At 40.5% G+C, this 500,364-nt stretch overlaps 10 protein-coding genes and 2 long non-coding RNA genes across 24 annotated transcripts; 5 read left to right on the forward strand and 7 right to left on the reverse strand.

Annotated features, from left to right (window-relative positions):
- Positions 1-10,808: 10,808 nt before the first annotated feature.
- Positions 10,809-23,113, reverse strand: LOC138061632 (uncharacterized). Of its 2 annotated transcripts, XR_011135534.1 has the most exons (4): positions 22,979-23,113; positions 16,803-16,892; positions 14,979-16,306; positions 10,811-13,994 (listed from the first exon to the last, which is right to left on the reverse strand). It is a non-coding gene; the product is annotated as an uncharacterized lncRNA (long non-coding RNA). The 2 variants fall into 2 exon arrangements; XR_011135533.1 differs by having other exon boundaries at positions 10,809-16,306.
- A 6,176-nt stretch (positions 23,114-29,289) lies between these two features.
- METRNL (meteorin like, glial cell differentiation regulator) lies at positions 29,290-53,864 on the reverse strand. Its single transcript, XM_068914152.1, has 4 exons — positions 53,535-53,864; positions 47,336-47,724; positions 30,983-31,042; positions 29,290-30,260 (listed from the first exon to the last, which is right to left on the reverse strand). The coding sequence occupies exons 1-4, from the start codon at positions 53,642-53,644 to the stop codon at positions 29,944-29,946; spliced, it is 876 nt and encodes a 291-aa protein (XP_068770253.1). The 5' UTR covers positions 53,645-53,864; the 3' UTR covers positions 29,290-29,943.
- Positions 53,865-69,090: 15,226 nt separating this feature from the next.
- On the forward strand, positions 69,091-206,607 carry B3GNTL1 (UDP-GlcNAc:betaGal beta-1,3-N-acetylglucosaminyltransferase like 1). 3 transcript variants are annotated; one of them, XM_068913435.1, is made up of 13 exons: positions 69,091-69,184; positions 74,386-74,502; positions 74,631-74,730; positions 80,148-80,212; positions 91,241-91,306; positions 107,678-107,773; positions 168,468-168,563; positions 177,925-178,049; positions 188,589-188,724; positions 198,128-198,196; positions 198,906-198,980; positions 204,845-204,933; positions 206,308-206,607. In XM_068913435.1, the coding sequence occupies exons 2-12, from the start codon at positions 74,470-74,472 to the stop codon at positions 204,923-204,925; spliced, it is 942 nt and encodes a 313-aa protein (XP_068769536.1). In that variant the 5' UTR covers positions 69,091-69,184; positions 74,386-74,469; the 3' UTR covers positions 204,926-204,933; positions 206,308-206,607. The 3 variants fall into 3 exon arrangements, with proteins under 3 accessions (XP_068769536.1, XP_068769535.1, XP_068769537.1); XM_068913434.1 differs by lacking the exon at positions 69,091-69,184 and adding an exon at positions 69,915-69,991; XM_068913436.1 differs by lacking the exons at positions 69,091-69,184; positions 107,678-107,773 and adding an exon at positions 69,915-69,991.
- TBCD (tubulin folding cofactor D) lies at positions 206,037-338,008 on the reverse strand. 6 transcript variants are annotated; one of them, XR_011135445.1, is made up of 41 exons: positions 337,445-337,546; positions 336,898-337,116; positions 335,440-335,556; positions 333,493-333,543; positions 333,190-333,287; positions 331,622-331,723; positions 329,663-329,809; positions 328,812-328,867; positions 325,509-325,641; positions 316,765-316,810; positions 314,073-314,205; positions 312,744-312,886; positions 311,847-311,907; positions 311,251-311,325; positions 307,906-308,000; positions 280,850-281,006; positions 272,219-272,276; positions 266,939-266,968; positions 263,443-263,528; positions 259,302-259,382; positions 258,215-258,288; positions 257,227-257,344; positions 255,549-255,609; positions 254,052-254,074; positions 247,687-247,718; positions 245,453-245,515; positions 244,931-245,007; positions 242,420-242,501; positions 239,517-239,635; positions 238,981-239,072; positions 237,945-238,085; positions 233,107-233,190; positions 231,721-231,879; positions 230,400-230,538; positions 223,090-223,211; positions 222,067-222,144; positions 216,044-216,133; positions 211,899-215,044; positions 211,642-211,751; positions 208,381-208,465; positions 206,037-206,433 (listed from the first exon to the last, which is right to left on the reverse strand). XR_011135445.1 is itself a non-coding variant. In XM_068913426.1 (41 exons), the coding sequence occupies exons 2-41, from the start codon at positions 337,088-337,090 to the stop codon at positions 206,422-206,424; spliced, it is 3,711 nt and encodes a 1,236-aa protein (XP_068769527.1). In that variant the 5' UTR covers positions 337,091-337,116; positions 337,445-337,546; the 3' UTR covers positions 206,037-206,421. The 6 variants fall into 6 exon arrangements, 5 of the variants coding, with proteins under 5 accessions (XP_068769527.1, XP_068769530.1, XP_068769526.1 ...); XM_068913426.1 differs by having other exon boundaries at positions 214,957-215,044; XM_068913429.1 differs by lacking the exon at positions 335,440-335,556 and having other exon boundaries at positions 214,957-215,044.
- ZNF750 (zinc finger protein 750) lies at positions 296,506-304,998 on the forward strand. Its single transcript, XM_009674133.2, has 3 exons — positions 296,506-296,618; positions 301,211-302,848; positions 303,266-304,998. The coding sequence occupies exons 2-3, from the start codon at positions 301,422-301,424 to the stop codon at positions 303,984-303,986; spliced, it is 2,148 nt and encodes a 715-aa protein (XP_009672428.2). The 5' UTR covers positions 296,506-296,618; positions 301,211-301,421; the 3' UTR covers positions 303,987-304,998.
- Positions 338,009-338,279: 271 nt separating the features above from the next.
- FN3K (fructosamine 3 kinase) lies at positions 338,280-346,126 on the reverse strand. The gene is made up of 6 exons (XM_009674099.2): positions 345,777-346,126; positions 344,534-344,685; positions 343,254-343,345; positions 341,949-342,031; positions 340,950-341,072; positions 338,280-340,282 (listed from the first exon to the last, which is right to left on the reverse strand). Exons 1-6 carry the CDS (start codon positions 345,915-345,917, stop codon positions 339,944-339,946), a joined length of 930 nt encoding a protein of 309 aa, XP_009672394.1. The 5' UTR covers positions 345,918-346,126; the 3' UTR covers positions 338,280-339,943.
- Positions 344,692-351,568, forward strand: LOC138061593 (uncharacterized). Its single transcript, XR_011135446.1, has 2 exons — positions 344,692-345,187; positions 348,317-351,568. It is a non-coding gene; the product is annotated as an uncharacterized lncRNA (long non-coding RNA).
- FN3KRP (fructosamine 3 kinase related protein) lies at positions 350,294-358,406 on the reverse strand. Its single transcript, XM_068913438.1, has 6 exons — positions 358,199-358,406; positions 355,966-356,117; positions 354,210-354,301; positions 353,631-353,713; positions 353,118-353,240; positions 350,294-352,256 (listed from the first exon to the last, which is right to left on the reverse strand). Exons 1-6 carry the CDS (start codon positions 358,337-358,339, stop codon positions 351,918-351,920), a joined length of 930 nt encoding a protein of 309 aa, XP_068769539.1. The 5' UTR covers positions 358,340-358,406; the 3' UTR covers positions 350,294-351,917.
- A 7,706-nt stretch (positions 358,407-366,112) lies between these two features.
- RAB40B (RAB40B, member RAS oncogene family) lies at positions 366,113-397,728 on the forward strand. Its single transcript, XM_068913439.1, has 6 exons — positions 366,113-366,347; positions 391,939-391,999; positions 393,820-393,880; positions 394,753-394,830; positions 395,330-395,552; positions 396,592-397,728. Exons 1-6 carry the CDS (start codon positions 366,206-366,208, stop codon positions 396,861-396,863), a joined length of 837 nt encoding a protein of 278 aa, XP_068769540.1. The 5' UTR covers positions 366,113-366,205; the 3' UTR covers positions 396,864-397,728.
- Positions 397,729-399,317: 1,589 nt separating this feature from the next.
- Positions 399,318-418,824, forward strand: WDR45B (WD repeat domain 45B). 4 transcript variants are annotated; one of them, XM_009674060.2, is made up of 10 exons: positions 399,318-399,673; positions 407,623-407,697; positions 411,329-411,430; positions 412,082-412,169; positions 412,749-412,843; positions 413,251-413,441; positions 414,968-415,053; positions 415,984-416,085; positions 416,673-416,794; positions 417,211-418,824. In XM_009674060.2, exons 1-10 carry the CDS (start codon positions 399,508-399,510, stop codon positions 417,315-417,317), a joined length of 1,134 nt encoding a protein of 377 aa, XP_009672355.2. In that variant the 5' UTR covers positions 399,318-399,507; the 3' UTR covers positions 417,318-418,824. The 4 variants fall into 4 exon arrangements, with proteins under 4 accessions (XP_009672355.2, XP_068769534.1, XP_009672363.1 ...); XM_068913433.1 differs by lacking the exon at positions 399,318-399,673 and adding an exon at positions 399,983-400,191; XM_009674068.2 differs by lacking the exon at positions 399,318-399,673 and adding an exon at positions 400,433-400,643.
- Positions 418,825-425,596: 6,772 nt separating this feature from the next.
- Positions 425,597-472,521, reverse strand: FOXK2 (forkhead box K2). Of its 2 annotated transcripts, none has more exons than XM_068913432.1 (9): positions 472,088-472,521; positions 438,871-439,065; positions 435,821-435,968; positions 435,201-435,347; positions 432,039-432,232; positions 431,051-431,226; positions 429,713-430,009; positions 429,235-429,444; positions 425,597-425,974 (listed from the first exon to the last, which is right to left on the reverse strand). In XM_068913432.1, the coding sequence occupies exons 1-9, from the start codon at positions 472,453-472,455 to the stop codon at positions 425,778-425,780; spliced, it is 1,932 nt and encodes a 643-aa protein (XP_068769533.1). In that variant the 5' UTR covers positions 472,456-472,521; the 3' UTR covers positions 425,597-425,777. The 2 variants fall into 2 exon arrangements, with proteins under 2 accessions (XP_068769533.1, XP_068769532.1); XM_068913431.1 differs by lacking the exon at positions 472,088-472,521 and adding an exon at positions 443,424-443,458.
- Positions 472,522-488,935: 16,414 nt separating this feature from the next.
- LOC138061592 (uncharacterized) lies at positions 488,936-494,766 on the reverse strand. Its single transcript, XM_068913440.1, has 6 exons — positions 494,704-494,766; positions 494,012-494,215; positions 493,793-493,918; positions 493,380-493,505; positions 492,311-492,509; positions 488,936-489,102 (listed from the first exon to the last, which is right to left on the reverse strand). The coding sequence occupies exons 2-6, from the start codon at positions 494,206-494,208 to the stop codon at positions 489,067-489,069; spliced, it is 684 nt and encodes a 227-aa protein (XP_068769541.1). The 5' UTR covers positions 494,209-494,215; positions 494,704-494,766; the 3' UTR covers positions 488,936-489,066.
- Between the last annotated feature and the right edge of the window lie 5,598 nt (positions 494,767-500,364).

Raw genomic sequence — 500,364 nt, forward strand, 5'->3', positions numbered from 1 at the left:
TACTCCTCCCGCCCGGGCAGCCAGGGCAGGGCTGTTCCCTAGTCAACCTATTGCAAGTGTGCGGGCTAAGTGCTAGACAGCCCGACTACAACCGATCCACTGTTTCCCCATTTTGACAGGAAACGTTGCCTTCAACTAAAATGCAATTTTGGGAGCAAAGAAAAAATTTGCCTTCCCCAGAACAGATCTGATCTTTTTTGTATGAAGAGCAAAACCCCCAGACTGACATCGTGTCCAATTTTGACCAAAAGCAGTTTTAATTTCAGTTAAAGCAAAATTTGTTGCAAAATTTGTCTTTTTGGGGTGCAAAAAGCCTATTCTTTTTCCAGCAAGCCCTGCAACTTTCCCGCATCCCTTGGCACTATTCTGCAGCCTAACAGATCCCACTGTCGGAGCCCTGGGCTGAGTATCTGATCCTATCTGTCGCTGTGTGAGTTGTAGAGCCTCCTCCTTCTTCCTTTCGTTGGCCTCCTGCAGAAGGAGTCACGCTGGAGCTGCACTTTGATAGGGCTCCCCAGGAAATGAGCTAAAGCAGAATTTGGCCCCGCATTGACTTTGCGGTGTCAGGTTCTACCCTTTTATTTGCTGGAGGAATTCAAGCATCACTCTGCTGCTGCAATCCTTCTATCTACCGCTGGCCAATAACACAGCCAAAAAGGTTATCTGCCTTCAAACAGAAATAGCGTATGTTTAGAGAAGAATTAAATTTTGTTCCCTTTAGAGTTGCGACCACATCCTCAAAGCTGTTAACCTGAATGTGAACTTCAGATAATAAAACCGTAACCTCCCTCCTTTAGCAGGGCGAGCCGGTGGCAGCTACCTCGGGTATTCTCCGGCTATCTGCCGCGCAGATTGCTTGATAGCGCGGCTTGTTTTCTTTTACCGGGGAAGACGGCTACTAAACCTAAGCTCCCTTCCCGCTCCTTAGCACTCTTGGGCTTCTCCACAGCTGCGACGCTTTTCCATCGGCCCTGCTCTCAGTTAAATAAACATTATGACACGTACTGATTGCTTCAACAAACTTTACTGCTCCGCGGCCTCGGCAAAGCACGGTTATCTTTTTACGGGGAACATTCTTTTCCTGTTGCTATGCCTCCTCCAGCGCCATCCAGCGCCGCAGCCAAAGCGGTTGGACCAACCAGCGATTTCCAATGACGCCGTGTTGCTCATCCTGAAATAGCTGGGACGGGGTGTGGGGCCAGACCGCCGGCAGATGTGAGCTGTCAGAGCTGCTCCGATTTCAGCCGAGGTCTAACAGCTTATCCCAGTTGAGGACCTGGCCCTGGCCCGTCGGAGGGTCAAGGCTGTCTTCTGAAAAGCCCCCGGCGCTCAAACCGGCTGCCTGGAGGGATGTGTGGGTGAAGGGAAAGACAAAAGGGGGTAGAACTGCCAGCAGAGCAAAGAAAGGTTATTTTTTAGCCTCTCTGCAGAGCTGGATTCAGCGTTCTGTAATTTGCAACGAAATTGCAGAATCCAGAAATATTTCTGGCAAACAGGGTATTTCACAACCATTCATCAGCGTCATACACAATTTCCTTCACATGACAACCTATGTTTTAAAACTTGCCTAGCGAGGGGAAACAGCCATTTGTTTTGGCCAAGCCAAAATAGCACTTGGCCCAGCTCTTCGGAGAGCTGTGGCTGCTCCTGTTGATAAGCACTTTTGAGGCCAGCTTGTGCCAGGCAGGCGCAGGCACCTTGTGTTTTATGGCAGACCAGCTAACTGTTTCAAGAAATGAGCGTCTTTCAGTTTCCCCTAACCAGCTTGTTTTTCACATCTAACAGAGCAGCCCCCGTCGTCGAGGTGCTTGCACTATTCTGCTAACTACCGCAGAGCAACCTGGAGGTTCTATTGACAAGCTTCATTGGAAGTCAGTGATTTCACTTTTTTCCTTGTTCTTTTCACCTCTCCTTGTGCAAACATTTCCCTCTCAATAAAGGACAGGCCGGATTCTCAGAGACTTAAATTACCAAAGCCCTATTGGGAGCACTGAAACCCTAATAACGTCTGTCTGGTGGAGATGCAGTTGCAATAGCTCCAAAATGTATTCAGCGTGCAGGACAACACACAAAGATGCTGATGAGGCTGAAGAAGATTTCTGGCAGTGAATCAGCTGCAAAAGATAGTTCTGCTAGGCTTCGGCCAGAGTCTTCACGTGCCCGCGGTGCTCATGTGTGTGCTGCCCTTGCAGCTCTCACTTCCAATACTCTGTACCTTCGTGCAGCTCAAACCCAAACTGCTTTCTCCTTGTTCAAAGGATATGAAATGATGTACAGGGTCTAATTAAGATTTCTTTATTTAATCTTTTGGTTTATGATCTTCATTAGCTAACTACAATACCTTGGGCTAGTTGTGCATGGTGAGGGGAAGCACAAGGGGGTGAACGGAGGAAAGGACTCAAGAGAAAGCCGATAAGTCACAGCCCGCATCCATCCGAGCTCTTTCCTGCAGGGCACACATTCCCAAAGATGCAGGAGCTCCGGGCCAGCTGCGAGATGGCCAGGGGCAGCCTCCGTTTTTAGGCCGTGCTGACCACCCACGGCTCTGCCCAGACTCGCACTCAAGAACGCCCGGGAGGAGGGATCCTTGGGTGGGATCCTGCGCTCTGATGGAAGGTCACCCCCTGGATAAGCCCACCACTATGCCCCTTTCCCATCTCCTGACTGGTGGTAGAACCTCGAGCGTGCAGTCATGTGCCGGGGGGGAAGAGACTTCTGCCTGTTCTCCTCCAAGACAGGCCTGTGAGCGAAGGCTCTGCAGAGATCTTCAACGTATCGCACTTCAGGAGGCCTGGCAACAGCAATGGGCTCCTGGTGGCTGAACCCAGCAGCACAGCAGCACCATGGGCTCCTTCTGCAGGCAGTGGAGGTGCTGCAGCCCGAGGAGGACTCCTGCAGCAGCTGTAACGCAGCCAAGGCCAGCACTGTGCAGCTCCACGTGCGAGAACTCAAGGCCTGCATGGCTCAGGAAGCATGGAAATCAGAGCACTCTACGGTCCCAAACCCAGACGGCGGAGCGAATGGAGGAAATGATTCAGAATCTGGAAATGTGAACAGCCCGGGCTGCATGTGCTCTGTCTTGAATTGGCCTCCCTGAATACGGAGTGAGTTTTTTTTTGAGACTCAGACAGGAATTCTTGGAATTATGTCAGGAGTGAACTGGATGCGTATGCCAGACCTGCATGGCTAAAACCTCTTGGTCTGGAACATCAGCTGATTATTTTCCCTTTTAGCTTTTTTATACAAGCTGAAGTTTGAACTGCTGCATTCCTTGTGGTCATTTGCTTTTAATAAAAGAATAGTGTATATGCACTTTACCAGCAAGTCATGCACCTAGGATCCGTGCTGTGGGTTATAACAGGATCCAACTGGCCTTGCATGGAAAAAGTGTATCCAAAGGCTTTTCTGGTCCAGCAGGGTAATTTTGTTAAAAATTTCACTACTCATTCCCACTGAACTGCAAACAGGTCCGTGCTAGTAGCACTGAGAAGGGATCTTTCCAGCCATACCCTATAACTCTGTGCTCTGAGCTGCCCCTGCCGTGGCCCAGCGCAGTCACCCACCCTGGCAGAGGTCCCTCTGATGGCCATTCACCAGGTTCTTGAGCAGGGCCCTCATCACTGCTCTGTATTTCAGCTCCCCCACAGCCGAACAAGGCTGCACTGCTTCTCCTTCTTTCAGCTCTTCTGGCCTGTTTCCTAGGCACAGGCTCTGTTTTTAACCTCTCCGTAGAAATGGGATTGCACAATCTAATTGTCCTGGCCTTGGGATAAGAACGAACCTTTGGGATACCCTAGTGACTTCCACACGGTGGTTGTCCCAGCTTTCCAGCTCAGCCATTCGGGGCCAGCAGACCCTCCATCCCTGCTCTGACTTGCTGCCCCCATTAGGCAATAGGGGCACCTAAGCCACCTCAGCTGCTTTTGAAAAGGGTTCCCCAGATTATTTCACAATTTCACTCCCCTGTCCCACCCTCAGCCATCTACTCAGTCCTCCTAACCTTTGGCCTCCCACTATCTTTACAAGCTGTTTATTTCCCTAAAATTATCTGCTGTTCTGCTTGTTCAACCTGCAGAGGTGGAACAAGTTCACCTTTTCCTACTTCCTTCTCTGCAGCCTTTGCCAATTTACATCTCAGCCAGCTAATAAAAGATCAAAGAAGTGACACTCCGCGTGTAGGTCCAGTACCTCTGAGGGAGTTGTGACAGTTGCAGGGGGGATGGAGAAGATCCAGGAAGGTCAGTTCAGATATCATCGTTTTGAATTTTATTTTATTAAACTGAAATGGAATTCGATTTCATCCTAGACAGTCATTGAGAAGCGCACTAGCACGGTGGCAGAGCCCAAGCACTCAGATGGTCCTGAGCGCTCAGAGGGAGGTGAAGCAGTCAGGACCAGGTGTGCCATAAATCAGTTCCCCTCAGAACAACCAGATGAAATTTCTGAATTCGTCTCTGGGCCCACTCTGAATTTGACAACCAGGAAAGGATAGATCTGCTTGCCTGGGAATTAATCTCTTCCAGATAGGCCTCAAACACAGGGAGTGCTGAAGGCAAACACTCCGCTGTGCCCCTGTGCTCTTTGGGTAAGTACTGGAAACATCACCCAGTGGGCAGGGAGTCTGTCTTCCTGTTCGGGCAAGAGCTGACTTCTCTGAAGATTTACCAGTGGTGGGGCCAGGTTTAGGAAGAATAAAATACTGGTGAGATGAGGGTGAGCATCACTGAAGGTCACTGAGTACTTTGGATTAAAATTTCTCCCTAGATTTGTATGAGGTTTGCTTTATTTCTCTCTCTGGGAGATTTTTTGCATACCTATGGCACAAGGAGCCAAATTCATCATTGCTATGAATCCATTTATTTCTTTCTTGAATTTAATTTTGCCCTAACATTTTAAAGAGCAAAGATAGCAGAACAACTACTAAGCTCTGTGAAACACAAAAGCATTGCTGCCTGCCCCAAACCTGCAGCAACGTCATAACCATTAACACAGTGACTGCTGAGGCAGGGCAGTGGGCGTTTTACCTTTGGCTTCCAGGAAGCCCACCTTATTTTGAGCTGGCTTGATACCTCTCTTCTTTTGTGGGAAATGAAAAAATCAAAGTCAGACCCACATTTCCAAACGCACAAATGCCCTATCATCCTTTTAGGAAAAACACAAGGTGAGTCTTTACATATCTCCCAACAACACATGCAGGAAACGAATGGTTTAATGAGGAAGTAGAGAAAAAATTAACAATCTTACACCAACACTGAGCAACACATGAGATCCTGCCTCTCAAGAAGTGACATAACGAATCTGGTGAGGAGAAAGAACAGATTGTTTGTTGGCTTTTCTATCTAGGAAGCAGTAGGCTGCCAGAAGTTGCATATAAATGAAAGTCCTGGAAGAGATTAGCATGATCTATCAGAGGAAAGGGATGGTGCTAACCAACACAATCAACAATTGTTGACAGATGAACCTTCCTTAGACTGCCGGTTCTGGAGAATTTCTGAGGAGCGAACAACTTCTGTCTATTACAGAGGCTCTTGCAAAATCCCTAAGAAATCCCACCTCAGCCTCAGCTATTCCAGAAACAATCATATCACTTCAGAATAGCAAGAAAATATCTAAATAATCCCTCTTGAACTTGGGCCCAGCAAGGGACTGGAGGGAGGAAGCTGAGAACCCAGGTGTGTGGAGGGTAGGTGGAGAACACACTATTTCTGTCCCCTCTGCAACCATTGCTCTCCTTGAACGATTCCCTTCCCCTTGCCCTTGGCCGAACCCTGCTTCAGTCTTCCCACCAGATTTGCCATGACCAACGGGGCCAAGTTCACCACTCCTGTCCTTTCTCCTGCAGCAGCCAGACTGCTCTGCCTGAATCAGGGAGCTAAACTCTTCTGCAGCCCAGAGATGGCTTCAGACCTAGGTGAAGAAAGCAGTTTCACTCCTTTCTAGCCTCATTCCCACTGCCTTAGCTCATGGCTTCTTGCATGCCAAAACCAGGAGCCACAGAGCAGAGTCATATATCCTTCTAGGCACTAGGTAACGGAGTTGCTACCTCCAGCCTGTTCCAGCTGCAGAAATTACTGCCCCCTCTAATCCATCATCTCTTCTTGTTTGTATCATCGCCCATTCCCCGTCATAGGAACCATGTTTCTACATTTCCTATTTCTAATGATTTTCGATTATTCACACCAGAATGGGCCAGGGAGCAATGGAACAAGTCACTCAGATGCGGGAAGGCAGTGACTCCCAGAAGAAGACCGTGCGAAGCAGATGGGACAGGCTGGGTAGTCATAATGTCTTTTGGCAGCACAGCTGCAGCCAAGCAAGGGCGTGTGGACATGGACTAATCTAGGAATTTGATAGTGAAGGAAAAGAAACTGCCCAACAGGATGACGGCGGCAGTGCGGTCTCTGTGTGGGATGACCTTGGCTGTAGCAGAAATCCCTGTGATTGATGGCATAGAAACATTCAGGCCTGTCCAGCACGAGCAGAGTGGGAGCCCAGCAGCACCTTGGCTCTCCCCACAGCATCTCACAGAGCAGAATGGGTGCTGTGACCCTGCGTAACCCTGACCAATGTCCCTTTGCTCTGTTGAGGCAGGTCAAATCCTTCAGCATTTCTGCTGAAGTCTGGCACCTCCATGCTCATATCTCAGGGCCATGCCCTAAAGCCACAGGCTGGATACAAATAACTGCATCTTAGGTCACATGAGGCAGAAATGTAGCCAGGTTTGGCTCAGATGCCTCACCATGAGGCACACGATCAAACAAGAAATGCCTTCATCTACCTGGGAATGACAAGAGTCTGTGGTTTTTTTCACATCAGACCAGTTTAATGCTGTTATAACCCCTGCATAGGTATATGCAGTAGCTGCTTGCTGTGGTCCATTCTGCAGCAACAGCACGCATGGAGGGCGGCTGAAGGATCATGCTGGGTTGTCTGCCCGTCTGAGGCATTCGTTTCCTTTTCCTCCTTTACTAGGCTGTGGCCACCTAAATGAGATTTTAATTACTTATGTCTTTCTGCAAGAAGCAGAGATTCCTACCTCGGGCAGGAGGCACAGAGCATGTAAATGCATGTATTTTTTCCAAAATCAGTATGGATTTTGCTGGGAGGCTGCCCTCACTGCGAGCTCTCGGTTTTAAAAGATGTCTTACACGAAAAGATGGCTTACGCTTACGTTGTGTTTTTAGAAGTAAACAACTGCTGTTCAGAAACCAGCTCAAGTCCATCTGTAAAAGCCTGAAAATGCCAAATTCATGATTCAAGGACACCAGTATGTGTCATGGCTCCTACCACCTGTTCCAGTAGCAGATCTGGATTCATTTTCCAGCATGCTAGGTTTAACTCCAGCTCGAGCTGTAGATTGCTTAAGCCCTGAAGCGGCAAGTTTAATATCCCTTTCAGAATATCATTAGCATTAACTATTTTTACTGCGTATCCTTGTTATTCATGTAAATGGATCCCCCTTTTGGATCTTGCTCCAGGCAATCCCTTGAGCGTTTGCTCAAGTGCACTCAGTACGCTTTGAATCTCTGCAAAGGGCTGACCCCAGATTTCCTACGCTTGCGATACTTAGCGTTTGCTTCACAACTGGACCGGTGGGTACCCCATGAGGAAAGTTTCTTCATGCTTCACGGGGCACTGGGGAGGCTGAGAGCCGAGCTGTGCGACGTTTTTGAGGCTCCTCAGCTAGAAGAGAACCAAACAGGCACCGGCATGGCAGAGAGGAGTCAAGCAGTGCCATGATTTCGCACACCCATCGTAGCCAGCAACCCAGCTGCATGAGCGGAGTACACCCAGGGCAGCCCCCTGTCCTGACACGCTGCAGGAGGCACCTTCCAGCCCTGTTCCACCCATGCACGCCGCTGTGGGAGAGAAACCTCTGCTGATTCTCGAAGGCGGCTTGCCAGCCTCTTCGTATCGCTTCAGAAGTGCAAATCAGCCTGATACTGGATCTCAGGGTCGCACCTAGCATGTGAACGCTATTTTGGAACTAAGCCAGATTCTTATTTTTGAAGGATGTTACCTGATGGCGCTGATGTAAGGATCAAGGCTAACACATCGTTTCCTCTAATTAGATTTTCCAATTTGTTTTGCATTAGGGGCAATCCTGCAACCTAGCCTGCTGGTACGAGGAAAAAAACCTTCTCCCAGGAAGTCTCTCACTCTGATACGGGTATTTTCCTCATCTGCTGTGAATGTCATTGCTGTGACATTCCCTTTTAGTACTCTGTGCTGTAGCTCTATATTAGGCCAACAAAAATAAGAAATGCTAAAGTGAAAACCTCCAGATGATCTTGGCAGAAACAGCACGTCCATCACAAATGGAAATCACATTCGATACTCCACAATGGCAGGAAACTCACCTGGTTTTATTTAGTCTCCCTACAGCTATGTGCTATTGGCATTTTTCCAGTGTATCTCTTTCGAGATACTTTTTTTCTTTTTTTTTTTTTTACTGTCTGTTAGTGGTTCTCCTTTCTTATCTAGAGAATCCTGCATGTTTGATTTTCACTGAGGCCCTCCTTTGGATTTTTTGTTTGCCTGCTGTAAAAAGTATAAGGGAACTCAGCAATTCATGCATTTACAGCTCTGTTCCCACAACAAGGTGCTTAAAATAAAGAAATTGGCTCAGGGTAATTGCTTGATATGAGAAAGATTATACAGGCAACGAACATCTGTATCACAGCTACAGTTGATGGCTCTGAATGCAGTATCATGTGCCAGCAGCTCTCTGCCAAAGAAAATACTTTAAAAAAAATTTTTTTCCAACCCAACATATGCTTATTTAAGACTTATCCAGTATGCAAAGAAGCTCATGAAAAAAAGAAAGAAGGGAAAAAAGACTAGAGTGTTGAAATAACACAGGAAATTATGCAACTGATACCTGAACCTGAGCATTGCAGATCCTAGCCGGAAACTTCTATCTCTCACAAAGCTTTGCTAAAATAAAACAAGTTTTTCTTCTTTTCAAAACTGAACTTGTTGATACAAAGTCAGACAGTTTTTGCACCGGCATGGTCACCGCAGGCCAGAGCAGCTGTAAACGGGCCATGTTTCCTGCTCACCCCCAGCCAACGGTGCCGGGTAAGGCCCCCATCTCCCTCCCTCCAGCTGTAGCCCTGCACATCACGGAAACCTTCAGAGCTTAGCACAGATCCAAGGGGTGCTCCCTTTGCCCAGGCTTGAATTTCCTCCGCTGTTTTTAGCATGCAAGCTGCATGGATGAAAGATAGTGGAGAAATTAGTTGGGAATAAAAACAGCCGGGAATTTGTGCCAGAAATTTAAGCTGACCCAAAGAAAACTTGTTTCTGGGATAAGTTCACATAACATTTCCCACCTTATTATTACCATGTTTGCATTTGCCTTACAGGAGGGCTGTGTTCCTCCCTCCCTGCTCCGGGGAATTCTGGTTTAAGAGCTCTGCAATCCCCACTCATCCTTTACATGGAAGTTAATCTAGGTCTCCCAGAAATTCGCTTGGGAACCCGAGGCAAAGCCACACAGTCACTAAACCCCCCGTCGGTTAACAGGTGAGAGTTACACGAGCTGCAGTTCCCTTCCTCGCGCGCAGCCGGGACTTGCCCGGACATAGCACAGGGCTCTCAACCTCCCAACTGATTCCGACTTGTAACGGGAGATCCCCTTCCCAACTAGCAAAAAAAAAAAAGTCCTTGGGCTCAGATAAGCTTATGTGTCCATTTGCTTGTGCTAGGAGGGCTGCTGAGCTGTGCTAGAGCTCTGGTTCAAAGCTCCGTTTTGGTAACAAGCTCTGGGAGCCTATCGGGTCGCAGACTAGCCACCTTTACTAACGGGTTAAGCCTGCACTAAGGATCCAGACACCAAATAGCAGCAGTAGCAGGGGAAGAGAGAAGGACTAGACAGATTAATCTTGTAAACTAGTCATACAATGAAGGGAAGGGAAGGGAGAGACAGGACCAGAAGGGTCTTCTCGCCCCAAGCAAAATGCTTGTCCCTGTCTCCTGAAAGAAGCCATCTGCCTGTGAAGCGCTTTGATGTAGGAGTCCCCCAGGATCACGGCATGAAGCAGCCAGTAAGAGCATTACGAGTTTGGCCTGGAAAGGTCTTCTTTGAAGCCCAGTGGAGCTAATGGGAACTTTCACACTGACTTCAACCAGCCAGAAGTTCACCCTTTTTCCTTGTTTAGCCTTTAGCAAGTGACATATTCAAGGACATGCATGACCCTGTCCTCACCCTGGTTTCTTCCCTCCCGCACTACCAACCTAACCATCAGGTCATCCTCTCCCACTGGTACAAAATCACAACCCGTTTTCCTTCTTGTAGCATGGGTCCCTCCCCACCCACTTGGCTAGGGGACACATCTGCAGAGCCCCAGAACTGCCTAAGATAACAAATTACCGACTTAGAGCTAGGGAGAAGAACACGTCCCCACTGCCACCTTCCCAGACCCAGACCCACAGCAACCTGAAAGCAGCCCCACTGCAGTATCTGGTATGCTCTCTGGCCTCATGGGACCTGTAGCCCTATGATCACGGAGTCCTTTGTACCTCTGAATGTACTGTGAGCCTGTGAAACAAAGCTCCAACAGAGTCCCAAACTCCTTGATGCCCGAGAAAATGAGTGAGTAGAGAGGCTGGGAGAGTTCCCGAGCACGTCTCAGTGGGCAGAAGTGGGACTATCTAATCAGATGTGGAGAGAGAACAAATGAAAAACAGCTGCTTTTCACCAGCTCTTCTCCCAACTGGAAAAAAAAAATGCATACATCCACAAGAACAAGAGAAGAGTCACTGATGAGCTGTTATCTGAATTTATTGCCAGCATCTGACCCGCAGTGGGGTCTTTTTTTTTTTTTTTTCCTTCCTTTAATTTATGACCCAGTTTCTCTTTGTGTCATGACATCATCCAGGCTGATGGATTTCATAAACATGCACACACATCGCACTAGAAACAGGATAAACCCCCAGGTTGTCCCAGCCTCTCTGCAGCTGGCACCCCAGCAGCGGTCCCCAGGCGCTCTCTCTTCCAAGAAATCGCTTGGCATGCCTGCGACAGAGCCATCCACCTCCCAAGTTTTACAGGGCCGAAGGCTCCTTGGAGGGGATTTTTGTACCACATCAGTTTAATAGCAACATTGCACCCTTGTGTTCTCGTGCCCCACCCTAACTGCACTTTCCCTCCAAGGAAGCCAGACAGCTCTGCACTCACAAAGATGATTTATGTTGTTTTCGTTTGGCAGAAAAATATATGAAATCCTTCAGAGACTGGGTGGAATTAGAATGGCCTTCTCCATCACTCTATCCAAGCTCAGATTGAAGCAGCCAGTGAGCAGCCTATGCGTGGCTGTCATGTCCCCGGTCCAGCCGTCAGCCCCAGTCCTGCCCGAGACCGGCGGTGCTCAGTGTGGCCTGCAGATCTGGCTCAGGAAAGAGTTCTTGAATTTCCAACACCTAATGCAGGCAAATGGATTATGGATCTCTTGTTTCAAGACGTTTTAATATTTGTGTGTCTACCTGCAGGTTTTTCTGACTGGGTTTCCTTTGGGAAGCAATCAGAGGCTACCTATCTGCACCATGGAAATCTCAGTTGAAAGGCCAGTGCCAGAAGGACAGGGGGCCCTCAACAACCCAATTAGGTAGCAATCCAAGACTGTGTCCAAGAACGGCACGGTTAAGCACATAAGGCTGTCAACAAGAGGGCAATGTGCTTCAAACCTGCTTTTAAAACCGATTCAGCCAAATTGGTGTGAGAAAGGATTGAAACTAACCTTCAGGCCAGCAGCAGTATTTACACCAGCAGCAAAATACTAGGCAGGTATTTTGTTGATTCAGTGTCAATGATTCAAGCTGCCCAGACTTGAACCGAAACAGCTATGGCTCCAGCAACTCCACCAGCTGCCCTAGGTTGATTACTTGTAAAAGCAGTTAAAATTCACAGGAACGGGAGGTGAAAGGAAAGTGAACCTCCCTAGTATATGAAGGCAGGAAGGGAAATACAGAACCCCAGCCTTATTGTTGGAGGAGGAAAGGTTTGACCAAGGAAGAACATTTATTTTCTGCTTTCACAAAGAAATGTTCCATACATGTGGTGGAATAATAGCAACAAACACATCAGCCCTCAAATGCCCTTGGGCCATTAGGAAATCCAAAGAAGCAAATCAATATAGCAACTGTTCAAGGCTTGTTACCTTCTTCATCTTCACAAGGCTTCACTGCACCCCTGTATACAGGAAGAAACTGAGGCTAAGAGGCTGGCAGGCAGGGGGCTACAGTCCAGGTCCCCTAGGTGCTCCAGCTCCTCCCAGTCCCCAGGGACCTCAAGTGGAGACCTACAGCCACCTCATTTCAGGACAACTTGAGTCCTGCTAGGGCTCAAAAAGTGCTTTTATGACGCCAGGCTTTAAAAGGAACCTGATGTTAAATAATGAAAATTAATGTGATGTTAAATTATCTTTTCATAAGGTTTCAGGGAGGGCACAAGTCTCAAATATCAGGTCTGATGGCATTATCTGCTCTGAAAACTCAATACAGCCACAGCATACCTTCTCTATCACATAAAAGTCCTTAATAAAAACAGCTAGAACGCTTACCAGGCCACTGGGATTATGACTGTTTTCTAGAAAGTCTTTCTTAAGGCCTTTAGCCGCCATTTCAGAAGACACAAGCTTAGGACAGAAGTCATCTTAACAGACATCACAAATGACCTCATCATTAAAATATACTGCCATCACAGCTGGCACTTCCCCTATCTGTTATCACTGCGCATACATTCAAGTTTGAACCCACGACCTTCCGCTCCAAATCAAGATGCCTAGCAAGCCATTTTAGTTAAGGGATGCTATGTAATGAGCCAACTCATCTTTCCTGCAACACCAGCGCAGCCAGTGGAGCTATGCTAGAAGTTATTCTGCCTCAATGATTTTAGCAGTCTGTCAGAAATGCTTGTTATATGTAACCCTTATATAAATACATGTAAGACAGGTCGAAGAATATCATGATTAAAGAGTTTCTCCTCAAGGGACACAATGCAGAAGGTGAAAAAATTCTGTTTATGGATCAGCACACAACCTGCAGAATTTCCCTCTCGGCAGATGATATACAACTCATGTCTCCGCAGAGAACAGGCACAGAAAACTAGAAGTTAGGGAGAGAAGACTTCCAAGAGTCTTCTTCCCATAGACCAAGAAGAAACAAATTCAACCTCTTCCGTACCCAAACCTTTTCTGTAACAGGACCATCTCATGTCTTCCTCCCCTCCTCCCCCACCGTCAGATCAGTATCTAACTACAAAAGTGACCCTATCTCTCCGTATGCTGAAGAGAAGGAAGATAAAGTGGTACCTTGCACCTAAAATTCATAGAACCCAGACTGAAAAACCCAGACATAGACCCAGTGCCAGTATCAGGAGAGCAGTCTTGTTCAGATCGCCAACTTGTCCACGTGGACACCCCACCACGCTTGCTGGCGGTCCACATTTCCTTCTGAACAGGATGTGGCTGAGCAGGACTCATCCCGGGGTTGGTCACAAGCAGGGGCAGGTGACACCTTAAGAGTGCTCAGGAATACAAGTCTTTACATGCAGTTGCTTGTTCCTTTTTTTGGGCACCAAACCTAAAAATCCACCAACCAACCACTTGGCCCGGACTGACATTCTCAGAAACACCCAGACTCTCAGCAGTGGCTTTAACGCAGGAGCTCTGGGATAACCTCCTAGCTGAGAGGGAGCAGCCTCCTCCAGCCTGTTTGCTGGTTCGGATAATTCCTTCTTTGACTGATGATCAAGAAGCTATTATGTACTGAAAGGGGAGTGATTTGTTCTGTAATGCTTGTGGCATTGCTTCAGTGCTTGGCAATTCGGTCTTGTTATCATTGGTGGAGAATTTTACAGGCCACTGACAGACTGTCAAATGCAGCCATTGCTGTGTGGAAAATCCAATTTGCTTTGGAAGTCTTCTGACACAAGGCCTTGTCTTCATGGTCCCTTGGCAAACCATTTTCAGCACATGCACTAGTTCATGACCCTGTGATTTAACAGACATCATTAAATTTTAGCAGAAGAATCCATCACTTTGAAGGAACCCCTAACAAGTGTGTGACCCAGAAGTGAGACCTAATATACTGGCATCTTTGCACAAAGACCTCCTTTTCTCTTAACATTTGGCTTATCTCCATGCCACTCCCAGGTCAAGCTCAGTAGTAAGGCCTTGTAGTCAATGCATGCATTGAGCTGCTCCAGGAAAAGCTAACAGCATCAATGCAAGAAATGTAAGTGCACATTTATTTGCGGCATCTCCTGCTGCCAAACAGATAAGAAGTTTATGTAGGCTCAGAAAGAAATCCTATTTGAATAATTATTGTTTGCTTATAAATTAGCCCCAAAGAACCATGCCACATGCCGTAAAACAATCTTACATTACATGGGCTTAAACGGTAGGACTGGTATAATAAACTGTGTTGAGTCACCAAATTCCTCACATTCTTTGATTTCCCATTTTGTCTCAGATGTCAGATATCTTGCTGGGGTAACACAAGCAGTAGCAAGAGCTGGGGGCTTGCGTGGGGTTTAATTGTAAAAGCAACATTCTCACAAAGAATGACAAGGTTCACAACCCTGCTCCACAGCTCTCTTGGACAGACCGGGGGAACTTCAAAAGCTTCTTGTCCAATTTTGGGCTTAAGGCCCCATGGGTCTGGCTGAGGGTCTTGAAGCCGTACAGCACCCACAGCCCTGGGTCACTGATCCTAGCAGCGCCTCTGCATGCTGCTGCTATTTCATTAAAAATATGTATGAGACTGGGTCAGAACATGCAGGCCAGCTTGGGAGGGCTCAGGCATTTGGGCTGCAGTCCACCAAATCACTACAACAGCCTCACAGCTACTTTACATTCCCACTGAACCAGTCCACAGCAAAGGCAGACTGAGCAAGTATCACTTAAAGATTCAGTGACATCTAGGCTTTCTTCATAGCTTTAGTATTTACAGATTTTAAGATACTGCAGACTTGCCTCTTGTTTCATATTTCTGGCAGGGTGGAGTCCAGACCTGTTTCCATTACACAGTAAATTACATCAGTTATGTACATCAGAGTTCATTTTGCACTTTGTAACTCTTCTAGTCGCTCACTGGTTTTCACCTGAGCATCAGTGAAGGTGATGCAGCTTCTCCAGATAGCCAAGAAAAACCTGTATGTAACACAAGCTTGATGTAAGTAAGCTGCTTCCCAAAAGTGGAAGGGATGTTCAGGCCTTGTGCTTCTGCACAGAAGCTCTGCAGAGACAGCTCACAGGAGCACAGGAAAAGCCTGGAAGCCCAGAAACGTTTCATGACCTTCCAAGAAGCTCAAGCAATTTGGAATCTGAAAGATGTTTCTGCTCTGAAACATGGAGAGGGCAGTCTTGGCTGGAAGCACGCTGCAGTGAGCTCTGCCACACGGCACACAAAACACGAGACAACTCCCCGGAGAGCCTGATCTCGTTCACTTAACACATCTGGGTAAAGTTGCTGTAGATGTAAGAGTGCCATGTCATGCACATGCAAACATGGGCATCGCAACACTTTGCACAGGTGAGCATGTATTTGTCCATGTTTGTGTGCCTCGGGTAGGAGAGAAATTAGCCAGAATAGCAAGAGCTGGATTTCTGTTCCTTCAAAGTCTGAAGTACAGGTTTGGACTGTGTTTAACACAACATGCTGATCCAGCAGTTCAGGAGGAAAGTCAGAGCCCAAGACCTCAGCAAAAGACGTGCAGATTTGACACTAGCAGACAAAGTGAAAGCACACACAGTCCTGGCACAGCAGCCTCAGCGCTGCTCCCTTCCAGGTCTCTGCTCTCAGCTCCAGAGGAAGCCCAGCGATGTCGACCCTCTTTGTGGCCTCGTGGAAGATAGTTTGCACCTGTGAGTATTTCCATCTAAATGACATGGCCCTGTGCCTGCAGTTTTCCAGTGCTGACAGAAATAGGTTGAGGGTGAAAGCAAGCTGGGTGGTTACAACCGGATCCATTTAATTACTCCAGTAACCTCTCTGGCATAAGCCCACTGCGCTCTTCCAGAAGGTCTGCATTTTAGCTGATCTGGCAAGAACTTGGGGTGAGGAGGAAAGGGACCTGGCATCCTTCAGTCACAGAAAGTTCAGAACATGATGTGGAGGCCTGGCCACTCAGATTTCCTTTCTTTCCTTCTTCTCCAAGCAAGGGAGATAGCGGAGGGTTGTGCTCCCCACAGCCTCTGGCACGAGGGCTCCACCGCTGCCTTTGTGGTCCACCCTGTGCGCCCCCATTGCAGAAGCATCCGGAGCTGAGCAAATTCTGTGCCCCAAGCTTATTTCAACGAGCCTAGAAAAACCACAAATGAAGCATATGGATTTAGCATCTAAGGTCTCTTCCCAACTATGACCAACAGAAAACATCTGCAGGGGAAAGGAACTGCTCATTTACTATCTGAAATGTCAGTGAAACCCAAGAGGAAAGGAACGAAATGCAGCAATTACCCAGACCTCATATAGCCCCACTGCAATAACTGAATATAGCTAATTTGCACTGACTCACTGCAGCCTTTTTGTACTAACTCAAGGCCCAGAACAGAAAGATCACGAAAGAACAACCACCCCCATCCCCACGGGTGCTTTCCTTTAAAATTGGGGGCTGAGGGTAACTAACCCTTTTGAGGAAAAATCCAGCCAGAAGGGCAGGAGTTTTAAAACTTAATCCTTTCAGGCAAATGCAAAATGCTTGTTTCAGCTGGAGAATGAATCAGAGCTGATTCCCATACATCCCTGATTTAGTAACAGCCAGAGCGAGATGGATTTGATGCAGCCTCCCCTCCCTTTACCTGGTGAATCAGTTTTCTGGGGTGCTTAGGGTAGTGTGACCCCAGTTCTCAGCAGCCTGCTCCCATCATCGATGCAGGCCACAGGGGCAGCTGGAAAGCAGAGAAAAATCTGTTTAGTCATCGCTAAAAGCAAAGCAAACCAGGACAACGTCACTTACTTGCGCGGACTTCCGTGCTGAAGTTCACTGCCAAGGCACCTGGTCCTGCTGCCTCAATAAAGCGATCAGAGACACCTCAGTGACATAAGGGAGGCCCCCTCCCCCCCCGCCACTCCCTGCTTTATTAAACAAAATCCCAGATTTCCTTTTAGGCAACCCAGCAAAGCTGATGTACGGGGCCTTGAGAGCCTGGGCTCAGCCCTGTGATGTGCCAAGCACAGAGCTCAGCCCCGTCCCCATCAGGGGTTTCAGGGCCCGTGGTGCTGACCCGCAGCGAGATGCATCCCCTACCCACATCAGGGCACTTGCAGTGGAGGCATGGCCACTGCCTCCTCCACCAGCCACCTCTTTGGCCCTTCAAGGCCTGCGTGCTCTCCCAGGCCAGCACCTGCCCTGGCCAGGCAGCCCACCCCTCTGCTGGGTAGCCCGCCCGTGCGATAACTGTGCCACACAGCATCTGGGCGCAGAGGGAGGACGTGGCCCCAAGTGAGGGCATGCGCGACGGGAGCTCCCGCAGAGCTTTGGACGACCTCCAAGAGGCCGAGGCTGTCTGGAAACCTCACACTCTGAAAAGGCCACGTCCCACCCTCCCCAAGGACCCACTGCCCCCAGACGGCGAAGCCACTGGACTCCAGCAGCCCCCGCGGTCTCTGAGATGACCCGGCCTCCTGGCAAGAGAGCACGTTCCTCCCCTTGGCTGGCTGGAGGAGGCAGGGTGGGAAAGGATGAAATACCAGTGCGGGGATGAGGGAGGCCAGGCTGGTGCCAGTGCTCAGATGCCTCGGGGCACCCACCAGAAATAGCACGATGCTCGGCTCTGTAAACCAAATAACTCACGACTCTTTTGCAACTGCTGGCTGGCGAGGGGAAAGCTACTGGCACCAGGGAGCTGCCCTGCCTCCCTCCCAGCCCGCTGCTGGGGGTTTCGCTCAGCAAGGAGGCAACAAAAAGCTGCTCCAGAGCTAAGCTGTCCTCTGCTAGAGCCAAACCAAGGGGCAGGAGTAGGATCATGGGCCTCACCGGGATCCACCAGCCCCTGTGAACAGAGCGTGCAGCACCACCTCCAGGGACGAGGGTCTGGGACTGCCCCCAGGCGAACACAGTGCTTGCCACGCTCCGAGGGCTGCAGAGCCTTTACCACCTCACCAAGTCGGCAGGCTGGGGCAACAGTACACGGGACAAGTTGGGGATCAGCAGAGACTGGGGCCAACCAGGGCACGTGGCAGGCACAGACAGCTGAGCTCCCCAGGCTTCCTCAGCCACCAGGGGCCAAGAGAGACTCCTCCAGCAGGTCCCCTACCACTCCTATATGCCCCAAGAGGGAAAAAAAAAAAAAACCTGTTTGCCACACTAGAAAAGCCCGTTCCAGCTCCAGGACAAGGGAAGTCTGGAAACTCACGCATCAGAAGCTAGGAACGATTGCAGGTCTCCTCCTCCAGACCTGTTCTGCTTCTCTAGCTGGGAATGTTATTCAATGGCTCGCATCACCTTCTCTCCCAACCTCTTCCCCTCTACAGCTTCAGTCCGCCCCAGTACTGAAGTATTTCAGCAGCAAGTCCAGTTTTGGTTGGTGGTCTAATAAGAAATGCAAGCAGGGAGGCAACCCTTCTCCAGGGACCAAACTAGGCGGCCTTGTCTTTAGTTCCTGAGGAATTCAAGGGGAAAAAAGAAAATAAAAGGAAGAAAATAAATTTCTATGTCCAAAGCTCATTTTTTTCAGCAACTGCAATTGTTTCTGTTTCCTAATAAATCATGTAGGCCAGGGATGACCAATCTGCATAGTATTATTGTCTCAATACGTTTGTTGAAAGAAAAATAACACTGAGGCTTTGCTGGAACAGACAGGATCTGCTTTTCCAAAAGGTTTGTTGATATTAGCCCACAATCTTGTCGGGCTCCATGTATACTCTGGACTCAAAGAGCTTTGCTGCATTCCCATCTCTAAGATACGGAGAGTCACCAAACCCAAATATTACTCTCAGCAGCTGAGACCTCAAAAGGTCTGTCTTTATTTTCCTCCACTCTGTTTCCCATTAACTCTTCAGCAGCATTTGTATGCATTAAATTTACAGAGCTGAGTGGCTGAACTCAGCTCCATGCTGAACTATCTCACATCCATCTAAACAACAGCAACAGTTTGCAATGCGCATGATTTACTCCAAGAGATTTTCTACGGGTACATGAGCAGGGCAGGTCTCTGGCTCAGGGGCCATCCAGGGGCTGCTCAAGCTCTATTTTGTGAAAAAGCATTGGACTGTTACAGGCTGACCCAAGTATCTACAAGCTATTGCCTTCCTATTCTCACAGGCGGCAACCTTCAGCCTGCCCTAGCTCTGCTCCCCATCAGCCCAGTCCTTCCCATCTCCCCATAACTGTATGTGGCATCAGCAGACCATGGGGGAAATGTGTCAGTGACAGGTATAGAGCCCCAGGGCTTGAACAGACCCATGTTGTATGTCAGAGCAGGCCATGGGCACCCTTGCACCGGTCCTTGGAGTCCCCTAGAGAAGCAGTCTGTTGAGTGGGATCTGAAGATTGGCATCTCAGGGAGATGTGTGTGATGGACCTGAGCACACTATCTCTGTGCGAAACTTGCATCATCATTCACCCGAGGAAAGGCCAGCCTCTCCACAACTCATTCCAAGACTTTTTCCCCCATCTCTGCTGGGTTCCCTGAGCTTTCCCTGACATGTCCAGAAGGGAAGCTCAAGGCAGTCACCACTCATGTGGGGACAAGGAGAAGGTACTCGCTACCTCCGCAGCACAAAGACCGAACAACACCGTGACACCCTCTCAGCTGATGTCATGGTGCCTTCAAATCAGGTTACATCACCTGGGGCAGAGGAGGGGGCCCCATGTGCAAAAGCAGAATTACCGAGTTCTGATTGTCCCCGCTGTGCCCTCCCAGGCCTGCCTCATCTGTCAAGAAGGGCCAAGTTCTCCTGCAGATCACAGGCAAAGAGAGCCCTAAAAGGCCATGGGAACGTGGCATGGCCTGGCAGCACACAATTAGCCCAGGGAGGGCACGTCAGCTTGGGTGCCCTGTTCACATCCACGACAGGCTGTAGGTGTGGAACGAAGGCAAACACTGAGGCCCCGCTCCTCAGCGCGGCCACCAGTGAGCACGAGCTGCCAGCGCCCGTGGGCTCCTGCTGCAGCGGTGGGCAGTGACCTGTGAGCTATGGTTGTCACAGACAGTCTCTAAAGCCAGTAAATAATGTCATGACAGTTAGAAATAGTCCCCTGATATCTCTGCTTTTCTCAGATATCCATAGCTGTGAGGGAAACAATAGTTTAATTTTGGATGCTAATCTAAGGGTGCGGTGGTTTTGGCAGTTCAATAAAAAGCATGAAGGGGTTTTTCCATCTAGCTTCACTTCTCCTGCCTCTACAGTAGTTCCCCAAAAACCGGCTGCTTATGCAGCGGTTGCTTAACACCATGACCCACTCCCTGTTCATACATGTGCCCGTGTCACGAAGGGGGAAGCAAAGGGTGTGTGGTAGCACCAAGACGAGGCAGTGAGAGCCAAAACAATGCTGCAAAGGTGGGGAGAGCTCAGCGGGCCCGAGGCAAAGGCTGCATTCTTCCCTTTGGAGGTTTTAAAAGAGGGAGTGAAAAAAACAAGGGAGACAAAGGCCAAATTTTCCCTTCAGATGTAACCATTTCAAAGGCTCTCTGGCACAATCAGTACCCACACTAGACCCTCTCGCCCCCAGGAGCTGCTCCTGCATCCCTTGTACCAGTGCCATAAGGGAGCATTTGCCTCCGGGAGTCAGCAGAGGGCCCTTGGCTCCTCTTGGCTGAAGAAAAGGGGGTTCAGCCAAGCCCAGCCAGGGACACATCCATGTCCACCAACACTGCGGGGTTCCTGTCCCAGGTCTTCCTTGCCCAAAACACACCACTCATACCCAGCTCCCCAGGATCTTTCCCCATTCCAGGGAAATATGTCCTTTTTCCTCTCCTCACAAGCACCAACAAGGACTCAGGATTTTCTTAGTGGCAAGAGGCAGCCACAGAGTAAAACATCCCCTGACGGATTAAGAGGTAAAGCTGCTTCAGAGCAGGAGCATTTGGGGTGGATTTTGAAAGTATTTCTTTTTTCCCTAGCTGGGCCCAGCAAATCTTCAATATAGAAAGCCTGTTTGCGTTTGAGACACGGTGCTGCGCAAGTAGGCTGCTCGTTTCAGGCCCTTATTCCGGAGAGGCACTAAGCACGACACAAGTGGTAACGCTCCGTAGGTAGGAGGAAAGAAAAAAACCCTAAAGCCCAGTCTGGCTTGGCTAAGCTGCCCCACGGCCTCGGTCGGTGGCATTTTGCCCATTCTGGGCGACCCCGTGGGTCCCCGTGCCGCGGCCCCAGGACTCGTCCGCGCCCAGCCATCACCTGCCCGCGAGCGAGCAGGACGCGCGAGGCGTGCTGCCGGCTCCGTGCTCTCCCCGCCCAGCGAGCGCCGCTTTGGAGCCGAGACGCCTCCGGGCAACTCCTCGATTCAGAGCGTAATGAAAGATGCGTGCGTTTGCGTCTCGCACGAGTCCTCGTTTGTCCTCTCTTTGAGACCACGCTATCATTCGGCTCCGGGGGCAGGCTCCGGCGCGGCACCGGGACGGGACGAGCGGCGCGCGGGTGAGGGGGCCGGGGCGGCCCGCAGGGCTGGCAGAGGCCTCGCGCCGCCGGCCGGCCCCACACGCCAGCCCCTTGCAGGCCAAAACCGCCACCGCTCCCTTTAAGCTCCAGGCTGAGGAGACTGACCCGACTTTTTTTTTTTTTTTTTTTTTAATTTTCCTTTCCAGGCAAATAAAGCCTCTACACAAACCAGTCCAACTCTGACTGGGTTCGGCACTTCCCTCACGAACCGGAGAAGCCGGCTGGTGACAGCGCAACGGCCGGCCGCCCGCGGAGGGGCTCCCCGCCGCCCGGCCCCGGCTGAGCCCAGCGGCCTCGGAGCCGACCGCCCCCTCGCCGGCTCGCTGCTCAGCTGCTCCCCCGCCCCTTCGCTCCGGGGACCGGCGGGGGGAGACCCTCGGGAGAGCTGCTTTTTGAGGAGCTGTTCCAGCAGGTCTCAATAAGGGGGTCAAGATGTGGCCCTTCCCCGACAGGAGCGCCCCTCGCCCCAGCGCCGGCTCCGGTTCCCGTTTCGCCGCTGCTACACGTCACCGGCCTCCGCTGCCTCTGTGCGGAGGCATAACGAGGCGGCCACAGGGGAAACAAATAAATAAGTACGGCTTCGCGAGCTGCGCCTGTGGAAACGGGAAACGTGCGGCAGGCCTGTTTTTGACCGAACTCGAAGGAGCAGCGCAGCCCCCGCCAGCTCGAGTCACGGCACCGAGCTCCGCGCGCGGGATGTTTGTGACGATTGTTGGCGCAGGTTTCGGTAGGCTTTGCCGAACCTTCCCTCACCCGTCAGCAACCTGCGTCCCCTCCGCTCTCCTCACCTCCTCCTGGAGGGGATAGTCCCCCCCCGCTGCTGACCCCATAGCAGGGAACTGGGATCCCCTGCTGACTTCCCAAAGGGCTTTCGTTGGAGCCCAACGGTATCCTAGGCTCCCGGCTAGGAAATGACTTCCTTCCTGAAGCGGGTCGTTTCAGGAGCCACTTTCTCCAGTGTGAGAGGCAGACCCTGAGCAGCTGCTGAGGAAGCACCCCACTTCCACCTCCCGGACGCGTACATCACTAGTCGCTTACACTGCGAGCCGGGGAGCCGCCGGGACGGAGAGCGGCTCGCCGGTGCCCGACGCACGCTCTGCTGCCCATTAGCGACGCGTTGCCGCGGGTCCCAGAGGCGAGACCTGACGTAATGGAGGCGTACAGAGCGGGGAGCCTCACCCAAAACCCCACGCACAGCTATTACAGGGAGATCAGTCAAGTAGATTAGATTCACAAGCAGATCCTAATTATATGCACAGGATGTTTCTACAAATCCCAGCTCAGAGCTTAAATCTACATTGCTACAGGTTGTAAAGGGCAAACCCAAGATCTCAGACTTCCAAGTACTGGAAGCACAGGTGTACATCCCTACCTTGCCACACAGCTCCACCTCCATCCAAGAGGAGACAAGGCCTCCATGGTATGCTTTTTAATGTAGAAGCTTCATCACCTCACCCAGTCTCCTCCATAGCAGTTTTGCTTTGACATATGCATGAGTAATACCACCAAAAACACTCCAGTAAGACTCTGCAAGCCAGAGGAAGAACCTCAGTGCCCTGACTCACCCTTCCTGCCAGGGGGTTACATGGCAGCAAGAGCAGCCCTGCTGCAACGCTCATCTGCCCTGCTAATTGGTCCAGACTGGATGGCACACACTTTCTAGCAAGACTGCAAAACCTACACCAAAAAGTAACCTTGAAGGTTTTACAGCATTTCTTGGCTGTTCCCCAAAAGCATCAAGGACATGACTCTCCTCAAGAAGACTCTCCGCTCACTCCCATTGCAGTATTAGGCCCCCTGAGGCCCAGGAGATTCCTTGAGTTTTCAGAGAAGCCAGCAACAAGCAGAGCAGCTGAGTCAGCTCAAGCCACAGGGAGAGAAAGCCTTTTGTCAGCTCTCCTGTTAGCACAAGCTGACACTCCTCTCCTCCTCCCTCCACACTCCCAGCAGCCTCAGCCTTGCCCTGGGAGCACCATGTCAGCCTGCACACAAGAAAGTACATGGGTAAGCAGCACATAGGTGTCCCCACATCCTGGAGGTCTCAAACACAAGCAGAACCTGTCACTGTGCACCACTCATTACTAATACCAAGGGAAGCATGCAGGGACACAGAGCTAGTCTACAAACCTCCCAGAAAGGCTCACCACAACAAGCACTAACACCACTGCAGAGCAAGGCTGGGAGGGTAAGCATGAGCCATGTTATATAGTACCTGTTTCCCATAGCAGCCTCAGCTGCAACACACTTCAGCTGGGGAAAGGGAGCAAATGCCATGAAGAGGCTCCAGCTGACTCAAGCCTCTGCAGCTCCACTTCTGGGTCACAGCAGTCACCAGTGGTGCCCCATGCTCACGCTCTTGCTGGTCCCTCATCTCAGATATCATCCAAACTGAGAGCTCGTTACTTCATTTCACAGCCACAAACGGGCAGGGACTCAACCACACTAGGGACTGCCTCTCTGGCTTTTCATAACTTCTCCTGCTAGCTGGGCCCCTTCGAGGTTTTGCAAATCCCCATGCATGCAAAGACTCCTTGCCACAGTTTCCTCCAGATTATTATAGCTGGAAGTTCTGTATCTCCTCCCCTGCAGGGAGGGGGGAAAGGAATGAAATACAAAAGATATTTATTTAAATTTTAAACAGGTGAGATGACTATTTAAAACTACCGCTTCTCTTGTCTTCTCTTCCCACTCCTCTCACTTCGGTCTATCTGGGTACCTCTGCAAATGATCCTAATCCCAAGGGGCCAAAAGGAATGTCTTCACTACAGAATTGCTGCTCAGCCACAACACAGCTACACAAAGCCCTATCAGCCTCAAAACATAAGCGCACAAGCGAGGTGCCAACTGCAGTAAAGGTCACATAGTGGAGCCAGTCCACACTACTGGCTGACGTGCTCAGAGCCTGCCTTGGGCATCTCTATCACCCACGCTCTGCTCTGGCACGCAGCCTGGGAGAATAGCTGAGAGGGACACAAGGGAACCGTTCTTAGTAGCCTTGTTTGATAATTTCTGCCATACTTGCAAAGCCTCAGCCAAAGATTTCCAAATGCTGCTTGGGGCAAGATCAAGGCATTTGAGTCACTCTGAAATAGGTGGATGTGACACCCCGAAATGAACTTCACAGCTATTTTGTTTTCGCTGCCACTAAGTATGTCCCTGTTGGTAGATTTGGGGGGGGGGGGGGGGGATGCGGATTTCGCAGCTACTCTTAAGGTCTATCCCTCGATGACTTTCAGTCAGGCTCCAAGAAGAAGGCTGATGGTGAAAGAGAAAGGATGGTCCGAAGAAAGAGCCTTCCTGGCTCCAGCACTCAGACTATCACTACAGTTCTTGCTTACCCACAGCTAGACAGGTTAAGTCACCACTGACAGGAGAATCAAAGCTGGCCAAAGAAAGAGTGGGCCTGACCCTCCAGCAGAGAGGAGGATCTCTTCTGCTAGGCTTCACCTCAGCCATTCCACTTCTCTGGGCTTGAATCTTGCTGCTGTCAAGGCATTGCTGCGCACACATTTTGGCTCTGTATTGCTTCTAATCCCTCTCAGAGGCTTGCAAATGTCTCCCTCCTAATATTTTTCTGCTTTGCATGACAAACATTTTGGTTTTCCATTTGGTGTCTTCTGGAACGGCTGGTTCCAGCACAGCCATTCAATTGGCATCTCTGACAAACATCACTAAGGGACTTTTCCAGTTCCAGAAATAAGTATCTTCTAATTAAGCTCATGATGAGCAGAAGAAAAGCTCCTATCTCCTTCAGAGGGTATTGCATCATGTCAGCTGAGTCTATGCTCATAACAAGTCATGTTGTACTTCAAAGATGAGATACGCAGGAAACACCTGCTGCTTTGCAGCACATCTTTGGGAGCACGCCCTTCTCCCAGCAGGGCCAGCACTCCTGGATGCCCAGAAGAGCTTGATGCAAGAGAATGATCACTTCTCTTGGCTTCTGCTATGGTGACTCACTTCACATCCCAGTTTCTCCTCTCTTGTTTCAAGCGGCAGTGGACCAAGCAGGTCTCCCTCTACACTGAAGAAGAAACTGATGCTACTTTTCCAGGTGCCAGCAACTTGGCTACTGTAATACTGCTGCCAATATGTCTGATTGAAAGAGCCATGAGGGGAGCAGCAATCCCATGCAGGATAAAGAACCCAAGCCTCACACACACAAAGGTTGTAGCAATCTAGATGTACGGTATTTGCTTGAGCGTGGTCACAGTGTCGTCCCGCACACTCCCAACGTCTTCTCAATGTACAGAGAAGCTGTTGCTCAGAGCACCAGGCGAGTATGTGACCAAACATGGTGGGTAAATCAGTGCAGTCCACTCCACCTGCACAGCACAGGCCTGGGGAGGCACCGTCCCCCATCGGTGTGTGCAGCAGGGAGGTGTGCTGCCCAGCTAGCTGTGAGGTGCATCCATAGCACGGATGCAAGAGACAAAAGGTGTCAGCATAGCTGGAGAAAAATGGCCTGCTCTTCTCAAACAGGAAGCAAACAGGTGTTTTACTCAAGATCCTAACCCCAAGGGGCCAAAAGGAACGTCTTCACTATGGCTGCAGGCAAACCAATCTCACTCCCTCCACACTGGGCGCTGAGATCATGCTACTTAGAGAAAAAAATGATCCTGTCTCTCCACAGGATGAAAGAGGGCAAACTTTCCCGCAGGCAGGATCTGATACACCTCAGATAGACTCGCATAGACACCCACACGAGTTTCTCAACCTACTTATTTGTCACTTGCAGTAAGCTCAGCACGTCCCTGAACTAGGAGGTGAATGTGTTGTTTATTAGTGGGCTCATTACTGATGCTGTACGGAAAAACCAGAGTGGCAGAGAGTTACCATGGAAAGTATTTTCACTAATAACCCAAACCACACACTTGTCAGAGTTAAGATGCAAAAGTACAGCAGATCCCTTGTGCCCATTTATGGGTAGTATTGCCCCACCGAAGGGGATTCTACTGAACGTAATTCAAGTTCATTAGTTCCGCTTTCTGAGGAACAGATAAGTCAAACTCAGTTGCTTTTAAGAGGAATGCAATTATGTTAATTAGGTATCCAGAGGAAGCTCTTCATCTTCAGCGAATTGCAGGGGCAAGAAAAGCAATGCTTTGCAAGCACCTGTTCTGTCTGATGATCCTACTGTCCTGGGTCACCCTCAGCCGGGCTTTTCTATTAAGCTGGCAACAAGCAAGTCCTCACATAATGCTACATCAGTTTGTTGTTTGCTACTCATTATAGAGTCAGCCCATGTGAGCAAAGTTGGTAATTTTTAATCCATCCTTTCTACCTCTACTTCTCTGCTGCCATATAGGTAATCATGCTTCAAAGTCTTATGGGTGAGTATTTTGGAACTGGATTTTAAGATAGTGGGTGTGATTCTTCTGTTAACCTTCTCCTGTACAAAGTGCAGACACCTACCTATTGACAAGATGTGGCACCAAGCTTGAGGCTGGCAGTGAATCCCACAGTTACCGACGATTCGCTGGGGATGATGCACATCAGTCAACCTGCGATGCTGCAGTGAGCACAGCTCAAGCCAGGGACAAGGGTGGGGGAAAGAAAATGTTGCAGAGCGAGATCTTAACGCCACTTCGATTAAAGAAGTAGGCTCTAAAGTGAGTTATGGCTCATGCAGCCGCTCCCTCCAGAGCTCTGTAATTTCTTTTATGCAAGCACCATTAGCATGATGGACACGCAGCAACTACAGAGGGATCTAATACTACAGCTCAGCAGTTTGTTGCAGAGCTGAGGCAGAGCGAAAATAGGCAGTGCAATACTTCCTCCCTTGCCAAGAATTTGCAGTGAGCTCACAGGACGCAGGCAGCTTCTCAGGGGAGAGCGATTCAGCAGCAAGCGGGGCCAAGACCACTGTAGGTGGGGGAAGGCACAGCCCTGCTCCTCCTTCTTGGACAGGCCAACGAGACACTAGAGTAAAGCAAGCTATCAATTCAGTGCTTGGCTCTGAACTTGGTTCTGAAAAAAGAAGACGTCTACAAACAAGTTAAACTGCCATAAAAATTAAACTACAGCCAAAGCCTGAACTGCAGCAGCAGAGCTGCCCTGGCTCTTTGTATTTGTATCACAAATACTGGCTGAACATTTAATTCAGCCTCTTCCCCTCTCTCCCGCAGTGTCACATAGGAAGAGGAGAGTGGGCAGGTTGGAGACAATTCCAGGAACATGTTGTTCTCCCCTCCGCATCCTGCCAACAGCCACTCTGTGCTGGAAAAAGCTTATGAAACAGAACAGCAGAGAGGTTGGATTATGGGGCTTCTGGAACACCCCCTTAGATTTACTCAGGAGTTACCTCAAAGCTAAATCACCGGATCATTTTTAGTAGCCTACAGCAAGGCTGGGCTAAGATCCCAGAGCTGGTCGAAGGAATCCAGCCACTGGTAGAAGGATCCCAGTCACATAGGGATCCTGCACAGTGGAAGCAACCCAGCAGGAGAAGAAGTGGAGCAGATTGAAGACACAGCCCTAATGAATCCCCCCATCTGCCAGTGCTGACCCACTTCTCTTAAAAGTCAAAGTAGGGCAGGGAAAATCTTGAAAGGTACAGAATAAGACATTATTTTTGGTGTATTTCTTACAGGAGGTTGCAAGGCAGCCAGGGTCAAAGTGCTGACGGTGTACTTTCCAGGCAGCAGACAGACCAGTGCTAAATATTAACAGGTTTAGAGGCCTTTGCACAAGTAGTCACAGTCCTCTGAAGTCTCTTAGGATCTCCTTAGCATGGGCCAAAAGAAACTCCACTTCTCCTGTAGGCCCATAGAAAAAGCCTTGCTGGCAGAAGTCTACGTAAATAGCTTCAGGAGGATTTCTGTCCCACACCAGATCAACGTTTTGATAGGACCCTGTTTATTTAACCCCTAATAAGTCTTGCAGTAGATCTCTGTCTCACCCCTTTTAGAGCTTCCTGCACCCACACAAGATCAGTCTCCAAGTCACTCCAGATCAGCCTCACTGAGAAACAGAGAACTGACCCCCTCCCCCCGAGCTTCAGAAACAAAGATTACATAAGGGAGAATTGGGGGATGAGGCTGAAAAAGTCTCTTTAAGTGGAAAAGTTTTTCCTTAAAGAAGCTGATGGCCTACATAAAAGTCCGTGGCAGAGGGATGCGTCAAAGAAGAAACATGAGCAAAGGTTCAGAAATCCTGGTAGCGTTGGGAAGGTATAATTAAAGTAATATATTGCACGTTATAAGGAACGATGGGACTGAACGAGGTGGGACAGCTCCTATACCTCCCACAGGATGCTGCCTGCAAAAGCCTCCCCTCATTTTTCACACGTGGTGGGCTAGGACTGAGCCCGGCCTGCCCCGGGACTCACCAGCAGGAATGAGCATCCGCCTCCCACTGAGCTGCCAGCCAGCACAATTAAAAGCTTCAAACTAAATATGAAGGGGCAGCCGGTTCTTTGGAGCCGTTCCCAAAATAACCCCATAGGCATCTGAGAGAAGAACACTTAGAGCCTTGCCCGGACACGTGTCTAAAAAGCTCCAAAAATAGATCCCGCTTCCCCTTTGAAAAATATTGCTGTTCCCAATGCCTCACAGGAACTCAGTTCCTGCTCAGAGAAGCCACAAAATAAGTGAGCAGTCCAGAATTGATCTATGGGCACATCTGGACTAGCAGAGATAGGCCTTACAGGGAAGGCAAAATAAAGATTTTAAACAGCATATGTCAAATCCAGGGACCTTTATTTCTCTGGAATGGAAAGAATTTGCCAGCCTGGACAAAAAATTGCAGGCAGCGATTGTACATTCTTTCATATAAAAAAAGAACACACGCACACAAGAGTTGGCTCCATAAATTTCTGTCATAAGAAACAACTTTGAATTGTACACCAAGCTTTTTACAAAGCATCAATGTTAAGATGGTTTACCGTGTTCTATCACATTCTCGGCCATTTATACAGAATACACCATACCAAACGCTACATCAGCTTAAGACATTTTTAAAAATTAGTATTAAAAAGATACAAAGGCATGTTGGCTTTCATTGGGTTTTTTTTTTTTTTTAATTAAGACATAGGAGTTTTCTTTGCTTGTTTTCCTAAGGAAGATGCTAAAAAAATATAATAACTTAATTCATAAGGACAAGATTGGTTAAAAATCCAGCTTTGCTTGCTTGGCAGCCTTCTGAGCTCGTACCTCTGTTGCTTCCATTAGTATAACAGCACCGCAGGCTCCAGATGTGTCCTGCAGGGTCTCAGTCTGCACTCCAGATCTGTCCATGCTTTCAGTCACTGTTTTTGTTCAGAGAATTCACCAGGGCCAGGAAAAGGAAATATTCTTGGCCAAACACTAAAAGCGATCTTCAGCCAAACAGGGGGTTTCAATCTGGGCCAATTTCGCATGGGTTTAGCCCTTTGTCTTTTGCCTCTTTGTACATCCTTTGGAAGTCTTTAAAACGAGGGGCACAGCCTAACCTGGCTTCCCCAAAGTGCATGCGTCCCGTGAAGAGGAATTCCCCGTCTCCTGGTCTCACCCCACACTCCAGCAGGGTCTTTATTTGTCCTCGCCAGTTCCCGCTTTCCCCTGTGAGCTGAAAGACTTTGCTCTTCTGCCTGTAAAGTTTGTTCACGCCAACATGTATTATGGATTCTTGCTCCTCTTCCTCGTTGGTCACATCTCGAATAGAGCCTCTGATAACTGGAAACAGAGAAAGGATGTAAGAAAGGGCTACCCGCAACCGTTCTGGAGGGGCTGGGTCCAAACTCAGCCCCATGTAACCAGGAAGCTCAAAGGGGAAGAGATTTCCCTACAACAGCCCCGGCTTTGGTGCCTTGTAATTTCTAGGTTCAAGCTTCTATTTGTAACCGCCAGTACGAGCCCAGCAAAGAGCGCTCACTTATTAAATTTAAATACAAAAATAACTGGGGTCAGAGAAATAGCCCAATAAAGAGCTTATAGCAGCAAGACGCATGCTTAGAGCCCTCTGACAACGTACTTTCTGTTCTGCAGCCGTTACCAATATCAGCTAGTATTAATTTCCCCTTCAAAAAGGGAAGCCCGGAGAACTATTTGAACTTTTGATCTTTTGTCAACAGCCCATTTTAGAGCAGCAAGTAAAGGCCTCTCCTAGATGCCCCCAAGAAGTCTTTGACCTCCCACTTCCACTGTGGTTGCTGGGTCATCCGTTGTCCACCCTGGGGAAGTGCTAACTGAGCGCACAGTGTTGAGGTCCTTCACGCCGCGTCCTATAAAACCGTTCTCCTCCCTGTTCCATGCGCATGTCCTCTTTAGGCAGCATTTACTGCTAGTGGAAGTTGCCAAGCATAAGTAGGCATCTAACACTGTTTATGGAGGTTTGGCAGCAAATGCCACAGTCAAGAGAGGCAACAGAAGGGGTGGGGGAAGGAGAAACAACTCACCAAAATCACTAGTGCAGACAGCCAAGAGGACTTCTGTGTCACTGCATGGTCGGCAGGGGGCTGGAGAAAAAGGATCAGAGTTAGCAGGGGACCAGAAGATTAAAATGACAAACAAATAGCTTATATTCAAATTAACCAAAAATTGGTGGGCCAAGGGGCCCAAAGGCCTGACAGACATCAATAGCACTACAAGCAGCTGAGGCTACCCCCAACCCCTGCGAGATTGTTGCAATTAAGTAGGAATATGGATCTCTTTAACCCTCCTGCTGGGATATATTATACAGCAAACACCCCCCACACTCACTGTGCGTAATGCAAAAGATGTTTCGATACGGGGCACATTTGTAGTGTGCTATGCTGTAAATTCAAAGCTCTCAAAAAGGCTTTGAAGCTCATGTGCCTTTTAAACTCTGATGGCAGAGCTTCTTTTCTTACAATTTCTATTAAGCGTTGTTGGGCTCTTTCACGAGCCATTTAGTCTATCACCACATCAAAGATCCAGGAGGTTACAGAGTGGGGGAGGCGGGGCGGGGGGCAACCAGCGCATGTGTTTGAGGGCGTCAAGGCAAAGCGGAAACTCAAGCCTGTATCTGCTAGAGCTCAAGCAGTACAAAGACCATTTCCTGTACTGCTGGAAACATTTGGATATCTGCACTAATCTAATCAATGCAAGAATGTGGCTCTCTTTGTACTCAGCCAGCTCCTTCGGAGGAGAAGGTACCCTAGTCGCAGTACAGATGTTTCTATAATACCCTATTGAGTTCAGGAATTTGCTTGCTATCAGGGTCTGCCCTGCCCAGCGATGCTAATTAAGTCTGGCCGCTCGAGGCTCAGCGCCCACTTCTTTCACTGGGAGCTGCACTTGCCCATCAGTCCGAAAAACGAGAACCTATCAAGCATGCTATTCTGCTCGGATGAATGCTGCCCCCAGCTCCTACAGCAAAGCCCAGCTCATGCTAGAGGCAAGGCTAAGCATTAGAGCTGCAGCTTATTTGATCAAACTGTCCGTGATAAACCCAAAAGTGAAGTTACTCCCACTCAAAAAAAATTTTTTTTGGAATCTTAACATCTGAAAATACTTAATCACCAGATTCCCAAATAACCACACCCTTCCTCTCACCCCCACCCGCTTCCCAGAGAAGTCTATCCATCGCACTAAGAAGCACATTTATACTAGTCTAAACAAAGCTTAGCTGGTTCCTGCGACTTTCGGCTATCAGCCTTCCCCTGTTAGACAGCACAAGCCATTCTTTAACATAAGACACAGCAAATCTCTTATGTTTTCCAAGGTGCCAGAAAGGCAGTGATCCAGAAAGAAGGATTATTGAACCAAATCCACCAGATTTGCTCCAGTCAGATGATTAATACGCAGTGTAACACGCTGTTTAATAGGATTAGAGAGAATGTAAAATGCACATTTCTGGGCAGAGGTATTTGAAGGAATAATTCAAAAAGTTTAAAAAGCTCTAGGAGAAGAGACTAGCAACAGACAAAATAGTTTTGCTAAGGCATCTGATCAACCGGGCATTTCCCTTTAGTCAAGCCCGAATGCCTCTATGGCCTTTAGAAACAAGTCAGCCTTTCCTGCCCTTCTTCCCCCCATACACCATTTCACCTCTCTTTTTTGGAAAAATCAGGAAACTGTATAATATCATGAGAAATACAGAGCCAGCCAAAGCCAGGACATAAATTGGAGCACTACAAGAAAGTCAGTCTAAAGATTTAATTTTTAGACGCAAGAAATTTTGATTAGTAACTAGAACAAATATCCAAGCTTCATCTAATGGAGAAAGTTGTTATTAGCTGCGCGATATCCTACCGGGGAGTCATTTCCTTCATGATACTTATCAAATTCATTTAGGGCATATTCCACTCTTCCACCACCTCCCTTTGCCCAAATGAGGGCCCCAGTTAGATCAACCAAAGGGTGAAAATGGAGGTAACCTGCAAACCTACATGAATTCCACTGAATTTTCATGTGGACAGTCCAAAAGTTAAGTACAACCGTTGGACGTCAATGAAATCCACAATCCTAGACTCTGAATGTCACATATTTTGTTCTGCAAAGATCTAATAATAAAAAGGCACCCCAGCCTTTTTAAGTCTGAGTGAAAACAGTTTTGGTTTAGACCAGACATCTCCGTAGTTCTTCCAACTCAATCAGAAAACCGAAAACACAGCATGACTAAGCCATTTCTGTTCTCAGAAGGAGCGCAATACAAGCACCAGCGTTCAAGATGAAAAACAAAACACTTCCAGCGGCTCCTTCCATTTAAATAAGCTAACACTATGATGCATCAAATGAACAAACGTCCATATATACATGGAATCAAATCATTTTAATTGCGGACTCTAGGCAAAATCCTACATCCTTTTTTAAATGCAAAAGGAAATTAAAAGCACTCAGTATTGCTCACACTGGATCATTGCTTAAAATCTACTTCAGATCCATGCTGACTCACAGCAGTTTGGTGGCATGCAAGCTTATTTAGCAAGCATTTACCAACGCCCACCACGGCAACACCAGCATACGAAGAACAGAAGACTTCTTCTGTGGAACAACTCCCACATCTGCATTCTCAGAGTATCAGATATATCTAGCAAGTGGCAAAAACAAGGTAAGCGAGCACAGATGGAGAGCAACTTGTGAAGGATTACTGCCGAGGTAAATGGACCATTAAAAAGCAAATGACGTTTACTCGCTACATCTGAAGCTTCATTCCTATACAGTCTCATAAAAGAAACAAAATCCAAAGGAGGAGTCAATGCCCACGCTTTGTTTTGAATTACTGCCATAAAAGAATCTGGCTGTTTACGCTGCAAGTTAGTAATTTCAGGTGCAGTTCAGCTCTAACACACTCTGGAGCTTGGGAGGCAGATGCTTTCTCCATCAGTACGCCAAAACGACACACGCTCCTTCAACTATAAAACAGAGAGCATCCTTACTTATATCAAAGTTGAAGGAAACCCATTTCACACACGTGGACAGTGAGGAAGCCCATTTTTGGGGGAAACGCGCAGTTGCTGAATGAGCCCGCTGCGTTGGCGGGAGGGCGCCGTGTGCCCCGCTCGCTGGCAACGTCTCGAGGGTTGCCCAGGCTCTCCCGTCCAAGAGCAAGGCGCGCAGTTCGCAACAACAACGTCAATGTCAGCTGCTCTAATTCCTTTAAACTCGATAAGCCAAAGAGCCTTAATTCATACAGCAGCAGGGGGAAAAAAAAAAAAAAGGGGGGGAAAAAAAAAAGAAAAGAGAAAGGCGACATTTCATTGAAGCCCTCTAAAGCCCAGATGCCTACAACTCAACCACAGCACTTGTGGCACAATGCCTGCATTGTGCACCTCGCCCGCCGACCCTCCTGGGAATGCCTTTGATGGATTTTGACAGAATCCTGACCTGAAGGAACCTGAGGCAGCCCCCTCCCGTCACCCCCCCCAATCCAGGGCCTCCAAAGGCCTCTCTCTTCACCTCCCTGCAGAGGGAGATGTAATTACATCATTCCTCACAAGCGAGCAGTCATGTCCCAGCTGCTTTGAGTGATTTGCCCTCTGAACCTGGTGTTACTGAGGAGGACACGGCGATACTAACAATAGACCGCGCTTGTTGGCCAACCGCTTTGGCCACCACGTTGCGGGTCCTCCCTGCAGGGAGGCAGAAAAGCGCAGGAGGAGAGAGGGATGTGCGCTGAGGAACTGTCATGAGGAAACGCAAGCTGCTGTGAGCTCCAGGAGGTTCCCAACTCAGTCAGCATGAAGGACTGCTACTCTTCTTCCAGTACTGGAGATGGATTTAAGTGCAACTTCAATGCTGCAATTTAGCACGAGGCTCCTCGCTACCTAGAGAGCTGTGGGTAGGCGTACACACAGCTCAGTGCACACACAAACACAGCTCTAGTGCTTTCTCCTTTGGTGCGTGGCGCTGTGTATGCAACCCTTCTATCCCCTGGAAAGGGCAGATGGGGGCTATTTGGAGGGCCAAAGTCATGGTTTAGGAGGACAATTCCCTGCAGGACACACCACGCTAGCTCTGACTATAGACATCGCAGAAACCAGACAAACGGGCCTGATCTTCCTCCGCTTTTCCCTGAAACAGTTGTGTTTCAGCAGATTTTACGCAGGTGCAAACAGCTATGCAAGGGTCCAACTTACCTTCTTACCTTACCCCAGAACCAGCTTTCAACACCTGAGTAAAAAGAATCCCCAGTCTGTCCTGCATTTAGTCTCATAGCTATGAAGACGACTAGACAAACTAGGCTGTGGGTCCTTACGCACCATCTCAAGGCTCCATCTTCTGAGCCAAAACAACCTTCTCCCTCTGCTCTACAGCTCTGGATAGGCTGTGCTGAATTCACAACATCATCGCTCTGAGAGCAGAGACAGGAAGAGAGACACCCTTGAAGCAGAAGTGAAAACGCTTAACACAAAGTAATTGCAGAAAACCACTTTACCGAGGAATACCCTTTGGTTTTATTAAGAAGCTTGCGTGCACGTGTGCAGTATGGTAGAGGTGCGGATAGTGGGGGAGTGCACCTTAGGGCTGGTTTATTTGTGCTTCTAGTTTCCTGTAGTGTATGTCACCCGCACATTATTATTTCTGAATAATCCTTTGAAGAGCAATCAGACCTCTTAAGTATTGAAAGCTATTGGCAAGGTCCTAGTGGAGTTGGAGCATTTTCTGTTAGTCATAGGTTTTAATCGGTTGATTAAAATGACTAGCCCTTTCTTGCCAGCAGCTCAGCAGAAGATGTTCAAATGGGTATCGGTCTTCTCCCACAGCAGGTTAATTTAACCTAAGCCAGTCTGTATTGCAACACCTCAAGCTGTACCTACATGGAGACACAACAGACCTCAGTCTCCAGGATAAAAGCTTCTGGCCTGACACCAGCCTTAGTTCATATGGAACAAAAACAAAAAAACAAAAAAAAACCCCACAGCCTTCAAATTCTTGCAAGCAGGTCTGTAATTGCAACCGTACTGGAAAGGGCATCACAGGATGAGTCTCCTTCCTGGAAAAGCAAAGCATTGACTTCCGAGAGCAGATTATAAAAATAGAGATGTGGTTTCTCCAATGATGGTGCATTTCTCAGTCTTTTTTTTTTTTTTGAGTTCTAAGTAGAAATGACTAAGGCTCAATTGATTACTGGATCTGTGTTTAGGTAGGGGACATGAGTTTATGGACAAACATCATATGAGCAAAGAAAAAAAAAAATCTTGCCCTTATCTTGCTTCCACTAATTAAGTAGCACAATAACCCTTCTAACTGTTTCATCTTAAGTTTGTCCAGACCTCCTTTTTGAAGGAGGTGACCCTTCTGCCATGAAACGAACCTCTCACAGCTCATACCCCGAACAAAAAGACCTGCTACTTTGCAGCGAAGGTGGGCAAGGACTTGATAACTATTCTGGTTTAGCAGGCTTTGGCTACTCATCCCCACTCTAGATACACTTTCAACTCTTCTCACTCCCTCAGAGCTCTTCCTGAGTGAGCCAAAAAATTTCAGCCTCAAAACATGCACAACCCCCACACTGAAACACCACCTAAAACTACATCAAGGCATCTGCATGCCAATGCATCTTAAGTTTAAAATGAACATACTAGCTGTGCGCTCATATCAACAGAGCTGCATCCAGAACACCTGCACTGAACATAATACCTGCAGCCATGCAAATGGAGAAAAACGTGGCCAGATGAAACAGAGCATCTCCACAGCTGGGGTGGAAGTTAATGACACCCAGTCACAACACACAGAGGAGCTCTCTCATCGTTCTTTTGTTTTACAAGGTTTTCCTGTCTTTGGACGGGATAGGATTACACGGCTTTCTGCAAACACTGCAGTTTTCCTAGCATGTCAGTAGGAAAACACCAAGCCAGGGAGCAAACCCAATGGTGGGGCTTGTGCTATTCCCAGCCCCTTGGCTCAATAACCCTCGGACACGGCTTCACAGGGAACATTCTTCTTAGTCCAATACGAGGTTAATGCTGTGAATAACATACTGAGATAGTTTAGTGCTCTTCTGAAGGCAGAAGAATTCATCCTCACCTTTGCTAGAAAGCTGATCTGAACCCCTGTGCTGACGGGAAGAAGGTAGCTGAGAACAATTCCATCACGAAGAAGGATACAAACCTCAGGCTCCCTCCTTCCATAGCCAAAAGACACCCAATATTTGGTACAGGACAAGATAGTGATTCAACAGCTATACCAAAATCCGGCTGCTACAGTGGAGACTCTCCCTGGGCCCCTCAGGGATACTGGCGACCTGACATCTTCAGAAAAGAAAGTGTCACCTCCAGTTGCCTTAACTCACTTCTAACATTCACTTCAACTTGCACAGACGCACACATTTTTCAGAAGTGATTTGAAACAAGACAAGAACAATTTAAACCTGCAAATAAGCTTAATGAAACACAGACTTTTCTACGCTGTGGCATGGATTGTGCCAAGAGAATAGAGTTAATACCACTTCCTTCCTGCAAAGGAAGGATTAAAAAAAGCATGCTCTAAACCTCACCATTAGAGACATGATGACCTCTGCATTCTGAGAAACGTTAAAGCAAGAGACCATAAACCAGAAATTTATCTTTTCACAGAAATGTCTTCCAAGATAGCATTAAAGTCCTAAGTACCAAAGACGACTATTTATGTAAGCAGCTTGAGGAAAAGATGCGGCACTAGGCAAGCTCCGTTTGCAACAGCTTTCAAAATGAAACTTGGCTGAGCCGCTACAGAGCACGCAAGGATCCTCCGGGGTTGCAGAGGCGATGCCTTCTGGCTGTTCCAAGACATTCTAACAAATGAGCTGAAAGGTCAGCTAGCAACACAAACAGCCATTTGTTGAAAAAGAAAAAGCAGAGCAGTTTTTATTTAAGCAGCAGTAGACAGCACTATAGCACACCTCCAGGCCCAGGCATAATTTGTGCCAAGCCAGGAGAAATCCTGAAAAGTGTCATATCTTTGAGCCACCTTTCTGTCAGCCCTGCTCTGGGACGCTTCTTGCTCCGTTGGGAAAAAGTAACGCCCTTTTCAACCACCTTCTCCCTTCCCTTCGCTGCCCCTGCGTGTCCAGCCGGTCTCCATCGCTACCCCGGCCGTCTCCCCCTCGCTCCCGGGCCGCGCTCAAAGGGCAGCGCTGGCCGTCGGGCTCCTCCGCTCCTGCGGCAAACCCCGGCCCAGGGCCTCGCTCAGGTGGGCAGCAACATAACAGTAACGAGAGCAGTGCCAACTCCCGCTTAGCTGTGAACACACCAGTCCTACGCAAATCCTCGCTTACAGTCAAGCCTGCAACGTATCGTGTCCGAAAGGTCTATCGAGCGCACCAAGCCTTCAGTTATGTTCCTTCTGCATGACTCACGCCAGAAAAGGGAGAGCTTAGCAAACAAAAAAAAGTGTCTCTGCAAGCACATTTTCCTGTACAGCAATATAAAGCTATTAAAAAAAAATCTATTTGTTTATCCCACAGAAGATGCCTCTCTCCTTCCTCAAACCTACTGCTGCCTCCGCAGAAGATTAAGGTGCTCGAGTGGATGCAAGACATTGGGCATTTCTCGCTTGCCTCATCCCCTCCTAAAATTCACTCGGAGAAGCTTGCTTTCTTGTTGCAAGGAAAACGTCATACCAGATCTAGGGGAAGATGAAGTAATAAGGAAAGCTGTGATGTCTTGTTTGGTTTTGTCCTTGAGAAGCAGCTAATTAAGAGCACTCAGCGGAGACGGCACGCAACGCTCGCAGAGCAGAGGGTGGAAAAGCAACTGCCTTCAACTCCTGCGCGCTGGGGAAGTTGCGCAGTCAGTCCGGCTCCGGCCCCAGAGCTCCTGACGCGGCGCTGGAGCCAGCACCTACCACCAGGCTGGAAACCCTCCAGGAGCGGAGACCCTTGCTGCCCTCCCCACCGCCTCCTCTTCGGCCCATGAACGCACCCGACGGAGCCAGCGGGATAGAATCAAGTAACAAGTGGCTGGTTAAAGTTAAACCCTGAGAGCGGAGTAATGACAGATCAAAGATTAAGTGAGTCTTAAAACAAAGCAAAGCAGCGCGTTTGCGCTCGCATCCACATGGGCCCTTGCCCTTCCTGCTTCTAGGCATCAGATACTTTTTGTGTGTGGGAGACCTCTGAAGGAACAAGGCCAGTCTTCATTTTTAAATCATTTTTATACGATCAGCCTGTTCTCGAAGAGGGCTGTGTAAGGGCTAAAGGTAACCCAGTGTAATGATATCACTGTTCAGGTAGCCCCACAAAGAGTTACCTAAGCTGTTCCCAGTTGTAACGGGCAAAGCTTTAAGATATATACTTTTTTTTTTTTTTTTTTTAAAAAAACTTACCAGTATACGTTTCTGTTAGAAGATCTTGTTTAGGTCATGCACCTGATCCACGCAGGCCTGGCCTCCCCCCTCCACCTTAAACTTCTTGCATTGGCATATACCCAGCTGAAACTGCTGCGAGCTACCAACAGTTCTGCGGGGGCAGAGGCTCATGCTGCACAAACAGAAGCAATGCTGGAGGTGCTAAGGCAACGGCAAGGCAGGCAAGGCTCCCCGTGCGTATCCTGGTATTAATAATCATTACGCCAAGCTTCTCCCGGTTGCACACCTTCAATCGAGAAAGGGCACAGACCACTGTATTTCTGCCCCTCACTGCAGAGTTGATACCAGTTGCAGGAGGAGTCAACGCCCAAATCCCATATAGGGGTCAGAGGGATGCAGGAAGATACCTGAGGAGGTCAAAAAGCTGGTCACAGAAGCCACACACAAAAAAAAAAATCCTTGAACATCTTTGAATTAGCAGCAGACGTTAATGCTGGATCAAAGCTGGGTATCCTATGACTGTAGCTTTTCTGGCCTAATATTAAGCATCCCAAGGTCAGATTTAACAAATCATTGAACCACAGCTGCGAGTCCAGCATGCCCTCCTGGTATCTGTGCAATATTGCAGCATATATTTTCTGTATATTTTCAGCGTATAATAGATTAAGACTAAAGAGGTTTGCTGCACATCGAGACCCTAACACAGGAAAACTCTCGCCCACGTTGCAGTAGGGTTCCGATTCCTCCGGGAAGGGAAGGGGGCAAGAAGAGGAATGTGATTCCCCCACCCTCCCAACCCCTTCCTTAACTCCAGCCTCAGGAATTAGCAAACTAAACAGTTTTGCAGAGCAAGCACGGAGCATTATTAAAGACTGCCAAGCAACTCGGCTGGATCGCAGATCTGCTTGTGAGACCATCTTCCACGCTACATAAAGGTCAGCGCAAAGCAGAGCCCCAGCTGCCCGGACAATACACCTGACTGCTTATTGGCTTTGACTGCCCACTGAGTTGAGAAATAAGCTAACGGCTTTTCGTGGCTAGTCTAGCAAAAATAAGCTATTTTCTTACACCCTCTCCCCTGCAGCTGTGTATTTATCATCACAGCTCCATTGTTACCTCGACCACTCTCTGCAAAAACGGACTACTGTCCCAGCAACATCAAAGGACCACCAGGGCTAGAGGGACTGCCGTCCAACTCATTTTCCAGGGGAAAAGAGAGCTTAATCTAGGGGCTCCCCTCCCCATTTCATTTTTTTTTTTAGCAGACAGCTTCTTGGTTCAACATTTTTGACCCTACTGAGCCTCATATTCCTGAAAACGTCATCCCTGCTCAATTTGAGAACATGCAAGAAGAGCATGAGTGTTACCAGTGCATGCAAAGCACACATTGAAATCATTTCACCCAGGCAAAAACCCAAAAAACTTTGCTTTCAAACTCCCCCAAGTCAATCATTCACAGCAAATCTGGTCTACTTCAGGCACATGAATAATTAGAAATCCTAGCGCCTCAAAATTAATCCCACTCCAGAGCCTTTTGTAATAGCAGCCAGCCTGATCAGTTTAGATATTGACCCATTACACCCTGTTCAATGAAATCCCCTCAAAAAACTAGCTTCTTAAAATATGCTTTCTAAAATACATATAAGGCTAGAGAATTCTGTTTACTCATTTGTATTTAGTTTTATAGAAAAAGATATGAAAGTTATACTAAGAAAAACCTTCCTGCAGAGAGGGTGAGCCTACAAACAACATTTAGAAAAATAAGGTATCCTAGTGTCAAAACGGTCCCTCATAAGGTCAATAATTGCAGGTGGTGTATTTTGAGCAACTGCGTTAAAGGCTGTTTTCTGGTAAGTTTGCTTAAAACTTGCTGTTGGCCTTTGGGGAAAAAAAAAAAAAGCATGAAAATCAACAGCAAACTTTTTAGCTGTACCGGAAAGCCTACCTTACACGTCTCCCAGACAGCATTAACTCACTCTTAAAGAATAGATCCCATGTGTTGCTTTGCGGCTCATTATGCGTATCACAATTGGATGGAGCAACGCTACATAAATTCTGCTGTTCTGTGCAAATCAAAACAGATTATGCTCCGATTTTTTCCCCCCCATAACACAACTTAATCCCAAGAGGTACAAGAGTTTTATCCGGTGCAGAAAATTGAAAAGAGATATCAGCAAAATCATTTTTCCTCGTACCACGGAGAGGATTAGAATACACACCCCTGACGGCCATTAAAACTGCGGTGTTTGCCCAAAAGATGCCAAGGTGCTCCCCCAGAGCTCTGTGACCACAAAGATCTCGAATGGTTGCCATGACTCAAGCAGAACTTGGGCTAAGCATAAAGGTCGTGGGGACTTTCAGTTTTAAGCGTTTCAAGAGCCTCTTTCCATCACCTCTTGTGCTTACCCTGGCGATAAGCACACAAGGGACCAACCACAATTTCCATATTGCAAATACCTGGGCAGATAGGAGGCATGCCAGCCACAATTTCCTCCTACCTACGAAAAGCAAAGCTGCTTCAGCAAGAAGTGAAAATACCCCACCACATCTTTGCTGCTTTGGACCACAAAGATTAGCAGCACGTTCAACCCTTGCGCAAAACAAAACCAAGTTGGACATTTGGAGCAACCAGAGGGAAGCACGACATTAGGTGCCAAGAGGCTGGGGTGACAACTGCCTTCTGGACGAGATACACAGAGATAAGGCAGATTGGTGCCCCACCTCCGCCAAACCCCAACCCTATGCAAGGAAGGAACCGCAGTTAAAAGAGGTGCTTCAGAAAGCCGTGTGCAAGTAGGAACACTGGCACAGCCCAAACACTTAGGAGCTTTCCTAATTTGCAATCCGAGTTTTCTCAGGCCAGTGAATTAACAGCATACAGGAAATAGCTGGATACCATTCTTAACTGGTTAACTGGAATTTTCCAGTTTTGCTTTGTTTTTCAGACACCCACTTGAGTGCTGTACCTCCTATCTATAAATATGCTCAGCCAGGTACCCGGTATTAATAAAGAAAACTTAGAAAACAGTTACTAGAACCTGCACTAAGTGGGTAGATGCCATCAAGATAAAGGGACATTTTTGTTAAAGTTTGACTTCTTTACCACACAAACACAGGTGGGCAATAAAAGTGCTTTGAATTTAGCTCCTAAGCTCTAACACCCAAATTATAGACCTCCACATGAGCATACAATGGGAAGAGGCAAACTATAGAGCTTATATAAAGCTAGATCCGTAGCTGGGACGTGACATTCCTCAAACACAGACTTTAGGTAGCAAAACAAAGTGGTTTTGGGGGGGCAAGATTTACCTTCCTCTCCAAAAAGTGAGGTCAGACCTGCAGACTCCTGGTTCAGACTAGTTTAGCAGAAGCTGAAGTTCTGAAAAAAAACAAACCACTCTCCACAGACCTCCATACTTTGAACAGAAATTTAACACAAGGAGCTTGCGAGAGCCTACCCACCCGTTCCCCGTGGGAGCAGCAGTCAGCCCCGCTGCCAGGACTGGAAGAGGCCCATGGCTCCACTATAGCAGCAGGTTCCCCAGCTCACATGGGTCATCACATGCAGAAAAGTTTTAGGAGCTATATGGCCAAACAATGCTTTTGCCAAAACCTCCATTTATTTGCCAGTATAAGAGAGATTCAAAGTATTTTATTCCAGCACAAGCAGAAAAGATTAAAATCAACAGTATTCACCAACCTAGATGGGTTCTGCTGCTTCTCAAATGGCTTCTGGCCAAAATGTCACAGTGCCTCAATTCTTCAGTTGGGCAAACACCAAGGCTTCAGAGCCTTACTGAAAACATGAACTGAAGTTAATGGGCCATCAGTGTAAATGGGAATTATATAAGGGTCAAATCCAAAACCTAATCTGAAATCAAAGGTGTTTTCAGTCACCCACCGCTTTGGGCCTCAAGAGGAGAACGAATCCATCAAGATGCCCACATTTCCAAGGCGACCCTTATTGCAGTCAACTGCTGTAGTACCCTCATCTTTGCTGCTGTTCCCAGTTTAAGACACTGCAACCCGCAGCAGCGTGCATTGAGCCAGCCTCAGCTGGAGCATCGGGGAACCCACAGCTGCCACCAGCTGCACCCAAACCGGGGGGTCCTGATGCACGGCGCTGGGCAGCACCGGCCTCGTTTCACTCACCGCGACGCCGTGCAAGGTGGTGGCCCACCATGGAAGACCTCTCTAGCAGGAGAGCACATATCCCTGCAAAACTAGATAGATTTAGGGTTACCTCAGGAGACAAACTCTGATTAGACACTGTTTTCCCATTAGTCAGAAGTACAATTTTCCCCCTAAAATGGTGGGAGGACAGTACCCAGCGAAACAACGTATTTCGCGCTAAAAACCACTCGGCACCAAACATTAATCTGGATTAAAACATTAGCGTACAACACATACTTCCTATGGCTACAGAAACCTTAAAGCCCATGGTGAGTAATGTCGACTCAGAACCAAGAAATGGTTTCCCAAATGTGGGGGTTTAACCCTAGGTGCATGCTGTGTCAGTCTGCCTTCCCGAGAAAAGGGAAAGGCCTATTCTGAACCTATGCATGTTTTCTCCTGAATTATTTGCTAGGCTCTGATTAAGTGGGAAAGAATGACTGTAAACTAATAAAACTTGAGGTTTTCTAATTAAACCACAGGCACCCCGCCAAGCATTGCTGATTTGTTGATGCACCCTGCCATGTCAGGGCTCTGAGGACACAACGGGTCATTAAAGTATTAAACAGATGACTTATACTCTTTAATCAGAGCTGGGATGCCAGGTTAGGGTGAGCAAGCAAACGCAAGGGCAGGGTACAATAATTATCACCAGGAAACAAACACACTGTTTAGGGAAACTCAAGCGAAATTGGTAGTGATTGCTCAAGTAGTTATTGCACAGGGAAAGGAGCACACCAAGCCCCACACCTGCATCTTTCATGATTGACTTCAAAACTTCACTACGGGCTTTTAAAAAAAAAAAAAAAAAAGCGCAATATTTGTGACTTTTAGCCCTTTGCTATGAGACACACTGCAGCATGAACCGAGACCAGGAAGCACATTGGCTTCCTCTGCCCAGCTCTGCCAGTGCATCTCTGCCCCGATCTGCAGCAGCATCTCACGGCTTTCTCAGCTCTTCACACATACTTCCAGCTACACTGAGCTCTGTCAAACTGCAACTAAGAGATGATCAGGCTCGCTTTTCCAGTTTGCAACAGCCAAAAGACCATAAGCCAAATTTGCAAGCAAGGGACAGAATTATTCCTGGACCTTATAGAGCCTTAAATCCAGTTTTCACCTCCTTTAAGGTAAGCATTTGCCTCTGGTTCGAGCCTCTTCTACGATGAAGAGGCCACCAGCGATTTCAGTCAATTGATTGTGAACTTCCTCTCCAAACGAACAGTTCAATAAAGGGCATTTATTTGGAGGTTTCACAGAAAAACTAGAAGCAGCTACAGAAGAACGGAGGTCCAGGAACTACAAAGAGCCCCAAATATATTGCTCTCAAGAAGTCTCACAAGGCAGCTATTTGGCAGTTTCCCCAGACATATAGATATTTATAGGAGAATAAAAGGGCTCATCTGACTGAGGAGTGGAAAGAGCCATGCATGGCATTTTCATCACGTTTTCATCACCCCGCTCTACCCTCCTAGCATCTGGGGTTCCAAAAACCGGCAAGACAGTTAATTTAAAATACAAGAGAGAACCTTAAGTTTGCTCTGAAGGGTCTGCTGGAGAGCTATCAAAAAGCTTCTTCTGTCCAAACAAGACACTTGGAGCATGAAGGAGATAACCTACCACACTGTTTTATAAGACAGCACTGAAATTCCACCAGGGTCTGTTACAGCTGAAAATACAGCAGTCATAGGAAAAGTGATTTAATATGCCTATCAAAGAAGAAGGCTAGAACTGGATTCAGTCCTCAGTTTAACTTCTGAAAAAGTCTCTGAAGAAAATTCCCATCAGCTTTTAAAAATCTCCAAGATTTCTATGTGGAACGAAGAGGACTTAGTTCTGAAAACACAGCCGTTTGTGCTGGGTTGGGATCTTAAGCATGCCAGCAGTGAGCCCTACCGATTTTAACAGAGCTCGAGAGAAACCACATCGATTTGCAAATTAAAAACAGCACTGATGGGCATTATTTCTCACATATTATTTTTACCTGTATGTAAAAACACATTCAACTTAAAAAAAAAAAAAAACAACCCCACTACCAGACCTTTCTTGGCAAGTTTAAGTGACTCACTTATCACCAGCCTACCAATGTCTCACATCTTCACAGCCTACCAAAGAAAGAAGCACCGAATCTGGGAACGTTCTCCAAATAACTGATTAAACAACGTATTTAATGGCTTCTGCAGTGGAATTTCACCACACAGCTGATATGCTGCGCAGCATCTTTGTGGAAACGATCTTGCTGGGAAAAGGCTCTGCAGTAGGTACTCAGCTTCTTTTGCAGTTCTTGCACTGTTTAGAATTAGAGAAATCCACTTAAAATGTAGAACCCTAGATGTCAAACGGCAAGTTGCATACATGGCATGGGCAAAGAAGGCAACTTAAATATTTGCATTTATAGTTTTTTCGTTTAAATGGCAAACACGCCACCTATCAGTTATTGGGGTTACTGCATCAGCCCTCAGCCACCTCCTGCCTCGCTAAGCTAAGAGGCAAACTTAACATCCGAATAAAAAAATGCCACGATTGGATCGGTGTGCCAACATCCGCACACTAGGGGAGCGGACCAACACACAAACGCATAAATCCAGGGTCCTGCTGCGGAAGGGAGCTAGGGGAGGGGAGAGAGGGGGCCGTAAGTTCTGCAATGACTTATGCCAAACTAAAGATTAGAGATGCAATGCCTAGAAAACACAGAGGCAGCTTAATAAGCCACGCCACTGCTCATAAAGTAGTATCTCATTCATAGCATCAGTGCCGCTGGATCTAGACGGCCTGCATACTGCCTCTCTGGCTCAGCACAGCCTTGGTTTTACCCGGGGCAAAGTCATTTCTAATGTGCTCTGAAGACTCTTTCCCCCTTGCTGTGACACTGCCTTCACTCGATACCGTTTCAAAAGAGAAGTCTGGTTGCCACCATGGCCTTCCAACTTAAGTTACCTAAACCTTAAAACCTCACTAGTCATTTGGGACATGCTATCCTGCTGTTCCTCAGGCCATAGTGAAGATCTCCGCTGCTAAGTTTCGGGGATAAAAGCTACCAGCAATCCTGTATAGACAAGCAGCATTAGTCAGGTACAGCCTATCTAAAAATTTTCCATTCCTTCCTGTCAGCCACCATAAAGGCTAGTTATTCTTCTCCCCAAACTGTCTAATTGATTAGCATAATTAGATTACACCCAGAGCAACTGTGCCCAAAAGGTATTTAGCTTGCTATTTAGCATCAGACTTCCCAGGCTTGTAAGCTCTCTTTCAGCTTGGCTGTTCCCCCTTCCTACAAAGTTTTAGCTGCTCTAAAACTCCTCCCCACAAAACTTGCTTCTCATAACGGTTGAGAGAGGAGACAACACCAGCACGACAAAAGCGCTGTCGTGGTGCTGAGGAGCTCGGCCGCGGCACAGTAACGTGCAGCCGGCAGAGCTGAGGAAGGAACACACCGTTTTCCTTGTTAAAAAAAACAAACAATAATTAGGTCAGCAAGTAGCTGTACTTGCAGAGGAGGAAAAAAAAAACAGAGAAAAGGAGTTCCTCCTTGTTTAAATGTTTACTATTCAAAACATGCAGCGGGGTCTTAAAAACTGGTTTAAGAAGTAGTTAGAAAACTGTTAGAGCAGGGCTTGGGAGCCCAGCACACGCTGGAGTTCACTGTAGGGTAAAGGCAGTTCCTGCAGTTCACCCCATGCCTGTCAGGGGAGAATCGCTCACAATGCTGCCCTTAGATCATCTGGAATTCAGCCTATGTTACCAGCTTCCCCCCCCCCAAAAAAAAAAAAAAAAAATCAATCACATGAAATTCAGACCCAACCACTTTCCCACTCACTCACTCTGCCATCTGTTATGGGTCCAGTACAGTACGTGAAAAATATGACCAATATCCCTGAACTCACCAGAAACTGTGTGCAAATCAGACGCCAACCCCTTGTTCATCAATTCGTACTGGAAGCCTGTAATCTTCCTACTAATGTCCTGCTGAGGAGTAGCCTCAACAAACAGGCCCCCCTGATCATAGCTGAAGCAATAGACTTTACTGGGGCTGCGATCTCCGTCTCGGACCAAGAGTTTCAGTTCTCCAGTTTTTTCCAAATAAATATTTGCTCCTGCAGAGTCCTTGAAGGGCTTTATGCAAACAGTCAAATGTTTGTAAGAGGCAGGTGAAGTATTGGGTCGCAGATTGACGATGAGCGCTCCCGTGGGATACATCCACTCGATGGACCCTTCTGAACAGCGGAGGTAGACCTGTTCAACGTCCTTCTTGTGCGACTCGTGAGTTAAGCCACTGGGGGAAAAAAGAAAAGGGAAGTTAGAGAAATGACAGAACTAGTTAAGTGACTGCCATAACCTCAAACCTTCAAAGGGCCACATCAGCAAACGCAGAAAATTTATGACACTATTGAGCATTAGTCCAGCGAGCTCGGCAGTGGTCAGAAGCGCTTGTTCTCTTGCAAGACTGCACCCTTAATATTACGGGACAATTTTAAATTGTCTCCAGAAGAAAAAGCTAAACCACCAGTAACTGACTTCAAAATTAAATAGGATATAAGTACATGATCAAAAGCAATTAAATTACTACAGCCTCAGTTACTGCCCATCAGCAGAGCTGTGGCGAATGACTTGGAGCGCACGAAGAGACGTACGGTTGAACTCCCTTCCCGGTGGCTTAAACCAGCACATTCTCCGGCTTCGCAGATCGGACTCCACCTTTTCCCGAGTACTTTGTTCCTCTTCCAAGTCTATACTCCCAGTGGTTCTGAAACTGGGAAAGATGCCAAGCTCACCCCGTGGACTGGTGCAAAGGGATGCTCTGGATGCTGCTCCCAGCCCCACACGCTCCTGCTAGGCAGGGTAGCAAGCCTGCTGCCCCAACTGGGCAGCTCCGATCTCCAGACTGGGGGGAGCAAGAGGAGAGAAGACACTGCCCTCCCCAGCCAGAGCTGAGGAAGCATTGAATTCTGCTGCTCTCTTTGGCGGACGTCCCACGTTCTCCCATCTCTCCCCAATATGAGGTTTAAATTGAGCTAATAATTTCACTCCTCAGCTTTGATGGGCTAAGAGCAGGCACAGAGCAAAAAGCAAACTCGTAGCCAGTTACTATGGCACCACTGCGACCACACAAGCCACACCACTCCACAGGGTCACCTTCAGTCCCGTGTCCTCACCTGCACAGGGCTGGCACCGTTGCAAAACATTAACACCCTGACAGCCATTTCAAGGACGGGTGATCACAGAGATGGGACAACACTGAGAAGCCAGGGTCAACCGCTAGCCAAAGGGGAACAAACCGCCATGCCTAAGCCGTACAACCGGTAAAATCCCGTGACCACTTTGACCATGGCCTACACTGAGGACAGCTCTAAACAACACTTGCTACACCTCGCTGATACCGGACCCAGCCCCACAGGCTCTTTTACCTAGAGCAACTTAAAGTATGACACCGCATGCTGAACACACTTAAGTTAAAAGAAAGAGTTGTGGGAAGCCTGGTTTATCGGTTAGGGTTTTTAGACCCTTCGTCAAAACCTTTTGGTTCGAGTCCCTGTCCCGTCACAAACCTCTTAGGTGAGTATGAGCAAATCACTTCACCACCAAGCTTGTTTCTCCTCCTCCCACACACTTGGAGTACTTCGTTTCAAAACATAAGCATCTTTTAGTCTGTCCCTACAGAGCACCACCCAGCCTGAGACCCTTTAACTCAGCTCACCAGTCTGCTCTGCAGCACTCCGGACAAGCTTCAAAACATTCCCGTTTACAGAGAGATGAACCAAAACAGGGGGAAAAAAAAATCTAAAATAGATTAAGTGACTTGTCTAAGGTTACACAGGAAATCTGTGGCAAAGACAGAACACATTTCAGTACAGTGCAAGTAATGACATCAAGCTCTGGTTTCTCAGCAGAAACCTCCAAACACCCAATTCCCCACCCCAAAGATATATTCAGGTGCTGAACAGGTTTTAAATCCAAGTCAACATTTAGAAAGTAACAAGAAGTCATGTGTAAAAGAAGAAAAAAAAAAAACCCAAACCAACATATGGTTTGCATTTACTGTTGACGTGACTCATTATTGTGAGTGTCAGTGTGACCCACTTGATAGAGGTTACACGAGGAAGCTCAGGGAAAAAAAAAAAAGGTCATATTTAACAATAATAGTGCCTGCAAACATGTGCTTTTGAATAATCTTGAAAGCCACATCAAGAACCCAGATGAAGAGAAAAGCGGGACAAGTTTTTGACCTCTAGTCTCTTGCCCTCAAATTCAGTAGTACTTGACACGCTCAGGAAACTTAACTTTCAGCGGGATATTTCAAGTTGACTGTAAATCTACATCTGGTCCACAAAATCAGTTTTCACCACAACGTGCGCATGATGCCACTCACGAGAAAACAGAGCCGAAGTCTGTTTGCTTGCAAGCAGCAAATAAGCAATATCAAGGAGCGTGACGAGCTGCATAGGCTTCTCGGGCTTTCTGCTGGCCACTTCCACCCTGCAGCCCCAATGTTTAAACAGAAAGAAGACACCAGGGGCAAAACTCTGAACTCACGCTGCAAAACTGCTGTTGCAAGGGATCCTAACAACACTGAGGCAGTGAACTTCTGCCAGAGGAAAAGCCTTAGCATTCGCTTTGTTCAAACGTTCATGCTGTTAAAACAAAAAACAACAAAAAAAAAAAACAGGGTGGACTCCAAAATTGCCTTCTGAAAGCCAATTAAATCCCACAGGCAAAGAGTGATGCCATTAGACAGACACATCAAGCACAAGTACCTGTGCACGTTAAGCCTTATAATAAAGGATGACTCAAAAGTTGAGCAGATTTCAAAACACATGCTAACATTGCTTAAGAGCAACCACCATCATCTAGTAGAACCTGTCACTTTGCTTTCTGTCAAAATGATATGTCACCACAATGAAAGTTTGCTTAATGTCATGTTTTCATGTTTAATTCTCAGTAGCTAGTCATAAGACACACCATCTCCATACAATAAAGGAGGTTAAAGAGCTTTTTTTTTTTTTTTTAAATAATATATGGCAAGGAGACAGAGCAGCCGTTTTATGGTTACAGTGATGGATAAGCCATCTTTCCTCCCCTTCAACTCTGTGCTGTTTATTGGGACTTACGTCTCAAACAAGTACTACTTCCTCATACCGATCCCTGAGAATATCCTGAATCACTGCACCGGGCTCTCACTGTTCTCCCTTTCCGGTTTCACAAGCAATCCATCTGCGTCCGCCTTGGAAGCGCTAGTGCTGGGACTGTGAAGTAAGCTGCTAGGCTGGAACACGCAACAGGTGCTATGCAAAGAGGAAAAAGATGGCACCGTGCATGCAGGGAGGAATATTCCTTTTCATCTACTTTAGGTATTATTCCAGATGCTCTGAAGAGCCCTAGAAGCACCTCTCTCCCCCCAGGGTCCCCTCAGTGAACATAGGGAACTTCAGCTCCTAATTTGGGGGATCTCATTAAGGATGACTATCTAGAGAGCAACAACAACTTCCCGGCCTATCCACTGCCGCGGAGGGCGAGCGCGACGGATGTGATCAGCCACATCGGAGCGGAATTGCCCCCTGCTACTCTCACAGCAACTTCTTGGGAGAGAGGAAGAAAACAGAGAGGCAAAGGAGCACTTTCCCCAAATTATAGCTGTGCAAGCAGATGGACAGCATGATCCATGCAGCATCACAGTCAACCCATAGCAGACCCAGAGGAAAAGCCATGGTTTCTCGCTCTTACAGCCTGTGTCAAAAGGGCAAGACTACCATTGCCAGCATCTCGTAGAGGACCTGCTGCCCAAAGCATCGAGCGGTCACTGCAACACAAAAAAACTGAAGTTACAGCAAGAGTAATAACCAGATGTATACCACCGTGAAGTTTCTGCTTTCCTCTGGACACGCTTTTCTGGAAGTTCTCTATCAAGCTTTTTACTGAGGTGCTGCTCTAGCCTAGTGAGTGTGCTCCAGCTGCAGGTGTCAAGCTGGGCATTGCATCAGCTTTCCCTGCAAGGGTGAGTGATACTTATAGGAATCCTAGTGAAATTCTTCATCCTAGCGAGGGATGGGAGTCGGGCGCTTCTCCACAAGCTAATGGGGAAAAAAAGTTTATAACCAGCACGTTTTACTTTAAAGATCATTGTTTTTAATAAAGACATGCATATAAAGATGAGAAAGTATCTTCGGGCTTACTACAGGAGGATCACTAGACTCTCAAATCTGCCTGCACATGGCAACCTAGAACTTTTCTGTAGGGGAGAAAAAGATTTAAGTTTTGGCATCCAAGTTCACAGGTTTTTCAGACACTACAGATAAAAAAAACACCACATGACTTCAAAACATTACACATAAAAATACCTTTTGACCCATATAGCCACTAATATCCACACTGAAACACGTAATTAGATGGTATTTATTGGTACATAAAAGTATCTTTTTTTCCTTCTTAAAGAAACTGCTAGTCTTTTAGCACAAAGCAGACGATATTTAATAGCCTGTCAGCATTTCTGACGGCACCTGCTTGCTACTACTAAAGCCAAAGTCAGCCTGGTTTGCTTTATCCTCTCCCAAGATTCACGTCCACCCGAGCTCCGGAACGAACCACGTCACCCAAGTGAAACCAGCCAGACTGAGCTGCACGCAGAAGTCAGCTCTTCCTCTCCCGTGCCTCCACCAGCATCACCCCAGAGCTGCCACTGACAGCCCAGAGCAACAACAGGCGGGTGAGTCCAAGCCTGCGTCACCAGCTCGCCCCAAACCCAGTTACAGGAAGTGATTATTTCACTTTTTTTTTAACCCCTTTCTTCTTCTTTTTTGTCAAGCATTGCCCCCTTAGTCAATACTCAAGGCATCGCTTGTTCCAGCCTTGCTCAGGTGACAAGAAGGTCACTGCTTGCTCTAAGAAAACAGGACACAAACCAAGAACCCAACAAGACAGTATTACAGGGTTTTGTCATCTTTATTAAAAAAAAAAAAACCCACAGTGCAATACCGTGTGGTAAGGCTCGAGTAGATGCTGCTACAACGCTTGGGGATGACATGGCAGGTACCAACGCAGGCTACAGCTTTCGGGGGGGGGGGGGGTTGGTAAAGCAAAACAACACAGTTGGGAGTCTGCCCCCGAACTGACCGGCTCGGTCCGTACGAAATGGACTCACCTCCAAGTGGATTCACTGGGATTAACCACACATGAGTTGTCAAGAGTCCAAAAAAGTTCAGGAAAAAAAGTAAATACCAAGCATCTGTGTTTCAGGCTGTCACAGACAGAAAATTATTATGCTGAAAGTCAGCCCAGCTGTTTCCCCGCTCTGAATTTTCCCTACTCCAAAATATCCTGCTGATCCAAGTTAGTCTAACTTCGATGTTAAAGAAATTCATATTTGACCGCAGTAAGAGCCAAAAACGTCGACTCCGTAAGTAATTACTTTTAAGCTAGCAGAAAGCCTGACCCAGCACCGCTTGCTTGTTCGCAGAGCAGCTTTTTCAAACGACGAGCGGTGGAAGAAGTCACAGACCCAACCGCACACGTTCAACTTATTGCGAGCAATTAAAAAGGAAAGATAATTTGGGGCGATAAGCACCCGAGGAGTGGGGCGGTTTCACAACCGGCGCAGCGGGAGCGAAGCGGCCGCGCCGGCCCCTGCGCCCAGGCATCGGCTTCCCGGCACCGGGAGCGCGAGGGCGGCGGCGCCGGGGGCTCCGGCGCAGCGGGGCGGGCAGCGCCGCCGCCACGGCCGCGCTGCGAGGGGGCAGCCCCGGCGCGGTCCCGCAGGTGCGGCCCGGCGCGCCGGGGACCCCAGCCCGGCCCCGCCGCGGGGAAGGAAGATGGTCGCGGGGAGAAACTTCGCAGCGTGCCGGCGGACATGGCACCGCCCTCCTCCTCCTCCTCCTCCTTCTCTTCCCCAGCCCACCGAGCCCGGCGGCGGCGGAGCCCGCAGCAGACGGCAGGGCAGAGCGGAGCCGCCGCCGCGCAGCCCCGGCCGGGCATCGCCGCGCCCTGCCCCGCTCCGCCTCTCCCTTTTGTTTTCGGTGCCGGCTTCTGCCGGCCGGGGGCCGGGGCAGCTCCGGCGTCCCCGCGGGCTGCGGCTCCCGCCGGCTCTCGCCTTACCTCCCCTTCCAGTTGCACAGGTCGCTGGAGTACTGCGCCGCGGCGCCGCCGCACAGCAGCAGCAGCAGCAGCAGCCCCGGCAGGAGCCCGGCGGCCGGGGCGCCCCGCATGGTGCCGCCGGCGCCGCGGATGCGCTGCGGAGCGATGCGCGGGGGGCTTCGCCTACATGGTGCGCAGCGGGGCGGAGCGGCTACCCCATGCCCGGCTCCGCGCCGCTCCGCCTCGCCTCTGAAGTTTGCACCAGCTCGCTGCGGGCTCCCAGCTGAGGGGCGGGCAGCGGCCCTGCCTCCCCGCGCCGCCTCCTCCTTCCCCTCTTCCCTCCCTCCCGCGCCGAGCGGGGCCGGCACTTGCTGCGCGAGCAAAAGGCGGCGCCGCATCGGCAGCCGCCGCCGCCCCGCGGGCCCGGCCCGGCCCGGCCCAAGCCGCCCCCCCGCGCCCGCTGGCCGGCGCCGTGCTGCGGTGGGTCACCGGCCGCCGGCAGGATGCTCACCCACCCACCCACCCACCCGGGCTGGTTTCCTGGGTGGACGGAGGCGGATAATTCTGCTGGAATCTTCTCGCGTCCCCACTTAGCGCTCCATCGTCTTCCTAAAACTCCCCAGCGCTTAGCGAGCGCTCTGCGTAACTCCTTGGCTTGCTTAACGTCCCTGTTGAGTCCCCAGCTGACTGCGGGTGGTTAACCCTTTGCGGCAGAGACCCTGCTGCAAGACACCAGAGGCAAAGAAATACCTCCCGGGAGCTGAGAAAGCTGCAAGAGGTGAACGAGCCCAAAGCCCGAACTATCTGGGCCAAGATAAAGCCCGGAAAGCCCTAGGGGGGTGGGTGGGTGTGTGGGGAGGGGGTTAAATCCAGCTGCGCCCAGACTGCTCTCTGCTACACCAGGCAGCACACACTCCTCTCGAAGCCACAAGGAGCTGGCTCCTCGTGCAGGTCAATACTGCACATCCACAGATAGGAGAGGGGTTACAATATCTCCAGATCACCGAGTTGCTTCGCCTGCTGCTGGTCTCTCAAGCGGCTGCCGCGCAGCTCTGGTAGGGGCAACGCGCGGCTCTTTTGTAGGTGATGGGGTTCACGGGTGACGGGCATCAAACAGCGACACCCTGCTCGCAGCTTGGCGCCTTGCCCTGGCCGACACCTCGTGAGGTGCCGCGGGGCTGTCCGGGAGGGCTCGGCCGATCAGCCAGGACGTTCGAGCTCTACGCGCTTCCCGCCTGCCTCCGCACGGACCATTAGCTCCTTAGCCCCGCATCCCCTTCCATTTGTGGGTTTAGCTTTTCATTTAGTTTTTGTTTTGTAAATTACAGGTACTGTTCTGTTGCTTATGAAGTATTAACATAATTGCAGTAATTAGGTCAAATGATGCAACGCAAGTAAACATGTAATTAGCATGCGGCCACGACGCTGGGCAAAGCGATGACAGCACGCAATAGTGCAAAATGCCACCTTCTCCTGGTCATGCGTGGCGACAGGGCTTTAAAGCTCAATGCCTCGATTCTCTCTTTAGAAGGCCGTTGTTTTAGACTGCTTTGCTTCCTTCCAAGCTGCTCAGAAGAAAAGCATACAAACCCCCCACCGTATTGCCTTGTTCCTCAGCGTGTTTATACGTGCAACCCTCTGTACGCCCCCCAACACGCTGTATCTGATTTCCTCTGCCCTATTCTAACGCACTGCGTTTGATAAAACAAACAAATGCCCAGGCAGCCGGTCACGTTACACTTGGGGACTTTTGAAACGGCCTGAAAATTGGGAACTTTTAAGAAATTGGAATAGAGCGTGCTGTTTTGCAATGGCTACCACCTCTGGCTGTCCTCCTTTTAATTCAGAAAAGGCAGCGGCACTTAGTTCTGGGGACCCAGGGAAGGAACAGCAGCTTTGAAAGGCCCTCCTGTCCTCCATGCCTTCGTGACGCTGGCGTAGTTCTTCATCAGCCCAAAGCTGACGAGTCTTATAAACGAGCAAAGCCGGCGTTTTCCGGCTGCAAGGCCGGCGTTTCTGGCTGCAGAGCCGGGGTCCGTGGCTGCGGAGCGGGGCTCGGCTAAGCCTCCCCCGGTTCAGAAGTGAGGGGCAGAAGGAGATAGGGAACCTCTGCGGCGCAGGGGGCTGCTTCTTTGCTCATTTGCATCTCAATCCCCACAATGCTCTTCCGGCTACTCACAGCTATTCCATAGTAGTGCTCTTGGCTGAGATCTGGGAACACGCTCAAAGGGTGAGGCAGCTTTTGGATGCACTGAGCTGTTTTCTGTTTGCGCTGTGAAAAGCAAACATCTTTTCAAGGGAGAACACTCGGAACAGCAATTTTTTTGCATTTGCCATTCAGAAACGGTGAAACTTCACTGAAATCTGCGAGGAAAATATTGTATCATGTCAAAAGGAAACACAGATCCTCTGCAAGGAAGGCTTCGCGCTACCCTGACAACAGAAGTTACTGAGTTACTACACTGGCCTAACGTTGCAGGACTGGAGATACAGGTTCTGGAAACAGCTTCACGCACTCAAACACTTGAACCCCAATAAAGCTCCATCGCCTTCCTCAAGGAGCAACTCGAAGGACGAGGATCTACACAAACACTTGCTTCTAAATTCGCTTGGAGTATTTGTTTCTCACGGCTACATAGCCGGGCATAAAAGGTGGCGATTTTAAAGACCGAGCGAGCAGGAGGCTGCGCAAGCCTCTCAAGGAGAGATGAGTAATTTGCTTCAGTACTCAAACGGGCAGATTAGCGATGGGCTCAAGCTCAGGTCCGGATTTGAGTTTTCCTCAAAACATGACTGTGTTTAGATCCTAAGTATTAGGGACAAAACTCTCCTGCCAAACTGGGATCCAAGCCGGAAGCCATAGCACGGGCCCTTTCAAATGCAGCGTTTTGGGTTGAGCACATCCCAGATGAGCACGCGGAGCTGGTTTAAAGAGTGCGGCAGAGCTAATCCACTGAAGGTCTCACTCAGCCTCGCTGTCCTGAAGGGAATACGTCTGGCAGAAAACTTCCTTGCCAGCCTGGCTGGTCGTTGCCCAGCCCGTGTGTTGGTTTCGACACGCGTCGGCCCCCCCCACCGCCCCGTGTTTTGCACCAGCTCCCTCTCAGCTGATTGCTTCTCACGCTGCTCAGCTCGGCGGTGGCGCGCGGGCCGGCGGTAACGGAGCAGCCCCTGCCGAGCACCAGCGCACCGAGCGCAGCCCCTCGCTGGCCCACGGGAAGGGAAATCTGAAACTTTAAAGGAGGAGGGGGAAGGAGGGGAAGGGGGATGTTTTCTGGAAAGGCAAAGCGGCAGCAGAACAGCGTGCACGGCAAAGCAGGAGGGAGAGGGGAGTGGTGCACAGGGATGCGAACCAGCCACAGAGATGCCCAGGGAAAACTAACACCAAAGAGCAGTATTAAATAAATAGAATTTACAAGGAATAGCCAGTGGGCAGACAGCAGTAAGCAGAATAAAAAACAACAACAACAGGGAGAGGTTCAGTAGCTGAAAGGACAGCAGGAAACCTTGGCAGGGGGAACACTGCATTTTTTAATCCCATGAAATTAAAATTAGTAATGACAATACACTCATCCATGATTGCACCCTTCTGCTTACTTCTATTAGTACTAATACCTCTGAGCATAGTTCCTATTACTCCTAAATCACTGCTACTATTCACACCTTGCTTTTCCTGTTTTTTTTTTTCTTTTTAGAAGAAAAACTTTTGGCCTTCAAAATAAAACAGAAAACAAGAGGCGTTTAAAGGAAAAAGAAAGCAAGCAGCTCTTTCCTTGAAGGAGCTAGCGCCTACTGCATGCCTGAAATCAAGCAGCGGGACAGTATGATTTTGGATGGAAAACTGCCTGTTTGGCTATTGCATTTTGCAGCGCAAGGCTGCCTTAGAGAAGCGTTGCAAGCGGGGGCGAGGGAGCGTGCCGAGCGGAGCTGCCCCTCTCCCCCGGACGCACGGGCAGCTTTCGGAGGCAGGCAGCTCCCCACCGAACCGGCAGCTCTCGCTGCAAGCGCAGTCGAGCTTCCGCCTCTGGATGTTTGGTTAGCAGCTCCCACCCAAACCCATGGATTTGGCTGTAGGCACAGAAGTGAGACTAAGGTGTTTCCAGAGTCTAGTTGCCCGATAAACAGAAAATCTCGGGGTGGGGGGGGGGGGAACTGTCATTTGGACACGTTGATTACAAGAGGGAGCACACCAAAATAAATAAATAAGCGGCGATGCCCAGGCTCGTGCTGTGGCCAAACCAGTAGGCGTACCTAAAGTTACACCTACCGGCTCTCAACCGTAGGAGGGAATGTGAAAACAGTCAATCGCATTTGCCCTGAATACCTAAAGACAACTAAGGTGAATCAGTAGTGTGGCCAGCGTGCGTGTATTTTATTTTAAAAATTTCTGCACTCCCAGATGCTGGCCCTTTCTCCTCATATTTCCCTCTCGGATAAGGAGCAAGGTAAGGACTAACTCAGGCCCTTTGGGCAAAAAGGCTGGAGCGTTGCCCTCGCACTGAGGTCACTCAGCCCACCTGCGTCCCCAGATCCCCTTCTGCAAGGGCCTCAGGGAGGAGACACTCGTGGCCACAGCGCTCTTAATTTAAGCACCTCAGCTAGCTAAGAGAAATACCGATCAGAGAAGCTGAGTGCTGCGTGCCCTTGGCCAAGGAGCCTGAGATAAAGTAAGGATTTGAACCTACGCTCTAGTAGTGCTAAAACCGTAGTTTTAGGACCCCAGGACCATCTTTCAAGACCACGCAGTTTGGTTTTTGTCAGGCCATAGGCCACAAAATCATGGAAGAAACGGTTCCTGCGCTTCTCTCTCACCGTCCCCCCCCGCCAAAACCCTTAAACTGTTACGCCCATGCAGACAGGAATTTGAGTTCTGCTCTTTGCACATCCAGCTGAAAAGCAGTGGAGAGAATGGTGGCTGGACCCAAGCAGTCTATTGAGAGGATCAAAAAGGTAACACAAAGCACAAAAGATGCCTAAGAAACATAGATCATTCGCCGTCCCACGCAGCAACACTGCCTCAGGACCTGGGGACCCAGGCGGAAGATTTAGTGCCTAAGCCTAGAGGCTCCTCTGGGCTGCAGGAATTAACTCACGCTTGCATGCCTGAGACTGGATACAGTTGAAGTCAAACAGAAAAACCTCTAAATAGGCCTCAGTGTATTGCTGTTTTGGGGACAGTCCTGTGCATTTCATCCGCAAGAATTAGTGTTTTCTTTTCATTTCACAATAACCTAGGTATTTAAAACGTCTGCCAAAAAGTAGCCAGACACCCAGCATTTAATCTGAGGACTTTTGAAGAGGACTAGTTGTTTATTTCTACCATCTAATGAACATTAATTTCCTGTTTGAGAAAACGTAATTTATGCCACTGGTGAAGCTGATATTTATCTCGATGCATATCCTCTTGGCTGGCTCAGGTTTTTCATTTTCTCCAGCTCCTCCAGCCTGCCTGCACTCTGCAACCTGTGGGCTCAGCCTGTGCAATCAGCAGTACTTGAAAAGTATTCAGAAGTTTCAGATACACGGGGGGAGAATTTGATAGCAGAGGACATCGGTCCAAATCCATCTGTAGTCACTTCTCATAACAAAAACAAAGCTAGAAAGAGTATTCGTAACAGTGATCTGAAAACAAGAATATATTTTCCCTTCTGCTTCAGAACTTAGACAAAACTAACGCAACCCTACACTCAACAAATCCAGCCCCTGCCAGGATAAACAAACATTTGCAGCGTTGTTTGCTACATGCCTGTCGTGAAATAAAGACACTGACACGCATCTTAACGCAACTCTCCTACAAATTGTGAAAAAAATAATTGTGCGCTGTGTATTCGTTGCTAGGTTACTAGAAAGGAAGAGAATATTTTTTGCAGCCTTGATGAACTAACAAGGTAAATAAGTCAACTTAATCATTTGCAACCTTCACACTTAATTTGGAACAGCTAGTCTTGTCAGAGCCCGGATCAGCCTCAGATCTGATGACGGAGATTTTTTTAGAGCAAGGTTGACCAGCTCCCGTGAGCTAGATGTGGCCCACGGAGTAGTTTTGTCTCTTCCCCTCCTTCTCTCCTCACCCTAGGCCAGGAACACTTGGCGCTGACTCATACGCCATGCACATGCTAAGCAACTCGGTGAGGAAGGTCATGGGAGGGGAGGCAGCTAAACAAATCGAGCACGCTGCTGGAAGAATAGTAAGCTACGAGGTTGTGAAGGTGTAAGATGGATTGCAGGTGGGGTATATAGTGAACAGGAAGGCAGAAGGTATCGGGGTGAAGGTGAGGAAGAGAAGGATGAAGAGGTATCTGGGGTGGGACATTTGCAATGGAAATTATTGTACTGTTATCCTGCTGTCCTTGACTGGACCACAAACAGCACGCAGCTTGAAAAACGCCATCCAAGCATGAAATTGGCTGTTCCTGAACTCGAGCAACTCAACCAAGGCAAAAGCAGTAACTCTGGGTCTACATCAGTATTACTCAGGTAGAACGAAAATTTCACTCTTCAAAGCAGCTGGAGGGCTTACCAATGCAGAGAGCTGAGGAAATATCATGTTAAATGGAACAGATATTGCATTATTGTAATTACTAAAATGAGTAATTACCCCTTTACCAAACAAGCCTTGTTTGTCCAGCAAGTGACTCAAATGTTTATATACACACTTTCTTGAGTTTTGTATGACAAACTTCCCCCCTCCGAATACACTGGAAGTTTAGCTATAAAAAGGGCAGCAAGGTTTGCCCAATTGTTAACTGCACATGAATTTTCGTTTCTTCTTAAACTCACTCATTTATTAAATGAGTGACCTCTTAGCAGACATTGCAGCATTAACAGACAAAAGTAAAATATCCATCCGTATATATCCAATCTGTCTGTACAGAACTCCGATCAGTGACATCCTGGAATACCCCTAGCTGATTAAAGCAGCTCTAGAAGCAGAATGACCAAGGACTGCCTAACTAAAGCAATAATCTCAGAATTCACGGATATTTGCTTAAGAGAAAACAATGGATCAGATCATGAAATAAGATCCACAGTGCTCCATAAAGTAGGGTCCTTTGTGCTGCTTTGTGGCAGTGTTCGCAGGGCAGATGTATCTGAAGGAAGGGCTGAACCATGCATCCCTTAGTCCCTTTTAGCACCAGCCAGCTCAGCAGCAAAAATCTCTCCAAAGCGTCTTCAGGCTGAGAAGAGAATATTTATTTTGCAAAATTTCCAGATGATGGGCAATACATCTGCTTGAAGAGATTGTGATTGCTTTTGCTTTGGTTCAGAGCTTGTTTTGTCTATGGTTGCTTTATTAGGTCAGATTACATTCTCATTTAGGTGCCTACAAATCTAACCACAGAAATAGTCCACTGATTAAGTAGGGGACTGAGAACAAGGCAAGCTAGGTTCTCTGTCAACGTCTCCACTCAGTTCCTTGCCTGACCTTCTGAAAGTCATTATCTATATGATGATGCTGAGTTTAGTCGATGAGGGATTTTGAAAATCAATTGACACAAATTTATGATGCTCTGCCAATTTACTGTTGCGAGAGCAGTGGCAAAGACAAAACAACAAGAAATCTTGAAGGTACGGTAACAGGCCCTGTTGAGGCTAAAGGATCTTCATCTGAAATGTCCCAAGGACAATGACAAAGTCATGAACTTCAAGGAAAACTGACAAGGAACAACTAGCAAATTAGAAAGCATCTTTATTCAGGAACACCAGGAAGCCAGAATTAATTTTAATATTGTAGAAGATGCTCTTGTCACCCGCGCTCCCTTTCTTTTAATGCTTTTGGGATAAATCTTCAGAGCAGTACTTTGATATCAAGTCTGAAGTTTCCTATCTTAGTAATTTCAGACAGGAACACTCAAAGCACACAAAAAACAGCAGGAAGAAACAAATATGTCTATGCATCTTCTGCTTTCTCAGATAGGATTCTGGCTGAAAATTCCATCAAACTCATTTAAGGGCACAAAGACTAGGGTAAGATTTGGGAGGAAAGGGAATCCTCCCTATTGTTGATTTTACTAGATACTTGTGCTCCCACAAAGCACTGGAGGAACTCTCATATTATATAATCAAACTGTCTCGCTCTTCTCAGTCCCATGCCGACTAGACCGGATTGGGCCTTATGAGGACCCAAATCCTTACATGGACCCCAAGAAATCTGACAGTTATGTCTTTCTATGTACAATGATTGATCTCATGCTAGCTAACAAGTCTTCTAAGCAGAACTCTAGAGATCTCACTGCTCACTTGGATCAGGCGCTTAAAAAAAAAAAAAATCCTTCTTTTAGATTGTGAGAACGAGATTACCTTCTTCTGTATTGGAAGATTTCTGTCACTAATTTACAGTCTTTTTTTGTTTGTTTGTTTGTTTGTTTTTACCCCAAAATGACAGACTATTCCAAAGAAGCAAAAAGCAGAACTAAATGGTTGATTATTTTTATCTCTCTGTTCTATTTCATTTCACACCTCCCTCACTTCACAGCACTACAACCTTTTTGAATTGCCCTCTGTGATATCCACTCCTTCACTGTTGACCATTACTCACTTATTCATTGCTTGTTGGATCAGCTGGGCGCTCACACAATCAAGCCTTTGTTATGCTTTCAGACAGGCTGCAAGTCACAATATTGAAGCAGCACAAGGACTGTTTCCTCTGCTGGTATTCTCCTTCCATCATATTTAGGAAGACTAAAAGCATGAAAATACATGAAGTAATTGTGACAATAATTCATACAACAGCTCTCATTTAACTGGCTAGGCACTGCTCTTTTTCCTTTAATTACTGTAAAAGAGTGGAATACCCAGAACTTGGAAGAGTTTTTGCAAGTTAGTCAACAGGAATTTGCTTCTTTGCACAGTGCACCAAAGCTCAGGTTTATTTAATGAATCATTAGATGATGGCTGGTGATACATAGCTAGCAGGGATCCTAGAACTCTCCCTCCTTGCACTTAATTGGCCCCAAAAAATAAAATGTAGTTTCCTAACTAATAAGCACAGACAATAATGTAGAGCAACCGTGGGGATGGTGGGAAGACAAAGGAATGCACATACCAAGGTTCTGCAACAGCCTGAAATGTCAAAGTTCAAGTTTACATGCATAATAATCACAACTGGCACATGAGTTGTTGGCCGAGAACCCAAGATGAGAATGCTAGCAAACACAACTGTATACAGTTGGAGGCTTTAAAACAAAATAAAATTTCTCATATGCCTGTTCAGATACCCCAGTAATTTAAATATCTCCAGGATCAGTTTCAGTTTAGATTAACAAGTCTGTTAATCAAAATCACTGAGCGTTCTGGACCAGATCCGCAGTTAAGGCCATGGCATCAATGGAGTTGAGCACCTCCATATCACTGAACTCTATCTCAATAGGCAGAGTGCTGAACATACCACAAGAAGCAACTTAAGCAAAATGTTATTTTTAGTTTATTTCACTGGAAGTCAAAATGAGGATCTTGGCTTTCCAGCTGGTGAAATTAAATCTCTCTCTCTCTCTCTTGCTGTAGAAAAAAAAAAAAAAAGTACCTTATTTGGGAAGGGAAAGTTTAGATGAAGTTGAGTAGCTGGATTGATTATGGAAAGAATAAGAGTATTCAGCAGAAGTAGATGAGCAAGGAGTTTGTCACAGGGAGGGAGAAGCAAAGTCTTTTGTGTATGGTGGTTTATTGCAGGCTCTAACGGCATCAGGATGATGTTACCAGGGAGCCTCTACACAATGAAATAATTTACTGTCATCTCTTACATCCTGCTAACACAGTGCTGTAGTCTCCACAGACTCCTAAAACCATTTTGATAGCCAAATTTCATTCTGTAGTGGTGTGCCATAAAAAATGTCATAATGCTACCAAAAAAAAAAGTAATGAAATAATTGCCGGTTATTCACATAAAATTATTGTGAATTGATAATGTCTTTCCTTTTCTCTCCCACACGTCTCAATGCTGGCAGCTCCCACAGTCCTTAATGCTGCACTGGGCCATGGCTTCTTCCCAGCTCCTCTGAAGCCAGGGAAAAGCTGCAGGGCTGTACAGTGCCAAAAGCCTGGGTGCCATCACCCGCTGACTCCCCGCAGCGGCGTGCGCTCCCAGTGGGCTCGTTGGCCAACACGAGATATGTCCCGATCACAAATCTGGACCTGAGGGACGATCCCACGGTGGGGCTGGACCTTCATCCCTCCCGCAACCTGGGAGCCTCACGCAGCGTGGGATAAGGTAGTAACAAGCCATCGTGGATACCATTTGCCCAGCCTGCTGGCAAATTACATTCAGAAAAGAAAGTACATAAAAAGGGAATAACAGCTTTTCACTGACAGAGAACAGTTTCCTGTCTTTGTTCTACTCACATCTGGTCACTTTTCTGACAAGAAATACATCTTTACAGCTCTTTTACAAGACAGAGCCAATACAGCTGTAAGGGAGTAAGCTGCTCACTATACCAGCCTTTGTATTATCAGCAGAATTACTAACTTAAGTGAAGCTGTAAAATCCGTTTTACTGAAGATGCACAAACCTGAAAGAACTTTGACTTTCACAGCTCAGGATGAGTCCAAACAACTGCCATTTACATTTACTCTTTGCTTGAAAATTGAACAAGATGGAAATGGAATCAGGCACAATAAACCATATTTTAAGCCTCACTTTTCAAAGTGGATTGGCACTTTAAGAATTATTAAAAAGATACATCTTTCATAGGGTAGCATAAAGATTTAAAGAACCTATTGAAATCTTTTTTCAATGAAGATGCATTAAGTAAATGTTGCCTTGTTCTCTAGGGCCAGACAATTCTTGCAGTCTTCTCTTCAGAGGCCTTTGGCTAATCCGTCATTCAAAATGTTATTCACTTCCCTTCCTGTCTGTACGCCATGTAAAGATGTGCATCCAATACATTGTCTTGTGGATCTCTGTATATTATACACGTCTCAGTTCCTGTTGTGTATACATTCCTTTGTAGGGATATGATTTATTTCTTTAAGCACTTTCTCATCTTAAAGTGTCACATGCTTCCTGTACTTGTATACAAAGACGTTTAACCTCCCTAAGGTACTGAAGTTCAACAAAATTCTCACTGTAGACAGTACAAAATTACCAATGAATCTTTGGGAGATACTCAATTCCCTCTACTTTTCTCATCTCTCTGTCATAATTTTATTTTAGGAGTGCTTCGCACATCAGTCATCAAAAGATTAAACAGAGGTATGGTTTTGAAAAACAGAGAACCTAAACTGAACTTTCTAAAGGTTTACTCTTCCTCAAGTAGAAGCTTTGATTCTCAAGGGTTATCACTTCTGGCGCACAGGAACTCGTCAAGATTAGGAAAACAGGATTTCAAGGCTAACTTTTATCTATTTCCACTATCTGAACCTTGCTATCTTTTGTAAATAACATTTTTTCTCCAAATAACTCACTTATAAAACTTTTGGGGTAAGCAGGGAAAATGCCATTATTACTTTACCGAGTTTCAGATTGGTTACTTAATAACAAAACCAAACTGTATTAACTCAGGTCGTTATACCATAATCAGTTGCCTATCACTAAACTCTCTAGAATGGCAGTTTTCACCAGCTAAAAATAAAGAGCTTTCTTTTATCATACTTGAAAATAATAATGAAAAAACACATTCCTTTCAGAAGGGATTGCCAAACCACTAAAAAAGTCTAAATTTGCATAAGACTGATCAATCATTGGAGCTATGGGCAAAGAAAAAGCTGTGCTGGTCTTGTTCAATTCTGTCAAAGACCTGTGCTCCTGCCTTGCCCCTGGGCCTTACCTCCTGCCTCCAAGGAGTTAAAGCAACTCCTCTCTTACTGCCATAAAAACAAACTAAACAGAAAAATATACTCAGCCATCTAGACTACAGCAGCTAAGAGAAGAGCTCAAGCAGAACAGGGGAAACCTGCACAAAATTACAGCGCAACCCAGCAGATCAACACGAGGGCAAGAAATGAAAGCACGCAAGGACTGGGATGACTGGGGCTGGGTCAAGAAGAGTGTGCGCGTAGAGGTGCGGACTGGTACTGAAATGAATGGTATCTTTCTAGTTCCCCCACAAAAGCGTTTAAGTCCAGTAGTCCTGTTAACAGAATACTTGTGACATTTGCCAACTCATATAAACAGCCACAATCATCTTCAGACTGACTCATTTGAAAAGAAGAAACACGCAACAGCGATATCCTTTATAACGACAGCTAATGCTTCAAAGAGAAAAACATACCAAAGAACAGCCCTTCTCTGAAGAGCGATAGCATTCATTCAAATTCACTACGCCTAAATTGTAAGATGCTTTCTTTAGAGCCATCAGCCCAACAATTTCAGCCTAGCATTTGAAGTCTCAAGTACACAGGGAAATTAACCCAAATAACTCTTACCTGCTAGTCCCCACTAGTAATAAAGGCTCTGAAGGCCAAAATAAGGCATTAGCAACACTTGTGCAACTCTCTTAATGCGGTGTCCACATGTAACTAATTGGAAACCAGTAAACAATTCTGGTATTGAAGCACAAAGCAGATAATCTCACTCACACTACCTCAGTCATTTTCTTCTCATGCAGCTGACTGGAATAAAACTGCTAAAATACTGTTTCCCTCATGCAGAAAAAGATCTAGGGGATATAACAGATCACAAGCTGATTAGGAGTCAACAGTGTCAAGCCATTGTGAAACAGGCAAACACTGCACTAAGCTGTGCAAACAGGAGTATGGCTTGCAAGACATGTGCAGTAATCCTCCTGCTCTGCTCAGCGCTGGGGCAGCCCCAGCAGGACCACTGGGTCCAGCTTTGGCCGTCATTCTCCACAGGAGATGCGAAGCAACCGGAGAGAGTCCAGAGGAGAGCGAAGAGAATAAACCACGATCTCAAACATGACCAGTGAGGAAAGACTGAATGAATCAGAGGCTCTTAGCCTAAACGAGAGAGTGTGGGGAAACATAACAATTTTCAAATACAGAAACTGTGCCTGTGAAGAAGAAGGGAGCAGCTTGCCTGCTTTTGTGCATGGCAGATAAGAAGCAACAGATTTGGGATGGAGTTTGCAAGCCCAGTCAGGCAAAGAAAGGGTTAACACAGGCATTAGGAGAAAGCAGCTGAGAAGGCACACAGCTGCAGAGGATAAAAACACTCAGGAGAGGGCTAGCAGAGCCTCTTAGGGGAGAGGTAGAGACTTAAAGGATGTTGGGCTGTGGTCCTTTAGTGGTGGAGTTGGTTTAAGAGAGCTGTGACTCCTCTTCTGCAGGTTGTCTCCTTGTTTGTACTCATCTGCTGTGTTTGGGTATGAAATGGCTATTCTTTTTAGACCTTTAGAAAAAGCAGGGTAGGATACTAAGGTTTTACTTTTTTAAAAAAAAAAAAAAAAGCCAGCAGAACATTTCACATGTCTGGTCTTAAGTGTGGTCTAAGAGCTGAATTGAATAAGGGAGAGGGGAAAGGAGGATAATCTCTGGCTAAGGAAAACTCTTTAAACTGTTACTGCTGACAAAGGACTTATGCTGTGGAACTGCACCTTGGGAGCCACAGAGCTCGGCCTGTCAAGGCAGAGATGTAGCAAGAAACCCCTGTATAAAAGGGAAAAACTAGTCAACAGGCTCAGGCTCAATAGCTCTAAAACTGGCAGGGAGTATGTGTTTGCTACTGGAGAAAAATCTTAGCTCATCAAAGCTGAGGGCGCTGAAATCACAGCGAGGAAAACCTAGGTTAGGAAACTAGGAAATCACTTCCAAGAATAAGATAGCAAGGTATGGGAGTAAGTTGTCTGAGGATGTTATGAAGCCTCCATTATTAGAGGAAGCTAGCAAGCATCTGCCAGGAACGTCAACATAAAGTTGAACCTGCCTCAGGACTACTAGGTGAATTTCAAAATCGCATTTTGCCCTCCAGTACTATAGTCAGGAATATTGCATTTGTCTTCTTGCCACTCAGTTGTGATGCTCTATGAAAATAACTGTGAACATATTTGGAACAGAAGTGGTTTAAAAATAGCTGTAAGCTGAATATTCTATCTACTTTATTGGATGGTCCTTTCGACATGTTGTGCTCTGGAAACATCACTAGTGAAGGCTGTAAATTCAGAGATAAATGCGTTAAAAGAAAACTCTACACTTGCTCGTTCTGTCTTTCCAATAAACTTAAGCTTCTTGCAAATATCCACAACACCCCAAAATATATTTGTTTGTAAGGATGTTCTCAGTTACAGTCTGACCCTTTCAGACAGATTAAGCCCTAAACTACTTGGTCTAAGTGATCCTAATTCCTACCCTAAATGAGCAGCCTGTTTTTACCTTTCTAAACTTCCAGTGAAATCAAATGAGATCTACCTTCACAACTCAGTAGGTCTAAGTCGTCTATACTATAACCAGATTGTATCATTTTTTTGAAATGATAGAGTTGAGTATAAAGAAAGCAAAGTAACTTTCTAGATAATATGATTTTCCACTAAGATGAAGAAGTCTTCTATTTGGCAGCTAAAGCATCCAGAAATTGCAAGTTTTAGGTGCACGGTAAAGATCCTGCAAAGATTGTTTTATCAGAAATAAAAGCTGAAAACCAGTATGATGAGACATATCCTGGGAAATATGCTCTAGAGGACCCTGCTTGAGCAGGGGGGTTGGACTAGATGATCTCCAGAGGTCCCTTCCAACCTCAACTGTTCTGTGATGCTGAGACATGTCTTGGATGCTGTCGTGCTTTTAGCTCAAACAGCTGCTTTGTATGCTCTGTTTCCTACCACTGCTAAAAAATCTTCAAATAAAGCAATTAAAAGTACAATGAGAACAACATTTTTGCTTGTTTCTAAATGAATTTGTCATCACAGAATTATGAGACCTTTTTCCATTCTGACCCACATAAAAGAGGAGTAAGCACAGAAACAAAGGACTATATTTAAAAAAATGCTTAGTTGCCCAAGAACGCAGAGATGCCTACTAGATTGTCAAAGCCGGTATTTATAAACTCTCACAGTGGAAGTTGGATGCATTGGTTGCACTGAAAATCCCACTACATACTTTGTGCGTGTTTGTGACTTTTAAAAGTCTGTCGAAAACTCCCCCAAATGAAATCATATTTTATTAAATGTTTGTATTTAATTACCCTCTGTGGCCTGCTATGGAATAACTCAGAAAACATTTCTGGTGGTTTTGATTGGTTCTCTATTTGCCTTGGGGAAGGAAGCACGGTTTTGCTCTGCAGCACTGGTCCCTGAGTGGAACTTTTGTTTGGTACATGAGTAAAGCAATACTCTTCTAGGCTCTCCTAGATAAAGCAAGGCATGCAGGCAAAGTAGAAGCGTTAGCGGTCTTCGTTGCCAGGAAAAGAAATGATCACATTTACGAGTGCTGTTCACAGAGAGATTAAACTAAAGCTGGATGGAGAGAGGCCGCGCAGATAATTTGGAAGAGATTCCTAGGGTGAATTACTGCTTGGCTCTCTTCCTCACCTCCTAAATTCTCAGATTTGTGTGCCAGCAAACATTTTAAGATAACTCTGCTCTGTTTGCTCCTTGAATTGTCTAGCTGTTTAACAAGCTCTTCAGATAAACAAGGGATAATCTCAGGATTTCGCCCGACAAAGGTCGCTTTGTGCGAAATTTAGAACACTCTGGCGGGGTTGTTGCGGAGGCCCCAGTCCGGCCATCGCCTTTAGCTGTGAACGCTTCCAGCGAGTAAGCGGCTGCCTCGTGAGGGGCTTTGTAAGTAAGCGACCGATAACGATTGCTAGCAGCAAACGCTTTCACCTTTCTAAAGGCCGTTTGGTCATTTCCAAGGCACGGACGGACACCGGCGGCCCGGAACAAACCAGGCCCCACCGAGGGCAGCGGTGACTGGCCAGACGCAGGCCACAAACGCAACCGCGCCACAAGCGGGAAGCCGCGGGCGCGACGCACTGAAGGGCCCGGCGCCTCAGGGCAGGGCCTCGCCACCGCCGGCCGAGCGCCCCCCGGGGCCCGCCAGCAGCGGCCACCGCTGACGAGCCACGGCAGCCCGCTGCGCGCCCGCGGCCACCCGCGGAAACGGGTGGCAGCGCCGCCCCGGCCCCGGCCCCGGCCCCGCCGCCTCCCCTCAGCGCTCCCCCACCCAGCGGCCGCCCCGGCCTCGCTGCCCGCCCCAGCCCTAGACTGTCGCGCGACGCTAGAGCAGCGCTTCCGGCCGTTCTACACTCGCGTTATCTATCGTTGCTCCCCCGGCCGGGGCGGGCCGTTGGGGGTTCCCTCGCGCGGGGCGGGGCGGGACCCGGATGCTGCGGCCCCGGCGAGGGCGGCGGCGCGCGACGCCGGTTCCTGAGGAGAAGCGGGGCCCGGCAGCGCCCCGCGCGGGGAGGCGGCGGCCCCTCGCTGTCCCCCCGCCGCCCGCCGCGCTCGGGGCGGCCCGGAGCCCTCCCCGGGGGCGGGAGCGGGGTGGCCGTGGCGGAGGCGGGGAGAGCCCGCGGCCGCCCGGCGGGGCGGGCCCGGCGGCAGCGCGGAGCGGGGCGGGCGGCGCCGGGCCGCGCCGTCCAGGTGGTACGTGTCAGGCCGGCGCTGGCACCCGCCGTTTCCCCCCAGCCCCGAGGAGCGGGGGGGCCCTGCTGCCGGGCCGAGGGGCCGCGGGTTTGGGCAAAGGATAAAGTTTCGCCGAGCGGCCGGGGCGGACCGCCGCTCCCCGCCGCTCCCCGCCGCATGTTGCCGCAGGTCTTCTGCGGGTGTTGCGTTTGCTCGGAGGAAGGCAGCAGGGCTCCTTCCCGGGAAGGGATTCGGCCTTGCTTTTTTGCTAGTTGGCCTTACAGGCTGACCCGCTGGGCATATTTGGTTTTACGGAGTTTGGAAAGAGAGTTTTAAAACTTTCTTACAGGTGTTGACACTTCTGTTATTCCCTGTACCAATTCTTTTTTTTTTTTTTTTTGGTTAGATTTCCTTTTTGCAAAGCAGTGTACAGATACAGCTGACTTAGTTTGGCAAGAGTTTACATTTAGTGAGGCAAACATACCGGTCCTTCTGAACAGCAACAAAATCCAGGTCCTTGAACAAGTGAAGAGCGTGGTGGCCATGCAGTCTCAGATCCTAAAGGCGGGTCAAAGTTTGTGACCTGAAGATCTTTCTAGATTCACTTAAATCATCTTATAGATGAGATTTGACAAAACTAGTATGCTTTGGCCAACATAAAGGAGCTTTTAAATGGCTTGGCATAATGGCTTTTATAAGAAAGCTTCCTCTAAAACCAAAAATAACAGTTTCTGACTTGCATAAAATATTCAGCAATATTAAAATGATTTTGGAATTTATTTTTCGCATTCAGATGTGATGGAGGCGGGTAGGAGCCAGCCTGAACTGAATTTTACTGAAACTGAAAATAGCGTTTCATTTTGGATTTCTTTGCTATATATTTTTGACCTCCTCAAAAGAAGAGAGAAGAGATTTCTTGGATGCAAAATGCAGAACATTGAGTTGCACAGTTTATATCACTTTTTTTTTTAACCCCTATTTCTCTTCTTCAGTCTTGTGATTGATGTACTGTTTTTCAGTAGCTTAGCAGAGGGAGGAAGAGCGTTTTTTGGTTGAGTGATAACGTTTGTAGAAGACAGGAGAGTGACTACCTGTTAACCATTTAGCATTCTGTTGTTTTTTTTTTATACATCAAATAAATCATTATCTTCAGTTTAATGATGGCAAAAAAAAAAAAAAGCCTAAATGCCTAAAATCACTTCAGGTCTCATTCTAGAATTGTTAAGCTCGGGGAAAATCATAGTGTCACAGTGCTTGGATCTGCAGAGCAGTGAGGAAAGCTGGAAAAAAATCCATATCCCCTAATGCCTCGTTTTGTACCTTAAATGTTGTACCCTACTTACAGGCCATGAAAATACTCTTCCGTTAGCTTTTGCTAAAAATCAATAACAAGTAATGAGAAGATAAAATTTACTCCGTGTTGCTCAGGTGATTCTGTAAGGACAGAAACAGGTAGCTGTTTGCAATTTTATGTCCATGTGTTGACTTGTTGACTCAAAATTACTTTGAAAGAGCGCTATGTGTATTTCTGTAGTACTCTGTTATGGTAAGAGTCATCAAATATGTGAAAAGCTGCTGCAAAGAGAACTAGACCAATAAACTGTGCGGGGAATGGGAGGTAGTCTTTGAGATAAACTGCAGCGAAAGGATGTTAGAATTAGGAAAGCTATGTTTCCGTTCTCCCTTATGCCTGCTTTTAGAGATTGCCTTAACAAAGGTTGGTGTTTCTGTCGTTGGAGATTATGATTTGTCAGGAATGATCTAGCTGTGGTTGATCTTGTCTTAGGCCGAAAGAAACGGACAGGATCTATTAACTGAGTTTTTCTCTGATTTTGCACCTGTAAGTGAAGTTTGGTACCCTGGTATTTAGTCCTCTTTAAATGAACTAAGGCGATTGAGGTATTCTGATCGGCACAGAATGGTACAGGCCAATGTACAGCCCTATGCAAAATACCCACTTCAGGATAAGTGCCAACTTCAGATTTTAGGGCAGGCTACAGATGTAGAAATGAACTAGGGAAAAATGAAAGTTTAGTTCTGTGATGTTTTCAACTTTTCTCTGGACTTGCGGGGGGGGGAGGGGGAGCAGATGCACAAAAACAGCAAACTGAATAAGAACGATAGAACCTAAATAGCAGTAGTACACTGAAACAATTGTTTTTAATCATATTCCTGTGTGCAGTTCCGTGTATGAATTTGTTACTTTTTCAGGTTTTACACGGAAATATTATCGGCAATTGAACTCTGTACCTTATTTTGGCAGCCATGTAGCTCACCATAGTTGTGGTAGTTCTGTGAAGGTAGAACCTGCATGCAGTAATATGTTTAAAAAGCATGTGAATGTATTATGGGTTATTATTTAGAGTTCAGAGCACTTTAGCAACATCAGATGGATTGTTTTATCTGTGCTGCTGTTGAAGTATTGTCTTTGCCATTTTCAGTTCAAACGAAGGAGAAAAGTCCTAACGTGAGCTTGATATTTTCTGGTTTTGGTCTCACAGTGAAAAAAAAGTAAAGAAAGAGTTCTACTTATACAGTACTCAAGCTACTATCGAGCTAGTTAGTGATGGCATAGTCCAATTTTTCTTGAGGGTAGTTACTTAGAAAGAAAACACTTTTTTTTTTTTTCCCCTGGGTGTGTAAAATTACAGCTAGTTAATATTGCCATTGGAAGAATTGGAGCACCCTTTTCTTTCTGAATAAACGCGTTCGATTGATCAACATCTAAGACATCTATAATCTTATGCTGTTTAGACATAAGGGATGTTAGAACCATGAGTAAATAAAATTTATAGATTTCTGCTTATTTTTTGAAATCTCACAGTACTATGAGTAATATGAGACAAAGCTCTGGAATATAATTTTTGTATATGTTGTTACTGTGACTTTTGTATTTAGTGTGATATTTTTACTTTTTATTTCTCCAAAACAGAGGTCGAGGTCTTTGCTTTGCTTAAAATTTTGAAAAGCTTTCCTTCTGTTTTTAAATATCACTTTTGCCTGTTACAGCATCCTGCCAAAATGAGGAGGTACATTCATTTTAGACTAGTATAGTTTTTTATTTTCCTGTGAAATGCTATTAAGTTTCTTATTTGTTAATTGTTATACCATGCATCATACTGTGTAACACCTAAAGAATAGGCACTCCATAACGTGCACAGAATACATCTGCTCCATGATATATGCATTTTCCTGTGAAATGCTATTAAGTTTCTTAATTGTTATACCATGCATTGTACTCTGTAACACCCAAAGAATAGGCATTCCTTAATGTGCACAGAATACATCTGCTCAGTGGTGTATGCGTTTGCATGTACATGCATGGTGTGTATATGCCTATATATGTACTAAGTTGTGAATAATTCCATTTCAATGCTCTTCTAGTATCTTGTTTTCCAATTCTAGCATAGTCACAACAGGAACTGATCCTCTGTTTCTTTAAAGTAGGCACTTCTGGTTACGTGGTAAGATAAGGAGTTTGGGTTGTTCCTAAGAACTTCTTAAAATGTTTCATGAGACTTTGTACAAGTTGTTTACCTCTTGGCCCTAAGTCCCCCATCAATAAGCTATGCTAGTAGGTGCTGGTTTGAGCCCTCCCAGACATAGCCAGTGTATTAACTGTGGTAATTTCTTAGGACTTGCATACTGTGAATGGAATGTATTCTTTTGTTTGAGGTACAGAAAGTGTGTTTTGGGGTTGTTGCCTTTTGGGGGTTAAAATAATGAGAACACTGACGAGAAATTAAACAGAGAAATCCATCATCTGGGTTTTTTAAACAATTTTAAAATATTTCAGATAAGTTTTCATATTTTGCGTGTGTGTTACTGGAACAATCGAGAGAGGCTAGGATAGGAAAGCCTGTATGAATTAGTTCTTTCGTCTACCATGTCATGTGCCATCTTTTAATGTGCTTAATAGCAGTTTTAGATAGAAGCAATTTTTTAAAACTGGCTGGAGTGCAAGGCTGCAGGCTGCCTATTTAAGTATCTTCAATTTGTTAGTAGGCTTAACAAAAATTGATGAAAAAGATATATTGATGGAAGCCAAAAGTAAAGTGAGGCTTAAGGGATGTTGGAATACCTGAAATGGGTTAGCAGTGTTTTAAATAGGTAAGTAGTGGTATAGATAGTTTTTTAGCATATTTGGGTCAGTGGTCACTTGACTGCATGAAGATTTACCAAGTGCCATCTTATAGAACTCAAAAATCATAAAAGTTTGATAAAGAAGAAATCAAAGCATATATTTATAATGAAAATAGAGGTAATTTGCCTACCTTTATATTCTTAAGATCCATTTTCTGTGAAAGTTGGTTTCAGAAGGATTCTGGCACTTCCCTTTTTTCGTGATTATTCTTAAACTGTAAGTAAACACAAGTGGTGCCTACTGACATTTTTGTTTGTTTGCTTTCTTGTAGTCTATCATTCTGCCTGTTCATAATAGTGAATGCTGGTTAGATGAATGCTTGGAGTCAGTTTTGGAGCAAGATTTTAAAGGAACCATGGAGCTGTCAGTTTTTAATGATGCCAGTGAGGTACGTTTCAGACTTTGTTTAAAATATCATCCAAGGAAATACTGTCTCTGATAAGAACTTGTATTTTGGACTGTGTTTGGCTTAACATACAGGTTAAAATAGCAGCATCTATGTCATTATTTTTCCAGGACGGTTCAGCTGAAATCATTGAAAAATGGAAGGTCAAGTTGGAAGACGCTGGTATACCAGTAATCATAGGTAGCAATGATTCATCTCAACCTGGAGGAGGTATGTAGCTCAGTACTGATGTTTTTGAGAGTTACAGTGTTTTAGCAGGCATCTTTTGTTTTTAGTTTGAAAAGTATCTTTGTAGCCACTTGCTTTGCAGTGGAAAAAAATGGCATAGTTTTTCAGAGCTCCATGTTCAAAAACCCATTGCAGTTTAGAATTTGGCCCTGTTGTTTTTGGCTCTGTGATGTTTGTTTATACATCCAGGGAGGAAGAACTTGGCTTAATACTTGTGCTCTACTCAGCAAAAGAATTTTGTTTAATTATAATATACACAATGTTGTTAATGCTTACAATCTTACTGTGATTTTCTGATATCTGGTTTATCTTCAGGAGGTGGGATTTAAAGAAAAAAAGAAACCCAAGATTTCTTATGTAATCATATAAAAAGCAAATGCCTCTCCTTGCTGTGGTAGAAAAAATGAGTGACCCCCAAAGCAAAAATGATGTTAGAAGACTTTCTTCTTCCTAAATCCCAATCTTGATGTTTAATCAGATGAACAGTTCTTCCCCTTCCCAAATTATGCTCCTGGGAATAAAGCCCATCATCATAAACAGTGCAGTTGAATTAAAAGTCAGAGATTTTTGTTTTATTAATGGCTGTGGGAAAGGAAAATTTCAGCCATGTTGCAGAAAGTGAAGATTTTAGGTTTTTTATTGTTGCTATTGCAAAACTCTACTGCTTTTAAACAGGGTTAAATCTGTGGTCCAAGCCTAATAAGAAGAAATGATTCTGGAGTTTTGTAATTGGCCAGTAGATAACAGAATCAAGTTGAATAACAAAGTATGCTGCTGTAGAATGAAGATACCGATGATGGGATAGGAACTTTAAAACTTCTGTATTTCTAATTTTAAACCTTGCTTTCTTTTTGCAAGGTGTGGAAGAAAAACCAGTGCTTGATTTCATTCAAGGGGCAGAGGCCTGACATGAAACAGAACAAAACACAGTTTCAGTCTCTCTTTTAAAACCTCTGTTTTGATCTGATCATTAAGAAGTTTTGATGTGTGAGCTAAGACAATAAAGTACTGATGTACTTTGCTAAACATACTGTTTTAGCGCCTCATGTAAATACTGATAGGTCTGCAGTGTGATTTTTCCCCCAGTGATTTGCATGCTAATGCAAATTACATTTACCCATTGAAGGAGATAATGAACAATCTCATTGGCAATTTTTCTTTTGATCGTTTTGCTTGTTTTATGTTTAGCATTTTTAGCATGCTAAAATGTAAAATACAAGTAAAAGCATGTTGCTCTTAGAAGAAGCTGATGTCAAATAGTATTAAATACAGTCAGAAGGTCCTGTCTGTGTTCTGAAGGAGAACCGCCACAGGACCAGTCAAGCAGAGCAGTGTGCTCCTATTTTGTATGTGAGCTATATAAATAGTGTTCCTGTCATTCTGGGTTTTGTGACAATGAATAGACAGGTAAGAATTGGTATAAAGCTGATTCCAAGTTTGTGTTCTTCAAGATACCATTCATTTCTTAGGAGAAAAGTTAAAGAATAATACCAAGACATTGTCTGGTAATATTTTTGTCAATATCAACTTCTTACCTATTTGCCATTTTTCATAAAACACTTTTCTATGTATTAAGCCTTGTTCCTAATATAGTGTTTTGATTTGTATTGATAATGTGTGCAAATCAGTTTTTAGTTTGCAAGAGCACACAGGTGCAATGGCTTGACAGTAATTGATGGTAATACTCTGAAGTCATTTCACCTTTGCACTCTAGGAAACTGAAACTAAGTTCAAGAATTGTGTACTACAATGACTATCTTGTGCCATTAAAGAGATGTGTTAGATTAATTATCATTTTAACATGTGTTCGTCCATTTTAGTACAGCTGAAATCTGAGACGGTCATTTAAAAAATTGGCTGATGGAGGGTTGTTTTAAAGTATGCATTTTATGCTATTATTTAAAAAGGTTATTCATGTGGAAGTCACTCCCAGGTCACCATTAAAATGAGGACATCTTTTCTTCATGGTTGTTACCTTTTAGGAGCTGATTACTTGAAATCCATAGTATGTGTTTGCTTTCAGTGATTTACTTTTATTATGTTAAGGACTAGTTACAACTGTAAGGAGTCTTTCCTTTAAAAGAAGATGCTTTAATACAGAAACAATGTAGTAGTCAAGCTTCACATCTTCAGCTGTTTACACAAGATTAGGATTTATTTCTGATTCTTTTCTAATGTGTAAAAGAAAGGGGGGGGGGACCTAAAAAAAAGAAAGGGTCACTTGCTTGAAAAAAGAAAAAGGAAACCTTTTTCTTTCCAAGAGTGAGGAATGTTAATATCTCAGTGAGGCTTAAGTTTTTACGGTTGTAACCATGGTTACAGGCTCTTTTCACCAAGTAAGCAGGCCTTACAAAACTCAGAGACTTGGCACAAACATTTGATTTTCTTCAGTACTGTAATATTTGAGAAAATTTTTTATTCATACCAAGCAAGATTCATTGTGGGGAAACAGCTCTTTAATATCTGGTTTCTACAGGGAGTTATACCTCTCTCTAAAAATGTTTAGAATATGTGTATTTTCCTCTCTCCATTTAAAACCTTGCTGGTATAAGAAAAGCTTCAGGAGGTTTTCTGTCTTAATCTTAAGAAGAATTAAGAAGAAATATTTTCCAGCTTTTTGTCATAATAAATATAATATTTCACACTTGTCTTTAAAATATTTTATTTGAAAATAAGATGCGAAATATTTCAGAAAGTTCTTACGGTAATTTAATGCTCATCTTGTAGTTGCCTTTGAGTCTCCTTCACTTTTCTTCTTCGTTATTGATTTCCTTGGACTTCATTATTTTATATTAAAGATTGTTGCAATATTGGGGTATAATAATGAGAGCAACGAAATGTAAATACAGCCTGGTTTATAGCTGATACTGATAGATTTGGAGATTGATTTGATTGACGTTGGGCAAAGTTACTTCTATCCTATTCTTTTTCATCTTGCTTTGGTAGGGAACTCTTTTGATACTAGGGTTTTGCTTGTTTGGCATGTCCAGACCTGCTAACTAGCATTAGTCGTTTCCCTCTAAAACTACTCGTGCCAGGATGCAGTTCTACTTTTGTGCTAGCCGCTGACTTTGCCAGCTGCTTTTTGCTGCCAGTAGGAAGGAGAATGGGACTAACTTTGTAAGTTAGTACATTAAGATTAGATATTCATACACTTAAAAATAACGTGTAAGTATATTGTAAGATAGTAGAACAAAGTCCAAGGAATGTATGATGAAGAAAAGAAGTTAAGGTGACTCAAAGACACTCACAAGGTGAGGATTAAAATATTCAAAATATATAAGGAGGAGCCTTGATTATTACTATTCTGTTGGTAATTGACATAATGTTCCTTTGGGCCAGTAGGAAATGCGGTCATAAGCCTTTTACTTTACTTGGAACAGTCAGCAAAATGACAAGGAGCGTGAACATTGAAGTAAGTGAACCTTTGAGCCCAGTTAAATTTTTTCCTGGGCAAAGTTAAACCTGTATCACATAAAGAGGAGAGAATTCCAAAAGGCTACTTTTTCAAGTGCAACTTTAGGGATAATGCTATTTAAAATTATCCTACTGTACTTCATTGTGAGGGTTTTTGCTTTTGCCTTTCCAGTTCTGCCATTAAAGATTAAAAAAAATACAGTATTGCATATTTTCACATCGTGTGGTTTGCATATCAGAGCAATCTTTTGCTGAATTCCCTGATTTGGGTCTGTAAAGACTTTGGGCAAGACTTAAATGGCACAAATACCACCAAGTGGAATTCATATAAGGTTTTTCAGATTAACACTGGACAATGTAGTCTTCCCTGATAATGCTGCCTGTGAGAAGAGTACGAAGTCCAGATTCTTCTAGGGAAGACCAGGTCTATATACAAAAATTATCCCAGATTAACTGGTTTAAGGCTTGTACCTTGCAGATGTTTGCAATGGTAAGCTAAGCTCATCTCATTGCTGGTTGCCGCAGTCCCATCTGTACCACTGCCTATGTATTCCTGCTCCCTCTCTTTTTTTCTGGCGCTGCTGTTTGTTTGACCCTTCAGTACTGTCATCTAGTGGGAAACTAGGCTGATTTTAAAAAAAAAAAGTTTTCTTTTGATTCAGCTTCCTGAAATGACTTGCTGAAAGATCGAACAAGTCTCAGGGGACAGAAACTGAAGGAACATAGATACCAGCATTGTCCTTTGGCTGAATTTAAGTTTCAGTGTGGTCTTCCATAGATGGTATAAACTGGTATGGTATAAATTCATCAGGTTTGTGCTCCTCGTGCATATATTTTTCTGTGGCTCCCCTCTGCGTTACATGAGCCACTACATATTGATTATTCTCTAACTTCCTGGTGACACAGTGTTTCAAAATTATGTTAAATGATGCATGAAGTTTTTATATTTGCATACTTTGTATTTAACAAGTAAAATGGAACAGACCTTTTTTTATGTCCTTCTGAGAACCCGACCCATGGAACACATTGTCTGATGATCTCTTGTCCTTCTGTTGTTTCTTTATGATTTGTTACAGTAGTGTCTAAGGCTTCAGTTAGGCTTTAAGCCCCTACTATGCAAAGTCCTGTGCAAATATAAGCAATAGTAAAAGTTGTTCTAATAATTTACGTTATGGATCAGTGCTTGTGAAACAAATAGGAATGACTGAGGAAGGAAACACTGTATATATATGTGCGTATATGCTTATATATGTATGCATGTGTATATTTCAATCTATAAAAAAAATTAATGTTTAGTATAAACTATGCATATGAAGTATATTTATTGTAGTTTACTCATTATCTGTTTGTGATCAGTTAGTAAAACTTGGTAGGAATAGCTCTTGTGACGTGTTCGTCCTTTTGTGAGGAACTTTACTGAACTCACTAATGTTTTTCATGTAGGTTGTCATAAAATAGTGGTGGTATGCCTATCTTGTCACACTTGAAACTGAAGGATGTGGGGAAGGTGAAGGAATTCTTTCTGCTGAGCTTTTGTTAGCTTTTAGCATTATTCTTGCAGTAGTCTAACGAGAGAGCAAAACTTCTACTGTCGTGTAGTCAGAGACACAGATATGTATATATGGCCAAGGGCATTCTGAGCCCTGAGCAGCATCTGAGGTACTGGGTCTGCGACCTAGATAGTTGGACTCTTCAAGATAAGCATTAGATAGCATGTCATTAGCAGGGAGCTAGCAAGAGTAGTCCAGTTCTGCTGAGTGGTAGAATTTCAACACGTGCAACTGATGCCCGCTCAAAGAACAAGATTGAAACGGCCGTGTAATTTAAATATTTAGAAGTTTCCTATTTTCAGATATGGAAAATAATGTATTTCATCTAATACAGATTTTTGTATTTCCTTTCATCTGTTCTTGACTGCAATAAGTTTTAAAAAATGCAAAGGTGAAAAGCACCACATCATTTTGTCTTTATTTTCTTAACAGTTGGATTTGCTAAGAATCAAGCAGTAGCACAGAGCTCAGGAACCTATCTCTGTTTTCTGGATTCTGTAAGTTAATATGTTTTGTTTAATTCAGTTTTGTCAATAAAATTCTTCTATTTTTAATGCAGTGATTGGTTTGCCTTCAAATCAAGCAGTTTATACATGTTTGGGTGTTAAGCACGTGCTGGTTGCTATTTTTAGCCCTATAGTTGTCATCCAACTTGTAAAAAACCTAATGCTTTATTTTGTTGATCCTGTTGGCTTTCACAGGCTCTTGTGAGCAGGGTTGGACAAAGTTGGTATTCAGTTGTTTTTAGGATTTTTGCATTCTCACGTGCTTTAGAAAGTTATAACTGATGAAGTTGCATGAGAGACTAAGAGAGAATCTACTGGCTCTTTGATGCTAAACAGGAGAGGTCTTACCTCCCATCTTGCATTTATTCTGTCCTTTGTTGGACCCTTCTATGAACCCATTTGGCGCGCTTACCCAGCAGATAATTATATGACTTTCTGCGGCTTAATATGCAGTGAAGGTTTTCACAAATGTGCATTGCTGATCTACAGAATGGTGCCATGTGGCTAGGAGCAGGCAAGCAGAGAGCCAGACCTTTAAGGCTCACTGATCTCATGTAATTTCAGCTGAAAATTCATTCTTTCCTCTGAGTTGGAACTAAACTATAGTTTAGTGTAGTTTTTAGGAGGACTCTGGCTGCTGGAAGCATAGGTTTTCAGGTAAGGAGTGCAACTTCACATTATCACTGCTTGTGCTCATTAGAAAGTATCATGACATTTTTCACGAGTGCAGGAATGTAAATGCTACAGCCCTATAACCCCACAGGTTTTAAGTTGGATAATTTTTCCATCCCTAAACTCCATTTGTTGTACCAAGTGGATAGAAGGATGTTTTTGTTTGTATGTTAAATTTTTGTGACTTACTCAGTGTACTGTTGCAAAACATGGTTAAGTATTGGTATATTTCTTTTCACCAAAGGCAATTTGACAGACGTTTCTTCTTTGCCTTTCTATTTAAGAAATTGAATTTTGCAGATGGCTTTCCCGGCCTTTGTTTTTGGTAATAGTAGTTATTACTGTATTTAGCAACACAGCCTTTTTAAATGAGTTTATATAAATTAGTTCTACTTTCCCATTAACAGTTTTTTATAGCATGTATTTGACATAAATCTTTATATATAAATTTTATGGAGGATGAAGCTTTGAAATGCAGTATTTAATACATATGTGTATGTAGATGGATATTCCAAAAACAAAATTTTGAACACCCGTTGAACACGTGGAACTCACAGTCACAAAAACAAATTAATGGGTGTTTGGACAGGTTGCTTTCTCGCACATCAAAGAAATACTTATTTCATGTTAATTTATAATTCACTGAGTCTCAGCATCTGTTTCATAAACAGATTTTTTTTAAGGAAGTATGAGTACAAAATCCACCGTTCTATTTTTGATCACCAGATTAAATGGTTTTATTTTAAAACTGTGGCTATTGTAAATCATGCCATAAGGTAATTGAAATTGATGGCAGTTTTGTTGATATGAATGAACTCAGGATCCAGTTCTTTTTGCATTACTATAGGTACTTAAATACACACCCAAGTGCCAGTTCAATTCATGTGACCAGTTCCATGAATTTGAGTCTTTTATGAGTTAGTGATGCTGTTTACCTATGCAAAACGAGAAAAAATAGGTACAGTCTAACTTAGGATTTGCAAAATTCAAAGGCCTGGACAGATACCACATTGGATGAGGTGTTCTAGGTAATATCTAGGATGAATTACATACGTATGTTTACTGACTGAAGTTAGCTGGATTTCATATATGCATGAGTGAAAAGTGAACATACTGTTCTCTTGCCCCTTGGAGCTTCATCTCTTTAACCTGTATAGAATGATTTACTGAGGTAAATTCTGTATTATTCTTTCTTTTCGCTCCAGACAGATGTAGTTGTTTGTAAATCATTAGCAACAAACTAGAGAATTAAATGAAACGAATTGCTCTTTATATGGATCTTTTCAAAATTCTTAATTGGTTATTTAACTTATGATGCTTATATATGATGCATCTTCATGCTGCCATGTTTTTTCTATTTGCTCACTGGCTGTGCATGGTATAAAAAAAAATGTCAGATTATCTCAGAGTGGTAAAATGTTGCCCCGATGGGTGAGGATTTTGAACTTCTTCCAGATTATCGTTAACATGAGTTTATATTTCTTGATATAATTAAGACCTATTCAAAGTGATTTGGATGAGAATTTTATGACTTACAGCACAGTTAAGTTTGGAAGAAGCTACCAAGAATTCTTGTTCTGCCCATTCCTATTCCTACCGTTGAGCTAGATGCTTCAAAATAGAAGTCATTCTGAACTATCAGAAGCCTAATCTTGATATAAAAGAAATGTTATAAGATTAGTATTACTAATTACACTTTCTACCATCTCTCCTGGTAGCTACCGTTGTTAGCCGAAAACAGATCGGAGGAAATAAAATAAATGTGGAAGTGTCTACAAGTCTGAAAATTGCTCAGTATTTTAGCAGTAGTTAGTAACTGCTGTATGGTAACAGCTCAAATACAGATGTTGCCAGCTGTATAACTCTGCTTCTCCATGCCACCTACCTTCTTAGTTTCAGTCACCAATCCAGTATCAAGCTCTCTAGGCAGGAATGTTGATATCAGCCCTGTGGAATGTGCTGCACAGTTGCCAAGGAATTGACCTTCAGAAGTGCAGCCTTAATTGCAGGTTTGCTATAGGTGGATGTGGAGAGAAATGGAGCTGGCTCAGTAGCTTGTATACATTTTGTGTATAGGTGGAGAAATATACTGTTGCTCCTTCTACATTCATTTCACTTAGGCATCTCTGGAAATACTAGCTCCAGAGAGAACTGTTTTGCTTGACGTTCCAGCTGGAGTCAAGCTGCTTGCATTATGTCTCTCAACACAGATAGATTTGTGAGGACAACAAATTGGGAATAAACGTGGAAAAAAAAGGTTACAGAGCTCAGAACTGTCAGAATTTGATCGGCCTATTCTTGTATGAAGTGGCAGCTGTTTGACTAATAGCTGTTACGGATCTTTTTTGCTGTAGCTGTTGTTAACAGACTCCTCCCCTAAGCTACTGAGGCATTTTTCCCACCAGCAAAGCAAGCAGAAAATTCAAAGATACGTAATGAATTGTTCATATTTAACACTTGTACTCTCGGAAAGTCTTTGTCAGAACGACAATAGAATTCACTGATCTGTGCAAATACGCTTCACTGTTACCTTTCCTCTACTTCAAATTGTTTGCAGATATGACTTTATTTACCAGTTATGTTTAGTTTGTCATTTCCCTGGGGTAGTTACTGTCTTTGTTACAAACGCTTGCCCAGTTTTAGCACAACAGGACCGTGATACTAAAAATTCCCTTTTCTGCTTTGAACTGCTGTTTTCATTGACGTTCACTCATTTACCTATACTTATATCAAAACTATATTTCTTTTAAAAAGGGGCCTGCTTTCATTTCATCCTAATAATCTGTGCAGTTTCCCATTATTTAAGATTTAACAATGTAGCTGTTTGAGGATTCCTGACTGTTAAGTAAGAGAAATAAAAAAAAGTGTCCTGTGGTGAGCTGCAGTTAAGTATCTCTAGCCCAATCACACGTACTTGCACAGAGTACTTGATGGACTTGTTTTAGTCCCTTGAAAAGCTCAGTTGGCAATGTATTGTACTATTTTTAAGATTCTTAGTCCGTTCAAAGATGTGGCACTGAACTCTGTTGCCACAGCGTCACTGCTTGCTAATAGTTGAAAATGACACAGGGAAACAGTTAAGTTTTATTGACCAAATGTGAGGGCAGATCACAGGAATCAGCATTTCCACGTTCAAATTGGCAGCTGCAGGCCTGTACTTTTCTGTTTGAGATTTACTTGTGTGATTTAAGTTGGAGAATGTAAATTCTCAGTTACTGTGAAATCGCATAAAATTTTTTCTTGAGTTTCGAGATCAAAAACACTTCAGTGAGGGAGTGATCTTTTAAAGGTCTTTAAAGGTCTTTGGAAGAGATTGTTAGACCTTAGCTAGCCACATTTGATAGATGGTTTGGGGTCTCCAGCCTTCAAGGTTGTTTTCAATTATGAACGCAGCTACTTGTTTTTACAGTTTCCGTAACTTGCTGTTCTTGGGAAGGTGAATTTCTAGTTAGTTGCCATTGGAAGTGACCCAGTTTCTTTAATAAATGAATGCTATGGGCATTAATAAACTTTTGAAATATCTTTCCTTTCTTTCACATTAACAGCTGCATAGCTTAGGAGAACAAGTAATGATCAGATTTCATAAGCACACCATAAGCACCCAGCTACACACAGCTTCATCGGTTTATTGGTAAAGCGGGTATTTAGAATTGACAGTGAGGATTTTACTCTGGTCTGTTTCCTGACTTTGCTATTTAACACTGTGCAAATTACTTGCTTCCATAGTCTACAAACACTCATGCACTCATTTAACTTTTTTTCTGTGATCCAACTGTGAGAAAGACCTGAGATGATCTCCAGTGACTGTGAAACTGTTAGGTATGGAATGACGTTTTCCTGCGTTTGGAAAACAGATGCGCCAAGGTGGGAACTGGCTTGACAGTAAAAAAAATTCCTGACCAGTTGAAAGCAATGCTGATTTAAAAGATTGCATACAAAGATTGTCATTAATTTTAAACTGATGAGATGTACTAGTCATTTGGGGCGTAAGATCACAAAGTAGTTTCACATATGGGCCTTCATCTTGCGGTACTCAAGAAAAGCTAAAGGTGCTCAATAAAGTGGGCTTCTTAAAGTATTTTATTTATTGTCTCCTTTCCTAACTTAATTTAGAATTAATTCAGAAGTAGAAACCGAAAAGTGGTATTTTTTTCCTATGATCTTACAAGATTATTAGGGTATGTTCTGCTCAGGTGACTTGTCAGTGGCCATTAACATGCACAATTCTAATGTATCTGATAGTGTGGGCCTTCTTAAGAAGCTACCTGCTGTCAGATTGCTTATGATCTGTGCATTTGCTTTGGTAGTGCTGTTGCCAGGCCAGTTGAGTGATTTTGGGGAGATTCTAGGCCTCTTAATTCTCTGGTTCAAGGAGGTGCACTGAACAATAGCAAAGCCTTTAACTATGGTCTGAGCAGGTGCAGGATAAATGAACGTGCATTTGATAGATTGAAAGACTTCGGAGATGCCATATTGTGTCTCAGCGAGTCAAACATTCCTCCTGCTCTTGCTACAGGTTGTATTTTATGTCTGATAGTTGCAATGTAAAGAACGGGCTGTTAGTGTCAGGACGGAGTGTGTCAGCTGTTTTTATGAGCAGCCAAGCACAAAGGAATTTAGACACAGCATCATATGTTTTGGTATAGCTTGAGCTTGAGAAAGCACTTTAACACTGAGCCATAATTAGTGTGCTGCTTTCTGTTAACTCGTGCTTGGTGTTAAAAAGGAAGTGTCTATTGTACACTGAGTTATATGTCTCTTGTTTATCTTTCTTGTTTTACTTTTTGAAGTGGAAAAAAAATTAAACCTTTAAGGCAAAAATCTTCAAATTATCACTCTAGATTGCAGTGAGGTCCAGACAGGTTGGTTGACGAGGCTGGTGAACGCTTGTCATTTGAATTTACCCAGACTGATTTAAGAAATCCCTACTGAAACGATGAGAGCTTTGAATAGCATCCTTAGGTGCAGACTATTGATTTAGTTTTCCTTTTCTGCCACTAAACATATGAGTTAAGTAAAAAAGAACAATTAGCTCAGTATAAATTGTGCGTGTGTTTGTAAAGAACATTGTTTGGAAGGAAGACAGCCCAGCTGACAGCTATATAACCAGCTTTTCTGACTTGGCAGCATGTGTAAGTGGTGGGGAACTTGACAGGAGCAAGCCAGCTTTTTGCGGAAGGGCTATGTTTGATATGAAGACAAGCAGGCACAATGCCTGTCTGACTGAAAGGTGATGGAGATCACAGGCCCCCCACTGGCAGAAACACATCTGGGCTTGTTTAGAAATCCCCACTGGCTTTTCATGTGTAATAAAGTCCTTTTCATTCTCCCATCTTTCAGCAAATTGTTTCCCTCCTCAGAATGGATACTGGAGAACAGGAAGCATGTTTGTAATCAACAAAATTCCTGTAAATTCTGGGTTATTTTGAGTGCCTAAAGTAGCATTCCATTTATGTTGCTTTATTTTTTGTTGTTTAACTGTTTTTTGGCATTGTTTGCATGTGCAAATTAAATATTTGCACATATTTAACTACAGTAAACCCAGCCATTACCTGAGATTTTTTCTTAATTTCTCTGTTAAGTTTAGTTAATGGGATCACATGAAAATAGATTTACTTACAGATTATTTTTAATTTATCTATCCTTTTGAAAATACCTACTAAGTGAAGGCATACACTTATCTAACATTTATGTTAAATCTGTTCTTCTGTCAGTTTTTTAGTGCTGGATAATCTCTCTTCATCCTGTCTGCCTTATATCTGCCAAGGGACAGCCTTTAGAGGCTTCCATGTTAACAGGGCAGATAGAATTTCAGTGGAAACTTGCATTAAAACTTGATGGATAATAGACTTTTTCAGTGTACTGCTTTACTTTTTCTGCAACAATTTCTTTAATGTTGATTTAAAAATAATAGAATGAATTGTAATACTTGTGAATGCTTTTTTTTTTTTAATTCAATGTTATTTAGAGCTAGACTCTGTCTTCCCAGCTCCCACCTGGGAGACAGAAACAGACTAAGTATACTTTCCTTTTTGGTATAGCAGCTAAATTCAAATATGTGGGGTTTTTTCTGGGAAAAGTTTGTCTAATTGTTGAGAACGTAATTTTAAAGAAACAAATAAGAAACTATTGATTGTAGCAACCAAAGTTTAGCATCACATTTATTGAATTTCTTATCATAAATAAAACATTTTTGATAGAAAATTTGTGATTACACAAAGTACATTTGAAACAAAGTAATTGCATAAAATATGTGAACATCTTAGTTGTCTAATACCGTAGTTGCTGGAACTCCATTAAGTCTTTTATCTAGGCAGTGTGTGTTTGGGTGTCTTACTCCTATTACCTATGAAATTGAGAAATTTTTAAAGTGCTCTTATTCTGTGGCACAATCTTTATGCTTTTACTCATTAGAACTTAATTTGTTTTTTAAACACTCGCTGTTATACAGTGCAATAATATTGTTTAAGAATCTTTCTATATTAATATATTTTGTTTTCATTTTGCTGTTACCTGCACAGTTGTCATTAGTAAAGATCTTCAAAATGTTGAAATTGAGCATTGCAATTAGCTTTCTTTTATAGTTTCCTAGATTAAGTCTAAAAAGCTAAATGGCTGGAGTCACTCAAATGGGAATTCTGTTTTGTCCTGTTCTTCCTCATTACCTACTCGCTTTATTTTCCTTGGAATTCTGTCTTAAACTACCGTTTTCTATTTTCTTTTTTTTTTTTTTTCTTCACGAGCCCAGAAAGTATCAAAGAACTGAACAGCAACTCCCTTTTTTTTTTTTTTTTTTTTTTGGTTAAAGATTCAGGAAAAGAGTTCATATTTTTACCTTTTGTAGAAAGTGTCAGCTTTTTCAGCATTAAACACCAAAATATATTGGAAAAAAATGTATTTTGAAGTTCTTGCATTGATAACGCCCCCTTTTAAGTTAGATAATACAGAATACTGACGGTCTTGATGATAGCCTAAGACTCCAATCTGTAGCCTTGTTCGTTTTGCCAATAGCATGAAAGTGACATATTATTTTGTTAGGGGGAACTTGACGTTTTGTTGTCAATCTGTCTCGCTATGAAAATATAACATTGACTTATTTGGAAAATAGGATATTTGAATTAGGTCTGAAAGTTTTATACCCTAATTTAACCTTTTTAAATCATGTGTATTTTTAATCTTTGTGAATGTATCAGTTTTGTTAAATTTATCTCCATTTTGCAGGATTGGAAACACTGGAATCTTTTAGTGCAAGAATGTGTGTTGTATGCTGTAGAAGATTATAGCAACATTGTTATAAGCGCTGAAATTCCTTGCTTTTGATGGATGTCTCTTTTTTTGCTCTTGTTTTTTGGGGGGGATTTAGCAAGAGGACATCTACTAAGAATCCTGTGTAATTCTTAAAGGAAGTAAACAAGGCACAGTTAGAACATAACTCCAATAGTTCATATGAAAATCAGATTTAAAGAAATCAATTGTGTGCTTGGCACACAAATAAAAATGGTTGTAGCTCTTCAGGAGATAAAATTAACAGTCTAACTGAACAATGGCTTCTGTTTTATTTTTCAGATAGCTTTTTGATTTACCAAACAGTCTTTCCAGTTGCACCTATATTTAATAATTAAATATATTAAATATATTTAATATCCTGTTCTTCCTCCAAGGTGTTCTTTGTGTTTGGGGGAAGGGTGTGTGTGTGTGTGTGTGTGTGTGTGTGTTTGTTTTAATCAGGGTGATAGGATACGTGTTCTACTGGAACATTTGCTTGATACAGTACCTGAATTCATGCCTTTATTGATAAGCTGGATTAGATAGTAAACAATATTGTCATACTTTTGAAATAACTTTGGTGTGTAGAGCTTTATTCTCCCCCTATTATAAAGGATGATATATCAGAAGCTTTTTTTACTCCATTGGCTTTGAAAATCAGTAACATTTCTTATCTTTATTACAAAATATACCCTAAATACTAAATGCAGAAGAGTGCTTTTGACAATATATCCCTTACATTTTTGTAAATTCACATGTGATAAGGACCAGCTTTATTATTTCATTGTTTTATCTTTAACCTTGAACGGTATTAAGTATTTGGACCTACTTGCAAAACTTTTTTCTTTCTCATTCTGTTTTTGATAAAAGTATAATGTCGTCCTCAAGGACATTCAACTCGCTAAGCGCTAGATGCTTAAGCAGTAATGTATTTCTGTTGCCATTGATTTAACTGAAAGTTTTAATGTGAAAGTTGTTGGAAATTCAATATTTATTATTTGGCTTTAGGAGGGATCTCTTTAGAATGATTTCAGTGTGAGGAGCTGTTAAAAGAGTGGATACAGAGTAGGAGTTCTGGGCTCCTTTGAATTATGCTTGGCTGATAAGCTGGAACCATTTGTAAATACTCTGAGAGGAAATAGGTTGTATTAGTTTTACCGACATATAAGAAAGACTGAATTGCTGCCATAAAAGATGAGATGTGTGGGACTGAAATGGAAAAGAATATAGAAAGAAACATTGGGAGGCTACAATCAGGGAGAAAATTTGAGCTGAAGTTGGGTATTTGACTGTACACTGAATGTTTGTTCTTACAGTGTCTGTGCTTCGATTTTTATCACTTCTTTTCTCGAATATCGGGTTTTGTGCTCATAAAACACGTTGTATTGATGGAGCTTGAGACAGAAGGCTTTACCTTATCCATGAAACAAGGTACAGCGAGGCAGCAAAGAGCGCTTCTCCATGTTTCCAGAATGCACAAATCCCATACTCAAAGCCATGAGAAGTTAGGTCCTTGTCTGCACATATGGCCAATACTACTATTAGAATTTGTGGTTAAAGAGTTGGTGGTTATCTTCAGAAATGTAAAATATATAGATGTCCATAAGAAATATGTTGAGATCGCAGCACAGTTGTCAGGCTGTAATTTTGGCCACTTTCAATTTGGACAGGATTGAGTTTAATCCACTAGAAGTGTAAAGTCGCAAGTGTCATTATTGGTTTCTTGTTGGACTGTCTATCTTTACCATGCTTTGAGTACTGCAGGATTAAAGCTTTGTGACCTCTTTGGTTTTTGTACTTAATTCTAATTAGATTGCTGCAGAGTTCCGGAATAGCCTCTATTTGATTTTATTGTAGGAGGTCTGTATTTCTATCACTGGTGTGCAGGATGCATTGGACTTGTAATTCCTATTGATAAATACGTGTTTCCTGTAGTACTAGCTCATAAATCATTGAGAAACTGGACCTTTATGTCTCCAATAATAAGAAAACTGAGTCTTGTGCTTTTTCTTATTGCCAGTGATTCTTAGCTGACTTGTGATCGACTTGCACTGTGAAAAAACAGTAGAACTAGATTTTGTGGTGGGCTCTGTAGTCATGTCTACAAATATTACCTGCAAAAAACCAGGCAACTTTGAAGTATGGGTTTTTAATGAAGTCTTTGATGTTAAATAAAGTTCAAGAACGTAAAAGACCTTTAGGCAGCTATAATGCCTGCTAACGATTCTGATGATTAAAGTAACGTACAATAATAATACAACCTTTCATCTCTCGTTGTCTCTACTCTGGGGTGACGAAGAACAGCGAGGTCATTTAATCAGCTTTAGCTTTAGTCTAAATTTGTGGGCTTTTATCAAGCATGATTGATAATCTGCTGTACTCTAGCAAGTACTGTAGGCTGCTTTACCCTTGTCTCCTTATTCTGTACTTTTATTTATCCGTCTATATACACAAATGTTCACAGTGCATCTGCTTGGTAAGTAAGGCTGTGCCCTTTGAATGGGAATATACCAGAAAGTATATATCCCAGATTGCTCATAAAAAGAAGGCTTTTGAATGAAGAACTTCTTGAGAGAATTTTATGACCTCTGTCTGTTTTATTGGTATGCATGCTTTAGTTTTACTTGCATGCATATATACGCTTACTTTTTGTTTTTTACAGAAGGCACCTAAAGCTTCCTTAAAGAAGGAAGCTTCCTTAATTGTAATTAAGATTAAATATAAACTGAAAACTGAAGCTTTAGGGGGGAATAGTTTTCAGTGTATTTTAATCTTAATCTTTTGAGAGTGGAGCAGAGTAGCAGATTAAAATACAAGTGTTTTTTAAAAAAGCTGAGTCTCATTTTTAGCTGCCCTCACTCACAGGCTCTCGTGAAGTTATATATTTTTTTAAAATGTGTTTACTTCCATGCATTTGGAAGAAACCAAGCAATGATCACAGTGGCTTTAATATTTGTTCCATTTGTATTTTTGACTGCAAGCCAGGAAAATGATGTTAATTTAACAGCATATTCTAATGTGTGTCCAAGTACTGTACTGTGACCCTTTTTATGTTCGGTAACAGTGTGCTTTTTATTCCAGGATGATGTGATGATGCCACAGCGGGTTAGACTGCAGCACGAAGCTGCCATTCAGCATCCGAAGAGTGTGAGTACTTCTTTCTTGTGTGTATTTGTGTGTTTTTCTTTTACAGAGTGCTGGATACATCTTTAAAAGGATATGAAAATTTCACAGTAGGGCGGGTGGAGGCCAAGCAAATCCGGTATAATCTTTTCCTTTATTTGAAAACTTCACACTGAGTAGTAGCTTTGATTAAACTTCTTTTCTTCTGCTTATTTTCTGTTTAGTAAACTAGATCTCATTTTGACAGTGATGCTCTTTTTTTTTTTTTTTTCAAATAAGTATACAGGTTTCTCTAGCATATGTAACTTAAAGTAGAATGTCTTTTTTTAAAGAGCCTAGAGCCTCTGGTAACGGCAAAAGCTACTTAAGGATTGGTTGCAGCTACGATTTGACTGTGGTTTATATTTAAGAAACTGTAAACAATAAGGAATGCATGGATGGTCTTCATTCATACACTGACCTACAGTTAAGTTGGTGTTTCTCCTTATGACTGACTGCAAAAGAAAATGTTGTCAGGTAGAATGATGATGTCTATTCTCGTGAAATAACTTATCAAAAATGTTTTGTGAGGTAATTGTTTTATGAACCATATGATTTTGATGTTAAATGAATTTCTATGGTTAGGGCCACCATCCTTTGAAGAGAGTTTAGTTGTGTATCTGTTCTTCTAACCTGAAGATAAACAAGAGTAATTTCTTAAAAAAATTATGTTATTTGTCCGTGGTATTGGCTCAAACATTCCTTTAAAAACTTGAAAACTAAGTTCATATACCTATCAACAATATTCTACAAAAATGGTCTTAAGGAAATAAACTTCCCAAGAGAAAACGTCAGTGATATGAAGGCAATATGCAAGAGGTTTCTGGCAATGAAAGGTCAATTGACTTTATCTGTTAAAAGGTATTTCCTGCAGGAGATCGGGGACAGTTTTAAGATTATCGCTCTCTGGGAGTTGAACACCTTTTGAACTTTTTCTCCCAAACACACGTACTCCAAAATAGAGATTATTGCAGTTGTTTCAGCTGAGGAATGTCTGCCAAACAACCTGCTGTTTAGTGGTGGGATCTGCTCATCGCTACACCTGTATTAGTTCTCACATGAAATACGATATTCCTTACAGTATAATTTATGAGATTATGGTTTTAGTAGTAGCTGAGTAGCAGTTAACAAAGTTCATGCTAGGAATGCAATAAAGTGGTATATGGAAAGTTGTTTTTGATCTGAAATGAATCAGTTAATGTAATTTCATAATACAATGCCAAAAAACCAGAGAGGCAAGTTTATCCAGTAAACTTATTTGATGGAAACTAGTGTTAAGAGCTATCAAGTTTCTTGCTTTTTTGACTTCTATATCTGTATATTAAGTTTGTTTTTAGTTAGACTAATTGCAGCTAAACAGTTTCTAGTCTATTTAGAAAGCACTTCACCTCTGTTTTGTTTATATTCTGTTCTACTATAGTGCCTAACAACATTCAATATGAACTATTAAATGGCAATCAAATAAGTCAGAATTAGTATCTGCATAGACCAAAGGGAGTCTTCATGATGTCGTCCAAGCAACACAAACTTGTTCTTCCCGTGCTCTAAACTATTCTGCTTTAGTGTGGTACTACTTCTCTTTTTGCAAAGTATAACTTGGGCTTGGTGCTTCACTAAATAAAACTAGCTAAAGTCAGTCTGATTTAGCATAGGAAATAAGAGTTTCCACCTTTCAGCTCTCTGCCATACATGTACCTGAAATCTTCAATTTACGGAAGAGTCACAATTCCCAGAAATGAATGGTGAGAAAGGTATCACGGTTCTCCCTTGATTGTTTTGATGCACCCTCTCACTGAAAGTGTGGTTCTATCCAGAGCCTGGAGCCCTGAGATTTTAAACCTTAATAAAAATGGTAGAGGTCTGTGTTTACTTCTTACATGGCACAGATATAGTACATGTGGGAAGAGCCTGTCTCATGCTGTCACTTTCTCTCAACTTTCGACTGAATCAGAGGGTTTTCTTGCAGCTTTTTGGTCAATGACCTTCGTTCTCAATTTTTCTTTAAACTTTTATTGATTTTAATTTTCTGTTAATTCTTTCATTTTGTTGTAGTTATTTTTGCGTGAAGTAGTCTATTCATATTTGGAAGATTTTTTTTTTTTTTGTTCTTGGCTTAAAATACAAGGATTGTCCTTCTGCATGTTCTTGAGAACCTAAGAGATTAAGAAAACGTTTGCGATGCTTGTTTGTGCCTTCTGGGAAAATATGGTATTTTCCGGAACTTTAATTTGAAGGCTTGAAAGGAGAAATGGGAACAATTCCAGCTATTCCTTATGAACAACTACATCAGCTCTGTTCCAGTTCAGAGAGCCTCAATAGTTCTGACACAACTTCAGTTACTTTGAGAAAAGAAAAGATGACCACCTGGCCACAAATCTAGTGACCAATGTTAGGGTGAACTGATGTTCTTAAGAGAATGATTTCTCTCCTGTCTTCGGAATGATCGTGCCCTTCAACTTTCTGGTCTCAGAAGACAGCTGTAAAGGTTTGAGTAAGTTTTAGTTAGGTAATCGAAGTCCTGATGCTGACTTTGGGCAGTATGATCAGCCAGAGTAGGTGAAGAAAAAGCAGAAGCTGGAGAAATGCCTGTGAAGCAGTCAGCTTTCTTTGTTCTTGTTCCTGAAATTCTAATTTGCGGACTTAAACTTTCCACTGTTTTGCAACTCCTCCTGACCTGGATTTGAAGTTTGATTTTGACTTACGGTAGCCTCAGTGTACTTAAAGAATCTCTGTTCCTAGTCCTAGCGATGCCAATTGCTACTGAGAGCACAATTTGGAGACTAGTATTCCCATTGAACTCTAATATTGGAGGTTTCAGTCTGCTATCATTACTATTACAGATCTCAGGTTAGAAACATCTCCAACTTTCTCCACTAAGAGAAGTCTCCCGGAGCCTAAGTTGTCCCTGTTCCTCTTTGATGTTGTTCTTAAACGCAGGCTCCCTTACCCTGACTTGAAGCCCAACTACTAAACAGTAGCATCAAAGGTATCGAGTACCTTTGGAATGATACAGCTTTTGGTGCCAGTTGTTCTTCAAAGAAAGTAGTGTGTCTATTTTTGAAAAGGCGATAGGCTTCCTCTCGCGTTCAGGTAGTGGAATTTGATTGGGGTAATTTACTGCTGCAGCCTTTAGCTTTATTGGTCCCTTTTCCTCTATCATGGGCTACTTCGTCGTGCTTTTCAAGAGCAAGAACAAATTCTTCTCTACTCTCTTAAGCTATTCTTATCTTAAAGAATTTTTAAGAAAATCTTGAAGGATGGGTCTGTCCTGTTGTCTGTAACGTTTATAGTGGAGGATTTGGGATCTGAAAAGACAAATTACTCAATACAACAATGACAGTGTGACAATACACGACAGTTTTACTGAGTACAGCCCTAGAGCCACTGTCATGCTGTCCCCTGGTGAACATATTGCATTATGCCCAAGTCCTGTTGACAAGGATCCTAAAAATAGGACAGTCTCAGAGGACCCAAGTTTTTGAGACTTCATATTTTCATACTACAAATTGTTAAGCTCTGCTGGTTCAGTAGAAATGTTTACTTTTAGCAATTTGAAGCCTTAGGGATATTCTATCTGTTGATAATATAGCTACCAACCCCTTGACACTAATTGATTAGGGGTATGCAGTTGCACGGCGTACAAGGTACAAGTTTGCCTTCAGCTTGCTTCTTGTTCTGTTGTTTTTTTTTTTTTTTTATACCTAGAAGCAACATATATCCAATTCATCTGCCTATCGAGGATCTGCCAGGATGCTGATTATTTACCTACTGCAAGTCATGGCAGCTCATGAGTTGGAATAGCCAAGATCACATTTCCCTTAATTCTGAAAAATTCAGGCCTTAATATCTTATCTTACTCATACTTGGGTTCTCCTGGACAATGTCCAACATTTTATATGTACTAGTGTCCTATTGAAAAAGACTTCTGAGTTTTGGGTAGCCCAGAAAATCTTCCCTTCCAGTATCTTTTTCCAAAGCCACACGTATATATAAATAAATTTATATAAATAATATAAATGTATATGTCTATATGTGTATATGCGTATGTAGGGATGATGCAGCCTTTCACACCTACATGCCACGTTTATTTAGCCACACGTATATAAAAATAAATTTATATAAATAATATAAATGTATATGTCTATATGTGTATATGCGTATGTAGGGATGATGCAGCCTTTCACACCTACATGCCACGTTTATTCTGTTATCGGGGCAGAGTACCGCTCTTTAGGAACTCCTAGGGCTTTTTGTTTCAAGGACAGATAAGGTTGTTAGCTGTATCTGTTTCCAGGTTGTTTCGTTGAGGAGTACTTGCAACAGGACCTGCTGTGGACGTGCTCAGGTGAAATCATTGGATGTGGTTTGGGTACACTCCTTGAGAGCTCAAGCAGCACTAGAAAGCTTCTCTGAGAAGTGCTTCATCCCTGAAATGCTTAAGTACCAGGTCACACTTTGCTGAGCCACTGGGCTGTTATGAAGGCCTCCAAGAATGGTGTGGCACTCAGCAGAGTACTTTTCCACTTTTTTTCTAAGGATTTCAGGATCTTTTTCAAGTAATTGATGAAGATGGGAAAAGGACATACTACTTGGAGTCCACCACAGTATGAATGTTAATATAGATAGATACTGGAAGGAGAAAAGAAGGGTGCTTAAATGAGATGAGACAGTGGGTGGATTGTGAAAGTGAACAGCACATGTGCCTTAAAGCCATACTGAATGATTCTTGGACTTTGGATAAAGAAGATGATCCGGAATGTATTCCACCCACTTGCACCATTTTGTTTGCTGGCCACGAAGAGTGAGGTGTTACCGTACTCTTCCCACCACCACAGTTAAAAACGCTTGAGTTTTTAATTTGCGTGTTTGTGTGACCCCACAATGGGACTATGCACATAAACAGCATGTCACTTCCAATTTTTAGCTCTCATTCTTTCTTTCTGCAGAGTTGCTTAAAGAATAACCAAGCTCTTTCTTGCTGTCTTCCACATCTTCCCCACGACTGGAGTCAAAACTTGGGCAAAAGAAGTAAAAAGAACGTTATTTCCTTTTATTTTCACTGAGTGAATAAGAGATGTGAATCTTTAGCAATGTAAGAGAGAACACCTTTCTTTTTGTTGTAAAATTACTAGCCTCTTTCTCAAATGTGCTAGGATACTGAGACATGCGGTAGAACATGGTATATTACCGTTTTCATTTCTTCAGTGAGAATTTCTAACTGTTTTGCATCTTTAAAGCAAATTGTTGGCTTACGCTATAGCTTGGACTGAGGTCAAGAGTTGTGATACCTAAGGCCATTTTAACCCATTATTATTTCATTATCTGAGTGTGTTAACCGACTGAATAAATTGTACTTATACATATTTTTGACAGGTCATGTGACCTTAAAGTAGTATTGAGTGAACTGGAACAATGCGTGACACACTACTAGTTCACAGACCTGTTCATCTACTTCTGGGAAAGCTATAAACAAATACTGTGCAATCAACAAATGAATCGCACAAATGAATGAGATAGCTGAGCTTAATTCTTTCTTTAAGGCATGACTTTAGGCCATAGCCTTGTCTTCCCTGCCCTGTACCACCACAACCACCACCCCATCCATGGGGAAGCTCACAAATAACTTTAGGAATGAAGCTATATATATATATATTTTTTTTTTTTTAATTTAGTCTGAGCCCACTCTAACATATAGATTTTGTGATATTGAAAGTTATATTGTAAAAGGTAAGCTTTCCTATTATTGCTTTACCCTGTGACATTCTGCTTGCCTGGACCTGTTGCACATTTCTATTACATGCTAGAAAGATATAGAAAAAGTTTTTCTTCTCCCTCATGTTCCTTACCTTTTGTTTTTTTTTTTTTTAGCATTGTACATCTAGTTACAGGTGTCTTGCTTGAATTTTTTTTGCTGCAGGAGCAACCATTTCACTTTCTCTTTTGTGACTAAAATGATGCGATTCCATTGCTTATGTCAGTTCTTTTAGCTTCCACCTTTCTCATTTGAAGCAGTATTTGAAACTGCAAGTAAAGGTTTTTAAGTAGCAATAGAAAGAATATAGAATAAATTGAGTAGGTCCTCTCTTGCAGGTGTAATTAATATCAAAAGTTTTAATGGTATATGAAGTAGATATTAGCATGACACAGAACTTTTATGATCAGCATTCTGATTATTTATATGGCTGTCATGATAGTAAGATCTGATTCCTTTCCAAAATACCAAAAGGATGATGATGTTTCAACTATTTTTATATCAGCAAGAGACAGCCTATTTAATATGAGTTAGTCCATGAGAACAGTATTGTGGGAAAGGCTTAAAAAATACTGAGCTTTGTTTTGTTCTGAATGCAAAAAGATTAATAGACATTCTTATATCATCTGTCAGGGAGTTCCATATTTTAGATCTAGCTCTTGCCATTGGAGGAAGGGAGGTACTTTTAGGTAGTCTGGACCAGTTTCCATTTGCCGTCTTGTATATTAGAGTGGTTCTTTAAATTGGAGTCTGCACTGATTCTTTTGTATACAAAGAGCACTGTATGTAAATAATATGTTCTAAGTGACCTGTTTTGCTGACTAATTAAGCTGCTGTGTTCTGAACGAGTGGCAAAAGCTGCCAGAGAAGTGTATTTCCCTCTCCTTTCAGGTGTGCGTTCACACGTTTAGAAACTATTGCGATAAACTTCAAATGCAGCATCCCTCGCTGGAACACTGGCTTGTACAGCAGAAATTTCTCAGTGTGGCCTTTTACTGAGCAGCTGTGACATATCAAATTAATGGAGTTTTTTGTTCCTGTTTATTATCACAAGTTTGGAATAAAAGCAGGAGATTATTTTATCTGCCTTGTGCCAGGCCAAGCTGCTTCGTGATGAAAGGGAGTATGGAAAGAGAACAAAAATGGGAAGAAAAATGAAGAGGGAGGGAGGCCACCTATGCATTGGCAGTCGACAGTAGCAGTTTTGGAATATTGGCAGTCCTCAATGCGTAGTGATTGCGTTCCACATACCAAGCAAGTTTGGTCACCCCTGAAAGATCTTAAAGCCTTTTGTTTGCTGTATCTTCTTATTAGTCTAATGTTAGAGTAGTCCTGTAAATACAGATTACCTTTCAGACTGCATCCTGTGCCTCGTCTGTGTACTTTATCTGGGGAGTCAAAATGGTTATTATGTAGTCTGGTAATTACATTGCACTTAGACGTGGATTTACTCTAACTATCCTCTTAACAAGGTAGCCTTGTTTGTGTGGCCAGAGCTGACAAAATTAAGATAATGTGCGTTTCCTATACCTGTGACTTGTTCTTAAAATAGTCTTTTGTTACCCAGTGCTAACTGGAATCAAAAAGCTTTAAAACTATGAATTTTCATATAATCACACCTGCTGCTTTTTTTTTTTCTAACCGGAAACATGTAAAGGAACAGTTTATTGGCTGCTCCACCGTTTTAGTGGAGTTACGAGTCTTAAGTAAGCTTATTAAGAAGCATCAGTGCCCTGAAGTCTAAATGTGTTGATAAACTATTCACTATATTTGGACCACAGTATGACATGATACAGTGAAAAAATATATGCTATATTAGGTGTATATCTTTGGCTAGGGGGGAGGTTGGGTGTTGCAGACAGGAGCTTCAGCTCCAGCTGAGAACTGTATAGCTATGCTTAGAGCAGTGCTGAACCCCGAGTACTATTTCCAGCCTTACAGCAGTAGGTATGAACTAGGGCTTGTATCTGCTGTCACAGCAGCTGACCAGGAGCTGTGAAGCTTGGAACATGGGCAGAGTGTGATCTTATGTCTGCCTATAAAAGACCATAGAGGCTTACTCTCAAGAGCTTTAGGCCAGGTCTTGTTTAACTGAAGTAGTGTGATGCAGTGGACAAGGATTTCAGTTAGGAACCAGAAGATGCAGATTTGTATCTGCAGAGGCTTTGCCCTTCCTCATCTGCACTGATTTAAAGAGGTGTCCAACAAGAGTGCTGTCTAGGCTGGGCCTTTATTCCTGAGAGATTACTGCTTTTTCTCTTCTTAAAGTTAGACAGTGGTTTAGTCTAGACAACAAAAATAGGTAAGCAGTATTTTGTATGCAATTCTACAGGTGTTAAAAGATGTGAAGCTTTGCTCAACTGTCATTGAACATGATTACGTAACATTGAAATGCTACCTGGCAGTTGAGTGTGATAGAAAAGTCCTGCCATTTAAATTCCAGTTGTTGATAATCTCTTACTCAGTATGTTTTCCGTGGAAGTCCAGGTATTACCAGTCTCCCTTGTATTGTTTCACCTTCTAGTTGTTGCATATAGGTTAGCACATTTCTATTTGATAAATGTTTTTTGTTTTGGACGTGAGCTTGATTAAAATCTTCATAATGTAGATCTTAGGTAATCTTTGTTTCTCCTTAGTTAATTTGCATTAGATGTCCTTCTTTCTGCTGTACTCAGCACATTTGAGACAGATCAGTGTGTGTTGCCCAGACATGTCCTGGCGAGCCGTGCTTATAGAGTTAAACCTTAATGTACGTATTAATTCATATAATAGCTATTGAAGAGAAACGGATTGGATACAGGCATGACTTGGAGGATAGGCGAATAGAGGAGGTCAAATTTGTTTGCTTAATCCTATTAGTAAGAATTTGCTCCGGTAAGTGGGTTGCATAGATCGGAGGAGGCACTGGTCCATCTTTGGAGAGGACAGAGGGGAGGATGTTAGAGATTATATGCTCGAAGTGATTACCCACAGTTGTCAATGGTCCAAAACCTATTTATTTGTGATCTAGAAGAAAAAAAAAAGTCTCCTGATAAACGTTTTCAGGCAAGTACTGTCATCGTTAGAACTTTAATACTACATACTCAGTTCCAGTACACTGCACACCATGAACAATTGGTGTATCTCTAGCTATTTTCACCAGCCTATGGAAAATGTGGCCCTAAATTAAGGGCCATCCACTAGAAATACTTCTAAATATATATGTGTGTATGACTTCAGCAAATTGTTGCTAGAGGTTTTGTAAGATTATCTGTAATATATCAGTAGTCTGCGTTTGGTGTGGAGGGTAGCTGTGTAAAGGTTTTGCTCTGAAGTGATGATAGAGTGGAGTATGATTCCTTTTCTTTTTATATACTGAAGAATATGATAATTCCTTCATTGACAAAGAGAATATCATCCTTCTAATGGTTTTTGTCAATTAGGCCTTTTCATGTAAATCACCTAGATATGCTGGAACTCAGCTATATCTTTGCTTTTTGCTAGGCAGCTTCCTTTAAGATTCTTTTTAATTTGGTGTTTCTGAAAAACCGCAGGGGATTTTCGAAGTCACAATGTCAGTTTAAGTCTATTCCATGTTTAATCAAATATCCCAAATGAGAAACATCCCAACTTGCACCACTTTGTAATTAAATTTGTGTTTAATATGACTTCCACATGCCAGTAATCCCATCAAATGATTGCTCTGCTAATGCAGTTTTGAAAATCTATGTAACAACCAGACACTCATGAATATCAATGTATTTTGTTTTTAAAAGTGTGCAAATATTTGAAAATGAAGTTCCGTCCTCCTCATGTGCTAGTTGTTTTGGCATGATGATAGCTATTATTAGCCCAAACATATTTTGCGAAGCTACAGGCACAAGAGAAATCAGTTTCCAGTTTTAGAACTGAAACTGTGCTGACATATTGCTCTTTCTGAATGTTCTTAAGCTTCATGCAAAGGAGTGGTTGTGCAAGCATCTTGCCAAGAGACAATGAGTTTACTTAATTTGCATCAACTTGAGATGGCATGTGCACTAATTTTTAATACAGAGGTTGTACCCTTAGACTGTTTATCCTAGGATGGCAGATTCTGAATGAGGGCTTCTCAGGCCTGTTACTTATTTCATACCTAAGCTGGTTATCAAAATAATAGGGCTTACTCATTTTTGTTTTAGCTTCAGAAAGTACTTCTGAAACTCATTTAATTTGCATTCTGTGATAATTTAATGTGATTTAAAGTCTCATGCTTCCCTATTTAGACTTGCAGTAGTATCTCTTTGGTGATGCTTACTCAGTTTTTCCAGCAATGTTGTGTTCCTACTTCATGATTTCTTATGCATGACGACGTTCTTTTAAAATATAATTGTGGTTTGATGCTTTACTGTGCACATTCTGATTACAACTCCTTGACTGTTTGTTTTTTATATGAATTCACAAAAACAAATCCACACTTCCTTGGTTGTTTTTTGGTTTTGGTTTTTGTTTTGTTTTTTAATGTAGTGAAAGTAAACATGGGCAATTAAAAAGTAGTATGTTACAAACTCTGCTTCTTGAAAAGAAATCCTAGGCGTTCTCTATCAATTAATTTTTCTTTTTGCAGTAAACTTCTACTTGGCAATTTCAATAAAACGTACTTGGGATGTTGCTGATCCATAGTCATAACAGCCAGTGTTTGGTTTTTCATCTGCCCTTTGGAAGTACAGCACCAACATGTAAAACTTTGCTGATCTTTTAGACAAATATACATACACAAGAACAAACCAAAAACTTTCTATAAAAGTTTTTACAACCAAATAATATTTAAAATATTATATAAATGAAAACCAAATAAATCATATGAAGCTTCAGGGTTATGAGAGGAGAGAGAGATTCAGGTGCCTAAACATAGGCATACAATGCCATTTTGACACCTTAAGGTATCTGACACCATCTGGACAGGACTGGCAGATATGACTAGAGGACTGGTCCTTCTACAGTTGTAGCTGGAGGCCAGGCAGGACCGTGCATGCTAGATGCTTATATTTAGCCACTCCCTAAAACTCAGCTCATTTGAAGCTGTTTGCATGTCAAAAATTTTCGGGTGTGGCTTTTCAGAGTATGCATTTGTTGATAGTTAAGATAAAATAGTAATCTTGTTCTGTGGTATTAGTGTTTCTTACCTATCATTGTCTCCTGCTACCATCTATTATTTTTTATTTCTTCAGTCGTCATTATAATTAAGTAGCTAAATAATTAAGTTGTAAGTTGCATTTAAGTACACAATTTACAAAGTGGTTGTCTGTTTAGAAAATGAATTACCTCATTTGGTGCAGTAGCAGAAAGGATTCTCATGGTTTTCTCTTCTGATTAGAGGGCCTTTGTCCCATGAACAGCCATAGTCCTTTGCTACCAGCCAGGAAAAGTTCATAGTTCAGTTGCTGCTTTATATACAAGTAGTATTAATACTGTACTACAGCAGGTTTCTGCTGGGAATCTGGAATGTATTGCATTTGTTGTATATATTTGTTTTGCAGTTTAATCTTGGTGTATGCCAGTATATAGCTAGCACTTGTAATAATAAAAGCAAACTTGCCTAATCAGATCAAAAAGTTGAAACTTGGATGAACTCAATTTTGGCATGGAAACAGGTATGAAAAAAATTGAAAGAATGTTTGTAATATGGAGAGTTTCTTTTACTTTCTGGAAGTCGGAATGGATGTGAAACAGGCCAGAAGGAATTTCATCAAAGGTATTTTAAAACTTAAGAAAGAAGCCACAAATAAGGAAATGCTCCGTGAGGTGAATATAAAAGAGCTCTGTGAGACATGGAGGAAATGGGAAGCCCCACCTTACACTGAGGAACTAAAGGAAACTGTGCTGTAATTCTGATTTTGACTGGGTGAAAGAATCTGGTTAAATGAGCAATGCTTTACAGGAGTTGTATCAAAGGCTCAGGCAGAGTTATGCTGTGTTGGTGGTGTTTATCTTGCACCGCGTGTCAAGAATCCCAGTCATGGGCTAGACTTCCAGTGAGAGAGGAATGGTACAGCCAAAGGGCAGACAGGCTTGGGATTTTTTTTTGGCTGAGGATTCAGGTATAAATTTGATTGCGTGGTAACAACTTTAAGATCCATGCCTGTAAAACAGATATTGAGATGTTGCTAAAAGCAGTCTTGAGTGATATTGGTTCTGAAAATGAGAAGAAAGCAGCAAGTCTGTGTGCTGTGCAAATCATTTCACTGTTATGTTAGGGTAGAGGGAAGTGTGAACATCTCGCTTCTTACAAAATGCTAATATTGTTATGCATTTGTAATTATTTTCCTGCTGTGTTGCAAGATCAAAAAGCAGCTGTTCTCAATAGCGTGCATTTATATCGTTAAGTATATTTTGTTGTGGTATTGCAATTGAAGAACGTGATTAAATGATGTCTTACAATACTGTCTTCTGCAGGAGAGAGATGCTTGTTTTTGTGTCCTTCCCAAAGGTTTAGTATATCCTTGGAAGTCTTATGAAAGACTGCTAAGAGCACAGGCTACAGCTTTTTTATTTTTAAGGAAAGGAATTATGCTTTATTCCTTTTAATTAAAAAAAAAAAAAGAGAGACAACAATTCAGTATGCTTGTGGAAGGATAGATTTTAGAAATAATCAGAATGCCTGCTGGAAAGAAAAAAATATTTATTGTATGTATAGATAGCACGTTTAGGTAATTTTAAGAAAAAGCAAACTTAAAGCCACTCTTTTGGAGGACATTTCCTGAAGTTCTAAAGTGTATTCGTCTCTCTCCCTCTCTCGCGTTCTGTCTTCCTCTGATTCCCTATATGAGAAAATACAGGTTCGCTAAATATATATTATGATGTTTTATTATCTAGATAACAATCCTATTCAGTGTGTCAGGAAGAAGAAATTAAGGTGAAATCTTAATCTCATATTTATATTAGCTTCATTGAAGCATTTATCGATAATGTTCCCTTCTGTAGGTCACACTAAAAAAAGAATAAGAATAGCCAAAGATGAAGGAGAGAGTCTATCACATATTGAAGGAGAGAAATGAGAAGGTTTGTAAGTGTGTGGAGTCTTGTAGTGGGAGAGTATTTTTTTTCTTAGTTACATTTTGAATCGTCTTCCAATTTTTCCATCAACCAGCTTATCTGTTCTCACATTAATTCTCAGCTTTGCATTTACAGTTCATCCTTTTTAGTGTTTGGTTATATTAGATTAAATAATTATAACATGCTTCTAGCTTTATTAATGGTCATAGGCTGGAGGTTTTCAGACTCTTGTTTTTAAAATTCAAGGACCAAGAAATATCAACCTTGTCCTGTTTAGGCATGGAAGTGAAATCCATTGCTCTGGACATAGCTTGTTGTTCTAATGCTTTGCCATCAATTCTGGTAAAACCATATTTACACTGAATTCCATGAACCTTTAGGTGTTTCGAGTGCTGCTAAAGCTGTAGAGATTTTGTGTCACAACACAGAAGGGTTCCTCTAATGATTCATTTGAGTTTGCATTGGGGTAGGTAAAAAATGTCATTTTGTTGTTGAAACGTTGAGTTACCATAACATCTGATTCTTGAAGGTCAGAGGCAAACCCTATTACTTTCTCTGCTATATATTTTTTTTACTTTTATATGTTTTTTTCTAGATTTATGTCTTGTAATGTTTTACAGTTGTTCTAAGTGTTAGGTTGAGCTTTGCTATAGAAAACAAAAATACTAACTAGAGAAATTTATTTTTAGTTGAGTGAAATCTCGTGTTTTATCTAAATAGTTTGTTTGTATGTAAGGCTCTAGATTGTTATCCTCTCGCTCTCTCTTGCTATTACGCATGTCAGTAGGTGAAGGACTTTGGAAAGTTACGCTTCCTGGTGATTCTCTCCCAAGTTGTACTGAAATTGAATGTAGCCTGTTAGTTTTTCTGTTGTAGACTAAGGCCGTTGCGCTAACAGTAATTCCTAAAGTACGTGTTCATTTGATGAGTATAACGGAATTTTTCCTTGCTGTGGTGCTTTTAGTTCCAAACGGCTCAAAGTGTTTTAAGACCTACATTCAGTAAGTACAGAATCACCATTACAAGCCAACGCTCAGATAAAGAGAGTGGAGTGAGCTATGGAATTTTCTACATGGGTGTATAGAAAGAAGGGGAAATTTTGGCTGAGGAGCTAAGTCAAAGTCTAGAAATTACGAAAAGTAATGTATAATGTAGAAAAGAGCTCTCAGGGTCCAAGGTAATAACCGTTATTCTGTCTGCCTTCACCTCTCCTTGAATGCATGTACAGATAATTGATCAAATCCATTTCACTTTCCTTGGAAGAATAAGGACTTGAGATTTGAGCCAGTTGTTCTTGGAGCTTAGGGAGTTACTGTCGTTTTGCTGAGCACCTGAATTCAACAGTTTTTTGAATTGCTAAAACTCCTCTACAGCATTTAAGAAAATGGCTGGATTGGGTAGAAATGAACGTAATAAAAATATGAAACTGTCCTCTGCCTCTCATTTAAGTTTCAGGGTTGCATAGGGAGAGATGACTGCATTTACTTACTTGGCTTTAATTGGAAACCCAGTTTTCAGAAAACACATCTGAGATTCTCCTGCTTATCTCTTACTTTGTGAATGCTGTTTGGGATTTTGTGTTTGTCAAGCTTACTCTGGGACTATTTGGCTAGAGAAACTAAGCTTCCATATCGTATAGTTTTGGAATGCCTTTCAAAAAAAAAATGCATGTACTTTGTAATTTTTCCATTCTCTTGACTTTCACACATAGTTCTTATACAGTGTCTAAGGCTTACTTTTAAAATCCCAGGATATGCAAGAGGATGTGTCTTGGTTAATGAATAGTAGTAAGAGTTCTGTAAATAGTTCTCCTCCTCTTAAGTAAAAATCCTCCTTATAGAAAACAGCATATGTCCCTTAGATCAACTACTGTGAAGTTTTTATATCTGTGGATTGCCAGTCCTAAAAATACATTTGTTAACACTTCTAATTGATACTGGATTTAAAAGAATTTTGGATTAATATTATGACAGTGTCTCAGAATTATTTCTTTAATTGTGATTCAGGAGAAATCTAAGACAAGGTTTGAAGTTGTCCATAGTAATTCATAGTTGTCATTGAGTTTTTTTTTTTTTTTAAAAAAATAAAATAAAAAGAAGTCACAGTTCGGAGAAATTGTATTTTATTCCTGTCGGATAAGCCAATCATGATTTCTTGAGGGTTTTTTCATGATTGTTGTTTTGAATGTATTTAATCCGTACTCTAAACTGTATTAAGTCTTTCTGTAAGGTTTTGGGGAGGTTTTTGGTTTGGTTGGTTGTTTTTTGTTTGTTTGTTTGTTTCTGTTGATTGGCTAGATAAGTCTCTTGGTGGTATTTTTGTTGCCTAATCACAAGTATTCATAACTGGACGTGCAGAACTCTAGCCTGACAGCTTACATCTGTGAAGGGTTTAAAGCTCTGTAAATAGAGGTACTTGGAAGATCTAAACTTGGTAGTGCTCAGTGTATACACTGACATTCCTTGTGGATGCTTGGGCCAGAAAAAAACAAGCAAGTTTTCTACACCGTCCTTAAACAGAACTTTATCATCTCAAATTAGTATTTAGAAATACTAATACCTACGCTTTGGTGTTAATTCTCAGTGGATGAACGCATCCTCAACAGCAACTACCCGTCCAAATCTGGACGCAAAATGGCTGATAGTTACAGCATGTCAGTAGTGCAGTAGTTGGTATAAACCTTATCAGGCTACTTTGCATATATAATTCATTCATATAGTGCCCTGAACGTTTCGGGTGCAAGCAGTAGAGATCTGTATAGTCAAACTGCTCCTAGGGGTCCATATAACTTCCAGATTCTCTTGGTTTCTTCTTTGTCAGACCACAAATTTGTAGAGTGGACAGTTTAATGTTCATGTGAAATGGCATGAATATGCATCTATGTATTTACAAATAATAAATGTCTCTACTATTCGATGTGTCTGTGTATTGGAAGCTGTTTATTATGATTATAGATGTTCAGAATATTAAAATCCGTATTTAACTATAGAACTATGGAACAGTAATAGCGAAGAAAATGTTACTTTAATGAGACTATAGTATTTTATATAGTGTAATGGTTATTATCAAAATGGACTTTCTAGATAATTCTACCATATGTATTTAAGATGACAAGTTAGAATACTTTTTCATTGTTATTTTATATGAATCATAAGTAGCATGATGATAGACAGGCAAGCAGCACTGTTGGTAAGATTATCTAGTGTTATCGAAGTTCTGCTTTTCTTTTGCTAAACTCATGCTATACTGATTGAAATTTTGCGTTCTAGATGTCTGCCTCTGGATGACTTTTTCTGTAAAACTTCAACCAATATGGTTCAAACATTCTGAAGACTGATGCAATGGAAAAGACTCTTGTCTCTGTTAAGTTTTCTAGGGACCTTTGAATGTCTGTAACGCTCCTATGTTTGAGCAGAGTGACTGTGACGTATCATGTTATGAACACAGAAGGGGCTTAATAAAGAATGTATGGATAATTTTTAGTTCTTGAGCTTCCTATGCTTTGGATGCTTACTAATGGTGTTCCTATTTTGCTGCTGTGTGGTTGATTATACAGCACTTTGCAGTCTGTGATTTATCTTATTTTGCTTTAGATTATTGGTTGCCAAGTCAGAAGAGAGCCATTGGAGTCTACTGAACGGTATACTCGTTGGATCAATAATCTGACTGAAGAACAACTTCTTACACAGGTATTCTTGTTTCAGCTGTGACTGAAATTGTGGCACAAAGTTACACTTTTCATTAACGATACTTGATTATTTACCAAAGTTATCAGATACATATTTTGTAAAGTTAGTCTTTTCAGTATGAGAGAAGTTTGCAATGCACGTGATGGTAATGTAAGGATGACCTCACACTGGGAGAGGTTGAAGCTTTTGAGTTTAGCTTCACAGTGAGCCTTATTTTTTTTCCTCTGCTGTCTGTGGTTAAATGCATATACTTTCATGTTCTAATAATTAGATGAGGATTTTCTTTTAAAAGATGTATTTAAATACACAAGGAAAATAGGCTTTCTTGAGAAGGAATTTTCTTTCCAGAAGGTTAGGCACCGACTGCTCCTGTATCTGGTTAAGTCTTGCTACAAATCATTTTAAAATAGCAGTTCTTCAAGGATTAAACAGGGCTCGTTATTCATGATTTTGAGTAAGATGCATCTTGTGCAACTGAAGATGACAGTTTTGGCATAACGAAAGGTTGTTTCATTAGGCAGGCAGCCAATGCTGAACTAAAAGAGACTTTGGCAAAAACAAGTTAAACTGTGGAAGAGATCAGTCCAGCTTGTGGAAGAATGTGTATGCTAACTTAGTATTATAAGAAATCTAATGCGTGGTTAACAGAAGACAACCCAGCACGCATTAAGATGCAAGTACTTGGGGTTAGTGTTTGTGGGTGCTATGGCAGGAAGACATTTGCTTTTGATTTTCCTGGATTTAAGTGGTTGAGAAGATTAATATACCCTTGTTTTTAGACTTCATTATAAAAACTACATTGTGTTCTCCATTACCCTAACCCCCCAAAGACTTACTTTCAGGCTCTGATATGGTAATTGTAACCCAAAAAGCACAGACCTTCTTTTAAAATCAGCAGTGGCACTATGGTTTCCTATAATTTACCAAGTGAAAGTAGTTACAGAAAAACAGTTACCCATGGAATATTTGGGTTGGCCTTTCAGTTTGGCATTAGCAAAGTTTTGTAGGTTGAAGACCTGTCAATTTGTGTCTCAACATCTGGATACACAGTAATACCGCATCGCTATGTTGTTGAAGAAAAGAGAAAGAAAAACCTGGGGCTGTAAAACTTTGTCCTCCAACTTCTGAAGTGCTTCGTTTATCTTCACGTGGCCACTGGATGGAGCCTTTAATGAATTAAGGTGAAAATTAAAAGAAATGTCATAACTTTGAGATTATTTAAGGTCTGGTCGGTAAGGGGGTGGATGCAAAAAGATAACTAATTTTAAGATGGGGCTTTCAGTTTTCTTCAAGAGACTATAAGATATAGTGCTTCTGATAGTAGGATGTAGATACCATGACCTGGGAATTTCTTTGCATTTCTATGTGCCTGTGAATACCTCTGAAAAACGTTAATCAAGCAGCATGTGCAGTCCATTATTTTAATGTATGATTTACTTTCACACATTTTACAACTAGATGAGAAATGTTGGAAAATATATTGGGATAGGAACTACGAGGCTGCATGGTGGAACTGGTGCTACTTTTAGTTTGGTTTCTTAACGAGATGAGATTTATACAATCACGCTATTTATGTGTTCCTAATTAGCTTTTGAACTTGCTACAAATTCTTCACCAAAGTTAACACAGGCATAGAAATTCCTCAAAGACACAAGTTTCCTGAAACTTTTGTGGAAGTGTGAAGCTAGGTAGAAAAGAGAGACTCTACTCTACCAGCTGCAGCTCGTATGTTATTAGGCACGATAGAATCTACTTGGACAGAGATCCTAGGTGACCAGTCATAAGAAAAGCTTCAGTTGGACCCCATGATCAGCTGTGATGCCCAAGGCTGTAGAAAGCTCAGCTTTTATAATTCCGGCGCAAAAAAAACCTGTTTGATTTTTGGTGCTGTACATGTTAGGATGTGTCCTCTCTCCTGCTTCAATATCCATATTTCTCATCATAAATTCAGGTGGGGAGGTAAATTATTTTGCTTTTCCTTGACTTAACAGGTAGGAGGAGGAGGAAGTGGAAGGAGAAACTAATCCAGCTTTTACGTAACAATCGGGATAGGAGCCTGTAATGTACGGTTAGGCTTGCTTTCTCCCTCAGTACATGCTGTATTTTGTTTTGGATGCGCATTTGCTAATTCTTTTCAGTAAATGAGCCCCAAGAAAACTACAATTCCAGTGATGAGCCCTTGGTAATGGATTTGTAGAATCTCTGGGAGGAGCAATCCTTCAGGGAATTCAGGAAATTTGGCTTTAATTTACAGCATATTGTCTCCAGCAGTTTCCTGTAGCGAAAGAATGATCAGCTTTTTTCAGCTGTCTCTGTAGTCAGTGCCCAGTTTTTTTTCCATTTACTTCTGTTGCATTTCTGTATCATGCATGTACAAATTATTTGTTCCATAATTTGGGAAACTAAGGCAACAGTTAAAAAGAAAGAGTCAATTGTTGAGAACATGTAATCTCCTGTGATAATATTTATGTTTCAAAACAAATAATTTCTTAAAGTATGTTTGCTTTACTAGGCAGTGACCAAATCCAGTTTGAAAGAGATAGGTGGCTGCAGATGTTTTGTTAAGTGGTTGGATGGCTTCATATGCTTCAGCGTGGGCTGCCGGTTTTATATCGCTTGAGTCAACACCAGATTTCTGGATTGAGTGTCCATCCTCTATCCTCGTGCTGCGAGGATCATGCAAAATGCTTCTAGCATTTTAACTTTTGCTTTCCCTTAGCGATGGCCTCCTGATGCTTACTCATCCATTAAATGTTTCTGTAAACAATTATACTGTAACATTCCAAAGATGCTTTTTGGCACGTGTGAAATTGCAGGATATAAACTTCAGAGAGTCTGGGGGGAGTAAGAGAATACAATGAGAGCATAGTAATGTAAAAACTACCTTTTAAAAGATGAATATTTGCTTGTTTAAGGTTATCTTCAATATAAGTTCGGAGTGCTTAAAACATGCTTTTACAAGTATACTAATGTAAGCCTTAAGATACATATATATGAGGGGCTTGCTATCTTTTTGTCCAATAGTTTAAAAAAGAAAAAAAAAAAAAAAGGTCATTTTAACTGTTCAGTAAGTGCAGAGTACAGTAACAGGTACAGGAGGAAAATGTGCAAACAAATTAACAATTAAAAGAACTGATTCTTTTGATGTTGGAGTAAGTGGGGAAAAAAATAGATTAAACCTAATCTTACTGTAGGATATCCGAGTCTGAATTGTGCTTGAAATCTGGTTAAAGATTGATCATGCAGCATTTTGTGTACACTGGAAACTTTACTGTAGTGTTAAACTAAAAACATCTGAAGGTTTGTAAGGTTTATCTAAGCAGTTTTTAAGGATTGTCGCTGACTATAAGTAACATAGTTGATCTCATGTCTGTGTCTGTTGAATCGCTAGTTAGGTTAGTTTAGTCTCACGGACAGCTTGTGAGGTACTATATTCAGCCTGAAGCATAATTCCATCTGACCGGCTGTTTTTTTTCCCCTAGCCAAAGACAAGAAACTGCTCTGCTTTCATATAGCTGTTCACTTAGAAAGCAGACTGTGAGCCTGGACTGATATGCGAGGACAGCCTTGCAAATAGGACTGGCCTCTGTGGTTGATGAGGTTAGACTGTCCTGGTTTAGAAAAATCTGACTGAACAAAACATTATGATTTCCTAAGTCTGTTGCACACTGTAATGTGTCTGTATTGCTTCTGATACGTAGTCCACTTGGCGGATTATCTCCGGGCTCTTTGTGTTGGATAGACCTTGAAGTTTTCACAGGTGATTTGTAGTTCTCTTATCAGTATTCTCTTTGGATCATCGGCTAGAACAGCAGCGTTTGACATATTAGAAATCCATACCATTCACTTTTCTATGCTTGCAGGTGCCTGTTAAATTTAGTTAATAGGTTTAAAAGCTGTGGTTCTCTACTTACAAAGTCTGTCTATCTTCTATAAATTGTATGAGACTTTTAATTAAAATATTAGATAAAAGTTCATGTAACAAATCAGCGTTTACTGTAGATATTCAGTTTGGAAACTGATCCAGCCTTTCGGTTGAGTGGATCATGTAGCTTGTTTTAAAGGCAAGAAGGACCATATATCACGAGCTTTTCCTGATGTTGTGACTGGGCCTTTTCCATACATTCAGTACACTCAGTGTTGCATTGTCTTAGTGCATCTAAATAGGCAGCTCCCTACTACCTGGGAGGAGAGAAGGCAGCCAGGGTGGGTTGAGGTTGGCTGAAAAAGTCATACAGCTTGCCGTTCCCTCTCTGCCCCGGGAAAGGGAGTGAGTGGGAACAAGCTGTGCGGGTTAGCGTGCTTGCCGTCTTCTCTGGTGCGTGTATAGGTGCCGCCTGATACATGTGCAGTAAGCCCAGTGTAGTAGGGAAGGAGCTGTACTGTCCTCGGGAAACACTGCAGCTGAATGCAAGCTGGCACGACCAAAGCAATGCGCTTGGTCTGCAGCGTGGTGCCAGAGAGCTCACAGAAAGCTGGCAGGGGAGCGGGTTGCGGGCAGGATGAATTTTCCAGGTAAGCCGCAGACCGAGCATCCCTGGCCTAGAGCGTCTCTTTTCACTAGCTGCAGACGAAAATATTCTGACTGTATAAATACCAGAGGTTGATTGTCAGTATTTTTCTAACCAGAACTGAAATAATTGAGGTGGCAATTTGAAAGTGGATGTATAAGTACTTGCAATGTGTGCTGTCCTGTTACATTTATAAAGGCTGAAGCTGGGTGAAGAGTAAGACTTTCTTACTTGAGAATGAATATAACATGAAAAGGCTGATTGATTTCCCCCTCCCCCCAACTTCTTTGATCTTTGCCACTAATAATAGCTCACTTGTGTTTGTTGTCTTTTGATCAGAAGCTATCTCAATGCTTTCTGGCGCTTTTTTTGTCACCGTTTCCTCTTCCTTCACCACAATATCTAAAAACTTGGTAGTTAATGGTGAAGTCCTGTTGTTTTTCTACTAAGTTGGTACAAGCAAAGTTACAAACTGGTTAAAAGGATTGGATTCTACTAAGCTGTATGGGAATAGCCATAAAAGGGGGAAGGAAAAAAAAAAAAAAAGGCCTCTTCGTTTTGTTTGGGGGGATTCCCCCCCCTTCCAGAGCAGAATGCAACAAAATTGCACAAGGCCATTGATGTTTGTATTTACTTTTGAAAATGCATGTCAAAGGGGTTTGCAAATTCTAGAAAGCTTAATAGAAAGTGGCTTACCCACATCTGTGAATCAAAGCATAATTAGAACTACCTAATGAGGCTCTCTGTAAAGGCATCTCAGGGTCAAATATTCCTGAACTTTTAGAAACAGGTTTCCAGTAGCTGAAAAGGCGTACAGGGTTTGCTTTGTGTGTTAGCAATTTTGCATGAACTTAGAGGTTCATAGAGGAAAGAGTATTAAGTAGCTTGGATTTTTTTTTTTCATATTTTGTTTGATGATTTGTATGCTTAAACAGGGCTTGAATGTGGCTCATAGTATGTGGTAGTATTTAAGTGTAATAGAAATATTGTAATATAGAATAAAAGCAATGTGGAATAGAGTAAGTTTGGTTTCATTCCAAGAATGAAATAGTCCTGATGAATTCCTGAAGAGTACAATCTTACAGCATGATGGATACTTATATGGCATAAAAAATATGATGTGAATCTGTTGGAAATTGAAATTAAGCAGGTGTAAATTGGTTTATCTCCACTCAAATGTGATTTGTTCCAGCTGATCTTTCCTTATCTTTTAAGCATTTAATCATACCACTATGAAATGCAAGGTGTATGCATCTAAAAACCATTTTTCTTAAGATGTTTGCTGTAAGAGATAGACACGTAATGCTGAATGTAAAGGCAAATGGTCAAGGATTCCGTTTTCAGAAATGCATAATTTTTTTTTTCCAAACTGTTATTGGCATCTATGTCTCCCCAGTTCTTGTGAAAATTACTTGGAAAAACAATGCAACAGGTTAAATAGTATCAGGACTCAGTCATCAAATTAGTTCTGGACTTAGGGACATGAACAGAACCAAGTAATAGCTCCCAGTTTCTGAAATACTAAAATCTTTTTCCTAAATGCTCCATTTAGTCTTGTTTGATCTCTCGTGGTTACCCTATGTTACCCTAAAAATAAACAGCCTTTAAATGTCACTTTGGGCTCCTATCTCATTGCCTTTCGTAGCTTAAGGAAACTTTACTTTGGTCTAACAAATGAGGAACAAAAATTAGTTTTGCTCTTAAAATGAAAGATGAAATATTAAATTGGCTGTAACTCCCCCTCCTTCCCCCTCCCCAAACAAAAAAGTTAATCTAAGTACAAAAGTTTCCAGCTAGTTTAGTGATGTGTACTTTTCAGTCAGTTCTCCCTATGTGAGAGCACAGGGCAGATACACCCATAACTTCCTGTAATTTTTTTTCTTTGTGCATTTGAAAATCAAAATGCTGATTCCACAAAAATAGAAATATTTTCACTGTGGCTTTTAGTGTAATAAAAATTATTGATTTTTAAACAGATTTTCACACTAATGCAGCTCTCTAATATAGGCTTATATAGAGGGAAAAATAGTGTTGTTCTCTGTTGCAGCCAGGCACTGAACACTTTTTCACCTTTTAAGACTTGTATACGACGAGCATGTGAGTTAAGTGCCCCGTATTTATTAGTGAAAAATAACTTGCTTGTTTGGTTTCAGCTTTTAATGATGAAAGTACTGGACTAGATTTTCAGAAGAGCTCACTGATTTCTGGAGCAGTTGGAGAGCTTGGTGTGCGAGTGTGACAGCATCATGTGGGAATGTGGGGCAGTAGATCTAAAGGCCAGTTTGCTCTACTGCAGCTGATATATTGTTTCTTATTATTCTTTACACTGGCCTCACTCTACCAGGTTTAACGTTCATCTCTACAGTAGTTCTTGCTTTTTGATTTCTTGGCTAGTTAAGGAAGCTAAATTGAAAAATATTTACATACACCTTTTCCTTTCTGAAGTATTAAGGCTATATGTTTTACTGTTGCGTTGACGGGGGGGGTGGGGGGGGTTCTTTCTCTGTTGTAAAGAAAACAGGTTCTGGTCCAATCTAACAACTTTTGAGCATAAGGATCCAGATTTAATGATTTTCTCAGTCCTTAGATTATTTTGTTAGTGCAAGTGTGGCAAGTATGGACCCAAACTGGGACGTGGGATTTTTAGTCTGTGCTTGTACAGCCTTGGCCAAAAGGGCTGTGATTAGAAGTTCTTGAGCTGAAGTTATGCAAATATAAAAACTAATAGCTAGTTTTCCAGAGGGTTATCAATGGGCATTTGTAGTTGTGAAGAGTGTGCTCTTCTTGTTATGGACTAGATCTTCGTGTATTTATTTATTCCAACTACATTCTCTTGAGAGTGACTAGCATATATCTAGTTCCTCTACAAGTAGCACTTGTGTATACAGCTCAAATATGAGAACTGGAATGATCACATGCAAAGGAGGTGGAGTAGGCATGTGCTTTGTGGTTAGCAGAAGGATAGTCAAGCCCTGGCCCGAACGGAAATCTGAGCGATTGCGAGGCATGGGGTGTATGACAAGGAAGGAAATGGTCTTGCATCTGGCTTCTAGTGCAACTGTTGGTCCTTTGCCACCTCTCTGGATGAGTTGGTTTCTGTGATGTGGGTGGATTTAACCTTTTGCATCGCTTGCAATGACTGCTTCCACAGCACAGAAAAAGGGAGCAGAGGAGAAATGTAAGCCTGGCAGTCTTATACCCCTTATTGTAAAACCATAATGCCATATTGAAATTGTAAATTCCGATGCTGGTGAACAAAGTACCACATCTTAGAGGTTGCTGCAAATTATAATTATTTTCAGAGGCACCAAACTAGAAGAAGCAAAATGTTAGCAGATATTTTTATGAGACAGATCTGAAGTATTTGGCATGAATTCCCATTCCTTTATGCTCTCGAACCTTACTGGAGAAGATATTAGGTATACCTGTCAACATAAAGGATAAGGGATCAGAAAGTTTGCACAATGCAAGGAATTGTTATTTCCAGGGCTATAATTTCTCAACGTGCCAGGAGTACTGTGTTTAATTTGCATAATTCTTTGCATACCTGTAATAATGTCATATTGAAATATATATAGTAATGAACATATTAAGGTTGAGATTATGATTATTTTATAAGTTGCTACAGTCAAACTAAGACAAGCCCTTGCTGTTCAAGTAATGATTAAAATTTTACTTAAAATGTTTTTTTAATTTGTGTCACTTTGGAGGTTTTATTCTGCCATTGAAGGCAGAATAAGCGTGCTGTCTATAATCTGTTTTACTTGTAAGCTTGCACAAATTGTATTGGTATGTCTGTCCAGCTGGGGATTTGATATTGGAATAATTATGCTAATAAAAGCCCTTATATGGGTTCACTTTTATACAAGCGATGTGTATCAACAGTTCACAGTTACACCTTGTATACTTACGACCTGAGTGAAATAGTATCTTTTTTTTTACAGATATAGGCACGTCTTCACTGGAGAGTTGCGCTGTGGTGATTATACTACAATGTGGATAACAAGGTGTCTGTAGCGTAGGCATTTGTTACGTGGAAAACTTTATGCCTTCTATGGCCTGTTGGGTTGATACTACAGTGGAAGAGCCTAGAAGTGACATTGTAAGGTTTTGTTTGTTTGTTGTCGTCTTTGTACTCTCCAAATCTGAACTATGTCTTACTTAATGAGAAGATACCAAGACAAAATAACATGACTGGGAATTCAAATTCTAAACAGAGCATGGCGACCATTAAAATGCACTTCTTTTTTTTTCATCTGACTGTAGACTGTTACACAAAACTTCTTTCCACAGGCATTTAGTGGAGTCTTCTGTGGGTTTGCATGGTGCACTTCTGTCTGATTTTTGCTTGATCTCATGTTCTTGTTCTTTATTCCCTTCTCCTTCTTTCATGTCCTTTCCCTTTTAAGCACATTTGGAACAAAACGATAAATTCTCTGGTGCAAAAGCCATCTCTTTGTTCTATGTGTTAATAATAGCTAGTAAAATGGGGTCCAAGTTTGTGCTTAATACTGCATAATACTGATACCCGTTGCTTTCACACCTTTATTTACTAGATGAACAGTGGGAAATACCTTTTTCACTCCCTAATTGAAATTTACTTTGAACATACATGCCAGACTGTCATTTGTTACACACTCATCTGTGTGACTCTGTAATTTTGGGGGAATTTTGGGACTGTTTGGCCGAGTTTCATACTCTGTGTTTTCTGACCCTTTTCGCTCTTTTCCACTACGGACTTTTGGAATTGGTTGTTATGGCTGTGACAGCATTCAAGAGCTTTCACTTTCCTCATTCGTTCTCAGTTTCATCTCTTCCCTGAAAGGATTGTTTCTTTCCCTGGTGCTTCATAAAAGGGCCACAAGTTCACCGCATACTTAATTGCCCATTCATTTTGCAAGGAGCAAATTGCTTAGTAGCTTCTCATAAAGAACTCTTAAATGTAACCATCCATGAGTGAAGTTGCAGATTTAATAATCATCTCCATATTCGGGAGAAAACAGTACTGTATCCATGAATTTCTGTATGCATTGAGTTTTCTTAGGTATGTCAGTCTCTGGGAAACAAAGTAAATTGATTATCGGGTTGGCAATTACATTTAAACAGGACGTAGCACTTTAGAGAGAAACCAGACTGCAATGCAGAATTGCATTGTGATTGCAGTTTCTCCATGCAGGAGATGGATCTCTTCTGAACTAAAACTCATACACTTTGACACACTTTATTTAGAACACTACCAGGCCAAAAAAGCGGTACTGAGCCCAGGCTACTGAGAAGCAGTCTTACTGTAGCAACATTTACCTCTGGGAAATCACAGAAGGAAATTTTTTAACTTTTTATAATAGAAACAAGAAAAGCTGGTAAAAGGTCATTACAATCGACCTGAGTACAGTGCACACTTCAGCAAAACACTAAAAGGGCCATATTTGCTTTTAAGCCTTCCGTTGCTCTTCTGAATATCCAGGAAACTCGCAGACTAAAGGAGAAGTGATTTTTTTTTTTTTTTTTTTTAAACCTGTGCTATGCACAGGACTCAGTCAAAAAAGCCATGTCACATTATGTTCCAGGTCTGGAAACCTGTATCAGAGAATTACACTGGCAAGTGCTCATTCCCCTTGTGATTTATTCTTTAATTATTTCTGTTTCTGCTCTTTTGCTTCTACTAATCATGAAGAGCAGCACTACCAATGAGTATTCTAGACAGGCAAATGGCAGTACATCTGTGCGTCTCAGTTTTTCTACACTTCTCTTCCTTTTTATCTAGGCATGGTGAGAAACTAAAATTGTCGTGTGGCTGAGTCCCCGTAGCTTTATCTGCCTCTTTCCTAATGGTACTCTTTAGTTTTTAAAAAAAAAAAAAAAATCTGTAAACATGAAATGAAAATAAAATAGAAACCATGAGGTTCAAACATTTGACGTTCTTAGAGTACGTGATGACTTGCTCGGAAACGGAAGGAAAGGTTGAGTTTTCAAGTGGCAGTCCTGGTGAGCTGTCTTCAAATGTACTTTTTCTTTAATTGAAACTTGAGTAATGTTGAATGTTGGTATTTCCACGTCCTTCAGGAGTAAGATGTTTGAGCTGAACTTTGTTGTAGCTGGCATGAATCAATTAGGCAATCAGAGGAACCACAGCTACGTCTCACCTACTGTGGAGCCCACCACAGTGGACTATTTCCTCCTTTGTACTTACAATGGCTGAAAATGATGTATGTTCTCAGCTGCCAACATTTTTTCCAGCCACCTGATTTTAAAAGCTAACAGCCAGCAGCCCAGCTTTTCCTACCCTAAATTCCATTTTAATGGCATCTTTCAGAAGAATGTAAATCTTAACCTGCGAACAAAACAGGCTCTCTCTTAATGTCAGTGTCAGATTACGCATATGTTTTTTTTAAAAAAAAGCTTTGGAGTCAGTAGGGGAGAGATTTTTTTTTTTTTTTTCTTGTGTCATAAAATTATTCATAGATCTGCAGAGCAGATGTTGACAATTACAAGAGAACAGAGGCCGGTCTGTGGTCAGCCAGCGAACTCCGTTTCACGTGGGTAGATCAAGGCTCAAGGCAACAACTATTTCCTGTCAGCACGCTGGGCGTCAGCGATAGCAGTTTTTGTGGGTTATAGCTCAGTTAAATTATACAAAGTCACTTTTGTGAAGCCTTGGTTCTGGTTCTTGGCTGAAAGAGTAATGGCACTGCAAGGTTCAGTATTCCATTTTATAAGGTCTGTGTCTATTGATACAAAATTGGGAGTTAAAAACTTACATTTTATGCATTTTTGTATTTCTTTGCGTGACATTTGCCTTGTTCTTTTAGAAAGTATAGAAGAGCTGACCTGTTCATTTACTGGGTTATTTGCCAGGATGTCATTTCAGATTTTAATTTGAACCCTATTTAAAGCACAATCCCCCCCCCACCCCCCCCACGTTTTAATATATTTTTATGCAACAACTTAAATGATAGCTATTAGCTGCAAATTAAAAATGATAATTTGATATCATTCTGCAGTCAGAGCAGTTTTCTTTAAAAGTTCTCATGGCTGCAGGTAATGTCAATCCTTTGTTTGGAGCACTCCTTGGCATGCTAGTATAAATGAGCAGTAATTAAAAGAATTTTTAACCATCTCATTTTTTGTCAAACAGAATGGGGTTATCGAAGGAGTGGTGATGATACTATGTCTAACGACTTCCCACTTGAGCCTCTTTTGGTAGAGCTGTATAAGTAAGGATGCGTCTGTGGGAAGAGTTAACAAAACTTCTTTTGTTGCAAATAATTCAGTTTGATTGTCAAGTTTAACAAGTATAGGTAGTGATGGAGGAAGCATCCCTTCCCTTGGGGAGACCATGGAAAGAGAATGAACACGAATATAGTTTAGTGGATGGAAAGCAAAGGGCACTTGTGGACCCGGTGGGTATTCAGGCTTGGAAAGATGGTTTCTGCAGTTGGAAACCAAAACAATTTGCTGGTGTCCTACTATATTTAGAATTGATTTTTTTTTTCCCTTGGCTTTTTATTAGAAAGTCCTTGCCATGTAATGTGAGAACAAGACTGTCAGTTTCTAATAACTGGATCTGCCACCTGGCAGGTTTGTACAATAGAGGATGCTACTGAGCACAAATTAGAGCACTGATAAAAATGACAAATGCAAAATATAGAACTATTTCTTAGATAGCTGAAACAATATTTGTAATAAATATGGTTCTTTTCATTGTTCAGAATCAAAAGAAATAATGTTTTGTGTCCCCCTGAAGCGCGTTATGGTGTTTAGTGAGAAGACAGTGCCTGTGATAAAGATCTACCATAATCTGTGTGACACACAGACCTTAGGTTGCTTGGGCTTTTTTTTTTTTTTTTTTTTTTTTTTTTTTTGTCAGCTAGGTGATGTGAATTATTTTAGAATAAAGAGGAAGGAAGAAATTACATGCTTCAGTAGCAAGCATGTTTTCCCTTGTACTTTAGTTTCAAGTTCCCTATTAAAGATAGATGACGTCCAAAGTCTCCTTTTACAGTCGGATTCCAAATGCAAGCACCTAGACATAGAACGCAACTCAATTTTCTTTCGAGTGAAAGTGATAGCATGGATTGAGTCTTAATGGCAAACTACTGTTGTTGTAACAGCGCTAATTGGTTAGGAATAAAACATAAGCAATGTTACCCTCTATACATTTTTCCTGAAAAAGGGGCCAATACAACTGCTATGTGAATGGAAGGGTGGTGCAGCCATGTAACTGCAGCTGGGTCACATACCAAAGAGCAAGAACCTCACTGATCTATACTAAGATAATAATATTCTTATCCTTTTAAAGGTAGGACAGTTACATATGAGTCATGACAGTTTTCTTTAACTCCACAATATAGATACAAACATGTCTGTGCCAGACCACGTGGTTAGAATGTGTTATGTGGAAATATTTACCTGTAAATTAATGGAAAACTATCTGTTATTCCATATGGATAATGTGTAAATAGCTAAATGTTAGGCCAGGTTGTATAATGTAATATCTGAAAGAAGGGTAAGTGCTGCGATGAATAAGAAAATGAAGGCAATACTTAGCCATAGTATTTACCTACAAAGTCCATGTTTGTTGAAAATGAGAGCTTTTACTTTTTAATATATAGCCTGCTCTAAGACTACAATATCATCTAGTAGGAAGTCTGTACAGGGGAAGTAGGGGGTTTTGTTTTTTATTTTTCTACTAAGACAAGAAAGCAAAGCAATAGAGAGTTAAAAATAGGGCCTAAGGTTTTCCTTTTCGTTTCTTCCCCGCCCCTTTATCCAGGCTACTGAATTTTTTTAATTGTTAGTAATTTTTTAACTTCTATTTAACACATAATTTTGAGCGTCCCCATTTAGCTGGGGTGAGCTTTCTTTGAATTACGTTATTGTGATTTGGATTCTCAGGTTAGTAAATTAAGTATCGTATTTTTTTCCTGCACCTCAGAATCTTTTATAATTAGTAAACTAAGTTACAATATTGATGCCTATATTTCAGAATACCGATGATGTATTTCCATGTATTAAAAATCTTGAATGAAGACAAAATGTTTTATACTTACTTAGCATTATTTGTGTCAGCTCAGAAGTCTTAACATAAAGATTCCAAAAACAAATGTTTGTGTACGATGGTGGTGGTTGTCACACTTTCTAGAAATTAAACAGTAGCACTGTTAAGATGCTGGGGCAGTTGGTTATTGGTTTAAATGATTAGGTTTAAAGTTTGTAGGAGGAGGAAGAGAATTTGTTTTTCTGTGTGTGGTGCCTTTTTTTTTTTTTTTTTAATTGAGTCAAAGATGCAAATTTACTGGTCAAGTTAGAACCTTTCCAAAGTTAAAAGCGTATTTACAAGCTAAATTGTCATTTTCTTTTGCAGGAGGCAGACTGATGCTCAGTCTTTGGCACTGGAACTTTGTATTGTTGTTCATAGAATTTTTGACGAGTAGCCTGAAGTGCAATATTTTCTCAGTTTTTACCCTTTACCACGGAATTCTAAAAACCCATGTGATACTTTTTATGGGGAAATAATCTCTCTAAAACCGTCATGTATTTCTGCTAGTCTTTCACATATTCTAAAGGTTGTTATTCTAAAATTTCTGTTTGGTATTTGTTTGCGGTGTTTAATTTTTTTACTAGAGACTTGGGTGACTGTAAAAATTTTACCTGTTCCCAACATCAGCAAACCAAATGTTTCTTAGTAACATTTTACTATCTGTTTATAGTGATAGTAAGAAGAATAGTTTTTGGCTTCTGCATACCCTTTTATAACTTCTGCTAAACCTTTTTTCAAGGCAAAAAGATGTTTGTACGTTGCGTATGTGAAAATTCAGACTTTCACTGACTATTCGTTATTGTGTGTGAGTGACTGTGTGAGAAAAATAACTTATTTACTTGCTGCAGGAATAGACTCTTCTTCAGGAGCAGTTTCCATATTTGTCTTTTAAAACTTATTTTCACTCTGCCTGTCTGAATTTGAGATACATTCATCAAGGAATTATGCCACTAGTCCTTCAATAAACTATAGCTATTATCATCTGGAAAAATCAGAATATTGACAAGACTGTGTTACAGATGAGAACTAAGGTCTTTGAATGATGGAACAATATAATTTTATCAGAATCTTGAGTTTTAAAAAAAGTTGTACAGAAAAGTCTGAAAGCATAACCAAAAATATTTCCTCTTCCTGTAGCTCTGAAAGGCCTGAACTACCTCATTAATCTTAGTGTAGAAGGTTTTGGTGGGGGGAAATGGTTACACTATTCAGAAATACTCTTCCACTGCTGCTAAAAGCAAGGACCCGGGGCCTTTAACCATAACCGTGAGTATGCCTGGGAATTGTCTTAACCAACTATATTGGACAAATGTGCATGTCTACTATATGACATTAAATATATACTTTTATTGCAGGGCTTCTAATCATCAGGAATTTAGAAACGCTGAGAGCTCTGGGTTATATATGTTTGTCCAGATATATCCTGCGTGTGCGGATCTTGTACCGTCTTACTGTAATCTGCTTACTTAAGTGTAACGTGAACTGTTTTATACTTGTTTCCTTTGACCAGAAGTTTACTTTCCCTGTTCTTCATTCATTTTAAAATATTGGGGTTATCAACAGTGTTTGCTCTTAGTAATGGTTTTGGGCACTGTTACAGGGCTAGTACATATTAATTTCAAATACCCTCTAGATTGGTGTGCTCATGTTATCTTAAAAATTGAACCTACTTTTTTTCGACTCAAAAGAGAAGATAAGTAAATGCCACTTCTATGCCTTATTTTTGTAATTTATCTCAAAGAACTGCTACCTGCACTGTCCTCCTTCCCCTTCCTGCTTTAACAGGTTTGAATTCTTAATTCAATATTTTAAATGGGCATGTGTAGATTTTTATGGAAATTCGTATGTTCACAGCTGCTAGAAAGTGAGAGAGTGTGCCTGTGAAGGATAAAGGATTGTCAAATAAGCCTTCCAAACTGAGATGTGGAAAAATAGGAATTTCCAAGCAGACTAGAGGTTTATCAAAGAGGGGAAAAAAGCAAGTTAGCTTGAGTACTTTGCACAGCTGTTTCAAGTGAGATATTTTATCTGTGCAATACTGTATAATAATTTGATGCCAATAGTAATACCTAAACTTTTTTTTTTTTTAATTTTGAGTTAGTGACGTACATAAAATTGGTTTCATATGGTCAAAAGCTTCTGCAGTTCAAAACAAAATAGTGAAGAGCTTGGCTCATTGTGCATTTGCAAAATACTGCAGCTAAGTAACAAATACATTTTCTGAATCGTGCAGTAAACATGAAACTTCTCAGATCAGAAATACTGGCACTTTGCAGCCTTTCTAATTCCGTGTAATTTTTTTTAGTAACTAAAGATGTAGGTAATAAAAATCTTAACTTTGAAAATTGAAAGGCGATGATCTTAGATTTTTCTTTTTACAAATTAACTAGTGGTACTAAACAAAAATGTTTTTTCTTGGGCGTTGGTAAGCAGATTTTGCTTTTGTTTTACTGTGCCTGTAGGTCTCTAGTTCTGGTCTTCCACGGACAGAAACGCGTGAAGAACACTCTAACATGTAGGATGCTGGTACTGTAATGAACTGGATGCTCGTAGTCCAGTTAATGTGTTTGGGGAAATCTAGTGACAAAAAGAACGAGTTCACTAGGTAGAAGTGCAACAGATGCCAAACAGCTGTGAATCATCTGTATTCTGTTATGGAAGAAGTTAGGACTTTTAAGCCTGAACTGAAGGAAGATTGGGAGGTGTAGCACAATTTTTTTTTTTTTTTTAACCCTTTCCCACCACTCCTAATTGCAGTTGTGTAGCTGGTTATCCCTATGTTAAGAAGTAATTCCTTTGGCTGTCAGTCCTTTATTGAGCCCCTCAGATGATGTCTTATTAGAAGCCAGTAAAAACAAAGGGGTCAATTTTAAATTACACTCTTGGTGTGGCCTTGTTAATGTCACTTGACATTAAATGCAGGTAAGTAGCTGACCTTCACAGCTAACAATATAAGCAGCTTAGGCAATATGCGTTGCTCTTGCAGATATAATGACACTGTTGTGTTTAGACCTTTGATACCCCAGAGGTATCTTGTTATTATTTGGTTCCTTTCATTTTCTTGATATTCTTCAAGATTTGCCATCTGTGCTGTCTGTTGTTTTTCTTCCTATAGCAGCTGATTTCTTAGTATCTCTTTGGTTGATCCAGTTCTCCTCTGCATCAGCCGTCCTCCCTGCCTTCTGTGCTCCATCAATAAAGGCATAATTTGGAATATAGTTACACAATAAAATGCCTCTTTCTCCTTAGCCTTTCATTATTTTCAATCAGAGCAGAATGCTTTATACCTAAATACTTCTACCTCTCTCATCCAGCTTGAATGGCTTTCCCTCTCTCGCCCCAGCAGCTTTTTTGTGCGGTTGCAAGGTCTAGCAGTTGTTTTGCTGAACTCAGCATGTTGTTTCAAACCTAACACACAAGTGCTCTCCACAGACACACAGGGCTTGCTTAGATGCTTGCTGTGAAACCCTCAGAGCATATCACTATTTAATAGAATGGTTTACTATGTCCAGTGGATGGCAAGACTACTAGATGCTTCAGATGGAATAAGAAATGCTGCGCATGGTTTTTTTTTTTTTTTTTTTTTTTTTTTAGAGAATCAGTAGAAAGGAAAAGCTTGGAAAGCTTATTGAGCACTGTAAACATCAATGTTGTCTTGAGAGATATGGGAGGAAAGAGTCTTCTCAGGTGAGAAAAAGGAGTTCAAGAAAGGTAACTTGTTTGCAAAAGACTGAGAGGAGCAGGCAATATTAATAATATGGGTTTGTCTGCCTTGAAAACTGAAATTGCCAAATCTCTTCCAACATTCTCGGGGTTGGTTTGCCATGGATTACTAGAATATGGTGAAATAGCACAGGAGTTATAGTAATACTTCAAAATTTTACGTAATAAACGGCAGTTCACTAGTCAAAAGCATCAATTGTTATTGGAACAAAATAGCAAACTGTGGGGCCGTTTCTAGATTATCCTCCAACTCTTGCTTAGCAAGTCTGACATTAAAAGTGCTGTTCTGTCTTTTGTGAATTGAAGCATGAAGATTCAGTGTGTGTATTTGGGCATGAGCTTCTTGTGTGTTTAGATCAAAGGGGTTCCTGTATGAAAGGCTCGCTGACTTACTCATCCAGCTTGTGGATGAAGGCAGCTTTGGAATTTTGTATATGCATCACTGTGATTAACTTAATGAGTTTGCACAAAGGATTTTTTGGAGGGGGAGTGTAATTTATTTATTTATAAAATCTGAGCCAATGTTTTGTGAGGTTTTGTGTATGCAAACGTTTGTAAATATTGATGGTTAGTTTGTGTTTTGCCTACTTTTTAGGATTTTCTTCCTTAAAGTCACAAATTGGTGTTGTCCCTCTCTCCGCTCACTGAAGAATGAACCTTTATGATTCATGCTGTCATGGAAGAACTGATCTCTTATTTTTTTCTTTTAAAGCATAAATTTTAATTAGGCAGTGTATTTACACAAGACGCTTAAAGATTTTATTATGTGGCTTAATTAAAAGCCAGCAGTTAGGTTTTATTTGACACTTTCCTTGCTGACATGGCAGTTTTAGCAATAGGATTGTATTTTAGGGAATGTTGTGTTATTGCTTGCTAATTTCTTTTTTTGTTATAAACAGTGATAACATCTTTAACGTAAACATTTAAAAAGAAGCATACTTTCTTGAATGTTTTAAATCCATTACAGGACTGCATGTAAAGCATTTCTTTTTGTTTTTTGTATATCAAAATTGGAGAAAATGCGTAATGCTGCACTGATATAACAATTCTATCTGTTACTTGACAGAATTTTAGAGAAGAAACCCCCCAATTTAGGATAGCCGTGGTATGACAGCAGCTAAAAGTGCCTGCTTCGTGATGATATGCTATAAAATAAACAAAGCATCACTTTTTGGCTTATGTAATGTGATGGTGTCTTTAAAAACCTGCAAGTCTACTATCGTTCTTGTCCAAGTAGATGGAGAAAAACACCTCAAAGAAGCCTTGAGGTTGTGGCACCAAAAAAGTGCATACTGCATAAATAAGTAAAGTAATGAGAGAGTCCAACAAATTCAACCTACAGTAGAAAACAGAAGTATTTCTAAAATATTACTATTCCTAGAAAAGCCCAAGTAGTCCCATGACCTTCTTTTGCTACCGAATTTCAGTGTACTATTCCTTTTCACCTGCTAATGCTGTGTTTTAAGGAAAAAGACATATTCAGCCACACTCAGTTGGAGTCCGTACTTTACAGCTGGGTTAAAATGTTTTTCACTAAGATCCTTCTGAACTGTGTTTGAACCAATACTTTTTTCTCTTGAGGTGGAGTTCTGGTTTCGTGGAAATCAATGTCCCTATTTCCACAGACTCTGGGGCACCATGATTTTACTTCTGGCCTTCTCATCACAGACATCATCATCACGTGCTATGAGAGGTTACAATCATGCTTTTGGGGATGGGGTGGGGGGAAGATGATTGTGCCTTGTGTAGAGCCAAGATGCATTCTGCTGCTGGCTTGTGGTCTTTAGAGAGTCACACACAGCTCAGGGTATGTCTGGGTCAATGGTTTCTCTATTTTGACGGTGGAGGTGTATAGACGTATGCTCCTTTGCTTTTATATCGTGTTTCCTTCTGTCTCTTAAAAGCCTTTGAGAGGCAAAAAGGGTGTTTGGGTAGAAAGCTGGAACTTTTACGTAGAGTTAACATAGTTAGGGGGGAGTATAATAATGGCAGTTCGCTAAAATGGAGATGAAAATGATGTTTATAAAATAACACAGTGTATTTCCAGAAGAATTAAGTGAGAGCGAGAGGCCATATGCAAGAGGATGAGGTAACTATGGGCAAATTTGTTTCTCCTTTTTTGTCAGTGGGCTTTTCAGTCACATTTGTTTAATGGCAAAATTAGAACAGGTTTCTGTATTTCTGCCTCTTCCCAGTGGGGAAACGTTATGGGTGAATTTCAGTTTGTACTGTCTGTTTTGTCTTTGAAGTTTGGTTTAAAATCTGTCATTTCTACACATTTTATATAGGCAGGTTTTTTTGTTGAGTCACTGTGTCGGGAGAGGCCTGTACACTTGAATCTCTCCTTTGTGACACCCTGCACGTTGTTTCCTCTGTTTCTGGCTTTTGAGTTTTGATTTCTGCCCCCCCCCCCCCCCCCCCCCAGCCCCAGACATTAAGAAGAGGGAGAAATATCCGATTCGTTTGTCAGCAATTTTGATCCTGCTCAGCTGTCTGTTTTTTAGAGGGTGCACAGAATGTCTAATTTAAACAAACTTTTTAATGTTGGAAAGAGACCTAACGTTGAGGGAAAATATGACCAGAAAACGTGAACTTCAGTGTGTTTTAAAAAAGAAAAAATCAAATTTGGCAGAGATAATTAAATTAGAACGCAATATCTGGTGAGAAAATAGCTACTATGAACGAAGATTGCCAGTCACTGGGAGAGAGTCTTTTGTAGAAGAACAAGAACCTAGGAGGATATAAAGAAGAAGCAGAACTGAAAGTGCAGACACAGTAAAAGAAAAACTAAATTTCCAGTGAGTTGATGAATGCCAATTAACAGAAAATTTTGACGGATGTTGTAAACAGCTTTTTTACCAAGAGAAAGATAGGCCTCATGACAAAAAATACAATTCAGTCACGCAATAGTGTCCAAAGGAAACTTCACTCTGCGCTGTGAAGGGTGGCACAGCTAATTTATAATGCTCTCAAATAATTTGATATGGCCCTCAGGTGAAAAATGATGAATGGGTCCTGATTTATTATTTACAGAAGAAGTGGTACTGCAGAAGGTATAACAGGGCAGAGCGATGCGGACAGTAAAAACCAGGAGATGCTTATGGACATCTATAGGAAAAGACAGGCAGGTAGGGTCTGTGGAGGTAGGCTGAGCTTCTTAAGTTTAAACTGTTTAATGTTGGCATTGCCACTATATCCACTGTACCGGCACTGAGTTCATGTGACTGTGTTACTGAACTGGCAGACCATTAAAAACATCTATGGAGGCATGTGGCAGAAATGTTCTTCCTTCCTGTCCCTTGCTTGCTCACACTGTGTCTATATCTCCCGATGTTTATTTGTATTAAAAGCTCATTGCATTTACAAGAGCTAACACAGAAATCTCAGTAACCAATATTCAAGACACTATTTAGGAATACAGTACCTATTTAGATGCATTCAGGAGTGTTTACAGGAATGAAACCAACTCTGTTCTCTGTCCAGGCTTCTGTATTTCACTGCTAGTACACAAAAATTAGACACTCTTAAACTTCTTTTTTGTTTGCATAGGCTGCAGCCTCATCTTTCTGGATATAAAAGTCCTCTTAAAATCAGATACTCTCTTGTGCCCTCCTTTACATATCCTTTTTCTGAATTATAGCATTTCTTTCTTTCTGTTATTATCAGTTCACTTTTTTCTCAGCTGATCTTTATACGCAACATAATTTACTTATTATATAGTAATATAATAATTTGGAAACATAATCTTGTTTTTGAAGTGTTCAGTCTCTTGTTCAAGTATTTCGTATGTCTTCTCTTATCCTATACGTTGGATGCTGACACAGCCCTTTAAATAGTGCTGCTTTTGTAGTTGCAATCCTTCTACCTTGGGAATCTTTAAGAAATTTAAGTGCAAGTATAAAGAATCTGTTTGTGTTTTGTGGTGCCCTGAGCTGTAAAATAGTGATGCAAAACAATGTATAGATTTCACATATATCAAAGCAATTTTGACCCAAAAGATTGATAACGTCAGAACTCCGGTGGTGCTCATGCACAATTGCAGTGTTGTCACACCTTACTTGCCTTCCGAACTGTCTGTGTGTGTGTGTGTGTGTGTGTGTGTGTTCCTTTAGATCTCTGAAATCAATGTTTCCTTGAGTTGCATTAAACAGAAAAAAGACTCGCCAAACTTTTGGTATGTTAAGCTATGAAATTACATTTATTTGAACAGAAAGCAAGATACCGTCTACCTGTTTCAGTGAGTTTCTGAGTACTTGTATTTTGATTATTTCCTATGTTTAAATAGACAAATTCGCTTTAAAGAATAAAATAAATGTTGTGGCTAAATAGTCTAGTGAGTTGCTCATAGTATAATGGGATCCATGGATCAATATATAGAGGTCAGCGTAGACACCACAACGTGATGTCGGTGTTCTGTGTGCTTGCTAATGTTAATTTGCCCACCTCTGTCAATACAAATCATAGGTGAGCGCTCCATAGTTCTTCCATCATTGTAATCTGAGGCACTTTGTTTCTTCCTGTGTGTTGTAGTTGAATCTATTCCCCCTTTTGGGGGAGATGGAGAGGATTATGGGAAGATTTTGGAGGACTAGCAGTTCTATGAGTTACCTGCATTCTTTCTATGAATCAGGTGAATACATATACATATGTGTGTGTGTGTGTGTGTGTGCGTATGAATACACACGCTATCAGCTTGTAAGCTGATAGTGGCACCTGCACTTTAGAGGATACATGCAACTATGTCACCACTCCTAGGTGGAAAGTATCAACAAAATGGGATAAATTTTGGAGAGGGCTACTCACAACAGCGAGTCAAGAATTACAATTTCACTTTGGAGTCAATAATAGTCTGGAATTTCATAACAGTTAGAATTGCAAAAAATGCCTGTTTTCTCTTACAGATTGGACTAGGATAATATGCCTAGTAATTGGGGAAGATAAAAATATTGTGGTTCCCAGCATGTTTTAGCTTACATTATTGATTTTAATTTATGACCTTCAGCAGGTCACTTCATGTCTCCAGATATTCAGCTCTCATATGGATTATAATTCCTGCATTTGTGTGTGTGTGTGTATGTGTGTGTATTTATAGAAATACTAGTTCAACAGCTTAAGTGTGTCTAGTGCTTCTGCTTAAATAATATTACTACTTCTGTTACTATATTATGTTGTTTGTAATTTGATCTGATAGCAGTAATTGACTTTCCTTTTGGAAGGAAATGTGAGTTACTGTGGAATTGGTGAAATTCCCCCTTTCAATTCCCTTAAAGGTTTTCAGAAGCTTGTTTTCATCTTAAGACTTTTAGAACGTATTAGTGTAATTGTGAAGTTGTAAGACCACGGAGTCTGATATGCAGTTTCATCGAACCTTTTCCCTTTTCCCTTCCACATACAGAACCTTTCTTAGGCATACCTAGTTGGAAATAGCTATTGTTATAAGAGAAATGTTTTTCCATTTGGAACTGATAGGGACTGAATAGAAAAACAGAGGCCTTTGAACATACTCTATCTGTGGTTTTATCAAAGTTTTATTAAAGAAAACCTTTTTCTTAAATACTTTTTTTTTTCTTTTTTAAAAAAGAAAATGGACCTTACCCATATTCTTGTTTTGGAGTTGGGATTACTGACTAGTGACAAGTGAAATCTGGTGCTGGTAATTTGCTGTTAAGTCTTTCTTTGCAACCTGTATCCATGCTAGCAAACCAGAACATGGTAGAAGAAATGTCTGTCAAGGCTTCATGCCCAATGTTGTAGCAGCAAAAGGTACAAAACTGCGTTTAGGTACTTGTGTCAAAATCCTACTCTAGTTTCAGTCACCACTGAAACTTCCAGTAAGTTTATCGGTGCATGATAAGAGCTTTGTGTAACAATGGCATCTTCCATTGGATTATGATATATGTTGTCTCAGTTTTCCTCCTAGATAGACAGACAAATAGGGATTTAACTGCGTAGCAAAATCTACCAACAGGATCCTTTTTCCTGCTGTCCTTAGAAAAATCTAAGAAAGCAAGGCTTACTGCCACTTTGAGGATCCTTCTGCGCTCTATTCCTCTGTCTCATGATTCTGCAGATCCACACATACTCCATGTGTGTCTGTGTTTCTCCCCTTTTCCAGGTTTCCTTCATGTCAAGTGTACTCTCCCAGAGCTTTTGAATGACACTATTGGAAGACACAGACCCCCTCTTTGTTGTCAGGCTCAGACCAAGAATTTCTCAGTATGTATTAGCTATCTGCCCGATGCTTTGGCAGCTGCACTTGTTTCCTTAAATGTTTTCTGCTCTCTTTCATGTGTTTTTTGCTACTCTGAGATAACCAGAAGTGCATTTGGTTTGGCCTTTGATTGTAAGAAAATGAAATTAGAATGTTTCTTAAGATCATTCCATTCTTTATCAGACACAGTCTGGGCAGGGCATCTGCAAGTCTTGGGATGCTTGACATCACATGGCCAAAATTTGGAAGAGGTGGACCATGACCACTAGAATGCACTTTCAATTAAAAAGTGCCTGTAGGCAGTGGCCAAAAATTTCCACAAAAGCTTGGGATTTTCCATTACTCTTTCTTGCAAGTGGCCTAAGGGTGCACTTGCATCTTCCGTATTGTACTCTGGGATATTTACCTTCTCAATTGAATTTGAACAATCTCAATTAAACTCAACGTAAACCAGTCTTGTCGAGGTAATTAAAGAGTTTTAGAAGCTAGAAAGCTCACAAGCTTGCAAGTCTGGAACTATTAAAGTAAATGGCATCACTGTAGGCTTAATGCCCCTTCCTGTGCCGTTAAAAGGTGCTGAGCCTGTAGCTGCTCCAAGTTTTCAACTGGTTTGTGGTGGTCTTCTGCAGACTATACAGTCGCTGTTCAAACAGCCTGAAGAGCACTGTACTGCAGTTGTCCAAGGACAGGATTGCAGCAGTAGGCGTTGAGGACCTACAGTGCTGCTCCGTGCTCAATGGAAGACGCTACAACCGCGATAATCTGCGGTTGTTATGATAGCCAGGGCCCGTGTGATGTTGATAAAGAGTTTTGATTATGAAGAGCTCTCCCTTATATAATACAAATATAAATAATCTATGTGAATATAATCATAAGAATATTTTGATTCTCTCTGCCCTGAGATTGGAGATACCTACCTATGAGGTTGAAGTAAGCAGAAAAAGAGGCCTTGATTAATATCGATTAGAAGGGATTTGCAGAGACTTTTATTTGGATTTGGAAAAACTGTAAGTTCAGGAGTAAATAAAAGGGCAATGCAAAATGAACCAGGCAGTGTTGAGTATGAAATTTTGGTAAGTTTGTGTTGTTTTAGTGAGATGACATGGCAGAGGTAACTTTATCAGCATAATGTACTTGAAGCGGGAAACACTGGATACTGTTTCAGAACCTTAAAAACAAAAGAGTTAGTTTTGAATGGAATCTCATACCGTCCTGAATCATGGGCTACTTACTTGCAAGTGTTGCTGGAATACTAATAAATTCTCTCACAAATCATCAGCAGAGGAGGTGGAAGGAGGAAACGAAGAGGAAGGATTGGTTTTATATTGTCCGGACTTGATATGGCCATGATTTGTATGTGAAGTTAATTCTCAAGAATCTGTACAGCAAAGGTCCTTTGTAGAGCTTGGTGTATTTGTGTCTTTTTATCTCTATTTTGACAAGAAAAAATTTTAAACCTAAATGAAATTATATCCTTACCTACAAGGTGTTTTTTTTCCTGGTTTTGAAACAAAAATAAAAAGGAATAGCGAAGCTAGCCGTGTTGGGGGAAGGGGAGTATTTGAACACGGGATCAAAAGTATATGATCGAATTATTTGGCCTCTAGAAATAAATGCTTTTTATGCATATCATCAATTAAAATGTAACCTAAATTAATCATATGCTAAAGACGACTTTTTTTCTTTCTTCAATTTGGCTATTGTATAGTTGAGGGGAGCGTTGCTCTCAGGAGAGGGGATTCCGCTTTTTAGCAACACAAGAAAAGACTGGTGCTTACAATTTAATAGTTTATGTAAATATTCACCATGCATCATTTTATTTCTTTTCTTTGGCTTTCTCATGATGGATTCTGCATTTCAGTGTCGAAGAAATGTTAGCAAACATCAGCTATGTTCCATTGTATGGCTGATTTATATTTCACGTCATGGCCAAAGTAAAGAAGGAACTGAAACCAGAATCCAGTGCCATCTAGACTTGGGATGTGATTCTCAGACTGGAGATCTGTGTTGTGGAGGGGAAAAAAAAAAAAAAAAAAAAGGAATCTTGCAATAAATTAAAAACCACACTCTGTAATTCACTAGCTATTGTGTGATTATACAGAAGCTGGCTGGACACTTGTAGTGGGAAAAGCCAACAAGAATTTTTCCTTGTGAGATCTTTCCAAATGTTGCCTTTCAGCTGCTGCTGTGACAATAAATAAACACAAGACAATTAAAAACAAGGATAAAATGATTGAGCCTAAATCCCTTAATTAAAAGCTTTATATAACCAGGTAAGTCTGGTCAGAAGAGAAGGATCATTAAGAAGTGAGCGTCTTTACTAAAAGTGCTGTATGAATATATTCAGTTTTGGAAATAATGAAATGTAATCACTTACTGAGAAATGTATGTGATAAATCTTCAGAAAATAGTAAGCTACTGTACATAGGAAGAGTACAGTCTGTGCTTTCAGGGCATTTCCCAAGATAAATTTACCTCATGAATAAGGCCTTTAGTTGTTAACTGTTGAAAGGAATCTAAAATAGAAGAGACGTAGGTTTTTCCAAGCTGAAGACGACGTCAGGGAGTTTGTTATTAAGCAAGCATGTCAGATCAGCTGCTCTATGGTTTAGCACTTGTGTCAGCGTTTTTCATGTAGTAATGTTTGTTCTTAATTCTGCCAGCTGCATAAACTCAAAGCAAATCTAAAGTTGTGGTGTATTTTAAGACCACAGGGAAGTGGTTCTCTCTTAGGCTTTTTTTTTTTTTTGTGGTAAACTGGATGGTCGGCCTTATTCTTCCAGCTTGTCAGAAAAAGAATGAAATGCAGCAGCCTATATGGACTTGGTTATCAGCAGTAGATGTTGGCCACCTTTTGATTGCAGTAGTAATTACGGAACAGATTAAGAGTTTATTGCTGGTATTGACAGCATAGCTGTACAGTTATTGTACAATATAGTGAGTCAAGAAATATAGGCAAGAATTTCATTTGAAGATCTTCTGTTCTTTGCTTTCTGACGGAAAACAAATGCTATCAGTTGAAAAAGCAACTTTAAATAAGTTGAAGACTTACTTAAAGAAAAAAAGTTCATGACTGTAAGGCTTTCTTGACTTTGAACAGAAATGACTGAATTTGACCATGTTTTAGATTTCTTCCACTACAAAGTAGCTGCTATTTCACTGCTGCAGGCTCCAAGAGAAAAGGGAACAATGCATGTGATGTGTGAGTAAAATGCTTGTTTGTGTAATTGGGAAATAATGGGAGTTGTTTTCAGCTCTCTGTGAAAACCCCTGCCTGGCAGAAACTTTTTAAAAATATGCATTGTTTTTATTTGTAACCCCTTATTATTCTCGTCTTCCAGCCTTGAATTGTCATTTTTATTCTTTGGGTCACCAGCTGCTACTTATTTTTCTAGTTATTCTAATACGGACTGTATTCTTTAACTGACCTGTTCTCTAGCCACTAGTAAATTTAGGTTCTATATGGATTCATGAATTTAACCTTCTTTGTGAGCTTAGCTTAACTGGAATGATTTTACCAACAGAAATGGGAAACTACAGTCACAATTCTAATACAAAAATGTGTAGCTGAAATCCTTCACAGGATATATTTGTAATGATCTCGAAAAACTGTGGGAACTTGATTCAAGGAAGATGGATATTTGTGTTTAATAACTGACCACTTCTTAGGTTCTTGTTATGCCTTACACTGTTACCCACCCTTAAAGATCAGTATTGTCAAGTCTGGCTCACTGATTTCCAAGAACATTGGGACAAACAAGACTGTCGTGATACCATGTTGATTAAATGGTGTTCATGGAATGGAGAGCGAAGTAAGGTTTCTATGTGTCTTTCTCTGTTTAGACTGAAATGTTTGTAGTATTTGCCTGAATTTAGAGGCGCAGAACATGTATAGCGGTGTCTTACATAAGACAATATGAGCTACTCATTTTCAAGGTATAGGAATAGATACCCCAAGCCCTTGAATGATTAGAGAGTAAAAGTCACTTTTGTACCGTAATGTAAAGTAAAAGCATATAGCTTTAGAGAAGAAACCTCATAACTACTTTTTTCAATGTTTTATTTCATTAGATTTCTAGTACTAAGTATTGAGAATTTCTGAGGAAGCTCCCTTAATTGTTATCTGTTTTATAAAGTCGTACCTCTATCCTGTAAGCCTTGAAGCACAATGTAATGTAGTCTCCAAAATCAAAACTGCTTTCAGATATGCCTCTGAATACTCCATAACTGGAACCAGACCATGAAATGGTTGGTGTTTATTATTACAATATATATTATTAAACTAGAACCTAGCTCCTTTAAAGGACTATTTTTGTTTTGGCAACCTGACAGAAGGGTTCTCTGGGAGAGAATCTGGATGTGCACTCTAACACTCAGCATGTCAGTCACTTGTCTTAAAGGACTGGAAAGCGTTTCTTTTATATCTGTAGAGGCTGAGTGGTAGCTCCGTCGTTCATGTCATTTAATTGGGGCTTGTCCATTGCCGTTGAAGAATCTCACCCAACTCTGAGTCAGAACACTCTGCTGTTTGATTTTCTTGCTCTGAAGTGTTTTTCCTCATCTATTTTGACGCCTTTCCTGAAGGCTTTCCTTTTTTGGCCTTTAGCCTGGGCATTATATTCTATATTCTGATTTACAGTCTTGATGCTTGTAGTGTCTGGAAAACGGCCAAGAAAGCTGTGCTGCTGCTGTTTTGCCCGAGTTCTGAATGAGACACAGCTTCAAACCTCATCACTTGCTCAAGCAAGAAACTAGAGCCAACCCAGCCATGGGGCAAGCACTGGCTAAACTGGAGCATCTGGCTCCAGCCTTGTCAGCTTCAAAGATACCTACCGGGTTTACTCCAGGAAAGTCTGGTAAAAGAGTCTTTGCAGCTGAATATGCATACCGTTTGGTTGCCAGCCCAGAAACTCTGCTGAGTTTTAGGCTTTCCATGGAAATAAATGCAAGCTTCTGTGGAAGACCTCTACTTTGAGAGAAGGTCTCTATTTGGATTAGGGACCAATTACCTTTCATCCTTGTGAGAACTCCTAGACCACTCTATGTGCCCTGGAGATCTTCCTGGTGGTGTCCAAGAGGAAAGTGTTCTGTCCTTTTCCTTGCCTCCCCCAGTCTGCACAACGCACTACATTCTTGCAGTGCTTTTTGTGCCATCCTTCCAGTGGTTTTCACGGTGGCAGCGTTTCCACTGCAAGCCAGAATAGTCCTGCCTGCTTTGTTTTTTTGTGATGAGATTTATAGTGAAAGCAAAAATGAGATTAGAAGGAAGACTCTCCTTTTGTCCAGTTGGTGGGTGTTATCTGTGGGATTAAAAATGTAATATAATCAGCTTGAGCTGGGCTGGAGTATTATATAATTGTCAGACAAGCCCATCTGTTTACTTTAAATGATCAGTATCCAGCTGTACTTGGAAATATGAAGTCAGAAATATGTGATCAGTACGCTGTCTGCTGTTTACAGCTGGACCAAGTGCAGCTTTGGTGTACAGGTTTTTTTCATATTACTAAGTAGTATTGGGTTTTTAGAGAACTGCTGAGAACTGTCCTTACTGTGGAAGCTGTCGTCTTGGAAGTTGTGGCTCCCCGAAAGCATGTAGTAATTTAATGTCACCACAAAATAGGTGGCTATTCCCCATGTATATACTAGCCAGAAAATAGTATTGTCATGTCTCCGTGGTGTTTGTGTTGAAGATCCTTTATAACTGTGATGTAGATGCTCTTGCATTACCTATAAAAGCTGTGAAAGTAAGAATGGTAAATGTTTAAAGCATTTCCAGTTGATAATGATACTGGAAGTTATACACAGAAAATATCCCAAACTGTCTTTCGTTTTCGCACAATTGTAAAGCAAAGTTGTGGGGGTTCATTTCTGCCCTCTGTTACGCCGATCAAAGCAACGATGACATTTTTAAAGAACCATAATTCAACGTAAAAATGTCTTGCAGTGAATAACCATTTCAGATTGAATTCAATAAAACTTTGTCTCCTCCATTTAAATGCACTTCACTGTTGTTTTTAAGCTGTGGATCTTTGGCAGTTTTAGTTGACAAAAATCCTACCCTCTCTCTCCCCTCTGATCACGATCCCACCCCTTTCCTTGCTGGTAAAAGAGTTTAACTGACTTCTTAATGAGCTGGTTCACGTCTTTTACAAAGAAAGAAGAAAAATCCTGTTTAATACCGTGAACTACTTGGTCAAGGTGTGGAGGAGCCCCCGTGTTGGCACAGAGGAGGGAGAGGGCAGGAGCATGGTAGTTATTGACCAACTTAGTTTGGGATAAACCAGTGCAGAATGTCAGCCTAAGGGTACATTAAGCCAGTGTAAGAAGTCACTGGCACCCAAAAACCCTACCGCCAGGAGGGAAGTCTTCTGGCACCCTTTTGTGAGCCATCACTGCTGCTTGTCCAATCCTCAGTGAGCTGATTTAGCCTGCTAGTCAGGTAGGAAGTAGAGAGAAAAAAAATACACATATGTGTATGTACACATGCATATATATATATATATATATATTTATATATATATATATTTCTGTCTGGTTTGCAAGTTGAATTGACTTGCTGAGGCGATCAGACAAACAGCAGAGCTGAAGCAAGAGAAATAGCGGGGAACATGCGGGAGGCCAGGAGGGAAAGAGCAGCAGATCCTCTTCATAACCACAGTGGCGAGTGGTTAAGTCAGCTCAGCCCAGCAGGTTTTGCAGAGCTTCTATCCAGAGCGCAGCAAAGCGGGTCTCATGGCTCGCTGCCACCAAAAAGCTCAGCCGAGCTCCATCCTCTCTCTTCCCCTTGCTTCCTTTTTTCCTTCTTGTTTGATGGTATCCTTTTTTGCCAGGTTAGCAAGCTGAATCAGCTCGTCATACAGCTAAATGAATGCCAAAACCAATCCAAGGGAGGGGATGGATGTTTGAGGCCGGGAAGGAGCTGTGGGCATGGAGAAAATGAGGGAAAATCTTCCCCTTTTGGCAGCACTTCCAGTCCGAAGGGAGACTGCAACTAATCTGACCAAAGCTACTGATTTATCCCAATTTGACTCCCCTTTTTAATAATGACTAATCAAACTGTCTTAGCCCCTCTTCACTGCCTTAATACTTAATACTCTCATGTCATCAGTCCAGTCACTCTAATCCTCTTACAAGGTTTTCAGAAGAATTTACAGTTGCACTAAATGTATATCTGGGAATAGGATATATAAACCAAGTTTGTTCTTATAGTTCTACTTGATTCTTGCAGTTTATATTCAGTCTTGTTTATACACATTGCTTTTAAGCAAAAATGACTAAGCAAATTAAATATTTGATTCATAGACATGAGTATATGGAAAGTTCTGCTTTTCTAATGTGGTATTACTGATGTGAGGGTGGAGTAATTGAGTGAAGGATAATCTTGATGTTTGAAGTATATTTAGATGAAGAGTAAAAAATCATATTTACAGTAAGTTTAAACAAAGATGGCGTCTTGATTTTTTTTTTTCTTTTAAGCTATATGTATTTATACAGATGGTTGATTCAAATGTAAATGCTAGCTATATGAGATCATGTCCAGTCTTGCAAAAATTGGAATATCCTTAGGATTTTTTTTTTTTTCCATCCTGAGACTAATGTGACTGGCTATCAGAAGAAATGCTGTTGATGTAGTTGATGAAGTACAATATTTAGAAACTGAGGTTGTTGTTTTTTCAATTAAACGATTTTCGTGATTTGGAAGACACTGGATTTAGTCTATAATTAACATACAGTGCTAGAAATACAGCTTGTTGCTTTTTGGTTTGTGGCTGCATGGCACACTACGCTTCTGCCTCTCTTCGTAAGATATCATTACAGTAAAAACTACAGGACTCTCTTATCTTCCAGAAAACCTGAGTAGTGCCCTCTAAAAAGTACTTCCACTCTGAAGACTGACTTTGTAAAAGGATTGAAGTTTGGCTCCTGAACAGCCTTTTCTCAATGACTCTAGGAGATTTTGTTTTGGGTCCTTCCTCCCGCCCCCCCAAATACAGGTTCATAAATTTAATGCCAGATTTACATAGCTAACAAAAAATATGGCTGTGACTTATAGCTAGGCTAATTTTAAACTGCATAAGCATGCTGCCGAGTCTAATGTTTTCTCAAATGACTGTGTGGAAAAATGGTGGGGAAAAAGCTTGGTCATGCCTTTAAATCCTCTTACAGTTATGTCCTTTTGACATTTCAGAGTACTCAGATGGAAACCTATTACAATATGTGATTCTTAGAACATGGGACATTAGTGAGCTTTGAGGCAGCGTACTTAAAGAAATGATGTTTCAGCTGGATATTTCAGCAAGGGGCCTGTCGTGTTCTTAGTATTTTCTGTGTTGAAGTATCATACTAAAATTGAATTTTAAAAAGTTTATGATGTTTTGAGTCTGTTACAAGGTGTAAAGTACTGTTCTTAGTGCATTTTAATGATACTCCAATCATGTGGATGCTTAGTTCTGCAGAACTATACACAGAAATTAGCTGAAGTGGGCTTTATACAACTAAGTTGAAAAACTTCCTGCTTAAAAAGACCATCTGGCAAAGCCAAAAAAGGGATTGGGCTGGACAGTAGCAATGCTAGTGATGGTGACTATTAGGCTGTTTACATGATAAAGATACAAGAAAAATTATAAATCATAAAATTATATGTTTCGGAAGAACTTAAGAGAATAGGTCATATATAGCCAGTCTTATGTCGACATAGACAGTACCTGATAATATTTTTGAGTCCCCTCCCTCTTTTTTTTTTTAAACTAGCATAGATGTATGGATATAGGTGAACAAAGCCTGTTATGTTATAAGTATCTTAATTAAATCTTTGTTTAGGTAAGAGATTTTATAAAATGCCGATTGTGTTTCTCTAGCTTCATTTTCATAATCACATTTCTGTAAGTATATTCCAGGAAGATCTGGGCAATCTTTCATAACGTATTAGCTAAAGAAGCAATACATGCAGGGTATGCACACAGTCTTCATGACTGGGACAAATATCCACTTAAAGTTTTAGCAACAGGAAGGTTTGCTTTTCTGCCAATGAGACATTGTATTGGCTAACCTGGTCATTTAATACAGCTTTTTAACAATGGTGCATGTTGATTTTGGCCCTTTTCAGATGTAGCAGGTCCAAATTCAGTCGACAGTGCTTCTGAGTTTATAATCTTCTTGCACTAAGCCAACCTACCTGACACTTAACCTATTGCGAAAATTTAAAGAGAAAATCCAGACAAATGTTTTCTCTGTTTTTCCTTTTAGATTGTGCTGATCTTTTCTTGATTATAGCTGTAACTCACAGTTTTTTTTTTTTTCCCTTGAGTTTTACTGCTGATTCTGTTCCTCTTTTGATAAGTGATATGGAGATCATCTAGTCCACCCCCCCTGCTCAAGCATGGTCCTCTAGGGCATATTTCCCAAGATGGCATCCAGACGGGTTTTGAATATCTCCAGGGAAGGAGACTCCACTACTTCTCTGGGCAACCTGTTCCAGTGCTCTGTCACCCTCACAGTGAAGAAGTTTTTTCTCAGGTTCAGATGGAACTTCCTGTGGTTCAGTTTCTGCCCATTGCCTCTTGTCCTGTCACTGGGCACCACGGAGAAGAGACTGGCCTCATCCTCTCGACACCCCCCCCCCCTTTCAGATACTTGTACATATTGATGAGATCGCCTCTCAATCTTCTCTTCTCCAGGCTGAACAGGCCCAGCTCTTGCAGCCTTTCTTCAGAGGAGAGATGCTGCAGTCCCCTCATCCTCTTTGTAGCCCTCCACTGGACTCTCTCCAGGAGTGCCATGTCTCTCTTGTACTGGGGAGCCCAGAATTAGACACAGAACTCCAGATGTGGCCTCACCAGGGCTGAGGAGAGGGGCAGGATCACCTCCCTCCACCTGCTGGCAACACTCTGCCTAATTCAGCCCAGGATACCCTTGGCCTTCTTGGCCACAAGGGCACACTGGTTGCCTCATGGTCAGCTTGTCCACCAGGATCCTCAGGTCCTTCTCGGCAGAGCTACTTTCCAGCAAGTCAACCCCCAGCCTGTACTGGTGCCTCTATGGGGTTATTCCTCCCTAGATGCAGAACCCTGCACTAGTCTTTGTTGAACTTCAGGACCTCCAGCCTGTCGAGGCAGCACAGCCTTCTGGTGTGTTAGCCTCTCCCCCCAGTTTAGTCTCATCAGCAAACTTGCTGAGAGTGCACTCTGTCCCTTCATCCAGGTCACTGATGAATACGTTGAACAAGACTGGACCCAGGACTGACCCCTAGGGGGGACACCACTAGCTACAGACCTCCAACTAGACTCTGTGCTGCTGACCACAACCCTCTGAGCTGTGCCATCCAGCCAGTTCTCAATCCACCTCACTCTCCACTCATCCAGCCCGCCCTTCTTGAGCTTGCCTATGAGGATGGGATGGGAGACGGTGCCCAAAGCCTTGCTGAAGTCCAGGGAGACAACATCCACTGCTCTCCCCTCATCTACCCAGCTAGCCATTCCACCATAGAAGGCTACCAGATTGGTCAAGCATGATTTCCCTTTGGTGAATCCATGCTGACTACTCCTGATCACCTTCTTGTCCTCCACATGCTTAGAGATGACCTCCAGGAGGAGCTGTTCCATCACCTTTCCAGGGATGGAGGTGAGGCTGACAGGCCTGTAGTTTCCTGGCTCCTCCTTCTTGCCCTTTTTGAAGAGTGGGGTGACGTTGCCTTTCTTCCAGTCCTCAGGCACCTCTCCTGATCTCCAGGACCTTTCAAAGAGGAAGGAGAGTGGCCTAGCGATAACATCCACCAGCTCCCTCAGCACTCGTGGGTACATCCCATCAGGGCCCATGGATTTATGGATGTCAAGTTTGGACAAAAGTTCTCTAACCCGATCCTCCTCAACCAAGGGAGAGTCTTCCTTTCTCCAGACTTTCTCTCTGGTCTCCAGGGTCTGAGGTTCCTGAGGGCTGGCCTTAGCAGTGAAGACTGAAGCAAAGAAGGCATTCAGTAACTCTACCTTCTCTGTATCCTTCGTCACCACGGTGCCCACCCCATTCAGCAGCGGGCCCACATTTCCCCTAGTCTTCCTTTTGCTATTGATGTATTTGAAGAACCCCTTCTTGTTGTCCTTGACATCCCTTGCCAGATTTAACTCCAAATGGGCCTTAGCCTTCCTTGTCGCATCCCTGCACGCTCTGACAACGTCCCTGTATTCCTCCCAAGTGGCCTGTCCCCTTTTCCACATTCTGTGTACTTCCTTCTTCTGTTGGAGTTTTGTCAGGAGTTCCTTACTCATCCATGCAGGTCTCCTGCCCACTTTGCTGGACTCCTTACTCATAGAGATGCACTGTTCTTGACCCTGGAGGAGGTGATGCTTGAATATTAACCAGCTCTCCTGGACCCCGCTTCCTTCTAGGGCCATAACACATGGGGTTTTAGGTTTTTACTAGCGAACGTGAAGGAAACACCTCTAAAATACACATATTATTATTCATCAGTAGCAAAGATTGCTGCTGATACAGAGGAAGTATATATTTTCTTGCAGAACATAAATTTACAGTCTCCATGTTAAAAAGAAATTACTGCTAGATGTTGCCTGCAGTCGTTTTACTGGTTTATTCACAGGTCATGCAAATGCATTTTTTTAACATTAGTTTCAACCTACTCTCTTTTATTTTCTGCTGCTTTCTAACCCTCGTGTATATCTAGCATAGGAGAATTAAGCTACTCTTTGTTAGGAATCAGTAATAAGGTCTGGAAATTGTAGCCATTTCTGTAATTTTTCACTCAAAAAACAAATTACAATTCTGTTCAAAGTTTGTTAGAGAGGCTAGAACGGTATGTTCAACGTGCTATCCGTTAGTCTACTATCCCTTGATGAAACAGAAGTGCCTGCTTTTGAGAAGCTACTTAGGGAGCTTGTAGAGTTAATTTGGAGCAAGTATTTGGAAAACTGAAGAGAAAATATCTCATGCAATGTAAATGTAGTCTTATCTAACATAATGCATTATCAGAAAATGGAAGTTGGGGATCAAACGGTAATGGATGGAAACAATCCTTGCCATCCTAGTCTATGGAATTTTAATTTGCTTGCTAAGAAAGCCTAACAAGGGTTATAGAAGCATACATTTAAAAGCACTTTAAAATCACCAGGGCATCTAAGGAATTTGAGGCACCTGTATGCACTGAATAATACTAATTGATATCTGTGAAGACTTTATGAAGTCCACACAAAAGATAAAATCTTGAGTGGTTTAAATCTTTACTTACAGTTTAGTACTGACAAGTAGTTGTTGAAGGTTCACTTCAATCTTCCCCCTTTAAAAACTGAATTATTCACCTGGATGGAAGTAGATCAATCAATTAAATGTTGCTATAAATTTAAAAGGCACTAACAAAAGTTGCACATATGCACTTAAATTCAATTACAGAGGTGTATCTAACTTTCTTAGAGCTCTTCAAAAATTGAAAATGAATCAGTTCTTTGCTTGTATCCTGGGCAGTACCGAGTCGAGTGTTAAGATAAAATATAGAAACTGGCTGCAGGAGGTGTGATTTTGCACCTGCATATTTTGGGCACTTTGGGGATCTTTGTGCATGCTACGTGAATATGCAGCATTTGAATTACACAGCATAAGATATGAACTACCAATATAGTCATAAGTAGGACTAGGAAAACAAGCGTTTGTAATGTTCTCATTTGGATAGGATAGTGTAAAAGTTAGAAAAAATGTAACAATGTTATGCAGTATAAGCGGTGATATAATGGTATTAAAGCCCTGAGTCCAAATATTGACGAGAGATAATTTCAATTGACATCTTCTATTTTGAAAGCCGTAAACATTGACATTATGTGTTTCATCTTGAACACTGATGATTAGTAAATAGCTTTTCTTTTTGTAAAAGGGGGGGGGGGGGGTCACCTTGCTGGCACTTTGCCAAATAATGCCTTTTCTTCTGTGTGCCCGCTGTGCGTTTAAGACAGGACATAAAAATGAGTTTGCCGATACATGTTTCTTGTTTAGTGTCTTTCCAACAGCATTTAATCCTTCTTCTGGTTATTTTGTGCAGACAGCAGACTGTCAAAATGATCTGACATGTTTCTTCCACTACAGAAACTTTGGATAATTCCAGTAAATTTATTTTCTCCTTGATTTTTATGTATGCCAGCTCTTATTATTTCTGTGATCATTGCAGTGCAGGATCCAAAGGCAGGTCTTAAGAACCTGCCTTTTAGACATTCGAATGTGCTTCCTGTGCTTCATTCCCGTGGGAAGGAAGATAGCTCCTGGCTGCTGTCTGTAAATGGTTGCAGTTGTTGATCCGACATAGCTTGTCTGGGTTGTTAGCATGAACGCTAGAATGAATGGCTATGTTGCCTTTCATTGGGCAGTATAGGGAAGTTCTGTATGGGTTTCAAAATAGTAATTCATCTTGTAATACCTTTAAGTCTTCTTTGACAGTTCGTTGTTTAAATCCTTTAATCTGGGGAATTTATCCTTACATAAGTTTTCCAGCAAAGCTCTTTTCTTGCTGGATGTGTATGGTTATTTTAAAATCATCGCAGCTCATGCTTCATTCAGTAATCCTGTATTCAAAAGGTTAATAACTTCCTGAAAATGCATCAAATTTTTAACCTGAGTTGACCTCTTCAATTTAGTATTGGGTGAGACGGTGGAGCCAAATTTGTTTTTCTTCCACTAAATTGTGACAGATAAATGGAGCAGAATACTTTCTTCTTCAGGCTTCTCTTTTTTGGGAATATAGAGAAAATGAAGGGTGAATTAAGGCAAGATCCGTGGATCCAGACCCTGATAAGAGACATTTGAGGATTCACTGCATGTGAATCCCAGGTCAGAGGACTTCTCTATCAGGAAATGCGGTCAACTACCAGAGGGAGCCCAGGGAAGAAGACGACTTTGATGTGTCAGCGATGCTGGTAGATCGCTGTTATGTGCGACCTGAGATTGCTTTAGGCTGACTCTCCCAGGACCCGTGACCAGGGGCCGTGCTGCTTCCTACTGATTAAACTGGTGCAATAGCGCTGCTAACGTTTCTGTAGCAAGTTTGGAGAGTTCTCAAATGTAAACGTGTTGTGTTTTCAGCTGGTAACGTTGCGTGTAGTTGCTTAGATGCACCCCAGACGTCTGCTGCTTAGAAACACAGCCGAGCAGATGAGTGCGCTCTTCAATGTAATTGAACTGATCTGCGCTTTTTGTTTGCTCGAACATGCCTTGGGCACAGACAGAGAGTGGCCTCATGCAGGCACCCCATTATTATTTCAAATAGTTTATCCAAATTTTCAGGTGGGTGAAGCTGATTATTTGTTGTTGACAGCAGGACTGCATAGGGAGCTTGTCCTGACAAGCAGTAATTGTGTGATTAGGAGAGTTTAATGAAGTAAAGGAATTCTAACTCATTCCTAGTATTTGGTTTGTTGACAGTTAATGTCATCCTCATTGAATGAAATCTATCAGTAACGCTTATTTTTTCAAGCTATTTGGAAGTGCTGGTATTCCGAAGCTCTATCGTTTGCATCTAAGACCAAAATTAAAACCTGCAAAAGTCAGAAAATACTCTTTCAAAAAAGTGGAAAGCTAGTAGTATTAATCTTTGTTTCAACAGTTAATCAAGGATTTATTCACTTACTTATTTATTTTTGTATAATGTGCTCGCTGCATTAATCTCGAATAGTTTAAATTTGGAAGTGACAAAGACTTAGTTGTAATTTTTGCTTAGGAGCAGTGTTAAGATCGAATGCTGATTTCCTGGCCTAATGTTGAACTTTGTATTCACTGTGGAATTTCATCCAGAGTTATGAAGTGACTTACAAGTGTATGGGAGGGGAAATGTCTGTGTGGACATTTTTCTTGGGTGTTATTTTGAAACAAGAAGGATGGCAAACAACTTAATTGATATATAATTTTCCTGAAAGATGAAGAGGTTTTTCTAGTGTTCTATAGAGAGATCAAACAGGTGAAAAACGCCTCAAAGTACTGGCAACACCTGCTGATAGCATATTGGGTTCCCCTACCTTTGCTTTGCTTGTTTGGTGGAGTTTTCCTTGTCTTTTCTTTGGTAGTGAGTGGCACTTTTGAAAGCCATACAGGTATAAATATGTTCCTATGTGAAAGGACTCAATACTTACATTTCTTTTTCTTTCCTTTGAGTTTTTTGAATATGTATGGCTTCAACATAATTGTATTCAACATCTAGTAATACTAACATGCTGCTCTTCCTATATGCCTCAGTTCTTTTTTATTAGTTTGGAACATAACATTTAGCTTTGTGAAGAAAAGCTGTGGTAGTGGTTTTCTCTTTTGTGAGGGCTCTGCATGGGATAGTAAGTAAACAGTGAATGCCAGGCTGTGTTCCTCTTTCTCTTATTACGGATGGATGATGTTTGAAGCAGGGCTGTTCAACAGTATCTGTTTTGAGCAGAGATTGCAGCTCATTTTCTTCATGCATTACTTTCCTCTTCAGAGAGAACGCTGGCAGAGCCCCAGAAATCTTCTGCTGTATGGGAAAGGAGCAATATGTGTTTTTAGACAAAGGGAGACTGGCAATATGCAATGTTTTCTCTCCCAAATAAAAAAGTTTCTGCAAGAAAAATTGAGTTCACTTGAAGCTCAAAGCTGCTACAATAAGTAGTCCAGGTTTTGTAAGGGGAAAAAAAATTTAATAAAATATGGATGTAAGTAATACAGAAATAGTTAATATTCTGTTATGTTTACAGTTTATAGCTTTGTGAAACCATTCTTCCCACATTTACAAATAATTTTCTTCGAATCCAGATAGTAAAATTGTGAATTTATAATTGTCCTGTATGTCTCCATATGAGTATGCATTAGATAAAATTAACTAACTGAGGCTTTTTCATTGATAACTTTTTTTTTTTGGTCTGGCATATAAAATAACTGTGAGAATTGAGTGTTTTCATTTTGAGAAGAAATGATTTTTCTTATAGAGTGAAACTTAATTTACAGTATAAACACGTGATGAATCAGACATTGTAATACAGGTGACTCGATGTCCCTGTACACTTTCTGAAGTTTGGAATTGATTACTGGTTCATAAAAGTCCTTATTTAAAAAAGGGAGGAGGGGGACAAGGCTGGGGAAAAATTCCCACAGCTCAAAACATTTCTAAAGCCGCCTAACAAAGCGGCTTTAACTCTCCGTGTAAAGCTTCCTCTAAGCAACTTGGTGGGTCTGGCATAAGTCTCAACTTTGAACAAGATTTTCATTTCTAATCTCTTTTCCTGTCTCAATACCGAATTATGTTCAGAGCTTTCAGATCATGCTTGCACCAGTGTGACATAGGGAAGCTGCCAAAGTCTACAGCCTACAGTCGTAACTCCCTGGATTGATTACTGAGAGAAGGCATTCTTCTGACCTGCGTGGAGTTGTGTATGAACCATTCATGGCAGTGTTTTGTAGGAGAGGTAAAACATTTACCTCATTTCTTGAAGTGATACTGCGTTTTAAAGACAGAGTATGTGTTTCAAGCCGAGCTTAGGCCACGGTAAAAAGTAATTAAGTTGTGCTCTCAGTCTTAAAAAGTATTCTTAGTCTCTCTTTTGGCCTTATTCTTGTATCATGAACTTTTGTGATGGGATTGGAAAAACAGGGAGAAGAATACAAATACTGAAAAAGGAAATTATATTTTTGGAACCATGATGTGCATGCTTTTATTACGGAAATTTGATCTCATTTTTGTGTCATTAATCTGTTCATTGAGCGATTATTATAAAATCAACAAATAAGCACCTATCTGAAAGTCAGTGATACTGCTTATGAGTGTGAAAATATTTACTCATGGGCACCAGATCTTTAAAACTTAAAAAATGTTGTGGTGTCACCTCAGAATAGAATTGCAGCAGTTCTCTCTTGGTCATACAGGTATATTCATACACAAAGCCATGTATATCCTCATGTTTAGACTGAGGTTTCTAAAATTTGTCCATTCTAGCGCAGAACTCCTTGTCCCTGTCACACAAGCTGTGAGCCTTTTTATGTATGTTTGTTTTGGTAAGTCAGTCAGGTGTTCAGAGGACAAAATTGAATTCTCCGGTGCAGGAGTTTTTTGTTTGTTTGTTTTTAATTAAACATTAAACCCCATTACTGTAACATAATCACATAAAGAAAGTTTTTATGGGGAAACTCTTCAAATAGTGACAATTAATGTGTATCCAAAAATGAAAGGTTTGATTGTTTTGAGAGATGTTTTGGGGTAGCTTTGTGGAGACTAGGTCATATATAAGGCTGTTTTGACTGTCTGAATGGTAGAAGTGGTTATTTCTTCCACTTCATTCTGATTTTATAGCTGAGCGATAACCAGAGAAGTCATCATCTTGACATTCAGTAGACTCTCATGGCATGTCAAATAAAGGGCATGCTAATCACATCTCTGCGAATGTGATTCTCTAGGTACTGAAGCTCTGGACCCATATGCAAACTTTCCACATTTGAAGTGCAGTCTTCTGCTACCAGTCATCACTTTTTTGTCCTGATTAACTGGTGATCAGCTAACTAAAGCCATGAAATCTACAATCATTAGTAGACTTTCACAGGATGACCGCCCCAGATTTTAGTGTGTCTGTCCCCTGCTGAATGATTTTGGTAGTGAGCAACCTAGTTCACTCTAGGCTTAATACACAAATGACAAGAGCTCTACGTCTTAGCATGGTTGAGCATCTGTGCTGCTAGCACGGACTCCCTGCGTGTATGAAAGGCTGGAAGTGCAAGCTGTTCGCACAGGGCTGAGATATATAAATGACAGTACCTTTCATTACAGCTGTTTCCCAGAGCAGTAGCTGTCACAAAGAACAAAGTGCAAAATCGTTGGGGAACCCACCCAGCAAGCACATTTTGCGATAAGGTGACAATCCAGAGAATAGGCAAATACTGTGCCAGACATGAGGAATACTGGGGCAGCAGGCAGCCTGTACCAGGCTAGTGATCTTGCTGGCTTCTACAGGATACTGGAGGAGTTACAATGTTCGTAGCCCTTCGAACATCATTCTATTTCATTGTGCGTTAAACCTTTTTTTAAAACCAAGAAGTTGTAAAATATTCATCAATTGAGATAGTAACTTTTTACCTCAGCACCTGTAAAACCAGCTATGTATGTTCTGATTGCCTGCTTTTAATCACATCTTAGCAATTTGCATATGAAAATTCTCGGTGTCAAATACGAAGCCTGATAATACCAATGTAAATTGTTGACCTAATAGGGTGGATGAGATCTTAGCTAGCTCACTATTTTAATAGAAACAGTCTGGGATGAAATTTCTTTGGAGTCTGGACACAAGTCAAAACATTTTTCAAATCATTAGTCTAGATTCAAAAAAGTTAATTAAAAAAGAAAAATCTGTAGAGGAAGTTAAGAGAAAAAAGATCTACTTGACTTCTATATTTCATTTAATGACTCAATTTACTTTAAGTTTTTATTTTAAAGAAGAAATGGGTACACAAGTAAACAAAACTGGGGTTCTTGCTTTAGCAGTTACTGTCTGGAAGCTTTTTACAAAACATTAACTGATTGAACATGACTGGTTAAAATACCTACTTTCTTAGAAATGAAAGCCAAGAAGCAATAGGGGGCTTTTTCCCCATCAGGACTGACCATCTCTTCTGGATACCTCTGAAGTTACGTGCAAGTATCTCAACTCCTAAGAAGAGCTGCACAAAAGCATAAGTATTGGAAATGAATTATAAAACCTGTCTGCTTTTCCATGTGTCTTTTTTCAAAGTGTTAGATGCCGATAGCTGGAAAAGCCTGGTTACTCTGCTTACTGAGATCAAAAGGAAAAATAAGCTTCAATTTAGTGAACTTCAGTAAGTTCAATTTAGCGTTGGCTGAGATTTATGGAGTCTGCGCTGCTCATGTGACTCCTGTCTGTTTTTTAACCTATAATTCTAGAAATTGGCAGGCTACTTTCTCCACAGAGGTCTGATTGGTGTCTGGTGAAACATAATTTGTTGGTCAGCAATAAAAAAAAAAGTAGATGGAGAATGTACAAATGGTTTTTTTTTTAAGTGTCTTTCCTATACAAATTATTAAAAAGAAACTCACTGTAATAAAAGTGTTAGCTGAAAAATAGGAGACTTGAAGTCCACCTCAGACTCAGGAACTCCGAAGTGTAGTGTGTGTTGTCTTTGTGATACTAATCTGCATGTGGATTTTTTCTTCTGTGGAAAGACTATTTGGCTCAATTAACACATGAGTGTGTTTTGAGTTTGAGGCTCTTGTGACAGAAGATCTTCGTGTCATAGGGATCTGTGTATTGCAGCACAAAATGCTTCATGCACAGCTGGTCTATATGAAATAATTGACAGTTCTATAGGCCAATTGTTACATTATTGTTTCCTGGAAGAGACGGATTGTGTTCACTAGCTTAATCCTCAAACATGTGGTCTATATTCAAATATGAAATGAGGCGTAACTGTGAACAAGCTTTATGTTTGGTTGGATTTATTTTGTTTTATGCTGAATATATGTTCCATGGAAGAGCATCCCCTGGGTTCCCTTAATAAGTTGCTACTGTGAACCTCTCGGTCAGGCCAATATCATCAATCCCTCTTAATAGGGATATGTGATATACTGGACTGAACCTAAAGGTTTGAGAGGGCTCCAGTGAGAGGCAGCGTTTATGAAAAAACAAACGCTCCTTCACTCTTTCCATTACTCATGTATTGTATTCTACTTTCTGTGAATTTGATCCCAGTTCTGGAAATTAAATATCTTAAAAACCTCTATGTGATATGCTCTTCTGGAAGGCTGTCTCCAGGCGATCGTTTTTTTTCCTGTCTCTAATTTATTCGTCATTGCCTCTTGTCCTGTCACTGGGCACCACTGAGCAGAGTCTGGCCCCATTCCCTTTATACCTTCCCATCAGATATTTATAAACATTGATAAAATGACCCCCGAGCCCTCTCTTCTCCAGGCTGGGCGGTCCCACATGCCAGCCGGTCCTCATGTGAGAGAGACTCCAGTCCCTTAAATCATCTTTGTGGCCCTTTGCTGGACTTGCTCCAGTACATCCATGTCTGTCTTATACTGGGAAGCCCAGAATCGGACTTCATTCTAAAATTTGGCTTATTTGCTTAGCCCTTCTGTGCATGCAGCTGCTCCACCCTTCAATCCTTCTCAGATAAATCTGACCAAACTGGTTTGCTTAGACCTCAGCTAGAGGTAGCTAGACCTCAGAGCTCATGCAGGTGTGCTGAAATATGTTTATGATGCATTTGGGAAAGGCTCTCATAGTAAGTGGCTTTAACCTTGCCTGTTACTGCTTGAGCTAAGCAGAAGACTTGCAATGGCATAGTAAAATTGGTCAGATACTGATGTAATTACAGATATGCTCCTTCTCTGATATGACTTGCTGTTTGTGGAAATAATGATCATGTATTATTTAAGAAGTGAACATTAAGAAATCTACTGACAAATACGGGAGGTGAGAAGGAAGAAGAATACTATAAGAAAGTGGAAACATGAGAAAAACTTTGTATGCAGAGAAAAGATAGGGAATGATAGGAAAATAGTTGGGCAGATGGAAGGGAAGTATAGAATGAGGCAAAGAAAAGACAAATACCAGAAAATGTAGGAAAAAGAACTGTATGGAAATTCATTGGACTGGAGAAGAAAATGAAATTGGTAGATAAGAGTAGGAAGGGACAACGGCTAATCTGAAGGGACATGTAGTCGGAAGATAGCAATACACAAGCAAAGCATGTGTGAAAGGAAGAAGAATCATGAAGGAAGAAAGGATAGAGAAAAATGAGGGAGGAAAAGTAAGGATATAGTAAGATATTGCTAGAGGAGAGAGAACGAGTTCTGAATGAATCAGTTAGCTTCACCTCAACTGATGCCTCACACTAGAGGTGCAGATACTCATGTTTAAGGCCCGTTGTGCTCTCATCACAGGTATGCTAGATCATATCCCAGCACTGGGAAATTGCTCTCGTCCCTTCCATGAGCCCCTGCTGGCAGCTGCCTTTTGCTACTCATCCCATTTCCAAACAGGGGAAATGGGCTTTCTCCCACCTTGTTCCTTAACTTTGGGGAACTCGCTCCCTATAGATATCCACAACACTAGCTTGTGATCCCTTTTTACTGCTTTCTGAAGCTCTCTCTTTTGCCAGATTTAAACCATTGACTGTCACGAATAAGTATAATTTGTGGCATTAGTTCTTTGTGCTTTTAGTGTCGTTGTCAGTCAGTTGAGTATATGTACACATACACATATGTATCTACATATTACACACTATGATTAGTATGCAATGAAGCACTGGCAGGTAGTGATGATGGAAGACAGGAACTGTGTCGAAATACTTTTATTTAATACTTTTATAGTGATAAATAGCTAACCGTTGCTCAGAAGATAAATCCAGTTTTCAACATTTGTACAGCAAACAAAATTTTCTGAAGAAATGTTGTTACTAGCTATTAGAGCAATGCTGTAGATGTGAAAGTACAGGTTAGTGAACATAAACGTGATAATTTGAATCAGGCCCATCATGTTTCTTCTAGTGCTGACTTAGATATTCAGAACTGTTAGGGTCAAAACAGTATTTTTCAGTTTATAATGTTTTTTTGCTCTGCTTGCTAGCTCTTTAAAACTTTTACGTAGTCATAAATTTTCAGAAGAGAAAAGTAAATGTTAATGGCAAGGAATTAATTTTTGAGAAGTAGTTGAAATGATTCTCTCCCGGCTCCGTGTAGCAGATAGAATCTCTAAAAGGGATTTATGGAATATTCTAATAGCCTTTACAGATCAACAAAGGGTGAGAAAAACTTATTAAAATTAGTTTACGTTTATCTCTTTGGTGTAGGGCGATTTAGGATGGCTTTAGGAAGCTCATCAATAAAACTGTGTAGATTAAAATCAAATCCATATGTTTTGGTCTGTAAAGGCAGACATTTATAAAAATAATTTGGCATATCATGTTACTTTTGTTTTTCTTTAAGATGACTTCATGTGAATTTAAATCAAGTGCAGAGTAATGAGATGTGTTGGAACATGTTGAAAGGTATTAGCCTTATACACAGCATCACCTCTTTCGAGCTGAGTGGGCAGACAGTGTATGGGGCCTTGTGAGTTGTTTCTGTTAGGGGAGAAACCGATGAAAGAAGCAGATATTTCTTGTCGTAGTTGAGGATCTTTCTACAAGTGCTTGTAGTTGTGTCTGCAGCTTTTGGGTTCTGCCAAAGGTACTTCTGCAGGGTTGCTTTATTTCCACCACCCTCCCCTCTTCCTTTCTCTCCCTCCCTCCCTCCTGTTGCTTCAGTTACCTAGTCCATCCTGAAACTTTAAAATACAGTTCACGTTTTTTCTGGAATACGGATCAGCTATTTCAATTCGAGTCCTGAGAGAGATTTCCCCAGTCTGCGCCTGAACTGTATCTGGGCATTTTTAATATGGAACGTCTGCGTGGGAGGATGACACCTAGTAGCAGTGCTATGTTTTAATCTTCCTTTATTCTCAAATCTTTCTTTCATAATTTGGCTTATGATGATTTTTTTTTTCCGGAGGATATTGGTATTTTACCTTTTCAAAAAGGAAAAAAAGGTACATTCTGTGTCCTAGTGACACTCTTTGGTTAGGAGATTGTGTTAACGGTTTCTCTTTTATTTTTAAGACTAAGAAAGGAACGCCCAAGGGTGACATAAATCATCTGTAGCTCTTAAAAACTTTTTAAGTAAAGAATTTTTTTCCTTACAGGATTGAAACTTGTGATCTGTCATCAGATCTTTAGTTATTTGAGATTTAAGCACCACGTCCTGCCTTCCTCTGAATGTAGAGGAAGCTATTTTCTTCTTTTAACTGAAGGTTAAATGTGGCCACGCTTTTAATTTTTAGATACATGTTTAAAACCCTGATGTTTTTGCTCAGGTCTGTCCACTACTAACAAAGTACCTTTGAATATTTGCAAATATTTGGAAGCACAAGAGCTAAGGGGATTACTAGATTTTACTGACAAAATGGACCAGCCCTTTTTATATACCCATCAAAGCCTGGACCTTTGAACTGGTCTTTTTTTTCCCGAAAGGAAAGGAAAGGAATAAAATGCATGGAATATAGTTTAAAAACGACCTTTTGCATTAGTATTCATCACAGAAAAAGCCTCACTCAAGATTTAGAAAGTTGCCACCCTATGAAAATAACATCTGTTAGAACGCAGAAACCCAAGAGGAGCCTGATTCTGTGCATCTGTTCTCTCGCGATTTATGATATTTATGTTAGTACGTTAAGCAAAAGATTGTCTGAGATTCGTTTTTAGTAGATGGTTACTGAAGCTAGCCTAATTTGCAGTTTTTATAAAGCGTCATTATTAGGAAACATATGTGGTTTGCAGGGAGAAAGCATGATATCTTTTAACTTCAGTGAGTTGATCTGAATCACTGATAGCTCTCCTTGTGGTATTTTGTGTAGCTAGAAAGACAAAATGGCCCTTCAAGCTGCATGTCTTTTTATTTAAAATAAAAACTCGTTAACCGACTCCATGGCATTATAGTTTGTATTAGTGTGTTTCTGCCAAAAAAACTTAGATCATAAAAATGTTATTGTCCTTGAGCTACAACAAACATTTTGTTATCAAAAGAGGCAATTAGCTTTCTGAGATTTCGCACAAGAAAGGATAAGATTTGAATCATTTGTTGCAGCGTTGATCTTAAATGTGTTTTTGTTTATTTACTTATTTAAATTCATGTGATGAGATAACAGAAACCAGCAGATCTCATTGCTGCAGCAGAGATGAGATAATCCAGGTCTGATAGCGGTAGAACATACATATGATGTTATTTTGAACTGTTTGACTGTTAGATAAATAAAAAAAAATATATTTAAACAGAATGCAAGAAGCAGAGCAGCTGGGGTAGCATTAGAAGTTTCAAGTACTGTTCTTTTTTTTTCCTTAAAGAACTTGTTATTTTCCTAGACTTGTCCTTAAAACGATAGCTTGCTTATTTTGTGTTCCCTAAAGTAAAACTGAAAGACATTTCCTTCACTTAAATTGGCAAGCATGAAAAGGAATACTTTCTTGAATGGGACATGAAAAGCAGACTGCTGTCTGCTGCCATCGCCGCTGGCTTGCTGCGGGAGGAGGCATTTGAAAGGAGGTGGAGTAGGGACCGGTGGGGGCCGGTAGAGTTGACGGGGCAAATACTAAGGGCAGGAATATGCGGAAATTCTGTTGGCCTGGTAGTTTAGAGCTTGGAGATTTAGAACTTGGAAACAGAGGATACAAAAATACCAAAAGTAGTGTGATAAGACTGAGGAAAAAATTGTCCAAACATCTTTTGGTGGCGATTAAAAGAAAGTGACGTCACTTCTTTTGTTATGCCTGTGTGAAAATGGGAGTTTCTTAATTGCAGTTGAGTAATTGAGCTTTAAAATGTTTATATTTTCTTAAATTCTTTCAGGAATACTCTCGATGTCCAAATGACGCGTCATTTGGACAGGCCGTTTTAGAAGGCCTCGTGCATCAGAGGAAATGCCTTCGTTGCTGGTATGTTGACGCATCCTTTTGAACGCAGGTGGAAGCTAGTTTTATCCCAGGTCTAAACAGCCGTGAATTCACTTTGCTGACTCACGGATCTAGCTGGAAGCCGAGCGTCCGTGCCTGGCATGGTGCTTACCCTAAACTAGTATACCTCCTCTCTCGGAGGGAGCTTATGTCTGCCTGCAAAGGATCTTGTAGACATGCCAGAAATGTATTACAGATCAGAGGGTATAAACACTACATCCAATTATGCTCCTACTGCAGTAATTCTGCTGAAGTCCGTGAAGGTAGTCTATATTTTCACTGATAGAAGTGAAAACAGAACCATCTTCCATTTAACTTAAAACACTGTACAGCGGCTTAGTGTAATTTTTTAACTTTACATTTTGCAGATACTGTATATAAACCTGGTTTATGTCTTTTCTAAGTGGCAGATGGTATAAACATCGTATCATTGTATAGAATGAAACATGTGAGAAGTTCCCCTTGGAAATTAAGGGAAGAGGTTATTAGAAACAACCTAATTGAAAATTAAAGTGCCTCAAGTGTCACACTTGCTTCAACACTAAAAAGCTGGCACACCCGACGCAGGGAAGCAGCTGAAGTATGCACGTGGGTTAAAATAAGTGTACTTTACTGATTTCCTCTGGTACTTCTATTAAACGGAGGTTTTTCTCAGCCGAGTGGAGATTTTCTCTCCTTGTCCTACGTGGCAATCATACAGTACAAACAGCAGCGAGAACATACAGTACCATATTCTCTGCTTCTCCCTAGAATGAAGGTTTCTCACATTTCGGCGAAGTAGAAAAATAAATGGGAATTTTCACTGAACAGATTGTCTTTTCCGTGAGCTTTAAAGGCAGCTTCTTTACCTGGTGCTTCAGCAACCAGCTTTGGAGCTAGCACGGGCGGTGTTGCACAGGTCCAGTATTGCTGTCATTTTTCACAGGGTGTTGGTTGAAATATGCCAGAATAACAAGCCCTGAAGTTATTATACCTCATTAGTTTTATGGACTTTTTGGAAGTATTTAAATTTTTTTTTTTGAAGGGGAGGAACATGTTTATTATCGTGGAACTGGGTGCACGGCTAAAATGCTTCAGCTGTTTTTGGCAGGTCCCAATTTGCAGTTGCACCTTGGAATTGCAATTAGCAAAAGAGGACTTGTTGCTGGTAGAGAAGATGCAAGTTAGCATTGTAACATAGATGTAGCTTTTAAGGATGAATTGACTTACTTTTGAAAATCCTTTTCTCTTTCTGAATCAAGCTGCTTTTTTCTCCTTCCAGACTTTTGAATCAAACTCTCCGGTGGATTTTGCTGGGGCAGAGCAACACATGTGTATGTGTGAAAAATTGCAGCTCGTAGCTGTCCCAAGCTAGCTAAATATTTAAACATATGCAGCTTGCCTACGTATATGCTGCTAAAGCAATGGTTTCCTGAATCAGGATTTAACAGATTATTTCTGAGGTTGTGCTATTTTTGGAACTTAGACTTCATTATTGCAATACCCGAGTCCTTCTGTTCTGTAATATATTTTTAAATAGGATTCCCGTGTGAAGCGATGCTGTTTTGAAATGGCAGCAGTCCTCACTTCTAGGAGGAGGTTATAGTGCTCGTGTTCAGCACTGTTAAACCAAACATGGGAAGTCCAATACCCACAGTGTTAGAGTTGCTGAGTTCCCTGTGCAGTGCAGGAGAGGGCATAGGTGTTGCTGGAGTGGATTCAGAACAGTACATTGTTAATTTGAAGTTTAATTTTCCGTAGATTTCAGTGGATATCTATATTCAAAATAGTAGAAGTCGTACTGTCTTAGTGTGACGAATATTAAAAAGTAGAACATGGCTTATCAGAAGTATGAATAGGTACTATTGATATATTGATCGTGCTGAATATCCTTATGAGGTCAGATAAAACCCTAATGGGAGATCTGATTAACGATCTTATTCTCTTTAAGTTTTTGTTTTGCCAGCATTGTGCTTGACACAGCTGTCCGTCCCGGTGACTTGTTCATTGGAGCAAAACTCCTGTTTTAGTTAATAACCCCGCAAGCTGCATCCAGCTCGGTGGAGATTTGTTATTCCCCATAAGGATGTCCAAACTGGCATCTTCCGTTACTGTGGACAGGGTTGGACCAACCTTCATAATCACTTGCATCAGCCGCTATTAGAGGAAAAAAAAAGACAGAGAGCTTTGCTTAAAGCTCCTCTTGCATTGCAGTGTTTGATTTTTTTTAATCTTTTTTTTTTTTTTTTTTTTTTTTAAACAGATGGCATGTGCAGAGTTCTTCTTACCAGTTTCATGGTTTTGGAAAAATTCTATAAGATTTTTGTCTGAATTTAACAAAGTAATCACAAGGAAATCAAGGATTATTAAATAATTTAACACTGTACTTTTCTAAAGTAGATTGTTATTGTGTTTTTTTATTTTTTACAATAATTTTTTCAGAATTTATCATTTGGAAATTTGAAACCTCATTTAAATATAAATCATTTTTAGCAGGATCTGTGTGACAAACTGCGGCATTGCAGTCTGTGACACAAAGGTGTTTATGTTGAGCGGTCCATGAAACTTTCAAAGATGCAAATCCCAAGAGCTGCTTAGTAGATCTTTCTCAGCGGGTGCTACGACTGTATGTGATTTTTTCAGTATAGCTAAAACTGCTGCTCTGTTTTCAAAATTAAAATTACATGGTTAAGTACAATTCTAGCATATGCTTCCTCTGCTGATTTTAAGCTTTTTGGCAACTGAAAAGTCAATATTTTCTTCTCTGATTCAGTGAGTCTACTTTGGATAGGTTATTAATATTTTTTCTTTGTATTTTCTTTGAAATTTAAATTCTTACAACACTCTCTGTTTGTTCCCATGTTTGTACAATGCCATAAGATTTACCAATGGTACATGCTGAGTGCCGGTAGTAGGTATTTACTTTCCTTTTGTCAAGTGTCTCTATTTCTGCAGGACAGGGTAAGACAGCGGTCTTGAAGAATGAAAAAAATCTCTTTTTCGTATGTGTATCAGAATTGACTTCCTCTTAATTCTTTGAACCTTTTAACTGTACTTTACATATTATCCAGCATCACATAGCATATTGAAGCAGTCTGTTAGAGATGGCTTCTTATTCATTCATTTAATCAATTTGAGGATAATCACTAGTTCAGGTAATTAGATGGATACATGAGGCTTAGGCAGAGCTTTCACCTGCTTGAAGCTAGAGGCTTACCTAAACTGGTTAATTTAGGAGCCTCATTCTCCCATGGACTCCATCACATTCATTAGAGGTGGCAGCGGAGATCTTAGATGAGATGAGCTGCCACCCAGAGGTGGTTCCCTATGGCAAGGAGGACCCATAATGACTGGGCTACTTGCTTAGAAATCTCAGATGGGATGAATTTGGGCCCCAGGGCTTGCTCTTTGCTGTCGACTGTATTGTTCCAGTTGGAGCACGGGTACCCTACAGCTAATTCTCACCGGTCTCCAGTGGGGAAGATCTGAAGCTGTTCATTACCTTCCTTCTTGTCATTGCATTCTTGAGACTTTTAAAATATTTTAACATGCTGGATTGATTGCCTGACTGACTGAGTAGTTACTAATTCAAACCAGTGATAGGGAACGCCACGTTCAGACCGAACTTAAAGTAGGAATAAATGTGAGTAGTGTTGCATACTTGGAGCCCAGTTTCAGAGAGATGATACGATCTGCAAGCTGCCTCATGCTGTGAGAGTTTTGGTGATAGAGTAAGCAAATACTCTCTTTGGTTGAAGAGTCACAAATAAAAGGAAACGTTGATCAGATTGTTGGCCAGGAGGCAGCGAAAGAACCTGCAAAATCAAATCTCGCATATAAACCCATCAACATGTTATTAGGGAGGCTGAAACAGGAGAATGTGGATAGGAGGGAAAAGCTTTGTAGTGCTCTCAGCTCTGTTTTTTCTCAGACGTTTATGAATTAATGGGCACTTAATTTTTCTTCTGCGTATTCTCAGAATTGGTTGAGGCCTTTCAAGTTTTGTCTTCTGCACTGTTAAAAAACAAACTGTTGTAACAGATCACTGAGTTCTTGACATGTATTAGGTCCCTTTCATTATCAAAATGTGTATGTGGGTATAAAAACTTTTGCTGATACACTGATTTTTTTTCCCCCAGTGAGTATACATCCTTACAAAACTGTGTATTGTGGGTAAAAAATCTGAAACAATCTGCAGAACATTAATATTGGGCCATTTGTATAAAACAAAACTCTGTGAAGAGTTTCTTTTTCTTTTCATTCCCCTGATGAAATATGTTGCGTTACTGGGTTTTTTTGCACCAGCAGTGAAATTTATTTTTCTAAAATAATTACATAACTGAGTTTCGTTTTCAGTCTTTTCTTTTGTTCTCCCGTTCACAACTTTGAAGTGATACAGAATGTAAATCATGCGCTCGTGGGGCCCTGGAATGCACGCCGTGCTTTGATAGCCTCCAAAGATTGCGATATGATGGGAAGACGTTAGGGAAAGATTTGGGTAAAGTTTGCTTTGATTTCCTAAAGAAAACATTCTACTGCTGCGGTTGTTAATCAAATACTTTGAATCTGTACTCTAAAATCTTACCTAATTTTTTTTTTTTTTTTATCTAATCTAAATGTTAAGCCCTTTGGGAGGGGGGAGAAAACCAAAGGAAATACTATGTGTATTGCAATAAATACAGCTAGTTTGCATGAATATTTAATATTTCTTCTGTGGATCTTTTGCATGTACATTACCACACAGCTGGACTTTTCAAATTCAGAAGCGATTTCCTTAACTACATTTCTATACTTGTTTAGAAGATGCTTGTATTTCATTCATTTAACTGAGGTTTGTGTCTCCCCCCAACTCCCAAGGTGCACGCAACCTTTATAACACTAGAATTCATTTAAAAAGGAGAACTAATGAGCAGTAGTACCTGGGATATATCATGCCTTTGGATATACTTGACTATAATGTCTCAAAAATATTTAAACCTTACAATCTTTCTTTCTCAAAATGCCTATATTATAAAATTCACTGAAGTTGAAATTTGCCAGGGGATTTACTTGCACATCAGGTGATCATTAGTTTTGGATGGTGGTGTGTAGCCAAGTTTCATCTGTTGCTTTTTTATGGGTTTTTTTTGGTTTCTTTTCTTAACTTTATATTTAGTAAAAATGAAGTAAAATGCTCAGCAGCGTATACTTCCCCCTAGCAGCACTCCTCATTAGTGAAGCGGGAGATGTTGCTAGGAGGTAGCAGTGTGGGCCCAAAGAAAAGAAGCCTTTCCAGGCGAGCAGGATTATCTATGTGCTACGTGTATTTTATGTTAAGTAATATTTAATAAGTTGCAAATATAGCTGATTTTTCATGAGCAGTAAATTAGTTATTAGTTATAAACAGTAATATAGTTACTTTGAAATCATCTTCTGAGCACTGAAGAGCTCATAACTTTTTGTAAGGTTAGCATTGTCCTTGTTATCCCGAAAATCGGGATGTCTGTCATTCGAAATGGGACATTTGCATCCTCTTTTGTTTTTCATGAATCTTTGAGATGAAAATTTCTATATAAATATGAACTCTGTTGTAATAACTTAGAAATTCTGTTTCAGTTATATATTTCTTCATTTGGGGACTATCTCAAAATGTAGAAGACCCATTCAGTCTTCATTTTGCAAAAATACTTAATGGCGCGTTCAGCTCTTTAAAAAGTCAAGTGGAAAGAGCATTTTTTAAGATTTATTACGTGAGCATTCGTCATGGTAGTATTTGTACAGATTTCTGATTTGTTCTAATCACAATGTACTCTTAGCTAATATGATTTTAAGCAGATTATTTTCTTTCTTTCCTGGTAAGAACTCAGCATAAACAGCAAGCCTTTTAAAAGCCAAGTAGACAACCTCTTGGTACGGAACACTTCATGTTACTGGATGGAGTAATTCTTCCATTGTAAATACCTGACCCTTTAAATACTGGAAACTCTCCAAGAATTAGAGACTTGTTAAGGTATGCATGTTACAAGACCCCTTTCAGCAGCTTACAGACAAGAAGAAGGATGTAAGACATGCTAAAGTCACACAGGCTGTTCTCTGGGCATGCATCTATTCTTTTGATTTCAGCAGAAGCTTAATTCATCATCAGTAGTAGATAAAAGGTCTGAAAAAAGGCTAGAAGAATAGCATTTGCTATTGGGTTTTACAGGGAGCGTTCAACTAAGAAAGAGATATTCAGTGGTATAGTCAACTCTCAATTATCCAGCACAATGGAGTTGGCATGGACTAGCTCACAAAAAGTAAAGACAGCTAATTTGAAATGTATTTATTAGACTATAAAACCATAGTTAATATATTTACCTTTGGAAAACGTGTAAGCAGATTTCAGCCACAGATTAAAGGAAAAAAAAAGGTGGGTGGAACATAGCCTGGTATAAGAAGTCTTTACCCTGCGTGACAGTCTTTGTGGCACTCTGTTGTAGCCAGAGATGTTGGGAGGAAGTGAGGACATGTTGATACACATCTAGATCCACAAAAGAAATAAGATATTTTATTCCTCCAGCTGACTCATTGCAGAAGGTGATTTCACATCCCACACTGTAGAGACCTGATACCAAATTTTTATATTGTATAGGGAATTATATTTGTACAGAATTTTATGTTCTAGTATAATGATCAGCTAGCCATGAAAAGAACTGTCATATTTTTCTTGAAGTGAATGGCCTGGTGGAAAGCACTAAGAGTGTAATAAGCTGTGAGGGACAAGGCAGTTTGTTACCCCAATTCAAACCCCAATTTGAAATTACCCAAATTCAATACTTTCTTCCCGTGCTACTGTCCTCCCGGTTCCTCTGCTTTACATCATGAGAACTGGAAATGTAGGGGTGAAGGGAGAGTGGGGGACAGGGATTTGTACGAGTAATTCATGCAATGTGTTCCTCCAGATTTAGGTATGATTTTAAAAGTGTTAAAATATATCCTTAATATTTTAGTGATCATTATTTCTTATTAATCTGCACAGAAGGATAAAATGAAAAGCAAATATCAGCTCTCTTTCTGTCTTGGTTAACCTTACAGGCTTTGAAGAAAATAGTCCTTTTATAAAAACAAATTCATCTTTTGCTGTCAAGCGTTATTACTTAGCATATTATTTAGCATATCTACGGAGGATTCTAATCACTTGGACGGCAGAATCCTTTTTTTTTAAATATTCATGAATATTCCTGGCACTCCTAAGTCAGTAATGATGGTAATAGTTTGTTGCGTAGGTATTCTATGCTAAAGTGTTCAATGGCTGCATCTTCGAATAGGCTTAAGACTTTGTATTGAAAATTCAAAAAAAAAATGAGATGGCAATCATACAGCTTGTACCCAGCATTGTTCATTTGGATTGTCTTTATGTGGAAGGTCAACCAAAGAGATCACTTTACTTTATATAACTAATTTTTAGAAAATAGTATCTTCTAATTTGAAATAAAGTAAGTTTTAAAATGTTGGAAGGGACTATACTTAGAGGTTTAAGAAAAAATCTCTTCTGTGCAGGACTCTCGAGCTACATCCTGAAAAGAGAGCTACGTGTAAAATCTAGTTAGTTGTTACAGAAAACGACCAATATAGGTCCCTTCAAACAATCATTTTATTTGGTGGCAGAAATATTAGAGAGGGAAACAGATACAGCAAGTGAGAAGGCAACATCTTGCGGCTGCTCACGTTAGTTCTGTTCTTGCAAGGAGCGTGTGCGTTTCTTGCAAACCGTGAAACATTTCAGCTTTCATTAAGCCTTCAAATGCTTCAAATGAAGCCTTCAAATGAAGAAGTTATTGGGAGCTGTAGGTTGTGATTTTTCCAGCAGAAGAACTGCAATAGTTTCTCAGAGGTGCAGAACGCTCTTTGCTTTCGCTGGTTTTACCAATTCCCAGGATGCCTGATACATTTTTTTAATTAATTTTGTTGCAGAATATGGTTTGGGGTTGTGAAGAATAGGCAATGCTGATTTTAATCAAGCCCATATCAGAATTACTGTTTATACTTCAAGCTTTCGGTACGGAAGGCTCTGGCAGAAAAGTGTACTTTTTACTGTGCTATATCTTGGCTTCTTTAGGGTTTTTCAGCTAGTGTTAAAGAGCGCAATGATTAGGTGATAGCGGCAGTTATTTATATAGGCGTAGGAAAGGGTGAAACAGTTCAATATTATATAAACTAACTCAGTGTAATCCATACCAGATTGGGTGCTTAGGTTCCTTAAAGCCTAGTAAAGTTTGTTGTAATTCTTGTTTTGAAAAATCTTATTTATCTAATAATTTTTTTGAGGTAGGATAAGAAACTCTTTCTTCTTTCCTCTTCCTCCATGTCTCTTCTGTCACACACCTGCATACACACACCTGATTCTGGATGTAAAACCCGCTCTTCAGTAATGAAACCCTGGTACGTTCACTGCTAAATGAATGCGCTAGCATCCTAACGTGTCATTTGGTCTAGATCAGGAGTGTTGACCTTTGGTCATGGTCTGGATACAGCTGACGTGATGTTTGTTTATTTTTTTTCCTTTCTCGCCTTCTAACTGGATAACCCAATGTTGTGTGTTAATAGAGGATCTAGGGTATTAAAAAGCTGTATTCATCCTCACAAAACAGATCGTTTCTAATCATTGACCTGTGTGCATATAATTATCATAAATAAGTAGAATTAAACACGTGTAGTGTATTTTGGGGAATTAACTTGTTATGTTGGAGAGCAATCTGGGCCCTTGGTTAAATATGTTGCTCTTGCGAACTGTCTAGTTTCCTGTCTGTGTTTTGCATGACAAAATACGGTAAGGTTATCTCACCATCTGCATGTCTTCTTTTGGCACGTTACTATTAGATTTTGATTTGCTGGTTCAGGAAATAGAGCTTTCCTTGAGCAGTCACTGTAAACACATGAATGCCTTTCTTTGTACTGGAATTTCAGTTTCTTATTGGATGCTGACATGATCTGAAGTGAACATCAGTGAGGACCAGAATCACATGTACTTGTTGACAGCTTTGAAACAAAATAAATGAAAATTGCTTTTTCAACTCCTTATATTCCTTAGATTTCTTTCCCTGAGATTCTCTATAAAACTTGAGTGTAATTTGATAGCCAAACAGTTAGCAATAGCAACCGGAGTAAATCGGTTTCAATTACTTGCTACTTGATCCTTGGAACAAAACCAGATGACAAAAAAATTCTAAATAATTTAACAAATATGTTGCTGAAATAGCGGCCTGGGTGTCACCTGGAAGCTGATGGAAGATGGATCCCAATATAATTATGATGAAATGCATTGTTCTTTAGGAATTCTAAATCAGGATAGATTTATACCTTCCGCTACAAGCTCTTTTTTTTTTTCTTTTTGACAAGTTGATTTCATTTGACTAGACTATATTTAGATAATCCTTATAGCTTATAGTGTGCTGTAAGTAACAGCAGATTTAACTACAGTTGAGGATTAATCTTCCAAGAGAGCTATATGTGAAGAATTCCATATTGCTTTCCAGTATAATGAATTAACTCCCCCAATAGATCTCAGGCAGGTGTACCGGATTCACTAGTGATTAGCGAAAGAAGAGGACTGAAGAGCCGGTAAGGTTCTGAGGCAACACAAAACCTTTGGTGGACAGAGCTGGGGGATGTTTACAAGAACACTTAACACAGCAGTTACAGAGCTGCATGATAAACTGTCCTTTGGGTTGTTTTTCAGATTTTTAAGGCTAGCATGTCTTGTTTGTTTCTCTTGTTCCAATCCACGCAGTCTGAAACCTTTGTAGATAAAATCTCAAGTGGCAGTCTCGCAGAGCAAAAGCTTTTTATCAGAGTCTTCTAATCCTTTCCACCATTTGTTAATACTTTGGCAAGCGCGCATGACAAGAGTAGGCAAAAAGAGAAGTCCAGAGGAGCCCTTCCCATCTGACTAAGCCGAAATCTAGAATTTCCAAACTGCAGAAGATTGTGGTTGTTTTCCTTCTCCTGAAGCCAAAATAGCTTTCAAAAGTTTGGCAGATGCTGCAATGTTTCGATATAATTGTTAGGAGTTTAATGTTTTTCCTGAGCCAGCTCTCCTCCCATTGCTGTAAGTATTCACAGGCAGAGGGTGCAGTTTTATATTACGGCTGGACTGATTAACTGTGGGCCATGACCGAAACGGGAGGTCTTGTTTTCTTCTCCAGAACATTTTCCTTCCCCCTCCAGTATGTCAGCAGTATTGCTAGTTTGACCCCACAGTGAACCGTTCAGCGAACGAAGGCTATGGAAAACTAACTAAAAAAAAAAAATTGTTTTCCTGCTGGCTTCGCGCTCTGATCCAGCTGCCCATGGGGTCAGGTGAGTGCCGATGCCGCTGTAAGCGGCAGGGGTGTATAGCCAGAGGCAGGATGAGTGGGAGAGCTGTTAAATTAATCCAGGCATCCTGTGAAAATAGACTTGGAGCATATAGTTTCCCCTATCAGTTTAAAGATTCTTTGCAGATTATCTGTATTGCTGCTGAAGAGAATGGTCTCGCTCTCCTCTCTGCGCTTGCTGCCCTGTTTCCTCCCTTGCCTTTGCGTTAGTGTGCTCCCTGATCCGCCTAACGCGTAAACACTAGTGTCGCTGTGCTGGTTATGTGGTTAGCTGGATCGGGGAGCGGATCCAGCTGAAAGCTAAGCTAGCAAAAAAAAAATAATAATCTTGGCTGACTGCAAAGCTTCACAAACACTGTTTTCAGCATAGCCAGGGACAAGGTAGGATGAGTTTGCCCTTGTGGCAGCAGCACAGATTTAAATCTGCTCAGGCTTATTTTAACCTCACGCTGTAAATGTTCAGGCGTTTGTATAGAGAAAGCTTTTTTTTTTTTTTTTTTTAAAAAACCATTTCATTGATTCTCACCTGGTGTGCTATTCCACGTTCAAGGACTCTCTTGACGGATAAGACCTGGAAATCATACGTAGCAACCTATCCACCTCACCATGAAGGAGTTTGTCTGTGTGATGCCAAAAGTTCCAGTGTCTTTTCTGAAATGGGCAGAGCTGTAGAGCACTGTTTGATTTTTAGGGAAGACATCTGTATGTGCAGTGTGTCATGAGCAATTGCCCTTGCAATTAATTAGTGTGGAGCTAATAACCGTGTACTGACTAGTCAAGTCTACTCTGATTTTCTGGGAATGTTTTGAGTCTTTAAGCTCCCACTGATTTTGGGAGGGAGTTCTTAACATTTAGCACCTCAGAAGCCAGCGTATCCCTGTTAGGGAGAAGCCATTAATGTGTTAAATCATAGTTATCAAGTGATAGGATTAGCCTGACTAAATAGGGTTGCCTAAAATTTAAGCATCTCATCAAGTCACCCTAGGCTCCCTTTTCAACAGTGGAGATCTGTCGTTGTGTCCATGGAGTTCAGAATGCAGCACGTTTCACCCAAAAGCGGATGCCTGCATTTGGTCTTGATGGTTCATGCATAAAAAAACCTGGGAGTAGATCGTCTGTGTGCTTTGTTTAGACTTCTGCACAAATTTGCTTGGAGAGCTGGTCTGAGTGTCTATAGAGAACTGGGTGCATAAAATTTGGCTTCTAAATCTGTTTCTCTGTGGACATGGAAGTTTGAGGAACTCCATCTCAGGTTGAAATCGAGAGGAGTGATAGTTATTTAACACCTTTAGCAGGTAAGTGCCTAGATGCAAATGACAAAATAGACATTTATGCGCTGCTGTTTAAAAATGTCAACTGTATAGGAATATTAATATTGCCGACTATGGAATGATGTGCTCATAAGCTCAGCGTTTTCATTAGCGTTTGCAGACTAGCAGTGTGCTTTGTTTTGTTTTATTTTTTCTTCTCACTTTGTGAATCGGGCGGTACGTTTTATTTCCTGTAGAGTTCTTGGAACGCGGCACAGCGCGCTGCCTTCGCTTTGCACGTTCTGTTTGACAAGTTCAGTCTATTGTTTGGCTGGATACTTCATCTTATAGTAAAGGAAAGAATCAGTTTACCTTCCGTAATCCAGATTCTGGTTTATTTCATAGTTGTGTTTACAGCAGGTTTGTTTAAAGCCGCAAAGACTGATTTGTATAGTTCCTGGCTGTCACTATTCAAGAGGGTGAAATTAATAGCCACTCCCTTTTCATTCCCTAAAGCATTTTCCTTCCAACAACCTTTTAAGGTAGGTACCGCTGGGGTAGCAAATCCATAGTGCTCTGGTAATGTTTAAAATCAAATTGCATCTTACTTGTCCAAGCTTGATAATTTAAGTGTCTTTGGCAGATATAAAAGATCAATGGAAGTTCCTACTTAGTATATTTGTAAGGGATAAAAAATGGAAGAGCAACATGCAATTCTAGAGTTAAGTTCAAGAACTTTAATTTTTTAGGATTTTCTTCAGTCTTTTCCCTTCACTATCAACATTGGCATTTTTAATAGAACTGTCATTTCCAGTATATTTCTCCAAATTTGAAATATAGTTCCATTTACTCTGTGTTTGTAACTTAGAATAGAATAGAGGGTCACGGAATATGAAGCAGGAAATACGTAGATTCTTCTGTTTGGCTGTGACACCTCAGGGATGCTGGTATACACTACATTTAAGCACTAAGCACGTGTTAAATTTTAAGCAAATGAATATTTCAGTGGAGCTTTTCTGTGCTGAAGGTTAAATATATGTAAATGTTTGCAGGTTTTTAGGCAAATGTGTAAGATCTACTTTGTTTCCCAATAGATGCTATTTTTGACATTGTGTTAATTAGCCTTTTTTTTTTTCCCACCTTTTTCCTAGGTGTTTACCTCCCATGGCCCTACTGTAATCATGCCAACCTGGTTCTGTTCCCGAGAATGGTTTTATCATGTGGGCAAATTCAATGAGGGTGGAAAGGTGAGTGCTGTGGATGAACATGTAGACCAGGAACTATCTCATCTGACTTCTGGCAGATTTGTTGCATCTACTGTTTCCTGTTGACTAACTGCCTCTGAAAGCCTGAAAATTGTTTTAAGAGAAACTAGGCGAAGGGATATAGATCAAAATGAGGTCCAGTAAAACTGGGCTATAGCGAATACCTTATTCTTGATTCCACTTTCATGGAAAACGGTGCTTAATCAAATGCAGTTGGTTTGATGCAACTCTGATGATTTCAGGACATAACTGAAATGGGGTTTGCAAATAAATCTAGCATACTTTGTTAGATACATCAGCCTACCTGGAAAAATAAAACAAGACTTCTGAAATTCAAGCTCTTCTTCAGGCCTGAAATAGAAGCAGCAGATTTGAAAGCTAAATAAAAGTCAGGATAAATTGCTTGTGGCTTCGTTATGGATATTGAACCATCTCTGAAAGATAAAGTAGATTTGGGGGAAAGATGTGGAAAGGAAGAAAGGTGCAGGATGGGGAAAAGGGTGATAAGGTAGCTTTTTCTAAGGGGAAAGAAAGATTTATATCCATAACGTGAAGAGGAAAGGGAGGAGGGGACATTACAATGTGCCATAAAACTACTGTCACTATATTTGTGGTTCTCCTATATCCAGTTGTCAATTTTAGTTCTCAAGCTTGCATTTGGAAGATGTTAACTAGGTTTCCCTCAAGGATGAGGCCTGAGAGACTACAAATTAAATGACTGTTCTCTGAGAAACGTTCCTCCACTGATAGCAAAGTGTTTTCCTTTTTTGTAGATTGTGCGTATGAGTTCCTTTTGGTTGCCTTAGGGTCATCTGCATGTTTATCATGAGAATATTTGAATCAGTGAATGAATTATGTTGGAATATGGGTGGGCCTGTTTCAGGTGGTATTTATTATGGTAGTAGTAGAAATATGTTAGCAAATTTCATCATTCTAATTCAGACTCATTTGGGTCCATTCAGTGTGTTTTGGGCTTCAGGAGTTTTGCTTCTAATGGTGTCAGTGAAATTTTAGGGCTAGAATGGGTGATTCAGATTTTTTTTTTTTTTGAAAGCCTTCATTTAATAGTACTGTAAAATATTCTTCTAAGACTATTTCCTATTTTATTATGTAAGCCACAACATATTATTATTATTATTCTTTTATAGCTTCTGAAAGAGGCCCTCTTGTGCTATGCAGCATGTGTATGTATATATAAACACGTGTACATATTTGGGTGGGGATGTCAGTATATGAGGATATACAAATACATTCACTGGACTGCCAAAAAAAATTATAATTTAAGGAGACAATGGAGAGAAGTGAGTAAAAAGGTTTGGCTTTAATAGGTTTGCCTTTAATTACACAGTGGATGAATGGCAGACCTGGGAATGGAGTCTGGCTTCCATTGCAGTCTACATTTGTTGACCCACACTCTTTATTTCTTCTTTTAATTATTGTTCCTTATCCTGGTGTTTTCATTCTCTGAAGAATATATTTGATTTAACTTCTTGAACATTGTTGGTAAGTTTGAAAAAAAAAAAAAAAAAAAAAACCCACACAGTGGGAACAATAGAACAACAAATCTAATGATAAAGTGCAAGAAGTTAAACAGACTATTGCTCCGCTCTTTCTGCTTTTTCCTTCTCTCTCTCTCTCTCTCTCTCTCTCTCTCTCTCTCTCTCTCTCTCTCTCTCTCTCTCTCTCTCTCTCTCTCTCTCTCTCTCTCTCTCTCTCTCTCTCTCTCTTCTCTCTCTCTCTTTTTATAATTAGGTAGGAAATGTGCCACCTGATATTAAGATGTAATACACTAACAGTCCTAATGATTTTAAGCAGCAATGCATGATATGTCCTTCTAATCTTGTTAGATCTGTTGCTTTGGCTGATATGGAGGACCTTCAGCAAAAATACCATGCTAACAGGGTTGGCAAGAGATCTGAACAAAGCAGTGAATATAAGCAATGAGGTCAAGCCTTTATCCTGTGTGAGTTTAGAGAACACAGCATCAGGTCCTAAATCTTTTAGCGTTTGGCACTGAAAAGAATTAGTACTGATCTAATTCTTTTCCATTTGAAAAGAATTAATTTGAAGCAAAGATTTTCTATATGTATCAATAGAGCTCTTATGAATTAGTACTGAGCCCTCTCAAGGATCTTACCCCTGTGCGTGCGTGTGCTGACCTGACCTGTGATTTGACTATGTTAATTTAATCACGTCCCTCTCCGTTTTTTAGTTAGTATTTAACAGTGCAACCCATAAGTGTCATATCGCTGCCAGTAAACACAGAAACAGATCAAGAAATGTCCAGATTTCAGTCTTTTCCATTTGCTAAACGGTTTCCGTGCCAAAAAGCTGCATTTCTCATTTGGAATTAAACCCAAACACCTGTTCTTCATATTTCAGTGCTTAGAACAAATGGAAGATAATTCTTCCAGAGAGGGCTTGTGATTTGATGTTTTAAGTTAATAGTATGGGTGGACTGATAGAATATAAATATATAACCTCTGACATAATCATCTTTTTTTATTAGAGGTAGGTATGCATCTATCTGTCTGTCCATCCAGGCTTTATGAGAAACAGATTTTTAAAATAGTTCATGCAACGTTCCTACAAACAAAATTCCTTCTGTTCAAGATCTGCAATCACTGGAACTTTATTCCCTGTGTGTTACCACTGTGGCAATATCCAAACAAAATTCTAAATAGCTTCTTCAGAAATGGTATCTTAGAGGTATACTTTATTTGCTACCTAAATAAAATGATAAAGATGTTATTTATGCAACCTCTGATATATGATTAATTTTTGTACATACATGATCATAAAGAGAGCCCAAGTTTGACACGTTTTTGACATCAAGCATCAAGCTATCAAGCAAAGCTAAAGGGGTCACCGATGTTTAAAAAAAAAAATTAAGACAGAAGTACTTGAAAGCAGTTGATTTTAGCAAGTTCTGTCTTCATAGTGTGCTGAGACTGAAATAATCTAGTAGGAAACATCACATTTTTAATAGTAGCCACTGTTAGGAGGAGGGTCACATGAACCGTATTTCTGACTTAATTTTTCAGGAAACTCAAGGGAAATAATCTTCCTGAAAGTTATCCAAACCATACATGTTAGGAGTGCAGTACTTGATTACTGAAGGAAGCTGTGAGACTTCACTATACCCTTCAGACCTCGCGTTATCTCCGTGATTGGTTTTGCTCCTATACTTTTTAGCGTACTCTAATAGCTAGCAGTGTTGTTGAAAAGTCATAACTGTGTCCAGAAGCATCACATAAAGCTAGGCTGAGAAAAAACGTACAGGTCCTTATATAATATGAATAGCAGATTTCAAAGCTTTGTGAACCATTAAAGTAGGGAACGTATGAAACCATGCATGCTGATAGGCAACGCTATCCGTTAGTGGCTGTGCAAAGTTATTACATACACTTGAGAGTGCTCCTCAATTTGTTTCCAAATGAACGCTGTGAAATGGCAGTTAGCTGTCCTCGTGCGTTTCTACCAAAATGTGTTCTTCAGGTGGGACTCCAGACTTTCACCCGCTTGTTATGCGCAAACGAAGATCACTGGGAAGGCACGCTGTTTGTTTCTTTAGCCACCTCGTTCATTTGTTCTAATCGCTTGTGTGCAGTGGCACTAAACTAAAACAATCCAGCTTACCGTTTTAGGTAAATGCTTTAAGAAACCTAGAAGATGGTTAGAATTGTATAAATGAACGTTGCTAGCCTGCCAACCCCGCTCCGTGCAAATGCAGCAAATTGTATCATCATGACTTTATTCAAGCAGTATTATCCTTGACATCAAAACAATAACACGCCACTCTTGGGTGGCAAAAAACACTTGGGTTTTTTACCCAAAAAACACTCTCTTGTGTTTTTACCAAAACTTGGTCTCCTTTTTCCAAGGTAGACCAACATAGAAAACGTTGTTTTTTTTTTTTTTTTAAACCAAAGCCCCTCACCCCTGTCATTAACCTTCCTTTTTAAACGTATGCAGACTAAAAATGGCACGACTGACTTAAAAGTTCTAACCTAATCTAAAAGTGTAAACAGAGGGAAATTATTCATAATGAACCCCAGATGGAACAGCACATTATAAGCCACTGGCCTTTCTGAATACGCACTGCGGTTCAGAGCAAAGTGGCTGGAACTCCGTTTTGATCTATTTCTGTGATAAAAGGTCACAGAAAATGTGAATTGAGGTGGTGTCAAAGTGTGCTTTGGTGCTCGGGAGACGGCAGCACGTACTGCACAGCTCAAAGAGAACTTTGTAGTCTTTTAGAGACTTAACTAATGCATTTTTGCATTTTTCCATTTTTCTCTGCCAGAGCGCACAAATGTCATTCCCTCCAGAAAGGCAGGCAGTTACAATGAGGCCTGGAAGGTAAAAGGCTAAGCAGAAATTTGGCTTTTTGGAACATGAATTAAAATACTGTCAGTCTGTCAAATAACCTATCAAGGTGCTCTAGGGAAAAATCTGGATAAAACACAGGCACTGATATTTTTGGCTTGGTATAGTTAAAGCTGAACAGAGATCAGTATTTGATCTCCAAAGGAAAGTAAGTGGTGGAGCGAAAGATAAATTACTCTTTTTAAGCTATTTGAAAACTCATGTCTAGTGGCTTTTTTTGCTGGTGTTATTAAATACCTTTTAGAATTTACCACGTCCCCTCCATTTGGCTTCCCCGTTGTCTTTGTGTAGCTGAATTTCTGTATGCCAGTACATTTGGATGAAAGAAATTTTGCGGAGATTTTCTAAACAATGAAGTAAATTTAACATTGTTACAGGCTTCATGTTTTATAATCAAGCCAAAACGATTTGAAGACGTGATTTGGATATGGGCCATAAGATGGAGTCACGGATCTGCAGAGGAGAGAGAGTATCTTGGATAATCCTGAAGATAAGCTATGAATAGCTATTTCATAAGGAGTTAACTTGTGGTTTAGCTCAAGACTTTGAGGAAATGCTGTTGGATAGCTGTTGGCATAAGTATTTTGAAAAATAAGTACTTGATATTTACTCAACATCTCCGCTTTGTTGCGGAGATTATTAAACTCTTGAGTTTTAATATGTTTTTCGGTTTAATCTTAGCTGCCGTAATATGCACCTTTTGATCTGCTTTTCATGCAGCTCTAGTGTTGAAATGTTTTTTCTAATTAATGCCCTAAGATGTGCAGTATGAAATGAGTTAGTTAAAAAAAAAAAAAAAAAAAAAATTAGCAACGCAGCAAACTCTTTCCAAAGTACTGAAAGAAACAGGTTAGTATGGAATCAAAAGTTACTTCCTTTTTGATTCATTCTTTCTATTCAGCAATTTCAGTCTCCTCTGAGAAATGGAATAAATTTCGGCTTATTCTGACCAACATTTACTGTAGTTTTTTTATCTGGTTATCAAAAATGTTCCAATTTATAGCCTGATTTTCTTGATGTCTCTGATGAGGAGGAGTCTCTAAACATCCCCCAAATTAAGATTTTTTTTTGATGTGTAAATAGATTTACTTTTCATTGGCTAGTTTTTCATCACTTTCTGTTAAAAATGCATGTACTATTGAAATACAAAACTTTTAGGGTTAGATTTCCTGTTTTCACAAGCTAGACGGCTCGGCACGGTCTTATTGCTTCACTGCTTCTGCTCACAAGGATCTGCTGCCTCTACTAGAGTGCTTGTCAGCTCTGAGAAGACAGGGGAAGAGTGCAAGTCAAAGATGACTGAGAGAAGGCTTGGAGGAGGGAAAGGAGATGGATGGAGAAAGTGGGACAGAGGGGTCTTGATTCTGTGGCAGAATACATCTGTGTTACATCTAGTACTGCCAAGAGAGCTCTCGTATTGTGCTTATGCCTCTACAGCCCAATGATAAGTTCTACCCAAGTGACCTAAAAAAGGACTTTTGTCATCCTACGGTTCTGCCGTAGTTAGTGTTGGTCATCCCAGGTCTGCAACACGATCTCTCACCACACGTTACTTGTTACAGGAGCGGAGCAACAGCATTGTACAGAGGGCAACTCTTTCATTAAAAGCCTCCCAAAAATTGCTGACCAGTATCCTCACCCTCCATGTTCTCATTCTTCTTTTGGTAAGCATGTAGGGTGGGCATGAGGCGCTAATTACTGATGCTGGAGCTGCAAAAATCATAGCCAGAATTGCTTGTCGCGTGGTAGCTGGCTTGCAGCTTGCTAAATACGTGTGTTGAGCACTACAGTACATTTTAGTGTGGAGCGCCGTTTCGTGCACTGTGATCTGCTAGGAGCGGGAAACTGGAACGGCAATAAGGAGGTGGATATAAGGAGGTGGCAAGAAAGAGTTGTCAAATATTTAGAACTTAGTCCCTGAGCAAGGAATACGTTTAATTCAAGCGGGGTTCTGTTTGGCATCCCATGGTGGATACAAAATCATCCCCTCATCCATGCAGCCAAGCATCAGCACGGTCAAGTGATACAGGTCCAAAATACTGGGTAAACACAACTCCTTCACCTGTTTAGAAGCAATAAGCTGAAGTGAGCTACTGATTTTTATGGTGCAAGCTGCTTAGTCCAGAGCAGGTGCAAATTACATTTTTCCCTAGGAGTTGCAATCAGCAGCTGATCAGCACAACCCGTGCTCGAGTGAGGCAGGACGCTGAGTTTCCCCGGTAGTGTGTAGCCCTTAGTGCGGCAGAGCACAGAGGGCTGGGTTTTGCCTATAATGTGGAAAAGTCTTCATGTAGTCCAGTAACATGTCTACTGTACAACTTAATTATATTTATTCTTGCTGGAAATTATCTGTGTGGTAGCCTATCGCTGGATTGCTAAATGATAGCTTTAGCAGTAGCTATTAACTTTCCAAAAATACTTCAGAATACTCTGTCGTGGTTAAACCGCTTCTCCTCTGAAAGTTCGGTTGTTTGGCAAAGTTCAAAAGCGTTCAAAATCCCATCTGGATCCAATAATATGTCTCAACTGGGAAGAAACTCTTGTATTGCAACAACCTTACACGCTCAAGAGCCATAGGAAGTCCCATCCCTGCAGGATCTATAACCCAGTCAACATCTTTCCTCCCCTGAAAAACGTATGGCAGTGCTGCCGCTTTGTAATGCGAGAGGCCACTGCTGAGCAATACAAGGCACCTGCTCGTTCCGGGGGGGGAGCGTACTTTGTTTCACGAAAATGCCTGCCAGTTAAAGCAAAGCAAAAGAGCACGCCAAAATCAAACAGCAGTTGGAAAGATTCTCTTGTAGTAACTCTCTTTTATTTTACCATAGATTTTAATGACACTGATGTATAATGTAAACGCATGTCCAAAAGAAAATGAGTTGCAGATAAGTATGTGATGTAACGATACCTCTGAATCAAAATATGTCTACTGCAGTAAGCTGATACGTGCTATAAAATTTGCGTCCAGCCGAACGCAGACTAGTGTGTGACTGGAAAATAGACTAAGGCTTAAACTTTGCTGTTGACTCTCAGTCTTTCCATTAAAGTTGAGAATAAGGAAAGAAGAAAAATGGCTGTATGCTAAATGGAAAGAATTTGAGTTTGTGTGTTTTTCTTTTGTTTTCCTGCTGACTGTGGTTGCTGTCTTCTCTTCCAACCTCCCCCAGATTCCTTCATGACCATCAAAGTAGGTTCATATAAAGCATCAATTTTACAAAGTTGTGTAAAAGTTTTCTTCCGTATCTGAGCTCGTGAACTAGAAATCAGACAAATAACTACAAAGAAAAACATTAATTACAGATAAGCTGCCCTTACCAAGCAATCAGATCACACTGCGTTTTATTTCAGAATTTGGGAGCGTGGTCAAATTCAGCGTCTTAATCTATTATATGGTGAAGTTTGGAGCTGCAAAGTACAGAACTTGATTCGGTTCCGATTTCTTCCAAAATACATATGTCCAACTGTTTTGGATTTGTCTTCCAGGCTCAGTGCTTTTTTATCTCTTTTTTCTTCCCTATGTCTGCTCAGTCCAGACCGTGTCTGAGATGAACACCAAGTGTGGTGGGTATGAAAAACAGACACTGAACTGTATTGATCTTGTGACTAGAAGGCCAGAAAAAAACACAGAGTGATTTTGTGTCCCGCACTTCAGTTAGAGAATCTCCTTTTTTTTAATTATGGAAAAAACTCAGAAGCTTTGGTAATGGGGGAAAAAATTCAATCTTTTTTTAAATTTAGCTTGTGCTTTCATTATTTTTCTGTGTTAAAATAGAATACCTGCAGATGAGGTTGAGGTTTATGCCCATTATTCATGTATGTGATATTGCCTAATGAAATCAATAGTTACAAGTAGAAGAGAATAATAGTTAGAAATACATTTCCCTGACTAGTCCTTCCTTTACTTTTCCTTCTCGAGCGTACGTAGTTATAACTTTGTCATGTTACCTTTCAGCTTTTTATTGATGCTACACTTAAATATTTTAGCTGATGCACCTGAGTTCTTATATCAAAGACTTTTAGCCCAATAAAGTCATGTGACTTTAAACAGTGGCTTCGTGGGAAGAAGTATCAGTATTTAAACATTTGAAAATGGAATGTTCTAGCCACATTTTAATTTTTCAAGTATTTTGACCACTGCAAAATGTAAATAGATGCTGCTTTTTCACCTTCAGTATGGGGCAGTGTCTTTACAGATGGATTTATACCTTGATATGTATGGGGTAATTGAATACCGTGTGCCGTAAGATTGCCCTGCTGACACCACATCTCTCGCAGGACGATTGTATGACTGAGATGGGAAATGCTTGTATATGGTCATGAGATTTCTTATGTTTCTTAGAGCTTACCATTAGGGGGAATGTTGCATGGAAATAAATGGCAAGAAAAGAAAAAGTATTATTTGCAGACCTTGAGTCGTTTGGAGGCTTTTAATTAAGATTCATGTCTCTCATTTTGGGGCCTGATTCGTTCTTAAGTGGATGTCAGTGTAAGTATGTGTATGGCAACCAAACGAAGAACGCTAATTCTGTTGAAACAAAAAGCACCGTTGTTCTGAAGTCACCGATTCCTTTCCGGAAATTATTGGGTTACTTAGCATTTTAGACTTTGTGAACTGTTAAGCAGTTGGGTTTATCTGTTTTGGGACTAACCTGTGTCAAGCTTTACAACCTTGTCCAAATGAGTTGATGTTTATTTCTTCGCCTCTGTCCTTGTGGTCAGCTGTACTTCATTTTCCAACAGCACTGCCTGCTTTTTTATTAGTATTATCTTTTCTACAGATATATTTATGTAATGACCCGTTGGGTAAGTTCATGGCATGACATACAAAGAATTTGAATAAAATGATGTTAAACCTTATTCAGTTGGCAGCAAAGTGAAATGTTAACTCAGATGCAATCTGATGAACCGTGAATGTTGGTCACTTCTTGGTTTGAAATAGCTGCTTCTCTTCCAGGGTATTCCAGAAGATTTGCTGTTTTTTTATAAGCATATTGAAAAGGGCGGTGAAGTGTTTCGAGTTGACCATTGCCTCCTGCTGTACCGTTACCATCCCCAGGCTGCAACTCGTTCTGTTCTAGAGTAAGTTGCGTGTTTTTGTAGCGCATAAAAATTAGCTTCACCTTGCATGATTGACAACAAAGATGAGATGCTGAATCTCTTTTCCAGACATCAGGCAGTAGAATACCTAGTATGTTTTATTGTTTTTTTAAAAAAAGACCAAACAATGAGCATATCGTATGCTGGTAGTAGCCTGTTTTGATGGTTGGAGATTAGCTTTCTGTTCTTTTTCCCTGTAATCTGCTTTTGAAGAACATACTGTAATGCATGAATTTGTCTCGCCTCTATACTTGGCAGCCTTGCAGCATGCAATAAGCACAGAACTGATGTGCTCAAAGATATTTCCCTCCTCATCAAACCAAAGTTAAATCACATGCCAGGTCGCCATTTATAGTGCTCTACTTGCAGTGTGGATGCAAGGTCCTCCAGCCATTAGCTCTCTATCCATGCGTGGTGGGTTGCTCAGGGCTGGCGAATACCACGAATGTCTTTACTGGTAAGGCACAAAGTGGACGTATGATCGTAGAGCTGTAACGAATCGCAGCGAATCATACACCACTCATTCTCTTTGTCGTGTCCATTGGTAATATAGGCACATGCTGCGTGATCTGCATGAAGAGAATTATATCTGAGAAAAAATACTAAGAAGTTGTTTAGTCTTTACAACTGTTCTTGAAATAATTTCACAATAGATATAAGAGTAATCGAGCATTTGGAGGATTGCACTACAGCAGTACTATTTTCTCAGCTTCCAGTTACCATCCCCTCAACTGCAGCTCTGTAGCTGAGCACATGAAATCTCCCAGTCTGCCTGAATAACCTCTCTGGTTATTTAAAGCACCCGAGTTTTAGCCTCACCGTAGATTGAAAACTCTTCACGTGTCTATGTATCTTGTCTGCTGAACGTGGCAAAAGCAAGCAGTGAAGCAGTAACTTCTTCAGCGCTTTGAAGGCAACTGCTAGAGCGTGTCTGAAACATGCCCCAGTGGTGAAATTTTGTTGGAGTATTTATACTACGAGGTTTCTAATATATGAGGTTTTGCTTCACGTATTTTCTTGCCGTGTGGAACATAATCTAAGAAAATGTATATTTTAAAGTTTAATTTCAAAAAGAGCTATCTTAGTTTAAAAAATTAAACAGAACCTTTTGTATTAACAGCAAAAGCCTACTTGAGAAAAATTAATAAAAACTAAACTTCTCATCTGATAATTTGCAGCCCTCTACTCATATATTTTATTTTCCTGTTTTGAAAGGTTTAAAACATCTACATCAGATAATGAGGTTTGAAAAATACCTGTGGTTGTTTAGGAGTAATTATCTGAGGCACGTCTATGTACGTCTTGGCCTAGCGCTTTTACAGTGCTGTTTTACCCTGAAATAAAATATTGTTAAGTGACTGATAGGTGATTCCTCTGCATGCTCACCTTAGCCCTCAGAGATGCTTTTCCCGATCACAAGTCCTGCAAGCTGAGCCTAAGTCATAATAAAAAAACCCTGTTCTTTCTCTTCCTGTGTATTATTATTAATGAAGAGTTATGTAAGTCATACTGTTCACTTAGAAGTTCTGCACCGGAATCACAATGGTAGTTAAGTAAACCATTTTCCAATTAAGCAGTAAGATAAATACACTTTTCAGTCAGTCCTGCTTGTATGGCTCTGGAGAACTGACTAATAAAACTACTCTTTTCATGTGCATGTTTAGTTATAAATTACTATATTACTGTATTACTGTAAATACTGTAGTATACTAGCTAAGTATCATACCCGTGGTTAATACCACTATAGATCTGTGTGTGTATATATGTATATATGCATGTATAGTGTATAGGTGTGTGTATGTATGTATAGTATATATGTGTGTATTCATACATAAAGTCATTCAACTCGGAAACATTCGTTCAAAGCAAAGAGAAGATGCTCTTCAGATCTTGTAAACAAATATGAGATAAATTATTTTCCTTTTATTGATCTTTAAATATAAGTTGTTCTTCCTGTTTTTGTGCATGATCCTTTTGGCAGTTAGTTGCAAACTTTTCAGCCGTGCATCACGCTAGAAATCTTGGAAGATTGTTGCTTATATCTGTGGGAAAACATTTTATCCTTGGAAAGGAGTTTGTTCTGAATTTCCTGCAAGCTGTTGCTTATTCGGATCTACAAGGTTGTGTGGCACAAGCACCCTGAGTTGCAACACTGTGAGAACGTGGAAACGCTGTAAACTGTTTCAGATGTGCAGTTTGCATGTCCAAATTCGTGCCTTTCTTGTCTCGTTCTGAGAAGTCAGGCTAGCCGTTCTTCCTGTTGGCTTTCTGTTGCTAGTACTGTTTATAATGTTTTGTGTGAACTTTCAAGTATGCAGTTGTATAATAGCTCTTTTTATTGGCTTGTTCCCCTGTTTGTTGCCTAAGTTGTAAAGGACTGGCCATCGTTTGTTTCGAAGGACTTTAGGGTGCGTTGTTGTGGAAAGAGCAAAAGGGGGTTAATGGACTCATCACAAAGGTTTAAGTTTAAAGTTTAAATTGGGTCTTTGCCAGTTTGCCTCGTGGTCAGCCCAGCTTACTTGATGGGTGTTGTACCTTTTCTAGAAGTCTTTTTTTTTAGTGGTGTGTTTTCTTGGGGCGGGTTTCTGTGACGTTTTCCCTTTTGACATTGGCCTACGTTGTCTTTGAATGTTCTGAGTTAGCCTAAACCCGGCTCTGGGAGCAGTAAACCACCAGCCAGGTTAGCGTCTTGGCTGAGAGCAAGATGATGCTTATAAGAATTTTGGTTGGTTTGTTTGTTTGTTTTTAAGCAGTTTATGCCTAATTTCAGTCTTTAAAAAGGGAAATAAGTTTTCAGTAAGCCGCATAATAGGATTTGATGATTGATGCTTGACTTCACACTTTCAAACTTGCTGAAATAAATTTAAAACTGTTTGACAAGCAACATTCAGCTCTTTATTTGATGATATATAGTTGTAAACGTTAATGATTTTTTTTAAAAAATCCTTTGCTATGATTAGCATCCTTCTGGAACAAATACCTAGAGTTGAAAGCATCTGTGAAACAGGAAACAAAAACTTATTTGCCTCCTCCCTTACCCTGGAGGCACTGGACTATGTTATTAAATGTTTTGAGTGTGTGCCAGAGTTTGAATGAAGTACAGTCTATATTTAGATTTCATTAGGGGCATACAGATATATAAATGTTCTCAGTGTAATTTTATTTAAAGTCTGTGATGGGTGCATGCTAAATGTGAATGAGCAATACAGGTTTTGAGAAACTTCCCTTCAGTATGGGATTTACAACCCAAAATCCCACACGTTGTATCTCTTGCATCTAAATCATTTTCTCTCCCATTACAGCTTGTATCCTAGGGCTATGTGTACTTTGTGCTACAAAGCTACATTACACTGATCTAATACAATATCAGAGCTGACTTTATAGTGAGAAATATTGTAGTAAGAAAGCTCAGTGTATAATAAAAACATTGTAAAATTCATAGATTTTTATCTTGCCAAAGGGGAGAAAAGGGATCTGTATATAAAACAATGTACTGCTTTGTGAGATGAAAGTCAGCTTGGTACAAGATGAGCAATAAAAAGTTGTACTTGTCTTTATGTACTGTTGCTCATGAAGACAGGCAGCTGGTGTAGGTTGCCAGTCTTTGTAACAGTTTACAAACCTTCGGTCAAGAGAAATTTAATATATGCAGAAAATAGGAATTTTTTTAAAAAAACATTTCCTCTGAGATTCAGGCAGCTCTCTCTTAGGCAGAAAATGTGAAGCATACTTAAATAGTTTACAGTAATTTCATATACTAAGTATTCAGCATGACTATAATATTGTAAGAATTTGTTCTGCAGAAATAACCAAAATTACATAATCTATTAAAACCATCTGGTTTCAGGCACTAGAAGCTTCTAGTGTCGTCTCAGCAAAGGAGAACAGGCATTTACGGTGAAACACCCGCTGGGTTGTTTCAGAGGTACTCCGAGCCACGGGTCTCGTATCGCTGATGAGCATAGGAATGCCTGCTTCATTTCCTGCAAAAACAGATTCGTCCAAAAATAAACAGCAGAGAGAAACAGCGTAACGTATTGCCGCACAGCCAAAATGGAGATGAGGTCGACTGCGTTTTTATCCTCGGTGCCTGCATTTGGCACTTCAATTAAACATAGAAACTAATGACCTCATTAGATTCTTGAAAAGCAAATGGCATTAACATTGATAGTTTCTGTCTTTCTTAATAAGCCTTTCATGAAAAATAGGCCACAATGCAAACCGTGCCTCCGTTAATGACCCACGACCTGAAGATGAACTCGGACATTAATAGAACCTATTAACAGTGTAAATGTAATAACTCAGTGGGACGATATAGTCTAGCAATTAATAAGTTCACATGAAGTTCAACAGAACAACAACTACCCAAAAAAAAAAAAAAATCAGTTTATTCACCAGCATGGTCAAGGTTCAAATGAGATTCTTCATTTCTGAGTTTCCTGTGGATCCTAAGGACCCTGCATTCTGCCTGCAAAACTAACTAGATAAACTCCTGTTCCTTCAGCTCTCGCTCTGCGATTAAAAAGTTCTCTATTCTGCCGTCTCTGGATCCCCAGTCTGGTGGTATTCACCCATAACGTACAACTCGATTGTCCCGTCATGCCCCTGAAAGGGGCCGCGCACTTGGATAGCTCGGCTTCCTCTCTGCTGTCACCTGAGCGGCGTGCAGGACCAGTGCGCGTAGGAAAGGGCAGACATACAGATTTGTGATGTTGCTGTGGACAGTGATCAGCGGCTATAATTTCAGCCCTGCTTATGATATTGGGCTCGCGTTTCTGCGTTTCCCAAGTACTTGCTGTACGTCTCTCTCTGTTCTGCTGATTCACTAGCGCAGCCTCGCCGGGGGAAGGAGGGGAAAGGGAGTCAACAGCACGGAGAAGTTTAACAGAGCTCGGACATTAAATCATCGAGCTTTTATTGCCACATTATCTTTCATTTTCAAAAATAGGAGTGGAGCAGATGTTTCTTGACTCCTGTGTTCCTTCAGTAGGTCACCACGCATTTTAACAGAGCTCCATTGTTGTGTCGTTGGGGTGGGTGGTGTGGTAATGACTACTTGGGCCGGAGGAGCACGCTCCGGAGCCGTTCTCGCCCACTGCATGAATACCCGCGTTTCACTCCTGCAGCAGTTTGGCTCCTCTTCTTCCTTCCAGACTCCGCCGAACTGATGAGTACTGAGGGGCCATGGCAAAGGAGATCTGAGGAAAATTCTCAAAGATTTGAGAATGGTTTTCCAAAGAGAAAAATGTATGCTTCCAGTGTTTCTTTTGTAAAGTAAGAAGGTGACACAAAAAGAAGGAAGCAGAAAAGCAGCGTACTTCAAGTCTTTGGCTCAAGCAGGAGCGTTAGGAGGCAGGTGTCAACTTCCAGAGTCGGAATTTGCATCCCGGCTTCGGGCTGCGGAGAATCTCCTTAACTGAATACAGGCTACAAAGTGATACTAACGGCTAATGGGAAAGTGCAACTTTAATCCTGTCTGACATGGCTAGGGAAAAGCCGCCTGATTTGGGATAACGCAGGGTAATAATACCTTCTGGCTGTTGCTCATGGCTATGAATATGCAATAATGGGAAATCTGAAAATGACTGTGAGAATCTTTTGCGAGAAGCGGTTTGTTCAACTTCTAGATTGTTTCAGGCACTTTCTTTAATCATCCTTTGCACGTTGCTACAGTTCCCATCTGTTGCACCTGCACTGGCTCCTGAAGGATGGGAAAATGGCATTCCCTTATCCCTCAAGGCAGGAATCCCAGTTATCTATTCTGGAAAGATCCAAAAGTGTGGCAAATTAGGTGAAGCGGAAGCCTAAAGGGGATAACTGAAATTCTCTCTTTTGACACTCTGCAAGCTACCTTTTGCTGCAACACGTGAGATATATTTGTGCAGAGCAAGTTTTCCGAAAGAGCAAGCCTGAAATCGTCACTCTAATTAAAGCTCGGTCATGTGGACCTCCCCACAATTCTGTATCTACCTGATGATCTCAGCTGAAACTGTTAGAAGAATTTCGGGGTTCAGAGTGTTTGATATATCTTTAAAGACTTTATACAAATGGGCACACAGAATCTGGGGATGTAATTTTAAAATTCTTTTCTGTTAGCGTTTTCTGGTTAGGATTATAGCAGACATTTTTCAATAACGTATCTTCGTAAGAATTTTTCCTAATTAGCGATTTAAGCAATGAATCAAAAGTGCTGTGTTATGTTGGCTTCATTTACAGAACCTAAAATACGCATTTAAGACAGCCATTTACTGGGGATTAAATGAAGTTATCTAGCAATATTCTTGCATTCAGACAGTGATCGAATCACTTTCGAGTTTATTGGGTTACACATCCTTTAATTTCTGAGTGCAATTCTCCCGTTTCATACTTTCCTTCCACACTTGAGTACCGAATATAACATTTATAGGTAAAACTGCGTCAGGGAATGTACTTCGGTCTCAAATCTTTGCAGGTGATTATTGGCCTCCTTAAATTTGGGACTTCTGTGGAATGTAGGTACCCATCTTCTAGACAGCAAACGCGCGCTCCCTAGAAGCAACCCCTCCTGAACGTGCCTGGGCATCTCTGTAACCAGCTGAAACGTTTTCTGTGTGTCTGAGGGTAGGTGCCCGTGCATCTCGGGTTCCTTGGACTGATGAGGTTGACAAAGTATCTGTCACCTATCTTAAGTTTCTACGTGGTCCAGGGCTTAGAAGTCTTTCTACCTAATTTTGCATTTGTATTGCAGCAGCTTAATTAAAGTTGCGCAGGGGGCGTAACTTGGCATTGCTTAATTTTTAAGTACTCACTTTTGCAGCCTGAATATTCAGTTGACGGTTTTGTTTTGGTACGGTTTTTTTTTTTTTTTTTTTGTCCTGCAGTGTAGGTACATGCATTGTAATCCAAGGTATTCAGTTTTTAATACCTCACCTTCATAGGAGGTTTGTTTTGCTTTTTTATAGATGTTATGTTTCTGTACTCAAAATTAAGCTGCACAATACAGTTTTCTACTGTATTAAACTGACTAGATAAGTAATAACACAGGTTGCTTTATGATCATTATTTTTTAAAATGTTTTGCAGTTTTATGTATTGCTTTTGCTTCAAAGATAGAGAAATAATTGATGGGCGGGTATCACATCATAGCACAACTTATTTTTAGTCTGTGAAGACTTTTAGGCATAAAAATTAGTTTCCAATTTTGAGATGCGTGTGATTGGCTTATGTCTAAAGCTGTGGGTTCTTAACAAAGTCATCATTGCATCATAACAACTGCAGATTTTCTGAGCAGTCATCATAGTCTTGTAACTTTGATACAGTTTTTAAAAAAAAAAAAAAAAATCAGTATATTTTGGATTATAACTGTTCTTCCTTATTAACTTGAATATGATATGATGGTGAGGGCTAGTGCATAGGGACATCTGATTTTAGGCTTCTTCGCAACATCCTTGCCGTTGCTCTTGCTGCGGACTGCAGAGCCTTTGACAATTCAGTTAGCAGGCCTCTCTTGGACAGGAGCTATTTGTTAATTCAAATTTTGAAATATTTTAAGGTTTTTTTTTTTCTCCTAGCATGTAGCCACACAATGTTTAGAAAGATGAGAGTCATGCTGGGTTCTTTCTAATCATTGCTGTACTGCTAATGACCCTGTGAACGTGACTCACATCTCTGTATTAGCTCTATTTTCAGAAAGTTTCCCTACAACTGGCAGTTAGTTAACAATTCTTTTTGTGCCTTGTAAGCTTGCCTAATTCTTCCTTAGCTTTCTTGGCTTTGCAAACTCAAGAAGAAAAGTAACTTGACTGTGTCAGTCAAGTTAACAGAACAGATTCTGAAGTCTTAAGAAGTACCTGTGGAATATAATAGTGTTGTTCTGCTAAAGTCACGTTTCAAAGTAAAATCAGTTTTAAAAACTTTCCATTTGCATCTAAAGAACTAATCTTCCTTTTCAGAAGCTAGCAGAAACTCTAGAATTTCCAGGAACGTGATTCTGGAAAAATACTTGACCTTCCTATTTCTTTCCTTTACCTTTCCTTCTGGGAATATAGCGTGCTGTAATGAGCAGGGGAAAAAAAGGCAAGTGTCGAAGGATGCCAGCAGCAGCTAAAGCTTTGCAGCAGGAATTCAGCTTGTGGTTTCATTAGGAAAGATTTGCAATCAAATCCAAGATTTTTTTTCCGTTAGTTGAAGTGCTGGTGTACAGGCCTGTAGTCTTCAAAACACTGCTTAAACTTTATATAGAGTAGCTATTCTTCTTGGGCACATTTATTTGTATGTGAAGTTCTTTCCAAGTTATCACGCCACAGTCAGAGATGAAGTGCTAAGCAGCCGTATAAGAATCTGGCTGTGCTCAAAAATCTCATGCTCAAGTGAAGTGGGCTCTCTGGAGCTAACTAATAATTGCAGCAGGAATCCATATGTCTCAGTGCTATGATGGTTTGATATTTTTCAAACCATAACTCAGGGCTGTGAAGGAACAACACAAATAAAAACGTAAAATTCCTTTCATTAAGATTTACAGAAGTTTGTTAACAAAACAGTTCCTGTTCCTGACCATCTTCCCATCTGTTCTTCAAGGACAGTTGAGCTGTGTAATATCGAGGAAACTTGCATGCATTTTGATTTTTCTATAAAATGACAAGCTGTACTTGGAGAGGAGAAGGTCAGCCCCTGGTCAGGTGAGCCGCTGAGGTTAGAACCGCTGTGGCTGTCCCAAGGCAACCTGGCTGACTCGTGAACCCTTACTTGAAGCAGAAGAAATAACATTTGCTGTGAACACTTTGGTACGTAACGTGCGTACCCACTTCATATAGTCAGAAAACTGTGGGGCTTAAAGCTGAATTGTGAAGAAAGTATATCAGTAAGGAAAATACCTGCTTCCCAAGACATAGAAAACCATAGGCAGCTTTAGGATCTGACAGGAAAATAACTATTTTTTTTTCCATTAATAAGTTTGAACTAAATTCAGAGAATGACTAGACATTCATAAAAGCATAATCCAGTCATGATTGATTTTTTTTTCAAACAATGTACATCTTGGATCATGAGGTGTATTACAGTTTATAGATTAATTTGTAACATTTATCAAGTATACTGCATTCTGTCGTGCTGAAGCAAATGGAAAAACCTATTTGAAGAAGTGTTTTCAGATGTGGCAGCAAATTAAGTATCTTTCAGAATTTCCTAAAAAATTAAATTGGATTTTCAACTCAAGGTACCTTGTTCAAGAGATGTAGATCAGGGACATTAGTCAGTCAATCCATAAATTGAGGAAATCAATTTATTGTATCTAGAAAACTCCTTATTCTTAACTATGAGATGGAAGTTCCTAGTTAATGAATGTTAAATGAATCCTGAACATTAAACACGTGTTCTTAACAGCAGGCACTTTTCTTTAAAACTATTGTGAACGATGCAGTCGTAAGTATTGCATTATACAGTGGGAATAGCTATTTTAAAAATGTGTGTGATGGATAGTGATAGGAAATGCTCACCAAATTAAAAAAACGTTGAAGTTGTCAAAGAGAATTAATTCAGCCAGCTGGGATGAATGGGCCGTGAAGAAAATGCTTTTCCTGAAGTTGTCTTCTCTTTCTGAAAACACACTTTGTAACTCGTTGATGATCCAAAGTCTAAAGTGTTTGAAGATGTTGGGTGTTCCCTTGTTACTGGTTCCAAAGCCACATGGGTCATCATTTAGTGTTAGTCTAACAGTTGTTTACCTGCACCGCTTGGCTTAAACTATATTGTGAAACTTATTTCACATGTGAAAATATAAAGATATAATTGGACACAGACCAAAAAGAACCAACTTGCTCTCTTTTAAAGCACGTTTTAAGACCTTTTATCAAACGTACAGCTTTTGGAAGCATTGGAAGGTTGTCTTCCAATAAAAAGGCACAATCAGTTATTTATATCACTACTGAATACTACTTTGGAGACTTCCAAATTAAATCACTGCATTTAATTTTGTTTCTCGTGTGTGTGCACAGTCAACAAGTGTTGAATCGTCTGTGAGTGCTGCTTGTTCCGGAGTTGTGTGACTTTGGAGTTCAGTGTTTATTTGTTCCTATACAGTTGTCCATTGATTTTGAGCTTTGAAAAGTGACTTGTTGAAGACTTGGCCTGGACAGCCTGATGTAAAATGACTTTCATTCTAGCATGTAGACATGGGGGTAGACGTGGGGGTAGAATGGAGTTCTGAATTTGAGATTTCAAATTTTTATTGAGCAAGGGGAATGAATGCATGGGCAGATGGAAGAGTACATCTTGGGTTTGGGAGCTAGCTTGCCGGGATATACTGCAGGGTTACAGAGCAGTTCACATGTTGGTTACAGGTAGGTACAAACAGGGTGCTTGGTGGGCGGCTGGAATTGTCAGTGTTGCATTTGATTTCCGCCACCACAGTTTTTCATATTGATGTGATTTTTCTATTTCTTTTTCAAGTTTCTTGAAAATAACAGTTGTTCAACTACAATTTTGAACCTATCCTGATGATCTTTGTTCGAGGGGTTTAAACTCTACCGTTTTTCTAATTGTCCAGGGGAACTATCTGGAACCACCGAGTCAGGTTTCTTGAAGACAGAGTCCTCAGCTACTGGGCGTCGTTCACCATCTGGAACGCTGGCAAACAGGGCAAGAAGCTCTACAGAAGCTTGTCACCAGCTAGTCAGAAAAAGGTGCGCTATTAAGAGTGGGTAAAATTGGTATAAAAGCACTTTCTTCTCTCTCCTATGCCTCCTTGCTTCTTGTTACATAATATAGTGAGGTTCTTGTAAGGTGCTGTATGTCCAAAGAGGTACTAGATGAAGCTAAACATAAATTGGGAATATTCTGAATATTTTGCCTAATGAGTTCCTTTTTTAAAAACGTTGCATTACATATCTCCAGGGTATAGTGTGCATGTAGTGCAGCATATGCACTATTGCTCCTTCCTGCTGCTGTCTCAGACATGCCATGTCACTGTTTATGGCCTGCTGCTGTGTAACTGGACGTTGTAGCAGCTAGCTATGCCAGGTGAGTCAAGAGTAACTCTTTTTGGATGGTATGATACAAAGCTGCCTTGTCCGTGATGATTCATACATCTGTAGTATTTGCCCAGTTCCTAAGTGGATACTAGACGGGTCCTTATCAGAGGCTGAGCAACCTGGATTGTATTATGAGGAGTTGCGTTGTAGCTCCCTGTTGAAAGGCTTGATCCTTTCAAAAAGGGGGGCAAGGAGGGAAGAGGCAAGGAGAGACTATCGTATATGACTATCTAATTCAATTCACAATTAATTTATTTGAAAATGTGGAAGTTATGTTTGGCAATGACAGATTTTTCTCAGGAGAGGTTTGTCTGAGAGTTTAAATACCTTACTTTTATAGCATATTCTTGCATGTAATAACTTTTTGTTAGATAAAGGCTTTAGGGCTAATTTCAGATGGCTGTTTCTTATAAACAGTCACATAACATTCATTTTATTACTGAATGTGTTTTCTTTCCTTAAAAATATGAGTGGGAAGACAGAATGACAAATATATATATAAACCTAATTAATGTAGCGGCCTTCAGACCACACGCGCATACAAAGAAAAGAAAAGAAATGTTTAAACCCATAGTGGAAATTACTGAACAGAAGTGGTGGACACGCACAGGAAACGAGCAGCACCAGAATTCCTGCTCGATATTGCAGTGCCACCCTTCCTCCACTGTCCCCAAAGGGCAGTGGGTGATCTGTATGAAGGAAGATTAAGTGCTGTGTTCCTCCAATGAATTAGTTCCTTTGAAGAGGACAGAACTGTCCATTACACGCGTGGAGTCATCTCGGTGACGCAAGCGCAGCGTGCACGTGACTTTGGGGATTTTATGAAAATGTTCTTTATAAAAGTTAGCTTTTTGCGGAACATTTTGTGAATGCCCCTAAATTACTAGCATCCATTACACTTTCCTGTCCATACAATTATAAGGATTAGGAGATAAGTTTCCAGTGGAAGAGATGCAGACTGTCTGCTAATACTTTGTAGGGATTTTTGAAACGTAGAGTAGAAAACAGGTCTTTGTGGCAGTGTCACACCATCTTAGGTGTTTTTACTTTTTTATAATGTACCAAGCCAAAATGGAAATTGATAATAAGATAGAGCAACTTTCTAGCTTGGGGTTACGCTTGCTGCCTACTTCTATAGGTGACTCATTCAGAACTTCACATCCTGTACAGCAAACACAGTAATTTGAAGATGCCATTGTAGAGAGGATAAAAAGGGCAAGAGAAAAATAATACCGGTTTTTGGGCTGTTTTGCTGTTGAAGAACTGAAGTGTACCTCTCCTTCAGTAAGGAACAACCTTAATTCCCGACTTCATTGACAGTGTGGTTCTAATTAACTGGGATCTTGGCATTCTTTCCAGCTGACCTTTACATAACGTTTGCTTTGGCAGTGCTGCAGACCGTGATATTATTTTGCTTCTGTCAAGGTTATAATTATACATATTCCAGTATGCTTTAGTTTGATACTGAAATATTGCGTTGAACATTAACCCATTAAATACTGAATGCTATACCAGGTGCGTTTAGCAAGCTCATGTGCCAAATGCAGTTGCACTTGCCAAACGTCCACTCCGGTGTGATTCATTTGGCCAGTGTTGTGCAGAAAACGACTGCTAAAATGTAGTTGCATGGCTCTTAGTGTCTTACATAGAATAATCCAACTTTATCCGTTTAAAATTTTGGCATCTTACCTGAAGTATTCAGAGGCTTTCTCAATAACCAGCAAGCATAAATAGCTTCGGAAAGTGACTTATTTCATCCTGAGAGAGATGAAAGGCCTAACTTTCAGATAGCAGATGAAATTAGTCCTATTTGTAGGGATGAAAATGTTTTATCTAGTTGTTCAGGCAAATTAGGGCTGGCATCGTAACCTCCTGGCTTTTCTGAAAGTGAGATCCCAATTCTGCCTACCTCCGTCAGAACTGAAGCGTAAATGACTTCCTCGTGTTTCATAGCAAGGCAATGGCAAAAGGTTATTGAAATAATTAAAGCATCTCAGTCTTCCAAATGCTAATCAAAGGATTATGCTGCTTGAGTTTCAGGAAATAAATTCATAAAATTTGCAGTGGGTGATTCATAGCAGTTTTCCCCCCCTTTTTTTTTTCCCCCCTCTAAAATAATAACACTAAAATAGGCTAGTTAAACTCAGTGTTACGCTTTCCCTCCGAAATCCTTCAGGTATTCTGTGACTAATCTTCAGCTCTTGCCAAGGACTCTAAAATCCCATATGAGCAAAGGTTGTAAATAGTTGTTGCCTCATCTTTTCCAGCCCTGAAAAACAATAAAATACTTTTCCTTTCTCACCCTTAAAAGACTATCTTAAACAAATTTATACATTCAGGTATTCTGATAATTACTAGAATGCTAGAGACTCGGTATTGTTTTGAATCTACAAATAGCGATTAGTCTTGTACTGCAAATGGAGACCCTGGGATATGAATGCATCACTTCTGTAAAACAGCTTTAAAAAATAACTTGAATTAGCTTTAAAAAAAACTTTACGAGAGAATTCTACAAGCATCTTAAGACAAAATATGCTGTATTGTGCCAATACAGTTACCGTTTTGTTCTCTGAAGGTCCAGCAGTATAACACAGTGTGATATTAAAAGGTTTAATACACTTTGAAATGCAAGTAAAATTGTTAAAATAAGCTGTATAACTTAGCTGCCTACGTTTTGTTTCAGTTGGCTTTATATTTTAAGTTGGTTTAGACGCTTGAAAATTTCACCTTTGCTCTGGTTCACTGTTGCTGCATCCATTTACTGAGATTTGGAATCTCCTTAAAAGTCATGGGCCTGGTTTCTCTTGGAAAGTGGAGTCGCAGCAGGTTTTTTTCTTAAACTGGCACTTAATACCCACAGAGAGTATGGGACACATACTCCCAAAAGAAATAATAAAACTTTCAGAAAATGAATATGATACATACAGCTTGTATTATTTGGAATTAAACCTAAGCTCTACTTAGTTTTCTGCAAGGGAATTAATTAGTTGGAACTGTCAAGCTTAGAGAGCATAAGAGAACATCTTTTTCAAAAAAGCGTGTTTCTAGCATTTGTAGATACCTGATAAACGAAGTAATTATATTTCTTATACTGACTAGGCTGTTACGGGATGTTATGAAAAGTATAAAGATGTTACACGCCTAACAACATCGTTTCTTAGAAAACAGAATGTTGGCAGTTCCAGGAAGCGGCAGTCTTTCTTCCTACTAACAAATTATCATTTTAGTATGTTTGGAAAACAGTCCAAATTTGAATTATGACTATGTTAAGAGAGAAAAGGACACCTAAGTAATATGCTCTCTCTTCCTGCAGACATCTGCATGGTGGATAAAAAAAATAACACTTTGTCTCTAGAGAGTTCAGGCAAAAACCCAAGGCTCAGTATTTTTGCTAAACAGCAACACAGGGGGAAAAAAACTATTCAGCTACTAATTTTTTTTTATGAATTAATTACCAGGATCTCATTATTCTTAAGGAAATTCTCTTTCCTGGCTGTCCCCTTCTTGATTCACACAGTTGACAGTGGTTCAGTATTAGCGTTTCTGCAAGAGTGAAGTCAAACAGACCTTTTTTTGTTTAAAACACATCCGTCTTGTCTATAATTTGCAGCTGAGGATGGAAACCAAATGTTTTGGGGATGCTGCATATGCCTAGAGGGTTTCTGAGCTGTCTTGTCTGCTCTTTTGTTCTCCATCAAACTTTAGCTAAAAGAAGAACTTCCACATTAACGTTTTAGTGTCATTTCCGATAGCTGAAAATAGTGCTCAAGTAGCTTAACAGAAAAGGAGGGGAAAAGGACAAAATAAGCATCAGGCACATAATTAATTAGTGGCATGGAAACAGTACTGGTAGACATCCAGCCCATGAGGTTTCTATATGACAACCCTATCCATCAGAGGCAAATTTGAAAGCTGCAAGGGAGTATTTTGTACACCCTTTTTCCTAGCTCGTTAACCATTTAAAATCATCAGTATTGTCTCCTGTTCGTTTCTCCTCACCTTTTTCCGGTTTATCAAGAGCTGCATCACTAGAGCACGGACTTTGTCGATGATCTGTCAGCTAGCCCACAAGAGCAAGAAATGTTTTAATTTTTGTAGCATTTTTAAATACTCTCAAAATGTGTGAATGGCAATACAAGAGACAGAAGTGGGGGGATGTAAAAGCAGAGAAACATAAACAAAGAGAAGAATATTGTAGCCTTCTTCCAGGGGAGCAAAAGATAGGATGTCAACGTGGAAGCGGAGTAGAAGAGAGCTCAGAGAACAAAAAGAGGGAGATGAAAGTTAAAAGCTTCAGTTAAATGGCCAGCATAGAGCATCCTAAAGTAAAGCCTCTGTTTTGCCAGTTTTCATTTTGGACTGTAGAAAACACTTTAAATACAGCAGGGAAAGCTCTGCTGCTGCCATTCTGCAAGATGCACTTTTGGCATCTTCTGTTTTGTCCGCACTGATTGCAAGGCCTGCATACGTGAAAAATCATTGGTGTAACTGATTTAGTTATCTGTCCTAGAGAAATGAGACTGTCGCAAGTAGTTCCCGTACTGTTTTACATAAAGGTAGTTGAATGTTGTATTTTTTAAGCAAATTTTGTATGCGCAGTATTTAGAGGCTAATTTTGCACGCTGTCTGTATCTGGATATTGGATTCTGGTGTGAAGATTTTCTTGAGCAATGTTATGTATATGTGCAAAGAGGGAAGATAATGCTGTCTTTAGCAGAGTAGCGTCTTAAAACGGCTTCGTGAAACGCATGCTTGGAAGTTAAAGATACCCGCAGCTTCTGTGGTGGCTGTAATGCTGACTAGGTGGAATAAAAGCAGCACGCTGATACTGAAAATCACTCAGCTCATGACTGAGAATGCTGGATGTGCTTATTAGTTTCACCGTTTCACTTGCGGCATACTGGAAGGTGTTTATGCCTGCACTTGTTTGGCATTAACCATAGCTATTTAAACTTACATTATAATGCTTTTAATTACTTTCTTTCGACGTGAATGGCTAAAATTATTTAACTTTTGCGGAGATGTGTATTAACATGCTTCCCAGGCTTTAAACAAGTTTGAATGGAAGAATGACAAACAGGGCCATTAGAGGTTTGAAAGGCGGGAAGGACTGCGTAAGCGTAACCATAAACTCTCCGTGCATCGTTCTACGGTAGGTGACCTGGGGAGAACGTAATGGGGAAGGTCCGCTGGTGGAGGTTTTTGTGGAGTCGGTCAGCTCGGAGACTGTCTTCCTTGAAGATAAGTTTTATGAGACCAGTTGATATAATCAGGAGGGAGAGGAGACAACGTGCAAGCGATCTTGTATCGAAAGGGTTGTCCGTTTTTTCTAACGTGCTCTACTAAGGTGTTCTCTGTCCCTCCTGGGATTTGCCTCTCGTATCCTTCCCCCTGTGGCACAGCCTCCAAATTCACTGCAGTGATCATAAAAGCATGTGACAGGTGAAAATAAGATGAGGAAATAAATTAGTGTGACGATCATTCACCATAAATGGATGTCATTAGGCTGATGAAATCTGCCAGTTTTTGTGTTAGAAAAGCCGAGTGGAATGGGAAGCGTCAGCAGACGTTCCCTGCAGCGGCCAGCAAGGCGCTAAACGTGTCAAGTATGAAACAAACTATTAATTTCCTTATAATAGTAACACAGTTCAAACAACTACATAATTGCAGTTGCACTCCAAGCTGACTCCTAATGATTCCTTCGGTCGCTCCTCTGGCGTAGGACTAATCTCCTGCCCATTAATCTCCTTTTAGCACAGGGAGGTCTGATACTCCAGCTCTGTGTGTCCCTTCCTGCAGCTGCTGTGTCTGTTAGAAAGAACCAGCCGGACGGAGAAGTGCTTTTATCTTCCTCAAAAGTGTCTTCCCCAGCAGAGGTTTTTTTCTGAGTAAATATCTTATCTTTTGAGCTGTATAAACTTTCTCTTATGAGGGAGAAAAATATGTCTCCTTCCTCCCTCCCTTTTTTTTTTTCTTCCACCATTGTTTACATATGTTGCAATCCATATTTATAAAACAGTTACGTATGCTAACTATATAGCTTGTATATATAGCTGATATCTGGCGGTCTCTTCCAATTTTTAGCTGAGCGAAATAGCAATCTTTTTTCTTTAGGAATTGTACAGATTTTCATACAAGTGAGGTCCAAACCAAAAATATTTAATCATTTATTTCCTCAAAACTGAAGTGTGATCGGAGGACTCAAGCTACAAGGGTGTTATATTGTAATTGCAGTGGGAAGCAGCCGAAAGCAAAATAATATTTATAACGCATTTTGCATAGTATTTGACGTGTTTTCTGGGTAAAGAAAAAGCTTGAGAATGCCTTATAGATTTATAACGCATAGGTTCCTCCCTAGGAGACACGAGTTCACGCGTGGATAGATGGTCTTCAGAAAAGATGCAAGATAGGAGCCCATTAATGCAGGAAAATAAATAGGTAACGCTGGGTTAAGCCTAATATTTTAAAGTAAATAGCTCATATAAGCCTGATGCCTTGAATTCTCCTTACTGGATAAACAGTGGTGTGCAAGTCCTGTATTTAGTCTCCAAACACACATTTTCTTTAATTGGAAAATAAATAGTGTGTGGCAGAAAACCAGTTGACTTATGTTTTGGCCACCCACATGGTGTATAGTCTGGCGGCAGAATTGCCCATTCAGGTCTGACCTGTTTTATAATGCTGTGGATATCAGATTTAAGCTGACTGAATCTATTGACAATTATACAGGGAAATACCTTAGCGGTAACTCAAAGAGCGGTGAGGAGTCCGTTCCATCTTCCAAGGGAAATTTGTCACAGATTTACCTGTCACGTTTGAGGCTTTTTTGCACGCAGCTGCTGTTAGCAGGGGTTTCATGGGCTGGTTAATCTGGGGTTGGGTGGTTTGTACGCTGAAGACACTTATGAATAATTTTCTACATATAATGGCATGAGTTACGGCACAGGGTGAGAGGAGGTAATGCGATTATTGGGGTAACCCAGTGCCACTAGAATGATACTGGGGCCCCTAACACCATTCGCGTCAGGAAGAAATCCGTTCACCGTCAAGGTTTGACGTTAACGTCATTGCAACGTGCTGAAGCTGAAGGTGAAGAGAGTGTGATAGTTTCCAGCACGGACCTTACAGCTGAACTGCCAGTTACTGACGTTGAAGTGTAGATAGAATTTCACTTCACTTTATGTGAAAAGTTAGAAAGCAAAACAAAAAACTATTTGGAGTATGAGCAGCTGAGAAAATAGCTAGAATTACTGGAAGAAAAGTCAATATTTTGGACTTTATTTATTCCCCAAATATATTCTGTTGCCAGTGAAGACATATCCTTTTCGAGCTGCTAATTTTTGTCTTATAATTATCTCAGCTTCTAGGACAGTGAGACATTAGTGGCCGAACTGAAGTCTTGCAGAGTGCTGGAGAATTGTAAAGGTGGTTGACGCAGAATGAGAAGTATAACTAAAACAGCGAAGAAACCTGTCTTTCCACAGTGACTTTCAGTTGTCAGACTTTGTGTGTGTGTGTGCGTATTTATATATGGACATAAGTGTGCATATAGACCTGTAAATGAGTAGAGGAAAATTTGAAATGTAGTCTAATGTGCTCAGTTCTTGCTCCAGTGGAAATGGAAAATGCTCCATTGGCTAGTGGAAACATCTCCCAAGTGTTTTTGATCCAGAAACATCTTGTGCATGGCAAGGGAATGAAGCTCGATCTGGCCACTGCCTGAAACCACGGGGAACTCGGTTCCGCTCCTCTCCGGCTTTGCCCACTGGGCTGTGAAGACGGCACAGTGTGTTGAGGGTGAAATATCAAAAAAGAATGTAGAAGTCCTGCGTTCTGACACCGATCCTCTTGGGTCAGCGTCTTCCTCTGTTCAAACAGAATGAGGTCACTTTAGGTAAAAGAAAATCATCATCTCAGTCAAGGGAGGGAAACGCGAGAGCAATGTTTGTGGTTAAAGAAAGGAAGCCAGCCTTCTGCAGCCTTATGTAACTTCAGAAATTAATAAACAGCTGTCTGGCTTTTCAGATTTTCTCAATGTTAAGTGCTGTTAATCAATTTTTAATGCAACAATTAAAAAATAGGAAAACTGCTCTCCAGCCTTCCCCAGAAAAATTGATTTCTGCCAGACCTTAACTAGCGTTAAGTGTTCTGCTTCAGTGTAAGAGTTCTGGGTAGAGAACATGAATAGATCCAATGGAAATCCGGGGGGAAAAAAAAACCTAAATTAATTTTAAAAAGTCTTCTGAAATGTTGCTGGCAACCTAAAGGTTCAAAACTGAGGCCACCATGTATTTGGGATTGCAGGCATCTTTATGCGGAATGCAAGTAAACATCTGAAGTATTTGGCAGCTAGGGCTGTTAAGTAATGCTCGCATAACTGCAGTGAGAGTAAGCAAAATAGAGCAGCATAATTATATATGTGCTTAAATACCAAATCTGCTGAATTCTTCAGTTAACAAACTCCAAAGCTGTACATGTCATTAAGGATGTTTACAAGTAGGAAACACGCATTCACATTTATAGAATTCTGATCTTCCATAGGTAAAAATGGGCATTTCCAAAGCTGGTATGGCGTGATCTAGAATTGAGGCTGGTATTATTGGAGTATATTTAGCAATACTGCAGTATTGCTATCCCGAGGTATCTTCTGGGATATATATGCTTGGGGCAGGCAGAAGGAGGAAGGTTTGTATCACCTGATCCTAGGTATTTGATGGAAGTGTGGAAGCCCGGAGCCTAGTCTCAGCAGGCTGTTTTTAACGTACTCGTCATATCACAGAGGATGAAGTTAATGATCTCATAGACGTCTTCTCTTACACAATCAGTAACTTAGATCACCATAATGTTCTCACAGCCAACTACAAAACTCGCTTATCTCATTAAGATATACCCAGAAAGGATTTAATATATTTTTAAGCCCCACAGGAGGATCTGGGTGCATTGCCCTCTTCCTGTGTTCATTTATATATGCCTTTGAACGTTACAATACAATACAGGTGGAATACCTGCTGGTAGCAGAGAACTGTACAGAAGTGTTCTGCTTTTGTTTTGCCAGGTAACTGCATTTTGTGATGTTGATGAAAAGAAAATAAGAAAAGGATTTTACACTTATGAAGAATCTGAGGTTAGTTATAACTACTGTTACATTCGTTACTATGATCTGAAAAGGGATGCTCTAACCTCCTCAGAGAGCCAATGAAAGAATACATCACCAATTGTAAATATTGTATAGCAACTAATTGCAGTAAGGAGTCCATGTCAGGAGACTAGATAGCTGATACTGGAATGTGAATCGTGGAGCCAGAGTTTGTCTAAGTACCAGTCAAGGTGGTGAGACCGCCAACTCATCTGACGTGGGGATAGAAAAACTCATGTTGAATCCTGTTGCTTCAGGTGAGGTATAAGCCAGCATGAAGTGTGATTCTTCAGAAATAAAGATTCTTGTCTTATGCAGAGGTCTCTATAAACCTGGGATAAAGAACGAGTATGCTGGTTAGAGAAAGACTTACAGAACCAAAATTCTGACCCTAGTGAAGAAAAAAGGAGAAGGAAGAATGTGGAGTTTTGTGATGTGGCCTTTTCAAAGCCAATAAGTTATACTAATAAAAAGCATAACAACAGCAAACCTCTTTGAAAGAGAGCTCAATTCCAGGTCAAAGCAGAGAGGCAAGAGTACATCTCACTGCCTGAAGTCACTTTAGAAAGACCAAAAAATATATAATTTGAAAGGTTTCTGTTGATGGGGTAAAACTTAGCCTTCATTGGTGGTTTTCCTTTTAAGTGGAAGGAACCTTGTATGCCCCTTAACTAAATTTCACTCTTGTTTCCTGCAGGAGAGACCCAAACCAAAAATTCCTATATGTCACTTCAGAGAAGCAACTCCACCTTTCATTATCTGCGTGAAGTTGGTGAGTGCAGCTTTTAGCTTGAGCTAGATGTGCAAAATCAGTCTTTGCTTCTTACAAAGATGAATTTGCATTTACTGTAAATAGCTTTTTGCAGAAGCTTTTAATGTGGAATGGCCTTGTAATCAAATTGATTGTGCAGAGTAATTATGAGATTTAAAACAGTATTAAGAAAAATAAGTAGTAGTAAGAATAACAACAGCTGCAGCTTCTGTAAAGGAGTTTGGATACGTGTTACCTTCTTGTCCAACGACATTATATGTACGAATGAGGCTATACAGTCAGCCACTTTGCCATACATAGGGCTGCAATATTTTAGCAATATGAAAGGCTCTGTTTTTTAAACTAGACCTTTACAGCCATTGTGTGGTACTGCCCATTCTGAAGCCTCTTCTGTGCCTGACCCCGATAACCCTCATTTGACCAGGTTTAATTGACCTAAAGACATAATGTGAAGGTGATAACCAGCAGTTGTTATATTTAAAATAACAAAGCACAACGTAACAGGATGAAACAAAAGCTTTAAAGCCCAATAGCAAACATGTACTAATTGTAAACACTGTGTCTCTACAAGTAACTAAAATCTGTAGCTACATATAAACACAATTCTAAAGCTGTGTTAAATCTGTTCAAGGACTGATTAGCTGAATCTCATCTCATCTCATACAATCCCTTTTTAACTTAGCACTCCCAACTTTACGGTCAACTCTGAGATCATAACTTAGAGTTGTGAAGCCAGCCTGAAAGTACCTTAGGGCATTATCATGTCCTGTTGCTTGATAAACGGTTGGATAAGCTAGTAATATTACGACTAAATTAATTGTTCATAGTACATATAATGGTGGGTGGAAGTCCCTCGACAAAACATCTGTGCAACCTGTTATAAAAGCACATTTAACTTCTGAAGCCCTTACGACGAGACTGTTACACAACGTCTTGTCTGAAAACTCCAGTCCATGGTTTCAGTTGTGATTTCAGATTTTTCCACTCTTTGCCACTGAGCGTATTCCACTTGCTGCTCAAATAACATTGCAGACCATCCTATCTTTCAAGTAACAGGCATTAGGTTTGGGGTATACAATATGACCTACTTGAAATAGTTACAGACTTTGTGAAGTTGCTTCTAAAATTTGTCCTCGAAGCAGCTCGCTTTTTAGGAGAATTTAAGAATGCCAATAGCCATTTGTGTGGTGCCAAATCTCTAGCACCTGTAGACAGATTATGTCCTTCCCTCTCTCTCTTCGTGATTCAATTACACAGTTGGCTACCGTTAAAGGTGCTGCTATAAGAACTCATAGCAAAAATAGCCCAGTGCAATAAAGAAAGACCAATGCACGTGGACTCCAGCGGCATGATGGACTGGGAAAAGAACATAGTGGCCAAATGGCCAAGAACAATACTGAGAATAAACTTGCATAATACCACAGCTCAAGTCCATTGTGGAGCTTACCTTTCTACGGATTTTAAATGTATTTATATCCATTAATAACATGAACCTCGCAGTACACCTATGTGATTATATCAGTTATACCAATTTTAATATTATGAACACAGAGGATGAAGTTGTTGGAGGACAAAGAAATTTATAACAAAACAGATAACTGAAACCAAATTGTTAGTTGTGCCTGCAGACCCTCTTACCACCTTTTTAATCCCAGAAAAAATAAGGAGGAGATAGAAACATAGATATTACATCTGTACCAAAATGTAGGAAGAGTTTAAAACCCAGGAGGGAGAGAAAAGGGATCGGATGGTCTCATGGAGCAAGCCAGTTATCTTGTGAATCCCTCTCCAGAATTAGTCTGCTGGACCCTTTTTTTCTCTCTATCACTAAGTTTCGCAGCTGATCCGCAGGACGAGTTACTAGCAACCTCTTTCAGCCACTGTCACACTTGCTGTGTTTTATTACTGTTACGAGTCTTGGTGGAGGCTGTCAGAATCCGTGAAATCCAATTCTCACTACTTGCAAGGTTGTGGCTGGATGGAAATAGCCACGCTTTTCACTAGTAATTTTGTCATGGAAAGCAGTCTTCTACCGAAACAAAACTAACTCCTAAGCGTCTGCGGTTTAAAATGTTCAGGTGTGCTGTCTGCAGCCGCTTTCAAACTTCAGGCCTGACCACTAAACGAAATGGTTTCTAAACGGGCTGAAGAGAGCGGAAGGTTGAACTTTCATTCATCTGTGGTGATACTCTGCAGGCCAAGGGTAATGCCAAGGCTTAGTCTTTGCGGTACTTGGAGAGTGTTTGGGTTTGCTTGTTTTCTGTGCAGGCCACAGCTGAAAGAAGAGCTAAATAACAAAACTTCCCGGCTCTTATTTAATCACTTTTCCTGCATTTCCCCTTCCAACACACTTTTTGTAAGCGGGAGCACAGGAAAAGGCAGGATAAGGGGATAAATATCTAGATAATACGACTGAATTAAATAAAAAGTGTGTACTCCTTTGTGATAGCCATTTCTTCCTCTGCGATGCTATTCTCCCAGATTTATCAGATGAAACTGCAAAAAAAAAAATGTTGTTGCTGTTAGGAATCCACGTCCAAAACTGATGAGAGAGTTGAAAAACTGATGAAATTCCTGTGCAAAAAGGGACACTATCCTTGTGCACGCCATGTGGAGGAGGAGAAAAAAAAATCCTGTGTCTGAGAGTTTACAAGTGAGCTGCATTTTCAAACTATTAAGGGCAAGTCATTTTACCCAGCTCTGTGTTTCAGGTCATGCAGGCACAAGCAAAGAAAAAAGAAAACCCCAAGTGTAAGGACAGCATCTTGTGTAGCTAGACGCCAGTGCAGCCACCATGCCCTCGCTGGAGTCTCCCGTGGGAACTAGTTACATGTGGCATGGTACGGTCGTAAGGCAGAATTAGCTGCAGATCCTCTTAGCTAATTTCTTAAACAAAAGTCATTAGCAAGTTTCTAAATTCCCTGGACAGTCAATTTCAACTTCATTATACCAAGACAACTTCAATGACATCCTTCATCCTTCTGAAAAAGAAAGTGTTCTGGGGCCTTACAGTCTTTTATTATCCCCCTGGTAGGGGATTATTTTCAGTTCTGATGCACGTTTTAAGCTGCTTAAAAGCCTGCAGTTTTTAATCTGTATTTCTGAAGATTAGCTACATTTATTATATGGGTTGTTTGCAAGCAACAACTCTGATTTGGTCTTTGCTGGAGTTGCGAGAAACATCTAAAAGGGCTTCACAAAGGGCAGTAGCTGAACTGCTGAGGTAAAGTGTGGGTGGGGGGGGGGTGGGTCAAAGTTTTTTACTCAAAGACTAAAATCACGTCTTAAGCTCATCAAAAATTGTGTTGCAGCTTACAGGACCACTTCATCTAAGGGGTTGCATTGTGTACGAGCTCTCACTTTGCTGAGGTGAAAGCAAAATGCTTAGCAATCACTTCTTGCACCCGGTTTGGCATGGATTCCAGGTGCTTGAAATGAAAGGGGTTTTCTACTGTCTGGCACAGTAATTAAACTCGTTTGATTGTATAAAGTTCAGTAAATTTACTGTTAGACCACTTATTGCAAAACACTGCCTTGTTGTGTCACCTGAGTCTTACGCTCTGGGAAGGAGCGTTTTTAACTTGTTTTTAACTATCCAGCTTAATTTAGCAGCTGGGCTTGCTCTCTGGCTTGTTTTGTTTTTAACCCTTCTTTAGAGCAGGTTGGGTGGTGTTTTTTTTTTTTGGTGTGTGTGTGTGTGTGTTTTTTAAGCAAGCTAAAACAGGACTGGTCTGTACCCTGTGGCCTGACTTGGCCAATCTTGAATTTCTGAGCTCACTCATTAGTGGAGACTAAAGGTCATGATCGAGGCCTGTATTTTTGAGAATTCCCTATTGATGTGAGTGGTAAGTTTTGCACATGGACCAATGACAGTTTGTGATCTGAGCCGAGTTACAAAAGTAGGACCCGCTCCTTCAAAGTACTGAATACTGTCAAGTATCCTTGATGTCAAGGGGTAGAAAAGGCACTCCACAGCTTTCACAAGCAGGGGCCTTATCTATCTCGCCGATAAGAGCCTGGCTACCACAGCTAAGCGAAGCCCTTGCTTACAAGTTCTAGTGCCACCGGACCTTTTCTACCCTTTTCCAAATCATTCACTGCTTATTACTCTACCATTTTTAGGATTAGTAAATATCAGAGCTCAAATACTAAGTCTAGGACTGTTTGTAGTGTTTTTGTTGACATTCTGGAGCTGACTGTTGTCTTCATGGTTTTTGGCATTGCCAGTGAAAAAGGGAAGAACGTTCGGGTAGGTGAGAGCGGCGCAGGAGAAAGGGGAATTGGTCTGTGGGGTTTGGGTGAGAGGCTTGAAATGTATGCATGCAACGTTTCCTTTCGCATATATATTCAAACAGGAGAAAAAAGGAAGCGGTTTGGCGGCGACAGGTTGGTTTGTTTTGTAATTAGAATCACTGTTGTTCCTGAAAGACGCCACTTCAGGAGACGAGTAACAAAGCTGACTTTCCCCAGTGCAACAGCGGGCCGAGCGTAGGCCTGAGTCTGCTGCTACCTGGGTATTGTTTATGCAAACACACCAGAGTGTGGAGGTGGCCTTGCTCTCGCACTGCCAAGAAACACCCACACGCTACAAGCCTGTTTATAAGCGGTTCAGTTTATGGGATGAGCTGGGAAGTTGGATGTACACAGTCTTCCATGTGAGCCATAAACCTTAATTTCTGAACTCAGGTTTATTAAAGCGCCCACAGCAATTTCTTACTCCAGTTAGTTATTCTAGCCAAAGTCTAACTTTCCGCCGCCTTTAATGCCACCGCCTTGGTTGGACTCTGCTTTGGTCACTTCCTGCCCTGAACAGTCACAGTACTGGTGTGCTGTTAAAACGTCAACATAGCTGCTCAGGTCCCACCAAAAGAGCACTAGTAATTAATTGTTTTTCTTTTACTCATCTCTTATAGTATTGTGAGGTTTAAGTGAAGATCAGTAGAATTAGAGAGTCCAGGAAGAACAAAGCAGCAGTGCTCCGAAATGCTGCGCTTGGCATGTTTGCTAAGTGACATCACAGCTGTGTTCGGGGCTGTGTCGCTGCCTTGAAAGCTTGCTGGGGCAGCAAACCTACCGGGTTCCTGGTCAGACAATGTAAATAAGGCTTGAAAGGAAACACCTTTAACTATGCAAAATATGGCAGTTGCTTGATGAAGGGTTTTGTTTTGTCAGCCAAACTAGTCGTTGTTCAAAAATCTACAAAAAAAACCCTAGGATTTTTAGTAAAAACTTAGCTCTTTGTGCCATTCTCTGGGAAAAAAAAAAAAAAAAAAAACGCATGTATTTGACAACAAAACAACCCCCCCCCCCCCAATGGTTGCGTACAGTTGTTTGCAACGCTGCTTTCAGTACGGGCCTGCTGTTCTGCTTAGCAGCGTTACAGCGCGTTGTCCAACAGCCCGCCCCGGGCTTGCTTGGGAAACACTGGACCGGGCTGGCATTCAGGCCGTGAGGTTAGGCGCAGCCCAGCCCTCCCCTCAATAAAAAGCCTGCCAAGGAGGAGTTGAAGGGGGGCGGGGGGGGAAACCTCCTTCCAGACTGAGCGGACGGGTTAACAAGATGTCAGCCAGTCAGGCAATGCGAAAACAAGACTTCTGAGGTCAGGAAAATAAATTATGGCATCATTTTCAGCACTTTCTCATTTTGAAATGAGCTCGCTAAACATTTTAATTTGAACACTAATTTTCTCTACACTTAATTTTTGGATGAAAACATTTCTGAGCTCTGTTTTGTTTACCTTTAGCTCTGCAAAGAGAACTCGTTGTGGTCCAAAGATGCAAATTAGTGAAACCTGTTAATGACCTGAAATGAGTTGTCTGCTTGATCTAATTGCTCTTCTCCCCCCCCCCCCCCCCCCCCCCCAGGATTTGACAGGTGGAGCATTTGAAGAAAACTTAAACACGCTGAACTTGAAAGAAGGGCTGGATTATTATCACTTCAACTAAAAGCTGAGGTAGGGCAGTGATCTTGAAGCTACATGGTATCCTCCATGTAGCTGTATCAAAGTATTTGGCGGTTTGACATTTTTGTAGTCATTTGTGCTTCACTAAATTAATTTTTGCTCTGATTAACCCCTTCCTAAGGGACAGCTTAGTGCCACCACTGATAATGGTGTTTGTTCTCTTTACTATTGTACATGACTGACTGACTTATTTAGCAAACCCAGTTGGATTGTTAAGTTGCAGATCTGGTTTAAATAACTATCAATCAAACACAGCCCATTAGATGGCAAGAGGCCTGTTAGCACCAGGAAACAGTAAAAACACATCAAGCAAGGCCTGAAGCCAGCAGAAGTGTAGAGAGAGAGATTAACTTTAACCCAGGCCAGGTTGCAAGTATACTTCAAAAATGTTGACTAATATGTAAGTTGTCATTTACAGTTAGTCTCTTGAAAAAGAAAAGGAATCTCAACAGTAAGACAGGTCATAGTTTTGGAAACGAAGACGACTGCAGTCTGTAGCACTGAGCAACCCAGCTACCTCACAGAAAAACACGCTCGTTTTTAGTTCCTCCTCCTGAACTTTTCCTTTCTTTCAAATGTACATATATATGCATATACAACTGCTGTTCTATATGAAGGGCTGGGATAGTGGGATTTAATTAGAACCATCAAATAACAGGGTATAATTACAGTATCATCTCACCTGTGCATTTGTCCTACTAACCTGACTAGGTTAGTCTTAGTAAAGATAAATGTTACGAGCACTACTGCTATAGCCATTTTCTTTTATGGTCAGTAAGGAGTGGCCTAAATTCCTAGCAGTTGCTTGAAAAGCTGATTCATCGCCACTGTAGTCTTCAAGGGGAAAAAAATGACACTTGAGTCTCTAAAGCCTGTTTACCACACAAACATTTGCTCAAATGGGTTACATACATAAAGCGCTGTTAAAAGAGGCTTTGACTTTTGATTAAGTGAAGGTTGGATATTTTTGTTTGTCTATGACATAAGAATGACGGGCTTCTCCAGAGAGATACTTTGCCTTCAGGAAGATTTCATTACCGCTAAGTGTTGCCAGTCTTTCTTACCACTGAAAAATAATTCTTTTAAGAGAATAATGAAGCAAGTCGGGTTTAATACGTCACGTGTATACAGCAGTGGTGCTACATTTGGGCAAGCACAGGTTGAATGGCTCCATTCAAAGCTGTAGAAGTGTGAATCATTGAGAGCAAAAAAGCAGGTCAATTGTGACAGACGTATGAAGACAAACTGCCATCTTGTGGCTACAGATAATGAATTTAAAAACTGAAACATAATGAATCTTTATTGCCTTCCTAGGGCACATCTGCACAATGCTTTAAAACATATTCTCTGCCTCTTTTTTTGCAGCTTTGCTGACAATCCAGTTTGTCAAGATGCCACAGCACAAACTCTTTCAGTTCTTAACGACACCTGAACCAAGAGTTTCGGTTTACAAAGCAACAGCCAGTGCCAGCAACTTCATTACGCTGCGCTCTACAAAAGAGAAAGAAAAAAGAAGAGGTCACAAGGAGCAGAGAATCTCACAATCATGTAATAAGTGAGCTAATTGGAGATGAAAATGTGACAATAGGAAGTCACGTTTACAGTCTTTTTATAACACTTTAATTTTTTTTTTTAACTACCCATGAATAAATGCTAGTTGCGCAAGTTTTTTTTCAAGAATCGTAAGTGCTGATTTCGGCTGAAACAAACTTTATTTACCTTTTCATAACATTATGCTTGGCCTTCCCTTACACTGCTTGTTTCTCCTCTGTTCTCAGGATATGTGAGCTCTTGAAGAAAAGTAGAGTGCTGTGCACTCTGGTATGAGCACAGACTGGCTGCTACTAGGGGCGTTTGCCACTGGACTGGGCAGCTGTGAAAAGCCCTTCAAGTTCAGTGAGTATCACTCGCAAAGAGTGAACTCCAACAGTTCTCAGGGCAGGTGAAGGCCTACTCTCTTTGCTAAATATTTTAGTTACTATTTGCTAAAGCTGAAAGAGGAAGAAAAGACCAAGTACCAACCTCAGCCACAGAAGTGCCCAGATTTCCTGTATGTCTATTAGGGCATATTTTTTATATATATTGGGGGGGGGGGGTTGTATGTATATGTTTGTGTGTGTGTGTGTGTGTATATATATATATATATATATATATTTTTTTTTTTTTTTTAAATCAGAGACTGTTTTCTTTTCACTTGTCAGGCTTCTCTCGGCCTCCATTTCAACATTAATACGTTGAAATACGTTTTTGAGATCAGTGAGTTAATCTTGTATCTTCTTCATTTTGAACACTTCTATTAGCTGACTAGAAAAAGATTAATTTTAAAACTACTTTTTTTCATTTGAAATGGAAATGCTTAGGTCAATTGTTGCTCTAAATAAGAATGCTCCGTATAGGCAAGAGGTTAAGATTCTTATTTTCTAAAATGACAAAAGTGTTAGTCGCAGGTTTTGGGTTTTTGTTTTGTTTTGTTTTTTTAAACATTGAACTAAAACTAGAAAACTGCGGAAAGGACCCCATAAGAATTGGGAAGACAAGTAAAGAAACTGCTCTGGGGACAGCAAGTTGTCTTTGAAGGTTATTCATAGATTCCTTAAATACTGGTCTGTATTTTTTTTATAGCCATGACAACTCAAAACATAGGATTTACTTACATTAGGAAACATCTTCAGTGTAAAGGATTATCAGACTATTAAACAGGAAGAACCGGCTGACCTTAAAGACTCATGTAATATAATACCAAATAGAGCCAGTTCACAAGTATTAAGTGCTTAAGAGCTGAACGTGGCGAAATCTATTTGATTATTTTCTTCAGTATTATCTATCTTGCTTACTGAGCCTTCCCATCTTTGAACAGAGAGGAAAGGAACTTTTCACAGACTGAGGAATTCTTATAAAAGCAGAAAATTCTGTATTTCTAAAAAAAAATTGAGCTGATGGGCAATTCCCAAATATCTGCATTAAAAGGAAAAAGGATCAATTTATGGATATATTGCCTTTGTTCTCAGGAGCGTACTAGCTTTTAGAATATATTTTTGCCCTTAGGTAATGCTAAAATTCTGTGACTTGCGTAACAGCTCACCTTACCATTTTGCTGTGGAATTTGACTGGGAAGTTTTTACCCTCCTCTCCCTGCCCTGAAAGGGCAGGCAAATGGTTATTGAAACATGTGGGCTATATTATTTCATTCTTGCATTTTGTCCGAGTAGGATGTCACACCACCAGTCTGGAATGTTTTCAAGAAATGACTGGAAGGGCTTAAGAACACAGTCTTCAGCAATTCCATATATTCTGTAGTTAGTTTTGAGGACGCTTCTCTAGGTACACATTTATATATCCGTGACCCAGTGAAGAACAGCCGTATACAGCGTGTTTGGTGGAACGACTGATCATTACAATGTTTCTTTAAAAATTCAGGCACGCAATCCCATACTTTACCTTGGGTACTAGCTGTGGTCTGGGCACTTTTAGGAGATCACAGAGACAGTTGCGTTTCTCTCTTACTAGCGTTAATTCAGCTTCCCTGCATGAGGAAGTATTTTCCAGTTAATTCAGAAAGAAAAACTTGAGGTTGGCCACATATTATACAAAAGCTAGTGTCTATTCTTTCATGTACAGGTCAAACTATAAAAGGTTTTTGTTGTGTCAAGTTTTAAGAATAACGTAACTTTTCTGCAACATGTTAAGCCAGATAAACGATAAATACACAATAGGTCTCACTAATATAGTCTTACAAGTTTTATTTTTAGATCTTTGTATTCGAAAAGTTAACACATTTTCATACATACCCTTAGACTAGAAGCTTACTACTTTACTCTCTAAATTTACAGCTCCTTTATTGCTTTAGAAAACATCACATCACAAGTTTAAACGTCAATAGATTTGGAGAACACTCAACTATCTAGAGAAGCTTTATGCTGAAACAAGAAATTCAGACTTAAATCTTTTGAGTCTTTTGAAAAGCTTCTGAAATAGCATGATGTTCATGAGAGAACTTCTTCAACAACTGTCAACTACAAGAAAAAACAAAAAAGGCAAAAATCCATATGCAGAGCATTCTTTCACGTGTTGCAAATATCTACCACTAAGGGAAATGCTGTGATCTCGCCCACGTTACTGATGCAGTAGCTTTTTTTTTTTTTTTTTTTTTTTTAAAGTAACAACTGTAAATGGGTTCGTAACCATTTAATTCTTAGCACATAAACTGATTCCAAAACTACAGAGAAAAAGCATAAAGTGCAAGCTAATCCCAAATAACTTTAATTTTTTTAAACACATGGGCCAAATAGTCAGGTTTAATACTGGAAACTTTCCTTTAGTTAAACAAAATTTATTATTTATAATGTAATTTGTTTACGTTCTAAATTACACAATCATACGCTAAACGCTCTATAGTTCCAACATGGAGAAAGTTTCAAATATGTATATCCCAGTAATTGTCATCTGCTCCAAATATTTAAAGCTCATTTAGCTTCTTGATGTTAATGCTTATTTTAATTCGGAATTTACTATGATTGTTGTAGCATCGAGAGAGCTCGGGAATTATAAGCAGCTCGCTCTGAAACTCAGGAATGACTTCAAAAATCTTCTTTTGTAAACAGCTGAAGTCTCCCAAGATAAAACAATTAAGCTTTAAGTAAACTGGCCCTCATCTTTAATCTCAGAGCAATGGACGTAACGCAACTGTGAACTTAAGATAAAGCCCTGGACTAAGAAGGAATGAAACAGGCAGCCCTTCACACCTTAAAAATGACAAGGTGAAAACATAATGTTATATTATTCTTCTATAGTTTTTTTTAATATTGCTGTGTTTTGGTAACTCATTTATGAGTAGAACTGTACTACTACTATTTCTGTAGCATTTTGGGGTGTTCCACTTTTAATTTAGTGGATTGTAAGCATCCTTTTATTGGCGACTGCAGTAATCTAATACTACTCAGTTGTTTCTATTACCAGTCTGTAGTTCGGTTCGTTCCTGAAGGCCTGTGTATAACACAAGCAACCATCATCTTCAGGATTTATGACAAAAACTTCCATTTGTAAGGCAGCAGAGCAACTTGCAACTTCTCAGCAAGCTTGCTGGTAACTCTCATTTAATGAGCAAATACTGAATAATACTAAACACAATACTAAACATCAATTTGCAGTTGAGCAGGTAATTTTAACCACAATCAGAAGAGTTTTTGATAACCATTCTTCAAATTGGAGATGGTTATTCTCATTTTGTACTGAAAGATTAAGAAAAACAGGAGCAGCCACCCCTTACAATGACAAAACTCGTTTTCTTTTCCCAAGTGTAGTCATGTAAGTTTATGCCTAGAAGTAAGCTATAAATTAAACCTAAATAATGTGAGCGTGCAGTCCAAAAATACGTAAAGCACCATCATAAAGGTATATTTGCTCTCTGAACCAGTCTGAGTTAATTTCTATGAAATGTCAATGAAAAACAAAAAGCCATTTAAGATAATGATTAAACAGCACTAATATAGTTTTAGTTCTGTCTATTCTTGAACTCTTACTGAGGTGTTAACTCTGGCTAGTGCCTAAGGCAGGAGGTTGGGCTAGTGGAACCGTGACCCAGTACGTTCGTATGTAATAAGAAAGTTTAAAATGGCAGCCAAACTAATAAACTAATTATTATCTTGAACCTCTTATTGCTTCAAATATCTCAGGCATGCAGACGTTTATAAATGTTTCCAGGTAATTATAGTGCACAATGCTAAAATCTGTGGAAAACAACAAAAACCCTGCCAAAAATCTGGTGAGCAGTCCCTTCTCCTGTCACTTCACAGTCCTTCTCAATTACTTTCTTTGATGTGAAAAGTCTGCTCTAAAATAAATAAATAAATAAATTATTCCCATTCTGACTGCTAGTGAACTTCAGAGATGCTGCCAGCAAGAGCTCCGACTGCCCCAGCAGGCCCTTTGCTGCTTCGCTGAATTACATCCTGTTTTCTGTTGGACGCGAATCGACACCATAGCATTGCTTTTAAAGGTAAAGAAACAGTGCAGATCTGACACGCAGCTGAAGTACGTTCAAATAAATTTCCATAGTAATACTCATGAAGAATGGGAACCCTTTTCCTCCTGCCCTTAGAAGAAGCTAAAGCTAGAGATAACAAGAAGTAAAGAAACGTATAATTATTAAGATAAAAGGGGCTGTTTAATTGATATAGACATTTCCTGAGCCTACGACTGAACTGTTCCGATTCATATTTGTCTGCATACAAAGACTGTAGCATTTTTGAGCCATTACTTTTCATAGGAAATTTGAGCTGTTCTGCTAATTCTGTTGTTTTCCAGCTTGCAAGAGAGCCTTCCTTTTCCCAAAATCCTGCCAGTGCTCATAAATGCCAAGAAACTGTCTGTGCAGTTGAAGTTTGTCTGTTTGCACAGCCCAGTCCCTCTGTGTTTCATGGATAATTTCCAAGATCTCCTCCCTTTTTATGTTATTAGAAAATATGGGTATTTTACTTTATCCAGCAGTGTTTTTGTAAGTTCATACCGCTTTCAGTGGGACAGTAAAATACACAGTTCTTGAGAACAGAAGGGTTCTTTTCAGGAATGCCTGTTTGGCAATAAATAACTAAAAGTAAGGTATCCTACTGTTTTTCAAAGGTATGGACCTTTTTCTTGACTTCAGTGGTATAAAAATTATTTGAACTCTTATTACTACTATATGACAGCAAATTCACTTACCAGTTGGTGTCGCTGAGTATGGTCATAACCTCATCCATAACGGCAGGATCAACTATATCGCTGTAGGTTATCAACATTTCATAGACTTGAGTAGCTGTTGTTCTCCTTATCTACAAGAAAGAGGCAGATGAAGTCTTACTGAAGTATCCGGAGTCCTGTATGGAAGAGCCCAGTGCTATTACTGGTTCCTCATACTGATATAATCATTGTATGGAGGAGACTTTGTAACACTCAGCCCTCCCGTAAACTATTCTTACCGCTGCTAGCGATCTGCTGCCGGGCCTAGGCCAAGTGACTTCGTTCCAGTACCTCAGCGAAACTCATGCTGGTACAAGGGGTGTTCTTGCACTAAACTTGTGCAGTATTTCAGATGAAGAGGGCAACAGAAACATGGAAGCGCTTATTACTACTTTAGAGATAACTCTTGGTGATTACGACCGAAACTGTTTTCTACCATAATACTTGGAAAGTCTGACAGCGCACCGACCTTTCCATTTCAGCTGGAACAAGCTTTTCGCTGCAGTAACTCAGATATCCTTCAGTAGTTACCTCACTTTAGTCACACCAACTAAAATCATATTCCCTTCTAACATTCGCTCAGACCGAGTCACTAATTGCAGTGACAGTACCAAGAAGTTTACAGCGCTGGTAAAGAATAAAAGCATCGCTGTTTGACTCTTACTGCTCAACATGCACCAGCAGACTAGAAGAAATGCTACTAAGTTGCCTGCTTGCAAATTCAAACCATCTTTGATTGTGAACTAATATTTGTCAAAATATTTTTTTCTCATTAGATAGTAGTCACTGATGCACGTTACCTTGCAACTACCTTTCTGCCATTACCCCGAGGTTTGTACTTCTTACTCAGGAAGCAAAAAAACATTAAAATATTTAATTGAGTTATTGTCTACACAAATACATGACTGCGTATTCTTCATTTGGAGAAGTGGGCATGATTAATTTAGAACATTAATATTTTAATTTGGAGCTCAGTTGAAAAACACAAAAACCAGCACTGGAATCAAAGTGAATCTTAAATATGCTGGAAACAAAAACCGTAAGTTTATCAAAACAAGTAACTCTTAAAAGATGATAATTTTTATTACTGAGAATAATTAATATTACCTGTAGTATTATTTGTTGTTATTGACTGGAGTTGGAGACCAAAAATGATTTATGCATTCATGGTTAGCATGAAAAAAGGAACTCTAAAAAAGTTGCTGTGATCTCAGAGAGAACGTAAATCATGTTTATGCCTTCACGCAGAGTTAAGCAACTGAGCTGACGGTCTGCTGCGGGCTGAAGCACTGCTAATTCCCTTTCCAGCTCGTGTTAAGGCTAGCTAAACAACAAGCACTATTACAGTATTAGCAGTTTGCTTCTCCAACCCGCTCTGCATACAAAGAGAGCTGCTGACCTGGCTTTACAGACACTCTCTTAAAAATAGAGAGAGCACGGGTGGAATTTAACATATCACAGTTTATTACCAAAAAAAAAAAAAAAAAAAAAGAGTCAGTTATGGATTCAGATGTGTGAGCCTGTGCTACTTGTGGGCGCTTCTATTCACGTTTGTGCTGGCTCCAAACTGAGGAAGAGGAGGATGAGGGTCAGAAAAGCACCTTTTTCAAAACATTTGCTTTTCAGATCTGTCCCTCACAACGAATGAATTAAAATGTTTGAGAGGAGCCCAACAGGAGCATTCCTTTTCTTGAAATGATTCACTGTGGCAACGTCTGGCTCTAACGTTGGTTGCTGCAGGCCTACAAAAGAGAGAGGTACCCCACTCTGGAGAGTGAAAGTCAGCAACACACTTAAAATTAAGTGTTGGGAGAGAGACAACGATGTGAGTAAAATTAGTTTCTCGGACCCACTGTCCAGAAGCAGTTAATTTGCAAGTATTTTTCCCCAGGGCTCTGTTTAGTAGTGATGGTGGTGGGTGTACAGAGAAAGCTAATAGGCTGGTTTCGGAAGTATAACGCATCAGAAGATACTAAATGTAAGGCACACAATTAATTACAACAAAAACAAATTCTAACGTCAGTTTTTCCAAGAAAGCCTGATGATAACCAAAGGAAGATAAAGAAATTACAGGGTTATTTCTGGAGTAGTAGTGCCATTTTAAAAACAAAACATATTTATCATGTAAAGCGCCAATAAAGCATGAAATTGAAATAAACTCTCTGCAGTTCTTAAACTGTCCTATCTTTTGCACCTCCTGCAAAATACTCTTCATATAGTAAGTAAACACAACATGAAAATGTTTGGACTCAAATTGTAAGTGTCAAACCTGGCTGAGCGGCATAGGATTTTAACCTTAATTCAAAAGTAAGCGATGTTAGAGTAAACAACGTTGATCTGTATTGGCCTGACAACCAGGCTATTCCATGTGTTGTCAAAACACTTCAAGAGCTCATGGGTTTTTCATGTTCTTTTTACGCATCCATACTGTTCCTTCTGACTGCCTCTGCTTTCGCCTACACCACCTGACTACAGCTGCAGCTTCGTAGCTGCCCGCAGCCGAGCCGATGGCAGCGCCCACGTATTCAGCAGAAGGCCCGCGGCCCTTCCGAGGTGCGCCCCTTGTACGGAGCACGAAAAGTCACAGTCGTTCTCCATGTTCAGCCATCAAAGCAGCTGTCAAACTGGGCTCCCAGACCTTGGAAGGAAGCCAGTTTTTGTGGAGTCAACACAGCCCCTGTCTTGAAAAACCAACCTTACAGAGTCAACACAACTTTTAAAGGACTACAAAATTATTATTCCAAATAGGCGCTTCTCTCATACATTCATGGTCAGAAGTCATGACTCAGTTGTAGTGCCCTGTTTCAGTTACAGGAAAAAGGTGAACTTCTGATAAACTTCCCTGACAAGCAGGACAAATACATTTTTCATGAATATCTGTGCGGTGCTACTGTCAGAAATGCTGAAACAGTAATTTATCTGACAGGGGCTTTCAAGCCCTAAGTGGTGCACAGATCTTCACTGTGCTGGGTGTTATGTATAAAAGAAAACAAATTATTTACCTAAATAATTTCTAATTAAAAACAGTAGGGAAAGAAAGTGTAAAAACAATATGCAGAATAGCCAGGTATTCTGCCAGTATGCAGCAACCTCCTGTTTCAGGTGGCAGCCTGGCAAGTAGACAATTTCAAGTGGCTGACCCTTGAGGGAAAAAAACCCCCACTATTATATACATTAATATCCAATAAAAAGAATGCTGTTTCAATACACTTTAAATTATTTTTTAGTTTTAGAATATTGTAAATAATACATTTTGGTAATCCAGCAAGTCCATTAGGCCCTATATCCAATACTTACTAAAGGAAAGGGATGGCAAAGGAGGAGAAACAATTGAAATAAAACTTTCTCTCGCATGTCTCCTTGAAACTGAATCAGGCCACAAAACCTAGGAAGAAACAAGAAGATACAGATCTTCAGTTATTTTTTTGGTCGTAATTGCATAAGTACATTTTGAGGATCAGAATAAAGGCATATAATGGGGGGGGGGGGGGGGGTGCTCTGCTGCCCCCAGGAAATCTCAGCTGATAGAATCTAAGCGCTGTGGGAAAGCAAACACGGACGCAAGCACAGTGAAATCTTTAAGGGTTATTGAAGTATACTGAGATGCCACACATCTATGCCAAATACAAATATGGTTTTAAAACTACTGACAGGCAGCACCAAAGGCTACGAGCTAAAAATCACATGTGAAACGAGCTGTCACACAGACAAAGGCACAGTGTAGACTTTTATATCGTGCAGTTAAAAGCGAAGGACCCATCAGAAATGTGGGTTATTTTTCATTTTAGGCTTCCTGAAACTCTTAGAATATTGCCAATAAAGAAATGAAGTTTAAGTCATATACCAGTGTGCTTCTAATAGTTACACCTGAATAATTTTGCCACCTACATATAGAAGTTTCTGCCAATGAACCTCCATTCAGGTTTTTTGTCTCATATTCTCATCCAGCATTACATTTCCATACGTTTCTGCTTTGACTTCTCTCCTTTCTGAACTGAGAGTTTTCCCCTAAAGCCTCATAATAACTTTGCGAGCGCGTTCAGCTCTTTCTACTGCACATCTAAGAGCTAATCAATTATACATATTCTTTAGGGGCACACCACTTGAGTCAAGCTCTCCGGAAGCAAAAAGCGAATGACTCTGGGCAGCTCCCAGAATGCCAACAACCTTCTAGAAGTAGTTACAACTTCATGAGAGCCTTCACATGATTTCACCCCCACCACCTAGAAGTGCATAAAAGCTCACACAACCTTATATTACGTGTTTTTTTTCCATTTGAGTTTCATGTCAAAAGGACCTAGCTGTTATATCTGGTCTGTACCGACATTAAATTTTCTTTACTCCTTACATGCAGACAAGAGATTACTTTATTTCATCAACTCACACGCCGATGCTGGAGCGAAGTTTCCGTATGTCTTTGGATTTTTTGATCTCTTCTTTACAAAGCGTAAATAACTTCATTGAAAATGGATGGCTGAAAAAAGAAAACAAAAGAAAAGAAAAAGGATGAGAAATAGATTTAAGTAGACTGTCGTGCACATTTAAAGGTTGTAGAAGATGCCAGATTAGCATTGAAAAGAGGAACAACGCACCCCAGAGCAATATATACACACACATATATATGTCTACACGTATGTATGTATATCCTTCTTCCGCAACAGTGCGCACTGCTTCAGCTGGGCCTTTGGTAAAGATGCAGGCTGGCTTTGGCCACTATGTTACTGGGCCTTTTCACGGAGAAGGAAGTAAATTAGTACTAACTGTTGGTGCTGCCCCGGTGCTGAGGGGTGGACTACGTTTAGCCAAACTCATTCAGTGCGTACCCGCCAGTTAGCTAGGCATGTCTTGTTAGTACAACAAGAGTTGGTATCATCAGATACGCTAGACCTGGAATTAAAATATTCTGCCGTCAAATAAAAATTATTTAGTCTGTGCATCCTTGTGGTGCCCTGGTGGTTCCCTAAGGTTTTCAGCCAAGCTTTCTATCAACGGAGATGAACGTTGTTCTTAAATACACTACCATTTCACAGCCCCAATTCTTTTAGTGATTCCAGACACCATAATTAAACACAGGGCTTAGAGCGTACGAGTCATGAAGCCATCTTTAAATATATTTAGCAACTTCCTCCCCCGTCTCAGTCTGGGGAACGTGATTCTCACAGCTCTTTCCCAGACACTCATACAAACAAAAGTATTGTTAATGTATTCCAAGGATCTATTAAAGAGAACTAAAGAGGGAATATTACTTCTATTTCAGTACCAATTATTTAATCTTTTACTCAATACACACGAGGCAGGCAATCTGAAGTGCCATAGATGTAAAGGAAACTATTTCGTATTTGTTGAGTAAGCACAATCACTTCTAGGCTGCATACTCTGGAAACCTCGCTGCATTGTGTACCTAAAGCCAAACGCAAAAATCCTAACATTTATTTTCTGCTACCGTGTTTCAAAGCTGTGGATATAAACTATGCAAAAAAAGCTGTGCTGTGTAATCTGTTGAAAAACAAAGCATTTAAAACAAGAAATTAAGATGTTTATAGGTGTGATAAGATGTTTTGTTAAGTTAATGCACCCTTGTTACATAATTTTCCAGATAACAGTCAGGGCTTTTTTTTTTTTTTATTACCTTAAAAAACAAAACAAAAAAACCAAAAAAAAACAAAAAACAAAAACAAAAAAACCCACCCTCTTAGCAAAATACTGGCTTGGTTAAAACACTGAACAGCGAACCATGGATTCATCAAGCTAAAGAACGTTGTCTGCTGCAAACCATGCTAAGAGAGTAAAATCACCAAGTTTCCAAAGTCGATATCGAGGCTTTATAAGAAATTGTCCAGAGCAGACAAAGGCTTTCGGGACCAGAGAGTCTGAGAAGGGCTGATTTAAAATACCTCCACTGGATGCTGCAGGAGCAAATTCCTCACCTCCACTGCCTACAGTCGGATCAGCACTGTCCCCACGTTTGGAGGAGCAGGAGATGCGTGGAAAGCGTGCGCGTAGGAGACAGCTCTGAGAAGGACAGCCCCGTCTGCATGAACGCGTCCGGGTGTGCCTAAGGAGAGCGGTTTGTCTGGGTGGACGAAGGGAGAGAGTGTCTGCTCGTTTAACGTTAAAGGCGAGGTATGTTTTTCCTTCGCTTGGTGAAATCTCTCCTCCTCTCACCCCCGATTACACAAAGCTATTTGTAGACAGCTAATTACAATACCTGCAATACATCCCTGGCTTTCAGCACAGAACAGTGATATATGGTGAATTAGGTGAGATTTTAAATTGGTTCAACGGCATGGCCGTTGCTGCAAAGTACGGCCACAAAGGGGCCAACTGGAACAAGAGCATCTGGAATAAATTTCGTACATGTAACCTTATGTGCAGCCTTCTGCGTTTAAAACAGACCCACTTTTCCTTTCTGTCATTTGCCAATTGCACATTTGCAATAACTAAAGCTAACCTATGTGTGATCTCGAACGGCTCAAATGGCTTGGCCTCTCTAAAGGAAATTGAGAAAATTCCTTCTCCTGTGTGGGCACGATGCCAGCAGAAACAGAGTCGGCATCTGGGGAAAAGGGATCAGTCAAAAGGCTTTACATTATGTAAAATTGGGCACACGTGTTGCTGCAAAAAGGTTGGTCCCCCCTCCCGGCTCTTTAACCTGAACTGCGTTTCAGCAGGATCAACCCTGACATCACCTGGGGTGGTCCTGAAATCGGAGGACAGCCATCGCTGTGCTCTCTTAACATGATGGGGTGTTAAGGAATAGCGCTGTAGCTACTTAAAAGAATCAGCAGAAGCACGTAGTACGTAGAAATCATTAGTTTGAGCACACCAGCTTAGGACCCTTCATATGACCGTCAGAAAATTAGTCTACCTATACAATGCAGGAACGCTTCTGTTGGCTATATAACGTATATATACCCAAGAAGAGAAAGACCACTTGTGCTTACAACAAAGTGCGTTATATCCTGAGTTATCATGCACAGGCTATTCTGTTCACGTTTACACGGTACTGAATGCTAGGCCAATCTCAGTGCACTTGCTCAGGAACTAGCGAGGTATACCTAGCCTCTTGGCAGGCTGAACGTCTTTGGGGATCGTCCACTCGTGAGGGAAGGACCTACTGGCTTCAGCAGCGCGACTCCCGCCACCGCGGGAGACAAGCAGAAAATAACGCTTCGGTTCCAGTCCTGCAAGCGGCTTCGATTTACCCACCTTTGCTCTGTCCCACTGTCAGCAGGGAGCTGGCGCGTGCCAGCATCCTGTCAGAGCAGCCACGGAGGGCCTGCAAAACGCCCAGCGCGCCAAGCTTCGTTTCTCACAGCCGTTTTCCAGTACCCTGCCCTTGGCCTCCAGCAGCGTCTCCCGCATCCATCAGCGGGCCACACGTTATTACGAATATGGCTCCGCAAATTCGCTGAAACCCTGGGGTTCAGGGTAGTGCTACCACAAAGCCGCCATTACTGATCAACTGGAAACTACTACTACAGAGGAAAGCCGCCTCAGATAGCCTGTTGATTGCCTAGGGGATACAAAAGTCAATTCCTTTCAAACCCCAGTGCGAAGGTATCTATCTACCCTCCCACTCGCTTCCCTGCTGGCAGGTTCAGCGGAGCCCTGACGGAGAAACGAACCCAGCACGGCGACTGAATGTCGCTTTAAACACAAGCCAAGCGTTCACTGTACGGTACGGGAGGAGAAACATCCAACAGTCGCCTTGTCCTCCTGTACACAGACTATCACAAGACTAACAACACAGAGAGTTTCACAAGCACTGAAATTCATCTGCAGAACCGTGCAAGGAGTGGGAAGCTATTCTGACCTTGGCTTTAGGAGCTACAATGCAAAGAGGCAGGAAAATGCACCACAAGCTACACCTCCATGGGGCAGGAGTGACACCCTGTGGCAACCCGTATTAACAGTCAGACTAATTCAGTCAATAGCCATTAATCCTGCTTCAGTTATTCAGTTTAGGATATTACATTAATCCTGCTTAAATTAATCAGTTTAGGATGTTACCTGCTCTGGATAGCTAATATTTTATTAGAAAAAAGAAGTCCAGTATAGTGCACAATATCCATTTTAAACTTCAACATTCATTTGCAAATATTACTTTTTATAATATAGCAGTTACCTATTAAGCAGCGGGTGTAGGCACAATCCCGGTGTTGGACATGCTACAGTCCAAGTCCCCTTGCTAAAACTCCATGCAGCACAATAGGCAAAAAAGAAATGAGGGGGGAGCGAAGAAAAGGGAGCCAAACACCCCAAGGAACGCTAACGTTTCATTCCCAGCTTCTTGTCATAAAGCAAATGAAAAGCTTTTCCAAGAAGTGAACTGCAGAAATGAAGCAACAGGAAATTTGTTCACCAGCAGTAAGACTGTCTGTTTTCTAAAACACCCGTCCACCCATCCCGCTCATTACAGGCGGACTTTACAGAAACGTATCTGGAACTGCATGCACATATGGCCTTTTCACGCTCCCAAGCATAGCGCTTGAATTTTCTGGGCCATTCTGCATTATGTTTCTACGTTTTTAAGGCATAATTCTCTGAAAAGAGGGTAAGTGATCCCATTCAAGAAACCAGGCCCAAAAGTCACACTTGCCCACACTCTTCTAAGCAAAAAGAAGTAGATGTCATCCCGCAGCGCAGTCTGGCAGCACGCATAGCCAGCATCAGAATTTAACCACCTCTTAGCTATACCCAGAACAAGAAAATGCAAGCATTGCACTAGATACAATTTTGGGCTCACCCATGCAAACACTGCACCATGTTCAGCTGACCTGCCCAGAGGCGCTCAGAGCACAGCAAACCCGGTGTTCAGGTTCCCTCGGCTCTCAGTGAAGTACACGCGGCAACTTGCTCCCAGTTACAGCCTCCTGCTCTAAGATACCTGTGTTGCCAAATAACCGTTGCACGCAGGAACTCAATGCTGGAACGCTTTCTAGCTATCGCAAAGCTGCCGAGAGCAACGTCTGAAAGCAAACCTTCCAGCGCCTCTGTATGTTCATGAGTTCTGCCCTGCATGCCCTTCGTGCCCACGTTTCATTCCCTTGCCATGGGAACGATCCTCTAGGCTGTATAAATAAATGTTTCCTTTTCTTTTTTGGTTTCGTGATCAAACTGGAAACAAATCGATTTCGATCAACTTCAAAATCTTTACTACTCTGCCCACCTTTACAGACTAAAATAGCTTTTCTCCTCTTCCACAATTTTATTTTAGGCTTTTTTAATAAAGCACTACAATGGCACCACAGGACTAAGCTTCATTCTCACTTACAGAGCAAATGGGTTTGCAGTAATGCTACCGCATGCCTTCTGCTCAGTCACTCCTGAGCTGGGGACATAGACTCCACCTGGGATTTACACCCATCCTCTCTCAAATTCGCCAGCAGTAAAAACTGGATGTGTTCCAGATCACTGCCACAATTACCAAACCAAAAAAGTCATATTCGTTCTATCGATGAATATTTAATAACTAATTTTAAATTCCCATTCAAAAACAGACTGCCATGGTTGATCTAAGAGAGAGAATCTACATACACACTTGACAACAAGAATAGAATCGATTAAAACTTTTAGATTGATCAAAACTTTTCAAAGGCATCTGCTGCGAGTAATCCAAATCCACTATCGAGGCCGGTAGAACGTGTGTTGTACAGTTCCGCAAATATCTCCAGATGTGCCAAGATGCTGCTTGCGAGACTTTGTGGAACACATTTTCATATTACTGAAATTAAAATCATTCTCTTCTGAAACATCTACAAAAAACATGATTTCACACTGGAACATTTTATGCATGCTTATCCATTCCTAAACTAAATACTTCCCAGAACATGGAACCCAGAGAAGCTGAGACGTGTCTTTTTTTATTATTCTTATTAGAATCTTAATTAGTTTCTTTGGAGATACTCACATTATCAAAAGCAGTAGGATTTTGGAAGCGACAGCTCTTAGGCATGCTATTTTGCAGCATCACAACAAGGTACTGCCATTGAAAAAAGACTCACAGTACAATAAAGAACGTACTCAAAAAAGCATGTTAGGAATCTAGTAGTAGAGAACATCTAAATGGATCTGAACTTGGCCCAAGTCTACGAGGTAAAACATGCAAGTTGAAATTAATTAATTTACCAGTCATTAAGCAATGAACCAATAAGCAACTTTTACCCTGAGATGAGAGTCAACGATTTTGTCAAGGCAAACTGGTCCAGAATTTATCTTAGCTGTCCCACTGAATTGTTGCAACTTCAGGAAAATTAAAACAAAATTTTATATTTACATACACACACATTCATCACAGAGCCTTCTGCACCCACATCTACAGCAACATTCAGCAGCGCTCAGTGTAAGATTTAAGAAGCCTGTTGCATGTTGGAAAATAAACAAAAAAAACTTCCGGCAACTTACTTCCCCTGCGTGGTAAAGGGATCAAAACAGCCATTGGCCAGCATTTGGTCCAGCATTGTCAGGAGAGGTACAGACACTCTGATGAAGGAAAACAATTCAACAATGTAAATAAACTTCTTGGCATACACGTATACATTATTTTTAATTAGACACAAAGACAGAAGCTTCCTATCTACCTGCACGTATTTCAATTAGAACTCTAGTTGCTTGGTAACTTCTGTGGGTTGGCTAAATCACCCTAGCTGGCTGCGAGGGGGACAGACTGTTACAGCCAAAAGGGAAAAACCTAATTCACAGCATACCTGGTTTAAACTTGCAACGTCCTGAAAACACAGTTAAAGGTGGTACAAATATGAATTTATTTCCACTATCTGAGCAACACATTCCACTAAATGCATTAGAAGTGGCAAAACCTCGCTGCAGAGGACTACCCAAAGAACCACGACACAGCGTGGCAGCTGCAACGCTGCGGCTAAGGTCACGTTTTCTATTTCAACAGCTGCGTCAGAGGACAAAACTTAATAAAATAAAACTGAAATTCTGTGAAACTCCACTCCTCCCCTCCCCCCCCCCCCCCCCCGGGAGAAATATTTTCTATTTTACACATGTGCGGTAAGTGAAGCTGAGAGAAATAAATTTCATTACGCAAAATGAATGACCTTTCAAGAAGAGCGTTCACATGAGAATTAGACTTCAAGCCCCTATGAGGGAGCGTTACCTAAATGAAACGCAGGCTGGACTACACAGAGAAGCGTGCAGTAATACGCCACCCCCAGTACTGCATTATATAAAATGCTGATGCTCATCACCTTGTGCCCAACGTTAGGCTACAGTACACGCGAAATATTCTACCGTCATTCCTTTGCTGTTCGAATTTTACCAAAGGTACCCAACAAACCGGATTACAGCAAGCGCGCACGGCTCAGGCACGCTTCGCTTGGCCTGTCGGGAAAGACCCGCTCCATACACCTGACTTCAAGCAGTCCCTCTGTCAAAGGAACGAGGGCAAACCAAAAACATTACCGGTCATTGCGCAAGTTGTCCTCGAAGACCTTCAGTAACGTCTCACAAAAACTCTCCATAGCGCTGGAATCCTTCTGGATTTTCTTCATATAGTCAAAAAGGCTCTGGGCAGAGTACCTGAGCTGCAACAGGAGGAGGCAGATGCAGGCGCCGGCGCAGGCAAGCAGTCGCCAACGCCGCCACCACAGCACGCTCGTCCCTCGCTGCGCGCCTGCCCTACGCAAAGATCCTCTGCCCACAGCGGCTGAGGCTACAAATTCAGTATCTACGTTTGACAGGAAGATGGCTCTTTTACTTTCCTCTATTAAACCTAAGTTTTGCCGCTGTAGCAAAAAAGACCGCGTTGAGAGTCGTCATTTTCTTTCTTTCAAAATAAAACAACCCCAAGCCACTATTATCATTCTGCTTGCTTTAAGTAACAACATTGTTACGGCTGTGAAAGTTGAAGAGCGTAAAAGCAGTTCAAGAGGTAATATTTATTAAACAAGCCGACGTAATCGAACAGCGCAGGCGAGCTCTCGGGCGCGTGGTGGTTTCCACCAGGCCACACAAACCAGCAGTAAACTCAGGTTAAAAGTCAGGAACACCTCCGAAGTAACGACTCTTGGTTCCACCTTACTACGTTAAGCCAGCCGCTTTAAGACAGACGGCAGAAAGAGGCGTAGCGCGCACGTTCAAGGCCGCGCTGGAAGCAGCCCGCTCGGGGCAAGCTCGCCGCTACACCTGCCCGACCACAGCCTTCAGCACGCGGCGCCGCTGCCCCGACCCTCCAGGAGCTGCGGGAGGTACAGAGGGGGCAAACGAACGGGCGAGTATGAACCTCCGTCAGGTTTGCTTGCCAGCGCCCGGTAACGTTCTGTAAAGTCAGGAGGAGGCTGCAAGCACCAAGTAAGCCTATTCTGTGAGCGGAGGTTTTCTTTCTGACGTTCGCACGTGGCATTTTGACGGCTCGTTCACAGACACAATCGATTCCCTGAGAAGAACGAGCCTTTTACCATGAACACAATTTTAGATTGGTAAAACAAGCGTCACAAACACGTCTCCCTCAAAGGAAATACTGAGGGATCTCAGTTTTAACATTTTGCCTAATATAAACTTTGCATAAGCAGCATTTATGGGTGTGAAGAGCAATGAACACATTAGCCTTGAATCCAAATACAAAATTAGTTTTCAAAAGCTTTAGCCTATTTATAAAGAACAGTTCAGAGCAATTCACCGTCCCCGGTTAAGCAGCACAGTGCACTGCTTTAACAATTTGTTCTACACGGAAACATATGGAGCAGTGCAGCAGCAGAAACACTTCTTTAAAGAGTCAAACAGTTTAAATAAATTATTTGGTTATTCTGCATTTCAAAACAACGGTCAAGCCTCAGTAAAAATCATTTAAACATTTGTGAAAGCCAGCTGTACTAAAATGAAATACTGAACTGAACCAAGTGTGGTTCTTCCATGTGCCAGAAGTAATTTTGGTATGTATCTCTGTGCGCTGAACATAAGCTGTACCCTTACACTTAAAGGTCTTCATTGGACATACAGTTGAAAGGAAGAGAGGCTAAGTATTTAATGCTTAATTATTTTATACTACCTTTTAAAACAACATATGCATTTAAGGCTACTACGAATAACAAAAAAAATTTTGTCTCAGTACCAGCAGAGATCAATTATAAACAGAAGATTACCCCCAAGTCAAGTCTCAGGAAAAGACCTTAAAATGTTTGTGTTCAACCATACATCTTTCTGTCCCGTTTCTCCTGACTTTTACACTCCTCTGCAGTTCTCGCACCATTTTTCTGAAGAAGGCTTAACTCCTCAGTGTTTTTCCTGCAGATTCAAATGATCAAAAAGGCAAGAACAGGCATGAAAGGAACGGGCGAGCATACATCTCATTCTACACGCAGGATGCCCCAAAGGAGCTGTGCAAAACCAAGTCGAAGTAGCAAGATAATGGGAAAAACTGTATAACGAAGACAGCGTTTCTTCGCTAGCAAGTAATTAGACTATGTTAAAGGAGCCAATGATGTGAATCTTACTGGGCTGCATACCATACAAATCAAGAGCTTTACTGTAAAATTGGGCATGAAAAGAGAACGCTGGAAAATCTCTTACCACTGGGATACCGTCTCCCAACTCTTAGCTCATCTGCCACGAAAAATCATAAATTTCCAGTAATGCTGAAGGAACGTGGAGCAAAGGTGTTGATAAACAAATCAAATAACCTTTATGCCTGCAAGATAAAGAATCCTCTGTGTCCTTCAGCGCATACGGGATTCCACGTTGCTGCTTCTGCTTGGAGAAGCAGACAGTAGCCTTACTAACGTTCAAAAATAGGCTTATCCAATAAACCAGTCAAATCGGAAGGCTCTACCAGAGAACAGTGTCTTTTTTAGCGACAGACACACACAGTTGCTCAGCGGATTTAAATCCAGGACATTTTTCAAAAAGCCAGCACAGGCCCTAGGAGCTTCGCTGGAACAAACTCTAACACAACAAGATAAAATATAAGATAAACAGGTTAAATCCATACTACTTCTTCAAGTGAACACTCCCTTTTCTCCCAAACAACGTATGAGGATAGTATGTGAGCTATAACCTTCAATCACTCATGAGTATTTGCAGAGAAGAACGTTTCCAAATTTTTTCCCCGTCTACGCAACAACACAGAATTCACACTTTATCAAGCGTGTGACGTTTACCTTTCCCTGGGGTAGCACGAGGACTGGGAAAGGAAATTAGGAGGTTAATGGGTTGGAACTCAGACAATTTTGGATAAGAATTTGAGAGGAGGCCCGAGAATGACCCTGTTCCTATTAAACAGTAAAAACCGGGTTTGCCAAGGCTTGAATCATTTAAGCCAATAGTAGGTACGTCAGTGATGGGTAATACCTGCTATGGGGAAGAGCATTCAAAGGGGCCATCCATCTGACGATCATAAAATCCTAAGGACTGAACCTCCTGAACCAGGGGAATAATATGAATGAGATGCTTAAGAAGCGTAGCAAGGGGTGAATGCAATTATATCTCCAGACGGGTGCATGCTATATAAATAAGGTATCTAAACAAACCTTCACGAAATTATTTTCTAGTCAGCTTGTTGCAAAATTGAAATACAATACTTCCAGAATACATTCGGATACGAGTCTCAAGGCAAAAGCTTGTGCCCACAAGAAAATTAGCTTAGGCATCCAATTTGTAACAAGAGCATTCAAAACTTCAGCTACCTGTCAGCTATAAAGATGTTCAGTCCATACAGAGACTCCAATTCTTGCTTTGCAATAGTATCTTGGGCAGAGCTGCTAAAACAAAAAGTGAGGCAAGATGAAAAAGGAAGAGATTGTCCTGAAGATGGTCAGTAGATCGACATACCCTGATGGTCACTCTTGCATCTAACCACAGTCTTCCTCAGAGTCCTTGCTATCTTAAGGATCAACATAAAACACACATCGCCTCCAGAACACAAGGAAGGAAAAGAATATTTGCCAAGAAGCCAGAAGCAAGGAGAGGAAGAGGAGGAATAGCAGCTCTGCTGGCCTGTGGGAATAATCGTTTACTGACCTGGAAACTAGCATAACTCCTGTGAAATCTATACTCCAAATGGGAAAGAGTCTACAGGGCTGGTTTTCCACCATTACAAGGTCCAGAACAGCAAAGAGCTCTTAACTAAGTCAACCACTTTCTGAAGTGATCATACTGAAATCCAGGAAGTTTTGAGATATAACCTGCTCCTAGTACAGTGTTCGGAAAAGCCTGCAGACACTGCCAGCGTCCTTTCTCTCTGCCATAGATGGTACAAAGGGACTGACCCACTCCCCACATCGTGCCCCAAGCAACCACTGCTCAAAATGATTTCAGCCTTTGGCACCTACTGCACCACAAACGGAAGTCCAGTGAATAACTACTGGAAAAGTCCGAACAAAATGAGCATTTTTACATGAGGATAATTGCTAAAAGCTCCAGTTTCATAGAAGCATTTCAACTAACAGAGAAAGATCTACTCAAAGAACTGCAACATTCCTGTAACGTGCAGACAAAAAGCACATTAGGGTTACGTTACGCTCAATAAATAACACTGGTTTTGGATCATTTCAAATCCTGACAAATTTTAAGCACCGCAGTCGCAGTAGCCCGTTCTCCCAATAACTTTTTAAAAATTGCCTATAGTTTAAGTTTTAGCACAAGTGAAACCATGTCTCCTTTGTTCTACTCGCAACGCTCCTTTTAAGGACAACTCTTTGGAGGCCAATAACTCTAGGCTTCAAGTCAGTGCTATGTTACGTAAAGTAGGAATATAATAATTCACACCACTTCTTTTTTAAAGAAGGATGCCAGAAATCATTCTCTAACGTATTTTGCCTGAGAACTTGTCAACTGAGAATACAGGGTGATGAGCCTGTTCCTTCAGATCAAATATGCATTAATTTGCATACAATTAGTCACAGTAACCGGATGTTTTAGAACTTTATGTCCTTATTTTTCACATTATCTACGACTGTCCCAACATTTTGATTTATAAGAACTAACGCAACTCTTACAACAAACAGTACGGAAAGTCACAAATACATCTGGCAAACAGTAAGTTAGTTTTGAGGAAAGTAAAATATAATTTATGTGGCACACAGATAACACATGCCATAGATGGGCTTTAATTTTTGTCATGCGAGACAGATTTGGAATTGGCTACTATAAATTGCTCCAGTTCTTTGGCATATCACTGTGGAATGGTTTTATAGGGCTGGACAAGCCTTTAATTTTTTCAAAATAGGAGGTAGTTTTAAGATTATACTTAAAATTCCTATAACGTTTTCAATGTAATTTTCACTCTCTGTGGGGGGGGAAGGGGAATCGCAGGGCATTCTGTGATATAACACAATTTTAACTGTAATCTAGTTGAACAATCATGAAGCTATATCAAATAGTTTGCTTGAAACTACAGGGCTTGTGCACTGCAAAAAGAAGCATTTTATACTTCTGATCTTTGAATACTGAGAGTATTTTTCTTAGGCAGCCATAAGAAATATGCATCACTGCAGACCAGTTATATAATTAGAATATTCTTTTATACAAAGAAAGTACCCTTTGAACCAAAGGAATGTTGCAGAATGCCAAATCCTGAAGGGAATGACATCTTCTGTTTTTCCGGATTACTTGCAATGCTCAAGCTCGGATTTGTTCAGCAGCCAGTCTGCCACCAAAACGTTTCTGAGATACTCCACACAGCTCATGTCAGCAAATCTCTTTAAAAAGCAAAACAAAGGAATATTCTTGCTAAATATACTCCTTAAGAATTTGAACTATGGAAGACTAGCCGCTCACCACTGAATTACAATATAGCCTTTCTCCTACAGATGCCCCCAGATGATTTAAAGACAAACCGACATCTGCACTCGGATCCTCTTGCAGTATATGAGAATCTTCATCCTTTCAAACATCTACTTACATGTATATAAAAGTGGATATAATTTTTAAGGGACGGCGGGAAGAAAGGAGAGATCACAAAACATACAGGTTAGTGCAAGAACAAGCAAACGTGCAAATGTGCAAGAACACATCTGAACCATCTTTTTCCTTTATCCAAGTTCTTAAAAGTATGCTTCTTTCATATGGATTTAATACGAAGGGTTCTTAAAATTTTCAATTAATGTTTTAAATCAGTCCCTGGAGAATCAGCAAAGCACACTACAGGCTTTGTTAGAATAGTTTGAAACACAAGTCATTATAAGAGGCATCAATCCTAATTTAAATATCACATTTTAAACATTAAATGTAATTTGCCACATACTGTATAATCCCAAGTGTAAGTACCCCATACAACGAGCCTCCCTTGCACTTCTATCTGGCTCAAAAGAGAATTAGGTCACTTTCTTCTTAAAGCCAAATCCCTTGAGAATATTTTAACTGGAATAAGCTTTTAGCATTAAAGAAAAATGCAGGGTCACAGAAAGTTAACATTTCAAAATCATATTTTGAAAACAGTACAGAAGGTTCTCCTTAAATATGCTGACAGATGGCAACAAGGCAAGGGAGCTAGAAGCAACTGAACTGTTTACACTTTTCAAAACCAAGCACAACCAGAACTTTAAAAAACTGATATGAAAATGTTGAACAAGACTTTTCCTCTGACCTCAGTTAGCAGTCAGAATGTCTGCTCCTCTGCAACTTTCCTCCCCTTTTGTGCTTATAAGGATAACTTTGGTTTCGGGGGGAGCCTCCTATAATTAGCTGTTTGACTAAAACTTGAATTTCATCTGAATGTCTGCTACTAAAAAAAAATCTGCAGGAGTTGCATCATCTATGCAATATTTATTGTCACAAAGCAGTAAGTATATGTTTTCAAACACTTAAAATAGCCTTTGTTATATCACTGCTTGTCAGTTTAGAAACATTAAATTGGGGAAACAAGTCTCAGAATTGGTTTAAATACGTAAGACCGCATGGAAGCCAAATCCGCAGTGAGACAAAACCAAAAGGCACGTGGAGACGTTTCGGATCACAAGCGCAGAACCTATGGCACCAGACCCAAGACAGCATTTGGGCCTATTCCGAACAGCAGACTGTAAGACTGAAAATGGGAGACAAACTCTGAGTAACTTACCTCTTTCCTTCTGTGAGTTGTTATAGCTCAAAAAAAGCTGTATTTCCTACCATATTTCCACCAGTATTCTTAGTCTTAATTAGAGACAGAAATCCTAATTAGAAACACCCTTAAACACTCTTAGGATGCTGACTTATGTTTTAGGCCATCTTCTTCTGTTATAGGACCTTAGCAATTTGAAGACTTAACCAACAGTGCAGAATATTCTGTCGCTCATCTGATATTTCTCTGCAGTATCATATCAAACCACATCCTTACCTCAATATGTTGTTTTCATACATAATACATCGTTGGCCACATCAAATAACAAAAATGTTAGAAATCAAAGATCTTGAAACCAAAAATTCTGAAAACAACAAGACCTCAAAGATTCTGGCAGCGGGGCAGACTACCAAGAACAGTGATAAAGGCACTGTCCGCGTACAGAGGAATGAAGTAAAGATTGCAAAGCTCAAAGCATTCAGACAGACAACGGAATGGTAGTTCTTTGTAATGTAACTTTTGATATCTCTTAGCTACGTTTTAAAGACATCATATCGATAGCTGTCAAGTAGAACAGAAAACAGAAATTTCAAAGCATGCTGTTAACACATATTGGCAAATAAGAATTAACAACCTGGATCTATCGGGGAAAAAAAAAAGGCAAGCACTTTAGTCAACAATTTTATCGGGTAAATATTGCATTTGCTCAGCAAACAGGAAAGGCGCTCTGCTTTCTTACCGTTGTCTCTGTTAATCCACCAACAGACACTGTGAGACCCAGAAGTACATGGTACTGGTACGCTGGCAAACCCAAAAGCTGGGTGATTCGAGGGAAGGCTTCTGATGAGGCATTCCAGTTTAGAGTCTCTGATTCCGACCTAGACGAAAGAGGAGGGAAAAAAACAATTCCAAGTCTGTATGCTGGCCTACTTCTCCACAGAGTCCTAGAACACCTCCTCATCTGAAGCAGCATATCAGTGAAGTCTCTGAATTGCCTCAAAATCAAATTAATCATTGCTCTTTAAGCTTATGGGGAAAATGCAAATCAAATTTTAGACACTGCAGTAAAGTGAAGCAGTCTTCAAGTCCCTGCCCTGATTCAGGTACGGGATTTGAACCACGGTTTCCTTCTCATAGGCCAATCACCTCTAAGCAGAGACAGCAGGTTCTCCCTCCCGGACCCCAGTCCCACCTCTCTCCCACCCACAGCTAGACAATAGCTGATACAACGAAAGAGTTTTCCCAGGAAAGCCTGACAAGCACCCAACACAGATCAAGCAGCAGCCTAGCGGACAGAGCACTTTCTGAGCTACAGAAGCTAAGATTCTGCCACAAAAAAAACCAAATGGGGAAACGAAGTTGCATCTTCCTCATCCCGGTCAGGTATTACAGTCACCGTTCAGGAACGAGTTGCTCTCACTGTCTCTCTCTTGCTTTAACTAGAAACTCCATCTTAGGAAACTTTCAGTGACTAGAGCTTAAAAATTGCCATTCTGATCAATCAGCATTTTACAATAGGGAAAAAAATCTCAGAAAGGGGGACTCCCAATAAATTCAAGCTCCCACATTATGAGAAGAAAATGAGATTATAAACCAGACATTTCATTAACAGCAGGACTACTACAACCCAGCTCCCAGCAGATCTATCTCACATACGGTCTCCCAAGTATCTAGCGCTTACAGGATCTCTACCAAGTTAATATTTCACAAAACTTGTAGGGATTCAGTAACTTTGAAACTTCCATCCTGAACGAGCAGAGCTGAAACTGGCCAACGGGGCTGACCATGCTTTCAACAGGCACTTATACTGTAGGAAGTTCTTGTTTTGACTATTTTATACATTTATGTACGTTCATTAGACACTTCAGTGAAATTCAGACAGAGTCTGAGACAAAAACTCCCAAATATTCCTCAATAACATGTAAATACATATCATGCACATTTGAGCACAGCAGCTATATCAGGTTGCTTGTGTTATACGTATCTATGTAAATGCATCTTTTTGTTTCACCAGTTTACTAGGACACTTGTTCACTAGGACATCTTCTTTAACAGATTACCTTGGGAATATCTTCTCTAGCTCTTCTCGATGAGGTACGTGCGGTACTGGAGGATGGTCAAAGTGTAAAAGAGTAAGGAACACAGATCCTGCATGAGCTCGAAATTTATCAATTTTTTCAGCTGCTTGTTGGGCCAGCCAGCACATAATCTGTCTGCAGCTAGGAAGAAAAAAATAATGCATCGCATAATAAAATGAATTGCATTCATAGAATATGTATTTAAAATTTAAAGTGTTGGAACGATAACACTACCGAAAATATCCTGCTATGAAATTATTCTGTGGTTAAACTCTTTCTAATGAACGTGCACAATATAAGGCATCAATATGGTGACAGAATCTTTAGGGCTTTGTCTTCCACAGCTTCAACAAAAAAAGTCATGACATTAATATTGCATACTATGTGATATGCATGTACCACCTGTCATCTGAAAAGATATACCGGTTCTTTATAGATTGGATAAGCTGCTACACTTAAGATGGAAATAGAGTAGAAACCCTGGGAAAAGCATATTTTCAAATAGAAAACTTAATGCATACTAATGGCAAAGGAAATTTAGGTCTATCCCAAATCTCATATATCCCAAATGAGTCACTCCTTCATCTTTTGCCAGTTTTCAAACGACTCCTATTTCGTGCACTCTGTTATCTCAGTTCTCAACCGTAAAATACCTGCTCGACAAGGCCCTTTAAACTTTCTGACAGTACAACTAATAATAGTCGTAATTGTTAGAATTCCTTCAGTTAGAGCAAGATCCAGAATATTTAGCAAATGTGATCTTCTGTCTTTTGATCCAGCCAGCAGGAACCCTGTTCTAAGTCTCACTTGACTAGTCTAGCTCTGCAAGAGACCGCCAGGAACAAGCCCCTGGACAACAGGCACTGGGCGAGTAGCGCCTTCCTACTGACTCCAGCGTTTTCCTTCCAAGCGTCTCATTCAAGAACTGTCATTCATTCATTTGTATTTAGCAGGAAGGTTGTTTAAGAATTCTACAAGACAGACAGAAATGAATACAAACCCCTTTTCACATTTTATCACATTCCAAATTAGTGATGCAATGCTTTGAAGAAGTGAGCACGTTTGCTTTCTATTTAAGCAAACAATACCGGCAGTCTCCTAAAAGGAGGCAATTATTGGCCAAATCTCACAGAAGCACCGTATTAGAAAGGCAGGACTGCCACCCACTTTCTCTCAGTTAGTAAGGTTTAGTCTCTCTAAGAAACAGATATAACGCTCTCGGCATCTGTGTGGGGGTAAGCTTGGTGCATTTCTGTCAAAAATTCTGTCATACCCAATTGAGGAGTAAGTATACAGCATGTAAGAAATGCTTTCTTGTACGAACTGGCACGCAATTGTAAGAGATGAGGCACAAAAACAGTAACGTACATGTTGGCATTGATTAACTCTGCTTCATTCTGAACCAGCAAAAGCGTCACCTCCATTAAACTTGTCATAGCAGCTTCACGCACCCTGTCAAAACAGATGTACAACGTTAGAGTAGGGAATTGAGTAAATACAGCAGTATTTAAGTTAAACAGGCACTGGCAAAAAATTCAGACAAGCGCAGAACGCTGCAAGCACTGAACACCGAAAGCACCTAGGTGCTTTGTCTGCTTCAAACCATCTTCTGAAAAGGCTAGCCTACGTTTTGACATTAAGATACTTAAGCTTTGTTAAAAACGGCATATTCTTGTAAATTTTCAAGCTTAATACTTCCAACATTAAAAAATGTGTGACGCAAAATGCTTTAAATCCATTGCTCAATAACGCCTAAGTAAGAGCTTTACAGAAAAGACTTCGCTGAAGTAACACTACGTCTCGCTTGCAGTGCATCTTAACTCTACCACAAAGATTTTCTGCCTTCAAAATGTCTAAATATAATTTCAATATAAAAGAAACAAAGATGAAGAGGGTAATTTCAATTTGAAAAATAAAGTCAACACACTTGTTTTAAACCAAAAGCCTTGTCAATGCATGAACTGTCAAAAAACAGCTGCTTTTTAACACATGGGCAATACCACGGCAGATCCTCAGTTGGTTACACGACTCCAGAAGATCTGAACCGACATATCCATCACAGTAGTCACGTACTGAAATATCATTCTTTCCCAGTAGTCATTAAAAATCTTACTGAAATATTTAAAAAGGTACACCTGTCTACGGTGAAAAGACATACTCCTGTTTCTGTACAATTTCCAAAATAAACTGAAAATAGTTGTCTATGCAATCTAAAACTGGATGGGACGTTTCTTAAAATGGCAGAAAAGTCAAATTACATCATTTTTTCCTAAGTAGTTCCATATAAGTTTGGCAATCTTTCACAAAGGGTATTTTTCTACTTCTACATATCATATCTGCCTATTAGATATTCATGTCTAACACCTGTAAGACAGATTGGACAAGTCCCAGCAAATAATCTGTCATAAGAAATGTAAAGTTTGCATATGGAAAGTAAAGTCGGTTTAACTTTCCCACGATTCCATTAGAGAGAGACAAAAATTACACACCAAAGCAAAGGCCTCTCCAGAGAAACGGCAATTCTCCCCGTATCTTTCCATCTTAGTCAATGGTTTGAAAGACAGAGAATGAGAAAACATTCACATTTCAGAGGCCACAGAAGTATTTAGCAGCCAACAGTTTGCGATGAGAAAAGCTTTCCCTTCCTCCTTTAATTTACATGTTTTGTAACTGTTGATTTTGGCTGGCACTGTCAAAGAAGCCTTAAAAGAATGTGGTGCTCAAAGCACGTTTGGATTTTAATGGCTGTCGGGAATTTAATTTCCTCAGGATTTCTTAGAAAATTTTCACTTCTGTAGAGATTCATTTTGTTTCTAAATTAAGACATAGACAGAAGGATGAAAAACAGGTATGGGGAACGTAACTGAAAGCTCCTGCATGGGGACGTTAACGTGAATTCCTAGTCTATACTTAGCCAGGTTCTTCCTTGCCTACTTCAGTATCTAACCTACTTTTGGAGGCAGAAAGCTTAGTACCTTTCTGTTTTCTGACTCACCGTCCTACCTGGTGGCTCTTCTGTTTTCTTTAACTACATTTGTGCTGCACTTGTGACATAAGTGCCAGAGACCCATTCACTGCACTCCTGCTTCTTTCAAGGTGGAGGACAGAGGAGAGGGAAGGTCAGGTGTCACCTTCCCTTGCCCTCACTAGAACGAGCTGCTTTTGATCCTTTACTAGAGTTTGCACCCTTGTTTTTCCTTCCAAGCTTTGAGAAATCAAACACCTATTTTTCTCTAGTTTCTTGTCCTGTGTTATTTCCCTCCTCCCCAAGGTTTCTTTTGCATTTCCAGTTCCATTGCGTACTCCGTTTCCCACACACCCTTGCTGTTACATGACAAATTCGACAATGATTACTGCAGGCTGAGAAGCATGGTATCATTAAACAAAAACTAAGAAAAAATACAAAGACGCAAAAATTCACTTAGGCTGGAAAGAACAGCTTAGATTATTTTCCCTGTGTACTTTTCCAACACGTTCATAAATATTGCAGTGAAGCACCTAACGGAACAAGATCAGTCACCGAACAAAGCGATAAGTAAGCTAAAGTCAAGGGCCAGGAGGACAGAATTCTAAAACACAGAAATATCCAGAAACTTGAACCTAAACGAGAGGCTCCCAAACTCGCACACTGCATACTTGGCATCGCGCGTTATAACTGGATTTGCACAGAGATCAGCATGCTACGCAAGGCTGCTGAAGCTGAACGGAGCAATTGCTCCAGAACTGGACTGTGTGGCTTGCAGCAGGGAGGAGGAAGGGACTGAGACTGCTTTGGTCACCAAAAAAAAAAAGTGAGAAGAAGGAGGAGGAGGGCACACCTCTACCGGACGGCACAGCTAGTTTCTTGTCTATTGTAGCCTTCCCGAGTCAGCTATTACCATGCAACCGTTATCTGTAAGCTCTCCCAGCTTTGCTGTAGCTACAACGTACTCAGCTTGGAGCCTTGACTCCAGTACTGCTCTCTACCCCTCCTCGCCTGCTCAGTCCCAGCTGCAAGTTACAGTACAGTAGCTGCCACCCAGTACTATCAAAAAGAAATTATGTTTCCTGTTCAGAGTTGAAAACAGCCTTCACAGCAGAGGACAGCGACTGAAAAATTTTCCAAAAAAGATATTCCATACGCTCCGAAGGGATAAGGTTGAAACTAAACACCAAAGCTCTCTGCGTCACTCAGCACTGTTAGAAAAGAGCTTCTTCAATAAACTAGGAAAATAAGGAAATCTTTCCAATCAGTGAAATAATTTCGTAACAATAGCTTTCAGGTACTCCCTTTCCTGCTCAGAATGTAATAAAACCGTGACGAGATATTATTTCTAAACAAGCAAGAGGTGGTTAATTTACAGTCCTGAATACGCATCTCCCTACCCTCAGATGCTTCGTACAGTTGCCATACAGGCATGTATTTCTGCACTAGCTTTAATCTGGCTAACAGAGACAGCAATCAAAACGCGGCGGGTTGGATTTGAGTACGTAAGGAGCCCGAGTTCACAGCAAGGCAGCCTTACATCGCAGTCCCTGCCAGGGCATCTTCGTTGCTATCATTTACTGCCCGCACAAACTATACCGATGCCGTTTGAGCACTGCTTTCCTGTGCTGCAGTCATCTGACTCCAACAGACTTCAGGTCTGCAGATGTGCTAGAAGCCACTGCCCTCACGCTGAGCTTGCCTTTGGGAGGTTTAGCGTTGCCTCAGAAAAAAGAAAACGGAACATCAGAGAAACAGTGGCATACATGCCATACGTATTACCACGCCATTTCCATTCCATACAAACGGTACTAACCGTACTGCTAAAGAGGGCTGATACAATGCTTACACAGAACCATCTCTGCAAGCAACACATATTTACATATTTTCAAATTAAAATGAAAGATTAAGACAACAAAATTAAGAAGATGTTGTCAAAAAATGCATTTTACTCACAATCAGCTTCTAACAAGTAATAGATAAAGAAAAATTAAGTAACCTATCACATTCATTTACTTAGTTTATGGCTTCTCTATGAAAGTATCATCATTCTGATCCTTCCATATAGCAGCAAAAACCTTATATATTTGAAATCAGCAGATGCTGGATTTATTCCTGAATTCTGGTAATTCAGTGTTTATTATTAATGAGTATTACTTCAGGCCAGGCATACCTACGCTCATAAACACAGGCTTTTCAGAAAAATAACCTGACGGGAGCTTGTGTGTTTGGTATGCCCTTGTTCTCCACGATCCATAATTGACATGGTTTTCTCACCCAATAACTCCCTTCTGGATTTCTGCTGGATGAAGTAAATCACGTGAAACCTGCATGGCTGTTCTGCCTACCATGTTCAAAGACTGCAGGAATTTCCAATCAGTAAGCGATGTTACATCCCCAATTATAGCTTCTTTTGAAATTAAACACAAAGAAGGACAAAAGCCTTTATAGTGCCTTGGTTATCAATTCAGAGATTGTACTTTCAGGTCTGTTTTACTGAAAGAATACAGAACATTCAGATTAATGTAGTCTTACATACTGAACCATCTTTACGTTTTAAGGGAATTACAAAGACTGAAGCACATCACACAACTATGACTGCTACAGACTTGGAATAATCTTTTCTCTACTACTCTAGATGCAGTAGTAATGGAGTAGTATATGTTCCTAAATAATTAAAATTTACTTATTATTGTAACGTAAGAACTGAAATCATTGAACCTCCAAACTCAAAAAAGAGTCAATAAAGTTACTGTACAGTTTTTTAAAAACTGATCCTTAGTTAAAGAGCAGTCACTAACAAATTATGCAACTGCTCCCTCTCCTGGCAAAATAAAATGAACATAACGAGAGTTCAGTAAGTAGGAGTAAACGTATCATTTCAAGGAAACTAGAAGTAATGGGTTAAATCATTGGGTTAAATCATTGTACTTTTCGTGACTAGATTTATTCCCGATATTCACTAGAAGAAAAGAACGACATCCACAAGTCAGAATAAGGCTGAACTTTAGTCTAAAACACAATACACCACATCTTACTTCTAAGACAAGGGACAAACAAATTCTTGTCAGCGGAAATTTTCCTTTCCCTTTCCACTCCTCTTCCTCCCTGGCTATACTCAATTCTCCAAAAGCTTGGGGACATCTATTTATTTCTAACAGTATTTGAAAAAACATCAGTTTTTCATTAGACGTCAAAAAACAAGAGCTAAATTTCAGTCTCCAATTGCAAGGCATCTTACCATCCTCCAACATCTCCTCGGCTGTCCGTGGTATAGTCAGTCACACCACTAAGCAGTGTAGCATAAATCTGAGTAACGTTATCTTTGCAGACATATTCCTCCTGGGATCCATCTCCCTTCACACCTACTGTCTGGCAAACCCTTTAAAAAGAGAAATTGGGGGCGGGGGGAGAGGAGGAAGAGGGGGAAACAACGCTAAACAAGGAGGAACTTGCATCACAGCTTTTTTCTATTTAATTTTACTGGACATTCAGTATTCTGAACATCTACAATATCTGCCACAGCGTACAGCACGACCCAGAGACTACTGCATTACATGATCTGAGGATCTCTCATCCACGCTCCGTCTGTAAAGGAACACTGTAAAGGCTTGAAGCTCAACAGACAAGGAGATTGTTTTTCTCTCTCTCGTACTGCAAAATGGAGCATGCCTACTGTACCTGTCACTTTTTGAACATTTATTAAAATGAAGCAAACAAGAAGAGCAAAGGAATAACATCACGTGCACTGAAACTGTAAGACAATGTTAAAAGGGGAAGGAGTGACTTTTTGCATTATAACAGTTTAAGAGCATAGATACTATTATACTCTTAACAGTAACTAGATTGTGACACGGTCAATACTGAAAACATTCCTTTAGAGAAAAAGTACAATTTTTTAAACTAATTCAACCTTCTCATCGAATTAGGAAAATTAAAAAAAGGTATATTCATCCTCCCCTTCATAAACACTTAATCCTTAACTGAGCTCACTAAATTGCAGCCCATGAGAAAGCAGAACTTTCAAATACACTCTAGCTGTTCATTTAATTGATAAAAACATCAGAGTTGCACTCCATCCTCTGATGCCTGATAATGCTCAGAACCAAAGATATATTGAATAATGGAGATGCACATAGTCCCACACTAAAAATGTGCAGGCCATACTGCGACTGATTCTAAGAATGATACTCCCAGCTCATGATAGAAAGCAGCAAGAACACCAGAAAACTTCCAGGGAAAGAATTAAAAATATGACAAAAATAAAAATGACATACTTTGCAATTGCTATTAGGGCATCTCTTCTGGCTTCTGCAAAGCTTACGTCTCTGTTGGAAATTACAGTAACTTTTTTCAAAACTTCCAAAACCTGAAAAAATAGACAAATTGGGATATTTAAAACCAATATATCATTTATGATGTTAAACTCCTAAATTTAGATAGCTTAAAAATAAGATGAAACACATATGAAAACCAAGCAGCCCAACAGCGGTCGTTACCTCACCCCGACCTGTCAATGTGCCTCACTTTTTCCCTTAGACAAAGCTTCCACACCAAGGGCATCATCTACTCTCTGTTGTTATTCGATCTCTGGCTTTTCCATAAAGACTGCTAAAGCAAAACTCAGTCTTAATTATCTGCACCTACGACAAGCTAAACACATGATGATTTTCTGGAGTTACTGTATATCACAATCCAAAACCCTTCACAAAGACCTTTAATTACGATCATTATTACTTATTTGATTACGATCATAGGTTTCATTCAAAATACCTGGTGCCCTCTTCTCATTACAACGATTGTATTTTCTCACCTGTTGGAGCCTGCCCTTCAGCAGAAATCTTGGAAGCGACCCAAGAGCTAGTGAAAAGCCACAACGAATCATTTCCTCTGTGTTTTGAATTTCTGAAACGTACTGGGTCACCAGCTCATCTAGAAAAAAATACAACTGCAGATTGAAAAGCAGCCACCACATCGTTATTATTACTTATTTGGCTAACCAAAAAATAAAATAGGAAAAAACATTACACAAACAGAAAAGCTACAGAACTTTATGATTCATTAAACTAAAATGCACAACACCTTCAATTCCTACCTTAGAGAAAAGAATAGAAAAGGTAAAATACTCCTGCTAAATGAATGAATTCTCATTTTCTAAATGCAAGGTCAAATTTTTACATAGACTAACTCTAGTCTTTCAGAGAGAGAAAATACAAAATTCTCAGCTTTAAAAATGCTATCATTTCTTGAAGTTCAAACAATAAGTCCAAGCATGAATTTCAGTGCAAACACAGGCAAACAAATTGTCTTGTATTTGCAGGTCCTCAGTTTCTATAACGAGACAAGTTAGGAGAGAAATGTCTCTGGATTTGTCAGCTATTCAACCTGTTCTCACCCCCCAGATATCTTAATTAGACTGAGGATTTCTGTATACAGAAACACACACACACCCTGCACAGATCACACCTAAGCAATGAGATCAGTTCATGTTACTTTATTTATAGAGAGACAAAAATAAAGTTGTGCTTTTTACAGAAGACAGTTCAAAACGTCAACCTGCTACACTCAGGTTCTCTGAACTGTTACATGACAAAATAGGGACGACGGCTCTGCGAACGGTAGCGCAGGGGAAAGGAACCCGAATAAACTGAACTGTGCAAGAAAAAAAAAGGAGGATCAGTGAGAGGGTAAAGCAATATTAAGAACAAAATGAGGATGAATTTTAAAAAATTAAGAGTCAGGAATCTCTTTATCTCCATGTTTCTACTGCCTTTCCTTCAAACTGCTGTAGCAAACACTAAGAGGAAAGAAACTCCGTGTGTCAAAAGCATGTTCCTTACAGTAGACTTCAGCAAAGACTTAACAGACAATTCTTCATCTAGCAGATTTTTTCAGCTACTGTACTAAACTCTTCTCTTAAATGCAGAGAAAAACAGAATACTCCAGAAATACCTCTAAGAACAACTGAAATCACTGTAATAAACACGACTCTGGAGCAAAAAAGAAAAAGGTTATCTCAATAATTCACTTTACTGAATATGCACTTTTTAATCCTTAAAAGGAACAAAGGAATCAGACACTGAAGATTACATAATTGTGCCATTGCTTACTGTCATCTAAGATTTACATGCTTAAGCAATATTTGCTAGAGGAAGAAAGACCAGTTACCATAAGAAACTACACTTTAATCATAACTCATGACATTTTTTTTTGATCCCTATGCAATCAACAGGCCTCAACTAGTTCCTCAGACATCAGGGAACTAGTTCTCTGTCCAGAGGTTAGCAATACCTTCACGCAGGCACATCTATTATTTAAAATCTTCCAAACCACTGGAGCGTAAGATAGAGTCTTGAGGCCATAGGAAGATGCAATGCTTGCTCAGACAGTGCAATGTTCCTAGACAGTAAGATTGCTGCAGTGTTTCCATAACTGATGTAAATTTAAGATTGGAATTTCAGCAACATGACAGAAAATTAAGATGTGACAGCTAGCAAACAAGCAACTCTAATGATAACCGCTTACTAATCACGCTACCTGGGGTAATGCAAATGTGTCTATTTTCTTAAAAGTCCTGAGCTTCATAAAACAACGTAGCCTATGAAGTGTCTACAATATTAATCAACACATAGGGAAAGAACAGTAGACGAAAGCTATCAAAACCAAAAAAGAACAACAGAGGCAAATGGTTTTTTTTTTTGTTTGCCTTAATATCATTTCACCCGTTCCCGTGCCGCCCATGAGAAAATTAGGCACACAATAATAATCTGTATGAAGGGAAGGGCTTCCCCCCCCCTCTTTTTTTTTTGAACAAAAATAAAGATGTCCAGCAGTATGTAAAAGACTTAAAAATCAAGACAGGCTGCCTCTATGCATCAGCCATAATTTCTTGGGGGCAGGGACTGCATATTACTGGATATACGGTAGGTATCTAGTTCACTCTGGGAACTACCATAATGGAAATAAATTATAAAGTACGCCATTACATACATGATTTAGGAATGGCAAAATACAGGAAAATACATCATTATTTTGTAAAGGGCATGTAATTTCACTGTCTTAGTTAAATACAAGAACATAAATGTTATTCACCTTGAAATATCTAATCTGCATAATCCAGTAATCAGTCTCTGAGGGACACTATACAATTTGATACTTGAAAGAAAGGAAGGTACAAGAAAGCCAGTATAAAACAGATGTTAATTCATCTGCCCCTGACAGAAGCTTAAGTCTACTCCCATTACACTGATCTAAATCCCAAATGATGAATATTCATATCTACATTCACAAGAACTCTGTGTACCTTTGCTATCTTTCTTTTGTTATCCCTCACCTATTCTTCTTCTTGAAGTCAACCATGGTCTCTGGCATACGCATCTACAGTCTATTGAAATATCATGTGAAAGTCTCTCACTTCATTAAAATTTAGAATTTACCACCAAAACATTTGTTTTGTTTCTTTGTTTTACAGTAGGGAATAGAAAAGCACTGTTTTTTCTAACAGATTTATACCGTTACCTTGTATTCACCTCCAGTCTAAAATAAATAGATCCGAGACATTTCCTAGACTTTCAATTGGTTTTAACACTTTTTTCTGAAGCGTTTTAAAGTCCATTAAAGGTACAGCGATGTCTGCGTTTCTCCCCACCTCCGTTCTATCCCATTCCTCCAAAGTGCAAGTTAGGTCCAGCCCATGATTCAAACATGAATCATTACCTTGTAGAGCTGGATCAGCTTCTCCCTGTTCATTGACGTAATATTCATTGCACAGAGCAGCCAGTGCGGAGACTGCAGATTCCTGAAAGAAAGGCAAAACTGTGAACTTGATATATTTTCTAAGGTCATACTTTACGGCAACTGTGCTCAGAGTTGGGAACAACAAAAAGGTTAAGGAAAAAAAGAGTTTTTTTTTTTTTTTAAATCATTCCCTTCAGCAATTTTTTCCTAATACTGATTTAAGAAAGGTTGAGCAGGAAATCTACATAAGAACAAAACAGATTCTATGTTTATTCTTTAAAAAGTACAAACAAGCTAAATTAAGTTATTAGTAATGTTTTAAATATTATCAGCTGTATTTTCAGTACAGTTGAAAGATGTCCAGGATGACATAGTATTATGAAATACAGACGTCGTTATTTTGTCTTTAATATACTGATGCCAGATATCTGATAAGAAACAAACTCTGTTTTTCCGGAGAGCTATGTAAAGCAAACACAGAAGAAATACTTGGACTGAAGGTTATAAACAAAAAAACAAAATATCCAGCACCATAGTACTGTTGTCCGAATCAGTTTAGAAAGGGATCAAAGGCTGTGCAACATTCCAGAACCTCCTAATCTTTAGATTGGTTTCTGTCACCAATATAGAACATAAAACTAATAAAATCTGTTTCGGGAAGCATATAACAAGTTTTCTGATAAAATGCATAGTTGAATTATACTTTTCAGCTGATAATAAAATGTTGACCCAACCTATAATAAGCTTGAGAGCACACAAAAAGAAAACTTTACACTGTTCGCTGCACACTGGTAACAATGACACTTTTTAATACTCATGTTCTCAGGGTACAAGAAATCTTAGCTGAAAGCACAGGAGTCTAGGACAGTCTCCTAATTCTACCCTGAAGGGATCCTCAGGCTTGTTCTCTATGCAAAATCAGGGACTTGAAAGAAAACTAGTATTCGTTTAAATACCATTCTAAGTACCGCAGGCATTACAGCAGCAAAATGTATGGAATTATCACTGTAGATGCCTCGCTAAAGAGAATGGCTTTCACCTTAAACGCATGAAGTTACGTTCTAGGAAGAGAGTTACGTTACGTCGGGGAAAAAAAGGTGACTTTTCAATGCCTCAAGCGCCGCCTTTAAAATTATATCTCTCTAAAATAGATATGAATCAAGTGAGAATTGACACGTACTAAACATACCTTGCTTGATGTTAATTAACATTAACCGAACAGGTCAAAGTTCTCTAAAGTCTGTAATTAATTTTCTTAAGCTAGGTTTAGAAGTTCCAGTTATCAGACATACAAACTCTTTGGATAAATCTCTAATAACGATGGATAACTCCAAGAATTCAAATTTCCACTTTTAAATGCTCCTCAGTAATTTGGATACATTCTAGTCTTCTCTGACTCCAGAGAAAAGTTTTAAAAGACGAGCTACCAGACACTTACAATGGCTTTTTATTTTACGCTAAGAAACAAACAAAATGAATATAGCGTATTACATTCAAATTTTCTCTGTGATGGCTAGAAGCTGTAACAGGGCAGACAAAAATCGTCTTTCTAATTTGGGATAGCCTTGAAGAGTGCAGAGTCACACTTACATGATATTACTCAGGAAAATTAAGGCATATAACGGGAGGTGTAGAGACCATGCACATAAATAACGCGGAAACTATCCATAAATGGATTTAATGTTCCAAATTAGAGTAGCTTGAGATCACAGTAGAAGGATTAAGCATTTACCACATATGTCAATGGAAAGATATTTAAGCATACGGTCATCAGTAACGCTGGTTGATTCGCACCGATTTTCTCACTCTGGCATCATCCAGAGGTTTTTTTTTAATTCTTCTCACAAAAATGCTCTGAAACCACTCAAACATACCCAATCAACATATTACAGATACATATACAGTATTACACTAGACTTCCTTAATATTAAAAAGGGGAGACTAAAACAGGCACAATCCGTGGTCCTTTTTTTGAGAAAGGAAGGCAAAGAGTTAAAATCCTGCTAATTATATAAAAACTTACTTAAGAATAGTTACTTAACAATCATAACAATTGTAAGAATTGCAGTAATACATCAGGCAAGCCAAAAGTACAGACCAACACAGAAGAAAAACATCATATCAATGTAACCACTTGGCAGAGAGCGAGCGGCTTTCAGCTCGAAGCAACCATCGGCAGTTACCACTGCCAGTCCCTTGTCAAAGCCAGCGACCATCAGTTTACTGCGTCCTAATACAAACACGAGAATTACCTTGATGATATCAAATGTTTAAGTATTAAACAGAAAGGTCCTTTTGAATTTGGAGAATTAAAGGTGGGGAACGGGGAAAGGGACGGTGGAAAGGGAAAAACCCTTTTTACCAGTCTAAGAAACGAACATTCAAGAATTGATCAGACTCCATGGGAAAAAAAAAAACACCAATAGAAACCAAAAATATTTCTAATTCTGTATTTAATACGATTACATGTAGAAAGAAGAGCTACTGTACCTTTATATGCTGTCGCACATTGCTTGAAATGAGAGGGAGACTTCTTAGACTGTCATTTATTAGCCACTGCCAGCCACCTGAAATCGTAAAGAATACGCTTGGCTTTACTGTTCTTATACTTTCTAAGCTTCGACATTCTCTCTTTTATTTTACAATGACAAGCAATAACACATATATAACTATTTCCTTTTTTTCCCTCAAAATAAACAAACAAAGTCATGAATCTCAACCAGCGTAGCTATTATGCTTCTATTTACACAGTACCCTGCCTAAAACACTGATTCTGACAATGTTCAAAACTTCACAGGGAAAAAAAAAAATCCAGTAATTTAATAAACTGCTACAAAACAAATCTTCAAACAACATTACCATCTGCTGCAGTATTTGTGCATCTTTTTGACAGCGGTCAGGCTACCCAACCTTGTTCATCTTTACTGTTTCTTTGAAAAACATAATCTGTTAATATTTTATCTTAACGAACAACTATTAAGATAATGGAAGGTTATTTAAAATATCACATACCGATTACTGGATCCCCTCTAAATGGCATTTTTGATAGTGACAACTTTTCAATTAAAGCGCAGACTGTAAGAAAATAAATTTGGTAACTGGACAAATACAGAAAATGATAAGTTGCAGCCAATTTTGAAGACAGTCATCCCAAATTATATTAGCATTAATTTTACATTGAAAAAAAGTTGCAAATAGAAATCCAAATTATGTGAAAGAAGAAATTAACACACAACTACACTTGTAATTCTTATATCCAAAAAAGCTACCCAGCTGTTCTCTGGCATGAAGTAGTCCCATCATTCGATCATTCGTGCAAATCCATTGCGTCGTGGTATTTTTTCCTCCCAGACATTTAAGGTGCATGCATTGGTCATCCTTCTGTTCCCTATGCTAGTCTGTAAAGACTGTGGTTTACAGTCTATGATACTACAGCTGTCAATACTACAGTCACTAAAAACCTACTGTAATATTTGGAAGGTTTTCCTACTTCTTATCAGCATTTCTTGGACCTTCAAGGAGTGGCATCTGTTCACCGCACAGAGCTAGGAGCTATATAAGTGGATACAGCTTTACTTCATCTGATACTCAGAATATGTGAAAATGTCATTTTAATTATTAAGTCTTTATTATTTTAAACCTATACATTTATAAATTATTTCTAAGCTTATAGAAACATTTTCAGAACAACATTTTTTTTTAGCGTTTCAAGGCTGTTTTGGGGAATAGATATTAACATAATAAACACTGCAAACTTTCCCTATACAATAGATTGAATGCATTAATCAAATGAAAACTTAGCATGAAGCAAATACGCTTTCTTTCACCTACTGATGATCAGTTCAAACAAAACACAGATCAAAATACATCCATACTCATTATTTGACGGCTTTGCTGTTTGGGGAAGGAGGCTTGGTGGGGAGGAGGCAGAGGACAGAGTAAGTTACTCCACAATGCCACCTTTCTGTTTTCCTCTCCTCCCACAACCTAATCTCTGAATCTTACTCCAGGCTCTGTACACAGTTCCTTTTCTTCTTCATTTACAATCAACTTACTGGCCTCCAAATCTACTCTTGAATCCAGTCCTCACTAGGGTAATGTCACACAATTAGGCTCCCTGTGCTCCAACTCTCTGTGCAATATTGTATGCCAGACTCTTTGTTCTAATATTTCTTCGCAGACGGTTAAGTATAACGTGCCTAAAACCAAGTTTCTTAGGTCTCCTCCTTAGCTCTTTATCCTTCTTTTATGCTCTGTTGTGGTTGAGAACATCGTCTTCATTAGACATGCATGCAATCTGTGGAACATACTCAGTTCTTCTCTTACTCCACCTACACATCTATATCATGCCAAAGTACTGTCATTTTTACTCCTCCAATACTATGAAACATTCAGCTGCTTAACAGCTAAAACATATAGTAGCACGTAGTTGCAGTTGCCTATTATTGCAGCCTACATTCCTATTTCACATGTCTGTAAACTCATTCACAGATGGCAGATGCCCCCTTGCCTGCTCCCACCTGTCATCTGATCCCCTTTCCATCTTCGTACTGAAATTCCTTTACCCATTAAGTTTGGATGACTTGCTTCACATCTGCAAAGTCAGTATCTAGCATCTCTTCCATTCCCTGCCCAACACTTCCTTTACTCAGCCCGCGAGCAGGAAGCTAAAGTTGGCATCATTTCCTTATCTAGCCAGGCTACATACTTCTCCTTGTGATGCCCTTCCTTTTTATAGTGCTTCTGCATGCAACGATCTCCCAAATCCAGGTGAACAACCCATCACCCTTTTTTTCACGTAACCCCCTCCACAAACGCTTACTGCTATTTATACAGCCTTAGTTCTTCAACTTTGTGCACGTATGTATTATGACAAAATCATTAGTTACACGATGATGTTTGTCTTAGTGGACAGACTGAATCTCTTCTGGAGAGGAACCAGAGCAAATCTACAAAGAAGGTCAATTCAACCCAGAAGAAAGCTCATTCTGAGCACCAACTGAAGGAAAGAACGCATGACAAAAAGCAAGAACTATCTGCAAGCTCTAACACAAACTGGGTAGATTGCAACTGAGCTGGCAAACAAACATCCTAGTGTTTCTCGTTTTCAAATTTTGTATTCTTTTAATTACTGCACTCTATTGATGCATCCAATACAATGTATTCAAAACAAATTGAAAAAAAGTAAACAGAAGTAATTCATTACTGCAGATTTGTTGCTTTCACACCACAGTTGTGATACTCACCGGCTGGTCTCATTAGTTCTCCACCTAAACCCCTGAAAAGCAGAAACAGAGCTTTCAGAGAATTAGCTACCACATGCAACCCGAGTGGATTGCCTACCAGGAAAAAAGACTCCCAAACATTTTGAAATTAAAGCAGACCACAAAAGACAATCAATGCCTTCAGTTTTGTATTTGACCAACTCTAAAATACTTCTTCTTAAATCAACTGCTTCAGCATGATGGATACAAAAACCTTTCTGATTATTTAACTTTCCTTATCCAAAGAACGCAGACCCAATCTTTCTAATATTTATGTGGAAAAATAAAAGACCATCAAGTCCATTCTTCTTTTCATTTGCTCTAAAAGCATCCCAGATCTGTGGAGCTTGCCACAGGACTTTTCAGTCATACAACCTCTACGAGCTTCCGACCTTCACAACTGAAGAGCAATTACATGCAATGTTTTTTAAAACAAACAAAAAAAAAAACTTTGTGTTTGGGACATTACATAGAAACAAAACGAGCACTGGTTTACGTCTCTGGCAAAGTTCCTCAACCTTCTCCTTTTACTTTCTCCTCTCTTCTTAAAGCCACCCGACAGGTTATTTGGCACTCATGGGCACAACAAGGAAGGGGGTGAAAACAGCCAACACATCAGAAAGGGGACAGAAACAAACGGCCTAGGATGGTAAAGATCCTCCTGAGACGAATGTGTGTTACATAGGAATGATCTCAACAGCTCCAGCCCAGAATCCTCTCTGAACACTGATCTGGCCATGGACAGCTCTAGGAGGAAGAAGCTTGAGCTGGACAGGAAGCAGGGAGAGGCATCCTGGAAATTACAGGGCCTGTTTCCGTTCCTTCTCCTCTCATGTCTCTGGGCAGAGAGACATCTCCTTGCACCACCGAGCAATGCCCATGACGCCGTGGATATCCCCAGGGCGCACTGACCATTGCTTGGGGTGTTCTGCTCAGTGTCACCTTCTGTGGCGTAATTTTTCCATTTTTGAACCTTTGACCCTTTGGATATTTCCTCCCTCAGCTCCTTACTCCCATCTCCCTTCACTTCAGCTGGAATGTTTCCTCCCCGAGGTGCGCCAAACCCTTAATCACCTGTTTGTATGGCCAGGCTCTGGCAGAAACTCCCAGCAAGGGGGAGGAACAACAAAGGCGTTTTTGTTAATTTGCTTGGGGTTTTTTTAAACCTTTTCTTCCCTCCTTCCCCACAATCAAATTAGTAGCTGCGCTCACAAGGCGAAGTTAGCAGCCCTCACAACTCTTAGAACTTTGTTCTCCAATTTATCCTTTTATATGAGCTTCAAACACCGAAACATTTTAAACAAGTTTTTCCATTTCATACAAGAAGGTGCATCCTCTTACACACATTAAGTTTTTGGCTGCTCAACGTTTTCATTGGTTTTCCAGTTAATACAGAGGTGCCAACTCCACAATATTCTCATTAGCCATGGATCAGCAGCTCCTTTAATTGGGAAACTTCAGCTTTCGACAATCACTATATTAAGCTCTACGCAATAATCGACAGTCTCAGTTTATCATCATAGGAAGCAAGTGCAGATTCCACATCCCCGTGCTGATAAGCTCTTTGTATTATCTGCCCCACCTTCCTGCCAGGTTGTCTGCTCTCCAGCTTCTACAACATTTAAATGAGAAAACAAAGAAGTGATGCAAGGAGTCGAGACAGTGGCAAAAACAGACAAATGATGGGGCAAGGCTTGCTTCCTCTTCCAACTTTGCTTTCCCTTCATTTTGTCCTCACCCATTTCTTGCCTTTTGTCTGTTGTCTTACTGCAAAGGAGTATAAAATAATGATCCTGCGAATTTGTCTGGTGCGCAACAGACTCTGCTGATGCAAGGATTCAGATACGGACTTCTGTTCAAACTACAAAGCGAGAACTGAGTCATAAAGGCTTCTCTTCTCCACTGCTTCACACTGCCAATAAGGAAGTCAGGCCACTTATACTCTTAGGTTAATAACTTGACAGCTATCCCTTCCTTTGGCATTACATCAACTCAAATTAATTTCAGAGTTTAGAGCTGCTCTCAAGACTGTTGTCCCTGTGGAAGAATGAAGATTGGGGACAGTGATTTGCATAGTAAGGTTTCCACATAACGCAAAAAGTACAATCAAGCCTCTTTTTGAAGGCACTACAATACTGTGTGGTCTTACTCTACAAAACTTTTCAAGTTATTTCTTGCCTAGACATCACAGTATGTCTGTCGATATAGCTCAATTTTTTTTCCCTTTCCGCAGCGCGTACATATTTCAGTTGTAAGAACTGAGAATTGTATCACAGCTCTAGATCTTTCCTTGGTCAGTGTTGCGTTTGTCAAACACGATGCTCATTTCCTATCAACTTTATCTCCCTCTGCTGTATTTCTCTAAATTAAAAAGATACGGATCTACCTAATGCAGAGATTTTGAATTCTGCTGTACAGTCGGAATTCTCTTTTTTCTTCCAAAGACATATCCACAAGTTACATCACACTCTCAGATGTACCTATTTCGAGGCTTAATTACTAATCTGTAAGTTGACTGATGCAGTGCCCAGGTTCCAGTAGCTCCTAGCTTTCCTCCCCATGTGCACTTTCCCAGCAAAGCTTCTCTCTTAGTAACTTCTTAGGATGAGTTACATCTTATTTGTGGAAAATACAATCAGAATATGGCTGCAGACCTAAGAAAATCAGCATCCATTTTGAAATTATGTAGGCCTGAATTAGAACCAACTACAATACTGTTTTCAGTTCATATAAGAGTTCAAGGTACTTTCATACTACAAAGCATTATTTTGCCACAAAGCTGAGCAATGGCTCATCCACAAAACAGTAGTAAATGTTTCATAGTACTCTCTTTATAAATGGCCTTCCTTCTCCATTCCAAAAGATTTCATTACTCTGTTCAGACTTTTAAAGCTGCCCTGAGTATAAAATACAGCACCACAATCCAAATGTCAGTTGAAAGAAAGAAAGAAAGAAAGATAGATAGATAGATAGATAGATAGCTGCATGTCATTTAGAACAAACTCTTTAGAACATATTTCAGCATGGATCACCAGTGTTACTAGATGCAAATAATAATTTACACTTGGAAGAACTGTAAAGATGGACTTGGTTGCAAGGCTAGAATCACTCTCTGACCAAGTTTATATGCCTAAAAAAAATTCTTTTACACAGAGGACTACCGAGAAACACATTTGCCCTGAAACCATCAAGATTTGTTGCAACCTTAAAGGTCTTTGAAATGAGAGAACCTTATCCTTCGCCTAGTACCTGTTGATACCTACGGGCTGCCTTACTCTTTTGGAAAAGTTGAAACTTGGAAGATGACAGTCCAACTTAAATTAGCTACTCCACTACAAATCTAAAATTGCTCCTCACATAGCTGACCACGTAAAAACACGGGGCCAGTCTCTCCATACATTACGAGAATGAGATCAGAGCAAAACTCAGCATGCAGCACATTGCACCAACTGAATCATCAGGTGTGGGAGTTGCCAACAAACACTGTGCATCCTCTCACGTTAAGCTCTGATGCGAAGCCTGAAGGCCCAATAAACAGAGTATTTGCTGAAACACAGAAGTGCAATGCAACTACATGGAAAAAACCCAGCATTTCTATCTGCAGTGCCTTCATATCCAACCCTAAAGAACTTCATTAGCCTATTCCACATATTAAGACTTATATTATCAGATTCAGGACTACAAGAAAGGAGAAACAAAGTTTTGAATATCTATTCAGCTGAATATTCTCTTAAGAATCTTCTATCAAATGATGCATTTTAAAGAACGTTAACAGAACTACTATTAAGAACTGGGACAAAAGAAAGATATACTAACAGCACTGCTTCAGTGGAAGCACAATATAAATCAGGCTGACCTGATTTGTTTTAGAGCAAATACAAAATAGCTCAATTTTTATAATTCTGTAAAATTCTACACAAGGCACAATGGACAAATACTCTGCTTAAGTGGCATGGCTTTACTGACTTATTATAATTAGTGGCCATTTAATATAGAAACTGAGGCCCACATTACAATATGCAGCTACAAGTGCACATGCAAATGGTTCAACAAACCAGCTCCTCAAGACAAACTAGTCATCAAACGTGTCAGAAGCAGAACTAATGGAACTAATGGAAGGAAGTACATACTGGATGTGCCTGGACCTGCATTCTCCTTTTTCAGCACACTATGGTAAACCCGGAAAAACGCTTATACAGGAAGACAGAAAGCTACCAACATTTTTTAGAAGTGTTAATACAGTAGAGGACAGGAGTTTCTACGATTAGCATAGACAAATTTGACTGCTGGAAATACACTTAAAACCGAGAGACTGTAACTCAACACTTGGACTGCATACTGCCTGAAGGATACTTCACATCCATCACTCAAAATAAGGTGAAAGATAGATTTACAGAAGCTGCCACACAAAGCAAGATAGTTAAATGAAGGTCTCCATTAAAGCATTATGGCTTTTCTCTTTGGATTTTATGTACTTATGTATTTAAAGGAATCCTAAGAGTTTCGTAACTGAGACGTTCACAGACCATTTTACAGCTTAAAATTTATAAATTACAACTTCTAAAAGTCTCAGAATTTTTATACTTTACTTCCACTTCCCTTTCTAGAGGTGAAGCACTTTATGAAAAGAGCTTGATCAACATATTAAGATCCGTTTGGTCTAGAGAAAGATAGCTATTTTATTGTCACAAGTGAAAGCAAAACATCTAATAAACCTTTCAGATATGTGGCCAGAAGCCTTTTTATCTCAGTAGCTTAGACACACAAATAGAACATACAGGTTTTCAACACTTCTATAAGACGTTGCACTGAAAATTCCCGGTAGCAATTTCTCAAATGGAAATCTTTGGAATATTATGTGCAATAATTACTCATCACGAAACACGTTTGGCTTGTTTCACTAAGTGCTTGCCCAGCAATACTCAAATTGCAGGCTTGTTTTTATAACCTAGTTTATTTTTCTTGTCCAACTTTAAAATATTCTATGCATACCAATATTTTACGCATACCAATATTTTAAAATATGGATTATAGTAGACATCTCTGTCTCAGCCTAAGTATTAGAGTAAACACCAGTGAATCAGTTTTGCTTGGAGTTGAATTAGAAGTCTTATCTAGGATGAAAATATTCCTGTAGGCATCTTATAAATACCATTAAGTGCAAGAAGTGCACATTATGACAAAAATAAATTACACCCAAGCTCCACCCTGACATTAAAGAATTTATGGGAGCCAAGACAACCACCCACAAAGACACTAATATACAGTATCAGCATTAAAACTAAATACCAGTGGAAGCTAACTTTCAAATCACAGTTCCACATCTGTAGGTACAACCCTTAAAAAGTAAAGGTTACAATTTTTTCAGAAGGTTTCAGGACACAAGAACTCACATAAAAAATTCAAGTACAATGAATAACTACACAAAAAACTACTTAAGACTGTACTGCTTTCAGATACAGGATGTGCAAAGAAGTCAACTAGATAACTACTCAAAAGCTCTAGGAGTTTGTCAGCTAGAGTCAAAAATACTCGTACACTTACATAGTCATCTAGGAATACAAGTCACTGATTATGCTTTGATTTCCTTAAGTTTGGGAATAAACCCTGAAGTTACATACCAGTGTTAATTCGTATTTACTTAACAGTTACTTAAGGTAAGCTCCTTTTACTTCCTGGAAGCTTCAATAAATAGGAAATGAATAACAACTCAGGAAAAACTCATTTACATTTTCTTTGGCCGAAGAATTGAAAAACCATACTGAACTACTTGTAATACTTCTGGCCTAATCATTACAAAGGATGAAGAAAGCAAGTACATAACTTAGCTAGAAGCTCTTTTTCTTTCTTTCTTTTCATTTCCTTTTTTTTCTTTTCTCTCAATTTTTGGACACATTAACTTATTAGTTACAGGTCAATTCTATAGACCAACCTGAACCATACAACTACTACAGTACGAGTGAATAATGGGAAAGAAATCCATTGCACATTACTCAAGTTGTGGATTAGTGAGCATACTCTATTTCACATTCTCTCCTTTCTTTAACTGTCTCCTTCACAATCTTGGGACCTGTACTTACCACTTTCTTATTAATCTAACATGCCTCTAAGTCCCACTCTCTAAACACCACAACGGCTGCTGCTGAAGACAACATCAGTTTCTGCACTAGATGGACAAAGCCAAAGGAATGCACGTGCTTCCACTCTGATGAACTGTGAGAGACGACAGTCTAGGGTAGGTTTAACTAATTTGTACAGGCCAAAAAAAATCCCCAGATGCTACCGTTTTCGTTATTTCTACGTGATACTTTCATTATGCAAAGTAACTTTTGAGTCCATCTCCTTACCTGTACAACTGACGACTGCAAAGCTGTAAAAGCAAAACAAAACCAAAAAACCTAAAATTAATCAAGTTTTTTCAAAAAAGTATTTTCATTTTCCTCCTCACATGCAATGTTTATATACTGTGTGCTATGCAACAAATAGGATTATTTTAAAAATAGTAAAATTTCTCAAAGGAGAAAACTTAAAAAAAAAAAAAAAGTACACTGTTCTGTGAATCAATTACTGCCAATAAGATGTAAAAACTCTAAAGACCCATTTGAATTTTATGTTCAAAGTAAATCAGTAAAACACATTCAGAAGGCACTCATTTTTATTTCAAAGCCTAGCTGTTCCTGCATGTACACTAGAAGCTAGTTCTGCTTTTTAAAATACATTTGCTTTCCTTGTTGACCCTCTTTAAAAGATAATACACTGTATTAATTGAAAACTGAAAATAACATTGTTAGCTGCAGATTAAACAGAAAAAACTTCAAAAAAGTTCAAATGTGACTGAAAAATACTATCTCATTGTTAACGTTATTGTATACATCACAGATTATAGAACTTCACTGTAGTGAATACTGCAAAAAGATTTTTTTTAAAAAAAGAGTTTAACTCAAAACTTTGCAAATTAATTGTAAGAAGAGACAACAGCAAAAACTAGATGGGATCATAAGAAATTAGAGTCACTGTAACAGTATAGATATTGCTAATCAAACTTTTGGGATTGAGGGACCACAGGTACTACAGAAAATGAGTAGGAGCCTCAACACGGAAGTAATGCCTATTTGATATGGTGACGAAATAGGAGCCAGAAGAAAAAGAAAATAAATAGATAAATAAAGCGTAGGATGATTTGATCAGAGTGACAAGCCAGGCAAAATTATCTCTGTAGAAGCATTTAAAATCGCTAGGAGCAAGACAAGACTCCATTTGTCCTGCCTAGAGAAAACGACACGACATTAATTGAAACAGAGAGTATGAAATTAAAGCTCTGGGGACAGGTAAATTATGGATGCAATGACTCAGCAACAAGATTGCACTAAAAAAAAGTAAAAAAGAATAGAAAGGACAGAGGGTGAAAGGACTCAGTAGGAGCTCTCTCTTGAGCCTGGTCACCTTAAGATAATAGGCGCATATCTATCTCCAAGGCCAATACATGCTTACATAGGTGCAGAAAGGAAGGACAAGAAGGGAAAAACAACAACAAAAAAATCCACACAGGCCTTCAGGAGAAGCGTAACTGACAACATCAGAGAAAGGGCCTTAGCTAAGAAGTTGACAGAACAGAAAAGGAGCAAACACAAACCTAGAGTGGGGTAAGACCCATGGTCAAGGACATCTATCAGACAGACATTCTGCTGCAGCGTGTGACCAAATCCATATCTGCAAAATTGTCTACTTTTTGGGGCGGGGGAAAGGAGGAGGGTGGAAAGCAACAACTCTACTAATTTTAAACACTTGTTTAAAGAATAATACAGCATACCAGGTTACATGATATATTTATAGTCGATACAAACCTCTTGATGGATTTGCTTAAGTCCCTCCAGTGATTTGTCACTGAAATAATGTGTAATAGATCTGAAAAGGTATACAACATTTGTAAGAGCAATTTCCTAATGATTTTCTACAATTCTGACAAATAATTTTTCCTCCATGACTTTATTGTACTTTCAAACAGAAAAACAGCCATGTGAATCCAGATTATTATCAACAGAAATATGCAATATTTAATTTTAAAAATTCCAGGAAATACAATACCAACACAAGTTCTTTCCACAGCATCTAGCAAACTCGGTCTTAAAGGACTATAAAAAAAGATTATTGTCCATCTTTCCTTTCTAAATAAAATTACAAGCAATAATACACCAATAACCCTTCTCAGTTCATTTATATTTTTCAACTCCAATATTTCTGTGTTTTTCCCTCAATTTCAAGTAGCATTTCCTAGTACTGAAAAAGCATCCTCTTCCTCCAATTTTTCAACTTAGCTCATAAGCACAAAAGATATTACTTGCTTGAATAAAGAACTCTAATATTAAAACAAATTCTATTGATAGACACTGCTGGCAAATACACTTCCTATCTGTGATAATGAAAGACATAAAAATCAGTATGCACATTTGATATCTATTACTTGAATTCACCTCTGTATATTTAGCTTGCACAAGAAACGACAAAATTAAATTAGATGTGACCATTTCAGATTTTTTCGTACCACTGCATTAGAACATTCTCCAAAGTAAAACAAAAAAAAGGCTACTCAGGGAGTAGTCTTCCAAGCTTTAGAAGAAAAATGACCCAGCTAAGCCTGATTTTTAAAATATATTTGTTTAGTGTGTGTGTGTATACATATGTATGTAAATATATATATGAAATCTGCAGAACTATGTTTATTTTCAGTATTTATTGCACTCCAGGATCTTACTCTCCACTGCCTTGCCCCTACAGAGCTATTCATCCCTATGCATGTCAAACTAGTATGATAGTCTACTACTTATCTAACTACTTATCTCCAAAATCTAATTTTGTAATACAATTTTCAACCATTTTTCACAGATGTAAGGACCACTCACAAGGAGCAAGAGGTAAACAATTCATTTCTTTAATTGGAACATAATCAAAGATATCTCTAAATAATTTTGTCAATCACTCTGGATACATCACCTAAATGTACCTATATACATACATACCTATATATACACATACACATCCATATATTCACACACAGCCCTATACATACAAGCACACACCCATATATACATATTTATGCAAATATATACATATGCATGTATATACATGCGTGTATATATATGGACCAGAATTCAACAGCAGTAAGTACATCGGCCCAACTTCACTAGCCATACAAGGAACCGTCCCTCTTACACTGAGGAAGAAAGACTGTCCCCTTACCAGAAGGAGGGCATGCTATTTGGGGTTTAATCTTTACTTAAATGATATATTTGAATTCTTTTCTGGGTAAGGCAACAAATAACCTCACTTTCCTGATGACTCGAGTTTAGATCGGAAGTATGCAACATTACCAAGTAAAATTGGAAGGGCTGGCATTACCGATCAAAACGAAACAGAAATTCAATGGAAAAGAAGTTGAGAGATTTCCGTAATTATATTAACTAAGCTTTCAACAGGTCATACACGGAAAGAAAACGTACAGTTGAGATAATCTTGCATTTATACCTGTTATTCTCTTCTGCTAGTTTACACAACGCATGGGTGATCTCAGCACAGGCAAGAATTGCCCCATGGCGTGTGTGCAGATCTGTGCCCACTGATAAAGGTAGCAATCTTGGCAAAACTGAAAGACATTAATTTATTTTATTTTATTTTTATTTTTTAAATAAAGCACACTGACAGATCACAGTTCTACATGTAAACATGTCTGCCTAGAAACAACAAGGGAAAACCATTTCTAGAAAGTCAGCTTTCTCAATGTTACCTTAGAAGGATGTAAAGCAGTAATATATCCAGGCCATCATCTCAAAAACCCAGTTTTAAAAATACAAGTAAATCCTGTCAAACCATACTAAACCAAACCAAGATTTTTTTGTTCTCACAACTAGTACCCTGTTTGGAGTAAATTAAATTGCAAGCTTGCCAGGAGCTTGCTAATAGCTCTTGCTAGGCACTGGGTTGTCTGAGCAGCAGGGGAAATGAGGCTAGTAAGACACTTCCCTGGAAATTGCCACCCTCCTAGTCAAGTGGGCCAAGCAAGGGATTTGGAATTCATATTAGGAAGCATTTGATTACCCACAGAACAGTCAAAAAGGAATTCTTCTGCAGATGTCAGACTGGACAAGACAAAACAGATCCCCCACCACCACCACATCAACGTCACAACAACAAAACAAAGCCAGGAATTTGATGGCTAGCATCACTGAATTGTTGCAACAGAACTATACCCATTTATTCTTATCGCAACTGGTACGATCCAATGTAGCCAGATAACTACCAGTCCTTAGAGAAAACATACGTGGCACTATGCTTATCATATTGCATAAAATATGGAAACTGTCAGAGTTACTACACTGTATTGGGTTGTGGGGGAAATCTTAATTTTTAATCAAGTCATGGTGCATGTTTATGCCTTCTTTCTCAAATCATCTTCATAACACAAGTTAGAATCCTTGATACGGCATGCTATGCAGAGCCTGCATTTTTTACCTACCCACGTTCGCCATGTATTCAGGAGCCCGCGGAGTAAGGTTATGTAGCGCCTTGGTTGAAAGCTCTCGAATAACACTAAAGATGTAAAAAGGCATGTTAGGATTTTTTTTGGTTAGTAATTTTATATAATTATAGTAGAACTCATGTATTAAAAATATAACATTAGGAAGGGACTATTGTCCATAATGAGACTAAACACCCCAGCATTATGAAAAAATACAGTATTCTCTGTTAATCTTGCCCTTCTCCCTCCAAAAAAAAAAAAAAAAAAAAGCCAACAAAAGCAAAGAGCAGACCAGAGAGCCTACAGCTAGCTTTTGGCTACATGAATAGAACTTATTGCTGAAAGAGACAAAGGAAAACAGAAGTGTGGACGGCAGAACCTGAGGGCTCATTCTGTGCATTGGCAGGGACACTGCAGTAAACTATTATTATTTCTCATGATGTAAAGTATTATCAACATTGATATAATCTCATCTGTGTTATATGGGCACATTTTAATCTTCATGAACACTGAATATGAGTAAGCTCTATCTTCATGCATGAAATCTACTTTAATTAGGATAATTATATGGTGATGATGTTTACCCCTCACATACGTTATACACTACATAAATGTGTTTTATTAATCTCTTAACAGATTGAGGTCATCACAAACAGATGAAATTCACTGACACGTTTTAAGTGACAATAGGCTAGGAGAAACGGATGATGTCAGCTACTACTTGTCTAGTTTTCTTCAGGTAAATACTATTCCTTTTCTAATATATTACCAATTCATTTTAAAATGTTATCTTTTGTGGAAAGTAGTCACCACAAATTTAAAAAGAAGGAAGACAAATTCCTCCAAACACAGCCATAAGCTGATACCATTCTAAATTAACATACGATTTAGTGTCCAAGAACAACGTACCAAAGCAGTGTTTGTCTAGCTGCTATGCTGCCTCTAGTTGCTACAGGGACAGAAGTACAATATAGCAAATTGTTTTTTTTAAGTAAAACTTAGCAAAAAAAATAAATCCAGGAAAGCATTACACGCAAAACAGTCAGTTCCTAGATATTAATATCATTGGACTACATCACCTTACCTATCCCAGTGGTTAATCTTCATGTTAACTAAATGATCAATCATTGGTTGCGTATACTCAGGAAAACCAGCAATATACACACTGAAAAAGAAACATCCATGTGTGTGCATATACATTATACATGGAAAGAGAGAGAGAGACAGACAGAACGAAAGACAGAACAGGATCCACATCTCTGTGCATTCCAACACATGCCACTCTGAACATTTAAATCCTCTTGTTTTTAAAACAACCAAAAACATACCTTCTACTAAATGAGATGCAGCTGACTTATTGTCAGCTTATTGTCAAGAATTTAAATCACCTTTGTAAAACACTTTCAGATTCTCCCTAAAAATTACTACCTATACAAACACACTGACAATGAAAGCAAAAATACTTTAAATAATCAATTCCTATTATTACATTCTAGAAGAATGTGGAAGTATACTCACATACATAATTATTTTAGATTGAAGAAATGCGTTAATAGTGTAATTCACAGTACACAGAAAAACTAGGGTATAGACACGTGCCTCATCTTCCTCAATATGATATTCCAAAATTGAATATGGGTTTTCAATTTGTTCTTTCGAAAAAACAAGTATTTACGAAAAGTCCATTAGGACAAAAATATTAAAGCTGCAAAGTCAAGCCCTCAGAAGTGAGGGAACACCAGAATTATTTGGTTAGGTAACCTGCATAACTACGTGACTTCACAGCCACAAGACTGCTCTCCAATCTTCAGAAGCATCTACTTCTGTAAGATAAGGTCAACAGAAGTCAAATACTTCTTCAGTACATTTGATGTACATTAAATATTCTTAAATATTCTTGGAAAGCTAAACAACTGCTAGCACGTGTTTGCGTCAAAACGACATGCACAAAGGGAGGAAATTAAGCACATATGCATTACCTTAATTTCACCTTTTCATATCTATTCAGTGATTAAATTTGCAACCATAATAATGTTCCGATAACATACATGCATTTAACCAGAAACGACAAAAAGACAAAAAACAAATACTGCTGCATGCTAACGTATAGATATCTATGTAATTCATCAGAACAGTAGGAACCTCTAAATCCACAGCACAGACCTCAGTCACTAGAGCCAGAAGAATCCCTGCTAGAGAAGCATTATCTGCCCTGAGCCCTAGAGAGGGACTAGATACATTCTCTGCCAGGGGGTTTTACTGATTGTTGCTGCCAGCACAGTAATGCTAAAATTCATTAATCTTTGCTTCCAATCCCAGTTCTGGAGGAACATACATACATTAATGCACGCACTTTCCCATTCCTCTCATAACGTTCGAGTTCCCCTCTCCTTTCCCTAGTTGTTTTGTGGTCCTTCAGTATTCACCATTCTTCCAAATCATTTTAATCTCAATCTCCTTGCCAGGCAGTCTAAATTGATCTCTTGGTCCATGTCTCTAGCTCAATTCACTTTCAGTTTTGGTTTATAGCTATCTTTAGCTATAACCCTCTTCTTTCATCCCCTACTGGTATTTCATACAAGTCTAGCCCTCCTGATAGCCCTCCTGATAACCCTCCTGATGAGATTTTTGTCCCCCTCCCTTATTTAGATTAAGGAGCTTCTTCCTTAAGCTTACTTGTACCCAGTCCAGGAGTCCTGACAGTCTCTCTGTTCTCAGTTCATACAAAATAGGTTTCCTCTACCTTCATCCTCAGAAACAGGTTAAGATGTTTGAACCGAATCTCCCAAAGCACGTCCAGCAAAAAGTTTCAAAAGGACAGCCAGCATAAAAAGCTTCCACCAAAATATTTACATTTGGAAGGATATAAGCTACTGATAACAAGATATAATGGGAACAATGAGAAAACTATTCTAACGCAATTGAATAATATAATTTTGGATTATGGCAATATCCAGATCACTTATTGTGTGTGTGTGTGTGTGTGTGTGTGCACGCGCGTGTGTGTGTGTATACATGTATGTATATATATATTTCAATATATTTATCATACTCCCTCTTTAAAGGATCATGTCATCATTCCTTAACCAACAAAATATTCCAGTGTAGAAACTGACACACTTTCACTGAGCCTTTAATGCTCAAAGGAATCTACTAGTACAAACTTTCACATCTGCACGGCTTCCATTCATTTAGTGGCTTTATATTGGCACACAAAGCGTCCCAGAGTTGTTTTATTCGAATGGGGGGAGGACAAAGAGTGCTAAAGATTCCAGATCTGCACTATGAACCTCCTGGAGCTTTTCCCAGCTCTACAAACAATCACACTACCTTAGGGATACCTATCCGAATGGTCCATTCTTCCCACCACATCATAATGACGCAAGTTTTCTCTGCGGCCAAATATATATAAGCTTATGCCCTTCTGCTCTGATGTTACTCAGACAAAAATAAGGAAATAATTAAGTATTGACCCAAACAATTACATTGCGTTGAAGAGCGAAGTGGTGAAGATTTGAAAAGTAATGTAATGAATGGGATGACAAATACATTACGAAGAAGAGTTTCATTAATAACACTGAATACGGTTTCAAGGACTCACATTATTAACTGGATAAAATTCTTCATGAAGAATTCACCAATTGAAATTGACCTTTTTTCTTAGTTTGCGTTATTTTTCCTTAGAAAAGTAACACAAACCCTGGAAATTGCAACACAAGGAATAATAAATGAAAGCAAGAATTTGATTTAAAACTTTTAAAAAAAAGTTTTTAAGCTCTCAAAAAAAGGACAATATACTTAACCTCCAAATCAAAATTAAAAAACAGAAAATAAAAGCCACTTGTGTCAATTCTGAATATTTTCAATTTTCTACTAGTACCAACAGCCAGAATTTCAAAAATTCCCTCGAAGCTATACCAATCTAGAAGAGCAGTGAGCACCACGCCATTATGTTTGCCCGTTTCTGCTCAGTAGGCGGGAGCCCTGGAGAAGAGCGTGGGAGGAAGGTGTGGAGCACGGAAGGAAAGGCAGTAGGTAGAATGTGAAGATAAGAAGCACAGGCTGAAAGGACTATGCACAAAAGGGACAATATGGAGGTGGACTGATTTAAAAAAAAAAAAAAAAAGGATACAAGGCTGCAGTGAAAACTGTCTCAGAAAATTGTTCACAGGAAGTTATAGAGCAAGTAATGGAGCACAGACCATCACACACTGTTTGCTTTTTCTATTCCCCCAAGAGTCTAATCTCTTTGAACCTTTCCAACCTTTTGGCTTCCAAAAGCAACATACAACTCCACAGGGCAGTTTATCTTACCTATCTTAAAAAAGGGCTGAATCACCTTCTGTAGGTGCCTGTCTCCTCGCGCTGACTACAGAGAGAGGCTAGACAACTAGGCTAGACTGTCTGTCTAAAACACACTGCTGAAGTTTGAACCCAGCCCTCAGTCTTTTTCATCTTCTCATGAGGAAGCGCAATCCGGTGCTCATCTTAGTCATCCAATGCACCCAGCTTGCCTCTAAGCTCCCGGTACTTCAGGCTTTATCGTATTTTCAGATGATTGACCAGAACAGAACACGGTATTATTCCAAGAGATGTCACTGAGCTGTAATAGCACCACACCAGTTTCAGTATTTCCCATTAAATTGTTTGAACACTCCATGGTGCGGTGACTGGTTCTTGGTTTTGTTTTTTTTTCCCCCAAACATACTGCTCCATATTGTGGTCAGATTTTCATTGAGCTATCTATGAAAAATGTAAATGCTCATGTTAAGGGTCTATGCTCAGGCAACAAATTCAACAGCATACTCAACCTGTGCAAACTATTGCTTTATATGGGCATTAATTTACATTTTACCCTCACAAGAGTCGATCTGCCACCCAAACACCCTTGCCTTTTTGCTACGACACTTAAAAATCCCGTAATCTTCTCTAATCTTGACAAGCCCAGACAGTTTTGTGCCGCCCACAAATATTGCCTAGTTGTCGCTCCCTCCACTTTCACTATATACGTAAAGTATCAGACCACGCGCACAAGTTTGAAGAACATCGCTGTCACATTTCACCATGTCTTACACGTTATTAGCAGTCTGATGCAGAAATCAACCTTTCACTTATTCAAAACCAGTAACAATAAATGTAACATTCAGTAAAGGGAAACAATCAAATAAATTCTTCCAGTAAAAGAGGTCCTTCACACTTAAGAAAACTAGCGCTTGGAAACTTACCTTGTAGTAAGGTAACAGTTAACTCTGTTACCCACAGCAAAATAATCAGCTGCAGTTAGAATGTCTATGCCATGTGGAAAAGTGCCCTACAAACGTTGTAGGGAAGAGGGGGGGAAAAAAAAGGAAAGAAAACGTTATAAAAGATACATGAAATATTTTCTGAATAGGCAGCATTATTGAAAATAATCACCTACTACAAGACAAACTCAAAAAAAAATACATTTTAATTTCTAGTAAATTAAATTTATAGTTAATTATAGCAAAAACTTAAACTTAATAGAAGTATTAAATTATAGTAAAACCGCTTGTACTAAAAATACATAGGCTATATAAACAACAAAAAGTCTGACTTCACTCATGAGTCATTGATAAGGAGTCAAAGTAAAGAGCAGCATGTAGTAAACTGCACAATAGTTATTTTAATACACTCAAGTCATATTGAAATATACATTTGAAGAAAGTAAGATTATATACGTACACAGAAAATTATCTCATAAAGTTTAGATAAATGTAAATGTTTTTTCAAACTGTATGTAGGAACGAGCATCTGCTGCAAGTTTTATGAAGTATAAAACTAGAGATTAGGCACCAAGAAATGTAGCACATGTGAAGAAGAGGAGAGCTCAATTACTTCTGTTTCTCCTTACACATATATTTTATGATTTATTCATTAATGGACTAAATCATTATTTATTTTTTAAGAACACTGCTTCCCAGCAGAGCCTGACATTTTGAATCCTGCAGACATATCACACTTCTGACATTGCTGCTCAAAAGATTCTCTCTTTAGAAGATTAATCCTCATTTTAACTAAGTAATCACCAGCTAAAAAATTGCCAGTAATCCTTTCTTATTGCATATACAAAATGTCAGATTTTTGACTGCCTAATACCTGGTTTAAGGTACTATTATACAGGCTGGCTACGTTTTGTTTTGGATTGGAGGAGGCAGCATAGACTCCTAAGGCCAAAATCAAGCACAAATGGAAAACAGTGAACCACTGAAAGACACTATACCCACTTACAAAAGGGACAACCAGATGATATTTAAACAGAAAGGCTACGTGGAAGTACAGGTTCTGGACATGATACAGTTTGTTCGTTTACAGTTCACCCACCGACTTCACATTAGGATACAGCATTGCAAAAACAGTATATCTAGGCCTATATAATTAAAGAGAAGCATATATTGCAAGTAGTGGGAAGCTGTCAGCTACCATGGAGCTCTTATTTTGGGAAACATAATGCCAACAGTCCAAGAAAACAAGGCCTTTAATCTGACTGAACCAAGAAGAAAAGGCAGACTATATATGGCTTATGCAAGAGATTACTCACAAGCCCTAATAAGTCACACGTGGAACGAACACTCTCCAAAAGCCTAAGGAAACGCTGATTAGGCAGAAAGATGTGCATGTGAGAAACACCTAAGTATGATTTATAGCCAATCAGCAAGACATATAATGAAATACATAACAACGTACATCGTACATAAGGAAAATCACAGCTAAACAAACTTCGAATTCTAGCTACTAAATGGACCTTGCTATTTACAACTTGGCTGGAAGCGGGCCAGCTTGATGCTGTCTCACGGTAGGTCATACTGCCACAGTGCATGTCCTTGAGACAGCAAAGTTCCTGAAACCAAGCTCGTGAGTACAGAGTTCACGGCCAAAAGGAGATGCAAAACTTTATTCTGTCTACTCTGACAAAGCACTTAAAACTTACTCTGTAAAATGTTGTCTTATTAGAAGTACGTGCCTTTATCACGATTTATGCTAAAAAAAATCCTGTGAATTTTTCAGTAAGGTTTTCCTTTTCATGGCGTTTAAGCTAAAATAGCTTAGTCTTCTGTGGTCATAAAAGCAAGCTCTCACATTTAGGACAGAGTGAATCGCAAGCTGAAGCAGGCAGGCACCAGGAAGTAAGCGAGTTCCATGTTTTTCTCCACCTACTTAACATCAGGAGATGAGAATATATTTTAGCTCCTTCCAGTTCAGACAAAGGGTGTCTACTGCAACACATTACACCCAGGTAAAGAACTGCAGAGGGTGTATCTACTGATTAAGTAACCATTTCCCTTGGGAGTAAGGAATGGTTCAGCAAGTAACACTTTATATTTCTACAGGAATCAAGTCAAAGACTGATACTGTTCTTCGTGCCATGGTTACTTAGTATTTCACTGCAAACTCCTCCTTAACGTGACAAAGTACATGCTAAAATCATGTGTTCTATCAGCATTAACAAATTTGAATCATGCATCGAAGCAGAATCAATAAGGAAACTTCCCAGCTGTAAGCTAACCTAGAACTGAACTCCTCTGACTGATCTAAATAACTCTACTAAACTTCTGCTAAATGAAAGCATGTCTAAACCTACAGCACGAAGGAGCCCTATCTCACCTAAAAAAGAAGTGACAGTAAGGAGTTTACTTCATTCGGTACCTCAAAACGTGGAATCAGTGTGAGTTGCGTTGTGACGACTAACCTCTCCAGAGCAATAACTACAGACCCAGGGAAGAATCAAGCCAACAGCCCTAGTTAGGTCAGCTCACCATAAACACCTACCCTCTTCCTCCTAGTCTTCTTGCATCCTTTCTCAGCTGTTAACCTAATTCTATCTAGAAATACACAAGCCAGTTTAGGACACACTACCGCTGTATCTCTAAAGGAATAAAATCACAGCTTACAACTCAGAGAACTTCAGGAATTACATCAGGGAAAGCTAGACGAAGGCCCCTTAAAGAACAGCTTATTGAAGACATAAAATTTGTTCGTACCATTATGTTTTTAATTAGCTCAGATGAGAAAGCAGGAAAAGAAAACCCTTGAAATTAAAGTCTTTATCCTATCCGTTCCTCCTGCAAGGTTGCAAGTCAAAGTTGTATAGGAAATATAAGTCTTTTAACTACTTAAATGTTCCTAAGTTACATTGCAACCAAGCACACTACTTCCTGTTCAGACATCTTTGGCATCTCCAAAATTAACAGATTTCTCAAAAAGATTTAGCTGGTAGTATTACGATGCAGCAGCCCAAATATGGCGTTGACAGCTCTTGAGCCTAGTTCATTGTTACATGACAACAGGATTGTGCAGCATGCTTAAGCTATTCAACCTCTCTCTATTAAAAATGAGAAAGTCAATGGAAGCAAAAGAATAAGCAAAAATTGCATTTTTCTAGCTTGAACAGCATTGCAATTTACAACCATGGCTGCTATACATTCTGATTTTGCTTCTCGGGATGACTTAACCTTACCAGAAAGCTCATCTTCTTCCAAAACTAGAATGCTAAAGTAAAACTCACATCTCGGAAAACTATACTGCAAGAACCTGTTTCCAGATAATGAAAATAAGTATCTTGTGACAGAGGTCTTCCAAGACTCGTATATCCTTTTACTCCATTCCTCTGAAGCCAGAGTGTCTAATATTGATTGTAGGTATTACCCATTTACAGTAATCTACAAGCCACTAATGAATGAAGCTTCAGGAAAGTTACCCTACCTGTCTCCCAACATTCTCCTGGAAGGCAGCCTAGAGAACAGAGAACAAACATACCAAAATGAGTCAGGTTTGCTTTTTGATAAACACCAGATGATGAATTCAACACACATAACAATATAAATGACCCATGGCTTTTCTTTTTTAAATAAAGTAAGCTTTGTTAGTAGAACAAGCCCACAGGGCTTTTTTCGTTTCTGCTTCTCTACATTCTAGCGCTCTTAAAGCTGCATGTTGCGTGACAGCAGTTCAAGAACGCAAGTTTTTTAAGCTTGCCACACTCACAAGAGCGTGCTTTTGAGCAGTGAGACAGGGCTTCGCACTAGAAATTGAAAGTCAATGCCTGCAGACAACAGAAACTGGGACAGCTTACTTCATCTGGCTAGTTCAATATAATTTGCTTATGTTAGACAAAGTGTGAATCTTTGTGGATAAAGTCTTCAGACAAGTAATATCGAGAACCAAATACTTATTTGAAAGCTACACAGGTGCAAGTATGTAGAAATATTGAAGGCATAAAACCTGAGGATAAAATTACTGTATGTTTCTTATGTCCTAGATTAAGTAAATCTGCAAATGCAACTAACAAGGGCATAAGGTTAACCGCTCTACCTATACGGTACGCAGGTCAAAATCGACTCCGTAGTCCTTAAGTCCTTACTAGCTCCTGGAATTGCTCTCTCAGAAAAGGATTTTTTTCTCAAAGGGATATAAAACCATAAATAAATATTAATAAAAAGCTCTAGATTTTAATTGCTTTCAGAGAGAAGAGATCATAATTATCTGGTTACTTCTCTTATGTAATGTCACTCTATAATACAAAGACAGATCTCCAGGAATAGACAGCACTTGCCAACTGATATTTAAAATATCGAAGGGGGAAGTCCCAATCTTTACAGAGAAGGCCACAGGAACGTTGACAGACAGGGCTTCTGCGTTCCCCACAGAAACACAGTCCACTCGTGGGAACGCACCTGTAAAAACCGACGGGGAGGTCAGCGCACCAAGCTACCACGGTCCCCGTCTGGAGCAAGCGCTCCCAGGACACAGGTGAAGCACGGCCTGAGGAAGCCAGAGCATTAGAGCGCGTTTCTGAGGTTACGTCTGCTCAGGCTAACGACTGCCGTTCCTGGGGACTTACCCGGGCTAGCTGAGCTCCTGCTAGCAGCGCATCCCTTACGGGACACCCAGCAAAGGCTAACGCGCCTCCGTGGCGGCTCCGGGAGCCCGCCGCGACCTGTGTCCTGGGGCAGCCCCGCTGCAGCCGTGCCCCCAGGCTGCCTGGGTCCGGATCAGCTGCAGCAGAGCCGCACGGGCTCTCCTCGGCGCGGAGACAGCCCCGGGCAACGACGCGCAGCCTTCCAGGACAGCGACGCGAGCTGCGGCAGCTCCCTGCATTGCTGCTTTATCGCCTGCTGGGGCCCGGTTCCTGACGTGGGGGGGTTTCCCGCTCCTTGCCTCTCTGTCGACGCTTGGCAGGGCGTCCTTTCACGCCACCCTGCATCGCTTTAGTTCTTCCTGCATAAATCTTGCTTTAGGGCCCCTTTTATGCTATTTAGACCCTTCTGCTCAGCGTAAGAGGATTTCAGCAAGGATGAGGCTCTCAGTTACCACAGCCAAGGGATTTTTAAAAATTAATCACTGCATCACACTTTCTTTAAAACACGTTCTGCTCAGACAAGCGCCTTGCTGACACACAGCATATAAAGCCAGTTTTTGTTTAATCAGAAACTTTGATATCCAAACAATACAATTCTGGTTTCAAATCGGCCAAAGCTTTATTTCTACTTGTCGTCTACTTGTAGGCCCAGGACTGAAACATTCTGTGGCAATATCATTAATAAGTCTTTACTGGAAAGACATGTACGGGGGCCATAGACAACATGGAAGAAAAATAGCAGCTGTACAGAGTATGTTATTTTAATGTAGGAATTTCACATTTCTAATGTAAAGTTTAATGCAAGGTTTTTCTTTAATGTAGGTTTTTTTTTTTTTTTTTAAACTATAGCTTCAGGGAGGTTTGTACAAAGCACCGTGAACCTCTCTTCAGCTTTGGCATTGTTGGTGTGCGTTCACCAGAAGCTAAAAGGTGCCTATTTGTGCAAATTAGCTTTAACTGAATTATGAGAAATGTTACAATGACAAATAACTTTAAAAAAAAAATCTCTCAAAGGATGTAAAAACAGACGCCCAGCGTGTTTAGTGCAACACTGGGAAAGCTTCACCACTGATTTAGGAAGGCTTCGTAGCCATTGCACGTTCCACTGCCCTAACAATTAAAACGCACCACTGTTCTGGCAGAACAGCATCTTATCCCAATGTCAACAGCAAAACTGCCAAATAAAAAAACGCGATATTGTAAATTATTTCTCCTGGGTGTGAAGGAGCACCTTGTACAGAAAACGTTACAAGGGAAAAATCCCACAATATTATTCTGTATAAAGTTCCCTGAGAGAAAATAAGATATAAATATTAAAAGAAATATATTGTTCATCCAAGTGAAAAGCCAATTTTCCAGAGCTCCTTTAATGTTGACAGAATACCCTCCTTGTTCCTTTAGCACTTTTCATTGTTTCACAATTTTTTTATAATACTTAACAAAAAAAAAAAAAAAGATTTTTCATCACTGAAAATGTCTCTAATAATTTCAATTATGTTCTTAGAATTACAACTGGAACTGCAAATTTCTAAGAGATCCTAATATTTCAATTGTTTGGTAATTGTTTTCACTTGTTTTGTAACATTTTTCACATTTTTCGTATCATCCTCGCTCTAGAGATGGAAAAATCAAATGTAAGGATCTAAGTTAAAGACACAGTGATATCAGGGCCAAGGTGACCAACTAGCCTTCTGAACCAATATTATACTCTGCTCTGAATACTTTGCTTTTCCCATAACAAGCTAGAAAATACTAAACCTTTCTCCAAGTCATATTTTTGAAACTATCAACCAACCAAAAAGAATAAAACCTCCTTTCTTTAATCTGTCAGAACACAATGAAGCCCAATCCAAGGTCACTCATCCATGCGATTATCCCTTGTGATGATTATTCATGAAAGAGTTGCAAAAGTAGGCTCAGAATGCTTTTATGGTTTCTAAAGAACAGGGTTGGTTCATTCTCCCTAACCTCAGGGGTCAGAATATCTCTATGTGTACTTCTATTTTATTGGTTCTCCATATTATACATTGTAATATATGGAAAATCTCATGTTGTTTATTTAAACGTGTATTTAACTGTGGTAACGACTGGGAATAATTAGGACTTCCAGGTATTTTTCTTAAAATTGTAGTAATATCTGGTAAACACAAAATATTTCTTTGCCTGCCTTCCTCAAATAGGAAATAAAGGTTTTAGTATATTAATAATGATCCATTAACAAACAAACAAACCAGCTGTTTCAAATTTTTACCAGCTCTAAATAGAACGTACTCATGAAAACCTAATTTGTCCGGAGTTGATCAAACTGCAGAACACTTGATAGAATATTTAAAGTGAGAAGAAAACAATGCATTATATTTTGTACTAATTTGAAATATGGAAGCACTAAGCGTGTTGCATTAGTAAATATATCTGTTTTAGCATCGTATTTCATGGTCAAACTATCACTTTATGTTTAAACATCGAATCATAATAAAGATTACAAAGTACAAGTAGAACATGAAGGCACTAAAGGTAGCCAGTACCCTTGCAGTGGCAATCACGTTAAAAATAATATTTTTTCTTTGTCCACGTTATCCCCGATTCTTAGGATAATTTCTATACATACATATTCAAATAAATAATTCAGTTTTCACCAGCTACATCGCAAAGGTCCCTTTGTTTTCATCTAAGGACATTATTTTACTAAAGCGACTGAAATTAGCCAATAACAGTAAATTCTATAGTTTCCAAAATTTAGGTGTTTTAGTTTGGGGGAAAGTAGTCTTGCTGTTATTTATTAATTGTACATCATGCAAAGAACATGTTATATCAGTACTCCACGATCTCCAGCATCTTAGGTTAAAACCAAAGCATGGAAGCTATTTAGACAAAGCAATTTGCGATATGGTTACACAAGCAACTGACTCACTTCCCTAGCAATTATGCTGCAGCTTCTTTGAACAGCTTAAACTCGCAAGCAGAGGTGTGGCTAACAGAAATAAGGATGCTGTCCAGGTAACCCTGAGAAATCCTCCTTACCTTTAAAAGCATCAGCTTTCAAAATTTCAATCAAAACATAAGACCCAGAACTGTTATTTTACTTTGCATGCTGCAACAACTGCCTTTCTTTTTAGGCATTCAGAGCAAAGTCCGTTCTTAGCGACAGGGACACACGGCTCTTTTGACAAGTACTGTTCGGTCTTCGATTAATAATAAATAATTATTTATTATTAAATTTTGATTATTATGCGTTTGATTAATAATAAATAGCAATTAATATAGTTGGAGCGTTGTTTTTAATTTGCACAAGATAACTTGTTTCATCTGTTGAAGAAACACCTATCTTTTTTCTTTTTAAAGAAAGCAAGTGCAATCTATCAAAGCCACGCATGAATTACAACACACTGACTTATATCCTCAAAGATAACATGTCCAGCCTTTCTTTCTCTCGACTTCTATAACCTCTCCTCCATAAATTTCCTTCTCTTAACAACCACCATGGCTTCTTTTCAATTTTCAACAGCAGAGACATATTCTGCACAACGGCTGCACAGGACATACCTTGGTGCGTCAGTCCTGCTAGCTAGGCAGCAGTATCTGCGTAATCGGTGTATCACCTTCTTTAAAAAAAAAAAAAAAAAAAAAAAATCCCTGTCCTATGGAAAGAGTTTTGTAAAATAACTGAAGACATGTTTAAAAAGACAAGGATTGTTCTAGAATGCTTCAATTAACTTTCCATAATTCTAGCATAGGAGTTGATGAACAACTAGAAAAGTATTAATTTCAAACAACTTAACCATTCTGATGGCTTTACTAAGATCTAGTTTGTATATTAGCTATGACCATTTTGTGTTTTATATTGTCACTACAAATTGCTAAATAGCTCTTTCTTAGCTACTTTATCTTGTCCAATATGATGACAACACAGCATATCGTGGCCATAAATCAAGACGTGAATCTGGGAATTATATTATTTTAAATCTACACTCACATCATACTTTTAAGAATTTTTAAGAAGCATTTTTTTGTTCACAGCACAATATTTTGCTTACATACTGTAAATTGACATAGTTATCTGACAGGACAAATTATGAAATTAAAATAAAAATAACACACACACAAGTCAGAATGCGACAACTTACAGAAGCAGCTCTTCTGCAGTTAACGTCACGATCAAACACTGCCGCGATAACCAGCGCACTGGGAAGAGAAAATACTGAGTGTAAGTAAGGAAAACACGAGAAGAAACGTGCAATGCCATCGTTTCATTATGAGCAGAACGCTCAGCATCTCAGTATTCCCTCCAAGGGGCTTACTATTTATAAACACAAGCCTAAACCAAATTTGAGTTGAAATACCCACATACTTCCTCGTTTCTCTCGTTTGCTGCGGACTTTCCAGAGCAAACACAGACAACCGCTGTCCTTACTGTATCAAAACAACTTAAGGAGTACGGAAATAGATTTAACCACATAACAAGGTTTCGTGTTTTAAACACAGCAGAGTTTTAAACCACGGACAAAATCAGCTTCTCTGTACGTGAGATTCAAACAGCGTACTTTTCAATGAAAACCTGGAAATACAGTTTCTCAGTAGCCAAACTCTCAGCAAGTCTTATGTAAGACGAGCAAAAGTAAAAGTGAAGCAATGAGAGATTTCAGCTCTCGGTACAAGAACGATCCTATCCTGTAAGTAACAAAAATCAGAAAACAATATGTAAGTTCCACTAAAAAAGTGACACACTTCAAGGTAAACCACAAAGACGTTTCTTAAAAGGTGACATGGAGATCCCAAGGCATGATTATACAAAAATATTTCTTTGTGCACAAAGACTGGTAACCCTGCAAGTTCCACTTCTTTTCACCTCAACAGAACAGGTTTTTGAGATGTGCCGCACAACTGGAGAAGAACGCCACATCCCCGGACACAGTGTCTGCCACTCCAGAAATCTACCTCCAGCATTCAATTAACTTCAGCAACAAATAAACATCACTTCAGGAGAATCATTTAAGCAGAAAATTATTCCTTTCAAACCCTGAGACTCTTCATTACATTATTTATTGACTCCAGGCAAAACAGGAAATAAATACTGACTGAAAAGTAAATCCGAGATAGCTTTGCTTTAACATAAAGATATTAATTACACTGATAACATCAAACTTCCCTGGGCAGCGGCAATCAGCTTCCTACAGTGTGGGAGACTGTGCTGTTAAAATTCACTGAAACGCACAATCAATAGTATCGCTGTAATTTCAGTTTATTTCCATCTCAGGAAAAGAGAGGAAGAGAGACAGTGCAAGACTGAAATGGAAAAATAAAAACCCATCCATTTAATATTTTAGCAAACAGATGTAAAAATTGTTCTGAAGGCAGTTAATGATTTCCTAGTACTACTTGCATGAGCAATTCCCGTCCTTGCTACAAAGATATTATGCGATTATAAGACAAAGGAAGGTAATCCAAATGACAGTGATTGCAAGAGCAAATATTTATGAAAGTATAGGAAGCAGCTTACACAGCTGTTTCAAAAAGGCGCTGGGTCAAACACATCATCTTCGTGCAATGTCTGCTAATGGTCTCCTCTGGCATACAGAGAAACTTAAAAATTACTTTAAAAGAGCGTTTCAGAAGTATATGGTTTTAATGATAGGAAAAACTCCCACAAATCCTGTAATTATACAAGAGAACATATTCAAAATTAAGGAAGTGACTGGAAATCACGCTGGAGAGCACAAATAAGCAAATTTCTGCCTGAGGTTTCACATTACGCAGCCCATAAGGCAAAAAATTATTTTATCAGTTACGCAACTTTTCAATATTGTTCTCTTCTGGAAAAAACCAAACAAAATTACCAAGCCAGAAAGCTCCGAATCCAGAGTGCTGCCCTTATTGTGTCAAAGGGACGTGAAGGTGAGTATCGCGGAGCGCTTCAGAGGAGACCAAAACCCTCCCAAGTCTGCGCCCCGTCTCCGACGGCGGCCACAAGTGACACTGATGGATCAGAGTCGGGGACAGGAGGACAGGAAAACGTGTCGCGTGGCGTCCTCGGCGTACCCCTCCTCCGCCTTTTAATAAACTGTGGCTCAACGAAGCGTCGTGACATTTCTGCTCTGCCCTTAATTTCTCCCTTAACGGACGTATTTTTTACTGAAAGTAAGATCTGCGAAACAGTTTGACCAAAAAGAGTTCACATCATGCATCTTCAGCACAAATAACTCCTCTCACATTCCGATTTAAAAGGCTGTGTAGGTCTTTTCAAACAGCAAACGTTCAAGGGCTGTCACCAGAAAACAAAGCCTGCTCTTTCCACTTTGTATTCAGACTTAAAACCTGGTTAATTTAATGCAATGCAAAACAGTTTCAGGTTATCATACACAACAAGAGCTCCTGGTCAGCTTTTCATCAAATCATACTTTCCGATCTTTTCTTTGTCTTCTGTAAGACGGACCCGTGTAAGTAAAACCAGCAAAACAACATACTGTCTAGGTGATGCCACCCGAGCTGTTCAGTGCTTCAACTTAATGCTATGTTAAGAAAAAAGAAAAAGACGACAAAAGGAATTTTGTCGCCTGTCCTCCTCCCCTATCGTATTCATAAACCAAACTACGGCCGTAGCTTTATGCTAAGCCTTTTAATAAACGCGTTTGAAACTTATCAAGCTACATTAATGTTCTTTCCAAGTTAATTCAACATTTTAAAATGCAGGCACAGTCCGCCCGGCCCGGCAGATTAGCAAGGGGAGCAACGTGCCTAAGATGAAACATGTCTAAGGTGTCTTCACCTGTCTGCTTTTGTCGTGGGAGTTTATGTGATACTCCACCAGGATTTGCTAACATAAAGAAACTGTTTATGTCAAGCAAAGTGGGATCTTTTTTTAAGCTAGTTACAGAGACGGGCCCGGACCTGCCCGCAGCGCGCCACACCTGCGGCCGCGCCGAGCGGCCCTGCCTCTCGCCCTCTCCGCCACGCACCTTTCCCACTTCCTTGAGGGACCGCGCGCCCGTGAGCACGACAAAGCGGCCAAGCGTACGCTAAGCGCCCAAACGGATCCCGAAAGACAAGCTGCAACCCCCTCGGTCCACAGCTAGTTCCTGCTTCCCGCCCAACCCTTTGCCCCGTCTCCTCTCCTGAGTGGCTCCAGGGAAAGGTAAAAGGCCTCGAAGGGGGCGAGCCGCTCGCTTCCGCGGCCGACGCTCGTCTCGTCTCCCCCCCCGCGCCAAGGCTCGGAGGACGGAGGCTGTCCGACCGCAGAAACGTCAGGTCGCCCTCCCCTCACGAGCGCCAGAAAATAAACGCGAGCCTCGTTGCTCCCTCGGAGCCGACCCTTCCAGGCCGAACCGACGCCGGACGCAGGCAGCGAGCACCTTATCCTGTCGCTAACCTCTGCGAATTCACTCCCCTTAATTCAAGCATACCACCCTGAAGCTGTGGGAAGAAGAAAATAAACTCTCACACCTGCTGCCAATTTGGCACACAACCAGACTTTCCTTCCTGAGCCCAAAAAAGGGAACAGTCTGACTTTTAACATCGCGGAAAACTCTCCTCGCTGCCAGGCGCTAGGGGAGGGAAGGCCCAGCGAGCCCACCGTGGCCAAAGGGCTCCTTTACTCCGCCGCGTGCCACAGACAAAACCTGAAAAAGCAGAAAGAGGCACCACGGTTGCTCTCCCGTAACTTTAGCCGAGAGTTATACAGAAATAAAGGTGCCGGGATCTTTAGTGTGTTACTTCAGTCCCACGATTTGGGGCGAAATGACGAAAGTTAAAACTTTCACCTGTACAACTTTTGTTCAGCTTAAAAGTTGGTATGATATCACCATTCATATTTTAATGGGAAAAATGTTCAATTCCTGAAATACACCGATATTTCATATAAACGCTCTTGTAGAAAAGAGCAATACGGAAAGTGTTTGGAACTGGAGTTACAACCAAAAAGAAAAAAAGAAAACAAGAAAAAAGGCCACCATGACGCTGCTGGAGGAAATAACTTCACAGAAGCGCGAGACGCGGTAGGCACGCAACTCTCGTCTGAAGGCAACGTTCGGATACACGAAAGGGAGAGAGGAAAAAAAAAAAAAAAAGCGATTCTCAGGATTTCATCATGGTACAAGATGTAGCTCAAAGCAACGCTTTGGATTTCCCCAGTCGTGCGGGACAAGCTTGCCCCGGAGCGAGCTGCATCATTTACCCACGGCCACACCTTCCTTTTTTCCCTTCTTCAAAAACAACGCAGCCCCGCGGGGAAGACAAAGCTGCCTGCGCTCCGACCCCGCGCGCGCCGGTCGCGGCGCTACTCTGCCAAACAGCACAGCGTCTAGCTCTTCCTAAGCGACGACTCGCTCCCTGATCACCCGCACCATCGAAGGACAGATAAAACGCAACTCCCTTCTGACTGTGCAAGAGTTTCATATAATTAAGATAGCAAGTAACAATTTAATCGCTCTACTTGTATAATAGAGTAGAAGTATGTTTTCTTTTTTATTTTCTGTTTAGACTTTAAACAGAACAACTCTGCTTCTTATTGGGGACCCGCCACCCTCCAGATAATAATTTCTACACCCAAGGGAGCAGAAATCAAATTTCCCCTATTTCCAAGGTATTAAACTATATTTAACTTTCCCCACAGGTAAGCTTAAATGGAGTGCACACATGCGGAGACCGGGAGAGAAAAATCTCCGTCAAGCAGCGTTACAAAAACAGGCCTGAACAGCAACTGCAGTACATGCAAATAGTTCAAAACATAGCAAGGCTATTCGACAATAAAAGTGACATTTCTCCTACTTTGCCAAGAATTTTCTTCTTGTGGTCCTGTAGTTTGAACAGGAAAGGGAAGGTTTTTAGAAACCAGTTTAAAAAAACTGGACTTAAAAAAAAAAAAAAACAAATAAGCAAACATTACTAAGTGCATCTTGTTGAAATACAGATAGGGAAAAATATTGGTAGACTAAGTAAAAAAAAAAAAAAAGGAAAAATTGCGTGGCAGGTATTTGAATGCTCTCTACCTATAATTTTTTCTTTCTTAAGAAGAGCAGTTCAGGTCTGCGTAGGAAGGAGAAAGGCGGGTGTATGACCTACTGCAACCTCAGCTTGTCACAGCAATATCCTGACAGTTTCATTACTTAGCAACAGAACAGTCATAAGAAAGCAAAGAGCAAACAGCTAGCACTGAATAAGGAGATATTCCTTTCAAAACTCTGTTACAAGTTTTATTAACAGAATATGATTTTTATGCGCTTCAAGGTGATTTTTTTTTACAAGCAAAAAGTGACATATTTATGTTCCCTGCCTACGTAAAAAGTTCAGCACCGAACATGACAACATACTTCCACATGCTGACAACGTAGGAAGGGCTTACATAAAAAAACCTATTTCCCGTTTTTGACAGTTGGTAAGACAGTTCTCCCAACTACCTTACAAGTCCATATAGGCTTGCAGGTAAGATAAGGAGGAAAAAATAATAATAACCCACAACCAAAATATCCCACTTTTTAATGTGTAACCACTGTACCACAATCCGAACCGGATGTGGCCAAGACTCAAGTTTGTACCACACTTCTTCAGTATTTCGGTACTCTAGTGAGCTTCCTGGACGAGATACACTACATGAAGTAGATCATGTTTAACTATATACTCACTCAACAGCTTTCAGTTACCACCAGTTCTCCAGTGCGCTTACTCTACCATCGTGACCACCTTGCCCTTCGAGTCCGAGTGCTCTTGCTAAGCAACTGGCTACTTACGCTCCGAGTTCAGCATTATCGGAGCTCCTCCAGCCAGTTAAGCAGCAATGTTAAATGACTGAAAGGATAAAGCATTTCCAAGTTCTAATACCAGGGCAAAAAATACAGTTTAGCATCTCAATCACTCATTACATTTTTTTTTTTTTTTTTTAAAAGAGATAGGAGTTTTCCTTTCAGGCAAGCAATTTACAATTTCTCCTATAAGAATTCTAATAGTTTGTATTCTCATAGACACAGATGTTTCTGCCGTGTAATTCAGCCTACAATGAGCATGATGTGCTTTGTTTCAAGATGCTGAGTTCTGCATTTTTTTTTTAAGGCAGCAACAATTTGCTTGTGGCTAGAAGTATGACTCTTCTTTAAGTAAAACAGCGACACACCTAAGGCTAGATTAAAAAAAAAAAAAGTATGTAATTATTGGCTTGCTGACACAATAGGTGAAACTGTGTGTCATACTGCATTTGAATTTTTTTTTTTTACCCATTTCTCTCTAGGGTGGCAATTCTACCTTCAAGAGTTGATCATACTCACAAAAGCTACGGCCAACATAAGAATTCTTAGTAGAGCCTTACTGAAGCGTTAATACTAGCTAAAATATTGTGCAGCTTTGCTAGAAAATTAAGCATATACAAAGCAGAACACCTTACAGTTGAGTATAAGGAATTCTCAGCTTCCTTCTCACCTCGTGTTTCTCCCCTCTCCACCCACTTATTCCAGACAAGTGAAGTTGGCATAGCTGGCATAACCTCAGTGTGAATTGGTATTACTACCATAGGTAGTATGTAATGAAGATATCAGCTATTTGGATCTGATATTCTCCGAAAAAGAAAAGCAGAACTCGTTTCCAAATAACTGAAAGCTGAAAGTCAGGAGCTTTTTCAGAAACGCAGTCGCCTTTGCAATTATGCAGGAGTTCTCACAAACAGCTTCCTGACATTAAAACAGAACATCTCAAATCTGACAAAACCAAAACGGTGAGCTTGCCTCTAACATATGGAGAATGACATTATTTTGCACCACAGAAGGGAAAAATAATAGGTAAGAGAAATATATTGCAGGAAGCATCACAAACAGAAGAAAAATTCTGATAAAAAGATGGCTTTCAAACTCAGGCTTTGGGGTGTTTTTTAAGTTTCACTTACGGAACAAGCTTGTTAGATCTTAAAAGAAAGCTCAAAGCTGTTCAATTTAGTCAGAGGATGGAAACAGCCTCTCATGAGGCTGCTGACCAAATCTACAAAAAAATATCAGTTTTGAACCAGACCTTAGCATTCGTATGGATACACGTATCCCGAAGATGTGCTGGCAGCAGGAGTACAAATCTATTCCTGCCAGTTTAAACTCAGCGTAGCTGGTAACAGGCTGTCAGAAACGCTTGGTAACGTTTTGGTCACAGGTGTCACTGTCTTCGTTGCTACCATTACCCATGCTGGTTAGATTAAAAATAGCCCAGGAGTACAACCCAAGATGAAATCACACCTTTATTTTACTGTGCAAGCACACTTTTAGGTACCCTTATCTTAATAAGTTCATAGTATATATGATTTACGATGAACTCAGCTAGAAGACAACTTAAATGCAGCCCTTCAAATTAAAATATTTCCTTAAAAACTCACTATGGAAAATATCACCATTCATGGCATGCTTAACTTAAGCAGGTCCTTTCTGCAGTTTTTCTGGAAGCCGTCCAGGAGCACTGGATGGTCTCATCTTCTGACATAACTTGGTGTTATGAGATATCTCTCCTTTAGTCTCTAGTTTGTGCTGGATGAAACATGATCAAAACAACATGAAACTGCTTTACCAGAAACACAATGCTGTAGAAGATGTAATTTTTGTCTTCTCACTTTGAAGAAAAGACATGAAAGCAAAAAAAAAAAAAAAAAAAAAAAAAAAAAAGGTTGGTCTCAAGAACCAAACAGTGGATTAGGTCCCAAAAACCCTGCAGCAGGTTCCACACACATATGAGATACTGTCAAGTGACCCTGCATAGACGGACCAGCACTGCAAAGTGAGGCTACAAGGATAGAGCAGCAGAGATCGGAAAGAACAGAGTGTACTGGGCTCCAGGAATAAGAATGGGCGTGCAGGCCTTGAAGACCATCCCAAAGAACTTTGAAAACAGGTTTTAACGAAGAAAGAACAAGTCACATCTTCTGTATGCACCTGCCGGGCTACATAGTTAATCCTACATTTCCTTGCAAGAGTCAGCAATTTCCTCCTGGATCATTAGAAACCAGTGCGCATCTGAAAAGGTAAGAAGTAACTTGCTCCTTATGCATTCTCCTCTCCTGCTATTTCCAGCTCTGTACGACTCCATAAAGCAGCTCCCCAGGTTTAGAGCAGTTTGTTATTTCTTCCCGTACTGCACTAAGATGCCAAAACTTCCTGAATCTATTTCACAGAGCTGATCGTACGACCAAGCAGACCAAAGAGGATCCCTCCAACAAAAAACTCATGAATTTCTCTGAATCTTTTTACTGTGGTGTTCTTTAGATTTTTCTTTGGTTTTGTTGTGACAGATAAAGAGAAGGACATGAAGTCGTCATCACACACGATAAGGAAGTATTTAGATACATTTCAGTCCAAAAAGTTAAACCGCATCATACTGCAACAAGAAGATTTAGGCTTCAACAATTACATGGAAAGGCAATTGTATTATTTATGCTACTTCCCCACCTCCCCTCGCCAGCGTATTCAATTATTTCTGAATCTTAAGATATTCAGCACATCTGGTAATTTTTACTAATATCACATATACTTTGAATGATGTTATTTCAGAGAAACCAAAATTGCTGTTCCTTGGAGAACAATGTCCACAGCTCAGTAAATTTCATCCGCACTACATGGGACACACAAGCAACTTTTTAAGTGCACCCCTTAAATGGATGCATCACTCTTGGCTAGTATCTAATTTTCAATGTTTTAAAGATAGAACCTCAGAATACTAATTATTAGTGGTTAGCTCCTTTCTACTTTTGAACAGAGTGTAAAAATTAACCGAAAGTTACTCTGTTTCTTATCGCAGCAACTTACCTTGAAATCTGATTAATAAACGGTATCAGTTCTGAGGGATCATAAGCACGAGCAAAGGCCCAGCACACATAGCATGCTGCATCTCTCACATTGGAGCCCACACTGCATGCCCCTCTTTTCTCATCATATGTTAATGCTTTCAAAATGACAGGAACAACTGTGAAATAAAAAGGTGCACAAAAGCAACAATTAGAAGCATACAGTGAACAGAAAGGTATAAGGACATTCAGTGTTCATTAGAAAAAATAAACAGGGTGAGGTATGTGCATTTTCGGAAAGAAAAGAGGTCATGTGCATTTTCGGAAAGAAAAGAGGGCATGACTCAACACACATCAGCTGAGATTTTGAATTAGGAAGAAGGATTTTGATTTTTGCACATTTTGATTCTTTGCCAGTAACAGTTTATTTTTTTTTTTATTCCCTTCAGGTATAATTCAATGAGGATTAAAGCAAGGGGGCTACCTTAAGAACACCTTAATTTTGCAGAATATTATTCAGAAAAGCTAGGAATTCATAGTATATAGTAACTTCAGAAAGTTACTAGGGTGATAACATCTTGAAGTTCTTTAAGTCTTGATACACTGCTAAAGACAAAATGCAATAAAGGTGTGAGAAGGTTTAAGGGTTTGTTTCTTTTTCCTCCTCTCTACTGAATGGAGTATTGACTAGCAGACCCCAAGCTTGACAGAGAACTGTTTCTGCAATAGTCTTGTGCTTGGGAATTTCACTCAGAAGACTTAAACTACCTTCTGCCTATTTTTAACATAGGCTTAAAAAAACTTGCATAAAAAGTATGGAAACCGAGCCTTCTCCACTCATAGCTGCACCATAAGACAAATATTGTACCCATTTACCCCCATTTGCCTGTAGAAGGATTTGCCTAAGCAAAATTACTAAACATCTCACAATTTGACTTTGAAGCTCCTCTTACAAAACAGATCATTTTTTGGCCCACTAGATTTCAAACGTGCCTTAATTTATTTAAGAAAGACTGATATCATTTATTACCAATCGGTACGTGTTCAGAAGTCCAAGCAATATTAAAGTGCAATTTAAATAGTACTGGACCATAAATACTGCTGCTTACTGAAACGGCAGCATCTATCATCATACAAAAATATTTCTTAAGAAATACTGTCTTGTAACCACCATAAAATAAAGGCATCAGAATTCATCCCTGAGCATTTATCACAGCACAAGTCCTAACACAGCCAACGCTTCCTAACTACCAATAGCTGTGAATCAAGCAAGACACCAATCTTGAAAAGGGCTCGAGTGAGTACAATCTCGCAAACCCTTGAATCACAGTGACACGTTCAACATCATTCTTACGTTAAGAAAGTGAGCTGCTGTGTTTGTACCACTTGAAGCTGCTATTTTGAGCGCCTTCAATGCTGTGTTTTAAGTTTGCACTCATCGGCACTACCGAAATTGTACAGATCATAGAGACAGAACATGCGAGAAACTGCAACATAACCTAGAAATGCAAACAGGTGAGTTTACTCTCATTTCTACTTAGACACCCAAAACAACTGTGAAAACTACAGCAGCATAGGATGATTTAATGAAAGAGCAGAAGTCTTTGATACAGAAAAATAGTTCACCCTCCCCCCCCATAAAAAACTTTCGACATCTCTCACTTTCCTACCAGCCTATCAAAGTCACCAACAGAGTTTTTGTCAGACAGTGAAGAAATAAGATGGAGATAGTAGCATTTTAAACAGCAATATGGACTCATGTACTGCACTTCAGAGTATATCTATGATGCATTTAAACTGGCTGTAAACCCCAGATCTGCAAGTGCTGTCTCCCAGGGCCTGGAAGAGAGATCCAAGACAAAAGCAACGGCCATCCTGGGAAGCTGCCTCTCTTTCTCAGTCAGGCTTATTCTGGGGGGCAGGGGCAGGGAGAGGCACCAATACACAGAACAACATTTAACGGAAAGTAAACTTCAGCAGTGGGATTTCTGTTTATCCTTTTTAGTAGAAACAGGTCCAATGACAAGCTGGGTATGATTTCTTTCAGGATAAGAAAGTATTTTCTCTTTTTACTACACCAAATTATTAAAGTTGCACATCACGGCTCCAACTAGTTACAGGAACTGGAAAAAAAACAGGAGAAGAAATACCCTCGGTTTCTGAAGGGAAATAAGAGACTGGGTATTCTTGAAGATATTCTTAGCTTATTCCTCCTTATCGGCCTAGAAAATCATCCTCAACTGACAGCGTCAAGATGTCTCTAATAACATGTGCGCTCCAAAGCGCATAGCTTCATTCTGTGACAAGAGCAGCCTTAACTGTGCTCGTGAAGCAAGAAGCAAAATCACACCCCGAAAATCAGCTGATACTTGAATGGTCCACAGCCTCCTGGAAAGCTAGCAGATAGCCAGCCTATCTCAGGCAGCTCTTAAATGTGAAGGTATTAATCCGGTGTTTCCTGATTTAATAGAAAAAGTGGAGGATTTCAGATTAAATGTGTTTTATCCAGTAAGGGCCTAAAAGCCCCAGACCTCAGTAAAACCTGTCTCTGCCTCTGGAAAGCAACTGCGCAGAGCATAAGCAAAGCACTGAAATCAAGTGATGCCATGGAAGCATCACAGCAACGGGATCATACTGGGGAAAACAGAGCAAGCAGAGGAGTAAAACAGGAGTCAAGGCAAATGAAAATCCCAGAATCCTAGAATAAACAAACCCGCGTAAGCTGGAGAAGTCAAACAGTTTTTCCACGAGTAAGAGAACATCCCAAAACTTAAACAAGAATGTTCTTATATAGCTCTGGTAGTATAGTGCCACAGTTTAACAAATACCGGATGTAAAGCTCCCTGGAGGGCTTCCTTTTGGCATCCGCAAACCCAGAAATATAATTTGAATACATCTGTCTCTAGATGGCATCTCTTTAATAAATGAATAATGCCTGTAGAAACAACAGCCTCTAGAAAAAGAAACAAGTCTCTCTCAAATTTCTCTTTGTTGTATCAAATTTATCAAAAGCATCTTTTTTTCCTTGGAAAATTCTTGTCAAAAAGCCCACTGAAGAACTGTATTTCTTCAGCAAACTGTGACTGTATATACTTGGATGAAGGGATTAATCTCTAAATAATTAAAAAGCAATATACAGTTCATCACTTAAAGGAAAAAAAAAATGCATCACACATGGAGAAGGGAAGTGTTAAACTGCCATTTAAATTACTTTATACCTACCAAAGAAAAGAAAGCGGTAATCAGAGGAACGGGCAAAATACAGCTGTTAGGACCACAGGCACTACATGGAAAGAAAAATACAATTCCTGTTTGGGAACAACGATATAGCAAAGATGGATGGATATTTTGGCACCTTCCAGTTCTGAAAGAAACTGCAATAAAAATCTTCAAAAATGTCGACTAGCTTGTTTTGAAAAATGCTACATCAATTGATGAAAAAAAAAAAAAAAAAGGAATTAGCTGGTTCTACAGGAACACTAAAACAGCCGCCAAAGGCAATTTTGCAAAGCTGCTGCAAATTTCCTTCAGCACAAGGTGATTACTCCAGCTACTTTAGACAGCTGTGAGCGTGCCCTCATCCCTCCGTGCACTGAAAGCGGGGTGGGGGGAAACGCACGCAGATGTCGGTAGAAACGTCTGCAGAAATAGCGTGCACAAGCAGCCCATCACATTTGTATTGTCTGTATGAAAGAGAAAACAGGTGCGTTTTAATTTAGGGCAGTAATTTCCCAAACAGTAGCATCAATATCAATTAGTACAGGACTTATTAGGGTCGGTCTCCAAGAGAGGCGATGCTGCCAGGAATCTTTTAAGAGCAGAAATTAAGGAAGCGCAAGGAACAGCAGCAGTGTTATTGCGAGCAGCTCTGACTTTGCCCATTACCCCGCAGCAGTCCTTTGGGCTTGCATCCCTTGGACGTCCACTCCCCGTATCTGGGAGTCAAAGCGATGCGACTGCCAGTCTCGGGAGCAAAGCGGACAACGCAAAGGAAAGCCTCAAAAGTGGTAGTTTAGAAGGTGGGAGCAAAAAGGGAAAAGATGAGGGGGCATGCAGCAGCAAGGGCAGCCTGGAAAATAAAATGTTACAAGAACAAGGGAAACACTGATCTAGGGGTGACGTGTTAAAGCTTTCATGCTGTCACTCGTAGGATGCTTTTTGGTGAACCGTGGAATTTTGGTGAAGCCATATAGCATATGGGAAATGCTATATAAAGACTGCTCCTGATAAATGCTTCTGTGTTTGGGGGGAAAAAAAAAGGGGAGGGGGGAGCTTTACTACTCTTAAATACTAATACTCTTGGTATTTAAGAGTTATAACAACAAGAGAAACACTACCAAAAATTTCAGTCCTCACTTTATTCTTTACCTTAGACTTCTTCAAACACGACCCATGTTTCCTCTGATCTGGCTTCCTGCAGTGACAGGGGAACCTGCCTGAAGTCACGAGGGAGCAGCACAGGCAAACAGCCAGAGCGTCTAACGCCCTGCAACCGAAATATCTTACAAGAGACCTTCCTAACCCACAGTTCGGTAGAGGCTGTTCACACTACCGCATATCCACAACTTTTGGTCGTCAGTATAAACACAAAACACAGAGTCAAATTTTACTTAACCTCTTCCTCAGATTTAAACTGTTCAGGTTCATACTCTCCCAGACTTGTGTTTGATATACAAAGCAGCAATGACGTTCAATGCTTTGCAGTCAGCTGCTGCATTTCACATCTGTAGGGTAATTTCTATTCAACATAATAACCAACTCTCCAGTAGTCAGTGTGGTCACAGTGTTGTCCTGTGCTGGTCTACATTGTTTCTCAGATGTAAAACGATGTTTAATTCATGCCTAAAATCAATTCCTCCCCCCACAAGAAGTGGGGAAAAAAAATAGAAGAAAGCAAAAATCGTTTGGAAAGGCAGAGATGAGTCTTTTTTTGGTTTCTGGAATTAGGAATACGCCTTTCCTTTCTTTAAATGGGAGGGGGGGAGAGATAACAAGCTCTGTATTAAACATTTGCCATTAAAACAGAGGGTAAGTAGCGTCCACTCTCAACCCAATATCCACCTGTTTAGTTCTGCGAACATTCAAGAAACTACAGTCACCTTTACCTGTAGCCTAGAGGTATTAATAAGCACCTGCTGCGCTCCACCCTGCCTTACCTAACAACATAACTGCAGGTTGCAACACGGCGCTTCGCTCAAGCCTTGTGAAAAGGGAGAGACGACGTCAGGCTTCAAAGCTTCGCAAACAAGAGATTTTTCTCTCGTATCGGCGGCAGGTTGCACGGATATTTGGCTTTTTAGACACAGATTTCAATCAAACGCTTCCATCACCTTCCAGCTGCAGGTGATAAACACTACAGCTGATGAAACTAATGGAGCAGACCGCAGGCTGAAAGGTCAGCCTTGGCTGAAGGAGAAATGCCTCATACTAGTCTTCAAAAAAAAGTGGCTTTATAAGCATACCGTACACAAACCTAGCCAATAGCGCATGCATGAGGAGTCATGTGTTACTTCACATTGCTGTGTTTTTTATTTATTGCAATGTTTATCATACAAAATATACACATACAGCAATTAAACAAACAACAACAAAAACCTGTTCCTTAGCCTTAGGTCTTGTCTACATGAGAAAATGGCAAAGTTCCACGTCATCTCTATTTCATTTAAAATAGATTTATTCAGTGGATTCTCAAGTTAATTAAGAATTGCTCTAAACGTAGTTGAAAACTAAACTATGCCACTCTTAAAACAGAGCAAGCCACAGTTGCCTTTTACATAAGTCTTTAGCTTTTGCTATGAACTTTTGCTATGTCCAGAGAAGCTTTCTCAATTCCTAATTAATATACCAGAAGCCTTCTGTTTGACAACAATAAAATAGAAGCAAAAATAGTTCAATCAAAATAATGGATGGCTACTATCACTGAAGTATTGTGTACAATGCCACTAAAGGGGCATCTAACAACATTACAGTTATTAATGAATTATGGAGCTTAATCACAACTGTAAGCATAAATACCAAGAATGAGTTTTGAATAATAATCGCATTTTTCAAGTTGTTCTTCAACAAAACTAACTCATTGCAGAAGTGTCCTTTGCTGGGTTCATCCTGTTGGGTGAGCTGCAGGCATAAGAAAAAGCGTAAATAGCCGTATCTACAGTAAGTCAACTTCCTGTGTTTTTAAAGGCGTACCTATCACTATCATTCGTAATAGCATACCTATCACTATCATTCATATGCCCCCAGAAGAACCCTGACTTTTCACTGCAAAAAATTTCAGATTTGAGACCACATGTTCTTATAGGGTGCTCCAACCTCTTTTAGAAAAAGAGGTAGGCTCTAATTGTAACTTCGCTCTGCTATTATACTAATATTTAATATATCAACACAGATGCAAATACAGATAATTCTAGATTAGGCCTATTACCAGAAACAAATATTTGTTTAAAGCTCTGCCAAACATTTATGATTTGCTCTCATGTTTTCTACACAAGCTGTCTACTGCAGAAATGACTCTTAAAGGAATATTTCATCCAGAAGGACAATTTCTGCCATGAGGATAAGAAAAGGCGTGCCGTGCCTTGTCTGTCGGAAAACGCTCAAGAGCGCTTCTGTGAAATGCTCTAATATTGCAGCTGGCAGGGCAAGCGCCTGAACGCGGCTGACAGGTCGCCGCTCTCTCATTCCTGCACCCAAGTTTGACCTAGTTAGGAGCGTGCAAGGCAAGAAGGGAAGGGTATCGCAATTCATACACGCTCAGAAGCTGTGTTAGAATTTAACAGCTGAAGCCTCTTAAGCTGCCCTCGCTTCTCGCAATGCTTAACACTGACTGACCCACGTATATAAGGCTGCCTTGTATGCATACCCACAGACCAAACAAGCATTTTTGAAGCCATGACTAGGAAGGACTGTGTCTGTCTGGTTGCACTCTCAGTTCAGTCTCTCACTACGTAATGAATCAAGAGAGTCTTTAATTATATGATCACGTGATATTTTTTTCCATGGACCTATCTCAGCCAGCACACAAGAAAGACCTGCTCCAGCAATGAATCACAGCTGGGCAGCAAAGGAGATTGTCGTCTGCCTCGCTGCCGAGGGTGGAAAATACGTGATGCAAAGCCTGGCTGTCGGGCAGAGAGAGAAGGGGTTGCTGGTCAAACTGGACATTGCCCTAGAGAACTGCAATTCTAACTACACCTCTGCCACAGACTTATTGTTTGATACCAGTCATATTACTTCAATACACCATTTAAAGAGATGGACGCCAGCTCTCATTTCCCAGGTTATCTGCTTCAGTGAGCTAATGGCAGGCTTGCAGAAGTGCTGCAGCACTGAAATTAGTGTCAGCTTTGGAGTATGGCAAGGGGCCAACGAGGAAGCAGACTGAGATCTGGATTTTGGCCAGGTAATCTTAACATCATTATGTAATGCAGCTATAAAAACTCAAAATCTTTAAGCACCCCTACCTGACTGCATTGAAAAGGCTACAGCTGACCCAAGACAGGATTGATCTACCTTCTCCTCCATGCTGAAATACACAACGCTAAACAATTTTGGGGATTAACCTACCCACTCATGCCAAAAGCCATATGAGAGCTGAACAGAGACACCTTCATACAGGTTACAGCTAACAGAACCCTTCCTTTAACTCAAGCAGTAGTAAACTGCAGTTTAAGGACATGAAGAAATAGGCTTATGAAAGGAATCCTACTATATGCAAATACCTGACTTATTCTCAAGGATTACAAAAATTTTGTAAATTTGTAACATTAGGTGTCAGGGAAGAAAAATCATCAAAGAAACACCAACCTTTAGGCTAAGGTTGTGCAATAGCAGGATAAACCTCAGAGCGAAAAAACTAGAAGCAATTTATCGCCATTTATTCCCTGCTTAGTATTTATACTGCTTCCCAGGTAGGGGGAAGCTTCAGCTCATTTCTTCTTGCTTATCCCTGCTGGCTAGTAAAAAAAAAGTACTTGTGCGCTATTTCTAATGTTTCCTTGCTAATCTGAAAACTATTATGACAACATATGCATTCTAAATTTAAAAATAGTATTTTCAAGAGCGCTTATCATTTTGAAAGTTCACCTTGGAGTTAGAGAAAATAAATTCTTCTATAACCAGCCTTTCAGGTTTGGGTGTTCTCTATTTTCTAAGAGTCCACCTAAGACAGGTAGATCTTTTTTCATTTCTTCCTGTATCTATGATGAAAAGCACCTGGAGGCCTGCCAAAACCCTCACAATTAACTAGCACCATAAAATAGTCTAACACATTTCAGAAGCCTGACTTCTTGATGTGTCCTCCGAAAACCCAGGCAGCTGCAAATCAGTATCAAGCCAGTTACTCCGGAACATGAAAATACAAAAGTTAATCATGAAAAATAGAGTTTGCAAACTAATTCATATAATAGCTTTCTGTAAGACTATTTAAACCTCAGTTAGACTCTCAGCCCAACTCCCCCTCCCTTCTGCATTCTGTTCCAATTATCTCAGTCCAGCCGTATCAAATACGCACAATTAAAATATAGCAGAGTTAAAGGCAAAAGTGGGAACAGAATCACATAATAGGAACTGTCAAGCAAACATCAGTGGTACTATCAGATCTATCTCCAATTTATGCCCTAACGCGTAAACATGAAACAGCCCTGTACTTACAAAAGACCATCTATAAATTAACAATAGATGTTTAGAAAGATCAACTTCTTATGTATCAAAATTGGAGCGGCTTCTCAAACCACAAGGGTGTTCTTCCTAGAACACCCCTGAAACCAGAACTGGTTTTATTTCCATTTTTCTTTTTTCTTTTAGTAAGCGGTCCGATGAAATGGGACAGGAAAAAAATGCTCCTTTTTTCCTGGCATGCAGAGTTCTTCAACTTTGGGTTTTGTTTCTTTAAGTATAAAGCAACAAAAACCTCTTTGTTGATAAAGGCACATCCTTAAAATTCTTCAAAGTCTTTTAAAGTCGCACGTAATTAAATTGGCCTGTCATTGAGGATTTTTTTGTTGTTGCTTTGAGGGGGACGTGTGGGGAGGGCAGTTTAAACTTGTCTTCTACAGTTTTCAGAAGTAAGCCTGGGCATTACCAACATTTCTAGATGCTAAAAAAGATCACATTAATATTCAGATTCATTTTATAGTCAACTCAGAAGTTGACAAAGCAATTTGTCAGAAGTCTACTTTTATTCCTCAAATCTGAAATAAAATACCAACTTTCAAATGCAAAGGTACCCCCAGTACTTTAAATAATCATTTGAGAACCTGTCTAGAAACTGCAGTCAGTTTAGCTTTTCAGAAGGTTGTTGGCTCATGTAAATATCTCTGAACTCAAGTACAATGAGACACAAAGTATAAGACCATGGGACATATTTTTTTAAATGGAGAAGAAATGTCAACTGCAACAATCAGTCTGTTTCCTATTTAAACAAGGTGCTTACCATTCAGCAGAAACAATATGCAAAGTATTTCACTAAGCCAGGGTCTTTTTGGATACGTGTAGCAATGTGTCTAACCCCTTTGCCTGAAAAGGCAAAAAGCAAACACCCCACAGATTCAGCAAGACCTTCAGAACTACCTTCCCATCCAACTCAAGACAAAGCATGAACGAATAAGGTTTTAACGGACTCTTACAGACAAGCTCAGGAAATCAATGAAGTCTCAGAAAGCTCCTTCTCTCAGAAGCACTGCAACAACAGAAATAAAAGCTGACCCCCTCCAAATTGGAGAAAGACAGAGGAGCTGGAGAACGCATCCCAAAAGCAGAACTTTCACAATTCTCATGTGACTGATTTTCTTACTGAATCTCAAGGCATCATAACCTAACAAGCCCATCACCTGGTGTCTCAAATTTTACACAGCCCCCTCACTAACAGTACCCTTGGACACCAGCCTTCAAATGCTCCCTATCTTCTTTACACTCTTTTGGTTCTCCCTTTACTCTGAAGGTAATTTATAACCAAAAGAAAGAAAAGCTGGTTCTCTAAAAGTTGGGTTTTTTTTCCCCCCACTCTCTCTATTTATTACCTCTTAACGTTCCCAGATATTAGTTTTCTGAGAGCAGAAAATCAAATTCGGGATTTGGATCACTCACATTGACCCAGCAGTGCTAGGCTTCCGAGTCACCCACATATTGTTTGTCCGTCTCCTCAGCACTATTGCCTTCGGCTTAAAAGTTGCTTTCATTGTTGGCACAGTTATAAAAGGAGAGGGGGATCCTTTCAATCCATGCACTGCAAATGGGTAAGGGAATATAAGCATGTAGGCGGATCAAAAATAACGTCTTCCTAGCTGGAATCCTACCAAAGTAAGCACCAATCCATTGACAGTTTAACCATGCAGTTCTTCCAAACTTCTTTCCTTCCTCCTCTTACTCTCCAGAGGTGCAAATGCTACCAACCTTAAACACACGTTTTTACAGCAAAAACAGGACCAACCTCATAACGCACAACAACCAAAAAAAGAAAGTTGACCTGACCATGAAACACTATAGTTCTGCCACTGATTTCATTTAAGAAACTACCATTGACTTTAAGTAGAGAAAGTTGAGGCCCCTAAGTATTTAACAGCTATAGCTGTGACTACAGTCAGTGGTCAACAGGCTGTTGAGAGAGTTTAATACGAGAATACTATATTACTACTGACATGTTACGAACAGCTAGGAAGTTTCATGTTCCTGTTTATGACACACCTTATTAGCTAGAAAGTTTATACTGTGCTGTCATCAAGAGAAATTTTAATAACGTCCTTTCACAAGCAAACCAGAAATTCAAGTAAACTAGGATTCTCTTGTTTGTTTAGTATTTATCCCCACCCAATTAAATAAAAAAACCCTATAAATAATAGTCTGAAGCCTACAAAACCACAAATATGGCACAAGACAAAAGATGTGAAATCATACTGAAACCACACTAAAATAAAAGTTTTTGGCCCTGATACACGCTGTACACTAAGAAATGTTCCATTTACGAGTACTGCAATTCTAAATGTAGAAATTCACAGAAACACTTCAGCAGCAGTTCCTCTGATCATACGATTTTAAATGACTTCTAGACATTTTGCTTAACAGAATATGTTTTCCCTACATGCAATTTTAGCTGCATGATTCATATTAAAAACAATCAAAATTTTACAGCTAAGTGGTAACACGTAACTTCAAACTCAAAAACATAAAAGACAAACAGTTCAAGAACTTCAGCGTTAGCAGTCTTTTTTCAGGAACGGAATAAAATACCAGATTTCACTCACTGACTTATATTCCTCACTTTTAAAAGTTTATTTAAATAGCAGACAACATATATTAATCATATAAATCTTTACAAAATAAATTTGATCTGTTAAATTAAATAAATAAATAAATTTCAAAGAATAACTGAAAGCTAAAACCATATCGAGTGAAGGAATATTTATTACAACCCTGATCGCGCTCTTCTTCATGACACTGGCATCACAGCAGCACCTAGCCACTGATAACTCAAGGAAAAAATGTGAGGAACCGATTTTACATATATTAGAACTGAACATGGCATAATTCAGATCCATACTATTGGATTCTGTAAGAAAAACTTTGTATGACATAGGTGAGAGAACTGTCTCAATCTCTGGCTTAAATCTTGAAACCGAAGTGAAAAGGAACACAAGCTGCATGAAAATCGCTTTAAAAATAATAAAATAAATTTTAAAAGTGAATTATAACCTGAACATCAAGTAGAAATTCAATAAAGGCATATGTTACATCTGTTAGAATGACTGGTGATGAAAAGGATTATTAAAAACCCTTTCTTATAAGCAGTTTAAAGTTTTGCCTACAGTCTCAATTTCTGATGTTACCTACTTCCCCCACGATGTTTCACTGCCCAAGGGAGAGGATGGGAACCAGAAGGAAGATCATTCCTAATTCCAGGCCAAGCACTAACAACACAGGCCACAATAAATATCTAAAAATATGATCTGCAGTTGCTATTAACTGCTGAGCTTTTATTCTTTTCCCATACAAATAATTTGCTCTAGTAATCGTGAACAAGTGGCTCAAACATCAGCAAGGTAATCTGCCCAGACATATCTCCAAAGTCAGGGACTGGAATCATTATGAGAAACAAAGGCACTTTCAGAGGTGCTATTTGAAAAGCATTAAGACTAATAACTATTCATATGGGATAGAAGAAAATAGTTCCGAGAATACTGTACAAGAATCACTTAACCTTTTGGGGCACGGCATGAGTTATACCAACTGCATTTAAACCATGTGCCCCCTTCTGCAACTGGTATAGAATAACCTAGCCCAAACATGCTAGCGCAGAGTAAAATTTGTCAACAACGTCAGTTCAAGTTATCGGAGAAAAAAGAAAAAAGGACTTCCTGGAACTGTTAGCTTAAAGCCATGCCATCTAGATATGTAACCAAGGTGCCAAACATACAAGTGGATATTGCCAGCCATGCAGTTTTAAGACCCTTTTTTTCTAATACAGCAAGCTCTAAGCTTCACTAGCTGCATGTCTGCCAGCATCCAATTCTGCGAGTTTATTCACACTTATCTTTGATCACACCTCTTTACTGTAATAACCAGCTTGTGAATTTGTAAGACGTCCCTAGAAAGACATGGAAACGCTGCTGTTGACTGACGAGCAACGGACACCCTCTGAAAGCCTGTATCGGAGCCCTGACCGAGTTGAGGGAAAGCCAAAACAGCAGCACGTGTCAGGCGCCAGGGTCACACTTTGCTTTGGAGCAGGCAGTTAAGAATTATCTGATCAAGGGAGGGATGCATAACTGACCAGAGCAATGCTAGGCACGGCTTCAGACATCTTGGGAATTGAATTGTGAAGTGCAAGATGAAAATAAAAATCAAGTAAAGCAGTTTAGCGAGGACAGGTTAAGTTCCTCCTGTTCATATGGATATTCTGCTATTGACATTTTATTTTCTGTTTAAAATTGATGATGAGCCAAAAAAAAAAAAATCATATAAAAATGTGAAGAAGGAGTTTTATAACATTTAAAAAACAGCAGTTTTATGCTACGCTAATAAAATCTATGAAATTCAACTACATTTAAGTAGCACTTATTTGATACTATTGGGAGATTGAATTTTAAATAGAGTTTGGAAGAAAGCAGTATGTTCTATACCACACAAAGAAGCTATAAAAATACCACTACAGCCCTCCAGAGATATTAAAATAATCACAACACAAAAGGAACTTGGGGGAAAAATATCAATAACCGCAAGTGCTTTCATGTCCTGGTGCTCACCTCCATTAATCTGACTGTTGCATTCAAGTAAGCTAAAATGGGTGTTACCAACAGGTGACTGGGTTCAGTTTATCTAATACTCATACAAAATGCAAGCATAATGAGTTAACAAAAGTAAGTGATGAAACAACATCACTGCAATCAGGATTTATTACTTCTAGGAGCACACACAAACAGGAGCTATCGCGTTCCTTTTCCGGGGTCCACCGAGGAATCTTCTCTCCCACATTTGGCTTTTCAGTACCATTCAAGCACCCATAAACCCATCATTTACATTAGCAGTTCTCTTTTCGCAGTTTTATTTTGTTCAACAGCCAATTTCTGCTGACCTGCCTAACAGCAGCAATTTCCAGGGAGTGGCTAATTTTAAAGCAGGCTCCACATTTTACCTGGATCAAGGCAGCAACTGGACATCTCTTATCTCCTTCACACATCAAACGATGGGGGAGGGACCAAAAACTTTTAAATATTGACTGCTCCTTACGTCCATTCAGTCACCTACATTAACAAATTCCTTCAAGAGCTTCCCCTAGGAGTCGGACACTGGATTTCCTTTTCAAAGCCAAGTGTTTGGTCGGACCTTATTCAAGGAAACCTACCCCTGCTTCTCAAAAATTAACAGGCCCATCGCAGACAGAAAAAGAAACCTGATGGTACTTTCCCTGTGCTACAGAAAACATAACATGATCCACATTTGCAGAAGAAAAATTAGGACAGTTATGTAGACTGATATGGCCTACAAACAAACCTGCTAACATGAAAGAAAAGCTCTTTACTAGCAGGTGAGGACTACAGAATAACATCCTTGGCTGATAAAGCAAAGGACTTCTCCCCTCAGGTCTTTTCAGACAGACATTACAAGAACGTTCTCAGCAGCCCGAACCTTCCTAATACACTACGTGCTTTTCCTTCAAAACTTTGTATAACTAAATGGAAGAAAAAGAGACTGCAGATACCCTTGTTATTACATCTAAAGCCAAAGGGTTTACAAACAACTAGACAGTAACACGACATCTTTTTACACCGCTAAGCTGCAGTGCAGGAAAATAAAACAAGATCCATCCTTTTACCTTAAAATTAGCCATTGCTTGTATTAAGAGTAATTGTTTGTATTAAGAATGAGATGAGAAAGATAATTGTTTGTATTAAGAATAAGATGAGAAAGATACTTTGGCATAGCAAAGGGAAGGACAGCAATCTGCGAACCCAGATAGGAAAGTAGATGTCCGTAAGTCATCCCATCAAGAGAAAGGCCACATCTTTCAAATGACTTTTAAGATACTGCTTTAGAGACCAATTTTGAAACAACTTTTGCCCACTGCCTAAACAGGTTTTATAATGATGTCTTCCTTAGCAATCTTCACAAGAGATCGCACTTTTCAAAGGATAAAATTTTCATATACAGAAGTATGATGAGTTTCAGCAATCTCCAACTGGAACAGCTATAGAGGAGTGGGAGAGACAAGAGAAGGTGATCGTGTTCAACAGGCTGAATTTTAACAGTTTTGAACAGAGCGTTTAATGTCTCAATAATATCAGAAACAGTAGCCAACAAAAAAACCCCTTAATTTTAAATACAGTTTCAAGAACATATTTTAGAAACAACTATCAAAAGATTTTCCTTTTTTCCGGTAAGCAAGAGGTTATTTCACTTAACAGCTTTGCAACGTCACTAGATAACTGGTAAACACACTAATACATTTGTCATTTATAAACTCCAACTAAATAAAAACTAAAAGCAACTAAAAGCAAGCGCTAGTACTAATCAACAGATGACCATTCACCTTCCTCCTTTCACCATTCCGTTTTCCAACCCCCAAGCAAACGTATGGACTCGATAATCAATTCCTTACTGAGGTGACTCCTTCCCATTTACAGGATCTGTACATTTGACTGTTGATTACAGGCAAGCTTTGGCAGGTTCCTGTGGCAAGCAAGCTTGGAGTTAGCTCAGTCCCGCCTTCAGAGAGGAGACTCATGAAGGACAAGAAGATTTAAATAAAAATGGAGGGGAGGGGGAGAGTAAGGATATTAAAGGTACTAAGGCATTCAAGCAAAAAAACGGCTATTAAAAAAGTCAAATTGTTATTTTTAAGCTTTGCTACCCCTTGCATACGGTTGGTTCTGCTGCTCCCAAGCCATTTCTACTGCAGCTCAGTATATTAAGAACTCAGTCTATTGCCCGAGCCATTCTTGACCCCATTTTGCAGACGACTATTCAGAGGAACGGACGCCGCCGTCCAGAGCAAAACTTGGTTGTTGGAGGGCACAAAAGCGACGAGCGCTCCCTTCGATAGCTTAGATGCTGAGGTAATGCCGAACGAAAGCAGTGGACGCAAACAAATGAATCGTAGCTTCAGGCTGGAGTAATATCAGGTGCATCTCTACACCCCGAGGGCTCAACTCCTACACTTCTTAAGTCCCTCCCCCTGAAACAACCTCCTGCAGTTTCACTTAGCGATCAGGCAGAGAACAGGTACTTCTCTCCCAGCAGTGACAGCTACAGCTTAACACCACCGATCGCCTTGGAGCTTTCCGACATCTAGGTATCTGGTAAGTACCTTTTTTTTTTTTTTTTTTAAAAAAAAAAAAGGAAATGCTCAAATAAAGCGTGCTCGGGTTAATACGTGAAAAGCCAGGCAGAGGTGTTGGCTCTGCAGCTGCCTCCAAAGCCCAGGTTACTCCTAGCAGGTGCACTCGGGGCACAGCTTAAGACTTCAGCAGAAAGTTTCGACAGAGAAGGAGGCGTTTCAGTCTGTGAGAGAAAAGAGACTCTTACAACTTTTTACAATAATTAACTCTTGTTGGTGAAAAGTTGGTTTTTCATGCAGAAATGTAACGTATTATATAGAAGTAGGACAAGAACTGTAATACATTAGATGTAGCTTAAAATTGCTCTGTTTTGTCTGCCACCGAGTCTTTATATAATAGTATCAGGTTATCTGAAAGCTTGTATGAAAATAAGGTATTCAACTGCAGTTTTGATTCATTAGTTTTCCAGCTTCTGGGAAATTAGTAAGGCAAATGGGATTGCTTTGATTTTTCCTCTCTCTAGTCAGTCCAAATGCAATACGATTTGGAGTTATTAACCTAATATTTACAAAGATTTTCATTTCTTACTCGCTCTGCCTAACTAATTTATTTAATCAGCGTTGCTGTACTTCCTCTCACCCGCATACGCACTCTCCTCCTTGGTCTGCACCTTCCCTACACACACACACACACACACACACACACACACACACCTTCCTGCCCAGTCCTCGCCAACCCACCGCTCGCACCCCTGTTTCTTCCTAGTTAACACACAGTTGTGTTAAAATCTATCTTTCAGCTTAAAGGAACTGGAAGTTTAGAAGGGAGTGGGAGTTAATCACGGGAAAATCTCAACTAGAATAAAACTCACAAATCTTGTTCTTGCAACACACTAGGTAGGTGACAATGGCATGTCCTTGAGTTATGCAATAATGCCACATCACAATATTTTAATTATAGCATGTCCTTCAAAATGTTCCACCCCAGTGAGTACTCCTGGTCAGAGAGATCAACATCACCAAAAGGATCCTGCAATACTAATGAAGTGTGCATGACAAACTGTTACGTAGTCTGCTACAGCAATGTCCTAAAAAGAAACATAATTACCATTCCTGCTCTTAATAAGACATTCTGAAATTTCTCCTTTGATCAGCTGGACACCTTAAACAATTCAGACTACCTAAAAATGAAGAAACAGCATGTATATATATGTGTATGTGTATATATGTGTGTGTGTGTGTGTGTGCACACGCACGCATGCGTGTGTGTATATACACACGCCCAAACATATATATATATATATATATATATACACACACACACAAACAGAAATGTATGTATATATATATACACACACAGACACAACATGAGTCAATATTCTTATTTCCCGGACTTAACATGTTATAAAAGCAAGGAGCTAGCAACAACGTGTAATTTTAAAAACGGCATGAAGAAAACTTGGAGCTCTCTGACTCTGGAGCTGGAACGGGCTGGAGTCAAGAAAGCTCCAACGCTACCGACCAGGGACGCACACACGACGAAGAGCACCTCACCTTTAACCAGTACTATCTGAACAAGCTGCTTTCAGCAAAAATATAAACAAACAAACTAGTACATTTCAAAACTAGCAAGACAAATTTAGGATAATGTATAACTACCTGAACTGCTAAAATCAGGAACCCAGGAAATAATTTTCAACTTCAAAAAAAAAAAAAATTACCTGAAAATTATGGTCCTGCTACAGATTTTTTTTTCCCTTTTTAAAAGGGTATCACAGGTTATTGTATTCCAGTTTAAGGTAAAAGCAATACTCATTTTGACTTTTCCTTTGTAATATTAAATTTTAATTTCTTTAGCACGAAACACACATTGTACAACTACAGGTAACTGACTTTTCTATACAGACAGCTTTAAGAGGTGGCACTTATTTTAAACCATTAATGTTTATGCTGTACGTGCAGTCAAACAGTTTTTTTAATTATGAAATAACGTATCTCTGCCAGATACTTTACTTAGAGATGGGAAGGGAAATTATCCTTCTTGGCTGGGTTTAGAAATATTTTTCTGTCGGCATTTTTAAGCCATAAGAAAAAAGGGATTAGCTAATAAAAGAGAGAAACAGAACATGTGGCTGGCTGACCCTGGCCTGCGATTACTGCGGGGCAAACTCCCTCCGAAACAAGCTGCTCGGTCGCCTTCTCTCAAGCAGGAACGGCAGCTTTCGGGAGCACCACTGTCTCTAGGCTGAGCCCGCCACCAAAACAAATGAAAAACAAGGAAAAAAAAACCCACGCTCTTATAGGTCTCTCCTGTCATACACATAGCAAAGACGCTGCCAATGCTCTAGGTTTCTAACATTAAAATGGCAACAATGCATTTTACTTTACTGAGAAACAGGAATAACTTGAATCAAAGTGAAATCCCAAGTACAAAGTGGTGGGGGGGGGAAGCAGGACACACAGGAATTTGCATTATTAAGCAAAGGAAAGCTAGCAGAACAAGAAAATCTAATTAACATCTCCTTATTATAAAGTGCTGCCCCTGAATGCAAATTCAGACTGTTATCGTAAATGGCTAAACTAAGAACGCAGTGGAGTTTTGACAACAATGTCTTTTTTCAAGAATAATTAGTACAAGTACTTCCAAGGAGATACAAAGAACAACAGGTACAAACTGACTTGGTCAAGTCCATTACAAACTGTCCATGTTAGCTATACATCATTAGTCAAAAATAAATGCAGCAAACTTACTTAAGGCAAAAACAAGGACCAGCTACCTATCTGGAACTCCCCTCCTACGCCTCGAATAGTCTTCCTCTTTTTTTTTTTTTTTTTTTTTTAAATGTAAAACCATTATTCTTACTTTTTCACAGGAATTCTGGTAATCATTTTTTAATATTTTTTATTTACTGAACCATTCTTTTAACCAGACTCCAATGACAAGATTTTAACATGCTGCTGTATATTCTAAATAATTATTATATTTCACGGATACATTTTCAGTGTCCAACTCAAATAAAACAAACAAACAAACAAACAACTCTGCTAAAAGCTGAGAAATGCAAAACTACTCCTCTACACAATGCTTCTAGTTGTTTAGGCTGTCGTGTATTTAATCATTCATTAATTTTAAGAAAAAGCCTGATTGTTTTTTCTATTCATAGAGGAGCTTTGCACTTTTCAGGATGTTTTCACAACTATTTTAACAAAATTCATACTTCTATGACATCAGAAACAATACATAATATATTTTGCTAGAATTACTATACCTGATAAAACAAGCAGCAATTCTGTAGCTTTGCCTTCAGCTTTCATGTGTTGCGTGTTATTTTCTATTAAATAAAAATCTCTGATTTAAGAAATGCAAAACATCTCCTACTTTAAATTCTCCCAGCATGTAATTACCAGCAATTCTTCTCATAAACTTAATATTTTAATACTCCTAATTCAAACTTCTATGTAAAAAGCGTTTAAAGAAAAAAAAAAAATCAAGCTATACTAGTTACTCTTACAATTAGTATTCCAGTAGTTTCGGGTAACACAATAGATACAGTACGTGGTTTTGCAACAGTCATCATTTTGATAATGATGCTTATAGTTCATGATGAAATCATCAGTTTTTAGATCTCTGCCATAACACATCCTATAAAATCATGAGAACTTGACTCTGAGAGTTTCTCACGCCTTCAGAATCAGCGAACATAATGGAACAAGCTGATACAAGCCCTCCTGACTTATCTACTGAGCAAATCATTAGGCTGTATAAAGTATCCACAACCTCAGTTTTTCTGAAGAAAGGCAGATAGATCATTCCCCTATAAATCAATCGCTGTCAGACACTTTTTACCTGAATTAATACACTTGTGTGTATGTGCTAACTACATGCAGTATGCAAGGTGCTGCACAGCAGAAGAATGCTGAACATGTTTATCAAGCAGAAGATTGTATTAGTCAGATATTGCAGGACTCATTTCTCTTAATTGAATTAGGAAGAGGAAGAAAATTCGTGTGGTTTTATCCTTTGAGAGACTGGCCACTTTTGAGGTACCCATTGAGATTAGGTTGTTAGGAAATGCCATGCCAGGTAAAAAGAAGGGGTTGGTCAGTCTCTGAAAGAGCCAAGTCAGCTACGCTCGTGCAACCAATCCACTCCACCCTCATTTCACCAAGCAGGAAATTCCCTCCTCTCTTTCCCCAACCGGCTGGACAGGCTTGCCCCATATGCAGCTGCTGCCAGGACCTGCCTCCTCTCCTTTTACCCACCTCCACTTCTCTTCTCAACAGCTCCACCTAGATTCCTACTTTCTTCTTCTGAATGAACGTTCCCTCAGTTTTCAAAGAAAACTCCTTTAAGCCCATCGTATTTGCAGGTGATTGGCACTGCTGAGTATTAGGCCACTTCTCTGAATATATTTAGGTGCTGAAAGAGGAGGAAATTAAATGCACGTCTATCTCAAATGTTTCTTTTCTTAAAAAAAAAAAAAAAGAAAAGAAAAGAAAAAAGAAAAAAAATTTCACCATATATAACAAGAGGGAGAATACAGCTGAAAGACTGCACTGGTTTTTATTTAGTTCCAGTGTTCACTACAGCTAATTTTAACCTTTTCGTTACAGTTCCTGTGCTGCCAGTTGCAAAAGTGTTGTTTTCCGGCATCCCCTACTCCCCTGAGACACCACGGGAGTTGGCGTCCTCTTTTCACCTGGGAAAAAGGATTCTAGAAACCTGAAAAACTGGAAATTTCAAGAGGTTAAAACTGAGGAAAGCTAACCGCAAGAAAGTTTTTATAAAGAATCATTATATTTAATCATTTAAAGCAGGAAAAAAATGAGTCTCCTCAAAGAACGTAAGCCAAAGAAACCTCATTACATCCCAAGACCGCCAGGAAAGCCATTTAAATATAAGTGCTTTCAGTGTCCCTTTACTTGCAACGAGAAATCCCATCTTTTTAACCATATGAAGTATGGTCTCTGCAAAAACTCAATTACTTTAGTATCAGAGCAGGATCGCATTATCAAGTGTCCAAAGACCAACTCCTTGGAGCCCAAACAGATAAATCAGCTAGAATCTACAGTTAAACCGACGTCTTCTAAATCTATCACAAATGGACTATCAAATCTCGATTCAAAGCCTCAATACCCTTTTGCGAAGGAAGACGCCAAGGAAAATGTTGAATTACAAAACCAGGCAACAAACACGTCAATTCAAGGACAAAAACCTGCAATTCAGAAGGAATTAACTCCTGCCAGTTCTACAACAGAAAGTGCCATCAGCATGCAGCCCCTTTTGGACAGCATTGTAAGGCCCTCAGCTTTTATTCCTGTAGGAGAACACAGAGATAGTAAAGGCCCAGAAGCGAATGAAGTATCTGAAATTATATCCCTCTCTAACAAAAGTTCACCTTTTCACGCTAAATCTGCATTTCATGCACCAAATCACCCATGGAAAGCAGGTTCTCCTTTTCTCCCAGAGTTTCCACACAAAGTTGCTCCTACAAAAGGTTTCGGCTCTATTTCACCTTATATGCAACCAATGATTCCAGAGTACTCACCCCATTTTTATGAACACAGGCTGGCTATCTATGCACCTTACTTACTTCCAGGTAATTCAGAGTGTGAAAGCTCTGCTCTGTCTGTCTATGGCACACAAGAGCAAAGACACTTTATTCCCCACGCTGGGCCACTTCCAAAACCGATAAACCCATCAGCATATGAACACTATCGATTGTTCCAACAATATCACTCCACTCCTCCAATACCATACGGATTTTGTAGACCAACAGATCCTCCATTTTACAGATTTTCACACGTAGCTGGTATCAACAGAGATCAAAATTCTCATCTAATGGAAGAAACTACCTTGCTGTATCCGGCTTCTTTAAGTCCATCCCAACAATACCCTCTAAGCTCACATAAAAAACAAACAGATTACGAAAAGGAAATGACATTGTTGCATGCCAAAAGTCATTCCAAAGATGACCAAAATGAAAGAGAGAACGCTAAAATGAGCCCTCTTGCAGGAAGCGCGGCAACAGGCTCCCCTGGTAGACCTAGCCCAACCAACTTCACTCAGACAAGCCACACTTGCGAAGGTTTATTTGACCTCTCTAACAAGTCATCTGCCACATCGCTTGGCAAGTATGATCAACCAGAAGAAAACTTCACAGCTTTCAGACCTGTCAGAAAAAGCACCGATCAACCACCTCTACTTCAAAGCACGCAGACCCAGCAAGATGGAGGAGATTCACCTACCAGGTAAAATAATAATAAAATTACTCCATAAATTCTTGTCAGATTTGCTGAGATAATATAAAGCTAACATATATACATTTCGCATAACAGCTCTAAAATATTTAAATTTACAGCACTGAGGAAAGTTATTCTATAGGATATATCTGTGCAAAATACAGTACAACCCAATCACTATAGTGGACCACTCATTCTGCTTAAGTGTCAGGTATCTCCAACATCATTACTATGCAAGTATCCACACATTTCAGGAAAATACCTGTATTAGAGTGATATGCATGGTGAAAGGGACTTGGGGGAGAGAGGGAGAAACAACATTATCAGACTTCTAGCAGGAATTTTTATTTTCTTCTGTCTACTTCCTCAGCCCCGATTTATAAGAGTACTTGCTAGTAAATTCTCTCTTCTACCCATTCCTTTCAGCATTAATGTCACCGATGAAGATTCATATGTACCGAACGAATGCCATAACAATGAGGGTTCACTGTCCAACACCGAAGACGACACAGGGATAGCGCCCCTCAATCTTTCAAAGAAGCCCGACACAAACACAGGACCTGCTCATGAACATGCATACAAAAGCACTTCCAAAGCAGAAAGCCAAAATTTTCTAGAACTGCAAGACATGCCTCTGAATCTCTCAGTAAAAGACTCCTGTAACACAGGAAGCCTGAAAACTGCATTCCACAGTCCAGCTCATGAAAACGGTGCTGCTACTTCTCCAAAACCCAAAAATGAAAGTTCCATGGCAGACGCATGTAACCCCAAGAACCCTATTAACAGTGCCGGTGACAAATGTTCCTTCACAGCTCACCGTAATGAAGCCCAAGACTTGAGAATTATTGACAGTTGTGATGAACAGAAGCAAACAGCAGCGGTAGCTCTCTGCCAGCTGGCCGCATACAGCCCTAGCAAAGTCAGAATGGACAACGAAGGGCAGAGTCCTCAGGACTGTAATACTTCATGTACAGAAGCTACTCGTAATTCTTCCGAAGCTCAGGATACTCAAAGCAATCAAAAAGTAAAAGGACAAAAAAGGACAAATCAAAAAGAATCAACAAAATCACAGCAAGGCACTAAAAGAGTAAGGCCAAATGACTGTAGCAGAGTCTTCACTTTAAGGAAGAGAACAAGAGTGTCATAATAGTCCACTTTCCAATGAGTTTCCAGTTACAAAGTTAGTTACCAACTACATCAGAAAATTTCAACATTCCATCTCCTATCAGGTTTGGTCCAAGAGAAGATATATTCAACCGCTACGATGTAAATAGAAAATGTTCATAATTTTATATTAATATTTTTAAGTAATTGAACTTTCCCTTGTATAAGCTCAGATTTTGATGAGTGAATTTTTGCATTCATTACTAAAATCACAGTATATGAGATGAATCTTTAAGGTTTTTTTGCAACTGTATTATTGTAAAATAACTTTTACACGTTCTTTTCTTACAAGACGTTTAAGCTCTAGAAACAATGTTGTTCAATAACATATTGTCATAGTATTTTTCAGGCTTAATTTCATTTAATAGTTTTTTTTTTCCTTGAAAAACTATTTTTATTTCACTGTGCAGTAGTTTAAATAAGCTTAAAATTAAACTTAGCTCTTTAGAATTTACTCTAAAAACTGTTTTCCGTAGGAATGCACTTCACCACTATGCCATAACGCAAAACAGACCACATTTTGCTACTTAGAGGCAGACACCAGTCTAAACAAACCGAACCAAACCTCGTAAAAGCAAGTTTTTCTTATGTTGGCTAAGAACAAGATTCAATTTAAAACAAAGCAAGCCTCCCAAACTGAAGTGGAACTAGCTGTATCGATCTGCACAGATTTTAAAAAAAGCCAGTTCATGTTTACCTTTACCTGAACCACTATGAAAACAATATTGAAAATTTCAAGATCTAAATGATTTAGGTGCCTCATCTTCTGAAGTTAGACCCTGGGCAATCTTGAACCTCCAAGCCTAAAAGGATATTTATATCATAATTTATTTCAGCTGAGGAAAACTCTCCTGGTGAAGGTTTCATTTTACTAAGCATGTATCACTAATTATCGGTTTCAGTGTACTTCTATATATGTTCTAAAACTATTTTCTGCTTCTACAACTGTGTATATAAACTTGCAATTTTTCAAATAAATCTGTGACCTGTACTTAAAATATATGGAAAGTTATTAATGGACACAAATATATTCACTACCCTATTTGCCATGCATACTTTGAAGAAGAAAATAGCAAAGAAATTGTTAGCTAAATTTTCAGTTTACAAGTAGAATTTGGAACGATGTACCAATCAGCTCTAAAGCTTAAAAGTCAACTATTCAAGCCACTATTCATACCTACGATTAGCTCCATTTCTGTCATTCCTGACAGGCACCTAACTCGATGTCCACAAACAAATTATTCCAGAGCTTCACCTTCCTTAGAATAAGCAATTCTGTCATGTAACACTTTTCGAACTACTCTCTTGCGGCATCTTTTACCCACTACCCAGTCCTGTTCTGATAACAGGAAACAATTGTCATAAGGAGAAGTTTTCCTTTAAGGGAGGAGAACACACTGTCAGCTTTGTCTTCTTTCAACCACAAAACCTTAGTTCTTTCAGTCTGTTGTCTAAAACTGAGTACCATGAGTCATAATTTCAGTATCCTGTAAGATGGAAGGATTACCACACTCTGTTTATGACTTCTTTTTCATCATCATGTCCTACCGAGATAAACGAAATTGATTGATTGATGTGGGTGACCCACATGACCTCTTAAATCCTTGCCTATGTAACTGCTGCCTAGGCAGTCACTCCCCACATCTTGAATTGTTTAGTCACTTGTTCCTAGCTAGGAATAGTATTTAGCATTGTCCTAATTTCTTAGATCGTTTTGTAAGGACAATCTGAACATAAGCCTGCTCTGTACAACAGAGTCCATCTTAACATCACTGTGTTAGCTTCTCTTCCAAGTATCAGAACTCCTTCTTTTGTCTTTCTCCAAATTATTATAATCAACGTTCAATTTCTGCAACAACAGCGGATTGGCTAACTTACATAAAGCAAGACTGAATAACGCAGACTCGTAAATTAAGCCAGAATATACTGTATTTAGTATACTTATTTTTCCAAATGAATTTTAATGGAAAATAAAGTCCATTAAGCAAAAGGGGGGAAAAAAAGGAGAAGGCGCTATTTTAAGTGTGCTACGGTTATTCTGCAGATCAGATCTGCTGACCAGTAATGAAGATTTGACTGAGATGTAGGTCCAACATATTTTCTTATTATCAGTTATAATCTTCACGAGCTGCATCCCATTCAACGCCCAAGTCTTTCCAATTTTATCTCTATAAATATAGGCTATTCTCTTTTATTCATCCTTCATAATCTAATTAATTTCTACCTTCTGTACAATTCATTCTCAAGTCTCAAGTCACTGAAGGAGTGGCAGTTTAGGCAAGATAGTCTCTGATTAGGTTGCTTATCCATCCTCTTACATGAGGACAGTTTGAATCCTTCGCACTGTTTTATTAAGAAACTTCCAATTCCCCCAAACTCATTTTTCCTCACACCGTTATGCCTCTTTCTCTCCCAGAAACACTTTGCTGCCGTGACTGTTTCCTCCTTCCCTCCCCTATCTCATCTTTATATTCCTGTACCATAGTAATAGAAGGCTAATCCTTAAGCAATTTGACAAATTAAAAATGCACACATAAACCTATATATACACTAAAATCACTTTCACAGGCAGCAATACATTTTTGCAGTACCTCTGCAGAAAGAGGAGGTAAGGGACACAACTACAGACCCCATTCTACACATGCAAATACTAAGCCTAAGAAGTGAAGAGATATGGCTTCAAAGCACAGACCAAATCACCGGCAGAGCTAGGATTCAATCACATCTCTTTTTCCAGTCCTATAAAGTTCCAAACTTGCATGAGCCCTTTAGAATTTTGTCCTGTTGAATGTACTACATTAGGCTATCCTGTTTCCTTGATAGAGGTCTACTGTTTCAGTTCTGCTAAAACTAAAATGAAGGCTGACCTTTGAATGATTTCCTGCTCTTAAAGTTTTTCAACTCTCTCTTCTTCACAATAGAGAGGCAAAAGTAATTAGAAAAGGGAAATCAACAGAAAGCTATCTGCACAAAAACTCTCACATTCAAAACAGATACTATTTGGACCTTTTCCTGGAAACTGACTTATAAACTGTATCAGATATTGTATTTTACAGTTCTTCTGGAACAAGTCAACAGATCTTCAAAACAGTAAAGATTCAGCAATCTAACTTATTAATATAAATCACTACCTCTGAAAATGCGGGTTCAGTCTCTCAACTCATACCAGAACACAGGAATAGCAGATGATATCAAAAGAACCACATAGCCCAAGACTCGGCCTTGAAAGCACCCAGTAGTGGATGTGTACTATTACATTCTGCTTCTGTCATTTCAGTTCTGTAGTAAGTTGACCAAAATCACAAGAGAGAACTACTGCTTTCACATTAGTACCTCCATACCTCAACATAGGTTCATACATATCGAACACACAAAGAAATAAGCCCTTCTGCCCTACTATTAATTTCTTTCTATCCTGATACTTCCAAAACTTACAAAAAACTTACAGTTCGCTGCATGCATTACGTCAAACTAGCCTCTAAAATTTAATCAGAAACAAATAGCATAAACTACCAGGTTTAAAGTGAAAGTTAGTCATCAATTATTTAATATAGTCTATGTAAATAATGACACTGGCACAATATAGCAACATACAGAACTATTTTATACAGCTGCACAAAGAAACAGGGGAAGGCGGAGGAAAAAAGAAGACCCCAAGAAACTAATGTCATTTTGGAAAGCAAAATTTATTAAGTACAAAAAAAGGCACACCCAAGACAATGCTTTTGACAGAAGTACCTGAAATATCCCCATAGGCATATTTTTTACTTTAGAATTCAATACTACAGTCATTATTCAGCCCATTCACATCAGCAAATTCCAGTCTGTTGCCACATATTAAATCTCCAATATTATAAAATGTTAATTCATAAACTTACTAACATTCAGCAACAACAACTCACCATCTGAAATTCGGGAAGGGAGTAACAAGCCTCTTCTGCCTAATTCAGCCAGAGCCAGGCACCCGCCATGCCATGCGTTGTCTGTTTCCTGGAAACTAATTTTAGAACAAAGACAAATTTTGTTAAGACTAGCTTTTCCTTTTCGGATTTCACTTCTCATGGTGAATTCCTAACATTTTAAAAGGCATATAATCCAAACTAGCATGTGTTTATCATGTTATTTTTTCTGTCAGACTTTTAAAATATGGGAATGAGTGGTTGAACATGTTTTCTTCCCAATTTGTGCAACATTAATATTGCTATAAATAAGATCAAATAAGCAATCATCAAAAAAAAATATTTATTGATATAAATGTAACCTCATTACAGAAGAGTGCAATATAAGAAACTCATCCAGAAAAGGAAAACAACCTTCAAGTACACTGGCAAAAGATGCAGATTTACAGAATATTTCCAAAATAACTAATAAATTTAATGCCAAACACAGTCCTGAACTAGTAAGAGAGGTTCAAGTGATAGTTTACAGTAAGAAAATTGTATACGTTTGTGCATTTCAAATTAGTAGTGGTGTTCGTATGCCTTTAAAAAAACAGGAAACAAAAGAGTGACTTGCAGTGAGCACAGCAAAAAGTATCAGAAACAGTACACTTTTTCGGAAGAGTGGCAGATGAAAGAGTGAAAAGGGGAAAGCGTGTACATTACATGACTAAACACGCAAAAAGTTCATTTTGTATTAAATTAGCAAGAGGAATCTAAGAATAAAACATCAAACAGCCAAACTAGGTCACAGCAAAGATTCATCTTGCCCAGTATCCTGTCTCTGACATGGACCAAGAGCAGATGCTTAGCAAAGACAAAGTATAAAGGATCGTTCCCTTAATAGCCTCCTCCTAGCTTCGGCGACCAGCAGTTTAAGGACTTCCCAAGCCAGCGGTTACAGTCAGAATGCCATGTTTAATAACTTCTGATGGGACTCTCTTCCATTAAGTTGTATAATCCCTTTCTGAACTCCCTTTACACTCTGGGCTTCCATAACATCCTGTGGCAATGACTTCCACAGTTTAATTATAATTGTGTGAAAACATACTTCCTGATGCTTCCTACTTCTCGTAAGAGAATATAGATTCTCATTTTATAAGAGCATATTCTCATATTATAAGAGCAAATAGTAAACAATTTCCCTCGTTCATATTCATTATTTTATGTAGCCCCATTATATCACTCAATTTTTTTTTCCAATTGGGAGAATCCCCATCGGTTACATCATCTCTCTTGGGAAAGTTACTCAGTGCTTATCATCATCCTGTCACACTTTGTACTCTTCCCAGTTTTGGTGTATCTTTTCTGCAATAAAGTAGCTAGACCACTCGCAGCATTTATGTGAGAAGATCTGAGGATTACACATTAACACAATGAGCTTTTCAGCTTTGTTATGGATTCTTTCCCTAATAATATCTAATGGTCTATTTGCCTGCTTTTCTTCTGCCAGCTGCCGAGCGCTGCCATTGACATTTTCATAGAAGTATCAACAGCGACCTCAAGATCTCTTTCCTGAGTAGTAATAACTGCTTTATAGTTAGCTGTGTTTTTCTCCAAGTACTTTACATTGCACTCATTAGATGTTTTATTCCTTATGTCATTTGTTGCCTACTTAGACTTTTAGACTTAACTTACACTTAAATAACACATTCTCTTTTCAGTGACCCTTAGTTTTCACCGCATTAGCTAACTTAAGGCCAACTGATTTCATCACCCCACTGTTCCACCTTTTTTCCTGAATCATTTATGACCATCTTGAACAGCACAGCGCTCACACAGGTCTCTGTGGGACTTTGTTGATAACCTCTCTGCACTGCAAAAAATGATCACTTACTCATTCCCTATTTCCTTCTAGTCTGTCTATGTATTAAAAATCATGAGTGACTGACTTATTTTTATTTTGTTCACTAGATATTTAGTGCAAAAAAAATACAGAAGAGATTCCCTTTGTGCTTGTCTACATTTGCTCCCAGGTGTTTCTGAAGAAAGCAGGTCACTAAATTACTAGTTGGATTGCTCATTCCCATGACTTGAAAAACAAGGAAAGAAAACACAGCGAGCACAGACCTTTGAAGCTCCAGGGATAACTGAGATCAGCAGCACCTCTTAAATTAATCACAGTAGCACAGCGGAAGTATCATGGCTAAGTAGATACTTTTATGGCAAGTTTTTAGGACTTCATAGCTTCTTTTTTTGATATATTTGATTTGTGCTCTCAACTCTATGAGAACATTTTTGAAAACTGAAGTATTCAGTCATTCAAATTTGAGTAGCAAACTGAATATTGTCGATATTTTTTGCAAACTAAGACATTTTTTCGTGGTTATGAGCTTAATCAAAGACACTGGTTTAGATCTTAAAGCTCAAGTCCTTAATGAAGACTCGATGACCGACTCGATGTAAAATAAGCTCATTGTACTTGTTTAATACTTTACTCCTTTACATGCTCTACATGGATGCAGAAGGAAGACATTCAATAATAAAGCATGCCAAAAGAACATCCTAACAGCTATACCTGATCAGACCAAAGATTCAGCTAGCCCAAAAACCTCTCTCTGACAGTAGACGCCTATGGAATAGCGTAAGAACAAGGCAAATGCAGCAACGCTGTCCAAAACTGCAGCACTTTGTGGAAAAATTCACAGAAAATAAACCATTTTTGAACATGCATATACTCTTCGCATCCGTCACATCCGGTGACGAGGACGTTTTATAGTTTAACCACGTGCTGTGTGAATAACCACCTCCTTTTGCTCGCTCTGAATCTACCACCTCCTACTTTAGTTTGCTTTTTATAATACAAAATCCATACGGCAATGATCTCCATGCCATTCATGATTTCATAAACTTCTGTTACACCCTTTTGATTCATCACTCTGCCTAGTTGTTTTAGTGTCCCCTCACATAAGGGCTGTTTCTTATCTCTGATGATCCTCACCACCCTTCTGAATATCACTTCCAGTTCTACCATGCTTTTGAAGACGGAAGGTAGCAGAACTGCACACGACATTCAAGACACAAGCATACTAGGAATTTTTGAAGTCGCAAGTTCATGAGTACATTTTTTTGCAAGACTCAACTTCAGTCCTTCTGCATTATTTTAAAATGGGGCCAAGATGAAGGATTAGGAATAGTTTCTTCACTGAACACCCTTAGCATATCCATGTCTTAGAAGATTTTGAAATCTGGCAGAAGGCGGCCAAAAAAAATTTACAGAACTTTAGACTTGTCTTCCTAACTGTTACCCTATGATTCCAGAAGCAAACACGTTTCAGGTGCACGTAAAATGCGAAGTAAGATTTTTACCTAAAACAGTCCAACAGAGACCCGACCACATCATCTGCTAATTCTTTTGGAAGTCTTCCAGTTATTCTACCAATCCTACAAAAGTTAAAAAAAAAAAATCAATAAAAACACATAGTGATTTATTAGTACTGTATTTGAGGAATAAGTCAAATAAAAAAAATTTAGTTACTGGAAATGTATAATAAGATGACTGAATTCAAGATGACAATGCACTACCCTAACACCATTACTCTAAAATATCAATCCCAAGCTTGGAGCAAAAGCTACGTAGCAGCAAATTTAACATTGAAATAAAATTTTGAAAGAGGAAGAGAGAAAACGTTTCGAAGAAACGCTACTTGACACGCTTCAATTCAAGTCTTATCCAGAATGTTTTTTCCCAAATCTAGCTGAAAGTTTTCTGAAGACTAAACCACTTTCAAATACACCCAGAAATAGTAGCAATCATGGCTCCATACCATCCGCTGCGCTGAAGCCATTTGAAGTAACTGTGAATATTGAGAAGACATGTGATTTATCAAACGGATACATCAGACTGTTATTCTAATTTGTTTGCTTTAGTTTATTAGTTTTAGAGTAACCACAAAAAAACCTACCCTTTTGCTGCAGACCACCTGACAATAGTGTCTTTGTCTTTCAGTCCAACCAACAATTGCTCTGCAGATAATTTATTTAAACAAAATAGATTACTCTCATTTCTTTAACAATCGAAAAATTTCTTAAAACGTTCAAAATTCATTTCCCTCTTAACATAAATGCCTCCTAGTTTAAACACCACTCACATTCTGATTTCTTATATTTCTAACATAAGTATGTTCTGAAATCAAAGAAACAAGAGAGGCATCAAAATTGCTTTCTAAAAGAGGCATTGGTTTGAAATTGTAAATACTGTGGCAGATTCAACGTGGAGCTCATGGTGAGTTTTTCAGCGGATCATGAGATTACTCAGCTATAAAAGTTTTCCGATCTAAAAGTTTATAGAAGTTTAATTTATATCAGTTTTTTTACAGTGTACCCACCAGCAAGCTAGCAGAGGACCTGCTATATGACTACACACTAGTAGAAAACGCTGTTCCTTTGATACTACCACAGCTTAAAATTTTCAACTGTAAGACTTTAGCTTTCAGGTAACACAACTTATTTAATTTTTCATTATTCCTTCTAATTCACCTTTCCCCATATGCTGAAGGCTCAGTAGCTCTCTTTCCTATTAATGGATAAAATTGGTCACAATTATTTCAATAACTCCATCCTCCAACCCCCTAAAAAACGCAACGGAGCATTGCATTTTTTTTGACATGCAGAAACGCTAAACATTTTACCAAATACAGTAGCTAATATTTTAACCAGTTGCACATATTGCAGTTCTACAGTCTTTTGAATTGTTCACACTAGTGCAGATACTTATGATTTCCTGACCATTAAGCAGGTTATTTTCCAATGTACATTTACTTAGCAAGCACTACAGTAACTTCTGTCTAATGTTAACATACCTACAACGTTTTCAATCTCTCCTGGAATATCATATTCCTCTTCCTCATCAGCTTCAACAGCAGCAACAGTTATCTTTTGATTCTGCACAACTGAACCCTGAGCTTGCAGATTGACAGCCAGAGACCGACAGCCACGTTGGTATCTGCACAAGAAACAGACGTAGTTAATTTATTTTTCTGATTTAAGTTCCATCTGAAATAGGTGCACACTGTCAAAAAGCCTTCCTGACAACCTACTACACCTACGGCGTACACCCTTCCAGTTACTTAGTAGTTCCAGGAAGGGGAAAGTATCCCATTCTCCTTCCTCCTGATCCAGCTGTCTCTTTTCCAGGAGAGCTAGACTATTGAAGCGGTTCTTGTGCAAAACTGTTTCATACCTTTCATTATCTCTCTCCCTTTTCTGTTTCAATAGAACCTACTTTCCACTGCTGACTATAAAAGAGAGGCAAAATTCTCACCCCCTAAAATTCCCTCCAAAAACAGAAAAAAAAAAAACTTACTAAAAATTGTTTTAAAAACGTTAAAGCTAGCTCAGTTAGTCTCTACACAAGCTGTACTCAGATATTTAGCCTGTGGTGTAGATACATTCTTACAAAAGATATATTTTACATGCTAAACTGACTTTTGCCATTGGGCAAGGTACACCCCACACCGAAAAAGAATTTTCTATGCCTAAGGATGTTCTCAAAAGTTGGAAAAAGAAATATAATAAAAAATAGTCACCAATGGAGCCTGCAATTTAAAAATATCAGTGCGAGAAATCTGAAAAAGAGTTTGCCCTGTGGCAATAAGTAAAACCAGACACCAGAACCTGACTAATATGCAAAACTAAAGTGGGATTGCAAACCACTTTTCCCCTGTGAACTTTCTATCGAATCAGGGTAGAACAATGTAATGGGAAAGTTATGCTCACTCTTACAGAATTGAACTAAATCAACTTCAGTAACAAAGGTCACCATCTTCCCATCTTTACCAAGTTATACATTATATAGGAACAGGCTCCTGCTTGTGTAATATGCAACACGGAACGTCAAGAGACTTGGCTTGTCACATCATTGGCTTACCATACCAAAATTTAAAAGAAAATACAGGAAATTAAATACAGCAGAACTCCTCTCCTTTTTCCAAAGGATTCAAATGAAGGCTGTCTTTATTCTCAAATAACATGTTGGGGGGGAGGGGTCTTTCTTTGGGAGGGGCCGGGGGGCTGGCAGTCAAAGGCATGGAGCTAGGGTTTTTTAAGTTTTTGGAGTGCTTTGGATTTTCTGTTTGTATGTTTGGGTTTCTTTTCCCCTGTTTTTAAACCTGTTTCAGTTTTAAACTAACCTCCATTTTGCTACCTTCGGTTTCACAAATGTCAGTCCAAGTCGTTGAACAAGTTTCATCCCCAGTTTGCGAAGAACCATCTGATTACTTTCTGACAGCTTGCAGTTATCGAGACACTCAAGTACAGTAGCAGCTGTAAAAGAAAATAAATGTGCTATCACTGGTAACCTAGCAGAACAGGGAGGCAAGAAAATCTAATTTAGTCACTCTGCAGCCTGCCTCTGCATACTACTGAGCAAACGTCCGCTTTCCTCATTTATAGTTTTCAGGCAGCTCCAACCTAACTCCTGCACAGAAAGTTTCAGGAGGATGAATATCCATAAACATTTAGAGATGAGAAATGCTGTGCATGTGTAAGCAATCAGCAAGAAAACCTTTAATTTGAACACATCAAAGGTAACAATATTATTTTTCCAGCAAAGCAGAAAACATGGACTAATGGAGAGGCTTGCATTAATGAGTACAAAATTGCAGAATTCAAAACGTTCACAAGGAACACATTCCTGCTACGAATAAAATAGCCTGCTTATATCTGCAGCCTGAAGTAATTACTGACTGTTTCAAACCATGAGCCTAAGCCTGATCAGCAGTTAACACGGATCACCAGCTCACGCTCTGAAAGGGCCATCATTCTTACCATGAGCACTGCAAACATGGGATCATAATGGCAAAAAATTCTGCAACCTCTTACTCCAGTCTCATATCAGATCTTTCAAATATACTACGAGATGAAGGATTTAACAGTCATTTTGAAGTCTGAGAAATAATAGGGCATGTGACTTTAAAATTTTCCCAATTTAAAAAAAAAAAAAAACTTATGATTACACCTGACATATTGAGAGAGTAATAAAATAAACATAACAGACAATAAACAGGCAAAAAAGTAAAGCCAATAATGACTATTTCAGTATCTTCCAGTACTTGGGGTTTTTTTTTTTTGTAATTGTCAATGCCAGAGATTAATGTTTAAAGAGACTGCAGAAAAAGCAATATTCACAGACAGAAAAATTTTAAGACTATTTAAATATAAACCTCTTCCAAGTCCTGCCAGCTCCTGAATCACTAGAATATGTATAGCCCCATGCAAATGGTTTCAGGACTAGAGCTTATTTTTCCCTCTAGTTCTGTAACGCAAAAGGTGGCTTGTCAAACACTATCTTCTTCTAACATTCTTCTATTCTTCCCATTTGATCCTCAGATCTATTAGAAACCTGTAATAATTAACCATCTTCGATATGTGTTTGTCTCTCACATTTTCTCTTTCCCATAAGTTTCCATTTTGATATTTGCTTTTTAAGTGGTGAGGAATCTGCCTTTTCTGTAACAAATTCATTCACAATATGCCTGTGACTTTCCTCAAGTTACCCGACTTGTAACTTCTTAATAGCCTTTGTAGACCCCACAGACCAAGACATCTAAATTTACCAACAGGGTTAATGTCATTAGCCAAATTTCTGCTTTTTCTATCAATTAGGACTATTTGGTTATACAGTTCCATCCTTTTGAATTATATAATTTTGTGTTTCACTATATTTTATCTAGTCTGTTTATGATTCTGGTTACTTGCCGAACTGTTACTACTCTTTTAAGCTTCCACACTGCTGCCTGCTATGCCTATGCAATGACATTTCTCAGCCTATGCAATGACATTTCTCAATATCTTCTGCTTGTTTGTGGCTGTATAGCACATCTGCCATTCCTTTCTGTTTGTTTTCCCTATCTTATCTCCACCTTCACCCATATCTCAGGCGTTTTGTAAGACAGCATCGGCATGTCACACTCAGTAACAGGGAGAATTAAACTCTTTCCAACTCTAGTTCTTCAAAGTTTCTTCTCTTAAATCAAAAGAATTCCCTAACCTCCTCCTCCATGTGTTTTTTTCATAAGTCAATCCACAGTCATTCTAAAGTGAGTTTAGACCATTGCTTGGTTCCTGTAAATAACACAAACCACATTTCTGGTGTTTTCGTAAGTTCTACGAAACTGACACAGTCTTTTGTATTGTTCTCTAACTGGTCATCACCTTTCCCTCCCTCTCTTTACAGCTATTAAAGGCTATAAAAAAACAAACTGGTATTTTGCACTCTCAATCATATTCTAGGATTCACCATGAGATGAATGTAACTCCAACATGCCACCGCACTTTTCAGAAACCTTCATGTCCTCTTTTCCGGTACTAGTCTATCCCTAATTGTCTGTATCGTAATCTCTTTGCACTATAAGCTTTTTCTCACTCCAAGAGTAACACCATATCGTTCCAGCTGGGTCCTGTACACAGCAGGTTCTTTAAACTTGGGATTTCCTAACTCCTGTGCTTATGTTAGAACTTGAAGATTTTTTGCAAACATTTTCCAAATAGCACTAGTAGGTATAAACACCAGAATACTTTCTATTGAATTTCTTAAAACATTCATCACATCTTACAGTTTTTACGTTCCATGTTCAGCCTTTGTGTTATGGTAGTGCCATAATCTTTAATGGTTTGATGAGACGTTCCAATACAATACCCCTCGGCTGCACCTTCTGCTCCTTTAACTTTGTCATCTCTTCTTTTCTTCCCCTCATTTTGCATGCTTTATTACTTTCTTATTTATTTCACCCTTTATGCCACCTCTCTCTATTTATACATCTTTCTCCTCCTATTTTTATTGGAATGGCTTTAAAAACAAAAATCAGGATATCAGAGACTTACCATATGGTAAACAATCTTCTCTTTTGCCATGTTTAAATAACTGTGCCTACGAACAAAATAGGGAAAAGAAACATAAGACTATATAAATTCTAAGGCATGATATATATCAAACATATACTTCTAAGATAGTTTTTTTTGTTCTTGCAATAATATGTAGCATTCACTAATTTATACGGCATAAAAGGAAGACAGTGTCAAGGTGTAGTTCTACTTCTTTGTATGTTGATACAAGTCAAGACTACCGTACTCCAGCCCAGCCCTTCCTTTCCCTCCAGACTATCGTGCAGGCAGCCAACTCAGTGAGCTGAGTTAACCAAAAACCAAATAATCAAGGGGAAAAAAAAAAGCCATTAGTTTTCAGCCAGCTCAGCTCCCCGAACCATCCGGTTCAGTGGTTGGTCACACAAGCTCAGTGCAGGTGCAACCACAGCAGCTATTACCTCAAACAGTTCATGTTGCTTTGAAACTCTAAAAAACTGAAGCAGAATTTGTGGAACATGAATAAAGACAGATGCAGTAGGGGAACTCTATATCCTGTTTGGGATCCTTGCAACGCTGAATGGCTCTGGAAACTGAGTCGCCCTTCCTCGTAATTTAGACAGACGCATGCAGAACACACCAACACTCACTGCTGAGAGGCAAGACACGTGGACACACACGAGCAAGCTTAGTTGTTAGTAGTAACCAAACTTGCAAGACAGGACTCAGTAAAGGCTAAATGGCCAAGTGCTTTACCCTGTTTTTCTAACAGCTTCTGAAAATTCCATGTTCAACTGGACAAAACTAGCCTACTTGGGTGCCAAACAGTAGCAAAACAGTGTTAAATACAGCTACATATACCTGCAGTGACAGCAATGCCTGAAGCTTAGACATATTTCAAGTTAACGTTATTCAGCACAAGCTACAGAGTTCCCCAAGTACTGCAAGCCCACTACAAATATACCTCCAACAGGCATATTTTAATTCCTGTGCCAAGGGATTTAAAGAAGAGTTCAAGCATTTAATCCTGCAAAGGGTTTCCACAATCGTTGTTATAATTAGTTAGAAATCCCAGTAAGATGAAGCCTCAGTGCTACAGTAAGATGAATGGACTATTAACACCAGACAAAAACATATTACACAGTTAAAGTTTCCTCACTCTCTTAGCATGCATCAAAACTACTGTGTTTAGTCCCTTATTTTTCCTTTAATTTTGTCATTCACCAGAAGAAAATCTTCCTCAATAAGCATGCCCAGGATTTAAATGAGAACAGAAGCTTACCTTAAAAATATGTTCTTTCTCACAAATATCAACTAGACACACACCTCCTATACCGCAGGTGTGGTTAAAAGCAACAGAGGCAATAAAAAGACCTTCAGGCTATGTATCCATTCTATTTTATTTTGCTCCTAAATTGCATTTTAGGATGCTACATTAGCACTTCTGATTAGCTATACTACAAGTTGTCTAGTGGAATTTGGTAATATATATTGAATTACTTAAGATTTTTAACACCTTCCATCAGTAACTAGGCAATCATAAGGCAGCTTTAAAAAAAATACATTTACAAAGCAGAAATGCTACGGAACTACTTCAGGCCTAGAAAAACGGCTAATGCAAATAACTACCAGCACAAACAGTATAAAGATATCATAGCTTTTATTAAGATACCATATCAGTACCCCTCCAAACCCCCCCCCCCCCAGTATAAAGGAAAACTCTGCTTGTACTAAAATAAACCAACGAAAAGCAAAGAAAAGCCAGGCGAACAATCTGCAAACGTTTGGCATAACTGGCAAATCTAGAGTGCCTCTGAATTCTTCCAGCTTTTTCCTGAAACGTGCATAAGCTCATTTCTGTATCACTTTGTTCCTGTGTTCTGCTTGAAAAACCCATCAGATGGCTTCTTCACAGGGTTAGGAAGTTTGCACCGGCTGCCAAGAGATACTACAGCATTTCAGCAGCACCTTGTCTTCACCATCCCTCCTCCTTTCCGTAGGGCCATGCAGGTAAGCACCTATACTGGTTTTAAGGCATGCAGAGTCTGCCTCAGAATTATTAGGATTATGCTCAAGCACATTCAAAGCAAACACAGCATAATTCCTGAAGTGTTCATAAGGCAGCGAAGCAGCTTTTTAATACAGCTCTGGGAATGCCCCTCGAGGAACGCATCGGGGGGGGTCTACCCCCACATTTATCTTCTCAACAGACTGTCTGTGAGCTCCTGCAAAGAGGGAATACAATCCTCAAAATATCTAAGCATTCGCAGTTCCTCAGTTCTGGCACCTTTCTACAAGTTCCTCCATTTGCCTCTGGTTTTCACATCCTCGAGGCCAACTCTGAATTTAGTTGTGACTCCTCAGAGAAAACCTAACTAAGAGGTATCACCTCCTAAACAAGATGTGGGAAGACATTAACCAACACACAAGCAGGAAATGAAAAAAAAAAAAAAGTCTTTAAATGTTTTTAGAAGACACTTTAAAAACGCTTTTCTAAAGAGAAATAAGAAAGCAGACTCCCTCACCCACTGCTCAATTTAGAGCAGTGGAGTTGGCAGATTCCCTTCCACACATTCCTCTGCGCTGTATTTTCGAGCAAAAAAGCAGAACGTACCTTGTTTCCCTACAAGAGTTTCACTCCATAAACTATCTTCATATCTGATTTTCAATAGAGAACAACCACTCAAGCAAAATAGATGCAAGTATTTATAATATACTTTCAGATGTTAAAATCATCTCAGCAACTGTTGTAAAATGATTAAGATTAACATTTAAAAAAAATCTAGGTTGCCTGTTTTCTCAGAAAACAAATCAGGCCAGGAAAGATCACTCCAAACCATAAACCTATACCTACCGATATACTTCAGTCATTCAGTAACAAGAGATTAACCAATCCTAAAAACTCTGACAATTTTTTAGAAAACAACTTTGAAGGTCAGCATAAGACAATCTCTAGGAAGAGCATTACGTAACCTGAAAGTTCAAGGTAGATACAATACTAACATTTCATTAAGAACATATTTTCTGTATCTGACTATACAAACCTTTCTCCATATAAAAAACATAAAATGTATAAAGTTGCAAATACACAAAAGTTACAGCTATACAAATTACAGTATTAATTATTCAGTATTAACATTACTCCCTTATTTGACAAGTTCAGTACATGATTCAGATGCACTCCCTCACTCCTGAACGTGGATTAAGGGATTTTATTCCAACAATGCGAGCTTTTAAGGGAAGTACAAATCAAATGAAGAACACTGTAGCAAATGTGTTATAAATTAATAGCTAAACTTAAAAGATCGGGAGCTAATAGTTATATGCTTCTGTTCAATAAAATATCTGCTACCTACTGACTTTGGAATAAACACAGCTGAAAATGCCGAACATCTGAAAGGAAGAGTGGTTGCAAACAGAACTTTAAAGTAAATTGCAGGTCAAACATAATCTACCAGCTTATCAGTTCTCAGTAAGGGATACATTAGGTATTTCTTTGTATCAGATAAAAGTTTAATAGCCACCATTACCAAAAAACAATATTTATAGAAGTAAGTGGGCAATAACTCAACTGAAAACTACTCTTCAGATACTCAACAAAGCAAGAAATCCAGCTTTCATGAACTTCTGCTTTTGAGTGCAGAAATTTCAAGCTTTCATGACTTCACTGCAAGTCAAAGAAGCATGCAAAAACGTCCACCATCTCTAACTTCCCAAGCTTTTGAGCTTACTGGATATATTTTTCAGGGGCAACAGAAAGAGCACTTTAACTGATGTTGGCCTCTAAAAACAAGTCATGTGTTTTCTCCTGGCATGTGCCACTAACACTCATGTATGTAAGGTAAAGTTACTGTCTCAGAAAAATCCTGCAATCCTACAGCACACAGGGGTCATTCTAAAAAGCAAAGTGTATGTACACATCACTACAAATGAAGAGAAAACAAAAACTGAAAAGGAAAAAAAAGACAAATCAGCATTAGATTATTCAGTTTAAACTTCCTGCCTTGAAGGAAGAAAAACATCTGAGGTACATGATTTCAGAAAAATCTGATACCAAAAAAATAATTAATAAGCTTGGTGTGCCACCTGTATAGACATTTTAGTGTCAGAAACTAATAAGATTGAAAGTAAGGAGCCTGTCTGCTGGCGTATCCAAGCAATCAAGTTACGCCATGGTCTTTCCACTTTAATGAGGACATACAGCATACACCAACTTACCCAACCTGTTGAAAAGTATGTAACTCCCTCTCTTATAAATAATTAAGCCACCTACAAATTAGAGAAAATCAGTGGTGTGTAAGCAATGAGGGCTGTCAAGTCTGGTTTGGCTTTAGAAATAGCATGGTGCAAGGAAAACAAACCTAGTTTCTTAGTAATCATAGAAGAAACACACCACACCTTCCAATTGTCTACGTAACCCACTTTAGGCCCGACCTTTATGAGCTGTATCAACCAGGAGCATCTTTGGGACATATTCCCCAAGCTACACAAATCACCATTAAGGGCGGCCTGACTGTTTGGTAGCAAGTCTATCTTCCTGCCGAGCAGGAGATACAAGTCTGAATCTACCCTCTGGTTGTAACCAACCAAGTCAGGGATAGGGGAGGATCATTCCAGTCTCCGTGGGAAGAGAAGAAAACGGTATCTTCCATTACTCTGGAGCACCCCCTAGTAGTCACAAAAACATCCAGGCCCAGGGAAAGCCACCAACCATTCCCGCCTCCGGGCTAGATGTGGGGATGTAAACAAGGTGAAGGAGGACACGCAGTCGGAAAAAAAAACTCACCTGAAAGCAGCAAAGGGTATTTAATGCATTGTACGTGCAACTCATGGTAAAATAGAGTAGTTAAGGCCCCTTGTTCTTATTAAATACTTGAGACACATTGTACATCTTCTACAGATCATACATATTTGTCAAAGTATTGATAATGTGACTACCGACGTGGTAATTAAGCTGACAAACTTCAATATACTACACCGTTAAACGAGCGGCAGAAAAAACTAAGCTTTCATATGATCTTTATTATTTAATCAATTGAAATCCTGAAAAGTCTAGACTAACTCATGGAGAGCTTGCAGAATAGTTTCTGCCCATCTTAACAAGACCGCTCAACTATACTAGTGTGAAATGCTTCAAAGAAAAAAAAATTAGCAGCCCAAGACAGCGCCACATTCCAGCAAAAGAAAGAAACAGGCTAATGATTACTGAAGTTCTGAACCTTGAAATAACCACAGCACTTTTTGGTGAGAAGGAAAAAAACTTGCAAGTATGCCACAACGCAAAGTTGGATTACTCTTTAAGAAAAGAGAGAAGACACAGGGTTACCAGAAAGAAGTCAGCGCCCCAGCTATCTTCAGGGGTAAGAGACAAAAATTTCCTTCTTCTCCTTATAGCTGCACCGCTTTTTGTACAACCTTTATCACCAAACCACTAAGCGGCAGCATCTTTTTAAAAAATAACGCCAATGGACAATCGCAGCACCACCAGTTCTTTGAGAATGCCAAAAATACGACACTTGGGAAGCGTTCTATTTGGAAATATTCTATTTCTGTGCCTCTGGGTCTGAAAGAATGGAGCTGGAGAGTTCTTTCTTCCCTGCAGCAAAATTTACATAAGCACGCAGCTATTGCTAAATAATCTCTGCATTACAGACAGCTCAGGGAAATGCCCTGTTCTTAAGGCTCTCGAGTTTCATCAGATCACTGTGCAGGGCGTTTTATTTTTTTTAATTATTACTCACACTTGTATACTGAATCACTTATAAAACAAATAAGGTTTAATAAGTTTCAATGCCCCAGGCTACCTCAACGTGATGACATCTCTGTCACGCAAGAACTGGGAGTGCTACACCCTGCAGCAATAACTAAAAAGCTGCTTGATATAATGGTAGGTTTAAAAGCAAACCTCCAGACCAAGAGAATTTGAAATGCAGATTCTTGAAGCAGACTAGATCTTTCCTTCCAGTAAACAAATGTCATAAAAAAGTTGGCAATTTCTTAGTATTTCTTAGCATTTACAGTCTTTTAATTAGCTATCCATACAAACTACCCAAGTGCGTAAGTCAGCTTAATTCAACACCACAACTTCAGTTTCAAAAAGAGAAAAAGCAGTTTCAAAAAGAGAATTTGAAGTAGTGCAAGCAAAGATCCCTGCTAGCGCACACCTGCTGTGAAGCGATCTATTACCGACGACAGGTGTAAAGACAAAAAAAAGAAAAAAAGGCATCGGTGGAATTAAAGCGTGTAATGCAGGCTGCGTGTTTCAACAAGAACCATGAAACAGTAGTGCTTGTTCTACACATACTGCTGAGTTAGATTAAACAGTAGCATACCTAATCACCGAGACTTAAGGCCACGAAGAGGCAGATCAAAGTGCAGCAACGAAGAACTACTCACTGCGCACCTAACTTGCAGTTTCAGTTCATTGAAATGCAAGAGTTTCGTGCCATTTTAAAACAGTTTTGCCATTCCAATCTCACTAGAAGCTATTTCCTACATGCAGACTAGAAATACCATAATATCATAATCCTACTGAAACCCACTCTGTCAGGGCAAGCCCCAACCTGACCTGATGAGGAAAGATTTTTTTCCCTCCACCCTGGTCAGGAGAGTATTACATCCCCCCAAACCTGCCCTGCGGTACTGACCAGGAACTAAAAAATGGTTGCGTGCTGCCCCCAGCCTCGCTAGTCAGAGGGAAATGCCCAGGTAGGACTACAGCTTTGCTCTTAAAATGAAGAATTGCTGGAGGAATTAGAGAGCTAAGAACCGTAAAGCTTATCGACACAAGTTGTAGTCGTCCCTCACGAGGATGCATTGTGCTTTATACAGTTAACAACGATTTACTTTGTTTCTCTATGGACTATTAGTACCTTGTACGCTTAAGGGAAAAGGTTTCCTTATTTTAAATATTGCTTTTATTTTGGGGTAATATTTTTGGTTTGACAACATGCCTTTGGTAAAAGTATTTTATAAAATTCTTAATATTAAATTCTTGAAGTAAGTGTTTCCTACTCCACTCAAGCATGGCTATGCATACAAATACTTGCACACATATCTTTCCAATATGACTATTACTAACTAAAATAAAGATTCAAGGCTGGATGCAAGAGGCGGCTTTAAAAATTCAGCCTGCTTATACCCACCAACTGGATCAGGAGATACAAACACTGAAACTGGTTTGATAAGTAACTTCTCCTATCTGGCGGAGCAGGGGGAGACAAAAAAAAAAAAAAAAAACAAATGCAAGAAGGCAGGCTTCTGCTTCCAGGTATATTGTATCACATTCTAGTTTCGATTCTACTTGTTAAGTGTTCACCTGTTTCGCTTAGCATGCACTAATGAACAGGTGGATAGAGCCAAAGCCAAAGCCAAAGGAATTATGACAGAACACTAATGTATTATACATCCTACAGGTCTCATCATGCACCTAGAATGGCAAACAATCAGTCTCCTTTCCAGATCTGACAATAAAATGATGAAACATCATTCTGTCTTTTGAAACATACTGCAATGCATACAAATAATGCTTCCTCTTGCTTAAGCAGCAAGTCCTATGTTATTCTAAATATAGATCATTTCTCATATCTTCTGATTTAGAAGAGCTGCTGAAGAAAAATACTCTCTCACACACACACTCCTATTCCAGAACTTTGCTTTGATGTTTAGTAACATGCTGCATAGAAGTCTTCATAGCAATTACTTAAAGAGAGCTGCAAATTTATGCAAATTATAGAAACTCATACCAATGCCAGCAAATCCTTAGACCCGTAAGACTGTACAAGAGCATGCTATCTCACAGCACTTACACTACCTTAACTTTGGTCAACAACAAGAAACAACTCCCCTCCTCCCCCTGCCATACACCTCCATTACTCCACCTCCATATCTCGACAACAAAATCAGAACAGATGCCGGAACTGTTATTCAAGTATATCAGAACGCACACAGACCCTGTTAAGGGTGTCAAACCACAAACACAGGCTAAGCTTTTATTAAAAAATATATTTTTAGAATGTAGGAGTGTGATCATATTCCTATATGACCATGTAGTTCATGTATTAAAGATTTTTTCCTATGCATAGTATATTACTTTTAAAACACAAACTAAGGATTCAGCTCTTCTGAGTCATGAACTTTTATAATTACACACGGTAAACAGCATTAAACAAAGCACTTGTTCAGATTAGCAAGGAAAAATACAGGGAATAGTGAACTTTTTCGTCTTACTCAAAGACACTGTCTAGTATGGTCAGTATGTCAGATTAAAACTATTGAGAACAAATATTTCAGTTGGAAAAGAATGGCCAACACTTTTGTGAATCGCTCGCGTTTTGATTATCCACTCTAAAAAGTCTAGGAGGGACCACTACTGTATCAGAAGCCCAGCCTCTTCTATTCGCACAGTTTCAGTTAAGTTTTCAAAGGTTTTGTATAAAGTCAGAAAAAAGATGAATTATGAAATGACTAGTGTATATATATAATTAGATATTGAAAGCCTATTTTGAGGGTTATTTATCAGTATCTGTACTGACAACTTCACTCTTCTTTGTTGATGACGAGTGCTTAAAGACGAAATACATGCATGGAGGTTACATCTTCAGAAGCGTTGCAGAGGAAATTCAAGCTTTACATTACCTTATTCTTTTTTAATAATAAGGAACCTCTTAGTGCATTTGCTATTAAAGGTCTTCCATATCAATATCATATGGAAAAAGTTACCATAAATACAATCGTCTATTTTTTAAAGGAAAAACAGTATTTACCAGGGCCTGGAGCATGCCATTCACAATAACAGTCCCTTCCATGGTCTGAAAGGAGGATTTAGTTAACATTGAAAGTGTCCAGTCCAGGAAATCTGCCATCCTTTTTTGCCTGACGTCAGGACGGGCAATAAATCTGTCACCAAAAAAAAAAAAAAAAAAGAAAAGAAAAAAGAAAACCAAACACTGCAGTTACTAACTTTACGACTCTCAGTGAAAATCTAGTTTTTCCTGCTATCCAAACTGGTTACAGCTCCCAAAGGCAATTCTACAGTGGACATTTTTCTAAACCACTGAGGGTATGAACATCCCAAACATCAACTCTTTAGTCCTCTTGTTTGTCAGCAAGGCTCTGACCCAAAATTTGACTTATAAATATACCAATCTGTTAACTAGAATTCTAAAGATTTCTCATTGTATTTGTAAAGCAACAAACTTCACAAAGTTCCTACATAAAACTACTTTCATTAGAATTAGTGAAAAGCTGAAATGAATACAATAATTCTCAACAAGAACAGCTACTCTGCAGATCTGAAAGTCTGCTCAAATCTACAATGGGTCCATATTCTACATGTATCAGACAGATCTGTTTCCAAGGCTGTAAAGAGCAATCATCCGTGGCAGATTTGTTTTTTCAGATTTTTGATAAGGTCAAACATTGAGCATTTATCACACAGGATGGGTCAGGAGATGCATTTTTATCCATTTTACAGAGAACCAAAGAGGTTTATGATGGTTAAACTACTTCCCTAAACATACAAATTCAGTCATCACCAGTGCCAGCCAAGCCATAGTTAGGGCACCTAGTTCAGGCATCTAACTGATTCTTCGAAGCACCTAAAAATTACATTTGTGGACCAGCAGAGGGATTCAGACTAAATTTAAAAACTTTGTTCTCAATATAATCAAAGGAAGCAAGCAGGTATACAGAAAAGCCCACAAAATACAATTCATAATGCTTAAAGAAGGATACACAGAGACCCTACATCTGGTTAGTCTATACACCTACTGATTAAATAGGGAACTACACTAAGAGCTAATTAATAGGGAAGAGTAAATACAGACAAAGCAGTAAACACTGAATAGATATGTGATCACTTGATTTGTCTTCAAAGTCGATGACTACTTCTCTTCAGCAATGGAACAATGAGGAAGGAGGGATCAGTTAAGGGGTTTTTTTTATTATTTTGTTTTGTTTTTTTTCCTTTAAGAGAGCAGCAAATACAAAACCTTCTCTTGCACAATAGTCCAGTAGTAACAGAAGTAACCTGTAAATTAGATGAGCTGGTTCCTAGAGCCCTTCTCAGTCTGCAAGAATTTAAATCTTCATTTCCCAGAGGAGATGTCCTAACCTCCAGAATAGAAGCAAGATAGGGATAAGCCTAATCTCCTCCTACTGCAGTCAGGACACTGAGCAACCAGAAGAGAGAATTCACGGAACAAACCAAGCTCCTTTGCCTTATGAAACGGGAATGACTTTGGAAAGAGGAAAATCTTGGATCTTGGTGTTTCTGAATTTTACCCCCAAACTCATAGACTCCTCAGAGCAGGAACCAGAACCCAGACTTCCCCTTTGTCTTCCCTTTCTCTCTCTCCCTAAGGAGTTTCCTGCTCAATGGGCTACAGGGTTAGAATCCTGCATCTTATCTCTCTAGGGGGACTAGGACTTCGGTATTCCTGCCTATCTACCAGTCTAACTTTGAGAGGATGAATGAAGACAGATCTCATGTCTATACCAGCTATACACTCTGTTTATCAGAGAACTTTTCAGGGATGTGAGAGCAGCGAATTCAAGTGCACTCAGGACAAAGGCCTAGGATTTAATCAGTAGGCTACTTTGAAAATGGTGTTTTCATAATAACTAAATAACTATATCTAAAATAAACAGCTGTTCTGCTCCTTTACTCCAACACCTTAATCCAGCTAGTACCAGAAGATACTCTTAAAATTCCTTAATGCGTTCCATCGCCTTATTTGTTATGAGCGTCTATTTTTAATAAAAATTAATTCAGCCAATAAAGTGCAGAACAGAACACAAGACAACTGCTAATAACGTGTGTGCATTTTGATATAATTAAGCTTGTAAATTTTGTGCCTCTTTCCACCTAAAGAAAAATGTTAACATAGGTTCTATTTTTCACCCTAGCTACCTACATCCACTCTCAGCATTTAATCTCTTTCACCCTACAGAGCCTCTGCTCCTACTGCTCCTATAGCTACATTGGCAAAAACTATGTTGGCAGAGCCCCCTAGTGTAGCTATGGTATATGGTAGCATAGATATGGTATATGCTAGCATAAGGATTTTGGGGGTTTTGTTTGTTTGTTTGTTTTAAAAAAAAAGAAAGGAAATCACAAACCGAGCTGATTAAAGTTCTTTTCTGATCGATTACGCTGGAATTAGATTTGTATACTACCACACTTGAGGTCCTTTATCATTTACTTCCGTATGCATCACCAATGAAAAAAACATATCCCTTAGAAAAGTTATATATTGCACTAAGTCATAGTTCATGATCACTATGAGATGCAAGGCCTGGTCCTCTACTGCTTTACACCTCATTTTCTCATTTATGCAAAAGGCATAAGCTAAGAAATTGTCATGGCAATATTTTATATGTAATCTATTCCTATGAAAGTGATTAAAATAATCTCATATTTTCTAAAACACATTAATTCCAATCTCCACTAAAACATTAGGAGAGGACAGAAGAGATATAGAAGCCGACCGCTTCAAATTTATAACAACCCTAGCAACATTTTAAGCTGAAGTGATGCAAAAAAACTCAGAACAACTGCACGTCTGTTGCAGGCAATTTTGTTGTTGTCTGAACACACAACTGAATAACTCTAAGAGCGGTTGTGATGTCTCCATCCCTGGAAACATTCAAAAGCCCTCTGGACAGGGTCCCGGGCAACCTGCTCTAGGTGACCCTGCTTGAGCAGGGCGGTTGGACTAGATGATCTCCAGAGGTCCCTTTCAACCTCAACCACTCTCTGACTCTGTGATCTTTTCTAAGTTCCTAGAAACCAGAGAAAGCACTCTGAACAGTATTCTGTCAGCCCTAAAGAACTACCACTTTTGACAGATAACTGTTTCGTCGGTAAACGGAAGAACACACAACACTTCCAATAGTAAGAAGGCAATTTGGGTCTAATTCAAGCAAGTTTAACATTTCATATACCCTTGCCAAAGTTCGCGTCCTCCCAACACTACCATTAGTAACGCTGTCACGACTGAAAAATGGCAGGAGAGAAGGGAGTGAGGTTTTTTATTTTCTTGCCAAGAAGCACAAAAGGGACTTACTTTGAAACCAGCACAGCAGCTGCATCTCGAGCCTTATCACTGACAACCAAGTAACACTAAAAGTAAAAGAAAATTCACTGTGAAAGAGTTCATACATGTAGATTTAATAATGCAACTACATAACCACTTTGTACATGAAATGTTTACAAACATTATACTGAGCCTAAAACAGTAAAAAATTAAAACAAACCATATCCCAGACAACAGTCTCCCTTCTAGTGTCTTTCAAAACAAGTTTACATTTACTGAAACCTTAAATTACAGCTGTACTTGTACTACTACATGTCTACAAGTGATAAGTCACTTAAGAGCTGCTACTGTCAAAAGCAGAAGTTGTTCAGGTATGTGTATGTTAGGGGTTGTTTATTTTTATCTTAAAGGGCTTACAAGTTACCCACTTCTGTTTATGCTTACTGAAAGCTTAGTATCTTTGTGGAAAATTTCTCAGGCAGTTACAGCTTCTCAGGCATATGTTACTCTTCCTGATCAAATGGTAATTTCCTCTGTAAATCATCAGACTTGGCTTTCAGGAAAACTAGCTAGTATTTTCAAATTCTAGAAGCTTATAAAGTAAAAGCTTATATAGTAAAAAGTATGCATTCACATCACAGTCATAAAACAAAACAGTTCATTACTTTAGGAAAAAAAGGAACAGTCTCACTTCACATTAAAGAATCAAAGAACATATCAAAGATTCCAAAGCTACAGAGAAATTCTTTACAGATTAGATACAGAAAATATGGGCTTAAATAATATTTTGGAAAGATGAGAATTTACTATATATTGAAAGATTAAGCCAAAAAAAAAAAAAAAAAAAGGTTTGAATGTATTACAGGATGTATTATACTTACTTTTGCTATTTTCAGTATGCGATCCATGGTTGGCACTCGAGTATGCCCTTCTTCAGAAATAATATTTCCATCAAAACGGGCCAGATCAAAAGGAATCAAGCATATCATGGAGAGCCATAACAAAAGCATGTAACGAGTCTCCCAAGTCTGGAAAAGAGTGGTAAAATAAAATATGCACTCCATGTTCTAGAACATATTCCAACAAAATGCCTCGAGCACACATTAGCCACTAGGTCCCAGGAGCTCTCAAACTAAGAAGATAAAGAGAAAACTCTAAACCTGAATGTTCTGAAACACCAAAGGAGACAGAAGTACAAGAGATCCCAAACAGTGACAAAGTTAAAGGACCACCTCCTCCGAACCTGCAATCTAGAGATGTTTATTTCCTTCCCAAAGCAAAACTGCATGTTGCCATTTTCCTGTTTCCTCCTTCCCTCAGCATCAGCATCCCAACCAAAAACAACCTTAAATTATCAGTAAACTGACTCCCTGTGTGGAGATAGGGAAAGGAGAGGAAGAAAAAGAACATTTATACTCCCAGACAAAGCACGACAACAGAAAAAGATTTGGAGAGAAATATGTTGTTCTTTCTAATTTCTTACTTATTGTTTTCATGGGCTTATTGAAACAACTTTAGTTACAACTGTTTAGAGAGAGAGAGACAGACAAGAAGCAACTTTTACGGAGCTTCTAAAGTAAGGTTTCACCGTAAAAGTTAATACATCTTAAATCAATGCTTTGTGTGTATAAAAAGAATACTTAATCTGTGAACAGTCATAAGAAAAAAGATTCTGTTTAGTTTTGTGAAAATTGCTCTTTAAGAAATAAAAGCTGTACAACTACATCAGTAACAATGGCAAAGTGCTCAGAAGCAATAAAGCGTATTAAAAATTGATTAGAATTTAGAGTAGAGAATTTATTTTTGAGTTTTTTAAATAATTTGATGTTGTTCCTTATAATAGATTAGATCTCTCTTCAAATTCATCCATCTCAAAAAGCCTCTGGAAATTTTTATTTTTCCTAACATAACAGTATGAAATACTACGTATGAAATACGTATCTCAATTCACGCCTAAAAAGACTTTGCTTAAATATTTTTTGCAATCATAATTCTTGCTCAGAACATTCTCAGCCAAATAAAACTTAAATCAGCAGGGCAGCTAATGAAATGGTGTTACATTGTTCTTGAAATTACAAACAGGCAGCACAAAATCTGAAATTCTATGTTATTTCTCCATACCCAGGAATATGTTACCAAAAGGCAAAAATCCAAGGGATTTATGCCTCATGGCAGAATTATTCAATTTTCCCTAACCTTCAACTCTCTCCTTTCAAAACAAAGGGGAAAGGAAAAAAAAAAGCCCCCCATAGATCTGAAGATAGATATGGGGACAGAAGGGACAAATCATGAAATTGAACAAAGAAAATAAATCATCTTCATTTCCTACACACATTTACTCCTCAAAACAGGAGATCTCGTACCAAATTTGAAAACCTAATGGTTTTAAAAACTTGTCCTGCCGATATTAAGAAACAGAAATAAAGACCTGAAAACTAAACTACTCCATTTCCTGTGATTTTACTTTTACAGCTTCAAGCTAAACTAATGTGACCAATTAATGATATGTGTAGCAGGAAGATAATTTTTCAGTTACACCTTTTAGAAGTTCATTATCTTTCACTGTCTTTCCTATTACTGTTGTTTATACTAATTTCTTCCCTCCCAGGAGTAGTTAAAAATTTTACTCCTACCTCAACCTCTTTGTTTCTAAATCCATAGAACACATTCAATAAAAGAAAAATATAATAAGGCCTCTCCCTCAATAACACAATATTTATTTTCTGACAAGGTGACTTCAATATGATATGCAACTATTCAGGTAACATTTCTTTTGGCAGAATTTTGCAGAATTCTGTAGGAAACAAAAGAGTTAAACAGAAAGCATGGAGAGTTCTCACCTCACAGTCTTTTGGATTCTGGTCTACAAGCATATCCAAAACAGACTGTAGATCACCTACTTCATGAGGAAACAGTGGGAGGAAAAGTTTGTACCCTCTCACCTACAAAAGAAACAGTTTCATAATTTAGTAAGCCATCTGCCATCTTTAAGTGTTGAAGAAAAAGAAAAAAGCCTTTGAGGAGCTTCTTATATATGATCCCCATGTAGTAAGAACCATAAGAATATGAACTCATTTCTTAAATACTTCAGGTTTTTTGACTCTTTATAAGCTTACTAAGAATGAAAGGAAGGATAATTCTTTAAAATAAACACCTAAGAACTGGCTCAAAAGATGATCAGCTCCCGCTCAATGAGTATTTATATTTACTTTTGGCACAGACTGCTGAAAAGCCTCACTGAACCACTATGTAATTGTACAGTCCATCTAAATTTTCATCATACTTTCCTTTTTTTTTTTTTTTTTAATCATTGTATTATGACCATCATTTTATCACTCAGTATCCCAGAGTCTGCAATTTTTTGTTTTCAGACCTTGCTCTTTACTACTCTGGATTATTAAACACCATCAGCTAATTGTATTACCACTCTATCCTCCCCTTTTTACAGATCACTTAGGAATATAATCAAACAACCCAGGCCCCAGCAAGGACAGTTGTGGGAGTCCACTGACAGCTGTTTATTTTCCTACCTTTTAGCCAGTTTAAAACAAATTTCTTTAACATCACAGAAGCTTATTTTCTCTGAAAGCCCTGGACAGTAAGTCTTGTAGAATGCCTTTTCAAAATTCAATCTGCTGTAGAACCAATTTTAAAATACAACAATACCCTAGTCACTTTCCAGCCTACTTCCTTTTAACAGGAGTGCCCAACCTTGAAAGGGTGTCATTGGTACAGGAGGATATATCTGGGAAGAACATCATTATCTGGGAAGAAGAACCTGGATACCCTTCTACAAGATATACCTCCTGCTCAACAACACTGTTCAACAATGTCTCCGAGGGTCTCATCCACAAACTTCTCTACTTCTCTGAGCTCAGCTAGGTAACAGAAGGAGTAAAAGCAAAATTCTAACACAAACTGAAACACATCCAGGGAGTGGGTGAAAATAAAGTAGACAAAAGCAACAGCACGACTTTGTCATGGAAAGAGAATCGCAACGGAATCAGATAGGAAGAACTGATAAAAATGAAAAGCAAAAGAAATAGTGCATCCTTTTTCAAGAGACTAGGTATTTATCACATTTAGAGGACAATTCTCAATTCTTCCCAATGTAGACAACAGCTGCAACAGCCAAAAAAGATTTATGGAACTGCAAATGGGTGAAAGTCATTCTCACAACCCCAGAAAAGCGTTGACTCTCTGAATACACGGGTCAATACAATTAAAAAAAAAAAAAAACTCATATTTTAACTATATTTTAAATTTTTCATTGCAGCACTCAGACTATACCTTTCTTTTTACACTATTTTTAAAAATGCAAAATGTTGTTTAAATTATTTAAAGAACAAAGAAAATATAGGAAACTCACATACTTTCAATTACAGAATGTTAAACTTCATTTTTTTACCTTCGTAATGATGTAAAGAAATTTAAAAGCCAGGTGAACTAGCAGGGGAGGAGATCCACTGTCCCGTACTATATCCAATAATGAATTCATCATCCACTCTGATGAAAGGAGAGGAAAAAAAAGTGAAACTACATATAGTAGCTCTGAATTTCTCATACTTTTAATATAGAGGGAGATAATAGTCATATATGTAATGCCCACCACAGCAAATTTGCAATGCAAGTAAGGATTTTTTGGCTTAATACGTTTTCACGTATACATTAAAAAAAAAAACAAAAAAAAACGTAAAGACGACATTTCTACCTAAGTGTCGATCCAGCAAGTGAGGTTGCTCCTGGTACTTGTCCATTATAACTGAAAAGGAAAAGATATTTGTGAAAAGCTATTCAAATTAGAGGCCCTTAACAGTATTAAATGTGAGAAACATCCCTGATTCTAGACAGCTTTAGTGTAAGATTTCAATACCCTAGAGCTAAGCGCTGCCACCATCTGTAAATGAGGTCAAAAAGTAGGAAGAGTTCAGAGAAGTTACTGTAACCATATGGTCTGTCCACTTCTAGAGCACTAACATTTACCTATACCGAATCATTAACTCCCTTCCAGGAGTGTCTCACACTACTGCGGACAAATCTCACAGCTAGCTAAAACAAGCAGTCACTCAGCTTGTTGCTATCCTTCCCTGGAGAACTCTTCTCCCTGAACATCCCAAATTCCACTTACTTCTACACACTATTCTACTTATTACCATGTCAGGTAACTAACTCTTTTCAAAAATACACACACAACGACACATAAACACCCAGAAGCGCAGGAGCATGAAGACTTTTTCAGCCGTGGGGCTAAGAGAGCCATGGGAAAATTCTCCTTGGACACACAGGGCTCCATCACAAGGATATCTTCCTTCCCATGCTTGGAACATATTTAAGGATCTGGACTGAAACAGGATACAGGAGTTGCGAAATTTTTTTCTCTCTGTTTTAAGCTTCCTGGGCATAGGAAAAAATACACTATCCCTTTGCACTGGAAGGTGCTCATCACAATTCTCAGAGCTAGAATTGTTTTTGTTTTGAAATAGAACAAAGGAAATTATTCAGCAAAGAATAAAAATCCCTGATATGATTAAACAAATTTGTCATTAACCACCTGGACAAATACAAACTGTAGCTATTACTAACCCCTAAATCCTGTGCTCCTCAAAAATTTTCACACTACTTGCTTCATCTTGCTGTCATCAATACATTTTCTTTCTTTTGGGAACTGACTTTAGGAAAAACAGTCTATCATATGCCCTTTAATACTGGGAATACTAAGAACATGCCACAGTTTGTAGAAACAGAAGTATTTCCATTTAAACCTGAAATCAATGCAAAGCAGCTACAGAAATGAAAGTTAGTTTTCAGAAGAGATGACAAAACAATCCAATATCGCACCGATGATCACCTGGATCCTTTTAGATATTTAGTCAGAAAATGTCTTTTTAAATTAAAACTAAAATATCTTTTTAACCCTTCCTTTTCCTGCATTCTCCCACTAAATCTTATAACCAGATACTGAACAATATATACAGTGCCTACCAAAGTTAAGTATACTAACCTTTGCAGTTACTGGGCAACGACATGCTCTTCTGATCAGGATTATACAGCCATACCCTCCAATTTTAAAAGGACGTGCTCCCAAGAAGTGCAAAAGTTAGTGGTTCAGTGGGTAGCCAAGCAAGGTTTCTCATTAACGTGATAGAGGAGAGATGCACGCAGGTAGGCCAGAAATACAGACAACGTAAACACACAGAGGTAGTATATATAACATGAAGGACAGCAAGGCACAGGAGGATCATCAGTTCCAGAGGCAGATGATGGCTTTTCAGAGGCTGAGATTTTCCGGGACATGCTTTGCTATCCCATCAAATTCTGCCTTTTCACCTTTGATACCGAACAATCAACATAAATACGAGCGTTCTTCCTTCTGAGCAGTTACACGTTCGTTATTAACTTCCTCAGATAAATCACGGTCGTTAATTTAATCAAGGATGCAGGACAGATTAATAATAATTACAAGTCAGTGGAGCACACTATTGAATAATCAGCAACACAACTCTAAAACCATGGGCAGAAAAGTGACAGTGGAGAAGTCGGTGCAGCTGCCACAACATACCCATCAGATGCTTCTATTGCAACTATTTACAGTGCTAGCTGCTTCTTTTCCTCATACCTACAAATAATTCAGAACCTAACAGCGTGTGTGTATTTATACCTTTTGTGATTTTTTTTCTTAGAAAGGGCAGGAGGAATAGAAGTGCCTCAACACCGGATCGCAGGCAGCAGATGTAATAACTTCTTGTACAGGCTTCCTTATTCCAGGACAATCTGTCTATGAATTGTTTTATATATTTAGTCAATTGAACTCGGAGTCCATTTCCTGCTATAAATTATAATTCTCCTTGCAGAATAACTTCTGCAAGGCCAGATTTCCAATTTTGGGGCATTTTGGTTCATTGTTTGCCTACCTAGTTTCTTTTTGGTGAAAACAGACACTGTAGCAATGCTTGTTGTTAGCGAGTTTTTATAATTTCACAGTTTTTGCAAAAGTATTTGCAAAATGCTAATGCATTCAAAATAATTTGTTTTGTAAATACACAAAACTCTGAATTAGTCTTTGCTAATTATCTGCTCAGGGTATCATATCCGTTTCACAGACGAGCAGTCTAACAGGCTAATTACCTAGGACACTGTTACACGAACATAGTTACACCACCAGTTATTCAGCTGATGTCTAGCGCTTGCCTAGCTTTCATTATACAGCACAGGGCCAGGGCTACTAAGATGCGAGTTGCCTCCATTCAGAAACACCTAGGCAGTCTGAGTGGAGTCAGCTGTCTTTTTTGTTTGTGTTACTCTGCTCCTTATATTTTCTATGAGATGTAAAACTCAGAAGATGAAATGACCATCTTAAAATACAAAATGCATGCGTTTCTAGCAAATAGATACAAAAATGACTTTATTTTGATAAAGACATACAAACTTACGGTCAGTAATAACAAATACAATCTACCTTTTTTTCCCCTCTAGTCACACCATTTGAACACTTGCTAAAGCAAAAGATGCCCCTTTTTACTGTTTTTACTGAGCTCCATGTGTTTCAGATAGTTTGGTCCTCTCTCACCTTTGTGAACTTTCTCACAACTGCAACTTTTGCCAGCTGATACATTTCTCAGGTCAGTTCAAGTAACCATTAAAGGAAGCCTCTACCTCTGCGGGAGAGTATATGGATATCAGATCGCTGAACAAATAACTGCTTGGGTCTCAGAAACACTGTAGGTAGGGCTATATTTATAGTCAAAACCCATGTAAGCGGCAGATAATAAATTACTCTTTAAAATAGTGAGTCAGGCCTTCTACACATCAAACCATTTGCCTGCAACTTGCACACACTTCTGAAAACTTTTAACTAAATTACTGTCTGTATTTGCACAGGGCAGCTAAGCAAGGCTCAAAACTCAGATTTCTTAAATCCAAGACCCGAATTTTAATTACTAGGGCTGAACAGAATATATACCTGGAAAACAAAACGAGTTTAAAAAAAAGTTAGGCCAAACTATCTGTTAATAAAGCCCAAACGTTGTTTCTAGCCTGAAATTAGCGTTCAGCGCTTTTTTGCGTTAAAGTCATTTAAACAAGAATAGAACACAGTCCCTTTGGACGCTGGGCTTACCTATGAATTTTTCAATTGTCGTTTCTCGAGTCACCAGGTCCCCAAACGCTGCTCGGAGGTTACCGATGAGCCCCCTGACTTCCTGGCTCTCCGTGAAGCTCTCCAGAATATTTCCCCTGGCGATGACATCCGGCTCCAGGTTCTTGCTCTCCTCCGGCTCGGAGCCGTCTCCATCCATCTCGCTCAACGCCATCGCCGCGGCCGGCCGTCAGCGGCTCCCTGGCAGCGGCAGCAGGGCAGAAACGCGGCGCGACCGTCAGGCGAGCCCGCCGGGCCACCCCCCCCCGCCCCCGGTCCCGGCCGCGCCAACCTCAGGCGCCGCCGCCCCCCACACGGCCCGGCCCGGTCCGGCCCCGCCCACCCGCCGCCGCCATGCGGCTCGCCGCGCCCCTCTCCCGCAGCAGCGGGAGCCGCGGCCCGGCCCGGCCCTCCCCAGCCCTCCCTCACGGCCGGTGGCTCGCCGGGGCGCGGGGAAGGGGGTGAAGAGGCCGGTGCCCCGGGGGGGGGAAGGGGGGGGGACCGCGAGCCGGGCTCCCGCGCGCATTACCCTGGCAACGGCCGCTGCGCTGCGCTGCGCTGCCCCAGCCGGCCCCGCGCGCCGTCCCGGGCGGAACCGCCCTGCTACGGGGCGCCGCACGGGCCGAAAGGAGGCAGAGACGGCTGCGCGGCCGGGCGCGCGGCTCCGCCCCTGCCGCTCCGCGGGCGGGAGGCCCAGGGGAAGCCGCCGCCGCCGCCGCCGCCGCCTCCCCCGCCGGGGCCTCGCTTCAGTTCCCACCGCTTGTTTCGGCCCCTGCGACCGGCCCGCCGGGAGCGCGCGGTGGTTGTTTCTCCTCGGTGAGCGGCGAGGCGCCCCCCGCGGTCTCCGCGATGGCGCCGGCGGCCGTTAGCTGCCGCTCGCTCCCCCCCGCCCCGGGGCGGCAGAGGGCCCGGCGGGAGGCAGCAGGCGCACCCCTTCGGCGGGGACCGGGTACGGTTCCACCTCAGAGCTGGTACCTCCTCTCCCTCCCTTCTGCTTTTCCCCACACGCTTTAGCTACTCCTACGTGCTCTTACCAGACACCAGCCTTCATTCCCGACTTCTCCCCTCGTGTACTGCCCGTAAGAGGGAACTAAAACTGGAGCCTGAAATAGAAACCGAGTTAGGCGCCCCAGCTTTTTACACCCAAAGGATCAGTCCGACTGCCAAACTACAGCGGTGGTTTAGGGTGAGACAAGTCACCTCAGGAGCTGCTGGTTTCCCTCCATTGATTTTAAAGGAAGTTCAGGGAGACACTCAAGCCAGGACAGGGACTAGCCAGCAACTCCAAGTGTATCCGAATGTCCGTCTTCAGGCCCAAATTCTTTAACGCAAACCACGAACACAAGATGCAGGGACACCCTACATCTAGTTTTTGCAAGGCAAGTATTTTATTTGACACAGATCTTAAGTTCTTAAGTATTTTTGTTAACATTAATAAATATTAGTTCTCATGCACTTTGCTGTTTTCTCAGACCTGGCTCCTGTAGCTCTCAGCTACAATTTCAACTGGATTCCAACACAAGTTATTCCACTTTTCCACTATTATAATTGTATCAAGTGTTAGAAACACAATGTGACAGATTCACCTCATCGTAACCCACGTTCAAAGTAAGTAAAAATTGTAAACTGCTTGTATTATATTTACACAGAATTAATGTCCAATTGCTTAAAGTTATATTTTATATTTTATAACATTTAAACTTTATAAGAAACCTTTTACAGAGTAGCAAACATAAGAAAAGACATTGCTTCAGTGCCTGCTATATTCTCCTTAACTGGAATAATGTTATTTTCAAGACACTATTCATCACAGCAATACCACGTAAAGCTGGAAAAAAGTTCTAAACAGATTGGAACGTTTCGAATATAACTTTTTAGGTATCAGGCATTACAACCAGCATAAAGGCATAGGTTCACAGTCAGTCTAATTCAGATTTTCCAATTCACATAAGCCTTTCTAGGATTGCACTTACATTTACTTTCTTTACCCCTAACTTTCTTCCATTAAAAAACAGATTTGTTAATGTATTCTGGCTCACATTGCATGCCAGGATATTTGTTACATGTTCTCATTGCCTATTTTTTCTGTAAAAATAAAGCAAGTAGGAATATTTTAAAAATATTTTTAAACCCTCCATTTTTTTACACTGTTCCTTCAATAGACCAGCAGTGGTAGAACAGACTAGTTTTGCCTAGCATACGTTATTTTCTAGAACTAAAAAAAATCAAGTGCAAGTCAGCATTGCGGAAATAGTAGATGCTTTCTTGTCATCAAACAGCTAAGTCTCCCTCCTCTGATATATTTTTACAAAGTTATTTAAATATACATTATTATCATAGCATAACCTACTAAGGAATGTTACTATTAAGAAAATTCTCTTAAATTAAGTACAAAAAATATAAGAAATGCTATTATATATGCCTTGCAAAGTGCAGTCCAAAGGGGCCAATCTACTCTTTACATGAAAAAGAGGTTTCCATTTCCAGATTCATAGAATCTGAATTAAATTTTGGATCAGAACTCTTACAAGGGGGAGGACAGAAAACACAGAAACATACATGGGGAAAGGGATGGAACAGACACAGAAGAGAAGAGGAAAACTCAACAAAAAAGGGGAGAGGTAAGGAACCAGTGATTACTTCCAGTACCACAATCCCAGAACGGTAGCTCTCAATAATGAACTGCTGATAGAACAGCCGGAAAAGTGGCAAGATGCAAAAGAGCATGGAAATGCAGCGACTGACAAGTAGGACAGTCTACAGAGAGTAAGGTTAACCTATCATGCTACTTTTCCAGTCTAGTGAAGTTTTCACAAAGGATGCAGTCTTTTTTCAGCATGGTATGAATCTGTGGTAGTAAACTAGCATATACAGTAAAAATAACACAATCACTCCTAACATTTATTGAGGCTCAAAAGTGTACTAAGCCTTTTACATCTATCCTGTGTTTTATCATCAACATTAACTTCTAGGTTGTATTACTTCTGATAAGCAGGGACTATGTCAGAATTTCTCAAACCTTTTTTGTTCACTTTAAAAGCTTTCTCATTACGTTTAGGGTAGACCCCCTGTACCCTGTCCCAAAATGGTTCCAATGGTTTATATAATTAAAGAGCTGATACAATTTGTTTCGTTTTTCAAATCCCGGAGCTTTGGGTATTTTACTGTGATATGCAGAGAAAAAAGAGCTGCTAAACCCACCAAACATTCCAGCAATCGCCAGTTCAAATTCTGAATGGCCGTAAAAGGAAGCAGGGTCAAAGATAATTGGCCCAGAGTCGTCCTCGGCCACGTTTCCTGCCCACAGGTCCCCATGCAGGAGGGCAGGAACAATTTCTATGTCACAGAACATTTCAGGAATCTTTAGCTGAAAAAGCATGAACAAACAGGTAACAGTTCAGGAGTTTTGAACAAAATATTAAAATAAGCAGAATACCCTGGAGTATAAGAGACAAAACTGATCAAATACTGCCTGTTTTCAGTCCTCATGGAGCGCTTTAGAAGCGATGACTACAAGCATAAACCTAAACTACAAGTCAGTAATGAATGTTCTTACTTATTCTTGGCAGTGCTTAGCAAATCATTTACTTCATATCCTACCATCAACATCTAGTATTAACGTATTGTTTCATACATGGACAGTATGGGCTGTCACAAGAAATCCAAAATAAATTTCATTTAAAAGAAATGGTTTAAGTGACAAAGAAGATTACACTGCCCTCTGGTTCTCCCTGAGCTGCTATCATGGGGATATTCAGATTTAAGGAACTTAGTTCTTAGACATGACTTCCTATTTTATCATTCTTAGCTGTATTCTAAGAATGAAATTTCAGCGCTGACTTAGAGGTTTATTTTTAATATCCATTTAAAAAACTGAAAGCAGCATGAATCCTTTTCAACTGACTGACGTTAGACCAGCTGTGAAGTTCTTCTTGTTCACTAAAAGCCATGTAAATTTGCTGTAAAACATTTACAGTTCCACTGGCACATACTTTCTAACTTCACAAATAATAGATTTAAGACATGGTTCATACTTTTAGCTGTGACCAAAGTTCTCTGGCTTCTCTGTCTCCATAATCTTTTTCAATCAAATCCAATTGAGCTTGGAGTCGATGACGTACAAAGAAAGAAGGCCAATCGCTCTGCCATTCATTCACCTGGAAAATATGATACAAAAGTTTATGACAAACATTTTTAACATATGCCTAGTCAGTATTAATAAATACATAGATATCAAGTTAAAACGTTCACTGCTGACACAACAGTCTAAACAATGTATGACCTAGACAATGTTACTATACATTCGGTTGACTGTTCAGCTAAGAGCGGCACTTTCTTCCACGCTTAGGTGGGGCTGTCTTTAACAGCAGATATAAGTTGAGGTTGTGGCCATTTTCAGTCATTCAAAGTTCCTTAATCACGTATTTTAGAGGGAGACTCTCTAATGAGCCTGTTTCAGTTTTTCCATATTGTACTCCAAAATCTTTCTGAAAACTTAGGAGGACAGTTCAATTTTATTAGGTAATTAGGTTTATTAGGTAATTTGGTAAAAAGCTGTACTTAGCAAAGAGTTTCAGATATCGAAAGTTCATTCAGTTAAATAGTTGAATGAAATTCTACCTTATGCGGAGTCAGAACATGGCTGATTTATGTCTGAGAGCCTGTTCCAATGTTTTACGTGAGGTTTTATTGCCGAGGCCCTCTAAAAAGCAGTGGATTTTGCCATTTGCCATCTATGTAGTAGAGGTTTAGAAAAATCAAAAACTAAGATATGGCTTGTGAAAGGATACTTATTTTGTTAAGTATCACCAAGCCAAAGAACCACCACATAATCTTAACTTCTTGTCCAAACTACTGCACTTGCTTGCTGCATGCCACTGAATAGCCATCACTTTTACTTCACCATCAGATAAAAATGAAACACTGAAAGCAAAGCTGTGATCTTAAAGCTGAATGCAATAAAACAAGCTTTTGTGTACAGAGTTTGCAAAACGGTACGAGTACATACTAACTTTCACAGACATAGAACGTACCTGTGGTATATAGCCACAGCAAGTGGCTGTATGGAATCCAAACTTATCCACATACTGAAACTCAGAGTGACCTGCACCTTTACCTAATAAATAAAAAATACAAAAGTAAAAAAAAAAGAATTAAGATCATTACATAGAAAAGCATGCAAATACAGAACTAAATTTCAGACAATAGGCATAAGAAATCATTTTTAAGTATGAGCACTTATAAGTTACATTTACTTCACGGTCACAATCCTCTCTAAAGATGGAAAGAATTATCTTAACCTCGAATATATTAAATGGACACAGAGGCACAATTAGGGACTTTTATTTGGATAAATGAGTTACACACATTCAGGAACACAGTCTAGATCTCTGATCTGTAATCCCCTGTTCTGACACTTGAACATGTTGCCACTAAACATGGCTTATTTTTGAGTCATGAATTATTTGAGACTTGCCAGTATCTGGCTTTCTCACAAAAATAATGGAATGTAATATGTACACCAGTACAGATCAAACTCTGTCCATTCCTGAAGTAATGGGAAACATGCAGAAACAAAGCAGGGCACCAGATTTTAATACTAACCACTTTAAAAGAAAGAGAATTCCTTGTATGGTTTCCCATTTTGTTCATGTTTGCCTTAATCCACTTCCCAAAGAACGATGGAAGGTACTTTCACTGAGGTCAATGGAAAATGGATCATGACCTTACAGTGCTGAATTATAACCGCCTTCAAGAAGCAACAATTGTTATATATTAGACTAAATATTTGAGTTCAAAAATTCTCCATATATTTAAAGAGATATTTCATTGTGTGTTTACTAAATGGCATATATTTTGTAATAAGCTCATTGGTTGAATTGACGGGGAAAAAAATAAAAAGAAGAATGTCTGTAAGGTCAAGAGATTGATCGGCTGAAAGTCTTAACTAATACTGAAAGAGATCTCTAGCCCAAATCGTTAGTTTGGTTTAAGAAAAGTTGAAAGCTATAAATATCAACTATAAGCATTATTTCTTACTAAATTCCAGTATCAGCATATTTTTATGTAACAAAGCATGTACAAAATTAAGAATTAAAATATATACACTTAGTATTGTCCAGTTTAAAAGGATAAGATTTGTTTAATGTATATAATAGTGATTATAGTTACTCTGCATATAAGGTCCTTTTGAGGAGCGTAGCATATGGATAGGAGGTGTCGTATGAGATGGTGACACGGTGCAGACTTTAACCATCATTAAAATTACAGCGCACTACTGAGTCACAGCCAGATGAATTATTTCATTTTTGTTTAAGTACATGGTATCTATACTCTACCAATTGTGTGTGCCTCCTTTCTCAATTTCTCTCCAAGCTTCTGGTTATAAAGATGAAGATCTGCTATCTGCTCTCCAAGCTTTGAAGAATATCTGTAGGATCAAGGAAACATTACAGGAAAAAAATCTTAATTCAATATGAACAAGTAAAGGGTTCTACATTTGCCAGGAACATTCAGCTGCACAAATACATAATAGCGAGCAAATGGCTAGACAGCAACTCTGTAGAAAGGGTTTAATAACAGATAATAACCTGAACTTTAGTCAGTAATATGCTCTTGCAAAAATAGCAAACATAACACAAGGTTGTATACATAGGAGCACAGTGTGAAAGCCATTAAGTAATCCTACTGGTCAGCTCCACATTAATAAGCAGAGAACAGAACAGGATTATGTAGTTTTGGGCCCCACACTTCAAGATCAATTGGGCAGCAATAAGAATGATAAGTCTAAAAAGCCATGAGCAAAAAATTGAATTAATTGAGGTTGCTTAACCTAGAAAAAAGACGACAGAGAAACAGTTAGTTTCTGTGCATAGATACCTTGCAGCTGCAAGAAAGGGAACAATCTCTTCTCCGTGATTAGAATGAGTAGAAAAGAAGTCATGGGTTTAAAATTGCAACAAAGAAGATTGAGGTTAGACATTAGAAAACCTTTCCTAATATTAGGAACAGTAAACAACTCTCATGGACTGTTAAGCGAGGCTGTGGAATTACCATTATTCTCCCAGTAAGAATAAGCTGGCAGGCAACTGCCAGGAGGCACATAGTCATCACTACGTTCCCTTAGAGCAGCGGAATGAAGGTGATGACTCTTGAAAGCCTAATTCCATTTTCAGCTGGGTTTACTAAGGAAGTAGGTCTCAAAGACATAAGGAGCCAATAAGTTTAATGAAAACTGATAAGCTGGGAAAAGGAACTCAAATTAATACTCTCCTGGGGGAAAGATGGGCAAAACGGAGCCATTTTCCCATTCGTTTTAGTAACATCTGACTGATCAGCACATGTGGACTGGTCCGCCAGCCATCACACACAGCTCTAGACTAGCCACAGAGCGTGCCATTTCTATTGCAGGCGGAAGGTCAGAGAAGAGCAAATTATGGGGAAGGACTGAACATGTATATGCATACACATTTTAACATGGATCTTGACAGATTTAAGCTGCATCTGTAAGAGAACAGAGATGTTCTTTTCAGGAATCTCTCTGACTGAGCATAGATATAAGAGAATACTCTGGGAAAAAATGCAGTAGAAAGAAAAACAGAGAGAAGTGCAGACATACTTGTTGAGATGCTTCATCTTTAGGTACTCCATGACAAACATTGCTCCTCCTCCAGGAAGGTCAATTACTTTAATAGGCTGAGGCACTCTCACAGTATTGGTTTTCTGAATAGCTTCCAAACTTGCCATTTCCCCTTCAAACATCTTTCTAGCCTGTCAAGGAATAAGAACATCCTTGGGCTAAACTATGGATGTCTGCAACAAGTACTTTGAAAAATAGCCTTGTTTGCAAACATAACAGTTAATTCCTCCTGATAAGAGACTATAACTGCAGCAAGGTTTCAGTCCACATAGGCAGGCTTGTTTGATTACCTCAGCAGGATTTTAATCTCTTTCCCCAAATTCATCCCAGGGTAGTAGGAGAGAGAACACTTCACCTTGAATTCCCAGTTACTTACGGCAACATCAGACTACTGAGATGGAACAGCTTGGTTTATCCTCAGAGACAAGACGACCTCCTTCAAAACCACAGATGATCACTACTAAATGAAGTAAAAGATTGCATCCTTAAACTGGCGCTTTCTCTCCACGCAGGTCACTGGCCACCAGATGGGCTTGACAGCACGAACATTAAACCTGTTTAACGTACTGTGCTCTGTACTTCTAAGGTAAAGATGCTGTTCGTCACAGCAGTTTTGGGATGTTTTCGATATTGGTAAGCACATTTCTGATGCACTGGGTTGGAAAAGACAATTTAGCACTGTATTTATTTAGTAATAGAAAGTCAAGAGCTAAGCCTGAAAAATTGCAATAATCTTACTGCTAGAAACGCAGAAAACAATGGGGAAGCTTGAAAAATCTGTAGCTCTCAAGAAACGCATGAGTTTTAGCACTGGGACCCTTTGTTTTCTCCCTCCCTCTTTCCCTCCCACTGTTCTATCCTCCCAGCTGAAATATGAAGAGGAATGCAGCGAATGCAAATTCAGCTTTAGACTTGTCCAGACCCTAAGTATTACAAAAACAACTCTGCACTTGGCCTTTTTTCTCCTCCATACAGCAATGCCCGTTCCTGTTGTTGAGGGCTATCATACGGCATTACGCCACGTGCAACATTAACCAACCCCACTGCATTAATACTTGATGTAAAATATACTACAGCTTTCAAAAGAAAATTGAGAGAAAAGCTTGAACAATTCAAAGCTTGAAAATGCAAAATTGTCCATCATTAACAAGTAACTGCTAACTTAAAAAAAAAAATTGCTCTTTATATGCAATAATATTAGTAGTTAAATATTTGCATTAACCTGAGACTTGTGGTTGATCTTAACGAATACTCGTCCACTGTCCGTTTCATAGCCTTGGCCTTGGCTGATGTATCCTCCTCCCGAGCTTCCAAATGCCTTCAGAATGGAAGTTTTCAGTTCTGTTTTCAGTATCTTTTCCATGGTAATTTCCAGGCTGTTGCAGCTCTTCCCTGCTAAATCCACTGCAAAACAAGATTAAAGGTCTGGGTCCTTCTCTCACTGTCACTCTGCTATGAGGTAGAAAGGGCCACCCACCAAATCAAAACATAGCAGCTAAAACAAAAAGCAAATACAGAGATAACGTTTAGAAATGCTTTGGTTTTCTATGGGCTTTTACAGCTTTAGATGAAAAATAAAAATCTTTAGAAATATTTATTAGAATAAAATTGAGAGGTGTGTCCTGGGGTCCTTTCTCAACTGTGCTGAGCACTGCTGGTATTTGTAGTTTGGACGCGTTTTTCTATTTTAAGCTCTGTGTTCACATTGGTAGAAGAGGTAATTTTTAAACAAAGCCACTAGAGGGAGTCTAAAGGCAACAATACAAATTGTGCACATTTGTTGCATTATTGTCATTATTGAGATACGAAAAATACAATGTTGCAGTCCATAAGGACGCCGTTTAATCATGCTGCTGACCGTTAGTCAGCCAGCAGAAATAAGGGAAAAGTACTTTTTCCCCTGCTCATAACAGTTTTGTGTGGACTAGAATCCTACTGTCGTCACTGAGATCTTTAGAACTTGTTCTTTCTCAGGACATAATCCTGCCTCTTGTAAATCAGTAAAAAGGTTTTTATTGCCTGAAAGTGCCCTCCAGTCCGTGAGACGGTGAGGGGCTCGTGGCTGGGCATTATCCAGCAAAAATTCATGGTAAAAACAAAAAAAAAAATCAGGAAGGTGATAAAGAAATTTAGGATTCTATTCCTGTGTGCTTCTCCTGATTTAACATGCGATCCTTAGGGATTCATTTCACTTTCTCTCTCATACAGGAAAAGGATCCTTTGAGTAGGGCTGGATTTAATCACTTTGTACTTGCAAAGCGCCCTGACGCTCTCAGGTATAAAGTGCAACATATTATCATAACCCTGACCCTCCAAGTTTTATTTAAATACTGTCTGTGTAAAGATAACAATTTGGTTCCATGAGTAAGACTCGGTCCTAGCACATCACAACCTGTGCAGGCCTTGTTCCCACTTGGAGCAGCCACGCCATCCATCTCTCCAGCGACTTTCTGGATTCTGTGCCATTGCTTCTACTGTGCTTTCATGCATTTCTCTCTCTTTTCAATACCATTACTTTACAATGCCAAAACTAAGCAGCTTATGCGAATCAAAGGACAGAGTGATTACAAATGCTGGCTTCATTTAGGGAGGCTTCTCACTACGTTCCCAAATGGTTCTAGTCATCCAGTAAATCAATGAACATGCACTGAAAGCAATTTGATCACAAATGTGGACCTTGGACCGTTTGGGGCATTCAGATCACATGACTTTGATTTATAGTCAGTGAAAATGCCAAGCCATTTGAGTTTCAGGAGGTGCCCTGAATAGCAATCTGCCATTATAAGAATGGTCTCCAGCTGCCAAAAGGAGGGGACCATACAAACACAGGTCGCAACTGAGCACCTGGGGAAAGGAATGTAGTTACAGCAATAAAACCAACAGACAGGAAGTAGAGGCTCTTCATTCTGCCTCATGAATTCTATTCATTCATTCTTCTATTTACTTGCAAAGGACAAAGACACAAGGAGAGTGGACTTTCATCCACAGTGTTACTACTGAACTGGAAGTGTCCAGAGTTCCGTAAGCCATAGACTTCTCTCCTACGATTTCCAGTGAAGGTGCCAATAGTTACCAACTATAAGATTCCTTTGAGCATCCTGGCATTTTGTTTTTGGTTAAACCAGGAACAGGACTGCGTTAATCCAAGAGATAGCAAAAGACTTCGATTTGCCTCCATTCTGGATCAATACTGAACTAGCTAACTATAGGTGAAAGGCCTAATTTCCTAACAACACTGTGCATCTAGTCAAGCAGCTTCAAACATCTTGTTTTCAAACACTGGAAATACAATTCAAAAGCGTCCCAAATGGGCTTTAAGTAACAGAAGTGCTTTAAAAAGCTCACTAGTCCAGAAAAGAAATCTCACAACACAAACAATTCAGCACCATGGCCAGATCAAAAATAAAACTATTAATTGCTTAGTAATGAAATGTGAGAAGATAGCAAAGGATTATAAAAGACTATTTATGTGAGTATTGTTAGGCTCTTGGACCGAGACCCAGCTTCACAATTACGCTCGTAGAGGATCTTTTAGCAGTTTACTTTCCTGGCTCTTTTTCCTTGTTTTGCTCACAACTCCTTCTAGCATCTGTTAGAATATTATCTTGCAAAGAAAAGAAAAAAAAAAAGCTATTCTGATTCTGGTGTGTTTTAATTACCAGAAATATACTTTCTCCTTAAGTCTTTTGTCACAAGCAGCGTCCACAAGACAAGCTAATTAAATTACCACTTCCCGCTCTTTTTTTATTTCTTCTGTAATAGGCCAGGACCAGTTAAAATCACCCCATCTGTTTTGGAAAAAACAGTGAAGACGAAAACTAGGAAGAAAAACAACACTAGACTGCAACATTCATATCTTCAGGCAGCTTCTGTAGTTGCAAAGAGGGCAGCAGTCTACAAGAATTACAACAAAAATACTACACTGATACATAGGGTATATGAACTATAAGTACTTACTATTTTAGAAGTGTGGCTTCCACGCATATCTGAAGGAGTGACATTTCTATTTTTTTTGGCTGAAATTTTTCAAATGCGCATATCACTGACTTAACTATACTTCTGTTTTCAGAAGGCATAGCACAAAGCTAATGCTGCTTTAAAAATCCACCTTTAAACAAAAATGGTAAAATACCACTTAAAAATACTACAAAACTACCTATACCAATTTTTTTTTCCACTTCCCATAGATGTTTGGCCAAGTTGCTAAAAGACTTCACATTGCAGACATGTAAAGACTCTGACATGGTGTCTCAATCTGATATACAAAACCTTCAAGTGTATTTTTAACATACATATATATAAATAGATATTACAAAATTCCCCTCCTAGAGTCATGTTCTGCACATTGCATCATTTCACTTTTCATTTGCTTATTAAAACAGAGGAAAAGCCTTTCACTGGAGAAGCATATCATTCTGGAGGTCTAAAAAAAAGGGTGCTGGTCAGACTTGGCAAGTCTTGATAATACTTGCTCATTTTGATTAACTATGTTAAAACATGGATAATCAAGTATGCTGATAACAGCTGTGGTTTTGGGGGGTTTTTTTTTGCTGCACTAAACACGCATATGGAAAGTAGACAACAATTGGCATTAATGTAGTACAAAAAATGTATATATAGATTATATATATATATATAAAAATAAATGACAGGCATATGAGAGTTTTGTATCTCCTTCCTTAAGTTGTCTGTATCCACCTGTTGTCCCATCTTATTACTTGGAAAACATAAGGCACGTCCAGAGCACAGAATGCAACAAAGAGGTTAACAAGAAGAATCATGAGAGTGGTGCAGAATTAGATGTTATGGAAGAAAACATTACCTTATAGAACTGCTGCAATTTCTTTGTAAGGGTCAACCAGGAGCCTGCCTTCAGAAGAGAAGATCTCCTCCTCTTCTCCATTGTCTGATTCAATCATTGTTTATGAGAACTCAAAACCAAGGGATCCGTGGTACAGTAGAACTGGCTATTACATTCCATTTGTATTCTTCTTTACTGCCCTTCCGTTTTTAATGGTAGCACAACATGGCTCAAAAAAAATGAGCCTAATATCCCTGAAATTAAGACCCTAAATATAGCTGTTTCTATTTTTATAACCTGCATACAACACAATCACAAAAATATTTTGATTTTGGTCTGTTGAAAAAAAAGTGAACTCTGAAGACTTACCTTTTATCACTCAGTCTACAATCGACAGAAAATCCACCTTCATGTCACTTTTCACCTTCTGATAATAAAAAGTATTTCCGTATATTAAAGATCTTGATTTGTTGAAGTTTTGTAAACAAAATAACCTTATTAAATAACTTCTTTATTATAAGAATGCCCTTCTTTATAAGGGCATTTGGATACGAAGAGTTGAGGAATCTATCCAGATCGACTGCTGCTGACCACAGCATTTCTTCAATCAGCTACAAAAAGCAAGGGTAAGTTTGGGTGAATGTGGTAAGGATAAGGACAAGGACACAACATTTCATCTACAATATCCAAATAGCTAGTATCATACATAAAGTTTGAAGGAACAGATAGGACCTCAAACGATACCGTAACGGAACAACATGTTGTATATTTTCTTCAGTGACACACTGCTCCAGATTAAAAGCCATGACCAAGTTCCCACCAACACCTTTGCTAACCACGACCTTCCAACAAACTAGGCACCTTTAACAGGTTAAGGCAAGTAGCTTCCCATAAACCAAAGTGTAAAGTTTTAATTCAGAAAACACAGACAACAATAATCAACTGGGAAACTTTTTTTCTTTATTTAAGCAATAAGTAGAAGCCATTCTATGGAGCAAAGCTTTAGAACGTTTTGTAGCCAAAGTTAAACAGCCAGTGAAAAGACTAGTAGCATTAAGGGTAGAAAGTTACATCAAGTGATAATCTTCTCTAGAACTGCTGTCAGTTCTTCCAAATAACTGCAAAACCAGCAAGTAAAAAACAAAACAAAAAAACCAAAACACTCAGCAACATGACAATATCCTGTGAAAAAACATTTTTTAATTAGTCACTCCCAAACACTCAAAAGTCAGGTTAGGAATCATGCATCTCTCTCACCTACCTGGCACACTCGCACCGAAATATCATTACCAGTCTATGCCAAAAACAGCAGAATTACAGTTTTAGTATTATTGTCTTGCAAGTATAGGAAATAGCTAGTCTGCAACTTTGTGCTTTAAATCTTTAAAGTATGTTCTATGACAGTGGTGGAGAGTAGCTGTTCTGTGAGTTACATCTTAACCTCCTTTGGTTTCATCGCTCTTGGGATAAGAGACAGAAAGTACACTTTGTGGGGATCTAAGAAAAATAAGTCAGCTTATGGCATCTGTATTCTAAATTACAGAAAATTTACGTGAAGCCTATAGCATGATCTTGATGGCATTATCCCGTGGGCAATGAGGACAGTCAAAAAGTGCATTTTTTGTTCATATTAGTAAGTACGTCTTCACAGGACGTAGGCATGTGGAGTGTCTTACCTGAAAGTCTGCTTTAAGACTGCCCCCTATTGGACAAAAAAACATGATCCAGAAAAGACAATGAAGCTAGCTCTGGTGAAAACAAAATTGCTCTAGATGGCAGCCAGCTGGTCACAAACGCAGAACAGCCTACAAGAATGCCATGAAGCACCAAAACGCACATGCCTAGAACAATTTACAAGCATTCTCATGCTGCTTTGTAACAGAACTGGAAGCAGTCTTCATCCCATAGAGCCGCATTACCAAAATGAACAGCAAGTCCAAATCACTTTTTACGAATCCCCTCACACAATTTTCTTGCTAACTTTCAAAATGTTTTGTTGTTGTTTTCAGGCACGTAACTGGAAATGAGGAGACCTGAAATATTCAGAGTAATCTATCCAAAAGAGGGGGGAGAAAAAACAACAAAAAGCTATGAGCAACTTTTTTAGCCATCTGCTCAATAACCGAGAAAAACAATCTTCCATTTCACAAACGCTTCTCCGTTTTCCGTTACGGTATGAACGCAAATCTTTAGCTAGCATTTCTCTACTCTGAGGCGCAACTGGTCCTTAACAGAGAACTACTTCCAAATTATTTACACTTGACTTCGATTTGAATTAACTTACCTAATCTCAAGTGCACAACATCTTAACACGAAGGATGTTTTATGTAGCTGAATAAAACCCTTCCTTGGATATTTCCCTCTTAAAAATTATCCCCAGCTATCCTAAAAAGGGATGAATATGCCATGCTTGGTATTCAGTAGGACTCACTGATTCTAGATCTTTAGCTGTGCAACAAGGTCAAGGGTCTAGTAGCTATTTTAACATTACACTCCTGTAGCTGCGTTACCAAGCACAGGGTTTTCCAAGCAACATGGGACGTATTCTGCTTGAGCAGAAAGTCATTTTACCAGGTTTCTCATAATGTTTAGGGAAGATCCTCTATACCCTGTACCAAAATGGTTCCAATGATTCATGTAGTGAAAGAGCTGATAAAGCTTTAGGCGTTTTTCAAATCCCGGAGCTTTGGGAATTTTACTGTGATAAGCAGAGTAAAAGGAATTACTAAAGCCACCAAACATCCCCGCTATTGCAAGTTCATACTCTGAATGGCCGTAGAAAGAAGCCGGATCGAAGATAATTGGACCAGAATCATCCTCAGCCACGTTTCCTCCCCAGAGATCCCCATGCAGGAGAGCAGGAACAATTTCTATGTCACAGAACAAACTGGGTATCTTCAGCTGCAGGGGGAGAAAAACAAGACATACCAGTAATATAGTTTAAGGTGAGTGACTGTAGGGTTTTATCCACGTACATACAAAGGTTACAGAGCATTAATTCAAACTTCTTTAAAGCCAATTAACAAAAAAATGCAATTTGAAACAGCATAGGACCTGATCGATAGAGATGCCAAGAAGATCAACTGGATTTCTACTTTAACATAGATGCTGGCAGTTGAAGGCTAGTCATCCAGTCACACATCCCACTGCCAAGCCTAGCATGCGGAAATGATGCTATTAGAGATTCCATCCTGTACTAACCAACTACATTCCATATTTTTTCTCAACTGCAGGAAGTTCAGTTGCTCTTTGGCATTAAAAAAATTGAAAATATAAAAATGCATTCAGTGCTGCAGTATCAATCAGCTTCAATAATAATAATAATAATAATAATAATAGTGAATCTCTTTATCAACCCTGAAGGCATTCCTATAAAGCAGCAACCAAAAAGGTAACGTTGCCGTCACTTAAATGCAAATGTTACATGAATAGATGATGTGAAAGGGCACAATTCCTAATACGTATTTCTCATCATCCACATGTTCTAGGGAATGAGAAATGCGAACCTGATCCAGTACTTCCCACGTAGTAAAGCGACGTGCTATTTGGCACTCATTCATTTGGGAACATTAGTACAGGTGATGTGGCAAAAGCCAGTATACCTTAGATTAAAGAGCATTTTAATCCCTAAAAGCTGGAGTCTCTTACCAACAGAACCCGGAGCATCCCAACGAAAGACAGAAATTCTGTTTTAATAAAAGTAGCGCTAAGCAAGTGATACCTAGCTATCACTATAATGAGAAGTGAGTGAAATTCTCCTACCTGAAGCTTTGCCCAAAGTTCTCTTGCCTCCCTATCTCCCACATTCTTTTCAATCATGTCCATCTGGGGCTGGATTCTTTGTCTGGCAAAGAAAGTCACCCAGTCATTCTGCCAGTCGTTCACCTGAAGGAACAGGATTGCAGAGCAGATATTAGTCCTACACCACACAAAAGACAAGTTTTCTTCTTCAAATAAAACTTAGGAGGAGAATACAGCCTTTGTGTTGATAGTATCCAGGACAGTAAATGCTACTATTTTTTAATGGAAAGATACCTTACAAAATTAAGTTAAGGAAAAAATAGTTTTCTCAGTAATAAAGACAGGAAAGAAGAAATACAAGGATATCATACGCAGCTGTAACTGCTGTCCTTAGCAGGCTGAACAATGTCTTTTGTTGTTATAACTCCATAGAAATAAATGGATTTGCATTATGGATTATTTTGGCCTTTTGTGCTACTCAAAGCAAAAGAACATAATCCTAAAATTTTACCAGTCTGATGAAGTACAACCTACCTGTGGAAGATAGCCACAGCAGGTAACTGTATGAAAACCAAATTGATCCACAAACTGGACTTCCATTTGCCCTTGACCTTTACCTTTCAAATCAAAGACAAAAATCCAACACTAATGACAAGATTCTAAATATCTACAATGCAAAAGGACCTTAAAAAACTATAGAAGTGCACAATTTTTTTTTAACTGAGAATAAAAAAACTGCACCTCAATACTCTTTTTTATTACAATGCTTGTGGCTGTTGGTTTTTAATTTTAAAACTTGATGTAGAGTTACATTATAATTTTCACTACGTTTTGAGGTGGTATATCTCCTCTGTTACCAGGTCCTTGCAGAAACATTAGCTCAGGATCCCAAGGGTCCCAAATTAAACAAGTGTTTCACATAAAGGGATCCAAACTGAGCAAACAAAGGCAAACAAGAAGGCCCCCTGTCTAGGTCTTTCTTCAAAATCTATTTTCATGACAGCTCTACTGGAAGAAGACAAACTTATCCTGAAATAACAAAAGCTATTTGAACTGACTGTTTCGCAGGTTATTATTAACTAGATTAAATTTGCAAACAGCTGTGTACTGTACCAACTGTGCTCTCCTCTTTCTTCAGCTTTTCCCCAAGCTGCTGGTTATGAAGGTGGAGATCAGCCAATTGAGTTCCCAGCTTTGCTGAATGTCTAAGGAACAAAAATATTCTTAGCAACATTGATACGTGAATGAATCCAGTTCCTGACAAACAAGGAATTATTTGGACGCATTTATCAAGCATGTGAAAGAAGTTCCGCATCTATAGCGAGGTAAGTTTTCCAGCTAGTACGGTCAGAGATACCTCTTCTTCCTGCAAAGATTATGTATTAACAGAGAACAAAATCTGCTTACATGGTTATCTCTGAAAACACTAATTCAAAGTGAAAGCAAATAGCGATCCTAAATTTAATAGCAATGGGACACTAGTGATTCTTATTTCTGCACAACATTCGTTCTATACGAACTTTCAGCAAGATACCTTGCAGTAAGAAAAGCATGCAGAGTAGATAATGCACTTTTCTTGACAAACTGACTTTGTGAGACAGAGTGAAGCAGGATTCATCCTTTTCTTTGTCTCCCTCTCTCTCCCCACCTCCCAGGAAACTTGCATTAACCTTTCAGCAACCTCAATTTCTGGCTTTCTACAGCTTTCCCTCTCTAAATGTTAGGTGTCTAGAAGACAGAAGAGAAAATGCACTTACACTTACTCTCTAGCAGAACAAAGTAACAAAGTTCCTGTTACTTCTTCAGCAGCTTCTGATCTCCAAAGGCAGTTGGAAATTACCCCCTTGCATTTTATGAGATTCTTAAGAACTCACTTTATGTCGTTGACCTCACGTCCAGCTCTTCTCCTAGTCACTTGTTCAGATGGCCCTCATTTATTAATCTGTTTTTAATAAAAGCTTACCTTCTGTACAGTTCAGAAAAGCCTTGCAGTAATTGCAAGTAATTCTGGTAGCCAGCAGCTTCCCATGTTAACAAAAGCATGCTCCCACTCCTGCCTCTGACCTCTCACACCTTTCCCTGCCCTAAAGGCACTGTCATTTAAGGCAAAGTTATTTCTTCATTTTGTTTCTGTTAACACAGAGTGTAGCCACCTCCTGAAATTTGTACAGCAAGGGTTGCATTTGCACACTTTTCCTTTCAATCAGCACAAACACAACAGGATTTGTGCTCTTTCTCCTAGACTTCACTGAGGGCTCTTCATGAATCACAGACTCTGCAAGTGGGCAGGGTGAGGAATAAGTCTTTAAGCCAGCTGTGGAAGTCCTGAGATTGGCTTGAGAAATTGGACAAGTCCGCCTCCCTAACGGAATTGGACAGAAGTTTTCATCGTAATTAATTTCCCCAGGAATTTGCCATAGAGAAGGGATAAACGCGCAAAGGTTTTAAACTATCAAAATCAAGACGAGAATTATTAAAAATATTAAAACCAGGATGTATTCACTTTGGGATGTGCCTCTGCATGCTTATGACAAGAAATAGTAAACAACAGTTCTTGCCCCAAACAAAAGTACATACAACAGGTGACCAGGCAGGTCATTTTCCAGTCCCAATTCTCAAGACCCTTACTATGAAAACCACTAATTACTTTAAAAAAATAAAAACACTCTGATGCAAGACTGATTTGCTAGGTGACGTATTGGAATGTATTTTATACAGTTCTCTGCTGTGTAACTTCCCAAATCTATCTTGACTTGCTTAAAATAATACATTAAAATTGATTTCATTTCCACTTTGAAAATAAGTGATTTAATTGCCATAACAGTCCAAATGTATCGCTAAAGTAAGCAATGATAATACTGTGCTTTACCTGCTTAAGCCTCTCATTTCCAAATGCTCCATCACAAACAGAGTAGTGCCTCCAGAGAGGTCTATAACTTTAATGGGTTTGGGCACTTTTACTGTCTGCGTTTTCAGGATGGCTTCCAAACTTGCCATTTCTCCCTCAAACATTCTTCTAGCCTGCCAAAAATTAAAGGAAAGCATCAGTCTCCCTCACAGTTAAACAAATCTCTTACACAAAACCAATCAAGGCTGTAAACTTTAAACAAAAAACGAGGGACAAGTGAGTTAGAGCGTGCATAAGCTGTAGGTAGATCCACACCTCCAGACTTGACAGTCCTCTCTGAATTACAGGAGTCTCACTTCATAAACCTACTGCATAGAAATGACTTAGGTTCTAGCGTTCTTTGTAATCACAAAATCACTCAGAGAGTCCATTTATAATAGAAAGAGTGCAAACTGCATGTATATAAAAAGTAGGTAATATTTTATTAATGGATTATGCAGCAAATGACTGGGAAGATAAGTGCAACGATGTATAGCCAACCAAAAGAATGGTGCTGGTCTTCATATTCCTCATGTCTTTTCTCACACAGACTGCTCAGTAATATAGCAAAAATAACTGTTGCCAATTTTCAAGCTAGCCCAGTCTGTAGTCCATAAAACGATATTCCCTGGCCTACTTCCTTTGCCTCATGGGAAAAAAGAATATCAATAATAGCAGCCAAACGCCCCTCACTGCGCTTGCACAGAAACCTTTAGAACCCAAGCTACTACCAAAGGCATTCGCTTTGAGAACATGCTGAATTCAGGATCTGTTTCGGCAACTGTTATTTACATCGACTCAAATCTATTCTCTGAGTTGCTCCGTTAACCTCACTGGCACAAGTCAGGTGAAGAAACGCTACTCAAGAAGACTGAGACAGAGGTGGCAGAAGAGGGCACGTGGGAAATCCACAATATCTGATAAAACACAACGACCAACATAGAAGCAAAATACTACTACTTTAGTACTAACACAGTCAAAGGACTATTTGCAATAGGCATTGATTAACAATTCGAAGGCCTATAGGGGATCGAGAATAAATAACTGCTGAATTACTGATATGTGTGATACCTTCATTCAGAGGAAATCAGTAAATACTGTATCACTAGCTAAAGCATCATACTAGGTTAAAGTCAGCTGTTAACTTTAAAAGAGTAAAAACCACAGTGCTTTCTAAAGAAACTGCTGATATACCTCCACTGCTGCACACACAGCACAGTATTATAATACAGTTCGGCAAAGTTTGCTCTAATCAGCATTCAGAATACACAGACACAGGCAAAAGCAGAGAAAACAAAATGACTGCTGAATGGAAGATTTATCCAGATCTTTCTTCTAAGTCCTATCTTGTACCTAGCTGGACTGCATACCTAGATATACATTTTAAAAAGGCTTAAGTGAAACTTAGGTTGCTATCAAGTTAAACTATTTTCAGTCCAACGTAAAGCAGAAAAACCTTTCAGGATGTTCTTGTGTTATCACCGCAGTGCATTTGATTTCCATCCAGCTCCCTGATACGACCAGAAAGGGGAGACAAGTTTGGAATAAATATAGTTGCAGACATCCTTTCAAAAACATTCCTTTGCTAGTGAAGGTAAATAGCGGTTCTGCCTTTTGTTCTTCCAGTGATACCATTCCCTTGACAGGCACAAGTGTTAAGTGCCTTCAAAGTAAATTCCACAGGATCTCTCCTTTTGCCAGCAGGAATGCCATACAGGTATTTCGTGTCACCCTTATCTCTATCAAATGCAGTCATCTACTTTCTACAGTAGCTGATAGCCCATCCTGGAAGAACGAGGAAGAAAATCCTAACTGGCAATTACGGAGAACACCGTTTATTGAGGAAAAACTACTTAGGCAGGCACAAGAAGGGACCCGCTGTGCTACAGCGAGGAAAGACAACCGTCCCTCAGCAGACAAGTCGGCACCTCCCGGCTGGCAGCCGCCGCCACGCCAGCCCCGCTGCCCAGGGGCGCGCCCTGCGGAGCCAGACGCGCACCTGACCCGCCCACCCCCGCGCCCCGCCACCGCCCCGCCCGCCTCCCCGGGGCGGAGGCCGCCCAGCGGCGCCCACCTCCCACGCCGGCGGCAGGCCGCCTCCGTCGGCCGCCGCCGGGGCCCCGCCGCCGCCCGGCTCCTCAGCGCGGCGGCGCCCCCACAACGGCCTGCCCCTCCCCCCCCGCCCCGAGCTCGCCACACGGCCCCCACCCCCCACCTCCGGCTTGGAGTTGCTCTTCACGTACACCCGGCCGCCGTCCGTGTCGTAGCTCTGGCCCTGGCTGATGCAGCCGCCCCCCGAGTGCCCCGTCGGCCGGAGCACGGAGGTGCCCAGCTCCCGCTTCAGCGCCTCCTCCATGCCGCCCGCGGCCGTCAACGCGACGCTGCCGCCGGCACGGCGCCTGCGCGGGGCGGGGCGGCAGGGCGCCTGCGCGGGGCGGCACTGCGCCTGCGCGGCGGGCGGGGCCGGCGAAATGGCGGCTGAGGCGGAGAGGGCGAGGTTAGCTAGGGCCCGGGGCCCGCCGCGGGCAGAGCTGGCGGCAGAAGGCGGCCGAGGGCGAGAGCTGGGTTGCGGGGCCGGCGGGGAGCCGCTGGTCTCCCGCTGGGGGAGGAGGAAGCGGGAAGTTTCTCCTCGGGGACGCAGAGCGGGGCGCGGAGAGGCCGCGGCGCCGCCTCGGGGTGGCGGGCGCGGAGCGCGGCGGGCCCGGCCGGGGTGCGGGGCCTCCCCGTCCTGGTGGCCTCCCCAGCCGGGGCTGCCCCGGGGGATCCCCGCCGCCCTGGGGCTGGGCAGGGTGCGAAGTATTGCCAGCAGAAGCCGTGTTTCTGTTGGAGCGTGTTTTGTTCTGCAGGGAGACTCTCAACGCGCTGTTGTCTGAGGTCGTTTCCCTGAGGTGGGGGGGGGGAGGATTTTTTCCTACTACAAACGCAGAGGATGCACGAGTCAAGGAAAAGACGTTGCAGTAGGGCGATATATGTAACAGTGGGTAGTACTTTTAAAATGTTTCGGCTTAGTGGGCCGTAATGAAGGTACATGCTCAGATTCATTCTGTTCCTCAACAGTGATGAGAGCAGGTTGCTATTACTGAACAGTGGACAAGAGTTGCTATGAGGTAAATTAATACGCCCTCTTCCTGTTAGAATTCTTTTTTATTTAGCAACTAACTCGTTTGTTGTTATTTGTAATATTTAAAGTACAATTTCCAAGTGTAGAAGCTGGAAGAGTCCCTTCTGATCTTTTATTCATCTCTAGTATTTCCTTAAAATGTCTGTGGCGATCATTTTCTCACTAGTTACAATCACCGAGTTCATCTTGATTTCTGACAATGTTTACTGTCTTTGGAAAAGTATTTCATTATTCTTGATTATATTCCCATTCGCTACACTGATTTGTTTTGTCTGGAGTTTTTTAAAGAATTTTTCTTTCTAAGCAATTCAGACACCTATGAATAAGCATCTGTTGCCACATTGTAGTTTAGACAAAGAGCAATTAACACTAATTCTGAGTTATTGATTTGTATTTTCAAATTTTAAACTGGGTCTATTTTTGGAGATTTTATTCTTTCAGGTTTAGTGCAGGAGGATTAAAGCTCAGAGTCCTCTGAGAGTTCCTCTTCAGTAGCAAAATGACAAGTGGTGAAAGGATGGAAGCTTTTTATTCCCAAAAGTCTCTGAACTTTCCTTTTCAGAGGTTCCCATATGTGTTTCTTCTTTTTTTTTTTTTTAATGTAGAACCTTTGTCCAGGTAGAAATTAATCTTTTGCATTTGGCAGGAATTGTGGATATACAGTAGTCCAGACAGATTTATCATGAATATTTTGGCTAGCATTCTGTGTTTTTGGCTATTTCTGCAGTGCCTGGACAAATCATCCATGTGTTTTGTTTGCACCAAATCCAAAACTTAGACTTCTGAGATGTATTGCACCGTCATTGTGTTTGTATGCAATATATCTACTTTAGTAGAAAGCACTTGATGAGTGAACATACTGTCAGGAGTAATGAACTGCACATGTTGTGCACAGGAAATCTGACATCTCGGAAATGCCAGGTTTAGTGCACATACCCGAACTATTTGCATGGTAGGTATGTAACAGAACAAGTGCTTTTTAGAAGTGCACGTTGAATTTTCAGTCTAAAAAATCCTGGACTGACATATGATAGCTGCAGTTTGGGCTTTGAAGCCACTCCAGGTATGTCGTAAGCATGCGAAGTCTTGCTTGTGGAAGGTTGGTTGGATGGTACGTATTATTTTGCCTGACTTTGCGTAGCAGAGCAGGTTCACTTAAGTGAACCTTAAGTGTTGGCTGTAGAGCGAATTACCATTGTGGATGTGTGCATGATAGTTTAAAGCCCAAGAAGCGTGGCTTAATCAGAACCAAGGATAAATTAGTACTACAAGAGCATAGGAACAGAAATCAGAACACTTTTGTATGTTAAAACCTGTTTTCTGCCACGTATCGGCCTTCCTGCCTCTTCTTGTAAAATTAAACCAGTCTTTAGCAAAAGTTGACTTCAGCTGTCTGCAGTGGCTGATGAAGACTAATTATGATTATGCTGAGGGAGTCTTAATTCTCCTACAAGAGCCTAGGAATCAGCAGCAGGTGCTATGGAAAATGAGGCTGTGAGTTATCTTCTTTCTTATTCAGAAAGTAAAGGAGTAACATCCATTCTAAGATCAACAGGACTCCCTTTCTCATTCGGTAGCCATGAGATTAGAAAAGATTCAAACCCCAATTTTTATTACATGACACTTCTGCAACACTTTGAAAATTCCTGTTGTATTTGATTTTTTTTTCCTATTTCTGACAAAACAATTGGAAACCAATAAGTTAGAATAGACTTAGTGGAGTTAAAATAGAATGAAGTGCGTGGTTTGTCTTCAAATACAAAGCTATATTAGAATATACTGTCAGTAAAGAAGTTTGTCAGGCTGTACTAAAGAACAGCATAGTAAATGCTCTGGGAGTAGAGAGCAATTGCTCTTAATTCCCTAGAATTTAATTGGATTGTACTTCTTGCTGATTGCATCCGATCAGCTATGATATAACAGAAGTTTGGCCGAAATTGCAATGTCAAACTCATTAATTACATGGTGGATATAATCTGGGAGCTGGCAGCTTGCTCTCTAAATTAGAGGTTAATTGCTCTGGAGGAAGCTCAGCAGGACCCACAAGACATTGCCTTCCCAAAGATGCTACAGGGCATCTGTTTGCAGGAGGCACGGGCTCCCAAATCCTATGCATATTGGAATTCGGTGAGAACCAGGATTTGGGGGCTGCTGCCTCACAGATTTTCTTTTCAGTGTGCTGTGAGTCCCTGCTCCAAGCCCTTAGTACGCCTGCTGCTTGCCATCTTTGGCCTCTGTGCCATAAATTGCTGACCCCTGTTTGAAATAAACTATTGAGTCATGCCCCAAATGTACTTCCAGAAAGTACTTCCAGAAAAAAGCGTAGCCATATACTGAAGTTGTTAATGCAGTGCAGGTCTTGCCTGCTGAGATGAAGGCAGTGTATACCACAAAAGGCCGTGTGGCAGAGTGGGTTGACTTTGCAATAATCTTTTCTTCCCCACCTCTGTTCTTTTGCTCCATGTGTCATTTGTTTCCGTTTGAGTATTTTTAAAAGTGTTTGCAATATGTTTCTGGGACCATCCCCTTCCCTCTGTGCTGCTGGGCTTCACCAAACCCGTTGGCTTGCCTGCAGCATCCACAGTGGTTAACTTTCTGTTTAAAATAGTGTTTCTTTCTGTGGAGGAGAAGACAACTGGCATACTGGGCTACAAATTATTTGGTGAGTCATCCGTTGATACACACCTCCTGAATAAAAAAGCACTGCAGCTGCTAATTTCTGTTTACTGCTTGACAGTATGTACAAGAAAAGAAAAGGTAATTGGTATGTGCAGCCTTTTATGGGTTGGTATATATTTATAAATGGAAAATATGCATTAGGGCTTTTCAGGCTGCAAGCCTCTATTTGTGTGAACATATGACAAAAGGGCTATGGACTCTTCTCTGCCCCCCTGCCCCCCCCCCCCAAAAAAAAAAAAAAAAAATGGAAAGGCTGAGAGGGTGGTTCGGGAAGGATGTAGGAACTTCCATTACAGAAAGAGGTGATTTATAATTATGACAGTGATGGAGATTTGTTGTTACTGCTTGTTTTTCTCTTAAACATAAATCACCCTAAGGGATGGAAATGTGTTTTCAAAAATTCTTCAGATCAGCTGTATGAGCAGATAAATGTAAATGGAATTAAAAGCATCATCATCAAAATAACAAACTGAGATAGGCCTTAAGAGCAGAGTTTAGCCGTTTGTCTGATAATGCAACGACATTGGGAGCAGTGTCATTGATGTCTGTTTATTTGCAGAGTTGATGCTTTCATGGATTAATTTTTCACTGTAACCATAGTGATTCCAGGGGCATAATTTGGGGCAAAATCTGAATAAAAGTGAGACTGAAGCAGAGGACCTGATCTACCTAATTTGTTGCAGAGAGAAAAATCAGAGAAATTTTTTGTCCTCAGAGTTTAATGTTTGGAGTTTGTCTGTCTCTCTTTTAGATGCAAAGTATGCCGTATTACCACTGGGTTTCTTTGCTTTCCAAGTTTCTGCCTTTCAGCATGAAGTTCTGGGAGGATGTTCATTTTTGGGTCATTTTAATAGTGAGAAGAAAATATGCTCTTTGCAAGGATTTTTTTTTTTAAAGTGGGTTTTTTTCCAATAAATGTAGCTGCCACTTTGGATGCAAGAGTTTGAGAGTCTTTTTTTTTTTTCATCCTGATCAAGAAGTTGTTGTTATTGTTTATGTATTTGTTTATTTTACAGCTCTGACTTATGTTTAGCCTAGTTTTGTTTGGCATGGTAAAAGAGTAACATGCATATCATTATTTCTTAATCTTTAAAAAACGAGTACTTTCAGCCTGCCTCTCACAGGGATATCTTAAAGCTTGAAAGTGGGTTAGTAAATGCATTCTTTGTATTATTCAGACAGGTGATGGGTTAAAGATTTGTGGGTGTATTCTAGCTGACTAGTTCCTGTATAAAGTGTAACCGTGAACTTCCCTCAAAATAAACCTGGGCTTGGCACAGATTTGTGTTCTAAACATGTTTACATGTAATTGTCAGATAAGTGGAAATATTCGGGAAAGTGGAAACATGCCAGAGTTCCAGCACTTGTGACATCAAAACAGATATCTGAAAAAGCATTACTTCTACTTTTTTTTTTTTAAACAATTGACAAGCAAGTAACTCTTCAGATTAACAAAAACCAAATGCTTCTAATTGTCGAGTTTGTTATGAAAAGGTTTGGTTCTTTTTCCACTCTTCCCTGGTGAACTGCTGGAAAAATCAAATAAATAGAATTTCAGTAAAGCAAGATAGAAGGATTAGTTTGCACTTTAATGTTTTTCTTGTGACATCTCAAAGGACTCCACTGAAACTTGTGCTTTAAATCCCATGACGCTCTTTTGCTTATAGCAAATAGCTTTGATATGACTGGAAAGCTGAGGTATAAAGAATTTGAGGAAGTTGTCCAAATTCATAGAGGAGGGCTGCGTTAGACTTGGGGTTAGAGCGCTAGTTTCCTGATGCCCAGGGCTGTCCTCCAACTGTCAAGAGCGTTGCTTCCACTGCAAAAGTACGAATGACTACTGCAACTGCATAGTCCCTCTCAAAGTAAAAACTGAAAAATCAGCTCTGACAGATAAAGCATCTGGAAGAAAGGCACACTTCTCTCTCTCTCTGTATGTAACAGTTCAAGCAGTATTCTGTTGCATGCTAACTTCTACAGTAAAAGAAGCCCTTAAACTGTAGTTTATTGTTGCAAATTTATCTTCCCCACCTCCAAGAGGACTTTGGTTCCAATAAATGATGACTGGATTATAAAGAGGTGTAACTGTTGGATGCATGAGTATGCTAGAAAGAGACTTGCCTGTCTGAAGCTGGGAATGTGGTATTTTGGTGTCCATAGGGGAACAGAACAGGATATCTTGTACGTACTCTTCAGGTCGCACTGTGTTAAAAATACTAAGGAATGCTATAGCAGTATTCTTGAGCTTGCTGCTTTATTTGCAGTCCTGAAATAGGCGTGTTAAGAGTTTTGGGGGGGTTTTTTTGTTGTTTTTTAAGAATCAGTAGACCAGTATTGCATCATTCCCATGCAAATAGATTTTATTAGTCAAGGACTTGTTTTTCTTTTATTTTGAGTAGAAATGTAAGGCATAGTTGTAGATCCTTTTTCAATTTAGGGCTTACGTCTGGCTGCAGATAATCCGGAGTAAGCCCTGTGTATATGATTCTTCTGACTTAGATGTGCTTTGGCAAAGTGGGGTGGATTTTTTTTTTTCTTCAGTAAAACAAGGGCATTAAGACCCTACATGGAGCTGTAACTTTTACGTATACTGGAACTTGGTGCATACAGCTCTATTTTGGTTGGGGAGGGGAGGGGTTCTGTCTTTTTAAAAACTTACTTTGCACCAATTTGACACTATTTGGAAATCACTGAGGGTTAAAAAGATTTTTTCCAAGAAAATTTTTAAATTATATTTGCTGACAGATATGCTACAAGCAATTGACAAGAAGGTCGTAAAGGGCTTTGCACAGAGCTTAGGCAGTAAAGATGTGTGTTATGATAAAGTTTAAAAAATGAGATTTTTCTGTAAGCTTTTGTTCTCTTGCTTGTAGGTTTCTGGTGGTTTTTTTTTTTCCTACTGGTCTGACACCTGGGTTTGGATATGATGCACTGATGCAGCTCAGTCTAGAAACCTGCTGAATTTATTTTGCTGTTAATGGCATGTGAAGGGTGAGCACTTACTCCAAAGATGACCCCTCTCCCTCAGCTTCCTATGTAGTGCTTTTAATACATGCTTTGCAGTATTATCAAGGAAGGCAATAGGCTTTTGTTCTCATGTGCATATATCACCAGGCTGGATTGCAGGATCAGGAGGAAAGCTCAGGCTGGCTGACATCCCATTCCAGTCTCATTCTCATGGATTTCTGTGTGATTCTACAGTAATATTTGAATGAGGATCGGGAGAGGGCAAGACCAGCCAACACTGATGTGGATCTGAGGGCAAAAGTATGTGCCTCTTCAGGCTATAAATGTCGTAAAAGCAAGACTGAAGTCCACAGAATGAATGACTTTAAAAGCCTGTAGCTATGGCTTGGGTCCCCTTGCTGCAGGGCGACGTGTGGTACCTTGCTTGGGGCGGGTGCTGGTGCAAAGCCAGGAACGCTCGTCCTTGTCCATAAACTGCCACTACTTCACAAAGCCTTCCCACCACCATTGCCCCACCGCTGTACTTGAGTCCTAGGGGCGTTCATTTGCATGCATACTTGGTAGTTACCGCAAACGCGTGGGAGAGCGGCCGGCTTTACCGCGGGCGGTACCCCCGCAGTTACTGTCGGGCCCCGCTGGAGGGGCTGGGCTCGAACTCGCGGCTCCGTCACGGGCTCCCGCGCTGCTGCCTTGTAAACACGCCGCGACTCGGCAGCGGGGCAAACAGCTCCGTTCCAGCGGGGAGGCGAGACCGAGTGTGATTGATGAGCGAGCGAACCAACGGCGACCTTAGAGCCACCTAGCAACTGAGCCGCTGTGTCCCGCTGGAAACACGAGGAGGGGGGCGGTCGAGGTCTGCCTCCCTCCAATGGGAGCCGAGGAGGGCGGGGCTAGTGCCTTTTGGTACACCAATGAGCGAAAGCGGTGGGAGCGCAGCCCTCCCTTGAAGGGGAGGGGGCGGGGATAATGTCTCGGAGCACCAATGAATGCTGGAGAGGGCGGGAGCGCCAGCCAATCGGCCAATAGGAGGGCGAGGGGGCGGGGCTCGGAGCCTGTCACCGCGCCGTGGCCGGAGGCAGGCTCCGCGCCGCTCGGTCGGCTGAGGGGCAGCGCGCGCGGCGGCGGCGGCGACGGCGACGTGACGCGCTGAGTGAGCCCGGGGGGAGCGGAGCGGGGCGGCGGCGGCCGCACGGAGCGACGCCGAGCGCCTGCTGCTCGCCCCGGGGCGGGGAGGTCGGGCCCTCCGTCGGGGGAGCCGCTCGCTGCGTGGCGACATGACGCGCGCTGCCGCCGCTCGCCGCTGACACGGCGGGCTCCCGCCGCCCGCGCCCCGGCAGCGCCCGCGCCGCGGCCGCCGGGCATGCCGCTGCCCGCCGCCCGCCGCCGCGGTGAGCTCGGCCCGCCGGGCCCCGGCATGGGCGGCGGGAGCTGAGCCGAGCCCAGCCCGCGGGGAGGATGAGCCGCGCGGGAAGCCCGGTGAAAGCCTACGATTTCCTGCTGAAATTCCTGCTGGTGGGGGACAGCGACGTGGGCAAGGGCGAGATCCTGGCCAGCCTGCAGGACGGCGCCGCCGAGTCGCCCTACGGCTACCACATGGGTAAGCCGAGACCCCCCCCCCCCCCCGCGGCCCCTCGGGCTCGGGGCACCGGGGCCCGCAGCCGAGCGACGCGCGCGGAAACGGCCGCTGCTGCCGTTCCCCCCTCGCGCGCGGAGCTCCCGGGGGCCGGCGGAGCGAAGGGGCCGCGGGCAGCCAAACGCCGCGCGATGTTTCGCTGTCCGGTTTCACTGGAAGAGTAGAAAAGAAGAATTTTTTTTTTCCTTCCCTTTTTTCCTTTTTTTAACTCTCGTGTTTTTCATATCAGAAGAGGAGCCCTTTAAGATCAAGGTTCGCGTTTGCAGTTCGTCCTTTCACTTGGGCGTTTTAAAGCTCGAGCCTGGAGAGCCGCGTCCATGGCAGATACGTTCTGCCTGCGAGATACAGAGCGGTGGACGTCGCAGGCTGACTTGAAACTACGCTGGTGGCTTGGGGAAAAGGAGACTTCTCTTCTTCTGCCCCTTCCTCATCCTTTTTACTCCCCCATCTCCTTTTGCTAGAGCACAGCCCTAGTTTCACGTTTTTCCTCTTTGTGCGCATTTGTAATGCAGCATATTAAAAGGCAAGTTATCCTGTAAAATTACCCATTGCTTTAAATTACTGCCAGTAAAAGTGTCCAATTAATTCACTGAAAGGCTTTACGGTGGCTTAGGTTCTGTTATTATGTTGAGCTCTTGGTACGTATTCAAGGCAAAAAAGTGAGGCGGAGGGGGCAAGGAGCATTATTTGTATGGTTGCTTATGAGTCAGACGGTATCGTGAAGGTATTGATGTGCTTTTTAGGATGTTTGCTCAATAGCTTTGCTAAACTAGTCCTTGGGAGGTAGCAGTCTCTTTACTCTTCCTGCTGGGCCATCGTGAAGTGGTAGGAGGAAAGGGAAGGAAGGCTTGGGGAGAGCGTGCCCAGTCTGGCCCTGTTCTGCATGCACAACGTAGTTTATAAATTCTTATGCCAAAAGAACACTTTAGTCTCCGATGTGTCTTGATGTAACTGAGGGGGAATGTTTGAGCACCTCCCAAGCTCATCAGTCTTGCTTCAGACATTTGCATGTAAACCTTGTGATGCTTGTGTATTGGTCTTAAACTTTATTTAAATTGTGTGCCTAACACTATGTTTCTAAATAGATTTCTCGACAGCGAAGAAATAGAAATATTCTTTCGGAACTTACTTTGCAAGTATGTAATATACAGCTTGGAGATTCTTCATCTCTCTTAGTAACTTCTAAAATATATAGGATAGTAGTAAAAAACACAGAGTAGTAAGTAAACTGAGCAATGCAAAGGCCATTGTTTCAGAGTGTGAAGGGAGATGAGAAGCATGTTCGAAGAGAGGGATATGAAGAAATGAGTTAGAAGAGAAGGGGAGCTAAAACAGATGGTGTAGTAAAACAGGAAAGGAATATAATCTGACTTCACGTTTTGTGCAACTGGTGTTATTATTAAGAACTTCTGTACGTTTTGAGCTTCAGCTTTTACACGACTGTAACATACTGTCCAGTGTTACTTAGTAATTTCTAATTTTAGTTGTGAAAGCTCATATAAATTATTTTCTCTCTCTTAATTCATCTTTTCTTCATGAAAACTAAACTAAACATCCTGTTGGTGTTATGACTCACTTTGTAATTTAATTTGATTGAACAGCTTGATAGAGTTTGGTGTTGTGGGTGGATCTTTTCTTTTTTTCCCTCTTCAAGTCCTTAGTTAACTGGCTGACTTCTACCACTTTCATAATGCTGACTAGGTCTCTGAATTGGAAAGAGAAAGGATAGTGGTCTGATAGATCCAGTCAAAATGTGCCACGTGTATAGGCTTAGAAGTAACAAGAACTTTGTTATAGAGCTTGATGGATGGGAATGGCTTTGTGAACACAATGAAAAAGGAGATGTGATAGGGTAAGAGACAAGAGCATTTGAGAAGAGAGAGGCAGAGTTCTGAAGAGCCTCGAAAAGGAGAACAAACAAATTGACTTAATGTGGTGAAGCAAGGGAATTCAGACAGTTTTTTGTTTAAATTTGCACGTGCAAGAGAGACAGAATTTGACGCTTATACCAACAGGAAAGAGGCTCTTCTAGCTGTTGACATTGAGTAGATGGCAGGTGGCAATATGAATGGTGAGAAGGTTGGAAAGAATGCGTTGCCAAGGGTGGTCATGATGAAGGAAAGATGAGGCCTTGGAAAAGGACTGTAAATGTTCAGAGAGAAAAGATTATTGTTACCAATTCTGTAGACAGAATGGAAAGACTGCCTTAAAGTTACAGGGATGGGTTTCAGGAAGGGCAACAGCATCATTAGAGTTGAGGAAGAAAAGTTAGAATTCAGCTTTGGTAGCGATAGCGTTCTTTCCTGTGCTAAACAACAGGAGGTAGCAGGAAGATGCTCTGTCAGTGCTCTAAAAAGTAGAGGGACAGAGTATTTGTAGAGGAATTATAGGAAAGGTCGAGGTATTGAACGGTTTTTGACTCCTTGAAAAGGAGAATCTAAATGAACCCCCACAAATATGAAGAGAGGCAGAAGAAAGGCTAAGTGAGGAAAGATTCATCAGCAAATAACTATCAAGGGGTATTTTTATTTCTTTGTTTGCTGTCTTCAGCAGGGTCAAAGATAGTTGAGAAGACAAAGAGGATGAACATAAAGTAAAACCTGAAGCTGACTAGAACAGGTTTTTAAAAGGGGGAACAAAAAGCCATCTGAAGGCTTTGTGTGCAGCAGTATTACTGTCTCATCTGAAATGTTTTGGTTATAAATCACAAATTTATTTTTCACAGGCACTTTTTTAACTAATCAAAATCAATTTGCCATCTCTCTCATTCTTGGGAAACTACTGCAGCTGTGTGTCTGTGTTTTTTCTTTTTTTTTAAATCACAAAAAAGTGATATAGAATCAGGGGGCAGGAGGGAAGGCCAGCATCATGTGATCAGTGAAGTCCCTGCAAGCGACCACTGGTCCACAAGCCATGGTATGAAAGCGTTTGGTATAATTCAGCTCCTAAGAAGCAGTACAATCTCTTGGTCTCTGAATCTTCTTAATGACCAAAGGGCTCTGGGTTGGAAAGAAGAGAGGAAGAAGCTTTATTAAAGCTGTAAGGTAAGGACTGACATGGAAGGTGCCTAGGTGAGTACGATCCACAGATAATTTAGGAAGTGGTTATCCTGAAGATGGGTAACTAGGCAGATATGTTAGTTGCCTGGGTAACCTGCCTTTATAGGTTTTGCACATCTTCCCTAAAACTGGAACTGCAATAGGTGAGAAAAAGTTGGTCTCATCCAGTAAGAAGAACTGCACAAAGCCGATCTTAGAGAGAGCAAGAGGAACTTTGCTTTTAAGCTTTGTTAAATTATCTGTCTGAATAAATTCAGAGGAAATAATTGCTTCTAAACTAGAACATAAAACTTTAGATGTGCTGTCACTGGGTAGACAAATATTTTGATGTTTTGCATTAGTAGATTTTTTTCTTATTCACCTATATTTCACTATTGCTTTCATACTGAAACAGAGAAAATCGTGCTTGCAGTGTGACTGCCTAATGCAGGGACTCAAAAGAATGATTGCTCAAACCTATGTACTCCTACTCCTTTCCTTGCAGGAATATCAGGCTTTAAACTGCCAAACTGTCTTTCATCCTTTCTCACTTGTCTCTTCCCTGCTCCACCTTAAGATCATATCACAGTTGTTTGTCTTCCTATAACTTCTATCTGTCCTTAGGTTGAGAACTTTTTGGAGTACGGGCTGTCTTACCTGAATATTTGAATAGATCCTGGTGTGTAAGAGTTGTTGGCCTTAATAACCATTGACTTGATCACTAAGAAGTTAAAGCACAGACCTTGAGCCTGGATGGCCCAACCTCAAGCAAGCCTTAATATGGAGAGCCAGATTATTCCAGTGCATAGGGAGCATTGAAACTGGGGTGGTTGTCCACCGTTTGCATCTCAGCAGACAAACTGGGCTGAGGCTTATGGTTCATGTTGGCTCTTACCAATCACTTGCAAATCTGTAATGCATAGATGAGAGCTATTTTGTAGTGCAAAGCTGGTCTTAGAGGAAGGAAGGGGTTCCAGCTAAAATAAGAAACCAAAAAGCAATGTTATTAACATAAAAAATTAAGAGATTCAGATTTGTGAGCTGAGCCAGGGGTTCCTTCTCCCCCCCCCCCCATCCAAGACAATACCTAATACAGAGCTAAGGGAAATAAGTCTTCCCTCCCAAATTTGCTTTAAAGTTTCTCTGATCTGTCTTCACAACACTGTATTTTTTGAAAACTTTCCCTGACTAAAAGCAAGAGGAAATAAAATTTCATTTTCTACCGGTATAATAATGGGTATGAGGGCTTGCTTATCACTGACTGACTTTGAAGCCATTACATTTTTGTAAACGCAGCGTGATCTAAAGATTGAAATAGAAACTGATGGCAACGCCACTGCATTTCTATATTTCTTTGCACTTATCACCAACTTTTGGGGACAACCTTCAGACCGTTCTGTAGCAGAAGAGTCATTTAAAGTTGGCGAGCGTCGGTGCGAGTGGGTATATAAACATCTTTTGAGGTTAATTATACTTGCCTATAAAGTAGACTAGGCTTTATCTCGCAGCAGAAGGAAAGCAAAAATTGATCACTGTTAGCTGACATGGAGTAACTTTTCCTAAAATGGTGACTAGGCAGGGCGTTTTTTCCCTTTAAAGTTTATTAAAATCCAGTTGTGTGCCCATTGCCCTCAGTTTGAAAGGATTTAAACTCCCTTCTTGTATAAGGAAGGGCAGATAAGGTTTGATTTCGTATGCCAAGTTTAAGCCCCTAGAAGACATCTCGTGTCTAGTCTCGTCACTGTAGGCTTCTGTGGCATTGGTGGAGGGAAGCAGGCACCTCAAATAGAGTGCGTAACCTATTTTTGGATGAGACTATAAAGCAGTAATGGATCCTGCCCCAAGTATGTTAGTTATGATTACCCCGTCAGTGTGTTATTTCACTGGAGCTGTGCTTACTGCTGAAAGACTTTATTAATTTTAAATTGTATTACATAGTGTGAAGAAAGTTCAGTAAACAGAACTTAACCACCCACTCAGTATTTGCTCGTCCCCTTTCCTTGTTTTTAAGAGAGAGATGAGTGGAAAGAACCTCTCCATTTCGACCACCTGTAACTGCTTTTTTGTCTCTACCAGCTGATAGCCCTGGAGGACAGCAGTTCTGCTTAGCAAGCTGTCAACTGTGAGAGGAGCATGTTAACTGAGAAAGGGGACCTGCAGCTTTTGCAGCCCTAGTGGAATCCCAGTCTGAACTGATTCCCTTTCTCCTTGTCTTAATTATCACAGATACTTTTCAGTCTTAAAAATAAGCGTGCTTTTAGTCTAATTCAGAGTGGTTTCGTTCCTTAGTTTCATTCATGTGTCCCCATCCTTCCCTGCCCCCCCATCTCATTTTGAAGTTTGGAGGCTTGTGCTGACTCTTCTGTTAACTTGTCGTGCAAAGAAGTACCCACCTCATGAGACCATTGCATCATGTTTTCTTCCCTGATACACAGCAACGTACTTAAGATAATTTCCCCCCCCCCCCCCCCAGATTCTTCATAAACAATAAGGTAAAGGGCACTCTAGCATTATCGGTGATTCTCAGATCAATCGGTCAATGTTGTTGGTTTATTTGTACTTGTTAGCCACTCCTGCATATCTGTTAAATCCAGTAAGGTGAATATATTCGTTGTTCCAACCGAGCAATAGTTATCCTAGGCCTGCTTGGTTGGGTTTTTTGTGTGTTTCTTCCAACCTTTCATAAAATTAGTTTTTCTGTTGCTTTATTAACACACCTTCTCCTTCTGCTTAGCCAGCTTTCTTTGGCTTAATATTACTGAACAACTTGAGTGTTATGGCACTTGTTCTTTTATCCATAAGATGGGTGCTACTGTCTTATAACTTCATGATATTGTTCAGAAGGTAGGTCATTTTACAGTGAGGCTTGTAAACCTAATTAATCACTAGGCTTAAATTAGCCTTCTTCCTAGCTCTTTCCACACCCCACCATTTTGGGGGATTTTTTTAGTGGAAAACACTCTAAACCGAACATTCACATACACCTAGCCAGACCAGATAGTTGTCTAACTTGTTCCTTATCAATAGCTGGCCTTTGTGTTTCCTAGCAAGGCCTATTTAAAAAACAAATGACCAAACAAAAAAACCCTCTGATTATTGGTCAAGCATATTATTGCATTATAGAGTCATAGAAGAAAGAAGCCTTAAAATCCAACACCATGCAGATGTTTCTCATACTCTTGTCTAAAATCAACCTGCACGCACTTGCCTGAACTTGATATTTGCTAATGCTACAAGTAATACTCTACGTTATTGTGGCCGACGAGACTACAGCAAGAGTTTACTATTCATTCTTGTCTTTCTCGTGCACGTGCAATAGCTCTGTATACTACCTGTCTGGATTTCTCTTGGGCTACTCCTCCCCTCCCAGTCTTTCACAGAGGTGAATTTTCTCACGGATGTGAAGGAGTGGGGAAGTCACTATTAAAACAAAATTACCATGAGGTTCCCAGACGGGTGTGCAACATGAAAGAAAAAGCCCAGGTTATTTTGAAAAGTGGTCAGACTTCAAGAGAATTAAGTCCTTTTAAGCCGTTTTGACCTAACCAAAATTGTGTTTTCCTGTCCTGGGATTAAATTGTATCCAATATGTTGGTAAAATTACATTTATGTATTGCTGCAAATTCATTTTGCTCTGAGAGCTAACTGAGAATGGAAGATGAGATTAAGAATAGAAATTGGCTAATTAAACGGGACACAAATAATTTTTTTTTAATTCAGCTGCTCTGTTTTTTGCTTAATGTGAAACTGAAAACTATGAAAAACTAATGCAATATTTACACAAAATACTTAACGCGGGCTGGTGTGTGCCATGCCAGTTTTATTTAAGGATCATCACAAATGTAACACACCAAACGAGTTTGTTTTGAGCTTGCTGTGCTGTTTTTCATCAGTACCTAAATCTGTTGATACGGTGGAACATAGCTGTATAAATAACTTTTCCTCTAAGTCTTCATGTGTTGTAGTATGGAAGTATAAGCTGAGCAAGTTGAGTTAAGTCGTCAAATACTCCAGTTAGAGCTACAGTTTCATCAGGTTAATGAAGCTGTTGCCTGTTCGTTAGCGTTACTAGTCTTCTTTCAGATAATCCTCAGACGTGTTTGTCTGTTCTGTGTGTAGCGAGCGAGATCTAACACTCATTAACGTATAGCATATACTTAATGTCCAGCCTTCTTCAAAGGTAAAATAAAATAATCTGATGGTATTGGATATAACTTAGTATATTCAGGACAAAGCCAAGAAAAACACTGGTGTTCACAGCTGCTTAGGCATCTAAATTGTCACCCAAATCAATGGAAAAATTAGAAAGCTAATTACCGGGAAGTTAGAAGCTCATTTCTGGCCAGGAATGGAGGGAGTGTAAAAGGCCAGAAAGTAGCATTGCTCACATCTTTACAGTAGCTCGTGGCAGCTAAGAGAATATCCTATTTCAGCTGGGTAGGAGGAGAAGAAAAGAGAAAGTTTCATCAATAACAAGCTATGCCAGGTGACAAAGGGTTGAGCAACAGCTGCCTTAAGGCTTTAATACAGTGCTTACCTGCTCTTGGTATAATTACATTCTTGTTTGATGCGTTAAGTAGACTGTTAATCTTACTGCCTTTGGTGAAAGGAGTACACCTGCTGCCTTCAGCTGAGGCTTTCTGCATCTTATTGGTGATTCTTTACAGGAGGCGTGTTCTTCACACCCTAAAGGATGTTAATCTCTAGTGAAGTGAACACTTCCTGGCGCATGCAATGCTCATATAGGCGGAACCAAACCTCTGCAAGGTGCTCAAGGCAAGATGAGAATCCTGTACAGGACAAGAAAAGTAGCGCTCCTCCAGCTGAGGAAGGATAGGTAGGACCTAGCAGTGAAAACACCCCTGTCTGCATACAAAAACTTGTTTGCCAAGTGACAAATGTGTGACTGTTGTATAGGCATATAAACAGCTGTTTATAGAAGAGCTCTTATTCCAAAGTTATCTTGAACTTTAAAATGTTGTGTGGAATATTGGATTTCCAAGTAGAAACTGACAGAATAATATGCAGAGGAGGAGTAAGTGTGATGAGAATTTCTGGGATGGATAACTGCATGTGCTTTAAAAGGCAGTTTTTGTTTAAGTTAAGAACATAAACGTGCTCTCGAGCCCATTTAGCCTAGCATTCTGTTAACACCAGCAATGAGGATGCTATTTAGGAAAAACTTGGAAGCCTGACTGCTCTCTGAAGTCCATTCCCCTCATGTGCCTTCCTATTTTCCTAATCTAATATTTAAGGAAGGAAGAGAATTTTTTTTTCTTATGTTTATAGAGAACAGGGTGGGTGTTTTGTTTCTTGTTTTTTTTTTTTCTTAACAGAATTTAGAGTTCTTTGCTATTATTTCATTTATGAAAATGGATAATCTGGGTGTTTTTTTAGTTAAAAGTTATACTTATTTTAGTCAGGAAAAAGCCATAGAAAGTTATAAAGAAACCACCATTTTATCATATGTTAGAATAAGTGGGATTCTGTGACTTCCTTTGAAATGTTCAGTCATGATTAGCATAAGACCACCTCTGAACTGTCATGAACATAAATAATGTAGCTGTAAGATGAAGTGTTGAATCAAAATATCAAAAGTTTCTCCTCAGTAAACTATTTTTGTGTCTCAGCTCCATGTTCATATAACAAACTCCAGTGCCATAAATACCTGATTTAACGGAGTTTGTTAAAACAGTCCACATTCAAGTGTGCTTCAGTGGGCAAAACTGTGTGTAGAAAGAAATGTATTTTATAAACATATTCTTTACCTTGGGTCAGGAGAAGATAATATGTTTTAAAAGTCTCGTTTATTCTTAATGTGTGGCTAGTTAAACTGTCCCACGTGTTTGGAGATGTAAAGGGGGCTGAACACATGATGATGTCTAAGTGATCTGCAGTCCAGAGGTGATACACTTGCCTCCGATGAATTGCAGCTATCCTTCACACTTTCAAATGCGGTCTGATCACTTGTACCTAATTACCGTAACTTGTCTACCATGCGATATGTTCCAGGCTTATAATTCAGATTTTACCTCTTTATTTTCCTGTATATTCAGCACAGCTTGGTAGTTAGTAGCTCACTGTTATACTCCTGCTATGGCTCTCCTTTCTTCTCTGGGTTAAGACTGCATGCAAAGAGCACTACCTCCACCTTACCAAAAAATGTTTCCTAGTAATTCCACAGCAGCAGAACTCAAATAGCAAAGAATGTGTGTAGTACATTGAAGGGGCAGTCAAAAGTGTATTTAACGATTATAAGTTCAGATTTGTCCTGGTTTTTTATCGAAATTGAACTATTATAGATGTTTGGATGAAAAAGAAACTGTTAGAATAAACCCCCCAAAAGTGTATTTTAGTCAACAAATTTCAAATCAAAATGACTCGCATGCCTGACAATTTTTAGGAACAGTGTGTTAATGTAAGTCCTGTGCCCTTATACTTTGTTTGCAAGCTCATGTTATGCAGTGCCTTAAAATGGGATATTTAAGTACGTGAAATATGAAACTGCCAGCTGGAAAAGCCAGAAGAGACCCAGCAGGTCTGGCAGCCTTTTTAATACTTTCTTAAGACTGGACTGAGGAAAAGAGGCTCGTGTAGCTGATGCATTCAGTGGAATAATTGAGTATAAGGAGAGTCTTGTGAAGTAAGATCTTTACATAGATATCTGGATACATACCTTTTCTTTTCTAGCAGTTTTAGGAAGAAAGTGCTACCTCCTGTTCACAGCACGTGATCTTAGCCAGTCAGGACTCTGTTCTCCTAATCTTGTCGTATGTTTGCTTCAGTAGATAGGCTAGGCGAAGGTTGCAGATAGCACTACCTTGACTTTTCAAAGCACTTCTGAATTGGTAGTTTGTGGTTTAATTGAACACATATTTAAGGAGAAAAACACTTTTTTTTTTAATTCATAACCTATAAACTTTTAATTGATTTCTTCTTCAGTTCAGACCAGAAACACAGTCCCTTTTAGGAGGATGTTAGTCCTGGAGCAAGAAGATTCTAGAGCCCAAAACCACATGTGGTATAACAGTTTTTTCCTTATAAACTTTTTAGTCTTTTGTCTCCAAATAGGAGTTTAATTTAGTAGTGTTTGAGAAGAATAGTTTTATAGACAGACTCTCTTATTTCAATCTACGTTGCATTAGTCTTCAACATCTGCAGGACAGACTGGTTCAAGGCAGAAAACTACATGGGAAATAATTACATGGTTTGAGTGAAGCAAAGCCTGCGGTGCTAACAACTGAAATGAATTTTTGTTGCATGGTAACAAGTCACCTCTCTGGAGAAGAAAAGGCTTTGGGGGTACCTAATAGCAGCCTTCCAATACCTATGAGGAGCTCATCAAAGGACCGAGCCAGGCTATTCACGATGGTGTGTTGTGGGAGGATGAGAGGCAAGAGGCATAAGCTGAAGCAAGAAAAGTTTGGAATGGATATAAGGAAAAACTTGTTTTTAACCATGCTGTAGGGACTGCCATGGAGCAGATTGGCCAGAGAGGCTGTGTAGTCTCCGTCCATGCAGGTTTTCAGTACCGAACTGGATAAAGCCCTGAGTATCCTCGTCTGGCCTCATAACTGATCCTGCTTTGAGCAGGAGGTTGGACTAGATGACCTCCTGTGGTCCCTCCAGCCTGTATTTTCCGATGATCCTGTTCAACTGAAATAAATTGATTTTACTTGCGTGGAAAACTGAAAGCAACTAGATGATGAATGGGACAAGAACTTGCTATCACTGATGTATAGTCTTTCTCCTTTAAATCTAGATGAGAAGTAAGTGGGTTTTTTTCATTATTATTTTTTATCATGAAACGTTTTTGATCCTTTAAGGGCAGTGCAGATGACAGAAGAAACATTTGTGCTGTTTTTCTCAGTCTGGGCCCTCTTTGCTCTCTGGGGCTCTGATAGTAGATATTGCTATTTAGTTATTTCTTCTGTTCAAAAAGATAGTTTGATATAGTTTGAAAATACGGGAAAAGGCTGGCAACGCATGAAGGCCTGGAAAATAACTGAAGTAGATTTCCTTTCTCATTCTAGCGCTATCCAGTAATCTGCTAGTGTTGAATTCCTGCTCACAGAATCTGTTAACTCATGTCAGTAATGAGGAAACACTAGGTTTTCTGCTACTCCATTACATTTCCGTTCATACTTGCCAATGTGGGATCTGTCTCTATTTATACAGTAATTGTTCTTCACCAAAGTCCATGGTGTGGATGGATGTTTGAGGATGTCATGGATAATATTTAGGGTGTTAAAATAGACTGACTATCTCAAATTACTTTAGAAGTCAAAGGTAGTACAATGATAACCATATGCATTTTTTTCCTTCTAATTTCTGAAGGTTTTTAGGTGAAATGTAGCTTAGAGGCTCGTATGTAATTTCAGCATAACTTATTGTCATTATTTTCTGGTTTTAAATCCACAGCTTTTGCTATGCTGTTTATGACTTTTGCTGCTCCTACCTAGAGAGGGTAGGTTCTACTCCTTTGCTGCTTGCAAATCTCTTTTGCTTTTTGCTTATTAATGATCTCTGCTTGCCTTTCTCTAAAGGAATGAGCTCAAAGAACTGTAATCTGAGCTGTTTTGATGACATCAGTGTTCCTTTCCAAGTTAGAAAAGCAGTACCAGTACTGTCGACACGCTGTATGGAAAGGATATAGCTGTAGGGTTTAGAAAGTATGTATAGTGTGGTATGTAGGCAAATACAAGGTTTTGGGCTTTGTTTAAAATGTATTGCTTTACCATATATCCTGTTCAGACTGTGGACTATAACCTTGCAGGCAAATCACTGAGTGCACTAAATGTTCTCAGTCTCTGCTGACTTTCGACCCTTTAGGTTTTGATAGACTTGTTTATGTGTCATGAGGAAAACTGGAGGATTGTATTACTCCCACTAGTTCATGTCGCTGTTTGCATAGCCGTTCCCTACAGTGTAGTGCTTTCTATATGTGTCGTGTCTGCCCATGTCCTCTCTGAGGGAAGACTGACACCTTTTTGTGCTCTGCCATTATCCACCTGCGGCTTATTTTTTTAGGTTGACAAGTACAGCTGTCTGTTTGGCTGCTCACTGCTTTGAAAGGTTCTCCGACCGCTTGGCTTTCCTGATTTGATTCAAGTATGATCTTGCACAGAATGTGCTGTTGATTTCTTCTTCCTTGGGCAAATAGTTTAACCCCTTTAAGTTTATTCATTATCAGTCAAGTGCTTGTGACTTTTTGCATTTTAATTTGGGCTTAGGCTTGGTGGCTGCATTGCCTGCAGTACTCACTGCTGCGCTCTAGCAACTTCGTCTGCGTTTTCTGGAACATCAGTTTTGTGCTTCGTGTGCTTCAGCAAGTCTTGTAGTGGTAGTGCATTGGGAATGGTGGCTGCCTGTTTTCAGGATGGTAACTTCTAAGCCACAGACTAAGACCTGCAGACTGGGTCTTGATTTCACTGTGGATTCAGTGCAGATACCCAACTTTGGAATTGACATTTATAGAATATAAAATTGTCTGCCTTGTAACAAACCTGTTTTATTGGAAACAGGCTTATCACAGTAATTTTTCAACAAGGGTACGAGTTGTGCTGTCTGCTATCTTTAAAGCAAAATGATTGCTCTTGTTTGCTGGGAATTCTAACTTTGATCTTTAGTTTATCATAATGACAACATTTTGTTACTTATTTGACTTTAAGAATTATTTTTTCAAGTAATCTTTTTTTCCTCTTTGAACATGCTGTGCTTCTTTGTGGTGGCAGTAGTGGGGAATTACTTGCCCTTCTGTTACTATACCTATACTTTGGATCGTCTCTTTTTAAGTTGAAACTTACTGCTCAACTTACTATTTGGTGGCAAATACTGCTGTGACCTCTGGGAGTGTTGATGGCCTCCTGGGGTAGATTTGGAGGTCTGGGGGGGAGGTGGCTTTTGGGGAGCAGAAGGAGGAGCGTTGGTTATATCTTGTCGCGTATCTTAAGTATTATTTATAATTTCTTAACATACAGGAATGTACTTATTTTCGAAACAGAATCCTTTTCCTCTAATCATAATGATATATTGATCTGCTTAACATATAAAGTTTTTCCGGTCTTTAGAAGCATTTGTTTGAGACTTGATTCAAAGCCTAGTGAAGTTACTGGAGAGGTTTGCAGTGGTTCTCAGTGAGCTATTAGTTAGGCCAGTTGCTCAGAATAATGGTAGCTTGATGTTCATGTAATTCTTCTCATGCCAAGTATTTTTGAACTGGGTAACTGCTAATGAAGTGTCAAGACATAATCCAAAAGAGAACAATGACCTTTTATGTTGTAGATGTAAAATATTGCATCTGTTTTCAATATTTTAATGGTAGTTTTGATGCTGTTCTCTCTTCTAGATTCTGACCACATTTCAAACCTGGTGTTTAAGATGTAAAGGCAAGCTCTGTACGGCTGCTTCCCACTTCATTCTTGACGAGTAGTATTTGTAAAAAGATAGTATCCAGCCTTCTGATCTCTTCCTCACTCACCAGAACGATTGCCCCTAAGCATTAAACTTTACGATAAACAATTATTACACCAGGAAAAGATATTCATGAGTACTGGGAATTTTGGATACTCTATATTTAAAAAAAAAAAAAAAATCCACTTTTTTCTGGTGGTCTGTTATCTGAGCTTGGCCAAGCTTCCCTTCACTGTATTTTCTCTGAACATGCAAAGCACCTCATCGTATGCTGTTGCTTGAATTTCCACTTGTGTGGGAATGTAGGAGTATATCACAAAGGTGAAACAAAGTATAGTGTTTGAAGCTGTATTTAATTGCAGGGAGTGTAGAGGACATGGTAGAATTGTGAAAGACAGACTGCCCTTGAGAGCTGATGCTCTTTGAAAATAATGTAATTTGAGTTTTTAGGGAGATAGGCACACTGTTAACCAGTACCCTTAAAGTATGCCGGGGGACTCTTCTTTGCTGTTGCAAGCAACTCTTACAAGAGTTGATAAACAGTGGCAGTGACAAGATGGTATAGTGGAGTGTGTGTGTGTGTGTTCGTTTTGGGGGGGGGGGGGGGGAAGGGATTTGATAATACAAGTTAATTCTTAACCAAAGTGACTGGTGCTGGGTCATGATCATCTTTACTTTGATATTAAATGGACTAAATGTTGAGGGCGATTATATATATATTTACCACAAATCTTAATTAGAAAAGAGCTATTTTAAAATACTGTTGCTATTTTATAAGTAACAATGACTGTAATTGGGAACTTCCTGGTATTAATTTTTTTTGTGTTGAGTTACTACTGTTGCAAAGAGTTTGGAGAGAGGAGAGGGGAAATCGTAAAGCTAAAAGCGCTCATGCTCGTTGTCTTCTGAGTGTGTGTATTATCCCAGTATGAGGAAGTGAATGATCTATAAAGTATAAGACGAAAATTTTCAGCTTTACATGAAGAAAAACAAGAACTTTGGCTAATAATTGCTACCAGTAAATAGGGTTTCCTATCTCTGATCCATCTCCAGAACTGTCTAGCAGACCAATCCAGTTGCTTAGTAAAAGTTATGTTGAGCTGTGGTCCTCAGATCATGTTTTGGGGATTCTTGGGGCATGACGCTATGAAATGTTTGTATTCTGATTATGATGGTCTGACATGGGTGACAGGTAATGTAGAGACAGAGCCTGAAATCTCTTCCTGCTTTCAGTTTGGCTATTTTAACTTGGCCTGGAAAAAAAGTGTTTTATAGCAGAAGAGTGGCAAAATAGGATAAAGCATATTAGATGCATCTAATCCTTTCTGCTACATGGAATTCGTAGTGATGCTGTAATGCTTACCTTCGTCCAAATGAATTTGCAGCTGTGGCTTATTTAACTTTTTTCTCTAAAGATTTTTCTATATTCTGTTTCTGTTGGACAGTAATAAATTTAGTAGCCTGCATATTGACAAACGGTATATTTTTGGTTAGATGTTTCTTATTTGCAGGAAGGCGTAAGAGTGCTGTAGAATCTCATGTATTTAAAACCATTATCAATAGCTGCCAGTTGCGTTCCTTAGCTGGATGTCCTCAAATAGTCTGCTCCCACTTCGATTTTTCCCTTACCAAATATGTAATATTGTTCCAAGTGGCAGATGGGGCTTGGCTGGCTGGAGTGAAAGCCTCAGTGTGACGGACGGCTTTAGCGTGTGGGCCAGCACTAAATGTGTCAACCCAAATTTCATTGTTGCCCTGCCAGTATCTCCTTGGCTTGAAAGGAAGGTATGCCCTCTTTTCTTAAGCTTGACTCTTAACCGATTCCTCTTATCTCTTCACCTCCTACAAGCTGTGTCCTCGTCAAAGCCTCCGTTCCTTTCCTCGAACATTCGGGGTTCTCTTGTGGCCTCGTTCTGTGCCCTCTGTCTCTTCGTTATACCCCCATATTCCTTGTTCTGGTATTTCTGGTGGAGTCCCCGAGTTCCATCTCTCTCCTTTGGTGTCTTGTCCCTTTTTAGTTCCAACTCCGTACTTGCTGCTTTGTCAGGTCTCCGACTGCTCTGTCAGAGTAATTTCTTTGTCTAGCTAGTAACAGCTGTTCCCAGTCTAGTCTGCAGTTTTGGAGGCCTTGTCTTTTAAGGTGAGTTTTCTAGCCAGAAGTGAGTTGCAGTGTCTTCAGTAAGCAGTTGGACTCAGGTGCGAGAGAATATAGATCTTTAAGGCACTAGAGATGTTCTGTGATCCTGACCACCGCATGCTCCCTTTTTGTTTATTCCTTTGCATCTATGGAAAAAAGAAGGGTGGGCAGGGAAACTCAGTTATGAGATTTCTGGGATTCATGTATTATTCTCTTCCCGCTTCTTTCAAAGTTATGAATAAGATGTGCTTGCGGAAGAAAAGGAAGAACCTTTTTTCCTGATAATGCTAATAATAACATTCTCTCTTCCTGCAGTGCTACTATTTATAAACAATAACCTGTTTATATATAGTAGCTTTCATCTGAGGATGTTAGCCGCAATCTGTAGTAAACATTTTAGTTAGCAAGCTTACCGTATGCCTTCAATATCCTTTCCTTTTGGAGGAGGGGAAGAAAGGAAGTGAAGAACTGAAGCCTAGAGCTGCTGCTGCATTCTGAACTGGGGAATAGGGACTCTTCTCTTTCTTCCTGTAAAATAATCTTCTAAGGTCTTACAGATTTTTAAAAAGGCCATTTCATTATTGATTAGGAAGTATTAACACAGAAAAGAATGAATGTGACCTTAGGACCTTTACTTTCTTCCCCCTTAAAGTGAGTAGAAATGAATTGTTCATTTATTTTGGTTAAAAGTTGATATATTAGCTGATGTCAGAGTGTTTTATTCTTTCCAAACAGTTGTTTTTCTTCTGTGCTTAGTTTTTGTTTAGCCCTCTTAGCAGCAATACTGCAAACCAGGGCACAGCTTAAAAAAAAAGTTGTGTACTTCAAACGGGTTGTTTGCGTCGTCTTCTTTGCAAGGGTGTGGATTTACCACGCAGAATACTGGCTTGCTTAACTACTACTGCTGGTAGTAAGAGGACAGTGAATAAAAAACATACTCAGGTACTAGTTCTGTCAATTAACAGTCTAATTCAGTTTTTTTTGGCTTAAATAAGGTTCGTAGTGGGTCAGTTGTTAATTTTGTTTTCAAATTAATATTGGAAGCATGCCAAGGTTGCAATGAATTTCTTACTTCCCGTACCATTTGATCTGGTTCTGTAGACAACAACTGGGATTAAAGCCAGCTGGAAGTGCTGCGAAATCTTGAGATTCTAAGCTGACTCACTAAAAATTTGTAACTATGAAAAGCTTCTGTGTCCTTAAAGTACTTTAATTTTTTTTTAACAGCAGATCTCTTGTAAATTTAATTCCTTTAGGCAGTTAAAGGAAAACAGGCCGACTGGAGGATAGATTGTGATATTGGCATGTGCCTATGACCATAAACAAAGCTAAATAAAAAGTTGGGCTTTCTAATACAAACCTTTTTTTTTTTTTCCATAAATGGGAAAATTGTCACATCCTTGAAATGAGTGAATTATGTGTAAGACTTCTTAATTGTGGTTTATGACTTAGTTAATGAGTTGAAGCAAACAGTTTAGACCTAAAATTTTAGAATGTTTCTATTTCAATCTGAGTAGGCAATCTTTGCTTCTCAGACAGATGGCTTTTACTGCAGTCATTAAGTGTGATGGAAAAGACTGGAATTTGGAAGATGATTATTCTGAAATGGCAAGCGGAAGGCAAATATGACTGACATGTAACCTGACCTTTGTGCTGATATACCAAAAGTCATAGTCCAATTTTATTGCAAAGAGTTCACATCTGTGCAGAGTGATGCTCTGCAACATTAGGCTTAATTTTTAATTGGCTTTTGAACCAAAAACATGATGCAGGTCCATTTTCTTGGGATGATAAATTAATGGAGTTGGGAACTGTGTCGCTTGTCGAATATATTTGAAACAGTTGCAAAGTTATTCTTAAGAGAAATGTTAGACTGGAATTTTAATGTCTATATGAAAACCCAGATATCTGAGGAAGCTTGCAATGGGAAGTTATTATATGACCATTGACTTCTCACCGTGCCTATGAGAAAACACTTTTAAACACTTTCTGAAACATCTAGAACAGTATTTTTCAACTGCGGCCAACAGTCTTTGAACCTGAAGGATGTTTTCAGTGAACTTTCAAACGCAGGCCCAGAATCCCATTGAAAAAGAAATTGTAAATATTATTTACAGACATTTAATATCTAATTGTTGGCTAAGAAACACATAGTGGAAAGGAGATGTTAGTACCTGTCTGAGATGACTATTACTGAACGATTAACGTGGACAAACCAATGGGGTGAATTGCTGGAGGAGGTGCTTTACATGTTGAAATCTCTGAAAGTTGGTCATGCCATGGGGACAGGGATGTGCACCCTTGGGGATGTGTCATCGTCACCTTTTCAGGTAGTTTGATTCTGTTGTAATTAAATCTGAAATCTGCTAATCTGACACCCTCTCCTCTATAAGGAACAACATGCCTTAAACGTTAAAGGAAGGAAGAATCAAGACACAGAATAGGTAGAAACAATGAAACTGATTCTTATCGTATTTACAAATGAAAATGTAAGGGTTTACCTGGTTTGAGGATGAAAAGTCATGTGTTCTATACTTTCTCAGATACACAAAGGTTGTTTTTAGGATGGTTCTCGGACAAATATGCCACTAAGTGAAATCTTTCCCTGCTGATATAGAAGACCAGAGCTCTAAAGAATCTAATCTTAAAGTTGCAGTCTTTCGCCCCCCCCCCCCATTTCTCTTTCTCCACTCTTCTATAACTTGTCTAAAGTCAAACATGGATCCAAAAAAAAAATGCAGAACAAGCTCCAAACCATTAAAATATTAGGTTAACATCTAGTTTCTGTGGGAACGTTCTTAGGAATAAGTCTGGATTTTATTGCGTCTCTGTCATGTTATGAACACGTGACCAGTGGTCTGTCTTTAGCCTGTTGTATACAAACTCTATTCAAATGAGTTCAAAATGGTTTTGCACTCATGCCTTTGGAGCATAAAATGAGCAACTTAAATCACTGACGGATTCTACCCTAAAGAGACCCATCCTAGAAAGACAACTATGATGTGCTGCTGTAAGCTTCAAGAGAAAACAAATTCACAGGAAACCTTAAAATAATCAGTGTTGACATGGATGTGGTGTGATCAGTGAAGCATAAGTGATAGTGTGGTAATGGCTGCAAAGCATCCATGCAAAGGAGATGCCTTCCTCTTTACTGCAGTTGATAATCAGACAGCTGAATCCTTCTTCTGGAGTCTTACTACGTTCCTGGCTTCAGTTATATAGATAGATATCTATGTGTGTGTATATGTGTTTATACATATATGTATATAATAAGCTCTATCTGTTAATTTTGTGTTTGAAAAGAAAAATATTTATTTTAAAATCAATTAGATTTAAGAAGTCATACACTTCAGAAAGGGATGTGGCTTGCTGAAATTAAAAAATCTCCAATTTGTGGCTTTAGGTAGACAATTCCGGTTACAAACCGACCACGTGGAAGGGTTATGACGCACTGGGAAGTTTTGCTGGTTTACTTGCATGTTTCCATTCATACTGACTTGGATGGTTGAAGTAGGAAATCTTTCCTGTTTATAAGACAAAATGAATAGCGCTAAGATGAAATAATTATTCAAATCTCTATCATAACGGCGTTCAGACTCTGAGAACTAGTTGCCTGAATTTGTACAGGCTTACATGGTAGGCTTTGATCTGGCGTGAGGCCGTTGTTTGAGAACGGTGTTCTTTAAAGTACTGTGATGAAAAACTAAACGTTCTTCTTAGCTCTTGATTAATGAAACACGACTGTGCCTCACCCTTAATATTAAATGGCGTTCGAAAGACGGCGTTTTGTTGAGACAGCCACGTAATCACAATAACCACACCTCAGCGATTCGGTTGAGAGAATGTAGCAGGCTTGTAAAGAGGGAATTTGCTTAGGAATTGTGTCCTGATAAAAGCAGGCTATGCTCTGGTCTCGGGATAAATTTTTCCATTTCTTAGGGAAAAAAAACTTACCATCTAACGTAGGAGGAAGAGCAGTAAAAAGCAGGTCTGAAATGACCAGTTGTGGTTGGTTTGCTCTCCCCCCGCCCCCTTAAAAACAAAACAAAAGCTTAGCAATTCATAAACACAGGCTTGCTTGAAAATTATTCTTTAGGTAATGGAAAAATAGCTGTATGTAATAGTTGGTAACATCCAGAATCTGTTCAAGAATGTTCCACACAAAGATGAAAGATAAATTTTGTTTTTGAAAATTCATAGCAAAGAAACTAATCTAGATTCCAGTCGGAAAAGATCATGGGTTTAAATTAGGTCCCTCCATGAAACGTGCCTTCAAATTAACCCCTTCCTTTTCTAAAACCTTCTCGTATTTTATGCGCGAATCCTGAGGTTTCCCAATACAGGATAATAGTGTGTAATAAAAGTTGCAACATAATGTTAAAATATTTTCAGAAATTGACCCAGCACCATAACAAGTCTGCACGTTTGTGTTTTTAACCCTCCTCCTTCCCGCAGAGCAGGCAAATAAACAAAACCTCCAGAAGTGCGTGCTGCAACGGGGTGATGTTGCAATTTAAAAGACTTATTTTCCTGTGTCATGATAAATGTGACTGATTCTGTAGGAAGTGTTATCCAGAGTTCTTCTATTATTGTTGTGCAATAGGAAGCTGAAAGAACAAAATAATTGTCTTGATACCAGCTGAATTCTTTGCGTTAGCAGCCTCTTTCTTCTCTTTCCTCCGTAGAAATGCATTTCAGTTGTGTATCCAAACAAAGCTATTCTGTCTTCCTAAATGAGTGAATAATGTTCTGGAAGGACGGTTGATTTCTACAACAGCACAATTCACATCTGTTGGTCTCATTGTTATGGTTTCATGCTGTTCCTGATGATTCATGGCAAAAGCCTTTTTATTTTGATTCCTAATCAGTGGCAAATGCTAACTGCAGAGATGTTCAGGTTCTGTTATCAACTGCTTCTATCAGTGTAACAGCTGAAGAGCAAGCAAGTTTCTGAATCCATTTATTTTTCAAAAAACTTTTGAGAAACCCGTAAGAAGCTCTCCCAAGCAGCAGCTGACAATGGTAGATTTCCAGGCTTGCCTTATGCGCGTCATCTGAGGGAAAAGATGTAATATTTTGCATTGTGTGTGGCTAAACATGAGTCTTGTGGTAGTGTATGGGCCATGGGTGGCTAAACATGAGTCTTGCGGTAGTTTATGGTGCGAGGCGCAGAGCACTGCCTGATTTACTCAGCTGTGTATCCTCTAGCTATGCTGTGCTAATTTTCTACGCTTGGCATGTCTTTAAACAGAATGATGGATGTCAGTTCACCGTGTGGGATGTGTCAGTGTTTGCTAAACATGGTTGTGCCTCTTCATTAACTTTAGATGAACTAGTGGAGGTATTTCACCCTGCGGGAAATATCAATAGTAACACAAGGGTGCTGGCATGAGTTGTATGGTATTATGCAGTGTTTGTTCTGCGTGTTTTATGTCTTCGAGAATTTCTGAAATGATGGAACTTGTTCTTTCAGCACACCAACAATTTGGATGTCCTAGCCTGGTTGGTGTCCTGAGGCTTTGTTTAAAAGTGTGAGGGGTGTTTTTGGTTTTTTTTTTTTTTGTTTTTAATATACATGTTTCCCCCCCACACACACACTCGTGGTTCATAGATTTGACTATTTCCTAATACTGCTGGGGGACTGGTACACTTCTCTAGCCAAGGAATGAGAACAAGTCTTCCAAAAACAGTGGCAACTTTTAACTTTCCAAACGTACCAGTGATAAGGGCTTGAATTACAGGTGGGAAACATTTAGCTCACTGCAGAAGCGTGTGAATTGAAAAGCCTGAACTGCCCACGGATGCTGTAGCTGGCCCTTCAGCTCGGTGCTGCTGTGGGAACCGTGGAGCTGGTATGGCACTGAGCCCATCTCCGATTCGAGTTGGACGATGAAGAGAACTCGCCTCCCTCTCTCCGCTGCTGGACTAGAAGGAATTGTGTCATGAGACTTTTCTGAAACACCGCTACTTGACTGGAGGATGTATTCTTAGCTTGTAAAGCTGGGAGTAGTGAACCTGTAGGCTGATGGGAATCAAGTGAAGTATCCTGAGGGCAGGCAATAGAAACGAAGCGGCAGCTCTGAAGTGTGTTTCCTAATAGCGTGCGACCTGCTGCCTGTGTCAGTACCTCCATCTCCTGCTCATTCATCTCGTTTTCACGTGACAGCAGGACTGCTTCTCTGAGCTCACTTTCTGTCATTGCTTTGGTTATTGCTAACTTCTTCCTTACCAGGATCTTATTCCTCCTGGCTTCTCACCCCTAAAAAATGCCTGTCGCTCTTGAACTGCCTGCGTTTATTTCTTTAGAGCTTCTGCAAGATGACTGAAAACGCCTCTGACTTTGACTTTCGGATTGGGCAGATGTTTAGCAGTGGCTAATGCTGCTAGAAACGAATCCAACCAAATCAATTAATGGATAAAAATATATATTAATAATACCACTGCGCAGCTGTCCCTCCAAATTTGTTCTTTAAATCTCTTTGATCTTATAAAGCTAAAAAATACTTTTACTCTAATAATATGAGCCAACGCAGTATAGAAATAAATACAGAAATAGATACAGAAATATAGAAATAAAAATAGCTCGTTAATATTGCTATGAAAGTTTCTGACTACAAAATACCTATGAGCTACTTAATCCGTAAAATTTGAACTTTAACATACAAGAAGCCAGAAAGTTAGAGAAGTGAGTTTATTTATAGGGGAGATAAAGAAGTTGGTTCACTGTATACTTTAATGTCCATGGTAGAACAGGTATCCTACAAAAAGGAATTAATGCTATTGTTCTATACAGTAAATGGCATTCAGAGTCCTCAAAGTCGTCTGTTTTTTCTGTTCTGGGGGAGGAATGAGTTGCCTTGAGCCTAAAGCCTGGGGGTAGCTGTCTTGAGTAATGGTGCGCTGATCTCTGGGCAAGACGTTTCTCTGACGCGTACGTAGGGTAGCTCTTCCACGGGTAGGGCATCCCTGCTTCGTTTCAAAGAGCAGTGTCCTGTGATTAGTGAATTCAAGATTTTGGTTGTCTTTATAAAACAAACTCCAATCTTGTTTGCCCCAGATGATTTTTTTCAAGTACACTAGACAAACCGCATTTGGGCGGTACAGCGTGGTGCAAATTTTAGGAGAAACATATGCCAAAAGAAGCAACTTTTTTCTTTGCTTATCTCTACAGGGAGAGCTGACTTAGCTGATAACTGTTATCTTGCAGTAACTTCTGTTCAGTAATTAGATACCTATTTATTCCAGACCTGCTCTTACAAACTCCATTCCTTCTGGAAAAGGACAAGCACGAGGCTTCATTTTTGTGTGTCTGCATGTTATGCAAGAGGGTTTTAAACCTGTATTTTGTTGACAAAGATAGGGGTAACAGACACATGGTGACTGTTTGAGGGACCTCTTTGGGACATCTGATTGCAGTATTTAGCAGTACTATCCTTGAAGGAGCAACAGGAAGTCCATTTTGTGCGTGCATAGTTCATCTGCAGTTGTCAGTTGTGCAGGTTGGAAAATAAATTTATCAAATGCTGTGAAAATTTAAAAAAATACATAATGTGGAAGATTATAGAAATCATCTATTGTGAGGATTATGTTTTATATGATTTTAATATTTTAGTGGGTTTTATTTTAGGAATGAAAAGAAAACTCCGACTTAATATTAATTTGATGACAAAGCATACTTTCAGGTAAATGGCAAACTTCCTAGCGGTAGATGCTTCTCCAGAGCTGCGCTTGCGAACGAAAACCTTTCCTGACTGCAGTTCGTGTGCAGCACTGTGCTGTAACCTTTCTTTATGAGAGAGTGACCTAAGCTGTGACTACAATCTGTCTCCAGTTCACGTGGCTCTTTTAAACTTTCATACTTCTTTTTACCCCTCAAATTGTTGTCTTATGGGTGAGTTTTGACAAGTGCACTGATGTGAACATGGCGCTTAAATGTGGCGTGTAAACATGGCTGGTATTACAGAGAGGGTGTAGGCTAAACTACTCTGGGGCTGGCCTTGCTGCATAAGCTGGTCGCAGCTTCTCTCCCCTGGAAGGACGGGCACTTGATGGGAAGACTGTCCTACAAGACAACCACGAAGCATCTCCAGGCACTCAACAGGGTGGACACACCATAGCGGTAGGGCTTTGTTGTGGCAATGTTGGGAAACAGGCTGGGGAAACCTGTGGATGAACTGAGCTATGTGGCTCTCGCTCTTTGGATGTAGAAGCGGCAGGGCATTCGGAGCCAGGCAGGAGAGCTTGTGCCCTCCTAAAAGTTGGCAAAGCCTAGAGAGCAAGGTAGCCGGCTCATGACGTGGCAGGTAGGAGAGATGTTTTGTTTCTTTTCGAGTCCTGGTGTTCCCACTGCTTTGTCGGTTTGTTCCAGCCTTTCTGCCCACCCATACTTACGTGCCGTGTGTAGTCTCTCTACTCCCCCACAATGACTTATAGCTGTCTGCAGTTTAGGATCAAGCAATTAACGGGATCATCTTCACCACTGTCATTCCTCTTCCTTTGATAAGGATTTGCTGAAATCTTAAGTAGTAATTAAGGCACTCTTCGTCATGCATTTGTTTTTCTGTGTCAATGTATGTTTTTCACCCTTTTGTCTTGCTTATACTTGGAGAATAAAACACGTTTGTTTTTCGAGGTATGAGTATAGCTACGTTTCAGGACATTTTCAGAGGTAATTTCCATGCTTTTTAAACTGCGTTTGGAGGGCTGTATGAATAAATGTTCAATTCAGGAAATGACTCAGCTATGACAAAGCCAAGAAAACATGTGGAGAAACGCATTTACCAGTAAAACCGTGTTGCTTGGCTGCAAAGTAATGCACACTTTTCAATAACATTTAATAAAATAAAAGCCTCTCTTTTAACGTTTATAATTATGAACGTTATGGATACAGTCCTGAAGCCCAGTATTTCAAGCCACTGACCCTAGCATAGTGGTAAATGTTTTCAAGGGTCAACTGCAGCTACCTAACTGCTTCTAATTAGTTTTACCTAGGCTAACGCACCCACTTTGCCCAAGAAAACACTAAAGCTAGACTTGAGCTTATTTTTACATAGTTACATTTCTTCCTGAGGCATGTCAGGTCAGTAATTAAAAAAAAAAAAAAAAAAAAAAAAAGCTAATATCAGCACTGAAGATTATTTGCAAAGAGTATAAAATGTCATTAGTGACACATTTTGCTGAGCTCACATCTTTATTGTATGTTAGCATGTTATGTTGTTCACATTTTAACAGGCTAAATAATAAGTAAATATATATCTATGCATACGCACAAATACATGGCGTCCCTTAAATGATACAGTACTTTTTCAGCTCATCTATAAGGGGCTGTAGCTCATCCCCAAGTCTCGAGGTTGTTATGGGAAGGAGTAAGCGGAATCTTTGCCTGTGTTTTGTGGGTTGCTAACTGAAGAGGTCTTTTGGGCAGAGAAGACTGTTATCACTGGGAATGGGAAAGGCTAGAAAACGAAAAGCCAGCTACTACTTGTGCCGTCTGCTGCCCTTATATAAGAGGGGGATAAATGTATCTGAGGTAGGAGCTGCCTATGGGTCGGAGCTGCTAGGTTAGGGAGGAAATAATAGAGGCAGGGCAACAGAGGGAAAGAATGGCATTTAGTTTGCAGCCTGTGTAGGAGAGGAAAGGGGAAAACATAGTTCTACCTCCCCTTCTTGAAAAGAGATAAAACTCTTTAAGCATGTATGTTGGCATGTTCATGAATAAGAGATTATCTATTAAGCTGAAGGGAGCCTCAGAAATGTTACTGAATGGATCATGCTTAAGGAGTATGAAAGGGGTCTTTGTAATTTTATATGAACAAGCTATACTTACCTATACGCATCAGACAGGCTACTAATGAAAAAAAGAATTTTTTTTTTTTATGGTCAGCTTCTTTTGAAATCTGTAACTGTCTGTACATATGCTGCACACCTGGAAGCTGATCTAAGATTTATGTGACTGTCTTTCCCCCAGGTATTGATTATAAGACTACAACTATACTTCTGGATGGCCGACGAATCAAGCTACAGCTCTGGTAAGTGTGTGTTTCATCTTTCCTCATAATTTATAGTTCAGAGATGCAAAGAATGCAGCTCTTCAGGGCAGGAATCATCATCATATTTAGCCAAATGAAGAAGAAGAATGATCCAGGTAGCTAGCACTTAATGCAAGTCACTTGCTTTTTCTTTACCTCCATTTTGCATCCATTTAATGTAAAATGTGGGATCCTAGAGTTTCTTTAAATTAGACGTGTAATAAATACAGAATGAAGGTACAAAAGATTACACTTAGCTATACTGGTAACAAGGACCATGCAAATACCTTAGAAAACATACTGTGGTTGTATAGCAACGGCCTTCAATTTATTAGTAATGGTGGTCAGGGTGCCTAAAGAGCCACCGTGTTACAAAATTAAACTCAAAAAAAGTAGCATTATTGCTCATGATGATTTCAAATTGTATAGTTTCATTGATACGCAATCGGATTTGATTTGATCCTAGCAAAAACACGTGGAGAACAAGTAAGCATTTTGCAACAAAGTGATATAACTCGGAAGAGGCGGTAATGCTGTTGCCTCTTAAAGAGGTGGTTTTCCTTCTTCCCTAAACTCATGGCACAAAAGAGGGAGAAGTAAGGTCAGTGCAGGACAGGGAGGAGAGGGAATGTGATTTGAGGAAGCATAATCCAGATGAGTCAGAGGGGCAGGTCCTAGGAAAAAACAGTGTTCGGATCAGGTGGAGAACTGGAGGTGAACATGAATTGTTATTGGGATTATACCTCCCCCTTTCCCCCTCCCCCCCCCCCCCCAAAAAAAAAAAAGGTAGTGGATTGTCTGTTTCAGTCTTTGACTTTAACATTCATTCGCACTTTCATTTCTGATTCAAACATCTTTAAGGACGGGAGTTAAATGCCTGTGTGTTGCCAAAGCTAAGTTATTTTAAATTTATTCTTCATTGATTGTTTTTGCTTTTATGATGTTCAGAATATTGGTTCAAAAGTTAAAATGCAATGATGGATAATAGTACTTTGCCATATGGTATCTTGATTACTTGATATTTTGTTCAACTTTTTTTTCTTCTTCTGTCTCCTGCTTTATATAGCTTAGTAAAAATACTACATAAAGCTTATCTGAAAAGCAGCCAGGAAGGAGATGTTTTAATGCTTTTTGTGAAGGGAGAGGATGTTTCTTGAACTCCTGAGAATAACAGATTGCAAATGTTTCTACAGTTGACCATATACGGAAATATGTGCCTTGCATTTGAAGATCTGTCATCTGTGTCAAATAGTCTATGGAACTTTGCTTCTGATCGCACTCTTCAGTATAAATTTGCTTCCAAACATTGTATGCAGTGATTTTTGTGCACTGTTTTCTAAAAATCTGTGCTGTCTATGCCGCCGTAAGGATGGCTTCATCATACGAGACTCATGGTAAACTTTTATTGCTGTAGTCAAGGATTTATTGTTTTTCCGTTAGTTTCCTTGGTGACAGCTGTTGTTTTCTTCCACTTTTCTGCTGTGAAAAAAGTGTCTCTCTTGGAGCTGAACTAAATGCAAAGTATAGTGGCAAACATACCCTTGACTAACAGTTTTTATTTTCCAAGGGCAATCACAAGCGCGGAGTTGGAAGTTCTTGTCCTCCTGTGTTGAGAAATCTGCAAAATGTAGAGGGAAGAGCAGAAGGCCAATGGGGGGTGGGAACTGCTGCGAGCAAGAAGAGCTCTTATGCCTTAGTGGCAGCTACTGCGTGACTGAGAGAAGAAGTGATATAGATGAACAGAGATGGGTTGATCAAGCTGAACTAACACAGGCGGATGCCTACTTCTTTAAAAAATATATATAATTTATTTCATTTAGGGATACATCAGGGCAAGGGAGATTCTGCACCATATTTCGGTCTTACTCAAGAGGTGCTCAGGTAAGCAAAGTACAGCTTTCTCAGTGATGAGTAATTGATGAGTAATGGTTGCTGGATGAATGAAAACACAGTTAGCAAACTACCATGAGGGCTTCTAGAGCTTGCTCTCTTATGGTTTGCATGCCAATTCTATAACGTTCTGAAGATAAAAGATGCAAAATGGGAAGGATTCTGCTTTGGTGGGGGGAGGGAATTAATGAGATTGGAGTTGAACCATGGTGAAATACAATGACACGTATACTTATGCCTTCTTGTTGGCTACCTCGGTAGCTTAAGTTTGTTGTTTTGCTTTGGCCATGCAAATGCAGAATATGCTAATTCTGCTTTTTAAAATTTTGTCTGCCAAGTAAGCTGAACTGACAGCATAATGCTGTCAAGACTAATAGGAAAAACATAAACCTAGCCTAAAATGCAGTGAAGTATAATGACTTGTAATTAGGCGACTTTAAAAAAAAAAAAAAACAAAAAGACATACAAAAAGTCACAAATTAAAGTATTAATTAAATCATGACATGCGTTGCTTTTGATGAGTTGCTCTTGTTGTGTCCCAGGATTGTGCAGCGCTACCGAATGTGACCAAAAATATTTATTTGCTATGACTTGTGATGTGTGTACAATCAGCTAAGCCTGTCAACTGTAAAAAGAACTATTTATTAATGTATTAGGCCCCAAAATAAAATTGGGGCTTCTGCACCTTTCCTGTTCTGTAATCTATACTGGGAGACAGGGGTTGGTTTGGCAGGATATTGAGTTTCTGCTCCACTGAGAGGTTGCTCAGTATCTTACAGGATTGTTTCAGAATCGGAGAAAACTTAACAGATAGTATTCACTGTGTTATGCCTCTGTTAAACTGTTTTATTTTTTTAACACAGGGTGTAATACTAGTGTATGACATTACAAATCGTTGGTCATTTGATGGAATCGATAGATGGATAAAAGAAATAGATGAGGTAAGGTACAATCTCGGAGCATCACTAGTCTACACCAGATGACTAAGACTGACTGCTTATGGTATTTTCTACTGTTTCTCCTGGCATTTTCAGGCACTGCTTACTACAGAGTTATCCAAGATGCCAAGCTTACAATTTTGTTTCTATGTTTATACTTCTAGAAAGTTGGAAACATATCAACTGAAGTGTCTGGTTTTTAAAGGTGTTGACAGAAAGCATATGGAGGGCAAAAATTTGAAGTTGCAGTCCCACTCTTGGTATAGATCTGCTACATCGTCTGTGCAAGTCCCTTTACTGTGAGGAAGGGATGTTTTTTTTAAATCAGAGAATCATTGAATAATTTAAGCTGGAAGGGACCTCTAGACATCATCTGGTCCAACCTCCCACTCGCTCTTTAAATCTTGAAAAAGCTTTTGTTTGTTTTAATTGAGGGAAGGTGGAAGTGGGAGCCAGACTGTTAATTTTTTTTTTCTTGTTGTTGTTGCTTCTTTTTGCTCAGCATGCTCCTGGTGTACCAAAAATCCTGGTTGGAAATCGCCTTCACTTAGCCTTCAAGCGCCAAGTGTCTACTGAGCAAGCACAAGCCTATGCTGAGAGGCTGGGCATGACTTTTTTTGAAGTCAGCCCACTTTGTAATTTCAATATTACAGAGTCCTTTACTGAGCTTGCAAGAATAGTATTGATGAGACATGGAATGGACAGGCTCTGGAGGCCAAACAAGGGTAAGCAAAGTACAGTACACAATTACCTGTGCTACTATCTGCTAGTATTGTTAAGACTGATATACTAAGAATCTTGGAAAACAAAATTGAAGGATGGGAGATATTAAAATACAGATTTTCAAATGCTTAATTTTAAAATATAAGACACAGGTGTCTAATAACCTAATCAGCTTAGTCTTTGGTTAAATGGCGTGCTGTTTGTTTTTCAAGGTGAAAGGAACTTAAGATGACTAGGGTTTGCTTTAGCTTTTAGGAAACACGGCGAGAGTAGAGCCTACAAAATGGTGTAGGGAAGGTGACTGAAAACTGCTTTCTAGGAGTGTGAGACAAGGTGGATAGAAGTGCAGGTTCAATGAAACTGAAAGCAAATTCAAAACCCAAAGAAATTTTTTCCGCATAGGACAAAATATCTTGGGGATCTCATTGCCAGGTATGGCTGAGGCCAAGATTTTAGCAGTACTGAGAAAAGGTTAGATAGCTATATGCCTGTGCGGGCTGCTTTTCATTTATTTATTTATTTATTTATTTTTAAGTAAAATAAATTTTGCTTCACTTATTATGACCATGATGGTCTAAGGATATAACACAGCTACAGTACTGAAAATGTTTAAATTTTGTCCTAGCCAAGGCTCATGTTTCATGAATATACAATAATTTCCAGAACTTGTATTACTTGGTTGATTCTGATGCAAAAACATGAGGGGTGGGAGAGGAGGGAAGGAACTCTGACTCCTGTGCAGCTTGCTTTCTAAACAGAAAAAATATATTCAGGGATAAACCTGTTCCTGCTTTTGTAGAGAATTAAAAAAAAAAAAAAATCTTTCCTAAAGCTTAATTCTGACTCATCTAAGTATCCTGACACAAATAGGAAGCTGAAGTACAGATTTTGTTGGATAATATACACGTGGGAAAGGGTGCGGGAGGAGAAATAAGAATTCATCCTAGAAGAAGAAAGTGCGGGCAGAGTGCAGGGTATGCTACCACCATGCGGCTGACAAAAGCACGCTATTTTAATGCAAGCTTTCTGTCTGTTTTTAAGTACTGAGCCTGCAAGACCTTTGTTGCCGTGCCATAGTTTCCTGTACCCCTGTGCATCTTGTTGACAAGCTCCCTCTCCCTGTTGCCTTAAGAAGCCATCTCAAATCTTTCTCCATGGCCAATGGCCTTAATGCCAGGATGATGCATGGACGCTCGTATTCCCTCACATCCAACAACATCAGCAAAAGGAACAGCTTAAAGAAAGCTAAAATTATCCGTCCACCACAGAGCCCACCAAAAAACTGTACAAGAAACAGCTGTAAGATTTCCTAAACTCTCTGTGGGAAAAGGAATCTGGATGGAATCCCCTCATGTGGAGTGTTGGAACACAAGGACTCTTTGTTTAATAGTTGAGCATATTCTATGTGTGTATCACATTGCATAGACAAAAATAAGAAAGAAATCTTATTTTAGAGCTTGCTCACTAAAGTAATGCTGCTTTGGAATGAATGACATGTGAAGTGCAAAGTGCAACTGAAAGGATGTGGCATTTTGCTGTTGGATTTTCATACTGTATTTTAGTTGTTGATGTGCATGACGCCATTGTTTTTACTAGTAGATGTGTTTTTATATAGGGAATAATTATAATTATTCTGAGTTCTTAATTATATGAAATCTGGAAAGTGACTTACTGTGTATATAAAAACCTGTGTTATTTGCAAACTTTATTCAAAAACACAAAAGAGAGTAGTTGGTTTGCATATTCAGGCAGAGGTTTTTAAATGCATTGTATTGTATAGATTGTAAATTCCACAAATAGTGTGACAAATTCTAGTAACATTGCAATTGTGCATTTGGACTTTTGCATTTTGGACTTCCTTGATAGCCTCGAAGCACTAACTTACTAAGCTAAAAATGTGTATATAGTTGTTATGCACATATACAATAAGGTTTTTGTCCCATTAGTGTATGAAATAGATTTGATAAAGTTTTTGGTATGTTATTTAATACTTTGGGGGGATTAATTTGTGGTTTATATACTTATTTTTCTGTACAAATCTACATTTTTATACCACTCTACAGGAAAGTTCTAGGAAGAAAATGCCAAAGACACTGTGGTAAAGGGAATGTGACTTAAAAAGCTGCTTTATAAGAAAGAACACTATTTAAAAAAAAATAAATGTTTCTGGAAAAGAAATCCTATTATTCTTTCTTTAATTGGAAGGTTGTCTTTATCTTCCTTTAGAAGAAGTTTGAAGAACAGCATACCTGAAGTCGACACCAAGAACATGAAGCCCCCCTGCTTATAAATCACCTAATTCTTTGGTTACAGCGTCTGTCTTCAAGGCTGATAACTGAAATACGAAAGAATAATACATGTCAGTTCCTCCCTCTATTTATGTGAAAGAATGGTGAGACTTTTTCTCTTGAGAAACAAGTGACTGCATCACTTGATACCAGCTTTTTCTAAGTGTCTTTAATATTGTGAGATACCATCAAGTTATGTTTCTGTAGTATTCCTCCTGGATCAGCACAGATCTCTATAGCATCTGCATGCTAGTAGGGAAAATCCTAGGCCAGTAAAGTGCCAGAATGCTTTTCACCAAAAAGTGCAGTGCCAAAAGAAGAGCGAATCAGAACAAGTTGTCTCATTATTTAACGACGGAATGGCCCAAGTTCAATGGAAGGCGTTTTTTTTGATCGCTTTTCTTTTGAAATTATTCTTGTATGCACAGCTGTAAGAATTATAAAGCAGGAATATTGATGGATATGAACTTTTTATGTTTGCAAGGACAGAAAAATTGCTGTTAGACATCTCCAAGACAAATCAATAGAGTAATTAATGCTGGAATTCTTGTAATCAATAGGAATAACTTCAGACAGGTTGATTTGTCCTTTAAAAGAGGATTTGATATATCAAAGCAGCATTAAAAAGGGCTTGTTTGTGCTGCTGGCAGTTTGTTCTGCTATGCCCAGTCGGTTTTGACTATATCCTCTATTTGGATGAGTAATAGATCACTTAATTATCCTTTTCAGTAGCTTCCAATTATAGCACATAATTTGGACTTGCTCCATTTTAAACTGTGCATTTCATCTTGTTATGAAGGTAGTTTGGATATTTATAGTAGACTACTACTCTTGCTCTAAGAGACTTGTTACACAAAAATGCTAAAATGCATGTGGCTTTTTTTTTTTTAAGCTGATACTTTTGCGGTAAGAGGAGAGAAGGGGCTTTCAGTATCACTACTAACTGCATGGTCAAAGGCTTTTTGAACTTTGTAATGTTACAAGATGCTTAGCTATATAATCTTCATGCTGCATATGGAGGGGAAGCTAGATGAATTGAGACTTGGTAAGGGAAAATTATGATTAAATCAAAAATCAGTTTTCATTGCCTAATAATGCGTAAGAAATGTATGCATAGAGGATATATTTTTTTTTCATTCTGCTTTTGCTAAGGAAAAGATTTTCATCGTTTGCCATAAAAGCCACAACGCGTATTCAGAAACTCCAGTTTTGCAGGTGGTACGCTCACGTGTAACCTGTTTCTCTTCTGGGAGAGCAATAACTCTGCTGATCTGATACTTTGAAAATCGAGGCCTCCATACCTTAATAGTCTGACCACGCTATTCCTGGCTGGTAGTTATTAGAGGGGAGGATTTCTGTTGCTCGCACTGCTTGGTGACTAGCAGGCTCCACCTGCCGGTCTGAGGTACGTATACTGTAGAAATCACATCTCCGCAGAGATGGTCATAGCCAACGTCTACAAAAGGTTAAAGCCGAATTCGAGATGTCCGTACTGGGGAAGCGTCGTGGTTGTGTTTGACTACTGTCCGTGTGCGGGGCGCAGCCACGCGCACCAGCGCCCTGTCTCGATTTAGCCTCTTCTAAATTACAGTCCTGGCTTCTTCCCTCACCAGCCCCTTAGCTTGATTCCTTCTCGCGTGTGCCGTCTTCTCACTTGGTGGTATGCGGTATGCAGCAAGACGCTCGCGTGGGGCGGTTATTAATATGGATGTGGGACCTGTGTGCGCGCTCGGGGCCGATGGTGCGGTGGTCTTGCTGCCGGCCGCTACAGAGACAAGGAGAGGCTGGAACAGCGCTCCTCAGTTGGGACGACGACGGCAGCGCTCCCCAGCCGCGTAAGTGCAGCCTGGGGGAGACGGACAAAAATAAAAAGGGGCTGAGTGCCTGAGAGGACAAAGCCCTGTGGAGGGAGGGCTGGTGCGGTTTTACAGGAGGGCAGGGAGAATAACGAACCAGCTGGTTGCCGCAGAAGTATGTATCAGAGGGGAAAAGCGGGACGCCTCCGCGGCGCGACCCCCTCCGACCGCGGCCGCCATCCCGCCCTCCCCTCCCGCGCCGCGCCGCGCCGCGCCGCGCCGCTCGATCGCTCGGCACTCCTCGGCCTGGCGGGTGGATGGCGTCTGCGCTCGGCGGCGCGGCCTGGCTGGGCCGGAAGCAGCCGGCGGCCCGTGCGCCGCGGTTCGGCTCGGCGCGGCGCGGCTGGGGCGGGCTCCCGCGGCGGGGCTGAGGCGGGGGGGCGCCGCCATGGTTTAAAGGGCCGCGGGCAGACGCGAGCGGGCAGGAGCCATGAACCTGCTCCCGGCCAACCCGCACGGTAACGGGCTGCTCTACGCCGGCTTCAACCAGGACCACGGTGAGGTGGCGGGGCCGGGCCCGGCCGGGCCGCGCCGCTCGGCTGGGCGGGTGAGGGGCGGGGGGGGGGAGGGGAGCGCGCCGCGCCAACGGCCCCAACGGCCCCAACGGCCCGGGGCGGCGGCGGTGGCGGCTGCCCCTCGGCTGCCCGGTGCCGCGGCGGACGGGGCGCCGGGCTGAGCTGGCCGCGGCCGCAGGGGCTGGCTTTGCGGAGGCGCCGCCCCGCCGGCTGTGAGGCGCGGGGGGGTTGGGGGGGGAGGAATCGGTGTTTCAGCGGGCGCCTTGAAGGAGGTTGGCCGCCCGGGGGGTGCCGCAGTGCTTGCCGAAAGTTGGGCTTCCAATCGGCTAGCCTTGGGCGCTTGAATAAACAAGGCTTAAACGCTGCGCTTGACGGGCCGGTCTTTTGAAACTTTATGCCTGAAAACGTAGCTGGCAAAACGTCGCTTTCTCAGGGTAGGTACTCGGTATGTAAAGCTAGGGGTGTGACTTTTGTTCTGGCTGGTTTGCGTCCTTCAGTGATGGTTAAGACTGCTAAGCAATCACACTGGCAGAAAAGTACACCATGCTAGTCCCTGGACGAGTGAGAAACTTCAAAAATGTGGACTTGATATATTTTGTTTTTCTTTCTAAGAGAGGGGGAGGCAGTTCTGGGGGGGGGGGGGGGCGCACTTGCCTCATGTTGCTTTTGCAATATAAAAATAGCACCAGCCTTATGAATAAGTGTAATTTTGTGGAATAGGCGGGGAAGGTCGTCGTTTTGTAACACCCTTTTGTCTTACCAAATAATGCTCTTGCTTAAGACTTTCGTGCAGATCCTGTCTCTGTAGATCGTAGTTCATTCACCTGTTGCTGACAAACCAGGATAATTTTAAAGTTGTGTATAAACGTGAATTATTCTGTGATGCTGATCTAGCATCTCTAATGGAGTTTTGTCAGCAGTAAATCAAACTGTTAATGAAGTGGGCTTCTTGCTAGCTCTGCCCAAGCTATCCCGTTGACATGAAAATAATATAATTGACTGTTTCCTCCAGCAACTCTATTTGCACTTGTTCTCATTTTGCATTTGCAACAGAGGTGACAAACAGATTTGTGAGGATATGCTTCATTCCAAATCATCGAGTGTCTGTAATGAAGCTGTGATATTTGATACCAGCCCTGTGATACGGCTGGGTTATAAAGGGAACCATGTAAGAATGTAGGATTTTCTTCTGCACGCTGCCTTAAGAACCTCATTTGAGCTTGTAAAACTTGCTGTTTGTTGCAAAGGGTTCCTTAACTTCCATAGCAGAAAACACCAATTCAACACTTCTTCTATTGAAGTGTTGCGTAAATTTTGGACTGTAGTTAGTAGGTGACTTTAATATGAATTTGGACCTTTTTAAAGTGTTCAAGAAAAGGTGATTTAGCTGCTCAGAGAAGAGTAGACAGGAGGAAAAGCTCACGTCTTCCATGTTGCTACTACCAAAAATAGAACTATGAGTCACTTGAGTGCTGAAGCTTAGTAGTGTGGGTGTCTGCCTATATTGTCACAATAACCTAATTTCTCAGTAATCTAAGGCCAGCCAATCCCAGGATGATAGGGTGATGGGAGGAATGATCTAATAGGTCTTTTCCAGTCTTAACTTCCATGACTGACAAGCGATAAAGCTAGCATCTGCAGTTTTTCTGAAATGTACTTCCCTTATTTTGGTTTGAGCAACGTTTTATTTTTATGCTGGGTACCATTGCCACTTCTGTAAAAATAATAGTCCATATTGCAAAGTGTTCTCAATTGTTTTAAAATGGAATACTCTGATTTGAAGCTTTTTAACTTCAAATTGACGTACTCTTGATTTCAGGCACTCTTCTGATGCTTTCAGGGGGATCTGAAGGTCCTTTACAGAAATGAATAGACAAAACAACGTGATAAATTATCATGCCGGAACATATATGTGTAAATCATTAACTTTCTCTTCTGTCGTTGCTGTACTCTGTAGCTAGTTTGAGAACTGAGATGTAGCTGTGTATTTGGTGTTGAGGCACTTTGCTTATCCTCTCGATCTCATTCAGTGGACTGAAACGCTTAGATACAGGGTCCCGCAGATCAGGATGTTAGTAGGACTCTGTGTTCCTTCGTATGATTTTTAGACAAAATTTGCTGTTGCGAGATAGATAAACATGCTAGGAACTGCTCCAGCTATGGTAACTACCTTGGACATGAGTGTTGTCATTTCAGGATCTTAGGCCCTGAAGCCTGAAAATTTCACAGAATCACAGAATAGTTGAGGTTGGATGGGACCTCTAGAGATCATCTAGTCCAACTGCCCTGCTCAAGCAGGGTCACCTAGAGCACATTGCCCAGGGTTGCGTCCAGATGGGTTTTGAATATCTCCAAGGAAGGAGACTCCACAACCTCTCTGGGTAACCTGTGCCAGTGCTCTGTCACCCTCACAGTGAAGAAGTTTATCTTCATGTTCAGATGGAGCTTCCTGTGTTTCAGTTTCTGTCCGTTGCCACTTGTCCTGTCACTGGGCACCACGGAGAAGAGTCTGGCCCCATCCTCTTGACGTCCTCCCTTCAGATACTTATGCATATTGATCGGATCACCTCTCAGTCTTCTCTTCTCCAGACTGAAGAGGCCCAGCTCTCTTCAGCCTTTCCTCGTATGAGAGATGCTCCAGTCCCCTCATCCTCTTTGTAGCCCTCCGCTGGACTCTCTCCAGTAGCTCCATGTCTCTCTTGTACTGGGGAGCCCAGAATTGGACACAGAACTCCAGATGTGGCCTCACCAGGGCTGAGTAGAGGGGAAAGATCACCTCCCTCGACCTGCTGGCAACACTCTGCCTAATGCAGCCCAGGAGACCATTGGCCTTCTTGGCCACATTGCTGGCTCATGGTCAACTTGTTGTCCACCAGGATCCTCGGGTCCTTCTTGGCAGAGCTACTTTCCAGCAGGTCAACCCCCAGCCTGTACTGGTGCCTCTATGGGGTTATTCCTCCCTAGATGCAGGAGGTTCCTCTCCAGCCTGTCCAGGTCTCTCTGAATGGCAGCACAGCCTTCTGGTGTATCAGCTGCTCCTCCCAGTTTAGTATCATCAGCAAGCTTGCTTGAGAGTGCACTCTGTCCCTTCATCCAGGTCACTGATGAATACGTTGAACAAGACTGCCCCTTGGGGGACACCGCTAGCTACAGGCCTCCAACTAGACTCTGTGCTGCTGACCACAACCCTCTGAGCTCGGCCGTCCAGCCGGTTCTCAATCCACCCCACTGTCCGCTCATCTAACCCACGCTTCCTGAGCTTGCCTATGAGGATGGGATGGGAGGCAGTGTCCAAAGCCTTGCCGAAGTCCAGGGAGACAACATCCACTGCTGTCCCCTCATCTACCCAGCCAGTCATTCCTTCGTAGAAGGCTACCAGATTGGTCAAGCATGATTTCCCTAGGGAAAATATGTATGCATTGCAATGCAGAGTATGCATTGTCAGCATGCTCTGACAATGTTCCTAGATTCCTCCCAAGCGGCTTGTCCCTGCTTCCACCTTCTATACGCTTCCTTCTTCTGTTGGAGTTTTGTCAGGAGCTCCTTGTTCATCCATGCAGATCTCCTGCCCACTTTGCTGGACTCCTTGCTCATGGGGATGCACTGTTCATGAGCCTGGAGGAAGTGATGCTTGAATATTAACCAGCTCTCTTGGACCCCTCCTCCTTCTAGGGCCTAATCTCATGGGATTCTTCCAAGAAGGTCCCTGGAGAGGCCAGAGTTAGCTCTCCTGAAGTCAGTGTCACCTATGCTAGTCCGCCCTTTAATCCTTACTCGTAAACTCTCAACCTGTTCATCCTCCACCCCTAGGCAGAGCTCAATGCGTTCCCGTTGCCTTCTCACATAAAGGGCGTCTCCCCCACCTCACCTTCCTGGCCTGTCTTTCCTAAAAAGCCTGTAGCCATCCACGGCAGCATTCCAGTCATGCGAGCTTTCCCACTGTGTCTCTGTAACTGCAATGAGATCATGGCCCTGCGACCGCACACGGGTCTCTGATTCTTCCTGTTATTTCCCGTGCTGCGTGCGTTGGTGTACAGGCACTTCCGAGAGGTATTCGAACATGCTGATTTCCCAGGAGGGGTGCAAGAGGATTTCCTTCGTGTCAAGCATGGGCCCAAGCGTGGGCCCTTCAGCTTGTCGTATATTTTAGGATAGTCATTATTTTAGTGCCCCCCCTCCCCCCCCTTTTTTTTTCCTTTAGAAAAAACAAACAAACAAAACCACTGTGGCTTCACTGGGACTGTGTTGGCAAATAGTGATTTTTTTTTTTTTTTTAGTGTAGGAACAAGCAGAACTGCAGTTAGACAAGGTAATAATTATTTGGAAATTCAGTTGTATGTAGTGCTTGAATAGAAAAATTTAAAAGATACTTGAGTTCTCTCCTCAGTCAGTGGCTTTTTGACAACATATCTGTTGCTTCGTGAAATGAGATGTGAACTTTTAAGGTCTGAATTCTGCTGAAGGAAGCGTATCTATTATTACAGCAATTCCCGTACACTTTTCTGACAGCCTGTTTTCAGCTCTACTTTAGAGTTTACAAGTCCTGCTTCTACAGCTGAATTGGCAAGCTTGTGATCCCGCTGGTAAAGGCGGGGATCAGTCACTTGGAAGAGCGTACTCTTGAAAGCGGAGCAGCAATCTTTCTGCGTGTTTTTCCTCTGGTTCAGCTCAGGAGTTGCCACGACTAAGAACTTGGCATCTCTGTCAACAACGAGGGGCCGTAACGTGGAATATCACCGTGACTCTAATTTCCTCAGTTCTGGTGTATTGTCTCCAGTTAAAAATGTAGATTTTTCCCAAAGTAAAAGCAGCCTGCATCTTGGTCAGGAGGTTAGCCCTGTAGAAAAGCTTTAGTGGTGCTCCAGGAAACGTCATGTCTCCGTTTTAGTGCGTTAGGGATGCGCTCTGTTCAGGTTTGTCATAAGCTGCTGGTATGAACACAAATAAAATTTTACAGCACTCTTTCAGTATAGAACAGTTTCGATATCCCTTCCTCTCTCCTGGAAATATATTACCCTGTTGTAAAACTGTCACTTGGCAAATAATTTAAATGGATACGCACTGTGTTTACCAGAAACAGATCAGTTCTCATCTTGTACAGTATTGCTGTATGTAGTGAGAAGTGTTTCTTTTACAGTTTTCCCTCTTAGTTATCCCAATAAAGTATATTGGAAGAGCGGGCAGCTTATTAGTGCTGTAATTTCAATCCATGGACTACTAAGGCGCTCATGTATTCGGCTGACGGAGCGAGCGAGTGAAGGGTGGGCTGAGAAAGGAGGAAGTGAAATGAATTTAACTCGCTTAAAAGCATCTACTTCAACATGTTAACTAATCTTTTTTATGATTATTAGACTCTTAATTTTGATGATAACCACTCTCTCTGTGTGTTTATACATGCAAACAAGAACATTTTGCTCTTAATTTATTACAAAATATTGGAGGGGAGAAGTTGTGCCTGTGAATCCCCCCCTGCCCGCTCTATGCCCGCTGTTTGGCTTAACTTGGTACTGAAAGCAGGTGTGGACGTATCCGGTATATTGTCTGTGAGTGTGCTGTTAATGAGTGTGTGTAAAATAAGAGGCTTATTTTACTTCCTGTTAACATCGAAGGGTGCGAGCATAGGTCTTGTAGTAATTTTTCCTTTGTGCGTGTGAGTTCAGTGAACGGGAACCCTGACGATACTTCCAGACGTACACCCCCACGCTTGTAAGATCCTGTTCAGTAAAGCTGAACACGTATGTGGTGCAGTTAGTTGTTAAGTAGACCTGCTTGAAAATACGCTTTCTTGAAGTATTAGAAAAGAATCTCAAATTAGCTCTGTTGTTTTTAGCCTTCTCTTCTCCCCGCCCCCCCCTTGAAATTGTGGAGTTTTTAATAATGCACGTTAATACTGTTGTTGGTCTATGTCAACATCTAGCTTATTACCCGCTTTTGTATTGCTGTGTCAGAACACTGCTTCTGCGGTGCAAGTGGTTTTCCTATACGGCAGCTGCTGTTGAGGTTGCCGGTCTGTGGGGAGAAAGATGCCGCCAATTGTATTGTTTCTTCTGACATCTTAAATTGCAACAAGATAAGAGCAGTGGAAGATAAGCGCTTGAGTGTTTTTTGCTTCCTCTTCAGTGAGCGTATGCAATTTTTTTTTTTTAATTGCGCTTTTATTAAACTAGTAGGATGCACACCACACAGAAATGCTTAGCTGCCAGCGCTTTGAGACTCACTGACATCTTTCTTGCTGGTGTTCTTGGTGTTACAGATTTACAGGCTGAGCACAAATAGGTGTCAAACTCTGGCGGCTGGAGCTTTCTTGCCAGGTTCTGAGCCACGGCTCCACAGCAAACCAGTCTGATCGTATCTGTAGGAACAATCATGGGTCGCGTAGCCATGAGCAAATAATGGTTTGGACACCTTATGTCAAGAGTGAAGGCTTCCTTCACTCCCTCACCCCATGATTTCTGGCTATCAAGTTTGGGGAAAAGGTGCATTTAGACAACTCCTTGGGTTTTTATGTGGGATTTTTAAATGGTTGCAGTTATTGCAGTGCATAAGAATAAAACCAGACTCATTTCAATAACTTTGTGTTCCTGTATCTCAGAGAACTTGGACTGGATTCTTGATAGGCTGCACATAAATTGTGTAGCAACTAGTGTTCTGTCGGTAGGTCTCTAGCAGCAGTAGCTGCTTCTGACTTGTAATTTTCTCACTTCAAACTGGCTTTTCTTTATGTTAGTAACTACATTCAGTAACTAGTGAGTAAAACAGCAAAAGGACGGGATACTGTTAGTTTTATGGATTCCACTTGAAAGGCACGCGTGTCCGCAAATATAGCTAAAATTATACTTTTAAAGACACTTTTAATCACTCTCTGTTTTGGACTTAAACTATAGGCATCTAATTAGTGGCATCTGACACTAGTAGGCTCTCATTAGAGCTTCATTCTTAAAAGCTACCTTTAAGAAGCCCTGTTCTGTGGAAAAGTTAATAACGGTTCATGCTTCATAGTCATAATCAGAATGTGGATGCCGATACATCAAGAAAAGAGGGCTTTTGCTTCATAAAGACTGTTGGACCATGAAAGTTGAAATGCAGGTTTCCTTCTCGCTCATACTGAGTGACGTAGGTTACGGACGGGGTTGTGAATCATTCTCCTTTCCTCATTGTTTCCTCACCTGTCTGGAAAGAATACTAGGAGCTTTCGACTTGAAATAGAGGTGAGCACAGAGGACAACTTCTCCAAACCGTTTTCACTAGCAAACACTAACAAAGCCTGCAAGTGTTCTTCAGATTAGATTTAACAATGGAGCTGCTGAGTAATGTTCTCTTAACTCTCTGGCTTAGTTCTTGAATGTATCTTACAATTACTATATATATATATTTTTTACATATTTGTATATGTATGTATGTCTTTTACTGCAGGTTGCTTTGCATGTGGAATGGAAAATGGATTCCGAGTTTATAATGCAGATCCACTCAAAGAAAAAGAGAAACAAGGTAAAATGCTTATTTAATATTCCAGTTCTGTGTTGGAAGCTCACTCGTCTTATTTTTTTCTGTAAGATTCTTGCTTAGCTTTCCCTTTTCCTTTTGTTTGAACCTTTTTTCAAAGCCTTCCAGTAATGGAAGTCTATGCTGGACTCCTAAAAGGAGTATCATTTATGTTAATGCCCCTATCAGGTATTCAGATGCTGTTAATTTGCATAAAGGTGGCTTATTATGAAGATGTCAGACCTTTTTGTAGAGGCTGAATTGCATTAGCTGTTGCTACAGAAATGTTTATAGTCCTGAAAAAGAGAGAAAATTGGTTATTCGCAGATGGGGGAGGAGTTGCTTTGCCGCAGCAATACGAGCTGCCATCGAGAGAGATTGTACTGTTCTTGTGCAGTAATCCGGAGGATCTAGTACAAAACTTCTGCCTTCTTCCTGGAGACCTGAACATATGTTTCTTGTATTTATTCAGAGTATTGCTTGCGAGAGCCCTGTGAGTTCAGACCCCTTATAGTCTAAACTGCATAACCTTTGTGATAAAAGATCCCTCGGTAGGCTTACAGAATTTGAGAGGCTCTTAAGGTTGTAAACCTACTATTATTTCTTAAGAGAAATGACTGGGTGAGAGCTATGTTAATAGGTAACATAGTTTTTGCTTTATTTTTGTTTTTAATTGGAAAGCAAGCAGAACTGAGTCAAAAGGAAAAATGAAATTTAGTCATGTGGCTCTAATCCTAAATATAGGGGGAAGGCTGCCATGCTAAACAAGTTTCCCAGCACTTTCAGCCTGTCTTTAGCAATATAACCTGGGGTGATGAATTAGCAAGGAGACTTACAAGAGGCAAAAGCTATTTAAAAGAGCAGCTCGTATGAAACGAGGCCTGCTTTCACTTTCTAGTGCTGTAAGAGATTTCAGTCAGCATTCAGGTGGTCAGTCTGACAAATCATTTTCTGCTCTTAATACTAAATCTTTCTATGAGCAGCGAGTCTTGGAACTATAATCTGTGATAGTCTGCTAAAAGGATTCGAGTTGAGGCATGAAGTCCTGTTGAAGTCATTGTCAAACCTCTTCCTTACAGTGGCTCTGGGTGGATTTCCAGGGCTCTAGGATGCTGTAACAGTGAATAACGAAGAGTTTCTTGTGAGACAGAGTCCCTTTCCCCTTTGGGTTCTGAAAGGTCAGACTCTGCAGGATGTGCAAGTGCACAGAAAAGTTGTGTCTTTCATGTACGTTTAAAGCTACCTATCAGCTCAGCAGAGACAGTCACAGATGGATCTTGTCTATTTGTTTGACTTGTGTAATTTGGCTTTGAACCAAATCTTAATTGTTATACCCTGGCTTGTATCTCTTACACCCAAGAATCTCATGAAGTCTCCCATCCAACCATCTCCAGAGTCAGAACTGCTAAAATAACGAGTGAGTGTTTATTCTAACACAGATTCACAACATATTGTGTGTTCTTCAAGTGTGTCAGGTTATCCCTCTTACATATTTCAAGCCTTTTTATCTCAGTGATAATACCCCTTCATAACGAAATGTGTTGTTATGCTTTAAAAAAAGAAAAAAAACAAGTCAGACTTGAGAATGTGGGCAAGTTAGTTGCCTTGCCAAAAAAGGGAGAGAGGGTACTTGCACCTCTGGAGCACTTAAGAAGATTATAAAATCTAAATTAGAATTAAAAGCTGACAAAATTGTATAAGACGTAGTAGCCTCTGATTTAATGGCACATGAGTAACTATTGTCAAACCCTCTGGGCTAGAGTCCTGTTGTGCTAAAAACCGCCAACATGCGTGCTTTCTGTACTAGATTGATATCTATGATGATGCACTTACAGATGAGACACCATCGTAGATATCACTCTGTTTTAAGTATGTTTAGGTGTGTACCTTCCGTAAAGAATCCTTAGCTCCTAACTTTTCTTTTTTTTTTTTTTGAATGAGACAATTTCTTGTAAGTATTGGAAAAGAAATGGAGTTGAAGGGGGGGAACTGGTGGAAAAAGGGATAGTGGCCAAATACCGTTGTGTTGTTCAGGAACGGAACTCAGCAGGCAGAAGTAGTGTTGAAGAAACCACAAGGAGCTGTATGAAATCCAAGGCTCTACTCCTCCAACACGAATATCTTTCCAGTCATTTGTCTTTACCATTGTATGGTCAAGTCCAAACATGGATTCCTCATCCAGAAAGATTGTAGTGCTTCTTAACGTCTAACTAAATCTCCCTTCCTCTTATCCTTGATGCGTATGTCTAAATCTTTCCATTGTAGTACTTCTCCCCACCTCCTCAGACATTTTTGCTCTTCTTTCCTATCCCTGCTCCTGTTCCTTTTGTTGCCTTATGAAACGTCAACCTTCCCTCTAGCTTTGAAATAGTTGACTAGTTTCTTCTGTCTTTGTTTCTGGAACCTGCCAGTGCGTGGAGGTATTGAACAGTTTCTTGAAGGAGAGGATCGTCTTTTGCACAGATCATGTGCCCTGAAGGCCACGGTTGTGGCTTCTCATCCTCAGTTCCTTCTCCCGAGTGGAATGCCGAGCTTCCCCCCAAGTTCTGTAAACAAAACAAAACCCCCCAGCCAGATGCCATCAAATAGAAGAATTTTTTTTATTGTAAAAATCCCCTGGTTGATACTTTGTCCTTTCATTTGCACCACAGCATAGCATCTTATCTTATTCCCTCTGCAGTTGAAATTCCTCAGCTAAACAAAACAAAACAGAAGCGGCTCAACCCTTTACCTTGTACAGTAATTGAGAAACTTTCTGCAGCGGCTGGTCTGTTTGCTTTCACTGCGTTCCCTCCATCACGTAAAGCTTGAGTGGACGCTCTCTGGAGCTGGACCGTACCTCTCATTCTGGCGGCTATGGGTATTCTCCAGAGAACAGAACCTGAGATTCTGTTACACAAACGTGGCATTTTGCCTCCTTTTGTCAACTCCACTAAGTCTATAAGGACAAATCCCTGTGCGTTTTGCCTTCTTCTGTCAAATCCACTAAGTCCATAAGGACAAATCTCCTTGCCAAGGAAAAAAAGAAGTTCCTGACTAATGAAAAGTGTTGGTGTTTTTGCAGTTGCGTAGCATTAACATTATAGAGTGACACAGGACTTCAAAAACCTGTGCGTGAGGGGAATCATTGGGGAAAGCATTTGAATTAACCTGTCAGTCTTTCTAAATGTATTTACAAAACCACTGTTAAATAGAAATGAACAAGGCTACTCTGATGATATTGGCTGACTTCTTCTCATGCAACGTCTTTAAAATCTTGCAGTGTTTTTTCTACGTATTTTTCAGGTGTATATAAGTAAAGCCTGTCCCAACTGTGCAACACCAGCAGCAGCCATCTTCATTGCTATGAAGAACAAAGCAACTTTGTTGAGAATCCTGATCTTAAAAAAACAAAAATACCGTTTTAGTCAGGTGGTGTTGGTGCAACAAAGATTTTCCTGGTCTGTCCCCCAACTCTTAAGAGGATGCTCTGTTTTGAAGTCAGCCAGCGTAGAGAAGGGGCCTTTCTTCATTTTTTTGGGATACCTGGGATATGTCCTAGGCATACTCGAACTTTTTTTGTTAACACTCGATTAAAAAAATTGAAGGCCTCTTAACATTTTGTGACACTTTTATTTCCAATACCTTTGTCTTCCAGAATTTCTAGAAGGTGGTGTTGGCCATGTCGAAATGTTGTTTCGTTGCAACTACTTAGCGCTAGTAGGTGGAGGAAAAAAGCCGAAGTACCCACCCAACAAAGGTACAGTCTTGAGTCTCAAGGAATAAATCTTGTAAGTGCGTGTCTTACTACTTGTTGTCCGACTGCCAAAAGAACTCCCAAACCAAACGCCTTGAGCTGGGGCCTGATATTCTGAAGTTGGATGGAGGGTGAAGCAAGTTGCGTTGCTGCTGTCACAGTATTAACAGGCAGTTATCTGCAACGACCGGCCTCTTGAGACCAAAACCATCGCCAGAGAAATCTGTACTTTTCGCAGTCAGCTTTGCAAAGAGATTTTATGGCTCAGCAACTTGAGGGGGGTGGGGGGAAAGGTCCCTAGTGGGCAGGCTTTTTAGGAAAACTTGTTACTCTTTTTTGGCTGCTGCTTTATTTCTTCAGTAGCCAACTCTCAGAACGACAAGAAAGGTAATTGTCCTTATGAATATATATTTTCTGTTTTAAGAGTTTACCAGCTCCTGCCTGCAAGAGTAGTAGCAGGAAAGAATAGGTTGATAGAGAGTAGCTAAACACCTTCTGGTTAGTAGAATACCAATGTGCAATTGCTTAGCTGTCAGATGCACCTCTTTCTTTAATTAGTCTTCTCAGAAAGTAGAAATTGTTATAATGGCGATACTGCAGATCTGCCTTGTAGACATGCCTTGATGATGTAATGCAATCTCTGCGCTGTTCTAGTAATGATCTGGGATGACCTGAAAAAGAAGACCGTCATTGAGATAGAATTTTCTACAGAAGTCAAAGCAGTTAAACTGCGAAGAGATAGGTAGGTACGACAGACTTGTTCCAAATGCGTGACTTTGCTGTGTGCACTTCTTACACACTTCCAGCTATTTGCAGAAAGAAAAATACTCTGAACGCTTAGATTTAACTGCTGATGTTCCTTATCTAAAACAGGCTTTTGGGGCAAGTGTTAAGTGCTAACAGATCACAGCTTGAGTACAGTGGTATCTGAAGCCTTGATGAAAAGCCTATAAAGCTTTGTATGACTGCCTAATAAGGGGAAATGTTCCTCTGTGGCTATTGCTGACAGTGTTTTTCTAGGTATGGAGGACTATGGAGGGAACTCGAGTGGCTCTCTGGAGCAAGAACACGTGTCGGCATCTGAAGTCTGTGTGTGTGTGTGTGGTGGTGGTGGGGTTCTGCTGTTACAGCTTTGAATAAAAGTGCTTTGCAGGCTCATAGTTGTATGTTTTCTTGCAAAGCTGGAAGTCTGTAGAGCAAAAAAATGAATATAGCCAGAAAAACGGTTGAAAGCCTTTGTAGATCTGAGTTAATACATATGTCTCTATTTTAACCCACTCCTGACTGCGACGTCATAGGAACTTCTCTTTGTGTATTTCAGAATTGTGGTAGTTCTGGACTCGATGATTAAAGTTTTCACATTCACACACAATCCCCACCAGCTGCACGTCTTTGAAACCTGCTACAACCCTAAAGGTTAGTTGTAGGAGCGGGGGTAACGTAAATAAGTAAAGGAGTAAACGTAAATAAACGTTTTTATTATGCTCTCGTCATGCTATTTATCTTCAGATTCCTGAATCTGTTTCTAGTAAGCCATTCAAATGGTTTACTTACAGCAGTATAGCCGTGCTCTTTGGAGATGCTTCTGTGTTTTTGAAACGGTTATTAAAATGTATTCATGCTTGATACAGAAAAGTTTTTTTGCATGTACTCTATTACAGTATAGGTTTAATTCCTACCCCAAAGCACCATGCTTTGGGGTAGGAGTGTTGTGCATTTTATCTAATACTTGCCTAGAAGTTTATGCTTGAGAATTTTATTAGTTTATGGAAACTAACTACACAGCTGTTCTTATTCTCATCTTATTTATTGATTTATTTTAGGTCTCTGTGTCCTTTGTCCAAATAGTAATAATTCTCTCCTTGCGTTTCCTGGAACACATACTGGGCACGTGCAGATAGTGGATCTGGCTAATACAGAAAAGCCTCCTGTAGACATACCGGCTCATGAAGGTGTCTTGAGCTGTATAGCTTTAAACCTGCAGGGAACAAGAATTGCAACAGCATCAGAAAAAGTAAGCACAATATCTTACCTCTGGTTTACTACGTGTTCTAGTGTAATAGCTACTTCTAAAAGAGGGAGCCACATCCTTTTGTAGGGACAGCATAGAACTAATTAACTGGAAAACTTGTTGTTGAAATATGCATGCTGTCTGTCCTTATCTTTACTGCTGCTTTAGCTGACCCAAACAGCAGTCAGAATGCAGCGCCTGAGGAGGCAGGGCAGGGTGTTGGTTTCAGTGACGTGTGAATGACATCTGGCCTAAGGAGGTCATGTATTTCACAAGGCTGACTTGCTGCCTGACTGTTTGTGCCTATCTTGAATCAAGAACAGGGTTCATTCACTACAAGTAGTAATGCTTAATTGCTACTTCAATAAATACCACGTTCAATAAATGCCACATTGTAAATTAAGCAAATAAATAGCTATGCTCTCTTCTTTCACCTGTATTACAGTTTATGCTTCAACTAACTTTAAAACCACTGGTTAAAGAAATTCTTCCAGCTTGGCCTTCATACTAGAGGACATGAGTTTTGCTCTGCCTTAATTTGTTACAGACTAGGGAAGGCTGTGTGCATGTATACTGCCTCCGTTTTTCTCATACGTACATCACAGGTATCTGCATGGAGTGTAGGCAATAAAACAGTTCTTGGACTATTTACCAAACTTTGTGTGATCTTAAGTTACACAGGGCACTGTACAGACAAAAAAACAAAGCTGCTGCATAATACACATCACTTCAGACTGGGTTGATGCAGAGAGATGTAGAAAGGATGCAAAGCAGGTAGTAAGCCTGCCTTCTGCACATGAGCTTCAGCGAAGTCTGCTAGTGAGCTTCATCTTCCAGAGATGGCTCCAGTGTGTCCAGATTAATGTCAGGTAGATGGGTATGAGGTGATTTGAGTACTTTCTACCTTCTTTCACTCAACTGAAATGAGTTTTTTCAAAGACAAGCTAGATGAATCCAGCCACTGGTTCTTTAGAGCAGTTTCTGCTGTGCATCCAATATGTCAAAAATCTTTAAAAACGGTCATAGTCTCTCCTAACTAAGCTCAATTACTGTAGTTCTAAACAAAGCTCTTAAAACTGCAAATTCTTTTGCAAAACAGAGTAATAACCCACTGGATGGTGTTTTTATCACCTCCAGAATACATTCAAACACAATTTGCAAATTGAAATAAGAGTCATCTACTGTAATGCAAACTAATGCTAGGGCTGCGCTGGCGCTTTAGAATGTAACTTGGATAAAACTTCTTACCGTAGTTGAGTAGTTATGTGCCAAAGTTGTACACCGAGCGTTGCAACACTGGTGATGGGAGCAGGAGAAAAAAAAAAAAACAAAACCCACAACGATCTTCTTCCCTAAAATTAGTAAGAGGTGGTTCGCTCAAATCCTCTGAGATAAAAACTAACCCCAGTATGTTGTGTAGCAAGGGCTGTGCTGGTCAGGAAAGAGTTTTGGGATGGTGGTCACAGATGTAAACACAGCTGTGCAGACAGTCTTCTCTTTCCTAATATAACGCTTGATTCCTTCTCAAGGGGACCCTCATAAGAATATTTGATACTTCATCAGGGCATTTAATCCAGGAGCTACGAAGAGGATCACAGGCAGCCAATATATACTGGTATGTTTAATTGCTTCTGCTTTGTTGTCCTGTGGATTTAGTATTGTTGGGCAGCACCCCGAGTGTCCTCTTCAGAGAGCAAAGGCGGGTTAGGCTGCCACAGGTGGAAAGCAGACCTCTCTTGGCAGTCGCGGTTCCCGGGATCCTCCTCCTTCAGTGGTGGCGAAGGGAGGAAGCAGTAGCTGACAGCGATATGAAACGAGGCGCAGGTTATACAGGGGCTGGGACAAAATGCAAATGTTGATAGGTCTGTTTATTTCCTCTCTTTGTAGGATAAGCTTTAGATGGGTGGATGCCTGGACTTCAGGCTGATAGATGGGGAAGGCAATGATGCAATTCTCGCAGCACTGCCCAGAGACACTAGGCTAAGTGCCTGGGGCAAGAGAACGGTGAAAGCAGAGCTTTATTTTAACACAGCGCTACTCTCCGTGTTGGAGCCAAAGGCAGAAGTATGACTAATCCCCTGCTTGTAGCAATCTTCCAGGAGTGAGGAAACTTGCATTCTTCTACTTAGCACCATGCTTTGGGGTGGGAGCGTTGTGCATTTTATTTAATACCTGTCTCGACCTTGGAGCAGAGATCATACGTTTTCCTTCTGCAAAAATGGTGGGATGGACACACTGAAAGTCTCCATCCCGGGACAGCCTGTTGCTTGGCTCTTAGGGCCCTTCTGATAAATCAGGTCTTCTGTGTTCTGAAAGAACCCCCTCGCCTTGGGGGGGGGTGGGGGGGGAGGTTAATAATTCCTGTCAGCAGGGAAATACTGACTTGGAGGAGCTCTATCTCAACGGGGCAGGAGCTGAGCCGGTAACACCTTACCTGCCAAGGTGACAGCTGTTCTTGGTACTCGCAGAGGCAGACACGTAAGCTGCATGGGAAACTGTTGTTATGTTTCAGCGGAAATACTGCAACTGTCTGTATTCTCTACAGCATTAACTTCAATCAGGACGCTTCCCTAATCTGTGTATCCAGTGACCATGGCACAGTACATATTTTTGCTGCAGAGGACCCCAAAAGAAATAAACAGTCAAGGTAGGCTTTGGGCCATTCTGAAGCCTGTATGGGGACCATACTGCTGATTACCCATGTAACACATTTTAAAGCATTAACCTTGTCACTCACTGGCTCTTAGCAGCAACTAATCTGCCTGAACTGATAAAAGTAGTCTGCTATGCTGCTTGAATAAAACAGTGCAGGTTTAAGACTATTTAGCAACTGCCAAGTTTCTGTTGACCCTTTGGGAGTGAGTTAGGGGATTTTTAGGTTAGTTTTTGGGTTTGCTCCTCCCCGCTCCCCCCCAGTGACTGAGGTCTTTTTTTGTTAGCATGAACGTACTTGTGGCCAATGTCCATAAAGCAGTGTACTAAAAATCAGTCCTTTTTGTAGTTTCGCAGTCCCTTAAAAATACAGGAAGTTAGAATGGCAGCTGTATAGCCTCCCCCCCCCCCCCCCGCCCCCGACTTGTGGGTATTATTAATGCTTAGCTGAAGAAAATAAAAAGCTACTCAATAATAGCAGTTAGCCTGAGCCCAGTGATTTGTTCAAACTTGCCAGCAGTTCTGTGTGAACTCTAGTCAGTATCTGACTAAGCTGTTATACTTTTTTTTTTTCCCTTTCAGCTTGGCCTCTGCCAGCTTTCTCCCCAAATACTTCAGTTCCAAATGGAGTTTTTCCAAATTTCAGGTTCCCTCCGGCTCTCCGTGCATTTGTGCCTTTGGAACAGAGCCAAATGCTGTCATAGGTAAGTAGTGTTTTTTTTTTTTCCTGGGTTCTGCCTGGAAAAGCAGGTTTTGAACTACACTTGCTTTGAGCTGGAAGGAACGCGCAGATAAGACAAGGTCGCATACCTATGTCAGCCACAAACACGAGCTATCACTGCTGAACAGTGCAGGGAGCAAGATTAAGCCACACCGCGGCGGGAAGCCAGCCTGCCTGCCAGCCTGCATGCAGCGCTAGCCTACTTGATTGCTGCTGTCTGTGCTAACTAGCAGACAACGCAAGAAGAAAGACTGATTTTTATCGCAAATGCTCCCAATTTTTCCAGAATACCTCTGTGTATGTTTAACTGGCGTGAAGGTCAGTTTAAATAAGTTGTAGCTGAAGTGACAGAGTACCTCGTAACCAGCTGAACTTAAAGGGATTTTGTTTTTGTTTCAGCAATATGTGCAGATGGCAGCTACTACAAGTTCTTATTCAACCAAAAAGGGGAATGCTCAAGGGATGTCTATGCTCAGTTTCTAGAAATGACTGATGACAAGCTTTGACTGAGTTGAGGGAGTGCATGGGTCACAGTACTGCCTTGGCTATTCTGCATCTTTGGAAGGACAGTGTATGAATGTCCAATACCGATCAAGAAGTTTAGCAGACCTCACTGAGAAGCCTGGCCCAACATGATCAGAACAAGCTCTGAAATAGTGGACTACGTATGTTTATTCTCATTTCTGCAAGCATTCATCATTAAAAAATCTCTTTGGGTTACTGTCATCAACTCAAGTTTTCAAGACATGGCTTTCAACAAGCTTGTGCCTATTGGGTTTCTCTTAATCTAAACTGTGAAACAACTTTAGGTTAAACATGAGTGCCTGCCACACTAAGAGATCTGCCGGGGGGGGGGGGGAAGGGGAGGCTGTACAAATGTCAGGACTAGCCTTAGAAAAAGAGATATGAAAACACAAGATTTTAGGCGTTGCTTTACTTCCACTGAGCTGCTGAGAGAGTGGGGAATACACAAATCCGAGTGAGCTAAATCCAGCAGCCTGGCTAGGAGCGGGAGTACTGGTTTTCCCCCGACCATATCCTAGCGTTACAGAGGAGAAGAGATGACTAGCCTATAGCCATAGGAAACTGTAGCTTGAGCCATGCTCGTCCTCTGATCTGGTGCGTGGGGTTCGGTGGTGGTAGTCCTGGGGCCGCAGGCTGCTGCCTGTGTATACACACTGATGTTGGTTCAGTTGAATGATCAGCACTAATTGTCAAAGGTGCCAAACTGTATAGAGCAGAAGGCGGCGCGTTGAGGCACTCGTTGACCTAAGTAAACACTACTCAGTGTATGAAGTAAGCACACAGGATACTTGGGCAAGTGAGACTTCTGTATTTGACGAGAGGTGTGATTCCTTCTGTAATGAAACAGCCATTCCAGGTTGAGAAGCCACCCTCAGTGCTGGTGTGACAACTGCAGCGACTGCTTCAAAAACTGCTGTGCTTCAACTGGAAGACGTGACAGGCCACGTACCCATCCAGCACAACACATGAACCAGGTGGCATGAAGTATACTCCTCTGCAATGGCTTTAAACTCGCAAACTTTTTTCTTTGAAGTGTCACATACATACAAAGTATTGTTGGTCTAGGGGCAGTTAGGTTAGATTAAACCAACCGACTTGTAAACTTTTTTTCTCAGAATTGTTTTACGGCAATTAATAGTTACTGCTGAACTAAGGCACGCGATGCTAAACTAGAACCTGAAATGGACACAAGCGCTCCGTCAACAGCACTAAATAGCTGGGGGAGGGAAGTCTTGCTCTTCTGAAATTTAATTTCACAGATGCTTCAAATCTGACATCCCAGTTCACTCTACGATTGTTTAGCTGCAAACTCTCTAAAGTTGACAAGTTTCTTTTAGTGTCACATAACATACTAAGGACTAACTTCTACGCAGATTTTGACGTCAAGTTTGCATGTTGCTTTTATGTGTACTTAATCACAGAAATTGTTTTGCACACTTATTTGTAATATGTTATTTCTTTTAAATAAAAGTGACTAATTTTGCTGTATGCACTTAAGCAGTAGCTTAATTACAGGATCACAAACAAAATGTCTATTGCCAGAGGTTTTGGAGAAGAGCTATGTCACTGAGTAAAAACCGGTGGCCGCTGAAGGAAGGAAGTGGATTCCTGCTGACAGTGGCATGTTAACAGAGGGCGTGAAGTACACAAATTACTACTTGGGATACGTACGTACACTGATTTGTACCGAAAAGAGACTGTTTCAGCCAGTCAGACTGCCAGTGAGTGCATACTGCGTTTGTCCCAAGTATCCAGCTGTAGCTCAGCACTACTTACTGCACCGTTCGCAGGAGCAGCTGCTCTGTTTTCAGAACAGCTGCACCAGTAGGAAAACAACCGAGTGGAAACTGCAGTCGCGCAGTAGACGCATGTGTGCAGGAAGGTGTTAGAAACCAGTCTCTGAGAAGGATTTATAATCCTTTGTCTCTGCTGCAAGGGAATCTGGTGCAGAACTGCAAGCTGTTTATGATCCAGTCAGCCGCACTCACCTCAAGTAGCAAAGCAACTGCTTGAACTAAAACATCAAACCTTCTGCACGTTGCTTTGAAGGTTTGACATTTCTTCATCTGCCGCAGCACCATCCCCATCTGCTTCCATTAAAGCTACCGGATAGTTTATCAGAGAAAAGTCTGAATAAATTTCTTACTTGAGAAAAGCTATTCTGCACTTAAAGCTAGGGCGTTCTAGGGCGACGACGAGCTCGGCAGTAACACTAACTACAGGCCCACGCGCTACTTGCTCTGCTAATGAAGGAAGCGCCACATCCTTAACACACACCTAAATAGATTTAATCTCCAATTTCTTCTTGTTGTACTAGTTGCAAGTCATCATCTTTAAGTATATAAGCTATTTTACAGGAAACAGGTTGAAAATTAGTTGAAAGAATGAGTCTTCCCACCTGCTGTAGGCTCCAGCTCCTCTGCCAGTGCTTCCTCCTCGGGTCACTGTCTGCTGTACTGCAGCACGCAGGTAACGTTAACCAAAATTTGCATTAAGTAGGATATTGGATAAACATACCTCTACAACCAAATGTAACAGTACTTTAATTAGTCACTTTGGAGAAAAGTACACAGTACTGTAAGTAGCAGTAGTTAAACCATATGTATCCACAGTGTTGATTTACGCTTGAAGTTTCCAGTTACACTGTGAAGCTCAGAGCTAAGATGGGCGACAGTACACTCACTCGCTTGTGTGATGCACAACAGGAATAGTCACTCACCTTTTGGGCCTTACAGAAACACACGCTCTTCCTGAGCAGGAAGTTGAAGAATCGCTCTTCTCCACCGGGAGGGAATAATTACTTAAGAGAAGGCAAGTCTTACAATAAGCCAGAATCACCAACCAGCCGCCTTTCAAACCTACCATGCTCTGTAGGAGGCTGGAGAGTAAAACGGGGAAGGCAGACTATCAGAAGTCTACTTTATGTGACAGAAGAGGATTAAATAGATGTTAAAATGTGAAGTTGTTAGCTTAAGAGAAGTATTATAGTCCAGAGGTCCAATAACATTTAGTCCTTTAAGGACAGTTGTCTTACCTAGGCGCAGGTGGCTTTGGGAGAGAGCCCTTCTCAAGTAAAGAGCCCTCCTGACCAGAAGGGAAACACGTCAGGGGTGCGCACTGTGTTAGTCTTGCAGCCATGAGAAAGTTGCAGATTTTGCATAGTAAATAAATCTAAAATTATGACTGTTTATGAAAAACAATATACTTTTACCCTCACCAGCTATTTACTTGTTAGCCGATGGATTATTAAATTTATCTTTGTACTTCTAGTAAGCAAACGCTTCCTTTCCCCCTGTATTGCCATCTCCTTCCATAATACCTGTGCCACTGTTCAAAATCCTGAAAGTAAAATTAAAAGGTTAGCCAGTGCAATAAATTCAATTGTTAATTCCAGGTACTCGCCAGCAGGCAGCAAAAGTCACATAACAGAGTATTTCTTTCGAAACCTTTAGGCATTCACACCGAAGTAGAAAATATAAGATTAATTGGTAACGCTAGAGAATGCTGGACACAAGACTAGTTCTTATATAGGTAAGCTGAACGAACCTGGGGGGTCACAGCTGACCCGCACACAAAGGCTGCAGAATAAAGTGCGTTTTGGAAAGACAGTCTTGTTGCAGAATCACACGCTAGTGAATCGACCACTTTCTTTTCTTCTTCCCCAAAGGTGCTGTTTGTTTAAACAAGCCAATGATTCCGTTCGTTCTCGTTTCTAAGAGATCCTACAGAACTTCCCACAATAGTCCCTTCTTCCTTTTTCCAAAGAAATAGGTTATGCTCTTTCAGCTTCAAATATTCTAGCCCTTTACAATAGTTTTGTGGCCCTCCTTTGATTTCTCCCCAAACATTTCCAAAACTTTCTTAAAAGTATTGACATGAAAACCAGATACAGCATCCTCGGAAGTTTTTCTAGTGCTTTACACAAAAGCATTTCTCCAATTCTGATGAGAGGCAGGAACAATTCAAGTCATGTTTAAAGAGAAGATCAGAGACCAAGCCAACATTAACGGAAATCTGCTTTAGAAAGTACGCATCTGATTAAAGCGCTTCAAAAAATAATTATAATTATGGCAGTCTCTACTTAAAAAAAAAAAAAAAAAAGCCACAGATGTAGTGATTTAAGTCAAATCACTGAGCTAATGCAAATCCCTGGCTAAATACTGGTAAACAGCCTCAAATGCTAACACAACTTTTGGGAGAATGAAGCTCTTTGATACTTGTAAAAAGTACTTCTTAATTCAAAGCCTCGCTTGATGAGCAGCTGGGAAAGAAAACAAACAGGAGCAGGAGCAGGAGGAAAGCTTGTTTCCATCTGCCAGTCTACAAGGAGAGGTAAGATCAAGACGACCCAGGTGACCACAAGCACTTACTAACTCTAGACACTGCCTTTACCTATTTATTGTGTGTCAGAGTTCAAAACAAAACAAAAGACCTTTCTTCTGTAAGTACCAGCACATTTAAGGTATGCAGCTCAACAAATGTAGCAGAAGTTTTACTAAATGAAGGCCTCGTCATTAAGTACTATAACGTCTAAGAATCTAATTAAGAACGTTAAACTATATAGCTAAGGCAAGCGTAGAGAAAGGGGTCATTCAGGTTAGCAGAGAGAAAAACTCAGTTTAGTGTAAATGTCATATATATATAAAATCGCAGCTCAACACGTATGAATGACTAACCACCCGTGAAAAATTAACCTTTTGAGGAAATTAAGTAAAGCTATGAAACAAATCTGAATATAGACCGTTAATTTTAAGTTCTGCTTTTTGATTTAAAGCAGTTACCAAACCCAACAGTTTAAAAGCAATCTGCACTATTACCACCATGAAAATAAAGGCAGAATCTTCCCAGTTTTGTCTCCTGCACAGTAACGCGTACCGTCAAGCGGCTTACTCGGCCAAAGGGCTTTTGCAGATACCTCTGGGATTAGCATGGTATAGGTACTGTACCTAAATCAGCAAAATCAAAACCTGCATAATAAAGAGCTGCTACCATTAGGGCAAACACGATGCAGCAAGCTGGGGGGGGCTCAGAACCGAGCCAACTTCACCCATCAGTACGAACGAGTCTCTTGCTCCGCTCCATCTGCGGTTCCCTCACTGTCGTCGGGAGCCGGTGTCACTTTGCTGCGTCACGTGATACTTACAGAGCTGGCCTTGCCCAGGCACTGTGCTGCCTCCTTCGCAAACCCCGAATTTGTCCCAGCTGGGCCCTGGGGCGCTGCCACGCGGTGCTGCATCAGAAACACAGCTAGTGCAAGGACAGGGAGAGTCATCTCGGGCAAGGACAGAGCGCGCAGGAGCAGACAAACCCTTCTACTACTACTACAAGCGCGTGCATACTCACATCTTCCATTGCTAGAAGCCCTAGTCTTCTAAACGTATACAAAAGCAGCACACCACCAACGCCCCCGCCTTAGACCAACTTCCTGAGTCTCTCAAACATAAAGGAACCCCAACCTGAAGCAATGAAAATTAGACCAACCTTTCTTAAGAAAAGTAGCTGGGGTAGATTTTAGGATGGGGTCCTTAAAGCCCGATTAGAACAGGACATGTTGTTTGCTTACATCCACAGTCATTTTCAAAGACTGCACAAAAGCTGACTTGACCAGAAATAACATAAAGTCAGTCTGGGAGGAGCTCACAAGGAAACAATACCAAGCAGCACAAAGCACAAAAGGCAACCGGCCGGGTTGTATCAGTCCTAAAGAGAGGTCAAACCTCTACCTACACGAACCACTTGAGGAAATTTTCCATTTGCAAAAGACAGGCTGTGCTGGCTGTAGGTGTCCAAAAGGATCAGAGCTTACCACCACCCGTGCAAAGGTCACGGGCGTCACGCTGGAAGCAGCGGCGTGACAGAAGTCTCATTCAGCCTTTGACACTACCTAGTAATCACCCCTGCACTAACAGCGGGAAGCACATAAATATATAAGCAAACCAAAGAACAGCTGTGCTTGAGCAGCCCGGCAGCTCAGCGAGGCCTGGCACCTACGACAGGGAAGCCCTGTGCTGCCTTAGTCCAAAGGCCCAGAGAGGACTGCATTCAGCACCGCCCGCAAGCATGCGTAAGCGTATGTCACGTTTACGCAAGAACCTAAGTACTCTTTTCTCATATTTCACAGCTTTTTCAAAGCATTTATCCGTCTGAACGAAGGCCAAATCCCACATGCACCAAAAGGTGTAAGACAACGACACGCTACCGAATCAGGACCCGGCCCAAATTCGCTCTCCCTCTCCCCAGGAGGATGCGATTTACAGCTTGCCTGCCACCAACTGCTCGTCAGGACCCCCTGGGCTTTTTTGGTCCGATACCAGTTCCTTTGGCACCGCCAACATAAATTGAAGTAATCGCCCCAAAATAGACAGAAGTATTTCAAACACATTGGTTGAGTAATTTCAACTTTGTTATTTTGCTGAATAAAATTTAATTTTATTTAAAAAAATCTTATACACTATTATTCACCTAGCCCTAGTTGTGAACAGATTCTCACTTCTGAAAATAAACCACATTCTAGTCAACTCATTCAACACCAAATTAAATTACTAGTACTGGATTTTGTTTCTTAAAAAAAGTATGTTAAAACTTTACTTTTTTATTTTTAAAACCTCTAAAGAAAGTCTTGCAGTTTTACAGAAATGTTTCTTTTCAGGTTATACTTTTTTAAATGCCTGTTATAAATTCAGCTTGTGTAGAGTTTTTTCATAATTTTTTAATATGTATTATCTGCAGAGACATTGTAACAGCTCCATTGTGTGGATTAACACAAAACTTAATACAGGTTTCTTGTATTTGGTCTTCAGGTAAATAGTTCCCAAAAGCTGCCTAAATAAACCACTCCAAACTGTTCAGTCCATCATGAAAAATACAGTTTTTCCTTTTGTAGTGGAAAAGGAAATATAAATAATGCATCATTATTACAGAAAATGACAAAAATCAGAATTCAAAATTAAGCCAACTATCTAGCTTTCACTCACCTTACTGCATGAAGAAATAAGACGTTATGTGAATTAAAGACTGAACAGCAGCCTTATGTTCCAATTTAATTTTGAAATGTAAAGTGGAATCTATTACCACATTTAAAGTGAGAAATTACCAGTACATTGTAAAATGTTCAACTGCAGAACACACACTTAAAAAAAATTTTTTTATTATAATAATACGGTAGCCACTGTTAGAAAACCACAACAGCTACTCTTAATGGGGACCCCAAAAGGTCCGTGTATGACATCAAAAGTGTTACGGAGAAACTGGTCGGATTAACGTCTACTGATGGGTGCTTAAGCTTAAAAATATCGAATATACCTCTGACAAGATAATTTTACTCTCTTTTTAAAAGGACTTGTGATAAAGAATTTTATCTTTTCTAAATGAAGAACAGTCTGTTATCTTAAACATACACAATATTAAGCGAGACTCTTGTTTTACTTTAGACTGGAAAAATATGCCAGGGACAGTCAAAGTCAACACAAAGTAACAAACAGCAAAAGGTAGCAGAAAGAGAAACAGATAAGTGCAGCTCTGGTCAAATTCATAGCAGTTCTTTACGTCAGTTAACGGCTCATTTACATTGTAATTTCTAATCAGTTACATGCAAGCCCGAAGAAGCATTTGATCACTACACATGGTAATAAAATCTGATTAAATTTATCAGGCAACTGCTAAAATATGAAAATTTGCAGATGTAATAAAGTAGCTTTATCTGAACTTTAACAGGACAGACAAAAGTAAATCATTCCATCGGTTAAAAAAAACCCTACATTCAGTTTTTTTACCAAACAAAATTTCACATGAAAAGTATTGTGTGATTCCAAAGTTTCCGGAGTAGAAATGGAGTGATTTGAAATGTCAAAGACCCCATTAGTTTGCAAAGAAATGAAAATACACCTCAAAAATTTCTAATTCCACATGTGAACAACAAAATACTGCATATCTACCAACAACTGCATCGGGTAGGTCATTATGAAAGGCTAGCTGCCAAGATGTAGGAAATGGCTCCTTGCCTCTGTTCCCTTTAAGGAATATACAATCGTTTGAAACCAGTTCACACTAAGCGCTTATTCATGCTGCCGTTACACTGAGATACTCAGTCCTTAAAATAATCTGATAAAGATTTTTTTAAAGCTGCAGCCCTCCCCAACACTGTATTTCTCAGTGTACACAGTTCAGTAGGGGGCAGGGAGGAGCGGGGGTCACAGCCTCTGGAACAAGATGGTTTGCAGTTTGACTTTAAATTACCAAGTTTTAAGGCCACCTGTGTTGGGTTTTTGTTTTTGTTTTTGTTTTCAGTGCTGAAAGTTGAAGTCTGATCACAGGGCCCCTTTCCCCACTGCGTGAGAACATGTTCCAACATTTTAGGTGTTATATTTAAGTGTCTCCTTTTGGCACCACGGAGTTTATTTTTTTTTTTTTTTAAAAAGAAAAAAGAAAACTCCTCTAAGTTTCTAGTTCTGGCTGCCTTTATCACTCACTGCCACAGACGGGGTGTCCACGTTAACAGCTATGACTATGCTTTCTCCATCTTCTGTTTTGATACGTTTGAGTTCCTGCTGTTCTGACTGGTCTCCGTTCTGGCGCTTTGTTGGAAGAGATGCCGATGCAGACGCATGGGTTGCTAACATATGCAAAGGACTTGCAGCAGCTGCAAAAAGATGAACAAAATTTCAGCACCCTAATCCTCATCAAAACAGCAGGCAAACTTGCATTGTCATTAACGTGACGCTTTCCGTTATTTGTACCGCGGTGGGGGGTACTGGCAATCCCGGTTGCGATTCAGGTGCGATTGTTTCGTCGTCGTACAAACCTGAGAGACCTCGTCCCAAATCACTCAACCTTCATACGGATAAGGGCAGAGGTAGGGAAGGAGAGGTATCTCCACTTTGTCAAGGAGGAGCTGAGACAGAGAAAGATCAAATGACTGAAAGCCAAGCTACACAGTAACTGGTGACAGAACTGGGGAGTGAACTCAGAGTCCCCTTTGAGCAGGATCTGGCCGTGTGTATGGATTACTGTGAAACGCGTTATTTGGCCTGGCCGGAAAGCACCACCAAGTCACGCTGCTCATCTGTGGCGATACATTATTAAATAAAAGCTATGCAAATTCACACAGCCATGAGATGAAGACAACTCAAGTATCAATTTCTCTTACAGAGATGATGCATGTAGCACAGTGCAAGGAAAAGGCAGTGCTTTAAACAAGAACTATTAAGAAATGACCTATTTAATCCGTTTCAAATGCAAGGCTGAACTCTGTTAGATCAACAGAAGCATATATAGCCGTCACACATGCTACACAAGATTTTAATCTCTCTCATTACATCACCTGGAAGAGGTTAGGTATTACAGCAGTCAACTTGAATGGGAGAGCACGTTCCTTTAAGCCTTCTGAGACATCCAAAGGCTCTCTCCGTCTTCGGGGTAGTCTGTTTCTCAATACTGACTTTATTAAACAAACTCTCTAAATGTTTTTGCAAACAACGGGAAATACAATTATGTATTTGTCGCATTTCATGAAGTTTTATCTAAACATGAGACCACTTGCTCGTTCGCATCCAAGCTCCCTCTCTTCAGCATCACAGCTTTGCTGAGCTGACCGGAGCGATCCCCACTAGTGGAGCTTAAGCATGAAACGCCCAAGGAAGTCTCATTTGCTGAACCTGTTCTATTTGTTCTTAGTAAGCTACACAAGGGAATGCTTGGAAAAGCATCACTGCGTGTAACCAAACTGTGAAGTACCCAATGTTTACTAACAGGACAAACACATCAGGAAATACTTAGCCAATACAGAAAGCCTCACTGCAACTCTAAACTAATTTGCTCTTCTATTGCAACAGTCATTCATCTTCTATCAGAAAAGCTACTCCTTATACAATTTCTGGACAGATGTCTTCTGAATAAGATGTATTACTGAAGATTTATTGTTGCTTAAATAAGAACATCTTAAAAGAACAAGTAATACTGAGTTTAGGGTCCCACAAGTGACCTGTTCATCCACTACGCAACCACGTTCACCATCTACTTGTTGCTGCTTTATTTCTACCTTAGGTATCCTCACGCAAAACAGCATACTCTATGGAGAGGTTAACCCTTCCTCTTCAAACGTGCTTTACAAGCACTGCTGCGTTACACGCTGTGCGGTCTGTTTAGTAGAAAGAGACTTGCTGGCTGCAGCCACAACCGACACGTGGAAGCGCTAGAGCAAATACACAAAAGAACAACGACGTCTGAAGTCTACGCTGAAAGCCAGAATAAAGCATATCCGGGTACACAGCTGTATTCTGCAATAAGAGATTTGAATTTATTCTGGGCTTCGCTGCTTTCAGTTAAGACTGACAGGTAGTAAAACTGTGCCAGACGCTTGCGGAGGGTAAGATTTGAAAGAACCTTCTAACTACAAACAGAAAACGTTACAAGAGCAGTAGTTTGGATTTCTTAGCTTTCAGATTGCACAAAGCTGCTTTCCCCACACACAGATATACGCACATGTACAAAACATGCGTGAGTGTAAATACCGATGCGTGTGTGTGAAGACAGGTCTATGTGTACACACACACACACAAACAAATCAGTGTATTTCTGTAGGCCTAGTTCCCACTTTAAATGTTTTGCCTGAGAATTACCTGTTACTGCTGCTTTAGGAATTACTGTGACAGAGACCTGGAGTGGGAATGCACCCAAGATGTGAACATCTCGTGTGATGTTTAAGCCCTGGAATCTCATAGTGAAAACCCCCAAGACTGCAAGTGCCCCCAGCACACATGCCAAAAGAGTCAGAGGTACTAGAACGGCATTTCTACAGAGTCAGATTTTTTAAAAACGCCTAACAGCCATTAGGCTTTCCTACCAAGGAAAACATGTTGACATCCGTTCAGTTTTCAGAATCAACAGCAAAGACAGAAAGAATGTGGTTTTTACTTTTAAAACATAATTGTCATTGTATTTCACGTCTCAGCTCAATTCACCCACCACCTTCTGACAAAAAAAAAAAAAAAGCATATATGAAATCTGATGCTGACCGGTTTTGCTTTCCTGAAGCTGGAAACAAAGTGGAAGCAGAACACTGACCTTTCAGTACCAAGCTTCAGTAGGAAAACCAATGCTATAGATGGGAAAATAGTAAAAAGGAAGCAAATCATTTGCTCCACCAGTAAGACTTTAGAGCAGAAATGCATGTAATAAATTGACTTAGTAGCTTAAAACTATTCCCATAAGCCTCTTTTATGACAAAGTTACTGCAGTATTAGATAACATTACCTCCAAGTGAAACTGTTGAAGCAAATTATATTCACCTGCTAACCAAAACTAAACAGATCTGTGCAAGCTGTGAGGAAGTCCGGCCTGCTACCCACTCAGACTGCTGAGCCTGAGAAGGGAAAGACAGTATTCAGACAGATGAGAACGTTCTCCAAATCTTACAGAACGCTTGTCAATTGTAATATCTTGCTTTTCCACAGTTTCAATAAAAACAGTGGAAATAAAACAACAGTCCAAATAGCCAGCCCACAAGCCAAATTTTGTCTTGCCTTCCTTTTGGCTGGTTCTTGACCAAAACATCTGGGAGGCAGTTACCATTTTGATTACATTGTTTTACAGGAACCTCTTTTAAAATTTGTTTTTATTCTGAGTTTACTGAGAAGGGAGGAAGGGTTGTCATCACTAAGTGCATCCCTATAATGACCCCAAAGGGGATAAATAACTGCTCAGGTAATCATCAGTAGAAAGAAACACTAGTTCTTACCAAGAGGGAGGAAACAATCTCTCGTTGGGAGAGAGCGTAATCTAAATTTTTTGGTACAATTTAGACGGTTTTCAGTATAACTATAAAAGACACGAGATTAGAATTCAAATTCATTCAGCCCTGGCCACGTGGAGAAGTTTTAACAAGTCTGACACGATACGTACCAGCGTTGCCTTGTCCTTGTATCGCAGTGGTGATAGGTACTATGTGCGTTCCGTTCTGTGTTACAGTTTTTATTGGTAGCTGGTGTTGACCTAGAGGTGCCTGTTGCACTATAGTAACTGTCTGTAAGGGTGCGGTCTGAGATGTCTGAATGATACGACTAGCAGCTCCTATCGTAGCATGACTAATAGCAGGTATAGGCTCCACTTTAACTGGAAAGAAGATAAAGCACTGTTAAAACAAGAAAGCGTTAAAAGCCAACCTCATCTAATTTCATCAGATCAGACCGTCAATGAAAAAAGTATTCCGTTTTATTACTAGCCTCAACATATCTGAGAAATTAGGATGCAAAAACCTGAGAAATTATGCAAAATCGCCAGTTAGGTCCAGCCTTTCAACTGTTCATCTTGAAGTAAGTTTCAAACAATACTCCTTCGGTATAAAGAGCTACTGAAACAGCTAACCCCCACACGCTCTCACCTTTTACTTCCTTGTGGTCTCCATTCTCTTGAGGTTCCACCTTGGGCTGGGTTACCATCGCAGCTTGCGTGACTACCGCCTGCCCAGCTACAGTGTAAGTGTTTGCTGGTGCTAATCCAGTCACGTTTGTGACAGACACAGCTGGTATCTGGTGAACAACATGAACTGTCTGAACTACAGGCTGCTGGGATGTTGTTGTTGTCACAGGAGTTGCAACAGTGTAGGTGACGGGTTTAATAGTTTGTGGTAGCTGCCGTTGTACAGTAATTAAAACCGGTTGGCTAGATAGAGGTGATCCTATCAAGAAAACGATAAACATTAGACTGCCGATTTGAATGATTTCTGTTAAGACAGTCATCCTTTCAAACTTTACACTACAGCCTCGGAGGATTTACAAGCTCCTTGACTAATGATCCACAAGATAAAACCGGACAATAAAGATCATGACACGCGGCTACTCTCAGCCACGTTTTCACGAGAAACGCTGTATTAGCACAGTAAGACCTGCGCGCTGTTCAGGCGCAACTGCCCCCCTACTGCAGGTGCTGCTATCCTGGCAAAGCTATGTTTAAGGCTGGTTTAGTGAAACCACTTTCTGTAGAGGAAAACCAGCACGCGCTGCAGGTGTTCTGCGGGGCGCGTCTGCGGCAGCACCCCTCGCAGCTTCCTGGGCTGGGGAAGCCTGGCCACCGCTGCTCTGTTTACCTCTGCTTTCTGTTGCCACAGAAAACTCTGTAAATATTAAGGTGGCCACTGTAACTTTTGGGGGAACATCACCAAGAAAATGGATGGAAAAACATACATTAAAGTAATTAAACGGAGAACTCCTTTTTCCCATTATCCCCTCTCTCTCCCTCATTTTAGGAAAATTCTTACCATATAGATTTATTCTTGCCCCCTTTAGCCTTTCAATTCTTTTCATCCCCAGCTCTGAAAGGATGAAACGACCACAAACACATACTACCGTTACACAAGACGTTTGCTTACTACTGTAACCCATGCCCTAACGTTAAATTATTTTTTCTAAACCAGAAAGAGCATGTTTCCAAAGGAAGTGGCAACCGTTACAAGACGGCGCAGTCCTACGCAGGACAAAAGTACCATCTCTGCTTGGTCGCAAAGGGACCAAGGATTCTGGAGCAACACGTAGAGAGTAAAGTCTGTACGTCCACACGCACTGTTTACAGGGCACGTTTACATGTTTCTCAGTGCTTCGCTCTAAATGTTAATAGGTTAAATATTTACCGGTGTTTTGGTGTACGTGTGAAGTCTCGGTAAGTTTAACACATTAGCCCTCTCCCACCTCCAACCCCTGAACGTTTTTTCAGGGCTTCTCACCTGGGGCACTCTGTGCAAACCGTGCTTCTTGTATTACTGCTAGTTTTGGCTGGATAGCGCTAGGCTCAGGCTCCATCGGGACCGGAGATCCTTCCCTGGACAGGCTCTCGGGGGTCTGGACTCCGCTGGAGTGGGCGGACAACACTCCAGAGTGATTAGGAGAGGCTGGGGCACTTCTGTATTTAAAAACGAAAGCAGCAGCTGATGTGTTTTAACTCCTGCACCGTGAAAGGCGAGTGACCTTGCTCTAAAGCGCCCGTAACACGCGCTGCCCGCAGGGGGGCACCTCTGCCTTCTGGCAAGCGCAGTTGTGCTCATCGATACAATTTCTGTTACCCAAGAACCGAGTTTAAAAGCAAACTTCAGCTATAGTTAACGGCACAGAAGTGGCTGGATGCTTTCTCGGGGAGATTGTCTAAACAATCTGTGAGACGTTATGAACGTTTCTTCTGGCGGGGAAGAACGATGAGCAAATCTCAGCCTAAAGGGCAAGTCAAAAACAAATCTGCACCAGCAGGAAGGCTGTAACTTTACATGGCGAATAATTAAAACGCACGCTATTTCCCCATCGCAAATACTGCTTAAACATTATCAAACGAAATACACGCTTGTCATTTCTAAGTTTAATAAAAAGGGTATATTTGGAAATTTTCTTTGCAAACAGTTTTAAAAGGCAGTAGACGGCAGTTAGAAATTAAAATAATGAATTCTGGGGAAAAAAAAAAAAGGTACAGCAAGCCTTGCTTACATTAACAATCTGACAATTACTTATGCAAATTGAGTCAGTTCATTAACACAAAACACAAGCAATAAAAACAAAAGCCTGGTGCATGGGACAGCCTCCTAGTAAATCATACAGAATTCAAATACCGAGTCTGGATGAAATTAAATTAACTAAACTTGCGACTGCATCCAAAACTATCAAGTCTGTATCAGCCTGGAGAGTAAACAACAGCCATAGTCTGTGTGTGCATCTGTTTTTCCTTACCTAGAAGAGAGTGGTCCCAGAGGGGTTCTAAAGCAAGGTACTCCCCTAGGCCGCCTTTTCCTAAAAGCCTGCTCTATTAATTTGCTTTCAGAGGCAGGGTCTATCCTCCAGAATGAGCCTTTGCCTGGTTCTTCCTGGGAACGTGGTACTTTGATGAAATAACGATTCAGAGAGAGATTGTGACGTATTGAATTCTATGGAACATAAAAAAATATGTAGAATTCATATAACTTTTTCAAGTCAGAACGTGGCCTACTGCAGCAGTTTGTGCGACAGGAGACCCGGGGTTCAGCTCTTTTAATTCCTTAACGCAACAGGGCTTGAGCACGACAAAGGCAGTGCCACAAACCTGAAGAAAGGCCTCCTGCATTTTTCCAATCTTTCCCAATAATTAAACAACAGTATGCTAACGAGGTAATAACAGGAATCCCATTTAATTCTCTAATGAGAAACATGGTGATTGCAACAATCCGTTAGAACGCTACCAATATTTGAGTATAAAGCAGTGTAAAAAAATGAAGAATTAGCAGTCCTCACACACCACCCTTCCCCAGGCGTCAAAGAAATCGTCAGATCACTCAGAGAGGACGACTAACGCACAACATATACTGATTCTGATCTTATACGATTAACCTCTGCTGCTGCTCCATAATACATGAAGAAAAGGTTAAATTACAGAAGTTCCCAATGCAGCTGGACTGTTGGGAGTTCACCCACAGTCCAGTCTGTCTCAACAAAGCAGCCAAGGATTTAGCGTGTCTAGGAAAACAATATATGGCAGCAGGTCCTAATATTTCAGTGAGACCTTCCCACTCCACTCTAGCTCGCACATTACTTTTTCCTCACTTGGCTGTAACGCACAAAACTCTCTTGACAGAGATGTAGAAAGCCGCTAGCCCTCTGAAGTAAGGGGCTGTATCTATGCTTGGCTTTGTGCACATCCTTTTTTTCAAATGTACAAATCCAAAATCTTTCTGAGTATTATCACTGAACCTTGAGAAAGAAAGTATACATACAGAAATAGCTGAGGGCAGGGGAGGGGAAGAGAAGCACAGAAAAAGCTTTACATTAACAGAAAGTCTGCAAAATTTGCAAAAATCAAGCACAAATCCTTTTTTCAAGGCCAATTTCTTAAATGCCTGAGTTCAAGACCTTGATGGCAAGTGTGGAAAACTTAAAGCAATGATAACCATGTACGGTTTCTGAAATGCAAACTGATGAAACCAGAAATGATTTTTCCCTGCCAAAAACTGAAACAGACTAGAAAGATGCCAAGAACATGCTTATAAACTGCATTCATTTCTCCATGTGCTAGAATAAAAGAGTAAATCCAAAAGTACCTGCTAAAATAAGTCCACCGAGAGGAGTCAAGCCCTCAACAAAATCAGACTTTTGTATAATAAGGGATATAAATACCTCAATACTACTTACGGAGGTACAGGATTTGGGTATTACATACATATACGTACTATATATTTTGAATAATGTATATATAGAGTCTCGAATATTATTTAAAGCATCAATCATATAAGTTACCCTAACTGTAATCCAATACACGATGCCGAGAAGCTAGCGCAGCTATTCAGACACGAGGTACACCTGTTAGTGTTTGAGCAGTGCTTTACACGACTAGCGCCTGAACAGCATCTGATTTTCAGCTTTTCAATCGCTTTTATGAATGTGTGCTAATTATTCTGGAACGTAACGCCTGTCTGCGTCTACCACCTTGTGTTTGCTGGGTCTTATGCATCTAACTATATACACTGACCTAAGGACCAATTTTATTTGGTTCCATGATGCTGACATAAAGGAGCATTATACATATAGATATTCAAGATATTTCAGGATAGCAAACAAAAAGCACACAAACATTTTCAAAACTTGCTTCTACCAATAAAAGAGATCTGTGGGTATAGCTGCCTGGCTTCTGCATGTTGGATTCTGCATGGCTTGGGTACGGGGTGGGATTCAGACTACTAGGTACCTTCTAGACACAAGAGCCAAGTCCTACACTAGCTAAGCCATTAGCAACAAGTTAACAGACGTGACATTCCCAGCTAACCTTGGAATTCTTGTAAGAGCGATCCAACTTTTATATAGGGCCTGTGACAAATAAGTGTGTGACTAAAATTTAAGATCTACCCCTCTGCTGAGGAGGCCTGTACTCTTCAGTCTTCTACCGGCATAGTAAGCAGAGTGTTAACGCTTCCTCACTCTTCCCCTCCCCCAGTCTCGCCAAATTTTACTTCCCTGAAAATAACTCCAGAGCATGCCTCTGCTGCAGATCATGACCGTACCAAGCAGCAACCCAGTGAAACCGATACTTCGTGATCGACAGCGCGGTCTGAATGCTACACAGGCAAACTGGCCCGTCCTGCTAATTGTGCTCTCCTGTCCTTTGCTGAAACTAAAAACGGCAGCAAAGGCATCGAACCTTTAACGCATATCTGGAAAGAGTATGCCAAACCGATTCGTGCTCAGTTAGTCATCCTGGCAAATGCCGAAGCTGGTCTCTTTCAAAATAAAAAGAGAGTAGAAAATCAATTTTTACAAAATTTAAGGTCTGGTCCAACTCAGCAGGGAAATGAGCAAGTTCACAAACGGACGATGTTGCACAAATAAAAAAGGGCACGTTAACAGTGCAAGACAACAACAGGTAACAAATGCTCGCTCTTTCTCTGTACTGCATGGTCGAGACCACCATTTTCAAATTAATCTGAACATTTAATATCTTTATTCTTATCTTACGATAAGAATACATATATGCACCCAACTATGCGTTACAGAACACAACTACGTTCCCAGATAGCATACATGTATTCAAATCCACAGTACTAGTTGTGCTTGTCTTCCACAAAAGTCTGCCTGTATCTCTTCCATAGGTTTAGAGAATACCATTTTATGAATAAAGGCATGCTTCAGATATGGAGTCATTTAAATTCTTTACTCTGTTGGAGACCTTACAATCAGGAAAAAGAAACAATACACAACAATGTTAATGATCCACTCATATGACAAATTATATTTAAGAGGGGCTTGTTAGGCTCAAACACAAAATAAATTGGCCTGTTCTACATATTGTTAATGACCCTTATATAGCCACCGGCATTACTAACAACTTAAAAAAAAAAAAAAAAAAAACATGCTAGAGATCAAATTTACCTGCCAGCCCTTGTCTGCTGTCCTGTAGTACGGATAATTTTTAGTTATGTGCGTGTAAATTCCATTTAGTGTAAGCTGCTTATCAGGTGCCATCGTAATTGCTTGTACTATTAACTGTGCATAGGAGTAAGGTGGCTTAGAGTCATCCTGTACAAGGGGGGAAAAAAAAAAAGTCTGCATCAGTAAACTTTAAAGATAGACATAATCCTTTCTAAATTAAAAGTTACAAAACCCAATTAATTTGACTTAAGGCACTTCTGGACAACCAAAATCTTGAAAAAGAAAAAACAACTAACATAATTTAGCTCTTCTCATTAGCAGAATTTAAGATAACTGTAAAATCTGCAGAAACAAACAACATTAAAGAATGCTAATTTTCAAATGTCTATAAACAATTATATTATCAAAAATTAATACAGATCCTTCCCAAAAGGAGAGAAATAGCAAAACAAATGCTGCATCTAATCACAAAACCCTCTATATTATTATTATTTTTTTTTTTTTTTTTATGTCTTCAGTGCTAAATTATGGCTTCACGCACATAGTTTGGCAAACAAAAGTCCACGGTATTACATTCACTTTAGACTTCATTTATGATTTTGATTTCAAACACTGTTTACCTTTGGGCTATCTCCACCCGATGCTTCCTTGTCATTTTCTGACTGTGAATTGTCAGCCATTAAATGTAGGTCAGATGGTATTACACGACTCATTTTGTACCCTGAAGAGCCTGCACCACGGGGGCTAGATGGGCAGGAATTTGCAGCACTGTAGAGCATAAAAAGAAGATCCTACTATTTTGTTATACAGTATATCACCACATTGTGTCTAATCAAAAGCTCTTTTTGCAGAAAAGCCCACTACTAGAACTTCTGGACTGCAGTTAAGGGTCTGTCAGTATTTCCATTATAAATCCCATTTTCCAAGCGTTTCTAACTCATCCATAGGAATTAAAATCACTACAGGAAGAAACTTGTCCAATGGGACTCAGACATTCCTCCTCAAAGGAAAAAAGATTAACTGATTTATTAGGTTGCATTGTATTTGTGCAGGATTTGCCAACAAGAAAGTCTATTTTAACTACCTAAGCAACCACAAATTTTGAGACACTCATTTAAAACAAGAAACAGATCTTGCATGAAATTTCTGGCATATGCTTGTATTCACTCTGCTCAAAAAGATCATCTCTCCTTGTGTATTTTTTGCACTTTTGAGAAAATATAATGCTATAAGCTGTGAGTAAAAAAAAAAAGTTTTCTTATTTAAATATAAAACTACATGATTTTAAGTGTTTGCGTGTGTGTGTGTGTGTGTGTGTGTGTGTGTGTGTGTGTGTGTGTGTGTGCGTATACAGATACATACAATTATATGTATAAAAATTACAGACATACCCATAAATAGGATGCATTAGAACTGAATATTGAGTAAAATTAGATGAGTAAGTCAACAGAGCAGACACTGGGATACACTGTTACACAGTAAAAGTTACTACTACACAAGTTAAAGCTGCGGATTTTGATACCTGCTGTTTCGCCACCCATCACAGGAAAACAAACCTAAAATTAGACTATAACATTTTTTAGACTATAACATTGTTCTAATAGCTGCCGCCCTGCCTTCCCCAGTCCACACGATGTACAGCTGTACAAAGATGGCTTTCTTCTACAGTTTCCATTTTGTCAACAGGAAAGGGGCAGTCAGCGGGTGATGTGTGCCCCCTTCACCAAAAAGCTTTGGCAGCTCTCTGTAAGGACATGTATTTCTCGGCAATTTATGCTGTAGCGGATGTCAACTCTGTCTTCAGTAATTAAAAAAAAAAAAAAAAAAGGAAAAGTCTGCTGTACCCTCAGAACCAGCCTCATGTGCAGAGACAATCTTTCAATCACTTGCACCTATGGTTTAAAAGGTCTGTGAAAAAATAAAGCTAGGGAATGTTACTTAGCTTTATACAATAAAGCTTTAAGAAATTTAAATTTGCCAAATTTTGTTTGTCTGCCTGGCCAAAAGTCTGCCTGGTCTGGAAAGTTTCTTGCTATCTTCCCTCACAATGCCTGTCATGTTTCTGTACATAAAGATTGGGTCGTATATAAAAAGACATATATTATTATTGAGCTCAAGTTTCACATCACCAGAAATCCTGCACCAATGATTTGTTGTTACTAGTGATATGTCGCACAAGGAACATCAGATTTCTCAAGCGTTGCATGGAAGAATCCTTGATTAGAGCCAAAAATGTGTAACTTTTCTTTCTTTTTTTTTTTCTTTTTAAATATAGGTCACTGCTGTTCTATGTTTTCACATATCAACTGACAGCATCTTTCTACTGAGCTCACTTTAGCATATATTGACAAAGCGACACATATGGTACAATCAAAGCAAGTTTACAAGTCTTCTACAAAACAGGATGATTTGAAGAGAAACTGTCAAGCTTTGCTCTCAAAATAGACTCAAAACTGTCTTTTTTTTTTTTTTTTGGTAATAAACTATAGCTCAACAGGTGCATGAAAGCCCTGAAGAGAATTACAAAATTCATAGTGAGCAAAGACTGTGGTGATATATGTGATATTAGCTGAAATATTTATGAGCTGCTCTGTCATTTCTTGGGCAAGAAACGTTTCCCCTGAATTTCAATAAGAAAGGCAACCTGTTATACAGTCAAGTCGAGATCTCTTTTCTCTCTACTTCCACCATTTATATAGATCTCATTAAACATTACCGTATTGAGATCAAGATCTTGGCAAGCATGAAGGAAGTCAATTAGCCTTACATTCAAATTTCATTAACAACATCTACATTTTAAAACCATCAAGCATACGATCTTCACAGTGCTCCACTCAAGTGAAAATACAGGATGTGAGAGAGGGGAACAAAACTTTCAAAAGCCCGCAGGTAATTTTTGAAACATAACTTTCAGTGCCTTCGCATGAATTTTTTGCTCCTGAACTTTCTATGCCTTTTAAAAATTTCGTTTCCAGTAGTTTTATGAGTTTGTGAGGACAGCTAGCTTATGTTGAACTGAATGTGATCCCAAAACACAAAGGCAGATGACAGCCTCAATCACAACATTAACCAGGATAGCAAGTCGCAAACCTAAATTAACTTCCCCTGCAAAAGTTTTCCCGACCCTAAACTCCTCGTATTACATTTAGTAATTTTCAGTAAAGCTTACATTTACTTCCAGCAATGACTAATCAATAACAAATCCTCTTTGGTGCAAGGGATCAGTTTGTTTTCCAGTGTAATGATTAATAATTGCTAAAAATAATATTTTTTTCCTGTTGATGAACTTAAGGAGACAGTGGATATCAAAATACTTCTAAATTATATAATTTAGATCTCACTCAAAGTATTCTCATAAGCATTAAAAAGTAAAAAAAAATTTCTAAAGTATCTAGAATGCAAGAAAAAAAAAATTTACATTCATCTGCTGCTCGAGGAGCCAGACTCCTGAGTAAACTGTTACACTTTTAACAAATTAAAATTGAATATTAAAGCCTGATCATGTAACTGTCTTAATAGGTAGAAGACCAGTAATTTTCTCCAAGGGTGGTTACTCTTGAGCTTCAACTTAAATTTTACTATATAAGCAAAATACCTGAAATGACTAAGAAAGCTGCCTTAACTCGGTAGCCATACGTTGCCCTATGTGCAACGGGCAGGGCTGAAATACCTGATGGTTCCTGTGGGAGAAGGGAGAGGGCTGATCAGGTGAGCCATGTTGTCTGGAATGTTTATTGTCAGGGGAGAGATCTGGGGTTGCACAGGCTTCACTGGGGACTCCGGGGCCTCCTGTTTTTCTCTTTTTTCATTGGACAGAGCTGTGAATGTTATCTTGATGTTTGTGCTGGGAAACCTGAAAGTACAGCTGGAAAATAAAACACAAATATATAAGCGACTTGTTTACTGAAAGTAACAATTTTGGCATAACTCGCACGTATCACCTAACCCTCTTTAAAAATAAAACGGTATGGTAGCTTACATAATTAGTGGGAGCATCCGCGTTTTACAGATCGCACAGAAAAATCGGTATGACCAAAGATCTCCAAATCAAGTGTTTTTCAAGTTTGGAACAGAAATATAAACAAACGTGTACTTATTTGCAACAAGGGTAGTTTATGCACCGTCTCTAAATTTGCTGCTGTTCATCCTGATCCTGCAGCTACCCCTAAAAGCAGTACCTTTTTGAAGACACGCGGCCACTGCTTAATGGTAGGTAACAAAGAATGGCTTTTGCAAACCAACTAGTGTACCCGTAATATCAAAATTAATCAGGAACATAAATGTCTGCGGTTCTGAGGCCTACGCAGTTTCACATACTGCGTTTTCACATACTGGAAAAAAAATTCTTTTCTTTTTTCCTTCTTAAAATATTCATTTAGTTAAACATGTAGTAGTCCCAATTCTGACCATTCAGAGGGTATATTGCTGTTGTAGTACCACATTCAAATATAATCTATTTTTAGATCTGAATCAACGTTCAATAAATCGTCTATTTTTATAAACGACCAGCTTCTATACTTCCCCCTAAATTTAAAAGATTGATGATAACCTGAATAAAGTAAATCAATGTGCAATTTTTTTTTTTAATTTGCAAAATATAATATAACTAATGCACCTTTAAGCGTTTTCCTTTTTACCTGCCGGCATATAAGCATTTAGAAGTTAACCCAATTAAACAGAACAGGTTATTTATAACTTCTCAGTAAATAAACAGATTGAGCAAAGAAGCAGCTTCATTTTCTCTCAGCAAAAGCATCTACAAAAACACAGCTCAGGTAACTTTACTATCTCCTCTTTCTTAATTAAGCTGTTGCACTCCGCTCGGCACTAAACCCACAATTATGTTCACACTCCTCTTCCATATGATGGAGAGGACGATGCCAGCGGCACGCTACCTGGAAACTAACCTTAGACAACGTTTCTACTGGTGAACCAGGCAGACCTAGTTTTACAGAGCAAGGAGCCAACAGCACTCTAGAACAGGGACAAGAAGAAATTTTGTTTACACTGTGTATCTTGCGTTTAGAGCTGAAGCGATCGTTCATCCGAAAAAACGTTTTAGAAGCGATGTAAGAATTGGAAGGAACGTTCAACTGTAGAGTAGCCTTAAAAATCATGAAGACTCTCACAGGTTTCTTGTCTCCTTCTTAAAAAATCTAAGGGTGGTGTTGCTTTTTTGTTTTTTTTTTTTAAAGAACGGCAGCATGCGATTTGCACTACATTTCTTGCCACGCACGCGTACACGGCATGTGGCGGTGACTCCCCCCAACGCATGTCCTCAAGGAGGAGGAAGAAAGAAGCAGCAGCAGCGATGACCCTTCCTTTTCGCTCTCAGTCTTCCTTCTCAGCACGGACCACGTTCGGACTTAACGGACGACCCATTTCTGAAACACGCTCAAAGTACTAAATTAGGAACCGAATCCATGCCAAAAAACTGCACGTGCATTTCGGCAAGAAAGTTACACAGACCAATTTCTGGGTGTTTTTATTCTTCGGTAACAGCTCACTTCTTTACTTTTTCCTGTAGAAAGTGTTTTTCCTGTGTTGTTCCAGCACCAAATGAAAGCGGTCTCAGCTGTTTTGCGCTATGTATTGTATAAGGCTATTCCAAACCTGCAACTTCAACTTAATACCTTTTGGATAAAACTTATTTCAACTTAAGAGCAATGCAGAAACAGCTGGACATCACTTTAGACGCTCAGTCACTGGTTAGAGTACTGCTTGCCCAGCAGGCAGCGGCCCCCAGTGCCCGGGGCGGTAAGGATGGGGAGGAGGGCGTGCTGCACGGCTTCAACACAAGTACTAGAAAAATAAAACCACAGAAAACATATACTCCAAAACCACCCCAATATCCTTCCCTATAGGTACGCATACTTTAAATAAATAAATAAAGACCCCCTTTCTCACATTACTACACGTATCATCTCCCCTGGAAGCATCCTTTGCCAAAAGGTACGGTAAACTTCTTCACAGGTAGGACTGCAGCACAAGCACAGCCCAGAGGTGGCCTCAACTGCTGATCAAGTATGAAAAAAGCCAGGAGCTTTGACTAATCAACTTATACTCAGGGAATGTATTTAAAGCCTGACGGTGTTACTGTTTAGTTTACAACATTTCACACGCTGAGCCTGAAAGGATGGCGTTACTGGAGAAGGCACAACATCCTCACCAGTCGCTGTCTGGTTAGAACATGCGAACACCTGAATCTCTACATTATCAAAACACTGCATCTGTCAATGGATTTGTATTTGCAAACAGAACTTTTAGATAGAAGCAGTGTTGCGTTTTTGTAATAGTTGGAATATAGCCAAAAAAAAAAAAAAAAGTGTATATAACCAACAGATTTTCTGAACAAATTGCATCAGCGCACACATATTACATCATTTCCAGAACCAGCATAAGGAACACGTTCTAGTTTGATCAGAATCAAGTCGTATTGGTACTCTTTAACTACCTGTAGTCGTACCATGAGCTAAACAAGAACCGCAGCACACGGAGGGAGAGGCCTGCTCACACATTTAGTCTACAGCAAGTCGAAACTGATTTTATTCACTGCTTAAAGTGCTTACAAGAGTTTTAGGATGCATGACCACAGGACAGTTGCTATAGAAGAAAGGCATCCATACAACTCACCTAAAAAAAAAAAAAAAAAAACCTGCAAAATTTGTCACTCTGTATCTCATCTACTTAACGAACTACCATTTTTCCTTCATAGGAAGGAGATGCCATCCAGAATAAGAAATCAAATAGATCCCCTAAGTCTGATCAAATAGGTTTCTAAGAAAGGTTTGCAAAACATCTGTATTTAAGAGTCGTATGACAAAAAGCGTGTATGTTAGGTATCTAAGTGATGAAAACAAATAACTGATTTATTTAACTGATATACCAACATCATTTTATGCATCTCAGAAGCAAATAGTCACAGCATCCACATTTAAATAATTTTGCATGTTTGTTTATTGTGAAGAGTACTTATGTTGTACTTTCTACAGAGCAGCAAAAAGGAAGACAAACCGTACAATCTAAGAAGCTGCGGCAGAGGTGACAAAATTAAAATGCAACTCAAGATCCTACTTATTCTTTTACAAAAGTTCATTCTGGGTTCCATTTCTGGAAAGGATGAGAGGGGAGAAAACAGACAAGAAGCATCAAATCACCTCAAATTATTCCCAAGAAACAAGAACTATTACTATCTCTACAGCACGCAGTGCAATAGAGACCTGCTGGTCTAGGCATTACTACTATTTAAAGAGTTTAGCAACTTTGCAGGGTGCCACGTAACAGTCCTGTGGGAAAATGTGCACAGTCTAGTTGTATTTGTCACATCAATATTTTTAATATTTGCTTATTTTCCTTCAGCGGTTCCAGCTGTACTGCAGGGAACACCTAATTATACACCTGCAATTCTGCTAAATGAAAATATCAACCGACTGAAAATTAGTAATTCTGTCTTCTCTCAATCTTGGGCACAAAAATATGAAACCAGGAAATCAATTTCCTCCCCTGATTCAAGCCTCACCACGAAACCCAGTGCCTCAGGATCCCCTGAATTATCCCATCTTAATTGTCTTTCAAAAACTGAGACAGAAAACTGGACACAAGCTGCCCTCCTACATTTCTTGAATCAGCACCTCCAGATTTTAGGCTGAAATAGGTTATAAGGATTCAATACTGGTAACTCCCTAAGTCACGGTAGTCACAACTCTACGGTTCAGTCCTTTCAGAGCGACAAGCATACTGCAACACCAGTAACTTCAAGGATTCCCCCGTATTTTAAAGAGATCTAAAAGGATAACAAGACGACAGCTTTGAAACTCCTGACGGTTTCCTGAAAGCCAGGGAAAGCTGCAGCTTTTTACATTAAGAAAGCTAACACCCACAAAAAAAGAACCCAGCCAGGCTTTTGGAGATATTCGAAGTCAAAAGTTCACAAAAACAACCTTAAATGCAAGCGTGGGTAATTCATCTCAAATAGAAACTGAGGTAATTAACAACACCTGTACCGCGAGACAGGTTTTTTTCCCAACTTAGGTTTTCTTTGACAGTATAGCAGACAAAGACGATACTGTTCATACCTCCTTCTCCAGCCCTACTTTGGTCAGGGAACTCAGAAATCACTGTACTTAAAGATATGGCCTCCCTTCCACGGAAGGGTGAATTCTGTAGCTAACCCACAGTCATCTTTTTATTTTAAGGACAGCTTTCGTCCCTTTTCTAATTTACCTTGCTTTCTTAATTCTCATGGAGGACTTTGGTGTTCGCGGCAAATTGCTACAGAGACGTCTGTCCCCTGCCCCCGGTCACCGCTGAGTAACAGCACGGACGGCAGTTCTGCGAGGTTAGAAAGCCACCCGTGGGGAACCACTTCCGCCGGGTTCTTACAAGTCACTTTTTCCAATCAAATCTAAGATCAGCATGTCAAAACTGGGTGGCATCCAACCATCCATGGGAACATGGTATTTCAAAATTACAATTTGTAGGACTCTCAGCTAATTAGTGGATTTCCATACGCAGGAACATGGGGCACACCTGCATCTTTTCTCCATTTGTTGCTTCATGTCTTATCGATTTCATCACGACAGATTGTTAGGAAATCGGTTCTAAATTAAACTAGAGCTGAAGTATTATTTCACGTAGAACTTTAAATAAGCAAGGACTAAATGATGAGTCTTTATAAAAACAGTTATAAATACTCTGGAGAAAAAAAAGCTCAAGAAAAAGTACAGTTACCTGTAAATTCAGTCTTTGTATAGTCTCTATATTGTGCTGTTACAGGCTGAGGACAGGGGCGTCCGAGAAGAAAGACTTGGAGCTGGTTCCCCTCACAGACCAAAACGACACACACAAAACCAGTATGAAACCCGTGACCAGAGACGCAACCCCATCTCCTTGAGACACCTAAAAGCAGGAACTTTCATTACCTTGGAGAAGAGTGGCAATTCCCTCGCCAAGGAGAAAGCGGCTCCTTCACTCCCTTTTCCACAAGAAACAATTACATTTTCTAACTTTATCTAATCTTCTGAATTTTATACCCAAAGGTTTCTGAGTATTCAGCAATAAGAACACGTATACTACAGCATTCACTTCCGAAATGTATTTTCAAGACTTTGGCCTGTGTTTAATTGAACTGTAAGTCAATACTGTGGTACATTTCCAGGACAGAATCATCTTCTTTAGACCTAAACAGAATCAATGAAAAAGACATTTATTAAAAAGACGAATTAAATTGCTTTAAAGTAGAATCAAAATTTTAAGATACTCTTACAGTACCTCGCAGTTTAAAAAGCCGGAGCTTCATACTAACAGTGACGGTAGATTTATGACACCATCCAGAGAGCCACAATATCAAGTAGCCCCTGGTAAACTTGCAGCATGAAGCGATTACTGATAAAATATAGGTTATTTGAAAAAGATCCATGCAGATTTTTATAGCAAGCATTTCCTTGAGTTTTGAACAGAAATAACCGTTCAGAGACTGTTTTACAAAGTCTTTTCTTGGATCACAAAATAAAAGGTCATTCTGCAGAACTCAGCATTTTTCTTAGGATTGAATTGTGGGTAAGACTGTGGGAAATTTTACAGTGGATACTCCGAAAAAAGGCAATCCACTATATTAGAATAATAATCACATTAATTATTTTCTTCTTTTCCTAAACAAAGAACTTCCTTGATGGGCACTTTCTTAATATAGCTGCTTTTACATCTACGTGAGGTACACCTATGTGTGCCTACCAGAAGTTTTAGCTTTTCGAGTTGCTATACATTACCTTCATAAAAACTTTCTACATGGTTGGTAATGGGCGGCAGTAGTATGTATTTTCCGCACCGATTCTTAGGAAGAAAAAAAAAAAAGTTTTCCAGAAGAAAATTGCTTCCAGAATTTAAACTAGAGAAACATAAAGCTCAACTCCTCTACTACCTTTTAAAAAGGAAGTTTTTAAGGCCTTTCTGCTTACAGTTGACCCCACCCTGTGCAGCAATGTGAAAAACTACCCCGGCAGGAATGCAGTATCACTTCCTACCAGCACACATACACACGTGTTGTCTTAGGATGGAGTCTTTCTCCTCCCTGCCTCCACGGCTTTAAACCAAGTCCTGACTTGGCTAATTTGCCACAAATTTACAGTCAATTAAGTTTGGCTATTACTAGTCAGGACACTCCTGAAGCTACCCAAAAAGCAACTGCCCTTTAAAAAGTGGCAGCTATTTCCTCCGGGGAGGGACTCCTGACCTCACACACGTTTCCCCTAATTCACTGCATCCTTCGCAATTGATTTCTGTTGGTCAAAGATCAATGGCTGCAAAGCACGTCCCCCACAGACACCAGCCAGGAGGGCTCTGCAACCCTCTCTTCCTCCAACAGTGTAAGGAGGGAAAAATAAACAAACTAGCAGTTAGACTTTTACTTGTTTGTTTAATCTGTTGTGCACTGGGCACTTTTCTCAAGTATTTGCGTGTTTTCAGGTGTGCCGTGTTTATTCATACAATGCTATAAACCTCTATGAAAAACTACCCTAAAAGGATATACTCACACTATCTTAAGATTCAAACGCAAAGACCCGTGTGCGTCGTCACACCTGGTAAAACACGCAGCAGCCTCGTGCTCGTTCAAGCTGGTCAACTTCACAGGTTTACAGAATTCTAAGCAAAGGCTGGAAGCAGGATCCAGTTATACATGAACGGCTCCCCCACAAGAAACCTACGTTATGTATTTCCCCGCTCAAGTTTTAGCAAGCGCGTAAGAAGCGTGTAGACTCGCGGGCAGTCGTTACAGCAACGGCGCTAGCCCACTTGCAGAAGGCCCTGGAGCAAGCCTGTCGGTGCCAGAAGATGATCCGATGACGTGAGGCTACGGACGACGATGGGAATATTCCCAAACTGCTAGCATCAAATACAAACCAAGTAATAAACACGTGTTCTGGTTTGAAATGGATGTTTAATTCTCCTTTCCCACTTAAAGGAGTAACATCATCAGAAACAATGCACTTTTAACACCATGCTCCCCACAATTTCTCTAAGAGAGGACCAAGCCCAAAAAAGTCAAGACCAAAAGTCAAGACCCAAAGAGACACGTGCTGAAACTGTCCACCTACGACAAATTTCACTGCAAATGTAATTGACTCTATTAACAATTTAATGCTGATCTCGTCCCCTCCCCCACACTATTACGCTACACAACAAGCGCTAACAGAAGCGCGGTGCCAAATTTTCAGAGATTCTTGCTTCAGCTGTCAGACGTTTAATTTCCTTTAACTACCAACCCCAGAAATATTGGTATTGATCGGCAGCAAAAAAAACGTTCAAGTGTTGCTACAGTCCTGTAAATGCGCTATAGTTAATTAAAAATACACATATCAAAAGCACAAATTCCCACTGCATTCTCCTCTGTTCTTACAGGGTAAAATATTTAAACCAGCAAGACGAAAAAAAAAAAAAAAAGAAAGAAATTCAATACAGTAGCCCTGCACAGGCTGCAGGAACCGAGAAAGAAATTGGCCTGCAGGCAAGAATGTAGGCAGCAGTTACTGTAGAAACCAAGCTCTCCGTTGCTTTTCTCTAAGCAAAAGAAAGACACAAAAGAGCTGGAAAACAGCGATCGATGGGAAGCAGCTTATAAAGCTGCTTGTCACATCTGCTGCAGGAAAACCAGACACTAATTCATTAAAACTGCTCATGTAATGCCTCTGGAATTTGAGGCTCCCCAGCCTGTGAATACAAAAGAAACTCCGCCTATGGAAACACTGCATTTTCGGGTATTTAGCATCTCTGTACACAAAAGCCGTGCGCAGAGTCAGGTTGTGTGGTCTCTATCCTTAAATTTTGTTCTAAACTGTAAAAACAAATTAAAGTTTGTCCAAAAGATCATGGGCCTCTATCTTTTCCAAATTTCAAATGGCTGTTGCAAGTCCCAATAGAGCATACACAACTCTGTAAGACAACAGTTTCCCGTTTAAAAAACAAAACAAAACAAAGAAAAAGAAACAACACACTTGCAACAGGAAAGTTAAACAAAACAAAAAACACCCAACACACATACATTCCTTCTTCCTTCCAGATAACTGCATTTAACAGTGGTTTCCTACTATCAAATAGGCAAGTTCAAACTTTCACCAGAACAGTAAAGATCACTCAAAAACTCTCTTCATAAAGCATAAGATTTATAACCACAGCTAAACTGAAGTAAAAAACTAAAAACACTATACCCTTTGTCACCAGGTTAGCCAGGTACAGAAGGTGCCTGGCGTCCCACCCTCAGCTGTGGCGGATGCAGAAGGTCAGATGGAAACACTGAGGTTATAACAGCAATGTTATTCATTGCTAAATAAAAGCTCTCAGCAAACCAGACAAAACTGCTTAAAGCTAAATATTTAAATACAGACCCTACTTGGCATTTTACTATCCCTTACAATTAAAACAGAAAGGGGAAGAAGCACAGTGAACAAGTGCTGTCATGATGTGTTTTGACGCAAGCATAATCATAAAAAAGCACTCATGACTCCCACGTTAGTTACTTCAGTAACAAAAGACCGCATGTATTACCTCATCAGAGACCCGCACGCTACTGCAAAACTGTGCCAAAGCTCCCTAATCGTTACCAAAAGAACAGCTACCCCCAGAAGCAAGGCTGCACAGAAAAGACTTCGTTCCCGAATCAAGGGAGTAAAGTTTACTTTAGATGGGCTTTTCAAGCTAGGACGCTGCTTCCGAGAGCAAAATAGTCCTTTATTTCACCTAGAAAGCCATGACTAACTCAGGCCATTGAGAAATGACAAAAACTGCTTCCTACCAACTTTAATTTTGAGCAGACAGCACAGTTAAATTTCCTCTTTAAATCTGCCTGCGTGGTCAAGGAACAGAACAGACCTTTCTCAGACTCCTCTCAAAAAGCTGTGGGCAATAATTACATTTCACAATCACCTGCCTAAGGATGTTGGATGTCCTGGGCCTGTCCAAAGCTAGTTATTTTAAGATTTTAAGTTATATTTTGAGATCAGTCTTTTAACCAGCGGTACTCTGCAGAATGTTTGTTTAGATCAGTTTTGTTTCCTCTATTTGCAAATTCCTGAACCCGTCTTAGTGAGGGTGCAGAGACCCCACCAGAGATTTCACCCCCAACGACTGCTCTGCCGCATACAGACTCATCACTCGGACGCTCAAGAACCACTCAAGATTACAAAAGCGTCTGAAGACTACAAAGCAAAGATAAGCTAATTAGAGCAATCGACAACAAACACGTTGCCTTTAGAAAATACACCTCAAGAAGCACTCCTGAACTATCCTCCTAAGACCACGCCAGGTTCTCAAATCCTAGAATGTTTCGAGGGGCAGCAGGAAAGCATAGAAGGATAAAAACGAATAAAAATAACAGGCAATTTAATGAGTCAGACAGTCATCTGTCCAGGAATTAAAAATATATGTATATACTAAATACAAAACTCTTTGTAGAATGTGTGTTAACTATTGTTACTGTACAGATATGGGAACAACACCACAGAGGTGCAAAGGTTAATCAGAGCAAGCATGACGCATGGGATTAATTTCTCCAAGTATAAACCTGAATCTATGACAGTCATCTATCTTTACAGTGAAAGGAAAGCAACAGGCACTACAAGGGTACAAATCTCATTGAAGGGAGAGGTCTAAAACGGCTTGGAGAAATCATGTCAAGGGATCCCTATTCTTCATTGAATTTAAAGGGAGTCTAAGCGCAGCCTAAGTTGAGATTCCCGAAGCAAAACTACAATCTAGAAGCTCTTAGGAATAAAAGTTTGATCTCAGGGGATGGTTTCACGGGACGCAGCGAGGCAGCAGCTCACCGCTGCCAAACGGGGCAGCTCTTGCCCACCTCCTGCACCGCTGCCGCTCCCAGCCACATACTTACTCCACTTACCTGCGATCAGGTCCCACTGGTTATCTCCAGGGAAGAAATTAATTTACTAACCCAGCTGAAAACGACGCGAGCCAAAACATAGAAGTTTTCTGACATTTTAGAGAATTTTTGACAGCTCATAGTCTAACTCAACTCTCTTCAAAAAAGTAAAACTGTCATGATGGCTTCATTTAAAAGCTGCACTGTACTTATTACCTAAAAACACAACAGTCTATTATGCAACTGTTCTAACCACTCTCTTCCAAAAGCTGAAACTTGAACTACCTAATACCGAAAATAAGCCTCCAGAAGCTACTAGTCATAAAAGGAAGTAAAGAACTCAATTTGTAAGCAAGGGTGCGTGCTCACTGCCTTTCAAAAAAATTTAAGCTTGGCTAGCTTAGGACCTTTTAGCTTCACCAAGAAAGCGCGTACAGCAGATACTGTTAACAAAATGGATTACTATCACTTAAGTCAAGCACTCCCTGCAAAAACATTTCTACTGTTCTAAAATGCACACAGGCTACAAACTACACTAGGAATAAAACTTGTCGGCATAATGATAATTAAACCATCTTTCAGGCTATAACTAATGCATTTATATGTTCCCACGTATACTACTTCCAAGGCCTCGTCCACAACTGAATAAACACGCTGCTCTGCCTTTCTGTAACATCTTTCATTAGAAAATCCCAAAGTATTGGACAGAAATCAACACAAGACATCAGATCCAGTGTTCTTTGTAGCCCTACGGCACACCAAAGTTTAGAGCTAGTAGCATTCACGCAGGAACAACGTATGCGAGAAAGCCTTGCAATACTGGCAAAAAGAGATCCAGCAGCCCTTGAAAACAGAGAGAAGTGAGGCAGGGAAACAGGAAAGCAGAGAAAACCAGAGTGTTTTCACTGCAGCCATAAGTAAACAATTTCAAAACGCAAGGCATTAATTTTAAAAGGCAAGGCATCGGTCTTGATAAAAAGTGTAGGAAAGAACACTGTAATTTCATCATCCCCGCTGCCCCCGCCCATGAAGTATTATCCCCGTTTTTAAAAACAGATTAAACAGATTTGTGACTTGGCCAAGTCATTTTGGCAAGCGTGCAACAGAGCTGGGAACGGAACATATTTTTCCCCAACACTCAGTCTTTGTTTAAACCACTGGATCATCCCTTCTTTTAGGCTTCCTTCTCCTACAACCACTTTAAGAGGCAGAACCAGGTGAAACACTCACTTCCTCGTTAACACTGAGACCATTTCTTTAATAAGGTTAAAGTATATCAGAGTCTGCTGCACAGGAGTAGCTGCTTTAGGAACAACAACAACAACAACAACAGCAAAAAAGGTAGCTGAAAAGCCTATATGGCAAACAGCAAAATGTGCACACAAAAATTATCTTAAGCAATCTATTACATCCTCCCAAAGAAGACTAAAGGAACTTGCATTTCACGAGCACTTTACCATTACAGAATGAAAAACCGGCAGGAAAGCTGCACAGTAGATGCATACATTCTAATTAAAATCTACACAAATACGCATACTGAAGAACTTGAAGGTGTTAAGTTATGCAGGCCTCTCTTCCTATGTATCTATTAGGAGCAGGGGTTTTTTTTAATTATTTCCAAACAGAAAAATTCAAACAACATTTGTATTCATTTAGAAGCTAACAAAAACAAAGCTGAAAAAAAAAGCTGCATCGTAACCGTTGAGGGTTAGGGGGGGGGGGGGGGGAAAGGCTGAAAACGTATATCCTAGGCATCAGAAAACATCTAGGCAAGAGAAGAGGACTCATTTGCTTTCCTTTAAATGAGCCACAACAACAAACAAAAGAGTTTTTCTTAAGAGCATGAATAGCTGTCAAGCTATTAAAACTATTATTCATTTGTGCATAAACTTGTACCAGTGCAGGCGAACCTGCAAAAGTCCCAGCGACACGCAGCAGGAGATGCTGGAAAACAACTGAGGAAGTCCCACCTGCTTGCCGGACTGAAGGTCTTCATACAGATAAGCAAAATTAAACTATCTCAGCTATTTTTAACTAATCGTAACTCCTGCTTCACCCCATAGCAAAGGTAATTAAAATGCAAACACTTTCACTGACCAGAAAAAGCCACACTACTAATTCGTTTTAAGCTAATTGAACTATTTGGGAGAGGGAAGCATGTGGAAAGTGGCATCTTCGCTTTTTTTTTCCCCGCCCCCCTTGTCGTATTTAAATAGAGCGCGCTGCTGTACATGATTCAACTTCTGTTTTTCTTTAAACTGCATTCCTACAGACAGGCAGCAAGGTTCACAATCGGATCAAACCCATATATCAAAGCATACTCTGTGGGAAGGTAATGACAAAAATCATGTAGTTTGGTTATGCAAGCCAAACCCAATGTGAGGTTCCCCGATGCTAAAACAACCATGTCTTAAGAGTGGTTTCTTTTGGTTTAACTTCAAGCTCCAGACTTTTTTGTTGTCGTTAATTCTGTGACTCAGCTTTTCTAGATCATTAAATTTCCTAAAAACAGAAGATCAAAAAGGGGGAAGGGGGATGTCCTGGTACGTAACTCACTATTTCAGTGTACAAAGTGGGAGGGAGTGGGGAGTGAAGATTAGTGCCAACATGACCATGCAAAACGCTAACATGGCTGCTCAACTCGTTCTGCGCACTAGTGAAAAAAGCTAACACAAAGTTTTCCTCGGTTAAAGCTTCGTTTCTGCGCTCTCTCAGGGCATACCGGAAGAGGTAGCACCTATCTGTGCATTTCTTCGTCTAAAATACCAAAGACACCCACCATTTTCAATCTCTGCGCTTTAAACTCCGGTTCCTTTTTGAGGTATGTTAGAGCCAAACCAACTTGGTAGAGAGTAAAATCTTCCAGAATACAAACTAATGCCAAGTCCTCTTGTATAGCCAAATTGATACAGTTATTTAAGTCTATCTAATGTTCTGAAATGCAGAAAAAAAAGAAAGAGACAGCAATCAACTGTAAAGAGATCCTTGTACAGCTACCCAGAGGAACATTCTGCTGAACTGCTCAAACAATGTAACTTCCCTCGATGAGCAGAAATTTGCAAAGCTTTTCTAAATATATTAAGTAACGTGTCTTACTGTCGCCCCCTCAAAAGAAAAAGTGAAGTTTGCTCAGTCAAGCTTCCCCAGCTTATCAGCTGAGCATCACTCTTCCCTGAATGGGACTGTCAGAACTGTCATGGAAAAAAATCCTTCAAATTATCAGATTAAAAATTCATATTAAATGACTTCCCCCCCCCCCCCCAATCTGCTGGATATTTCCTATTTCAGGAGACCTTAACGTTTGCTGCTATTACGCAATTCCTGCCATACTGATTGCTATAAAAATATGTACTTTCTGAAAGTACAAGGAACTGAAAATTTGAAAATAGGATTGCATATTTGAGAACAATTTCATCTGTCATGTGATTTCCTTAAAATTCCACTGCAGAATCCTCTTCTACTTCAAAACAGAATAAAATGCAAACATTTAAGCAAGTTCCATGCATACACTACTGTTTAAAAAAAGAACTGCAAACACTACTTTTGACAGTACTTTAAATTACCATGTTTCCATTTAGACTTGAAAACTAACCAACATTTGAAAGACGTAGATTCTCAGAGAGATATACAATGTTGAAACGTTAACCCCCAGCTCCAGAAAAGTGTCTGGTTTCCAAATTTCCATGTATGTGTAAGATGTTATATTAAACCTCATTCAGTAATGACAACAAATAAACCTTCACCCAGAAAATACATATTTCTAAATCTATATATTATTATTGGAAATGACATCAAAAATGTATTTACCACAACACTTAAGGTCAGCCCTAAATTAAAATTATCTGAAATGCAGAAATAGCGACAAACACTAGTATACATTTGGATCCCGCTTCCGTCATTTTTAAACTCATACATCACAACTTATTTATACAAGATGATCTTAGAAACACCCATCTGGACAAGTAAAAGACTAAGTATTTCTATTTTTAAATTCTGTAAGGATCAAAGCAAAAATGGAGAAGAGAAGAAACATTGAAATACGAAGCTCTCAAAGATATTTTAACAACTGTAGAGAGGGCATGTGCACAGCCTTATCCTGTTCCATAACAACATGTACGCTTCTCCAGTTTATAGAGAAAGAAGTCAGGAAAGCTAAAAAGATATCAGACACCTTAGGTAATTAAAAGCAATCTACATAAAACTATTGTTTTTATGATCCCTCCTGAAAAATGAAAGAATCAGCATTTTTTCCCCGCCATGTACTGCAAGTTTGCTATCAAACCTTAACTTTAAGATACAAATTTACACATCATGGTTTTCAAAAAGAGCCAAGAAGTGTCATCGGATATTTTTAAACTATTATTCCCCTAATCATCATCAGGCATCACATCCTGAAGATCTCAGAGCATAATTAGCTCAGTTACAAAATTATATCTTACAACCAGTTTTGCTCTCCCCTGAGAGAGCAACAGTCGGCTTATATAAAAAGCGACACAAGAATTAGGGACTTCTCCCTTGGAACTGTAAAGGCAACGAGACAGGACACCCTCACCTGATGCAGAAAGCTTAAAACGCGATCTGAAACTCTTAAACTCTTTGTCACTCTTCAAAAAACAAAGCACAAAGCCTCACAGAAACCAGCAGAAACCCACGATCTTTGGGGGGAAGCTGCTGCAAAGAGACTGAAAGAGTTATTCCGCGTTGAAGTGCAAGATGAGGACCTTCTGTCGTAGCAACGTTTGGGAAACCATTAAAAATAGTACAAGCACAGTTTCATTACTTTTCCTCTTGGGATATGGGTCCAAAGTGGACACTTTTCTTCCTTCTTCTGCTAATGTACCTCGATGGCATCTTCAAAGAGGTCTTTCATTATGGACATCTGCTCCTTGCAGAAGCAGCGTCCAAAAACACTTTGTTCTTTTGCCTGCGGAGTAGGAGGGAGGAGGCCAGGGATTTTCTGGCTAAGCTGCGGGGCTTGCTAGGCCCCTCAGTGAGCTGGTTCAACTCGCTAATGCAGCGCCAACTAACGCAGCAAAATAAAATTTTAAAAAGGGAAGAGCGTTCTCTGGAGCTAGTGAGGAGATCTGTCTCATAAGGGCACCCACTGGGTGCTGGGGAAGGGGGAAGCTGCACCAATGGGGCCAGGACCAGGAATTAGAGAGAGAGTGAGCAAGACCTCCACCTTTCAACAGTGGCGAATCTTTAGATTGGCTCCAACGTTCATAAAACTGCAATGTAAGACTGTGTGAAAACACTTTATCAGCCTTATGAATTTCTTCCCATCTGGCAAACCAAAAAAGTGCACTTCTGCCTGGAGATCTGACAGAAGACTAATCCTGAGCCTCTTTCACTCCCTCTCCTTCAAGGGATTGATTTTCAGGCATACCAGGGAACTAATCTGACCGGAGCACACGATCTGAGCGCTAGAGCTAGTGCAAGGGACGGAACAGGATGGTTCTTTCAGCTGCAACTCTCAATTAATTGCTTTTAACTGACCTTGAGACCAAAGGGTTAGTTACAGCTTATCTTCTGATTGAATCGCATATACAGGCACACTTAAACCTCAGAGAAGGAACTATTCTTCACATTTTAATAAATCGGTACTATAATATAAATCTGGTGTGAAAATAAAAAATATTCTCTATTAAAAACAGAAACAACAAGAAAGATGCTTTGAATTACTGCAGATGTACTAAATTCTTGAGAAATAAATTTTGTCAATGTACTTAACATCAGAAGCAAAAGCCTTCCATAACAGCATACCCCGCAGCTCAATGCATTACCTCAGCAGAAAGCTGTATTTAAGAAAGTGATCTATATAAAGTAGTACACTATGATCAAACATGCTGGCTACAGCGCACAGAAGCAATCAGAGCTGATCCATTCTGAAAAGCTCACCAAGTCGCATTCATTGCGTGTGCCAGGCCTGATCCCGTTAGGGAGGTAATATTCCCTAAAACGTTATGAAACGGACAGCAAAGATGCATTATATTTGTGTGTACATTTAGGTTTTATTTATTTTCCGCTCCCCAGTACTCCGCAGCCTGCCAACCTGGGTCAGAGCTCGCTCAGACTTCTTGTGCCAGAATCCACAGCACAAAGTTTATGCGACTAACGGTTCACAGTAGTCTGTGAACTTGAGCTATCAGCAAAAACGGCTTCAAGGATCAGAAAAGGACTATATGCTTAACACCATTTGTCTAAACAAAGGTGACAAGGGAGGAAGAAAAAATTCCGCTTTCACAGATATTAAACACAACAGTTTAAAAAAAAAAAAAAGTTACGCAGAGAGGAGGTAGCACACCTAACTAATGAATATAGACCAAGTCCCAACAGATGAAGTATAAGGTCATTTTATCTCTTGATTTCACGCTGAAAATAATCAGACTGGTCTCCAGTTTCAGCTAGCGCAGGAGATACCAAGGACTGCATCCTGAAAGAACCAGCACAAAATAGGAGTGATGGTGGTAATAGCCACACTAGAAAATTTTTGAAATTCAGAATCAACAGCAACAGTAGAAAGTAAGAGAAAAGAAACACAAAAGGCTGAGTGCTTGACATTGCGAGGGGGGAAAAAAAAAACTCTCAAAAATAATCAGCTTTGAACACAAACTACATAATGCACAGGCTAGGCTGAAGAGGGGGCATGTGCTGGTCATATGTTCAGCGTATGCTATTGGCACCGTTCACCAGTACGTTCCACGTTGTAATAGCTCAAACATTTAAATTTGAAATACGCTGCCTTCAGGGACGACATGATCTGGGCAGCCCTGACGAAACACACACCGCTCAGAACGGATACATGCTAATTTTGGCTTGCAGGTTATTTCGCCATACTCCAAACAATGCTTTGCTTGGCACCAACCCATTTAAAGTACTTAACATTAAGTATAACTAGTGATAGTGTGAAGCAACTTTAAAACCAGTAGGCTCAGTTTATGTAAGATTATATAAAATGGCTATTGTTGTATCCGCGGTTCTCAAGAGGCAACTGTCTGCTTGGATCCGCTCTACCGATGAAATGTGCACGCACCTACACCTCAGAACAGCAGCATCCTTTGATGCTGTGCACAATTTCCTTATGCATTCACAGCCCCAAACATAGCAACACACAACATGATGCAGCCCGTTTCCCAGGTGACAATTAAATGCAATGGTGTAGTTTTACGATTCCAAAATACAGAAGAAAAGCACTCCGAGTTCAAACACACAACTTCAAGTAACTACTTTAACAGCCAGCTCTTTCTCTCCACTCTGCAGTCATTTCAATTTCTGTAAAGGCCACCAAGAAAGGTGCTCTCGGTGCTGACACCCAGACATGCTAGCACCATTAGAGAAAGGGTCACCACCTCACTACCGTACGGCAATTTTGGACCATGTCAACACTTTCTGCATTCAGATCAGTGGCTGTGATTAGATCTATATTCTTCCTTTTAAATACTCATCCTTTAGTATTTGAATTTTATGTGCCCTAGAGGGATTTCTCTTTCCTTTGTATTTTTATATTAAATCACTACCTGTACAAGTCAAATCCTGTCTCCATTTAGAACACCTTCAAGAGGGTGATTCTAATGACTTAAAAGATGGTGTGAACCATCACAATACAAGTACCTAAGGACCTTTCATATTTAAAAATAAAAGTCTCCCACACTCGGTGAAGAACCTTATCAGCCCAGCTTCTGGCTCTCACTGTTCAGACACTGTCAGTACGTCCTCCATCCAACAGTTTACTTTCCACAAAATGTCCCTATAAAAACACAGCACAGTCATATATGTTCTCTTCTTTAAATCTCTTGTGGAAAGTTTGAGCAAGCAGCTGCTACAGACTAAACAGTTATAAGGCGGACAAAAGTGCATCAGTGTAACACGTCCAGTAGCCAACCCTTCCTTAATTAGAGCCCAGGGATCTCCCAAGTTGAAATGCAATGTCACTGCAACAGGCACCCAACCCCCCCCCACCCCAGTAGTTACCTACATTTATCTGGAAGTCTTTAACCCTAAACTACTCAGACCTTCAAGATAAGAAATTTAACTGAAAGAACAAGAAGATCACCTAATCCTACTCGTATCAAATGTTCTTTAGAAGACAAAAATGTGCAGACACAATCAATGACCTTGGAAATAAGGCGGACGAACTGGTAAACATGTTTCTATACAGAAGACTAGGAAGCAGAGTAAATATTATGAAATATATATCTCCCCCCAAACCACCTACTTTCTCACCACCACCCCCCACCACAAAAAAAATACTTGGGCAACTCACTTCTACATTACCCTCTCCCATGTTCATTTCCACAACTCCATTTTTTTCCCAGATTTCAAAAACTTTAGAAAGTACTAAATACAGTCCTTGCACTTAGTTCTCATTAAATATCAAATCTGATTCCTCCGAAATGCTTTCCTCAAGCCTCCTCTCCCTGTCCACCATCCTATTTCTCAAAGAGTCAAAAATCACACTCTTAAATAGAATACAGGGTAGCAATAATGTAACTGTGTTTTTAAGATTAAGTTCAATTATTTTATGACACGACTCTCAGCTACAATACTGCTAACACAAAGAACGGGCAAATCATCTTGCCAATATAGACAAACGTGACTAATATCTTCTTTGGCTATTACTAAGCCAGAGGAACTTTAGAGCACTAACCTCAAACTTAAAATTTTTGTTAGAGCTCTATTTTATTTTATCCTTCTGATTGAGAGCTGAATTATTTGCACTCATTTGCCTTTTCTGTTGTTGGTTTTTTGCATGGTTTGCATCCACAGTACATAAAAGGATAATTTTGGCTGCCTCTTTCCATAAAAGGCTGAAAAACACCCATTTTGGTGACAACCCTAGAGAACAGTGAGTAACCTCACCTAAAAATCTTGGGTACTTACTAGCCCACAGCAGACCAAACTTACTTATAGCTCAGTAGCTAGCTGGGGTTAGTGATCTCTTCTAGGCTCAACAATCTTCCAATCTCAGAATAACCATACCATAAAACAAGCAGGGTTATTTCACTACTGACAGAAAAGTAAACATTTGTGTACTAGGGTGTGTTTGCAGATGACTGCTCTGGCTGCCTGTACTGCAACAGGCAGTACAAAGCTATTCACAACAGGCCAAAATTCATGACGGAAATTTAAAATTCTGAAAAGAATTCATGATCGAGATTTATCTTACATCTTTACCACATCAAGACAGGTGGGAGGCTCTGAATTCTTCTCCCAGCTGAGAATGAGTTTTCTCATTTCATCTTTGGGCGAGTTCCCTTTAACCCTAAATTACTGCCACATTTTTCCATTTCCCTATTAAGTCACAGTGAAAGAAAACTGACTAAGCCGCAGACTAAGCTTCAAACCAAAAAATGGCTACTAGAATGAATTAAAAAAAAAAAACAAAACAAAACCAAAAACCCTATTAGAAGTCTGGCAGAATCTGATTTATAATAAAGTTTTGTTACAGAAAGCCTGGACATTCGAAGAGTTGAATATTCAAGCAAAGAAAACAAGTACAAATTAAATACTTCCAGAAAGGCCCATGTTGTTGCCTCTTTGCGGGTTATTGTTTGCTCCATCTCACTCCGTTCCTCTGCTTAACCACTCTCAGAAATTTCTCAAGTCACTGTGTGTATTCACATGCACGCTCAAACCACAGCACTCCTCAGAGGCCGCAGTCCTTCAGGAGGAAGGGAAAAAAGAGGAGGGACGCAGCTAGTCAAAAACTAAGTGATGAAACAGGTGAGAAAGGGGACAGCTTTGTAACGCTAACTGTAGAAAGTTATTGTGTCTTGCCAGGGTTCACAAGGCATATAAGCACTGTTACACGGTTCTGGAATTTGCTGATAATACAGACGAGGCGCATTTCTCAGCTTTATGGACAGACCAATACCAGGAAGAGGTTTTAAAAACAAAGGCGTGAATTTCATTTCAAGAGGATAAACAACTGAAGTTCTACTGTGGTTTTTACCTATTGCATTTCTTTCCTGTGTTGCTAAACGTGCCTGTCATTTGATCATTTCAACTGACACACACACTGTGGTTTGCAGGTCCAAAATGTTTGTAGCTATTATCAATATCTAGAAAGCTGAATGAATAATATTACATCAACCACAAACTGTGAAGCCCACCCTAAACTCAGAATTCACTGCTGCATTCATTTCACAACACTCATAGCAAAGAGGGATCACTTTAGCATTTCTCTTTCAATTAAGCAACGTAGCTACAAACTTGCTGGCAGGTAAAAAGCACTATAGCTGTTGATGGTATCACTGCAAGTTGGACTGTATGAGGAGGGATTTCATCATTCTATGAGAATCCCATTGCCCAAGCTAGTCATTTTAATGAAGTTACTTAAGAATAGATTGCAAACTCTTCAAAGCAATGTTTTCCTATTTCTTATCATTCGAACAGCATAACAGGTCACTGTTTGGCTTGTAGCCCCTAAACGCTGCCAAACGCTACTGAAAAGTTAATACATTTAGTAAGATGAAAAGGCGGACTGGACCACCTGAGCCATCAAACCCCTCTAACCTGACAGAAGAGCAGCTTCGCTCAGATCCCCCCTCCCCTCCCAACACACATACACTTCAATTGGTGACTACCGCAACACAAAAGTAGATCAACTGATGATGGTGTAGGGCAGATCAGGCAGAATACCTACCAGGAAACTTATCTGAACCTAACCCAGCCACACCCAGATTATTCACACTGTGTAAGGAAATGAAATAACTTGCTTCCTTTACTGTGTCCTTCGCTAAATACGTGATTTAACACTTACATCTGTGGCGGTTCTAAACAGGCTTTTGATAGATGATAATTTATGTAATTCACTCCTACTAACTACTGTCAGCATCCAAGTCTACTGAATACTGTACTGCAAATGAAAGACACTTTTTGCTATGATCTGATTGATCTGATGCTCCTCTAAATGGTTTGTTTTTTTTTTTCAAATGTTTCACCTCATCCCGTCTGAAGGCAGTCTCGGAGTGACAGCGAGAAGCCAGTCAGATCAGAACAGGGAGCAAACGCACAGGCTACTTTCAAGCCTACTACGTAGGTAGTTTTGGAAAGCTGGATCAGCTAATCTTATTTCTTGGCCAGTAATAAATCCACCTGAAATGGTAGTCTGTTTTTACTGTCCTGCCTAAAGGAGTGAAGAAAAAAGCTCTCTCTCAAAGGATAACTTTTTTTTTTGTTTTAAATGGTTCTGCTCCTACCAAACAGACTTTAAACAGAACCTCAAAAGATAACACAGGAAGTCCAAATCACATACTATCTAGCTGCAGAGTCTCTTCAGCAGATTCGCACATTTCCTGACAACCTAACGGATATATGAGGCTTCAGCAACAAAGGACACATAGAAAACAGAGAGGTTACAGACTTTTCTTCAAATTCATTTTTTCTTTCAAACAGATTACAGTGTTTCCAAGGAAGAAAATGGGAATGCTGCACGGGCTCTAGTCAGTCACCTGCCTTACAGGTAGAAAGTCTGCTTTCCAAGATAAGAGAGCTTTCTGGAAAAACAAATTCGGCCATCTACCTCCACTATAGACTAAAGCTCAATTTTCCCTAGAGCTTGTCACTTCCATAGTCTACAATACACTTAAACCACCAACTGGACTAATGACCTATGGAGCAAAGTCTACCTTCAAGCAAGAGACACGATGATTTAGCACACGGAACACCATGTATTAGAGCTGCACTAGACGCCATGTATTAGAGCTGCGAGATGGCCCACAGGGAAAAAAACTCGGGCCCTTTTTTCTCTTGTGATTTTCTGTATGCATTCAAATTCATGCAGAGATTCACGGAAAAGGGCCAGCAAGTATACATTAACCAAAGGTAGGAAACAACGGCTAACAAACCTTAAGGAGAAGGAAAAGAAGAGCCACTACATTTCAAGTGAATCTTTGTGAAGCTAACATTCACTTTTTTTTTTTTTAAAAGACTTCAAATAAATAGAGCACCATAACCCAACATCAAAAAGCTTGCTCTCCCAATAACTTTTAGAATTTAAACATTTCATTTTTTATACTGCTTTGCAAGTGCTTTTTTTAGTACACCTAAATTAATCTTGGTTTTCTCTTTTATTCCTGTTTGGGGTCTTGGTTTCCTTTCCATTTTTACTTCACAGAGCATAATGGGTCTTGTAACTGCAATTACTTAATGTATGATTCCACAAGACGCAGCAAGCCAACTCGGCTGTTGCTGAAAGTCTGTGCAGGCCCACCACATACCTCATGCCAGCTCCAGTACTTGTCAGACCTCTCTGCAAGCCACTTGAATGTAACAGAAAAATCACCCAAAATACCAAAAAAAGCCGACACATCAGTGACTTTCAAGCGGCTCGTGGAACATCTGAAGAGCTTCAAAGCCGGCAGGACCTGCAGCTGGGAGCGCTGCAGGGAGCAAGGCCTTCCCCTTCCACGGTCCTTCTCAGTAACACTGACGTGCTAGATTGGCTCAGATGCTCACGAAAGAACAGCCTGTTTCTCTAAAGTGAGACCCCAGGCTCTTCTGAATCACCTTTCCCCAAATTAACTACCAAAGTCAGAGCCTCTCTGCTTTCTGTAGAGATGACAACTGCACCACCTTTCAGTCTTAGCTCTCAAACTTAAGGACTTCCAACTTTTTCCCAGTCTTTTTTCAAGCCTCCCAGAAAACCCACTTCTCCTTGTGTTAACAGCTCCAGACCCCATCAATTCCCTCTCCATTTCCTAAGCAAGAGCACATCCATGCCCTCATCCTTCTCATGTAGGAACTCAATTCTCCTCTCTCGTTTTTCTAATCTGTGCATAGCATGAGGCTAAATTAATCCTCTTTATCACCCTTCTTACACTATTTTTCAGCTTGCTTAAATTACCAGCTTGTTCTAGTTCAAATTTGAACTCATCCTCTCACACAGAATTTTGCATGGGTACACTCACCCTCCTCTCGTCTAAGCCTTACTCTTTTTAGTCTTATTTTATTCTTTTAAGTCTCTGTTTGCTCTCACTGCTATACAGGCCTTCCTCATCCATCTAGGAAAACTAGAATACAGGAATATCGCCTAAGGAAGGAAACTCTTTTCTTAAAGAGTCCGCTTCTATCATTCATACTTTCCAACTACTTCCTTGTGTGTATACTGTACTTACATAGACTGATTTGTTGATTACAATATAACTAATTTAAGGTATATAAGCTGTGTGTTTATGCCTTGTCTGCTCAAATTATATTCTAGTTAGAGTATTCCAAATACGTCCATAGAACAATAAAAAATGGTAAGTCAAATTTGGCACATATATATGCTTATAAGGTATTTATGCAAGTCACAGCTAGACATAAGTCTTTAATGTCCTTAACTCCATTCTCAGCCTTAATTATCTGTCGAGTTTTTTTTAAGTGCTTGTATCTCCATAAATAAATCAGACTCTTACCTTACACTTAGTACAACAACAGATCACACAATGAGGTCCACGGTGCTAGGATACTAATATTACAGGTGTTTTTTTTGAGGGAACTGATGTTTCAGTAGAAGTTAAACTAATTTTTCCCATCTGTGATAGTCTGAATACTTACTAACTTTTCTAAAAATCTCGGCACTTGATATCAATTACTCTGTTTCCAGATAGAAATAAGTTCATCTTTTAACATAAACAAAATTCTGAAAAGCAGATTAAAATATTTTGTGTAAGCTAAAGTTTAAAGCAGCCTACAGACATTCACTCCTACGTTTCTGATGAGCATACCCGTTACCCTCACTCTAAAGGCAAAGAAGGAAAAGGTTAGGCACATTATTTGCTCCCATATATTAAGGTGTCAGTAAGAATCAGATGTTAAGAGTGACATGCTAGTTCATCCATATCACCTCCAAACCAAAACCACACATTCATCTTAATTTCCTTAAGTGCTTTAGAAAATCTGAGTGTAATTTCAGTACAAGGGTAATCACGTTTTCTATTAGATGTTAACCCGACTTTTTATCAACATGAGAACTAGCAAGCTTTTACCCAAGGAGCTGTATCTCAGACTTATTTGAAGAACAAGAATTTTCAGAGAATCGCCAGGTATTACATTGATCGACATGAAAATTATCTTTGAAACTGTACTGTGTACTTCAATAAAAGACTAAGAAGATAATGAACAAGAATCAAATTATTTGAGTACAAGAATACGGAAAAGTAAGTGTAAATGCACAAACGCCTGACTAGATGTCAGACGCTTTAGCAGTAACATTAATTAAAAAACAAGTCAAGTACTAACTCCTTGCTATAACCCAATGGGACATGAGTAAACAAGGACTTGCAGCAGAAGTAAAGCCTGAACAGTTAAGAAGCTTCACCTACTATACGCTTCTAGCCCTAGGCCACTAAATTTCATCCTACTGTAAATATACTGAGCCCAATAATCAGCTCTGACTAAACACCACGGCACATTTTGCATCCAAAGCATCTTTTCCAGGAAGATGTCTTTTTGGAATTGTATCTTTATCTACAAGATCAAGAGATGGAGAAATGGAGAGTCTGTCGTTCCTATCAGCAGGCCATTTCAGCACTGCTAAAAATCTGTGCTTAGCTCAAACCACGGGACTTCTGTTTCCAGCCTTTGGGTTTTCGATGCCTGTTTTTGTTCCATTAGCAAGCCTTTTAGTACTCTGCAGTTCCTCCCCATAAAAGCATATATACAACCATCCAGCCGCCTTGCACTCCTTTTTGATAAGCCAAACATATTGAACTCCTCAAGTCTCTCACTGTATGGTATTTCCTCCAGCTTTTTTTTTTTTTTTAAACCTCCTAAAACCTTGCAGTTTTGTGAGATTCTTTATTATGAATTTTGAGTCCAGAGCCATATGGAATTCCAGCATCTATCTCATCAGTGCTCCCTGATACAGCTCCCCTATTTCCAAACACAAACATCATATTACTCTGCCTTGCCACACCATCTCAGTATAAGCATCTAATGATTTCTCTTTGCTCATGACTTCCAAATGCACTCAACCGCTACTCCTCAGAAGTTTCTACTCTGCAGATCTGGCCTGCACATCTTTCTTGAGATGCACTCTTTCTCTTCTTTTTTTCCTTTTATTTTCTTTTTTTTTTTTTTAAACGCACTGACATTAACAAGCAAGTCCATTTTTTGTTCTTGCTATCATTTGTGACTTACCAACATTAATATCACCTATAAATATTTATCAGCAATTGCCTTTACTTTGGATAACCAATGAAAGTATTAAGTAGTGATCAAGTAGTTTTTTCATGATTTAGCCATAACCTTTACAGTAGACTAACCACCTGGTATAGTCCCAAAGTTCTAGTATTGGAAATACAGATAATACTTTTTCAATACGAGGCACTAGTTACATGAAACATTTTAAATAGTTAACACTTGTCCGTCCTTGGAGATATTCAGAATTCAACTGGACAAGCCCCTAAGCAAAGCGATCCAAAGCTGAAGTCACCTCTACTTTGACCAGGCACTGGGACAGAGGTCCCTTCCATAATTCTTAATGTGAACTCTTAAATTAACATTGAATTAAAATTAATTCTGGTCAACTTCATACCAATTTCTTTATACTTCATAAAGCTTTGATATTGGCACGTCTCTGGCTTTTTTACTTTACAGCACTGACTCCAAAAATGTTCATTTGCATGTGCTGTCTTGCTGAAGTCAACATTAATGTTTACAGTTAAGCATGGGCATAACTTCATCAGTCTGCTCATGTTTTTCAATTTATTTGGTGCACATGGACAAACAAAAAGGTGATGTGTTCATATAGGCATTCATTAAAACATCTGTAGTGCTGCAATTTTTACTCTCACAAATACTCAACTCTAGAGCATACTTGAAGATGCTTCTTTTTAAAAGTTTATGATTCGCGTTATTGATGAGAAAGTACAGCACAGAAGCACATTCAGCAGCTGCAGTACAAGCATGCAAACAAATAAGGAGCGACTTACAGACTCCAATCACTTATAGACCTTCTTTACTACTCTGGAAAACGATGTATTACAAAATTACAGATCTGCACTAGCTCTTCAAGGAACCTACTGGAGCCTCACTCTCCAGTGATGCAGTAATAGTAGTGAAATCTTAACTGAAAAATGTAATGTTTATTTTCTATGCCATCCAGTGCGGAATAGCTGCAGAAAAAAAAATATATATATGGTTCCTCCCCTCCAACTGCTTTATCTAGGTCAAAAAACTCCTTAAAGGCAGGAAGTCGCAGAAAATAAATGTCACTACACATCAACTTTTTATCGGGAAAATAAGCAAGGCAGTAGATAAAACCATCTTCCCGATAATTCGGTATGAAGTTCCATGGAAGACATTAGCTTATTAGTAAACTCAAGTCTGTTGTGAAAACGCACTACAGGTTGCAGAAGAGATGACTTCACACTGCTACATGACAAACTTGTAAATTTTTTCAAAATTGCACTTCATTTTTTCAGTGGTTTACACAATTTTACCTAATGGAGTGAGGGTTAACAGTTCTTGAAGTCACTGCTATAGTTATTGAATAAAATACAATAAATCTCTTATTTTGAAGTTTAGGGATGACTACATGAAAAAATGAATTGCTTTGTGCATAACAATTACACATGCCCCAAAATAAACAAACAGTAGCAGAATTCCTCCACAGCAGGCTTATTCTCTGAAACACATCTCTCCTCACGAAGCACTAGTATTTACAAGAGAATGTAATTTCCTGATCACATACAAACAAATTAATCAGACGCATTTATTTTGAAAAGGGTGAAAGATGAATTGATATTCCTTATGCTTATCTGATAGCAAAAAGCAAGAGAATACAAAAGTTGATTTTTCCTACTAAAAAATTATGCATTCCAAAACCAAAGATCAGTACTGTACTTTGATGTCATTAACACACGGTAAAGATTTTGATTTAAGTTACATCATCTCTTACCTTATTAACATAACTGAAGGTGGCAATCGCAAAAGTCACTTTCAAATACAGATTCATAGAACAGTCAGTTCTAACAGTTACCTGGTACTTTTATACCAAAACGACATTAATCCTACGTCTATCACAGAACTGGAGCTTAACAGAATTACAAAGAAACCACCATTTCTTAAAATGATTTCCTGGTTTCTACTAATTCACGTAACTATATAGAGAATGTTACTCCTATAGTTAACTATAGATGTACGAAAACTTTTAAGATTACTAAAAACAGACACAAAACTTCCTTACCCCGCTCTATATGTCAAGAATAGAAAACTAAGCGGGGCCTCATAAAAACTGCAAACTAATTCAAATGTAAAACTGTTTGAGCTTTACCTCAACTACTTGATTGGTGTCTGATGATTTGCAACAGTATTTCAGGATATATATTTTAAAAAAATTTTGCTGATAACCTGCAGTTAATTTAGAGTGAAATATGAAAGAACGCACTGAGAGATACAACTGTTACACAAATTATGACTATAGAAACTTCATGCTCATCTCTATATTTTCATTTCAAACAGCACGTGCGCTACCTTTCTTCTTCTATGTTCCTTTTCAACCAGATCTGGTTGAATGAGATCTGCTCATAATGAGAACACTATGGCTACTGCGCTTATGTTTGAGAATCCTGCTTTAAAGTAGCCAAAAAGCACCTATAAACATAGCTCAATTAACATTGTTAGTCATTACACTATGGGACACAGTATCTGCTACAGAAAGTAAATAAAAGTTTCTGGAGTCTGATTCATAAGTCATAGCCAAGTCCAATGTTTCTTAGTTTTATTCTTAGCAGTACTTTGCAAGTAATTCATAGTTTTAATACCGTCAGTACGGAACTCCAGCATACTTCTCTAAACACATATCAATCAAAAGGCCTCAAAAACATTTCAGCCAGCTGTCTTCCCTACAAGCAACTGTATCTATCAAAAGCGTTGTCAAGAAAGGGAAAAAGCAGGTGTCAATCCAGCTTGGCTAAAAGGTATTTAATCTATCCTTACAACTAGATTTCTTGAAAAAGTGTTTTCTTTGATTTCTTAAAGTATCTAGCACTCAGATTCATAAAGAAAAATCTTTAAAACATGAACCAAGCTCAAGCCAACAGAAATCTGAATTAACCGATAATACTACCTAAGATGACGTTATGGCCTGTTTACCTCAGCTGCGAAGTCAGACCTGAGGTGTTCCTGGAGTATAATTTTCACTGAGTATGCATGTAACTATATCTCTAACTCGTACAGCAACTGCATCTCTAACTCGTACAGCAACTGCATCTCTAACTCGTACAGCAACTGCATCTCTAACTCGTACAGCAACTGCATCTCTAACTCGTACAGCAACTGCATCTCTGCATATAGTTTATGTAACTGCAATGAAACAACAGAAAAAAGTGCACCAATATATTAGAGGTTCTTTACAATCTCTTGCAATATTTCCTGCTCAGGTGATACTGAATACGATCAACTTATCCAAAGAGTTTACTTAGATCAATTTATCCAAAGAGTTTACTTAGATCAACTTGATCCTTGTTCAGAATCTACTGATTTTAATTGTCAGGAAAACTTCTACTGTACAAAGACAGTAATAACCCTGCTTTGTGGACCCAGACCACAAGACCAATTTGAAAAGATTAATTCATCCCTCTGTATACTAAGAAGAAAAACATTAGTACAAAAACAAAAATATTTTTTGTTTTCAGCCACTGGATTAGATAGAAGAAAGATGTTAAGCAAAACGTACTCAACATGGCCTACTGTAAGAGCTCCTACACTTGGTAAATGCAAGGACATCTATGAAACGACTGACAGAATGGGACAATTAATGTCTTTTACTATAAAAGAGTTCAATAGCATCAAATGAAATTACCAGGTGTCAAGCTCAAAGATCCTATCAAAAGGATGCATTTTTCCCAATGTGGGCTCCAATTAAGTTGTGGAACTCAATGTCCAAGGATGCTGTGGAGGCCAGAAGTTTACACAGGTTCAAAAAAGTGACAAATTCCTTTTAAAAGCGGGGAGGGGAGGGAGGGAGAAATGCAAGCAACATTAGGTTGTTTTGAGCACAAGAAGAGATCAGCTCTGACCCTGGGATCCAAAACAATAAACAAAGGAAGCACACCTATGTGCCCTGTCCACTCTTACGCTCTCCCCTACCCATCTGCCACCGACTACACTTTGAGACAGGTAACAGGCTGGATGCATCTCTGCTCTGACTTAGTAACGCTGTTCTTGTACTAATGGTACCTTGCTCATGATTCACAAGCCCACTTCTACAAAACTAAAGCCAAAAGTAATCTTTAATGCGCAAAATATACGGTTTTTGTCAAAACACACAGGATGTTGTCTTGGAACAATTAAAAGCAAAACGTCAGGATCTTCATGAATTCAAACGCTGAAGTGCAAAGTACCTCCAACCTATGGGCTGCAACATGAAAGAAAAGGAGGAAAAACATAAATTTATAAAAAGAACAACTTTGAGCTAAGTTCTTCCCAAAAGTCAGTGTGCTCTTCAGTTGCATCAGCTACAAGAGTCTGGAAAACCTGCCTCTCCAAGTACTGTATACAAGACCGCTGTCACCAACTGCTGCTATACCCAGCACAAAAGATACTTTTCAAACCAGGTACCTCAAAAGTTTTATATAAATTTTATTATTTACTATCCTAACAATGCTGTTACCGAAGTTGGTGGAAATTTGACAAGCTTCAAGGGAAAACAGTAAAAAAAGATGAACTTATAAACAGCAGCAGTGATAGTCTATAGATCTTAAAGGTAGTTGTAACAGGCTTTAACGGAGCTCCCTGCTGTTGTGTGTGTTTAACAGGAGGTTCTAAAAATTGTTTTAACCTCATGCTTCTGAGTTACGACATTGATAGGAAAGCTACTTACTGGACGTGAACAATAACAACAACAAAAATGCTGTCGTTCCCCCTCCCCAGCTCCATTTTGTTCATCTAACAAGACGACAGCTGGTTTGTATATATACAAGTATGTACATGAGTCTGTCAAGAATTAGAAAAACAAAAACATACTTCCCACTGATATTACCTCCTGCTTGATAACTTACGCATTTGAATTGTGAGTGAGGCTTCCAGGGAAGCATTAAAAATAGCGACCAAAACAGTTATCTAAATTAAGAGTAATTAAAGTATTTCACAAGCATTTATGTTTGCAGAAAGAAAGATGCCTTTATTACCTAGGAATAAGTATACCCTAACATTAACAATTCATTTTACCCAGATGTTAAAAATGTGTGTTTTGCAGGAGACTACAGAGTCGTATTTCTGTTGTTCCCTTTCAGCCACAGGAAGTTCAGTAACATCATTAATGCAATCATGTTTCAATACTGTGCTGAAATCAAAAAAGGCCAAGGACACTGGAATTACATACAGTTATCAGGGACAATCAAATAAGACATTTCAAGTCTATAACGATATTTTACTTGGAGTCCTCTATAATCCACTTTTCACTAGAAAAGCCAGACAGAGATCAACCCTCCATTCTTGATTTTCAAGATTACTCAGAAACAAACGCAAGGAACAGGCCACCTTGACTTTTTTTAAACCTCCCCTGCCATTAAACAAAATATTCCAAACGACCGTGTACTCATATGCAAAGCATATTACTGGCAACACAGCAGGATTAAACAACAACAAAAATAGATCTAGTGATTACTTAGGCTGGAGGTTAGCAAGCATCAGTCTTGAACTCGCACCAAAACTGCTTTCTTTCCAATCATGTTTCAACAGCTAATTAATGTTTACCTTACACTGCAGTAACTAAGTTTGATTCTCAAAATCCAGCAGATCATCTCCACAGTGACTACTTAGATCTACAATGAAACTCAAGAACATGGCTACAAACAATATTAGTCATCAGTAATTCACAGTAATGACTCGGTATAAGCAGATAATGTCTGCTCTGAATTTGCCTACACTACTGCGTTAAAAAAAACACACACATACAACAACAAAAAAACCAAACTTTGCAAATACTGAAACTACTATTTCCCTATACAACTGTAGTACAGTTTTTCTTTCATAAACAGAAAATTTCACCTTTTTTTATATATAGTTTTTAGATTAGCTATAAAACAGTATTTGAAAATAAACTGATCTTTATCACCAATCTAACTATGACCCTGCAGATTTTGCCTGCCCTTCAAGACAAAACTCATCCCTATGTCTGTTGACTAAAGAAATCCCGGTTCATTGAGTGTACACATTGCTCCATTGTTTCTAGCAAGGACTGCAGGTATGTCACCTTTTATTTACAAAGCCTGACAGAAGATCACACCTACATTTTGTAACTAGGAGATAACTACTTTAACCAGCTTACCGATCTTGAAACTAAGGGCTACTAGCATGTAGTCTAAGAAATGGTGTAATCATTGAACACAGTTAAGTTTCAAGCAAATACTAGTTTCTGTAAGCACCACCTACACTCATGAAGAAATTGCAGCCGCACAGAAGATCTGTAGCACTGTTCATTAAAAGTGACACACGACAGGTCCTTCAGAATTTTCTTTCCCCTTAAAAGGTGACAACGTTGATAGAACTAACATAAATTACAAGTCAACGATTACATGGAGAGCATGAAGAAACAGTACTTCTTTTTTTCCCTGAGGACGTAAGCATTTAACATATTGCTACTAAGTACTCAAATTAATTCTAGACTGCTTACAAATCAAGCCATATAACACAACGCACAGCAACTTGCTTACAATTCGGGTATTATATCAAACTCTATTTATAGAGAAAAAAGTATTTGATCCATATTTTATAAGTGTGTTAGATTAAAATATAAGTTAACCACGTGCCAAATGACTATCAATATTAAAAAGCAGAAAGCAAAAATAGAAATTACGGTTAAAGGTCAAACAAGTCATCCAACTGTATTCATGATTATACAACTCCACACATACTGGCACTGTTAAACCTTTTCAGAATGAGCTTTTCCTAGAAAGCAGAAAGGTAAGACAACTTGATTTTTACAGAGGAACTGATTCAAGAAACTACCACTAAAGATGCAAAAAGGGGAAAAAATTCACCATCAGTATCCTAAACAAAGTTTAAAACCTTACGAGGCATTAGGACTGTGCCACTCGTGGCATACGTTCTGTAAAGGTAAAACAATCATAACCTTTTTTCCTCCACCGCTCTTGTAGAAAGAAAAAGGAAGACTGTGCGTATCATTTTCAGCACCAGACCTGTAAAATAACTTGATTTTTTTCGTACTTCTTCGGGAAGATATCTAAAATGATTCCAAACCAAAACACTTTCACTTTTCCTGCATGGGACTTCTCAAAACACAGATTATGTATTTACAGTTCAACATATCCTTAAACATAATAGGCCTCGCATACTCCCACAGCAAAATATTTTGCAAAGAGCGTTAATATTTTCTCATGGTAAAGGAATGTACTACCATCAAAAAGTCTCTTTATACGTTTATCGTCACATAAGGAAAGCGCGTATTAAGACACCAACAGAAGCATTTCACGTGGATGATTCAGTTTGACCGTAAAGACAAACGCTACAATTACGCAGAGATGCAGAAACTACCACACACAAAATCAAAAGGCAATCACACACACAAAACCACCCCCCTGCGCTCTGCAAAAGCACCGAGGGTGTTTCAAGATTTACTTAACCCCGATCCGAAATTCAAAAATCCCAGATACGTGGATAACCACTCGACTGGCTTCCTTTGCAGCACGTAAACAATACTCAAGGGTGTATCCGATTCTGTCGGCTAATTGCAATACCTCCAAGCGCTGGTGCAGGCGGATTTGCTCCCAAACTCACAACAGAGACTGCTACGTGCAAGACACGCCGCGGCGGGTGGGTCCCCGGCGCGGCCGGCACTGCCCGCTGCCCACCTGTGCGGCGGGGCAGCCGCGGGAGCTGGGGGCGCCGGGCCGGGCCGGGCCAGCAGGCCTAGGGGGCGGCTCGCCGCCTGTCACGCACCATGTGCCAGCCCAACGGCAACGGGGGCAGCCGGCGCGGCCGGCACCACCCCCGCCGCGGCAGCGGCTCCCCCGGGGCAGCCCGGCGCGGGGAGGACGGCAGGCCCGGCCGCCGCTCTACTCACACTCGGGGCAGCTGCAGCGGCGGCGCCCCCCGCCGCTGGAACACGCCGTCCACGAAGACGCCGTTCTTGCCGAGGCAGCGCAGGTAGAAGTCCCCGCCGCCGCCGCCGCCGCCTCCGCCGCCGCTGGCAGCGGCGGGGTCGCCCTGAGGCGGAGGCGGCGGCCCGTCCGCGCCGGCCGGCGGCGGCGGCGGGGGGGCAGCGGTGAAGATCTCCAGGTGGCGCCGGGAGATGAAGCTGGAGTGGCCCATGCTCACGTCCACCGAGCCCTGCGACGAGTTGCGGCCGATGGTCACCGAGCGCTTCTTCATGAGGTATTCGAACTCCCGGCCCTCCAGCCGGGCCACGGCCGCCGCCGCCGCCGCCGCCATCTTAGCGAGCGAGGGAGCGGGCCGCCCTCCGCTGCGCCCCTCCGCCCGCACCGGCCCCGCAGCCGCAGCCGCCGCCAGACACTAAGCAGGGAAGGGGCCGCCGCTCAACCCAACCTGACGCAGGCCGCCGCGCGCTGATGGACGGCGGCGCCGGGCCAATGGGCGGCCCGCACGCCCATGGGGCTATGGCGGCGCAGCCAATGGCGGGCGGCGCCGAGGCCAGCGCCGCTCAGCACGTTCGAGTGTCGGGGCCCAAGAGCAGGGGAAAGGCCCGGAAAACACGGAGCAGATCGGCGCGCCGCGGGAGCGGAGCGGAGCGGCCCTTGTGCCCGCGGCCGGGGCAGCGGCGCCCGCAGCGGGCAGAGCCCGGCCCCGGCCGCGGAGCCGGCGGCCCGAGGGCGCGGCGGGGCAGCCCTGCCCGCCGGCCGCGGGCGGAGCGGAGCGGAGCGGAGGCAGGGCCGCGCGGAGCCGGCGTGCCTGCCATCTTCCGCGCAGCCCCGGCCTCCCGCGGCGGCGGCGGCCGGGCCCGGCACCTGCGCCCGCTCCGCTCCGCTCGGCCGCGCTGGGCCCCGAGCGAGGCCCCGGCGCCTCCCCCGGCCCGGCTCTGGGACACCACCTTCGTGGTTTGTCACCCGAGGGATCGTGCGCTGCACGTGCCCTCTGCTAGCAACGCTTTCAGAAACAGCGTCTCCCTCCCTTCAGCACGGGGAAAGTAAGGAAGAAAAAAAAAAACACAACACACACACACACACACACACACACACACACACAAGAATGAAATAAACACGAGTACCTAAGCCTTGCGAGCCGTTACAGCACCTGAAAACTACTTTGTCTATAACTCCTGGGTGGCAAGGCTCTCTCAAATTTGGCCTCAAAAAGACGCCAGAGAAGAGAGGTCTAACACACCACGCATATTTGACTGCCTTTCTTAAAAATTGCGATAAAACTAGAGGTAACTCCCCATCTTGGAAATTGGAATCAGATTGTAACATCCACATAATGTACAAGTTCAACATGAAGCACAAGTAAAGTGCTTTTAAGTTAAAAAGTTTCTCAGGTAAGTCGGTCTGTCTATTTGTGCGTACGCCTCCCTCAGCTTAGTCCTAGTTTTCGTATAGGAAGTAGGGCACCAAAAAAAAGCAAGTGAACAATCTGACAGCAGGAGAAATCAGAACAAGACATCCAATTGCTGTAACAGTATCTTAGATACCTCTCTGAGGGTCACAGTACATTGACAGTGTCACAAATCAAAGCATGAAAAACAAATCAGGAATCCACACCAGCACTTTCGACTTCAAAATGTTACAGGCTACCAAAAGCAGACATCAATTGTACTCAATTATTCAAATGTAACATCTGTATTGGGAATGATTTACCTGATCAAAACCCTCCAGAAATGTTTGCATGTTCCTTTCTAATGGTAACAAAGACCAGGCACGCTGTCAGAATAGAGAAGTAAACAATTATGAAACACTTCTGGCTATAAATGGTGAAGAAACTTGTTTATGTCTGTATACAAAGTGTAAACATGGCAAACACGTCGTTGTAACGGTGCAGATAAACAAAAACTGAAAATATTTTAAGGTTAACACTAAGAAGCCTTTACAGGGCTTGAAGTTAGTTATCACTTACAGATATTTAAATACTCTGTTCAGTGGTACATGTATGAAAGTAGTCTTTAAAAACTTATTTATGCTGCTGTCAAAAACAATCAGTTTGTAACAAACATCTAGTACTAAATCTGAGATTCAAAGTTGTCTTTTTGCACATTTCAGTCCACAGATCTTTAATTGTAGGAACGTATGCATGCTTTGGAGCAGAACACAGTGCATGCTACATGCAAAGTTACAGCAACCTTTGTGTTTTTACTCTTGAGATGATACCAGCACTTATGAGCCGCTACAATACAGTTCCATACTGATAGGTACATTTATCCCACCAGATGTACACATCAAACGCAGTAAAATGCAGCAACAGTTTATAGAGATTTGGTTTCTCCTAAAGAAAACGTTAGTTAAATCTTGCCCACACTTTGGCATTTAGAATCAAGCTCTCTTCTACACCAGCCATACGTTTGGCACAGAAACTGTGGAGCTTCAGAAAGCCAGTTATGACTCCCCAATTCTCAACCTTTTCCTGTCCCTCGGCTCTGGTGTGAACTATAGCAACGCAGTGCCTGCTTTACTGACAACTGGTTAGGGATACAGAGGAACGTCAGCCCAAAGTTACCAATGGATTTCCATCTACTCCAACACCCACAGAGAGAGAGAACACAGGCAGACTGGAATCACAGCTCCTATCAGGCCAGCAGCTCTTTGTACCACTCACGGCTGCTCAGTTCACTGAAGTTAAATGCACTAATGTTACTTTAACATTTTCCATTATGTGATTCCAAACTTTAATTTGTATTAAAGTATTGGTGGTATCCAATACTAAATTCACAAAGCTGGAGCTCCTTCTTGTCCTTTTCTTAGTGGAGCAGTACAGAGAACAGTTACTGAGGTAGAATGCCGATACTTACACTTAGTAATATACGCTGAAATTATTTTCAAAGCGTCCTATGATCAGTATGCTACCCTATAAAAAGGGACAGAACACTAGCAGAGGGTCCATTTACTTTTGTATTACCAACACTATAGAGCACAAACCAAATTCTATTGTCAGAAGTCACAATCACTTTAAGATCTTTCTGACAACGTTTGTCTAAGCTAGTGTAGATTTAGTCCCTTTCTTTGTGACCATACAAAATTACATAGTTTTAGGTCATTCCAGCCTGCCTATTTGCAGTTCTGTTTTCTGTTGCAAAAAGTAGGAAACAGAGCAGCAGGACACAGGGGAACCATTTGTCCTACATAAAATTCAACAGTGCTGCGCTGGGTCTCTGGGTGGCCCAGAAATCCACTGCTTGAACACAACCTGGTCCCTGGTGTTGGAGGTGCACACATCTTCTCCCCACCAGTTCGAGGGTAACCAAAAGAGATTATTTTTCTCCCTCTGCCTTGTGTCCATTTTAGCTATTCAGGACAGGGCTCCAAGGGCTTCAAGTTACTGACCAAAATTTAATCTGCTGAGGTGCTGAGTAGCTGCAGCTCTCACTGAGGCTAAACAGGGTTTCAAAGCACAGGACATTGCACTCCTCCACTTCTGGCCCCTTTGCTTCATTTTCATCATTCTTCCAACTAACCAGGAAACAATCTGACTGAAGTTTAATCCAACCTTGTAAGTTTTATATCAGGTCTAATCCATGAATACACTTTTAATTAACTAAACTTGCCTTAAACGACTTATTTCTCAGATTTTTTCCTTTTTTTTTCTTGAAGCCCACGTTATAGCAACGCAAGGGCATTCATTTAGTCTTGCCTGGGGCTGGTAAATAGCAAACTGTCATATAATTGAAAGAAATAATCTAAAAGCATGAAAGACAACATCAGCTTTCTCATGACCTGTGTGTGCCCTGTAGCAGGGGTTATAAAGTGGAGAAGCCCTCTTCTGAAGATGCCACGTTTTCACTGATCCAATAGCATAGACTATTACGAGAGGAACTTGATCAATAATCTGTAGATTAAGTGATCCTATTCGCTCACTTTGACACAACCAACATTAAACAGCTTCTAAGAGCCATTAGGGGCTATCCGTAATCTTTTTCTTCCAGCAAGTGTCACAAGCTTCCAGTGAGATCTGGTTTCTGTTAAGAAGCCTAAGAAGTTGATTTGCAAAACCACTTTTCAGTAACGTTCGCATGCAATTTAACAAGATCAAGTATCAAAACATCAAAAACCTACAGAACTGTGAAGAAAGCTTTCACATAATGAGATACCCCCCTTCCCTGCCACCTGGCAACACACGCCTTTATTCTGTTTATTAGGTAAGGCCACTGTAACATTTTTCTCCAGCACACAGCCTCAAAACTGCTGCCATATACAACATGTATTTTTTAAGGTAAACCTGATAATCATACTGCAACTCTTTACGTGCTTTAACTTAAATTAAGAACGTGGGTAAAACGTTGCACGAACCACACTGCAATCTAATGATTTTCTTACAAGCGGATTCTGATCGAAGGAAAGGCTTAAAAAGCAGCAAGCAATTACTGCAAAATATAGAAATACAGAAAAATACCGAGTACATAAAAAACAGAACGATCAGGATGGCGCGAAATTCCCTCCCTCGTGACACAGCCAACTCTTGAAGTGACTGAAAACAGGAGAAAGTACTTAGTTTCACCTCAAAATAGTTATTTCCCCCCCCCCCCTTCAGTCTTTCCGATCTCGTTATTGAGGTAGAAAAGCAGGAGCGGCGCCGCCCGCCCCTCAGCCGGCAACTGCCGGCCGCCGCCTGACAGGAAAGCCGGGCTGCGCGCGCCCGCTCCCGGCGTGCCCCGCGGCCCCCGGCGGCTGACGCGTGTTTGTAAACACGGCGGGGCCGGGGGCGGCGCCCGGAGCGCGGAACCTCCGGCCCCGCCCCCGCGTCCTGTGAGGAAAAGGGCGCGAGGCAGAGCCGGCGGGGGCCGGCGGCCGCGCGCTGCTTTCTCACAGGGTTATTTCCCGCCTCGCCCGGGCGACGGTTAACGGCTGGCGCTGAAGCAGGGTTTTTGGTGTTTTTTTTTTTTTTTGTTTGGTGGTGGGGGGGGTTAAAAGCGGTGTTGCGGTGCGGGACGCCCACCGAAACGGTGCTGGGAACCGAGCGGTCGCCTCGGCCGAAACGACGACGCAGTTAAACGAACGCGGTTTAGTAACCAAAAACGCAGCGCGCAGCCCTAATTCCTCGCTTTGTTTCAAGTAACAGCAGACGGCAAAAGTTCAGACGAACAAACATTTTAAATTGCAAACATCCCAGCCACCCTCAGGATAGCATCTGTGTTGACAAGGCAGCCCTAAGTCCCAACACCACAGAAGGATTTTTGAACGCCACAGGAGCAATGCCGCATTTTAACTGGAAATGCTAAACCCCCGTTACTTTGCGTTTCAACCTTGCCTAACGTATGATCTTTGCCAAGTAAATTGCTAATTAACCTCTGCTCTTCTACTTCATGGTTAACAGTTCAACACCTCAGGGAAAGCTGGAATGATAATTCAAAAGCTTTTTTTTTTTTTAAAACCCACTTCTAAACAACAAACGATACTAGTTCTATCATTCTAAATTAAAGCCTTCAAAAATAATCACAGAAACGGAACCTTTTCAGCTGCAACATTCACTGTATTTAACGCTGATCACTACAGCTACTGCTGTTATGGCAACGGAGCACAACTCTCCCCTGATTTCCCCAAAAGATCCTGTGCCATTTTCACCACTGGACGTTCTTCCTTTCTCTTTGCTTGATCAAGAGAGGTATAACAACTCTCTGGCGTAAACAAACAGTTAAAAGCACCTGCTTAAACATACCTGAAACTGAAATGACGACTTTTCCCTTTTTCGCCATCAGAACAGGTCAGTTCTGTGACATCACTGTGGTTTTTTTTTTTTTTTTTTGCAGTCTTTGAGGGTTAAGATGCTATATAGTATTTCGTATGCATCTGCAGCTGTAAAAGCTTGAATAAAACAACAGAACTGGCCGTAAGCGCAAGGAACGGCTGGCACCTCTCTTTTAGAGGAAAAGCAACACTAGAATACAGCAAGCCTGATCACCGTAACAGAATTTGTTACTCTCCCAGAGCTTTGAAATCAACTCTGTTCCAGTCTCCTTTCAGCACTCCCATGTCTCATACCTTTACGGCACAGCATCATACATAAACTAAACCTTCTAAAAACTGAAGCAGATGAAGCTGCTCAAATCCGGCTTATCTGGAAGAGGAGGCGATGCAGCAGCACCACTCTAAGACGAGACAGATGCGAGTTCTACCAAAACAGTAATGCAAGTTGCAGTTTGGATGGCAGAGGAAGGCAGAAGGGTGGGAGCGGAGAGCGTAAGATAGGGTAGCCAACACGGGTAAAAGATAAAATGATTTACATTAGTTAAAACCAGACAGGAATTACAGAAGTTTGAATAAACTACATAAAACAGATAGCCAAAGGCAAATTAAAGCCAATACAAAGTGTAAAGCAACGAGCACCAAGAAGAAAAACATAAAATATCATTTTCATGATACAGCATTCTAATTTAGCTCTCTCATTTCAGGAGGAGAGAAAACAAAGCTGTTATGAAAAGCAGAGGCTTTTTTAATCAATGCCATCCTCTAAACTAACAGCCACAGAGAGCAGGACAGTGAAAAATACAGAGATGCAGATTGTCTGTCTTTTCTGAAGTACTGCTCACTCAGTCACAAAGGATAACTGCAGAACGAAGTAAGGTTCAGAGAAGAGCAGCTGAGATGATTAGGTATGAAATAACTCTTACACCAAGGCTGAGAAACTGCGATTGTTTTCAGCAGAGAAGAGGCAAACACGATCGAAAAAATTTAACAACAAGTAGAAAGCACAGTGGGAACAATCTCATCCTCCATGATCAGGTATTATATTAAAAGACAGGAAATTGGCTTAAGACCTGAATTCAAAGCACATATTGATGCATGAAAGATTATATAAGGGATATTATGGTAACAGTAGTATTTTTCATATTCATATTAAACGTGTAGCTTTTCAAATTCTGTAGCTAAAGCGTGAAAAGCTTAAAATAGCAAATTTTCACCTGATTCCTATTAGAAACCCAAAGGACCACCTATTTTCTCTATTTATGCAACACCTAGCAAGAATGGGTCTTGCCAGAGATTGCATTTCCAAGGACTACAGACACAAGATGGAGCTGCTTGTGAGGCTCCTTTTTCTGAATACAGAGACAAGATGTTGAAGTACAAAAGTCTTGGGTCTGGTCCAATAGATTCTCTTATGTTCCTAATATTAGGTCTCAAAACATTCAAAATGGTTCTAGCATTTGATAGGTTTTCTATGAAACTGACTGAAGTGCATGCCTAATCTTCAAAACATAAATCAAAGGATGTAAAGATCTGATAGACGAGAGAGAGATCTGCGCTGTTAACTTCTTTCGGGGAGCGGAGCACGTAAAACAGTTTCTTCTTGGAAAACACTTTCTCTGTGGGCAACAAAGATAAACAAGTCAGATCTACAGAAATCTGGATGTGGCAGGAGTAACTGATTATTTTCTCCCAAATTGCATGATGAAAATAAAAACAGAAGACTGCATAAATGATCTGACTGACAACAAAAAGCACCTTAAAATCATTTAGAAAAATGCAAACAAATGCCAGGCTGGACTGATTATGTTTGAGTCTTGTGCGAGTACTCAGGGTGTTCAACCAGACTGGAAAAAAAAAAGGGGGGGGGGGCAATCTACAAAAATTTCTAGCATGCAGGAGTCTTTTTGAGATTCAGCGATTCAGAGACATTTTAACGTGACTACTAATACATAAAGGACAGCACACGGACTGGTCTGTGACTACTGTTTTTTTTTCCCTAGTTATGGGTTATCAATACAACACATGAATACTGAAATACTGTGGAGAAAACACGACACAGAAACGCAACCCAATTTACATCTGCTAGAAAGAGGCAGAAAGATCTCACTATCGCTTCTACATTTTCACCCAGGTCATATCTCATAACCGCTCTAAAAGTCAGTCCCTCGGGGAAATACAGAGCAAACAAAACCCGAGGAAAATGGTTCCCTTGCGTAGATATTGAAAACACCAACAAACCATCACTGAAATTCCAAGCTTGGGAGCAGAAAAACAAAGGCTCCAGGTGGCCGATCAGTATCGGCAGTCAGAAAGACCACTCTGCAAGGCACAACCAGCAGCGGTGTGATCAGAAAGCCACAGAGGTAGTCATTCCTGACAGATGTCCGACAGACAGAGGAATAAATCTTTCTCGTCTCTGAGGACTCAAGAAGTTTTTCAAAGCTCATTTCCTACTCTACCTCCATTTGTTTATTCTGTTAATTGAATTAGTCTGTGGTTAATTTTAGTTGGCATTGTTCTATTTGCATTTCATTTTCGGAAAAGGAAGGATGCAACAGACCGTGCTCAAATCAGCAAATAAACGAATTGCATTGTGACTAGGATCAGAAGCAAAGCCCAGTTTCTTACAGTGTTCTTGTGTGATGTTTATTACACAGCACTTTGCGAGGCAGCCCCGTTGCCAACAGGAATTGCCTGTTTGGAACATGACAAAGCTGAGCAGAACAAGAACGTGAAACAATTCACTTTTAATTTTTACAGTTGCTTCACTGACTTGTTATTAAATAACTGAGTAAGACACAAGCATGCGTCAAGTAAAAATGCACACGTTGCTCAGAAAAACAATAGAAGAAAACGAATTCTCACTGTAAAGCATGGAAAGCTAATCTGGAACAGAAGCTGTTACACATGTATATATTTTATACACTTATCTCTATATACATATTACGCAAATATATTAAAAAGCTGAAGGTGGACTATAGCAGTGAAGAAAGGCAGTAACATACATCAGCTACTTAGCACAGCATGTACATAGCATCAGCGATGGGACTTTTCAGTCTGTAATTTGTCAGAGCCAGAAGCCCTTCACGCAACCTGCATCTTGCTAAGCACAAAAGCTTTGCAGTTTACTCCTGAAAGTACAGAATGCTAATATAGCAATAGCAAAATCTAGATATGGTCTTAAAAAAAAAAAAAAGAACAAAAACAACCAAAAAAAACCTAGCAACTATCTAACTCTTAAGAAATAAATAAAAGCATGCACTGGGAGCAGAAGTAGCAAGAGCTGAAATATCAGTAAGCCACAGCTAAAATACACATATTTCCCTCTATCCCAAAGGCACAAACTTGAAATTTAAATAAATCACACTTTCACACTTTACTGTTAACTTTTCTAATACAAAATATTTTTGCAAAGCACATCTCCCCATAGAAATATTAATTTTGGAACATGCAGGCCTGTCAGTACTGATCGACGACTTGAAAAGTTCACCTAATTTGAAGTCAGCAACTCCCCACTTTAATTACTATGTTGGCAGGCTCCGTGGATTAGTTTTTTCTAATCAGTCTCAAATGACCACTGCTTGGACAAGCTTTGAAGGTGGCAATATGGATTTAGTGTGTTAATACTACAGTACCCTTAGGAACTGTACTGGGTAAAAGGTTGCTGAGATTGCATGTTAAGTTTCTTATTCTTTTTACGGCCTCTCTATGACTGAAGCATGTTTCTGTAATGTCACAAGATTTCTATATTCTCATTCTTCCATTCTGCCCTTACTTTGATTAAACAAAAAAGCAAATAAGAGCATGCTTCCTGTAATTAACAGCAGTAAAACAGTCTTCAATTACTTCTACCAGATACCATTTTCCTTACACAGATTTTCAACTTTTTTTCTGAAAATCAGACATCTGTGATTCTTTTCATCTTTACAGTGTCAACAAGCCTAAAAACCTAAATATACTCAAAATCTCAACTCAATAATTTTCTTCTCCCTTCATAAGAAAAGACTGAAAGGCTATTATTTCTAAGATAGGAACCACAATAATTCCCCCGAGTCAGGGAGGAAAAAAAACGCGTCACAATCACAGATACAGATATTGTACTATTCATCACCCACTAGCGTTAACTTTTTTGTGAGCCAACAGGAGGTCTGAAGTTGGCAAAAACCTAATACTCAAACTGTTGGAAAGCAGGATGCAACAAGAAGAGAAACTGAAATCAAATAGAACAAGATTAGAATGAACGAGCAAGAACGGTGAGCAGGAAATAACAAAGCATCAGTGGATATCCAAACAGGAACACGTTTGCCTCTAATCACGACTCTCTTGCTTTTTCCAATTCCACATAGGGAATTTCAAAGAGAAGACTTCCTCTCTTTGAGGACTGATGATTTCACTATACCACAAAGATACTATATCATTAAATGCACTGATACTGCACTGCATTTTGAAACTCTCCTTTGCCGTATTACACAACAACAGAGATCTACTATCAAAAAGTAATCAGCATTTGAATTAAGTGAATTTAAAACTTTGAAACATTTACTAAGTATCCTCATAAAAGCCTCCCCCCGCCCCAAGTATTTTTAGGAAGGGATGAGGTAAAGTAGGGAAACGAAGAAAAACGAGTTCTTAAAGGCAGCATTCCCAAAACTCTTCATTATAAGTTAAATGCTTAATATCCCGTTTCTAATGCTCAACTGGGTTTTAATTTGTCACTGAAAGTGGTATTATGTGGTACCTCTGGTGCCTAGAGGTACCAGAATAATTTGGCAGAATAGTTTAAGTAACTGGATCAGCTTTTTCCTCAATGTTTTTATGAATGACTACATGATTAAAAGATACCTCCTATCAAAGATAAATATTTAGTCAACACAGTTCAATACCAAGGTTTCCACAGTAGTGTCATTTCCTGTTCTCGCCACCAGTTCCCATACTTACAGCATCTCCCATTGTGCCAGTAAATGTTTGTATGACTAAGTGACAAATCAGAGTCAAGAAATGACAGGAATGAAAAAAATGACACAACACCATTTTGGGGGTAGATTTTTCCCAGCCAGATGAGTTCCCCTATCCAATTCACCACCTGGACTCTCACATTGCTGTGCTGTTAGAGGGAGAGGCCATGGCGAGACCAGAATAAATGCCCAGGGGCAGGGGGGAGCACAGCAGCTGCGGAAGCGGTGCCACTGGAACGCGAGCCGAGGCCTCCAGTTACAAACACGCATCAGAGTGCCCATTCAATATCTGAATTCCAGTTAGCCTGAGCAGACCAAAGACTACAGCTTTGGCAAGCTTATCCGAAAATAGACAAGCACCCTTTTCTTACATATATGTTTGAACCTTACTTATTCTTGAAATAGCGTGCAACTATTTCTATCTCATGGCCAGACTTAAAGGAACATACGTGCCTATTTAGGCCCATCTTAGATATAACTAGACATCGGGTCTCCATGAATTACAGGAACAGTTGTTTTCTACATGTACATGAAAATGCACATGATGCTTCCTCCACAGGTGTCTTGGGCTAACATATATCAAAGCTCACAGCCAATGGGCAATCTGTTGAGCTCTCTGTGGTCGGATCTGCGTTTGTCCATGTTCGCAGTTGCCAGACTACACTAACATATCGAATCAGGAGTCTCAGCACGTTAAAGACAAGAAACCTTTTCATCTGTGAGAACCCTCTATTGCAACCTGTATTTTCAGCTGCCTTTCTGGGAAAGAAAATGGGAGACAATCATTGAGATATACTAAATATGGTGCAATCTCAAATATCCACAAGTAGTTTTACCTAATTTGGGATTAAACATAGCACAGGAGATATCAGTGCTGCTCTGTACAGAATCAATTTAAGTCACCCAAGATTGACGGCTGAAGCACAGGATAAACACAACTGTACTACACTCAAAGCCAGCTTGAGTTTATCGTATAACGGAGTTTTTAAAACTACAATACTGCTTATAGGATCGGGTTCTTTGCCACTGAAGATACCTCCTGTTTTAGTGTTACAAAGTCTTCATTTCTAAAATTTAAATTAATTCTGGAAACCAGGTGCCTTCAAGAACTGCTTTGAAAGGATTCTTTAAATAAAGCTTACAAACACAGACAAAGTTGTTCTGTCAGAACGTCTTCCAATGCGTGCAGTAAGCCCGACCACCCAAGAAGTACCGTCTAATACAGTGAAGAGACTTGCACCGGACCTGCCAAAGGCATTTTAAGAAAACCACATGCACCTTTTATTACAGAAGGGGTTCTTCACTCTGGATTAGGTCTAGACCCTCAACTTCGCCAACCACTTAAACTGGCAAGATTCCTCCCGTTTGAAGATTTCATAGATATTCTAATGCCTCTTTACTACCAAGGGTGGAGAGAAATAACAGGAAAAAAAACCAACAACTACATAAAGACACAATATCCTGTCTTGAAAAACAATGACATCTTTAGCTATCATTACAATGTCCAAAAAGCACTTCTTTTTCTGGCAAAAGATTTATATGTATATACAGTTTTTCACTTAACATGGCTAAAATGCAAAGAGTTAATGTAACTAAGATCCAGCTTAGAAAGTTAAGTACCATCATATCACCCTACTAGATACCTTGATTTTTTCAAGGTCTGTATCTAATGATGTTCAGCGCACGTTCACCTAAATTTTCTTACTAATACAAACATGGGCTGATTTTAAACACCAAACATAACAGTGATAACATAAGAAAGAAAAGTCAGCACAGTATTTACGGTCATCCCGGTTCAGACCGTATCCTCTCAAAGCTGGAAAAAATAAGGTCCTTCTGGTGTACCTTAAACATTCTCTATGTGCACACAGACTTTGGCATAAGCAAAAGGCATTAAAAGCAGTATTTGGCTGTACTTGTACAATTTAGGTGTCTAAATATATTCATTTAATGTTAAAAGTATTCTCATACTGTAAGGTATTTACCTTAAAAATATGCATCAGGGCTTCAACTACAACAATAATGGTAAAAAAAAGCACAGAAAAAAAGAATGTAGTAATGCAAGAAGATCCAGAATGTCAGATTCATACGTCCTATAAAGCAATTCAACTTTTCAAAATGCTAGAAAGTATTTGGAGATTTTCAAAACTCAGCTAGACAAGGCCCTGAATAACCTGATTCAACCTTGAAGTCAGCCCTGCTTTGAGCAGGAGGCTGGATAAGATGACCTTCAGGGGATCCTTCCAACCTAAGTTAGCCTATGATTTGATAAAATAAATTGGAGAGTGGGAGTGTTTTTGCATACACACACACACTTGCCCTCTTTCTTTCTAGATACCCTAGCCAGTCTCTGGCTAAAACTGCATCGAGTACTGCACGTAAAGCAAGATTACAGACATCTAACTAAACGGTAGACTGAGCATTCCTGCCCAAGTATTTTGATACCCGAAATACAGATCTATTTTACTTTGATAGACAGAAGAGCTACTGAATGAAGTGGCAAATACGTAAGTCTTCTCAAATTCATCAGTTATATCTGATCTTAGAAGTGTTCAATTCATCTCTTGACTCCTCTTCATGAACACACAACTCTCATTCCCCGGTTTTGACTCCTGCAGTAGTGAGGAATCTCTGCGGAACTACAAGGATGAAACAGTAGCTGCCTCTACGGAGACATCAGAAAAGAGAGGAAGTAAGCTTGTCCCGAGACAGGCAACCACTCAAGGCACAAAGAAACCCATCAGGTTCGTTATTCCTCTCAAACTCATATTCTTCATTTACCCACCTCAGACTGAAACTCCACTACTACTCCACAAGTCTTCCTCTGACGCCTCTTCCCTTCTACCATCCACTGACCAGCATTTTCAGCAGTGACTCACGAGCATGTGCTTAACATGACACATTGCTGAAACTCTTTTGGGGTGTCCTGATTTAGAAACCCAAGAGACATGTCATTAATAGCACAGACAGAAGACTTGAAAATTTATTGAAAAAGTAATGACAAGTATCATCACACTTATGATAGCATTTCCTATATTTTTTGTCGATGAGTGATCATGCCTTACAAAAACTGCACATGGAATTTATTCCTATTTTACTACAGAAGAAAAAAAAAGGTTGGGGGGAGGGGGGAAGAGAGAGAGAGGCAACTTGCACAAAAACATCTGCTAAGCCTGAAGAACTCGGAATAAAACTAGATTCCTGCATCTCCATTATATACCTAAACAATATGTCTAGGTGTAGAGCTCTGCTTCCTCCTGGACTTTTGGCAGCGTGATCAGGCCTTATAAACAGGCATTTAGAATAAGAAGAGCTGAAGAATTGCAAACAGCCATTCTAAAGGGTAAGAACATAAAGCCTTTAAACGTTGTTATTTTCCACAGGAGAAATCTACTCTACAGTCTCTCTGTTACCTCAATTCTACCTTCTCTCTCTCTCTATATACATATATCACTGGTACCTGTGGCTACAAAATTGCTTAACTCACAGTTTAAAGCAAGATGCAAATTTCTTTTCAAATAAGCTTTTTTTCCAAGTTTTTCAGTTATTAACTATAAAGGTAAACCACAACATAGGACAGATCACCTTTTCCGAACAGAATATTTAAACTCTTCATGTAATACTAACAGTTGTTCAGGTAGTGAATTATTGTGTTTAAAAAAAACAATCACTTTTTGGCAAGGCAAAATAACGGAAAGGAACAAAGCTTTCCAGTTTATATGAAAATTGGTGTGATGTAAGTTAAATTCTTAAGTTAACGGTTTGAAATTCAAGTTCCAACACAAGATCTGTTCTTATTTGGATGCAAGCTTCCTCGTTTACCTCAGCTTAGATACAACTTAAATACATTTCAATAATTTCTTAGCAGATTTTCATTTCAAAACAGATGCACAAACCAAAGGAAACCAATTGGGGTAGAACAGCCACATTAAAAATGCCCTCATTTTTAAAACATTCAGGTAAGAAATCTATACTCACTATTGTTAAGAACCCAACTATTTTGCTTACAGCAATTCATGTATGCATATTCATGTATGTGTATATATACACATACATGTATGTATAGATTCTTAATATATCATTGGAATGATAGTGTAAACAATCTTGATAGGTTTAGGTCTTACATTCAAACACATTCCAGTTCAGCAGTTCCCATACTATGCTATTTTGTCTTTGACAGGAGCGTAGCCATTGCCATATTCTTGGCAGAAGCAGAATCTCTTTCAGCATCATTACCGTTCATTCTCCTGCAAGTTTACCGGGAAATACTAATGCTAATATTCTGCTCCGTAAGAGTCAGATATTCAAAAGCATATGTTGATATAATAAAGCAAAATAAATCATCCCTGCATGTTATAAAACCGCAAAGGAATTTGAAGAAGTCTACTTTTCTTTCAACTTTTCTGCAAGCTGAACTACTTGTCTAACGTAAGATTTGAGGGAAAACACATTTGTCTTATATGAATCATACTCTACTCAAGCACTATGCATCAGAATAACCTTTCTGCCAGCAACTTCTACTAGTCAGTGCACTGCAAAACATCACACATTTGCAATATTAGTCTACTTCCACAAGAATAAGTGGTTAAATAATATCAATTATTTTGATTGTGCACTTGTAAAGACACAAGAACTGGACAGAGCAGGCTGACAAGATAGCGCTCAAACGTGACAGAGGGAAAGAGCTCCTTACTGAAATTTCTCTACTGCAATCGCATGTTCTTTTGCTGATCTGGCAAACTTTGGAGGAAAACATAACCATTTTTACTGAAGGCTGAACCTCTTCCCTTTTCATCGCAACGCCATTGACAATACAACATTTGAGAGCGATGAAAGAACCACATCACTGAAAATTGGTATCACCAGTCATCTTCAACTGGCCAAACTGAGTCACTTAGACAAATGACTGCTTGGTAGTGAAGGAAAGGTTTGAAAGGTACAGAGCAAAGGGAGCGCGCAGAGGAAGACTACAGGAAGTCATATTTTCATTTTGATAAAGTTTCAACCAATGATCCTCTCTGCTCCATTTTTTAGAAAGTAGTGGTCGGCACAATATCTGGCATAAGTTACATAGTTAATAAGGTAAAACTGAATTTTTAATACTTCGAATGTGGAAAAAAAACATGTTAAGAGCACCGGTTTGTTATATATAGCAGGTGAAGTAAACTCGTGTTAAGAAAATAAAAAAGCTGACTGTTGAGTGTAACAACACAGGGGAATTACTCTAAAGAGAAAGCCTGTCCTGATCTAAGTCAGTGGGAAAACGCAATTGGCTTGAACAGTGTAAGATCAAGACCTAAATGCTTTTGAGAACATGTGGTGAAAAGAAGAAGAAAAAAAAAAAAAAAGAATCAGAAGATCGGGAGTTTCTGATCTTCTGTCATACATTGAACACAATCATAGATATTTCACAATTTCTCAGTTAAAAATTTTCCAGGATTACTCAAATCTACTAACTACAAAGCAAATTCACAATTACAAACAGATGCTTATTTTTCTATTCAACCTCAGTTACTAGAAGTACTCCATATTTATTTCATCTTTCAAGAGAAGACAGTAAAATTAAGAAGCATCATATAAGAAGCATCATAAAAAGCATCCCAGAAAGCTTTCAGATCATCAAAAGCCTAAGCAAGAGATCAAATTATTCAAGAATGAAATATATTTAAATAAACATGGTATCTGATCTTGATTACTCATTTTTAGAAGGAAATCACACAGTGCACTATACAGTCCGCTCTTTTTACCAGTCGTTTACCATGCACCAACAACCTCCACAAATACCTTCTAATGCACGGAGTATGCTAAGTTTGCTCCCCAAGAAAGAGAATTCCAAGAGAAACATTAAGGAAGGAAACATGTTTAATGCAACTGTTACTAGAACGTTGCTTCTATCTCAACCCTTTACTTCCAGGTTTAAATAAAGTCTCAGGACCATTTTTATTGCTTAATACAAACTGCAGAAAGTAAATCATAATTCTGAATAATGTTGAGAAGTACCTATTAGCATGATGGCTTGCTGTTTCTCATTGCCATTTGAGAGAACTATATATAGACACTCAAAGTGAAATAATCCACTCCACACACTTTATTAAGATAACACAATAAAGCTTTAGTTAATTAAGTTTAATTTGCTGTTCAACAAGTAGCACGGAATTTCATACTACAACTTACATAATTGTTTACAGTTCACAATACCCTCACAGTAAAATCAAAAGGGACCAAAAAACGCCCCAGTACCGTTATGCAAGCGCTTGGTTCTCTTCTTGTTGGTCATCCTGAAAAGTAACACAACAATAATAATTACAACATGACATTCAAATACCTAAATACCAAATACATTCTCATAATTTCAAAAAGTATGACTAGGCAAGTCCTTTACTCTTGATTTTTCTTTCCAGTTTTCAAATGATGGATGGAAAATTATAACCAGCCAATTTGTGCTTTTGTACGTGCAAAACATATAATCAGACCAACATATTATGTTTTGATGATGCATACATCATTCACTACAGCATAATACAGATCAACATTTCAAGTCAACTACTTAATTCAATGTAATGTGTTTTAGACTAACCACTCAATCTTAATTTTCCGTAAGGAAATGCACCATCACACATTCATTTTGAAGTTACATTAGTGAAATAAACACATATTGTGTGGGTTTTTCTTTTTAATCTAAAAGCAAACTATGAGCACAAAAGACCAAAACAATATATGCAGAATCTTGTAGTTCAATTAAGAATTGTTTTATTCTATTTTGGCTACACTTAAAGGGCCCAAATACACATTAATTACAGTTTTGGGAAAACCAGATAGTCAAAATCAATTTTTCAGAAGACAAACGAAGCTCTCCTGGTTAAGCAGGTTATTTTATCTGTTCTCTTCCCCCCCCCCCCCTTTTAAATGTAATTTAAGCTATACTTTCCTGCTTGCTAAGAAACTCCACTCCCTTTTCCATCACTCAGCTGTTCATGTTGGTGCCATGGTAACTCTTCAGCATAACAGCTTACCGCACATTTCCCAAGGTTGCTTATTTTGTTTCTAAGTTATGGAATTACACATTACAACTGCCTCATCCGGACAGTAATCATCCGGCTTTTCAGATCACAGAACCACATTACAGCCTTCAGTGTTACTGAATACTTATAATTTGGTCCACGTCTTAGTTATCTGACCTTTTTTAAAAATGTATCTTTTAATACGTGCAGGGGGACACTGAGAACCTAGGACCATTGCATTGTCGTCCAAACCCCTCGCTAATATGGTGAAGTATGTAACGCACGTCACGTGTTTGTCTGAACCTCGTTTTCCACTGTGTTTTCTTGTGACTTTCCTAACTCTTCTCACTTTTGACTTTAGTAGGTGGACATGTTTGAAAGTAATTCTGTGGTGCAGAAGAATTCTTCTCTTTATCTTAAGTCCGGAGTTAAGATAAAGAGAACTTCTGGCAACCATGGGATTTTGCAAGATAGTCTGTGCTGCAGAAAAGCTACCTAGCAACAACCCTTATAAAAGGAGTTGCCACCACCATTTCAGGAGGCAGAGGAACTGGAGCTGAAGCTTACCTTCAGAGTAGTAAATGCTTAGTTGAGAAGCCCCTAATGACTGACACCAACTAATCATACAGGTTTCACCCTTTCTCAGGACAAGAACCCAGTTGCTGTGCGCTTATGAGTATTTATTTTGCATTTGTAGTCTCTGTGTATACAGTTCTTGTTTTAATTTTTAAATGAATGAAGGCCAAAAGGTGCATTCCATAATCAAATCCCAGGAAGACTAGTTGTATCAAGGGAATTTCTCTCATTAATAAAGGTCCAGACAAAGGTGGTTTTGAATGTTCAGTGCTCAAATATTGGCACTTCAAAAGTAAAAAACTCAAATTCCCCAAGCTTCCCCAAAGCAACTATTCAAGTACTTTGACTTACCATTCTGCAATCTTAATTCACGTTAGAGTTAAGTATCAAACATTAGAGAAAAATGGTAAGTTGTTTATTATATGCTTTGACAGTCTTGCACCTGCTACATGTACACAAGAAAAACCATTTGAGCCTACTTTCAGTTAGTATTCCACATTTTAAAGGCAGTAGTACATCACAGAAGAAACATTACAGAAGAACTGAATGTATTCAAGAACCTAAGGCATACGGTTCAGTAATACTTCCCTTTGGCTATGCCTTGCTAATAATGCTTTAAAGCAGATTTCTGTAGGTTCTCTTCCTGTGTAATTTTAACATCCCAACTCTTTGCAATAGCCAAAACTCAAAAAATTACACCATTTTAGCTGCCTGGCATCTCTGAATTCCAGACTATTTGACCCCCTCACTGTTTCTCCATCAACTTACGCTCTCCAACAACAGCAACCTCTGAAAGCTAAACGCCACATTAGGCGAGACTCCATAAAACAGGACAGAAACCAAACTTTAAAGCTCCTGAAGAAGACGAGCTTACGTGTTCTTGCTCCATTGTCTTTGCTATTTCCAGCTCCTCAAAAGTTTATGCTCAGTCAACCCAGCTGACTAGATAGTAAAAAGCCTATAATACAATAGCTGATTTGCGACTATTAATCCAGAACTGTAATCAAGCACCTACAACAAGATCTTGTTGCATTAACAGTACCTGAAATTGCTCTTTTCCTGACCCATACATATCTGCACAAAATGAAAAGTAGTCCATAAGCCCAAAGACAATAATGGCAAGAAGATAACACGATAGCCAAGTGCCTGGAAAGCAGGAACTACCTGCCTTCATCCCCACCCTTCAGTAAGGAAGTGCAGTCCTACACCTTCAAAAACAAGAAAAAAAATAATTGTCCATTAACATAAGCACTGTTCCTTTGAGAGGGCAAACCAATGTTTCCTAAGATAACTAAGATTCTTGCCCATCCATCTAAGATCCCTGAGTCAGTAATTAAGTTCAGTCATACTTTGGAGACCCAGTTTCAGCTACTAGCATGACATTGGGCAAATCGCTTGACCACCGTATCATTTTCCCGCAGCTAATACCCCCCCCCCCATAACATCATCACTCTACCTCACTGGCATACTATGAGTGAAAAACAAAACCAAAAACGTTATCGATGACATGGTGTTCGGACCCTGAAACCCACAAAAATTCTTTTGCTTACAGAGAGACTACACAACTATTACTGTTAGCTAAACATTCTTAAAAAGTCTTAATGTCTTAAAACGCCCTTTCCATAAAACGCCATGGCATTTTGGGATTTCTTGGTTCTTAGAGAGCTGTCATTTCTGAGCTTTACATAATTACCACTACACGTCAGCCTGATTTTTTGTCCAGCATTTTATACATTTAGAGCGACGTAACATCTTCACACACATATGACGAGACTGAAGCAAAGCAGCAAAGTACCTTACCTTTTAGGCTAAAAGAAAGCTTTACTCACATGAAATCACTTTTCCCAATACTTCCCCCTTCTCAGAAGGCGGAAATAAGCGATCAATTAAAAACAAAGCACACTCTCACCTGTATCAAATCAGTCCCAGGAAGGTAATTATTGCTGCATTCCAAACTCAAATTATATTGCCAGAGAAAAACGCTATTTTGAAGAATGCACTTGAATACGTTGGCTTCATCAGCACTTGTATTTACTGTCTCCTGACCGAGCTTCCAAGGATTCTTCTGAGGCACAGAATTCCTTTCAGATCCCCAACATGTCCACCTACTAAAATCAAAAGTGAGAAGAGTTAGGAAAGTCACAAGAAAACACAGTGGAAAACGAGGTTCAGACAAACACGTGACGTGCGTTACATACTTCACCATATTAGCGAGGGGTTTGGACACACCATGCAATGCCAATGCAATGGTCCTAGGTTCTCAGTGTCCCCCTGCACATATTAAAAGATACATTTTTAAAAAAGGTCAGATAACTAAGACATGGACCAAATTATAAGTATTCAGTAACACTGTTGTGGATAATTGAAACCTAAGTAAAGAGTAATGGACAAGCATACCTATTTGAGGCTCCTTTGATCTCAACTGTGAATGCCTCAGTTACTGATGATACTGCAGTAAAAGAAATCAGCAGTCGACTGATGCTGGGGTTGCCTCGTTGAGCACGGCACTATTTTTAGATAGGTTAACACGTCACTTTCTACGTAATATCACCCACACAGTTAACAAGGACACGCTTTTCTCTGAGAAAGTTTAAAGCACGCACAACAATCGCACTTGCCTGGAGACCGTATTACTATAATAGTATAGTTACTTACTACAGTGAATGCTAAAATACATGGGGAGTGCCAGCTGCTTTCTTGCTCCATTAATGGAAACTATAAATAATTAAGCAAGGCAGTCACTGAACAAGCAGGCTTGCTGTGTGTACTCTAATAAACTTCCACCCTTTCCAAAGTATCTCTCAGGTTCTCGCCTCACCAGGACTGGACAAACCGTTATATACTAAGAGGTTTTAAAATAAGGAATAAAAGCATGAACGAGATGAGTGGCTAATAAGCAAAATTAAAAGTGATAATAAAATCAATGCAAAATATCTTCAAGTGCAAAACATGCAAAAAACTCCACAGTTATCACTAACGTGTCATCTGTCTCTGCTGACAAGCAGTCGTGCGGCATCTCCCTCTCTTCTTTCACAGTTACAATTCTCACATCTTCAGGTCCAGAACAAGCAGACTCTTTAGACAACTGGTCGTCATTGTCATACCTGCAGATATAACCCACATTGCTAATTGGAAGACTTGTTCTGGGAAAGAAGTTTTGCTTTCACTTTGAAATACTGCTAAATATGTGTTCAACAACATAAACAACAAAACAAACAAGCGTTCTGTGGAGGATATCCAAAGTCTCTCTTTTTAATCTAATGAGCTGCTTGGTTTCCTCTTTTTTATACGACTTCCAATATTTCTTTAAATGTCAGCAGCCATCTTTTAGGCACTAGTGAAAAAAGATTTCATCGGCACCATTCATATATAAACAGAATATACTACTAACGTTCCATCAGCTGCTATTAAAGAAGTGTTGTCTGACAAAGATCTTTCTTCTTTCACTGTACTTCTTCTCACACCCTCAGGAAGGGAACAGACCGGGGCTTTTGCCAGTGGGTCGTAGCTGTCATATCTAGAAAGAAAACACATCACTGACGTTCATTTAACGCCAAGAATTATTTGTTTCACATTAGTAAACGGAACGGTGCGGTGGCAGCCTACTTACAAGTCCAGTAAAAATCCTGCTACTTCTGCATCGTTTCGGAAATCCAGTTTTTCCTTAAGTGTCAACCATCGGTCAATATGATTTCCCACATAAATCCTTGTTTTACCCCTTCTTCTATCAAGGCTTTGCTTCCTCTTTTTCTTTTCCAAAAAGGACAGCACTGGGGGTCTTCCACATCTCTTTGTCGGTAGCGACATTGTAAGCCTAGAAATAAAACACTTTTTATCGAATTGTAGCTCACAGGAACAGATTACACCTTAGCGCTCCGAACCATCACCGCGAAAAACAACTGCCAAGCACAGTAAACGTTTTACTTCCAAAGAGGTATGAACCTAAAACGCCCTAAGCGACACCAGGTGCTAGGAGAGGCAGCATCACCTGGAAAACGGCCGGCCGCCTCTCCGCCGACCGGAGCACGGCCGACGCCCTGGCAGACGTCCCGCACGACCGGCCGCGGCCTGGCGGCCAGGTTCCCCCCCATCCCCGCCGAGACCCCGAGGCTGAGGGAGGACGCAGCGGCGGCGGCGGCGGCGGCGGCGCCATCACCCCCCAACCCCAGCTCGCCGCGCTCTCTGGGGAGGCGGCTGGGAACGCGGGCGCCGCTAGTCCTAGTCCGGGACGGGACGGGACGGGACGGGACGAGCCTCACGCCGCCGCCGAGGGGGCCGCGCCCAGCCGCTCGGAGCACTCACCGCGCGCCGCCCGCCGGCGGTAAACACGAGGCACGTGACCGAGCCGCGGCGCGCGCGGATGACGCGCGCTCACGTGAGGGCGGGCCGCGCCGCCCCGCCCCGCAGCTGGACGGACAGCCGACGGTGCGCCGAGCTCTGACCGCGCTCGCCAAACTGGGCCTGCGGGCCCAAAGCCGGGGCCGAGGGAAAGGCGGCTGCTGCTCCGAGGGCTGCGCACAGGGTATTTGCTTCCAGCCGTTACTCACGAGCTACTTGAATTGAGCTTTATCACTCGAGTGCCCCTGTTTGCATCGTAAATGAATTTGTCTACGTATGCTTCCCTGGGAAGAGCCATGTCATTAAAGCTCGCATCGGTCCTACGCACAAGAGGCTTAGCTTAATGTCACTTAACTTAATACGTGGTGCAAAGCATTAACAAGACCTGTTTGGCAAAGATTAATTGTAAAAGCAATTGAGAAGCAAATTCAAGTAACAGCTCTAAGGAAAATAGTTAAAATCTTTTGGAGCTAAAATATGTAATTAATTTGCATGCCATCTACTCAAAGTAAGATTTAAGGATGTTGAGGTAAAGATGACACCAGTACAGATTACTAAAGCTGAAAGGGAGCAGATAAACTAACAGCACTGGGTTCTCGTGTCCGCTTTTAAATAAAAGCCTGCAAAACGAAGTTGTCCAGGCAGAAAGGATTCATGCGTCCTTCGTATTCTGAAGAACTACAGTTACACCTCTTAAACCTGGTATCAAACACACTGGAAAATATTTGCAAGAAACAGTAACGTAAGTTTGGGAATGACCATTATTTGCTATTGAGACACTGCAAAATTAGATGGTAGTGGCTTGTTTTATGTCATTATAGCTAGCTGAAGATTTTCAATAGCGTTTAAGTGACCTGAAGACCCAGGGCCATTTCTAAACGCATACAGGCCGCATATAGAAGATTAGGCCATATCACTAACTTGTAACACTTACAGGATTATCATCAGTACTGAATATTTCAAGTTCTTTGCAGCTTGCTCTAAAGTTCTTTTGGTTATAGTTGAAGCTACTCACAAGTAATCTCAGCTGATAACCAATAAGTCACAACTATCATATCTACAAGAAATCATTATTCCGATACTTAATCAAATTGTATTCAGGGAAAAAAAAAAGACATTTGAGACTACTTTTTGATGTTACTTACATTAGAAAGTTTAGTAAACGTGCTACAAACAATAAAAAATACACCGTTCTTCCAAGTATCAATTCCCAGCATGAACTGCAAAAATGCTATTTTACCTTCTGAAATGCCAGATTCAGAGACAAAATTAGAATCTTCTCCTGAAAGCAGGAAACACTGCTTGAATTTTGACTCATCTGTTGCAAAGGAAACATTACATAAATTACGCTAGAAAAAGAAAATGAAACATTTAAATCTTGAATCCGTGCTATCACAATGTATTATAACAAAGACCTTGTACACAGAGTGCATTTGACCAGTTTCTTAGAACTTCAAAGGGCTTCTGTTTACATGCACTAGTCTAAACACATTTTTCAATACATGACTAAACAGACAGACTAAATTAACTAGTATTAACTAATATTAACTAGACAGACTAAATACCCTAATGTTTAAGGGTAACTGTATCTAAACAGAGAGAGGGACCAAAATCTACCAACATTTTTTTGATCTCTACTATCAACTTTGATAGAATCACAGTGATAAGTCAACCAAGTGGATTGCTGTAAGCTGATGTTACAAATATTCATTTCCCTTTGCTGAATCAGCTGAATAGCTTGACCCAAACAAAATATTTTGGTTTTGTCCAATATTTACATAACTTCAACAACAGAGAACTAGAACTGGAAAAAAACCCATTATATCTTTTATCATTTACAATGACAGCATGTCAAGTGATTTTCATGGCACGCTTCAGTGTGAGTTAATAGAAAGATTTAAGTTTTAGAAGAATTGTCCTACCATAATTGCAGGTTCTCAAAATAGCACAAATTATTTGTGATGCGCATATGTAAAACTAAGCCCTATTATTTTACTCTTTTCATATGAAAGGATACAGGAGAGTTCCTCCTCTCTCTCCATTATTTTTGTAAAACACATATTGGGTGGTGATGATCCCAAGTAAATATGGCTGTTTAATAGGTACATTTTATATTTACTTTTTCTGAGCGCCTTCGTAAATACACTTACCGTCTGCATAAATTCACATTCAAAACAGAGTGACCTGTGTGGACCTTCAAAAAGTTGCTGTGTGCTGTTAAGCTCTCCTGCTTATCTTGAAAAGACAAAGCTGCTGGGAGGAGGAAGGGGGTACTAACACTTTTCACCTCTACCAAGTCATTTTTGAAACAAAAACAAATACATAGTGACTGACCTTTTATGCAAACTTAAAACGTTAAGCAACCTGCCGCTGTTATACAAGCTTATATATTAAATATAGTATTAAAACATAGAACCGCGTAGCTATGTTATCAGTAATGAATTAAATAGATAAGAAAAATCTCAAAGCTTGAAGAAGTTAATTATCTTGCCATGTTTGTGGGTATTTTTTCTATTCCTTCCCCTAAGGACATCCAACAGAATATGCTAGCCAGTTTTAATTTGTCATGCTCCAGCACAGATTCTGGCTGTGTGACAGACACAGGAAGGGAATGCTTTTAATCCCAACAATATTTACATTACCACTTGAATGTCCGTGTCAGTAAGCTTTATATTTTGCCCCAGACTGTTTCACGCAAGCCCTTTAATAAACATGCATTCCTAGTACAATGAAGTCTATGTTATAGAACAGCAGCAGCTGTCACTTAGAAATGAAATTTCAAAGCCAGTACTATAGCCTCTGCAAAGGTTAAGGTTCATTTTCCCCCACAACGATGCAGAGAAATCTAACTGAGGGAACCAGGTGCAGCGTACTGCGACCTCCTGAACCACAACTGCAGTTATGCAGGCAAGAATTTCAGAGGATTATGTAGTTCATAGCAGCCTCTCTGGTAGTATCACTACATTACTTCAACTGTCTCTCTCCTCTTACCATCAACGTCTCACTGAGAATCCTGGCTGCACTATCACCTTTCTGCCAATAAATATTTCACATGGTTCCATGTGTTTCCAGCACAAAGGATCTTATATTTGAGCTCCCGTATATTTAGTTCCCATATACAAAGCACAGAAACACAGTGATACTGTACTTAAACTTAGGAAGCCTACTGTTTCCTGGCGCATGTAATTTCCAATATAAAATAGTTGACTATGTGGCTTTAAAAGCAATCAGTAAAGCCAGCAATATGTTTAAATACCTTATTTATTTTGTGTTTTATATACATTTGTGAGGCAAGACTGAGAAACTGCTCCTTGTAAACGCTAGTGCAAACATTCCTGTCTAGTACGTTATTTATCTATGTAATACGATGAAAACCATGCTGAGACAAATTAGTTTATCTAGCCGAGCAGCCTGTTTCCTGAATGCATAAGGAAGCTTCATCCTTTATCTGGTTTATTCTCCCAGCTTCCAGTTATCAATGATTTAAGGACTTTCAAGGCTAGAGGCCGAATCCAAACCATTCTGTTAAATAGGCAAGGAAAGACCTGTACTCCATTAACTGAATCCTTTTTTTAACCCACTTAATCTTTTGGCCTTCACAGTATCCTAAGGCAGTGACTCTTCACTTTCTGAACCATTTGTTACAAACAGGTAACTCCTAGACACACACACACACAAAAAGTGATTTAGGATACCACCAGAAAACCATATTTGTTCCAATACTGATACCCTATACAAATACAGCACAGCAGTGATATTTGTTAGCAGCCCCGCCCTGTAATAAGAAGGTAAGTAATACATATTGGTTACTTTTCACCACTCTTTGCTGAAACAAACAAACAAAAAAAATCCAGCAACTTGTAAATTGCTATGTTCTTCCGGGTTTTAATTCCCACAGCCTGTAAAGAACAAGTGATTCGGTAGCCTGTTAATCCACACCAATGCACTTAAAGAAGTTTTGGTATTAATACAGTATATGAACTGTAATGCTAATACGTTACTTTATTTGGAAATTCCAAACGTTTTGAAGGAAAACCTAAGGCTCTGAAAAGCCTCAGCAAATCTTGGCCCAAGAACTAAAAAGAGAAAGACTCATGCTGTACAGTGTCTCCCCACAGATATGCTTCTGTCCTATACAGAGCTTCTGAATTGCTACTTTGGCTCCTCTTCTAGCCCTAAAAGTTTCTCCTGAACTCCCAGATTAATTCTTCTGTCTCGAGAAGACAGATTTCCTCTGACTATTTGCTCACTCTCTTTTGATCTCTAGGAAGCAACAGTTTAGACTGTTCTGCTCTTCTTCCTTCTGCCTTCCATATTGGGAGAAGACCAACAGCTCTCTCCTATCAGCAGTAACTTTAACCACTTTATTTCTCTTCTATCCTGAAATAGAATGAATGCGGATTATTTACTAAATAAAATAGAACTAAGATTAAGTTGAAGACAGAAAGGATGACCACCACACAATTCATCCCAACTAAACTCGCTAAACTCTTTACTTCTGTTAATTTTTTTTATTTGAAAGCACTGAGGATTTTGTTAAAACAGTATACAAAAGATAGACTGACACAAAAGTTTAAGGTGTACACTTTCACAAAGCGTGCTCATTTTCAAGAACAAATTCTCAGTCATTTGGGCCTTCCATACAACACAATACAGTAACTATTTTCTTTTAAGAGATTAAAAGAAAATTAGCTGTACATAAGTCTAGCAATACCTGCATTCTCACTGTATACTTACAAATGTAAATTAAGTAACACAAGGGTAGAAGTTCTTACATTTTAATGATCGCTGCTGAAGGTGATTCATCTCATATCTCTTAATTCTTTCACAGTTACGAGTTTCATATCTTCCGCATAAGAACTTTCGGGCTTTTATCTAAGTCATAATTGTCATATCTACAAAGAATTAAAATAACATTTTTTTATATTAAGAAACAACTAAATTATGCTGTGTAGCACCTAACATGCAATAAAGTTGTATGCAAAAGCATGAAGTAAAAAAAAATTTTCACATGTTGTAAGGAACAGTCAAACCAGCAGAGTAATCAAAGCAATAGCATAGCTCATTTCCTTTTCTCTAGAGAAAAACAGCATTGTGAACTATACATCTGCTTAATAATGTTTCCTATTTTTACTTCCGCCCCCTCACCATCTGCTTCTGTTCTGCTTTTTTTTTTTTTCCAAAAAAGCATCCACCTCTTTTAGCCTCACTTGACCCAAACCAGATTTCAGACTGAACAGAAACAAAACTCCCAATGCCAAAGCCAAAAAACTGCTACCTAATCTAAAAATGACTCTCACTTTTCTCACAATAATTTCAGATCTTTGAGACAAACAGTCCATATAGGTTCTACATTTTGCTACACACATGGACTTCACAAAGTTGAGCTTTTTGGCTGTCAGTAACTTTGGATTTTACCTGTGCCTTCAGCATTGCCATGAATTGCTAAGCACATTTAGCTAAAACATCCTCCCTTTCTTGTTGTAGCCTCTACTGAATCCCAAAAGAGTGAGACACTGTATGTAGTGCAGGAGGAGGGTGAATCGCAGAACATGCAACTATTGCAGCTATTTTTTCAGCAGCAGAAATAAGCACTCCTTCCAGTCATACCCGACACGGAAATCA

Source organism: Struthio camelus, chromosome 19 (genome assembly GCF_040807025.1).
Source record: "Struthio camelus isolate bStrCam1 chromosome 19, bStrCam1.hap1, whole genome shotgun sequence".
NCBI lineage: Eukaryota > Metazoa > Chordata > Aves > Struthioniformes > Struthionidae > Struthio > Struthio camelus.

Coding starts and splice junctions, on each gene's coding strand:
- METRNL (XM_068914152.1), bottom strand. CDS start 53,644: ATGCGGGGCGCCCCGGCCGCCGGGCTCCTGCCGGGGCTGCTGCTGCTG. Junction 31,043..47,335: donor TGATTTGCACACAGTTTCTG/GTGAGTTCAGGG, acceptor CTTTTTCTCCAG/CCCCCTGCCGACCATGCAGT. Junction 30,261..30,982: donor TGTCTGCACTAGTGATTTTG/GTGAGTTGTTTC, acceptor CTCTGTTTCCAG/TTATCAGAGGCTCTATTCGA.
- B3GNTL1 (XM_068913435.1), top strand. CDS start 74,470: ATGGAGCTGTCAGTTTTTAATGATGCCAGTGAG. Junction 74,731..80,147: donor TTCATCTCAACCTGGAGGAG/GTATGTAGCTCA, acceptor TTTTCTTAACAG/TTGGATTTGCTAAGAATCAA. Junction 198,197..198,905: donor ACACTTATGAAGAATCTGAG/GTTAGTTATAAC, acceptor TGTTTCCTGCAG/GAGAGACCCAAACCAAAAAT.
- ZNF750 (XM_009674133.2), top strand. CDS start 301,422: ATGAGTCTCCTCAAAGAACGTAAGCCAAAGAAACCTCATTACATCCCA. Junction 302,849..303,265: donor GGAGGAGATTCACCTACCAG/GTAAAATAATAA, acceptor CATTCCTTTCAG/CATTAATGTCACCGATGAAG.
- TBCD (XM_068913425.1), bottom strand. CDS start 337,090: ATGGCGTTGAGCGAGATGGATGGAGACGGCTCCGAGCCGGAGGAGAGC. Junction 333,288..333,492: donor CTTGCTGGATCGACACTTAG/GTAGAAATGTCG, acceptor TCCTTTCATCAG/AGTGGATGATGAATTCATTA. Junction 314,206..316,764: donor AGAAGATTGTTTACCATATG/GTAAGTCTCTGA, acceptor TTTCTTTTACAG/CTGCTACTGTACTTGAGTGT.
- FN3K (XM_009674099.2), bottom strand. CDS start 345,917: ATGGAAAAGATACTGAAAACAGAACTGAAAACTTCCATTCTGAAGGCA. Junction 344,686..345,776: donor AGATCAACCACAAGTCTCAG/GTTAATGCAAAT, acceptor ATTCCTTGACAG/GCTAGAAAGATGTTTGAAGG. Junction 340,283..340,949: donor AACTTTGGTCACAGCTAAAA/GTATGAACCATG, acceptor ATGCTTTTTCAG/CTAAAGATTCCTGAAATGTT.
- FN3KRP (XM_068913438.1), bottom strand. CDS start 358,339: ATGGAGGAGGCGCTGAAGCGGGAGCTGGGCACCTCCGTGCTCCGGCCG. Junction 353,241..353,630: donor GCTGTGGCTATCTTCCACAG/GTAGGTTGTACT, acceptor CTGTTCCTTCAG/GTGAACGACTGGCAGAATGA. Junction 352,257..353,117: donor AACTTTGGGCAAAGCTTCAG/GTAGGAGAATTT, acceptor CTCCCCCTGCAG/CTGAAGATACCCAGTTTGTT.
- RAB40B (XM_068913439.1), top strand. CDS start 366,206: ATGAGCCGCGCGGGAAGCCCGGTGAAAGCCTACGATTTCCTGCTGAAA. Junction 366,348..391,938: donor GCCCTACGGCTACCACATGG/GTAAGCCGAGAC, acceptor TCTTTCCCCCAG/GTATTGATTATAAGACTACA. Junction 393,881..394,752: donor CTTACTCAAGAGGTGCTCAG/GTAAGCAAAGTA, acceptor TTTTTAACACAG/GGTGTAATACTAGTGTATGA.
- WDR45B (XM_009674060.2), top strand. CDS start 399,508: ATGCAGCAAGACGCTCGCGTGGGGCGGTTATTAATATGGATGTGGGAC. Junction 399,674..407,622: donor CGGCAGCGCTCCCCAGCCGC/GTAAGTGCAGCC, acceptor CTTTTACTGCAG/GTTGCTTTGCATGTGGAATG. Junction 415,054..415,983: donor CAGGCAGCCAATATATACTG/GTATGTTTAATT, acceptor TATTCTCTACAG/CATTAACTTCAATCAGGACG.
- FOXK2 (XM_068913432.1), bottom strand. CDS start 472,455: ATGGCGGCGGCGGCGGCGGCGGCCGTGGCCCGGCTGGAGGGCCGGGAG. Junction 432,233..435,200: donor CAGCAGACAAGGGCTGGCAG/GTAAATTTGATC, acceptor TATGTTCCATAG/AATTCAATACGTCACAATCT. Junction 429,445..429,712: donor AGACCACAAGGAAGTAAAAG/GTGAGAGCGTGT, acceptor TCTTCTTTCCAG/TTAAAGTGGAGCCTATACCT.
- LOC138061592 (XM_068913440.1), bottom strand. CDS start 494,208: ATGTCGCTACCGACAAAGAGATGTGGAAGACCCCCAGTGCTGTCCTTT. Junction 493,506..493,792: donor TTAATAGCAGCTGATGGAAC/GTTAGTAGTATA, acceptor TTATATCTGCAG/GTATGACAATGACGACCAGT. Junction 492,510..493,379: donor TCAGCAGAGACAGATGACAC/GTTAGTGATAAC, acceptor TTTTGATTTTAG/TAGGTGGACATGTTGGGGAT.